We start from the raw sequence: 448,221 nt of genomic DNA, 5'->3' as shown, positions 1-448,221 counted from the left end.
AGAAGTACTGTTGATGATTTGTTTTAAAATCTTGGCACACTTATCCTCTGAGCCAAAGCATGCAGTTGTCGCGAAAACCACAAGCAAATTAAACCTTGAAAGCTATCGACAGACATTTGACAGGATATTTTATTGAAATTGGGATACGATGGGGCAGAACTTCATGATGATGGTGATTGTGCTTCGGGGTCTGTCCACAGTCTCTCATTTTCTTTGTGGACTGGAGCTGCTGGTGGTGGGGTGGTGAAGATATCCCCAAATTTGGATTGGAACTCAGGGTTTTGGAGGCCTTGGTGTTGCTATTACCCCTGGCCCTTCAAGGACTGGGCAGGATCCTGGCTATAGTCTGTATCCATATTTTGTGTCCTGCTTTGTGGCCATATCCCACTGATGCCCAGGTTCCATTTCTGGGCCTACATCTGGGTCCCACACGATGACCAAACGCCACGTTCTGCTCAGGGCCATGCATTGCATCAGTGTCCAGGTCCAGTCCTATACCTGGGGGTTTCCCACCTCCCAGTAGCCCCTTGGCCCAAGCCTAATGCCCAGCCAAGGCCAGGTGCAGGCATTAAGCAGGGGATACAGTGCAGTGGTGCCACAGGCACCAAGAAGCAGAGCCACAGTCACACTAGCCCTGTGCTGAGTTCACAGCTATAGGTGCCTGGCCCATTACAGAGATGCCTATGATGAAGAGTCACTGCCACTGTTTTCTCTGTACCTGATACCACCAAAGGATTTATTACAGCACCATCATTGACTCCTACAGGTCTGGTGATAGCCCCCTAACCCTCCCCTGACCTCAGGGCACCCTACCCTGTGGACTGTATGGCTTCATGTCATGTGATGAGGCAGTAGCCCCACCACTGCTACCAAGAATGCAGCAAGTGGCAATGACAGGGCAGCCAGTTCTGTGGAGCCCTATGTCTTGCACAGAGCAGAACTCTGAAGGTGTAGGGGCCCAGCCCAGGCAGCTGGCTTGCTTGCATGAGCCCCTGGCATTACTTCCAGGAAAATAAAAAAATGACCAAGGAGCCCTGGCTGAGTGACTCATTTGGTTAGACCGTTGTCCCAATACACCCAAGTTGCAGATTTGACCCCTAGTCAGGGCACATACAAGAGTCAACTAATGAAAAAAAAAAGTCAACTAATGAATGTATAAGTAAGTGGAACAACAAATCAATGTTTCTCTCTCTCTCCCTCCTCTTTCCTGTCTCTAAAATCAATTAAAAAAAAAATTTTTTTTTCTTTTTTTTTCCCTGAAGTTGGAAACGGGGAGGCAGTCAGAAAGACTCCCATATGCACCCGACCAGGTTCCACCCGGCATGCCCACCAGGGGGTGTTGCTCTGTTGCAACCAGAGCCATTCTAGCACCTGAGGTGGAGGCCATGGAGCCGTCCTCAGTGCCCAGGCCAACTTTGCTCCAATAGAGCCCTGGCTGTGGGAGGGGAAGAGAGCGACAGAGAGGAAGGAGAGGGGGAGAGGTGGAGAAACAGATGGGTGCTTCTCCTGTGTGCCCTGGCCGGGAATCGAACCCAGGACTCCTGCATGCCAGGCCAACACTCTACCATTGAGCAAACCCGCCAGGGCCTAAAAAAATTTTTTTAAAAGATAACCAAAGAGAGCCTGACCAGGCAGTAGCGCAATGAATAGAGCGTCGGACTGGGATGCGGAAAGACCCAGGTTCGAGACCCCAAAGTCACCAGTGTGAGCGCGGGCTCATCTGGTTTGAGCAAAAAGCTCACCAGCTTGGACCCAAGGTTGCTGGCTCGAGCAAGGGGTTACTCGGTCTGCTGAAGGCCCTCGGTCAAGGCACATATGAGAAAGCAATCAATGAACAACTAAGGTGTCAACATGAAAAACTGATGATTTATGCTTCTCATCTCTCTCTGTTCCTGTCTGTCTGTCCCTATCTATCCCTCTCTCTGACTCTCTCTCTGTCGCTGTAAAAAAATACAGAAGGGTAGTGTGGCAGGATTAGCAGCAGCTGGGCTGTGGTCAGGGATAGACAGTGCCCCTTGATCAGCGCATCCAGCACACGTAGACCGCCAGTACCCAGACACTTGGGGCTGCACACAGTGCAGAGCCAGTACAATGCTGTTGTAGCCCATGCCGCATAGGCCCCCAGCAATACACCAGCACTAGCTCCCAGCTTGGCAATTCCATCTCTGCAAGATCTCATACCCAGCTCTCTAGGTACCTCACCAAGGCCATCAACCCTCGGAGTTGTTGTCCCTATGGGAAAAAGCCAACACTGGTCACAGACCAGCTCCTTCTAGGAGTTCCCTCTCCTCTACCTTTAACTCCAGCTGAGGCTGAAGTATCCCACCAACAGGGCCCACATAATGAGCTTCACAGGCTTGGGGTGGGGATGGACCAACAGGACTGCCGGAACCCTGGCCCACCTCTGCCTGCCTTACTCTTTCTGGTGTATCTTAACACCTGCCTCACAAGTACCTTTGTTCTCCCTCTCCCTCTCCAATCGTTGAGGAGGGAAGGGGCAGCATCAGCCATGAAGAGATGCAAGGAGGTTCCTCACAAGATTTGCTCTTCCTCTACGAGTACCAGGTCACAAAGGCTCTCAGGCTGGACAAGCTTGCAGACCGACTGTGGGTGAACAGCCTAGGGCAGGTGCTAGGCGCCAAGGGCTCAGGAACTCCAGGGAAGAAACAGCCTCCCTTTGTCCCTCCCACAGGAAGTCGGCCAAGATTAGCTTTCATCCTTTATGCCTGTCCTCTTTTTGGAGCCAGATCTCCTTCCCCACAGATTTTTTCCTGCTGTGTTCTTCCTTGAGGAATCCAGATGGTACTCAAACTAGCAAAGACAGACCTAAGAACGGGAAAGGAGGGCGATTCCCCCAATACCGCTTGTTCTCCAGTCCCCGTGACCCATCAGCTGCTTCTGGAGCCGCATGCCGCACTCCTCCGCCCGGCATCAGAGGTACTGACAGTGGTGCTAACTACAGCCACCTCCACAGGAGACCCAGGACTAGCGGGATCAGAGGGCAGCAGGGAGACCCCAGAAAGTTGTTGGCAGAGGGGCCTTCATGACCCACAAGGCCTGACATGGAGACCTACTATCTCTCCTCAGACCAGGGCGCTGTTAGGGTCTTTAACACACACACACAAACACACATCAATGATGGAAAAGGGAGGTGGCCGCAGCACCTGGTAGACCAGTCAGTAAGTTTGCTTATTTATCATTTATTTTTAAAATATATTTAAACAGCAGCAATCACTTCCAAATGCAAAAAAAAAAAATTAGAATAAAATTATGTTTATAATGCAAGTCAGAAAGAATTGAAGGTACAACTGAGAATCAGATCACGCAGCACTGAGGGCGGCTGGAGAAGCCAAGGCCCGCTGGCTGGGGGTTCAGGCTGACAAGAGGTCCCACCCTGTGAGGTTCCCACCCTCATCATACCCACCAACTCCCCACTGATGAAGCCAGTGTCCTCCGGGTTAGAGGAGAAGCGGCAAAGAGCTGGCCCTCTATGGGGTATCCCAAAGCCCAACCCCCCGACCAGCCAGGGACCTGCTAATCGACCTCCTCCATGTTGCTGTAGGTGGGGGCTGGGCAGTCCACAGGGGGGGCGAAGCGTTCAGGGGCTGTCCGCGTGGGGGCCACCTCGGGGGCCGGGCCAGGGCCTAGTCCCTGTAACAGAATATGAGGACAGGGTTGGGGGCTGCCCAGCATGCCGCCTGGCATCCCAGGGGTGCTGGCTTGGAGCTCTGGCACCCAAGGGAGGGCCCCAAGGCAGGCGCAGACAGCAGTGGCATTGAGACAGAGAGACAAGATTAGGCCTGAACAGTCTCACTTTATTAACACTTTAAATACAGTAAGATGCTCGGGCAGGGCTAAGCCCCAGGCCGAGGGTCAGAGCAGCGGGATGAATGACAGACGGCTGGATGGATACCCACCCTAGGATGCTCTGCCCCTGCAGGAGCCACAGGCCCCCTTCTCCCTCCAGGTGCACACACTGAGGCCCAAGCCCAGACTTGGTCCCCCACAGAGGGCGGCATGCCTGGCGGGTGGGCAGGCAGACCAGCTCACAGCAACTGCCTGCGGGCGAGCTCATCTCCAGCGACTCTGGGATACCAGAGGATAGAACACGTTGAGCACGAGGGCCACCAAAGCTGCCACGGTGCCCAGAACAAAGTACCGGAGGCAGCCCTCATCAGCTGTGGTAGGGCCACGTGGCGGGGGGCCCACCCAGTCTTGGGGCCCCCAGGGTCCCAGGGGCGCAGGCCCCTCGGGTACTGGCTCCTCCTCCGCCTCCAGCTCCTGCCAAATCCGGGAAGCCTACGGTGTGCGGAAACGGCCATCAGCACCCAGGTGGGGGGGGCCAGATAGGGGGACCCTGTGTCCCCGAGACCCCCGGGAAGCCTACAGTGTGTGGAAACGGCCATCAGCACCCAGAGAGGGGGCAGGTAGGGGGGACCCTTTGTCCCTGAGACCCCCGGAAAGCCTACAGTGTGTGGAAATGGCCATCAGCACCCAGAGAGGGAGGGCGGGTAGGGGAGACCCTTTGTCCCTGAGACCCCCAGGAAGCCTACAGTGTGTGGAAATGGCCATCAGCACCCAGAGAGGGGGGGGGTAGGGGAGACCCTTTGTCCCTGAGACCCCCGGGAAGCCTACAGTGTGTGGAAATGGCCATCAGCACCCAGAGAGAGGGCGGGTAGGGGAGACCCTTTGTCCCCGAGACCCCCAGGAAGCCTACAGTGTGTGGAAAGGGCCATCAGCACCCAGAGAGGGGGCAGGTAGGGGGGACCCTTTGTCCCTGAGACCCCCGGAAAGCCTACGGTGTGTGGAAACGGCCATCAGCAACCAGAGAGGGGGCAGGTAGGGGGGACCCTTTGTCCGAGACCCCCGGGAAGCCTACAGTGTGTGGAAACGGCCATCAGCACCCAGAGAGGGGGCAGGTAGGGGGGACCCTTTGTCCCTGAGACCCCCGGGAAGCCTACAGTGTGCGGAAACGGCCATCAGCACCCGGGGGGGGGGGGCGGGTAGGGGGGACCCTTTGTCCGAGACCCCCGGGAAGCCTACAGTGTGTGGAAACGGCCATCAGCACCCAGAGGGGGGGGCAGGTAGGGGGGACCCTTTGTCTGAGACCCCCGGGGAAGCCTACAGTGTGTGGAAACGGCCATCAGCAACCAGAGAGGGGGACCCTGTTCCCTGAGACCCCTGGACACAGCACTGGCTATACACCCCTCCATCCCAGGTGAAGTAGCAGGGAGGTAAGTAAGTGGGAGCCAAGTGGGCCATTTTCAGGGCTGTCAAACTAGAGCACCAGGGGAGACAAATCTTGACAGCATTTTGGCCTCAAGATGATTCCCAATCAACACGCAACTTCCCATGACAGGCTGGGGCAAGTGAGTCTGTTTGTAGCTCAGGCCTCCCACAGCGGGACTGGCTCATGGAGGGTAGAGCTGCCAACTTGAGTCGTCTCCTGGCCCTCTCACCCACATCCAGATCCTGACCACTGTCTTCTGCAGGGGATTCTGAGTCTGAGTATAGAGGGCCCAGGGCAGGAGAGGACAGCAAAAACAAGACAAGTACAGAAAAGAGATGTGGCTCCGCACGGAAGTAAGAGACAGAAGACCCTGAAGGCTTGGCAGAAGATGCTCACCTCAGAGAGGGCAACAGCCAGCCTAGGCCATGGCAGCCTAGACAGGCCTTGTCCAGAATGCACTTCAGAACAAAGGGACAGTCACACGTGAGGGCGTATAGGCTGGCGTGTGGGTACCGTGCAGAAGAAAGCTGGGAAGCTGTCGGGGACAGTCTGTTCACGGCACTGTAACTTAGGTTCAGAGCAGATACTTGGCCTGTGCTAAGTGGGTGCTTATGTGCCGGCCAATGGCAGCATGTTGGTGTGTGTACACCTAAGTGTCCTTATAGCATGGGGACACTCCTGGCTAATGTTTTATGTAAGGGAACCCTGTCTGTGACTCATGAATCCCAAGGCTGCAGGGCCTCTGGCTGGAGAAGAGGAAGCTGTGCCCCCCCCCCCCCCCAAGCATCTGTGAGGCAGGCCCCACTAGCCTGCGAACCTCCCCAGGCCTCACCTGGCTGGCAGCAGCCTCGGCTGCAGGGCCCATGTCTGGGAGGTGCTCAGAGGTACCTGCCCGGGGAGGCCTCTCCACAGGAGAGTTCCGCCGGCGGTAGAAGAGGACATAGGCGTAACGCGTCACAACCTGGCTCTCGTCTACTGTTGTCACCGTGCTGTCATCAAACAAGCGCCAGCCTGCAGCAAGGTGGGAAGAGCGTGAGCATAGCCTGCACCACCGCCCCTACCACCGATCCTGCTGGCTGCGCAGGCCCTCACCCACGTCACTGCGCTGGCTGCTGCGGTCATTGGGCAGGCGTGCACAGGCTGTGTAGTGGCCACCAATCATGCCTCCGTAGTGGTTGATGACAGCATACAGGTCGTAGCTGGGCAACTGCTCCTCTTTCTGACCAATGCAGAATTTGCTCAGGTCCAGGTTCCTGTGGTCCCAAACAGAGGTGAGATAGCCAATAGGTGCCCAGGATGCCCAGCTAGGCCCCCATGCCCCGCCTACAGTCACCAGGGCCCTTCACTCACCGAACAGGGAACTCCACCAAGTCATTGATCTTGTCACGCCAAATAAAACTGCGAAAGGAGAAGCGCTTAAGCTGCACAATGAGCACGTTCGGCAGGCGCCAGAGCAGAAGCTGCTTGGAGGCCTCCCGGTGTTGTTTGCACTGCGGGCAGTACCTGCCGGGGACAGAAATGGGGTCAAGACGAGGTCTCCCCTCCACTCTGCCCGCTACCTGCCCGCTGCCCCACCCTTACCAAGCCTCCTCGGGCGCCAGCACTTCGGGCCGCGTGAAGAGGGTGAGGCACTGGTCCAGAGTGAAGTGGCCAGCACGGGCAGCCTCCCCAGCAGAACCCAGGTCCTCGGCACACTCCAGCTCCTTGGAGGCCACCAACACGAACTCCTGTAGGCGCTCATTGTTCCGCCAGACGAGGGCCAGGCTGCAGTCATCGCCCAGATCCAACGGGGTATCTCCTGGAGACAGGCAGGCCAGGGGTCAGCTGTGGGGAGCTGCCACCCGCCCGCCCACAGCTCCCACCCACACAGCAGACACCTTTATCCTCCAGCCGCTGCTCCCGGTTAGACGCGTCAATTTTATAGATAAAGAACTGGGGTGTGTGGGAATTCATGGCCTCACTCGGGTGCTGGTACCCAGGCACAGCAGCTGCAGGAGAAGATGATAATCAGAACGCCTGCCCAGCAGAGTTTGGACAAGCTCCCCCCAACCACCATTCCCCTAGCCGCAGAACCTTCACCAGACTCACCTTCAGGCCGGGATACCCTCTCACCAGCTGGCAAGGAACCAACTTCAATGGGCCCACTGGCCAGAATCTCAGGAGAAATTCCACTGGTGCTGGGCGCAGGGACCCGATCAGGGGCTGCCCATGCCCGGGGGACCACTGTGTCCCCCTCAGCCACAGGGGTCACCGGCTGGAGCTCAGGCGGCTGAATGGAGATGGGCTCCCTCTCGCTGTCCCCAGCCTCCAGGGAGCTAGTGGAGTGCAATGAGGTACACCCAGGGCCCTGAGACTCCAAGGCCATGCGGCCAGGCTGGAAGGGAGGCTGGAATACACTCACAGAATACCTGGTAAGTGGCAGCAAAGCAAATAAACATCCTGGTGAGCCCACATGGCACTTCTGCCCCCCCCCACCCTAATTCAATTACTTGGCACTTACCGGGCATAGCCCTCTAGCAACTGAGCAAGACGAGCATAAGTGAGGCGTGAGGCAGGTACGCTGACCAGGAAGGGGTAACCGATGTTCTCAGGGCGGCAGAGGCCCTTGTGGTCAGGCCAGTGGGTTTTCTGGCAGAGCCTGGAGGGAAGGGGAGGGAAGAACAGCGCCTTAGCTCCATGGGCCTCCTCTGGCTCTCCACTAGGGGCTAGCCTCTGGCCCTGGAAAACGCCAGTTCTGCCTCTTCCAAGGCTTAAAACATGCGGAAGGGAGGTGGGTGGCAGGCGGGAGGGGAGGGGCAGACCGTGGGGGTCCTCACTGGTTGCAGTAGCCCACGCGGTAGCACCGAGTACAGCGTTTCAGCTTCTCATCCTCGGACTGTTGCTTCCGTTGGCAGGCTGCGCACTTGGAGATGGGAATGCTGGGCACCTGGGGGCGCTAGGGTGGGGTGTCTGGCTCAGCAAGGCCAGGCCAGGTGGGAATGCCCCCCCCAGACCCTGTGGCATCAGGTTGGCCTTGACTTACCTGCTGCACCTCGAGCACCACCACCCGCTCCTTAGCCAGCTCTGGGGACAACAGCTCAAAGCAGAGGAGTATGTCCGATGGGGACACAGTGTCCAGGGAGTGGGAGGGCAAGAACACACGATGGAAACGATTCTTAATCACCTGAGACAGAGAACACACAGATTCTATATGACGAGCCCTTCCCAGAGGACAGGGAGAAGGCCTGGCTCTGATCCAGGGTCTGTGGGGGGAGGGGTGGGAACTGTGGCCCAATAGAAGCAGAGGCCCCACTAGCACCAGCTTTAGCGCCCACTGAGCTAAGCAGCCTGGTGCTTCAGAGATGCTGACAGACCAGGACTGGAGCAGGTGTCAACGACACCAGCCCTCCACACTGGGGGTCTCTACTGTGCTCTCATTCAGAGGGGCTGTGCTGAGACTGCACCGTGGTTACCACCGACGGCCCCATCCAAGGAGGTGCCTCCCTACCCCCAGCCCTCTCAGGAAAAGAGCACGGCCACACGGGAAACTAGGGACCTTTGGAGAAGACCAGCACACAAAGCTGGGACAATATGCAGGAGCAGCCGATGGAAGAACTATAGCTGGTGGAAGGCCAGTCCCGCACTTCCCTTGTTTGCAAAGGGAAAAGCAGTTGGAGGACACCGCCAAAGAGGCAGTGAACCCTGACAGCGGCTGGGAACAGGCCCCTGTGCTGCACAGCCCAGACGCCTGCTTTCCACTGGGCCTCAACCAGTAACACACCACCCCTTCTGATGCGGTCACGTGCACACTCATGTGTCCGGGTACAGGTGCCAGTGACCGCCCACCGGTGTCTGGGGCTATAAGAACACAATCCACAGTCTTAAGAGCTGGGGGAAGGACAGACATGCCTCGGCCAGACGCAGGTTCTCGGGCTTCACATGGACACTCTGGGAGAGGGAGTCCAACACCTCGCTCGCACTGGAGTTCTCTTTGCTGATGCTCACCAGGAACTGTGGCAGAGAGAGCAGTCTATGGGGTGGGCAGGCCAGGATCTCAAGGACACCCCGGCAGTAGGAGCTTACTCCTCACCTTGATGGGCTTACTGTGGGGCTCCCGGGCAAAATAGAAGACGGGCAGAACCTTCTGCTTCTGTGGCAAGGGCACCGGCAGGTAGAGGAACGGGTCAAACGTGATGGAGACCTGCGGATGCACAGGGGGCACTGCGCAGGCCATCAAATGGCTCTCGGGGCCACACAGCCAGCCAGCAAACTCTCAGGACATTGTACAGCCCAGGAGGGCCACCAAAAGAGAATAGTCCCTCTTTCTGGCACTTGACACCCTACCTAGTCTAGTCACCTTATCAGTGTGCCCCTCCGTGGCCTCCCATGAGCCTTTTCGATCTCCCCCACCCCGCTGCCTCCCCTTACGGGCTGTCTTTGAGCTCAAACCTCACGTTCACCTCAGCCAGGAAACCTAACCTGCCAACCTCTGCAGCCCACACAGAAGTCCAAGGCCTGCCCTCAGCTGCCCCGCCCGGCCCTTGCCCTGCAGCACCTAGAGGTGCACATGCCTCTGACTTCCATCTGACCAGGCTGGCAAGGCCGAAGGAGGGGTCTCTTTCTAGGGGAGCACAACATACCTTGGCGCACATGGGGCACACCAGCTTTGACTTGTACTGGCCCTGGAACAGGTCCACGATGAAAGAGTCATTCCTCATCTTGTGTCTCTGCCATGCTTCCTCAGCCACCACCTGAGGGGAAAAGAGGTGAGGACCAAGGAGAGGTGGCACTGGGATATGCACGAGATGTGCCACCTCTGCCCCTCTGCTGACCTCGTCGGGCCGGCCATCGGAGTCCACGGTCTCCGTGTAGGGCTTATTCTGAATGCGGTTCAGGTCCTCATGCAGCCCATCCAGCAGAAAAGCCATGAACTCCTGGGCATCATGCTGCGCAAAGCCCGTGAACTGGCTGGCCTTGCTCGCCACAATGGCCTAGATGCAGGGATCAAATGTGTGAGCACAGAGTCCCTGCACGCAACCACGCAACCAGCTGACCAGCCCTCCCCATTCTCTCCAGTCAAGGGAGGAAGTGGCCACAGATCACCTTTAACTTGGAAGGCTGGAAGGCATGGTGGGTGCCTTTCCACAGTGCCCGGAGCAGCACGGCAAAGCCGATGGCTAGACGCCCACCTGTCCCCAGTGGGTTGTTATAGTTGATTTCGGCCTCAAAGGAGCGGTCTAGGGACAGCAGGCAAACAGAAGTATGAGCAGGGGAAAACACCCCGTGCCCACAACCCAGGGCTCCTGGCTCTGCTCTCACCATGGAAGAAGTCCCGGAGCTCCCGAGTGTTGGACAGAGATTGAATGACGCTATTCATGAAGCAGGTGTTGCCTAGATTGACAAGGCCAGTGAATCCTGGCAGACACACCTTCTTCTCTTCCTCTTCTTCTTCCTCCACACTGTCTCCACTCACAGGGCTGTGGGGCATTGGAGGCACCATGCATGTGGGCTTGGGCTGTGGAGCAAGAGGGGCATGAGACAGCAGCCCTGCGGCTCTCCACCCTCCATCCCTGGCCCTCCCGACCCCAGGAGTCTCACTGAGGCCAAGTGAGGTTCTGGCTTTGGGGCGACATGTTCCATGGGGGTACGAGCTGCCACACCGTCCAGGCCTGTGTCCTCAGATCGAGTCTTCGGTTTCTCCTTCTCCACAGCCCGGGCTTCCTCCTGGACCGTCAGGGGGTGTGGGGCACCTCCCGGTGGCGTTGAATCCAGAGGGGTTGGGCCTGTCGGCACGGCAACCTTTGCACCACCCACTGCACCTTAAAAAGGGGGAATGAGGGGGCTGGTGGTTAGCAGCAGGTGGCAAGGGATGAAGGTCCTGGTCATGTGGGCCGGGCAATGAAGGGAGCTCGTGTGCAGACCTCGTGTAGCTGGGGCCTCCAGCCCCCCCCAGCGTTGACTCTGCCGCTTCCGGAGGCAAATGTCAATGCGAGAAGCTGTGAAGCAGAAGGTACACTGCTCTGGCTCAATCAGGTTCCTGCAGGAAAAAGCTGGACTTAGGAACTTAGGTGGAATGGGTGTGTGGCAAGATACGCCAGGAGACGGAGCCCAGAGTGGGACAGGCACAGTGGTGGGGCTGGGCACCACCCACCTGAGCTTCACCTGCCAACGGAAGATGGTATGGGGCCCGCAGCCCGGGTGCAGTCTCAGGAAGTTCCCGTCCCTGTTGAGGCATGGCAGGGCAGGAGGAAGAGCATGAAACACTGTCCTGCCTGAAGCACACTGTCTGGCCACTCTCCTGCCACCCACCCACCTGGTCTGGAAGATCAGGGTGAAGTCCTGCTCGCGGAAAAGCACTCGAGAGATGTCCCTGCAGATTTCCTTCACGTACACGTGCACCACCACCGAGTCAGGCCCCTTCTCATAGGAGTCGTTCTTGACAAACGGCAGGCTCACCATGGACTCGGGCTCTACGTTGAGACCACCGCTCAGCACCACCCAGGACAGGTTCCCACCTGTTTCTAGTCTACTCCCTACCCACCCACCCACCCTGCAGCCCAACATCGGGTTCTGCCTACCCACTGCCAGCCCCACCTTTACCATCCACCAAGGACGCAGCATCTGCTGCCAGCGCCATCTCCTCTTTGGAACGGTCACCTTTCTCAAGGTCTCTGCTTCGGGTCATGGCTGGAGAGACTGGGTCATTCCTGGGGGACACTGGCTTCTCTCCTGACAAAAGTGCTAGATTCTCCTCTGAGCCCAGGAGGCCGGTCTGGGGGTTCAATGGTGGTACCCGGAGCTGTTCCTCAGCCTCAGCCTATTCACAGCGAGATTGTGAGCAAGATCAATCCTGGGCTAGCCTGGCAGGTGCCTCCCCCCCACTGCAGTCCACACCCTGCCTCCACCTCCCAACTCCCACACAGGCACTGTACGCTCACCTGGCTGGTTGGCTCAGCCAGGAAGATGGGGGCATCGCCCTGGGGTCCAGGGCCATCTCTGGACCCTTCTCCTTCTGGCCCTCTTCGGAGATGCACAGCCCTCTTGGCACTGGGCCCCGCTTGGGCCCCAGGGCCAGTCCCCGCCCCTACCTCACCACGGCCCTGGGCCCGCTTCTGGTTCCGGGCCTCCTGCTTGGCCCGGCGGGGCTCAGGGCCCGGCTCCAGGGCAATGGGAGACGACTCCTGCCCATTCTCCTGGCACTTCAGCCCTGGCACCAACTCCTGCGTCCCCAGAGGTTTCTTCTGCCAAAGACACAGCAATCAGGCCCTGTCAATGACATTGGGTATCCCGACCCTACCCTGCTCTGCTCTGCAACTTACCAGGAGAGAGGGCCATGTGAGCATAGGCACCTTCTTGGGCAGTGCCAGCTGCAGGAGGCCACCTTTACGAGCCTGCACTTTGGCGCTAAAACCTTCTATCTCAGCATAGAAAACACCACCCCACTGCCGACCATCTGGAGATAGAGTGAGGCAGTGAGCTGGGATGGGGCACATCAGGGGACTCAATATACTGCTGGGCTCAGGCGGGAAGGACGTACCTGGAAGCCGCACCACACAGTCTGTGTTCGTGAAAGCAGCATTCACCTCCTCCAGCTGCAGGGGACCCGCTCCTACACGCAGCTTGACAATCACTTCATCTGCACTCTGCCTCCAATCAAGCAACAACTCTGTAGGGACAGAGACAGTAAGACCGTGAGGGTCTCCAGATGAGGACTATACCTCCTGTGCCCGCTTTCCCACTAGCACTATAGCACGCAAAAGGCCTGCTCATTACTCACCGTCTTTGGTCTGTTCCTCCCGAGGAGTGGACACTGACCCTGACAACAAAGGGAATAGGTAAAGGATGAGGAGGAGGCAGCCTCCAAGACCCCACACCCCACCAAACACTATTTTTAGGATCTCAGCCAAGTACCCCAACCTCAAAGCTGAGGCTCTAACCAGCTTGCCTTGGGCCCTTCTCTCAGCATCAGACCAGGACAGAAAGAAGAGCAACAGGGAGGGAGGAGATGCCCACAAGCACTCGAGGAATGCCATTACCACCTCTCCTAGGATCTCCATCCTTGTTCTCCTGGTTTGCTCGATCCTTCTGCTTCTTCTTACTGGTGGCCTCCTCCAGTCCTGGGGGCCCTCTTCTTGGGCCTGTAGCACTAGCCCCGCCAGACATCTTGAGCCGCTTGGTCGACAGCCAGAGTGCCCCAGAGTCGGCAACAGCGTCTGGGTCAGGGCTACGGCGCTTTCTTCTTGGCCCAGCTATCTTGGCAACTCTTTGTGGCCAAATTCTCTAGCAAGGAACCAACAGCCTAACAACAAGGGACCAGGGATCACTACCAGGGCCCACCTACCTGTTCTTCAGTTACAGCCAGAGCTCAGCAACCTGGGATACTCCTAACCCTACAAAACAACATCCCTCTACCATTTGACGTAGTCCTGGGCACTCTGAGACTATTCTGAAGGGGGAATAAATAATGCAAGTAGCAGCAACTACTTCGGGCTGAGCCCCATACGTGGCTGCTATACAGAATGGCGAAGATGGAAGCGTCAATGAGGAGGAGACACCAGGTCAAGGCAGCCATGTCCTGGGACCAGATTCCTCTACCAATCTGGAAAGGAGCCATGGCTCCAGCCCATAGGGTGCTCACTTTTCCTCACTCTCACTGGCTGCTTAGTCACCACCCGAGAAGTAGGAGGTGGAGGAGGAAGGCAAGACAGGAAGAGACAAGCAGCAGGAGGACCAGGCTCTGTGGCTAAAAACGGACCCAGACAGGTGCTACCACTGCCCAGGCAAGGTTCTGAGGCTAAGGCGCCTCACCTGCCAGCTCCCACTCTCTTGTAAACCTGCTCCCATACATGGCTTGCATTTCTTCCCCTAAATCCCAGGAGAGATTACTCTCTCCAGCCGCTGTCCCAAGCAGAAGGGACTGAAAAAGCTGGGTGAAAAGGGTATCCAGATGTCACATTACCCTTTCAACAGCCACCTTGCCCTACAGCCACAGCAGGGTGGGCACACAGTTTGGACTGAAACTGATACCATCCCCTTTCTTCTCAGGTCCACTCACCAGCTAAGCCAGAGGCCTTCCACCCCGTTTCCCACAGACCCCCAGTGAATTCAGGGCAGTTTCTCCATCCAAAATAAAGTTCTCCAAACTGAGAAAAGCATGGGGATGAACTATGTATCTAGGACCCCTGGCTGCCTCAAGCGGGGCCTGAGATAGTAGGACAGTCACTAGCTCTGTTTCCTAGGGTGGATGTGGGGCAGGTATCCTTCTACGGGTCAGAAGTGTGACTAGTTGGCTGGATCTTTAATGACGACAGGCCCAGAGGCAGAGCGGACAGCTTTCTCCTCTTTGCACCTAGGCCCCAGCCGAAGGTCGCGTCCCTCCCCATGCCGGCCTAATAGGGCCGTGCCGGGTTACTGACCGCAGGCCAGCGCCCAGGCCGGGCTGCAACCCAGCTCCAGCCTCCGAACCCTGGGCCCGCCACCGCCTCCTCCAGGAAGCCGACCTCGCTCGCCGCCAGCCCTTTCAGAGGAGGGAGGCCCGCCACCGGCGTAGCACACTGCCCCACCTGCATCGGTAGGCCCGGCATGCCCCGGGGCTCGAGGGGCGGGGGCTGGCACGGCCCGTGACCTTGGACAGGCCGCCTGGGCCGCTTCCCGGCCTCTCCGCCCCGGCCAAACAGGCGAGTAGCTGCCCGCCCCACTCACCGAGCGAGACCGTCGCCGCCAGGCCTCTTCGGGCCCTGGCAACTCGCTCTCGGTTCCGGTTCCGGCGTCAGGTCGGTTCCGGTTCCGGCGCGCCCCTCCCCCGTCCCGGCGCCCCCGCTACCGCCTCGGCTGCTTGTTTTGTTTCTACTTCTAGTTACGACCCCAGGTGGCTGAAAGCCGAGGCGATGACGCACTTCCGGCGGGCACGCGGCGACAGGCAGCTCCGGGGCGGCCCAAAATGAGGAGGCGGGGCTCCGGTGCCCTGCTGGTGTCAGCCTTGACGTTCCGCCCAGAGACCCCGCCCTCCACAAATCAGAGTCCAGACAACAAAGTAGGGATTCACGCCGGTTTATTGGGGCCTTGCCCGGTTGGGAACCGTTCCGTGCATAGGCAGTAACTCGTGCGGGATGGGGCTGGAGACGGGGGTGGGCTCGGGCAGGGGTCACTGGCAGGTGTTGTAGATCTGGACCTGCAAGTTGATGTCTTGAAGTACGCTGCGCATCCTGGCCTCCAGCCCATCCAGCTGGGCCGCTTTACCTTCCAATGCTCGCTCGTTCTGCTCATAGGTGCCCTCCAGCTCTAAGAGAGGCAGGTCTCAGCTCAAGGATTCTATTCCCGAAGCCCACATCTCTGGTGTCCACCGGACCCCACCCTTACCTTGCAGCCGCTGCAGCTTGTCCTGAGCCGCCTGTAACAAGCCCCGAGCCTCATCCCGCAGTTGCTCTGCCCGCGCCTGCGCGGCCAAAACACCTTGGGTCTTGCGCTCAGCCAGGGCCTTCACTGTTTGATATTGGTCGCCTAGTGGGCCCTCCAGTATCTGGGAATATAGAGGGCAGGGTCACTGTGGCCCAGTGGAGACCCAGCCCCGACTATCACCCCCTTTAGTTGGTTCTGCCTCAGTCTACCTTCTCAGCCTCCCTGGCACGACCCTGGGCATTGCTTGCTGTTTCTTCAGCACTAGAGGCTGCCAGGCTATTTCCTGCTCGTTTCAATTTCAGAGCCTCCAGGAGACCATCCAGTTGCTGAGCCCGCTCGCCCGCAGAGCTCAGTGCTTGCTCTGCACCTGTCATCCTCTCCTGCACCTGCCATGGGTGGGCCCAGGGTTAAACGGGCCAATGAAGCATGCCCATAACCTTGTCCCATTGATATTCCAGAGACCACACCTGGTGCAGGGTCTGTTCTGTGTCACGTGTGTCAACCGCTGCCCCCTGGATAGCACCATGAGCAGCACCCTGTGCCCGCTGGGCTTCCTCCAGCGCCGCCTGTACTGTCTCTGCCTTCTGTTTCTCACCTTCAGCCCGGCTCCTGGGAAAGAGAGAGAATCATGGCCTGCAAGTATCAGGACTAAGTGCCAAGGATGAGGGTCAGGGTTGGGGTCAGACCGTGCCCGCTGTGCATCTTGTAGTAGCCGTTCTGCCCGATGCACATCTCCCACAGTGCGTGCTAGGATTGTGTCCACATCTGCCAGGCTCCGGACTCGCTCTGCAATCTCGCTAGCCAGGTGCTGGATCTGCTCAGGTGATGCTGGGATGGAGAGCTGTAGCACCCTTGTGGCCACCACCTCAATGCTATCGGGATCAGCCCCTTCCTCTATGAGAACACAGTCAAGGGATTAGAGACACATTCCCAGCATCAGTATGTGGACACAATCTTGGGATATGGACTCAGGGACTGCTCATGGAATGTGGGTTGGCTAATAAGCATAAGGATGTAACCATAAGGACAGGAACTATATGTGGGGCACAGACTCAGGGTCATGGACTAGAAGACCACAAATGGGCAAGGGCTCAGGGGCCAGACATGGGTCATAAGCAGAGGTCCAATACAGGACCTGACACAAGTATGAACCCAGGGACACAGACAAGGGAAACAACCACATGGCCTGGGCCACATGGGAGGCTCACGGCTCAGGAAGTCCTTCACACTCTGGATGAGTTCCCGCAGTTCCTGGTTGGCCTGCTCCACCTGTCCCCTGGAAGCATTAGCTTTGTCCAGGGCCTCCTGGGCTCGCTGTTGTGCCTCGCCTGCCTGCCGACGAGTCTCTGCCACCTGGCTGAGGATGCCACCACCTTCTGCCAGTGCCCGCTGCAGTTCTGTCTGTGTGTGCCGGGCTCGACCCAGCGCCAGGTCTGCCATGGCTACTGCCCCACTGCAGCTGAGGCCTCCGCAGCGGGGCTGCCCATCCTCGTCCCGACAGCCAGCACCTCCACAGGGGCTTGTAGCGCAGGGTGCGTCCCCTGGGGCCCCACACACCTGCCAGGCACAGAACAAGTCAGGGCCCTGTGGAAGGAGCAGCTGTCCCCACATGTCCCACCTCATGTTTATGACTCACCAGTTCATTTATGCCTGTCAGGCTCAGGCTGTGAGCTAGGGTGGAGAGCTCTCCCAGTGCCTGCTGGTTGGCCATGTGCTTGCGGTGAAAGTCCTCCTTCTGGGCACCCATCAGCACCTCTGTCCGGTGCCGAGTGTTAGCTGAGTTGCTCACAGGGCTGGGCACTGTCAGGGCTGATGTATTGGCACGACGTTCTGCCTCTGCAGACAGGCCATGCGCGTGGCGGATGCTGTCATAGGCACCTAAGTTGGGCAGAGACGGGCAGTCAGTAGAAGATCGACCCTGGCCCTGCATAGTTGGCCAACCTGCATAGTTGGCCACCAACTTACCCAGGAAGTTGGAATGCTTCAGGAGGTCCAGATGCTGGTCAAGCTGCCGCAGTGTGAGATTAAGTGCAAGCCCGTCTCTCTCCAAGCTGCTTAGTGCATGGTTGGCATTAAAGTTCTCATCCTGCACAGCGGTCAGCTCTGCCTCCAGCTGGGTCAGACGCTCAGTGGCCTCCCCAATCTGACGCCTGTGTCAGAGGGGAGGGAGGTATTTGTAGTGACTTTAGCCCCAGTCCGCTGGGCCACTGCCCCTTCCCACCACATATCTGAGGCCCATCCGCACCGCAGCTCCTCTGTGGCCTCCACAAGCTGTGCAGTGGAGGCAGCTGAGGTGTTACGGGCACGCACAATCCCCTGCACAGTGCCCAGCTTCTCCTGTATGCGCCAGAAGCTACTCTCAAAGGCACCCAGCACGCCCGTCTGCTGCAGCTCCTGCACCCTCTGCTCCAGGCGCCGTGTACGGGCAGCCAAGTCCTGCACCACTCGGTCCCAGTCACCGAAGCATGCATGGCAGGGGTGGCAGGCAGGAAAGACACCAGTGAAGCCACGGGCACACTGGTCACAGCGTACTCCAGATACGCCTGGGCGGCAGCTGCAGTGGCCTGTGGAGCGATGACACTGAGGTGTGTCTATCCCACGAGGGTCGCAATCACAGGCTGCAAGAAAGTGCAGACCGCAGAGTTAGGTATTAGTGGGGCATCCTGGGAAGTCCCCCACCCACCCTGGCCCCCCGGGCTTGCTCACCACGGCACTGCAACCCAGGGTCTCCCCAGTGAAGCTCCTGGCACTCAGCACAGGTCTGCCCACCAAATCCGGCATGGCAGTGGCACTGCCCTGTGAACTGTAGTGGGAATAAAGCAGAGACCAGAGCTTCAATCATAGGCTGAGCCCTTGAGCTGGAGGAAGTCAGCTGGTCCCGGTCCCATCTACCCAGGGATCTATAGGAAGGTCCCATACCTCGTTGCAGGTGGGTCCTCTGGCTCGATGTGGATGGCAGGCACACGGCTGGCAACCACGGCCACTGGTAAGATTCCAGAAGTTGGGGGCACAACGGTCACAGCTAAGGCCCTGGACATTTGGGAGGCATGGGCACTGCCCACTGCTTGGGTCACAGTTGCATTGGTCAGAGGATGGGCACTGCTGGGGATCTGTGCCTAGTACGTTGCAGGTGCAGCCTGTGCCAGACAGGATGAGCATACTAGTCAAGGGGAGCCCAAGCAATGGACACTCACCCCAGCCATCCCCTCCCATCTCACACTCACGGTGACAGCTTTGTCGGACAGCCTGCCCATGGAAGCCGGGCTTGCAGTGGGCACAGTGTGGCCCCTCTGTGTGGTGTAAGCAGCGCAGGCATTGCCCCGTATGGGGATCACAGGCATCAGGGTCCGTGGGATCAATGTTTCCACTGCATTCACACGGTTGGCACTGGCCACCTGGCCTTGATGGGTCCCCAAAGTGCCCAGGGGCACAAGCTTCGCACCGCAGCCCTGCCCACAGTCAGGTGGAAGGTATGAGTGTTCGGCCCAGCTGCCTCACCCTCAGCCCACGCCTGTACCTTACCCACTCACCCGTGTAGCCTGCCCTGCAGTGGCACATGATCTGCTGGGAGTACCCATCCCGATGGCAGGAAGTAGCAAAGTGCCGCCGGCTCCCAGGGCCTTCAGGGCAGGGACAGGGCCGGCACTGGCCCCCATATGGCAGCCGAGGGTCCCCGTGGAAGCCAGCAATGCACCTGCGTTGAGGGGCAGGAAGAGACATGTCATCCCTGAGTAGCCGGCCCCCCTACCAGCCCACTCAGAGCTGCCCAGGGCTCACCTTTCACAGCGCTCACCCCCTGTGTGGTCACGGCAGCCCAGGCAAGCGCCCGTGTGGCTGTCACATTCGTCTGCGTGGCCGTTGCAGACACAAGGCCGGCAGCTGGGGAATCCCCACTGGCCACGCTGGCAGCGGTCGCAGCGGAGCCCAAAGGCACCGGCTCGGCAGGGGCACTGCCCGCTGACCCCTTCGCACAGGCTGCTGAGCGAGCCCTCGGGGCTGCACTGGCAGGCTGCAGGCAAGGCAGAGGCTGAGCAGGGCAGGGGCTGACGGAGGATCCGGGTGGGGTCAGGGTGGGGAGGTCGGAATGGCGGGGAATGGCAGGTGACTCGGGGCTGAGAGTATGGGTTCCGATACCGAGTTACAGGAAGGAAGAAGAATAGAAGAAGAGCCAGAAGTTGGAGGCTGAATGGCAGTGGGAGGGAAGGAAGAGGGGGAGGGGAAGTACCTTGACAGCCAGTGGGGCCAAAGCCGTAGTAGCCAGGGGCACAGAGTTCACAGCGGCGCCCCACCACGGCAGGCTTGCACAGGCACTGGCCACCGTGAGGGTGGCACTCAGAACTCAGCGAGCCCTGGGGGTCACACTGACAGGCTGGGAGGAGCGGGTGCAGAGCCAAGTCAGGCTGGGCCTGCACACCACCCCACCAACCCACATCCCAGACACTCACGCAGGGCACCATTGTAGAGCAGGGCGGCCAGGCTAATGAGGAGGGGGGCGCAGGCCTCAGAGGGCGGGGTCTTGCTGGGCACCAGACCCTCCTCGTGGCAGCGGTAGCGTTCAAAGGTGGCACGGCGTTCCAGGGCGGCCGCGTCACCCCCACTGAACATCTCAAGCACTAGGACACGCGGCAACAGCACCAGCTGAAGAGAGGAGCAGAGAGGAATGAGGTTCTGCCCTGGGCTGGATCAGTGCTGCCGGATTACCCAGCTCAGCACCGCCACTGGCCTGCCTCTCTGTCACGGAAGCCTCCTATCCAAGAGTCCCATCCCATAGGCCCCGCCATCTTGGTTGGTGTGAGGAGAGGGGACTGTTCACCGAGTCAATGAGCAGGCTGGGTCCAGAGTAGGGGGTCCCAGGCTGGGCACTTCCCCCTGTTCTCAACAGCTTCAGCTGAAGCTTGTAGGAAACTCCAGGCTCAAGGCAGACAGGTCTGGGAAGCACCATGAACCTGGGGGGAGGGGCAGATAGGCATGGGAGTCACCCAGGGTTTCTGTACCCACCCTCCTGGGCCTCCCCTACCCCACACATGGGAACCAAACCATCATTCAGGCCAAAAGACAGCTGGACAGCCCAGAGAATCTGTACAGAAGACTCCCACCCACCTCCCTCACCGGGACCCCACTCACCTCCCTCACTGGGACCCCACACCTGTGCAGATCAGTCTCGCTAAAAGCACTCCATACAACCTTGCAATCCCACAGCACTTCCGTGGCACAAATCCTTGTCAATTTTTCCTCAATGACCTCTTCAAACCTCCTCTGACTTTGACCTCCAACCCCCAAGCCCTGCTCCTCTTCAGCAAGACTGCACCACCTGCCCCCTAATCCCCCTCTCCTAGGTCATTCCCAGCAGCCTGCAAACCATATGAGGGTTCTTTTATACCCCCTTGGAAAAATCTCCCCTCGATCATTTGAGTTTCCCCTAGCTGATGTCTGCCTTTGTTCTCCTGCCCAACAAACTCCTGGAATTTGACTGTAACCACTGCCCCCACTCCAGTAGAGCTTCTGCCCCAACATGCCATAGAGACGGCTGTGTTAAGAACAAACTCCCGCCTGACCTCTGGTGGCGCAGTGGATAAAGCGTTGACCTGGGAACACTGAGGTCGCCGGTTCAAAACCCTGCACTTGTCTGGTCAAGGCACATATGGGAGTTGATGCTTCCTGCTCCTCCCCCCTTTCTCTCTCTCTCTCTCTCCCCCCTCCCTCCTCTCTAAAATGAATAAATAAAAATAAATAAATAAAATAAGAAAATCTTCAGTAAAAAAAAAAAGAACAAACTCCCTTGACCTCCATGCAGCTGACCCAGCAGCCACTTGTCTGTCTTATCTGCTCCAGCATCAGGAGCACGCAATGAGACCAGTGCCCCTTTCTTCCCAGGACACTCGCCTCCTCTCTGGGGCCCTGTCCACACTCTCAATTTCCCCGCTGCTCCCCACCTCCTCCTTCTCTACTGGCCTGATCCTAGAGTACCCCAAAGCTTGGTTCTGGTCTTCCTTCCTCTCTCTGGTTGTTTCACCTAGAATCACCTCTCTAGTGATGAGTCCCAAATGTATATCTCTAACTGGAGCCCTCCCAGGAGTTCCTGACAAAGAAATCCGATCGCCCGCTGGCCTCCTTCCCACGTCTGAGCATCTCAGAACTGCTCCTCCCTGTGTCTCCACCTCAGTAAGGAACCTCATCCCCAATCAGATGCCCAAACCAAAAACCCTAGCTTCACCTTTCCACTTTCTATCCCTTTCTTTTTTTTTATTTTTTTTATTTTTTATTTATTCATTTTAGACAGGAGAGAGAGAAAGACGGAGAGAGAGGAGAGAGACAGGGGGGAGGAGCTGGAAGCATCAACTCCCATATGTGCCTTGACCAGGCAAGCCCAGGGTTTTGAACCGGCGACCTCAGCATTTCCAGGTCGACACTTTATCCACTGTGCCACCACAGGTCAGGCCTCCACTTTCTATCCCTTTCTTACATGTTTAAGCCATTGGCTCTGCCCTCAGGAACCTTCTGGAAACTTCCTCTTCTTGCCACCTCTACTCTACACCTCTGTCCAACCCACTGTCACTTATCCCACTCAGTAGCCTCCAGTCGATCTCCCAGTTTTCACCTTGGCCCCTTTAAGTCTATTCTCCACTCAGCAACTAGAGGGATCTTTGTTACACACAAGTCACAGTTGTCAAAATGCCTACCGTGGGTACAGCCAAGCTCATTATGCTATTCTCTCTGCTTCTGTGTATGCATGTTTGACTACGTGATAAAATGTGTAAAGAGAAGTAAAGGGATGAAAGAAGACTCATGAAACAAACACTACCCACAATATAATCAAACAGTAATCATACCAGTCACATCACTGCTCAGTGCTCTGATGCCCTGCCTCCCACCATGGGCATTCTCTATAGCGGTTTCCCATTAACTGCGACCTTGGCCTCTGGAACTTAGACCCCTTAGAGAGCAGGCCTTGTTCCATCTACTTCCTTCCTCTGCTGGTGTCATGCCCAACAGTACCTGGCAAACAATACTCAGGGGGAGGCACTTGAAGGAAGAGACAAATAAATGAGAGGTGGGGTGTTTTCCAAGTACCCTTCAGGGAGCTTAGGGCTGGCCCACAATCCTCATCATTGTCGGTGCTGCCGTTAGTGCCCTCACCTGGCGTCTGGTTGCAGAGTCCCTGAGATGTGGTCATCCTTGGGCAACACGTGCCCACATGGGCTGCGGGCAGACACAGACCCTGGGCGCTGCACGGTCAGCTCTACCTCCGCCCACTGTTCAGGAACCTGGGGGAACGGGAGGCTGAAGGAGCTGCTCCCACACCCGGAGGGTCAGCTCTGGGTTAGGCGTCACAGGGTCTGACCTGGGGCTCCAAGCGCAGCAGCACATCGTAGTCCATGGCTCTTGGCACAGAGGTCACCAGGAACTCCAGTGCCTGACCTTCCCGCAGCCGAACAAAGCCTGTGCCTGTCCAGGTTGGAGTTTCCCTGGGGGTGGCCAGGCGCTCCACCACATCAAGCTCCTGGGAGGAGAGGAGGCCGTGGGTGGGGGCTCAGGCAAGCCTCCACCTCTTCCACCACAGCATACCCCCAAACCCCCGCTCTCCAGCGGCAGCCCCGCCCTGCGCAAGGCTGGATGCCTTCCCCACACAAGGCGCCGCTCCATGCCCTGCTGTCCACCAGTGACCCTCTACCTGGCCTCGGGTGTCTTCAGCCTCCCATGTTAGGTGGTCAAGGAAGGGCCGGAAGTAGCCAGGCTGCACCTGATCACAGCGTCGCCCCACCATGTGCTGGCGGCAGTGGCACTGACCCGTGGCTTCATTGCATCTGCGGAGTGCAGTTATTGGAGACCAGTATCTTGCCCAGGACCTCCCCCCACCCCTCCTGGAGCCCCCTACTCAGCACTCACTGGGGGTCCAAGGCACCACCCACGTCACAGTCACACGGACGGCAGCCTAGCAGGTCGTGGCTCAGGCCCCAGTGGCCAGGCTGGGAGAGAAGAGACTGCTGGGGGCCGGAACAGACCCCCTCTCCCCCCAGCTGGGGGCCAGAAGAGACCCACTCTCCCCCCAGCAGGGAATCTGTTGATGGCCTCTACCACCCCTTGGTGAAAACTGCTTCCACCCTTGGCCTCCCAGACCTGCCTCTGAACCAGGACTGGTCCTTAAGCTCTCGGCACCCACTCAGTGGGGCGTGGACACCACCCCCTTGCCTTGCGCTCTAAGGACAAATGCTGGACCCCAGGACCTCAGCCCCAGCCAGGCGCACCAGGCAGCGGTTGCAGCCTTGTCCGGTCACTAGGCGCTTGCAGAAACAGGTTCCACTGTTGGGGTCACAAGGGGTGCCCCCAGGTACTGTGCCCCGTGCGTCACACTGACACCCTGCGGATAAAGGAGACCCATCAGCACTTTGGGGAGCTGTGGAGTGCTTGTGTTCAGTGGGGTCCAGAGCAAGAGGTCAAGAGGTAGGTAAGCTGGAGTGAGGGCAGGAAGCACATACGCTGGCAGCCTACAGGGTCACTGGCACTGAGCCCAAAGTAACCATCACGGCACTGCTGGCAGCGAGAGCCCATCACATGTTCTTTGCAACGACACTGGCCCGAGACCAGCCCAAGCGCAGGGTCATCGTGAGGATCACAGCGGCCACCATCTTGGGAACCCATGGGGTCACAGTCACAGGCTGAGGGCAAAAACAGGTGCAAGGTTACCCCACCCCAACTTGCCCAGCACCAGTCATCTTCCCAGCCCGCCCCCCTAGATTCCCAGTCTGGCTCTGCCTTGTGCTCTCCACCCCAATCCCTGCAACCTGGGTCTAGCTCTCGGGCTCCCACCTGGGCTCAGCCTTCCCTTTCCCGGTTCCAGCCTCACCACGGCACACGGCTGGGTCCCGCAGGCCCTTGGCTGGGTCGCGGTAGAAGAAGGGTCGACAGAGCTCACAGTGGTGCCCAGCTGTGTTGTGCTGACATCCGTCACACACACCTCCACTCACATTGCCAGATGCCAGGTACATGGCCATGTCAAAGTGGCAGCTGTGGGTGTGCCCATGGCACTCGCACTCTTGGGGGAGGGGAAGAAAAGGCAGGACAAGGGCCTCTTAGAGAGGACCATGTCCCAAGGTTAAGGGGCACAGGGGTCTCTAGCGCTACCTCAGGCCCCTGCCACAGGCCAGAATTTGTGAATGGAGGCTCAGGAACTTTAAGGCTTCAGAACCATACTGGGTCTCTACCCAGAGCAAATTGTCAAGGAGGGTTGAGGGAGTTCTCAGGGACATCAAGGCCTGGATACCCTTTGGACACCACAGCCTGAGTGTTTGTGGTTTGACCATCCAAGCTCTAGGTTCTAGCCCGGGCACAGCCAGGCCACGGAGTTCTAGGGCTGCAAGAGTTCACTCACTCTTGCAGGCATGGCTGTGGCCATCCTCGGCTGGATGCCAGGGAAGATCATGATAGAAATCTTGACACTGCTCACAGTTGAGGCCACGAGTATTGTGTTTGCAAACGCAGGCCCCATGGACCTAGGAGGGTGGGCAGGTATGTGGTCAGCACTGTCCAGCCATGCCTACCCCTACCCTTGCCCCCAGTCCTACTCCAGCCAGCTGAAGCCCCTCACCATGCCTTCCGCGTGGGTTGGTGCTCCCGGGGCAGGTGCACACTGTGAGGCGTGTCCATAGCAGAAGCAGTTGCCACGCACAACCAGCTCATAAAGGGCATAATAGTACTTCTCTCGGATCTCCCGTCGTGGATCAAGCAAGTTGTCCCCCAGTGTGTGTAGCCGTGTCAAGTTCACCCTTAGGTTGGTGATCTTTAGTAGGTCTGGGGAGGAGGGGGGAAGGGTTGGGGACCAGGTGGCCAGGCAGGCTGTTCCTGCCCAGACCCACCCAGGGGCTGCAGTTGCCAAGGTCACCTTGGGAGACCTCCTGTCTACTGCTATATGAGCTAAATTGGACTTGGCACCTGTCCTAGGAAGCACTCAAAATAGCTACCAAGGCCCCAAATAGTCACCAGTTGGATGCTGGGACTTTGTCAGGCCCATGGGGTAGAACACTCACTCTGGATCCGTGGGCTATAGGGATTTGGGATAGGAATGGCAGGGTCCAGTACGCGATAGATGACCTGGAAGGGAAGGGGCTCTGTAGAGATGCGGGCCTCTGCCCTCGGGTCCATTGTCCCCACTTCCCGCACCAAACCCATATCCCAAGCCTCACCTCGCCTTCAGTGGACGGCTCGATCTCTGAGTAGCGGGACTCACAGACAACATCATCCCAATGCCGTGGGGGGGCCAGTGGGACTCCTGGGAAGTCAGCCCCACAGTCATAGGAGAAATATCGGTACACATGCCAGGTGCGTCCAAAGTCTGCTGAGCGCTCCACCAGCATGGCGGCAGGGCGAAATGTCTGAGTGGGAGGCAGAGCTGATCAGAGGGCACCAGGACCCAAGTCCAATGCAGGCCCAGCAAGAGCTGTGCCCAGCTGGGGCCTGCCTTCAAGCAGTTCACAGACAAGTGGGGGTGACCCATGGAAGCCAAGCAACGATCAGGGAGATCAGGGAAGGAAGCCACCTCCAGCGGGCAGGCTCAGGGATCATGGGGCCCAGGGAGGCAGGGCTTGAGCCAGGCTGGGATGAGGGAGGCCTGTGCACAGGCATGGAGGTGGGAGGCAGTGGAAGATGTGGGAGAAGATGGCGCCTCCCACACGGCAAGAGCACAGCCTATGAGCTCAGGGGGACTGGGGTCAGGAGCTGGGACCCTGTTCAGGGGAAATGGGGGGCCAAGCAGAAAGGTCAAGCAGGCTCCCAGACATGCTGGCACCTTGAAAGTCATAATGAGGTGTGTGAAATGGAACTCAGCCTCCAAGTCCAGCTGGATGGTGACCACAGAGACACCTGGGGCAGGACGCGGAGGTCAGGGACTTGAGGCAACAAGTGGGCAGCCGGCTCATCCTGTGCCCCGCCCCTGGCCTCACCGTTCTCTGACTGCCACCAGGCTGCCCGGCGTTGTGGCGCAAAGCTGGTGACTACATTCTGAATGCGATGGCTGGTTGGGTTGTCTCTAGCAGAGAAGGGGCGCCGGGAGTCACACAGAAAACATTTCTTCTCATCCTAGGTCAGGTTAGGGTCAGGGTCAGGGCCTAAGCCAGTGCCAGCGCCACACTAACCCTCCCAGCCCACCCCCCAGCAGCACCTGCAGGTGACTGACGATACAGTAAGGCTGGGGGCCATGCAAGCCACAGGTAGATGAGGCGGTCAGTCTGTCAGCTCGGCCCACCAGCAGGTCCCCAGTGGCAGGGTAGCAGCTTCCCCGAGAACAGCCTGGCATATCCGGGGCTGGGGCCTGGGCCAGGGAGGCGGCCAGCACTGGGAACAGTGGCTCAGTCGGTTCCAGGGCATTCCCACCCCACAGCCCCGGGGCCAGCTGCCCCGGGACCCACCATCACATCCCCAAACCCCCAGGCCTCTGCTGGGCCCTCTCACCACTCAGCAGCAGGCCCACACGGAGCTCCCAGGGCCCAGGCTGTCCCTGCGGGTCCCTCCCTCGTTGCCCTGCGGCCCACTCCATCCTAAAGAGGAGGGGAATCGGGATGAGAGGTCTGGGGCCCGTGCCCACCCGCCTCCTCCCTTGAGGTGCTGCGTTGACCCTGCCCTTGTGGGTTCTTGGCTGAGTCCCCACTGTCCTCAGTCCGGCGGGTCCCTCCACTTGGCTGGGAATCTGGCGACTTTGAGCAAAGTTAGGAACCACGGCAGGAAGGAAAGCACGGAGTGGATCAGGGGTAGAAGCACAAGAGCATGCACAGGTCCTCTTCCCCCTCTAAAAAAGACCCTCACTCTAGAAACCAGACCCAGGTCAGTTCAGTTGCAAATCTTTATTGTGCCCCAACCTCTGCAGCGCAAGGGAAAGGTAAGCGGTTTGGGACTTTAGGCCACCATAGTTAAGGGGTGGCAGGTACCAAATGGGGGCCATGGCATGTGCAAAGGCTAGGAGTCTGATCTTTGAGATTTCAAACAGCCCAGGGAACCTAGCCTTTGTTTTCAGTGTCATGGAAGTCACCAGCAACTAGGCGTTCAGACATGGGGCTCCATCATCAGCAGAGAGTGAGAGAACACATTCAGAGGGGTCAAGCTCCCTATTCAGGGAATGTAGAAAGCTTTAGGACACCAGCCAGAAAGACAGGACAAGGTGGGGAGAGAGGGAGAAAGGCCACCTCCTGCCCGAGGCATAGTGACTGTCGCCCTTAGTCACTAAAGCAAGTAGGCACAAGAAGTACAGTCTGTTTCCTGGTATGCAAACGGAGCTGGGCGGCTGACAGGAGACCAACGGGAGAAGCAGTGAGTGGATCCAGGTCTTATGGCTATTTATCCACTCCGGACCTTCTGGCCTGCCGGGAGCGCTGGAGTCCGGGCTGGAATGCGCTGCCTGTGAGCTCGCGCCCCACCCAGGCTCCAGGGACCAAGGCTGGGACCAAAACTTCGGGTCTGCAGGGCCAGGTCGGGCTGGCTCTGAGGGACCGGGTGCTGTACCCAGAGCTGTGGGCCCAGGGAGGAAAGCTGGGGCTCTTCAGGGGACTCTCTAGCCTTCACAAAGAGAGTTTGGGCAGGAGGTCGATCTGCCGAACTTTCAGGGGTCACTGGTAGTTACTCCAGTTATCTGGAATAGGGGTCTCCAGTCACCTTGGGGGTTACATAGTCAACCTGAAGGGCTCAGGGATACTAAAGGTGACTCAGACTTTTACGTCACCGAGATAAGGACTTAATGGGGTCAGGAGCACTAGATGGGCTCAAGGAATTTTACATGATCTCTCTGGTTCAAGTTCAGAGAGCCACTGGAGGGTCTCACGGGGTCACAGGAGGGTCAGCGAGAGTCAGCGGGCGCTCAGTGGGATCTGTAGTCCCTCAAGGTCAGGAGATTCCTGGGTCCCTCTGGTGTCCCTCTGAGTCACCCAGGCCATTCCAAAGCCCCTCTTTTTGGCATCCACAGAGAGAGCAGTCAGCAGGTGGCATGCACACTGGCCCACAGCTGCACATGCTCCAGGGCCCTCAGGGCGGCCATCTTCTTGCTCAGTGTCTGCTCATTCTGCACCAGGCGGCGCTCCAACCCTGGGGATCAGTCATCTGAGCCAGGCTCTGAACTCGCATCCTAACCTCTGACTCTCTCCCCATCTGTCATGACCCTGAACTCTGACCCCATCTCTAAATAAGCTCTAACCCTAACCTCTGTTTGATCTCCAGTTCTGAAGTCTGACTCCAGACCTGATCCCTAGATGAACCTGGACCTGACCGGGACCCAGCCCTGACCCTCGCACACCATCCTTGTTCTGACTCTGACCTTCCCATCTGACTCTGACTCCCCCACTCCCACCCCACCACAGCCCAGCCACGCACCCTCCAGGCAGCTCTGGTCCGCTGCACCCTCTCTCCTGCACCTTGCACCATGGCCATCAGACTATATGTGTCGCCCCTGCAACTCCTGGAGCAGGGCTGCACCTGAAACCCCGCCCCACCTACCCCCAAACACATTGCTGCCCAAGGTTCTTGGGGGGCAGGGAGTTTCAGAACTGAGACCCTCCTGTAGCCCAGTAGAGCCTAGTCCCAGCCTACACCCCACTTCACTCAGTTCCAGAAGCCTTTGTATTTTTCCGAAGCTGGAAACGGGGAGGCAGTCAGACAGACTCCCGCATGCACCCGACCAGGATCCCCCCCCCCGCATGCCCACCAGGGGGCGATGCTCTGCCCATCTTGGGGTGTCGCTCTGCTGCAACCAGAGCCATTCTAGCGCCTGAGGCAGAGGCCACAGAGCCATCCTCAGTGCCCCGGCAAACTGCTCCAGTGGAACCTTGGCTGCGGGAGGGGGAGACAGAGACAGAGAGGAAGGAGAGGGGGAAGGGTGGAGAAGCAGATGGGCACTTCTCCTGTGTGCCCTGGCCGGGAATCGAACCTGGGACTCCTGCACGCCAGGTCGACGCTCTACCACTGAGCCAATCGGCCAGGGCCTCCAGAAGCCTTCTTAAGCCCCCTGTCCACTGCTCCCATCTCACCTCGTCCAGGCCCCCAGCCAAGCTCATGGCATGTGCTACACGCTCTTCTGACTCCTGGGCCTGCCTGTGACTCAAGGCCAAATGGGTTCTGAGAGCCCCAGCTGCACTAGACAGAAGCCCTAGGGCCGGGGTCACATCCACCGCCCATGTCATCCAGGCCAGGTACTCAGCCATCCAGGACAAAGGTCAGGGAATCACAGGGAGACCACAGTGGGCAGCAACTAAGTGTTCCCATGGTCAGGGTAGCTCAAGGTATCACAGTGAATGGGACCCAGCAGCCACTGAACAAGAGGTGCAGGGAGCTGAGGGGTACAATGGGGCATCACCTCCTGCAACCTGGCCTCCAGGCCTCCAAGTGTCTGTCTTGCCGTCTGCAGCCCTTGCCTAAGTTCCCGCCTCAGCCAGCTAGCCCTGAACATCCAGCGCCCGGTCCTGGGCCCTGGCTGTACCCGCCCTGTAAGGTGCAGACGATCAGGAGGGCATCCCTTCCCTCTCACCCTCTGACCTCTACTTCCAGCCTCCTGGCCCTTCACCTGGTCTGCTGTGCCTGATGGAAGGCACCCTCAACTTTGGGCAGCCCCTGGCCTCCTGTGTCTGGTGCCAGGAGGGCACTCTGGGTCTGATCCAGCAGGACAGCAATGCCCACTGCCCCGCCCTGGGGGAGGGGCACTGCCAGCCCGTGCCATGCCACCAGCTCCACGTTCAGAGCGTGCGCACCTTCATCTGTGGGGACTGGTGCAGGGATGTTGGATGTGAACTCTGATCCCTGACCCAACAGACCCTGACCCTAACATCTCACTGACCCTGCCTCTGAGACATGACTGTGTGGTATGCTGGAGGCTTACAGGAGACATTTGTTACAATTCAGGAATTTTGTGAATCAGTGGTTAAATGGCAGGTGGACTGCAACCAGCTATGGTGGGATTACTTACACTAGGGAAACTGATCAACACTACAATCAATTCCCCAGATCCTCAGCCAGTTGTTAAACATCTACAAGCACACTAACACTCCCACCTGATCCCTGGCTGGTCAGCCTTTTTGGCTATTCATTCTGGAAGCAGTGACACAGCAGTGACCTGAACACCTGCCCACCCACCCTCAGCTGTGAACAGACACACAAGCAGACACATACACAAAAGGCAACGCTGTATCATATGCACAGTTTCTTGCACAGAGGCCGTAGTGGCCACACCCCAAGGCCCCCTTGCACGATGCCATGTCTTTCCGGGCCTGAATTCCCATGAAACTTGCTGTAACCTGAATTTGCTGCAGCTGGTAGGGTTGGGTCAGATGTGAAATGTGTCTCCTGCAACCTGACGAGCAAGCTGTGGTCCCCTATGACTCCCCCAAGGCTCCCATCCATGGCTCTTATAGCTCTCTACCAGTTGCTGATCTTGCTCCAAGACTGTGATTGCTATGTCCAGGCTATATGAGGTGTTACGGGAGACAACCAGAGCCCACCGGGCAGTGGGCATGGTCCCAGAGCAAGGGGGAACATCACAGGGTACAGGGGCCTGGGCCCTGCATTCCTGCAAACAAGATAAGGGATCCAGAATGCACATCTCAGATTTCCCTATTGCCCTATACTAGGTTACCCCTAGGAGAGTCCTTGCTTGGGCAAAACCCCATTATTCATATCTCCACCCACCACTCCAGCTTTGACTAGGAGTCTCAGAAGCCGTGGATGCAGCATCTGGACCCTGTTGACCAGCCCCTTCAGTTCCAGCTCCCACATAGCTGTTTCTTCCTATAGGCTGGCCTGTCCCCCATAGAAGCTGCTCTGCCCACGGCGAGGCCTCTCGGGCCTGTCCCAGGATGCTGCCTGGTCTTCCAGTGTGAACACAATCTGGTCCCCAGCATGGCCTCCTGAGAAAGCAGGGCAGCTGAGGAGGCCCAAGCCTCAGCGTCTGCAGCAGAAGGGAGGGGTAGGTAGAGGGCTGGCTTAGGGTTCCACTGGCTGGGGCTGCCTCTGAGTCCCACAGATATGTAAGCAGGAGCACCTGGTCCCCTCCTCCTGACCCCGCCTGCCCCCTGCCCTCACCTGCTGTCCTCCATCTGGCCTCACTGTGGACTCCTGTACCCCTCTTGGACCAGGCCAAGCCCTTGACACAGTCTAGCTCCTGGGATAATTCTTCCAGATGTTCACACTGCTCTCTAACCTATGGTTTGCTTTCTGCCCCAACCTGTCCTGGGGCCCATAGTGTCTGGGCCAGTGTAGTCATTCCCCTCCTGTGGGAAGGTGGAGCACCAGCATGGCTGGAGATATTTTCTTCTCCATGACTCCTCACTGCAGAAAACCCACCTGACTCCCAGACCTGGGACCCAGGCAGGCCAACCTTTGGCCCTCTGAATCCCTGACTCAGGGAAGCTAGCTGGAGACCTCTTCCCTCCCAACCCCAGACCCCTTGCCTGAGTCCAGCAATCCAATCCACTCTGTGAGTTGCTGCAGAGACCCCACAGTGGGTGAAGGAGACTCCAGGAGCATCCATGCCTGCCGGAGTAGGCCTTCCAGGGCCTGCTGGTGTCCACCCTGGCCTCTAGCACCCCAGCCAGGTGTCCCCTGGTGTAAGGCAGCCGCCTCCTGGGCCATAGCTTCCAGCTTCAGCGGGAGCACAGCAAGCTGTTTGTCCCAGAAAGTGAAACAGGGAGGGCAGGACACACAATGTGGGAAGCCACCTCTAGAGCCACGGGCACATGTCTGGCACCTTGACCCTGAGATGACCTCTCTGCAGAGGCAGGCACCTGTGTAGGAGTCACAGCTGAGCGAGATGGAGCCCTGTGAGTTGTGGGCACAATCTATGGGGGAGAGAGGGTCAGCGCTGGTTGCGGGCAGCACTCGCTTTCGCCTTGCCCCCAGGAAGCCCAAGGGAGGAGGATGGCCCTGTGAGAGGATGCTCTCCAGCCCGCGCCTCAGCCCCTGCTTGGAACTGCCACGCACTACCCGCCGCCCTAGCCAGAGAGGCCATCTGCCCGACAGCCTTCGTGCAGGAAGGCAGCCCAACTCTGGAGTGGAAGGCTCGATCGGTGGGGTCAGAGCTGGCATTGAAGAGCTCACATCGCAGGAGCGAAGGGAATGGGGACTTCCTGGGGATCTCAGTGGAAGAAAGGTGGGTCGGCGCCCAGCTGTGTTGTGTTGACACCGGTCACACACACCTCCACTCATATTGCCAGATGCCAGATACAGGGTTAGGTCAAAGTGACAACTGCGGGCATGCCCGTGGCACTCACATTCTGGGGCAGATTGAAGAAGGGGACATGGAATGGGCTGACCTGTGGCCTGTATGGCCAGGAAGAGTAAGGTGTGGCACCTACCCTGACAGGCACGGGGATGCCAGGCTCTGCTGGATCCTGCTGCAGGTCCTGGCAGTGTTCACAGTGGGTACCAGCTGTGTGATGGTGGCACACACAAAGGCCATGCACCTGGCAGAAAGGAGGGCAAGATGAGTCTGCCCCAGGGCCCCAGCTCGCTCACCCCACCAGCGACAGCACGCCCCCCTGTGGCGGTCCCCATGCCTTCCACATTGGCTGGGTCCCGGCGCAGGCCTGCATGGCCATGACACAGGCAGCTTCCTCTGGCCACGAGCTCGTAGAGGGCATAGTAGTAGAAGGGGTGTCCCTTGGGGCCCCCAGAGGCCAGTCATCCATTGTGTGTGGTTTGGAAGGGTTCACACAGAGGTTGGTCATATGCAGGAGCTCTGGAAACACAGATTGAGACTTCAGGCTCATTGGTCATCATTCTTTTTTTTTTTTTTTTTTTTTTACAGAGACAGAAAGAGAGTCAGAGAGAGGGATAGATAGGGACAGACAGACAGGAACGGAGAGAGATGAGAAGCATCAATCATCAGTTTTTCATTGGGGCACCTTAGTTGTTCATTGATTGCTTTCTTTTTTTTTTTTAGAATTTTTAAAAAATTTTTATTTATTCATTTTTAGAGAAGAGAGAGAGAAAGACAGAGAGGGAGAGAGAGAGAGAGAAGGTGGGGAGGAGCTGGAAGCATCAACTCCCATATGTGCCTTGACCAGGCAAGCCCAGGGTTTCGAACCGGCAACCTCAGCATTTCCAGGTTGACGCTTTATCCACTGCGCCACCACAGGTCAGGCTGATTGCTTTCTCATATGTGCCTTGACTGCGGGCCTTCAGCAGACCTAGTAACCCCTGGCTCGAGCCAGCGAACTCGGGTCCAAGCTGGTGAGCTTTGCTCAAAACCAGATGAGCCCGCACTCAAACTGACGACCTCAGGGTCTTGAACCTGGGTCCTCGGTATCCCAGTCCGACGCTCTATCCACTGTGCCTCCGCCTGGTCAGGCTGGTCATCATTCTTGCATGGCTGGGATGGATGGGGAGGAATGAGGGGTGTCTCCAGCACCCCTGCTATGGGACTTCCCCATCCCTGCTCCTCTGGGTATCCCACCTTGGGATGACCACAGCCTAATGGTGTTAATGCCATCTCTGCGCTGCTCCAGCCCCGGTCTTACCCCTGCGCCGATATGTCCACATCCACTGTTTCCTGAACACCTGTTCTGGCATCCCTAAATATTTGAAACCCGCTTCCCTGGTGCATCAAAGGATTCTATTCCCCAGCCCATCATCCAAACTAGAAACCAGTTTATCATCCAAACCACACAAGGTATTAGTTTGCTTATTCACCAACTGCCCTTCTCATTTTTATGTCAGCTTCAAGACAGCGACCTTACCTGCCCCCACTGAGCACTGCTCAGAAGATGCCTTCCACACAGTGGGGATTTGCTACCTGTACACGTGGATGAACGGCTCCATGGCTCCTCTTTCCGCTCCACAGCTTGAGCCAGCTATCTGGCCAAGGCTACCTGCCCTACCACTCCTTTGCCAGGCTTCCCCTTTCTCCTGATCAAAGGAATGGGCAACAGCTGCTCAGGGACTTAGTGTGGGGGTTCACGGTGAGTACTGACAATACTCAGTTGGTAATAACCACAGCCAAGGTACGAGAACATAGAGAAAAAGCTAGTTTAGGATTCCTTCTCCTACTGTGGTGCTCACCCGGCCTGGCTCTGGGTCGTCCTGTTGGATTATGACTGTTTCATCTTTTTTTTTTTTCTCTTGTCCTTTAACAAGACTTCTGCTTTACAAGGAGGTTCCACCCAGCGACACCCTGGCGCCACCTAGAGGCAGTTGTGTGGATGTAGGTACCAACTAAGGCCAGGATGATGAATCCAGGGGGAGAGCAATGAAAGGGGAACCGTGACAGAAGCAGCGATGGAGGCTCACAAAGGGGAGTTATGAAGTACAGTGACGAGAGCAGAGATGTGGGTGTCAGGTTTTAGGGTTGGCATAGGGACCACAGTGGGGACCCACAAATGAGTTCAGTGGCAGGTTAGATGAAAATTGCTATCCATGCCAGTCCCTATGCAGTGGACACAGGTATGGGGATCTGGGAGCAGGAATGGGGGCCATAACAGGGAGCACAACAGAGGACCATGTCAGCGCCGAGCTGGGGCACAAAGCTGGGGCACTGAGCTCGCTTGCCGCTTGCCGACCACCCGGCCTCACTGGTGCACACCCTCAGCTAGGACCCCACCTCCCGTTATCTGGCTGTCCTGACATGCAGGGCGTACAGGATTGGCTGTGAGGATGATTACCCTGAATCTTGGGGTTGTTTGGGTTCTCCAACAGAATGAGGGGGGTCCAGAACTTTGAAAATTACTTGAGGAAGAAGCAAGTGTGAGCACCTGCTTCACTCAGGGCTGACCCCCCTTCCTCTGGGTCTGACCTCGCCCTCAGTGGAAGGTTCAATGTCCGAGTAACGCTGATCACAGACAGGTCACTGACACTGTGGCCAGGGGCTGGACGGACCCCAGGAAAGAGTCCTGAGCAGTTGTGGGCCAAGTTCAGTACACGTCAGGAATGGCTGTGGTCCACAGAATGCTCGAGGAGCAGAACTGCTGGGCGGAACGTCTGGGGACAAGAGGGAATTTTTGGGTTTCCAGGGGCAATCATCATTGGCGGCCATCAGGGCAGGAGGCACACAGCAAGCCTGCAGGCCAGGGCACTGGGTCACCCTGAAAGTCATGATAAGGTGGGTAAAGTAGAAGACATCCTGTAGGGCTAGCTGGATGCTGACGTCCTCTATACCTGTAACCACAGCGGTGGATGTGACCAGACCTGGACCCCAAATCCCAGACCTGCATACACAGGTACACCAGCACCCTCACCCCTCATCTTGCCAACAAGACCAGTCTGGGAGATCACATTCTCGATGCCATGGCCACCCCGGTCCTGAGTCACAAAAGGAGCAACTTCCAGAGTCCTGGGAAGTACCCAAAGACACGGACTAGGTAGGTGATTGGTCAGCCCACTCCAAAACTTCGTAGCAGAGGCCTCCACTTCTAGCCCCAAACAATGACCTGAACTGCCACAAGGCCTAACCTCCCAGAGGACTCAGCCCCTCCCCCACCTGTAGGTGACTGACAGTGCAGTAGGGCTCAGGGCCATGGAATCCACAGGTGGATGAGGTACGAAGGCTCTGGCCACAACCAACAATCAGATTGCCGATGGGTGGGTAGCAGCTGCCACTTGAGCAGTCAGGTGGGGTAAGTGTATCTGGCACTTCCTGGGCAATTGTTCTGGGAGACTGGACCGGGAGGAGCAGGGTCTTAGTAGAGATCCCAGGGTCACCCCCTCCAACCTCACCCCATCCAACTAAGGAGGCCTGGAGACTTCTTCCCCCACTCTGGATGGCTCTCAGGGAAAGAGCCAACTTCTCACCCATTGGTGGTGGCAATAGCAGCAGAACTGAAAGGAGGGGGCCTAGCCCAACTGGGGGTCCTGGGCGGAGGGAGCTGGAATCAGGCCTGAGAGAGAGGATGCAAAGTGGGCCCCAAGCTGGATGCCACTGAAAAACCAAGTGTGGCCCTCAGGTGATTCCCATATTCACATGGTAGATGAAAGCAGGGTCGTCAGAGGCAAGGCGCAGTGCTGCTGGGCCACTGTGTGGCTGGGAGCAACGGGCCGTGCGCAGTGAAGAATATTAGTAATGGCCACCAGACGCAGAAAGGGGGGGCACCAAGCACGAGAGCTTCCTTGCAGGTCCGCTAGCCACTGCAGCCAGGGCTTGTGAGGCCAGGGTTCAGAGAACCCAGAGGAACAGGAAAGATCCGCTTCTCATTCACATGAGGTTCCCACTCCTAGCCCAGAAAGGCCATGCATCTCGTCTCCAGGAGCCTCTAGGGAATGCGTCCCCCTCCCTGCCAGCCCCAGCCACTGCCTTTCAGGCTAGGCAGCCAGCAAAAGACTGGCAGATGGGCAGGGAGCTAGTTTTGTTCAGCACTCAAGGCCCAGCCCCTCTCCAAAGCTGGAAGAGCTGATAAGGTCTGAAATATACAGGCCCGACCTGAGGTAGGAGGCTGGACTTGGGAATACACAGGGCACACAAACCCAGGCAGAAAGCACTGCTGATGGACGCAGTCTGGAGGCGCTTCCGGCGGAGCTACTGCAGTGTCCCACCCACCCAAGGAGAAAATTCTTTGGTCAGTGAGGGCAGACTCTGTGGCCCTACAATCCAGAGTTCTGTCGTCCTCTGACTCAACCCCAACCTCCTGTTAACTGGGGAAGTCAAAGCTAGTCACTCTCCTCTGGAAGAAGAGGAAGAAAGGCAGAGGTACATTAGCCACTTTAGGCCACACAAGCCCAGGCAAAGTCCCAAGGTTTCAGGGAAAGCAGGCTGGAAGACAAGACCAGGCTATCTGCATTGCCTTGCCCCTGGGAGCAGTACAAAACCCCCTTCACTGACCTAAAAACCTGCCAGGTGCAAGGTTCCCCACAGTCACCTACTGTTCTCCTGCACGGGACCTATCAGGATAATAAACCAGGGCAGGCCCTGGCCGGTTGGCTCAGTGGTAGAGCGTCGGCCTGGCGTGCAGAAGTCCCGGGTTCGATTCCCAGCCAGGGCACACAGGAGAAGCGCCCATCTGCTTCTCCACCCCTCCCCCTCTCCTTCCTCTCTGTCTCTCTCTTCCCCTCCTGCAGCCGAGGCTCCACTGGAGCAAAGATGGCCCGGGTGCTAGAGTGGCTCTGGTCGCAACAGAGCGACCCCCCGGGGGGGCAGAGCATCGCCCCTGGTGGGCGTGCCGGGTGGATCCCGGTCGGGCACATGCGGGAGTCTGTCTGACTGTCTCTCCCCGTTTCCGGCTTCAGAAAAATACAGAGAAAAAAAAAACACACACACAAAAAAAACAGGGCAGCTCCAAGGGAAGATGTCCTACCTCTGAGTGGCTCTGCCTCTGCATTCAGGGGCTGCCTCCTACACATCCATAGAGGGCAGGATAGCCAGAGGGCCTGGCAGCTGCCGCTCCCCACACCATCCCATCACTCACATCCATGACCTGCTCCTGGCTCCCAGGACCCTCTCTGACAACCCTGTCCCTGGGACCACTTTTCCCATATGCTCCAGCTGGCTTACCACATGCACATACACAAAGACCACGGACACTGGGCAGGGAGACCAGAAGGTGGAAAGGTATAAAACGTGATAGATGGAATAGTGGACATACAACTTGAAGAATAACAAAATCACAGTGCATTGCGCCATGAAAACACCCTCCCATTCACCCACCCCGACCCCACATCTTCCAGTTTTTGAAAGGAGGCTGGTGGCTGCCAGGGTCCTCGAGAGGCACCCGGAGTCCTCAGGTTTGTGGAGTCCATGGGCATTGCATACTGTGCCATTGACAACACGAACAGCTGGGCTCAGTTTCTCCAAACATTCACACGTGAAGAAATCAGGACACAGAGTATGGCAGTAACGGCTGAAGCCGTATCACAGGGGAGAGGTTCACACAGAGGATACGCTGAGCGTGCCGCAGCACCTCGTCCTCCGAGAACCGCCTGTCCAACTTGATGGCCTGGAATTTCAGTAGCTTTGCTGTTCCAGGACCTAAACATGCCTTAGAGGATTGGGGCCCAAGCCGTGTTCTCTTCTGAGGAGGAAGATCTTTTGCCTCCTCAGCCCTTTTCCTCTTCTGCCCCACAGTCTCCGGGAGGCTCTTCTGGTCTTTCCTTGCAGTCCTGGCCTGAATGGCTACTTTCAGCCTGCCCTTGCCTCTGGGCTGGGTCCGAGCCACCTTGGCCTTGGCCCGTACAGCCTTGGCCCTGGCCCGCACTGCCTTGGCTTTGGCCTTGGCCCGGACTGCCTTGGCTTTGGCCTTGATCCGTGCTGCCTTGGCTTTGGCCCTGGCCCGTGCTGCCTTGGCCTTGGCCTTGATCCGTGCTGCCTTGGCTTTGGCCCTGGCCCGTGCTGCCGTGGCCTTGGCCCTGGCCTGTGCTGCCTTAGCTTTTGCCCGAGCCTTGGCAGCTTTGGCCTGAGTCTGAGCCACCTTGTCCTGGGCACAGGCAGCTTTGGCCAGTGCTTGAGCTGCCTTAGCCGGGGCTGTTGTGGTACTTAGAGCAAAGACACTTTTCACTCGTGGGCTACTGAGGGGTCCAGCAGCTTTGCAGATCTTGTGCTGAGGCCCGGTGCGCTGTCGGGGTCCAGACCTGGGGCCTCTGTGAACTACGCACTTAGGGCCCTTGCTTGTGCCTTTTCTGGGAACTCTGGGCTGGGGGTTCCCCTGCCCCTTTGCTGGACCTTTCCGCAGCTTCAGGGGAGAGTCCGCAAGTGAAAGCTGCAGTGATTGTGCCTTGTGCTTGGCACCCAAGCTGGGCCCGGGAGTCTTGAGTGGAACCAGGGCCTCAAGGACAACAGAGAGCCGCATGGCAGGGTAGACACCTGGATAGAGGTGGGCGGGAAAGCCCACTGCTGTACCCCGGGCACGGCTGGCACTTGACTGCTTCAGGGAACTCAGCAGCAGGTTGGTGGTAGCATGCTTGGCAAGGGCTGGTGTGGATGCTTTGGCCAGCCTGCCAGACAATGGCACGGGAAGCAGTGTGGCCCGGCCTGCAGGCAACCGCATAGCAGTTCGGGGAGCACTGGCTGGAGGGGATGTGGTAGCTGGGGTGGGGGCACGAGCCTGCAGCTTCGTCTGGCTTGGGGGTTTGGCTGTGCATGAACTATAGCCGTAGACATCACCACTGCGCAGGATAGTCGGCTGGAAGCCATCATCCCGTAGGCCCTGCAGGAAGGCCACAAGCTGAGCCTCTGTGGCACTGAGATCCTGACTCATAGGATTAAAGACAAGCAGCGCCTCCTCCAGGGCTTTCTTCCCTGCCGTGGAGATCCGCGACCAAGAGTGTACAGCTTTCTCCTCCACATGCTGCACCACCACGCTCATGGCATCAGGCACTGCAGATCTGCCTGGGTATCTGCCAACCAGTGCTCAGCACCTCCAAGGCAAGGGGAAGAGTCAGTGAGAAAGGCATTGAGGCCCTGGCCGGTTAGTTAGTTGGTTCAAGTGCCACCCTGAAAAACCAAGGTTGTAGGTTCAAACGCCATGGTCAGGACACATGCGGAAAGCAACCAATAAATGCATAACTAAGTGGAACAACAAATTAATGCTTTTATCTTTCCCTTCCTCTGTCTCTCTAAAATCAATCAACTAAAAAAAGAAAAATGGCCCTGGCCATTGGCTCAGTGGATAGAGCATCGGCCCGGCCTATGGACATCCTAGGTTCGATTCCTGGTCAGGGTATACAGGAGAGGCAACCATCTGCTCACCCTTCTCCTTTCTTCTCCTCCCACAAAATGGTTTGAGCATGGCCCCAGGTGCTGAGGATAGCAGCTCGGTTGATCCAAGTGCATCAACCTCAGGTGCTAAAAATAGCTTGGTAGTTGAGCATTGGCCCCTGTTTGGGTGGATCCATCAGGGTGTATGAAGAATTCTGCCTCACTATCTCCCCTCCAATCCTCTAAAAAAAAAAAAGAATGGTGTTGAAAAAGGGAAAAAATGGGTCAGGGCAGGTAGATAGGTCAGTTGATACATCAACTGATACAGAGACAGCTTCTTCAAGATACATACCCACAAGCTCCTCAAAGCCACCCAATCCACTGTTGTATCCCTGGAAAGATTTGGGCTTGGCTTGCCCGTTTTAATTCAACTCTACTTCCCGAGACCAGAAATCTAGTATTAGATTCAACCCCTGGAACACAAGTGACTATCTCTGTCCTCAAGGAACCCTGTACAGAAGGCAAGACAGAGAAACCATCAAGGGTTCTTGAGAGCGCATAATGGAACCCAGCTTAGTTCTCCAATCGAGTCAGGAAAGGATTCTCGGGGGAAGCAACACCTAGCTGGGACATGAGTGATGAACAGGGAAGGACCACATGGAAATGGAAAAGGGGAACAGCCTATGTAATGGCTCCAAAGTGAGAAAGAGTAAGACACATTTGGTGTGACCCATGTCTGTGGTCAGGGCTGAGAGATCTAGTTGGAAAAAACCAGTGAAGGCAGGGCAAAAAAACCTCTGAATGCTCTTTAAATGCTGGCCAAAGGGTCCAGACTTACACCCAAAGTCCATGCCAATCTGTTCTTCAAGCTGCTGCTATTCAGATATCCAGGCATAAATCTCCCTGCCCACCAGAAATTCTGCTTTCAGAGTTCCCAGAGGTCGCTTGGAGGTCCAATTCCTAGCACTAGTCATGGAAACCAACCAGACTCCTTTAACAGAAACTAAAAAGATGATGAGTAGAAGGTACTAATTTCACAGCTCTAGATATTAGGCAGCCTGGGGGCCAGGCAGCCAGAGCAAGAGCCTAAGGTTTAACAGTGGGATCCAAAGGCTCCAAGTAGGATGCTTAATAAGGTGGACAGTGGAGATGTAAGCTGTCCTAACTAGGGCTTGGAGGGCTGACCTTGGTACAGCACAGATGGAGCTGTCTGGAAACACCAAAGCTGTCCCAGGCTTCTCCAAAGAAGCTGTAGTAGGCTGTCAATCATGACTAATATCCAACGCCCAACCCAGTAATGAGGGCCCTAGCGGCAGCTCCCCAACCGTACGGGAGCATTACAAGATCAGCTGGGATCAGGCAGGTCCCTGGGGCCACGAGGCACGTCTGTGCAGCTTCTTCCTACCACCCTAATAGAGCAGATAAAGTTTTCAGAATCCCCTAGAGGGAGTGCCCTGAGGCTCTTTGTTTGGAAACATTCTCGGATCCTCAGGTGTGTCTCAGGCACTTCCCCTCTCCAGGGGCCATTCTCCAAGCACAATCCTCGCACGTGGCTTTAGTTTTTCAAATTTTTTTCCCAGGGTGTGTAGCTCCTGGGGCTTTGAACTGTAGAACAGGGAGGGGGTCAGATACGAGGCACAGACACTAGGGGTGAACTTGGCGCTCTTTCGCCCTGGTAGGACTGAACCCTTGGGAGGGGTCTTCTAGGCTTTCCAAAAAGCTCGGAAACCAGCTGCAACCTGATCCCGGAATTCTCTTTATACGTGCCCCCTGGGCCGGCAGGGAAAGTTGATGAAAGATGGGGGACAAGGGAGAGGCCCCATCCAAGCGGACCCGGGCGGGATAGTCAGGCTGCGAATCCGAGTCCCTCGGGCCCGACCTGCGGGTAGGAGCGGGTGGGTCTCGGAGGCAGCGAGATGCGCGGGGCGACGGGACAAGCCCAACAGGTCCCGTAGCCCTAGGGTGGGGACGTTGGTAATAAGGGTGGGGGGGGTCTCATATAGGCCGGCAAAATGCCGGCCGCCGGGCCCGTCCGCCCTAACACCTCGCGGACAGCCCCTCCGCGGCGCGGCTAGGCCCACGGCCCCAACCTACCGGCGCCGCCACGGGGACCCAGGACGCACCTCTGCGCCGCCTTCGCTGCTCCAACATGGCCGCCCGCTGCGCACCGGAAGTGTGCTGAACTTCCGCTTCCGGGACCTGGCCCGCCCTGGTGACCCTTGACCCCCGAGACCCCGTTTCCCCAAAAGTTGGGGGGGGCGAGATAGGTGTGTAACTGGAAGGGCTTCTTGGAGGAAGTAGACGCGGGGACCTTTCTAAACTCAACTGGGCTAGTGCAGGAGTCCTGCACTGGAGCCCATCCAGGACTGAATTATAGGTCCGACTGACACCCTCTTTGAGAGGACTGGTGGTGCAGCAACACTTGGGAGGGATTTCTGGCAAGATCCAAACCATCTTTCACCCTCTGGACCTACTGCAGCCACCGAGAAGGCCTGCCTCTGTCCCATGTACCTGGCCAGAGGGCAAAAGATGAATGTTCCTACCTGACCAGGCGGTGGTGCAGTGGATGGAGCTTTGGACTGGGATGCGGAAGGACCTAGGTTCGAGATCCCGAGGTCGCCAGCTTGAGCGCGGGCTCATCTGGTTTGAGCAAAGCTCACCAGCTTGGACCCAGGGTCGCTGGCTTGAGCAAGGGGTCACTCAGTCTGCTGTAGCTCCCTGGTCAAGGCACATGTGAGAAAGCAATCAGTGAACAACTAAGGTGCCACAACAAAGACCTGATACTTCTCATCTCCCTCCCTTCCTGTCTGTCTGCCCCTCTCTCTGACTCTCTGTCTCTGTTAAAAAAAAAAAAAAAAAGGAGTGTTCTCTGCCTGGGGGTGTTGCAGGGGAGCTCCTTTGTTTTGCATCACTGGTACCCCTCTGTGGGCTGTAGGCCCTCCTCCCTTTTCGAGAATGGAGCCACTACAAGTGTCATGAAAGGCTGTGCACACATGTGCTACAAACAAGCCCCAAACTGGCCATGTCCAATCTGAGAGTCCCAGTATACCAGTGCACAAAAGAAGTGCTGCATGCTTCATTTGAGGACTGGTTAATAGCTCTCCTTTCTCACCATCTGATACTAGTATCCTTAGGCTGATGTGCATTTCTCTGCCTATATGAAGGGGTCTGGGCACCCCTAAAGAGAAGCACCCACCCTCCCCTAGGCCTCACCTGGCACCCTTGACCTTCCCAGGGCCTCAGCACTAATGGTGGACTTCAGTGCCTTGAAGTGTGGCCAGGGTGTCCAGCAGAAAAAGAAAACTCTCCTGTTCATCTGGGGTCAGTCCTTCTAGCCTTTTGTCCCAGTAGAGAGAAGGAAAGGGTAGGTCCTAAGGGCCAGCATCTTAGGGGGTACAATTAGGAAGTCCCACCCTAGTGCTCCCAGTCTCCAACTGTGGGTGAGTCCTGTCTCTGCCGCATCAATGGTTGAGGGTTAGCTGTTTACTCTCAGGACCAATCCAGCCTCATCTTCTGCTCTAGCTGTTTCCACAGCTTCTCCAAAGCCAGTAGTGTTGGCCCCCTGTCTGCAGGTGGGGCCTAGACTTTATAACCAGAAGCTACTTCCATAAAGAAGCAGATCCCAGCCTCTAGGTACAGCAGGAGCTTAGATGTATCCTAGAAAGGGGCTCCTTCTCTGGTGATGTCCAGCCCAGAGGTCAGTGCAAAATGGAGGACCAGGGCAGGGGTTAGGTCCATCCTAGACTGTGTCCCTTCCAGACATTAGAACTCGGAAGGGGGGGAATAGAGGTTAGAGGTAATGTTCAAGAGTTGCCTAGCTCTCCAAGGGGAGGTTGATCATTCTGCCTGTTGGTGCCCAGTATGTCCCACATGGAAGTCTTTGGGAGCATTCATCAGAGCAAAATTTGACTTGAACTGGACTTTGGTGGATGCTGGCCCTACAGGCATAACTGAGATCAGGTGGGATGAGTTTGGGGGGAGACAGGGTCATCCCAAAATCAAGCCTTTGCTCTCCATTTGGCATCTATTATAGGCCTGAGTGATGGACCCTAGATGCATATCCACCTGAGCAGAGGAATCTGGTGGAATTCTAGATGTGAGTGAAACCAATGACCGGGGAGGAACCACTCCCGAGGGAGTCTGTGTGCCAGATCTTGAGGAGCCACTTCCTGGGGAGAAGGAGGAAACAACAAAGATTCAGAGAGGCAGGACAGTAGCAAGAGGAAGTCAAAGTCACAAGGGGTGAAACTTTAAAGATGCCAGCAATATTTCAGTTAAGACAGAGACCCCCTAAGCTTTAGCTATATGGTGTTCCATGGTGACTGTGGCAAGAGCAACTTTGGGGGAGTAATGGCAGCAGACATAAGGTGTCAGATAGCAAGGCCGTGGAACCTGAGAGAACAGATGACTTTAAGAGCTTGACTGGAAGGGAGGAAGAAGAGACTAGAGGGACTCGGTGTGCTGGGAGGTATTTAAAGGCAGAAGAAGGCTTTTAAGTGTTAATTGAGAGGGAGAAGAGTCTAGAAAGGGAATAGTGGGAAATGTGAAGGGGTCTGTAAGGCAGTGTGAACACCCTGAGGAGGAAGGTACCACTGTCTTAGGTGATGAACAGGTTGTGGTCAAAGTGGAGTGGGAAGATGGAAACCTTCTAGCCAGAATCTGTAACTGACCTTGATACTACCATTTCCATGCAGGTTCTCCAACTCCAACTGCCAGCCCCTGAAAGTGGCTGAAGACTCTTTCTGGTTATGGACAAGGCTCTGCCCACACTCTGGGCAAGCCGGAAATCAGGAAGACCAGGCAGTTAATGCCCCCAAGTAGCTCTCACCCCGTGATTGATCACCCCACAGAGAGCTGAAAATGAGGACTTCAGCAACCCTTGCCAGAGGGTTGTGGGGTGGGGGTGGGTGGATAATGTGAGGCCCGTGTTCTGCACTGGCTCTCAGAGTCCCCAGCAGAATTTGGTCCCAGTTACCCACAGTGGTAACCTGCTTGATGATACATCTGTTATTGGCTGCGTCCCCTCTGCTTGCCAATCTTCTGCAGGTGCTTCCTGGCTGCACCGCCACTTTGACTACATGCACTTGCATCTTTGTCTCCAGGTGTGCTTCGGGAAAGTGAGAACGACACTGTCCACGAGAGATGGACAGGACAGTAGCAAGCACAGACCACCAGAGGACCTCTTCTCCCATCCAAGTACTAACCAGGCCCAACCCTGCTTAGTTTCCGAGATCAGACAAGATTGGTCACGTTCAGGGTGGTATTGCTGTAGACCAAAGGACCTCTTCTTATAGGTGACCGTGACCTGTATGAATGGGCTGCCAGCTCCCAATATGCTCAAATGCTCAGAAGATAGGCCAGGGTCTGGGTCTCTGGTGGGTAATCCTTTGTCACACCAACTTGCTCTTGCTTGACCCCAGAGTTAGCTAGAGCAGGGCCAGGACCCTGAAGGTGGACAGTCACAAAATGTCTTGGGTCCCAGAATAGCCCAGGCCTCAGGCCCTACAGAATGAGGCCAGGGTGACCTGCTTGTAAGGTCCCTTGGCCTCTTGACTCTTCAAGCTCATCTCCTGCTCAGAGCTACTGCCCGCCCCCAATCCCAGTATTCCGCCCACTCAGGACTGTCAGCATTGTCTACTCCTGCAACCCCTGCTAACTTCAATCTATACACAATAGGACCTATTCCGTGCCCTGCTGTGTGCCTGGGGAAGGGCGACTCAGATGCTGCACACACCGGAGAGGCCCAAGCTACGCCCCAAATGGCCTCCAGGGGGCGCCACATCAAAGCCTGTTGTTGGATTCTCTGGCTAGTGGAAGTGGGCGTGCGCCGGCTCCGCAAGCCCGCGAGTTCTGGCCTTCCCTCTCCCTCTCCGCGGATTCTCCGAGGCTGGGTCCGGCTCAGAACGGCCCCCCATCAAGTATATGTATGTGCCGCTCACTGCTGTCTCGTTTCTCACCCCGCCCAAGGTCGGACCCTAAATTCTGAGAAGGCCCAGTGTCGGCATGTCCACCTCTCTGTACACCCTTTTGCGTGCCATGGGTCTGCGCGCGGCGCTCCAGCCATGGCAGGTGCAGGGTTAAGGAAGGAGGCGTAGAGAGGGATGAGGTTTTCCCAAGTAGGGCGGGGGTAAGGGGGCGGACCCCATCCAGCCCCGCCCCGTGCCGGGGCCGAGACCGAGCCCCGCTGGAGCCAGGCCCCAGCCCCAGCCCCAGCCAGAATCGGTACCCTCGGAGCCGGAACAACGGACCCCGCGCCCAAGCGACACCGGAGCCCCAGCCGGTGAGTTCTGCGGGAACCCGCTCAGGGGAAGTTTGAGGCGCCGGGTATAGGACCCCGAGCGCGCTCTCTGGACCCGGCCCCCGCCCTCTTGCAAGCTGGAAGTTTGGGGCTGTAAGGCCCTCGCGCCAGGGGTCTCAGGAGTGTGGCCCCGCGGAAAGGATAGGCTGCGGAACTTGGGGATTTGCTGTGAGGAGACCCAGGAGTCCAGCTGCCCTTTTTTTTTTTTTTTTTTTACAGAGAGTCAGAGAGAGGGATAGATAGGGACAGACAGGAACGGAGAGAGATGAGAAGCATCAATCATCAGTTTTTCCTTGCGACACCTTAGTTCATTGATTGATTGCTTGACATGGGCCTTCAGCAGACCTAGTAACCCCTTGCTCGAGCCAGCGACCTTAGGTCCAAGCTGGTAAGCTTTGCTTAAACCAGATGAACCTGCGCTCAAGCTGGCAACCTCGGGGTCTCGAACTTGTGCCCTCTGCATCAGTTTGACGCTCTATCCACTGTGCCACTGCCTGGTCAGGCGAGCTGCCCATTCTTTTTTTTTTTTTTTTTTTTAAATTTTATTTAATTATTTATTCATTCATTTTAGGGAAGAGAGAGAGACACACACACAGAGAGAGAGAAGAGGGGAGGAGCAGGAAGCATCAACTCTCATATGTGCCCTGACCAGGGAAGCCAGGGTTTCAAACTGGCAACCTCAGTGTTCTAGGTCAATGCTTTATCCACTGCGCCACCACAGGTCAAGCGAGCTGCCCATTCTTGTCGGACTCTGGGACCCTAGAGTCATGGATTCATGGGGTCCCCAAATCATTCTCCCTCATTCTGGACACAGAGGGGTCTCCCTCTGGGGACCTGGCAGGGGCCAAACGCTGAGGAACATGGTAAAAGCAAAATGCAGGAGCTTGGGATGCAGACTCTCCCCTTCCAGTCCCAAATGCCCTGATCTTGGCCCTTTGCTGGTGGGAATGGATGAACTCACTTGCTCCCAAAGGGGTTGTAAGGCTACTCTGGAGTCTGATCCCTGGCATTGAGTGGGAGACCCTGATGGCTGCTCAGGGCACACTAGAAGCCAGTGAAGGAAGGTTCAGTTGGACCCTTCTCATGCCCAGCACCAGGATGAGTACTGAGGGGAAGGAGAGAGGGCTGAGGTGGAGAGTCCTACCCTAGTCACCTTACCTCCCATCTAGACCTAGATCACCTTACCTCCCATCTAGACCTAGTCACCTTACCTCCCATCTAGACCTAGTCACCTTACCTCCCATCTAGACCTAGTCACCCTACCTCCATCTAGACCTAGTCACCCTACTTTCATCTAGACCTAGTCACCTTACCTCCCATCTAGACCTAGATCACCTTACCTCCATCTAGACCTAGTCACCCTACCTCCATCTAGACCTAGTCACCTTACCTCCCATCTATACCTAGATCACCCTACCTCCATCTAGACCTAGTCACCTTACCTCCCATCTAGACCTAGTCACCTTACCTCCATCTAGACCTAGTCACCCTACCTCCCATCTATACCTAGATCACCCTACCTCCCATCTAGACCTAGTCACCTTACCTCCATCTAGACCTAGTCACCCTACCTCCCATCTAGACCTAGATCACCCTACCTCCATCTAGACCTAGTCACCCTACCTCCCATCTAGACCTAGTCACCTTACCTCCATCTAGACCTAGTCACCCTACCTCCATCTAGACCTAGTCACCTTACCTCCCATCTAGACCTAGATCACCCTACCTCCATCTAGACCTAGTCACCTTACCTCCCATCTAGACCTAGTCACCTTACCTCCATCTAGACCTAGTCACCCTACCTCCATCTAGACCTAGTCACCTTACCTCCCATCTAGACCTAGTCACCTTACCTCCCATCTAGACCTAGATCACCCTACCTCCATCTAGACCTACTCACCCTACCTCCCATCTAGACCTAGTCACCTTACCTCCATCTAGACCTAGTCACCTTACCTCCCATCTAGACCTAGATCACCTTACCTCCATCTAGACCTAGTCACTTTACCTACCATCTAGACCTAGTCACCTTACCTCCATCTAGACCTAGTCACCTTACCCCCATCTAGACCTAGTCACCTTACCTCCCATCTAAACCTAGTCACCTTACCTCCCATCTAGACCTAGATCACCTTACCTACCATCTAGACCTAGATCACCTTACCTACCATCTAGACCTAGTCACCTTACCTCCCATCTAGACCTAGATCACCTTACCTACCATCTAGACCTAGTCACCTTACCTCCCATCTAGACCTAGATCACCTTACCTACCATCTAGACCTAGTCACCTTACCTCCTATCTAAACCTAGTCACCTTACCTCCCATCTAGACCTAGATGTGGCCAGCGAGGACTTAGGTGAGGGCAGGGTGGGAGGAGAGTTCCACAAGCCCCGTAGGAAAGGGGCTGCTGCCCTCCTGCCCACTCCAGAAGGACCTTTACAGTGGTGTGCTAGGCAGCTGGCGTGGGTACCCCTCCTGCCTTTCCCACTGGTGATTTTAGGCCAGCCCTGCCCTCGGCTGCAAGCTGTTCATCTGTGCCCTGAGAACTGGTCAGTGGCCCTGACCCTCTGTTTCCCCTTTCCCCTCTAGGTGAAGGCAAGTTCCCTGAATTGGTGAGACACCCCCTGGTAACCCTGGTAGGGTCAAGATGAGGCTTTCATCAGTGAGGCCTGAAGCCTAAGCAGATAGCATGGCCTGCCACTGAAGGTGAACACCATGGCTACAGCAGGTAGCCAGGCCTTTGCTTGGCAGGTGTTTCCATCCATGCCCACCTGCCGGGTGTATGGAACAGTGGCATACCAGGATGGGCATCTGCTAGTGTTGGGGGGCTGTGGCCGGGCTGGACTGCCCCTGGATACTGCTGAGACACTGGACATGGCCTCACATACATGGCTGGCACTGGCACCACTGCCCACTGCCCGGGCTGGCGCAGCTGCTGTGGTGCTAGGCAAGCAGGTGCTAATGGTCGGAGGAGTGGACGAGGGCCAGAGCCCAGTAGCTGCTGTGGAGGCCTTCTTGGCTGATGAGGGCCGTTGGGAGCGGCGGGCTACCCTCCCTCAGGCAGCCATGGGCATTGCAACTGTGGAGAGAGGTGAGTGGCCTCCCAAGGTGCCCCAACATCCTCTGTCTCCCTACTCTTGGTCCCCTACCCTCAGAGATTGGGTAAGAGCTGTAAAATCTGCCTGGATGCTTTGGACATGGTTTCGCCTCCTGTGCCCTCCCGTATCTAGCTCTGAGCTGGGCCAGCAGCCTTCACTGCTGAAACCAGCTGTCAGGTGGGAGGTAGAGCTCAGGCTGTCCTCTGGCATGAGGGAGGACCCAGGCATTCCCTGTGCCATCCATTCCTCTTCTCTAAGACACAGGAGGGGTGGCCCAGTGACTCTCACGGTTATAAATAGTCTGAGGGAGCCGGGAGCAGGGCTTTGGCTTAGAGCCCAACAAGTGCTTAGACTGTGCCCCACACACACACACACACACACACATCAGGGAGCCTGAGGTGGACAAAGGCCAACCTGGCTTGGGAACAGTTGCCATGGAAGCTTCCAGCTGACTGGCCTATTTCCTCAAGGCCCCCAGACACACCCCCAACTAACCCTGAGGGCATACAGTGCAAGAATCTACTCAGGTGAAAAGGCAGGGTACTGGTGTGCATGAGGTCTCATGGGCAGAAGGCTTGTGCCCACCATTCTTACCCTGTAGGCCTAAGCCCCTCTCCCAGCCCCCTAGCTGATCCCCAGAGCCCCTCTGCAGTCTGAACGCCACAATGAACAGGTCTCCATATGCCCTCCACCCCTGGCTTAAACCATCCTCCAACATCTTTCTGCCAGGGGAGCCCCCATCTTGTGGCCTCCAGGTCTGACCAGGTCTGGTTCTGCATGGATGCTAGACTTGGTTGCCATAGCGTCTCCAGGGAGACGGAGACAGATTATAATTAGATCTTCTGCCTCCGGCACTTGGCTTGTAGGGGCCCTGTCCAGAGCAAGAATCCTAGCTTTCCCAGCCCCCACTCCAGGCAAGCAGGAGGGTTTCTGCTGCTGGGGAGGAGAACCACAAATACATGGGTGCTCTGCCACCCCCAGACCTGGCCAGGGCAGCTGTCAGGATGGGGTACTGTCTGAACTACTCTTTTCTATGCAGATAATATGGTGTATGCTCTGGGGGGAATGGGCCCTGACACGGCCCCCCAGGCCCAAGTTCGGGTGTACGAGCCCCGCCGGGACTGCTGGCTTTCGCTACCTTCTATGCCCACACCCTGCTACGGGGCCTCCACTTTCCTGCATGGGAACAAGATCTACGTGTTGGGTAAGGGCCTGGGGGATACGGGAAAGGGATTCCAAGTCCAGAAGCAACTATCCTGTGAGGTAGCTAAAATCAGCCTTAGTCCAGGACGGCGGGACGAGAGCAGCTCTGTTTCTGTTAGGATGACTCAGACCTGCGTGGAAGCTCCGTTTGGTGGGCCTACTGGAATTGGAAAACCAAACCCCGGTGCCTGAGAATCTGAGGGGTGGGTGAGCCATGCCCTGGGATGCACACACAGCTAGGCATGGTGGCTGTAGTGGGCAGCAGTGCAGGCTCAGCAACCTGGTGGAGGAGCCTGCTGGGCGCCCCAGGCTCCTGCCCAGGTGCCCCAATGCTATTGGCAGGGGGCCGCCAGGGCAAGCTCCCAGTGACTGCTTTTGAGGCCTTTGACCTGGAGACCCGTACCTGGACCCGACACCCAAGCCTGCCCAGCCGCCGGGCCTTTGCTGGCTGTGCCATGGCCGAAGGCAGTGTCTTTAGCCTGGGTGGCTTGCAGCAGCCTGGACCCCACAATTTCTACTCCCGCCCACACTTTGTCAACACTGTGGAGATGTTTGACCTGGAGCATGGTGAGCACTGGCTGTCTTGGACTGCCCTCCCGCTCTCCACGGGATGGAAGGGCACAGTGTCAAGAACCAGATCTAACCTCCCCTCTCCTATAGGGTCCTGGACCAAGCTGCCCCGTGGCCTGCGCATGAGGGATAAGAGGGCTGACTTTGTGGTTGGCTCCCTTGGGGGCCACATCGTGGCTGTTGGGGGCCTTGGTGAGTCTGCAGGGCTAAGGATGGGAAGGGAGCCCAGGACAGAGAGGAGTGGCCTCCAGCATGAGCACCACCTCCTGACCGTCTCTAGGCTTTCTGGGCTCAAGGTTTTGTGAGCTTCCCTTTCCAATCTTGTGAGGCAAGCAGGGTATTGTCTGCATGGGCCAGATATGGGGGCATCCTCAGCACTTGACTCAGGATTTTGTCCCAGCAGGGGCTTATGAGACAGAAACAGGACAATGACCAGTGAATTAGTGGACAGATAGAAATAGGAGTGAATATATTAATGACGAATAGAGCAGAGTAGCAAGACACTGATAGCTATCCTCGGGTGATGCCTCTGGCCATACTCAGCTCAGGGAAGCAAAAGAGCGGGAGCCCCTGCAGCCTGTGCCCCTTACCACCTCTGTCTCCTTCCCGCAGGAAATCAGCCATGCCCTCTGGGCTCTGTGGAGGGCTTCAGCCTTGCGCGGAGGCGCTGGGAGGCACTGCCGACCATGCCCACAGCCCGCTGCTCCTGTTCTAGTCTGCAGGCTGGGCCCCGGCTCTTTGTCATTGGGGGTGTGGCGCAGGGTCCCAGCCAAGCTGTGGAGGCCTTGTGTCTGCGTGAGGGGGTCTGAATGCCTAATGGGATCTTGTCTCCTGGAGCAGCTCAGTACCAGAAGCCACATCTGTCTCTGGCTCCTCGAGCTGCTAAGGAAACTGAATGCGGCTCTGTGGGATGAGGGAAGCGTATGTGTGGGCACTTGACACACTGCCTTGGGAACATGGCCTGGGGGGGCTTCATCTTTAGCGTAGGATATACATACGCTTACACTACCTTCCCCCTTTCATTCATGGACCATGCCTAGCTCCACTCTTGCTTTGGAAATCTAGAACGTACTGAGCCCTCTGTCCAATGGGAAAGTGTGGGAAGGGGAGAGCTGGCCTCATGCCTGGCAGGGTCAGTGCCTACCTGGAGTTCACCAGGACCACTCCAATGACTATTCCTGAAAAATCCTAGCTGCCAGCCTGTCTTGAAGGTCCCTGTAAACCCAAAGAATTTGGGGGGGGGAACACAGGGCGAATGGAAGAGTAGGTATGGGAACCTCCAGAGGGCCAAAGGAATGTTGGTTTGGGGCCCTGTACACTGCTGGCTGTGTGACCTTAGGCCAGTCATTTCACCTCTCTGTGCCTCAGCATCCTCATCTGTTAATGGGGATCTCTGAAACCTTCCTGCCCTACCTACCTCACAGGGCTGTTGTGAGGACCCAGGGAGTTCGGATGTGGAAGTAAAAATGCTGCTAAAATCTGGTATATGGCCCCTGGTGTGGACTCCTCTGTTGCCCTTACAGCCCCTGGCCCTCCTTCTGGGGCATCAGTTCTCCAAAGGGTCCAGAAAAGCCTTGTAGTCTGGCCTCTGCTCCTAAAGCATTCAGGTGTCTCAACCCCTCCTAAGCCTCAGCTTCTCTTTTGGTGGCATAGGACGACCGCTCTCCCCCATTGTCCTGGATGTTAAGAGGGCACTCATAGGACGACCAGAGGAGGTCTCAGAAAACTACAACAAATGCCACAGGGTCAGAATGTCCTCCAGGTCTGTGTCACACAGCATCCTTTAAAGTCTCTGCTCACCTCCATAGGTAGGGCTGGTTGAGTGGGAGTTGTGACCAGGGCAGTCTCCTTCTGTCCCAGCTGTTGGGAAGCTGTCACTTAGGCAGGACTGTGTGGCCACCAACCACCTCTCTAGAGGCAGTAGCCTCCCAGAGAAACCAAAGCTGCTAGCCCTTGTTCCAGGCTTTGGTGCCTGCTAGTAGAGGCCATCGACTCTGCTTTCCCTGAAGTCACACTGAGTGTAAGGGACTCACAGTTGGGTTTGTTGCAAGAATGGATTTGGGGTCCCCGCATCCATCTGCTGTGACCATGGTAACTCTTCTGAACCCTTAGTCTCCTGTAGGCTGTATGTACCCTTTCTCACTCAGTGGCAGGGCTCCCAGGGCAATATGACACCCTGTCCAGTCAGCACACAGGCATCATGGCCACGAGCACCACAGGAGCCAGGCATGGGCCTGGCAGTACCTCATTGCTCTCCAGGCTCTGAGCCCTCTTCAGCTGCAAGCACAGACAGGCCACGGTGTCAGCCACTCCTGTTTAATGCTCTGGACCAGTTAAGACACTCGGAGACCCCAGCATGAAGGTAATGCTGCAACAGCTTGGGTCTTGGGATCCCTGGGAGGTCAGGCAGTGTGCTTCTGACGGGGGCCTGGGGTCCCACGTTGTTGCTGCCACAGTGGCCAGCTTGGGCTGGCTGGCAGAAGTTCTGCTGGTAGGTGGTGCTGGCACAGAGAGGCTGGATCTGCACAAAGTGAACAAGGCGCTGAGGGAGGTCACCGAGACCTGGGCCTGCCCGGAAATTGGCCTGGTAGGAAGATTCCAGGGGCCGCTGCTGGCGGAGCTCCAGCTCACCAGGTGCCCAGCGCAGGAAGGTGTGTCGCTGCCACAGGCGCTCCAAGTCTTTCCGCCTTCCGATCCCCTGCAGCAGGTAGTAGGGGCCCTTCTCAGCGGTATGGGCCCTTGGCCCCAGTCCTGGCACCGGGCCTGGCCTTGGGGTGCCTCCCAAACCCAAGCCTGTCTGCTGGTGCCCGGCCTTGCTGGCCTGTACCCCAGCCATTTTGGCCTACCTCCATTACAGGGTTTGGCCCCAAAAGCAGTGGCCCCTGGGATATTTGTACATTGTCAGGCAAGCCGGCAGAGGAAACCAAAGCAGAGGTACCTCTGGTTGGGGAAGGGGCTGTTTCCCAGAAGGGAGCGGTTGTCAGGGAGACAGATACTCCCATCTGTATGAGGAGCCCACCCTCCCCTTGCTGTCCTCCCTACCTCCCCCCTCAGCTGCAGCCTAGGCTGCGGCCTGTCCCCACTCCTTCCACGCTCCACTCACTTTTTCGAAGGAAGTGCGGTTATCATGCTTGGAGAAGAAGTGTTGCTTTGCTGGCTCCTTGAAAAAGAGTAAGAAAGAAGGTGATGGGGGGATGATGATTTCCTGACCCCAAGATGTTATCTCAGGGCCCAAAATGGAGGGAAGATGTTGGGAGCCACCACCCCTAAACTGCTAAGCTCCCAAGATCCTGAAAAGACAGATAAAAATCAAAGCAACATCTCACTCTTGGGACATCTCATCCTTGCACTTGTCCCCAAAGCAGAAGCCTCTGGAGTCGCCGATTGAGGAAGGGACTGAGGCACCTTGCAAGATGTCCTGCCATCAGGGTGGCAGTGGTTCAAGTTTTACATCGGGCTCTTATCTCTGCATCGTCCAGGACTAAGCTTCAGTTCTGTCCTCCCCTCTGTCCACACCCATTCTCTCATCAGCAGCCCAAGCTCTTGACCCTAAATACCACCAGGAAACTGAGAATTTTCTCTCTAGCTCAAGCTCTGTCCTGAACTTCAGACACAGTAGCAACTGCAGTTTAACAGGCACCTCAAACATGTGACAGATCTGGATCATCCCCCAACCCAGTCCACCTACTGCCTCCCCAGCTCAGGTCATGGTGGCTACATCCAGCCAAACACCACAGGGCCCCCATGATTTTTTTTCTTTCACACCTGACATCCAATGTGCCAAGAAATCCTGTTGATATGTCCTTCAATATGTACCCAGGACTGGACCACTCCTCAGCATGGCCACTGCTTTCCCTGGTCCAAACCACCTTCCTCTCTCGCCTGAATTATTGCAAGAGCTTCCCACCTGGTTTCCCTGCTTCTAATCTCATTCCTCTAGTCTGTTGTCTTCCTAGCAGGCAGAACTATTCTTTTAATACGTAAGTCAGTTCACATCTCTTGTTTGCCAAAGATCCACGGCAGTTCCTCTTGTTTATTCAAGTCAGTCATCATAGTGGTTCTGAGACCCACATAGTATTGATCCCTCCTACCTTCAGCCACACTGGTATCCTCACCGCTCCTCAGCAACACCAGATACTCCCACCTCCAGCCTTTGCACCCCATTCTTTTGCCTGAAGTTTTTGTCCCACCTGGCCACATGACCCCTTCTCCCCTTCCTCTTGGGAGACTGTCCTTGAGCACTACACTAGCAGTTCCATCACCCCAACTCTGCATTTTTCACCTTCTAACACACTATATGGCTGTATATTGTGATGTTGCTTATTGTCCGATGTTAGCATTTGTCTTGCTCACATCAGTAACTCCATCACCGAGAACAGTGCCTGGCCAAATGAAGTGCCCGATTTGGTGAGCTCAGTCTTGGCTGGGTTAGGATACGAGCAATAGCTGACAGCAGGTTCCTAGGTAGAAGTCAGGGGCTAGTAGCTTCGTGCCAGATCTCTGAACCAGAATCTTCAGGGTGGAGCCTGTGGAAGGTGTCTTTAATTTTTTTATTTGTTTTTACAGAGAGAGAGAGAGAGAGATAGGGACAGACGGATGGGAATGGAGAGAGATGAGAAGCATCAATCATCAGTTTTTCGTTATGACACCTTAGTTATTCATTGATTGCTTTCTCATATGAGCCTTGACCACGGGCCTTCAGCAGAATGAGTAACCCCTTGCTCGAGCCAGCAACCTTGGTCCAAGCTGGTGAGCTTTTGCTCAAACCAGATGAGCCCACACTCAAGCTGGTGACTTCGGGGTCTCGAACCTGGGTCCTCTGCATCCCAGTCCAACGCTCTATTCACTGCGCCACCGCCTGATCAGGCGGAAGGTGTCTTTAATAAGCTCTCCTACTGGGACATCCTGCCTTAGCCAGGGAAGGTCTTCAAATAGAAAGCTTCATAAAGCCAGCTAGCCTTACTTTTCATTCCTCATAGAACAAGCTGACACCACAGGGTTTAAAAACCCTAGGGCAGGCCTGACCTGTGGTGGTGCAGTGGATAAAGTGTCAACCTGGAAATGCTGAGGTTGCCTGTTCAAAACCCTGGGCTTGCCTGGTCAAGGCACATATGGAAATTGATGTTTCCTGCTCCTCCCCCCTTCCCCTCTCTATAATGAATAAATAAAAAAAAATCTTTAAAAAAAAACCAAAAAAACCCCTAGGGCATGTTAGCCTGACCAGGCGGTGGTGCAGTGGATAGAGTGTTGGTCTGGGATGCAGAAGGCCCAGGTTCGAGACCCCGAGGTTGCCAGCTTGAGCGCAAGCTCATCTGGTTTGAGCAAAAGCTCACCAGCTTGGACCTAAGGCAGCTGGCTCGAGCAGGGATTACTCGGTCTGCTGTAGCCCCATGGTCAAGGCACATATGAGAAAGCAATCAATGAACAACTAACGTGTCACAACGAAAAACTAATGATTGATGCTTCTCATCTCTCTCCGTTCCTGTCTGTCTGTCCCTGTCTATCCCTCTCTCTCACTCTCTCTCTGTCTCTGAAAATAAAAGAACAAAAAACCTAGGGCACATTAGAAAAAAAATGGGAAAAATCTTCAGAATCTATACTTAGACAAAGGATTTTTAGCCTTGATCCATTAATAAATTGGGCCTCATCAAAATTAATAAACTTTTTTGCTTTATGGGTCCATGTGAAGAGACTGAAAAGACAAGCTACAAACTGGAAGAAAATATTTGCAAACCACATACCCAATAAAGGACTAGTATCTAGAATGCATAAACAACTCACAACTGAACATTAAAAAACTAATTGGAGGCCCTGGCCGGTTGGCTCAGCGGTAGAGCGTCGACCTGGCGTGCGGGGGACCCGGGTTCGATTCCCGGCCAGGGCACATAGGAGAAGCGCCCATCTGCTTCTCCACCCCTCCCCCCCTCCTTCCTCTCTGTCTCTCTCTTCCCCTCCCGCAGCCAAGGCTCCATTGGAGCAAAGATGGCCCGGGCGCTGGGGATGGCTCCTTGGCCTCTGCCCCAGGCGCTAGAGTGGCTCTGGTCGCGGCAGAGCGACGCCCCGGAGGGGCAGAGTATCGCCCCCTGGTGGGCAGAGCATTGCCTCTAGTGGGCGTGCTGAGTGGATCCCGGTCGGGCGCATGCGGGAGTCTGTCTGACTGTCTCTCCCCGTTTCTAGCTTCAGAAAAATACAAAAAAAAAAAATAATAATTGGAAAATTGGCCGACAACATAAAGACATTTCATCAAGGAGGATATGCAAATGGAAAATAACACATGAAAATATGTTCACCAGTGCCCTGGCTGGATAGCTTGGTTGATTAGAGCATCATCCCGAAGTGAAGAGGTTGCTGGTTTGATCCCCAGTCAGGGCACATAGTAGAAACAGATTAATGCCCCCCCCTTTCTATTCCCCCCATCCTCTCTTGCTAAACTCAATCAATAAATCTTTAAAAATAACAACAAAAACCTGGCCTGTGGTGGTTCAGTAGATAGAGCATCGACCTGTAATGCTGAAGTTCAAGTTCAAAACCCTGGGCTTAACCCAGTCAAGGCACATAAAAAACCCCTAGGGCAAGGGTCTGGAACCTATGGCTCGTGAGCCAGATGTGGCTCTTTTGATGGCTGCATCTGGCTCGCAGACAAATCTTTAATAAAAAAAATAATAACGTTAAACATATAAAACATTCTCATGTATTACAATCCATTCATTTCCTACCGCTCATGTTCATGGTTGCGGGTGGCTGGAGCCAATCACAGCTGTCCTCCGGGATAACACCAAATTTTTATTGGATAATGTTTAACGTACACGGGTCATTGTATGGCTCTTACGGAATTACATTTTAAAATATGTGGCGTTGCCTGACCTGTGGTGGCGCAGTGGGATAAAGCGTCGACCTGGAACACTGAGGTTGCTGGTTCGAAACCTTGGGCTTGCCTGGTCAAGGCACATATGGGAGTTGATGCTTCCTGCTCCTCCCCCTTCTCTCTCTCTCTCCCCTCTCTCTAAATATCAATAAATAAAAAATATTTAAAAAAAAATAAAAATAAAATAAAATATGTGGCGTTCATGGCTTTCTCAGCCAAAAAGGTTCCCGACTCCCGCCTTAGGGCGTGTTAGAAAAAGCAATCAATGAACAACTAAAGCAGCGGTTCTCAACCTGTGGGTCGTGACTCCGGAGGGGTCGCCTAAAGCCATCGGAAAATACATAATGCATATCAGGTATTTACATTCCGAATCATAACTGTAGCAAAATTACAGTTATGAAGTAGCCACCAAAATTATTTTTTGGTTTGGGGTCACTGCAACATGAGGAACTGTATTGCGGGGTCATGGCATTAGAAAGGTTGAGAACCACTGAACTAAAGTGAAGCTTTAGTGTGATACTTCTTGCTCCCCCAACCCCCTCTCTCTCTTCTCTCTGTAAAATAAATTAAAAATTTTTTTAGCCTGACCTGTGGTGGCGCAGTGGATAAAGCGTCGACCTGGAAATGCTGAGGTCGCCGGTTCGAAACTCTGGGCTTGCCTGGTCAAGGCACATATGGGAGTTGATGCTTCCAACTCCTCCCCCCTTCTCTCTGTCTCTCTCTCCTCTCTCTCCTCCCTCTCCCTCTCCCTCTCCCTCTCCCTCTCTCTCTCTCTCCTCTCTAAAAATGAATAAATAAAAAAATGAATAAATAAAATAAAAAAAAGAATACTCAGGTTATCAAAATTCTTAAAAATTTTTTTAATTAAAAAAAAAGAATATATTCACAATCATTAAACATCAGAGAAATGAAAATTAAAACCACAATGAGATATTACATCAATTACGACTAAAATATAAAATGGAGACAACAATAATTGTTGGTGAGGATGCAGAAAAACTAGATCACTCATACATTGCTGGTGGGAATGTGAAAGGTACAACCACTTTGGAAACCAATTTGTTTTAAAAACTAAACTTTAGCCAGACCAGTGGTGGTGGAATGGATAGAGTGTGGACCTTGAACACTTAAGTCACCAGTTCGAAACCCTGCGCTTGCTGCTTCAGCATGGGCTCTATGCTTGAGCACGGGCTTGCCAGCTTGAGCACAGGATCAGCGACATGATCCCAAGGTCGCTGGCTTAAGCAAGGGTTCACTGGCTTGGCTGGAGCCCTCGGTCAAGGCATGTATGAGAAGCAACCAATGAACAGGTAAGGTACCACAACTACGAGCTAATGCTTCTCATCTCTCTCTCTCTTCCTGCCTATCTATTTTTGTCTCTCTCCCTAAAAGAAAAAAGTTTAGAAGGAGTATTGAGCAAGACTGTCCACCCTGGTATGAGCTCCCCTCCACCTTGTCTGTAGGAGAAAGACCTGACATTTCAGGGAAGAAGGGCCCAGCCTCACGCACATCCTGGAGATGGGCTGGCTCCAGGCGTCAGTCCAGCTGTGTGTGGTAGGGCTGAGGATGATGCTCTGGGGGCCTGAGAGAAGCAGAAACTGGCTGGGCCACCCTGCTGCTCCCAGGGCTGCCTTGTACCTGACACCGCTGCAGGAACACTGCTGGAGGCTGGGGCTTGGCTGCAAGGCGGTATTCTTGAGCACTGTCACTCTTGAATTGGCCTCTGTGGTGCCCATAGAAGCCTTGATTGTGCTATAAGAAGGTAGACATAAGGGTGAATTCTACCTAAACTCCAATCCTGAGTTCTAGACCTCAGAGGCTATAAGCCTCTTCTGGGAGTTTATGACAGAATATGTAAAAAGAATCTGAGGTGGAGGGACACCCCTGGAGAAGGACCTGTAGAGAGGTGTCTCCTATTCATCATTAGAACAGTTGGCCAGCTGTGTTGGCCCACCTGGGAGGGCTAATGTCTGTGTGTGTGTCTGTGTAGTTTATTATTTATATTTATATATTTTTTTAATTTAATTTTTTATTTTTTTTACAGAGACAGAGAGTCAGAGAGAGGGATAGACAGGGACAGACAGGAACAGAGAGATGAGAAGCATCAATCATTAGTTTTTCGTTGCGCATTGCAACACCTTAGTTGTTCATTGATTGCTTTCTCATATGTGCCTTGACCGCGGCCTTCAGCAGACCAAGTAACCCCTTGCTTAAGCCAGCGACCTCGGGTCCAAGCTGGTGAGCTTTTTGCTCAAGCCAGATGAGCCCGCGCTCAAACTGATGACCACAGGGTCTCGAACCTGGGTCCTCGGTATCCCAGTCCGATGCTCTATCCACTGCGCCACCGCCTGGTCAGGCTATAATTTTTTAAAATTTATTGATTTTGGAGAGAGAGGGGAAAAAAACATGAATTTGTTGTCCTATTTATTTACACATTTATTGGTTGATTCTTTGTATGTGCCCTGATAGCAGTTTGAACCCGCAACCCTTGCATATTGGGACAATGCTTTAACTGACCTACCCAGCCAGGGCTTTTTTTTTTTTTTTTTTTTTTTTTGTATTTCTCTGAAGCTGGAAACGGGGAGAGACAGTCAGACAGATCCCGCATGCGCCCGACCGGGATCCACCCGGCACACCCACCAGGGGGCGACGCTCTGCCCCTCCGGGCGTCGCTCTGTCGCGACCAGAGCCACTCTAGCGCCTGGGGCAGAGGCCGAGGAGCCATCCCCAGTGCCTGGGCCATCTTTGCTCCAATGGAGCCTCAGCTGCGGGAGGGGAAGAGAGAGACAGAGAGGAAGGAGAGGGGGAGGGGTGGAGAAGCAGATGGGCGCTTCTCCTGTGTGCCCTGGCCGGGAATCGAACCCAGGACTTCTGCACGCCAGGCCGACGCTCTACCACTGAGCCAACTGGCCAGGGCGCCAGGGCCTTTTTTTTAAAAAAATAATTTTTTGGCCCTGGCTAGTGGCTCAGTGGATAGAACGTTGCCCCGCATATGTTTGTCCCAGGTTCGATTTCTGGTCAGGGCACACAGGAGAAGTGCCCATCTGCTTCTCCCCCCACTCCCTCTCCTATTTCCCTCTTTCCATCCAGCAGTGAGTGGCACGATTGGGTAAGAGCATGGCCCTGGGTGCTAAGGATAACTCCATTGGAGCCCATCAGCCTCAGGCACTAAGAATAGCTCAATACTCAAGCATCAGCCCCAGATGGGGTTGCCGTGTGGATCCTGGTCCAGGTGCAAGCAGGAGTCTGTCTCACTAAGGGGGGATGGAGAGAGAGAGAGAAACATGGATCTGTTCCTGTATGTGCCCTGACCAAGGATCAAACTGGCAACCTCTGTGCTTCAGGACAACACTCTAACCAACTAAGCTAACAGGCCAGAGCCAGCCATGGCCCTTCTTCCCTCCCTCCCTCCCTCTCTTCCTCCCTTCCTTCCTTCTTTCTTTCTTGTTTTCTTTCTTTCTTTCTCTCTCTCTTTCTTTCTCTTTCTATTTTATTTTATTATTTTTTTTGACAGAGACAGAGAAAGTCAGAGAGAGGGACAGACAGATAGGAAGGGAGAGAGATGAAAAGCATCAATTCTTCATTGTGGCATCTTATTTGTTTGTTGATTGCTTGTTTGTTGATTTCTTTCTCATATGCCTTGGCCGGGGGGCTACAGCAGAGCAAGTGACTCCTTGCTCAAGCCAGTGACCCTGGGCTCAAGCCAGCGACCTTTGGGCTCAAGCTAGTAACCATGGGGTGATGTCTATGATCCTACACTCAAGCCAGGAACCCCGTGCTCAAGCTAGTAAGCCCACGCTTAAGCCAGATGAGTCCACACTCAAGCCAGTGACCTCAGGGTTTTGAATTTGGGTCTGCATCCCAGTCCGACGTTCTATCCACTGCGCCGCTGCCTGGTTTTTCTTTTCTTTTCTTTTCTTTTCTCTCTCTCTCGTCTCTTTTCTCCCTTTTCTTTCCTCCCTCCCTTCCTCCCATCCTTTTCTCTTTCTTTAATAAGGCCCTAATATGGGCTCAGAAGATAGCAGTGAAAAGACAGAAAGACCCTAGCCCCTATGAACCTTCCTTCTGTGGGGGAGTCAAACACAGTGATTAGGGTCTGGGAAAAGAAATAGCCTAATGACTAGATCAAGAGTTCACCTAAGTGATGAACTTTCCGAAAGAAGTACTTCAGGCCCTGACTGAGTAGCTCAGTTGGTTAGAGTGTCATCCTGATACCCCAAGGTTGCAGGTTCGATCTCGAGTCAGGTCACATACAAGAATCAACCAATGAATGCATCAATAAGTGGAATACCAAATCAATCTCTATCTCTTTCCCCTTCCTCTCTCTCTAATAAATAAATACAATTAAAAAAAATACTTCAACAATAAATAGCTTCTGGAGAGAATTTCAGAGATAAGGACAGAGCAGAAAAAATAAATGAGCACCAAGGGTCTAAGAAGGAGCTATACTGCATTGACATAATTAGGCAGACACCCTGTGGATAATGATGTCTGGTCATGGAACTCTTGTGGCCCATCCTCTTTGTCCTGAGTGCTCCCTGGAGAGGATGGTGTGTCAGGTCCTCCATGACCATAGCCCGGAGCAGAATGAACCTGTTGTGAGCTGGCCTGTGGCCATCACGGTAGGATCCTAAACATGACTAGAAAGCCCATCATTTTTTCATCCCACTGAGGTTTTGGGTCATTCAACTTTACTGTCCATCTTTCTAATATCTGTTGAACACCCCTTGCTCTCTATTCAGTTTAATTCAACAGTATTGACTGGGCCTTTATGGTATTCCAGGCATGGAGCTGGGCAGGGGGTATACAGATGGAAGAAAACAGCATTTGCCCTCAAGATGTTCCCAGTCTAGGCCCTGGCCGGTTGGCTCAGCGGTAGTGTCGGCCTGGCGTGCGGGGGACCTGGGTTCGATTCCGGCCAGGGCACATAGGAGAAGCGCCCATTTGCTTCTCCACCCCTCCCTTCCTCTCTGTCTCTCTCTTCCCCTCCCACAGCCAAGGCTCCATTGGAGCAAGGATGGCCCGGGCGCTGGGGATGGCTCCTAGGCCTCTGCCCCAGGTGCTAGAGTGGCTCTGGTTGCAGCAGAGCGACGCCCGGAGGGGCAGAGCATTGCCCCTGGTGGGCGTGCCGGGATCCACCCGGTCGGGCGGATGCGGGAGTCTGTCTGACTGTCTCTCCCCGTTTCCAGCTTCAGAATAAAAACAAACAAAAAAAAAAGATGTTCCCAGTCTAGAGAGTGTAAATTCCAGAAGTTTGGAGGGTAGGCCTGGGAATGGGGTGGCTAAAGGACTAGGAGTTTAGCTGGTGAGCATGAGACTAGGACCCCTGGAAGGGGGATGGTATTTAGAAAGACTAAGTAGGCTCCAGGGGTGACCTCAGGACACCAGAGGGGGAGTGGATAGTTCAGGGTCCTCCACTAGCCTGAATGTTGGATGAAACTTTTCCTGCTTTACTTTCATAATTCACTCAAATTCTAGGTACTACCCCAGGGCCAGGAACCAGGATTAACTATAAAATACTCTTACCCAGGAGCCTATTAAAGCACTTTGCATCTTCCCAGGAAAGGAACAGAAAAAGCAAACTTTCTTCTTGTCCTTTAGAGGCTGCCTGAGAATCTAGGGGGTCAAGTGTTGCTTAGTGACAACGGGGGGGTTGTGACTGCACAATGCTGCTGACTGCTGAGGCAGCGCCCAGCCTGCTCTCCCTCTGTGCTTCCTGCTGTGTTTTTACTTCTCTCCAGAGAGCAATCTGCCCCTCCACACTAACAGCCTAAGAGAGTCCTTATATATAGAAACACATAAGGCTCCACTGTGCAGTCTGCGAAGTTCACAGTCAATGAAATATTAAGGAACAGTTAGAGGTGAATTTTGCATTTTTAAAACTGTGCAACTGAAATGCCAGGGATATAAATTTAGAAAGCACTCATGGAGTCAACGGAAATGTTAAAGGGGCTGTGGCTGTTAGGATAAAATGGGTGCTTCACCTGGCCCACTAGTTCAGTCAGAGCGCCGTCCTGAGACGCCAAGGTTGCAGTTCAATCCCCAGTCACGACACACGTGGGAAGCAACCAGTGAATGCTCACTAAATGGAACAAATGAATGCTTCCCTCTCTCTCTCAAAAAAAAAAAATCAATTAAAAAAAATCACGTCATGCCTGACCTGTGGTGGCGCAGTGGATAAAGATGGAATGTTGAGGTACCAGTTTGAAACCCTGGGCTTTCCCAGTCAAGGCACATATGAGAAGCAACTACTACAAGTTGATGCTTCCTGCGCCTCCTCTTCCTTCTCATTCTCTCACCTCTCTCTAAAATCGATAAATAAAATCTTAAAAAAAAAAAAATACTGCCCTGGCCAGAATTCTGTTGGTTAGAGCATCGTCCCAAAAAACAGAGGTTGCCAGTTCGATCCCTGGTCAGGGCACATTCGAAAACAGATCTATGTTCCTGTCTCTCTCTCCTTCCTCTTAAACCAATCAATAACAAAAATTTTAATATGAAAAAATCATTTAAAGTTGGTGTTTCAGAATAAGTGAAACAAATGAATGCTTCTCTCTTTATCTCTCTGTCCCTTCCTCTGTCTCTCTAAAATAATCAATCAATTAAAAAATCATTTAAAACTGGTGCTTCAGAATAAGACTGTCAATATCTCAGGAGCCGGTGGTGACCAGGAACATCAATCACAGCAGGTAAATGTTACAAGGGCCTGAGTGAAGAGGAGCAGAACAGAAGAGCAAAAGAAGGAACACGAAAATATTTGACAATTTGACATTATGGTTCTATTCCAAGTCATACTTGGACAAATAATTGTCTCTTTCTTTCTCTCTCTCATTGCTAATGCTGGGATGTGAACAGTTCATCCCTTTTATTAACCAAAAGAAGTTAGCCTTATAAATGTGCTAATCAAAAATTCAACAACAGGAAACACTCAGACCCTACTAGTGTCACTGGCACAAGTATCACTAGCCAGAAAATCCACCCTTGTATAATTAAGTTGGAGACCTCCTCTCACATTCTCAAGTAGAAGAATATTTATTGCTGCATCCATGTAGGGGGAATAACTGTAAGCAGCCTGAATGTTTACCAATAGGACAATGAGGAAATTGGTCGACAGTCACACAATGAAATACTGCGGTTACAATAAATGGGCTAAGATACTTGAATCCAGAGATAAATCTTAAGAATGGTGAGTCAAAAGGTCAAGTTGTAGCCTGACCAGGTACAGTAGATAGAGTGTCAGCCTGGGATGCTGAGGACCCAGGTTTGAAACCCTAAGGTTGCTGGCTTGAGCGTAGGCTCACCAGCTCGAGTGCAGGGTTACTAGCTTGAGCATGAGATCATAGATATGACCCCATAGTTGCTGGCTTGAGCAAGGGGTCACTGCCTCAGTTGGAGCTCCCAGTCTAGGCACATATGAGAAAGCAATCAATAAATAACTAAGGTGCTGCAACTATGAGTTGATGCTTCTCATCTCTCTCCTTCCTGTCTGTCCCTCTCTCTCTCTTGTCTTCTCTCTCTTGCAAAAAAAAAAAAAAAGCCAAGTTGTAGAAAGATACACCACTTCTAAAATGACACAGACATCCCTGGCCAGGTAGCTCAGTTGGTTAGAGCATTGTCCTGATGTTCCAAGGTTGTGGGAACCCTGGTCAGGGCACCACATATAAGAATCAACCAGCGTGACTAGGCAGTGGTGCAGTGGATAGAGCGTAGGACTGGGATGTGGAGGACCCAGGTTCAAGACCCCGAGGTCGCCAGCTTGAGCACGGGCTCATCTGGTTTGAGCAAGGCTCGCCAGCTTGAGCCCAAGATCACTGGCTTGAGCAAGGGGTCACTCGGTCTGCTATAGCCCCCTGGTCAAGGCACATATGAGAAATCAATCAATGAACAACCAAGGAACCGCAACAAAGATTTGACGTTTCTCATCTCTCTCCCTTCCTATCTGTCTGTCCCTTTGTCTGACTCTGCCACAAAAAAACAACAACCAACCAATAAATGCATGAATAAGTGGAACAACAAAAGTGTTCTATCTCTCTCTCTCCTTCCTCTCTTTCTAAAATCAAAAAGTAAAATTTTAGGCCCTAGCTGGTTGACTCAGTGGTAGAGCACTGGCCAGAGTGTTGATGTCCTGGGTTCAATTACTGGTCAAGGCACACAGGAGAAGCAACTATCTGCTTCTCCACCCCTCCTCCTCTAACTTCTCTCTCTCTCTCTCTTCCTCTCCTGCAACCATGGCTTAATTGGTTTGAGTTCATTGGCTGGGGGCACTGAGAATGGCTCTGTGGAGCCTCTGCCTCAGGTGCTAAAAATAGCTCAGTTGTGAGCATGGCCACAGATGGGTGTTGCCAGGTGGATCCTGGTCAGGGCGCTTGCAGGAGTCTGTCTCTCTATCTCCTCTCCTCTCATTTGGAAAAGAAGAAGAAGGTAAAAAAACTTTTTCTAAATTACCATTTTAGCCCCAGCCAGTTAGCTCAGTTGAAGTGTTGTCCTGACATGCCAAAGTTGCAGGCTGATCCCATCAGGGCACATACAAGAATCAACAACGAATGCATAAATACATGGAACAACAAATCAGTGTTTTCCTCTTTCTCTCTCTTCCTCTCTCTAAATCAATAAAAATAAAAAGATACAGACATGCAAAACAATGTTCTACACTGTTTATGAATACAACACATGAACTAAAACTGTTCCTGTCAAAGTCACCAATAATACTCACTCCTCATTTTCTTTGCTCCACCAGCAGCATCTGATCCCCTCTACCTCTTTGAAAGACGGTATAATCCTCACCATTTAGCTCAGTAGGTTAAGAGCATCATCCTGAAACAAGGTTGAGGGTTTGATCCCTGGTCAGGGCACACACAGGAAGCAACCAAAATATGCACGACTGAGTAGAATAACAAATGCTTCCCTTTCCCTTCCCCTCTCCTTCCTTTTGTTTGTTTGAAGTGAAAGGCGGGGAGGCAGAGACAAACTCCCACATGTGCCCCTACTGGGATCCACACGGCAAGCCCCTACCAGGCGATGCTCTACCCCGCGGGGCCGCAGCTCTGTTGCTCGGCAACCAAGGTATTTTAGCCCGTGAGGCCAAGGCCATGGAGACATCCTTAGTGCCCGGGGTCCAACTTTGCTTGAACCATTCGAGTCATGGGTGCAGGAGGAAAGGGGAGAGAGAGAGAGAGAGAGAGAGAGAGATGGAGGAAGCGGTGGAGAAAGAGATGGGCGCGACTCCTGTGGCCCTGACCGGAAATTGAACCCAGGACTTCCCCAGACCAGGCTGATGCTCTACCACTGAGCCAACCGGCCAGGGCCCCTCTCTCTGTCTTTCTAAGAATCAACAGGGCAGGCCACAACTTGACTTTCTGACGCATCATTCTTAGGATTTATGTCTGGATTCAGGTATCTTATCCCATTTACAGTAACCGCAGTATTTCACGTGGGACTGTTGACCAATTTCCTCATTGTCCTGGTCCGATAGTTCGGTTGTTGGCACATCGCTCCAAAGTGTAGAGGCTGCCGGTTCAATCACTGGTCAGGGTACATACAGGAGGACCTCGATCTTCCTGTCTCTCTCTCGCTCTCTGACTTTCTCTCAAAAAAAAAAAAGAAAGGAGAGAGAGAGAGAGAGAAAGAAAGAAAGATAGATAGATAGATAGTATAGGACGTGGCTTCCACAGCACGTCAGTCTCCTGAGCACACCTTCTCTGGCTCCTTCACTGCATTTTCTTCATCTAGACATCTGGACGTCGAGTGTCTTCCGCCTCAAGACAGTCTGTTTTCCATCCACGTGCCTTCGTTGATCGCATCCTGTTTCCTGGCTTTCAAAGCCGTCTATACCCACGGGAGGCAGAGTTCCCCAGACGCCCTGCACTCTGCCTACGCCCTCTGCCCTCTGCCCGCGCTGCCACCAGGCTGCTCCAGCGTCTAGCCGGCCAGGAACCTTGGACATTTCCTCCTTTCTCTCCCCCCTAGGTGCCCAGTTCTGTGCCCCTCTCTGACCACAGCGTCTCTCGCCTCAGCTACTCACCCTAACCAGCTCTCCTTAGGACCAGCCAGGTCCCAGGTGTGTCCTGGCCCCTGGGCACCCAGTTCACTCCACCTTCAGCAGGGTGTGCGTCTGCTGTCCCCTAAATGGGTCTGCATTAGCGAGGAGAGGGCAGGTAGGGTGTGCGTAGGCTGCAGTGTGGATGTGGAGGTGTGAGGGTACCTCTCACGAGGCTGTGTGTGTGGATGGGTGGGTGGACGCACACGCGCACGCGCGGGAAGCTGGTCACATTCCCACAAGTAAAACCGTTAAAACCGTTAGTCACGTGCGGCAGTGGTGCCAGGAAGTGGGGTATAATTCCCATTGGTCAGAGCAGGCTACGGGGGGCGGGCCCGCGCATGCTTAGTCGGCTTCCACGGAACCAAGTGATTTCGAAGCCAGATCAAGGCTACCTCAGGTCCAGGCGTGTTCGGCCCTCAGAGGTGGAGGCAGGAGGGGTTCGGGCAGGCGTGCTGGGAGGGGATGGAAGTGGGGGGTCGGGGCGGAGGGTCGGGATCCAAGGGAGCCTTGGAAATAGGATCGGGATTCTCCGGGGCCTCGAAGAGTTTCCCGGGTGCGGGCTTCGCCACCGGAGCCGTGCCTGGCAGTTCCTAGCCGCCCTTTCCTCCTTCCCTGTGACGGAAGACTGCGCTGCCTGGCTCTCCAGGGAGACTTGACTCGCTTGCTCCTCCTCCGACAGCTGTTTCCGTCAGATTCCAGCCCCCACCCCCAGTTCACCCCCACCCCGGGTTTGTTTCCCATCCGAGTCCGAAGGATGCAAGGAGGAACAGGAAGTCAAGGAAGCCGACTGGGTGTTTGATCCCCATTATGGAAAATCTCTTGGAAGCCCCTGAAAGGCCCGCAGAATGATTTAGTCTGGGAGCCCGGGCATGCATGTCTCCTGTTTGAAAAGACGAGACGAGAGAGAGAGAGAGAGAGAGAGAGAGAGAGAGAGAGAAAAAGAAGAGATCAGGGCGGACCTGGCCGAAGCCCGAGGGGCCACAGAGTCTGAGGGACAAACCTGTGGCGACCCAGTGGAGGAACGACCTACGTGGCCTCAGGATTCCAGAGTGGAAAATGGGGTCAGATTGGGGGGCTGTGCCCCTGAGGACTCCCTGTTGAGCCCATGTTCCCTCCCCTGCCTGCCCCCTTGACTGGGCCCTTCCTGCGGAAATGGTTGCGTTCCTTACATGCGCTCACACCTTCTGTGCCTCCTTTACCAGGATTGGGGAATGGAAAGGAGAGGGAACCCTGCCCTGGAAAGCTTTTAATGTGTCAATTTCAGTTTTCATTTACCTTCGAATGACTAGGATCCTACCTAAGAATGACTGACTGCCTCTTCATTACTGTTGTAAAGGGGACCTGTGACAGTTGGGATTTCTGCCCTCTGAGAGTTTGAAAGCCCATACAGGTAGAATGAAGACAGGTAAAATGCACAGAGGACAGGTAATCATGAGGCTGAGTACAGCGAGCACTCTCTGTTCCTTAGACTTAGTCCAGGATGTAACCCTTAGACTTAGTTCAGGATGTAACCTTGGAATTTCTTCCTCATTTAATAAACCTCTTTTTTTTTTAAGTGTTTTGTAAAGGAGGCTTTATTTATTTATTTAAGGAGACAGAGAGAGAGAGAGAGTCAGAGAGAGGGATAGACAGGGACAGACAGGAAGGGAGGGAGAGGAGAAACATCAATTCTTCATTGCGGTTCCTTAGTTGTTCATTGATTGCTTTCTCTTATGTGCCTTGACCACGGGCCTTCAGCAGACCGAGTAACCCCTTGCTCGAGCCAGCGACCTTGGGTCCAAGCTGGTAAGCTTTGCTCAAACCAAGTGAGCCCGTGCTCAAGCTGGTGACCTTAGGGTCTCAAACCTGGGTCTCCCACATCCCAGTCTGATGCTCTATCCACTGCGCCACCCTCTGGTCAGGCTAAGAAACCTCTTAAGAATAAGTTAGATCTGGAACTGGGGGAGCACATGCTTTAGACCCCAAGCCACATGCTTTGAAATTACTCTCCTCCCATCAGCATAAATGAAAATGGAAGGTGATAGGGTTTGTCATCTTTTAGATGAAGTAATAATAGTCTTGTGATGTGTATGAAATTGTCTATATCCTAAAGCTAGACTCTAGAAGGAGGAGTTCTGTTAGTGTGGAAGAAAGAAAGAAACTTGGGCTATCAAAGGAATAAGTAAACACAAGTCAGGAATCCAATATTTAATTCAACCCACCTTCTTTGTTAAAGTATATAATAAATCTCTGCTGATCTAGGGATCTGAAATAATAATTGAAAACAAATCATATGTAATTTTTTTTGTATTTTTCTGAATTGAGAAGTGGGGAGGCAGAGAGTCAAGACTTCCCGCATGTGTCCAACTGGATCCACCTGGCATGCCCACCAGGGGGTGATGCTCTGCCCAACTAGGGCGTTGCTCCATTGCAACTAGAGCCATTCTAGTGCCTGAGGTGGAGGCCATGGAACCATCCTCAGCACCCAGGCCAGCTTTTGCTCCAATGGAGCTTTGGCTGTGGGAGGGGAGGAGAGAGAGAAAAAAGAGAGGAGGAAGGGTGAAGAAGCAAATGAGTGATTCTCCTGAGTGCCCTGACTGGGAATTGAACCCAGGACATCCACATACCGGGCTGATGCTCTACCACTGAGCCAACCAGCCAGGGCCCAAATCATATGTATTTTTAAATTTGTGGAATGGCAAGAGTATAAGTGGAGAATGTTTTGGTGGAAAGATGATCATCTTGATTTTGATTATGTTAATTTGGAGGTATGTTTTAGTCATCCAAATAGAGATGTTAGGTCAGCACTGTAGAATACAGGAGTCTGAAGTTCAAGAGAGGGGTGTGAGCTGTAGGTAACAACTTTGGGAGCTGTCTAAAATAATGCAGGGTACTTATTAACTTTTTTATTGTGGAAAATTTCAATTATATAAAAGTAGAGATCATGGATGAATGAATTCCAATGTCCCTGTCACATACAGTATAAATGATACCATGCAGTATTTGTCTTTGTCTGGCCTCTTTGACATAGCATAAAGCCCTCAAAGTCCATCCATGTTATTATCATAAATAGTAGGATTTTTTTTTTTATGGCTGAATGCTAATTCATTGTATGTATACGTATACCACATTTTCTTCAGCTAGACATCCACTCAGGGACACTTAAGTTGTTTCCATAACTTGGGTATTGTGAATAATGCTGCAGTGAACATAGGGCTGCAGGTATCTCATCGATACCCTGTTTTTATTTCCTTCTTATATAAGCCCTGACGTTCTATTTTTAATTTTTTAAGAAAATTCCATACTGTTTTCTATAGTGGCTGCACCAGTTTCTTTTTTTTCTTTTTTCTTTTTTTTCTTTTTCTGAAGCTGGAAACGGAGAGGCAGTCAGACAGACTCCCGCATGCACCCGACCGGGATCCACCTGGCACACCCACCAGAGGGCGATGCTCTGCCCATCCGGGGCGTCGCTCTGTTGCGACCAGAGCCACTCTAGCGCCTGGGGCAGAGGCCAAGGAGCCATCCCCAGCGCCCAGGCCATCTTTTGCTCCAATGGAGCCTCAGCTGCGGGAGGGGAAGAGAGAGACAGAGAGGAAGGAGAGGGGGAGGGGTGGAGAAGCAGATGGGCGCTTCTCTTGTGTGCCCTGGCCGGGGAATCGAACCCACGACTTCCGCACGCCAGACCGACACTCTACCACTGAGCCAAGTGGCCAGGGCCGCAGACAAATCTTTAATTAAAAAAAATAATGTTGGCTTTGTCTGGTTGGCTCAGTGGTAGAGTGTCGGCCTGGCGTGCAGAAGTCCCGGGTTCGATTCCCGGCCAGGGCATACAGGAGAGGCGCCCATCTGCTTTTCCACCCCTCCCCCTCTCCTTCCTCTCTGTCTCTCTCTTCCCCTCCCACAGCTGAGGCTCCATTGGAGCAAAGATGGCCCAGGTGCTGGGGATGGCTCCTTGGCCTCTGCCTCAGGCACTAGGATGGCTCTGGATGCAACAGAACGACGCCCTGGATGGGCAGAGCATCGCCCCCTGGTGGGCGTGCCGGGTGGATCCCGGTCGGGTGCATGCGGGAGTCTGTCTGACTGCCTCCCCGTTTCCAGTTTCGGAAAAATGCAAAAAAAAAAATTTTTTTTTCCAAAAAAATAAAGTTAAAAATATAAAACATTCTCATGTATTACAATCCATTCATTTCCTACCACTCATGTTCATGGTTGCGGGTGGCTGGAGCCAATCACCGCTGTCCTCCGGGACAACACCAAATTTTTATTGGATAATGCATAGTGTACATGGGTAATTGTATGGCTGTCACGGAATTACATTTTAAAATATGTGGCGTTCATGGCTCTCTCAGCCAAAAGGTTCCCAATCCCTGATATAGCTGCTGCTTCTTTTATTTTTTTCTTTTTAAAGTGAGAGGAGAGGCCCTGGCCGGTTGGCTCAGCGGTAGAGCGTCGGCCTAGCGTGCGGAGGACCCGGGTTTGATTCCCGGCCAGGGCACACAGGAGAAGCGCCCATTTGCTTCTCCACCCCTCCGCCGCGCTTTCCCTCTCTGTCTCTCTCTTCCCCTCCCGCAGCCAAGGCTCCATTGGAGCAAAGATGGCCCGGGCGCTGGGGATGGCTCTGTGGCCTCTGCCCCAGGCGCTGGAGTGGCTCTGGTAGCAACATGGCGACGCCCAGGATGGGCAGAGCATCGCCCCCTGGTGGGCAGAGCCTCGCCCCTGGTGGGCGTGCCGGGTGGATCCCGGTCGGGCGCATGCAGGAGTCTGTCTGACTGTCTCTCCCCATTTCCAGCTTCAGAAAAATGAAAAAAATAAAAATAAAAATAAAGTGAGAGGAGAAAAGATATAGAGACAGACTGCCACATATGCCCTGACTTGGATCTACCCAGCAATCCCTGTCTGGGACTGATGCTCAAATCAACTGAGCTATCCTCAACACCTGAGTTATCCTCAGCACCAGGGAGGCTCAGAGCCACTGGCAGTGGGAGGGGAAGAGGGAGAAGCAGGAAAGGGAGAAGAAGAGAAGTAAACACGGGACATCAGCATGCCAGACTGATGCTCTATCCACTGAGCAACTGGCCAGGGCCTTCACTTAGCTGCTTTTTTTTTTTTAAGATTTTATTTATTCATTTTAGAGAAAGAGAGAGAGAGAGAGAGAGAGAAAGAGAGGCACGGGGGAGAGATGGGGGGAGGAGCAGGAAGCATCAACTCCTATATGTGCCTTGACTGGGCAAGCCCAGGGTTTCGAACCGGCAACCTCAGCATTCCAGGTCGAGCCTTTATCCACTGCACCACCACAGGTCAGGCTTTTTTTTTCTTTTTTTAACAGGGACAGAGAGAGGGATAGATAGAGACAGGCAGACAGGAACGGAGAGAGATGAGAAGCATCAATCATCAGTTTTTCCTTGCAACACCTTAGTTGTTCATTGATTGCTTTCTTATATGTGCCTTGACTATGAGCCTTCAGCAGACCGAGTCACCCCTTGCTTGAGCCAGCGACCTGGGGTCCAAGCTGGTGAGCTTTGCTCAAACCAGATGAGTCCATGCTCAAGCTGGCAACCTCGGGGTCTCAAACCTGGGTCCTTCCACATCCCAGTCCAACACTCTACCCACTGCGCCACCGCCTGGTCAGGCCACTTAGCTTCTTTACTGCCCAATTCTATACTTCTCTTGGAATTGCAATATCCTATAGTCTGGAAGAACCAGTCTTCTTGGGAGAGGTTATACATTAAATCATTCATTGTATCAGGCAATGAAAATGGGGGTTTATTGGGTTTTTTTTTTTTTTTTTTTTTTTTTTTTGAGACAGAGTCAGAGAGAGGGATAGACAGACAGGAACGCAGAGAGATGAGAAGCATCAATCATTAGTTTTTCGTTGTGCATTGCGACTTCTTAGTTGTTCATTGATTGCTTTCTCATATGTGCCTTGACTGCGGGCCTTCAGCAGACTGAGTAACCCCTTGCTGGAGCCAGGGGCCCTGGGTCCAAGCTGGTGAGCTTTTTGCTCAAGCCAGATGAGCCTGCGCTCAAGCTGGCGACCTCGGGGTCTCGAACCTGGGTCCTTCCACATCCCAGTCCAATGCTCCATCCACTGCGCCACCGCCTGGTCAGGCTATTGGGTTTTTCCTAAAAGCAAATTATTAGTAGGGTGGTAAGAGAAAAGAACAAGAGAGCAGAGGGTAGAAGCCAGGTTCATTCTTTCCCAGTTGACTGGGCTCTCCCTGATATTAAGAAAGAGAGAAATGGGCCTGACCTGTGGTGGCGCAGTGGATAAAGTGTTGACCTGGAAATGCTGAGGTCGCCGGTTCGAAACCCTGGGCTTGCCTGGTCAAGGCACATATGGGAGTTGATGCTTCCGGCTCCTCCCTCCTTCTCTCTCTCTGTCTCTCTCTCCCTCTCTGTCTCTCTCTCCTCTTTTAAAAAAAAATGAATAAATAAAAAAAAAAAGAAAGAGAGAAATGGCCTGACCAGGCGGTGGCGCAGTGGATAGAGCGTTGGACTGGGATGCCAAAGACCCAGGTTCGAGACCCCAAGGTTGCCAGCTTGAGCACAGGCTCATCTGGTTTGAGCAAAGCTCACCAGCTTGGACCCAAGGTTGCTGGCTCGAGCAAGGGGTCACTCGGTCTGCTGAAGGCCCACGGTCAAGGCACATATGAGAAAGCAATGAATGAACAACTAAGGTGTCGGAACGAAAAACTGATGATTAATGCTTCTCATCTCTCTTTGTTCCTGTCTGTCTATCCTTCTCTCTGACTCTCTCTCTGTCTCTGTAAAAAAAGAAAGAAAGAAAGAAAGAAAGAAAGAGAAAGAAAGAAAGAAAGAAAGAAAGAAAGAAAGAAAGAAAGAAAGAAAGAAAGAAAGAAAAAAAAAGATGTGTATGAAGTTTAACAACAGAGAATACCTATTTCTGGCACATAGATAATGGGAATTTTCATTAATTGAATGAAAATATAACTACTGAAATATCCTCATTTACATATAATAGTTACTAGTAAAGCAATCTTGGGGAGGAAATTGCCGTATGTTAACCTTTTAAATTAATGTTCCTCTTTTTTTAAAAAAATAGGGATAATCATAAGAAATGAATTTTAATGTCTGGAATATCAAAGATATGCTCAGTATTCCCTCAGGCTCTGGGTAAGTGTTCTGGTTATATACTGTGATACTTAAGAAGATATTATAGTTATATTGATTTCATAGAAATAGACTCCCCTTTCTATTGGTTTATAGTAATATATAATAGTTACCCCATATAATTTCTTCCCCTTGCCTATCGCTGCTGTACCTTCCCATACTTGTCTTTTTCCTTTTGCCTATGTTATGATTATAAAAGCAATGTCAGTTCAGCTATGTGTGTTAACTGAGCAATGACTCTGTCCAGCAATGGGTATAGGGACTATGACGCCTGTGAAAGTTAGACATCGCCCAACATCCAGAAACTCACTTCAGTTGGAGTGATTGCTATTGAAATTGCAGAGGAAAATCAAAACAATGTTCAGATATGCGTTCAGTTGTATAGTACTTCTGGGGTTACTGTGGAGTTAAGAGCCACTCCAGCTGTTGAAAAGTCTCAATAAGCCTGACCTGTGGTGGTGCAGTGGATAGAGCGTCGACCTGCAATGCTGAGGTCACTGGTTCAAAGCCCTGGGCTTGCCGGGTCAAGGTACATTCGAGAAGCAACTACTGTGAGTTGATGCCTCCTGCCCCTCCCCCTTTATCTCTCTCTCTCCTCTCTAAAAATCAGTAAATAAAAACATTTTTAAAAAGCCTCATTGAAATATTGCCCCCTGTCATTACTCCACTGAGGTACTTACATTGATGTTCACCAGTCATGCTGTAAGCCAAATAAGTAAACTGCTCACAAAAATGAGGGGATATTTCAAAATGAATATGAAGCTATAGGATATCCCCTCATTTCTGTGAGCAGTGTATATATTTAAGGCCTTTATAACTGCTTTTGGTATGCTTTTACTAATGGATAGTGTAGTTTTTCCTAACACTTTCATACAGAGACTTATTAATTGAGCAAAAACCTAGAGCATTTTTCTTTTTATTTCTCAAAAATGAAAAAGGTTGATACAGAGTAGGGCAAATCTTTGTTTAATCTAGATCATAGTTTTAAATGAATTTTTTTTAATTTTAATTTTATTTTATTTATTCATTTTAGAGAGGAGAGAGGGAGAGATAGAGAGAGACAGGGGGGAGGAGCTGGAAGCATCAACTCCCATATGTGCCTTGACCAGGCAAGCCCAGGGTTGCGAACCCGCGACCTCAGCATTTCCAAGTTGATGCTTTATCCACTACACCACCACAGGTCAGGCTAGATCATAGTTTTAAGATGTAAATCCTACATGATTTCTGTAGGCTCACGGAGCTTTTTTTTTTTTTGGTAATGATTATGCAACCTACTTTATATGTGTGCAGCCCATTACCTTAGCTAATCTTAGAAAATGATTCTATGAGTCAAAATAATTATTCTTCCCTGTGCTGAACTATTGGTGTTACTTTCTGTTTTGTACTAATATGTGATGGTAACTTTAGCTCAGATTATGTAATTATATGCTATCTAATTATTTTAAATTTAATATTTGGAAAAGTAATGGTTCGTATGTATGTGTTTTACTGAAAAACATTTTCTCGGATTACACAACAGCATTAAGTAACAGAAATTGTTGAAGTGTCTTTTAAGTACAAGCTTGAGGACTGTTTTACTTGTCCCACTTATATGCTGTTTCTGTAGTAGGCTTAGTAGGCTGTGTTTAAGTATGATTGTATCATCAATATCACTGTTCTCTTCATATGTGAGGTTCAAAGACTGGCATAGATACCCAGGGAAAGCAAGTTACAAGTCCACAGTTTAAAGTATTTAAAGCAAACTAGGATAAGACAGTAAAAGTGTGAAAAGGAACAATACCTTATTTCAAAAATAATTGTTAATGGATCCTCCTGTGCACAAACTGAGTTGATCATATCCTTCCTTCTGGATGAGGCCTATATTAGTAGCATGGGCAGCCAATACAAAGTACCATAAACTAGATGGCTTAAACAACAGAAATTAATTTTCTCACAGTTCTGGAGGTTGGAAGTCCTAGAACTTTATGCTAGCATAAGCATACTTGGTTTTTGGTGAAAGCTCCCTTCCTGGCTTGCAGGAAAGGAGACAACCACTTTCCTGCTGTGTCCTCACATGGTAGAGAGAGGTGAGCTTTCTGGTGTCTCTTATAAGGACACCAACCCCATCATAAGGGCCCATACTCATGTGTATGATGTAGGTTTAAAAGTTTACATAATATGCACACTATGTAATAGTGCTCATTAGCTTTTACTCATTTTTCTGCCTCAGAATTACATTTTGAGACTTATTCATGTGGTTAAATGTAAGTCTAGTTTATGGCTTCTGACTCCTGCATCAGTTACACATATATACCATATTTTATTTTTAAACTATTCCCTTAGTGATTAAAAGATTCACCTTTTTTTTTTTTTTTTTTTTTTTTTTTACAGAGACAGCAAGAGTCAGAGAGAGGAGAGAGGGATAGATAGGGACAGACAGACAGGAACGGAGAGAGATGAGAAGCATCAATCATCAGTTTTTCGGAGTGACACCTTAGTTCATTGATTGCTTTCTCATATGTGCCTTGACTGCAGGCCTTCAGCAGACCGAGTAACCCCTTGCTTGAGCCGGCGACCTTGGGTCCAAGCTGGTGAGCTTTTGCTCAAACCAGTTGAGCCTGCGCTCAAGCTGGTGACCTCTGGGTCTCGAACCTGTGTCCATTGCATCCCAGTCCGACGCTCTATCCACTGCACCACCGCCTGGTCAGGCCGATTCAACTTTTTAAAAGATAATGTTCTCGAAATCCCTAAAGAGTTTATGAACTTTGATCTCCAAAATGGTGTTATAGCCCACAGTGCTATTATACAAGGATTAGTGGTGTTATTGTTTGAATTCCCATCTGATTGTCCCCAGGTAGTTCTAATGAAAATGTTCGGCATTCAGAATTTTGTTTCTGAATACCAGGTAAAGCTGGTAGTGTTCAGGGGTCTAGGAGGTCAGAACAAGCTAGCACTCTGCTCAGAATATTTTGAAATGAATAGTTGTGAATTATGATTTTATTTGTTCAGAATGTTTTACACTTGCTATATACTTTTCTTGCTTAATTTCAGGACCACTAAGTCATCTAACTGGACTAATAATCAGACTGATTACTCCAGTCTCAGTGATTCGCAGTTCCTCTTTGGATCTCAGTTCTGCCCAGAAAGTTCAGAGATCCTGTCAGCACCGTTGGACGTTGGTGTCCATTTGAGAGATCCAAAACAGTTACAAAAAAATTCTCTGGATGTGAGTCTGATTACCAGAATTTCTTTGCATACATTTCACTGTCATTATGGAGATAAGCTGTACAGAAGATTAGTCTGCTGAATTATATTTAGAAGTATACTCCTGTAAGGGTTACTCTCCAAAACAGGTTGTGCTTATTGGTAATTTGACTTGGTGGTTTGAAATGTAGAAAATAATTTGTATTTGCAATTTCCTCTACCGCTAAAGCAATATAGAATAGTGCTAGTACCTTGACCAGTTCTAGGGCAATCCAAATATTGCATGATATTTTCCAAGACTAGCCATACTATTATTATCATTATTATTTCAGCAAGAGAGAGAGAGAGAGAGTGAGAGAGGGATAGACAGGAAGGGAGAGAGATGAGAAGCATCAACTCGCCCTGGCCAGTTGGCTCAGTGGTAGAGCATTGGCCTGGCGTGCGGGAGTCCTGGGTTCGATTCCCAGCCAGGGCACACAGGAGAGGCGCCCATCTGCTTCTTCATCCCTCCCCCTCCCTTTCCTCTCTGTTTCTCTCTTCCCCTCCCGCAGCCACGGCTCCATTGGAGCAAAGTTTGCCCAGGCGCTGAGGATGGCTCTGTGGCCTCTGCCTCAGGTGCTACAATGGCTCTGATTGTGGCAGAGCGACGCCCCAGATGGGCAGAGCATCGCCCCCTGGTGGGCATGCCAGGTGGATCCCAGTCGGGCACATGCGGGAGTCTGTCTGACTGTCTACCCGTTTCCAACTTAAGAAAAAAAAAAGAGAAGCATCCACTCGTCGTTGAGGTACCTTAGTTGTTCCTTGATTGCTTTCTCATATGTGCTTTGACTGGGAACGGGGGTTCCAGCTGAGCCTGTGACCCCTTGCTCAAGCCAGCGACCATGGGGTCATGTTCAGTGGTGGGATTCAGCCAGTTTGCACTGATTCGGCGGAACCAATACCTAAGTTTTTGTTGAGTTCACTGAACCGATTGCTTAAATGGCACTTGTAATCAAGGTTCTCTCTAAGGTGGGCACCTGGGCTATCGCCCAATGTAGAAATCAAATTTACATTCTTTTGTTTGTTTGTATTTTTCCGAAGTTAGAAGCAGGGAGGCAGCCAGACTCCCACATGCACCCAACCAACCGGGATCCAGCCGGCATGCCCACCAGGGGGCGATGCTCTGCTCATCTGGGGCGTTGCTCCACTGTAGCTGGAGCCATTCTAGCGCCTGAGGCAGAGGCCATGGAGCCATCCTCAGCGCCCGGGCCAACTTTGCTCCAATGGATCCTTGGCTGCGGGAGGGGAAGAGAGAGACAGAGAGGAAGGAGAGGGGGAGGGGTGGAGAAGCAGATGGGCGCTTCTCTTGTGTGGCCTGTCCAGGAATTGAACCCAGGACTTCTGCACATTGGGCTGATGCTCTACTGCTGAGCCAACTGGCCAGGAACACAAATTTACATTTTTTACTCTTTTTTTAACGTCATCTGTACAACAGTATATTCTAAGTGCCCGTAGTAATGTTCATTCCATCCATAAGTGAAAAAATTGCAAGTGAGGATGCCATTTAACAAGTAATATGGAAATATATTAAATAAGTTTTATTGTTTTCTGTCAGGTATTATTTAATATTTTTTCATTAATATTTTAAACCTCTTATAATCTAGTTCTGTGTACCTCTTTAATTGTTCTTATTTAAGTATTAGATGCATGAAATAATAAACTACCTTTCAGTAGATTGTTTTTACATATGGTTGTTAAATTATTTGAATCTCACGACTGGTCATGTCTATGACCCCACACTCAAGCTGGAGACCCCACGCTCAAGCCAGATGAGCCCGCACTCAAGCCGGCAACCTTGGGGTTTTAAACTTGGGCCCTCAGCGTCCCAGGTCAATGCTCTATCCACTATGCCAGTGCCTGGTCAGGCTATCTATTCTATTATTTATAAAAATTTTATAAGAAAAACAGAACTTAAGGAAAATTGGAGTAAAGTAACAAATTTTATTTTAGATGGCCATTTTTTTCTAAGAACTTCAGGTGCTTTGAAGATTTTAATCTACTATGTTATATTATCTCCGTGAAGAAGATGAGGATTCTGGGGCCCAACCTAATGAATGAGGACCAGAATGAGGAACTAAGTCTCTGAGTCCTTGATATTTTTTTTTAGAACAGCATGTGTCCTTTTATATATTTGTTTATTTTGATCTAGAACTAGACTTTATATATAGACTTGCCTGCATCGAATAGAAACTTAATAAGATTAGGTCAGTGCTTTAAATTAGTAGGGTATGCTCTGAGATATTACAGTATAAAAAGTGGTGGCCAGCAATATGAAGGAATAAATGTACTCCCTAAATGTTTCAGAGTAAGACTTGAATCAGAATGCAGGAATTGGCTCACCATGTGTCAGCATGCTCACTGCCCAGTTCATGTCCAACTTACCAACAAGTCTAGTTCACCAGCAGCTGAGCAACAGCAGTTGGAATTAAACTTTTTTTTTGTATTTTTCCGAAGCTGGAAACGGGGAGAGACAGTCAGACAGACTCCCGCATGCGCCTGAACGGGATCCACCCGGCATGCCCACCAGTGGGCGACGCTCTGCCCACCAGGGGGTGATGCTCTGCCCCTCCGGGGCGTCACTCTGTTGCGACCAGAGCCACTCTAGTGCCTGGGGCAGAGGCCAAGGAGCCATCCCCAGCGCCTGGGCCAACTTTGCTCCAATGGAGCCTAGGCTGCGGGAGGAGAAGAGAGAGACAGAGAGGAAGGAGAGGGGGAGGGGTGGAGAAGCAGATGGGCGCTTCTCCTATGTGCCCTGGCCAGGAATCAAACCTGGGACCTCTGCACGCCAGGCCGACGCTCTACCACTGAGCCAACTGGCCAGGGCCGGAATTAAACCTATTAATATGAAAACTTGAACACATCATCTCAGGGACAGGGTAAATAATTCTCTGTAAACAAACAGATGGTTGCCAGAGGCAGGGGAGGGTAGGATGTTGGGCAGAAAGGGGGAAGGGGATTAAGAAGTACAAACTTCCAGTTATAAAATAAGCCACAGGAATGTAATGTACAGCATGAAGAATAGAGTCAATAATATTATTAGCCTGACCAGGCGGTGGTGCAGTGGATAGAGCGTCGGACTGGGATGTGGAGGACCCAGGTTTGAGACCCTGAGCTCGCCAGCTTGGGCGTGGGCTCATCTGGTTTGAGCAAGGCTCACCAGCTTGAGCCCAAAGTCACTGGCTCAAGCAAGGAGTCACTCAGTCTGCTGTAGTCCCCCCCCACCCCTGGTCAAGGCACATATGAGAAATCAATCAATGAACAACTAAGGAGCCGCAATGAAGAATTGGTGTTTCTCATCTCTCTCCCTTCCTGTCTGTCTGTCCCTATCTGTTTCTCTCTCTGACTCTCTGTCTCTGCCACAAACAAAAGAGAAAAAAAAAAGAGAAAAAAAATTATTATAACTGTGTAACATGACAGATGGTTACTAGAGTTATGGTAGTGATCAGTCACTTTATAAGGTATATAAATGTTGAATCACTATGTTGTACACCTGAAACTAATATATTATATATCAAATATAACTTAAATTTTTAAAAAATTATATAATTTTTAAAATTTATATAAATAGAATAGTTGAGTTGATGAAAGAAGATAACTATTGTTGCCTTTAAATTTATATAATTAATTTTAAGCCATTTTTAGCTGACATTTTATATATCTCTGGCCTGGTAAGACAGAAACTGTATTAATGAAAAGAGTTGCTTTATTTTAATATAATTTTTTTTGCATTTATGAAATAAAAAGAAAATACTATATTCTATGTTGTTATTTAGTGTTGTGGTTTGCACTTAATTATGACTGCATTGTACAGAATATAGTGAATGTTACAGGTATTTTTACATGTGAAATACTATAATGATTTTTTTTTTTAATTTAACAGAATGAACCTAGTATTTTCACAAAGTACCAGACAAAACCCCAGCTGTTTGGAGACGATACAAAAGATGGAGGCTTATTTCCTCTTCCTTTATCAGCTGGAAAATCAAAAGGGCTCTTAGAACAATTTGAGGAGAAAAAGAAAACAGCAAAAGACAAATGTGACAGGTACACAAACCTTTCAAGTAGATAAGACAGCTCTTCTTTTATGAGGGAAACATTATGGAATGCCAATAGTAGAATAGTTCAATTTTAGTATGATTTCACTCTTGCTTTTATAGCTCATCTAATAATTACTCAATTTGCTTTCTTGTCAGTATAACTTATGGCAGATTTGAATATGGCTGCCATAGTTTTGGCTCCTCTGAGTAGTGAGTTAAAGACTTCTTAGAGATATACAGCCCTGGCTGGCTTGCTCAGGAGTAGAGCATTGGTCCAGCATGTGGCTGTCCTGGGTTTAATTCCTGGTCAGGGCACACAGGAGAAGCAACCAAGTGCTTCTCTACCCTACCCGCTCCCCTTTTTCTCCCTCTCTCTCTTCTCCTCCAGCAGCCATGGTTCGATTGGTTCAAGCTCATCAACCTTGGGTGCTGAGGGTGGCTCTGTGGAGCCTCCAGTGCTAAAAATAGCTCAGTTTTGAGCATGGCCTCAGATGGGCAGAATATCAATCCCAGACAGGGGTTGCTGGGTTGATCCCGGTCAGACACATGTGGAAGTCTCTCTACCTCCCCTCCTCTCACTTGGAAAAGAAAAAAAAAGAGAAATGCAATAGTCAAATAGTTTTATATTTATTCTACCCCAAATTCTGCCCTTTAACTTGTTTTAAGATTATTGGAATTAGAAAATTAGAAAACATTATTTGTTTTAGGGTCAAGAACATAGCACATGAATTCTCAAGTCACAGTTCAGGCTGAACTTCTCGTCACAGTTCAGGCTGAACTTCTCGTTACAGTTCAGGCTGAATTTCTCACTTGAAATGTTGCTGTTTTTTCAAATGTACCCTAAAATTTATACATATTCATATTTTCTAGTGTTATATTGATTTTTAAGACAAATATGTTGGATAAAGTAGAGCTGCAATATTGTTAAAGAAGTTGAAGTTACAGAGGAAATTAACTTGTTCATTTCTTGGTTGTAAGTTATTATCAAGGCAGCATCTTTAGATATCACAGAAATTGTAACACCCCAGAAGTGATGTTTATTATACTGCTCACAAAAATGAGGGGATATTTCAAAATGAATATGAAGCTATAAGATATCCCCTCATTTTTGTGAGCAGTGCATTCTGTGACAATGAAGGTGTATTGCTTAGCACCACTGTTAGTGCTTTGATATTGAAAGTGCTGGAATTTCTTAAAATAATTCCTAGATTAAGTATCTTTTATAGTGTATAACTATCTTCCTTTAGTTAGGAAAGCTAAATGCTCTGAAGACTTTGATTCTGATGATAAATAAACATTTCCCAGACTTGACAGTTGTATATGTAGTCCATTGTTGACTAAAACAGTTATGCAGCATGTAACTGTAAAAGCCTGTCTATTCTACTGTAGTAACCACTTAAGTTGCTAAAATTTAACCTCATTTAAGACAGAGATAGAGCCTGACCAGGCGGTGGCGCAGGGGATAGAGCGTCGGTCTGGGATGCAGAAGCCCCGGGTTCAAGACCCCGAGCTCGCCAGCTTGAGTGCGGGCTCATCTGGTTTGAGGAAAAGCCCACCAGCTTGAACCCAAGGTCGCTGGCTCCAGCAAGGGGTTACTCGGTCTGCTGAAGGCCTGTGGTCAAGGCACATATGAGAAAGCAATCAATGAACAACTAAGGTGTTGCAACACGCAATGAAAAACTAATGATTGATGCTTCTCATCTCTCTCCGTTCCTGTCTGTCCGTCCCTGTCTATCCCTCTCTCTGACTCACTGTCTCTTTAAAAAATAAATAAATAAATAAAAATTAAAAAAAAAAACAGAGATAGACCCTGACCTGCGGTGGCGCAGGGGATAAAGTATCAACCTGTAATGCTGAGGTCGCCAGTTTGAAACCCTGGGCTTGCCCCATCAAGGCACATTTGAGAAGCAACTACTACAAGTTGATGCTTCCCGCTCCCCTCCCCTTTCTCCTCTCTCTCCTTTCTAAAAATTAATTTTTAAATATCTCTAAAGACAAAAAAGATACATTAAAAATTTTTTTTTTTTTAAAGTGGTTTGCCTCAGAAATGGTCATAAAAGGTCTAGGTTCTCCTTTTTCCAACTGAACACTAAAGTTTTCCAGGGTTGGGTCTTCAACTCTGATCAAAGGCTGCTTGGATGATACAGGAAGAGGATGTCTTACATGTTCATGGAATCCGTTCTGTTATGTATTGTTTCAGTACAGTATTTCACAAAGATTTATTTTCATTTTTCTCTCCTAATTCTAGTGAGACTCTATACAACATCATTTCCCATGTCAGAGAAAGCATTCACAATGTAAGTATAGCTACATTTCAAAGAGAACATATTTCATTTTAAGAAGTTTAATAATTATATTGTATTGACTTTAGTTCATATAGAATAACAATATATCAACAACTTTCTAATCATTAAATGACAATTATACAAGTGAGTAAAATAAGGCAACAGTGTGAATTTTTCTTAATTTCGGGTTTCTTAGTTGCAGACATCTGTGGAAAAATCTGAGGAGCATCTCAGTTCAAAAAGCCAATCTATTTTGAATTCTTTGGAGACTGTGGCTAAGACATGTGAGTATCTCCTGTTTGAGGTTATCAGCAGAGGGCACTGGTGAGCAGTGAATGTGAACTTTTTTACCCTGGCCAGGTATCTGCCAGCAGTGAGGTTCCATACCGCTTCAGGTGAGAAGCTGGGTACAGAAGGTTAGTCCTGAAATGATGTGATGCACACTAAACTGGAGAGTGGAGCCAGGAAAAAAAATAATAAACTGGGGCCCTGGCCGGGTAGCTCAGTTGGTTAGAGCATTGTCCCAAAGTGCAGAAGTTGCTAGTTCGATCCCCGATCAGGGCACTTAATAAATAAACAAACTGGGTAGTGGGACCCACCTCTGTGTGGCAATGCCTATGTCCTTAGATGCCTTTTTTTTTTTTTTTTTTTTTTTTTTTACAGAGGCAGAGATAGATAGGGACAGACAGATAGGAATGGAGAGAGATGAGAAGCATCAATCATCAGTTTCTCGTTGCGCATTGCGACTTCTTAGTTGTTCATTGATTGCTTTCTCACATGTGCCTTGACCGCGGGCCTTCAGCAGACCGAGTAACCCCCTGCTAGAGCTAGCAACTCTGGGTCCAAGCTGGTGAGCTCTTTCCTCAAGCCAGATGAGCCCGCACTCAAGCTGACGACCTCGGGGTCTCGAACCTGGGTCCTTCCGCATCCCAGTCCGATGCTCTATCCACTGCGCCACCACCTGGTCAGGCCTTAGATGCCTTTTGTGAAGCACTAATCCTCTACCTAGTAACCCCCTGGTAGCTCTGCCAGATTTCTCATCTCATTGCCTGAAGTAAATAGCAACATCCCTGAGTTCCAAATAAATTGCTGGCTCTGCTGTCTATAAAGACACTACTTCCACCCTGGCCATCAGTGGATGAAGCATCATCCTAGCATACTGAGGCTGCAGGTTTGATCCCTGGTCAGAGCACGTACAAGAAGTAATCAGGCCCTGGCTGTTGGATCAGGCCTTGGCCGGTTGGCTCAGTGGTAGAGCATCAGCCTGGCGTGCAGGAGTCCTGGGTTTGATTCCCGGCCAGGGCACACAGGAGAGGTGCCCATCTGCTTCTCCACCCCTTCCCCTCTCCTTCCTCTCTGTCTCTCTCTTCCCCTCCCGCAGCCGAGGCTCCATTGGAGCAAAGTTGGCCCGGGCGCTGAGGATGGCTCTATGGCCTCTGCCTCAGGCGCTGGAATGGCTCTGGTTGCAACAGAGCAACGCCCCAGATGGGCAGAGCATCGCCCCCTGGTGGGCATGCCGGGTAGATCCCAGCCGGGCGCATGTGGGAGTCTGTCTGACTGCCTCCCCATTTCCAACTTCAGAAAAATACAAAAATATAAAATAAAATAAAATAAAAAGAAGTAATCAATGAGTGTACAACTAAAAAAAATGGAACAACTTGGTGGAATAACGAGATGATCCTGCTCTCTCTCTTCCTCTCATCCCCCCTCCTCTATTTTTCTCTGACTCTGTATCTCATATCAATGAAAAAAAATAAAAATAAAAAGACACTGCTTCCTTAGGACTTAGAAATGAAGAAGCTGCTAAAAAAAAAAAAAAAAGAAGAGGCCCTGGTCGGTTGGCTCAGCGGTAGAGCGTCAGCCTGGCATGCGGGGGACCTGGGTTCGATTTCCGGCCAGGGCACACAGGAGAAGCGCCCATTTGTTTCTCCACCCCCCCTCCTTCCTCTCTGTCTCTCTCTTCCCCTTCCGCAGCCAAGGCTCCATTGGAGCAAAAATGGCCCGGGCGCTGGGGATGGCTCCTTGGCCTCTGCCCCAGGCGCTAGAGTGGCTCTGGTCGCAGCAGAACGACGCCCCAGAGGGGCATAGCATCGCTCCCTGGTGGGCAAAGCATCGGCCCTGGTGGGCGTGCCGGGTGGATCCCGGTCGGGCGCATGCGGGAGTCTGTCTGACTGTCTCTCCCCGTTTCCAGCTTCAGAAAAATACAAAAAAAAAAGAAAGAAATGAAGAAGCTGCTTACTTGGAACTAAGAAATACTCGTCACCTACTATTCCCCTTTGGTTTCAATGAGAGTTATTTTTGTGTGACAGAGACAGAGAGAGGGACAGAGACAGACAGACAGGAAGGAAGAGAGGTGAGAAGCATCAATTCTTTATTGCAGTTCCTTAGTTGTTCATTGATTGCTTTCTCATATGTGCCTTGACTGGGGGGCTACAGCAGAGCGAGTGACCCTTCCTCAAGCCAACGACTTTGGGCTTCAAGCCAGCGACCATGGGGTCATGTCTATGATCCCATGCTCAATCCAGTGACCCTGCGCTCAAGCTGGTGAGCCCGTGCTCAAGCCAGATGAACCTGCACTCAAGCTAGTGACCTTGGGGTTTCGAACCTGGGTCCTCTGCATCCCAGTCTGACACTCTGTTCACTGCCCAAACCCTAGTCAGGTTCAATGAGAGCTTTTTTGTTGTTGTTGTTCAATGAGAGCTTTTTATAGTGACTCACAGCATCTTTTTCAACTTAAGTCACAGTTTGTGACTTGTGAAGTCCCCTGCTCTGCCAATTAATGATTTACACCCAGCTGAAACTATGGTCCTGGCTCTTCGTAAACAGAAAGAGCCATTAGAGAGCTCTCCTTAGGCAGACACCTCTCTGGAACCAAGAGCTAACCAGCAGAATGATGGCTGTATCTGCACTTGTTTGCATTTGTCTGTGTTTATTTTCCATTTTAAACAAGTTGATGCCAACTTACTAAATGTCATGGGATGGATTGCTCATGATTTACAAAAACTAATGTCTTTGCGTGGTTTAAAAATTAATCCCCATATGTCTGCAGAGAAACACTGTACTGTGTTCTGGCTTCCAACCTGGCATCCCACACACAGGGCAACTGTGCGTCTGTTTGGAAACTGGTTCTGGAAGCCTAGAACTGTTAGCTTCACAAGAAGGAGCAAGACAAAGAAGAGCAGCAACAAGGACTGCTTCCTTTGTATAACAGGATTGAGAAACTCATTTCTGAGTGCCCATGGAAAACACTGCTTTTGCTCTCTACATTTAAAACTGTCTGAAGTACAAAAAGGAAGACTGAGCAAAGCTGTGACGTTTAAGGTCCAGAACTTGGGAACGTAAGTGCCCAAGGCCCCAACACAAGGTCAAGGCAGAGAGGGGACTGGAATTGACTCTGCCTTTAGTAGGCATGGGGATCCTACTGTCAGAGAGTAGGGCTCAGGAGAGGGAGCCATGCTGATAGGACAAGCAGTAGCAAGCACTTTGGCATCATATTAATTAGAAAGCCAGGTCACTGTTGAAAATGAGCCCAAGTAGCCTGTCTTTAATCATTCCCTCTCTTGGTGTGTTAGCCATTGAGAGAAGAGCCTGACAAATCCTGTGGTACAGCCAGGCCCCGTCTAGCTCGCCTAGAGCGCTGTGCTTCCCAGCCAGTGCCTGCTGCAGGCTTCCGTACCACTCACTGTGCTCCTGAGAAGGGGGTACACGGTGTGAGCAGGCGCTCGCTGCTGTTATATAACTGTGCCTTCACAGAATGAGGTCATCCGCTTCCCCAGTCACAGGCTGCCTAGTCAACCGGAAGGATTACTCAAAGCCATTCAAGCTAATTCTTGTTCAGACACCAAGGTGCTCAGGACACCAAGGACCAAAGTAATAAAATGAATTACCAAGGCCATCCACATCCTACTTTATCTTGAGTTTAGGTGAGCTAATTAATAGAGAGCAGTACTTTCACCTAATAGGTTTCAGTTCTATTGAACAATATGATCATTAGGAAAATAAAAAGGAGAGGCTGCCATCAAAAATTAGAAAATAGCCTGACCAGGCGGTGTTGCAGTGGATAGAGCGTCAGACTGGGATGCAGAAGACCCAGGTTCGAGACCCTGAGGTTACCAGTTTGAACGCGGGCTCATCTGGCTTGAGCAAAAAGCTCGCCAGCTTGGACCCAAGGTCACTGGCTCGAGCAAGGGGTTATTCGGTCTGCTGAAGGCCCACGGTCAAGGCACATATGAGAAAGCAATCAATGAACAACTAAGGTGTCGCAATGCGCAACGAAAAACTAATGATTGATGCTTCTCATCTCTCCGTTCCTGTCTGTCTGTCCCTGTCTATCCCTCACTCTGACTCTCTCTCTGTCTGTAAAAAAAAAAAAAAAAAATTAGAAAATAGTGCCCTGGCCCTGGCCCTGGCCAGTTCGCTCAGTGGTAGAGCGTCGGCCTGGCGTGCGGGGGACCCGGGTTGATTCCTGGCCAGGGCACATAGGAGAGGCACCCATTTGCTTCTCCACCCCCCCTCCTTCCTCTCTGTCTCTCTCTTCCCCTCCCGCAGCCAAGGCTCCATTGGAGCAAAGATGGCCCGGGCGCTGGGGATGGCTCCTTGGCCTCTGCCCCAGGCACTAGAGTGGCTCTGGTCTAGGCAGAGCGACGCCCCGGAGGGGCAGAGCATTGCCCCCTGGTGGGCAGAGCGTGGCCCCTGGTGGGCGTGCCGGGTGGATCCCGGTCAGGCGCATGCGGGAGTCTGTCTGACTGTCTCTCCCCGTTTCCAGCTTCAGAAAAAATAAATAAATAAATAAAAATTAAAAAAGAAAAGAAAAGAAAATAGTGCCCTGGTCAGATACCTTGGTCGGTTAGAGCATTGGCCCAAAGCACAGAGGTTGCCAGTTCGATCCCTAGTAAAGGCACATAGCAATGGACTGATGTTCCTGTCTCTCTCTCTCTCTCCCTTCCTCTCTTGATAAAAAAATCAATAAAACCAATCAATCAATCAATCAATCAATTAATAATAGTCTGACCAGGCAACGGCGCAGTGGATAGAGACCATTGGCCTGGGACGCTGAGGACCCAGGTTTGAAATCCCGAGGTTGCTAGCTTGAGCATGGGCTCACCGCGCTCATAGACATGACCCCATGGTCGCTGGCTTAAAAAGTAAGGTCGCTGGCTTAAGCAAGGGGTCACTGGTTTGGCTAGAGCCCCCACCCCCGGTCAAGGCACATATGAGAAAGCAATCAATGAACAACTAAGGTGCTGCACTATGAATTGATGCTTCTCATCTCTCTCCCTACCTGTCTGTCCCTATCTCTCTCTTACAAAATATATATATTTGAAAATAACTTCCGGTTAAGAAGGTAGTGTAGGTAAAAGCGGTACTCATCTCTCCCACAACCACATCAAAATTACAACTCAACTACAGAACAAACATCATTCAGAACCATCTGAAATTGAGCTGAATGGAAGTCCTACACTAGGGAATTAAAGAAGCCACATCGAGACTGGTAGAAGGGGCAGAGATGCAGACCAGGCTGGTCCCATACCCATGTGGGGCTGTAAAAATCAGGAGGGGTATCTTGGCTGCAGAGGTCCCCCCTGAAGAGCAAGGGGTACAAGCCCCATACCAGGCCCCCCAGCCCAGGGTTCCACTGGTAGGAGGAGAAGTCCCTATAGCTTTGGGCTCTAAAAACTAGCAGGGATTGAGGCTGAGGGAGATGGAGGCTGCTGAAGTCCCAGACGGTTCTTTTTTTTTTTTTTAATTGAGTTTATTGGGGTTAACATAACTATTTCAGATGTCCAATTCTACAACATATATCTGTGCTCCTTATTGTGTGTTCACACCCCCTCCCAAATTTTTTGTTTTGTTTTGTTTTATTGGTTTCTTTGTTTTTTACAGAGACAGAGAGAGAGTCAGAGAGAGGGATAGATAGGGACAGACAGACAGGAACAGAGAGAGATGAGAAACATCAATCATCAGTTTTTTGCTGCGACACCTTAGTTGTTCATTGATTGCTTTCTCATATGTGCCTTGACCCGGAGGGGCTACAAAAGACCGAGTGACCCCTTGCTTAAGCCAGCGACCTTGGGTCCAAGCTGGTGAGCCTTGCTCAAACCAGATGAGCCCACGCTCAAGCTGGCAACCTTGGGGTCTCGAACCTGGGTCTTCCGCATCTCCAGTCCCATGCTCTATCCACTGCACCACCGCCTGGTCAGGTACACCAGGCAGTTCTTAAAGATCAAGGGTAGTCAACCCTTTTATACCTACCGCCCACTTTTGTATCTCTGTTAGTAGTAAAATTTTCTAACTGTCCACCGGTTCCACAGTAATGGTGATTTATAAAGTAGGGAAGTAACTTTACTTTATAAAATTTATAAAGCAGAGTTACAGCAAGTTAAAGCATATAATAATTACTTACCAAGTACTTTATGTCGGATTTTCACTAAGTTTAGCAGAATAAATCTTTTTTTTTTTTTTTCATTTTTTTTTTTTTTTTTCCTGAAGCTGGAAACAGGGAGAGACAGTCAGACAGACTCCCGCATGCGCCCGACCGGGATCCACCCGGCACGCCCACCATGGGGCGACGCTCTGCCCACCAGGGGGCGATGCTCTGCCCATCCTGGGCGTCACCATGTTGCGACCAGAGCCACTCTAGCGCCTGAGGCAGAGGCCACAGAGCCATCCCCAGCGCCCGGGCCATCTTTGCTCCACTGGAGCCTTGGCTGCAGGAGAGGAAGAGAGAGACAGAGAGGAAAGTGCGGCGGAGGGGTGGAGAAGCAAATGGGCGCTTCTCCTGTGTGCCCTGGCCGGGAATCGAACCCGGGTCCTCCGCACGCTAGGCCGACGCTCTACCGCTGAGCCAACCGGCCAGGGCCAGCAGAATAAATCTTTATAAAACAACTTACTATAATTAAATCTATCTTTTTATTTATACTTTGTTGTTGTTTTTTTTTTGTTTTTACATTTTTATCTATTTTTTATTTATTCATTTTAGAGAGGAGAGGGAGAGACAGAGAGAGAGAGAGAGAGGAGAGACAGAGAGAGAGAAGGGGGTGAGGAGCTGGAAGCACCAACTCCCATATGTGCCTTGACCAGGCAAGCCCAGGGTTTCGAACCGGCGACCTCAGCATTTCCAGGTCGACGCTTTATCCACTGCGCCACCACAGGTCAGGCCTTTATTTATACTTTGGTTGCTTCGCTACCACCCACCATGAAAGCTGGAATGCCCACTAGTGGGCGGTAGGGACCAGGTTGACTACCCCTGTTAAAGATAGATATGCATAGATGTAAGGGAAGGAACTGAACTGTCCGGCATCAGAGGGAGAGCTAGGGAGCAGCTTTCTCCCAGACAGGAGTGCTGGCAGAGGCCATGTTTCCTTTGATGAGCCCTCCCTACATAGAACCACAGGCAGCGCCATATCTGAAACTCCATTAATCTGACTCACACTGTTTGCCCTGCCCTGGTGATTCTCTGAGACCCTGTCCCACCCAATTTTCAGTCCCACCTTAGCTGTTTCCAGTGGCCTTTCTGCACAAATGGCCCTTCTTGGTTCATGCTTCAGATTTTCCTGGAATCTCTCAAACAAGCAGCATCTGGCCTCAGCGTGCCCCTTACCTCTCCCTAAGTGGGCCCGGGCCCAGGCCCAGCACTTGTAGTAGCGTTCCTTGCTTTTACAGCTTGGCTTTGCCTGGTCACCTCCAAGCCCAGTACAAGCAGCAGCCATCCGAAGATCACTTTGTAGCTTATACCAGTTGGCCCCAGACAGAACACAGGTGGTGGCTTGGAGACCTTGTCCTCCTTCTAGGGGACCCCAGAGCCAATGCACCCAGCTTCAGAACATGTCACAGCACCACCACAAAACCACCTCCACAAGCAACACACTCAAGGGGTGGACTCAGCAGGCACCCAAGCCCTCCTGAAGTGAGCCTGCTCTGTGTGGTGGGCCCCTGCACGGCTGATCCTCCACAGAGGTCAGTGGTTGGTGGTGGAGCCAGTCCTTGCAGCTGGTCAGCCCGGGGAAAATCCCTCCCATTGACATGCCAACAGCAGTCAAAACTCAACTATATGCCTGACCAGGCAGTGGCGCAGTGGATAGAGTGTCGGACTGGGATGCAGAGGATCCAGGTTCAAGACCCCGAGGTCCCCGGCTTGAGCGCGAGCTCATCTGGCGTGAGCAGAAAAAAAAAAAAAGCTCACCAGCTTGAACCCAGGGTCTCTGGCTCGGGCAAGGGGTTGCTTGGTGTGCTGAGGGCCCGTGGTCAAGGCGCATGTGGGAGGGCAATCGATGAACAACTAAGGTGTCACAACGAAAAACTGATGATTGATGTTTCTCATCTCTCTCCATTCCTGTCTGTCTGTTCTTATCTATCCCTCTCTCTGACTCTCTCTCTGTCCCTGAAAAAAAAAACCCAAAAACTCAACTATAAGAGCAGGGTGTACACAGCCCACATGGGGGGCATATCTCAAGTGCCCACCTTGGGTGATTGAGGAGGCTGTGCCACTGGACCCCACAGAACACCTACTACAGCAGGCCACTCCACCAAATCTGGGAGACATAGCAGTTCTACCTAATACATAGAAACAAACACAAGGAAGCTGCCATAGTGAGGGGACAAAGAAACATGTCCCAAATAAAAGAACAGGCAACACTCCAGGAAAAGGACTAAACAAATAGAGACAAGCAACCTACTAGATGCTGTAAGAATGAGACGGCACTCGAACACCAGGTGTGCAGGCTTTAATAGAGGAGAAAGATCTGCCGGGGCGCTCCTCCAAAAGAAGGGCCCCAAAACAGACTGAGGTAAAACTTTATAGGGTTGGGGATAGCCTCGAGCAAGGGTGTGCTGGTATGTTTGGCTTTCTGGAATACTCCTCTTTGGGGTGATTGACCAGCTTCCTGGATTTCCTTTGTTCCAGGAGCGATTGTTTGATAATTAAGGGTGGGGTCAGGCAGCCAAGCGGAACAGCAAAAGGGCAGTTGTAATTCATCTATCTATCAGATGCAGAGTTCAAAACATTGGTTATAAGGATGAAATTAGCCTGACCTGTGGTGGCGCAGTGGGATAAAGCGTCGACCTGGAACACTGAGGTTGCCGGTTCGAAACCCTGGGCTTGCCTGGTCAAGGCACATATGGGAGTTGATGCTTCCTGCTCCTCCCCCTTCTCTCTCTCTCCCCTCTCTCTAAAAATCAATTAAAAAAAAAAATCAATAAATAAAAAAAAAAAAAATTCTAAAAAAAAAAAAAAAAAAAAAAAAAAAGGATGAAATTAGTGAGAACCTCAATAGCATCAAAAGAGGACCAGTCAGAAATGAAGGGTGCACTAACTGAAATGAAGAATTTATAGGGAGCCTGATCAGGCGGTGGTGCAATAGATAAGAGTGTTGGCCTGGGACACTGAGGACCCAGGTTCAAAACCCCAATGTCACTGGCTTTAGTGAGGGCTCACCAGCTTGAGCATGGGATCATAGACCTGACCCCATGGTCACTGGCTTGAGCCCAAAGGTCACTGGCTTGAAGCCCAAAGTCTCTGGCTTGAGCAAGGGGTCACTGGCTCAGCTGTCCCCAGGGCACATATGAGAAAGCAGTCAATGAACAGCTAAAGTACCACAACAAAAAACTGATGCTTCTCATATCTCTCCCTTCCTGTCTGTCTGTCCTTGTCTGCCCGCGCCCCCCATCACTAAAAATAATAATAATAATAATAATAATAATAATAATTTACAGGGAATCAACAGTAAAGTGGATAAAGCCAAGAATCAAATCAGCGATTTGGATTATAAGGAAGCAAAAAAATATATATATATTTTTCACCCAATCAGAACATCAAAAAGAAAAAAGAATCCCAAAAAGTGAAGCTAGTGAAAGTGTCCTCTGAGACAATTTAAGCGTACCAGCATTCGCATCATGGGGGTGCTGATGGAGAAGAGAGCAAGAACTTGAAAACCTATTTGACAAAATAATGATGGAAAACTCTGTTTACAAGGAGACAGAGATATTATCCAGAGTATAGAAATGGATTTAAAATGACATTTTTTACAAAAAGCCTAAGAATATCTGTTGATAACCTAAGGCAGAAATGAAATGAGTCCCCTTCTAGAGAGCATACACACACCTACATACACACGTGCACACACAGAGGAGCTATATATGTGGATATGCATATGTATTAGTGTAGAATTCTAGAAACTGCTCATAATGTTAAATCCAGGAAGTGCAACCAAGGTCTGCATGGGAGAGGTTTGATGATTTTTCATTGTGTTATTCTGTTATGGCTTTGGGTTATTTTCAGAAATAAACTTTTTAAAAGAAGAAGAAAAGATAGACTTTGGAAGTAATGAGCTTAATACAAAAGCCCCTGTAAAGGTTTCCCGGGGGACAAGGAAAGGCTATGTGGGAACACAGATGTTTTCTGAGCACTGAATCTAGACTTGAATACTGCTTGCCTTCCTCATTCTTTGCTTTTGTGGCTGGTAATGCTCACTGTTGCTAAGAAACATTGCTATTTAGGAACTCATCTAGGGTAAGATAATTACATCTGCTTTCTACTACAAATATCTACATGGATGTCTGGAAAAATGTTTGACTAATTGAGTTTAGGAACAGGAATCCAGGACTTAAAATATAAGTAAACATTCTTTTTCTAACTGGTTGACACATGGAATTTAACTTGTATTAAGCAATAGGAGAAAACCGGCTTTCTAAAATTTTCTTGTTTTGTTTTGGGTTTTTTGTTTTGTTTTTTTGTATTTTTCTGAATCTGGAAACGGGGAGAGACAGTCAGACAGACTCCCGCATGCGCCCGACTGGGATCCACCCGGCACGCCCACCAGGGGCGTCGCTCTGTTGCTACCAGAGCCACTCTAGTGCCTGGGGCAGACGCCAAGGAGCCATCCTCAGCACCCGGGCCAACTTTGCTCCAATGGAGCCTTGGCTGCGGGAGGGGAAGAGAGAGACAGAGAGGAAGGAGAGGGGGAGGGGTGGGGAAGCAGATGGCCACTTCTCCTGTGTGCCCTGGCCGGGAATCGAACCCGGGACTTCTGCACGCCAGGCCGACGCTCTACCACTGAGCCAACCGGCCAGGGCCTCTTGTTTTGTTTTTATTGTGGTAAAATACACATAACATAAACTTTACCATTTTTTACTGTTTTCTCAAGACCACACTGCTTGTTTGTTCTTTGTTCTGGGTCTAACAGGCTCTTCCTTTGCCTCAGGACTTGGGCACGAGCTGGTTCCTCTGCCTCAATAACCTTTTCTAATCTTTGCAGGGCCAACTCCTTTTTCTCCCTCTGGTTTCACTCTAAATGTCTCCCTCTCTGATGGACTTATTTAACTAAGGAGGTACCCCTACCTTCTTGTTGTTATTATAATCCCTACCACTGCATTCACATCCGTTACAACACCGTTTGTTTGTGTGCATGTGTGTTTACTTGTTGATTGTCATTTGGAGCTCAGTCTTGCTGCTCCAGATCCTGGACCAGGGTGGTGGCTGGAGGGTGGGTAGAGTAGCAGGATAGAAGCAGAAGTGCTCCAGGCTAGGGAAAGAGCTGGTGGGGACCAGGCAGGCGGGTGGCAGGAAGAGCCTAGGACTGCTTAGGAAACATTGCTCAGAGATGCGGGGAGGCGGGGTGGGGGGGGGTGAGCTAGTTTAAAGATTCGGCTTCATCCCACAGCCAGTGGCGTGCCATCGAAGGCGTGCCATCGAAAGCTTCAGTACAGCCCTGGCCAGATGGCTTGGTTGGCTAAAGCAGCCTCCCAATAGGCAAAAGTTGCTGGTTCAATTCCTGGTCAGGGCACATACAGAAACATATTGATGATTTTGTCTCTCCCTCTTTCTTCTTCTTCTATCTCTAAAAATCAATTTTAAAAAAAGTTTCATTTCTGAGGGGGCACGATACCTGCTTTCTAGGAAGCTCACTCTGAGGACAGAGCCAAGAACGTACGTAGGTCAAGAAGGAGGTGGGTGCTGTCATCTGGGCATTAGGTTTCAGGGTCCCGAGCAGGTGCCACAGTTGAGTTTGCCCAGCCAGGATGTCCTCTGGGAGGGAGGGAGGATGGCAGTGGAGGAAGCCTCTTACTCTGGCTTCCTCTCCTCACCAAGGCCCACCTGGGCAGAGAGAGTCCCCAGCGCGAGCAGAGCCGGCTCGGGTGGCCATGCCTGGCTCTCTCCTTCCTCTTCGGCTCTGTGGCCTGGACACAGTCCTCATGAGGTGAACTGTCATTGTCCCATATTTAGTACAAGAAACTGTGCAGGCCCAGACTGACGTGGTGTTGGGAAAGACACAGGACAGAGGCGACCTGGAGCAGGCTGTCCTTGAGATGCAGAACAGACTGGCAGCTGTAAGTACAGCCCCAACCCTGCCCCTCGCGTGTGGTTTTGGCTTCATCACTAAGGCCCAGAGAGACACCTTTACTGTTGCAAGTTTTCAGCCAAGAACAGAGGCCAACACTACACAGGCCCTTAATGATGGGCCAGGGTAGGGCCCAGCTTCCTGTCCCCAGTTCCCCTGTGTGAAGCGGCCCTCGGAGCTGTGCTTGTCCCACACCCTTCGGTTTGCTTGCACACTGGTTCGTGCTTTCTGAGTGGCACCGCTTATAACTGTCTCCTTTCTCATTGCCTTTCCCCAGAGACAAGCCGAGTTTGTAGAAATGAAGTCCAGCCTGCAGCACCTTGAAGTTTTAGTCGCCCAGCAGAGTAAGGATTTCCAGCAGCTGTATGAGCAGCTTGGCCGGCTGGATGTGCCCCGTGTGCTGGCAGAGCTGAGGACACTGATCTCAGAGCGCTGGATGCTCAGGCAGGTGAGGGACAGCACTGCCCAGACCTCCCCACCGCAGACCCAGAGCCCCAGTCTCCCGCTGCAGGATAGCAGTGCGTCTGAGGACCTGGCTGTGGGGTCGGCCCAGGCGCTCCTTGCTGCGCGGACTCTTAGGACAGGCTCCCTGCCGCCTGGGGAGCTCGGTGGTGGCAGCGAGGGAGCCGAGAGGGCTGCTCTCCAAGAGGCCACACTGCCGGCAGCCACAGGCGGCAAGAGAAACAGGTGCGTCAGGGACAAGGCTGTGCAAACTAACTGCAAGAATCAGCTTCTTACAAAAACAAGCCCGGAGGACCTCAGCACCAGCATCCGGGGCCGCCAGCCCCCCAGCCGCCAGGACCTGGTGTCCCAAGGAGCCTCACTGCGCTTCTTCCTGCGCTCGAACAAGTTTGTAACCAGCATTGAGAACACCCACCCAAAACATCACACCAGAGATGTGTTTTCATGTGACCCTCGTGAGCAGAGGTTGGTGGCCGGACAGGAAGGCAGAACTGGAGAGCACGGGCGGAAAGGCCGGCAGCCGCCTAGGAAAGGCCGCGGACGCAGGCCCCTTGCCAGGAAGCCGGAGCAGACCCAAGGCAGAACCTGTGCTCTCAGTTCTAAATGTTCCCAGCATCCGGGTTCTGGCTCACAGAGGTCCACCCTTGAGCAGCAGGAACCCTTTGCTCAACCCCTGCATCTGGGTGGCCCCAGGAAACCCACAAAGCTAATCTGCCCTCTTCTGGAAGGAAGACGCATACCCAGGACAGCAGGGGCCACACAAGGGGGCCCCCTGCAGCTCAGGGGGCACTCTTCCCAAGATGACAATCCACTTTCTAACAGTTCCAAGGGGGAACACCAAATAAGCTGGTTCAGTAACCTCACCTTCGCAAGTTCTGAGTCCTCTCAGTGCAAGGAGCCAGGGAAGAATGTGCTCTATGACCTGGCCTTTGATAGCAGCGACGATGGCTTCTGACCAGCCCACAGTGACTTCAGCTGCTTTAATGGTCTCAGCTGCAAAGACAAATTACAGAACACTTGGGCTGCTAACATCAGAAAACCCCCAACCCCACTTGGGACCTGCAGGGTTGAAGGTCCTGCTAGGGAGGGGGCAGATCCGGCATTCTCAGTGCGGGTGCCGCCATGACAGGGTGTAAGGAACAAGTGCACTTGAACTTCCTGGAACGAGGGCAAGTGCCGAGCTCTGAGGCAGCTGCCTGGGCGTGGTGTGCTGTGTTGGTGAAGGCAGTGGCTTCCATAGGCGATACTGAGTAGCAGAGGGTCTCTGAGAACTAGTGCTGTAGGAGCAGCTCTCAAACACATCATATTTGGTCTTCTAAATATTCTCTGCACATGACCAATATCTTTCCAGGCCTCAGGATTTTTTTTCCTATTGTTTTTATCTAGTTTTGCTGCCAGAGCACTTACATTTTTGGTCAGTGGACATATTCCAGGACATGCTAAGTCAGTCTTATGAATAGAAAAATACAGAGTGTCAAAGCTGCCAGTGACAAAGAGGTGACAGGCACCAAACAAATGCCCAGAGCACCACTGTTCACAAGCCACATGATTCCACTTTGCTTTCAGGCTGTTTCCCCCGTGTCCTGTTCCCAGACACTCGTTTAACATTAACATTAACTTTAACGAGGGCAGCTCTGGGCCCTGGAGCATTTCTGGACAGCCGTGGGCTTGTATGAAACTTCGGACTTCCCTTTATATCTTGCTCAAGTTTTTTATTTTTTCTTCTTTATGTATTTCTTTTGTAATAAAAAAAATAAAGATAACATTTTTAAAAGCATACTTTCTTTCATTAAGTAATTAAGCTGATCTCCCATCAAGTTTACTTAAGGAAATTTAACAGGTAGTAAGATACACACCAGCTTGTATTTCCCTGGCTTCTCTCAAGAAGATTTTGAATAAACAACACCCTTCTTTTTTTTTAAATTATTTTTTATTTATTTATTCATTTTTTTAGAGGAGAGAGAGAGAGAGAGAAGGGGGGAGGAGCAGGAAGCTTCAACTCCCATATGTGCCTTGACCAGGCAAGCCCAGGGTTTTGAACCGGCAACCTCAGCATTCACAGGTCAACGCTTTATCCACTGCACCACCACAGGTCAGGCCACAACACCCTTCTTGAACTGGTTTTTTCTTTTTTTTCTTTTCTTTTTTTTTTTTTTTTTGCATTTTTCTGAAGCTGGAAACAGGGAGAGATAGACAGACTCCCGCATGCGCCCGACCGGGATTCACCCGGCACGCCCACCAGGGGCGATGCTCTGCCCACCAGGGGCAATGCTCTGCCCATCCTGGGCGTCGCCATGTTGCGACCAGAGCCACTCTAGGGCCTGGGGCAGAGGCCACAGAGCCATCCCCAGCGCCCGGGCCATCTTTGCTCCAATGGAGCCTTGGCTGCGGGAGGGGAAGAGAGAGACAGAGAGGAAAGCGCAGCGGAGGGATGGAGAAGCAAATGTGCGCTTCTCCTGTGTGCCCTGGCCGGGAATCGAACCCGGGTCCTCCGCACGCTAGGCCGACGCTCTACCGCTGAGCCAACCGGCCAGGGCCTGGTTTTTCTTTTTCTTTCCCTTTATTGTGTAAGAGTAAACATCTTCATGGGATAAATGGCCTACAGAGTTTGCCCATTTTTAAGCCAATACAGGAAATGATATTGGGACCTCTGAGTGGACCGTGATAGGAAGCAGTGATTCTTGAGTTCTTATTTTTAATTATTTTTATTTTCAGGGGTGTTGTAATGCCGGTTTCATACCAGTCTAAACTGAATCCTGCCCGCTATGCCAGGCAGGTGTAATGATGATGACTGTGGCCAGGCAGGTTCACACTGAATGTGGGCGGATGGTAAAAGAACCATGGAGGTGGAAGGTGCTGGGCCATTCCCATTTATTGGATTCTTGCAGAGGCAGGTGAGTGAACAGGCAGGGAAAACCTTGCAGCCATGGGCAAGCAAACAGGAAAACCAGCCTCATGGTGGCAGGCAGCAATCCACCCTGAGGGCAGGTATCTGTAGCCTTATGAAGGGTACGCACACGTGGCTTTCTGCCACGTACTCACGCACCAATCATACAAAGTTGCTTGCAACAGGGGAAACAGAGAGCCAGCCTGACCACAACTGTTTTCCCCACAGGTGTGTATCCCACAAAGTCCAGAGAGTTTAACTTGCCCGCTTCACCTTTGGCAGGGGCACCAGGCACCCGCCTACGCTGCTCTTACACTCACTGCCAGTCTGAGGGCCTTCCGTGGCCTGTAGCTGGGGGCCAGAGGCAGGGGCCACAGGCCTCTCCAAGGCTAAAGAAGTGCGGACTTGGGCTCTGCCTCAGGCTGCCCTGGCTCTTCTCTCCTGGTGGGCCTCACTGGACGCCTGTTCACCCTGCCCTCTGCCAGCCTCTCTGCCTTCCCAGCTGGTTTCCTCCGCTTGTGCAAGGACGGCCTGGAGGAAGGGCCCAGCCACACAGTGGACTCCTTCCAGCTTTTCCCAGCTGCCCCCAGGTGGCCGCTGAGTGCCTAGCACGAGGCTTGCAAACCCGAGGGGTCTGTATCCGGAAATGTTTTATTACTCTAAGTTGAGAGTTTAATCATTTCAATTCAAAGTTGAGGCCTTGTTGAGAGAACCCCATCAGTATTTATGACTGTGGCCTCCTCGCTGAAGGGTCTGTCCAACTTTTAATGCCAATGCGGGACCCTCTAGAGTTCTTTGATTCTGCTGTGAGTTACGAAATCTTGTATTCCTCCAGAAGTATTTCATTTTGTGGCATGTAGTCAAAGGTCAGAGTAACTCAGTGTTCCATGAGCTGGGTGTCTTTGTAGAATGAGCAGCAAATTTATCGTCTAACAAGGCTGAGTTAATTAAAATTATACTGCCTGGCAATCATCAGCAAAGGATATTGTTTCTTATTTTATACCTAAAGCTTTTTTTCTTTAAACTACTGTGTTCCTGCCAGATTTGGTGAGCGTGACACAGCCCAGACATGTCCCTGGAACATGCAATGTTTTTTGGCTCTTTGGATGCTGACAGAGATTTGGCTACAAGGGGGCGGATGTGGTAGGAGGTCCATGGGCCAAGCCAAATGCCACCTAGTCTGAGGATGAAAATGAAGCCAATGCCAGCGCCTGTCTTAACATTCAAGTATCATATGTCACCTATTGAGCGGCCTTTCTCTGACCTCTTGGGTGATTTTTTTTTTCCATTGATTTGAGAGAGAGATAAAGGGAGGGAGGAGGGAGAGCGAGAGAAGCATCAACTTGTTGCTCCACTTAGTTGTTCCATTTAGTTGTGCATTCCTTGATTGCTTCTCCTAAGTGCCCTGACGGGGGATCAAACCCACGACCTTGTTGCGCTGGGACGACCCTTTATATACAGATCCATCGGCCAGGGCCTGACCTCTCCTCTTCTTAAGCTCACCCTGCTCACCACCAGTTCTCCTCTGTTTTTATTGTCTCCTCCAGCTCCATCAGAAAGGAATGGGGAGTGGAATGTAAACTCCAGTGGATCAGCAGCTGCCCCGTCCCCTGCACCCTCAGCGTCCCAGAGAGCGTCTGACACTCGCAGACACTGATATTTACTGAGGGCCGGGATTGCTTGCTCACCACTGAAACAGCTCCCAGCAGCCCAGTCTGGAAAGCTGAGCTCTAGCATCCCTGGTGTGATGCCAGTGGTCAGTGGTCAAGGCCAGGCAGGTACACACTGGATTTGGGCAGATGGTAGAGGAACTGAGGAGCTGGAAAGCGTCGGGCCATTCTCATTTATTGGAGGCTCACAGAGGCGAGAGAATAAAGGAAAATCGCTCTTCTCAGTGGAGGGCAAGGGATCAGGAACACCTGCTCTGCACAGCTGCAGCTGAGGGAGTCAGGGGACCACAGCTCGCGGTGGCCAGAGAGCGAGCTGGGAGAAGCCCATGAGGGAAAGCACCCATAGCTTTTCATGGAGACACACGTGGCTCTCCGCCACGTGCTCATACATTAATTGGGCAAAGTGCTTTCAGCTGGGAAAGCAGCGAGTAAGCCTAACAGCTGTTTTCCCCACACCTAGAAACTTTACGTTTTTGTGTCTTGAACCAGAAGTGGGTTCCTGCTGAGGGGTCTCTTGAAAGATGCCCACTTCCCTCCCAGGCCAGCTCCTCAGCAACCCCTCTCCACTCAAGTGCCCAGAACACAACAGCGTTTCTGCCCTCAAAAAAGATTGTTTCTTCCTACAAAGGATGAGCAGTTTTGAAAATTTTTTCATGCCAGAACTTAGGCCAAAATTCTTCATCAGATCAGGCATTTTCCAGCTGGCCTGCTATAAACAGTCTTTCCCCACTAGGGCTGGGATCCATTATTGTCAAGTGGATTTCCAGAGTAAAATGTCCACTCTAAATATTTAGCTGGAACCTAAAATATTCATCTTCTCCTGCATATTCCAGGGAGAGAGCGAATCGCCAGAGCAGAGCCTCGGGCGGTCTGAGGGTACCAGCCTTTGCAGTGCCCGACACTCTGGCAGGGCCTCCTCATTTGCATGCACCCTCCTGGCCTTCATGGCCCTACTGAACGTCCTGTGCTTCAGTCAGAAGAGGTTCCACTCTGGTACCAGCTGAGCCCCGGGCCTGGCCGTTTAGGAGTAGGGAGATTGACTCGAATTAGGCTATTTTGCCAAGACTTTCAACAACTCCCTTTATCATTAACGACTCACAACTCCTCCAGTGGCCAGTTGGGGTTGCCACCCTTTCAGCACATTGCTGGCTGCAAAGGTAAGGGGCACAGGTCCCAGGATGCCAGGCTTTATTACTGGGCAGTTCCCGGCCAGGGCACACAGGAGAAGCGCCCATCTGCTTCTCTACCCCCACCTCCTTCCTTTCTGTCTCTCTCTTCCCCTCCTGCAACCAAGGCTCCATTGGAGCAAAGATGGCCCAGGGCACTGAGGATGGCTCTGTGGCCTCTGCTTCAGGCGCTAGGATGGCTCTGGATGCAACAGAGCGACGCCCCAAGATGGGCAGAGCATTGCCCCCTGGTGGGCATGCCGGGTGGACCTTTCTCCCGGCCTCCTGACCCCCTTGGGCATGTCCCTGGGTTTGGAAGTAGAGAGTCCTGGAGAGTGTCAAGGAGCCACAGCAGGCAGGCCAGGAGGTGGCTCCTCTATTCCCCAGGGAAGGAGTGGAAGGCGGGGGGCGTGGAGCCCTGAGACCAGGCATGAGAAGGCAGCAGGCCTCTGAGCCCTACCTGCTGGCTGCAGTACCATGCGGGCAAGGACAGACTAACCAAAGTGCCCCCGAGCTCTTCTGGCTGGAGTTTAGAGTCTGTCTAGACCCACATGGCTAGACAGACAGGGCCGGCAGTGTGGGAGACATGGCCGTCGGAATGTGCTGAGGGTAGGGTCTTCCTTTCCAGCCCAGTCATCCTGGAACTGTCCTTCAAAAGAATCCTTGTGAGACCCTGGCCGGTTGGCTCAGTGATAGAGCATCGGCCTGGTGTGCAGGAGTCCCGGGTTCGATTCCCGGCCAGGGCACACAGGAGAAGCACCCATCTGCTTCTCCACCCCTCCCCCTCTCCTTCCTCTCTGTCTCTCTCTTCCCCTCCCGCAGCTAAGGCTCCATTGGAGCAAAGTTGGCCCAGGCGCTGAGGATGGCTCTGTGGCCTCTGCCTCAGGTGCTAGAATGGCTCTGGATGCAACAGAGCAACACCCCAGATGGGCAGAGCATCGCCCCCTGGTGGGCGTGCCGGGTGGATCCCGGTCGGGCTCATGCAGAAGTCTGTATGACTGCCTCCCCATTTCCAACTTCAGAAAAATACAAAAAAATAAATTAAAAAACCCAAAAGAATCCTTGTTCTGCTCTCAGGCCTCGGCTGTGGCTCTCTGCCCTGTGAGGGACCTTCAGTTGGCTGTTGACTCATCTTTCTCCTTGTTCCTATCCCTTCGTCCTCAGCTGTCCCCTATGGGACCCTCAACCTCTTCTAGGGGGTTCTATAGACCAGCCCTTGCCTTAATTAATTCACAGTCTACCAGTCCCAAAAGGAAAAAAAAAAAAGAGTCAGTGCAGTGGATAGAGCGCCAATCTGGAATGCTGAGGTCGCCAGTTCGAAGCCCTGGGCTTACCTGGTCAAGGCCAGTATGACAAGCAACAAATGAACAGCTAGAGTGAAGCAACTACTTCTCGTTCCCCACCCCTCCTCTCTCTATAAAATCTTAAAAAAAAAAAAGCCTACCAGTCTGCATATCCAGCTGGTTTCTAGTGACTTTGGCATTGACATTGGTGGGTGGCAGCCCGGAAACTGAAACCTCTTCTCACAGGGTTGGACTGGCCCAGCTTTGCACATGCCTTGTGCTGTGGCGTGAATTTGCTGTTTGTGACTAGCAGGTTCCAAAGGTCTTATCCTTGACGCAGCCGTGTTTCTATTTTGATTCTGTTACTCCACATCACAGGTCGGTGTTTCCACAGAAACAATTCAGCAATTGTTTGGCTTCCCAAGATGACTGCGGGAGAGAGAAGTGAATGACATAAAACACTTCCGGTCCCTGGGTTATGTCTATTAACGTCCTGCTGAGAAGGCTTTGGTCCCAGCTCCCTGCATACCTGAGGAAGTTTTATTTTTTAATTTTTTTTAATTTTTTTTTGGTATTTTTCTGAAGCTGGAAACGGGAACAGTCAGACAGACTCCCGCATGCGCCTGACCGGGATCCACGCCCACCAGGGGCCACGCTCTGCCGCGACCAGAGCCACTCTAGCGCTTGGGGCAGAGGCCAAGGAGCCATCCCCAGTGACCAGGCCATCTTTGCTCCAATGGAGCCTTGGCTGCGGGAGAGGAAGAGAGAGACAGAGAGGAAGGAGGGGGGTGGGGGTGGAGAAGCAAATGGGCGCTTCTCCTATGTGCCCTGGCCGGGAATCAAACCCGGGTCCCCCGCACGCCAGGCCGATGCTCTACCGCTGAGCCAACTGGCCAGGGCCAGAAAGTTTTATTTTTTAATTATCTTTTATGATTATTTTTATTGATTTTAGAGAGACAGAGAGAGGGAAAGAGAGGGAAAGAGAGAGAGAAGCATTCATTTGTTTTTCCACTTAATTTGTGCATTCATCGGTTGCTTTCCCCTATGTGCCCTGACTGGGAACCAAACCTGCAACCTTGGTGTCTCAGAATGACACTGACTGATTGAGCGAACTGGTCAGGGCCAGGAGGAAGTTTTATTAAGATAATGTTCTAGCCCTGGCCAGTTGGCTCAGTGGTAGAGCGTCGGCCTGGAGTGCAGGAGTCCCGGGTTCGATTCCCGGCCACGGCACACAGGAGAAGCGCCCATCTGCTTCTCCACCCCTCCCCCTCTCCTTCCTCTCTGTCTCTCTCTTCCCCTCCCGCAGCCAGGGCTCCATTGGAGCAAAGTTTGCCCAGGCGCTGAGGATGGCTCTGTGGCCTTTGCCTCAGGCGCTAGAATGGCTCTGATTGTGGCAGAGCGACACTCCAAGATGGGCAGAGCATCGCCCCCTGGTGGGCATGCTAGGTGGATCCTGGTAGGGAGCATGCGGGAGTCTGTCTGACTGCCTCCCCGTTTCCAACTTCAGAAGAAAAAAAAAAAAGATAATGTTCTAGCCTGCCTGACCAGGCGGTGGCGCAGTGGATAGAGCATCAGACTGGGATGCAGAGGACCCAGGTTCGAGACCCTGAGGTCACCAGCTTGAGCGCGGGCTCATCTGGTTTGAGCAAAGCTCACCAGCTTGAACCCAAGGTTGCTGGCTCGAGCAAGGGGTTACTCGGTCTGCTGAAGGCCCGCGGTCAAGGCACATATGAGAAAGCAATCAATGAACAACTAAGGTGCCACAATGAAAAACTGATAATTGGTGCTTCTCATCTCTCTCTGTTCCTGTCTGTCCCTATCTATCCCTCTCTGTATTTCTCTGTCCCTGAAAAAAAAAAAAAAAAAAAAAAAGATAATGTTCTAGTCTTTTGTTCCCCCTCCAGCTGAATCCCTGGGGACTCCCCTGCACTCTGCAGGTGGGCATAAGGCTGCCCACTGTGCTGAAGCAGCTGACAAAGCCAGGAAGCCAGGGATGCAGAAAGGCGGTCGACATCATCAGGGACATCAGGGAAATGACCACCTTTACTTATTGGTCTGGATGCTGGAGGTGCAGATAAATTAGGAAACAGAAAAAAACTAACCCCCCTTTTCCCTCCATGACAATTTTCTGCACCTGTGCTCATACTCACATTTTTTTTTTTGTTCACAACTTGGAAACAAAGGCATTTAAACAAATTGCATTTTTAATTTTAGAATAACTTCAGATTTGCAAGAAAGTTGCAAAGATAGTGAGTTTGTGCATACCCTTCCCCCAGATCCCCTAATGTTAACATCTTACATAACTTTGGCAGATTTCTCAAAACTGAGACACTAACAAATACATTTATAGTAACTAAACTCCAGTCTTTACTTAAACTTCAGCAGTGTTTTCATTAACGTCCTCTTTCCGCTCGAGGATACAATCCACTGCTTTTAGTCATTGTGTCTGCTTTGTCTCCACGAGTCTGTGACAGCGTTTGAGTCTGTTTTTCATGACCTTGACATGGCCAGTCTTGAGTCCTGGCCAGGTGTCTTGTAGACTGTCTCCTGTCTGGGGGTCTGACGTTCGTCTCATGATTAGACTGAGGATGTGAGATTCTGGTAAGAACACCACAGAGGCAGAGCACCCTTCTTGTCACATCCTGCCAGGGGCGAGTGCCGCCCACAGGACACCATGGTGGTGTTCCGCCGTTAGCACGTAGGCTTCTCCATATAAATCTATTTTTCCCATCCCCTACGCTATTCGCTATTCCTTGGGAGCAAGTTACCAGCTCTAGCTCACCCTCAAGGGTGGGGGGACAAGGATTAAGCTCCGCCTCATCTACAGAGAGGGTCCACAGCAGCCCGTGTTACTTGGAACGCACTGTTTGTTGTGAGACGTGGTGTTCTGAATTTCAACTAGCCACACGTCTCTATCCAGACAGCCCCTTCTTGTTTTTATTTAGATTTTGATTTTATTTTAAAATATTTTTTAAGATTTTTATCTATTTTTATCTATTAATTTTAGAGGGGAGAGAGAGACAGGAAAGAGAGAGAGAGTGGGGGGAGGTGCAGGAAGCATCAACTCCCATGTGTGCCTTGACCAGGCAAGCCCAGGATATTTGTTGATTTTACATTTCTTTTTATCATGTTTTTATTTATTTATAGATTTTATTCATTTTAGAGAGGAGAGACAGAGAGGAGAGAGAAAATGGGGGGGAGGCGCAGGCATCTCCCATGTGTGCCTTGACCAGGCAAGCCCAGGGTTTTGAACAAGCGATTTCAGCATTCTAGGTCGACACTTTATCTTCTGCGCCACCACAGGTCAGACGATATTTGTTGATTTTAGAGCAAGAAGAAACAGAGAGAGAGAGAGAGAGAGAGAGAGAGAGAGAGAGAGAGAAGCAGTTGCTTCTCGTGTGTGCCTTGACTGGGCAAGTCTGGGGTTTCAAACCGGCAACCTCAGTGTTCCAGGTCAATGCTTTACCCACTGAGCTACCACAGGTTGGGCAAGACAGCCCTTTCTCCACGGGGGCGGGACAGCTGAGGATACTGTGAGCAGTTGTCACTTGCTCTTGTTCGTCCTGCTCAGGGAGAAGAAACTGACCCCAGGTCCTGAGTTGGGGTTGTGTTGTGTTCACCGAAGGGGCCACCGTGCAGGAACGAAGCCTTTTCTTGCCCTCTGCCCCAGGCAGGGCAGCGGCCAGGGCTGGTTCTCAGGCTGTGGGCACGTGCTGGCATGGATATGCTAAGGTGTAGGTGCAGTCTCCGCCTGCAAACCCAGAAGAATGGTCAGCCCTGTAATGAAGAGGCGTCAACTGCCCTTTGTGAGGTCACTAGGCTCAAAAGGGCCCTGGCAGGGGTTGGGGCCTCAGCCACTGGACCTCCCTCCTCAGCTCTTTGGTTTGCTTGGGCCAGCCCTCTCCTGCCATGAGCCCAGGAGGCACTTACCTGAACTGTTTCTGAGACGCCTCAAACATTGCCCAACAGCTTATTATTAGGTTTCCTGAAGGAATATCAGGATTTCCAGAGATTTGTTCAAATAATTTCTGATGATGTCCTAATCAGCATGGGGGTTTTGACCTGCTGTTTCCGACCTGGGCCGGTTCACCCTCCTTAGGCCACCTGGTGGTCCCCTGCTCCTGGGAGGTCACCGTATTGATGCTGAACTTACTGCAGGCACCCAGTCGGCATAGCACACTACAGTCCAGAACTCTGGGCTCAAGCAATCCTCCTGCCTCAGCCTCCAGAGGAGCGGGGACTACAGGCGAGCACCCCTGTGCCCAGCTCAGACAATTTCTGATGTCCTTTCTTTCCAGGGGAGGGGCTGAAACCAGCCCTACTAAGTTATGGAGGACACTGACCTCAGGAGGACAGTGGCCTGGTTCCCCCCCTCTTCTTGCTGGTCTTGGCCCAGCAGGGTCACTGCCCCAGGAACCATCCAGGGCCTCCAGGCTTGGAGAGGGATGGATGAGGCACAGGCGTGACCGTGAGTGAACAGGACCTGTGTGCACTTCTCTCCCTCCCCTTCGGCCAGGGCCCAGGTGTCTGATGCAGGGTGTGTGGTGAGGGGACTAGGGATGTGACCAGCCCCTTTGACACAACCAAAAGGGCTTTGAGCTGGGCAGGGGCAGGGGCAGGGGTGGGGGAATGTAGAGGAGATTGGTCTGGAGATGAGGCGGGCATGGGGCCTAGGCAGGGAAAGGCAGCCCTGTGTGTCATGTGTACAGTACAAGGGGGGGGGGACAGAGGGCCTAGGGCCACAGTCCTTCTCGGCCCCACGTCCTCCATGTTGGCTGACCTGGCCTAGGATGGGCTGTGGCTGCGGCACATTTTTAGGGGCCACTGGAAAGAGCGCCGAGAGACAGAGCAGAGGCCATGGCCTACACCTGCCCCGAGTACTGGGTACATTGAACATCAAACCCCCAAAACACAGACGTTAAGTGAAAAAAATGAACAATAAGAAATATTTCAAAGCAGCAGGATAAAAACACGCTGGGCTTCCAACTTAAAAAGGGATACAACTCAAAGTCAAGAAGGGTGTAGTCATTCAGATTCTGCCAGCCCTTTGAACAATGGGACTGTGACAGCTTCTGCAGACACATGTCAACCTCCTGCTATCAAGAATCAAAGCTAGAGTCAGCTGTCCTTACTCAATTTGGTATTTAAAAGAGGCCATCAAATTGTAGTCCTCTTCCAAGTCCAGAATTGTCTCCACGACATTGTGATCGTCGAAAGCCTGCCGGAGGCTGGTGGGGTCAGCCTCCGAGACTTTCCGTGGGCTCCCGTCCATGAGCAGGGCCCAGGCTTCCTCTGCGAAGGGGGGGTCTGCGCAGGGGTCACACACGCGGTTCAGCTCATTTTCAAATTCTAGTTTTCCAGCCAATTCTTCAATAGTTCGGATGCTTGTATTGTCTTAAAAATAAGAACATTCAGGATTACAATTCCAGCGAGAGGTTTTCAAAGACATTTCAGGAACACAGTAAAACCCGCAGATGGGTGGTGGCTCTTCTGGGCTTGTACAAAGCCAGGTGTACTGGCTCTAAGAGAGGCAGGCTGCTGGAACCAGTGCTCTGGTGGGCTTGGTGTCCTCCTTTCTGGCTCCAGCATTTACTGAGCCCCAACTATCTGCCAGCCCGCAAGGAAGGTGCGACTGGGAGAATACAGAGGTACTCGGGCTTGTCCTGGCTCTCAGGAACCCCCCTGACCTACAGGCATGATAAGACTCATTGTGAAAACACTAGGATGTTAGAGTAATCAGAACACTGCCTGACACAGGTGAGGGCTGCAGAAGGTGAGGCGCAGAGGGAATGATGACTTCAGTTCACCTCCTGGGGCTACGAGAGGAGACTCCGTTCACTAAGGTAGTGGGCTGACAGAGGTCTTGCTTTGTGGTCTAGGGCAAGTACATCCCCTCTCCAGACCTCCCCTTCATCCCCCATAACCTTGGGTTCCTGCAAATCCAACAGCTTCAGGCAACCCTCAGGGCTCTGGAGCCCTTACTTAGGACCTGTGTGTTCACTATGTAATGGGAGTCATTGAAAACAGCATGCACAGCCTGACAGGCAGTGGCACAGTGAACAGAGCACCGGACTGGGATGCAAAAGACTCAGGTTCAAAAACTCGAGGTCACCGGCTTGAAGTGCGGACCATCCAGCTTCAGTGTGGAGTCACTGGCTTGAGCGTGGGATCATAGACATGACCCCATGGTCGCTGGGTTGAAGCCCAAGGTTGCTGGCTTGAGCCCAAGATCACTGGCTTGAGCAAGGGGTCATTCGGTCTGTGGTAGCCCCCCAGTCAAGGCACACCGTGAGAAAGCAATCAATGAACAACTAAGGAGCCGCAACGAAGAATTGATGCTTTTCATCTCTCGCTCCCTTCCTGCTTGTCTGTCCCTATCTGTCCCTCTCTCTGACTCTGTCACAAAACAAAAAAACAGGGCACACATAGTTGACCTACAGGTTATACAGACATATGTAGATAAAAACTGGCCAGACGTACAGTGCTATGTCAATAGTCTCTGGGTGATAAAAAGTATAGAGGAGATTTTGACATCTAACATTTCTTTTAATCTTGTGTTGCCCACAACAGCTGGACTACTCTCCCTACCTTTTCCTACATCCTGTCTCCTTCAGATCTCTGCTCAACCACAAAGTTTTGGGGCTGCTTTCCCCTACCTCCAGAGATGCACTGTAACTAGACATTTCTGAAATGACTCCACAGGCTATCAGCTCCAAAATGGCTTTGCGAAGAGCCTGCCATGAGCAAGACCAATCTACCAAGTTATGTGGATGAGAAATAAGAGGTGGTTTATTTATAAGACATCTGCTATCACAGGGTCCTGTGTGAAGGACCTCTCCTCCAGGGAGGAGGAACCAGCCCTCAGTACTCACCAATGATATCAAGCAGATCCTTTGTGACCTCTTGGCTAGAGCTGCTGAGTGGCATATTTGAGTCAACCTTCAAATCTTTATCGATATCTTTCCTGCGGCTCCCGAGTGAAAAGAAAAAAATGAGGAATTAGATCCTCTTTCAAGAAAAGATTGAAGAGGATCTCAGTATTAGGTAATCTTTAAGACTAAACATATTGGTAACTTTCAACTGTCATTTATGCTGTGATTAGAGGACAACTGGAAACTGCCAAATCAGTGAAGTTGACTAATAGCATCATTGTAATGACTCCTGAGCATCACAGACTACGCATTAATCTCTGAAAACCAGTTAAATGGCTTCTTCATTCTCTGCAGACACAGCAGCCGAGTACAGAACCTCACAGTTACGTGGGTGTCTGAGGCCAGGCAGTTTAAAACTACCCAAGAGCCTGACCAGGTGGTGGCGCAGTGGATAGAGCATCGGATTGGGATGCAGAGGACCCAGGTTCGAGACCCCGAGGTCCCCAGCTTGGGTGCGGACTCATCTGGTTTGAGCAAAAAGCTCACCAGTTTGGACCCAAGGTCGCTGGCTTGAGCAAGGGGTTACTCGGTCTGCTGAAGGCCCATGGTCAAGGCACATATGAGAAAGCAATCAATGAACAACTAAGGTGTCGCAATGCGCAATGAAAAACTAATGATTGATGCTTCTCATCTCTCTCCGTTCCTGTCTGTCTGTCCCTATCTATCCCTCTCTCTCTCTCTCGCTGTCTCTGTAAAAAATAAAAATAAAAATTTTAAAAAATTAAAACTACCCAAGAGAGGAAAAGGGTTAGGGAGACTTTAACCCTGACATAGCCAAGAAAGCTCTGGGGTGGGGGTGGGGGGAGCAGAGGCACGGGTGAAGTCAGCCATTCATCCTGTCCCCAGTGTGGGCAAATGACACCAGAATTAAATTTTTTGTTTCTGTGGCATAAAAAATAATGTGATTTAGCTCTGTCTAGTTAGCTCAGTCGTTTAGAGCCTCATCCCGAAACACCAAGGTTGTGGCTCAATCCCTGGTGAGGGCACGTACAGGAAGCGAAAAATGAATGCAGAACTAAGTGGAACAACAAATGAAACCTCCTCTTTCTCTCTTGCCCTCCCTCACTCTGTCTCTCTAAAATCAATGAGTTAAAAAAAAAAAGTGCCCTGGCCGGTTGGTTGGAGCATCATTCCAATGTGCAGAGGCTGTGGATTCAATCACCGGCCAGAGCACACAGAGGAACAGATGAGTGTTACTGTCTCTGTCTCCTTCCTTTCTCACTGAAATCAATCAATAACAAAAATAAAAGGAACAATCAGGTTCTTTAACATTCACTCCTCCTTTGGATACTGAGAAGTGCTCTCTATGACTGGCTTCTAGTCAGGGCTCCTGACCCCCTCAGCCCAAACACACAACATAGACTCTCCTGGCCAGATTCTGAAGAACGGTTCTGAACTTCCCAAATACAGTCCTAGAGCTTCCAAAGGCAAGCAAGAGCAGCATTAGGAACTCAATTAGCATCTTCAACAATTCTTTCCGGAACGAGACCCCCCCTACTTGTAACTATTCCACTAGCAAACTGGAGTCACCTTAGCCCATCTTCTCTCCAGCTCTCCCCGTCTCCTGCCGCTCTCCATAACTGTCTCTCGGGTGCCAAAATGGAGGAATGCACCAGTATGTTTTCCTTGCTGGTCAGAGGTTTTCTCTGGGGACACAGGGCATGTGGCTTTGTGTTCCCGGGAGTATGGCTTGGTGCGGAGGCAGGGCCCTCATTCTCAGGAGCGCATGGGGCGGAAGCGAGAGGAGGCACGTAGCGGGCGGCCAGCGGGAGCCTCTGGCAGAGCGGTCCGCGCTCGGGGAGCGGAGTGCCGGGCCGGCCCACGCCCTGCTGGGAACGGCTGACTCCCTCAAAGGCCCGGTCAATGGCTGCGGTCAGCTCCTTCCGACATCTTCTCAGCTTTTCAGACATGTCCCCTAAAAGTGACCACGTCTTTATTATGTACATAATACATTGGAAACGGAGAGCAATGACGATGAACAACGTTTCCGTGAATTTGTGTAAACCATCCCAAATGGGGCATTTGCCACAATTTCCTTGAGCTTCATTCAGGATGGAGCAGAGGACCCCACACCTTTCCTTCCCGTGGAGATCTGGTAGGAGCTCCAGATGCCCGGCCCCGCCCCCGGCCCCGCCCCAGCCCCTCGGCCCACAGCCCTGTCCCAGCCCCGGGCCCCGCAAGGGGGAGACCCGCATCCCCGTCCTCACCCAGCAGGGCGGCCACACCGCGGCCACCGCAAACGGTCTGTCGCTGGATTGATAGCGCGTGCCCAAGACCAGTTCTAACCGCCACCGCTTAGGTTAGAGGTCAGATAAAAGAAGGTCTCGAAGAGTGGTCTTTAAGCCCACACGGAAGGAAAACAAGGATGCACCCCCCCCCCCACCTTACCGCACATGGAAGCGCGGAGACTTGGGCCTCCCACATAGGCCGGGTGGGGGATGGGGAGTGTTTAGAGCTGTGCTCGGCAAGCATGGTGGCCCCGGACCAGAGAATCCAGGCCAGAGGGAAAGGGGTCTCACTTCTCAGCAGAACTGGGAACACTTTCCAAGCCTAACGAACTACCAGGAAGATGCGCGGCTTCAGGCCAATGCAGAGAGAAGCCTGGCCGTGCATGGGGCAGTCTACCTACCAACTGGAAATTTTAAGTGCCAGCTAATAAGTTCCTGACAGTATCCAGCTGGGCCAATTAAGCAAGAATGGGGCAGGGCAAGGGATACCAGAACAGCTAGGAGGTTCCACTCCAGAGCAAGGGCCAGGAGACTCCCACAAGTATCTTTTCATTAGGGAAAGTTGAAATTCCAAAGGGACTTAAGGAAAACAGAAATGGGCTTCAGTGGCTACTTTTTAGGGAATTATAAACCCATCACAGCACGGAGAAGGGGATATCATGTTTGCTTGAGGACTTGTTTACTGGGGGAGACTACTGGAGTGACCAGTAACTGGCACCAGAACCAGGGCAGCAGGACTCCTGGCCACACCAGACTCGATGACACTGTGCTGCTTTTCATTCTTTGGAATCCATCAGACATACAACATTGTGTGCCCCTGGCCATCCCCCACTCTGCAGCTCCACAGGTTTTATAGAAATTTCTCACCACCTATTAAAAAGGAAAATAATTCAGTCTCTTGACATAATCCTTCTGAACAAACATGGTCTTTTTTTCCCCTTCTGCTCATAAAAGAATTTCATCTGGTTTTTAAAACAAACACTAGTAGTCTTCAAGGTTCAAAGATGTTCTCCCGGAGATTACACTGGTGCTGTGGGGCAGGGTGCCAAGGCAGCCTCAGTTTGTGTCCATGCTGCAGGCCTCCTCGTCCCCCAGGCCCTGCTGCGAGCCACCCGCTCTCGTCCCTCCATCAGAGGACACAGGAAAGCTGGTGAGTGATGGCGTCTCATCATCTCGCCGCTGGTAAAACAGCACGTAAGCTGCTTTTGTCTAAAATATAAGAGGGGAAAAGTCCATTCAGTGGCTGGAAAATGACTCCTTCTTCCCAGCCTTTCTCTCTGTTCAAATCACATCCTCAAGGATCTACCGTCTCACCCTGTGCATCCACACACACAGGCAACCGTGATGGCCCTTCCACAGGAGGCTGCTTGTGTTAGGCCTGTCCAGGGAGTAGGGAAAGGCAGGTGCACCCTGACAGAACCCTGAGGACTCAGGCTCCGCATTTAGGAAGGGTTCCAGAAGGAATGGCGGCCAACTGTCTCCCTACAACACCCAGCTCCCACCATCACATCAGGAGGACTAAAACACTAACTGGCCTAGGAGAATCTTCCCAGCTTTACTCTGTAAAGGAAGAGGAGAAAGCAGGTGTCAGGCCTACTCACCACTATCTGATCCTCAGAGGCCAGGGACACATTGCTGTCATCAAAGTAATACCATTTCCCGTTCAGTTTGTTCTTTGCGTACGCAGTGTCTGCCAAATTAAAAGGAAACACTCTAGCAGCCACCAGAGAACCGGTTTGGCCAGCTTATGAGGCTCACACTAAATAACAACAAAACTCCAAAAATAAAGATGAAATAAAGCAAAGACCCTGAAATTAAATAATTTACAACTTGCATTGTAACAACCAAAAGATAACTCAATCCTTTTTAAAAATCTGTTCCTTCTCAAAAAGGCTTGAAAAGGGTAAAAATGGAGCTGTCAGGGACTAGCACTTTAAACTATATTTTTGGGAAACAAATTTAAAAAATATCAAGAAATATCATGTCAACTTTAAGGATGGTTATGAGCAATAATCCAGAGCTGGGGAACTCATAAAAGGAGCCGAGATTTTAAGATTTAAGCAAAACAATAGTTCTCAAAAGAACACACAAGTCGGCCTCCCACACTGTCCAGGCAGGTGGCTACCTCTGCATCTCACTGCCTCTGGAGCCTGTGGGGTAGACCCAGTGAGGGACATATGGGGCACCTGGGTTGGCAGCGCTGGGATGTGGACAAGATTTCATTTATCTTTCTCTGAAACTGAGAGTCAAGAGCCTGTGGCTGGGTAAGAGCTTGTCAGTGAGCTTAGCATTCCCCACAGCCAGCCTTCCTGCCTTGATCTGACACGAGCTTTAAGCAGGATGTGTTTACAACAGCAATCCTTACTCCAGCGGTGCCCAGTCCCTGCGTCGCCTGGGCTCGAAGAACGGCAGAATCTAACGGAGATCTGGTTTCTAGTCTCGGCCTGCCGTGGCTCAGCATTCCTCACCACAGGCCTCCTCCAGGAAGAAGTGATGAAGAACAAAGGAAAAGGTGGCAGAGAAGGTGCTGAGGGCCGGGCCCCCGACTGTGCTTCACACAGCGGCGGTATGGTGGCTCTCCACTTTGGAGGGCTCACAGGGGGGCCAACGTGGGCCCTCGCACAACCAGCCCAATCTCGTGGACCGGAAATTTGCCCAAATGGTACATTTATATGCTAAAAAGCATTAAAATAAATGAGTCCATTTGACCATGAACACAAACAAGTATCAAAGTTAATTTGGGGAAGACCGTTGTAGAAGATTAAGTGCTGCTGGGTATGATGTGATCAGGAATCCCTAATGGTCACTCAAATAAGCCCCGATTTTCAAACAGGCCCAACTTCTATTGTCCATCCTTTCCCACAGCCAGATGTGACCAGGTCATAACAGGGAGCTGTATGCAGAGCAGTTGAGGGGGACTTGGGGAGGTCTGCTTAAACAGGAAAGTCGTGCCCTTTTTTCCTTTCTCTGATGGCCTGGAATGTGGGCTGGAGACTGAGCAGCTGTTCAGAGCCAGTAAGAATGGTGGAGCAGGAGAGTGGACTGTGGGCCAACAGAAAAAACTTACCAGTACAGGGGAGCGGACAAAGGTTAGGGCCATTTCACAATCCGCTGTGAGCATAAATGGAGCTAACTTTTCCTGGGGTCTTTGCACTGGTGCACATGCAGTAAAGGTGGTAAGAGGAAACAGCTCCTCACTTTGACATTACTCAGACCTTTCCGTAACAGGTAAGAAAATGTACTAGGTCTTTTCATTATAAAGGTAACCTACAGGCCCTGGCCGGTTGGCTCAGCGGTAAGAGCGTCGGCCTGGCGTGCGGGGGACCTGGGTTCGATTCCCGGCCAGGGCACATAGGAGAAGCGCCCATTTGCTTCTCCACCCCCCCTCCCCTTCCTCTCTGTCTCTCTCTTCCCCTCCCGCAGCCAAGGCTCCATTGCAGCAAAGATGGCCCGGGCGCTGGGGATGGCTCCTTGGCCTCTGCCCCAGGCGCTAGAGTGGCTCTGGTCGCGGCAGAATGATGCCCCGGAGGGGCAGAGCATCGCCCCCTGGTGGGCGTGCCGGGTGGATCCCGGTCAGGCATGCGGGAGTCTGTCTGACTGTCTCTTCCCGTTTCCAGCTTCAGAAAAATCCAAAAAAAAAAAAAAAGGTAACCTACAGCTTTGGCCGGTAGTTCAGCTGGTTAGTGCATTGTCCCAATACCCCAGGATTGTGGGTTCGGTTCCCAGTTAGGGAATATATAATAATCCACCGATGGGCCCTGGCCAGTTGGCTCAGTGATAGAGCGTCGGCCTGGAGTGCGGGAGTCCCGGGTTCAATTCCCGGCCAGGGCACACAGGAGAAGCCCATCTGCTTCTCTACCCCTCCCCCTCTCCTTCCTCTCTGTCTCTCTCTTCCCCTCCCGCAGCCAGGGCTCCATTGGAGCAAAGTTGGCCCGGGTGCTGAGGATGGCTCTGTGGCCTCTGCCTCAGGCGCTAGAATGGCTCTGATTGCAGCAGAGCGATGCCCCAGATGGGCAGAGCATCGCCCCCTGGTGGGCGTGCTGGGTGGATCCTGGTCGGGCGCATTCGGGAGTCTGTCTGACTGCCTCTCCGTTTCCAACCTCAGAAAAATACAAAAAAAAAAAAAAAAAAGTTTTTTTAAAAAAAGAATCAACCGGCCCTGACCGGTTGGCTCAGTGGTAGAGCATCAGCCTGGCGTGTAGAAGTCCCAGGTTCGATTCCCGGCCAGGGCACACAGAAGAAGCGCCCATCTACTTCTCCATCCCTCCACCTCTCCTTCCTCTCTGTCTCTCTCTTCCCCTCCCACAGCCGAGGCTCCATTGGAGCAAAGATGGCCCAGGCGCTGGGGATGGCTCCTTGGCCTCTGCCCCAGGTGCTAGAGTGGCTCTGGTCGCAACAGAGTGATGTCCCGGAGGGGCAGAGCATCACCCCCTGGTGGGCAGAGCGTCGCCCCCTGGTGGGTGTGCCGGGTGGATCCTGATCAGGCGCATGCCGGAGTCTGTCTGACTGTCTCTTCCCGTTTCTAGCTTCAGAAAAATTAAAAAAAATAAAAAATAAAGAATCAACCGATGAGTGCATAAATAAGCGGAACACAGATCCTCTTTCTCTAAAATCAATCAATAAATTAAATCTTTAAAAAAGTAAACGTACATATTATAGAAATTTTGGAAAACAAAGTAGAGCAGGGAGAGAAAAGTAAAATGAACATTTTGGTGTCTCTCCTCTTAGGCTTCACCAACCCCGATCAAAGTTTCTTTGCTTTTTGTGTTTTTTTTTCTTTTTATTTTATTTTGTATTTTTTCTGAAGTTGGAAACGGGGAGGCAGTCAAGACAGTCTCCCGCATGCACCCGACCGGGATCCACCCGGCACACCCACCAGGGGGCGATGCTCTGCCCATCTGGGGCGTTGCTCTGTCACAACCAGAGCCATTCTAGCGCCTGAAGCAGAGCCACACCTCAGCGCCCAGGCCAACTTTGCTCCAATGGAGCCTTGGCTATGGGAGGGGAAGAGAGAGACAGAGCGGAAGGAGAGAGGGAGGAGTGGAGAAGCAGATGGGCGCTTCTCCTGTGTGCCCTGGCCAGGAATCGAACCTGGGACTCCTGCATGCCAGGCTGACGCTCTACCACTGAGCCAACTGGCCAGGGCCTGCTTTTGGCTTTAATGTAGTTGTGATACTAGCTTCTGTAATAACTCAATTTTGTGTAGTTTTCACAACACATCACTGGCACTGCCCCACATTATTACTGTGTTCTGCTACAGCTAGGAACTCACTCCCCCATCAGGGAGATGGACAGTCATACCAGCTCTTGAACATCATGCTGTTACTAATTCTTCTTTTTCTTTTTAAAAAATCTATTAATTTGTTTAGAGAGAGGAGAAGGGGGGGAGAGGGAAAGAGAGAGAGAAAGAGAGAAACACCGATTCGTTGCTCCACTTCTTCATGCACTTAATGGTTGATGCTTGCATGGACCCTGACCAGCGACTGAATCCACAACCTTGGCACTGAGGGACAACACTCTACCCGAGAAAGCTACCCAGACACTGTTACTATTTTGTCATTGTCATAAATATATGAGTATCTTTGTGCATAAAGCTTTTCACAGTGTCATATCCTTAGGATAGATTCCCAGAGGTGGGATTACCAGATTAAATATATAAGCAAAAAACTTTACAAAGGGGCCACGGTGTAGAAAAGGCCTGAGGCCCAGGTGGCTGTGTGAGTCAGTGCTGAAGGCCCGTCCTGGCAGCAGGGAGAGGCAGGAGAGAGGTGACGGGCGGAGGGCATTTCAAGATCTCAGAAGGGAACAGATGCCCGTACTTACAGTGGCCAACCCCCATGGCTCCATAATGATTGGACACGGCAATGAGGTCATACACATAAGGTCTTGCTGATAGGTCACAGACAAACTCGGACATGTTCAAACCTCTGAGCATAAAACACAAAAACAGCACTTGAGTAAGTTAAACTTAGGGAAAGTCAGAGTAACCAAGCAACCCCTTTTATTCAACAGGCTGGGAGAGAGGGAGGCACTCAAACACCAGCCACAGAAGGAATGGGCAGACCAGGACAAGATGAGCCTGGGGTCTGGCTCTGACCACTGACCTAAACACCAGCCCCAGGAATGAGCAGATCAGGACAAGATAGGCCTGGGTCTGGCTCTGACCACTGACATGTTCAGGCTGGAAAAGGGAAGCCTCCTGGGGAACCCCAAGCCGAACCAAAGGGGAGGAAGGGCGCTGAGTGCAGAAAAGAAGGCTGCAGTAACTAGGTAGAGATGGGTATTACTGTCAAAATTACAACTGGAGCCATAAAAACTTAACTTAATCCCACATTTTATTTTGAAAGTTTCAAACATAGTGGAAAATTAAAAGAATTTTCCAACCAATACCTATATACCTACTACCTAGGTTCTTCCACTGACGTGTCTGTATGTATCTATCTACCACCCTACACACACCTCCAAAGAATTTTAAAAACTGCCCTTGTGGGCCCTGGCCGGTTGGCTCAGTGGTAAAGCGTCAGCCTAGCATGCGGAAGTCCCGGGTTCAATTCCCGGCCAGGGCACACAGGAGAGGCACCCATCTGCTTCTCCACCCCTCCCTCTCTGTCTCTCTCTTCCCCTCCCGCAGCCAAGGTTCCACTGGAGTAAAGATGGTCCGGGTGCTGGGGATGGCTCCATGGCCTCTGCTCCAGGCGCTAGAATGGCTCTGGTCACAACAGAGCGACGCCCTGGATGGGCAGAGCATCGCCCCCTAGTGAGCATGCCAGGTGGATCCCGGTTGGGCGCATGAGGGAGTCTGTCTGACTGCCTCCCGTTTCTAGCTTTGGAAAAATACAAAAAAAAAACAACAACAAAAAAACTGTCCTTGTGAAGGAAATCCTATCTTGTTGACTCACTTTCTCATGTCACCTACACTCTGTACTCTGGGACCAGAGAGGACACGAGCAGCCAGTACCACTCCAAAGGCCAGGAACCGGAGGTTGGTGGGTCTGCACCCCCACCCACGGCCAATAACCCAATTTGACCCCGCAGATGACTTTCTGGTAGCCTTGTCCCCCGGTGCTAATGAGAAGCAGCATTGTGCCTATGCTGTCTGCTGAGCCCAGGCTCCCTGGGACTGATGACAGGTAGTAAAACCAGTTCAGGTAAGTGGCAGGAGGGACTCAAGAGGGGAAGTGTCATCCTGAGCCTGGGGAAGTGCTTTTGCTGGAGACTTGTCCCCACAGGTAGGACAATGGGGAGGTGAACTGAGCCAAAGTCTAACCTTCCAAAGCCCAGCAACACATATCTTAATGTAGCAAAGTCTTTGGTGGCAAAACCCTCTGTCAATCAGTGCCCAGATTTCCTCCTGTTTTTAGTTTTTGTCCATCACGCTGCAGCCAGGGACCCACCTGACTGGGAACTCCACGACTGTGTCGAGCTTATCCCTCCAGTATCTACTGTAGGAGAAACGCTTGAGGTGCACCACCAGGATCTTTGGCAAGGACCACAGATCAAACTTCTTTGTGGCCTGCTGATGCTTCTTACAGTTGGGGCAGTACCTGAAGAGAAAAGGAAGCCTCCACTTAGGGCAGAAATGAAACAGCGCCACCTGGACGCTCCAGCCGCCTGCGCTCGGCAAGCGCTCTCTAGGTCACCCTCCAAAACAAGGTGATGATCTTCTTACTCTGGACAACACACTCGCAAGGAAAGACTTGTGTTCTAGGGCCGATGATGTAAGAGAGTGACCTGTCCTGATACCAAGGGATTTTGTGTCCAGCGCCGGCCCTGGCAGATGGGGAGCCGGGGCAAGGCCGCCGCCGCGCAGGGGAGTGCCTACCAGGGGTCATGCTCGCCGAGCGTCTCCATGGTGGTGAAGAGCTCGATGCAGTCTCTCAGCGCCACGGCCATCTTCTTCTTCTTCTGAGGCTGCAGCATGCTCACGTGCTTCTCGTAGGCCTGTGAGACACAAAATGCCAAGCTCTGCTGAGGACCCAGGAGGATCCACGCTGAGCTGCAACCCCACGAGCTCTCGTGTCTGGAATACAAAGTACTTTCTGGAGCCTCTGAACATAGAACGATAAAAATTTCAAGTCCTTGTCACTCTTGGTCTCAATTTAAGCTGTCCTGGAACTGACAGGGACGCGGAGGCACAGCAGAGCAGAAAGCAGCAGCACACTGATGAGAATCCCAGGGACCTACCTCCGACTCCTGCTCGTCGTAATACAGGCTCCGGGTCTCAGTGTCCCAGTCGATGGCCAGTGTGGATCGAGCTGTGGAGGAGGAGCAAAGTGTCCCTTGTTACTGAATGTCCAGCACAGGAGAGGCTCTTCAGGTGACAGGAGTGAGAAGGACTGCACTCGGGCTGTGCCATCGACACCGGTTCACACATCACCGGCCACTGCCGAGAGCACTGCTCTGCCTGCAGCCCCCACATCTGCCAGAACTCTCCCCAAGGCCACAAATAAGCTCCTGGGGCGCTTAGACTCTCCAAAGGGCACATGCCGAGACGGAGGCACAGTGACCAGATTCACCCTAGTGCCTTAAACCACGAGGAAACCTGACAAAACAGACAAAACAACTGTTTTCAGACACTGAACATCAGGCAGAGCAAGAGCGACACCCCTGAGAGACGGTAAACAAAACGGGGACGCTCACGGCCCAGCAGCATCTTCCAGGCCCCCGCACGGCAGAGAAGAAAGGAGGGAAGACTCAGCTGAGACATGAAAGACTGGAGTCCCATAAAATAGCTAGAGATTGCAAGGCACTATACTAAAGAGGAGGAAGCCACAGAGAGGAGGGAGCTGCAGAGACAGAGAGATACAGAGATGAAAAATATATCAATGAAACTGTTATTGAAGAAACTTAGCTAGCTGGCTGGCTAGAGAACAGCTAGTTAGTTTCTCCTCCAACGAAGGAAGCTTGAGGATGCAGCCCCCCGCCCCGTGCAGATGTCTTCACCACCCACGCAACACCTCTTTCCGCCTGGAGGGCAGGCCCCAGTACAGACTCCCGAGAACACAAAGCCTATAAAACCCATGGCGGTGCTCTACCTGGGTCACCCCGCATTCGCATTCCTACGGAATGAAAGAAAAATGCATCACTCCCATAAGGGAACCAAGTTTGGAAAACACTGTCCCCTAGGAGGGCTAATACAGAGCAAAGGCTGGGAAGGGTGGTGGGAGTGGGGAAGAGGTCGCTTCCACTTAAGTAACCAAGGACCAAAGAGCAGAGCCTGACAAGGAGGGATGTGTACATGTATACACGCGTGTGTGTCCATGCATGTTGTCTCTGGAACAGTCCTTAGAGCGCTCCAAGGATAATACAAATGTCTGTTTCTGGAGCTACACAGAGATGATGAAACCCCAAAACACTAAATACTGAGAACAAGTATTTTCAAATAGATCCTAGGTCCCCAAAAATCCCAGTTTAAAAGGTCAGAGAAAGTGCTTACAGTTAAGTTTAAGTAGTTTTCCGTCGGTTGCCAGTGAATTTATGTCGGCCGTCCCATAGGAGTTCACAAGGCTGAAAGTGAACAGCCTTTTGGAGCAGGGCCGGCCTTTGCTCTGCTTCTGGGTGGTCTCCGCGTGGTCACCTCCCAGCTCGTCCTCCCAGCCACCTTCTGACTCCGACAGCGGCTCTCTGCCTTCGTCCAGATGCTCCATCTCCTCCTCGTCTTCTCCTGGCACACAGGTAAAAAATCACGTGAATACAATTTGCCACTATGTCATTGTTGTTTTTTTTACAGAGGCAGAGATAGAGAGGGACGGACAGACAGGAACGGAGAGAGATGAGAAGCATCAATTATTAGTTTTTCGTTGCGCGTTGCGACTTCTTAGTTGTTCATTGATTGCTTTCTCATATGTGCCTTGACCGCGGGCCTTCAGCAGACCGAGTAACCCCTTGCTGGAGCCAGCGACCTTGGGTCCAAGCTGGTGAGCTTTTTGCTCAAGCCACATGAGCCCACGCTCAAGCTGGCGACCTCGAGGTCTCGAACCTGGGTCCTTCTGCATTCCAGTCCGACGCTCTATCCACTGCGCCACCACCTGGTCAGGCTGTAGTCATTATTATTATTATTATTTTTTTTTTTGTATTTTTCTGAAGCTGGAAACAGGGAGAGACAGACAGACTCCCGCATGCGCCCGACTGGGATCCACCCGGCATGCCCACCAGGGGCAACGCTCTGCCCTTCCAGGGCGTCGCTCTGCGGCAACCAGAGCCACTCTAGCGCCTGGGGCAGAGGCCAAGGAGCCATCCCCAGCGCCTGGGCCATCCTTGCTCCAATGGAGCCTCAGCTGCGGGAGGGGAAGAGAGAGACAGAGAGGAAGGAGGGGGGGATGGAGAAGCAAATGGGTGCTTCCCTCATGTGCCCTGGCCGGGAATCGAACCCAGGTCCCCTGCGCACCAGGCCGACACTCTACCGCTGAGCCAACCGGCCAGGGCTGTAGTCATTTTTTTTTTTTTTTTTTTAATTTTTTTTTTTTAGAGAGGAGAGAGAGAGAGGGAGAGAGAGAGAGAGAGGAGAGACAGAGAGAGAGAGAAGGGGGGAGGAGCTGGAAGCATCAACTCCCATATGTGCCTTGACCAGGCAAGCCCAGGGTTTCGAACTGGCGACCTCAGCATTTCCAGGTCGACGCTTTATCCACTGCGCCACCATAGGTCAGGCTGTAGTCATTATTTTTAATGTCAATTCTCACTTTTCAGGACTGTGCATGTCTTAGAGAAATCTAGGCCTTCGGATTTATAAGTGAGAATTCACAGCACTGACTTGGAAGACATTTACAGTTTTATAGAAATAAAGGCAGTCACCAGGCCCCCAGGTGACAGCCACAATGCAGGTCAGTCACAGCCCCTTGGTCAGGGATGAGCTTGTGAGCACTCACAGCAGGAGGATAGGGATCTGGATTTCCTGAGGAGCCGCCCTACTGCTTTGGGAACTGTGGCTCTCTTCCCTCCCAAAGCTGTTAGCCACAGCCTGTAGCTTTCTGGTAAGAAAGACATGCTCCAGAGAACCTCTCTGCCTCCTGACTGGCTGGCAAGGACAATCGTCCTCCTCAGAGGCAGTGCTGCCCCACAGGGATGGGTAAGAACCAAGAAAACAGTTCTGAGGATACCAGCCAGGTCGCTGGGTCACCAGGTCACGGAGGCAGACAAGTGCTGGAGAAGCACTCACTTCGCAATCCCAATGATCACAATCAAATCCTGACTGCCTTGCCTGACCGGGCAGTGGCGCAGTGAATAGAGCGTCGGACTGGGATGCAGAGGACCCAGGTTCGAGACCCCGAGGTTGCCAGCTTGAGCGCAGGCTCATCTGGTTTGAGGAAGGGGTTACTCGGTCTGCTGAAGGCCCGCGGTCAAGGCACATATGAGAAAGCAATCAATGAACAACTAAGGTGTCGCAACACGAAACGAAATACTAATGATTGATGCTTCTCATCTCTCCGTTCCTGCCTGTCTGTCCCTGTCTATCCCTCTGACTCTCTCTCTGTACTTAAAAAAGAAAAAAAGAAAATCCCGACTGCCTCATGATCTTGGGCAAGTCAGTTAATCCTGTGAGGCTTAGTCTGTCTGCCTGAGGTAAAACCCAGCCTATGTGTCCCTAAGGATTCTGAGGTGCCGAAGCCGGCCAGTGGGCCGAGCAGAATGGGCTCCTAGGTCTGTTCTGTTCTCCAGGCAGAGCCCGTCCCAGCCTCAGAGCCCCCCTCTCCCATGTGTACAACACCTTTGTAAGAAGAGGGAGGTCAGGAGGGGTTTGGTCAGTCACAGCCCCACAGCATGGCAAGTGCTCACCTTCACAGCTGCCCCTGGAGCCATTGCAAGCCCCAGGCCCCAGAGGCGAGCTGCCGGACTCATCAGGCAAAGGCTGTTTTATATAGCGGCTTGAAAAGAAGAAAGAAAAAAATGGTTAGTTGTAATGTTTATGTATTTTTCTCCACTACTCACCTAGAGGTAGTTCATAATTTACTCAGCTATTCAAAAGCAATTTATGTAAATAAAGGGGCTTTCAAATCATGTGATGGCTCAGTACTTAAAGAAATTGAGATGGACCCAAGAGATAATAAGATGTCTAGGTACCAATCAATGAAGACCCCCAAGAAGGTCTGTTTTGAGTTCTCCATGAATGTCACGTGGCACTATTTAAAAAAATATTTCCTAGCCTGACCAGGCGATGGCACAGTGGATAGAGCATCGGACTAGGATGTGGAGGACCCAGGTTTGAGACCCCGAGGTTGCCAGCTTGAGTGCGGGCTCATCTGGTTTGAACTAAGCTCACAAGCTTGGACCCAAGGTCACTGGCTTGAGCAAGGGGTTACTTGGTCTGCTGTAGCCCCACGGTCAAGGCACATATGAGAAAGCAATCAATGAACAACTAAAGTGCCACAACGAAAAACTGATGACTGATGCTTCTCATCTCTCTGTGTTCCTGTCTGTCTGTCCCTATCTATCCCTCTCTCTGATTCTCTCTCTCTCTGTAAAAAAAAATATATATATATATAATATATATTATATATATATTTATTTCCTAGTAATCTAGGTACCAATCAATGAAGATTCCAAGAAGGTCTGTTTCAAGTTCTCCATGAATGTCACATGGCACTATTTAATTTTTATTTTATTTATTCATTTTAGAAAGGGGAGAGAGAGGAGAGAGAGACAGAGAGATAGAAGGGGGGAGGAGCAGGAAGCATCAACTCCCATATGTGCCTTGACCAGGCAAGCCCAGGGTTTCGAACCGGCGACCTCAGCATTTCCAGGTTGACGCTTTATCCACTGAGCCACCACAGGTTAGGCACATGGCACTATTTAAAAAAGTATTTCCTAATAACATTATCAGCTTCAGTGGAATACTTCAAAAATGTTATTCAAATACAAAATACACTCAAAGTACTAGACTCCCTAAAACAGGTGGTTGACAGGTGTGGCATACATGATTCCAGGGACAAGAGGAAGATTAGATGCCCAGTGTCATGGTTCGTAAGATGTGCCAGGTGCCCCATCACAACAGCAGCTGCCCTGGCTCTCCCAGGGGCTTGCCCAGCTGCATTTCTAACAGAAGTGGGCCCTCTGCAGGGGGTCATCACTACTATTACTGAGTCTGGACTGATTTTGGGTAACAAGCAAATCATAGCTCTGCCACCAACCTGATACGCTCACAAACAGTCTGGTACAAAGACTCAAGGGTCAGCTTGTGCTTGGGGACCGAGACCAGCAGTGGTTGCCCGTATAGCACCGCCCCAGAGGAAGTGCTCGACATCCTGGACCTCCTCTCCCTGAAGTAGACCGGAAGCGTGACACATTCCGAGCCATCCGCGGAGGTGCTGCAGACCTCGTACCTGTGTCAATCACACAAGAGGACACTTTCAGGAGCAGGTCCCTGAAGGATTCCTGTGAGTGACAGAAATCTGAGCTGCAGCTATGTGGTGGCCAAGACTATGGTTATTAGGACAGAGTATACTTTAGCACAAAAGGTACAGAAACCATTTTCAAGCCAATTCTAGAAGCTGGTCCCAAGGAGGCTCACTGTCACACAATGCAAACCTACACAACCGGACTTTGGGACAAATGTGATCCTCCTTCCCCCAATCATGGCCTGAAACTCTGGTCCTTCAACTGGGCATCAGCACAGATGACAGCTGTCATCAGGACCATCACCAGACACAGAGGCACACGAGGGTCCGGCCACCAAGTTCATCTTTTGTCACCAAGGAGTTAAACTTTTACAAAGGCATTGCCAGTGCCCTATCCTTTAATAAAACAAAATATTATGCAAAACTGCACACCTAGAATATTAGCCAAAGACTCTATTTAAAATGAAGAAGCAAATTTATAAAACAAATTGCTTGCCATCTTCGTTCAAAAACACTGAAGTAAAAGATTATTTAGTTTTTAAAAAATTAGAGATAACCAAAGAAATTGCTAAATACAAATCAATGATTTTGAAAAATGTGTCTTACTTAGTGAATACATGGGACTGAGGAGATTTATAGATGTTTTATCCTGGAACAGATGTTACCAAAATTGCTGGCAACCGACTGTAGTCTTTCCCTCTTCCTATAGGGGGAGACACAAACTTACTGATTCAATTTTTGGAAACTATAAACAAAATACACACACACACACCCCTCCCCAGATGCCTGGCAAACAGTCCTGAGTGTAGTAAAGGCAGGAGTTCTAAAAGGCTCACAAAATGTCTGAGGTGCACTCTAGGTTAAGAACCTGGTGGTCTAACCTCAAGGTCAAGAACCAGGCCTTGGCGTGAGGCTGGCAGGTTCTGGGTCTACTGCTGCCAGTTTTTGATGCTGTGACCAGGTCATCCACCCTAACTTCTGAGTCTATTTACTCAAGAGACAACACAGTTACCCACCTTACGGTGCAGTGGTGAGAATTAACTTAGCACAGTGCACGTGCTCAAAGTATTAGATGCTATTATGGTGTTTTCATAAGACAATTATCAATTCATCTTCAAAATAATTTGCTTTCCTGTTGGTTGGCCCTCAAGCCCTCTGAAATTTCCTGCGTTTATGGTCGTTTGCCAGCCTCCCCACGAGGTGATGCCCAGTTCTCAGCTCAAACATGTGTCAACATTGACATCCAGAATAAGGGGTGGCTGTGTTCAGTAAGGACTTGGGGTCAGAAAAGGGCCTGCACTAGCCTGCAGCCCAGTAGGCCTTGGCGCCCTCCATTTGTAAAGTGAGGGCGTGAATGGGAGACTGCCTATGCAAGTGTGAACAGAACAAGGATCGTACCATGGTCAAGATCTATTCCTTTCAGAGTGACTGAGAAGTCACAGGGCAAAAATGTAAAGGGAAGGAGAGACCTCCTTTATGGAGTGCATTCATTCCTCACTCAAAAACAAAAACCGAACACAATCTTCAAACCCTTCCTCAGCAGAGGGAAGCTACTGAGAGTAAATAAGAGACGGCATGGGTGGGGTCCACATTCACACTTCCCCGGGCAAGGGGCTGTGGGGGGGCGCGGGCAAGCTCACATTCTACCCCACCAACCTGGGAGAGGGACAAACACAAAGTTATAAGGAGCAGCCTTGAAGTGAGGGGCTTGGGAGGGGTCAGGAGAGCAGTTGTGGTTGGAGTGGACTATCCCCACAGAGGTGAGACGACAGTCTCAGAACTCACAGACGCTAGCGCTGAAAAGGCTCTTTAAAGCAACCCACTCTGTCATTCTCAATGGCATCAGCCTAAGGAGCCACTGCCTGTGACCTGGAAAAGGACAAGACCCTCCTTGTACATCCCTTCTTCTGTGTTCCCATGGTCTCTCAAACAGCTGTGACTCTTCTTGAGAAAGGCATTTCTAACAGCAGGACCATCTGCAGGACCACTGAACAGGCCTTCTTAATAGGTAGCAACTGTTGACAAAAAGCTGTGTTCATGCTGAGAGTCATCTAGAATGTCTAGCTCTGAAGAGCCAGGTGCTTAGCACAAAGGGCTGCCCACAATTCCCTAACACGCACCTCTTGCACCCAGGGATAAGGGCAAATCACACAGGCACCAAATGCCAGAACTTTTACTCTGGAGACACCAAGAAGGCAAAATCTCTAGTGTTTCCTTGGACCCTGCTGCAGAAACCGCTGAGTACTCACACAAAAATGTCATCCCGAGGCATGATGTGGTTTAAACCTTCATCCATTTGGAAAATTTTGTGGAATCGGTGATTATATACATCTGTGACCACCATCTAAGAATCAATAGTAGCAGAAAGATTACAGGATGAATTTAAGAGCACCCTTTCTTCAGCCCTGGCCCAGTGGCTCAGCTGATAAGAGCATCAGCCCAGCATGTCAAGGGTGTAGGTTTGATCCCTGGTCAGGGCACACACGAGAAGCAACCAATGAGCGCACAGCTAAATGGAACTAAGGGAACAGTAAGTTGATGTTTTCCTTTCTCCCTTACTCTCAAGTCAAGGGAAAAAATTTTTTAAAAGTATCCCTACTTAAAACCTAGAAACAAATGAAAAAAAGTGCCTGCAGAGAGACCACCAGCCCCAAAGCTCAGGGGCGAAGGCCCAAAGGGGAGCTGCATGGCTGCCAGCAGGAAAAAAACATGCCGGCAACATCCGACCTGAGGTCCAGGATGGAATACGCCCTGGAGAGGCAGGAACAGTGGGAGTGCTGACCAGAGACTGGCAGTCACCCAGGAGCTTCTGGGTGCTCCCAGGGCTGGAAGTCTCCAAGCCATCCTCAGCACACAGCGGAACAGATCAAACCCCAAGCTCCAAAACCTGACACCAGCAAGAGTATACGGGGAGTGCGGAGGAGCAAGGGCACTGACCAGGCCTGGAAGGAGGGAGGGCCTGGGAGCATCCAGGACAGGTCCTCATGCAAGGAGAGGACTCACTTTGTCCACCCCCAAACAGAGCCAGGTTCAGCCCAGCATGGGCAACTTTTTTTTTTTTTTTTTTGTATTTTTCCAAGGTTAGAGCGGGGAGGCAGTCAGACATACTCCCACATGCACCCAACTGGGATCCACCCGGCATGCCCACCGGGCCTGCTCTGCCCATCTAGGGTGTTGCTCCATTGCACCCAGAGGCATTCTAGCACCTGAGGTGGAGGCCATGGAGCCATCCTCAGTGTCCGAGCCAACTTTGCTCCAGTGGAGCCTCGGCTGCGGGAGGGGAAGAGAGAGACAGAGAGGAAGGAGAGGGGGAGGGGTGGAGAAGCAGATGGGCACTTCTCCTGTGTGCCCTGGCCGGGAATCAAACCCGGGACTTCCACATGCAGGGCCAACGCTCTACCACTGAGCCAACCAGCAGTTGCTTTTTAAATAAAGACTTCTATCAAGAATATCACAATGACACTCTGCAGACTTAAGAGTTAAGGCAGGCCATAACTCCAACCTTCTCATATTACAGAAGAGGTTATAGGAAGGGCTGGCAGAACTGAGAGCAGAGCCCTCCTACTGACCCTCTGACCATGGCTAGTGTGACCCCAGTGGAGGGAAGAAGGTTCTTCCCAGGCTGGGGCTGGAAGAAACGGTCTCAGCCACAGTGTGTGCAGTGAGTGAGGGCCAGGGGTCCTGGGGCATCCACATATTATTACGTTTGTGCTGGCTAAAAGGGACTATCCCCCCAAAGTGGCTACAAGATTGAAAATAAACTCCAAAAGACTATGAGTGCCCCCACCAGGTTGAATGAAGCTGCCCACCCTGTCTTACGTTTTCCGTGGCGATGCCAGACAGCCTGGAGAGAGCCTCGCACAGGTCTGACACAGCCCCCATCAGCGGCACAGTCACACGGTACTGCAAAGAGACGGAGGGGTGACGAGGCGCTCCAGAGTGGGGGGAGTGGAAAGAGCAAGCGCCTCGCAGGTGTACAATGAGGCACACAGTAAGATCAGGGGCCGAGCCAGAAGCCAGCAGGGCAAAGGCCAGTCCTTTGCACCAGCACCTGCTGCCCTCGTCAGGCAGTAGCACAGGCACTGAGCCGACACCTTCCCTCCCGAACACTGCTTTAAACTATGTTCTTCAAAAAACTGTTCAATCTCTCCGGTCCTGTCTGTTTGTCCCTGTCTATCCCTCTCTCTGACTCTCTCTCTGTCTCTGTAAAAAAAAACAACAAGAAAAAAAACCTGTCCAATTATACAGTCGCCAACCAGTCCGACATGTCATCTTTCTTCAGAGATGAAGAAATGAATGCCAGGAGACCGCAACACAGTCATGCAGGGAGCCATCAGACACTCGGACCTCCTGGGCACGTCTCATCTGGCCTTTCTCTGGCCAAGCTGTCCTAGCTGATTTAGGGGAGAACCTGACCAAGGAAAGTACCGTTTCTGATTCCCAAACGTTCAGATTCCAGGACCACTCAGCAGATCCGCCAGGCTACTTTACTGAGTGAATGGAGCACGAGGAAAATGAGAGAGAAGCCGAGAGGACCTTCACCACAGGCCCTGAGTGATACGGGCCGACACAAAGGTCTGATGGAAGCCGAGGGCACAGACTCAGGCAAGTGCCAAGGGGTTTCAGCGGCAGCTGATGGGGCTTCGGATGCAGGAGATGGAAGCAGCGCCACTCTGGGTCTGGAGACCACTCAAACAAGAGGTGCCATGCAGGGTGCCAAGTCTCTTACCTGAGTAGGTCTGCAGCGAGGATCAGCAGGAACCAGGAAGACCTCCATGACACGATCTTTCTTCAAGGGCAGTGGGAGAGTTAGATAGCAAAATGGGTCAAAGGTCACAGAGACCTTAGCACATTCTGGGCAAACCAAAGTAGATTTGAAGAGGCCATGGAAAGTATCCACAATCACGGAGTCATTCCTTAACCGGTGGTTCTCCCAGGCTTCCTTTGCAACCACCTGGAAGAGAGGAGAAGGGACAAATAAGACATTCACAACACCCCTCAGGTCTATTGCCTTTTTTTTGTCTTTATTTTTTTCAATTTTTTAAATTTTTTATTTTTATTGAATCTAGAGAGAGGAAGGGGTGTAAGGGGGAGACAGAAGCATCAATCTGTTTCTGTATATGCCCCAGCCAAGGACTGAACCAGCCACCTCTGCATTGCAAGACAATGTTCCAGCCAAGCGAGCCATCCAGCCAGGACCACCCCTCAGTCCTTTACCCCTGCACCCGAAAGGTTCACAGCAAAATCTGTGATGGGTCATGAGGCAGTCTGTGCAACTAAGCACATGGTCCAGGCCAGACAGGGTCAGGACTGCTCTTAGTAGGCCCCACTCACACCCGCTAGCAGCTCATGCTCAATCACACACTTACGTGTTAACACAGAATCTAAGGAAGCAAGGTCCCCGTCTGTCCTCTGATGGGAGACATACAACACTGTGGGCACATGGACCTGACCAGAACAGGAACTGCCTCCTAAAGGTTTCCCATGCTCCAATGTCCTTCAGTGAGGTCTGACTTACAGTTCAGCTAAGTAACCATTTTTCCTTTAAGATGTAAATGACACTTTAAAGTATTCATATTGATCATCCCACAGTGATAGGATAACATTAAATTCCTTTTTCAAAGATAAAAAACATAACTATAAATGGGTAGCTGAACTGGTTTGAGTGTTATCCCAATACACCAAGGTTGTGGGATTGATCACTGCCAGGCTGCATACAAGAATCAACCAATGATGCATAAATAAGTGAAACAACATACATCTATGTTTCTCTCTCTTCCTTCCTCTTTCTCTCTAAAAAAATCAATAAGTAAAAACTTTAGGAAAAGTTTAAAGTCAGATATTTATCTCCTAAACTCTAGGGACTCCACAAGACCTGCAGCCAGGGGAGAAGGGGGCAGCAGCAGTTGGTCCTGGGCTGACCCCCGAACCAGTCTCCAAGGTCCCCTTTCCTCTGACTTTTCAGTGAGCCAACAGCAGCCCTGCCTAATCTCTTTCCTGTTGCTTCCTCTATCCTAAGCTCTTCCTTGTGTCACTGTTCACTGCTTTAATAAATGTACTCTCAAAAATATTTTTAAAAGTGTAAGTGTCCTAGTAATATTCATAAAACCTATTTTAATAATCACAGGTGGATTTTATTCTTTTTTTTTTTTTTTTAGAGAAAAAAAACAGAGAGAGAGAGATAGAGAGAAAGAGAGAGAGAGAGAAGGGGGAGGAGCAGGAAGCATCAACTCCTTTATGTGCCTTGACCAGGCAAGCCCAGGGTTTTGAACCGGTGACCTCAGTGTTCCAGGTTGACACTTGATCCACTGTGCCACCACAGGTCAGGCCAGAGGTGGATTTTAAATGAGAGCAGTAATAACTTCAAGAGCCCACACCATCTGACCAGGCGGTGGCGCAGTGTCAAACTGGGAGGCAGAGGACACAGGTTCGAGACACCCGAGGTCACCAGCTTGAGTGCGGGCTCATCTGGCTTGAGAAAGCTCACCAGCTTGGACCCAGGGTCGCTGGCTCGAGCAAGGGGTTACTCGGTCTGCTAAAGGCCCGCGGTCAAGACACATGAGAAAGCAATCCATGAGCAACTAAGGTGTTGCCAACAAAAAACTGTTGATGGATGCTTATCTCTCTCCATTCCTGTCTGTCCCTATCTAACCCCCCCCCGTCTCTGTAAAAAAAAAGAGCCCATACCACAGGCATTTTACAGTTTTCACAGTGCCTCTGTCTCTGTAGCACCATGAAATTATACTGAATTGACTCCAACATGAAGAAGCCAAGAGGGAGGAGTAGGAGCAACCCGAGTTAGACCCGGAATGCCTTTCTCTACCAGAACTATATCCACCTCATCAACAGTGAGGCAACTCTGACAAGGACACAACGTCTTTGAAATATTATTGTTCAAAAGTCTTCAAAACATACTGCATCTGGCCGCCCATTGGCATCCTTCAACTCCAGGTAGGGCTTCTTCTTCACTCGGTTCAGATCTTCGTGCAGTCCATCTAGAAGAAAGGCTAACAGCTCCTGAGAGTCTTGTTGCTGGTATCCAGAAAACTGAGGGGCAAAACGTCCCACCTGGGTCTACAATAAAAAGTCGCATCAGACAGCATAAAAAGATACACAGAACCAGTGAAGTCAGATGGGAAACTATCATCAAAACAGCTTTGCAGCCTGACCAGGCCGTGGCACAATGGATAGAGCATCAGACTGGGACGTGGAGGACCCAGATTCGAGACCCTGAAGTCGCCAGCTTGAGCACAGGATAATCAGGTTTGAGCTAAAGCTCACCAGCTTGAGCCCAAGGTTGCTGGCTCGAGCAAGGGGTCACTCGGTCTGCTATAGTCCCCCAGTCAAGGCACATATGAGAAATCAATCAATGAACAACTAAGGAACTTCAATGAAGAATTGATGTTTCTCATCTCTCTCCCTTCCTGTCTGTCTGTCCCTATCTGTCCCTCTCTCTGACAAAAAAAAACCCAAAAAAACAGCTTTGCAGGCCCTGGCCTAGCTGACTCAGCAGTAGAGCACTGGCCCAGTGTGTGAAAGTTCCAGGTTCGATGCCTGGTCAGGGCACACAGGAGAAGCGACCATCTGCTTCTCCACCCATGCCCCTCCTCCTTCTCTCTCTCTCTCTTCCCCTCCCACAGCCATGGCTCAAATGACTCAAGCAAGTTGGTCCCAGGCACTTAGATGGCTCGGTTGCCGAGCAACAAAGCAGCAGTCCCAGATGGGCAGAGCACTGTCCGGTAGGGTGCTTCCCAGGTGGATTGTGGTTGGGGTGCATGCAGAAGTCCGTCTTTCTGCCTCCCCTCCTCTCACTTCATTAAAAAGTTAAAAAGTTAAAAAAAAAAAAAAAAAAAAAAAAACCTTGCAGAGTCAACTGGGACAACAAGGGAGAACATCTGGATCAAAAAGCTGATTTTAAAAAAAGCAGAAGGCCCTGGCTGGTTGGCTCAGTGGTAGAGCGTCAGCCTGGCGTGCAGGAGTCCCAGGTTCGATTTCCAGCCAGGGCACACAGAAGAAGCGCCCATCTGCTTCCTCTGTGTCTCTCTTCCCCTCCCGCAGCCAGGGCTCCATTGGAGCAAAGTTTGCCCGGGCACTGAGGATGGCTCTGTGGCCTCTGCCTCAGGCGCTAGAATGGCTCTGATTGCGGCAGAGCAACGCCCCAGATGGGCAGAGCATCGCTCCTGGTGGGCATGCTGGGTAGATCCCGGTCAGGCGCATGCGGGAATCTGTCTGACTGCCTCCCCGTTTCCAACTTCGGAAAAATACAAAAAAAAAAAAAAAAAGCTGATTAGCCTGACCAGGCGGTGGCGCAGTGGATAGAGCATTGGACTGGGATGCAGAGGACCCAGGTTCAAGACCCCAAGGTCACCAGCTTGAGCGTGGGCTCATCTGGTTTAAGCAAAAGCCCACCAGCTTGAACCCAAGGTCACTGGCTCCAGCAGGGGGTTACTCGGTCTGCTGAAGGCTTGTGGTCAAGGCACATATGAGAAAGCAATCAATGAACAACTAAGGTGTTGCAACGCCCAATAAAAAACTAATGATTGATGCTTCTCATCTCTCCATTCCTGTCTGTCTGTCCCTGTCTATCCCTCTCTGTGACTCACTCTCTGTCTCTGTAAAAAATAAATAAAAATAAGTAATAAATAATAAGTAAATAAAAAAAATTTTTTTTTAAAAAGCTGATTAATTCCCAAGGGCCTAAAACGGGATGGCAATTCTCACCAGAGAAGGCTCAGATCAGAAAAGCCAGGATAACAACAGATCTGGACCCTGGCCACTACCATAAAAGAAGAACAAAGGGCACACACACCCTGAGCAGCCATACCTCCTAAGTACTGACATGAATATCTCTCCAACTTTCTTCTTTGGTTCAGAATCCTTAAGAATTGATAAATGGTACCTACATCAGCCAGAGGAACTTGCCCATACATACCAACCTTCCTAGCCCTAACTGTCTGCCTTGCACTGGTCTACACTGGTGATCCTGATTGTGCTCCCCAACCAGTGCTAGCAGCCTCACCCGGGAGCTGGTCAGAAATGCACATTCTCAGGCCCAAACCCAGACCTGCAGAATCAGAAACTCTGGAAATGGGTCCAGCAGTCCATGTTAACCTCCAGAGATTGTGATGCACCTAAAGTTGGAGAGCCACTATCCTACTCCCGAGCTGTCTTACAGAAGAGTCACTAACCACATATGGCTATTTAGATTTAAATTAATTAAAATGAAATACAATAAGAAATTCAGTTCCTTGCTTACCCTAACTACATTTCAAGTGGCTAGTGGCTACCATTGCAGATAGTGCAGAAAGACATGTCCATGGAGGAAGCTCCACATTACTCCTAATGCCCCTATCAACTGTTTGTTTACATTAGCTGCAGCCCAATGTGTTTTCTCCAATTCTAGTCTCTTTAATGACTTAATATGTGAAGAGTACCTTGAATACATTTCTCAGGAATCAATGTGACCACGGGGATTCAAAGAATTGGCTTTCAATTTCAATAAACCATCTAAGATTTTAATTTTTTCACTGAGCTAAGGTGCTATTCTTTCTTCTTCCTTGAATCAAAAATATGCCTATCTTGGCCTGGCCAGGCGGTGGCGCAGTGGATAGAGTGTCGGACTGGGATGCGGAAGGACCCAGGTTCATGACCCTGAGGTCGCCAGCTTGAGTGCGGGCTCATCTGGCTTGAGCAAAAAAAAAAAAAAAAAAAAAAAATGCTCACCAGCTTGGACCCAAGGTCGCTGGCTCCAGCAAGAGGTCACTCGGTCTGCTGAAGGCCCGCGGTCAAGGCACATATGAGAAAGCAATCGATGAACAACTAAGGTGTCGCAACGAAAAACTGATGATTGATGCTTCTCATCTCTCTGAGTTCCTGTCTGTCCCTATCTGACTCTCTCTCTGTCCCTGTAAAAAAAAAAAAAAAAAAAAAAAAAGAAAAAAAAAAAAAATGCCTATCTTTCTCTGCCCTGTGCTTCACAAAGCTCCTGGAACCGCAGTGGTGCAGGCAAAACAGGATTTCTCAGATTTCAAAATATGAAGGCGCCCTGGCCGGTTGGCTCAGCGGTAGAGCGTCGGCCTAGCGTGCGGAGGACCCGGGTTCGATTCCTGGCCAGGGCACACAGGAGAAGTGCCCATTTGCTTCTCCACCCCTCCGCCGTGCTTTCCTCTCTGTCTCTCTCTTCCCCTCCCGCAGCCAAGGCTCCATTGGAGCAAAGATGGCCCGGGCGCTGGGGATGGCTCTGTGGCCTCTGCCCCAGGCGCTAGAGTGGCTCTGGTCGCAACATGGCGATGCCCAGGATGGGCAGAGCATCGCCCCCTGGTGGGCAGAGCGTTGCCCCATGGTGGGCGTGCCGGGTGGATCCCGGTCGGGCGCATGCGGGAGTCTGACTGACTGTCTCTCCCTGTTTCCAGCTTTAGAAAAAAAAAAAAAATGAAGGCAAGGCACTTCTCCTGAGCAAGAAAAACATTTAGGGCTATGGAGAAAGCGAGTCGCTGCAAACGCCCACTGCAGTTTGCCCGTCTCCTCCTCAATCTTCCTTCACTGCCCTTCAGATGATCCTAGAAATTAAACTGAACTTTTATGATCTGGTGCAAGCTGTTGGCAACTTAAAGACTGGTAGCACAGAATACAGCATTCTGAGCAACCAGCTTACAAAGGACTTCTCAAGTATCCCAGCCCAGAGCTAAGTTAAGATAAGTGTGTGCTGAATGGCTGACCAACAGATAAGAATGATCTGTGTGGTGTTTGAGTCTCAGGTTCCATCTTAATCCCAAAATGCAAGTAAAAGAGTGCCTTACTACAACATGAGACTGGCCCTCCACAAAACAGGAGGAAAAGTCATGTATCCACCTACTTTGAACATGCGAGGTGCCACGTGAGCATCCCTCCCAGACCACATCTGTTTAACGAGCTCCGCGTAGGCCTCCGCAATCTCCCCCTTCATCCCTAGAGGGTTGTCTCTGTTGATCTCGGCCTCGTACTCATCTCGGAGAAAGTAGTCCGTCAGTGGGGCAGTATTGCTCAAGCACTGCAAGAGAACAGAGTGCCGCTTATGCCGCTTCTGAGGAGCACAGAGACAAGATAAACCAAGTTCGAAAGGGCCAACCAGGGTCATTCGCTGACTGTAAATCTGCTTTGTCGTTCATTAAATTCTATTCTCATCTCTATTATTTCCCTCTGCTTCCTTCGAGTTTCATATGCTCTTTTCCTAGCATCGTGAAATAGAAACTAAAATCATGAATTTAACCTTTTGCTTTTTCCTAATATTTACATCTAGAACTACAGACCTTCTCATTATTACTATCCTTATTCAACAGCTGAGGAACACTGAAGAAACAAAGAGTTGAAAAAACCTCCCCATGAAAAGCTAAATTTTGTCTCTGCTTTAGCACTAGAATTATTCCTACCTTATCACTGTGGGGAAAAAATGTCCAAATCCATGAGTTTCCCAATTTTTAAACAAATTTTTTTATCCTTTCCCTTATATTACAAGAAACCTGGAAATTAGATGGTAAGTCCTGTGAGGACAAAAATCATTACCTGATCTGCTTACCACTGAGCACCCATGTACAGTCAAGAATGTGGCCTCGCCCAGAAGGAAGGTCTGGCTTTTGCCCTGGCTTCTGGGCAGTATTCTGCTGACCCTCAGCAGGCTGTTCTTACCCAAGTCTCGCGCACTGTGAAGACTGTTACTGAGATGAGAGCTCCCCCTTTACCTGCAAAGCTGAGTTCATGAAGCAGGTGTTGCCCAGGTTTCCAAGTCCACAGAGCCCGGGCTGTATGTGCGACGACGGAGACTCCTGACAATTATACGAAGTAGAGAAGCCAGATCCCCTAGAAAACACAACCCACATCACCAGTAAAGGCGAGAGCCACACATGCCCTGAGGACGCCTCTGGGGCGAGTCCAGGGCCTCTAGGATTCTGGTCTGACAGTGATCCCATGGCACAAACTATCTCTACTTCCCTCTACAGCAGCCACCCAGCCTCCACACCCCACCCCTGCCCTAGATCTGACATGACAGCCGGCAGTCAGCACACCCTTAAGTGGAGAAATGCTATTTGAATTCTCCACTTTCAGACTGTAGCTAATGCTCATTTTGTATTCCTTCAAAGGCCAACTGCCAGGTGATTTTAAGGAAAAACACGGTAGTTACCAAGATCAAGAGCTTGCACCTGCCATCACCTCCCAGCCACACAGTCATGACCGTGCCTGAGTGTCTTCCTTCCACCCTGTCTGTGCAATGTGGGAGGTGCTCTGGAAACGCTTGGGGAAAGAATCCCAACTATTCGAAGAGGAGACAGGGAGACAGGCAGGGCTCTCCCACGATGTATCATCCCTCACAGCTACTCTGCCACAGGGCCAGCCCATCCCCTCACAGTGACATCCATGACCACCAGTAACTTAGGCTGGGGGAAATACCAGCTGGGAGGACAAGCAACCTAAGTCAGTGCTAGGAGGCACACTTCACTGTGGTACGAAACGGAGTGAAAAGCCACAAGCATGCAGCACGTTCCCATGGGAACCGTAACCCCACTAGCTTAGTGCAGCAGCAGAGGAGCCTCCAGGCTCGGCCTGGGAAAGGGTTCAGAGGGAAGGGAAGCCAGGGGAAGGGCCTGCTCTTACCCCCTGCTGACACCGGAACTGTGCATCCCAGAGGTGTTAGTGCTATCACCATTTGCGATGGGAGAGGCAGACACTGAGGAATAGGGACTTGCTGATGATTTTGGAGAGGTAGTAAAATTTCTGTTAGGCGCAGTGCTTGATCTGGGAGAGAGAAGCAGAAACAATGCTACTAACTTTCAGCAAAAAGCAAGCCCTATTTAATGCCTTAGGTCTCTTCTCAAGAAATGAACATTCTTCATAGTCAGTTAAATTGCAAAAACCCTTTTTTCATGCTACCTTCAAGATAAATTTTATTTAAGTGCAAGTCAAGAAATAAATTGGTTTTCTTGTCTCATTCAACCTCTGGTCATATACTGAATCTTTCGGTGGGATAAACCGATCGGTTAATCTTCACGGCACTCAGTTTGATTTATAAATCATAGGCTTCCCTGAATTTTAAGAGTTACCAGTGAAGGACATAGAAAAATGGCACTAGAGACAAATTACCCCAAATTAAACAGCCGGCTAGAATACACTAGGGACAGGAAAACAGAAACTTGCTTTTGTTTCCTCAAACTTACCAATAAGAAGCCTTTTTCAATAAATAAATCTTATTTTAGATGTATTCCTACTTTCAAATGCATTAATACAAGGAGTAATTGCACCATATCTTAAACTGATATCAATGTATCAGATTTCTACTAAAATCTGCATAAGAACATACAGAAAGAAAGTGAATTGTTTTTGCACTGTTTCAAATAATGATTTTCCTTCTAGATTTGGGGTTATTTTTAGAATAGAAACTGATGAGAACATGCTGTCACAGCACAATGCATAACCTCATGGGGTATGATGTCAATGAAAGTTCCTGTTAGAAGTAAATTGTGGAAGTAGAGAGGAGTGATCCTGTCAGCACCCACACCAGAGTGGGCAGATGTCAGGAGACCACGCCGGGGCATAAATGGAACTGTGCTCTGCTCCACACTCAGGTCACAGTGCAGGGGAGGGACAGGGGCCCCAGCTCCTCACCTTCCCACAGGGAACAGGCCCCTCTAACCCTGACAACCATTTGCTTCGCAGAGCCTTATCCTCATGATACAAAGGGGTCCAAGAACTCACGCAGCTCATTAAGTGAGACACGTCAGAGCCAAGAGCACTCTCTGCCACCACACTGGTGACCTAAACACACATGAGGCTTGCCCCGTGGGACGCAGGTATGCCCAGTCTCCTGTGCCAGCAGGAAAGTCACTACCCAAGGCTGGACTGAAGTGGCAGCCTCAGAAATTTCAGGTGTGGGAACAAATATCACAGGATAGTGGATTGCAATTCTGACACACAGAACCTCAGGTGTGTAGTCTAGCACTCCCCTTCTTAGCCACTGTTCACTGGTAATGTCTTCTATTTCCTTGAACTTAAAAGGTAAAAACCCTTATGAACCATTACACATATCCTCAGACAACATTTCTGGTGGAAATGAAACAAAGGGAAGAAAAACTTTACTTGATATTTGTTTAAAATGTTCTATGGCCCTGGCTGGTTGGCTCAGTGGTAGAGTGTCAGCCTGGCGTGCAGGAGTCCCGGGCTCGATTCCCGGCCAGGGCACACAGGAGAAACGCCCATCTGCCTCTCCACCCCTCCCCCTCTCCTCCTCTCTGTCTCTATCTTCCCCTCCTGCAGCCAAGTCTCCACTGGAGCAAAGTAGGCCCGGGCACTGAGGATGGCTCCATGGCCTCTGCCTCAGGCACTAGAATGGCTCTGGTTGCAACAGAGTGACGCCCCAGATGGGCAGAGCATCGCCCCCTGGTGGGCATGCCGGGTGGATCCTGGTCGGGCGCATGCGGGAGTCTGACTGCCTCCCTGTTTCCAACTTCAGAAAAATACCAAAAAAAAAAAAAAAGTTCTAGAAAATCCTTCCAGTAATTTTATATTTAGTCAAAAAGAAACCCCATGATGAATACATAAGGGTATTTAAAAATTTACAATATACAAAAGTGTTGTTTTTTTAACTCCATCCTAACAAACAAAGCAACGCAAGACCTGTATCTAGGAAATGATTGGGTGCCTGTCACCTGTCATCAGGCAGCTTCAGAGCACGCCTTGGGGCACTGCAGGCTGACAAACTGCATCAGGAGGGGACACCTATTAAATGGACACCTTAGGTGAGGCAGACCTCATTTTCAGTTGTGAGTCTCATGCCACAAACACTCGGGTCTCATGCCACAAAACACTCGGAAAACAAGGGCCACACCTGCAAAAAAAGCAGCCCTCCGCTCCTGAAAGACACTCTGATCAAGCCTCTGGTCTCCCCTTTCTACAGCGATATGTCCTGCTCCTAGGCACGCCATGTTGGTCAGTCTCAATGACATCTACAACACACCTTGAGCCCACGCTGGAGTCCCCGTAACATCCTCAGGCCTGCAGTCTTTCCTCCGTTGTGCTCTGCTTGCTGCTCTGAGGATGAGCCTACCCTTGCAGACTGACCTCAAGTACCCAGAGCCTGGCATCTGGCATTATCACTGCCGCCACAACATCCTATGCCATGACCTCCCCACACCAACACTGTCAGCCCTCATCTGAGCATGCTCACGTCTCTGCTTCAGGAACACTGGCCTCCTCCTCCTCTGAGCAGGCGCTCTTTCAAAGGGGACCGTCTACAGCAGGGGTCCCCAAACTACGCATGCGGCCCCCTGAGGCCATTCATCCGGCCCCCGCCGCACTTCCGGAAGGGGCACCTCTTTCATTGGTGGTCAGTGAGAGGAGCATAGTTCCCACTGAAATACTGGTCAGTTTGTTGATTTAAATTTACTTGTTCTTTATTTTAAATATTGTATTTGTTCCCGTTTTGTTTTTTTACTTTAAAATAAGATATGTGCAGTGTGCATAGGGATTTGTTCATAGTTTTTTTTATAGTCCAGCCCTCCAACGGTCTGAGGGACAGTGAACTGGCCCCCTGTGTAAAAAGTTTGGGGACCCCTGGACTACAGAGCTAATCAGGACTATACACCTCACACAAGTCAAGTAAGAAAGTGTCAGAATTGAGTTAAATTTTACAACACCCAGCTGGTGTCAGAGCTGATCAGCATGGAGGAAAAGCCCCACAATTCTGGGGGCCAGAAGTACTGGTAGAAAAGTAGTATTGGTTTTTTTTCCTTTTACCTCCCAATAGCTATTCCCTTCTTCTGTTAATGAACCCCAATATTTAACTAGACTCCTTGCCACTCTGCTTAAAGGGACTATATTTCCCAGCCCCTTTGAAGCAAATGTGGTTGCATAGTTGGCAAAGAAATGTAAAGGGAGATTTTATGTGTTATTTCTGGAAAATTTCCTTAAAAGAAAGAGGTGTGTGCTTTTTGGTCCTCCTCACGACTTCAATGCAGGTATATGGCCTCAGCCCCAGCGACCATCCTGGATCCTCACAGCAGAGCTGGTCTCTAATGACCAGCGCTGGACTGCCCACCTCAGAAACGTCTTTTAGAAAGATGTAAGCATCTGTACATGCTTAACACTGATTTTCAGGTATGTCTTGTGTGTGTGTGTGTGTGTGTGTGTGTGTGTGACAGAGACAGAGTCAGAGAGAGAGGGACAGATAGGGACAGACAGACAGGAAGGGGGAGAGATGAGAAACATCAATTCTTTGTTGCGGCTCCTTAGTTATTCATTGATTGCTTTCTCATATATGCCTTGACCGTGGGGCTACAGCAGGTCAAGTGACCCCTTACTCAAGCCAGCGACCTTGGGCTCAAGCTGGTGAGCCTTCCTCAAACCAGATGAGCCCGCGCTCAAGCTGGCGACCTCAGGCTCTCAAACCTGGGTCCTCCGCATTCCCAGTCCAACGCTCTATCCACTGCGCCTCCGCCTGGTCAGGCCAGGTCTGTCTTAATTGCAACCACACATCTCCTAATCAACAGTCTGCTTCAAAGATATCCTATTTTTATTTTTCTTTAATTTTTCTTTAATGACTTTTAGCAAGAGAGGAAGGGAGAGAGGGAGACAAGAAGAGAGGTGGAGAAGACAGACAGACAGGAACACTGAGCTGTTCCTGTATGTGCCCTGACCAGGGATAGAACCCGCAACCTCTGTACTTCGAGACGATGCTCTAACCAACTGAGCCATCCAGCCAGGGTAGATATGCTCCTCTTACATTTCTGGTAGTTATGCCATTAACTTTAGAATATACAACTACTTTCATTTTCCCCATCAATTATTTAAACGTATAACTATCTATACTTCCCTCCTCAGTTCTTCAGGACATTGTCATCTCTCTACTCTTCACCAACTCATTTCCCTACTGTCTTTCATGTTCTAATTACCCAGAACTTACTACCTGATTATTATTGATACGGGGTTTTTTTAATTTTTTTTTTGGTGACAGAGACAGAGAGGCAGAGAAAGGGACAGACAGGAAGGGAGAGAGATGAGAAGTTTTAATTCTTTGTTGCGGCACCTTAGTTGTTTAGATTGCTTTCTCATATGTGCCTTGACCAGGGCTCCAACAGGGTGAATGACCCCTTGCTCAAGCTGGCGACCTCGGGGCTTCAAACCTGGGTCCTCCGCATCCCAGTCAGATGCTCTATCCACTGCGCCACCGCCTGCTCAGGCTTGGCTGCTTTCTTAAACCTTTCTTCTTTTTATTACTAAACCTTTTATGGAAGTATTGTATAAATAGAAATAAAAAAATACATAAATCATGAGCACAAATCTAAGAAATTTTCACCAAGTGAATACATCTATCTATCCATACTCACACCAGAAGCAGGATGGCACAGCCACAAAGGAGTTCTCATTCTTTCCGTCATAATTCTTCCTAAAGCCAACCACTACCATGATCTGAAGCCCCACAGACTAGTTTTCAAGAGAATCATAAGAATGCCATGTTTTGTGTCTGGTTTCTCCCATTCAAGATTGTTTATGAGACTCAATGCTGTGGCCACACAGAATTCCAACATGTGCAAACAGCAGTTTATCTAGCCAATCTATTTTGGGCTGACATTTGGATTAGCCTCACTCTGTGACTATGACTATGACAGATATATAGTTCATTGTCACAAACATCTTTAAACATATCTTTAAGTGAACATGGGATGTGTTTCTGTTACTTGCAGGCCTAGAAATGGTTTGTGGAGCTGTAGAGTATGCATATAACTCATTTGGTACTTGTTGTTAAATCTTCTAAAATCACTGTACCAATTTTCACGCCCCATCAGCAGGGTCCAACAATTCAGGTACTCCATAACAGTAACACCTACGTCTTTATTTAGCCATCCTGATGAGGTGTTGACCAGGTGAGATCACATCATTCCTCCACTCCCCACACCCACTCCAACAAGCTCCCTACCTCCACCCAGAGACAAAGCTGAGACAAAGGTGCAATCCAGAGTCTAATAAGGACAAGGCCTCATCCCCGAAACCTCCTGTCATGCATGCTCAGCCAGAACAAACTCCTGCCGGTCTTCAACCAGGCCTGTTCCCGCCTCAGAACTCCTGGAGCTACTGTCACCTCTCTCTTACCTTCAGGACGAACCACACTCACTGCTGACTCCCTCCCCTCCTCAGGACCATGTTCACAGACCCCTCTCTGGGCCCCTACTATCTTGCTTAAATCTGCCCCTTCCCAAAGCCTAGCACTTGCTGACTGTCTCCCCTTTCTCCCTCATTACTTGCAAACCACCGGAAAACTTTCCATTTTTTACCATTAAGTGTAAGGCTGGTTACAGGTTTTTGGCATGACATTTCTTTTTCATGTGCACAGACACAAGCACAAGAAAAATAAAATATGTAATTTCCAGTTGGCATCAAAAGGTCATACCAGCCTGACCAGGCGGTGGCGCAGTGGATAGAGCGTCGGACTGGGATGCCGAGGACCCAGGTTCAAGACCCTGAGGTCACCAGCTTGAGTGCAGGCTCATTTGGTTTGAGCAAAAAGCTCACCACCTTGGACCCAAGGTCGCTGGCTTGAGCAAAGGATTACCTGGTCTGCTGAAGGTCCACGGTCAAGGCACATATGAGAAAGCAATTGATGAACAACTAAGGTGTCGCAACGAAAAACTGATGATTGATGCTTCTCATCTCTCTCTGTTCTTGTCTGTCTGTCCCTATCTATCCCTCTCTCTGACTATCTCTCTGTCCCTGTAAAAAAAAAAAGAAAAAAAGCAAGCAAGAAAGAAAATGTTGCTTAGGAAAGTGTTTCTCTTCTACCTGTGTGCCCAGCCATAAGGGTGAAGAAGTAGTTCACTTACTGTGACTGCTGGGTCTGCCTCGGCCATGTGCCATCTTCATTTTGAGGCTCAATTACTAGCACCTGAGTGAAAGGAAAACCACATGAGGAATGTGCGGACCAGCTCGCTTCCAGCATGTGCAGAACCAGAAGATACCCAGCCACATCCCCGGCAAGAGTTCCCTGCAGGACATGCCAGGGCCCTCCTACCTGACCCTGGTACAGCCCAGCGTCCTGGACAGTGTTGTCGAGCTTGCTCAACTGCTCGTAGGTGTTGCTCATGTATTTGTTCCACAGCCGCGTCTCACGCTCTGCAGGGATGTTGAACAGCTTCCGCATCTCCTTCTCGATGGTTGCTGGGGACAGGCAGAAACATCACTCACAGCTCTCTCCAGGGGGAGGGCTAATGACAGCCCGAGCAAGCTAATACACGAGAGTCCTGACTGACCTGCCTGACCAGTGGCGGCACAGTGGATCAAGCATTGACCCAGGTGCAAAACACTGAGCACAGGCTCACCAGTTGAGCACGGGGTCCCTGCCTTGAGCATGGGGTTATAGACATGACCCCATGGTCACTGGCTCAGCTTGAGGCCCCTCGTCATACAAGAAGCAACGAACGCCTGACCAGGCGGTGGCGAGGTGGATAGAGCGTCGGACTGGGATGCGCAGGACCCAGGTTTGAGACCCCGAGGTTGCCAGCCTGAGTGCAGGCTCATCTGGTTTGAGCAAAAGCTCACCAGTTTGAACCCAAGGTCGCTGGCTCCAGCAAGGAGTTACTCAGTCTGCTGTAGCCCCACAGTCAAGGCACATATGAGAAAGCAATCAATGAACAACTAAGGTGTCGCAACAAAAAACTAATAATTGATGCTTTTCATCTCTCTCCCTTCCTGTCTGTCTGTTCCTACCTATCCCTCTCTCTTTCTCTGTAAAAAAAAAATTAATAAAATAAATAAAAAAGAAGCAACGAACAACTAAAGTGATACAACTACAAGTTGATGCTTCTCATCTTTCTCCCTTCCTGTCTGTCTTGTCTATCACAAAAAAGAAAAATGAAAAAATGTTCTGACTGACCTCAGGCCAAACATCTTCCACAGGTATCCTCTCGCATTCTACGCCTGGAAATGTTCCATTTGCCTCTCCTTCTCTGATGATGTGGGACTGATTTATAGCACAGAGCAACACAGAAAAGTGAGAAAGTTTATCTTTGGAGTTAAGACAGATCTGGCTTCAACTGGTTCTGTCACTTTCTCACTGAGAATTTTTAATGTTTATTGATTTTAGCGAGAAGGGAGAGGGAGAGAGAGAGAGAGAAAGAGAGGAACATCTGTTCCTGTTATGTGCCCTGACCGGGGAATAAACTGGCAACCTCTGTGCTTCAGGACAATACTGTAACCAACTGAGCTATCTGGTCAGGACAAACTGAAATTTTTTAATAAGTTAAAGTTCCTAAATCTGCATTTGTTCATCTTTATTTTTATTATTTTTATTTTATTTATTCATTTTTAGAGAGGAGAAAGAGAGGGAGAGAGAGACACAGAGAGAGAGAGAGGAGAGAGAGACAGAAAGAGAGAAGGGGGAGGAGCTGGAAGCATCAACTCCCATATGTGCCTGGACCAAGCAATCCCAGGGTTTCGAATCGGCGACCTCAGCATTTCCAGGTCGATGCTTTATCCACTGCGTCACCACAAGTCAGGCTTTTCTTCATCTTTACTAACGTATGTCAGGTGGGCAGCAACCATGCCTGGTGTTCTACAGAACATGATGCCCAGGCATAGCTTGCCAAAAGAATGCTGTGGGGAGCAGGCCCCCACGTTAGGACTGGTAACCACAAGTTGAGGTTATCTGGAATAACTCTGAGGAGGGCATCCTAGCTTCTCTCCCAGCAGCCACAACACTGCACTCTCTCAGTTGGACAACTGGAACGCCAGCCCAGCTACTCACCGATGGTATCTGCCTTGCTGAAATGGCAACTCAGCACATTGGTGGGGTCACTGTTCTCACAGAGCTTCAGTTCTAGCAAATATACTTCCACCTTGCAGTGCTTGACAAACAGGCCATGCTCCACAACCTGTGAAAGAAGCAGGGGTGAAGGAGCAGCATCCCACACCTGGGTGGTCTTGGAAGAAACAAGGCTCAGCAGTAGCAAAAGGCAAAAGCTGCATGACAGTCACTTTCCTTAACTGAGCAGGATATCAAAAGTACAGATTTTTAAAGCCACTGGCATCTGTCCTAAGAGTTTAAAATCTTTTCCACTCATTAGGACCAACCAAGAGTACCATGATGGAACCAAAGCTAGCAACAACACTGCACAACAGGGAAGTGATTGTTTATCTCTAAGGGGGCATCATGATGCACCCTTTGTATCATGAGAGTCTGTGAAATTAGAGGACTAAAGCATCAGGTTAGGCAGCCAGCCCTCTGGGCATTAGGGGACGTCTGCAGGAAGTTAGCAGCCCCTAAACTATTTTTTTCAAGTGAGAGTAGGGAAGATACAGACACAGACTCCCACATATGCCCCAACCAGGATCCACCTGGCAAATCCCATCTGGGGCTAATGCTCTGCCCATCTTGGGCCGTGCTTACAACCAAGCTATTTTTAGGACCTGAGGCAGAGGCTCCACAGAGCCAACCTCAGTGCCCGGGGCAACATGCTCAAATCAACTGAGCCATGGCTGTGGGGGGGAGGGAAAGGAGGGAGAAGGGGAGGCAAGAGAAGCAGATAGCTGCCTCCCTTGTGTGCCCTGACTGGGAATCAAACCCAAGACTTTTACACGCTGGGTCAACGCTCTACTGCTGAGCCAACCGACCAGGGCCAGCCCTTAAACTTTTGATCTCGAACCTCTCTCTAGGTCCCAGCATTCAAGCTGAGGAAAAAGAGGTAGTTCTTTTTTTTTTTTTTTAAATTTTATTTATTTATTCATTTTTAGAGAGGAGAGAAAGAGGGAGAGAGAGAGACAGAGAGGGAGAGAGAGGAGAGAGAGACAGAGAGAGAGAAGGGGGGAGGAGCTGGAAGCATCAACTCCCATATGTGCCTTGACCAGACAAGCCCAGGGTTTCGAACCGGCGACCTCAGCATCTCCAGGTCGATGCTTTATCCACTGCGCCACCACAGGTCAGGCAAAAAAAAGTAGTTCTGACCCTGAATAATAACTCTTAGAAGCACGGTTACTCTGATAAGAAGGAGAACAACACACCAGGCAGAGAGAGAAATTCACCCAATGCCCACCTATCAGTAGACACGCAGGCTCCTGTGATTTCCCCCTTTGGTAGGACAAGCCAACAACTGCGGGAGTCAGGGTGGGAGTCTTCTCCTGGGTCCTGTCTACCAGAGGGATTAATAATATGGGTTTCTATCCCAGGGCCTGCCTTCCTTCAAGACACTATTCCTATCTGGGTAATAAAAACCTTTTGAGATAGTCAACAGTGTGGCCAAAGACTCATAGGCACAGGGGGGAAAAGCAGTATCAGCAAGGCTATTGAAATAAACAAGAAGCAATAAATTAATGAACATGCACATGACCCCAAGTGAACTTTCTCTTATACAGAAAGTGCTCTCATGGTGCCAATGAACACATCCCAAAGCACTGGGCAGCTTTGATGTTTGAAAGCCACTCACTCTATCACCCTGGGTGAACACCCTCACTCACCACCACTCACAGCCCTAATTCCCTAAAGAAAACCAGAAAAAAAGGCCTCAAACACTTCCATTTAGTGTACATCCAGTATCCAAGAAATCAACACCAATCAGTGTCCCCCAGGGAACAGTCAGACACTGACCAGCAGGTGTGATAATTCATATACTCACTTTTCTGACGATGGGCTGCTGGCCCTCTACACAGCCATACCAGTTTAGTAACTTATTCCAGGCCTCAGTTGGGACCAATACATAGTCCAATTCATCAATTAAATGTTCTTTCAAGGTCTGACTCTCAGGATCTGAAAAAGGAGAACAGTGTATAACTGACTACTCTTCTCCCCAGAAATGTATGTTTTACATGATTCTTATATCCTTCTCAGAAACCAGGAAAGTATTTATAAGAACAACACAAGATTACAAAATTTTGTTACTGGCCATATCAGAGTAAACGGGACTCCCCTCATCGTCCTGAAACACAAAAGTAGTTCGTTTGATTCCTAGTCAGGGCATTAATTAATGTTTCTGTCTCTCTCCCTTCTTCTTTCTAAAATCAATAAAATACTCCTGACCTGTGGTGGCACAGTGGATAAAGCATTAAAATGCTAAGGTTGCCAGTTTGAAATCCTGGGCTTGCCTGGTCAAGGCACATATAGGAGTTGATGTTTCCTGCTCCTCCCCTTTTTTTTCTCTCTCTCCCCCCTCCCTAAAATGAATAAATTTTTTAAAAACTTAAATAGTAAGTAAAATCAATAAAATAAAAAATTTAAAAGAAAGCAAACAAACAAGTCATTGAAATTAAATTTATTTTACCAAAAGTCTACTCAGCATACCTTGTTTTCAACACACAAAGGCAAAACCCAGCTGGACACCCCACTGTAGACGGAGACATCTTTAACATGCTAAGCATCCACCTCACACCCACCAAATGAGGAAAAACAACCAGGAGTCAAAAGTGGACATCCATGGTCTGAAACATACTCACTCAGTGCAGGGCCAAGGGACTGGATCAAGGGAAGACTGACCTGCTCCCACCAAGGGAGCTTCCCTGCTAAGCCTGTGCCCATCAACACCCACTACTGCAATAGTGGGAACCACTGTGCTCATGCAGACAAGTGAAGCCACAAAACTGAGAAAACTAAAAGTACCCACAATGGGGCAACTCATCTAATTCAAGGTAAACAGTGTTAAAAACAAAACCCACAAACAGCATTCACAAGGTGACCAGGGCTTCCTACCACTCCATCCCATCAGATCTACTGTTCTTCACTGGGGCAAATTTCAGATCTGATCTACCTGTGCTGTTTTCATTTTCCAAGGAAAAAGGAAAGGAATTACAGAACCTTGGAGAACAAGAATAACAAGGTAAGAGATGGATGAATAGTGAGCAAGATGTGGTATATAGCCTGACCTGTGGTGGCGCAGTGGATAAAGTGTCGACCTAGAACATTGAGGTCACCAGGTTTGAAACCCTGGGCTTGCCTGGTCAAAGCAAATACGGAAGCTGATGCTTCCTGCTCCTCCCCCTTCTCTCTCTCTTCCTCCTCTTTTAAATGATTAGTAATAATAAAAAAAAGATGTGGCCTGACCAGGCGGTGGCGCAGTGGATAGAGTGTTGGACTGGGATGCGGAAGGACCCAGGTTCGAGACCCCGAGGTCGCCGGCTTGAGCGCTGGCTCATCTGGCTTGAGCAAAGCTCACCAGCTTGGACCCAAGGTCACTGGCTCCAGCAAGGGGTTACTCGGTCTGCTGAAGGCCCACGGTCAAGGCACATATGAGAAAGCAATCAATGAACAACTAAGGTGTCCCAACGAAAAACTGATGATTGATGCTTCTCATCTCTCTCCGTTCCTGTCTGTCTGTCCCTATCTGTCCCTCTCTCTGACTCTCTACCCCTGTAAATAAATAAAATTAAATTTAAAAAAAAAGATGTGGTATATAACCACAGTAAAATATAATTCAGGCTTTAAAAAGAAGGAAAATCTGACACCTGCTACAACATGGATAAACCTTGAGGACATTATGCTAAGCAAAACAGGCCAGTCACAGAAAGACTACAAACACTGTATGAATTCACTTATTTGAGGAGCTACAAAAGACAGATTTAGAGACAGAAAGTACAGTGGTGGTTGCCAGGGGCAGGGGGAAGCAGAGATAGGGAGTTATTACTACATTTAATGGCTGCAGTTTCAGTTTTGCAAAATGAAAAAGTATGAGAACTGGCTATACAACAATGGGAATACTGCCTGACTGGGTGGTGGCGCAGTGGATAGAGCGTCGGATTGGGATGCGGAAGGACCCAGGTTCGAGACCCCGAGGTCGCCAGCTTGAGCGCGGGCTCATCTGGCTTGAGCAAAGAGCTCACCAGCTTAGACCCTAGGCCCCTGGCTCCAGCAGGGGGTTACTCGGTCTGCTGAAGGCCCGCGGTCAAGGCATATGTGAGAAAGCAATCAATGAACAACTAAGAAGTCGCAACGTGCAACGAGAAACTGATGATTGATGCTTCTCATCTCTCTCCGTTCCTGTCTGTCTGTCCCTGTCTATCTCTGCCTCTGTAAAACAAAAACAAAAACAAAAAATGGGAATACTACTAAGCTGTACAGTTAAAAATGGTTGAGCCCTGGCCGGTTGGCTCAGTGGTAGAGCGTCAGCCTGGTCTGCAGGAGTCCCGGGTTCAATTCCCAACCAGGGCACACAGGAGAAGCGCCTATCTGCTTCTCCACCCCTCCCCCTCTCCTTCCTCTCTGTCTCTCTCTTCCCTTTCCGCAGCCTAGGCTCCATTGGAGCAAAGTTGGCCCAGGTGCTGAGGATGGCTCCATGGCCTCTGCCTCAGGTGCTAGAATGGCTCTGGTTGCAATGAGCCATGCCCCAGATGGGCAGAGCATCGCCTCCTGGTGGGCATGCTGGGTGGATCCTGGTTGGGCGCATGCGGGAGTCTGTCTGACTGCCTCCCTGTTTCCAACTTCAGAAAAATACAGAAAAAAAAAAAAATGGTTGAGTGCTCGCTTCGGCAGCACAAATACTAAAAATTGGAACGATACAGAGAAGATTAGCATGGCCCCTGCGCAAGGATGACACATAAATTCGTGAAGCGTTCAAAAAAAAAAAAAAAAAAGCCTGACCAGTGGTGGCACAGTGGATAAAGCATTGACCTGGAATGCTGAGGTTGCCGGTTCAAAACCCTGGGCCTGCCTGGTCAAGGCACATATGGAAGTTGATGCTTCCTGCTCCTCCCCCCCCCCCTTCTTTCTTTCTCTCTCTCTTCTTCTAAAATGAATAAATAAAAAAAAAAAATTAAAAAAAAAAAGGTTGAGACAATAAATCTTATGTTATGTGTATTTTACTACAATTAAAAAAAAAAAAAAGGGTGTAGTCCTGAGTGACCAGCCAACCACTTTCCACAGCAGCTGTGGCATGTTAATTAACACTGACAGACCAAACCTTTTCTCTTCATAACCAGAAGGATGGCCAACGGGTTCCAAGAGCTTCCCTGAAAAATTGATACCTAAACTCCAAACTTTTCTCTACTTTATAAATTAAAAACTTATAAAAGGTAGAAATTATTCACTTACAGATGATGTATTACACAATTGTACACCTGCAACCGATATGATTTTATTAACCAGTTACCCCAATAAATTCAATTAAAAATTTTTTTAAAGTTATGCTTATTGTCTTATTTGGAGAGATAAGCCTTCTTCATTTTTCACACTAAGCACTATGCAGATCTGGCCTCCCATGCTATGCCAAACAGCAGCCACAAACCTTTAAAATGGCATAGGAACCAAGACCTTTCAGCATTATCAACCCCAGGTATGACAACTCTACAGGCCTATTTCTTCTCTCAGGCTCAGTGACATTTTTCCCAAACATAATTTTTATGACACTGCAGTACAAATGCAGGAAACTTAACTGGAACCTTCAATGCAGTTCACTAGTTTCATTTAAAACTAGATTAATCCATCTGACCAGGTGGTGGCTAGAGCCTCAACCTGGGATGTTGAGGACCCAGGTTCAAAATCCCGAGGTTGCTGGCTTGAGTGCAGGCTCAACAGCTGGAGCCCTGGGTCACTGGCTTGAGTGTGGGATCACAGACATGACCCCATATTTGCTGGCTTGAGAAAGGGGTCACAGTCTGACCTGTGGATAAAGCGTCGACCTGGAATGCTGAGGTTGCCGGTTTGAAACCCTGTCCTTGCCCAGTCAAGGCACTTATGGGAGTTGAAGCTTCCTGCTCCTCCCCCCCTTCTCTCTCCTTCTCTCCTCTCTCTCTCTCTCTCTCTCTCTTTCCCCTCTAAAATGAATAAATAAAAATAATTTAAAAAAAAAGAAAGGGGTCACAGACTCAGCTGGAGCCCGCCTGTCAAGGCATATATGAGAAAGCAATCACTGAACAACTATGGTGCTGCACCTATGAGTTAATGTCCCTCATCTCTCTCCCTACCTCACTAAAATAGATAGACACATACAGACATACATACATTCTGGATCAGTCCAAGGGTAACATGCTAAAAATCACACAGGCGTTTGAAATGAGGATCAGTCTCTGCAAATGTCTTCAACAAAGAGGCAAATAAAGAAAAATGAGAGGACAGGTTAGTCTGAGCAGAAGGTGCCCTTCTGATGTACACTAAGGTCACAAATGGAAATGAGAAAGGGGTGTGTTCTGCAGACAACATCAGCAAGAATATGCTCTACTCTCAACTTCCCACACTTTCAAGAGCCCCTTCAGGCCACTCCCATGACTGTAGGTGGAAGGCAGCCAGACTGGGACTGGCAAGTGACTGAAAGCCTGGGAATTAAAGGAGTGACTCTCCTTCACCAGAGATAGGTCATTCCTGCACTATCAATGTTCCAGAGTTTGAACAGAATGTGCTTTTTCACTTCCTCAGGACACAGCAAATGTTTCAAGTCAAGGCCAGCTGACATCAAATTGGGGGATCACGAAAAGGAAGCTTGCCCTTAGCTGAAGGTCACGGAGCATGATTGCCCAGAGCCCCTCTAAGATTCTCATGACTATAACTATTGAAAGCCTCAAGAATTCTCCTTTTAAAAAAGCGAGAGAAGAGGACAAAGTGCAAACGTTTTTGCAATGCTCCCTTGAGGCAACATAGTAACACCACCATGTGACCTACTTCAGGAAACAAAGCATATGATATTGTGTATTATGCAATATAGACTCCCCTAAACAAGGTCTGAGCTGAAGCACTGCTCATTTTTAAAAGCACCCAGGTTAGGCCCTGGCCAGTTAGTTCAGTGGATAGCACATTGGCCCAGTGTGTGAATGTCCCAAGTTTGATCCCAGGTCAGGGCACACATGAGAAAGGACAGGGATTGCCAGGGGATGCATGCGGAGTCAGTCTATCTCCCTTCCTCTCAAATAAATAAATAAAGCACTGGCCAGTTTGCTCAGTGGTCAAGCATTGGCCAAACACGTGTATGTCCTGGGTTTGATTCCTAGTCAGAGAACACAGAAGTGACCATGCTTCTCCACCCTTACCTCTCCTTTTTCTCTTCACTCTATCTTCTCCTCCCATAGCCATGGCTCAACTGGTTCGAGTGTGCTGCCCTGGATGCTGAGGATGGCTCCATGGAGCCTCACCCTCAGAATAAAAATAGCTCAGTTGCGAACATGACCACAGACGGGCAAAGCATCAGCCCCACACGGGAGTTGCCAGGTGGATCCAGGTCAGGGTGCATATGGGAGACTGTCTCTCTTATCTCCCACCTCTCACTTAAAAAAGAAGCATATAGCCTGACCAGGCAGTGGTGCAATGTTGATAGAGCGCCGGACTGGAATGGAGAGGACCCAGGTTTGAGACCCCGAAGTCACCAGATTGACTGCGGGCTCATCTGGTTTGAGCAAGGCTCACCAGCTTGAGCCCAAGGTCGCTGGCTTGAGCAAGGGGTTACTCGGTCTGCTGTAGCCCCCCCCCCATCAAGGCACATATGAGAAGGCAATCAATGAACAACTAAGGTGCTGCAGCGAAGAATTGATGCTTCTCATTTCTCTCCCTTCCTGTCTGTCTATCCCTCTCTTGATCTCTGTCACACACACACACAAAAAGAAGTAAATAAATAAAGCACTCAGGTTAGTGTTAGATACTTGGATCAAGCCTCATGCACTGTCTGCCTTCCTGCTGCCCTGATTTTGGGCACAGGAGACAAATCACCTCTGTCCTGCTTGCAAGGAAGTCTAAAGCCAGGCAGAACATAGCCGAGGAAAAGCTGACTGTAATCTCTGTGTATATACAGGTGCAAGCTAAGCTCAGGCGTGTCATCCATAGCTTTTTCAATCATTTCTTCCATTGAGAGCTGACTGTGATCATTACTCTACTGACCTTCCACCTATCCTCATACCACTTCTACAACAAACATAGCCATCACAGAAATACTTGATTAATATTGACAGGTCTACAGTTTGTTTCACTGTTGAGGTAACAAAGAAAATTCTGGCTCTTAAATTTCAGATTCCAGATGCAATTTCAAAACAATATCCTATTTCGCCCTGGCCAGATAGTTCAGTTGGTTATAGCTTCGTCCCCAAATGCAGAGGTTGCTAACTCAATCCCCGGTCACAGCACATACAGGAGCAGACTTATGTTCCTATCTCTCTCTCCCTTCCTCTCTCTCTAAAATAAATAAATAATTTTAAAGTGATATTCTATTTATTTCCATTGCATATATTAGTCCAAAATCTCCAGCAGAACTAGCTTGCAAAAAAGGAGAATATTTAAATACTAGAAGAATGGTCTTATTAGAAGCAGTTAATTTAGGGGGGAGAAGCAGCTTTATTCCTCCCTACAGGTTTCCAAAGGCTTCTGCTATAGACACAAATAGAGGATACTTTTTCTATGCCCTCACAAGAGGAAAATCAGGTTTACATTTCTCATGTTACACATAAACATGACCTCAGGTCAGGCTCAAGGTGGACATTTCAGTTAGAAAAGCAACAGAATACTGCACCTGAAAAGAGTCCCGAATTGTCTATCGGGCCAGGAAACAGGTTGTGTTCACCCACATTGTACATGTCCCAGCTGTCGAAGCCCACATATTTCTTCCACTGTTTGAACCACCGGCTGTCAATAAGATACCTAGAGATAGACAAAAATTTACTGTACCAACAAAGCTGTGGTTGTAAGTTTCTACAACTACTCCCTTAATTATTTTATGGTTTTTCTACTTGGCAAACAAGCAATCCCAACTAAAAAAATACTCTCAGGCCTGACTGGCGGTAGCGCAGTGGACAGAGCATCACCCTAGGACACTGAGATCCCAGGTTCAAAACTCCAAGGTCAATGGCTTGAGCCCAAGGTTGCTGGCTTAAGCAAGAAGTCACTGGCTGGGCCTGACCAGGCGGTGGCGCAGTGGATAGAGCGTCGGACTGGGATGCGGAAGGACCCAGGTTCGAGACCCCGAGGTCGTCAGCTTGAGCGTGGGCTCATCTGGTTTGAGCAAAAGCCCACCAGCTTGAACCCAAGGTCGCTGGCTCCAGCAAAGGGTTACTCGGTCTGCTGAAGGCCCACGGTCAAGGCACATATGAGAGGGCAGTCAATGAACAACTAAGGTGTTGCAACGCGCAATGAAAAACTAATGATTGATGCTTCTCATCTCTCTTCGTCCCTGTCTATCCCTCTCTCTGACTCACTCTGTCTCTGTAATAAATAAATAAATTTAAAAAATAAAAAAATAAAAAAATTAAAAAAAAAAAAAGAGTCACTGCCTGGGTTGAGCACCCCCACCCTATTCCCTGGTAAAGGCACCTATGAGAAGTAATCTATGAACAACTAAAGTAACCCAACTACAAGCTGAGGCTTCTCATCTCTCCCTCTTCCTGTCTCTCTCTCTCTCTCTCTAAGAAAAAACAAAAACACACACACAAAAACACTCTCGCTGAACTGGAGCAAAGCCAGACTCCACAAGGCACAGAGAGCCCATGAATACTTATGAAAAGTATCCATTAAGTGAAATGATTATTGAAATAATGAGTAAATAAAAAGAAGGAAAAGTGCCTGACCTGTGGTGGCGCAGTGGATAAAGCGTCGACCTGGAATTGCTGAGGTCGCCGGTTCAAAACCCTGGGCTTGTCTGGTCAAGGCACATATGGGAGTTGATGCTTCCAGCTCCTCCCCCCTGTCTCTCTCTCCTCTCTCTCTCTGTCTTTCTCTCCCTCTCTCTCTCCTCTCTAAAATGAATAAATAAAATAAAATAAATAAAAAATACTGTGCCTTCTGTTTAAAAAAAAAAAAAAGGAAAAAAATAAAAAAATTTAAAAAAAATAAAAAGAAGAAAAAAGATTGGCTTCAAAATGCTTTAAAAAATCATCAATGCTCCTGTCTTTTTCTCCCTCTCCCTTCCTCTCTCGCTAAAGTCAATAAATAAAAAAATGTTTAAAAAGAAACAACAGTGCTCGCTTAGGCAGCACATATACTAAAATTGGAACAATACAAGGAAGATTAGCATGGCCCCTGCACAAGGATGACATACAAATTCGTGAAGCGTTCCATATTTTTGTAATTAAAAAAAAAAAAGAAAGAAAGAATACAGCCTGACCAAATGGTGGCACAGTGGGTAGAGTGTCGGACTGGGACGCGGAGGACCCAGGTTCAAGACCCCAAAGTCGCCAGCTTGAGCACGGGCTCATCTGGTTTGAGCAAAGCTCACCAGCTTGGACCCATGGTTGCTGGCTCGAGCAAGGGGTTACTCGGTCTGCTGTAGCCCCCCCCCCACATGTGAGAAAGCAATCTGAACAACTAAGGTGCCGCAAAGAAGTGATTGATGCTTCTCATCTCTTTCCCTTCCTGTCTGTCCCTCTCTCCTGTCTGTCCCTCTCTCCGTCTCTGTCATCAAAAAAAGAAATGTTTCTCTTTAAAAAAAAGAAACAATAAAAAAGTTTTATTTATTGATTGATTTTGAGAGAGACAGAAAGGCAGGTGAGAAAGAAGGGGAGGGAGAAAAAAGAAGAGGGAGGGAAGGGGAAAGGGGAGGGTAAGGAGGGGTAGGGGGAGGCGAAGGGAGGTCAGGGAGGGAGAGACATCAAATTGTTGTTCCGGCCCTGGCCGGTTGGCTCAGTGGTAGAGCGTCAGCCTGGCGTGCAGGAGTCCTGGGTTCGATTCCTGGCCAGGGCACACAGGAGAAGTGCCCATCTGCTTTTCCACCCCTCCCCCTCTCCTTCCTGTCTCTCCCTTCCCCTCCCACAGCCATGGCTCCATTTGAGCAAATTAGCCCTGGGTGCTGAGGATGGCTCTATGACCTCTGCCTCAGGCGCTAGAATGGCTCTGGTTGCAACAGAGCAATGCCCCAGATGGGCAGAGCATCGCCCCCTGGTGGGCGTGCCGGGTGGATCCCGGTCGGGCACATGTGGGAGTCTGACTGCCTCCCCATTTCCAACTTCGGAAAAATACAAAAAAAAAAAAAAAATTAAATTGTTGTTCCACTTATCTCTGCATTCATTGGTTGATTCTTGCATGTGCCCTGATGGGAATCAAACCCAAAACCTTGGCATATCTGGATGATGCTTTAATTCTCCAACCTTTTTTGGGCCACGGACCGGTTTAATGTCAGAAAATATTTTTACAGACTGGCCTTTAGGGTGGGACGGATAAATGCACAAAATAAAATTATGCAACCGGTGTAAAAACTAGTATTTTTAAATATAATTGTCGCTTACGAGACAAGCGTCAAGAATGAGTCTTAGACGGATGTAACAGAGGGAATCTGGTCGTTTTTTAAAAATAAAATATCATTCAGACTTAAATATAAATAAAATGGAAATAAATGTAAGTTAGTTATTCTTTCTCTGCGGACCAGTACCAAATGGCCCATGGGCTGGTACGGTCCATGGCCGGGGGGTTGGGGACCACTGCTTTAACTAACTGAGCTATCCCTCCAGGGCTCAAAATGCTTTTGAAAGGAAGTATTTCTGTAGCTAAAATCTCATTTGCTAATGACCAAGTCACTAATTTCATAATGATCTTTATGGAGGTTCTTGTCCAGGTAGACAATTTAGTTTAACTGGCTTTGCTTGACATGAATAGAATTAAACTAAATTTCTTTCTGAAAGTGGGATAATAACATCACACTTCAGTAGTCCTTTAAAGGTCAAACAAGATATCAAAAAAAGTGTGACTTGCCTGACCTGTGGTGGCGCAGTGTATAAAGCGTCGACCTGGAAATGCTGAGGTTCGAAACCCTGGGCTTGCCTGGTCAAGGCACATATGGGAGTTGATGCTTCCAGCTCCTCCCCCCTTCTCTCTCTGTCTCTCTCTCCTCTCTCTCCCTCTCTGTCTCTCTCTCTCTCTCCTCTCTAAAAATAAATAAAATAAAAGACTTTCTAAAAAAAGTGTATATGTATGTATATACATATAGACATTATACATACATTCACATAAATACATATATACAAATATAATAGTATCTAGGTACATTTATCTTGCAAAAAAGCAAGCTGATCCAGTTACATTTTTATTTATTTATTTGTTTTTTCCTGAAGTTGGAAACCAGGAGGCAGTCAGACAAACTCCCACATGCGCCTGACCGGGATCCACCTGGCACGCCCACCAGGGGGCGATGTTCTGCCCATCTGGGGCGTCGCTCTGTTGCAACCACAGCCATTCTAGCGCCTGAGGCAGAGGCCACAGAGCCATCCTCAGCACCTGGGCCAACTTTGCTCCAATGAAGCCATGGCTGCGGGAGGGGAAGAGAGAGACAGAGAGAAGGGAGAGGGGGAGGGTGGAGAAGCAGATGGGCGCTTCTCCTGTGTGCCCTGGCCGGAATTCGAACCCAGGACTCCTGTACGCCAGGCCGACACTCTACCACTGGAACCAACCGGCCAGGGCCTGACCAGTTACATTTTTAAATGTGCTTGTATGTTCCTGAAACGGCAAAGTTGCAGGTTTGATCCTGGGTCAAGGGACATAAAGGAATGGATCAATGTCTCTCTCTCTCTCTCTCTCTCTCTCTCTCCCCCTTCCTCTTCGGCTAAATCAATAAACCAAAAAATAATTTTAAGAAAAAAATAATAACAAAAGTGCTTCTGCTTGCCCTCCCTTTCATAGCCACAAGTGAATTCCTCCTAATCCCAATGTCTCTCTTGCCCTACTCCTCTGTCACTAGAAAGAGGCATTATCAACGCCACCATGGTTTCTCAAAGAGGGAGGCTCAACCGTATTCAATGCAAAGCCAAGTCCCAGTTTTCTACTCAAAATAATACCGCCCAGGAATCTTTCCTAGTAGAAGTATTGTCCCTTCTGCAAAACAATTTATTAAGAAATCTCTAGCTTCTAATTTGCTCTACTAAATGCCGGACTTTTCATCTTTCTATCTAGGCTCCGAAATGCTGCTGCCACAATTACTTTTGATATTTGTTACTAAAATAATCTGGAGCTCGCAACATTTGTTTAGCTTCTGACCTTGACATCTGTTCTGAAGTTTACAAGTCACAAAGTATCTACTTCTAATATTTGCCTCAATCAACTTGGGGGAGGGAGGGGAATGAGAAAGACTGGAGTCTGGGAGGTGTGGACACCTTCGCCTAAGATCACTCAGCGAGTACCTGAAGGTAAAGGGCTCTCCCCATCCTGAAGGTACGCAGGAGCACTCCCCATTTCCACATCGAGCAGCCCAATACCGGCTGGGACCGCCTCCTGGGGCTCCGAATGAGCTGCGACAACCCTCAGCTCCGCTCACGTTTGCCTTCAGGTAAGTGATCTCAGAGTCCCTCACCTGAGGGACCGGGGTCAGGCCACTCTTCTCAGAATCGCTAACATTGCCCCGCCGGACCCCTTCCCAAACCGAGAAACAGGAGCCTGGCCTCAGCGCCAGAGCCCCGGCCCCTGACCTTGCGCGACGGAAAGGGGGATCCGGCGCTCACCACTGAGCCCCTCGTTGGAGCGTGGTCCTCATCAAGGCCCCAAGTTCGGATTTCTGGGTCTCCGCATCGGGTCGCTCACGAAACCCTCCGCCTTCCGCCATCTCGTCTACGGCCCCGGCCCAGCCGACCCGGACATCCGCCTCGCGCACAGCGTGCTGGGAGCCGTACCCACGCACGCACGCACGCACACACGCGCGCGCGCGCCCAAGCCCCACCTGGCGCCGCGGTCTGAAGGGCCGGCCCGCCCCTGCGTTTTCTCCCCGCCCCCCTGCACCGCCCTCTCCCACCGCTCGGCCGAGGAGCAGGGAGGGGACCGGAAGAGGAGGCGGGCTGCGGGGAAGGAGCGGTTACTTCCTTTTGCCCTCTAGTCCGACCCGAAGGTTGTAGGCCACTCCTTTCGCGCTCCAGCCCGACGGTCACCGAGAGTGCGACTTGCAGGTCCCACAATCCCTCAATTGGAAGACATCACTGAGGGACGTAATGGCGGGTTGATCCGCGAGCTCGATCCAGGCAGTCGGAGCCCTTCCCCCTTCGCCTGTCCTTGGAGTGTGCGTTTGGCTTGCCTCCATGTTCTAGAACCTGCCCAAGGACTCACTTTTGAGATAGTAATGTGTTGAAACCTTGTGGACGGTACTCGTGATTGAATAGTTAAGGCCTCTGTATAAACTTTTAAGATTCTGATTGGCTGGTAGGAATTCTGCTTTATCTGCTACCCAAGAAAGGCCTTCTATCAATATGTAAATTATTCTGCCATCAATCAACCTGGAGTGGCCTGCCTAGGCCTCTCCGTGTCCTCGGAAGGTCCTCCACACTAAATTACCTACCTGTCTGGTCAGAGGGACCAGCTGCACAGAGAGGTGACAGCAAGAGTGAAAGGAGAGGACCCAGTGTGGTCTCCACCTTGGGTGTCCAGACTTCTTAATTTACTGCAACAAGTATCCTATCCTGAACACCGTTTTCCACTGGGCTCTGCCCGCAAAAAACAGCCCTTCTCCCCTGACCAGGTGGTAGCGCAGTGGATAGAGTGTCAGACTGGGATGTGGAGGACCCAGGTTCGAGACCCCGAGGTCACCAGCTTGAGTGTGGGCTCATTTGGCTTGAGCAAAAAGCTCACCAGCTTGAACCCAAGGTCGCTGGCCCGAACTCGGTCTGCTGAAGGACCGTGGTCAAGGCACATAAGAGAAAGCAATCAATGAATAACTAAGGTGTAGCAACAAAAAACTGATGATTGATGCTTCTCATCTCTCTCCGAGTCTGTCTGGCTGTCCCTATCTATCCCTCTTTCTAACTCACTCTCTCAGTCCCTGTAAAAACAAACAAACAACAACAACAAAAAAAACAGCCCTTCTCTTGAAAGGGGTAGGGCAGGGATAAGCCCAGAACAAGGAGGGGGCCAGATGGTTAGCCAACGTGAGTCTCCTCTATTCTTTTTTTAATTATTATTTAACTTATTTTTATTTATTTATTTATTTATTTTTGTGGCAGAGACAGAAAGAGGAACAGATAGGAAATAAAAGAGATGAGAAACATCAATTCTTCATTGTGGCTCCTTAGTTGGTCATTGATTAATTTCTCATATGTACCTTGACCAAGGGGCTACAGCAGACCGAGTAACCCCTTGCTCGAGCCAGCGACTTTGGGCTCAAGCTGGTGAGCCTTGCTCAAACCAGATGAGCCCGCGCTCAAGCTGGCAACCTCGGGGACTCGAACCTGTGTCTTCCACATCCCAGTCTGACACTCTATCCACTGCGCCACCGCCTGGTCAGGCTACTCTATTCTTTTGTCGAGCAATTCCTGTCCTCAGAGATAAATAAGACCCAATACCTGCCTTTAGACAATCTACTAGCTGAGAAGAGGTCTACAAATATTTCTAGCCGCCAATCAGAGTGCAGTAAGTGACTGTGGGTCAAATAAGTTTGCAAATATGATGTATATGTTTGCTCACTTATAGTTTGCATTAGATGTGGGGGACAGGCTGTAACCCTGTAACCGGCAAAGTCATTATAGCCTAAGGCTTAGTTTTAAGACTAAGCCTTTCCCGCCCTTTTAATACTAAGATCTTTTCAAAATTAAGCTTTTCCCCACACCCTTGACTGTTCCATGCTAGAGGTTGGTGCACTCTTATGAGAAATCTCATTTATGCCTCAGATAAGTGGCTTTGTATCAGAGACTTCCTTATTTGTATACTGGCTTAAAGGTTTGGAGTTCTACACTATAAAATGGGGCAGACTGGGGCTTGCTCTCACTCGGTTCCTGAAATTAGCATTGCGAGGAGAAGCAGCCAAGATGGCAAAAGGAGAAGCCAGTTTGTGCAGAGTTTGTGAAGAGAGAAGGAGATGGGGAACAGAGGTGAATAAGGCTGGTGAGGTAGAAACCTTTGATTCTAGGAAATTCAGATGAGTCAGTGGCTTTGGGAGCCCTGAATGGAAAGGGAAGTGTTTTCCCACTGTGTTTATTTCACCTGGTAGGTGTGCGATTTGGGGACATAAGGGTGGGTGCCATCATGCTCTCCAGAGCAGAGATGGAACTGCTGACTGCCATTGCCACGCACTCCACTTTGGAACAGTGTAAGACCTGCTAGGATGGCAGGGATGAAGGGGGTGGCTGAGGCCCATGTGCGTGGACTGATTCCTGGACTATGACCTGAGTGGGCACTGGCTCCTTTGTTGGATGGACTTACAGATTTTGGACAATGTGAAATACCCTGATGGGGTGGGAGGCAGCTTTGCTGAAGGCTCTCCCCTGCCCCAGGAAGCTTTTCAAATGGCTAAAAAGAAGGCCGAGGACATTTTGCGCTTTTGGCAAAGTGCTCACAGATTGGTGAATGTACCTTTGTAATTGTTGAAATTGTATGATTTGTCATGTTGTTGTAATTTGTGTAATGTGCCTAATTTCCTTGTACAGGAATACCTGTGCTTTAGATTATGAAGCGAGCAAAAGGGATGGAATGTTGGTCAAATAAGTTTGTAAATATGATATATATGTTTGCTCGCTTTTAATTTGCACTGGGTGTGGGGGACAGGCTGTAAGCAGGCAGGGTAGTTATAGCCTAAGGCTTAGTTTTAAGACTAAGCCTTTCCCACCCTTTTAATACTAAGATCTTTTCAAAACTAAACCTTCCCCCACACCCTTGACTGTTGCATGATGTAGGGTGGTGCACTCTCATGAGGAATCCCATTATGCCTCAGATAAGTGATTTTGTATCAGAGACTTCCTTGTTTGTATATTGGGTTAAAGGTTTTGATTTCTACACTATAAAATGGGGCAGATGAGCCCATGCTGGAGGAGAGTAGAGAAAGGCCACATGGAGGAGAAGAGAAGCAGCCAAATGGCAGAATGCTGAAGGAGAAGCCAGTTTGTGCAAAGAGGAGGAGATGGGGAACAGAGGTGAATGAGACTGGTGAGGTTAGATACCTTTGATTCTAGGAATACTCAGATAAATCAATGGCTTTAGGAGCCCTGAATGGAAGGGGAAGTGTTTTTCAATTGTGTGTATTTCTTGCCCAGCAGGTGCAAGCTAGGATTAAAGGTAATGGCCCACTAGTTCTTGGCTTTGTTTCATTACCATCTGTCCGAATTAAATGCGAACCTGCACGGGCCAGGTGGCTGTAATGGTGGTCATGGCTACTGGTCATACAGTGGGCCATTCTGTTTACTGGCATCTCACCAAGACAGGCAAGCTACAAGAAACACTACCTTCAGTCCTGTTATTTATGGAAAAAGGAAAGTTCAGTGACCGAAATTACTTCAGAACCTACATTAGAGGGTGTCTGCTTCCCTTTTCTTTTTTTAGCAGTTTCTCCTGTACCATTTATGGTGTGGGTCAGAGTCTTAAGAAAGTAGGACAAGTCCTGAGCAACGCTAGAAAGGAGAACAAAACCTAATTATAAAAATGAAAACTTGCCCTGGCCGGTTGGTCAAATGGTAGAGCATCAGCCTGGCGTGCAGGAGTCCCGGGTTCGATTCCCGGCCAGGGCACACAGGAGAGGCGCCCATCTGCTTCTCCACCCCTCCCCCTCTCCTTCCTCTCTGTCTCTCTCTTCCCCTCCCGCAGCCAAGACTCCATTGGAGCAAAGTTGGTCCGGGTGCTGAGGATGGCTCTGTGGCCTCTGCCTCAGGCGCTAGAATGGATCTGGTTGCAACAGAGCGACACCCCATATGGGCAGAGCATCGCCCCCTGGTGGGCGTGCCGGGTGGATCCCGGTTGGGCGCATGCGGGAGTCTGACTGCCTCCCTGTTTCCAACTTCAGAAAAATACAAAAAAAAAGAAAACTTTGGCCTGACCAGGTGGTGGCGCAGTGGATAGAGCATCGGACTGGGATGCGGAAGACCCAGGTTCGAGACCCTGAGGTTGACAGCTTGAGTGAGGGCTAATCTGGTTTGAGCAAAAGCTCACCAGCTTGAGCCCAAGGTCCCAAGGTCGCTGGCTCCAGCAAGGGGTTACTGATAGATACATGAATTCCAAGCTGCCCTCTTGATGTTCCGCTTATCTGTCAGACCTCACCCTTACTGGACTATTGACCCTGAGACAGAGGAATTCCAAAAAGTTGACAACCCGCCCCAAGGAGGGGCTCCGGACATACCAGGACTTTTGGTTCAACACCCACATGCTCGAAGCCCCCCAAGGAGGAGCATTCTGGACATACCAGGACTTTTGCCTCAGTATCCCCTCAGGCTCTCCCAAACACTATATAACTGGCCCCCTAGTCTGTAACCGGTGCTCTTCTCCCCCAGGAGAAGTGCCCGGCAGGGTTCCTTTCTTCCTTTCAATAAAGCCTGTTACTCTGGTCTTTCGGACTCCCATGGATTCCAACAGTTACTCGGTCTGCCAAAGGCCCACAGTCAAGGCACGTATGAGAAGGCAGTCAATGAACCATGAAGATGTTGCAATGCTCAACGAAAAACTAATGATTGATGCTTCTCATCTCTCAGTTCCTGTCTGTCTGTCCCTGTCTATCCCTCTCTCTGATTCTCTCTCTGTCTCTGTAAAAAATAAAAAAATTTAAATTGCTGTAAAAATACTGCACTGATTATGAGTGTAAAGCCAGTATACACTGCCACCGTCACAGCAGCCTAGCCCATGCAGGTTCTCATTAGATTCGGACAGACGGTAATGAAACAACAGAGCCACAAACTGGTGGGCCATTATCTTTAACCCTCGCTTGCACCCGGCGGGCAAGTAAAAACACACACTGGGTTCCAAAACCCACTCATTCAGCGCTCACAAAGCTACTGACTTATCCGAGTTTCCTAGAATCAAAGTTCTCTAGCTCACTAGTCTCATTCACCTCTGCTCCTCATCTCCTCTTTGCACAAACTGGCTTCTCCTTCGAACTCCGCCATCTTGGCTGCTTCTTCTGGCCTCCTCCACGTGGCCTTTTCTGCTCTCCTCTCTAATGCTAATCTCAGGTACAGAGAGAGCAAGCTCTAGGTCTGCCCCACTTTATAGTGCAGAAATCAAAACCTTTAATCCAATATACAAAATAGGGAAGTTTCTAATACAAAGTCACTTATCTGAGGCATGTTGGGATTGCACCACCCCACATCAAAAAGGGTGGGAAAGGCTTAGTCCTAAAACCAAGCCCCAGGCTACAAGGATCCTGCCTGCCCACAGCCCACTCCCAACACACATTAATATCACCTGGGTGATGGGCTTCCACATGGGCAGCACCGTCTTTAACAAAGTGAGCATATTTTATCTGTCCAATGATTAGTATTTCTAAAATTCCGATTACATTTCAAAGTGCCAAAGCAGGTTATAAAGTGAAACTTCATAGTCAGAAGATCATCATTGATTATCATTATTTCCAAAGTTTTAAAACTGTAAAGCCAGAAGCCAGGGCCACCATCAGAGCAGCCTGGCCCATGCAGGTTCGTATTGGATTCGGACATTTGGTAAAGAAACAGCGGAGCCAAAAACTGATGGGCCATAGTCTTTAATTCTAGCTTGCACCCGGCGGGCAAGTAAAAATACACACTGGGCTCCAAAACCCAGTCACATTCAGTGCTCACAAAGCCACTGACTTATCCGAGTTTCCTAGAATCAAAGGTTTCTAGCTCACCAGACTTATTCACCTCTGTTCCCCATCTCCTTCTTTATCCCAAATACAAACTACACAAACTGGCATCTCACTCAGCACTCCACCATCTTGGCTGCTTCTCTTGGCCTCCTCCACGTGGCCTTTCTCTGCTCTCCTCTGCTCTCCTCTGCTCTCTCTTCTTTTTTTTTTTTTTAAAGATTTTATTTATTTATTTTAGAGAAGGGGGGAGAGAGGGAGGGGAGGAGCAGGAAGCTTCAACTCCCATATGTGCCTTGACCAGGCAAGCCCAGGGTTTCGAACCGGCGACCTCAGCATTTCCAGGTCGACGCTTTATCTACTGCGCCACCACAGGTCAGGCTGCTCTCTCTTCTAATGATAATCTCAGGAACCAAGAGCACAAGCTCCCACTCCGTCCCCATTTTATAGTGTAGAAAATCCAAACTCTTAATCCAATATACAAAATAGGGAAGTCTCTAGTACAAAGTCACTTCTCTGAGGCATGATTGGATTGCACCACCCCACATCAAAAAAGGGTGGGAAAGGCTTAATCCCAAAACCAAGCCCCAAGCTACAAGGATTCTCAACACACATTAATATCACCTGGGCAACGGCCTCTTTAACAAAGTGAGCATAATACATTTTATCTGTACAACAAAAACTTTTTAAGTGAGTTTGATTAAAATGTTAAAAACAGAACTAACAACAATGAGCATCTGCCTGTGTGTAAATGAGCTGAGTGATTCAGCTCAGGAGACAAGCTGGCCCCAGGGCTATGTTCTCCTTTTGGACATTTGCTAGGGAGAGTTGTAGGCCTAGTAAGGCTCACACTTGGCCCCATAAACAAACCCCATAACTGGACAACCTGCTTGTTGCCATGGCAACTTGGGCCACAAGAAAAGGAAGGAAAGCAGGAAGGGAGTCAGAGAAGAGGCCTGGCTGATTTGGTCACATACTGCTTCATCTTGATCCTTTCGTTATAAAGTACCATACCCCAGATTCTGAAAGGCACTGTACCTCACTTCATCGAGTCCACGTAGAGACACACAGTCCAGATGAATTTTGAAGAGTTTTATTAAAGGAGGAGATTTATTGATATGCTGGCCACATATGGCTGACACGGGGCATCTGCAGGCCCAAATCGTGCAGTCCCAAAAATAGTTCAGGGTCTGTTTATATACCCTTGATCACAAGTGAGTGGAGGAGAGCATGACATTATGACACAGTTATTAACAAGATTATAACATTTGTCTAGGGGATACACAGAAACATTAAGACTTTCAAGGTAACAAATATCAAAGGGATTTACAAATCTTTCAGGGTTCATATTCCCTCACTAGCCTTGAGGTATTTTACCCTCAAGATTCCAGGTTAGGGAGGAACTACAATCAATGCAAAGTGATACGTAAATTCTGCCTCCTATTGAAAGGGAAGAAGTTTCTCAGTTAACTTTAATCCTTTCAGAGAAAACCAATGACCATAGTTGTCCTGGTAAATCAGGAGACTTTTACATTCCTTTTCCTCCATTTTCCAAGGAAAGGACAGGAAAGCGTGACTTTTTCTTCCTAGAATATCAATATTAACTTCCAGCTTTTTGGTACCTTACAACAGTGGTCCCCAATCTTTTTTGGGCCACAGACCAGTTTAATGTCAGAAAATATTTTCACAGACTGGCCTTTAGGGTGGGACTGATAAATATATCACGTGACTGAGATAAGCGTCAAGAGTGAGTCTTAGACGGATGTAACGGAGGGAATCTGGTCATTTATTTTATTTTATTTTTATTCATTTTTAGAGAGGAGAGAGAGAGAGACAGAGAGGAGAGAGAGACAGGGGGGAGGAGCTGGAAGCATCAACTCTCATATGTGCCTTGACCCGGCAAGCCCAGGGTTTCAAACCGGTGACCTCAGCATTTCCAGGTCGACGTTTTATCCACTGCGCCACCACAGGTCAGGCCTGGTCATTTTTTATTTTATTTATTTTGTATTTTTCTGAAGCTGGAAACGGGGAGGCAGTCAGACAGACTCCCGCATGTGCGCGACCGGGATCCACCGGGCACGCCCACCAGGTGGCCACGCTCTGCCCACCCGGGGGCGATGCTCTGGAGGGCACGGGATCAGGTAGGAGAGAAAAAGAAATCCTCCCGCACCTCTCAGTTGTGGGGGCAGAATCTCCCCTCCAGTAAACATTAGCAAGACAACGGCCCCTCCCAAGCAGGAAGGCAACCTGCAACCTTACAGACCACTATACCTGTTGTTGCCCAGCCCCCAGTGCAAACTATAAGCAAGCAAACATATATATCGTATTTACAAACTTATTTGACCAACAGGAGTAAAGGCATGCTTACCATTCTCCCTGGCATTTGGGGATGCAATGAGAAGTTTGCAAAGGAATGTTTAGGGACCAGGGCTTCTCTAGATTCTGTCATACACGGGTCTAACCACATGGCAGAGACAGAGGAAGCTGGGGTGACAGGTGCTTCCTCTGCAGGGAAGCTCAGATGCCCTCCACTTACCTCCTTATGGAGGTAAGAAGCCTGCAGCACTGGAGGACACCACCCCAGGTGGGCTGCCCTGGATACCGCTCAGACTCTAGTCATTCGCATTAAGTAAGCCTATATTGTGGTCTCAGCCCCTGGCCTTGCTGAGCACAGCTACATTAGACTGGGAGGGTGCAGGGTTGGGGTTTCTGTCTGCAGGATGAGTGACGGACAGGATGTTGTGCCTCTGCTCAACACAATACTGTCATGTCATATCAGTCTTAGTGTTTTTGGATGCAACTAACAGAATATCCACCGGCAAGTGGCCCACCAAGCTGGTGATTGTTTTTCTTTTCTCACATGGTAAGTCTGGAGTTAAGTTCTTGGGGAGATCAAAGCTCAGAGTTTGCTTCTGTTATTCCCAGAGCCAGGGCTTATGAGACCTCACTAATTGAGCCAGAACTTGTCTCATTTGTGCCCCCAGCTCCCAATCTAGCAGGGCCTGCTGCAAGGCCTGTGTCCAGTAACTTATTGACTGGCTGGAGCAGGGGTTTTTAGTGCCCACCCAGGCATGTCGCACAACTCCATGTGAAGCATGCTCTGCCAGTTTGGTGGTTGTAGTAACAGAAAAACCCTTCCAAATTTAAAACACTGACAGAAATCCCTGTCCCCCCCCCAAAAAAAAGACTTTGTTTATTGATTTTGGAGACAGAAGTGAAAGAGAAAGGCAGGGGGTAGGGAGGAACAGGAAGCACCAACTCCCAGTTGCTGCTCGCCTGTATCTTGACTGGGCAAGCCTAGGGTCTCAACCCAGCAACCTCTGCATTCCAGGTCCACAGTTGACACCTATCCACTGCGCCACCACAGGTCAGGCTCTCTGCCCATTCTTTCAAAATTCATGCTGTGTTCTCTTCGGAGATTTTTTTAGCCAGTATGTTTTTGTTTTTTTTTTAGTATTGTCTAAAGGTTAAAAGTTATGCAATCAATAGGCTGATCAAAGAATGGTTCTCTGAACATAATCTTACTTTAAATGTTATTTTTGAAACTACATTGAGACAGACTAAGGAAGTCATCTGATAAAGGGCTAATTGTGCAAGAAGTGCCTAACCAAATTTTATCAGATTTTTTTTTTTTCTTTTTGCATTTTTCTGAAGCTGGAAACGGGGAGAGACAGTCAGACAGACTCCCGCATGCGGCCGACCGGGATCCACCCGGCACACCCACCACGGGCAAAGCTCTGCCCACTAGGGGGCGATGCTCTGCCCCTCCGGGGCGTCGCTCTGCTGCGACCAGAGCCACTCCAGCGCCTGGGGCAGCGGCCAAGAAGCCATCCCCAGCGCCCGGCCCATCCTTGCTCCAATGGAGCCTTGGCTGCGGGAGGGGAAGAGAGAGACAGAGAGGAAGGGGGGGGGTGGAGAAGCAAATGGGCGCCTCTCCCATGTGCCCTGGCCGGGAATCGAACCCGGGTCCCCCACATGCCAGGCCGACGCTCCACCGCTGAGCCAACCGGCCAGGGCCAAATTTTATCAGATTTTTAAAACTGAGGTATAATTAACAAATAAAATTATAAAACATTGTATATCGTGATTTAAATACATATATATAATCTTATCAACTTTCATGTTGCAAAAAAGAAAAACAAAGGCAAAATAAAACAAAGAGCATTTCTGGAAGAAGTGCTAACACGGCAGTTTCTGAACCCAGTTGAGGAATAGAGCCCATCCTCTTAGAGTATCTGAGGCCTAAATGCTGCTGCCTGCTCCCAGATCAGAGGTGTCTGTCCGGCAGCAACTTCTACCAAAGGCAAGCACCTCAGGCAGGCTCCCTGGGAGTCCTTCAGCTTTACTTGTTTATTTGAGATTTTATTTATTCACTTGAACTGCTGAGTCACAACGGGGTGGGGTAGGTGCAGGTTGGAGCCAGTGGCAGTTCCACGGTTGAATGATAAGGAATGTGGTGGTGTAGTGGATAATGCATCGACCTGGAGCATTGAGGTTGCTGGTTTAAAACGCTGGGCTTGCCCAGTCAAGGCACATATGAGAAGCAACAACTGCAAGTTGATGCTTCCTGCTCTTCCCTCCTTTCTGTTTCTCCTCTCTAAAAATCAATAAATAAAACCTTTTTCAAAAAGTGATAAAAAAAAAGCTGTATTGTTAGGAGTGTGTGTGTGTTGGGAGAAAGATGCCAGCTTATTGGGGAGGAAGATGAAATGTTAATTGGATTTATTATGAGTCTTCCTGAAGAAGAGAGAGTTGGAAAAGTAAAATTAAAAATTGCCCTGGCCTGTGGTGGCACAGTGGACAGAGCGTCAGTCTGAAACACTGAGGTCGGTGTTTCGAAACCCTGGGCTTGCCCGGTCAAGGCACATGGGACAAGCAACCAGCAAGCAATGAACAGCTAAAGTGAAGCAACTACTTCTTGCTCCCCACCCCTTCCTCTCTCTGTAAAATCAATAGAATGAAATCTTTAAAGAAAAAAAAAAAGTTAGAAAGGACTTTCAAGTAAGGGATAAAGGCATCTAGAAGTCTGAGCAGAAATACTTGCCCCCCCAGGCTTAGCCACATTGGGGATTCAGAACTTCCCTTCCCTGGCAGCCCACCGCATAGACAGAGAGGAGAAAATGTGGGTGAGGAGGGGTGAATCCCTACATGGCCCGGCGGGGGAAAGAGGTTGAGTCAGTCTGGAAAGCTTTGAGTTCCTCTCCTGGAGCTGCCCCAGCCTGGGCTGAGCGGATGCCACATCCTCAGTGAAATCTCTGAAGGTGGGCTGTGGACAGAGGGTTAGCAGGCACCTGTGTTCCTGAGCTCCTGGAGCAGGGCCTGGTGCATCACGGCACTTGGCTCTCTGGCTTCAGCCCAGCTGCCTCCCTGAAACCACACTTGCCAAGGAACACATAACCCATATCACTTGACCCAGCTGAACATTCTTTCCAGAATATTTCTTCCTTTAGTTTCTTGACTCTATCATTGTTCTTCCCAACTGTGCCTTTCTGCCATGTGATCTGGAAGGGTTGTGAATCCATAGGCCTAAGGTCTACCTATACCCCTTGATCTTCTTGTCACTCTCCCCAAGTAATGTCATCCTCTCCAATGGCTACATACTGTTTCTTCGGCTAGAATTTTGCCTTGAGTCCATACTCCTTTTCTGACCCTTTTCTGACCATCTGCCTCAAATATCGTTATCTGGATCTCATGCACACCACGTCTGAATCTGAACACATCCCTTCCCCAAGCCTGCTCCTCCTCATGTGGCCCAACTGTCAGTGAGGCCAACTTCACACACTGTCACTGCCAGTCTAATCGCCATCAGCTTGCTGGTCAGCTGCTTCTTGACCTCTCTTCAGCTTCACTGTTGCTTCCTCCAAGAGGCAAGTATGATCCCCCTCCTGGACCAAGCCCTCAAAGTACCCCCTAGAACTAAGTACCTCTTGGACTAAACATACTTTTAGTGATTCAAAAGGCTTTCTGCCTTCCTGAGGACTGTGTCCCTGGCACCCAGCAGAGAGCTCTTAACACAGGACTGAATGATGAGTGGTACAGTCAGAGGGCAAAGAGAGTTTAGGGAAGAATATGAGGGGGTCACAGGTTTTCTGGGTATACCCCAGTTGTATAGATTGCTAGTCTCCATTCTAGCAATCAGATTTGGAGTCCACAAGTGATCAAAAAGCCCTGGCCTTGTGTTGAGTGTAAAGTTCTCATTTTTCTTTTTCTTTTTTTTTCTTTTCTTTTTTCCGAAGCTGGAAACGGGGAGGCAGTCAGACAGACTCCCGCATGCGCCCGACCAGGATCCACCCGGCATGCCCACCAGGGGGCGATGCTTTGCCCCTCTGGGGCGTCGCTCAGCTGCGTCCAGAGCCATTCTAGTGCCTGAGGCAGAGGCCACAGAGCCATCCCCAGCGCCCGGGCCATCTTTGCTCCAATGGAGCCTCGCTGCGGGAGGGGAATAGAGAGACAGAGAGGAAGGAGAGGGGGAGGGGTGGAGAAGCAAATGGGCGCCTCTCCTGTGTGCCCTGGCCGGGAATCGAACCTGGGACTCCTGCACGCCAGGCCAACGCTCTACCGCTGAGCCAACGGGCCAGGTCCAAGTTCTCATTATTTATTTATTTATTTTTTGTGACAGAGAGACAGAGGGACAGATAGGGACAGACAGGGAGAGAGATGAGAAGCATCAATTCTTTGCTGCAGCACCTTAGTCATTAGTTGATTGCTTTCTCATGTGTGCCTTGACCCGGGGGGCTACAGCAGAGTGACCTTGGGCTCAAGCTGGCAAGCCTTGCTCAAACTAGATGCGCCTGCACTCAAGCTGGCCACCTTGGGGTCTCAATCCTGAGTCCTCCACATCCCAGTCCAACGCTCTATCCATTGTGCCACTGCCTGGTCAGGCTATATTGAGAAACATTTGATGATTCATGTCATGTGCCAGTCTCTGTGGCCCCTGAGATGGCCAGCCTAGTCCACCTTCTAGAATTTTACCCTGTGGGAAGCAGACTAGTCACAGATGCCATCAATACTCCTGAGTTCTGAGATGAGTACAGGTAGGTAGGGTGAGATCCAAAGGAAGAACAGACAGCCTTGGTCACCTCAAAGGGGACTCAAAAGCTGAGGTGGAGAGGCCTTGTATCCAGAGGGAGGTGGGCCTGTGCTGGAGTTCTGACAGAACTGAAAGCGAGAGCAGAGGGCACCTCACACACTTAATGACCTAAGGGCAGATAAGATTCCTGCTTAGGGCTGAGAGTTGGTTCAGACACAGAAGAGACTTGAGCATAACTTGAACATAAGTGGCAGGACCCCAGAACCTTCGGCTCACATTCTGGACTGGGTGACACTGCCAGGGTGTGTATCAGGTCCTTGTCTGCCCAAGCAGAAGCTGCATCCAAGCCCTGACGAGGCCCTTGTACTGTGATAGGAAGTGGTTCCAGGTCTGTATGGGATGATTATTGACAGCAGAAGCAACAGATGGAGAGGTTGTACTATAGCCACCATCAGAAGCAGCAGCTGGCGTCCAAGATATGTCCTTACCCTGAGCTTGACTAAGCATTTGCAACTGCCAAGTGCCATGCAGGGCGTGGTCAGAGGGCCGGTTATATACTCTTCTCACTCTGAATACCTGAGGAAGCAACCAGTAAGGACAGCATCAGAGCAGATGTAAGTGCTGGGTAGCAATATACAAAGATCTAGTGAAGTAATGGAAAACGAGTTTGTTTAGGAAAATGGCCGGGAATTAGATCCTGAGACAAGTCTTTGGGGTGGACTTTGGAACACCAAGTCCTGTGGGGGCAGAACGCTGCCCAGGCAAACACTGATGAGATTGTTTAAAGGAGCCCTGGCTGGATAGCTCAGTTGGTTAGAGCATCGACCCATAGTGCAGAGGTTTCTGGTTCGATTCCAGGTCAGGGCACATACTGGAACAGATTGGTGTTCCTGTCTCCCCCTTTCTCTCTCTCAAATCAATAAAATAAACATAAAAAAAGACTGTTTAAAGGAACCAGCTGACCCATGGCCGTTTTCCTACATACCTGAAAGGTATTAATCATCCTTTTCTGCACCTGAATCCATGCTCTGCTAATTTGCTTGATGAGGAAAGAAACAAATAAATACAATGAGGCTGCAGAGATCTGGGTTCTCAGCCCTAGAGGCTGGGAGTCCCCTGTACCCATCTTTTCCCTATGTTGTGTCTTGTGTGTTTTTTCATAAGTCCTGCGGCGCCTCCCTTTCGTGCACCATCATTGCCGAGCTGGTCTCAGCAGTTTTGTATGTTGCATGAGCTCTCAACCATGTAAAATAGGCTTGCGTGGGCCGAACACCTGGAGATGCCACAGACTCAATATGATTGGGTGCCTATGGTGTTATTTTGTGTGAAGATCATTTCACACCCAGCAAATACTCAGACAGGAGTGGCCTACAACTGTACTGGGGTTAGGAAGTCAGCACTTGATTTGTCTTCCTATTTTTTGGAGTAAGGGTTTTCTTTTTTAACAGGCCCTTGGGATGGCCCTATTGCATGTCCTGGGAGAGGGAGGACCACTGGGACAAGTGGACACGCAGAAGAATGGCTTCCACACACACAGAAGACAGGTTCGAGTTTGACCAGGAGTGTGTGTGTGTGTGTGTGGGGCTCAAACTCCCTATGATAATGAGGTTAGTAGGAAAGGTGTCCCCTGCTGACGCTGACAGAGGACGAACACACAGTTCTGTTGACACCCCACAATTTATTGTAAAAACTCATGGTGTGGCAGGGGGAGGCTAGAATGGACAGGACCAGGGCCCATGGTCGGGGGGGTTCCTGGACATCAGGAGTTCCTCCATGCAGAATGCAGGTTTAGAGGAAACACCATCATGAATGAAACCCCCAGCGGGCAGCGCTGTGACTGCCAAACAGCAGGGCTAGGAGGGGTGCCTTAGGCACTGCTGGGCCCCTGGGTCAGTAGGGCTTCGATGTCGGGCTCGATGTCAATGGTCTGAAAGCGGCGGCTGTATCTACGCACAGGTACCCCATCGCGGCCCACCAGGAACTTCTCAAAGTTCCAGGAGACATCATTGCGGCATACCGGAGACCAGGTGATGAACTTAGGGTCGGTCATGAGCGCAGTGGCATCATCACTGGGCGCTGGCAGAGCCTCCCGTAAGAAGGCAAAGAGAGGGTGCGCCTGCGCGCCGTTCACCTCGCACTTCTCGAAGAGTGTGAAGTTGGGCTCGAACCCGCCGCCAGGTCTGACATATTTGAGGGAATTCAGGATCTCTTCGTTCTTGGTGTTCTCCTGAGCGGGAAGAAAAGCGGCTGGGAGGGGCCCTCCAGGGGAAACCGTCTGACCACAAACAAGGGGATTTTGGATGACTCACTAGGCTCCTGGCCCTTTTTGCACAATCCGAGGCGGGCCGAACCCCAGCCTGGCCAAGCACCAGAAGGAACAGGCCTGTGCCCGCCTCTCCGCGGCCGCGCCCCTAACCCCTGCCGCGCTCCTACCCCGGCGGCCCTACCATCCCGTCCTGCTCCGCTCCGCCCGGCGCACCTGATGCCCGAACTGGTTGCACGGGAAGCCGAGCACGACCAAGCCCCGTGGCCCATGGCGCTGCTGCAGCTCGTTCATCTGGGTGTAGTCCCGGACCGTTGTGCCTCAGAGCGAGGCCACATTCTCAATGAGCAGCACTTTGCCCCGCAGGGAGCCCAGGCTCACAGGCTCCCCACCGCTCAGGGGGCGCGCAGAGAAAGAATACACGGAGCGCGCGGCCATCGCCAACTGAGCCGCACACATGGCGTCAGTATAGAGGAGAGTGGGGACAAAGACACTAGGGGACCCAGGGCGCGCCTCCTTTTATCAAGCAGGCAGCATCACGTGGTACAGCCCCTTTCCCGGCTGCTCCGCCCGCTTGGTTGGCCCCGCCTCATCCGGCCTCCCTGGACTGGTGACCAGCGAGGCGAGGGTGTGACCTGGCCGGATGCGGACACCGCCCAGACCGGGAGGAGCTGTGGGCAAGTCTGAGCCGGCCTAGGCAGTGCCGCGGTAGGGCCCCTGCAGCCGCCCGTTACCTAGATGGCGCACGGGCCAAGATTGTGAGGGGTTGGGACCCGGCCGGGACAGCACTGGGCACTGCTCCTGGCCACACAGCTCTCCCAGCTTATGCCATGTTACTATTCTTGCAGTATAGGCCCTATTGTTGCTGGATGTAGCTGCCAGCACCTGCCAAGGCAAGTTCTCTTTGCGATGAAGCTTAGTTGTTTCTGGAAGGTTAAGTGGGATGGTGGAAAATGCTAGAGCAGCGAGGGCTCAGGCCCCAAAACCATTCAGGGGCTGTCTGGAGCATGTTTGCATTCGGTCCCTGGGCTCCCTCCTCCTTTTACACCCCCAGTGTGCCGTGGCCCATGGTCTGGAGTGGCCCTATGCCCAGGCATGGATGCAGACCCTGCTGATTTTAGGCCATCCATCACATTCAGTCAATTTCATCTGGAGCTCAGTCCTCGAAGTAAAAGTCACTCAATGGACAGGGAGAGAGAAAAATGTCACACTCATCTGTGAAGCAGAATGACTGCTAGGAGTGTTCCTCATGTCTCCTCAGTAAGCTGCATTCCACAACCCACCCCACTGAGCTTGAATGTGACATTGTTCTCATGTTCTTGGAGGGAGCTAGGCTGGTGCTCAATGAAGGTGGTGGTGGGTAAGCTGGTACTTTGCACCCTGAAGGAACCTTCCAAGGTGAGCTAGAATGAGCCCATCCTCCCACTCCCAGCCCTGGAGAGAGGAACACAAACACCAGGATACAGGAAGTTTAGAAAACTGCCTTTATTCTATTAGTAGTTGGAAAAATTAACTGGTACAGAAAAAAAGTTTAGTCAGCTGGAGAGAAACCGGGGCCAGCCGAGAGAACTGGCGGCCCCTGGGAAGGAACGTGGATACAGCGAGGAGCAAGAGCACTGGGACAGAGAGGCAGACCCTGCAGTCTGGGTGAGACAGCTTGTGCCGCCTTCCCAAGTGTCTCAGTGCCTCAGGCATGAAACCAATTCCTGTTTGCTTAGCCCAGCTCTGAGGAGGGTACTGGCATATGTGGAGCTGAAAACAGGTGACATGGCCATCTTATCTCAGAGAAACTGACAAAGCGGGAATTTTAAAAATGAATTTTCCATCTGACTTTATTTTCAAATACACTTTCTTTTTTAAAAAACCAATACATTTTCTGTGGGGATGACAAATATCAGTATTAGGAAATCCAATTATACAAAAAATACTACATCTAGTCTGGGTAGATATATTTATTTTTTTGGTAACATACATTAAGTGGCACTAATTACACAGTAACTATAAGGTAACTAACATGAAACCACATAACTAACTTTGCCACAGCTGCATGGACTGGGGTCTTTCTGGCTGAGCACATTTTGAAAAAAACTAGGTGCCCACTCCAAAGCTATGCCAATGAAATCTGGTCAGGAGTCAAGTTTCTGAAGTGGTGACTCACCAGAGTACCTTGCAGCTGACAGATGACAGGTAAGACATGTTAGTTATGAAGTAGTTACAGCCTAATTCACAAAAGTTACCGTTTCTCTTTCTAGAAAGAAGCAAGAAGTTAAGAAATTCCTTGAATTAGCGCCTGGTGTGTCAAGGTGGGAGTGCAGAGGAGGGCTGTTAGAGCGGTGTCAGAGGGACCCCGGCGGGTCAGGTGGGTCGGACATCATTAATAATCATGGTTGGCTTCTAAATACTGGTAGCAAGATGACTTCTGATTTGTAATCTTAGGTAAATTAAAGATAAATGAAAAAGGCCAGTAATCATACACTAAGATTAATAAACAGCACTTCAAAATTAACCGCATAAAGGTTGTGCTTCCAGCAGGGTTTCACAAGACAAGGCACCCAGATTTTTTCTTCCCACGTCTGGCTTGCAGAGCAGCTCTCGTGGCCATTTCAAAAACCTCCCTCACTCCATCTTTGGTCTTTGCTGAACACTCCATGTACCCAAAAGCGCCAATCCTGTTTGCCATATCTCTGCCTTCTTCTGGTTTTACTGGCTCCTAGCAAAGAGAGAAGAGTGCTTTTAGTTAACAGTGTTATGTACATACAGTGAGTGAAGTGTCAAGTATTCCGATTCAGCTAAAAGACTTATTCTAGTAACCCTCTCAAATGAACTCTTCTCTGGGAAGGGAGAGGCCAGAGAAGCCCTGGAGGGTTAAGTAGGAAATCAAGGAGAAAATTACTCAAGCTGTTGATCCAGGGTAAGGTCTTTCTGTAGTTAGCTTGACAGAGGACTGAATACCTATGGAAGGAAACAGATCCTGACCTTGACAATCAGACAAGATTGTGGGAGAGCCTGTGCTCAAGACATCAGGGCACCCCTCCTACAATGGGGAAGTCCGGTCACTGGGCCACCTGACTTTTTAGAAGTCAAGATGCCACCTCCATCATTACCTTTATAAAGACATCAGTGCTCTGTATCAAGAATCCCAGCCCTCAGAATGTCCTAACCCTTCAGTTGCCACTAATTTATTTTTAGCCTCACAGGTACCAAAGTAGTAAATGAAGAGGGAAACCAAGAGCCTGATCAAGTTTCCGCAACTGGAGCATTGGTACTACTGTCACTGTCCCTTCTCAGGCAGGTAATCCTTGGGACGCAGCACTGCCTCACAGGAACTGTTCCATTTCATATGACCAGGCCCCATCAATGAGGCCCGATGGACACAGAAGCTTCCAGGAGTCTATGAAATAGCCAGCTTGGCCTGTGAGGGTTTCTGTTGGGCTCTCTGAGCATCCAAGCTTGGATCTCAGGTTCAAGGATGCTACGAGGAGAGAGAACCCTGCCCCAGACCGTGCCTGCTTCATCTTGGCTAGCTCTCGCCTTGTATGCTCATCATTCCGAAGATCCTTCTTGTTCCCAACCAGGATGATGGGCACGTTGGGACAGAAATGCTTGACTTCCGGAGTCCATTTTTCTGGGATGTTTTCTGAAAATGGTGAAATAAACGTAATTTGGGGATACATAAAATTATATCTTAAAGGATTTCCAAGAGCCCTAATTAAACTGCAAAGAAATTACTTCAGAAGTATGCTGCACATTTAATAGAATCTCACTAGTTTTAACACTATGGGAAAAGGCAAAATCTAATCTTTTTCATTTTTTTTTGTATTTTTCCGAAGTGAGAAGCGGGGAGGCAGAGAGACAGACTCGCATGTGCCCAACCGGGATCCACCCGGCACACCCACCAGGGGGCGATGCTCTGCCCATCTGGGGCATCGCTCTGCTGCGGCCAGAGCCATTCTAGCGCCTGAGGCGGAGGCCATGGAGCCATCCTTAGTGTCCAGGCTAACTTTGCTCCAATGGAGCCTTGGCTGCGGGAGGGGAAGAGAGAGACAGAGAGGAAGGAGAGGGTGGAGAAGCAGATGGGTGCTTCTCCTGTGTGCCCTGACTGGGGATTGAACCCAGGACTTTCACACGCCAGGCTGATATTCTACCACTGAGCCAACCGGCCAGGGCAAAATCTAATCTTTTAAGCACAGAATCCCTGGCTTTTCTCAGTCCCACCAAGCAGCACAGTTCTTGTGGAGGTGAGGCCCGGGTAAAGACTCTGGAGCTGCAAAGGATTCAGAACACAGGGTGACTCCACAAGGGTGCCACCTGCCACATGGAGGGAGGCTCCCCACAGGCCACCCTCTCATTGATGGCAGTGGATTCTGACTCTAGCCCCATTCTGGAGCCGCACATGCTCTTACACCTTACTCATGGACCCTCAGAATGACCATGGCCCGTTCAAAGGGCTCAAGGGTTTTGAAAATGAGTGATAACCAGCTGCAGCTTTATTATTTATTTTTTTTACAAAGACAGAGAGAGAGTCAGAGAGAGGGATAGATAGGGACAGACAGGAACGGAGAGAGATGAGAAGCATCAATCATCAGTTTTTCGTTGCGACACCTTAGTTGTTCATTCATTGCTTTCTCATATGTGCCTTGACCATGGGCTTCAGCAGACCGAGTAACCCCTTGCTTAAGCCAGCGACCTTGGGTCCAAGGTGGTGAGCTATGCTCAAACAAGTTGAGCCCGCGCTCAAGCTGGCGACCTTGGGGTTTCGAACCTGGGTCCTCTGCATTCCAGTCTGACACTCTATCCACTCCACCACTGCCTGGTTAGGCACCAGATGCAGCTTCTTGCCAATACTGTATTAATTTGGTATGGCTGTATGTACATCATGGTGAATGAGCAGCCTGGGTTCAACCTACACCCTCACCTCAGGAACCTCAGTCAGGGAGGGCTATAAAATGGGTTAATAGTACTATCTACCTTACATGGGTTATTTTGAACCCATTCATACAAAGTACTTAGTATCATGATCATTTAAATGGTACTGATTGTAATTTGAGACTGTATTTTACAAGTTAAGTGCTATTCTCTGACTTCAAGGCCTTGGTGCCTTGCTTTGTAAAGTGTGAGGTCAGCACTACTGGTCTTTCTCTGAAGCAAAGTGACTTCTGAAACGTGGTACACTGAGCTAATGAAGCAGACAGGTTCAAGTCTCTTTATTAGTGAAGACACTTTAGAAAAGGGCTAAAATAGAGCTTTAAAAACACTGCTGGGAAGTGGATAAAACGTCAGCCTGGAACACTGAGGTCGCAGGTTCAAAGTCCCAGGCTTGCCTGATCAAGGCACATATAGGAGTTGATGCTTCCTGCTCCTCCCCTTCTCTCTCCTAAAGTGAATAAAGTCTTTAAAAAATACCAACACTGCCGGGAAAACAGCATGTTACCAGCCTAGCTGTAGGGAGGCAGCAGGGCTAATATGAAGAAGTACTAAAAAAGGTACAGACACCCAAGAAAGCCCTCCCCAAGTCATAGCCCCAAAGAGAGTTTCATATTTAGTATCTGAAACCCACATACTTTATAAAATAGACACATGGCAGCCATGGGAGATTACGCTAAAAAGGACCCAGGATGTTGATGATTCCTACTCTGATGCTCATGTCTGCCTGATGCGCAGAAAGGGCCTGAATAACAAGGAGTCAGCCAGGTACACAGGCAGTGACAAAAGTCAGGCTGCAGGGTCACTCACCTAAACTATCAGGGCTGTCAATGGAGAAACACATCAGTATAACATCTGTGTCCGGGTAGGAGAGGGGCCTCAAGCGATCATAATCTTCCTGCCCCGCTGTGTCCCACAAAGCCAACTCTACCTGTAATAGGAAGAATAAATAGAAAAGTAAAAGGTTAATCCCACTATCCACTTTCAAAAGGTGATGTTTACTATAGTAAATTCAAACGACACACTGTCCAAAACAATAAAACACAGAAGTGTTCCATTTTCATTAGAATCAAGCCTGAAGGTGGAGGGTGTGTTTAAATTGCTTTAGGTTATAATTTCATAAAATCAGAATTTTTATAAACAGATATGAGAAATGTCTGAATGTGTGAATGAAAGCATCACATTAAGGTAGAAGGATACTCTTTATGTTTGGGAACCTGCTCACCGTACTGTGCTGGGTGGGCAAACTGATGCCTGGACTCTGGACATAGGTCCTCCTCCACACTGCCTAGTACTACAGCCAGCCCTGAGCCTTCTTAGACTAGAGTGCATTTTCAACACCCTTTGTTCAGAGGCCCTTCAGGGCCCAAGGAGATCTCACTAGAATATTTGGAATACCCTTCTTCCCTAGCACCTTCATAGCCTTATTTCAATTTCTAAATACCATTCCTTCTTTAAAGCTGATGGCTAATTGTCTCTTCCGCTCTCAGCCTCTGCCCCAGGACGCATCACCTGCAGCCTCCACAAGGCCAATTGCACTTGTATCATGAACACACCGTCAGACATATGGATCCCCAATCCTCATAACTGGTCTGTCCTCAGAATGGTTATGTTCTTTCCCTCTCTTCCACATCCCATTCCCCTGGCCCCTCCAATCCTCCTGGATATTTAGGCAGACACATCCAACCCTGACTGTCTCCTGATAAATGGTTCCAGGGTGTTAGTACTTCCAAAGGCCTGTCTCCTGTCAGAATGGGCCTTTCCATTTTTCATAGACCTATTTCTGGGACCATGACTACCTCAAGTCCTGGATGGTTCCCAAGGCTCTATTACTACATACTCTTACACAAACATTCCCAGGCAGCACCCACTGAGAGGCCTACTGAGTTGCTCTGAGATAGTCAGCTAGGCTGTGATACTCTCTTCCAGAAAGCGCCTTACCTTTAGGGTTTCCTCTCCCTGCTAATGGGGCTCCCCTATCTTGCCAGGGTCAGGCATGTTCAGAGTTGGCAGTGCAAGAAAGATACTCATTGACCATTCCTCAAGGTTTTAAGTCAAGGTCTCTAAATTTCTTATAGGCAAGATCCTGGTTGTTCCAAGACCTCCAGGTACAGATGATGCTTCAAAGAAGATAGAAGAGCCAGTACTTCTCCCAAAACATACATACAGGTAGAAAAGACTTTCCCAACTGACAGGTACAGACACACAGCAACCAACAGGTGCTCTTTCTGAAGGGAATGACAGGATAAAACCAGCAACACACATCCACTAAGCATTTGAGAAACCAACCTGACCCTGCTTCCCTCAAGCCACTGAGTCCTTCTGTGTATGTGTGGCAACTTAAGTTAGGAAGGCTGTTACATGACAGCAGGTGCAAAGATCTCAGCACATTTCCACTCAGTCTGTCATAACCATGCCACGTGTCTTTACATAAAACAAATCTTTGAGACTTATAGAAACACCTATAGTCAAGCAACCATGCAGAGCTCTAACTGACTAAGACTGATTGGCAACACTCTAGTGATGAATCACATGCAGGGTAGGATCCAAAGTTCTGTCAGGCTAAGATTTACTGTGTTTTTTCCCAATCTATTCTTGCCAGAGAAGTGTCTTGTGGTTCTTAACCATATGACAGCAATCACTGTGACCCACACTGCAACTGGATAAAACGGACTACAAACTGTTAAAGGAGGTATTGAGTTCAGTCCAATTTGTCAAGTATCTGGTGGTTCCAAACGCTTTCAGTTATTTCTAGAACCCTGAAGTCACGCATAAAATCATTTAAACCATTTCATAAATGAAGGCAACTCAAGAGTTAGGTGGCTTATTCACAGTCACAGAGCCATCAGGACACCCTATGAGGGACTCTAGAATTCTGAGCAGGTGGCCTGATGTGCTTTCTACACACAATGCCACAAACTGGGGCTAAGAAACATTGAATAGAAAGGAATAGTAAAAGCAGAAAAATGACAAGGGAGAATGGAGATGGAATATGGAAGTCAATTTACTAGGTGCTAGCAGTACAGACATAGGACTGAATGCCCAAGAGGACCGAGTATATTGGAGAAGAGTCCCTTGTTCTAGGTCTGTCCCCTCCCCCGGCTGACCCATCTGCATTGGGAATTTCATTCATATTCAAAAGTTGTACATAGAATGTTGGGTAAGATATTATTTTGAGCCTGACTGGGTGGTGGTGCAGCGGATAGAGCATTCGACTGGGACGTAGAGGACCCAGGTTCAAAACCCCAAGGTCACAGTCTTGAGTGCAGGCTCAAAAGCTTGAGCAAGGGGTCACTTTCTCTGCTGTGGCCCCAGTCAAGGCACACATGAGAAAACAATCAATGAACAGCTAAGGTGATGCAATGAAAAACTTAAGTTCCTCATCTCTCTCATTTCCTGTCTGTCTGTCCCTCTCTGTCACACACAACAAAGATATTCTGACAACAAAAGGGAACAGAAGATAAAACATAAACACACACACACAAATCCATTAGAGCTCTGTCCCAGTCTTGCCAGTGGGCTTTCAGGATAGACATAGACACTGTCCTCCCTTGCCAGTAAGACATACAGTAATTGAATCAACTGTAGCAGCAAGTTTATGTTAAAGTAAAAAAAAAAATTTAATTAAATGTGAAGATGTCTAAATGTCACACTACTGATACTATAGATCAGTATAACTCTTTGAGAAGCATAATCAATAAGAACCTCTCGACCTAGTAATCTCCTATTTCAACACTTATGACAGAATAAAAAGAAGTCCATTCATACAAAGTGTTTCATTTCAAATATAAACACAGTTGAAAAAAGCACATATACTAAGACTTTCCCACATGGAATACATATGAATATGGACAAAATATATATGCTAGTAGTTAAAAATGAACAAAGATGAGCTAAGATAACAGGATAAGAATGAATTTCTCATTCTAACATTTTTGTTATTGTTACAATGTGTACTGAGAGACAAAAAGGCCTAATTCTCTACAGGCTCTATGAATAGCCTAACATGTAAAATTAGTACCAGTTATGAAAAGTGTACTCACCTGCTTTCCATCCACTTCAATGTCTGCCACATAGTTCTCAAACACTGTAGGTACATATACCTCTGGAAACTGGTCCTTGCTAAAAACAATGAGCAAGCAAGTCTTACCACAGGCTCCATCACCAACAATCACCAATTTCTTTCGGATGGCAGCCATTGCTGAAACATAAGACAAAATATTATCTAGAGTGCACAAAAAGACAGAATAGCTTCAGGCTAGGACACTCTTTACTGACTATGGTGCACAACCTCTATTAGCACACGCAAATACAAAATGCTAATATACCTTTCCAGTTGGCACCAAAAGGTCGTATTTAAAACCTATAATCAACATTATAAAAAACTGAAACCTTTTCCCTAAGATTAGAAACAAGACTAAGATGTCCACTTATGCCACTTTTATCTAATATGATACTGGAAGCAATTAGGCAAGAAAATGAAATAAAGACATATACATATATTGGAAAGGAAGAAGTCAAACTATTTCAATTCACAGACAATAAGATCTTTTTTCTTTAAATTTTGTTTATTGATTTTAGAGAGGGAGGGAGAGAGGGAGGGAGGGAGAGAGGGAGGGAGGGAAGGAAGGAAGAAGGGAGAGGAAGAGAGATATGTGAGAAAGAGAGAGAGAAACACCAATCTGTGCCTATATGTGTATCAGGACAATGCTTTAACCAACCAAGCTATCTGGCCAAGGTAAGATATTATATATGGAAAATCCTATGGAAACCACTAATAAAACTATTAGAACTAATAAAAAATAATATGACAAAGTTATAGGATGGAAGACGAACTTACAAAAATCAATTGCAGTTCTATATACTAGCAGTGAATGAATTAAAAATAAATTTAGGAAGAAGGAATAAATTCAAAATAAGTACAAAACTTACTCTGAAACTACAAATACTGTTGAGAGAAATTAAAGTCTGAATAAATGGAAAGATATTCATGTTTATGAAGTGCAAGACCGTAAAGAACAAAGTTGTAAGACTCTTAATTCTTGACTTCAAAACTTACTACATGGCCCTGGCCGGTTGGCTCAGTGGTAGAGCGTTGGCCTGGTGTGCAGGAGTCCCGGGTTCGATTCCCGGCCAGGGCACACAGGAGAAGCACCCATCTGCTTCTCCACCCCTCCCCCTCTCCTTCCTCTCTGTCTCTCTCTTCCCCTCCCGCAGCGAGGCTCCATTGGAGCAAAGATGGCCCAGGCGCTGGGGATAGCTCCTTGGCCTCTGCCCCAGGCGCTAGAGTGGCTCTGGTCGTAACAGAGCGACTAACCCGGAGGGGCAGAGCATCGCCCCCTGGTGGGCAGAGCGTCGCCCCCTGGTGGGCGTGCCAGGGTGGATCCTGGTCGGGCGCATGCGGGAGTCTGTCTGACTGTCTCTCCCCATTTCCAGCTTCAGAAAAATACAAAAAAAAAAAAAAAAAAAAAAACCCCACAAAAAACAAACAAAAAAACCCTTACTACATAAGCTACAGTAATCAAGACAGTATTTACTGTCATAAAGATAACATACAGATCAATGGGATAGAATTGAGCCCAGAAATAAGTTATCAAATTTAGGGTCGAGTGATTTTCAACAAGAATGCCAAGACAATGGAGAAAAACATCTTTTTAACAAATGGCACTGAGAAAACAATAACTCATGAAAAAGAAAAAAAAAGAAGAAGAAGAAGTTAGAATGCTACCTCACATTATATATAAAAGTTAACTCAAGATTATAGGCCCAGGCCCTGGCCGGTTGGCTCAGTGGTAGAGCGTCGGCCTGGCATGCGGAAGTCCCAGGTTCGATTCCCGGCCAGGGCACACAGGAGAAGCACCCATCTGCTTCTTCACCCCTCCCCCTCTCCTTCCTCTCTGTCTCTCTCTTCTCCTCCAGCAGCCAAGGCTCCCTTGGAGCAAAGATGACCCGGGCACTGGGGATGACTCCATGGTCTCTGCCTCAGGCACTAGAATGGCTCTGGTCGTAACAGAGCGACACCCCAGATGGGCAGAGCATCACCCCTTGGTGGGCGTACTGGGTGGATCCCGGTCAGGCGCATGCGGGAGTCTATCTGACTGCCTCCCCATTTCCAGCTTCAGAAAAATACAAAAAAAAAAAAAAAAAAAGATTATAGGCCCAGCCTGACCAGGCAGTGGCACAGTGGATAGAGCGTGGGACTGGGATGCAGAGGACCCAGGTTCGAGGCCCTGAGGTTGCCAGCTTGAGTGCGGGCTCATCTGGTATGAGCAAAGCTCACCAGCTTGAGCCCAAGGTCGCTGGCCTGAGCAAGGGGTCACTCCGTCTGCTGTAAACCCACGGTCAAGGCACATATGAGAAAGCAATCAATGAATTAAAGTGCCGCAAGGAAAAATTGATGCTTATCTTTCTCCCTTCCTGTCTGTCCCTATCTATCCCTCTCTCTGTCTCTGTAAAAAAAAAAACAAATTAAAAAAAAATTACAGGCCCAAATATAAGATCTAGAACCATAAAATACTTTTAAGAAGTGTAAATAAAATATACCATTTTTACAACTTTTGTTTTTTGGTTTTCTTTGTATTTTTCTGAAGTTGGAAACAGGGAGGCAGTCAGACAGACTCCTGCATGCGCCCGACCGGTATCCACCTGGCACGCCCACCAGGGGGCCATCTGCCCATCTGGGGCATCACTCCGTTGCAACCAGAGCCATTCTAGTGCCTGAGGTAGAGGCCATGGAGCCATCCTCAGAGCCCGGGCCAACTTTGCTCCAATGGAGCCTTGGTTGCAGGAGAGGAAGAGAGAGACAGAAAGGAAGGAGAGGGGGAGGGGTGGAGAAGCAGATGGGTGCTTCTCCTGTGTGCCCTGGCCGGGAATCGAACCCGGGACTCCTGCACGCCAGGCTGACGCTCTACCACTGAGCCAACCAGCCAGGACCATTTTTACAACTTTTAATTGTGTAATTTAGTGGCATTACATATACATTGTTGTGCAAGCATCATCACCATCCGTCTTCAGTATTTTTTTCACCTCCCAAAACTAAACTCTATACTTATCAAACAATAACTCCCGCTCCTTCTCTCCCCTCCCTCTGCCTCGAACAACCACCATTCTACTTTCTGTCTCTAAGAATTTTACTTCTCTAGCTACCTCATTTAAGTGGAGTCATACAGTATTTGTCCTTTTTTGACTGGCTATTTAACTTATCTTTCCAAGGTTCACAGAATTTCCTTTATTTTTAAGACTGAATAATATTCCATTGTATGTATATACCACATTTTGTTTATCTCTTCATCTCCCTCTCTTTTTTTTACAGAGACAGAGAGAGAGAGAGTCAGAGAGAGGGATAGACAGGGACAGACAGACAGGAATGAAGAGATGAGAAGCATCAATCATTAGTTTTTCGTTGCGACATCTTAGTTGTTCATTGATTGCTTTCTCATATGTGCCTTGACCGCAGGTCTTCAGCAGACCGAGTAACCCCTTGCTCGAGCCAGCGACCTTGGGCTCAAACTGGTGACCTTGGGGTCTCGAACCTGGGTCCTCTGCATCCTAGTCTGATGCTCTATCCACTGCGCCACCACCTGGTCAGGCGAAAGACCACACTTCTTAACTTCCCTTACACCTAGGGATGGCTATACACAAAGTTCTGGCTCACAAAATGTAATCAGCAGTGTCTTTTGGGAATTCTAGGAAGTTTTCCTTAATGTGAAGTCACATGCCCTTCTTCACTTCCATCCTCCTTCCTTAAACCTGGAGTCAGGACTGCTGTAGAAATAGCCATCCTGGCCCTAGCTGGATAGCTCAGTTGGCTGGATTACCTCAAAGTGCAGAGGTTGTCGGTCCGATCAGGATACATACAGGAACAGATAAATGTTCTCTCCTTATTTATTTTTTAGAGAGAGAGAAAGAAAGAGAGAGAGAAGGGGGGAGGAATAGGAAACATCAACTCAGAGGAGTTGCTTCTCATATGTGCCTTGACCAGGAAAGCCCAGGGTTTCAAACCAGCAACCCCACATTCAGTCTCTCAAATTAAAATAAATAATTTTTTTCCCCTCCTTTACCTTGACCTCTGGTGGATAAAGCACCAACCTGGAATGTGGGGACACTGGTTTGAAACCCTGGGCTTGCTTGGTCAGAGTACAATACAAGAGAAGCAACTACGAGTTGATGCTTCCTGCTCCTCTCTCCTTCTCTCCCTCTAAAATCAATAAATAAAATCTTTTAAAAAGTTTTATATACTTTATATATCTCCTCAGGCTTAACTTGTATTGCTTTGTGTCCAAAGTCAAACAAGGAGGACATTTTGGGATGCAAACAAAGTAATTCATCAGGAATTCCTGGTTCAGGAAAAGGCTGCCAACTTTGAATAATACCCTCCTTGAAGGCACTCAATTCTCAAGAAATATCTCTCAATCTAACGTGGTTAAAGACACACAATATGAAAATGCCAAGAAGCAACCAAAAAAAGGCTGTAGGAAATTTTCCTTGAGGAATACCTGGCCCAGGAAATGGGTAAAACCATTTATCCAGATAACAAAACAAATTACAAATGATTATGAGACAAAATGAAAATGAAAGTCTGTAATTACAAGGTGATTCCTGGGATGCTGGAAATCGGGTGATACAACCAGAGTTGTTAACAAATAGTGTAAAATACAAACAGCAGAAGATGAAACTTGCTATTATTTTCCTGAAATGACCCAGGAAAATTTTTTGCTCTAGTATTTTTCAAGTATATAGCTTGTCAGCTTGAGAAAGGAAATCACACTGAGCTCTTCTCTGCAGTCTGCCAGATGTGTCATTTTCTAGGCTCAATTCAGACTTAGAAATAAATAACTCCAGACCTTTCTTTTTTTTTTTTTTTTTTAATTATTTATTTATTTATTTTATTTATTCATTTTAGAGAGAAGAGAGGGAGGGGGAGAGAGAGAGGAGAGAGAGAGAGACAGGGGGGAGGAGCTGAAAGCATCAACTCCCATATGTGCCTTGACTAGGCAAGCCCAGGGTTTTGAACCGGCGACCCCAGCATTTCCAGGTCGACGCTTTATCCACTGCGCCACCACAGGTCAGGCAGACCTTTCTTTTTTGGAAGGGGGGTATGGGAGAGAGGGGGTGGAGAGAGAGAAGGATCAACTCCTTGTTGCACCTCATTGTGCAACTATTTGATCGCTTTGCATGCATAGTTGCGCTGACCAGGGCTCAAACTGGTGACCTTGACCTCAGGGTTGAGCTGGCACCCCAGGACTGAACCCGTGATCTCATCAACTCAGCACTCCTGCAGGACCCTCTATTAACCACGCCACCGGTCAGGCTCTCTTCAGAGCTTTGAATAGAAGTTTATTTTTCCAATAACAGTTAATTATATTTATTTGTCACCTGTAACAGTATACAAATGACTGTACAGTATAATTCTTTTGAACTACATTAAGCAATTACTGTTAACAAAGAAAGACAACCAATACTGCAATATATTTTCCAAATGCAAGCAGAAGTTTAGCCCAAGAAAAGCAAATGAGGGGTGACATGCAGTGTCCCCATGTAATCCCACACTTGGTACTCAACAGACACAAGAATAGACAGCTCACTGACTCTCAGGATCCCACACCATAGCACTCTAGTGCAATACCCCTCGCGAGGGTGTGGGATCTCAGCAAGCATCTCTTATGGGTGTGGCATCGCAGGAGGCACTCCGTAAAAAGTAACTACTACCAGTGTCTTTCCTTTCTGCTCGGGAGTAACCTCTAATCCTCTAGTACCTTACAATTCATACAGCATTGTGACCTGTCGTATCCTATGTCCCCTTCATCTCTCTCTCTCTCTCTCTCTACTGGCTCCTTTCTCTCAGTCTACTTTATGAAAGTGCAAGGTGTCCCTATTTAATTTTTTTTATTTTTTTGTTTTGAGAGACAGGAAAGAAAAGCGAGGGTGAGAAGCATCAACTTTGTAATTCATTCACTTTAGTTGTGTGCTGACTGCTTCCGAGAGAGGGAGGGAAGAGGGTAAGCATCAATTCGTAGTTTCTTTCACTTTAGTTGTACATTGAGCTTCTCATACATGCCTTGATTGGGGCATGCCAATGACCTCTGGGCTCAAGTTGGCGAGCTTTTGGGATCGTGTGGACAATCCCGTATTCAGAGCCAGAGACCTTGGGGTTTTGAACCAGTAACCTTAGTGTTCCAACTTGACACTTTATCCAGTGTCACCAGCAGTCAGTCTTAATTTTATTTTAAAAGTTTTTCTTTTTTAATAAATTGACTTTACTGGGGTGACACTGGTTAATAAAAGTATATAGGTTTCAGGTACAACACTATACAATACTATATATCTTGTGTTCACCACCCCAAGTCAGGGTGCCCCTGTTTTAAAACAATTAAATCTTCTCACATTCCTGCTTTTCCTTGTTATGTTCCTCTCTCTGGACTGTTAAGATATACATTTCTGGCCCTGGCCGGTTGGCTCAGTGGTAGAGCATCGACCTGCCGTGCAGAAGTCCCGGGTTCAATTCCCAGCCAGGGCACACAGGAGAAGCGCCCATCTGCTTCTCCACCCTTCCCCCTCTCCTTTCTCTCTGTCTCTCTCTTCCCCTCCCGCAGCCAAGGCTTCATTGGAGCAAAGATGGCCCGGGCGCTGGGGATGGCTCCTTGGACTCTGCCCCAGGCGCTAGAGTGGCTCTGGTCGCAACAGAGCGTCACCCCCTGGTGGGCGTGCCAGGTGGATCCCAGTCGGGCGCATGCGGGAGTCTGTCTCTCCCCATTTTCAGCCTCAGAGAAATAAAAAAAAAAAAAATTCTGTTGCTTTATACCCATTCACTCGCTTAAATTCTTCCAAACTGCCTTCTGTCCAAACTTTACTAAAAAACAATCTCTGAAATCACCAAAAGGCCTACTACCTGCACAAAACCCAGTCCTCATTCTCCTTGATATTTTTTTGCTGCAACTTTATCTCCCTGTCCTTGGACCTACCTCCTTGACGCGCTGGTTTTTAATTTTTCTGTCTCTTAAGCTATAGGCTCCACACAACATTATTCCTTTCAAGATTTTTTGGGTTTTTTTTTTTAAAAAGTTTTTATTTATTGGTTTGAGAGAGAGAGAGAGAGAGATAAGGGGTGGGGAGCAGCACAAAGCATCAACTCATAGGACCAAGTTGCTTCTTGTATGTGCCTTGACTGGGCAAGCCCGGGGTTTCGAACTAGCAACCTCAGCATTCCAGGTCAGGCAAGGTGTTTTTTTATTCTTCCTTTCCCCCTCATTCTCCTAATACCTATCTCTGGGAATTTTAATTCTTCAAATACTACTACTTCTATGCACATGGCTCTCAAATCTCTCTGATCCAGTCCCTATTCTCAAAATCCTGACACACCTCTACTCTCTGTGCTCTACTTGGACCTCAAATTCAATGTCTCCAGCCTGACTGGTGGTGGCACAGTGGATAGAGCTGTTAACCTGGGACATGGAGGTCCCAGGTTCAAAACTCTAAGGTTGCCAGCTTGAGCCCAAAGGTTGCTGGCTTGAGCAAAGGGTCACTGGCTCAAATTGAGCCCCCTCTCTGCCAGGTCAAGGCACGTATGAGAAGCAATCAATAAACAACTAAAGTGCTGCAACTACAAGTTGATGCTTCTCTTTTTCTCTTTCTCAAAAATAAATAAAAATAAAATAAAATCAATGTCTTCAAGACATCATCCCATCCCAACCCGTCAAATCTCTTCCCAGTTCCCCCAGTCTTGGCGGTGAAAATAAAATTACAGTCCTGCACACTCAGCTAACTGTAGAAACCCTGGGAGTTAATCAATCCTCTTACTTACTTTGCTCTTCACAAGATGACATCTGTCAAGTTCTAGGGAATGCTAGCCCTTCATGGGTCTTATTTTCACCACTACCCCTTTCCATTCCCACAGACACCTTTTTGTTAAAGTCTTCAGTACTACCTACCTGGAAAAGAGCAAAATCTCAACTGCTCTTCTTACTTCCCTTTTATCCTACCCGCTGCAGACAAATCCTCCATTCCTATGCCTGAACTTCAGTCTGCAATGCCTTTGCTCAAAGGCCTTCAGAAGGTCCTCAATGCCAAAATTAGATCAGAACACCCATCCTTCCCTTTAGGGTCCTCTAAAAATCTAACAGCAACCAATTTTTCCTCCCACCTTCTCTCCATTCCTTATCACACACCTGGTACCATTAATTGGCCTTGTATAACTCTTCCACTTCAACTCAAAGCAATGCCTTCTTTGAAAATTTCTTCCCTTTCCCTAGAAAATAACACTTTACCTGCCCATCCAAAGCCCATTTCTGGTCCTATATCTTTCACACTCAAAAATCAGATGTGGCATCTAAGTGGGGCTTGGACCCTCTCTTAGTCTTACCTCAGTTCAACCAATTTTACCAGTCATCCTACTCTATTGTGAGAGAAGTAGCAACTATATTTCTATGTGCTTGACTCACTCATTCCTGGAGTATCAATTCCTCAGGACTGAGACCCTTTCTGGCTTAGCCAATCCTACATGAAGCTCTATCCCAAGCTGCATTAATGTGGCAAAGACATGCTGAATGGGATCCATGTAGAGAGAGAAAAATAAAAGCCTTAAGAAGCATGTTTCCCCTAAATACAAAAATCCCCAACTCCTTGGCCCTCTCTGATCAATATTTTCTTGAAACAATGAAACAGTGACTATGTGGGGCTTTTTTAAACAGGACTCAGAGGATAGGAAACGTGCAAAAAATAAATTATAAAACAGTAAAGAATCAGAAGACTGAAATTCCAGTCAAACTACCATGGGCCAACCACAAAAATAATGAAAAAGACTTCAGTGTCAAATACTATTTGGACTTGTATATGTGCTATACTCAGTAGAGAATTTCAATGACATTCCTTTGAAAAAACAGACTACCAAAGTATGTCAGCCTGAAGCTACTCTTGCCTGACTTACTACGGATGTTTTTGGAGTCTCAACATTCCAGCTTCTCTACTTTGATCTACTTTAGATCTGATATACCAGATATAATGCTTGCAACCTGCCTTTCAAAAGCCAATTTTAAGTACATACTTCCTACTATAACTATATAGTAAATGGATCCTTCATGGATGATTGAAATCATCTCTGTAAAATGCTGCCAGAAAGCCAAGTAGCACCACAGCTAAAGCTCTTTGTAATAGTAAACCAAGAATATATATCGGGCCCAGCCCTGCTCTTTGATTTATGAGGTCAGGAAAATTCTCTGGGAGGGAATACATGCAGCATCAGTGGCTGTGCTCTCTCTCAAAATCAACCACAAGAATGAGGCCCTGGCCGGTTGGCTCAGTGGTAGAGCATCGGCCTGGCGTGCAGGAGTCCCGGGTACGATTCCCGGCCAGGGCACACAGGAGAAGTGCCCATCTGCTTCACCCCTCCATCTCTCCTTCCTCTCTGTCTCTCTCTTCCCCTCCCGCAGCCGAGGCTCCACTGGAGCAAAGTTTGCCCGGGCATTGGGGATGGCTCCTTGGCCTCTGCCTCAAGCACTAGAATGGCTCTGATTGCGGCAGAGCGACGCCCCAGATGGGCAGAGCATCGCCCCCTGGTGGGCATGTCGGGTGGATCCCGGTCAGGCACATGCAGGAGTCTGTCTGACTGCCTCCGTTTCCAACTTAAGCAAAATACAAAAAATTAAAAAATATATATTTAAAAAAAAAAATCAACCACAAGAATGAGAAATAAAGAAGGTGACCCACACTTGGATATGGAGCCTGCCTTGCCTCTGGTACTTTGCCTTGGTAACAGACATTTACTATTTTACAGGCAACAAGAAAGGCCACAGTCCTCCTGGTATATTGTCACTCTTGAAGTTACTGAGACCATACCAAAAAAGTCAGTATGTCCTTCTCTGTGTCCAGAATGCTTTGTTTTAAGGTACACCAATAGGATGAACTCAACAACGGCACAGTTCTGTGGCTGGCATTCAATGATCTGGTGGTTAAAGCATAAAATACAACAGAAAAACTGTTAAATGTTATTTAAGGGTTTCTATGAACAAGCAGGAACCTTTATTTTATTTGTCCAAGGACTAAACTTATGACAGATTGGCTCCTCACTGGCACGCAGGAAGACAGTGCTGGCCTTGCTGCTGAGCAGCACAGTGCTGAGAACAAATGGCAAGAGCTCATCCTCTGGAAACCACCATCTTCCTCCCACAAGAGGAAATAGGGCTGTCTGGACATAAACATCCTCCCCTGAGCAGCACAGAGGGTAAGAATGCCTTTTCTGTGCGATGTGCAAACTCCGGTTGTCAGGGTCACAGGTACTCAAAGCAATGTGTATTTCAGGGTGACTTCCTCTGTTGGCAATGATGATGAAGTACTTTCCAAGGCACAGGACACCTCGCGCTGGTATATAACAATGCACTTCCTATCCATTTGATAGGAAGTGATTTGATTCTGAACTTCCTGAGGCAGGTATAATTATCACTCATTCCCATTTTACCAATGGGGAAAGAAGCTTAGAGTTTCTAGATTTTTCTGAGTGTTAAGGCCAGTATGTTATTAAAATACATTCATTTTCAAGCTGCAAAACTTCTCTGGCATAAGGTACAGTTCCCACCTGCTTTTAGAGAGGTTGCTGGAATAGAACTTGTGCAACTGGGATAGACAACAAAGGATTCACTCAATGCAAAAGAGGCCTACAAATCAATCATACTCAAACTCCGTTAGTCTAAATTTATGTCAGTAAACAGATAAACTAGACCAAGTCTACTCAGCAAAGTTGTCATGGGAACCTTGTGTCCACCGACAGCCATGTAGGACATCTAACTGGTCACATGGGGTGGGGTGGGGATAGGAAACAATATGTAAAAAAGAAACTATTCTGCCCTGACTGGATAGCTCAGTTGGCTACACACACACACACACACACACACACACACAATCTTTCTTTTTTTTAAATCTTTCTTAAGAAATAGGTTTTAAAATATTCACATACCACACAATTTATCCATTTAAACTAACGAGTCAGGGGATTTAAATGTACAATATAGTGATTATGGTTAACAATACTATATTATACACTTGAAAGCCGCTAAAGGAGCTGACCTGTGGTGGCGCAGTGGATAAAGCATCGACCTGGAAATGCTGAGGTCGCCGGTTCGAAACCCTGGGCTTGCCTGGTCAAGGCACATATGAGAGTTGATGCTTCCAGCTCCTCCCCCCTTCTCTCTCTCTCTCTCCCTCTCTCTCTCTTCTCTAAAATGAATAAATTAAAATAAATGTGAGTGAAAGCTGCTAAAGTAGTAAACGTTAAATGTTCTACAAAAAAATGGAATGATATGATATAATATAGGTGTTAATGCTATGCTAGCATTTTACGATATTTAAATGTATCAAAATCACTGCTTTATACACAAACTTACACAAATTAAATCTCAATAAAAATGGGCAAAGTACATAATGCAATGATTTTAGATATACAATTACATTAACATTTAACAGTTGTAATAATATATAATAAAACTTGCCTTTTAACATGCACAGTAATAATATTATAATTTTTTGTGTGGGAGAGACAGAGAGTCAGAAAGAGGGACAGAGACAGGAAGGGAGAGAGATGAGAAACATCAATTCATTGCAGTTCCTTAGTTGTTGGTTGATTTATTTTTCTTTTTTTTTTTTAATTTTATTTATTCATTTTTAGAGAGGAGAGAGAGAGGGAGAGAGAGAGAGAGAGAGAGACAGAGAAGGGAGGAGGAGCTGGAAGTATCAACTCCCATATGTGCCTTGACCAGGCAAGCCCAGGGTTTCGAACCAGCGACCTCAGCATTTCCAGGTTGACGCTTTATCCACTGTGCCACCACAGGTCAGACTGATTGATTTCTCATATGTGCCTTGACTAGGGGGCTACAGCAGACCAAGTGACCCCTTGCTTGAGCCAGTGACCTTGGGCTCAAGCTGGTGAGCCTTCCTCAAGCCAGATGAGCTCGCACTCATGCTGGTGACCTCAGGGTCTCAAACCTGGGTCCTCCACATCCCAGTCTGACACTATCCACTGCACCACCACCTTGTCAGGCAATAATATTATGATTTATATGTAATATATATTTCATCTCTGTCCCTGGCACACAGCTCCAATAATGCTAGTAATTTCCTTACAATATGAACAATGGAAGAATTTTTTGTTACAATATTGCTCAAATAGCTCCAGTTCCTGAAAAAGCTCCAAGGTGATCAAGGTAAAGGAAGTGTTTTGTTATTCATAACAAGCTCTTCATTTTTATTTTATTTTTTTACAGAGAGAGAGTCAGAGAGAGGGATAGACAGGGACAGACAGACAGGAACGGAGAGATGAGAAGCATCAATCATTAGTTTTTCATTGCACGTTGCAACATCCTAATTACTTATTGATTGCTTTCTCATATGTGCCTTGACTGTGGGCCTTCAGCAGACCGAGTAACCCCTTGCTCGAACCAGTGACCTTGGGCTCAAGCTGGTGAGCTTTTGCTCAAACTAGATGAGCCCTTGCTCAAGCTGGCAACCTCGGGGTCTCGAACTTGGGTCTTCCGTATCCCAGTCTGATGCTCTATCCACTGAAGCCACCGCCCGGTCAGGCACAAGCTCTTTTTAAAGAGAGAGAGAGAGAGAGAGAGAGAGAGAGAGAGAGAGAGAAATGAGAAGCATCACCTTGTAGTTGTACTTTTAGTTGCTCATAGATTGCTTCTCATATGTACCTTCACCAGGGGCTTCAGGAGAGCTGTTGACCCCATGCTCAAGCCAGCAACCTTGGGTTTCAAACAGTAACCTTTGGGCTCAAGCCAGTAACCATGAGATCATGTCCACGATCCTACACTCAAGCCAGGAACCTTGGGTTTTGAACCAGGGACCTCAGTGTCCCAGGTTGGTGCTCTACCCACTTCCCTACCACTGGTCTGGACATGAAAACCTCTTTTCAACCACATCTGAGTTAATGAAGTGACTTTTGAGAAATCCCTAAGGGGGACTGGTTGCCAGGGGAACCAACCACATTAATCATGATTTAGAAGGTTGGAACTTTCACTGTGCCACCCTCTCCTCCAACCTTGGATAGGTAAGAGGGGGATGGCAGTTGAATTAGTCACCAGTGGCCAATGACTTAATCATGACCATGTAATTAAGTCTCCAAAAAGATCAAATTGATGGGTCCAGAGAGCTTCCAGGTTGGTGGACACATGGAGGTGCTGAGTGGCACAGCCAGAGAAGGCATGGAAGCTCTAGGCCCCAGCCCACGGATTTTGTCCTATGAATCTTTTTTTTTTAAAGATTTTATTTATTCATTTGAGAGGAAGAGGGGGGGGGGGAGAAGGGAGGAGCACGAAGCATCAACTCTCATATGTGCCTAGACCGGGTGAGCCCAGGGCTTCGAACCAGCAACCTCAGCATTTCCAGGTTGACACTTTATCCACTGTGCCACCACAGGTCAGGCCTGTCCTATGCATCTTGCTGTTCCTGAGTTATATTCTTTTTTTTTTTTAATTGTCTAAGTCTATATAAAGGTTTGTCTCACAGAGGAGAGAGTACCCAAATAGGTTAGACTTTGTTACTATAGCAAGCTCAAATTGTGTCAGTTTTACATCTGCCACAGAGCATTGCTTGCAATTTTTTAAAAAAATTAAAAAAAACAAACAATTTTATTTATTGATTTTAGAGATGGGGCACAGGAGGAGCAGAAAGCATCCACTCATAGTAGTTGCTTCTTGAATGTGCCTTGACTGGGCAAGCCTGGGGTTTTAAACCAGCGACCTCAGCATTTCAGGTGGATGGTTTATCCACTGAGGCATCAGGCTCCTGAGTTATATTCTTTTATAAGGCTAGGCAAATATAGGTTTATAGTTGTTTGTATGGAAAAGAATATAATAAAAAAACCCTGCTTGACTAGGCAGTGGCATAGCGGATAGAGCGTTGGACTGGAACACAGAGGACCCAGGTTCGAAAACTCAAGATCACGGGCTTATCCAGCTTGAGCGCAGGGCCACTGGCTTGAGCAAGGGGTCACTTGCTCTGCTATAGCCCCCTGCCCCCGTCAAGGCACATATGAGAAAGCAATCAATGAACAAGTAAGGTACTGCAAGGAAGAACTGATACTTCTCATCTCTCTCCCTACCTGTCTGTCTGTCCCTATTTGTTCCTTTCTCTCTCTCTCTGCCTCTGTCACACACACACACAAAAGTAAGAATAAACTAGATTTCACCTACTCACAACTGTAAACCTACTTTTGCCCACCTACGTATAAGAAACTGGTAATCTAGTAAGTAAAATATTGTCCTGAGTTCTGTGCACTGCTCTAGCAACTTAATCAAACTTCAGGAGGAGGTTGTGGACCTGGGATTTATATCCAGTCAGTCAGAAGCAAAAAAAAAAAGGACTTGCTATGAGCATCTGAAGCAGGAAGGTGTGGAGCTATCTTGTAGGACCGAGTGCATAACCTATAGGATGCTAACTCCAGAGAGTGTCAGAACTGAAGTGAACTGCACAACACCAGTTAGCATTGCAGACTTACTTGGTGTGGGAAACTTCCCCTTCACAGTTGGTGACCAGAAGTGTCAGAAGTGGAAGTGTTGGGAATGATGATTTCTCAGACTAGAGTCTCTGACGCTGGTTCTGATGTCAAAACTAAGCTCTGACTCATCTGGGGGACTGGATGTTGGGGTCTCTGTGGAGGGTGAATGGGAGAGCCGTAACTCGGCTTCTCATTGGTTGTCCTGTTTTCAAGTTTCTAGCATGGCTCTAGAAGCTTAGCCAGGGACAGTGTCCCTTCAGAGTCACCATCACCCTGGTGACTGAACGACTCAGGTGACTCCTGTTGAGGTGGCTGGGATGGATGCCTCGGATGCTTCCTGCTACTTCAGGCTGTGACAAGAGCTCTGGCTACTGTGGGTCTTGCTGACAGAAAGGATGCTTTCTATCTCATGTTGGGCAGATCCCAACTTAAATCTTTCCTGCATTTGCCAGTGCAAACAGCTGTCAATGGAGGAGAAAAACTCAAATTTGGGGAGGGAGGTGCTCAAAATCCATCACCTTTCATGTCTTTATCCTGTCTCAAACAAGCAGTTGCTTTTCTTGAAAGGATTCCAATAAAATATATTAAAGAAAAAAAAAAAAAAAAAGAAGCCGGCCTGTGGTGGCGCAGTGGATAAACCTTCGGCCTGGAATGCCAAGGTTGCTGGTTCGAAACCCTGGGCTTCCCTGGTCAAGGCACATACCGCAAGCAAGCAATGAACAACTAGCCTGAAACAACTATGAGTTGTTACTTCCCATTCCATGTTCCCCTTTCTCTCCTGTCTCTGTAAAATCAATAAAGTATTAAAAAAAAAAAAAAAAAGAAGTGGAAGTGTTGGAGTATTAAGAGTAAAGGAGAACAGGAGGTGTTTTTCCTTTACAACAGTTCAGTGGAATTAATTATATTCACAATGTTGGGCAATCATCATCACTATCTACCACCCCAAGGAGAAATGGTAACCGGTAAGCAGTAACTCCCCATTCTCCTCTCCCCTTAGCTCCTGGTTAACTCTAATCTACTTTCAGTCTGTGGATTTGTCTCTTCTAGACACCGTATATGCATAGGATCACAAAATATTTGTCATTTTGTGGGGGCTTCATTCAATCAGCATAATCATAAGGTTCATCTATGCAGCATGTATCAAATTTCATTCTGTTTTATGGCTGAATAATATTCCATTGTGTAGATATACATACCATGCTGTTTGTCCATTTATCTGTTAAAAAAGACACCTGGGGGTTGCTTCTACCTTTGGCTATTGTAATAATACTACAATGAACACTGAAATGCAGTATCTATTCAAGTCCATGCCTTCAATCCTGTTGAGTATAAATACAGGCTTACCTCATTTTATAGAGCTTTGCAGATACAGCGTTTTTCAGAAATTGAAGGTAAGAACGTTTACCAGCAAAAAAGATTATGGCTCACCAAAGAATTACTCCACATCTTTGCCAACAATTATTTTCCATTAAAAAAAATTACAGCCATTCAAGTGGGTGCACATTGGTATCTCATGTGGTTTTTAAAAATTTTTAGAAAGAGAGTGAGAAACATCAATTTATTGTTCCACTTATTTATGCATTCATTGGTTGCTTCTTGTATGTGCCCTGACTGGGGATTGAACTTGCAATCTTGGCATAGTGGGACAATGTTCTAACCAACTAAGCTACTTGGCCAGGGCTCTAGTAATTTTGAAATGGCTGACAGGTGAAGGTATGAGAGTACCTGGGGTAGAGAGAAGCCTAATAAAAGAGTGAGGTGCAATGAGCACAATCTAAGAGGCATTTTCCTAAACCTATACTCACTTCCCCCCCAACCAGTTGAAGACTAGTGCCCAGGTATGTTGTTTTATAGGTGAATTCAGCATGGTCCTCAAGTACGAAGGATGGGGAGAGTAGTGATCTATTCAGAGACTGCTAGCAACATTAAGTTCTGGGCATGAAGAGTCAGAAGTATTTAAAGAGAAGAGTCAAAGAGCTATGGTTGAGAACCAGCACTAAGAGAAAGGAAGAGGGCATTTCAAGGAAAGTATCCATACTACATGACTAGCAAAAGGGGAATAAACATAGCAATCAGGTCTCCAGTGTCACAGGAAACCCCTTTCAGCTGGCCATGGGTAGAAGAGAGGTGGACTGAGGAGACAGGGGCACCACAGTAGATGGTGTAAAATGTTCTTTCAAGAAACCAGAAATTACATGTTATGACATGAATGAACCATAAAAACTTTATGCTAAAAAAGAAGACAGGCACAAAAGACCAAATAGTATATAGTTCCATTTATATGAAATGTCCAGAATAGGCAAATCTGGGGACAGAAAGATGAGTGGTTGCCTGAGACTAGAGGTGGTGACGGGGAGACCGGAAGATGACATCTGAAGAGTGTAGCAGTTTCTTTTTGGGGGGATGAAAATGTTCTAAAACTGACTGCAAATCTCTGACTGTACAGTACTATTACCCACAAAATTAAACACCTTTTTTTTCTTTTACAGAGCCAGAGAGAGAGTCAGAGAGAGGGATAGATAGGGACAGACAGACAGGAACGCAGAGAGATGAGAAGCATCAATCATCAGTTTTTCGTTGCGACACCTTAGTTGTTCATTGATTGCTTTCATATGTGCCTTGACCATGGGGCTACAGCAGACCGAGTAACCCCTTGCTCAAGCCAGCGACCTTGGGTCCAAGCTGGTGAGCTTTGCTCAAACCAGATGAGCCCTTGCTCAAGCTGGTGACCCCAGGGTCTCGAACCTGGGTCCTCTGCATCCCAGTCCGATGCTCTATCCACTGCACCACCACCTGGTCAGGCTGAATTAAACATTATAAACAAGTAAATTGCCTGACCTGTGGTGGCGCAGTGGATAAAGCGTCGACCTGGAAATGCTGAGGTCGCCAGTTCGAAACCCTGGGCTTACCTGGTCAAGGCACATATGGGAGTTGATGCTTCCAGCTCCTCCCCCACTTCTCTCTGTCTCTCCTCTCTCTCTCTCTCTGTCTCTCCCTCTCCTCTCAAAAATAATAAAAAATAAAAAATAAAAAAAAACAAGTAAATTATATGGTGTGTGAATTACACCTCAATAAAACTGTTACCAGCCTGACCTGTGGTGGCGCAGTGGATAAAGCATCGACCTGGAAATGCTGAGGTCGCCGGTTTGAAACCCTGGGCTTGCCTGGTCAAGGCACATATGGGAGTTGATGCTCCCAGCTCCTCCCTCCTTCTCTCTCTCTGTCTCTCCTTCTCTCCCCCTCCCCTCTCTCTCTCCTCTCTAAAAATGAATTAAAAAAAAAACAAAAAAAACTGTTACCAGAAAAAATTTAAATGTATTTTTCATTTACAGTTGACATAAATATATTAGTTTTAGGGGTACAACGTAGTGACCGGACATTTATACACCATAAAAAGTGATTGTCCCGCCTGACCAGGTGGTGGCACAATGGATAGAGCGTCGGGCTGGGATGCAGAGGACTCAGGTTCGAGACCCCGAGGTTGCCAGCTTGAGCACGGGTTCACCTTGTTTGAGCAAAAGCTCACCAGCTTGGACCCAAGGTCTCTGGCTCGAGCAAGAGGTTAAGTCTGCTGAAGGCCCGCGGTCAAGGCACATATGAGAAAGCAATCAATGAACAACTAAGGTCTTGCAACGAAAAACTAATAATTGATGCTTCTCATCTCTCTGCGTTCCTGTCTGTCTGTCCCTGTCTATCCCTCTCTCTGACTCTCTCTCTGTCCCTATAAAAAAAAAAAAAAAAAGGGATTGCCCCAATAGGTGTAGTACCCATCAGACACCATACATAGTTATTACAATATTATTGACTATATTCCCTAGGTTGTAATTTTTTTTTTTTGTATTTCCTGAAGTTGGAAACGGGGAGGCAGTCAGACAGACAGACTCCCACATGCGCCTGATCGAGATCCACCTGGCATGCCCACCAGGGGGCGATGCTCTGCCCATCTGGGCCATTGCTCTGATGCAACCAGAGACATTCTAGCGCCTGAGGCAGAGGCCAGGAGCCATCCCCAGCACCCGGGCCAACTTTGCTCCAATGGAGCCTCAGCTGCGGGAGGGGAAGAGAGAGACAGAGAGGAAGGAGAGGGGGAGGGGTGGAGAAGCAGATGGGCGCTTCTCCTGTGTGCCCTGGCCAGGAATCGAACCTGGGACTCCTGCGCGCCAGGCTGACGCTCTACCACTGAGCCAACCGGCCATGGCCCCTAAGTTGTAATTTTATAACTGGCATCTTATACTTTTTTTTTTTTACAGAGACAGAGAGAGAGTCAGAGAGAGGGACAGACAGGGACAGACATAGACAGGAAGGGAGAGATGAGAAGCATCAATCATTAGTTTTTCGTTACGCATTGCAATACCTTAGTTGTTCATTGATTGATTTTTCATATGTGCCTTGACTGCGGGCCTTCAGCAGACCCAGTAACCCCTTGCTCGAGCCAGCAACCTTGGGCTCAAGCCTGTGAGCTTGGGGTCACGACCCTAGGTCTTCCACATCCCAGTCTGAAGCTCTATCCACTGCGCCAGCGCCTGGTTAGGCATCTTGTACTTTTCTTTTTAAAGGATTTTATTTTATTCATTTTAGAGAGGAGAGAGAGAGAGAGAGAAGGGGGGAGGAGCAGGAAGCATCAACTCCCATATGTGCCTTGACCAGGCAAGCCCAGGGTTTTGAACCAGAGATGTCAGCATTCCAGGTCGACGCTTTATCCACTGCGCCACCACAGGCCAGGCCAGGCATCATGTACTTTTTAATCCCTGTGACCCTTTTCATCCATCCCCCTAACCCCCCCTCCCATCTGGTGACCATCAATTTGTTCTCTTATCTATAGCAAAAGTTATTTTTAAGTTAAAAAAAAAAAAGGCTGGAAGGGTGGCAAAGACTGTTCGTCCATCTGCCTCAGTATCTTCCATTCCCTTTCCTAATCAGATGGCTGCCTATAATGAAGACTACATTTCCCCTGCCTCTGTTGCAGCTAGGTGGTGAGGTTATTAAGGTCTGGCCAATAGGATGCACACAGAATTGAGGCAGGAGAGGAAGAACTGCTAGAGCAGCATTTTGAGATTAGAGAACAGGATCTAGCATGCAAGTGGAGGAACTGACCCTGCATACAGACTATGAACTCCCAAGGAACTGCTCCACAGTAACAGAGGAGGAAGCGCGCTATACCTCCAAATGCAGGTGAGTGAGGAGATGTAGTGGTAGACTCTCAATTACCTTTACTTTCTCAATGTAAGAAGCAACATCATCAGTTAACAGTGAGGCTGGGGAAGGGAAATAAAAGGTTTGAGCTAAAGGATATGGTGCTATATTGTCCTAAAAACAGGAGGATGAACTATAGAATCTTAGAGGACTGCTAGGCAGTGCTTCAGGCCGCCTTTGAGGTTAGCGGTCATGAGTTCAACATAAGACAAGTCAGTGTGTTTTTTCCTTTTCCAACTACATTCAGTTACAAGTATAAAATAAGTGAAGAGTTAAATTTAATCAGGGCCGAGGTTTTGCCAGATAAGATGAAATGAGTAAGGAAAAGAGAGTTGAGAATACATACAAGGAGATGATTACAATAATGAACTATGAACTCTAAGTAACGAAGATAATGGGAACTGGATGTGATAAGGAATAGTAAAAGGACAGTAAGATCAATAGATTTTATTTTAAGCCTCAATGGAGTTAAAGAATTCAAGAGTCTGAGAATTAAAGGAAAAAAGCCATAAAAAGAACACACTATTATTATTGTAGAGAGCAATGTCTTAGTAAGGCCACCGGCAACACCTATTAGAATTTAAACTACATATACCATTTAAACCAGCAATTCTACTTATAAGAATTTAGCTTACAAATATATTCACATGTGGATGCAAATATTTATTTTCATGAATGAATATTTCAGCCCTGGCCAAGTAGCTCATTTGGTTAGAGCAGGGGTCGGTAACCTTTCTGGTTCATGAACCATGAACGCCACATATTTTAAAATGTAATTTCGTGAGAGCCATACAATGACCCGTGTATGTTACGCATTATCCAATAAAAATTTGGTGGTGTCCCGGAGGACAGCTGTGATCGGCTCCAGCCACCGCATCCATGAACATGAGCAGTAGGAAATGAATGGATTGTAATACATGAGAATGTTTTATGTTTTTAACATTATTTTTTTTATTAAAGATTTGTCTGCGAGCCAAATGCAGCCATCAAAAGAGCCACATCTGACTCACGAGCCATAGGTTCCCAACCCCTGGGTTAGAGCATCATCCCAATAAACTAAGGTTGAGGGTTTGATTCCTGGCCAGCGCACATACAAGAATCAACCAATGAAAGCATAAATAAGTGAAATAACCGACTGATGTTTCCGTCTCTCTCTCAAAATAATTTTAAGTAACATTAAAAAGATAAAGAGAAAGAAAGGAGGGGAAAAAGGGAGGGAAGGAGAACACTTCAGCTCTGACTACGTAGCTTGATTGGTTGAAGCATTGTCCAGATGTGCCAAAGTTTGATTCCAGGTAAGGACGCATACAATAATCAAGTCAGTGCGTGGATGGCTAGACTGGATAAACAGATCATATGTATGCATATGTGTGTGTCTCCCTTCCTCTCTCTAAAATCAACAAAATAAAAGAACGAACACTTCAACAATACCTGTAATATAAAAGACTAGGAACAACCTAAATGTTGCCACTTAAAATAAAAAAAAAGACTTTACTGATTGATTTTACAGAGAGATGAGAGAGGGGCACAGGGAGCAAGTATCAACTCATAGTTGCTTCACTTTAGTTGTTCACTGATTGGTTGCTTGTTGTATGTGCCCTGACTAGGCAAGCCCAGGGTTTGGAACTGGTGACCTCAGCATTCAAGGTTGACACTATTCACTGTGTCATCACAGGCCAGTCCTAGATGTCCCTTGAGGACTGGTTAAGTATCTTGTGAATATATTCATATAATGGGCATATTATGCAATCATTAAAAAAATAAATTTGTTAACAAATTACCTCAAAGATAAATCATTAAATGAAGAAACATGCTGCCTGACCAGTGGTGGCACAGAGGATAGAGCATCGACCTAGAACACTAAGGTCCCAAGTTCGAAACCCCAAAGTTGCTGGCCTAAATGCAGGCTCATCTGGATTGAGCATAGGGTCGCTGGCTTGAGCAAGGGGTCACTGGCTCAGCTGGAACCCCCTGGTCAAGACATGTATAAGAAGCAATCAATGAACAACTAGAGTGCCACAATTACAAGTTAATGCTTCTCATCTCTCTCCCTTTCAGAAAAAAGAAAGAAAGAAAGAAAGAAAGAAAGAAAGAGAGAGAGAGAGAGAGAGAGAAAGAAAGAAAGAAAGAAAGAAAGAAAGAAAGATGCTCATTATGTACACTGCCACACCACTGTGTGATAATGGGATGTATAGGAGGATATAGAACAGGGCTTGGGCCTGACCAGGTGGTGGCACAGTGGATAAAGCGTCGGACTGGGATGCAGAGGACCCAGGTTTGAGACCCCAAGGTCGCCAGCTTGAGCACGGGCTCATCTGGTTTGAGCAAAAAGCCCATCAGCTTGAACCCAAGGTCGCTGGCTTGAGCAAGGGGTTACTCGGTCTGCTGAAGGCCCGCGGTCAAGGCACGTATGAGAAAGCAATCAATGAACAACTAAGGTGTTGCAAAGCGCAATGAAAAAAAAACTAATGATTGATGCTTCTCATCTCTCTCCGTTCCTGTCTGTCTGTCTCTGTCTATCCCTCTCTCTGACTGTCTCTGTAAAAAATTAAAAAAAAAAAAGAAAAAAAGAACAGGGCTTGGGCCCTGGCCGGTTGGCTCAGTGGTAGAGCGTCGGCCTGGCGTGCAGGAGTCCCGGGTTCGATTCCCAGCCAGGGCACACAGGAGAAGCGCCCATCTGCTTCTCCACCGCTCCCCCTCTCCTTCCTCTCTGTCTCTCTCTTCCCCTCCCGCAGTCAAGTCTCCATTGGAGCAAAGTTGGCCCGAGCGCTGAGGATGGCTTCATGGCCTCTGCCTCAGGCGCTAGAATGGCTCTGGTTGCAGAGTGATGCCCCAAGTGGGCAGAGCATCGCCCCCTGGTGGGCATGCCAGGTGGATCCCGGTTGGGCGCATGTGGGAGTCTGACTGCCTCCCAGTTTCCAACTTCAGAAAAATACAACAACAACAAAAAAAGAACAGGGCTTGGCAAAGGTGCACAATTAATATTCACCAAAGAACAATGAACACTGGTATATGCACAGACTCTCAAAAACACACAGAGAAAAAAAAACACACACAGAGGAAACTTTTTTTTTTGGGGGGGGGGTATTTTCCTGGAGTTAGAAGCTGAGAGTAGGACTCCCGCATGCGCCCAACTGGGATCCACCTGACATGACCACTAGGACTGGGGCATCGCTCTGTTTTGGCTGGAGCCATTCTAGCGCCTGAGGCGGAGTCCTCAGCACCTGGGCCAGCTTTGTTCCAGTGGAACCTTGGCTGCGGGAGGGGGAGAGAGAAATAGAAAGTAGAGGGGGAAGGGTGGAGAAGCCGATGGGAGTTTCTCCTGTGTGCCCTGACCAGGAATCGAACCCAGGACTTCCACACGCTGGGCCAATGCTCTACCACTGAGCAAACCGGCCAGGGCCGGAAACATTTTTTGTTTATTTATTTATTTATTTTAGAAAGGACAGAGAGAGGGAGAGAGAGAGAGAGGAGAGAGACAGAGAGAGAAGGGGGGGGGGGAGGAACAGGAAGCATCAACTCCCATATGTGCCTTGACCAGGCAAGCCCAGGGTTTTAAACCCGTGACCTCAGCATTTCCAGGTCGATGCTTTACCCACTGCGCCACCACAGGTCAGGCCAGAAACATTTTTAATTTAGAAAAAATCACTGATTTTAGAGAAAGAAGGGAGAGAGAGAAAGAAAAAATCAATTTATTCTTATATGTGCCCTGACTGGGGACCAAACCTGCTACCTTTGGAGTGACGCTCTAACCAACTGAGCTTTCCAGCTAGGGCCCCAGGAAACTCTTAACCATGATTGCCTCTACAGACCACATACCCTTTTCCACTGTCTGAATCTACCAAATGGATGGATGTATTGTGTTATAAAAAAAAAAGATCAATAAAATAAACTTTAAAACGTAATGACTTGAAAAGATCTATATAATAGGTATAGAAAAGAAAGATGGTCTTGGCCGGTTGGTTCAGCGGTAGAGCATTGACCTGGCGTGCAGGAGTCCCAGGTTCGATTCCCGGCCAGGGCACACAGGACAGGCGCCCATTTGCTTCTCCACCCCTCCTCCTCTCCTTCCTCTCTGTCTTTCTCTTCCCCTCCCGCAGCGAGGCTCCACTGGAGCAAAGATGGCCCGGGCGCTGGGGATGGCTCTGTGGCCTCTGCCTCAGGCGCTAGAGTGGCTCTGGTTGCAACAGAGCGATGCCCCAGAGGGGCAAAGCATCGCCCCCTGGTGGGCATGCCGGGTGGATCCCGGTTGGGCACACGCGGGAGTCTGTCTGACTGCCTCCCTGTTTCCAGCTTCGTAAAAATGTAAAAAAAAAAAAAAAAAAAAAAAAAAGAAAAGAAAAGAAAAGAAAAGAAAAAGACAAAGCAGTACTCCCCGTTTCCAGCTTCGGAAACCTGAACAAAATAAAAAAAAAAAAGAAAAGGCCCTGGCCGGTTGGCTCAGCGGTAGAGCGTCGGCCTAGCGTGCGGAGGACCCGGGTTCGATTCCCGGCCAGGGCACACAGGAGAAGCGCCCATTTGCTTCTCCACCCCTCCGCCGCGCTTTCCTCTCTGTCTCTCTCTTCCCCTCCCGCAGCCAAGGCTCCATTGGAGCAAAGATGGCCCGGGCACTGGGGATGGCTCTGTGGCCTCTGCCTCAGGCGCTAGAGTGGCTCTGGTCGCAATATGGCGACGCCCAGGATGGGCAGAGCATCGCCCCCTGGTGGGCAGAGCGTCGCCCCTGGTGGGCGTGCCGGGTGGATCCCGGTCGGGCGCATGCGGGAGTCTGACTGTCTCTCCCTGTTTCCAGCTTCAGAAAAATGGAAAAAAAAAAAAAAAAAAAGAAAGAAAAGAAAGAGACAAAGTAGTACATATGCAAAGATCCATCTTGGGGTCTGATCTCCTGGAGGCTACATAAATATACTGCCCCCTCTTCCCTACAGAACTTTCCCAAACACTGTCTACCTCCTCTTCCCTACAAGGAGATATAACAAGACTATCTGGGCTCAAGCACAATTTAACACTACCAAGAGCTACTTCCCCCCATTCATAACAGTCTACTTGATTTCCTTTCAGGCTAAGAGTTACACCCTCCCCATGGAGGCCTCCCTGGCTATTCCAGTACAAATTTCTCTTCTTCCCTTAATTCCTATAGCACTTGGTCTACTCAGTGCTGTTTCCCAAATAAATATATAGACTTACAACATTTGATACTCTGTTAGCACTGATACAGAAAAGGATCTAGAGCCAGGTGCTAGGGTTCAAAGCAGCTGTGAATCTTTGGGAAAGTTACTTAATTAACCCTTTGTACCTCTGTACCAATGTACTCTCACCTGTAAAAATGAGGAAAATAATGGTTCCTACTCTCAAAAAGTAGAGGTAATCATTAAATGAGTTAACACAGGAAGGCACTTAGCATAAATAATTCCTAGCACATAACAGCTAATGTTTAACTGTTGGGTACCATAGTCCAAAACACCACACATAATGGTCAAAAATAGCATTGAACAGAAGTATGTGTTCATTGATGTGAATTCAAGTTAAGAAACCTGGCCCTTCTAAGTTAATAGATAAAAATGTGTTGGTATAAGAAAGAGTTAGTTTTCTAACTTTCCGAAAGGAAACTTTCAAAAGCTCAAGTTACTAAGATTAGACATTAGCCTCCAAATTTACTTCCTCTAAATTACTTCCCTTCTTTTCTGGACTGGTCTTAGTCTCTTCCTCAAGTAGAAAATTACTTCTTTTCAAACGAGACTTACAAGGAACAAATCACTGTATATAAAACTCCCTATTCCCTACATTCCTGTATGAAAAGTGGCAGAGGTGGGATGGGGGTGGGGAATAAAGGTCCACCTTATCACCTTAGATATGACAAAAGCTTAAAGGAGAAAAGACTAGTACTTCTGTAACATTTTAGGGAGCAGCAGATGTCAATTATGATAAAGAGATACGTTACAGGGATCAAAAACAATCCGTTATTAACAGCTTTATAAAGTACTGAAGATTGTAAGAAATTATTTTTTCCATATTCAAGATTACCTGAATCTAGTGTTTCTCCTAAAACGAAACTTTTCTCAATCTAGCTAGTAACTTTCTTTCACCTTCTTTTCCAAGTGAGAGGAGGGACTATAAGACAGACTCCTGCATGTGCTCCTCCTGGGATCCACCTGGCAACCCCGTCTGGGACTGATGTTCTGCCCATCTGGGGCCATGCTTGCAACTGACCTATTTTTAGCGCCTGAGGCAGAGGCTCCAAGTGGCCATCCTCAGCATCCTGGCTGCTGTACTTGAATAAATCAAGCCATGGCTGCAGGAAGAAAAATGAACAGGGGGAGAGAGACAGATAGAAAGAAGGGGAAGGGAAGGGGTGGACAAGCAGATGGTCACTTCTCCTGTGTGCCCTGACCGGGAAATGAACCCGGGACAGCCACACTCTGGGCTGACGCTCTACCACTGAGCCAACTGGCCAGTAACTATTTTTTTTTTTGGGGGGGGAGAAAAAGATGGAGGGAGGGAGAGATGGAGGAAGAGAAAAAGAGAGAAAGAGAAAGAGAGAGGGAGAGGGAGAGAAAGAGAGGCATCAACTTGTGGTTGCTTCACTTTAATTGTGCACTGATCGCTTCTCCTAAGTGGCCATGATGGGGGATCTGACGGGCAACCTTGGGCTCAAGTTGAGCTAGCAACCCTGGCGTTTCAAACTGGCAACCTGAGCATTCCAGGTCAATGCTCTATCCACTGTGCCACCACAGGTCAGGCACTAGTAACTACTTTTCTAAGAACAAGAATTCTTGGATAAAGCGTCGACCTGGAAATGCTGAGGTCGCCGGTTCGAAACCCTGGGCTTGCCTGGTCAAGGCACATATGGGAGTTGATGCTTCCAGCTCCTCCCCCCTTCTCATTCTCTGTCTCTCTCTCCTCTGTCTCTCTCCTCTCTAAAAATGAATAAATAATAATAAAAAATAAATAAATAAAACCTTAAAAAAAAAAATGGCCCTGGCCGGTTGGCTCAGCGGTAAAGCGTCGGCCTAGCGTGCGGAGGACCCGGGTTCGATTCCCGGCCAGGGCACACAAGAGAAGCGCCCATTTGCTTCTCCACCCCTCTGCTGCACCTTCCTCTCTGTCTCTCTCTTCCCCTCTCGGAGCCAAGGCTCCACTGGAGCAAAGATGGCCCGGGCACTGGGGATGGCTCTGTGGCCTCTGCCTCAGGTGCTAGAGTGGCTCTGGTCGCAACATGGCGACGCCCAGGATGGGCAGAGCGTCGCCCCATGGTGGGCGTGCCGGGTGGATCCCGGCCGGGCGCATGCGGGAGTCTGTCTGACTGTCTCTCCCTGTTTCCAGCTTCAGAAAAATGAAAAACAAAAACAAAAACAAAACAAAACAAAAAAGAATTCTGCCTGACCAGGCAGTGGTGCAGTGGATAGAGCATTGAACTAGGATGCAGAGGACCCAGGTTCGAGACCCCGAGGTCCCCAGCTTGACTGCGAATTCATCTAGTTTGAGCAAAGCTCATCAGCTTGGACCCAAGGTCGCTGGCTCAAGCAAGGGGTTACTCGGTCTGCTGAAGCCCCCACGGTCAAGGTACGTATGAGAAAGCAATCAATGAACAACTAAGGTGTCGCAACGAAAAGCTGATGATTGATGCTTCTCATCTCTCTCCGTTCCTGTCTGTCTGTCCCTATCTCTCTCTCTGACTCTGTCTCTGTAAAAATAAAAAAAGAACAAGAATTTTTTTTGTGTGTGTTTTTTTAAGCCTACAGTATTCCTTTCTTGCATTATAGTGTGTTAAGAAGAAAAGGCCTAAAAATTGTGCATCATCATCACTGTTATCTTACGTTGTGAATAATCATGCTTATGCACTGTTGTTGGAGGAAGGTGTAGTCACAATGCACTCCAATCCCTACCCCATTCACAAACTCTGGAAGGGGTCAGCTGACGGACACATGTTCTCAAAGTGCCAGGTGGTTCTTACCCACCTTCCCTTACCACCCAAAACACTATCACCAACCTTACATGACCAAATATTACATCTGGTTTTCAAAAACCTGAGTCCCATTCTCTGGGTATGCTCCATGAGCATTCAGTATCTACCATATGGACTACTCAATAAAACATTCATTACATGCATAGGCCCCATGTAGACTAGTCTGAGTATAAGGTTCTACAAGAAATGACTTTCAGTTAATAGCTGGCAATAAAAGTAGAAAGAAAGCCACTTACAGTAGTGGTTAAGGAGCTACACCATCTGTGAGTCAATCTGGGCTCTACTGCTTACTAGCTCTGTGCCCCTTTACAACCAGCTCCCTTATCTGTCAGGTGGAGAATGTAACCTTCTAAATAGTGTTGGTATGAAGATTTATTAAGATATTACACAGCCTGACCAATGGTGCACAGTGGATAGAGTCGACCCGGGATGCCGAGGTCCCGGTTCGAAACCGAGGTCACCAGTACGAGCCCAAAGGTTATTGGCTCAGCTTGAGCCCCTTTCCCCTGTCAAGACACATATGAGAAACATATAATCAAGGAACAACTAAGTGACACAACTACGAGCTGATGCTTCTCACCTCTTTCCCTTCCTGTCTCTCTCTCCTCTCCCCCATATTCTTGCAAAAAAAATAAAAAGATATTATACAAAGAAACTTAGATTAATATACTATACAAAAAAGCTTACCTATACTGAAAAGAGGTCAGTGTTCAATGTTTGTCATTATTATTAGGTCTTATTTGAACAAACTGCAATTCCCTCCTTTGAATTCCAATCGTCCATAATTTGAAGACCAGTTTATATTATGGCCTGACCTGAAAAAAATGTTTTTCCTAAAATGAAACCTTTACCAGTCTAGTAACTAATTATTTTTCCACAGTGCATGTCCCATGCATACCTCACCACACCTTCTTCTTTCTTCCTTTTTTAAAAATGTAGCTTATCTTTCTTTTTTTCTTTTTAAATTTTTTTATTTATTCATTTTAGAGAGGAAAGAGAGAGACAGAAAGAGAGAGAGAGAGGAGAGACAGAGAGAGAAGTGGGGGAGGAGCTGGAAGCATCAACTCCCATATGTGCCTTGACCAGGCAAGCCCAGGGTTTCGAACCAGCGACCTCAGCATTTCCAGGTCGATGCTTTAATTCACTGCGCCACCACAGATCAGGTTCTTTCTTTTTCTTGACAGAGACAGAGTCAGAGAAAGGGACAGATGGGGATAGACAGACAGGAAAGGAGAGAGATGAGAAGTATCAATTTTTTAAAAAATTTTATTTATTTTTTCAGCGACAGAGCGAGAGTCAGAGAGAGGGAGAGACAGACAGGAACAAAGAGAGATGAAAAGCATCAATCATCAGTTTTTTGTTGTGACACCTTAGATGTTCATTCATTGCTTTCTCATGTGCCTTGACCGCGGGCCTTCAGCAGACCAAGTAACCCCTTGCTTGAGCCAGCGACTTTGGGTCCAAGCTGGTGAGCTTTTTGCTCACACCAGATGAGCCCGCACTCAAGGTGGCAACCTCGGGGTCCTGAACCTCGGTCTTCCGCATCCCAGTCTGACAATCTATCCACTGCGCCACAGCCTGGTCAGGTGAGAAGCATCAGTTTTTCATTGCAGCTCCTTAGTTGTTCATTGATTGCTTTCTCATACGTGCCTTGATGGTGGTAGGGGGGCTACAGCAGAGTGAGTGACCCTTTGCTCACGCTAGCAACCTTGGACTCAAGCCAGCAACCTCAGGGTTTCGAACCTGGGTCCACTGCGTCCCAGTCCAATGCTCTAATCCACTACACCACCACCTGGTCAGGCTGTAGCGTATCTTTCACTACCCAGAATGATAAGCCCACAATTCTTGGGGTCAGATGTTTCTAAATTCAGAATCATTCAGACTTTAGAAAGGCAGTATGTTGCAAATGTCAAACATTCTGTAACACAATCAATGGGTTAATAGTTCTTCAGTAAAATAGATGAATATTCACATTAAATAAAGAGTCAACAACCTCATCAGTTCAGTTGAGGTTTTGACATCAAACAAATTTGTGATTTTGGGAACTTTCTGAGTGGCAGTTATGAAAAGCCTTAACCAAAGTCAAATTTGTTTTACATACACACATAGGGATCAAACCGGCAACCTCTGTGCTTTGGGACAATGCTCTGATCGAGCCCTACGGCCAGGCATCTTGTTCTACTTTTTAAAAAAATTGTTTAAATTTTATCTTTATTGGTTGACAGGGGGGGGGGGGGAGAAGAAGGAAGAGGGAGGGAAGAAAGGAGAGAGAGAGAGGAAGGGAGGGAGGGAGAGATTTGTTATTCCATTTTTTTTAAAGATTCGATTTTAGAGAGAGGAGGGAGAAGAGAGCAGAGGAGAGGAGAAAAGAGGGAGAGGGAAAAGAAGAAAGAGGGTGGAGGGAGAGAGGGAGAAAGAAAGGAAAGGAGTGAAAAGCAACTATTTCAGAGTGCCTAGACAGCTTTTGAACTGGTGAAGTGGCGACCTCAGCATCCCAGGTCAATGCTTTATCCACTACACAATCACAGATTAGGCAGTTGTTCCACTTTTCTAAAAAAATATTTTATTTATTGACTTTAGTGAGAGGAATGGGGGGGAGGGTGTGGCACAGGAACACTGATTTGTTTCTATATGTGCCTGACCAGGGATTGAATCCACCACTTCTGTACTTCAGGACAATGCTCTAGCCATCAGCCAGAGCTGTTCTACTTATTTCTGCATTCACTGCTTAATTCTGTAAATGCCCTGACTAGAGATCGAACCCACAATCTCAATATATCAAGGTTGACACTCTAACAGAGCTACTGGGCCAAGGCTTGTTCTACTTATTTATGCGTTCATCAGTTGACTTTTTTATTTTACCTTTTTAATACATATTTTTAAAGATTTCATTTATCGATTTTACTAAGAAGAGGGGGTGGGGGATGAGAAGTCATTGTTTCACTCTAGGCTGCCCATCGCATGTGCCTTTATTAGGCAAGCCCCGGGTTTTAAACTGGTGACCTCAGCGTTCCAGGCTGGCACTTCATCTACTGTGCCACCACAGATGAGGCCATTGGTTGATTCTTTTTTTCTTTTTTTAATATTTTATTGATTTTGAGAGAGAGAGAGAAACGAGGAGAGTGGGAGGGAAGAGAGAGGGAAAGGTGTGTGTGGGGGGGTGAACACTGATCTGGTTCCTGTATGTGCCCTGACCAAGGATTGAACTGAACGAGAAGAGGTGCAACCTTTGACAAGACTGTAGGAGAGAAAAAAACCCTGTAAACTGGGCTCAGAAATGTAAAATGGGGGGGGAGGGGGTGTCTTCAGGTCAGGCCAGAGTCCTAGAGAGTAGCAACAGACTCTAAGGAAAGACCTCAATCATCATACAAGGAAGCTTAAGGCCCAGATACTACAGGACAAAAAAAGAAGACATCCACTACAAAAGCAAAAGTTTTAAAGCTTAAAGAAGTTTTAGTTATAGGAACACAATAAGCCTAACCAGGCGGTGGCGCAGTGGATAAAGCGTCGGACTGGGATGCAGGGGACTCAGGTTCGAGACCCCGAGGTCACCAGCTTGAGCACAGGCTCATCTGGTTTGAGCAAAGCTCACCAGCTTGGACCCAGGGTCACTGGCTTGAGCAAGGGGTTACTCGGTTTGCTGAAGGCCCACAGTCAAGGCACATACAAGAAAGCAATCAATGAACAACCAAGGTGTGGCAACGAAAAACTGATGATTGATGCTTCTCATCTCTCTCCGTTCCTGTCTGTCCCTGTCTATCCCTCTCTCTCTCTCTGTAAAAAAAAAAAAAAAAAAAAAAAAAAAGATACTATTATAGTGGTTTAAGATCTCAATTTTTCTATAACAGCCATATCCCCTTTCCCTAAACACATGAATCCTGTAAAAGTTTAAAAGTTGCCCTCCAATGCATCCTCTTGAAGTAAAACTATTAGGACTATAAAACGGAAAATAAAAGTAAAAATGCAGCCTTTTCTCCAGGCAATCCTACACATAAACAAACTAGAATCAAATTTTTGTTCCAACAATAAACCTTGAAAGCAAATGTTCCCCTTTCATAAACACAACCTTTCCCAACACACTCTCCATTCCCTGGCTTTTTACCCTTTGTTAAAATATACATCTTTAATGAAGAGGATACATACTGCTTCCATGTCAGAGGAAGAAAATCCCTAAATTTAAACTGTTTCAGTGCAGTGGGCAGACACCTGTCCTATCAACTCCAGGTTTACCCACACCCAGGACTGTGCCTGGCACACAGGAAACACCATAAAACAGTAGGGAAATTAAATTGAAAACATAAAAGCCATTTATTTTGTTTACAGACGACACAGGAAACCTCTGGCAAAAAAGGCCCAAACTACCACCTGACCATCTGTTCAGAGAGAGCTTGAACCTGGCACTGCCATTATTTAGCCATCCTGATCAAGCAGTTGCCAAGGGTTGCCAGTTCAAGGGCCCTTAGAGACCAAGAGCAGTGTGTCTAAGGCACATAAAAGGCAAGCAGAGGAGAGAGACAAAGCCTCCAATATAATGCCAAGTGAGACTCAGACTTAAACCCTTTGGGAGGTGGAAGGGCCAGAAACACTCTGGAGAGAACATATTTTCTGGCTTCCAAAGTAATAGTATCTTATCAGCCACCCCAGAATGTCAATATTCCAAGATTAACTTTGAATGAAAGCCAAGAATCAGAATGTGACTTTGTGCAACCTAATTCTTCACTACACTGTCTCCAACAGAGAAGAATGAAAAAGGTGCCCCATCTAGGTACCTAATGACTTGGAGTGTTTCAGCAATGACAATGCACAGCCAGGCACCATGCATTCTGGCACAAATGTCTCTATTCCTCTCCAGGTTCCACCACAGGTTAAAAGACTGAAAACTCTTCATGGTGGGGCCTGAATATCTATGTAAATTTTTATTTATTAAAAAAAAAGCTGACCTGTGGTGGCTCAGTGGATAAAGCGTCAACCTTGAACACTGAGGTTGCCGGTTCAAATCCCTGGGCTTGCCTGGTCAAGGCACATACAGGAAGCAACTACTACTTGTAGATGCTTCCTGCTTCTCCCCCATCTTTCTCACTCTCCTGCTCTTTCTCTCTCTTTCCCTCCTCTATCCAAAAATCAATAAATAAAATCTGAAAAAGAAAAGAAAAGAAATGAAACCTAAGAGTACTGATTAACATTATAAAAAAAAGAAATTTTTTTAGATTTATTGATTTTAGAGAGAGAAATGGGGGCATGGGGGGGAGCAAGAAGCATCATCTCGTAATAATTGCTTCTTGTGTGTGCCTTGACTGGGCAAGCCTAGGTTTTGGTTTTTGTTTCTTTAATTTTTAAAATATTTTTTATTTATTCATTTTAGAGGGGAGAGAAAGAAGGGGGGGAGGAGCAGGAAGCATCAACTCCCACATGTGTCTTGACAAGGCAAGCCCAGGGTTTCAAACTGGCTTACCTCAGCGTTTCCAGGTCGACGCTTTATCCACTGCGCTACCACAGGTCAGGCCTTTTTTCTTTTTCTTTTAAACTGAGGTCAAGTTCATATAATATTGTTAACCTTTTTACAGTGTACAATTTTAATGATTTTTGTGTGTGTGTGGCAGAGACAGAGTCAGAGAAAGGGACAGACAGAAAGGGAGAGAGATGAGAAACATCAATTCTTTGTTGCGGCTCCTTAGTTGTTCATTGATTGCTTTCTCATATGTGCCTTGACGGGGGGGGGGGGGCCTACAGCAGACCGAGTGACCCCTTGCTCGAGCCAGCGACCTTGGGCTCAAGCTGGTGAGCCTTGCTCAAACCAGATGAGCCCGTGCTCAAGCTGTCGACCTCGGGGTCTCGAACCTGGATCCTCCACATCCCAGTCAGACACTCTATTCACCGTGCCATCACCTGGTCAGGCCAATTTTAATGATATTGAGTGCATTGGTAATGTTGTGCAACCGCCAACTCTATCTAGTTTCAAAACATTTTTATCTCCACAAAAGAAAATCCACACCCATTAAGCAGTCAGTCCCCACTTCTCCCTCCTCCCAGCACCTGGCAATCCCCAATGTGCTTTCTGTCTATGGGTTTACCGATTCTAGACACTTCACATAAATGAAATCCTACAGCATGTGGTCTTTTGTGACTGGCTTCTTTTACTTAGCATATTGCTTTCAAGGTTCATCCATGTTGTTTATTCCTTTGTGTGGTATATAATATATTTGTTTTAACTATTCGCCTGCTGATGGACATTTGGGTAGTTTCCACTTTTTGGCTATGAATAGTGCTGCTATGAACATTTATGTACTGTTACAAGGATTTGTTCAAGTACATGTTTTTGATTATTTTTGGTATATATCTAGAAATAGAATTACCGAGTCATATGGCAATTCTATATTTAACTATTTGAGGAACTGCCAAACTATTTTCCAAAGTGTACACTTTTAAATATCTTGCCAAATAATCACCAAGACCTGTTGTTAAGGGGAAAGAATAAGATGCATGACAGTGTGAGGTGCAAGTATTTACTTAAAAAAAAAAAAAAAGAAAATATGTAATATATACATATAGACATTGTATCTCTAGAAGGATACATAAGACACAGTTACATGGTTTTCTCTGGAGCAAGGACCTTGGGAGGCTGGGATGTGGGAAAGGCTTACTCTTCATGCTCCACCCCTTTTGCACTGTTTCATATACATGCTTCATCAATCTCCTTGCTGTAAAAATATATATTATATATATTTTTTATTTATTTATTTTATTTTTTTTTACAGAGACAGAGAGAGAGAGTCAGAGAGAGGGATAGACAGGGACAGGCAGACAGGAATGGAGAGATGAGAAACATCAATCGTTAGTTTTTCATTGCACATTGCGACACCTTAGTTGTTCATTGATTGCTTTCTCATATGTGCCTTGACCGCGGGCCTTCAGCAGACCGAGTAACCCCTTACTCGAGCCAGTGACCTTGGGTCCAAGCTGGTGAGCTTTTGTCAAGCCAGATGAGCCCGCACTCAAGCTGGCGACCTTGGGGTCTCGAACCTGGGTCCTCGGCATCCCAGACTGACGCTCTATCCACTGCGCCACTGCCTGGTCAGGCTAAAAATATTCTTTAAAAACTTTTTAAATTTGCTGATTTTAAAGAGAAGAAGGTAGAGAGCAAAAGAAACAACAACCCATTGTCCCACACATGGATGAATTCACTGGATGACTCCTGTATGTGCCCTGACCAGGGATCGAACTTTGGTAGATCGGGATGATACTCTAACCAACTGAGCAACCCGGCCAGGGCTAAAAATTTTTTTTTTTGATTGTTTATTTATTCATTTTTTTAGTGAGAGGGAGAGAGAGAGAGGGTGAGAGAGAGAGAGAGAGAGAGGGAGAGGGTGAGAGAGAGAGAGAGAGGGGCAGAGAGAGAAGGGGGAGGAGCAGGAAGCATCAACAACCAGGCAGGCCCCAGGTTTCGAACTGGTGACCTCAGCATTCCAGGTCGACGCTTTACCCACTGCGCCACCACAGGTCAGGCCTTAAAGCCTCAAAGAAAGCAATACTATGGAAGGAGAACTGAACTCTGGGATAGGAAGAACATACATTTTAAAATTATAAACCTTGTATTTTTTTTTAACCTAGTGTATTTTTTCTTTTAAAGTTGTGATTAAAATACTATATGTACTTTATTGTTGAAGTAAATGGGATTGTGAAATGATACAGCCACTGTAGAAAATATTGTAGTTATGACAATTCCACTTCTGGGTATATATCCCAAAGAATTAAAAGCAGGATCTTAAAGAGGTTATTTCTATACTCTTTATATCAGCTGCATTCACAATAGCTAAGATGTGGAAGCAACCCAGTGCTCATCTAGAGATGAGTGAATAAACAAAATAGGGTATATACATACCTTGGAATATTATTCAGCTTCAAAGAGGAAGGAAATCCTGCAATATTTTACAACATGGATTACCCTTGAGCACATTATACTAAGTAAAAAAAAAAGTCACAAAAATGTACATACTGTATAATTCTACTTATGAGGTACTCAGTATTGCCACAATAGTAAAAATAGAACATAAAATGGTAGTGGTGAGGGGTAGGGGAGAATGGGATGTTAGTATTTAATGGGTATAGTGTGTCAGGTTTATAAAATTAAAAAGAGTTATGGGGGTGGATGGTTGGGATGGCTGCACAGCAATGTGAATGTATTTAATACCACTGAACTGTATGATTAAAAATGGTTAAATACTGCCGGACCAGATGGTGGCGCAGCGGATAGAGCGTTGGACTGGGATGTGGAGGACCCAGGTTCAAGACCCCAAGGTTACCAGATTGAGTGTGAGCTCATCGGGTTTGAGCAAGGCTCACAAGCTTGAGCCCAAGGTCACTGGCTCCAGCAAGGGGTCACTCAGTCTGCTGTAGCCCCCGCCCCAGGATTAAGGCACATACGAGAAATCAATCAATGAACAACTAAGGAACTGCAATGAAGAACTGATGTTTCTTATCTCCCTCCCTTCCTGTCTGTCTGTCCTATCTGTCCCTCTCTTTGACTCTCTCTGTGTCTCTGCCACAAAAAAAAAGGTTAAGTTTTGACCCTGGCCGCTGGCTCAGTGGATAGAGCATCAGCCTAGCATATGTACGTCTGGGGTTAGATTCCCAGTCAGGGCACACAAGAAAAGTGACCACCCGTTTCTCTCTCCCATCCTCTCCCCATCCTCTCCCCCTTCTACTCCTGCAACCAGTGGCTTGATTGGATGTGTGGTGGGCACTGAGGATAGCTAGGTTGGTCTGAGCAGATCAGCCTCAGGTGCTAAAAATAGCTTGGCTGATTTGAGCAGTGGCCCCAGATGGTGGTCGCCAGGTGGCTCTTGGTCAAGGTGTATGTGGGAATCCATCTTACTGTTCCCCAACTCTCACCTATGAAAAAAATAAATGCGCACACATACAGATAATAAAACAAATAGTTAAAAATAGAAAAGTTTAAAGCTTCCAAAGAAAATGTCCTGTATCTCAGTGATTTTCAACCTTTTTTTTTTTTTTGTATTCCTCTGAAGCTGGAAACAGGGAGAGACAGTCTGTAGACAGACTCCCGCATGCGCTGGACCGGGATCCACCCGGCACGCCCACCAGAGGCGATGCTCTGCCCCTCTGGGGCGTCGCTCTGCCACAACCAGAGCCACTCTAGCGCCTGGGGCAGAGGCCAAGGAGCCATCCCCAGCGCCCGGGCCATCCTTGCTCCAATGGAGCCCCGGCTGCGGGAGGGGAAGAGAGAGACAGAGAGGAAGGAGGGGGGTGGGGTGGAGAAGCAGATGGGCGCTTCTCCTGTGTGCCCTGGCCGGGAATCGAACCCAGGTCCCCCGCACGCCAGGCCAACGCTCTACCACTGAGACAACCGGCCAGGGCCAATTTTCAACCTTTTTTGAGCCGTGGTACATTTTTTACATTCACAAAATCCTGGGGCACACCACCTACCAAAATGACACTCTAACATAGTACATATTATACATATAGTTAATAATATAATTTCTAAATGTATTTATACTCACTTAGTGTGAAACCTGGGCCTGTTTCAATGAACACAAAAGGGATATCCTGCCAGGAATGGTAGAAAGACACACACGAAGCTCTTCCTCAACAGTTCTCAGTCTCTCTCTGTTTTTAGTTTTTATTGCAGTCAAGCTTGAGAAGCTCAGCCACATAGATATGCGGTTGAAATCGGGAGCAATGTCAAAATAGCTTTGTTGGCCAGAATGGGGAACTCCTTGGCAATAGATAACCAAAAACTGTCCAAAGGAAGATCAGCAAACTTTAGCTTTAAAGTTAGATAACATTGTGATGCATTGTATATCACCCTCTGCGGGGGCCTCTTTTAAAAAGAAAAAGGTCAGGCCCTGGCCGGTTGGATCAGCGGTAGAGCGTCGGCCTGGCGTGCGGGGGACCCGGGTTCGATTCTCGGCCAGGGCACATAGGAGAAGCATCCATTTGCTTCTCCACACCCCCCTCCTTCCTCTCTGTCTCTCTCTTCCCCTCCTGCAGCCAAGGCTCCATTGGAGCAAAGATGGCCCGGGCGCTGGGGATGGCTCCTTGGCCTCTGTCCCAGGCGCTAGAGTGGCTCTGGTCGCTGCGACAGAGCGACGCCCCGGAGAGGCAGAGCATTGCCCCCTGGTGGGCAGAGCCTCGCCCCTGGTGGGTGTGCGAGGTGGATCCTGGTCGGGCGCATGCGGGAGTCTGTCTGTCTGTCTCTCCCCGTTTCCAGCTTCAGGAAAAAAAAAATACAAAAAAAACACCCCCAAAAACAAAACACTTACCAATATGGCCTAACCAGGTGCAGTGGATAGAGCATGGGCCTGGGATCCTGAGGACCCAGGGTCAAAACCCCAGGGTCGCTAGCTTGAGCGTGGGATCATAGACATGACCCCAGGCTTGAAGCCCAAGGTTGCCAGCTTGAGCAAGGGGTCACTGGCTAAGCTGGTGTCCCCCACCCCACCACCTCTGCTTCAAGGCACATATGAGAAAGCAATCAATGAACTACTAAGGTGCCGCAACTATGAGTTGATGTTTCTCATCTCTCTCCCTTCCTGCCCCCCCTCCAAAAATTCTGGTTTAAGCAAACCTACAGATCAAAAGTATAACTTTACTTTTGTTTTTAATGCAATGAACAATTAAGAAAGCAACTTTGAAAACAGTCTGCCTTCTTATAACGAAGACCATCAGTCAACCGACCCTAATGTATTAGTTGAAGCTCCTTATGAAAGCCATTGCAAGCCTCATAGAACAAAAACAAAGTACTACATCCAGTGGGGCTAGGCTAGTTGTTCTGTGCCCAACAGTTGCACTGGGCTAATCTCTGGTCATAGATTAGGGCTTCAAGAAGCCGCATCTTCCAATTTATCAGCAAAGCGTATCGGGATATTTTTACAATATATCATGAATCCTACCACCTCCACTATCACTGTTTCTGTCAAAGCCATCATCATCTGTCACTGGACTTAACCTCCAATAGGTCTCCCTGCTTCCATATTTGCCTCCCTACAGTCCAGTGATTTTCAACCATTTTCAGCTCTTGGCACACATAAACTAATTATTAAAATCTAGCAGTACAGCAAAAACTATTTTGACAATCTGACAAAAAAATAAAAGTATGATTTTGATTTATTCACACCAGATAGCTATAGTTGTGTTAGCTGCTGTCATTTTTTTTACTTGACAACCTAAGATAGGTCAATACCCCGACTAGTCAGGTATTAATTTTTTTTTAGGTATTACATATTTTAAAAATTCCTGTGGCACACCAGTTGAAAATCACTGCTATAGTCTAGTGTCTGTAGAGTATCCCAAAATAAAAACAAATCAGATAATATCACTCATCTGTTATAGAAACCCTTCAATGTCTTCCCAATGCACTTTGAAGAAGCTCGAAATTCTTAGTTCCTGTAAGATCTGGCCCCTGCCTACCTCTAAGACTTTATTTCTTCCACTCCTCCCACTTGCTTGCTCTTTAGGCTCCAGCCATTCAAACCTTTTTGCTATTTCCTAAAAAAAGGCAAACCTATTCCCTACTAGTCTATCATCAGTCTTCTCAGCTAGGATAAAAACCCCTTCTAACCAGTAGTATCCCTCTTTTATTGGCTGCAAACTGTGGCAAGACCGGAGACCATTTCATCTGTCTTACCAACTCATACATTTTCCAGCCTTCCCTAGAGCCACCCCATCTCAAAAGGATTTTTTTGAAGCAGGATCTTCATTTATCCTTGGAAATTATATCTTAGTTGACTTTAACTCATTCTGTTATCTCCTGAAATATAGTTTAGTTCAAACAGTTTGTTTTTAAATATACACTGAGAACCTTTGCAGGCATGGTGCTGGACACTCAGTGTCAAACAAGGGAACAGAAAACCAGCCTTTCTAAAGGATAGAGTCTAGCAGAAGAGGCAGACATTAAGTAACTGAGTGAAATTGTGGTAAGAACTATGAAATTGTTGTTATATGGTGCCCATGACTGCTGCTAAAAGGAGCTTAGTCTGGATGGTACAGAGAAAGGAAGAGGAGGGGCTTTCTGAGGAGAAAGCACAACCCAGGCAAAGGCCAGATGGCTAATTCCTGGAGGAAAGCAAAGACCCAAGGGACTAAAGATCTGTCATGGCCAAGAGAAAAAAAGAAGCAAGACCTGCAATGTGTCTTTGAGTTTTAGGGAGAGAGGTTCATTGCCTGTTCACACTGGGATAGAAAAGGGAGACCAAAGGATCAAGTCACAGGGAACCACCTGTAAATTTACATTCCCTGGCCAAAAAAACCCAACCAACCAACCAAACATAAAAACTCCATGCCGGCCCTGGCCGGTTGGCTCAGCGGTAGAGCGTCGGCCTGGCGTGCGGGGGACCCGGGTTCGATTCTCGGCCAGGGCACATAGGAGAAGCGCCCATTTGCTTCTCCACCCCCACCCCCTCCTTCCTCTCTGTCTCTCTCTTCCCCTCCCGCAGCCAAGGCTCCATTGGAGCAAAGATGGCCCGGGATGGCTCCTTAGCCTCTGCCCCAGGCGCTAGAGTAGCTCTGGTCGCCACAGAGCGAAGGGGCAGAGCATCGCCCCCTGGTGGGCAGAGCATCGCCCCTGGTGGGTGTGCCGGGTGGATCCCGGTCGGCGCATGTGGGAGTCTGTCTGACTGTCTCTCCCCGTTTCCAGCTTCAGAAAAATACAAACAAGAAAACAAAACAGGCCCTGGCCGGTTGGCTCAGCGGTAGAGTGTCGGCCTAGCGTGCGGAGGACCCGGGTTCGATTCCCGGCCAGGGCACACAGGAGAAGCGCCCATTTGTTTCTCCACCCCTCCGCCGCGCTTTCCTCTCTGTCTCTCTCTTCCCCTCCCGCAGCCAAGGGGGATGGCTCTGTGGCCTCTGCCTCAGGCGCTAGAGTGGCTCTGGTAGCAACATGGCGACGCCCAGGATGGGCAGAGCATCGCCCCCTGGTGGGCAGAGCGTTGCCCCATGGTGGGCGTGCCGGGTGGATCCCGGTCGGGCGCATGCGCTGAGTCTGTCTGACTGTCTCTCCCTGTTTCCAGCTTCAGAAAAAATGGAAAAAAAACAAAAACAAAAAAACCCCACAAAACAAAACAAAAAAAACTCCATGCCCCCTTATGTTCGTTGTAGCATTATTTACAATAGCTAAGATATGGAAGCAACCTATGTATCCACTGATACATGAATGGATAAAGATATGGTATACACTAAGTGGAACATTACTGAACAATAAAAAATAATAATAATTAAATCTTGGCCCTGGCAGGGTAGCTTAGTTGGTTAGAGTGTTATCTTAATATGCCAAGGTTGCAGGTTTAATCCCTGGTCAGGGCACATATAAGAATGACCCAATGAATGCATAAATAAGTAGACCAACAAATTGTTTCTCTCTTTGGGGGGGGGGGGGGGCCTGGCTGGTTGGCTCAGTGGTAGAGCATTGGCCCAGCATGTGGAAGGCCCAGGTTGGATTCTTGGTCAGGGCACACAGGAGAAGCAACTATATGCTTCTCTACCCTTCCCCCTTCCCGCAGCCAAAGCTCAAATGGTTAGAGCAAGTTGGCCCTGGGCACTGAGGATGGCTCCATGACCTCGCCTCAGGAACTAAATTAAATTAGCTCAGTTGCCGAGCAATGGAGCATCACCTTGTAGGTGTCTTGCTGGGTGGATCCTGGTCTGGGCGAATGTGGTACTCTGTCTCTCTGCCTCTCAGTTGATTTAAAAAAAAGAAAAGAAACCTTGCAATTTGCAACAACACGCATGAACCTAGACGGTATTATGCTAATAAGTAAGAGAAAGACAAATACCATATGATTTCACTTATGGAATCTAAAAAACCCAAAACAAAAACAGCCTCACAGAAACAAATCAAAGTGATGTTAGCAGAGAGGAAGGGGTAGTGGGATGACTGAAAGAGGTGAAGGGGAATATAGTCAGTACTGTGATGAGTTTGCACAGTGACAGATGATTATTAGTGTAGCGAGTACACTATAAGGTATATAAATGTCGAATTACTGTATGATACACTTGAAACTAACATAATATTGTATTCCAAACATAATTCAATTTAGAATTTTTTATTAATTTGAGAGAGCGAGCAACAGACTTGCTGTTCCAATTATTTATGCATTCACTTGTTCATTTCTTGTATGTGCCCTGATGGGGGATAGAACCCACCACCCTGCCATACCAGGACAATGTTCTACCCACTGAGCTACCTGGCTAGGGCTAAAAATTCTTTATAAATAAAACTGAGGCCTGACCTGTGGTGGCGCAATGGATAAAGCACTGACCTGGAATGCCGAGGTCGTCAGTTCGAAACCCTGGGCTTGCTGGGTCAAGGCCCATATGAAAAGCAATCAATAAACAACTAAAGTGAAGCACTATGAGTTGACACTTCTCACTCCCCCCGTATCTCTCTCTCTCTCCTTTCTCTGTAAAATCAGTAAATAAAAAAATTAAAAATAAAAGAAAATAATAAGTACATAATTATTCTTTTCTTAAGAAAACAAAAAGAATAAAAACTCCATGAACAGGGTTAGTAATCTTTTTGTACTTATTTTTCCCTTTCTTGTTAATGATATTGAAAATAGTAGATGGTGCCAGACAAGGCAGTAGTGCAGTGGATAAAGCGTTGGTCTGGGATGCTGAGGCCCCGGGTTTAAAACCTCAAGGTTGCCGGCTTGAGCATGGGATCATAGACATGACCCTGTGGTCTCTGGCTTGAGCAAAGAGTCATTGGCTCAGCTGGAGCCCCACTGGCCAAGACATATATGAGAAAGCAATCAAGGAACAACCAAGGAGCCACAATGAAGAACTGATGCTTCTCATCTATCTCCCTTCCTGTCTGTCTGCCCCTCTTTCTCTCTCTAAAAAAAAAAGAAGCCTGACCAGGCGGTGGCACAGTGGAGTGTTGGACTGGGATGCAGAGGACCCAGGTTCGAGACCCCAAGGTCGCCAGCTTGAGCGCGGGCTCATCTGGTGTGAGCAAAGCTCGCCAGCTTGAGCCCAAGGTCGCTAGCTCAAGCAAGGGGTCACTCGGTCTGCTATAGCCCCCAGGTTCAAGGCATATATGAGAAATCAATCAATGAACAATTAAGGAACCACAACAAAGAGTTGATGTTTCTCATCTCTCTCTGTTCTGTCTGTCCCTCTCTGCCACACACACACACAAAAAGAACATAGTAGATGGCATATTTCAAACCTGACCGACTTTTCAGTTCCATACCAAATGTTCATGTTTTCAGGAATAAAGACATCATAAAACAAACAAAACCTCCCTGAGGGCACAGACCCTGTTTTCTTCAGTGTCCCAGAACAGCACCTGACATTCAGTAGCAACTGCGTATTTGTTTATCGAATGAATAAAGAAAGCACAAGCTCTCTCGGCCATTCCTCACATACCAAGGAGGAGTTCAAAACCAACCAAATTCACTAGCATCACGTCTTCACCGTTACGTAACCTGTCTCATCAAATGAAATACCCTTCACAGCTCATTTTTCTATATACAGAATGCCTTTGGCCCCAAGGAAAACAAGAAAAGGTAGTCGAAATGGTACCAGACCAGGATATTTGTCAGTGTCCATAAAATTAAAATATTATTTCCTTTATTTGTAATCAGCGTAAGATAGCTGAACAGCTGCTGGATGGGGTATTACATCTGCTGTTAACGTTGCTTCCTTCAAAAGAGGAAGTAGTACTGACTCTTTTGGCAAAGAGGACTGTCCTGCTCTTTGTTCTACAGCCGGCTCATTATCTAAATTGAATATACTCACAAAACAGGCTGTGGTGCCTGACCTGTAGGTGACGCAGAGGATAAAGTGTTGACCTGGACCACTGAAGTTGCTGGTTCGAAACCCTGGGCTTGCCTGGTCAAGGTACATATGGGAGTTGATACTTCCTGCTCTTTCCCCCCTTCTCTATCTCTCCCCTATCTAAAATGAATTTTTTAAAAAAAATCTTAAAAGAAAAAAAAAGAGCAGGCGGTGGATAAGCCCGTAAGATGACCAAACTATACAATCAGGAAAATGAAAACTTCACCCCAGCCAGATAGCTCAGCTGGTTAGAGCATCATTCTGAAGCACAGAGGTTACTGGTTCGAACCCTGATCAGAGCACATACAGGAACACACCAATGTTCCTGTTTTTCTCTCCACTCCTCCCCAAATCAATAAATTAAAGAAAATAAAAATGTCAAACATGAAAAACAGAAGGAATAGGATGAGAAGAATGGTCCACAAGTAAGAGAAGTATGTGTGCAATATGGTGAGTCCAACTCCTTAAAGATTAAGAAAGAGGCCCGACCAGCCGGTGGCACAGTGGATAGAACGTCGGACCGGGATGCGGAGGACTCAGGTTCGAGACCCCAAGCTCGCCAGTTTGAGCGTGGGCTAATCTGGCTTGAGCTATAAAAGCTCACCAGGCCCTGGCCAGTTGGCTCAGTGGTAGAGCATCGGCCTGGCGTGCAGGAGTCCCGGGTTTGATTCCCGGCCGGGGCACACAGGAGAAGCGCCCATCTGCTTCTCCACCCCTCCCCCTCTCCTCCTCTCTGTCTCTTTCTTCCCCTCCTGCAGCCAGGGCTCCATTGGAGCGAGGTTTGCCCGGGCACTGAGGATGGCTCTGTGGCCTCTGCCTCAGGTACTAGAATGGCTTTGATTGTGGCAGAGCGAAGCCCCAAGATGGGCAGAGCATCGCACCCTGGTGGATCCCGGTCGGGCACATGCGGGAGTCTGACTGCCTCCCCGTTTCCACTTTGGAAAAATACAAAAAAAAAAAAAAAAAAAAGGCTCACCAGCTTGAACTCAAGGTCGTTGGCTCGAGTAAGGGGTTACTCAGTCTGCTGAAGGCCCACGGTCAAGGCACATACGAGAAAACAATCAATGAACTAAGGTGTCAAAATGAAAAACTGACGATTGATGCTTCTCATCTCTCTCCAGTTCCTGTCTGCCTGTCCCTATCTATCCCTCTCTCTGACTCTATCTCTGTCTCTGTATAAATATATAATAATAATAATAATAATAATAATAAAAAGATTAAGAAAGAGGTTAGGAAATATATCTTCATCTAAGGAAGAAACACTGCTTAGAAGAGAAGAAAGGAAGTTTAGGGAATATCTGAGAAAGAGGTAGAATAAGACCAGACAGAAAAGTTATTGAGTAAGATAAAGATCTCAATTGGTGGAGAAGAAAATCATTAATGGTGATACACCCAATTTTCTTAGAACACCCACATTTTCTTAGAACTTACATTAATGTAACATAATAATAATCTCTACTGCATGAGGACAGCAGAATGAAAGAAAAAGCTTCTATTTACATACCTTACAAATGTGCTGCAAGTCCCACAGTCTATGTGGCAGATGTTCTACAAAGTACCTTGAACTTCTCAGAGGAAAAGCACTATAAAGATATAAAAAATACCGAGAATTATGTCTATTCATTTTACAAGAAAAAGCACATAACACAAGATGTAAATGGGCTTGCTCAAAGTTCTACAAAGTAATTGAGACTCCAACAGAGAGAAAAGTGCAAAATTTAACTTTTAGCTTTTCATATGTGCCTTGACCAGGCAAGCCCAGGGTTTCAAACTGGTAACCTCAGCATTCTATGTCAACGCTCTATCCACTTCAGTACCACAGGTCAGGCCAAAATTTAACTGACATACCATCAAAATTTATCACGTTCCTACAAGTCTTAGCCTCTTTCACTTAACATGATGTGTACAATCAACCTTATATTTGGAATATTATAAATTAACATTGCCCCTTTAAAAGCAATTATCGCCCTAGCCGGTTGGCTCAGTGGTAGAGCGTCGGCCTGGCGTGCAGGAGTCCCGGGTTCGATTCCCGGCCAGGGCACACAGGAGAAGCGCCCATCTGCTTCTCCATCCCTCCCCCTCTCCTTTCTCTCTGTCTCTCTCTTCCCCTCCCCAAGGCTCCATTGGAGCAAAACTGACCCATGCGCTTAGGATGGCTCCATGGCCTCTGCCTCAGGTACTAGAATGGCTCTGGTTGCAACAGAGCGATGCCCCAGATGGGCAGAGCATCACCCCCTGGTGGGCGTGCCAGGTGGATCCTGGTTGGGCGCATGCGGGAGTCTGCCTCCCCGTTTCCAACTTCAGAAAAATACAAAACAAAAACAAAACAAAAACCAAAACGTCTTTCTGAAATTTGAATAAAGAAATAAATAAAATAAAAGCAATTATCAAAAGTAGACAGGATGACTTCAGAGTAATAGCAGCATGAGAGATTCCCTTGTTCTCTTGCCTTGAAATATTACCATGTTCATCGCAGCATTATTCACAATGGAAACAACCAAAGTGTCCCTCAATAGAGGACTGAATAAAGATGTAGTATATATTTACAATGGAACATTACTCAGCCATAAGAAATAATGACATATTGCCATTTACGACAACATGGATGGACCTTGCGAATATTATACTAAGTAAAATAAGTCAATCAGAAAAGGCTAAGAACTATATAATTTCACACATAAGTGGGATATAAAAATGAGACTTATTCACACAGATAAAAGTGAAGTGGTTATCAGATGGAAGGGTTTGTTTTGGAGGGAAGGCAGGTGAGTGAGAGGGGAGTAAAGACGGACAAATACAGTACATGGTGATGGAAAATGATTTAACTTTGGGTGATGGGCACACAATACACACACACAAAAGCAGATAAATCTGATATAAATTAATTTTCTAACATTTTGTTATAAAAACTTTCAAACAGACAGCAAATTTTATAATGAATACCTGAATCCCTACCACCTAGGTTATCATGAACACTTTAATGACTTGCTTTATCAAACTATATTTTCTTTTTAGTACAGGCATCACAGAAATTACAGGCTGAAAGACAACTGTCAGAAAAAGCAATGGCGTCCAAAAATATAGGTCAAGGAAATAAATAATATTAAGAAATCCTTCTGATATTTTCTCAGAAATTATCACTATTAGCTTATATTTAAAGTCAGATCTACTCCTACACTTGGTGAACAATACTACACATTTGTTTAATAACAGATCATAACATTCCCCTGCTAAAAGAATCTAATTTCTCATCTCAGAACAAACCTGAAGAACTTCCCATGTCCTAAAGGCCATGATCTGGTCCCTGCCCACCTCTCTAATCTCATTTTCTCTCCTGCTTTTCTCTTCACTCTACTCCAAACCTATTTCACTGATTGCTTATGCGCTCCTCTTTCCCTTCACTTTAATATTGATTCTATAATAAATAGCCTTAAACATAATTTAAGCCTCTTAAAAATATCAATCTCATTTGGTACATACTGTAAACTGGCTACAATGTAACAGTATATGTCCTATTTTGATTATTAGCTATAAAATGCATTCAGAATCATTTGGATGAAGTACCAATAAACTCAGATCAAAACCCAGAATGAGCAGTGTCAAGGCCCATCTGATTCAGTCACATGACTACCATAATTATGAATATACAAGGTATTCACTTATTACTATAGCCCCACAGCTTAAAAAATTAGTCACTTGAAATAGAAACACCTGAAATAGGAATTTTACATTACTAACCTTAAACCGTTTTGGAAATCTTAATTTATTAATCTCACAAGTACTCAACAGTGTGTGCCTGTCCCCAAAGATCAGAACATAGTAAGACACATCAACACAAGTTTAAAATTTAGTTACGGCCCTGGCCGGTTGGCTCAGCGGTAGAGCGTCGGCCTAGCGTGAGGAGGACCCGGGTTCGATTCCGGACCAGGGCACACAGGAGAAGCGCCCATTTGCTTCTCCACCCCTCCGCCGCGCTTTCCTCTCTGTCTCTCTCTTCCCCTCCCGCAGCCAAGGCTCCATTGGAGCAAAGATGGCCCAGGCGCTGGGGATGGCTCTGTGGCCTCTGCCCCAGGCGCTAGAGTGGCTCTGGTCGCAACATGGCGACGCCCAGGATGGGCAGAGCATCGCCCCCTGGTGGGCAGAGCATCGCCCCTGGTGGGCGTGCCGGGTGGATCCCGGTTGGGCGCATGCGCGAGTCTGTCTGACTGTCTCTCCCTGTTTCCAGCTTCAGAAAAATGAAAAAAAAAATTAAATAAATAAAATAAAATAAAATAAAATTTAGTTACATTAATGTGTAGGTACAGGTAAACTGAGTTCCACTGGCTAGGTGCATAAAGGGATAAACTGAGTAGTAAGGAAAGGTGAAATACTTAAGGGCTTTTTAAAACTACAAATATGTAGCCTGACCAGGAGGTGGCACAGTGGATAGAGCCTCAGACTGGGACGTAGAGGACCCAGGTTCGAGACCCCGAGGTCGCCAGCTTGAGCAAGGGCTCATCTGGTTTGAGCAAAGCCCACTAGCTTGAACCCAAGGTCGCTGACTCCAGCAAGGGGTTACTGGGTCTGCTGAAGGCCTGCGGTCAAGGCACGTTTGAGAAGGCAATCAATGAACAACTAAGGTGTTGCAATGTGCAATGAAAAACTAATGATTGATGCTTCTCATTTCTCTCCATTCCTGTCTGTCTGTCCCTGTCTATCCCTCTCTCTCACTCACTGTCTCTGTAAAAAAAAAAACAAAACACAACTACAAATATGTGATCAAAATCCAGCAATTATGTACCATTTATCATTATCACTAGTAGCCATAATGCAATTAAAGCCAAGGTGCTGTCTATAGAAGGCCAGCAGGCCCAAATTATTTCTCAAAAGGTGAAATATCAGTCTTTCTTCTGACAGAGTTAACATAAACCTCACAGCTCTAGGACAGTAAGGCCCAAAGCAGCAACCCACTTCCTCCTCCTGTCACTTCTGGGACTCCACCCCATAGACAGGAAACACCTGAAGATCTACCTGTTTTCACTCTTCTGATAACTTACACCCCACGTGACTAGGATAAACTTAAAAGGAGTTAACTGACAAAAAATGAATCAGGACTAGGAAAACACTCAACCAAAACCACTGCCATACACACAAAGAGATGGTTACATGTAGTTTCTCCCCATCCTACCTCAAAAGAGCCAAGTGGCCTGATAACATCTTAGTTTGACCTAATAATCACGTTAGATTTGGAGCAGGGAAGTCTGGGATCACTGAGGAAGAAGTTGGTCCCTCCACAGACCCAAATACCTAAAGCTAGGACTAGGCCAGCAGGGCCCCTGTATATTCATTCATCTATTTCAGCCAACTGCTACAGGAACACCCAGTTCAGAGAGAAGAGTGCTTCAGCTAAAGAAATGAATTTTTCAGATTTTCCCTATATATAAAATTAGCAATATATAAAAGGTGAAAACACTGGAATTCGCTGTAAATCCTGAAATACAGCTGATTCTAAGCAAGCTATTTGGGAGTATATGGAGAATTCCCTACAGAGAAAATAGTTGTGGCCTATAACTAACTAGACGTATGATTTGAAAATTTTATTTAAGTCTTTGGGACTCAATTTCCTCAACTGCAAATGGGGTTAGACTATTAATCCTGAAGATCCCTTTCAGGTCTAAAATTCTGGATCTATGAAAAAGCTGGTGGATTCTTACTCTCTTCTTCCCTCCATTGCATATTTTTATGAGAACAGTGTCTATAAGTCTGGGATTAGACTTTGACTCAAAGCAAGTTCCATCTTACATATTTTACGTTCCCAGGAGCAACCCCTGCCTCTACAAAAGCAAACAGAGCTACTACTTACTCTCAAGACAATTTATCAAAAAAGATCCTCCAACAAGTTATCCTTTACAATTAAGAACTAGTCATGTCTATTCAGTCCAATGTCACTTGTGCCAAATATTTAAAACAATATACCAATTTAGCCATGTCTGAAGTGACAATCATGCAACTGTACATATACATCACACATTTGGGTGTGTGGCACTAAGTGGTTGAAAATTTCTCACCACAGACAACACTGAAGAATTTTTAAAAAGTATTCCTCCCCTCCTCCCAATCTGGCAGGGAGAAATATTATCTGATTACACATCTGCAAGTTACTTCAAAAGACAGTCTTAAACACAGAAAGAACCAAACAAATCATCAACAGAGGCTAAAATTTTAAATCAAGACCATTAAAAGCCCAAGTGGAACAAACTCTGAAGTTAAAAGAAGGCCAATTTTCCACCATAAATGAGTAAATGTGATTTTGACCAAATCAATTTCAGTGGAAACAGTGCTATTTAATGAAGACGACTTGTAACTGGGTCCAATCAGTCACTAAGAATAGACGTTTAGGTGATTCCTAATCAAGGTAGTAACTTAGATTCAGCAAAATTTAAAGTACTACTTTGTCAAAACGTAGTTTAAGTTGTTTAAACTATAAAAAATCTTTTTCATGGGTTATTTTCTTCGTTGCAATATCGAAGAATCCTAACCCTTAAGTTTTCAACAGTAATCTTTTACCTACACAATCTCTAAAAGTACTGCATTAATAAAAAATCTCCCCAACACGTAACTGGACTTCACCCAGTACAAATCGATGATTCGTGTTTCATGTTAAATGTAAAAGCCAAGATGGAGTTGTAAAGAGTTTTTCCTCATTTCAACTCCGACAGCCACGCGCGCTTCGCAGCGCCCGGCCGCACAGCCCGGCCCGCAGCCCCCGCCCTGCGGGGCCGTGGGAGAGGAAGCGCCGGCGACTGCGGGCGGGCGGCCGGGCGGGGGAAGGGGCGCGATTCCGGGGGCCTCGCGGGCGGGGCTGCGCTTCGCGGAAAGGGGCCCAGGCCCGGAGGCAGGGGCAGGGAGAGGCCAGCCGAGAGCAGCAGGTGGGGCGCGGCTGCGGCGGGGCCGAGGGGCCGGCAGGGCGGCGGGCCGGCGACCGGAAGGGTGCCGGGCGGGCAGGCAGGCGGGCCCGGGGCGCCGCGGCGCCCGGGGGGAACCCTCTCACTCACCTCAGGCTCCGACTCCGGGCTCTCTGCGCCGAGGACGCCTGTCCGCGAGTCGCAAGCTCGGAGTCTACGGCGAGTGACTGTGGAGGCGGCAGCGGACTAACGAGAGAACCGACGGAGAACGGCGGGCGGCGGGCGGGGAGCGCGAGCGAGCGAGGGCGGGCGGCGGCGGGAGGGCGGGGAGCGACGTGCGCGCCCCCGTATGCCCAGCGGGCTCGAACTGGCCCTAGTCGCGGCCCCGCGTACGCGCGTGCACTCACAGCTCAGCCACGATTGCTCAGAAGTGCGTCCACGCCCTAAAAGCAAGGCGCTTAACCAATAATTGCAGCCGCGTGAGGCATCACGGGAACTCCGGGGCTATAAAAGACCTGGTTGCTATTTTGTACTCTTCGAGTCACTCATCCTTTAAGTAAGCAGGGTGGGGCTAAGTGCGCTTGCGCGGTTTTAATACTCCTCCCAAACTGCCAACTCTTCGCGCAGGCGAGTTAGGCTCGCTTTGCCTAGGTTTACGCGTGCGCCCTAACGGTTTTGGCCCGGAAGATCAGACGCCTGCGCAGTGGGAACTACCGTGACAATCCTCCAGGTGGGGCGCGGGCCGGTCATGGCGGAGTCTTGGTCTGGGCAATCTTTGCAGGCTCTGCCGGCCACCGTGCTGGGCGCTCTGGGCGCCCTGGGCAGCGAATTTCTGCGGGAGTGGGAGGCGCAGGACATGCGCGTGACCCTCTTCAAGCTGCTGTTGCTGTGGTTGGCGTTAAGTCTCCTGGGCATCCAGCTGGCGTGGGGGTTCTACGGGAGCACGGTGACCGGGCTGTATCACCGCCCAGGTGAGGCTCCCCACCAACCTCCGTGGACTGGACGCCCCCCACACCCACCGGACTATACGATTGGGCTCCCCACAACCCTTTTAGACTACCACTAGTCCCCTAAGAACCATATCGCAACGTAACGCTGTACTCTGACCCATGCGAATATACCATTTAAGTCAAGAAACTCCACTAGTGCACCCATCACATTATAACTATTCTTTTGAATACTCATCAAACAATGCCACTAGGCCCGTAGGTGCCCCACCACTAGTTTCTAACATGACTTGGGCTGATGCCTGCATAGATCCCCAACTCAGCCTGCTGCAGCTCTGGATGTGTTCCTGCCCCCAGGTCTGGGCGGCCAGAACGGATCCACACCTGATGGCCCCACGCATTTTCCTTCGTGGTGAGTAAATCTGTTCCCATCTCAAAGCCGTGCTAGCCAGGCAGAGAGAGTGGATGCGGAGTGGAGTTCTTAAGATAGAAGGCCTCCAGCTTAGAGGCCTTTGCCATCAAGCTCCAAGATCTGCAAGTAGAGCTCAGGTTTCAAGTGACAAGGATGTCTGAACAGTCCATAAATTTGCTGTTCAGCAACCTGTGGGGTAGATGGTGTTATTCACAGTTTCAAAGATGAAATGGTAAGTCCCTTGGATTACACTCCACTGCAAGCCCTTCAGTTGGAATGACAAGGGCCTCTGTCTTTAGTGCACTGACTGGCCTCATCAGAGTCAGCCTGCTCATGCGTAAAACATGAACTCATTATCGGAATTCTTTCAGCTAGTCTCTGAGCGTCTACTATATAGTAGAAGCCAGAGATTTGAAAGGGGAGGGCAGCATTGCAGGGGTGAGGGTGGTCAGAAATTTCTCTCAAGTAGGCCAGGGGGTGCTAAACTGTACCAGACAACGAGAATGGCTAGAACAGTCCCAAAGGTAAGATCAAGGGTGACATATTGGAGAAATAGACAAGGCTGTGATGCTGGAAGTCAAACGTGAAGGCGTGGAAGGAACTGCAATGCCTATTGCAGGAGCTATTGACTCAGCCAGGATTAGGCCATGGTCTAATCTAATTTGCCTTTCTATTGGCTCGCCTTGTGGAAAGTTCATAAAGGGGTCCAATAGAGAGGGCAAGAGGCCAGTTAGGAGACCTGCCACTGTCCAGGTTTTTCTCTTGGGCAAATGGGGAAGGATGGGAGTACCATCATGAGGTGGGGACCAGGAGGAAGAACAAGACTATAGGGGAAAGGTGGTGGGCCCAGTGTGGGCTGTGGGAGATCAGCAGCAGTTTAGATTGTAATGTGGCCTTACTGAGTGAGCCCCACTCAGCCTCTGTGTAGGAGCCAGACATAGCCAATCTGAGGGCATGTTGTGCTGCCCATGGACTAATTCCTCTCCTTCTCTCCATCACTTTTAGGGAAACAGCAGCAAATGAACCTCTCAAAACCCACAAGGAATAAGGGAAGGCAGCAGAGGGGTCTCCAGGGACATCACTGGGTCTACTGGCTCCTACACTGGGTTCTACTGCTACCCAACCCCCAGGGATGACTGCAGGGCGGTCAGGGTTGGGGGTAAGGGGTACTGCAGTGCTTGTGGGGCTGGGCCTCTCTTTCAGCAGCCCCAGGCATTAGGCCAGTAAAGAGTTTGCCTCTACCTTGATTTGGGTGCCTTAAGAAAAGAAGGCATGTTCCTCCTCTCTCAGGGGTCAGTTTAGGAAAAGCCTCTGGATTGGGGAGGCCAGCAGTCCATTTTCTCTCTTGGATTTTTCCTGTCCTTCTTCCTATCCCCCTGGGATGTAACTGCAGAGAGATTTGTCCCTGAGAAGAACCCTGAGGTTGACTAACTCTGGGATTTGTAAGGAAAGTCCTAGGTTTTCTGAATTTGGTTTTGCTGTGTTAGCAAGGAACCAGGAATCTTGGCCTGGACACAGCTTTATACTCTATGGTTACTTAGTGGCTATTCAAGTATAAGGCAGGGGCCATTTGACACCATCCAGACATGGAGGCACCAAATACCCACCTTCCTGGTCCATTCAGAGTTCTCCACGTGTGTGCCAGGCTATGGAAATTGTCTTATCCTAAGTGTCATACTCATTCTTCTCAATCCTTCTTGGAGGTAGCTGGATGCTTCCAAGAGGCTGAGCCCCAGGAGTGACTTCCCACCCCCATCCCTACCACGTAAGTGCCCATGGGGTTGTGGGCCAGCACCTTGGCCCTTCAGAGATTCTAAGCAGTTAGTGCTGAGCACCCCACCCTGACCTGCAGCCTCATCACTTCCCATCTTGACCTGAAACCACAGGAGCCTCACCCTGAGAACCCACAGGCTCAGCGCCTCCCCACTAGTACCATCTCAGCCCCCAAGAACCCTTAAAGGAGCACAGCCACAGGTTAGCAAGCCTGCCACTTCCAGAACAGGCCAAGGGAGCCTCCAAAGGGATGGGTAGCAAATACCTGTTCCTGAAGGCAGTGTGGCCCCAGACCTCTCTCCCTCCCTGTACTTCTCCCTGCGCATTGTTAGATGATACATTTCCATCTGGCAGCCTGTGCCTAGATCATCTTTGCAGCAGAGGTGCACTGCAGATAGGGCTACGCTGAGCTCTTGCACAGGAACTTACTGCAGAGAGACCTGGCAGGCAGGACCATGGTCTTGCAGCCCCAGGGCTACCCAGACACCACCACACACACAGTCAGTCACATTCCACCCCAGACTCAACTGAGGATCTGGCTTATTAAACATGGAACTGGTATCAGCTGTGTGGTTATTCAGACAGGACAAGGGTGTGCATCAACAGGGGAAACTGGAGAGAATACCCTAGGGGCTCATGCCCCTCAGCATCCAGAATTTAATGACACAGTTGGGGGGTTGATGCCAGCTCCCTAAAGGGGCAGTGCTGGGTGCCCAACATGGGCACTACCGCATTAGATCTTATAGACCTCCCCCTCTCAAGGGGAACCCACTGTGAGCTCATCTCTGACATTTAGCTCACAGCAATGTCATTGGGCTGGCACCCCACGAAACCCATGGGCAAAGGACAATGAAGCTGGACTCTGGCAAGCAAGAAGGAAGAAAACTCATTTAATGTTGTTTTCTTTTTAAGAGTCAGTGTAGTCCAATAATGGGCTGCAGGGACGAAGGTCAGCCCAAGGTAAGGCAAGTCCAGGAGGAGGCCCAGCCTACCTTAGAGCAGCCCCGGGGCTCAGAATGGGTGGTAAGCTTGGCATGGTTTGCCACTGGGCAGCAGGCTGGGCTAACTTGGGAATGTGGAAGAGTGAGCCCATGCCCCTTCAACCATCCCCAAGTTAACACACAGGCACAGCAGCCCTCCGGGCCAAGCCCTCTGTGAGTCAGGAGTCATTCCTGCCCAGGGAGAGGCAGCCGTCTGCATTCATAGAAAGTAAACGAGGCGGCGGCTGGTGCTGCCCAAGGTAACGAACCTTTGCGGTGTGAGAAACCGTGGTGAGGTAGGTCGGGCAGGCTCCCCCCGAGATGAGCTTTGTGGCACAGCCAGCACTTGGCAGAGCGGAAATGCCAGAACGGAAATGCCAGAACCAATGCTTCTAGCCCTCCGGTAGGCAGGAGGGGCTGAGTGAACTGGTTTGTCACTGAGAAATTGGTCTTGAAATTGAAGTGGCACAGGATGAGGGGGTATAGGTGCTGTGGCCCCCCTCAAACAGACAACCAGAACCAGCTTGCATCCTTGCTGTCTACCGCCAGTGTGTTCTGCCTGAGCCTCCTGACTAAACTTGTATAGAATGCCCTCCTGCATAGGGCCTGCCCCCAAGCCATCCTTACTTGAGGATATAATAGTTTGTGGGCACAAAGGGCATCTTGCTGACCACAGCCATCTGCTGCTTCCGCCGCACCTCTACCAGTAGTGGGGTACCTGGCTGACTATACTCAGAGGGCACATAACCCATTGCCACATTCTTCTTCAGACAGGGTGAGGGACAGCCACTGGTCACAGTACCTGTCCGGGCAGAGGCCATGTGTCAGCACCGCCCCACCAGTCCAGTGTTCCTACCCTCCTAGGAAAGGGACAAGAGCTCTCCAACCTTTCTGAGCCACCTACCAATCATGGTGCCTTCCATGCTCAGGATGCGGCTGTGTGCCCGCATGGGGGCCCCCTCACACATCAGTCCCACTCGCCTCCGCTGCACCTTGCCCTCCAGCTGGGGGGTGATGACCGCAGCTCCAGGAAAGTCCCCGGCAGCTCGGCGCCGCTTCCCTGGACCGTGACACACCAGACTTAAGCCACAGTCCAGAGGACCCCTGGCCACCTGATGTCTAAGCTACAAGGGCCCCAAATGACATCCATCAGCATCAAGGGCCCTTCACTTATTCTCAAAGGCCCTATTCCTCCTCTGCCATGTAGTCAGGCACCCACCTCCTGCCCCCTGATCTTAGAGGGGATGCTGCCCAACTCAGCCTGCTGAGGATCCTCAGAATCTAATGGGCAAAGCCACAATGGCCCCTTAGGGACTGGTGGCTTGGGGAGGCTGAGTCACCTTGGGAGTAGTCATAGGCTGGCTTGTCTCAGTAAAGGCCACTGTAGCCCTAAGGACCCCGTCCCTGAATGCTAGCCCCAACTCACCCAATGTCCAACTGAGGCTGCCTTCCACAGGCGTGGTATGTTCATCAATGTCGTTCCCGTACAGGCAGAGGCCTGCCTCCAGGCGCAGGCTGTCCCTGGCCGCCAGCCCCGCCAGCTTCACCTCTGGGTTTTCCAGCAGAGCTGTGGCCAGGTGGACCGCCCCTGTGACTGGTACTGAGATCTGCGTGGAACACCAGGAAGCAGGTGGGCTGCTGGCACGAGTCCTGGGCCCCGCACTACCACCTTGACACTACTTCCTGACACACCTCCACACCATCCTCTCCCGTATAGCCACAGCGGGTCACACGGCAGCCGGATACGCCGAACACCTCCATCACAGCACTGGTCATGAAGGGCAGTTTCCTCAGGTCATCTGCCACGCCGGCCTGTAGCACCTGGGCCGCAGCGGGACCTGGGCCCAGGGAACCAGTGACCAAGTGACCAGGTTCCAGCACCCCTTAAAGCTGGATGGCCGCCCTTGCTCAGGGACTGAAACGTGCATAAGCAAGCATCCACTGCAGGTGGGAGAAGAGGCTCCTGCCCACAGTCCATGGAGCCTAGGGGCCAGTGGAGGGAGGCCATGACTCCCAGCTCAGAATATGGCATACAAATTTGACACCATCTACACCTTCCTCCTGGTAAGGCCTCTGCAGTCAAGGACGCCAGGAAGGCAAATCAGTGCCAACGCCAGCCTCGTCACTCACCTTGCAGGGCCAGCAGGGCATTATCCACCACCTCCAGGCCCACATCACAGCCCATGTTCTGAAGCTCCCTGATTTTGTCCTGAATGGAAAGACAGAAATACCACATTGGCTTCTGGGACCACTCCTGGGTACTCTGAACAGAATCAGCTGGTTCTCATCTTACAGTGTCGAGTAAGTGGTAGGGATGACCCAAGCCTAGGTCAGCCAGCTCTAACACCAGGCTTCATCCCTCTACCCTCACCGGAGGGTGCTCACCTAGGGGCTAGGGTCAGTGTCACCTCCCCACCTCCTCCACTCCTCCCCCAGGGAAACGTGGCATGCTCCAGGGAGGGCCCGCTCTGGCCTGTTGTTCACTCAAAGAGCTATTATCTGAGTCCCTGTCTCTGCCAGCTTGGCCCTGGACAACAAGGATGCTGCTCTGTGAATAAGGAAGACAAGGTACCTAGAACACAAAGGGCTGTACCTGCATGAGATCCAAGTCCTTGTCCCAGCAGCCAGCGTTGGACACTACATACAGGTGCCCCTCAGATGTGTTGGTCACAATCAAGTCATCTAAGATGCCCCCATCTTCACTGGTAAACAGCGACAGTGTCCCCTAGCACCGAAGTGGAGTAATTTTACATCTAGGTCCAGGAGGCCAATGTCAAGTGTGAGCCAGACACACCCCTGGGCCCACCCAGCCACCACAAACTCACGAACCTTCATTCACAGGGCTGGGGTGTGGGGGCAAGGAGCAGGACTTTGTCACCCCAGGCCCCTGCCCAAGGTCAGGGTGTTTTATCCTCACGCACTGAGAATGTCTCACCCCTTACCTACCTTGGGGGGGGGGGGCTCCTTGAACTGGTAGGGCCTCTGGGCTTCTCCCCACTCAGTACTGAGAGTCCCATCTCATGCTCAATCTACGATACCTAAAACTTGCTGCTTTACCCAACTCAAACCTGGGACGACTCGCTCCATGCTCCAAACCCCAGGACGAAAAGCTTCAAGTCCATCTTGATGATCTCAAGAGCTACACAGGAGCTGTGCCCCAAAACACTATGAGGCTGGCCCTGCTTCCCCACTGGATGGACAAAGAGCCTGAGTTTGAGAGATCACGTGAATCACCTAGGACTCTTGTTAAATGCAGGTTCTGATTCAGCAGGAGTGGAGTAGGGCCTGGAGTGTATTCCTAAGAAGCTCCTAGGTCAGGGGTCCCCAAACTTTTTACACAGGGGGCCAGTTCACTGTCCCTCAGACCGTTGGAGGGCCGGACTATAAAAAAAACAACTATGAACAAATCCCTATGCACATTGCACAGATCTTATTTTAAAGTAAAAAAACAAAACGGGAACAAATACAATATTTAAAATAAAGAACAAGTAAATTTAAATCAACAAACTGACCAGTATTTCGATGGGAACTATGCTCCTCTCACTGACCACCAATGAAAGAGGTGCCCCTTCCGGAAGTGCAGCGGGGGCCGGATAAATGGCCTCAGGGTGCCACATGTGGTCCGCGGGCCGTAGTTTGGGGACCCCTGTCCTAGGTGGTGATGAGCCCGCCTCAAAGTACAGTTTAGGGACTGTACTTTGAATGGCAAGGGGTTAGGCAGCATAGAAGGTCACAGAACAGGACACAAACCTGGGTTTCTGGCCTCCCAGCCTGATGTGGTGAGGATGGGATAAGCCCATTCCTGCAGATGGTTGGGTGTCTGGACATGACGCAGGGACTCCATCCCGCAAGACTGCAAAGCAGTGTCTGATCCATCACTGTGCCCTCAGGTCCAAAGTAGGGACTCAGCCCATTTGCTGGCTCATGACTAGAGCACCCATTGAGCAGAAATAAGAGAAGAAGGCCTACCTGGTTTGGCCTTAGCTCTGCAATATCTCCAACGACTAGACTCTCCATCAGCTTTACCCGGTCACAACCATGTATCTTGGTCTGAGAAAAAGATCAAAAGCCTCAGGACACTGCAATAGCTTCTATCCGAAAGCCCACAGGGGAAGGAGGCATCCTCCCTGCCATCCACAGCAGTCCAACCCAGATGAAGTGACCAGTATTGGGTTCTGCAGGTAGCAAAGTCCCCACCTTCTGATTCCGCCACATCCACAGACAGGCGGTAATGCCATGGGGAAGGTTAGGGAATTTGAAAGGGCCCAGCATCTTCCTGAAATACCCTCTTTTCCAAACCAATGCCTAGGTCAGTGGGTGAAAAGGGTGCCAGCCCTGGAAAAGCCAGGATGTGACATCAAACCATTAAGTGAAAGCAAGCTAGGGCGATTCAAGAGAAGCTGATCAGGAGACCCTCTGAGTACATTTTCTGTGGGCCATCCTCAGTAACACCGATACCTCCAACTTGTAAGAGGGCAGTCCCTGGAATCCAGGTCTCAGCAAACAAAGCTGAGAGTGTCACCACTGTGGACACAAAGGAAGCCCTGGAGGCCGGTGTACTCCCCTGGCTCTCACCTGGAGCATGTGGGACACATCAAAGAGCGAGCAGTGCTGGCGTGTGTGTAGGTGTGAGTCAACGTGGCTGTCCCGGTACTGTATGGGCAGACTCCAGCCCGCAAATGCTGTCATCTTCCCGCCATGGGCCAGGTGGAAGTCATAGAGTGGTGTCCTGCGGAGCACGTCCTGCGGGCCGCGAGGCTCAGTGCCACCAGGGCCCCAGCCCCTAGTCCCCACCGTCCCCCACCCTCCAAGACTGGCACCATGCCCCAGCACCCTCTACTCCACCTGTGCAGCACTGAGCGGACGGCTCAGGACCAAGGGGAGCGATTGCCCACGCAAGACATGATGGGCCACCACGCTCACTGCCCGCTGCATTGTGGCCTGTGACCAGTGCAGCTGACGACGCAGAGGCCACCACTTTTATTAGGCACGCTGGGAGATGTAGTCTGGAACCTGGTCGGACCAGTCTCTCTCCCACAAAGGGGATCAGAAGAGGGGCGGGCAACCCCGAGGGCAGGCGGGGCTTTGGCTCACACTGTGCAGGGAGTTCAAGCGGCAGGGAAACAGCCCCAGGCGGATCGGAAGGTCCCAGCCCTGTTAATCTTCTTAGAATCAGAGCCAGAGGCTAGATCTCCCCCTGCTGACTGCCCTGCCTCCAGGGCAAAGTTCGGCAAAGGGCTGAGAGGCTTGAATAGCACAATCAGGACATCAGAAGAGTAAGGTCAAAGGGGAGGAGAGGGAAAGACCAGAGCACACAGGAAGGGAACCAGAAGGAGCCAGCCTGGCTGGCCAAGTACCACAGGGACCTGGCCACTTGGGAGGGTCTCCAGCTGTCCCACTGGGTAGACACAAGCAGCAGTCATGCATTCCACAAGTGTTTATTGATTTTGCAGCACACTAGGCCCTGTGCTAGGTGTTAGGGACAGAGCTGTGAACAAAGATTGGTCCCTGCCACTCCAGGGACACTCCCACCCCCACCCCCACAAAGGGCCTATACTCCCTGAGCAAAGAGCGATGGTCATTACCCTCTTAGCAAAAGTTGAACATTGCTAAGTACATGACCCTGTAGGGCAAGGTACCACCTGCAAGAGCTTGACGGGTAAGAGAATGGCCAGCAAAAGGTGGCTGGCCTTCCCCCAGAAAGCTGTTGAGCCACACAAACGTCTAATTTTCTAGGTCCAACACTTGTTGCAGTGCTGCCCCATAGTGCTGCCAGGGGCAAAAAAGAGAGAGAGAAGCAGGATTTTGTCATTAGGAAGAGCAGCCTGCCTTCTTCCGTGGCGGCTGGCCTGGGGCTGTGGAGGGCCTCAGCCTCTTAACACACCACCTGGACCTTCACCTGGACCCCACCCCCACCTGGACCCCACCCCCACCTGGACCCCACCCCCACGACCCCTCAGCACACTGAGCGGAACAGGACTTTTAGAAGGGGGCACCTGGGAGAAGAGATAGGAATGTTTTTGTTTTTTTAAGAGAAAGAAGGGAGAGAGAAGCATCAACTCATAGTTGTATCACTTTAGTTGTTCACTGATTGCTTCTCAATGTGCCTTGACAGGGGGGGGGGACGACACTCAATCTGAGCCAGTGTCCCCCTTACTCAAGCAAGCGACCTTGGTCTCAAGCCAGCAACAAGGGGTCTATAATCCCACGCTCAAACTGGCAACCCTGTGCTCAAGCTGGCAACCGCAGGGTTTTGAACCTGAGACCTCAAGGATGTACTCTGAGCTGTGTCAGATGGCCAACAGGTCCTAGGGCTCCTTCTCTGGCCCTAGCCTTGCCAGAGACTCCTGTCAAACTGAGGTGGGCAGACCTACTTGAACATACATCCAGGAGTCAGCTCAGAGACCAAGGGAACCAGGTGGCCCAAATTGCCAGCTTTGCCCCCTAGGCAGGCAGCAGGAATTTATTTCTTTTTTTAACTGTCTTTTATCGAAATGTTGCAGATCAGTTACAGCAAACAGAGCAGGACCATCAAGGAAAACTGTCACTCTGGACTCCGTTTTGACCACAGCAGTTATGTGGAAGCAGCTGCACCTTTGATAAGGGACATGCAGGTAGCAGCTTATACAGGAAATTCTTTTTGCTGGCATGACACAAAGGGAAAGAAAACCACTAGGGGGCGCAGAGGGAAGCGATGGGGCTCCTGTTTCTCCCTTAGGCTTCCAAATGACCCGAGTGCCATAGCTACAGCAGTCACCCCAGCCCACTGCACTCAGAGAGGGAGCAGGAAGAAGACAGGCATGTGCATGTGGGCAGGAGGGGAAGGGGGCACATAGGGATTCTTAGTTAAGTAGAACCGGAATGTTTTCAGGGTCGGAAAAGGAGTCTTGGGTTGCAGTCAGGTGAAGACAGCGTGCAACCCCCCACAGTGAGCCCCCAAGAATCTTGACTCTGTGAATGTGGCCCAGACAGAATGGGCATGCAGACAACACTCGAATGCAGAGAAAGCATTTTGGCCTCTGATGGCCCAAACCAGGCCTAGGTGGGCACAAAAGGTTGACATCTTGGTCAATAATCACAGCTCAAGTGTAGGAGAGCAAGTTCAGGTCATAACAGCCATCCACCTGCAAAACAAAAGACCATCAGATCTGACCCGCTCAGGGCAACGGGAGCCAAGCAGAGGGAAGGCATCACTCACATCAAAGCGGCCAATCCTGGTGGAGGTGTGACTGGCCCGGATCATCTCTGTCAGCGCCCACATCTGCTGCACCTCAGAGGACACCCTGCTGGGGTCTGGGAGACCCTGAGCCAGAAGGAGGGGTCAGTGGCCATGGGTCTCTCCCCCCCTTGGAGCTCCAGAGAAGCCAAGTTGGTTTATGGGGCCCTCCAGCTGAGACCAGTAACGTTCCCACATGACTTGTAAAACATGAGGTTGGGGCATGATAAGCAATAGGCCACCAGCCCCACACAGAGATCCCTCATATCCCATGGAACACCCAGGGGGTAGATGGCACAGAGTGAACCAACGGCCCTAGGTTCAGCCCAGATTCCTGAAGATGGGGGCCCACATGGACATGAGAGCTATTCACGTGTGGTTCTTACCCAGGGTGGGGGCTTACCTCAGGGAGGGGAGCTCGCTGTTCACAAGGCACTGGGTGGGAGAGCCACTTGGGAAAGGTCATAGAAGGGCTCTGAGAAGAAAAGACATATTGCCCTGAGGGAGGGAGAGGGGGAGAGTCCTGGGACCAGTTTCCAAGGTCCTGGGAGCAGAGAGAAGGTTCCCTGAGCCTTGAACACTGAGAAACCCTGTTCAGGGGTCCACAAGGGCCCAAAGGGCAGTCAGACTATCTAAGCTCTTCTGCTCTGCAGAAGAAGACCCCAGGAACACAAGGAACAGAAGTATCTCCCAGCACCTGAAGGCTCTAGGTCTGAAAGAGATCTGTGGACCCAAAGGTCAGGGGGTTTGGGGGCATAGCTTTATTTCTCATAGGAGCTACCAACATTCCCATCTGGCTAATTTCCATGAAGGCCTCCTTCTGAGTCTCATCATCACTACCCATCCACTCCCATCCCCATCCCCAGCTCTGCCAGACACAGGTAGAAGCCTCCTGGGGAAAGGGCCAGCCAACAGCTTTGAGCTAGTCACTTACCTTTGGTCCCTGCTGGTAGATCTGCAGCTCTTCTACCGTGAAAGACAGCCAGAGTGGTGATGGCTGTCGCAGAATCAGACGCAGCTCCAGTACACTAGTCATGTCACACAGCATCTGACACATACACACACAAGGCCCCGGCAAGGCCCCAGCTCACTGCCCAGGAGCCTCCAAATGAGCTGTGAGCCAAGCTACTGCCTCCCCAGGCCTTCAGGAAGGAAAGAATAGCAGTCCCTCCTAGGCACTTCCCAAAGAGTCCCAGCCCAGAACAGCCTTGTCCCCCTCATCCCTCCTGGCATCCTGGCCCAATTCTCAGGCTCCCTGTGAGCCCTCATCGGGGCTGCCCTGGCCATGCTGAGTCCCAGCTGACCTGGTGCTTGAACAGCGATACATACTCCTGGGCACCCTCCTCACTGTGTGGGTCAGGCATCAGGCAGTAGTCCCTCAGGCAGGTCACCCATTTGGTTGGTATGTGCATCGAGCTATACTGGCGAATACGGATGCTCAGAAAGGCTGTGTAGTAATTCTTAAATGTAATCTCCTGTAACTAGAGCACACAAAACCCACCATGACAAATCAGACCCAGGCCCAGGGCCTGAGAGGCTCAAAGGCACCATCTAGCTCTTTCTCCTTTTAATATACCCTTCTATCAATCTAACAAGCATTCTCTGGGGCTCAAAAACAATTTCACTTTCCTAAAGGAGCTCACATCTTTTTTTTTTTTTCATTTTTCCTAAGCTGGAAACGGGGAGGCAGTCAGACAGACCCCGCATGCGCCTGACCAGGATCCACCCGGCACGCCCACCAGGGGGTGATGCTCTGCCCATCTTGGGGCATCGCTCTGCCGCAATCAGAGCCATTCTGGCATCTGAGGCAGAGGCCACAGAGCCATCCTCAGTGCCCAGGCAAACTTTGCTCCAATGGAGCCTTGGCTGCAGGAGGGGAAGAGAGAGACAGAGAAGAAGGAGAGAGAGAGGGGTGGAGAAGCAGATGGGTGCTTCTCCTGTGTGCCCTGGCCGGAAATCGAACCCGGGACTCCTGCATGCCAGGCTGATGCTCTACCACTGAGCCAACCGGCCAGGGCTTTTTTTTTTTTTTTTTTTTTTTTTTTTTTTACAGAGACAAAGAGAGAGTCAGAGAGCAGGATAGACAGGGACAGACAGACAGAAACGAAGAGAGATGAGAAGCATCAATCATCAGTTTTTTGTTGCGACACCTTAGTTGTTCATTGATTGCTTTCTCATATGTGCCTTGACCACAGGCCTTCAGCAAATCGAGTAACTCCTTGCTCGAGCCAACGACCTTGGGTCCAACCTGGCAAGCTTTGCTCAAACCAGATGAGTCCGCGCTCAAGCTGGCAACCTCGGGGTCTCGAACCTGGATCTTTTGCATCCCAGTCCGATGCACTATCCACTGCGCCACCACCTGGTCAGGCAAGGAGCTCACAATCTAAATGAGCAGGTCATATGAACAACAACTACAGATCTTGCCACATGCCCAAGATGCTGCCAGAGGTCTCTGCCAAAGGTCAGAGCTTTAACTTTGGAAGAGACAGAAAATGTACATGTGAGGCCTGTAGGGGGAAGAATTCACCAAGCAGACCAAGAAAGTAGAGAATGTAAAAGTAGCATATAACAGGCCCTGGCCGGTTGGCTCAGCGGTAGAGCGTCGGCCTGGAATGTGTAAATCCTGGGTTTGATTCCTGGCCAGGGCACACAGGAGAAGCGCCCATCTGCTTCTCCACCCTTGCCCCTCTCATTCCTCACTGTCTCCTCCCCTCCTGCAGCCAAGGCTCCATTGGAGCAAAGTTGGCTTGGGTGCTGAGGATCGCTCCTCTGCCTCAGATACTAGAATGGCTCCTGCCAAAACCGAGGAATGCCCCAGAGGTGCCAAGCATCGTCCCATGCTGGGCATGCTGGGTGGATCCCAGTTGGGCGCATGCAGGAGTCTGTCTGACTGCTTCTAACTTTGGAAAAATACAAAAAGAAAAAAAAAAGTAGCATATAACAGCGAGTGATTTAGCCTGGATACAGTGGTACTCATTACTGGACACTCATCAGAATAACCCAAGGAAATTTAAAAATATATATGTACAGGCTCCACGCCAGACCTACTGAATCAGGATTTCCCAGCATATACTTAAGGAACAGCTTGGGGGAGAACCACCACTCTTAGGGACAAACTGCGTGGGTCCTACAGGTAGACAGGGCACAGACACAAAGTGGCCCTGAATGCCAGGACATCAGAAGACAGACTTCATCCTCTGTGTTGAAGTCCAGCAGCACCTTACCACTCTCCCAACTGCTGTAAGTGCAACCGGAGAATGAAAACTGGAGCCATTGGGAAGATCCTGATGATGAGTTGAACCTGACCTCCAGAAGAGACTAAAGGAATGGGATGGAGATAGGTTTTGAAGTAACTCATTGTCTAATAATTTGCAGCCAGTAGCCAGGGACACAATGACCTCACCTATATGTGGTTCACAACTGTATTTTTTTTAAATTTTTTTTAATTCATTTTAGAAAGGAGAGGGAGAGAGAGAGAGAGAGAGAGAGAGAGAAGGGGGGAGGAGCTGGAAGCATCAACTCCCATATGTGCCTTGACCAGGCAAGCCCAGGGTTTCGAACTGGCGATCTCAGCATTTCCAGGTCGACGCTTTATCCACTGCGCCACCACAGATCAGGCCCACAACTATATTTTTAACACCTAGCCTCCTATCCGGGTACTTCCCTGCCAGTGCTGTCCTGTACATGGGGGAGAGATGACGCAGAAAAAAGAACAGGAAGCTGCCTTCTAGCAAATATGTGTTAACAGCTAACACATAAGTAAAGGAACACATAAATGGTTAACTGATTCGCAAGGCCCAGGCCAGTGCCAAGGTTTTGTATAAAAAAAGATTGAAGCCTGACCAGGCGGTGGCGCAGTGGAATGAGTGTTGGACTGGGATGCAGAGGACCCAGGTGCGAGACCCCGAGGTCGCCAGCTTGAGCAAGGGCTCGTCTGGTTTGAGCAAAAGCCCACCAGTTTGAACCCAAGGTCGCTGGCTCCAGCAAGGGGTTACTCAGTCTGCTGAAAGCCGGGGGTCAAGGCACATATGAGAAAGCAATCAGTGAACAACTAAGATGTTGCAACGCACAATGAAAAACTAATGATTGATGCTTCTCATCTCTCTCCGTTCCTGTCTGTCTGTCCCTGTCTATCCCTTTCTCTGACTCACTCTCTGTCTCTGTAATAAAAAATAAATAAATAAAAAAAATAAAATAAAATAAAAAAAGATTCAACATCTCAGACACGCCCGAGTTCCCAGGTCAGCCCCGCCCAGAAGCCCCGGTTGCACCAGCGGGGCTTGCTCACCTCGAAGGGCGCGACGCTAGGGAAGGTGACATCGATGACCAGCACGCCAGGCCGGCCCTGGGAGTTCCGCACATCGCCCACTTGCAGCGCCACGGTGCCTTTAACATGGCAGGGCACCAACACACGGGACATGGTGCAAGCGGCAGGGAGCCAGCGCAACCGCCGATCCTGGCCTCAGACCGGTGGTCCTTCCCGGCCACTCAGCCCAACCCCCAAAACTACAATTTCCGGGAGCACTCGCGCTTGGCCAGCCCAGCCAATCACCCACGCTCAGCATGGGCCGGGAGTCGGAAGTGCCTGCGGAAGTGTTCCTTCATCTAACCACTGTGCGAGTCTTCGAGTGCAGCTGGGGACCCGTCTTTTAAAACGGGCCAGCGGTTTTGTAGCTAAGCCAACCGGACTCTTCTTGGCGCCCCAAGCCTCTCTGTTACTGCTTCTGTGCAGGAGGATGGGCAGTCAAAGCGTATAAAGCCATGAGCACGAATGATCGTAGTGCCTGGTGGACATTAATTGTAAATAAGTACTTTTTATTAGTGGGCAAAGACTTTGAACAGATAATTCACAAAAGATAAATAGCTAATAAGCCCATGAGAAGATGCTTAACATTACTTTTTTAACAGAGAAATACAAATTAGAACTCCCACACAGCCACAAAAACAGGCTAAAATTAGAGACCGACAGTGTCTGGAACCATCATCTATTGATAAATTTTTAGCTACTTTAAAATTTTATTGATTGCTTAATTCATTTTAGCCAGAGAGAAAGTGAGAGAGAGAAGGAGACAGAACATCCATCCATTTCTGTATGTGCCCTGACCAGGGAAAGAAACATTGATTTGTTGTTCCACTCATTTATGCACTTATTGGTTGATTCTTGTATGTGCACTAAACGAGAATCAAACCCACAACCTTGGCACATCAAGACAACACTTCAATCAACTGAGCTACCCAGCCAGGGCTACTCTGTCTTTTTATAGAAACTTTAATCCACTTACATTTAGTATAATTTATGATAAAGAATTTATTTGTGGCCTGAACTGTGGTGGCGCAGTGGATAAAATGTTGACATGGAATGCTGAGGTCACAAGTTCAAAACCCAGGGCTTGCCTGACCAGGTGGTGGCGCAGTGGATAGAGCGTCGAACTGGGATGCAAAAGACCCGGGTTAGAAACCCCAAGGTCACCAGCTTGAGCACGGGCTCATCTGGTTTGAGCAAAGCTCACCAGCTTGGACCCAAGGTCGCTGGCTCAAGCAAGGAGTTACTCGGTCTGCTGAAGGCCTGCGGTCAAGGCACATATGAGAAAGCAATCAATGAATAACTAAGGTGTCGCAACAAAAAACTAATGATTGATGCTTTTCATCTCTTTCTGTTCCTGTCTGTCTGTCCCAATCTATCCCTCTCTCTGACTCTCTGTCTCTGTAAAAAAACAAACAAACAAAAAACCAGGCTTGGCCTGACCAGGCTGTGGCCCAGTGGATAGAGCGTCGGACTGGGATGCAGAGGACCCAGGTTCGAGACCCCGAGCTCGCCAGCTTGAGCGTGGGCTCATCTGGTTTGAGCAAAATCCCACCAGCTTGAACCCAAGATTGCTGGCTCCAGCAAGGACTTCTGCTGAAGGCCCGCAGTCAAGGCACGTTTGAGAAGGCAATCAATGAACAACTAAGGTGTTGCAACACACAATGAAAAATTAATGATTGATGCTTCTCATCTCTCTCCGTTCCTGACTGTCTGTTCCTGTCTGTCCCTCTCTCTGACTCTCTCTCTGTCTCTGTAAAAACAAACAAACAAACAAACAAACAAAAAAAAAACAGGGCTTGCCTGGTCAAGGCACATACAGGAAGCAATTACTATGAGTCAATGCTTCCTGCTTCTCTCCTCTTTCTTTCTTTCCTCTCTCCAAAAAAAAAAACAAAAAAAATTTTTTTTTCTTTTCTGTATTTTTCTGAAGCCGGAAACGGGAGAGACAGTCAGACAGACTCCCGCATGCGCCCCACCAGGATCCACCCGGCACGCCCACCAGGGGGCGACGCTCTGCCCACCAGGGGGCGATGCTCTGCCTCTCTGGGGTGTCGCTCTGTCATGACCAGAGCCACTCTAGCGCCTGAGGCAGAGGCCACAGAGCCATCCCCAGCACTTGGGCCATCTTTGCTCCAGTGGAGCCTTGGCTGCGGGAGGGGAAGAGAGAGACAGAGAGGAAGGAGAGGGGGAGGGGTGGAGAAGCAGATGGGCGCTTCTCCTGTGTGCCCTGGCTGGGAATCGAACCCGGGACTCCTGCACGCCAGGCCGACGCTCTACCACTGAGCCAACCGGCCAGGGCCACAAATAAATTCTTTAAAAAAAGATTTCTGAAGTTGGAAACAGGAAGGCAGTCAGACAGATTCCCTCATGCTGGGAATGGCTCCTCGGCCTCTGCCCCAGGCACTAGAGTGGCCTGGGACATTGAGGAGCCAGGTTTAAAACCCCGAGGTCACTGGCTCGAAGGTACCTTCACCAGCTTAAGTGCAGGGTTGCCTGCCAGCTTGAACATGAGTACATAGACATGATCCAAGGTCACTGGCTTGAGCAAGAGGTCATATGGCTCCAGTCAAGGCACATATGAGAAGCGATCAATTAACAACTAAAGTGATACAGTTATGAGTTGATGCTTCTCATCCCTCTCCCTTCCTGTCTGTATGTCTCATCCCCCTCCCTTCCTGTCTGTATGTCTATCTGACCCTCAGACTCACGTGTGCACACACACAAAAAGATATTTTTAAGCCAAAATATCGTTTCAACTTAAAATCAATTAAAATGTTAAGCAAATACTATACATTATTTTAAACCAAATCTTTGATATCAGGTGTGAATTTTACTCTTACAGTACTCCTCAATTCATATTAGCTATGTTTCTTTTCTTTTTTTTGTTATGTGCCTTGACCCTGGGCCTTCAGCAGACCAAGTAACCCCTTGCTTGAGCCAGCGACGATGGGCTCAAGCTGGTGAGCTTTTTGCTCAAACCAGATGAGCCTTTGCTCAAGCTGGGGACCTTGGAGTCTCGAACCTGGGTCTTCTGTATCCCAGTCTGATGCTCTATCCACTGCGCCACCACCTGGTCAGGCAATTAGCTATGTTTCAAGTGCTCAATAGTCACATGTGCTACCCTGGCTTGATAGTTTAGTTAGTTAGAGCATCATCCCGTCATGCCAAAGTTGTGGATCTGATATCTGGTCAGGGCACATACAAGAATCAACTAATGAATGCATAAATAAGTGGAATAACAAATTGATGTTTCTCTCCCCACCCTTTCTCTCTCTCTCTAAAATATAGTAAATTAAAAAATAATAATAATAATAGGCCTGACCAAGCAGTGGCACAGTGGATAGAGCGTAGGACTAGAATGCTGAGGTCCCAGGTTTGAGACCCCGAGGTCACCAGCTTGAGTGCGGGCTCATCTGGTTTGAGCAAAAGCTCACCAGCTTGGACCCAAGGTCGCTGGCTCCAGCAAGGGGTTACTCGGTCTGCTGAAGGCCCGCGGTCAAGGCACATATGAGAAAGCAATCAATGAACAACTAAGGTGTCGCAACAAAAAACTGATGATTGATGCTTTTCTTTTGTTTTTTTTTTTGTTGTTTTTTTTTTATTTTTATTTTTTTTTATTTTATTTTTTTATTTATTCATTTTAGAGAGGAGAGAGAGAAGGGGGGAGGAGCTGGAAGCATCAACTCCCATATGTGCCTTGACCAGGCAAGCCCAGGGTTTCGAACCGGCGACCTCAGCATTTCCAGGTCCACGCTTTATCCACTGCGCCACCACAGGTCAGGCATGATGCTTCTCATCTCTCTCTCTGTTCCTGTCTGTCTGTTCCTATCTATCCCTCTGTCTGACTTTCTGTTAAAAAAAAAAAAAAAAAAGGCCTTGGCTGTGTAGGTTAGTAGATGAAGCCCTGACCTGGCACACCAGAGGTCACAGGTTCAAACCCATTAGGGCAGTGGTCCCCAACCTTTATTGGGCCACGGACTAGTTTAATGTCAGAAAATATTTTCATGGACCGGCCTTTAGGGTGGGACGGATAAATGTATCACGGGATGGATAAATGTATCATGTGACCAATACAAGCGTCAAGGGTGAGTCTTAGACGGATGTAACAGAAGGAATCTGGTCATTTTTTAAAAATAAAACATTGTTCAGACTTAAATATAAATAAAACGGAAATAATGTAAGTTATTTATTCTTTCTCTGCGGACTGGTACCCGGGGGTTGGGGACCACTGCATTAGGGCATATACAAGAAGCAATCAATGCCTGACCAGGCGGTGGTGCAGTGGATAGAGCATAGGACTGGGACGTGGAAAACCCAGGTTTGAGACCCCGAGGTTGCTGGCTGAGCGCAAGTTCATCTGGTTTGAGCAAAGCTCACGAGCTTGAGCCCAAGGTCGCTGCCTTGAGCAAGGGGTACTCAGTCTGTGTAGCCCCCGGTCAAGGCATATATGAGAAAGCAATGAATGAACAACTAAGGTGTTGCAACGAAAAAAATAATTATTGATGCTTCTCATCTCTCTCCATTCCTGTCTGTCCCTATCTATCCCTCTCTCTGTCACTGTAAAAACAAAACAAAACAAAAAAACACCCTGGGCTTGCCTGGTCAAGGCACATATGGGAGTTGATGCTTCCTGCTCATCCCTCTCTTCTCTTTCTTTCTAAAAATGAATAAATAAAAATCTAAAATAAAAAGGGAACAAATAAGTGAAATGAACTGATGCGTCTCTCTTTCTCTCTGTCAAATCAATGGAAAAATTTTAAAAATAATCCCAGCATTTTTCCTGGCTAAATCCCCAGCACCTGGCACATAGTAGGTGTTCAGTTAGTGTTTGTTGAATTTGTAAATGAAAATAATAGCTTTGCACTCTTCGCACTATCCTGTGGGACTGGTCCAGGTCTCAGCCCTAGGAGAATAGGTTTCCTAGTTGGGACAGTAGCGCCACCTGCTGGGAAGCAGAATCACCCACCCATAAGAATAGACTCCCAAACTCAAAGCCAGTGGAGTTGGCATAGGAGGGAAGTGGGCTCTGGGTACCTGGAATGATATTCCTTACCTGAGCGTTGGACTCTCAACTTTCCAAAGGTCTTTCCCAGCCTTTATTTCCTACTATTACCAGGGCAGCTATTGTATCAATAATCCCATCAGTATGCCTGGCCTGTGGTGGTGCAGTGGATAAAGCATCATCAATCTGGGACGCTCAGGTCCCAGGTTTGAAACACCAAGGTCGCCAGCTTGAGCATGGGCTCATCCAGCTTGAGTGCAAGCTTACCAACGTGAGGACAGTATCTCTGGCTTGAGTTTGGGCTCATGGTTGCTGGCTTGAGCCCAAGGTGACCCCCTGATCGAGGGGTCACTGGCTTGGTTGAAACCACCCCAACCCCTGCCCCAGTCAAGGCTCGTATAAGAAGCAATCAATGAACAACTAAAGTGCTGCAACTACGAATTGATGCTTCTTATCTCTCTCCCTGCCTGTTTCCCCTTCCCTACTCTTACTGGAAAAAAAATCACTAACAATTATTTAGCATTTTCTATGCAACCAGGCACTCATGGCTCTCTTTACTTTTTTTTTTTTTTTTTTTTTTCATTTTTCTGAAGCTGGAAACAGGGAGAAACAGTCAGACTCCCGCATGCGCCCGACCGGGATCCACCCGGCACGCCCACCAGGGGCGACGCTCTGCCCACCAGGGGGCGATGCTCTGCCCCTCCGGGGCGTCGCCATGTTGTGACCAGAGCCACTCTAGCGCCTGGGGCAGAGGCCAAGGAGCCATCCCCAGCGCCCGGGCCATCTTTGCTCCAATGGAGCCTTGGCTGCGGGAGGGGAAGAGAGAGACAGAGAGGAAAGCGCAGCGGAGGGGTGGAGAAGCAAATGGGCGCTTCTCCTGTTTGCCCTGGCCGGGAATCGAACCCGGGTCCTCCGCACGCTAGGCCGACGCTCTACCGCTGAGCCAACCGGCCAGGGCTCTCTTTACATTTTGTGTTCTTCACTTAACCCCTCATTCCCCTTCAAGATAGAAATCGCAATCATTCTCATATCACAGTAAGAAAAACTGTTAGTGGAAAGGTTCAATAACTTGCCCAAGACCATACAGCACTGTGGCAGAAAGATACCATGTTGTATATTGAATCTGGTCTTAACTTTATTAATTTTTATATTTAATATGAATTTTTAAGGATTTTTCTATTGATTGATTTTAGAGAGAGGAGAGAGAGATAAAGGCAGTGAGGAGGAGGGAGCAGGAAGCATAAGTGCCTTGACCGGGCAAGCCCAGGGTTTCAAATCGGCAACCTCAATATTCCAGGTCCTTGCCTTATCCCCTCACCAACACGGGCTTCATACATTTTTAAAATTTTTATTTTAAAGAGAGAGGAAGCAAGGGAGAGAAAGAAACATCAACCTGCCACTCTACTCATTCATGCACTTACTGGTCAACTCCTGTACATTGACTGGGAATGGGACCCACCTGGGCGCATTGAGAGGACGCTTCATCTAACTGAGCTACCCAGCCAGGGCTATATTTAACAAATATATATTGGACATATATTTTTTTAAGATTTTTATTTATTTATTCTTTATAGAGAGGGAAGAGATAAAGAGAGAGAGAAGGGGGAAGGAGCAGGAAGCATCAACTCTCATATGTGCCTTGACCAGGCAAGCCCAGGGTTTTGAACCGGCAACCTCAGCGTTTCCAGGTCGACACTTTATCCACTGCGCCACCACAGGTCAGGCCCTGGACATGATTTTTTTTGTTGTTTGTTTGTTTTTATTTATTTTTTTATAGAGTGAGAGTGATAGGAAAGGAGAAAGAGAGAGGGTGAAAAGCATTATCTTGTAGTTGCTTTCATTTTAGTTGTGCATCGATTGCTTCTCCTACATGTCTTGACTGGGGTCAAGCCGGTGTCTCCTTGCTCATGCCAGCAACCTTTGGGCTGAAGCTGGCAAACTTTGGGATCATGTGGACTATCCCCCGCTCAAGCCAGCGACCTCGCACTGACGAGCCTGCGCTCACAGCCAGTGACCCGGGGTTTTGAACCAGAGACCTCAGCATTCCAGGTGGACACCAGCACTGCTCAGGCTACTGAACACTTTTTCTGCATAGGCATATAGCAGTGAACCAAAGTCTCTGCCCTCATAGAGTTTTCATTCTAGTTAAGGAGAGGAGACAAGTAAATCAGTTTACAGATAATGGCTAGAAGTGACGTGATAAGCACTGGAACAAAATGGCAGAAAACACATCCAATGTACCCTTGCGAGGGTTCAGCTAGTTCACTTTGTTAAAGGCTTCCTGGATCCTAAGGCAGACAGAAGTTCTTTCCTCATCTACTGTGGGTTCAAAGTTGCTGGTTGGCAGCAGGAGGTAGCAATAAGTGACTAACAAGGCCAGGCTCTGCCTAGAGGTGGCCACACTGGGCAGCTTACTAAATGAGTGGAAGGGGCATTCAGTTTCAAGACAAGCCAGTTGGGAGGACTATGCTGGCTAGGCTGTCAAAGGTTCGGGAGGGTGTGAGATTTAGGCAGGACCCAGAAGAATGGGTATGATTTCACCTTTTGCTATGCTTACCCAGGGCCTGGTATGTATGCATAGCAGGTGGTCAATAAATGTGGTGAATGACGAATTTAGCCAATTAAAAAAAAAACAACAAAAAAGGCCCTGGCCGGTTGGCTCAGTGGTAGAGCGTCGGCCTGGCGTGCAGGAGTCCCGGGTTTGATTCCCGGCCAGGGCACACAGGAGAGGTGCCCATCTGCTTCTCCACCCCTCCTCCTCTGCTTCCTCTCTGTCTCTCTCTCTTCCCCTACTGCAGCCGGGGCTCCATTGGAGCAGGGTTTGCCCAGGCGCTGTGGATGGCTCTGTGGCCTCTGCCTCAGGCTCTGGAATGGCTCTGGATGCAACAGAGCTACGCCCCAGATGGGCAGAGCATTGCCCCCTGGTGGGCATGCCGGGTGGATCCTGGTCGGGCGCATGCGGGAGTCTGTCTGGCTCCCTCCCCGTTTCCAGTTTCGGAGAGATGCAAAAACAAACAAAAACAAAAACAAAAACAAAAACAAAAAACAGGCCTGACCTGTGGTGGCACAGTGGATAAAGCGCCGACCTGGAAATGCTGAGGTCGCCGGTTCGAAACCCTGGGCTTACCTGGTCAAGGCACATATGGGAGTTCATGCTTCCAGCTCCTCCTCCCTTCTCTCTCTCTGTCTCTCCTCTCTCTCTCTCTCTGTCTCTCTCTCTTGCCCTCTCTCTCTCCTCTCTAAAAATGAATAAATAAATTAATTAATTAAAAAAATAAAATAAAACAAAGACAGAAGGTATGTTGTTGGTTGTGTGTGTGATCAGAGCCCAGAGCTTCCGAAGACCCCAGAAACCCCAGGGGGCAGCAGGACTCATCTAGAAAGGCAGAAGATAGGGGGCAGCAGATACCGTTGGGAAAGTGGGGAGGCTTCCTGTGAGTGGAACAGCCCAGCCCTAGCAAGTGTAGGGAGAGAGTTTCTGCTGGGTTGGAAGCTGTCCTTTCTTTTGTACTGTCCCCGATAGGATGATTTGAAGTAATTCCAAGGAGGTGGCTGAGCAGCTGGGCCCCATGAGTCTCCCTTAACACAAACTCTCGGGCCCCAGAGGGCAGCGCAAGTCAAGACGGCCAAGAGCTGGCCCAAGACTCACAGCCAAGTGGGGCAGAACCATAGTGGAATTTCTCCTGCCTTAATCACACTGCAGAGGCTTCTAGTCTGGAGTCCCCAACGTGCTGCAGGGTGTTCTGGGAGCCTTGTAAATTATAGGTAAGGTTCTGTGTGTAGGGAGTGTTGGTCTGGGAAAGCATCAATAGCTTTTTTTGGGGTTACGGAGGTAAGAAGGATTGGGACTCTGCCACAGAGAATGAAATCCATGGTAACCCCTTCTCAGGCTTGGCTTTCAGGCTCTGCTTCCTCAGGGTCTGCTGACAACACTCAGCTGACCCATCCGAGACTCTGTGTGTCTAATCAGGGGTGTGGCAGGAAACAAGACTTTCTCCTTGGGGGCTGCTAGGCAGAGCTGGGAGCTTGGAGCGGTTTCCTGCAGCTGCTGGGGCCGGGGAGCCAAGGAATGCTTGTGCTTCCCTAACTTCCCTGGGACCCACTGTCCTGCTGCTGCAGTCACAGGGCTCCACCAGTCCCCGCTCGGGGCCTTGCTGTTGGTACATTTTATCCCATTATGAAAGGAATCTGGAACGAGATGACTGCAGTGTTGGGCAATGCAGGACCAGCAGCTGCTATCTTGTCAGTTCCCCTACCTCCTTTTCTGAGCTCCCCCTGCTTGGTTCCCATCTCCAGACCATTCTGCTCAGTCAGGCAAGTTCCAGCAAAGTACAGGATGCCTGCTCAGGCCCTGCTCAGGCAGTCACCTCTGCCCCGTTCTTGTCTCTCTAGCTGGGCCTAGACAGGCTCTGCTACTGCTGAACCTCTCCTGGGAATTCACCAAGGCTGCAGGAAACCCAGCTGCTCCTCTCTCCTAAGACCATACTGCAGTGACCCCTCCTCCACACGACCTCGAACCAGGCTGGGCTGCATGACTCCCACACACCTCCTTGTTTCCTGGGTACAACTTTTCCCGCTGAAGAGCTGGAACAAGTGTGTCTCAGTTGTCCTGGCTGTGACTCCTAGCTCTCTGCTTTTGGACTTCTTGCATGTCTGGGAACAGAGTAGGTGCTCAGTGAAGGGCTTTGTGATTTGATTTTGCTACTTCCTGGCCCTCTATACCAGTGGTCCCCAATCCCCAGGCCATGGACCAGTACCGGTCCATGGGCCATTTGGTACTGGTCCACAGAGAAAGAATAAATAACTTACATTATTTCTGTTTTATTTATATTTAAGTCTGAACGATGTTTTATTTTTAAAAAATGACCAGATTCCCTCTGTTACATCCGTCTAAGACTCACTCTTGACACTTGTCTCGGTCGCGTCCCACCCTAAAGGCCAGTCTATGAAAATATTTTCTGACATTAAACTGGTCCGTGGCCCAAAAAAGGTTGGGGACCACTGCTCTACACAGTTCCTTACCCTTTTATACTTAAGGACTGATGTGGGTTTAGATTAAACGCCAGAACTACAGAATACCCTATAATCAGGCTACTCTGAGAATAACTCTGTCCAACCACTGGTCCCCAGGCCTTTTTGCTTCTGTGTGTGTGTGTGTGTGTGTGTGTGTGTGTGTGTGTTTGCAAGAAAGACAGAGAGGCACAGAAAGGGACAGACAGACAGGAAGGGAGAGAGATGAGAAGCATCAAGTCTTCATTGCAGTCCGTTAGTTGTTCATTGATTGCTTTCGCATGTGCCTTGACTGGGGGGGGCTACAGTGGAGTGAGTGACCTCTTGCCCAAGTCAGTAGCCTTGGGTTCAAGCCAGTGACCTTTGGGCTCAAGTCAGTGACCATGGGGTCATGTCTATGATCCATGCTCAAGCCAGTGGGATGAGTTCACCCTCAAGCCTGCGACTTTGGGGTTTTGAACCTGGGTCCTCTGCATCCCTATCCAAAGTTCTATCCACTGCGCCACCACCTGGTCAGGCTGTGTGTGTGTTTGTTAATGTTTATTTTTTATTGATTTTAGAGAGAGGAATTATATATAGAGAGAAAGGAATATCAATCTGTTCCTGTATGTGCCCTGACTGGGGATCGAACCAACAACCTCTGTGCTTTGGTATGATGCTCTAACCAACTGAGCTATCTGGCCAGGGCTTTTGCTGCTCTTTAAAAGGGGTTAGCTTACCTGTAGGCCTCTGCCTTTTCTTCCATACTGAGGTTGGCCTGAAGCTTCTCCCCCTGCTTACTGGTCCCTGACTGTTTCCACAACTCAACAATGTCAAGACTCCAGTAAGGCAAAGCCAGGGTGGCTACTGGCCATGTGCATAAGGGGAGAGGGAGACAGATATAGCCCTATTTCTCCTAAATCTGGAAGCCCCTTTTAGGAGACCAAAGCCTGTGTGTCATGGCACCAGGGGTAGATGGGTCCTGGTAGTTGAAATTTTGATTCAAATTATCCATTGCCTGACCTGTGGTGGCGCAGTGGTTAAACTGTTAACTTGGAATGCTGAGGACACTGGTTCAAAACCCTGGGCTTGCCTGCGAGTTTGATATGGGAGTTGATTCTTCTTGCTCCTCCCTCTGTTCTCTCTCTTTCCTCTCTCTCGCTCTTTAAAAAAAATGAACAAATAGCCCTGGCCGGTTGGCTCAGTGGTGGAGCGTCAGCCTGGCGTTCAGAAGTCCCGGGTTCGACTCCCAGCCAGGGCACACAGGAGAAGCGCCCATCTGCTTCTGCACCCTTCCCCCTCTCCTTCCTCTCTGTCTCTCTCTTCCCTTCCCGCAGCCAAGGCTCCATTGGAGCAAAGATGGCCCGGGCGCTGGGGATGGCTCTGTGGCCTCTGCCTCAGGCGGTCGAGTGGCTCTGGTCGCAACATAGCGACGCCCCGGATGGACAGAGCAACGCCCCCTGGTGGGCAGAGCGTCGCCCCCTGGTGGGCGTGCTGGGTGGATCCCGGTCGGGCGCATGCGGGAGTCTGTCTGACTGTCTCTCCCTGTTTCCAGCTTCAGAAAAATACCAAAAAAAAAAAAATATATATATATATATATATATATATTTAAAAAAATGAACAAATAAAATCTAAATAAAAAAGAACAACTTCATACCAATATATTAAACAAAATTAGCCTGACCAGGCGGTAGCGCAATGGATAGAGCGTCGAACTGGGATGCAGAGGACCCAGGTTCGAGACCCCGAGGTCGCCAGCTTGAGCGCGGGCTCATCTATTTTGAGCAAAAGCTCACTAGCTTGAATCCAAGGTCACTGGGTCCGACAAGGGGTTACTCGGTCTGCTGAAGGCCCGAGGTCAAGGCACATATGAGAAAGCAATCAATGAACAACTAAGGTGTTGCAACGCACAATGAAAAACTAATGAGTGATGCTTCTCATCTCTCTCCATTCCTGTCTGTCTGTCCCTGTCTACCCCTCTCTCTGACTCACTCTCTGTCTCTGTAAAAAAAAAAAAAGAATAAAGAACTGCTGCTAAAAAAAAAATAAATAAATTATTCATTTGTTCACCCACTCAGCAAATATCAGTGAAGTTCCTTGCCCTGGGCCAGGTGCAGTGAAGGCGATGAAGATGCAGATCCAGCCTGACCAGGTGGTGGCGCAGTGGATAGAGCGTCGGACTGGGATGCGGAAGGACCCAGGTTCGAGACCCTGAGGTGGCCAGCTTGAGCGCGGGCTCATATGGCTTGAGCAAAGAGCTCACCAGCTTGGACCCAAGGTCGCTGGCTCCAGCAGGGGGTTACTCGGTCTGCTGAAGGCCCGCGGTCAAGGCACATGTGAGAAAGCAATCAATGAACAACTAAGAAGTCGCAACGCGCAACGAGAAACTGATGATTGATGCTTCTCATCTCTCTCCGTTCCTGTCTGTCTGTCCCTGTCTATCTCTGCCTCTGTAAAAATAAATAAATAAATAAAAATAAAAAAAAAATAAAAAAAAAAGTCTTAAAAAAAAAAAAAAAGATGCAGATCCAGCACTTGGCCACTTACTGGTTGTGTGACTTCTTTTTTTATTATTTATTTATTTATTTTTATTTTTTACAGAGACAGAGAGAGTCAGAAAGATGAATAGACAGGGACAGACAGACAGGAATGGAGAGAGATGAGAAGCATCAATCATTAGTTTTACCTTGCGTGTTGCAATACCTTAATTGTTCATTGATTGCTTTCTCATATGTGCCTTGACCGGGGGCTTTCAGCAGACCGAGTAACCCCTTGCTTGAGCCAGGGACCTTGGGCTCAAGCTGGTGAGCTTTTGCTCAAACCAGATGAGCCCTCGCTTAAGCTGGTGACCTTGGGGTCTCGAACCTGGGTCTTCTGCATCCCAGTCCAACGCTCTATCCACTGCGCCACCGCCCGGTCGGGCGGTTGTGTGACTTCTGATGTGACTTAACCCTTGGGTCTCAGTTTGCTCATCCGTAACATAAACCAATACTAGGAACTGCCACAGATGGTTGTTGGGAGGCATACTGAAATTTTGTGCATCCGGGGTGCAGGGGTACAGGACAGAGCTTAATGATGGACGAGTTGTTATTAAGGGCAAGCTCTGCCAGCTAGGAGCTTGAGTGCCCCTGGAGACAATGAGGAGTCAGATGCTTGGGAGGATCGTGGGTGTTTTTTTGTTTTTGTTTTTTGGGGGGTGTTGTTTTTGAGAAGAATAGACAGGACCTAGGTAGGTGGATGAGGAAGGGACCGCATAGGTGGCACTCCTCAGAAAGTTGGGGGAAGGGACGAGACTGGAGAGTCTTGACCTGTTCTGGGCAGGTCCCGATTGCTCAGGGTGGTACAGGGTGGGCTTCAATTTATTCTGATAATGGCTAGAAGTTCCTGAAGGTATGTTGGTGTATGGGGTTTAGGTTCCAAATGCCAAACTAGACACTTTTTTTAAAGATTTTAAAAATTTGGCCCTGGCCGGTTGGCTCAGCGGTAGAGCGTCGGCCTAGCGTGCGGAGGACCCGGGTTCGATTCCCGGCCAGGGCACACAGGAGAAGCGCCCATTTGCTTCTCCACCCCTCCGCCGCGCTTTCCTCTCTGTCTCTCTCTTCCCCTCCCGCAGCCAAGGCTCCATTGGAGCAAAGATGGCCCGGGCGCTGGGGATGGCTCTGTGGCCTCTGCCTCAGGCGCTGGAGTGGCTCTGGTCGCAACATGGCGACGCCCAGGATGGGCAGAGCATCGCCCCCTGGTGGGCAGAGCGTCGCCCCTGGTGGGCGTGCCGGGTGGATCCCGGTCGGGCGCATGCGGGAGTCTGTCTGACTGTCTCTCCCTGTTTCCAGCTTCAGAAAAATGAAAAAAAAAAAAAAAAAGATTTTAAAAATTTATTCATTTTAGAGAGGGGAGGGAGGGAGGGAGAGAGAGAATGGGGGAGAAGCAGGAAGCAGCATTAACTCCCATATGTGCCTTGACCAGGCAAGCCCAGGGTTCCAGGGTTTCGAACCATTGACCTCACCATTCCAGGTCGATGCTTTAAAAGTTTTTTTGTTTTTTAAGACTTTATTTATTCATTTTTAGACAGGAGAGAGAGAGAGAGAGAGAGAGAGAGAGAGAGAGAAGGGTGGAGCAGGAAGCATCAACTCCCACATGTGCCCTGACCAGGCAAGCCCAGGGTTTTGAACCGGCGACCTCAGCATTTCAGGTCAACGCTTTATCCACTGCGCCACCACAGGTCAGGCATTAACTGGACTCCTTAGGAGATCTCTCTAGAAGGCTACAGGTCTCTAGCACAGATTTAAGGGCTACAGGAGGCCTCATTTTCTTTTTTATTGTTGTTGTGTCACTTTTTTTAAAATTAATTTTAATGGGGTGATGTTGATAAATCAGGGTACATATGTTCAGAGAAAACATTTCCAGGTAATTTTGACATTTGATTATGCTGCATTCCCATCACCCAAAGTCCAATTGTCTTCTGTCACCTTCTAACTGATTTTCTTTGTGCCCCTTACCATCCCCAATCCCTCCCCTTCCCCCCACCCCCGTAACCACCACACTCTTGTCCATGTCTCTGAGTCTCATTTTTATGTCCCACCTATGTATGGAATCATAGTTCTTAGTTTTTTCTGATTTACTTATTTCGCTCAGTATAATGTTATCAAGGTCCATCCAAGTTATTGTAAATGATCTGATGTCATCATTTCTTATGGCTGAGTAGTACTCCATAGTATATATGTACCAAAGCTTTTTAATCCACTTGTCCACTGACGGACACTTGGGTTGTTTCCAGATCTTCGCTATTGTGAACAATGCTGCCATAAACATGGGGGTGCGTTTCTCCTTTTGAAACAGTGCTATGGTGTTCTTGACTTATATTCCCAAGTGGGATACCTGGGTCAAAAGGCAGTTCGATTTTTAATTTTTTGAGGAATCTCCATACTGTTTTCCACAGTGGCTGCACCAGTCTGCATTCCCACCAGCAGTGCAGGAGGGTTCCCTTTTCTCCACATTCTCGCCAGCACTTATTCTGTGTTGTTTTGTTGATGAGTGCCATTCTGACTAGTGTGAGGTGATATCTCATTGTGTTGTTGTTTTTTTTTGCATTTTTCCGAAGCTGGAAACGGGGAGGCAGTCAGACAGACTCCCGCATGCGCCCAACCGGGATCCACCTGGCATGCCCACCAAGGGGCGATGCTCTGCCCCTCTGGGGCGTTGCTCTGTTGCATCCAGAGCCATTCTAGCGCCTGAGGCAGAGGCCACAGAGCCATCCCAGCGCCCAGGCCATCTTTGCTCCAATGGAGCCCTGGCTGCGGGAGGGGAAGAGAGAGACAGAGAGGAAGGAGAGGGGGAGGGGTGGAGAAGCAGATGGGCGCTTCTCCTGTGTGCCCTGGCCGGGAATCGAACCCGCGACTCCTGCACGCCAGGCCAACGCTCTACCACTGAGCCAACTGGCCAGGGCTTTCATTGTAGTTTTAATTTGCATTTCTCTAATGAATAGTGATGTTGAGCATTTTTTCATATGCCTATTGGCCAGGAGGCCTCATTTTCAATAAAATATCCACACATTCATTCGCATTTTATTGGGCACCTTCTCAGTTTCAGGCCCTGTCTCAGGTACTAGACGTTCCCAGGATAGAGGGAGGGTATAGACAGACACAGATCCTCCAGTCTGTCTTAGAAATCAACTTTATTTATTTTTTAAAACTTTATTCATTTTAGAGAGAGGGAGGGAGATAGAGAGAGACAGGAACAGATTCTGTTCCTGTCTATGCCCCATCCAAGGATCGAACTAGCAACCTCTGCATTTCGGGACAACGCTCTAACCAACTGAGCTATCCAGCCAGGGCTAGGCATCAACTCTAAATCTAACATAATAATATGGTGGGCGAAGCAGGATCCAGAACAGGGACACATGCCCAGGCTGGAAACTGAGACAGGAATGAAACTGGCCAAGTGGGAAAAGAATGCTGTGGGCAGAAGTGTCGCAAGTGGGAAGACTTGAGGGGAGAGATGCCTGGCATATTTGTAGGAACTTTAAAGAGTTTCTGTGTGGCAGGGGTCATGAAAAACTAGGGTAGAGAGGGTAGCTTTGGAGAGGAGTGGAAGTGGAGATCATCTGGATAAAAGTAGAGGGTGGGGTGGGTAAGGTAAAGTGGAGAGAGGGCGCAGCGCTGAGCAGGTGAGAAGTGAATTCTTGTCCTTTAGCAGAAGGAAGTCGGGCAGAGCGCTGAGCAGGGCAGGATCACAGGTGGATTTGGGTCTGGATGTCAGCTCTGGCTGCTGCTCCAAGAGGCCTGGGTCAGCAAAGGACAGGGTCCCACAACCTCCTCCTCCCCAGAGGTCACACCTGAAGGTGCTCAGAAGAGCAAGGCCCCAGAAGACAAGGGGGATGTGTAGGGTGAGAGCTGGCACCTCACCCTTGGGCTCCCAGGAGGCAAGGGCACCTTGGCCCTTCAGGGGCCTGGGAACAGTGGCAGCTGTTGCTCCTTGCAGGGGCACATGTAGCTCACAGCTGTGGTGGGTCTCTAGGACTTCAGGACAGGGACATCTGAAAGGCAGGGCTGTGGGTGGGCCAGCAGGGCTATCAAGGCAGAGGAAGAGGTCATGGTAGCTCAGCCCAGGGCAGGATCCCACTCTGACCCAGCTGTCTGGGAACAGCTGCCTTCCCAGAGGGAGGGAGCTGGGCAACAACAGGTGAGGAAGTTCCCTGGCTGCTGGGGTGGGAACTGAGGTCGAAGCCAGTGGGGCTGGGAGGGCATTGGGGGAGGGGAAGCATCTGTGGGCCTGCCAGCCAGCCTGGCTTTCAGAGCAACAGAAATTCCTCATGGGAGGGGGGAGGTTGGGGCTGGAGCTGGGCAGCTGAGAAAGAGCCAGTGCTCTCCTCCGAGTTCCTGCGCTTCTCTAGGACCATCCTTCTGGGCTACACTGCCTCCCTCAGGGACCCCTTTGGGTTGGTTTCTTCCCTCTCCTCTCCCTTCACCTCCTTATCTGCACCTGCGCCCTGACCCTTCTCCTAGGAAGGAAAGTAAACAGCCTTTTGGATAACTTTGGCTCCCAAAGCTCAAAGAGGAAAAGGGGTTGGCCCAAGGATCCAGTCAGCCAGAGGCAGGCCCCAGGGCCCCAGCTTTTGGAACCTCAATCTCTGGGCTGCCCGGGAATATGCACCTGCCGGCTCTGCCTCCTGCCAGCAGAGGGGACTTACAGGGAGCAAGGCTGTCCCAATGTGCTCACTTGCACCCCAGGGCCTCAGGGTCACCAGTGACACTGAACCAATTGCCAAGGGTCCCAGGCAGCAAGGTGAGTACAAGGAGGTTTCAAGCATTGGGAGGAGGGGGGGTCAGCTGAGGCCAGCCTTCCTTCCTGTTCCCGGTCCCTGCCATGGGCTGAGCAGCTGCTGGGCCCTGGGCTGAGGCCCAGGATATCCCCTTCAGAAGTAGCTTTCCTTCCACTCCCATGTCCCCACCTCTGTATTATTCCAATTGCCACATTCCCTCATGGGCACGAGATTGGATGAGAGAGGCACACATGAACTGCTCCTTTTTAGCTTTTCCAGAAGAACTCTCCACTTATCATGAATGGCTTTGTACAGCCCCTGGGATGTACTGGCACCCCTGTGGAGAGCCTCCACCATGCCTGCAGCCAGTCTTGCCCACACCCAGAGGCCCTGAGCTCTGGCTTCAAGCTGAGCCTACCCCCAGCCCTTCCCACCCCCACCTTCCTGGTCTGGGAGGTCCCTCATCAGGTTCGGCCTATAGAGCCCATCTGATGGGCACAGACCCTCTCCTGCCCATTCACAGGTAACCCCAGCCAGGACCTCAGTCCACTTTGGGTAAGTGGCAGCTGCAGGGAGAGACCTTTGAAGGTCACTTACCCTGCTCCGTGAGTAGGAGGGATATGGATGGGACAGCTGGCTGAGGCCTTAGATGCCTTCAAATTGATACCCAACCTGAGGACCTCCTACAACCCTGTGTCTGGCAGCAGCCCCTGGGGAGTGGGTAGATTATTTTCCCGAAACTGTCTTGGGCCAGGAACTCCCCCTGCTCCTCACTCCCCACTCTTCTCTCTCCCTCCACTCCAGCCCAGCCCATGGATCCTTTCCCCTGGGGGTTGGTGCTGGCCCTCTCTGGTGGGCTCTGTAGGGTCTTTCCTAAAGCCCTCACTGGCAGCAGCTCCAGGAGCTGCCCGTGCCGCAGAACAGCATTCCTCCTACCACAGGGGTGCCCCCCCCCCCCACCGTGTGCTTCCTCCTCTGGAGCTGGAAGGAGAGGTGCTGGGGGAGGTAGAGGTAGAGAAATAGAAATTTCTCTCTAAATGCTTGTTCTGACTTGACTTCTCTAGTGGCTGGTGCTCCTCCCACCCCAAGACCCCCAATCACTGCCTGGTCTCAGTCTCTCTTTCCTCACCCTACTGGGGGAGGAGGAGCTCCAGGCTGGGGCCAAACTGCTGCCCCTTCATTCCTCACCCACCACATTCCTGCTGGGAGGCCTGCGGGCACCTGCTCCGCTCGCTCCGCCTCCTCACTGTCACCCTTCAGCTCTCCTACCTGCCTTCCTGAAATCTACTCGGGCAAACCCCCGCCTGGTTTAGTCTGGCTCCAGCTTGTCTTCCCACCGGGCGCTCTTTCTGCCCGGTTCAGTTCCCTCACTGCTCAGGCCACGGGGACCTCCAGGGTTTCTCAGAGCTGCCCGCTGGCTTCCTCCTCCCTTCCCTAGGTCCCTTCCACTGCTTTCCTAGAGGACCCCAGGGCTCCCTCCTTTACCTCCTGTAGGATTTCCCTGATGAACTGTGCCACACAGGGGATCCTAGCTCCTCCCAACTGCTGATTATTCAATTTTTATTTACTTACTTATTACCGTTTTATTTCTTATTTACTGTCTCTCTCTTTACACTAGAATTTGGGTTCAACAGTAGGGCTTCGTCTTTTTTTAAGAAGGAAATCTTTTTATTTATTTATTTTTTTTACAGAGGCAGAGATAGACAGGGACAGACAGACAGGAACGGAGAGAGATGAGAAGCATCAATCATCAGTTTCTCGTTGTGCGTTGCGACTTCTTAGTTGTTCATTGATTGCTTTCTCACATGTGCCTTGACCGTGGGCCTTCAGCAGACCGAGTAACCCCCTGCTGGAGCCAGCAACCTTGGGTCCAAGCTGGTGAGCTGTTTGCTCAAACCAGATGAGTCTGCGCTCAAGCTGGCGACCTCGGGGTCTCGAACCTGGGTCCTTCTGCATCCCAGTCCGACGCTCTATCCACTGCGCCACCACCTGGTCAGGCTAGGGCTTCGTCTTTTATCCCTTGCTGCGTTCCCAGCACAAGACAGGCTCAGCACAGTACATATCCCTGGCCCTGACTCAGTCACATAAGTGGTAATCTGTCACTCTTAGTGAGCAGGCAGGTCTGAAGCACACACATGAGGTCACTTGATGATGCGGATGACAAAAGCCTCCCTCAAAATGACGCCAGGGATCTCTCTCATTCCTCCTAGAAGTGTTGGGGGTTCCCCAGACCACAGTTGTGGCTCTCAGAGGCCCTGCATGTCTCTGTCACTCAGCTTAGAGCAAAGGCTCTCTTGTCTACCCTGGTCCCACACTTTTTAGTGTTGCAGGGGCATGCCATCAGCCATGGTAACAGTCAGAATGTGCGGCTACTGTGTAACCAGTCATTGTTTCTTGGCCAAGGGGCCACTGAGGGAGCCTAGGTTGATGAGAGGGACATGCCCAGGTGTCAGGGCAACTGTGAGAGGGAGAGGCGTTTCTGCCCTGGAGGCACCTGTAGCCCATCCGAGCCAGACATGGACATATGAAAGAGAGCAGAGAAGGGACTCTCAGGTCCACTGACCTAGACGAGTGTGGGTGGCTTCACTCATGACTCTGAGTGTAGGGGGTAGCTGGTCAGTGACTGAAGAGACTCAACAAATAGGCCACTCAGCTTTGCTCACTTTCACTGGCTGTCCAGTCAGAACAGACCTAATCTGGTGTTTAGTCTAGTGTTCAAGGCCAGTAAGCCCAGTGTTTTGGGAGCAATCACCCAAACTCGGCCTTGGGGGATTATCTTATCCCAGGGAGTGGCATATGGCTGAGGAAGGAGACAGTGGACACATGTGTCCATCCAGGGGCAGAGGTGACTTTTTATGTTTTGTTTTGTTTTGTTTTTTTCTTTTTCTGAAGCTGGAAACGGGGAGAGACAGTCAGACAGACTCCCGCATGCGCCCGACCGGGATCCACCCGGCACGCCCACCAGGGGCAACGCTCCGCCCACCAGGGGGCGACGCTCTGCCCCTCTGTGGGGTCGCTCTGCTGAGACCAGAGCCACTCCAGCGCCTGGGGCAGAGGCCAAGGAGCCATCCCCAGCGCCCGGGCCATCTCTGCTCCAATGGAGCCTTGGCTGCAGGAGGGGAAGAGAGAGACAGAGAGGAAGGAGGGGGTGGGGGTGGAGAAGCAAATGGGCGCTTCTCCTATGTGCCCTGGCCGGGAATCGAACCCGGGTCCCCCGCACGCCAGGCCGATGCTCTACCGCTGAGCCAACTGGCCAGGGCCAGAGGTGACTTTTTAAATTTAACCTATAATTACCCTTGCTGTGGGGTTCCTGTCCCCATAGCACTGTATTGTCCTGGAGGGCCAGGTGCGGAAGCTGCTGCCTGGCTGACCGGAGGAAGGCCCTGTCCCAGACATGTATGAAGGGGGCTGGTGGAAGTGCTGGCGTGGAGGGCCCTGCAAGGGAAGGAGTTGGTTTCCGGAAAGGCTGCTGGTGACCCGCAAGCACGCCTACTGGCAGTTTCTTCCGGATGAACTTATCAGCCCTTTGATTCTGCCAGAGCTGCCAGACAATCTGCCTTCTGTTAAATTCAGACAAAAGAGACCCCTCCCTTGCCCTGACTTGGCTGGCCCTGCTTGCCAGCCCACTGCTCTAGGCAAACCTGCAGACCGGCATTAAGGTCAGAAGCCTCCACCCTCAGCCAGCACTGCCCTCTCCCCCTTCCCAGGGGTCTGGGGGTAGACCAGCACAGGAGCCTTCCTTCCCCTGGAAGAGTCTGAGGCTCAGCACGGGCCCTTAGCCCTTGGTTCCTTGGGAACATGCCAGAATACAAAGTCCTGGAATCCTAAGACCAGAGAAAAGTTTGGTCCATGTAGATGTCTGCTGGGTTTCATCTGAGCTAGAATCAAGGCCTTGGCTTAAATCATATCAGCCTCAAGCGAACACTGGGACATTTTCCTCGGGCTCTGCACAGGACTCAGACCCTTGGGGATGAGCGACTACCAGTAAGTAAGGCTGGCAGCACCCTGATACCTTCTTTCCCAAACAGAAATTGAGCCTCTACTGTGTGCAGGTTGTTAGGTGATGGTTGCAATGTGGAGCAAAACAAATTGGTCTGTGCCTCAAGGGCTCATATTCCAGTTGGGGGTAAATGTTGAGCTGATAATCTTCCTGAAACTTATGGCTGGGAGTCTAATCAGTAGTCATCAAACTCATTAGTCAACAGAGCCAAATATCTACAGTACAACGATTGAAATTTCTTTTGAGAGCCAAATTTTTTAAACTTCAACTATATAGGTAGGTACATTCCTTATCGAGGTAGTGCCTGCACGTGGTATTTTGTGGAAGAGCCATACTCAAGGGGCCAAAGAGCCGCATGTGGCTCTCGAGCTGCCATTTGCAGACCAGGGGTCTAAGTAGAGGAAGTGCAGGAGGCTGAAGGGCCAGGAGAGTTGATGGATGAATGTCAGTCTTGAAGGGCCTGATTCTGAGCTTCCTGGCCAGTCATCCTCAGGCCCACACCACTTTGGGCAGCTGCTCTTTGGCATTCTCTGGGCCTCACTCTTGGCTTTGTCCTCCAACTGGCTATGAGCACCAAACCTGACATAGGGTGGCCTAGGCCCTGCTAGGGTTCCAGAACAGCCTCCAAGAGTCACTGGAAATGTGCTGAGCCTTAGGGAGGGATGTGCAGTTCCCCAGGAGGCGAAAGGCTTTGGCTCTCATGACTATAGAGTAACAAAGCCTTGACTTTATAGCCTGCATCCAAAGGGGCACATGAAGACAGTTGTCCATCTCCTTCTTTACTTTGCTATGGCTCCATGGGGGCTGGTTAGGTCTCAAGAGGCTGGTCCAACTCTGGCAAGCCAGCTTCCTGACTTCTTCTTCTTCTTTTTTTTTTTTTTAACAGAGACAGAGAGAGTCAGAGAGAGGGATAGATAGGGACAGACAGACAGGAACGGAGAGAGATGAGAAGCATCAGTCATCAGTTTTTCGTTGTGACACTTTAGTTGTTCATTGATTGCTTTCTCATATGTGCCTTGACCACGGGCCTTCAGCAGACTGAGTAACCCCTTGCTCAAGCCAGTGACCTTGGGTCCAAGCTGGTGAGCTTTTGCTCAAACTAGATGAGCCCGCGCTCAAGCTGGGAGCTCGGGGTCTCGAACCTGGGTCTTCTGCATCCCAGTCTGACGCTCTAGCCACTGCGCCACCGCCTGGTCAGGTCAGCTTCCTGATTTTTATGGCTTGAAGGAACAGAAGGTTGGGCAAACACCAACTCCAGACCAAAAATAAAGGCAGCAGTAAGGCTCAGAATTCAGAGCTGTTCTGCCAAGGCTGGAGGCAAGCATCAGAGCCAGCCTGCAGCCACAGCACCTCCAAATGAACCCCAAACATGGAGAGGCAGGGACTAGAAAGGATTTAGTTGTAAGGGCTTCAGGCAAACTGGTTGTTACTCCATTTTCCTAGGACAAGAAGTATCTATCTTACCTTTTGGCTCCAGCTAGTTGAGGTAGAGACTCTCCTTCGGCCTGAGCTATGGGAGTGCTTGGGCACAGGGCTCTGGGAGCCTCGATGACAGAATGTGGCCTGGTGCCTCATCTAGCAAGATCAGTGCCAAAAAGGAAGAAGGGAATTTACTCTGGTATCCATGGATGGTCATCTGCTATCTGTGCAGATGGTAGAAGGAAGGTATCTCATGAAGCCTGTATACAATGCTGTCTTTTGTTTTGGAACAAAACACACAACATATTCAGATACTAAAACCCCCTGCAGAACCTAGGGTTTCCAAGCTGCACCTGGTGTGATTTTTGGGGAAAGGGGTTGGGGGAGACTCTGTAGGCTGAAGGAGTGAATGAGAGAATATATTCTGTTTAGAAAGCCAAATAATCTTCTGCATTCTTGCCTTTTTAAAGCAACAGAATTAAAAAAAAAGCAGCAAAATTTTAGAGCTGGATATGAGAGACCATTACTTTTTTTAGTTTTAACAGATGATTTGGGGCCTTTACCCTGGTTTTTGGTTCCTTTTCTAGTCTGTGTGAACAGGGTTTGGAGCCTATGCAGTTAAGTATAAAGAATCACAAATGCGTACATGTTTGAGAATGGGTCATTTCTTTCTGTTCTCTCTGAAATTTGCTTCTTTCAGATGTTCCTAAGGTGGGGGAGAAAGCAGGGGAGACCCAGAGCTATCTGGATTCAGGGCGAAACCCCTGGCAGGCAGCAGCTAGTGCTGTGTTCAGAATGCTCTCAGACAGGAGTGTGGGCCTGGAAAGGAATGGACATATTCTGCACAGGGTTTGGGTAAGGAAAGGGAGCAGGGCCTACCACAGGTCCCATCCCCAAACCTATTCAGTGACTGTCAGGTCCAGGGCCTCTGGGGTAGGGGGCTGTAGGTAAGCACTGGGGAGAGCGAGAGCCTTTAGGACTCTCCCCTTGAAGGGTGACAGACCTTAGCAGTAACCCCCGCCCTTTAACTCCCCACCCCCTGAAAGAATGCAGGACACCAGGAGTGACCGGCGCATCAGCGGGTCAGAGCTATTTCTGGAATCGGATTCCGGCATTCAAAGCAGGGGAAGGGTTTGAGGGTCAAGCCTGAGGCGCTTCCCGTATCTCCAAGCCGGCTTCCCGCCCTTTCTGTCCGTGCCTCAGTTTCCCCAACCATGTAAGTGCCCAGCAACAAGCCCATCATCCTTGGCAGTTTGGAGGACGTTTCCTGACGGTTTTCATGGCTTAGAAATACCTCTTGATTTGCGATCGGGGGAAATCAGAAGGGCCGAACACAGCCGATGGGTGGTCAGTTGTGGCCCGGCCAGTTCTCGAGCCCAAACAGCCCGGGCTGGTGGATACGTCTCAGAGGCCCAAAAGCCTGGGGTTGGGCGGGACGCCCCTCCCCCACTCCCAGTCCAGCGCGTTCCGGACGACCGGGCCCGGCCGGGGTGTGTCCCGGGGACTGACCTGGCTGGCAGAGAGGCGGGGCTCCCAGATGGGACGTGCCTTTTTTGGACGGGGGCGTGGCGGGCCAATGAGCATAGCAGAGCGGACGGGGGTGGGGCCTGTGCGCGGGTGCGGCGCGCTGCGGGGCGACGGACGCAGGCAGAAGCGGGCGTCGCGCGGACTGCCGGGCGGTGCCGCCCGGAGCCGGCCGTGGGATTGGCTGCGGTGCTCGCGTGTCAGGCGGTTGCTAGGCTCCAGCCGCGCGCCCCGCCCTCGCGCTCGGCGCCCTCTCACCGCCCGGTACGTGCTCGCGCGGAGGCTGCGGTGCGGCGCTCGCGCTCCTTAGGCTCGGCGGCGGCAGTGGCGGCGGCTTCGCGCCGAGTCCCCAGGGAGCGGTGGTGGCGGCGGCATCTTGCGGTCAGGAGGAGCGAGCACCTGCCGTGGCCGGTCGGCCGGCGCTCGGTGAGTGCGCCGCCGGTCCCCCGCCGCTGAGCCTAGCAGCCAGGGCCCCCATCCCCGTCGCCGGCCGAGCCTCCCGAAGAACACCTGCTGCTGCTCGCTGTCTGGCCTGGGGCGGGGACACAGTGGCAGACGTCCTTGCGGGTGAGGCGGCGGCGCGGCCTGGGCAGAACCGCCCCCTGGCTCTCGGTCCCTCAGGCGAAGGCTCGGGCCATTCGGTGGCTGGGCCGGGGCAGCGCGCCGCGGCGATGGGAAGGCCTCAGTCCGGCCCGCGCTCCCGGAGACGCGGGGCCTGCGCGTCGGTCGCGGGCGGATGCGGTCTGTGGGCCGCCTCTCGGGCTTCCCAAGAGGGTCTCGCTGCCCGACTGGGCGGAAACCGGAGAATGGGACGGTGAGCCTCCGCTGGAGGCGGGGAAGGACGCCGCGGCCGCTGGGTCCCGAGTTGCTCAGAGCCTTGGGGTCACCTCCCCCCACCTCAACCCGGAACACTCACTTGATCTTCTTTGGAAGTCTGCTACTTTTTCACCTTTCAACTTGGTGTTTGGAAAACCAGATTCACCCGCGAGTATATTTGAAAAATGTTTCCATAAAAAATGCTCTCTGGGCTTGAATTTTTTCTGCGATAAAATTTGAAGTTCATTACATAAAAACTCAAAAAGAAAGCTTTTTTTATACAAACTCAACTGCTATCATAAAATTCATATTTTAATCTCGATGACTTGAGAAGATCTTAGATTTGTAAGCTGACATCAGAATCAGTTTTAATAATGACCGTGAACTTTTGCTTTAGTGGAAGTTACAGCTTGTAACACCACATTTATAGCCTTGACTTCTAACTTAAGAGCCCCGCCTGGTGTTTCCCTAAATAAGCAAGTAAAAGTGATTTCTGGCATGGAACGGAGACTGTGCAGGACTTAGCTGGTGTTTATAGGACATAAGTCCAGATAAAGAGTTGGATGTGCTACCAGGTGTTTTGGAGTCTGGAGTACATGGGATATTGTAACTTTATCAGGTTGTTCTATGCTTGGTGTTCAGAGACATGACACTTTTGGAATGTCTGTTTTAAAAAAGAATCCAACCTTGGAGGCATAAAAACCTGTAGATTAAATGTGAAGAGTTGCATTGAACGTTGTTTACCTTGGAGCCAGGGACTAAGAGCCCATGGTCTCCATGCTTAAAGGAGGCTGAGGAGCCATTTCTTGAAGAAATCAGATTTGAGGAGGGAGTTGGATGCATAGTGTGACCCTGTTTAAAGCCTGTAGGATACTGTATGACTACTATAAGCATACTACCCTGTTCACAAAAATTAGGGGATGTTTTATTGTTTCATATTCATTTGGAAATATCCCCTAATATTTGTGAGCAGTATATATAGGCAGCAAACACCTGGTTGAAACATGAAAGCTTGTGTTAGTATGTGCCTCTGTTGAAAGTTGCAGAGGGCAAGTCTTCACTGTTCTGAAAATTTGATTTGTCATATACATTCATTCATTTAACAAATATTTGGCTTTACTACCTGCCAAATTCTGTAGTAGGTGCAAAGGACCCATGTAAAAGAGGTTAGTTCTGCCCTTAAGGAACTCAGTTTGGGGGACAATGGAACTTAAGGAACCTATAATTGAAAGTTGTCTGCCCAGGAACTGTGCTCACATGGTGCTTTGGGAGCCTGAGGAGAAGAGGAATTCGTGAGCTGAGGCTTGCAGGGCCAGCAGGAATTAGCTGGGGATAGCAAGGTCGGGCACATGTACAGGAGCACCTAAAATAGCCCCTGTGAGGCCTCTAGCTTGACAGTTGGGAGCCCTGGGCCTTTTTTGTGCTAAGGAGTTCAGACTTCATACTCAGTTCAGGAACCTAGGAAGGCTTTTAATCAGTAGAGTGGCATGGTCCAAACCTGTGTTTAGAAAGGTCTTACAGGTTGTCACATAGGTAATGGCAGGGAGGCCTGAGGGTGAGACCACGGGGCTGTAAGGTCAGCCAATGGAGGAGAGATGAGGGAAGAGGAGCCAGCTGAGAAGTGGCTGAAAAGGTTGAGCAGAGGGGATGCCAAGCTGTGAAAGGGGAGGAGCCTGCATTCAGGAATGTTTGGGTTAGAAGCCTAAGCATGACCAAGAATTTTAACCACCTCCTCTGCAAGTTTGCTGGTGTCTGTTAAACGTTAAGAATAGTGGGGTTTGGAGGGACCCTTGGGCCACTTTGGGATGGTTGTTTAGGGAAGGAGAGGTACAGCATTTGGTTGTTAAAAACTTCTGTTACTTGAACTTGGAGCATTATATTTCCCTGTGGCCAGGGCTGGTGTATTGATCTGTGAGAGTAGATATGTGTTCATCCTGAGGCAGATGCGATTGTGTTCAATTCTTTATGTCAGTTACTCCAGCCTTTCCTGCTGTCTAGGTCAGTAATACAATGGACCTACATCAGCCAACATTGGTGGTCTCTACATGCACCATTACTGATATGAGAATTTCTTATACTGGCTGAGGAAACTGAGTCACAGATGAAGGAATATTCCCAAGGACGTAGAACTGTCATCATGTGGCAAAGTTAGAATCTGAACTCAGGTTGAACATTTGGCTATACGTATCTGCGTTTGCGTTGCAGCCAGTTGTTAATAATGGCCTTGGTTGGGTGCTTCTCTGGTGAAGACCAAGCCCAGGTTTCTGGTGGTGGGTGGAATGCCAAGATGATGTAGGAGAGGTGATCAGGAACTCACGTGGAACTCTAGGAACATTCTGTGAGGGACCGTTCTCAGAAACAAAGGTTTGTCAGAGTCTTCCTGGCACCTGCGCTGGTTGCTCTGGGCACCATGCTGAAGTAAACCACAGAGCTTGGGTCCTAGACTAGGTTGGGAAGACTTTAGGGGGGAGCATTGCTTTTGACCTGGACCTTGAAGAAGGAAGGGTTAATGGTTTGATTGGTGAAGGAGTGGCGCAGGAAGGTCACAGCTCTGTGGAAGAAGAGGTGAGCAGAGGCAAGGGGTGGGAGGGAGAAGACTGGGCACCTTTTCTGGGTATTGCGGAAGGTTGCTCGGGTTGGAGCCAGAATGCCACATGGAGGAGTTTGGAGTTATGTAGGGACAGAGAATCTTGAAGGTCTTGGAGCACAGCTGTGATGGGATCAGCACTTGGTTTTAAGAAGTGAGCACCCACTGTGAGTGTGAAGACTGGACTGGAGGCAAGTTGGTTACTGCTGTGCTCCAGTGGGGGGACAGTGGACCTGAACAAGGACAGGGGTCAGCAAGGTAGTGGAGAGAGAGAAAGAGGGTTCAAGATGAGTCAGTTTAGCAGACATTAGGGACCTGAATGGTGCTGGTGTCATCAGGGGTCTGCCATTGTGTAGAAGGGGCAGGAGGTGACAGTGAAAAGATGAAGATGTAAGGCTGCATCAGCCAAGTGTTGGTGAGGACTTGAGAGACAGAATAAAGAGAGCCCCCTACGCTGCAGAAAGTGGGGAAGGCTTGACTGAGTCTGTGGCAGGCGGCAGGATGAAGGACTGTCCTTGGGTGAGCAGGAAGGAGTGGAGGAGGGAAAGAACAGGCCATGTCTGAGGACTAAGGAGTAGACAGGCTGGAGCCAAAGGAACTGTCCCCTGGGGAAAAGTAGGGCAAACATTGACCTGAAGGCTGAGCTGGGCCAGTGGTAAACCCCTGGAAGTTCTGAGTGGGGGAGTGCCCGTGCCCCTGGTAGGAAGAGGTAAGAAGTCAGGAGAGCTAGTTTTGAGATAGACCAGGGTGGCAGAGAGTAATGTTGAGGAAGAGGTGAATTTACAAAAGAAAGCATGAATTGTTGACCCATTTGGTAGCGAATGTGGGACCATTGTGTTTTAAAATGTCTGCAATGCCTGCAGTTCAGGAGACTCAGAATTGTGGCAGGGTTGATGTGGCCCTTTTACTTGTATTATGTGGCCCTTTTACTTGTACACTGTATTTCCCTTTTTGAGTTGGATTTACTTTGGCCACAGCCTTCCTCATCTTTTTTTTTTTTTTAGTATATGTGTTGCCAAAGTGAGCACCTTAAAAAAATTTTTTTTTAAATTTTATTTATTTATTTATTGTATTTTTCTGAAGTTGGAAACAGGGAGGCAGTCAGACAGACTCCCACATGCGCCCGACTGGGATCCACCCGGCATGCCCACTAGGGGGTGATGCTTTGCCCATCTGGGCGTCGCTCTGTTGCATCCAGAGCCATTCTAGCACCTGTGGCAGAGGCCACAGAGCCATCCTCAGCGCCTGGGCCAACTTTGCTCCAATGGAGCCTTGGCTGCGGGAGGGGGAGGGGAAGAGAGAGACAGAGAGGAAGGAGAGGGGGAGGGGTGGAGAAGCAGATGGGCGCTTCTCCTGTGTGCCCTGGCCGGGAATCGAACCCGGGACTTCTGCACGCCAGGCCAACGCTCTACCACTGAGCCAACCGGGCAGGGCCAATTTTACATTTTTGAAAGCTGTTTATAATTTTGGTGCTGGATTGACTCCATAGAAAACATTAATTTTGTCAACTTTTAGAAAATTAATTTAACTGATTGATTTTAGAGAGGAAGTGGGGGAAGAGAGAAAGAAAGAAAGAAAGGGAAACATTCATTTATTCTACTCAGTCATTATTCATTGTTCTGTTCCCTTACTGGGGATTGAACCCGCAACCTTGGTATTTTGGGATGACACTCTGACTGAGCTAACTGGCCAGAGCCTCTTTGTTACCTTTTGACAAAGAAGGATAACTAGTTGGTGGTATTGGTAGGAGATTGAGTGGTATTCTCCACTTCCTTTGAAGTTAGTCATTGTATAATTCTGTTTCAGTAGTGGGCATTCACCAATATTGGTTCCTTCTTTTTCTGCAGGGCCTCTGCTCTCTAGGAAGATAAGGCTTGTAAAGCAGCCTAGTACTAGAAGGTGAGGTAAGGTGCTTGAAAAGAGAGATTTCTGCGAAAGAAACATAATGGATAATGAACACATACTTGGCAAAATGACTACCCATGTATTTTTAAACTGTAGAGGGGAAAAAGCTGTATTAAATAATATATATATTGAAAAACATGGGCCTGACCTGGCGGTGGCGCAGCAAATAGAGCGTCGGACTGGGATGCGGAGGACCCAGATTTGAGACCCCGAGGTTGCCAGCTTGAGCACGGGCTCATCTGGTTTGAGCAAAAGCTCACCAGCTTGGACCCAAGGTTGCTGGCTCGAACAAGGGGTTACTCAGTCTGCTGTAGCCCGCCCCGCCCCGTTGGTCAAGGCACATATGAGAAAGCAATCAATGAACAACTAAGGTGTAATGAAAAACTGATGATTGATGCTTCTCATCTCTCTCTGTTCCTGTCTGTCTGTCCCTATCTATCCCTCTCTCTGACTCTCTCTCTGTCTCTGTAAAAAAAGAAAGAAAGAGCCTGACCTGTGGTGGCGCAGTGGATAAAGCATCGACCTGGAAATGCTGAGGTCGCCGGTTCGAAACCCTGGGCTTGCCTGGTCAAGGCACATGTGGGAGTTGATGCTTCCAGCTCCTCCCCCCTTCTCTCTCTCTGTCTCTCTCTCTCTCTCTCCCTCTCTCTCCTCTCTAAAAATGAATTAAAAAAAAAAAAAGAAAGAGTAAACATGGAAGATAAAAATATAAAAGAAAAGGAAAATCTTTGTCCTTCCACCTTTATTCTTTATGTAGTAAATGCTAACATATAGTACATACTCAAAAAGCTCAAGAAGATTATACAAGGGAAAGGAATCTTTATTCTACCCAATTCTCTCAGTCCCTGGTTCTCTACCTTAGAAACATCCATTATTCCCTGATTCCTGGGTGTCCTCCAGAGATGGCCCTTGGGCAACACTTTTACCAAATTTAGGTTAAAGTAGGGATTTAATTTTTATCCTGCTTTCCCCCTCCTAGCATGACAGCATCAACATTGTCCTATAAATATAGCATTTTTTATGGTTAACCTATCCTCAGTTCTTAGATGGATAAGTTGTTTCTAGCTTTGGTTGTTGTAGGTAATGTTGCAGTTAACATTTTTGTGCATAAAATTTTTTTAGAATCTTTTGTCACCATAATATTAAATATAAAGCTTTTGAAAAAGTAAGATGTGACTTACAGTTTTGCAGGAGCACACCTATAATATCAAGCAAGGCAGGTTTGTATTGATTTTTATTTTTAAGCACTGTGTACATTTTTCTAGTTCCTTTTCTGTGATTTGGATGGGTGTTCAATTTTTATAGCCACATAGAGGCCCAGATTTGGTGTTCCCTTCCACTAGGAACGTGTGTGGCACAGACTTCATTTTACCTGAGACAGTCACTGCCCTCGGATGCCCTAGCTGTAGGGGAAGGTGCCAGTTGAGGGGAGCTCAAGGAGGAAGCACTTGGAAGGATTTGTCATATTCAGGGAAGTAGTGTCCAGTGCCCCGCTCGGTCTCCTGTTTTGGTATTTGTTCTTCATTTCTATGGATGTTGAGTTTTTGTATGTGGAGTATGGCAGTCTACGAACAAGAAACACCCAAGGGGGTTGATCTGGGATTACTTAAGAAGCTTCCCAAGCTTCTGTCTATGGCAGAAGTGAACCAGCTCTGTCTTAGTTGACAAAAACACTTTTCTTTCTTTTTCTTTTTTAAAGATTTTATTTATTCATTATAGAGAGGGGGGAGAGAGAAAGAGGAGCAGGTAGTATCAACTCCCATAGGTGCCTTGACCAGACAAGCCCCGGTTTTGAACTGGCAACCTCAGCGTTTCCAGGTTGATGCTTTATCCACTGCACCACCACAGACCAGGCTTTTTTTTTTTTTTTTTTAAAGGGAGAGAGAGAGAGTCAGAGAGAGGGATAGATAGGGACAGACAGACAGGAACAGAGAGAGATGAGAAGCACCAATCATCAGTTTTTTGTTGCGACACCTTAGTTGTTCATTGATTGCTTTCTCATATGTGCCTTGACCGCGGGCCTTCAGCAGACCAAGTAACCCCTTGTTCACCAGCGACCTTGGGTACAAGCTGGTGAGCTTTCTGCTCAAGCCAGATGAGCCTGCGCTCAAGCTGGCGACCTCGGAGTCTTTTTTTTTTTTTAAATTTTTATTTTATTTTATTTATTCATTTTAGAGAGGAGAGAGAGACAGGGGGGAGGAGCTGGAAGCAGCAACTCCCATATGTACCTTGACCAGGCAAGCCCAGGGTTTTGAACCAGCAACCTCAGCATTTCCAGGTCGATGCTTTATCCACTGCGCCACCACAGGTCAGGCACCTCGGGGTCTTGAACCTGGGTCCTCCACATCCCAGTCTGACGCTCTATCCACTGCGCCACCGCCTGGTCAGGCGCTTTTTTTTTTTTTTTTTAAAGATTTTATTTATTCATTTTAGAGAAGAGAGAGAAAGAGCAGGAAGCGTCAGCTCCCATATGTGCCTTGACCAGGAAAGACTGAGGTTTCAAACCACCGACCTCAGCGTTCCAGGTTGATGCTTTATCTGCTGCGCCACCACAGGTCAGGCCATAAACACCTTTCTTTCTTTTTTTTTTTTTTTTTGTGACAGACAGATTCAGACAGAGGGACAGTTAGGGACGGACAGCCAGGAAGGGAGAGAGATGAGAACCAGCAATTCTTCGTTGCAGCACCTTAGTTATTCATTGATTGTTTTCTCATATGTGCCTTGACTGGGGGTCTACAGCAGAGCAAGTGACCCCTTGCTCGAGCCAGCGACCTTGGGCTCAAGCTGGTGAGCCTTGCTCAAACCAGTTGAGCCTGTGCTCAAGCTGGCAACCTCGGGATCTCGAACCTGGGTCTTCCACGTCCCAGTACGACGTTCTATCCACTGCGCCACCGCCTGGTCAGACCATAAACACCTTTCTTAATTACTTCACTTATTCTCCAGGGTTGGGTTGATTGTCTAGCTAGTTTTTGCCAAGAAAAATGATATAGTCACTAATAGAATTCCGAATAGCATTCCATTTTTATTTGGCTATTAATCAGAACCTGAGACACCATCCATTTCCTGGGCCCTTGTTTGTTTGGTTGTTGTTTTTTTTTTGTATTTTCTGAAGTTGGAAATGGGGAGGCAGTCAGACAGACTCCCACATGAGCCCGACCTGGATCCACCTGGCATGCCCACTAGGGGGCGATGCTCCGCCCATCTGGGGCATTGCTCTGTTGCAACCAGAGCCATTCTAGCGTCCAAGGCAAAGGCCATGGAACCATCCTCAGTGCCGGGGCCAGCTTTACTCCAATGGAGCCTTGGCTGCGGGGAGGGGAAGAGAGAGACAGAGAGGGGGGAGGGGTGGAGAAGCAGATGGGCACTTCTCCTGTGTGCCCTGGCCGGGAATCGAATCCGGGACTCCTGCATGCCAGGCTGATGCTCTGCCACTGAACCAACTGGCCAGGGCCTCCTGGGCCCTTGTTTTACTGTGGAATACTTCATAAAACTCGTATCTCTCATCACTGTAAATGCCGTGTGTACTCCTGCTTAGCCGGTAGGTTGTCGTTGCATTGGAGCTGCCGTGACCTCAGGGAGCCTTGCTTATTGGATTTTTTAATACTGGAGACCTTCCTCATAAGTAGCCCTTAAACAGGGTTGGATTCTGGGTCTTGTGGGAAATGAGGAAGTGTAGATCACTTTGCTCTACCTGTTTATTAAGCATGTCTCAATAAGTGTCTTATATTTTTAGACTTTTGAGCAGTGTTGCCAAGATTGAATTGCCTGAGTAGAGAAATTTGGTAGGAGACTAGAAGAGTAGCTCTTTATTAAAGATCTAAAAATAGAATTCATTAAAGTCACAAACAGATAACAGTAGGATTCCTGTCTCCTTTTCTGGAGTTAAGCTATCAGCTATTGCTTCAGCTTACCTGGAAAAGGTCATAATATTTTGTCAGAAGGGTCAACAGTGTAGACTTAAAACACTGTGTTTGTCAGTCTGAAGATGTGCTAGTTTTAAAAGTAGTTTGAAAAGTGATTGTATCCCTTGGTGCCAGGAAGAACTCCTTACCAGCAAAAGTTCCTTGTTCTGCTGACAGTGCCAGCCCTGAGCTGACAGGGCCTGTGGTGTCCCTGTCCCCTCAATGCCCTGAGTTTTTCTCTCTTTTGGTTGGGCATTGCTGACCAGAGAGAGGACTCCTACGCTGTTTAATCTACCGGATTTAATCAGGTAGCACCTCAGGTCTCCATTTTGACTTTTATTAGGAGGAGGTACCCCCCCCCCCCCTTTTAAGGAAGGGCCCCTTTTGATTCATGCAGCTGGAAGGGAAAATGGCTGTTCATGCTTTCTTCTTATGCAGGCCTCTGGTTCTCCGGGCTGCCTGTGCCCTTTCCTTCCGTGTGAGGGGGTGTAGGAATGTCCTGGTCTGCCCTCTCTCCTCCTGCCATGAGCTTCCAGGGAGAATGGGGCCCATTGTGGGCTCTGCCTGTGGGCACAGCCCTCTGCTTCAGTGTCAGGCCTGCCATGGCCTCTCTGTCCTCCTCCACTGTGGTCCCTTGGAGCTGAGGGGCCAGAGTGCAGGCAGTCACTTCCACATGCTGCCCTGCTGTTTAGGAGTGTTCCGAGAGATGGCTCATGCTTTGTTTGCTCCTGGTTTTGTCATGTCTTGAGAAACATTCTTGTGGACTCTTGTGGGCCTGAGCTCACTCTTACATTAGATCAGAGGCCATATTTGGATAGGCAGGCCTGCTGCCCCCAAGGGTGGCTGAGGAGTGCCTGGTCATAGGAGGCCAGACATGCCCTCCAAGCCTTTCTTATGTTCTGAACTCCCTTGGAAGTGTAAGATTATGCTTTTTAAAATTTGTGAATGAAATTGGACTTTAAATTCTTGTTTTTAACAGCCTGACCAGGCGGTGGCACAGTGGATAGAACATCGAACTGGGACGCGGAGGACTCAGGTTCGAGACCCTGAGGTCGCCAGCTTGAGTGCAGGCTCATTGGGTTTGAGCAAGGCTCACCAGCTTGAACCCAAGGTTGCTGGCTCGAGCAAGGGGTCACTCGGTCTGCGGTAGCCCCCCAGTCAAGGCATATATGAGAAATCAATCAATGAACAACTAAGGAACCACAGTGAAGAATTGATGTTTCTCATCTCTCTCCCTTCCTGTCTGTCTGTCTGTCTGTCTCTGAGTCTCTGACTCTCTCTGTCTCTGCCACCAAAAAAAAAAAAAAATCTTGTTTTTACATTTTATTTTGGTTTTCAACTACATCTCGGTAGAGATGGGAAAAATTATTTTGGCCTTAACTGTAGAATTCATTGAAGATGTGAAATGCTAGAATATGATTCTCTAAAAGCCAGAGGGACTCAGTTTTTTTTTTTTTTTTTAATTTTTTTTTTTAAATTTCTTTTTTTTATTTATTCATTTTAGAGAGGAGAGGGAGAGACAGAGAGAGAGAAGGGGGGGGGAGGAGCTGGAAGCATCAACTCCCATATGTGCCTTGACCAGGCAAGCCCAGGGTTTTGAACCGGCGACCTCAGCATTTCCAGGTCGACACTTTATCCACTGCGCCACCACAGGTCAGGCCAGAGGGACTCAGTTTTTTAAAAAAACAGGTTTGTTCTGGATATCGGTGCTCTTCTCTGATAAATTAGACGGCCTTGCTAGTCAGGTGGTTTGTCTCCTGACCTCAGGTCAGTGTGTCCCCGGAAAGAAAATGTATGAGGTACTTGTAGGTTTTGGTGAGTGGACGGATAGAGACCACCAACTGCTTTTTCTTCAGGCGTTTTGGCTTCAGACAGGGAGCCAGATGTGAGTTCAGCTGTTGTGCTTTTGCAGGTTAGCAGGTTCTGTGAAGAGGAGATGAGTCAGCCGATGGTGGTGGTGGGATTGAGAGGTCCAGGGCAGGGCCTCCCGGAGTTAGCAAAGGGCTTTTCTTTTTTCCTTTTTTTTTTTTAAATTTTATTTTATTTATTATTTTCTTTTACAGAGACAGAGAGACAGTCAGAAAGAGGGATAGATAGGGACAGACAGACAGGAATGGAGAGAGATGAGAAGCATCAATCATTAGTTTTTCGTTGTAACACCTTAGTTGTTCATTGATTGCTTTCTCATATGTGCCTTGACCACGGGCCTTCAGCAGACTGAGTAACCCCTTTCTTGAGCCAGCAACCTTGGGCTCAACCTGGTGAGCTTTTGCTTAAACCAGATGAGCCTGCGCTCAAGCTGGCGACCTCAGGGTCTTGAACTTGGGTCCTCCGCATCCCAGTTCGACACGCTATCCACCGCGCCACTGCCTGGTCAGGCTTCCTTTTCTTTTTTTGAGAGAGAGACGGACAGACAGGAAGGGAGAGAGATGAGAAGCATCAACTCGTTGTTGCTGCACCCTAGTTGTTCACTGATTGCTTTCTCATATGTGCCTTGACCAGGGGCTCCAGCTGCGCCAGTGACCTTGGGTTTAAGCCAGCAACCATGGGGTCATGTCTATGATCCCACACTCAAGCTGGCAACCCCACACTCACGCTAGTGAGCCTGCGCTCAAGCCGATGACTTCGGGAGTTATTTTTGTTTTTAATTTTTTTTTAAGTCAAGTTGGTGGGTTTTTTTTAGATTTTATTTATTCATTTTAGACAGAGGAGAGAGAGAGAGAGAGACAGAGAGAGAAAGGGGGAGAAGCAGAAAGCATCAACTCCAATATGTGCCTTGACGAGGCAAGCCGAGGTTTTGAACCAGCAACCTCAGCGTTCCAGGTCAATGCTTTACCAATTGCACCACCACAGGTCAGGCGACTTCGGGGTTTTGAGCCTGAGTCCTCAGTGCCCCAGGCTGATGCTCTTATCCATTGCACCACTGCCTGGTCAGGCGGCAAAGGACTTTTTTTTTCTTCTTTTTTTCTTTATGGCAATCACAGACACAGGAAGACCACGCAGCAGATGAGGCCTGGGCTCAGAGCTGGCATGCATCATTCCACCTCCTTCTGTTGGCCAGAGCAGGACCTGCAGCCTTAGGGGGGATACGGGAGAACCCTGCAGAAGGTGTGCGTGCAGAGAGGGGTGTGGACTTGGGACCAGTGTGGTGATCTTCCACAGGCTTTATGTATGAACTTGTTCGTTCTAGCCCCATTTTCACAGGTGGAAACAGTTCAGAGAGGTATGGTGATTTGGTCAAGAGCACACAGTCAGGGTAGAGGCAGAGGTGATTAAGGTCGATTGAGGCCCTGGGAGCAGAAGAAAATATTGGCCCCCTCTGTTCCCCATCTCCTTCTCTCTGCACAAACTGGCTTCTGCTTTAGCACTCTGCCATCTTGGCTGCTTCTCCTCTCCTCCACATGGCCTTACTCTGCTCTCCTACAGCATGGGCTCTTCCTAGAATGTAATCACTCTTTAGCAAAGGACTTTTCCGCACGAGGTCTCTATGATTGCCTGAGTGGCTGCTGAGAGATTTGCTCCTCTAAGACGCAGATAGGTAGACTTTGGAATAGTCCTGGAATTGTTTTTGATCTTCTGAGTGAAAAATTGCATTCTTTCCATGATGCTTCAGTATGTACAATTTCTTTGTCTTCTGTGGAAGTGTCTTGTGAAAGGAACAGCTGGCACTGGCCCCGCCCTGGAGGTTTGCCTTCCTCCTACCTTTTATCTTCTTTTATTACAGGAAAAAAATCTAGACTATTTTATCCTTCTGCCTGAGCAGAGTGGTACTTTTTTATTTTTTCTCTGTTTTAGGATTGGGCTGGTATTTTGTTTTTTATCAAATAAAGGAACAAAACAGTGCCGAGTTGGGCTCCACTGCAAAGTGCCCGCACTGGGTATGAGACGGTACTGAATTTCTAAAGGAGAACTCTTCCTTACAGTGCTCGGTCATTCTGTGGTTTTTTGGTCATGTCTTCCCAAGAAGTGAGATCTTCCCACTGAGGACCCTGCTTTTTGGCAAGACAGGAAAGATTTTTGGCACAAGGGTGATGAGGTTGGACAGTGAAAACACTGAGTGCCCTCAGCAGTAGAAACTTGGGCCTGAGGAAAGAACCAGCCAGAGGTGCTGAGTCCCCTGGGACCCCTGCCATCCTAATGTGCCCTTAAGGAGAGCTTTTGCTCTCTCTGTTTCAGTCAAGTTGGGATGGAATATTCTTCCCGTAGGCTGCTCTAGTAATATGCCTGGTACCTCTCCATAATTGCTATTTGTTATTATTACACCTATTCTTTTTCTTTCTGGTATAAATGAAGAGTATGATATTTAATAAAGGCTGGACATATTTCTTAGGTTGAGTGATGGGTTCAGGGGTGTTTTTTATTGTGCATTATAAGTACATTAATAAAATACTTGGTGAACAAACCAAGACACGAGCCCATTGGTACCTCTTAGAAAGCAGCTGTCGCGTGACTGCCTGATGACCTGTGGAGCTTTGAGTGCTGTTGTGTCTTATTGGGGTGGGTGGTCCTCGGAGGCACTGGCCCCTGGGAAGACGAGAAGAGGACTAGAATAGTTTGAGGATGAAGGTCTCTGTTAACTGGACAATATTGTTTAGATTTTTAAGGTGTTTCTTTGATGTGTCTTGGTTTCTTTTTTTTTTTTCTCTTGGTTTGTTTTCTTCACCAGTGAAGCAGACGGGGCATAGACAGACTGGCAGTGTTACCATGTGAGTTGAATGACTAGACGTGCTTTTTTATTTTACTTTATTTCTGTTTGAATTATTAACAGCAATGCATGCCTAGTGTGAAAAGCCTTTGGTTTTCACATGGGTACACATATACTTATTTTTTCCTCATGTAACCATATGACTTCCTGACTGGGTAACTCGTAATAACTCTGACTTTTCAGCCAACAGGTACGTTACAGTGAGATCTGGGGAGAGTGCGTGCTCCTTTTTGAATGCTGGGCAGCAGTAGGCTCTGTTCCTGGAACCTGTAATTAAGCTGAGCTGTAGGGTTGGATTGCTAGAACAGGAATTTAAAAAATGTTTTGTTGTTAAGAGAGCAACCTTAATATAGAGCGGCTGAACCTTCCTCTGTAAAGTCAGCATCCTCCCCGGAACCCTGAGCTGTGTGAGGCTTCCTTGACTCCCTGAAGGACATATCAAGCACAGAGCTCCGGGGTGTGAGGGGGTAAGGTTGCAGGCACCAGCGCCCACATTCTGAGCCGAGAACAATTGTGATAAAGACCGAAGTTGAGTTCCAGCCTCCATGTGATGAAGGCACTGTATTTACTGATCTCTGTTTGGGGAGAACTGTGTCTGGGTTCCCAGAGGAGAAGGCTTCAGGTGATTTTCAGAGTGAAAGACATTTGGTCCCTGACCTTTGTGTTAGAGGCAAGTGAGGGGAAAGCTGTTAGCTGTTATCAGATAAGAAAAGGACATGTCACCACAGAGGGAAGCTTAAAATAAAGCTCTCAGTGCTCACTGTAAATTCTCTGATAGGATAGAGGGGAAGCAGAGCCCAGGGGGCTGCTCCCAGCCTGGGAATTATCCAGCACAGTGCAGGACAGGCAGTCTGGAGGAGGCCACTGGGCAGAGCTGATTCTCAGAACAGAAGAAACCCCCGTGTGGAAGCAAGTCCATACCTATTACAGGCACTCCAGACTCCTTGTCATTGTGGGAGATTATTAACCTTGGCAAAAATTTTTTTTTTTTAATTAAATGAGAGGCGGGGAGGCAGAGAAAAACTCCTGCATGCACCCTGACCAGGATCCATCTGGCAAAGCTCCCTACTAGGGATGCTTTGCTCATTTGGGGCTGCTGCTCTGTTGCTCAGCAACTGAGCTATTTTAGCACCAGAGGCGAGGCCACCAAGCCATCCTCGGAGCCTGGGGCCAACTTGCTCAAACTATTTTTTTATTTTTAACAGAGACAGAGTGAGAGAGAGAGGGATAGATAGGGACAGACAGACAGGAACGGAGAGAGATGAGAAGCATCAATTATCAGTTTTTTATTGCGACACCTTAGTTGTTCATTGAATGCTTTCTCATGTGTGCCTTGACCGTGGGTCTTCAGCAGACTAAGTAACCCCTTGCTTGAGCCAGCGACCTTGGGTCCAAGCTGGTGAGCTTTGCTCAAACCAGATGAGCCTGCGCTCAAGCTGGTGACCTCGGGGTCTCGAACCTGGATCCTCTGCATCCCAGTCCGATGCTCTATCTACTGCGCCACTGCCTGGTCAGGCTCAAACTATTTTGAATATTTATTTATTTATTTATTTATTTCAGAGACAGAGCGAGAGTCAGAGAGGAATAGATAGGGACAGACAGACGGGAACGGAGAGAGTTGAGAAGCATCAATCATCAGTTTTTTGTTGCAACACCTTAGATGTTCATCGGCTTTCTCATATGTGCCTTGACCATGGGCCTTCAGCAGACCGAGTAACCCCTTGCTTGAGTCAGCAACCTTGGGTCCAAGCTGGTGAGCTTTTTGCTCACACCAGATGAGCCCGTGCTCAAGCTGGCGACCTTGGGGTCTCGAACCTGGGTTCTTCCGCATCCCAGTCCAACGCTCTATCCGCTGCGCCACTGCCTGGTCAGGCAGGCTCAAACTATTTTGAGCCATGGCTGCAGGAAGGGAAGGGAAGGGAAGGGAAAGGAAGGGAAGGGAGAAAGAGAGAGAGAGAGGGAGAAGGAGAGAGAGAGAGAGAAAACTGAGCAGATGCTCTACCACTAAGGCAACCAGCCAGGGCCAACCTTGGCAATTTTATTTCAGATTTGGATCTGGGGTGGAGAAAGCAAGACACAGTGGTATGCATAGTGATGTCTATGTTTCTTAGCTAGTATACTCATGTAGGTTGTTTGAAGCGTAGAAATGTTGCACACAAGAGATTATAGGTTACTGGATTAACAGTATATGTATTTTGTATATATATTTTAAAGTCTTTGTGTCAGGTTCTTTTCTAAGTGCTTTACATGCATTAGTTCACCTAATGAATCTGTGTTTATAAGCGGAAAAAGTTAAAGAAAAAAGGAATTTGATCTGGGAAGTGTTTAAGATTAAACACTGACTATTAAGCAGCCATGCAAGATAGGCTAGCCTGTGAACTACGGAGGGGACTGTTAGCTGATACCCAGTCCTGGCAAGTGACCACTGGCAGTCAGTGTGCCTCTGATTCATCACAAGGCGGAGGTGGCGGGGCAGCTAGGCCTATCTCAGAGGGTGATGTGACGAATCGGGGGGAGGACCTTGGAGAGCTGACAGGCAATTCTAGATTATTTTCAAAGCCAAGCTGACATTTGGGTGCACACAAATGTGTCTGACCTACTGAGCCATTTCCTGTCCCTGATGCTGTGCTTTAGGTGATTCTGGTGGGACCTGCAAGGCCAGGTGTCAGGGACTGGGCAGAGTGAACCACAGGAGTCCTTTAAGTTTAGTGATGATTTGGATGAGGGTGCAGGGGGCACTTTCAGGGATAACTGAGGAAGCTGCAAGGCAGATTAGAGAAGGTGAATCTTGGAAAGGAGAGGGGCAGGAGAAGAACTCACACTGAGTGAAAGAACCTTGCTGAGTTTGCTCTGCTAATCCCTGAGTCAGCTGGAGGCAGTAGGAAGCAAGGGATAGTGAGGGGTGGAGACTAGAGGCGACTGTGTGGTCAGGCTGACGAGCGGTAGGGATAGGTGATAGGTACAGAGACTTTGGCAACCCTGAGATGACGGAGTTACAGTGGCAGTAGATAGAGCCAACTTCTGAACAGAAAGGGAGGCAGTGAGTTGCACTAGCCCAGAGTTGAGGAGTGGAGCAGCCTGAGAAGCAGTGCTGGTGGGCTTCACCAGGGAGCACATTCAGACCCTTTAAAGTACGGGAGCCGAGGAAATCTGCAGTGGTGGGAGTAATGACTGGAGGGGGCACATTGGGGTACCCAGTTAAAAAAATACACCTTTATCTCTGGGAACCAATTGAGTGATGGGTAAAGGAGTCATGCAGGTGGCTACAATATCAGCTTAATAACCAGCTGAGCTGTTGGAGGCCATAGGACCTGAGTGAGCAGCCATGGGGGGCTCCTAATGTTGAACCCCAGAATTAAAGAGGTAGTCAACATTCCTGGCTGGGTTCTCATCCTGCACGTGCTGCTTTGCAAAATCAAGCTCTTCCAGGTCTGGTTTTATTTTTACTTTATATTATTAAAAAAAAGTATTTTACTTTATTTGTTTTATTTTTTGAGAGAGAGAGGACAGAGACAGAGACAGGCAGGAAAGGATGAGGGGCATCAACTTGTAGTTGCGGCACTTCGGTTGTTCATTGATTGCTTCTCGTACGAGCCTTGACCAGGGGGCTCTAGCTGAGCCAGTGACCCCTTGCTCAAGCCAGTGACCCGTGGGCTGAAGCCAGTGACCTTGGGATCATGTTGATGATGACCCTGTGCTCAAGCCAGAGAGCCTGCACTCAAGCCGGGGACCTCAGTGTCCTGGGTCAGTGCTCTACCCACAGCACCATCACTGGTTAAGCGGAATTTTCTCATTCTTTAGGCTTTGAAAAATCTGATCTTTTATAAGTAAAGATGTTTCACAGAATCTCTTGGTAACTAGTAGTGTTTGATTTTTTTTTTTAAACATTGTTTTCTAAGGTTTTCAATTTATTCACTTTAGAGAGGAAGGGAGAGAGAGACAGAGACAGAGAGAAGGTGGAGAGGAGCAGGAAGCATCAATTCCCATATGTGCCTTGACCAGGTAAGCCCAGGGTTTTGAACCGGCAACCTTAGCATCTCCAGGTCGATGCTTTATCCACTGTGCCACCACAGGTCAGGCTGATTTTTTTTTTTGATGTCACGATTTTTTAAAAAATTGAAGCATATCTTACATGTAGCAAAATGTATAAATCATAAATGTACTGATCAACATTTTTACTTATGCATGTATTTACTCACATGTGCCTGTCTTTTCTTGCTAAACCTAGATCTCTGACATCTGGATGGTTCTGTACAACAGTTTTGTTGTTGTGTAATATTTTATATACACATACAAATATACCACACTTGACTGCTTTCCTGTTGGCAGACATTTGGGTTGTTCCCTTTTTGACCATTATAAATAATATATATATATTTTTTAAACTTTTAAGGTAACACAATAGTGATGTCGTTTTACATATCAGAGACGTTCACAAATCTTTTTTTTTTTAATTTTATTTATTTATTTTTTACAGAGACAGAGAGTGAGTCAGAGGGATAGATAGGAACAGACAGACAGGAACGGAGAGAGATGAGAAGCATCAATCATTAGTTTTTCATTGCGCGTTGCGACACCTTAGTTGTTCATTGATTGCTTTCTCATATGTGCCTTGACCATGGGCCTTCAGCAAACCGAGTAACCCCTTGCTGGAGCCAGCAACCTTGGGTTCAAACTGGTGTGCTTTTGCTCAAACCAGATGAGCCCGCGCTCAAGCTGGCGACCTCGGGATCTCGAACCTAGGTCCTCTGCATCCCAGTCCGACGCTCTATTCACTGCGCCACCGCCTGGTCAGGCCATTATAAATAATATTGATGAAAACATTCTTGTCTGTGTTTTTATGGGTATATATCTAAGAGTGAAGAGTGAATAGTTGGATATACAGTATGTGATTTTTTTTTAATAGAGACAGAGAGAGAGTCAGAGATAGAAACGGAGAGATGAGAAGCATCAATCATTAGTTTTTCGTTGCGCATTGCGACACCTTAGTTGTTCATTGATTGCTTTCTCATATGTGCCTTGACCATGGGCCTTCAGCAGATCAAGTAACCCCTTGCTCGAGCCAGCAACCTTGGGTCCAAGCTGGTGATCTTTTTGCTCAAACCAGATGAGCCCGCACTCAAGCTGGCGACCTCTGGGTCTCGAACCTGGGTCCTTCCGCATCCCAGTCCGATGCTCTATCCACTGCGCCACCACCTGGTCAGGCTGTGATGTTTTAATTACTGGGAATTTTGTTTATATGCCTCTTGTATTTTATTTATGTATGTATGTATGTGACAGAGAAGGACAGATAGTGACAGGAAAGGAGAGAGATGAGAAGCATCAAGTCTTTATTGTGCACCTTAGTTGTTTATTGAATGTATCTCATATGTCCCTTGACCCCGGGGGGCTCCAGCAGAGTGAGAGACCCTGTGCTCAAGCCAGCTACCGTGGGGTCATGTTTGTGATTCCATGCTCAAGCCAGTAACTGCGCACTCAAGCCGGCGACCTCGGGGTCTCGAACCTGGGTCCTCTGCATCCCAGTCTGACTCTATCCACTGTGCCACCACCTAGTCAGGCTGTATTTTGTTTTTGAACTTTTTATTTTGGAGAATTTCACAAGCACACTCAGCTAGTACAATGAATCCCATGTACCTGTTACCAGCCCCAAGACCCGTCAGCCTGCCCCATTCACACTCCCAACCACTCCTCTACCCCACATTATTTTGAGGCATATCGCAAACATTCTGTCAATTTCATCCATCAATAGTTAAGCGTAGGCCTGACCTGTGGTGGCGCAGTGGATAGAGCATCAACCTGGAAATGCTCGGGTCGCCGGTTCGAAGCCCTGGGCTTGCCTGGTCAAGGCACATATGGGAGTTGATGCTTCCAGCTCCTCCCCCCTTCTCTCTGTCTGTCTGTCTGTCTCTCCCTCTCTCTCTCCTCTCTAAAAATAAAATGAATAAATAAAATTAAAAAAAAATAGTTAAGTGTATCTAGAAGATAATGTAACCACAATATCTGCTGAAGGGCTTCTTGCTTCTTCTCAGGTCCTAGTGATCTTATCTGGGAGTTTGTATCATGGTGGGGTGTGGCTCCCATTCCTGTTACTCCTCAACTTACTGGATTTGTCTTGGTCACCTTGGTTTTTCCAGGCAGCCTTTGAACCAGGAGCTAGCATGGTATAGAGTTGGGAGGGTCACCTAAAGACTTTGGAATGTCAGTCATTGTTGTGGGCACCACTTTCTGCTGGGTTAATTGTTCATGTGTGTAAGTCAGGCTGATCAAAGATTAGAGAGAAGCCCTGGCCGGTTGGCTCAGTGGTAGAGCATCAGCCTGGTGTGCAGGAGCCCCGGGTTTGATTCCCGGCCAGGGCACACAGGAGAAGCGCCCATCTGCTTCTCTACCCCTCCCCCTCACCTTCCTCTCTGTATCTTTCTTCCCCTCCTGCAGCCGAGGCTCCATTGGAACAAAGTTGGCCCGGGTGCTGGGGGTGGCTCTATGGCCTCTGCCTCAGGCGCTAGAATGGCTCTGGTTGCAACAGAGTGATGCCCCAGATGGGCAGAGCATCGCCCCCTGGTGGGCATGCTGGGTGGATTCCGGTCGGGCGCATGCGGGAGTCTGTCTCCCTGTTTCCAAGTTCAGAAAAATCCAAAAAATAAAAAATAAATTTAGAATTGGTCAGTAGTACTTCTATGCTTAGGCCAGGGGTTGGGAACCTATGGCTCGCGAGCCAGATGTGGCTCTTTTGATGGCTGCATCTGGCTCTCAGACAAATCTTTAATAAAAATAATAATGATGTTAAAAATATAAAACGTTCTCATGTATTACAATCCATTCATTTCATACCGCTCATGTTCATGGTTGCGGGTAGCTGGAGCCAATCACAGCTGTCCTCCGGAACAACACCAAATTTTTATTGGATAATGCGTAACATACATGGGTCGTTGTATGGCTGTCACGGAATTACATTTTAAAATATGTGGCGTTCATGGCTCTCTCGGCCAAAAAGGTTCCTGACCCTTGGCTTAGGCCCTCGACTGTCCTGGCCTGCAATAGATGGTTGTTTCCCCAGTGCTCCACGAGTCTGGTGTGTGCTACTTCTAGGACAGCTGGGTTTAGCATTCCTCCCAGACCCTGCCCCCCCAGTCAAAGGATAATGCACATCAAACTTGGTTTTGGAAATATTATTTAGGAGAGGTTAAAGTTTTTCAGAACAGTGTAACATGTTGAATATGAAGTATGGATATTAGACTTGAAAACCTCCAGATACTGTCTAGCTTCCCTCTCCTGGCCTCCTTTGTGCTCAGCACTTGTATCTGTTTTCCACTGCCCTGAGCCTAGAGTTGTTCTAGGTAGGCCCAGAAGGCTGGTTCAGGGAAACAACGGCAGGAGCAAAGAGCCCCATGGAAACCTTACTATTTGGAGTAAGTAGCTCATGAATTCTCCCTAGCAATTTTCCTCTGAGGTAGTCAAGTTTGAGTTGAAACATATAGCATGATGGTTTTTTTTTTGGTTTTTTTTTACAGAGGCAGAGATAGACAGGGACAGACAGACAGGAACGGAGAGAGATGAGAAGCATCAATCATCAGTTTCTCGTTGCGCGTTGCGACTTCTTAGTTGTTCATTGATTGCTTTCTCACATGTTCCTTGACCGTGGGCCTTCAGCAGACCGAGTAACCCCTTGCTGGAGCCAGCGACCTTGGGTCCAAGCTGGTGAGCTCTTTGCTCAAGCCAGATGAGCCCGCGCTCAAGCTGGCGACCTCGGGGTCTCGAACCTGGGTCCTTCCGCATTCCAGTCCGACGCTCTATCCACTGCGCCACCACCTGGTCAGGCTAGCATGATGTTTTGATTCATGAGTTGTCTGGATGCTCTCACCTTCATATTCTCGTACTGCCTAGCTGATGTACCATTACTCCCAGGCGGTAGCGAGGGGCAGACTGCTGTCTCCTGCTGTTTCAGCCTGTGTCACCTTCCTTCCTCTTCCATCTCATGTCATTATTGAAGGAGTTGGACAGTAACTCAATTTTGGTGAAAGTGTTAAAAAAGTCACTCATGTCTTGAGGTAGGTAAGGTAAGGACCAGACAGCTGATGGCATCATTGTGAAGCTTATTGTGTATCTTCTGGATGGTGACCATGAATCTGATACTGGGAAACCCTGGCTTCAGATCATTCAGATCTGTGTTTAGCTCTGATAATTTGAAACATGGTAATGTTTTTTTCTTCCGAGGGAAGGTTCCTGGGAAGGGAAGATGAAACTATTTTTAATCTTAAGCAAACATAGCTCAATGTAGTAATATCAGGCCTTAGTATTTGACATTTTCTTCCATTATAACACAAGTCACTTTTGAAAACAATCCTTTTTTGTCTATTTTGTGTTTGTAGTGTTCCTGGGGGAAAAGGGTTTTAAAATACCCTCATTTTCCCTTATTAACCTTGAAGGCTTGGAGTCCTGGTGGGCTGTGTGTTTTGAGTTGTGCAGTCTGGGGGTTTGGTGTCTAGGTTAATATTTAACCTAGAAATATTAGTGGACGAACTGCTGGGGTATGAGGTAAGTGGGGGGGGGGGTTAGGGTTCCATTGGTTGTCATGGTGTATGGAGCTCGTCTGCTGACTTGATCATCATATTGATGAATATTCTCTGCTTTGCCAAGGAAGAACTGGTGTCCTGAGACTGAGAGGGGAGGTAAACCATGCACCATGTTCCTTTTTTTTTTTTTAGAGAGAGAGACAGGAACATCAACTGGTTCCTGTACGTGCCCTGACCAGTGATCAAACCAGCAACCTGTGAGCTTTGGGACAGTGCTCTAATCAACTGTGCTATCCAGCCAGAGCAAAGATTTTTCAAGTCCTTTTTCTTACCACTGTTTTCATTTTGTACGGTATATATTTTTGTAACTTAAATTTTGATATAACTTCAAACTTGAGAATAATTGCAAGAATAAAAGCAACTCCTAAATACTTTTCCCCTTGAGTCACCATTTGTTAAATTTTGCCTTACTTGCTTTGTCGTTCTCTTTTATTTATTTATTTTTTAAACTTTTCTTTTTCTTTTTTTTTTAATTTAAAAATTTTTTTTTATTCTTTTCTTTTCTTTTTTTTTTTTCCTGAAGCTGGAAACGGGGAGAGACAGTCAGACTCCCGCATGCGCCCGACCGGGATCCACCCGGCACGCCCACCAGGGGAGATGCTCTGCCCCTCCAGGGCGTTGCACTGCCACGACCAGAGCCACTCTAGCGCCTGGGGCAGAGGCCAAGGAGCCATCCCCAGCGCCCGGGCCACCTTTGCTCCAATGGAGCCTTGGCTGCGGGAGGGGAAGCGAGAGACAGAGAGGAAGGAGGGGGGGGTGGAGAAGCAAATGGGCGCTTCTCCTATGTGCCCTGGCTGGGAATCAAACCCGGGTCCCCTGCACGCCAGGCCGACGCTCTACTGCTGAGCCAACCGGCCAGGGCCTTATTTATTCATTTTAGAGAGGAGAGGGAGAGACAGAGAGAGAGAGAGAGAGAGAGAGAGAAAGGAGAGGCAGAGAGAGAGAAAGGGGGAGGAGCTGGAAGCATCAACTCCCATATGTGCCTTGACCAGGCAAACCCAGGGTTTTAAACCGGCGACCTCAGCATTTCCAGGTTGACGCTTTATCCACTGCACCACCACAGGTCAGGTTCTTTTTCTTTTTTGAGAGAGAGAGTTAGAGAGAGGGATAGACAGGGACAGACAGGAAGGAAGAGATGAGAAGCATCAATCATTAGTATCGATATTTCATTACGCGTTGCAACACCTTAGTTGTTCATTGATTGCTTTCTCATATGTGCCTTGACCGTGGGCCTTCAGCAGACCGAGTAACCCCTTGCTCATGCCAGCAACTTTGGGCTCAAGCTGATGAGCTTTTGCTCAAACCAGATGAGCCCGCGCTCAAGCTGGAGACCTCGGGGTCTCGAACCTGGGTCCTCTGCATCCCAGTCCAACTCTCTATCAACTGCGCCACCGCCTAGTCAGACGTCATTCTCTTTTCTATCTGTACACTTTTTCCCCTAAACTATCTTGAGTAATTGGCAAACAGTATTCCCCTTTATTTCTAAATACATGTGTATTTCCTAAGAAAAAGGATATTCTCTCATGGAACACAGTACATTTACTACTATGAGGACATTTTGTATTGGTATAATAATATCTGACCTGTAGCCCATATTCAGATTTCCTCACTTGTCTGGGAGTGTATTTCATAGCCCCGCCCCATATGAGTAGGCACAAGATAACTGGTTTGTCCTGATGATCAGCTCTGGCTAAGGAAGTGCCTGGCAATTTTCTCTACTGTATAGCTGCTGTTTTTTCCTTTGTTTGAAAACAGTTTATGCCTGGCCTGTGGTGGTGCAGTGGATAGAGTGTCGACCTGGAACGCTGAATTCGCCATTTCAAAACCCTGGGCTTGCCCGGTTAAGGCACATGTGACAAGCAAGCAAGGAACAACTAAAGTGAAGCAACTAAGAGTTGCTATGTCTTGCTCCCCCTACCTCTCTCTCTCTGTAAAATCAATAAGTAAAATCTTAAAAAAAAAAGAAAAAAGAAAGCAATTTATGGAGGGACATTTTGAGGCTATGTAAATACCCTTTTCCTCCTCAAGCTTTGACCCTTGCTTTCAGCATCAAACGATGCCTCTAAGACCATCATTCATTCTGTATTAGTTGTCATCTTACTCTGAGAAGAGTTCTCTCCTTCTTCCATTTATTTATTCATTGGTTTATTTATATTAGTTCATATTGATAACTTATTCAGTGAGATACAGCTCATTCTTGTCATTATTCATTTTGATGCTCAGATTGTCCCCGGTGTGGCCAGTGTGAGCCCCTTTATGCTGGTGCTTGTGTTCTTCTGACATGTCCCCATTATTGAGCATTTCCTGACTTTGGTGCAACGAGACATTCTAGCCTCCTTGCCTAGCCTGGCACCAGCCCTTCCACAAGAAGCCTTGGTTCCCTTTAGTTGAAGTGGCACTTAGAAACTAAGGTATGGATGCATGACACATTTTTATTTGTTGAAAGTCTTTTAAAATGTAATTTTGTATTCACTTAATCTTGTAGCAGTTGAATAAAGAGTTTTTTCATAAGTGACCAGTTCTTGACTTGTTATAGTGACATATGATATTAGCAAAGTAAGATGGACTTCAGCAACAAAATAAAATAACACCTTACCTGCTCAAAAATAAGTTACTTACTCTGAATTGGTAGGGAAATTATCTGAACCATTGAGCTGATGTTTTAATTTTTTTATTTATTGATTTTAGAGAGGAGGAAGGGAGCAAGAGAGAAAGGCAGAAATATATAATAGATTTGTTGTTTCACTTATCTATGCTATGCATCCCCTGGTTGATTCCCATATGTGCCCTGACCAGGGATCGAACCTGCAACCTTGTTGTGTCGGGACAGCACTCCAATCAACTGAGCCACCCAGCCAGGGCCATTGAGTTTTATAAAGAGGAAAGATACACTTGAATGCCAGTACAGGGGACACTTGCTCTGGGCTGTGCCCTGTGTGAGCCCAGCTCCATGAGGCTATGCCATGACTCTGTTGTCAGATCTTTGAAGTAATGGTGCGTTGGCCTTCAAGGCGATGGAGGAGGTGTGTCCTGGTGTTTCAGGTGGTCTTTGCCATTGTTTTCCCTCAGGTGGGTGCCATTGTCATGGGAAGACATGGGTCTGACCTGTGTCCTTCCTGTGCCATCATTAGATTATATAAATGAATCAGATCTGGTTCCTGCTCTCACTCTTCTGAGACTTCAGTGAAGAACGGTAGGAACAATGAGGGCTAATTAGCTAATGGAGGGCCGACTTGGGCAGGTTTCCCAAAAAAGCAGCATTTAGAGGGCTGGGAGCCAGAGGGTGAGAGGTAGTTAGAAAAAACTCCACTTGGCCTGACCTGTGGTGGCGCAGTGGATGAAGCATCTACCTGGAACACTGAGGTTGCCGGTTTGAAAACATGGACTTGCCTGGTCAAGGCACATATGGGAGTTGATGCTTTCTGCTCCCTGCTCCTCTCTCCCCCCCCCTTTCCCCTGCCACCTCTCTAAAATGAATAAATGAAATTTAAAAAACAAAAACAAAACTCCACTTAACAAAAACTTAGAGTACTTTTGTGTGTGCCTGGTAGTGAGAGTGGACCTGATTCACGGGCAGCTGTCATGAGCTACCTGGAACACGAGTTATGTGACAGCAGTCGTGGCTGGGGCAAGTTAATATGGCTTAGCTTCTTACTCGGTGTGGACCTCAGTTTCCTCGTGTCATAAAAATGAACTGTTTAGCAGGGTTGCTATGTTCCAGGATCTCATGTCAATTTTAAGGTATTGCAGCCTCTGGAACATGATATTCTTCGTATGGCAGTTCCGTGCAGGGTAAACCACAGTCTTGAAAGTGGCTGTCTCTAGGGAGCACTCAGTCTCTGCAGGCGTCAGGCTGAGTGGCTTATGTGTCATCATCAATTTATCCGGACAGCAGACCTGGGAAGTCAGTGACAGCATGGTCCCTATTTCAGTGTGGGAAGACAAGCTTGGGCACCACCTGGAGGCTGAGTGCAGATGTTTGGGCTCATGCCACAGAATCAGAGTGGAGCCAGGGACTGCTGCAGGTGCTGGAGGGCTGTGGCTGGGGGCCAGGAGGGAGCACAGCTCCACAACACTCCTTGGACTTCCGTGAGGTGCCCACGCTGCCTTTTTTTTTTTTTAATTAATTTATTTTTTTACAGAGACAGAGAGAGAGCCAGAGGTATAGGTAGGGACAGACAGACAGGAACAGAGAGAGATGAGAAGCATCAATCATTAGTTTTTCATTGCGATACCTTACTTGTTCATTGATTGCTTTCTCATATGTGCCTTGACCGCAGGCCTTCAGCAGGCCGAGTAGCCCCTTGCTCGAGCCAGCGACCTTGGGTCCAAACTGGTGAACTTTTGTTCAAACCAGATGAGCCCGTGTTCAAGGTGGTGACCTCGGGGTCTCCAACCTGGGTCCTCAGCATCCCAGTCCGACACTCTACCCACTGTGCCACCGCCTGGTCAGGCCCACGCTGCCTTCTGAGCAGCACTGATGTGTTCTGTGATGAGGGGTCCAGGACACCTGGGAGAGACTTTCTAGAGAATCTGGAATTGTGGGTCTGAGGCTGGTGAGAATTTCAGTACAGAAGTCCTTGCCCTGGTGAGAATTGGTCAGGTATGTTTGATGGAGTGTACATCCCTGCCCATTTCCTCTGCAGTGTGCCAGTGCCAGTTTCCGGTACCTTCAGTACCTGCCGTCCATGTGGTCTGGGCTCCAGACCGTATTGCCCACCACTGTACTGTTTCAGAGCTGCTGTGTCTTTAAAGCAGGGCTTACAGTTGATTGGAATCTATGTCTTCACTCAGTGACATCAGAATCTGTGTAGGACCCAGGTATCAGCTTTCTAAATCTCCCGCCCAGGTGACTAATGGGCAGCCAGAGTTCAGGGCCACTGCTCCGGAGTCTAGCAGAGCTTGTACCCTCAGTTGCAGTGAGAAACCAAGACTGTCATAGATGCAGAACTGGGCACTCAGATCGTACCCATAAACCTGTCCATTGGATGGACCAAAGCTCATCTGAGGAAGATGGTCATGTGGAGGCAAGCCTTAGGTGGCCTTGGGTGGCCAGTGCATGGGAATGGTGTTTTTTGCTTCCCTCTTCCTGGAAATCCTCATGCCTGAGACTGGTATGGTCTCACTGGTTTTGAAGTATAAAGCAAAGGGGAGAAATGAACTTGGATATATATGTATATGTATATATGTACACATATATCTCCAGTACCACATGAGGAAAAACATTGATTTGTGTCAGCTTACCAACCAAATATTTGTTGAGCAGCTATTCCATTGAAGGGCTGGAACGGCTGTAGCGGGAGTAAGCGTTCCAGGTTAGGTGGATATGGTTGTGTTGTCGGAACCCTGTGGCTCTGTGTTCCGGAGAATGTGCTAAGGAGTGGACTCGGAAAATGAGTGACAGGGGTTGGGCCTGCTAGGGTTAGAAGGAAAGGCATATCTGGAATGGTGAAGGAGAGGTGACCTCGGGAGGAGGGCTTTCAGCCTAGTCCTGATGATTAGCAGGGACCTGAGGGTTCAGTAAACTTCTCTGTGCTGGGCAGTGAGCAGTGTCCTCGCCCGTCATCTCCCAGGGAAGGCCAGGGTAAAGCAGGTCTCTGCATGGACCCTCCTGTTCTCTCTCCTTCCAGTGCTCTTGAGGGAGGAGCGGACTAGACTAGGAAGTGGAGTCACACTCTGAGGCCTTGGCTTTCCCTGATTGGTGCTAACTTGCCCTCTTCTCCACTCTGCCCAGGTCCTGCTGTCTAGGCCCTACTGAACCAGCCTGAGTCCAGTACCCAGGTAAATTTGACCCTATTACAACCCCCAGGGGACACCAATCTAGTGGGGAAACTTTATTGAGACACTGGGGAAGCTAATGTTTCTTGAGACTTTAATTCTCTAAAAGACAGCAAGCTTTTCCATTTTTATGGTGTTCTTCATTTGTGAAGAGATGAAACAAATGGAGTGGAGTTGGAATTGAAGACCAGATTTTGGGGGGGGGGGATGTTGGATGGTGTCTAATACTGAGCAGGTGGTCGAAATTTGTTGAATAAAAATCATCAAGGAAATATATTTCTATTGTGGGCTTCTTTGTTAGAGTTAGGTGCTTATGGCAAAAGAGAAACAATTATTGCAGAAACAAACAGTAGGTGTTGTGTTATATTTATCTAGTGCCTTTCCTCCAAAGAATGAAACAGATGCCAAGTACCATGATTTAATTTGCCATTTGCCCAAGTTATCTGCATTCATGCTGCTGATCATTGTTGTAGCTGGGGTTGTTTTATTCCATATTTGTCTAGGAAACAAGGTTTCTGAGAACAACTAGATTTATAAAATAATTTTTTTAATTTTTAAAAGTAAAATAATTAAAAAAAAAACTTGTCCAAAAAAACCCCTTTGTTGCTCTATTGCACCTGCTGTCGCTTTGCTCTCTGAAGTGCTGCGACCTCTGATAGTCGCTGACCTCTTGCCTGTCCTATACCCAGAGAACAGTCCCAGCTGAGTTCTCTTGATCAGGACCACTGCTGTCTGGTTGAGGGTAGATAAAATTAGAACATATTCACTCCTCTTCAGGATGTTTTGGGAATTATTTCTTTCTTTTTCCTTTTTTTTTTTTTTTTTGTATTTTTCCGAAGTTAGAAGTGGGGAAGCAGTCAGACAGACTCCCACATGCACCCAACCAGGATCCACCCGGCATGCCCACCAGGGAGCAATGCTCTGCCCATCTGGGGCATTGTTCCTTTGCTGCCAGAGCCATTCTAGTGCCTGAGGCAGAGGCCATGGAACCATCCTCAGCGCCTGGGTCAACTTTGCTTCAATGGAGCCTTGGCTGTGGGAGGGGAAGAGAGAGAGATAGAAAATAGAGGGGGAGGGGTGGAGAAGCAGATGGGCGCTTCTCCTGTGTTCCCTGGCTGGGAATCGAACCCGGGACTTCCACATGCTGGGCCAATGCTCTCCAGCTGAGCCAACTGGCCAGGGTTGGTAATTATTTCTTGAAAGCCTGCTGTGTCCAGGCCCATGACAAGAGCTGTGCAGTAACCATTGAGAGGCCTTGGCGCCCGGGTGCTGCAGTTGGTGCTTTGGAGTCACCCAGCAGAACGTGAACCTTGAGAAAGCACCGAGGACCAGACAGGTGCACACTGGTCCTGTGCAAGGTGCTTGCTGAGTCTCTTTCAGATTCCTGGAGAGGCCTTATCACTTCTTTGTTCACTGTCAGGGGGTTATCCCAGGACGAGCTGCTGCTGCCCTTTGCTCCCCTGGTTGCAAGTCTCGTGGGGGGCTGCCTTCAAGATCAGAAGAAACAGATAGGCAAGGACAGTGTCCCTGGGGGGAAGTGGAGGGTGAGGAGGAGGAGGAAGGCGTGGGGCATACTTCTGGGAGGGAGAGCACCAGAGCACCAAGTTTGAGTGACTTTCTGAGGTGTCTGTGGGTTATGAGTTTATAGAGTTCGATTAAAAAATAACAAAAACGTACCTCTAGCTCTCTAGATAAATGTTACTGGCAACTGGTGAGTTGGCTATATTTTTAGTTCTTTGTCCCAAAGAAGTCTGGACTTCCCCTAATCATGTGCCGACTGTATCTAGTAATGGTCTATGGCTAGCAGAGCTCTCCCTCCCTCGGGATGAGAAACATCTCTGAGGAGCCCGTGGCTCCCTCCTGGTTCCCTCTCTCATTTTGAGGCAGGTTGATGGGTGGGACACCTACTTGGGTTGTCCCAGTCAGCTCCTGGAAGTGAGGGAGGACTACTGTTTTGGGGACCATTTGTTCAACTAGGTAAGAACTGTGTCAAGCCTAGCTTGTCTTGTTGCCTTGATGAACACCTTGGTAGGATGCGGAGGGCACTCTCCCCCGGTCCCTGTTGGTTGCTGCCCTGATTGTCTTGTCTCCGCATTGCCCACTTTCCCATACAGAAGTCTCATCCAGAGGTAACTAGGTGGGGGGACAGTGTGGGGCTAAGGTCGAATCCTGTTTTTAGCCGGGCTCTACGGGGCAGCTTAGTCTGAGAACGGAGAAGCACAGCTCCGTCTAGTTTCCCCGTGCTCTCTCTTGCCTGACCTTTCTGCTCTCTTCTTCTACTGACCGGGGAAGTTCCGAGAGGTTGGGCAGTGGCCATCTTCATGGTTCTATGAGCGACCAAGTTGTTAGGAGGACTGCCTTGCCATAAATCCCTCTGTGTCCACCTTTATCTCCGTGTGAGATCAATGCAGAGCAGAGGTTCCTGATTCTTGATTAATTCTGTTCATAAGCCGAAAGAACATTTATGATTCATTGGACAATTTTCTACAATGAGAAGACATAAATTTTTTATTTACGAGAGGTCCATGCCTGACCTGTGGTGTCGCTGTGGATAAAGCATTGACCTGGAACGCTGAGGTTGTCCATTCAAAACCCTGGGCTTGCCTGGTCAAGGCACATATGGAAGTTGATGCTTCCTGCTCTCCCTGCCCCTTCTCTCTCTCTCTCTCCTCTCTAAAATGAATAAATTAAAAAATTAAAAACAAAACCCCAAACCAAGAGAGGGCCTTTAATAGTTAACCTCCTGGCACGAATGATTTACACAGAGACTGGGAAGGCAGGGTGCTTATGTGCTTACTGAAGAAGCCAGCTGAAGATTCATGGGAAATGAAGATAAAGCATTTGAAGAATTACGCTGTGGGCTGGGAGGATCTGTCTGCTGGAGCTGTGGGAGTCCATCTGTGCCTGAAAGTGGCCCAGCTTGGGAAATCACTCAGAGCTCCATTTGGGGAAAAAGAAAATGCCTTCCATGCATGAAGAGATTCTTGCCGCCACTGAAAAGTATATACTTTGTAGCTGCTACTTGCTCCCCAGTACTTGGGAATATGTAAATTACATCTGTACCTTTTTGTTATGATGGAAGATCTTTTGCATTTGTCCTTCCCTTATCCCTTTTTGCTTTTAATATTTAATCCTTGGATTCTAAAATGCAGGAATTAGTTTCTAAATAATTACTACTGAGTGGAAACCCACTTTGTTCTTTGTGCTAGGGGTATGATCAAAGCCTACAGAAAAAGATAGAGGTGGTGGGAGGTGAGGACAAGGGTGCTTCAAGGATTCCTTCGGTTGTGTTAACCCTGGGGTCAATTCATCACAGCAGAGGGCATGTGGCTGGAGATCTCCTGGAGCTTTGAGGAGAAGGAAAGCACTTGGGAGTAATGGGTTTTCTCTGTCTTCCCTGGTGTAGAGGTGCCTGAACTGGACAGTTTCCTAAATCTGTGCTGTTGTCCTTGAGAAGCAGCCCACCATCCTTTGCTAGAAAAGGCCAGAAATGCAGAATTGACAGGATCTGGCCCAGGAGCTTGGTCTTCACCAGTTCACTAGGAACTGGGGCTCTCAGCTGCCACTTGAGGCAAGCCTGAGGCCAGGCATGGCAGGCGTCTGTCCTGCTCAGTGTTGGCCTTGCGCATTGCTTTATTGCCTGGTCTTAGAATGGCCCTGGCTTTGCAGAACAGGCTTTCTGAAGTCTGCATGGCCATCTTTTGGCTGTTTGGCTTCAGTCTTTGGAAGCATACCCCTAAAAGCTACCAGGGAAGTTTATGATTAGATTTGTAGCTGTGGCAAGGCTGAGGTAGGTAGAAGGGCCAATTAGAGCCCTATGTGGGAGGGAAGGAATTCTGCTAGCAAAAAGGTCTGAGCAGAGGGAGTAGATGCTAGTTGTGTCTTGTCCTTTTTAAAACAAGGTTTGTTGATCTGTAAATTTCTGGCATGATTGAAATGTTTTTGATGTTTGAGCCTTAAGAAAGTGGTCCAAAACAAGAATGTGGCCAAAATCTGGTCACAACTTTAAACACTGACATTTGAAGTATTTGCCTAGAAAAATAGTATAGCAGCACCTTGCAGTGAAGATACAAGAACTCCTAGTTACCAGGGGCCAGACCCCCCTGTTTGGCTCCTGAGGCCTATATTGTGAGGTGCTGCTGGGCCAGGGGCTGCAGAAAGGGGGACCTGAGTAGGGAGCTGCTGTGGCTGGGACTACCCTGATGTTTTATCTCATCCCCCTGTTTTGGAGTCTGATTAGCCAATTAGGTCAGGAAGGCCAGCAGTCAGCTTCCTTCCTTCCTTCCTTCCTTCCTTCCTTCCTTCCTTCCTTCCTTCCTTCCTTCCTTCCTTCCTTCCTTCCTTTTTTTTCAGATACAGACGGATAGACAGGAACGGAGAGATGAGAAGCATCAATCATTAGTTTTTCGTTGCGTGTTGCGACACCTTAGTTGTTCATTGATTGCTTTCTCATATGTGCCTTGACCACGGGCCTTCAGCAGACCGATTAACCCCTTGCTCGAGCTAGCGACCTTGGGTCCAAGCTGGTGAGCTTTGCTCAAACCAGATGAGCCCGCACTCAAGCTGGTGACCTTGGGGTCTTGAACCTGGGTCCTCGGCATCCCAGTCCGACACTCTATCTACTGCGCCACCGCCTAGTCAGGCAGCACACTTTTTCTAAATTTAATTCATTGAAGTCAGATTAGCATATTAGTTTTGAGCTACAGCACTTATTTGTAATCTTTTGTAGTATAATGGAAAATACATCAGAAAGCTTAGCTTTTAACTTCAAAGTGTGAAGTCAGGTGATTATTACTCTTGTGCTTGACGAATAATTTCTGGAATTTAGTAGAAACTCTTTCCCTGTCCTCTGATGGCCACCGAGTGCCTGCTTGGTGCTGGGCATCTGCTGGGGGAGAGAACAGCAGAGCGGATGCTGCCTGAGCCCCCGGCAGTGGACCTAGTCCCCTTCCCCTCCCCTCTTCTCCTCTCCCCCTCCCCTCCTCCACGCCTCCCCTCTCTCTCCCCTGCTCCTGGTGGCTGGTCTTGACCAGGACAGAAACTGACCACCCTGACCTCACAGTGTAGTCCCATTCTACCTTTGTACTGAGATGAGGGGGTAGCTGGATGGCCAGGGAAGTTTGGGGAGTCAGAGGCAATTTTTAGTTTCTCATAAGCACCTCCTTGGAAAATGCCTATTTATAATACATCATTACTTAGTTTGTGACTTTTGTTTTATGATTTAGTCATGTATGTAAATCTTAATTGAATATTTTTGTATGAAATCTGGGAAGACTATGCATCGCAGATAGAGCTTCATACCCAGCACAGGGTCGGGAGTTTGTAAATATGCACAGAAGTGTTAATTATTGTTGAGCTGTCTTGAGGTAATTGTAATTTGCTTTAATTGGGCTCTTGGATGCCACACAGGTACGCGGATGTGGTAATCCATCCGTGCTTGGGTTCTGCCGACTCTGGCTGCCCACCCCTTGCACTTGTTCCTCCTCTGTCCCCATCCTCCCTCCTCATCCAGCTCCTGCAGCCGATGGATGGTTAGATCTGGGTCTTGTCTTTGGTCTGTTTGCCTTTTTCTGTCCTCAGTGCCTAAAGTCTAATTGGTGTGACTCTGAGTAATATTTTTAGAAATTTATCGATTTTAGAGAGAAAGGAAGGGAGAGAGAGAGAACCATCAGTCTTTTCCTGTGTGTGCCCTGACTGGGGATTGAACCTACAACCTTTGTATACTGGGATGATGCTCCAATCCGAGCTATCCAGCCAGGACCTGAGTAATGTGGGTTTTTTATTTGTTTGTTTTCAGAGAGAGAGAGGGACAGACAGACAGGAAGGGACAGACAACTCTTTTTTTTGTATTTTTCTGAAGTGAGAAGTGGGGAGGCAGAGAGACAGACTCCCACATGCACCCCACTGGGATCCACCTGGCACGTCCACTAGGGGGTGATGCTCTGCCCATCTGGGGCATTGCTCCATTGCAACCGGAGCCATTCTAGCGCCTGAGGCGGAGGCCACGGAGTCATCCTCATCATTCGGGCCAACTTTGCTCCAGTGGAGCCTTGGCTGCTGGAGGGGAAGAGAGAGATAGGGAGAAAGGAGAGGGGAAGGGGTGGAGAAGCAGATGGGCTCTTCTCCTGTGTGCCCTGACCGGGAATCGAACCTGGGACATCCACACGCCAGGGTAACGCTCTACCACTGAGCCAACTGGCCAGGGCTGGGACAGACAACTCTTAGTTGCGGCACCTTAGTTGTTCATTGATTGCTTTCTCATATGTGCCATGACTGGGGATGAGGCTCCAGCCAAGCCAGTGACATTTGAGCTCACGCCAGAAACCATGGGATCATGTCTGTGCTCCCACGCTCAAGCCGGTGACCCAGCACTCAAGCTGGTCAGCCCACGCTCAAGCTGGATGAGCCCATGCTCAAGACAGCAAACTTGATTTCGAACCTGGGTCATCAGCAATCACTGGCTGACTCTCTGTCCACTGCTGGGTTCTGCCTGGTCAGTCTGAGGAATATTATTTTAAAAAACATTTCTTTATGATTGTGATAAAATGTGTGTAATATAAAATTTACTATCTTATAAAGGAAATTTTAAATTGTGGTAAAAAGCATGCAACAAAATTTACCATCTTAACTGTTTTTAATAGTTTAGTAGTGACTAATGTTTAACAGCAGCATATGGAGTTCAGTGGAGTGTGGAAGGAACAGCTTTTTTTTTTTTTTTTTTTTTTTTCATTTTTCTGAAGCTGGAAACAGGGAGAGACAGTCAAGACAGACTCCCGCATGCGCCTGACCGGGATCCACCCGGCACGCCCACCAGGGGCGATGCTCTGCCCCTCCGGGGCGTCGCCATGTTGCGACCAGAGCCACTCTAGCGCCTGAGGCAGAGGCCACAGAGCCATCCCCAGCGGCAGGGCCATCTTTGCTCCAATGGAGCCTTGGCTGCGGGAGGGGAAGAGAGAGACAGAGAGGAAAGCGCGGCGGAGGGGTGGAGAAGCAAATGGGCGCTTCTCCTGTGTGCCCTGGCCGGGAATTGAACCCGGGTCCTCCGTACACTAGGCCGATGCTCTACCACTGAGCCAACCGGTCAGGGCAGGAACAGCTTTGCAATGAGCTTAATCACATAAAAATCTACCCAGGCTAAAACCCACGGTTCAGTGCATAATGACCTTTCAGCCCTGGGTTTGAAACCTTACCTTTCTTCCTTTCCTCTAGGACAGTGTTTTTCAATTGCTGGTCCACTAGAACTTTCATGCTGATCCATGAAAGAGTTAATTAATTACTCTGATGTGTATGAAGTACTGGTATAACCCCAGACTGGTGGTTTAAAAACACTGCTAGGATATGTTGTACCATTTGTACCCAGGTATTAATAAACCTTTGCTTCCTTCTTGCTTTTTTTGTGTGTGTGTTTTTTTGTTTTTTTTTTTGTATTTTTCTGAAGTTGGAAACAGGGCAGCAGTCAGACAGACTCCCGCATGCGCCCGACGGGGATCCACCCGACACGCCCACCAGGGGCGATACTCTACCCATCTGGGCGTTGCTCTGTCACAACCAGAGCCATTCCAGGGCCTGAGGCAGAGGCCACAGAGCCATCCTCAGCGCCCGGGGCCAACTTTGCTCCAGTGGAGCCTTGGCTGTGGGAGGGAAAGAGAGAGACAGAGAGGAAGGAGGGGGGAGGGGTGGAGAAGCAGATGGGCGCTTCTCCTGTGTGCCCTGGATGGGAATCGAACCCGGGACTCCTGCACGCCAGGTCAATGCTCTATCACTGAGCCAACCAGCCAGGGCTCCTTGCTTTTGTTGAAGAAACCAGAACACCATCTTCAGAAGCCACTACCCTTCCTGGGCCTCTGCTTTTAGTATCTGTGATAAGTGGGAATTTGTGAGAGTTTTCAAGTGAGGCAAGTGTTCAAAGTGGCTTTACTGTTTGATAGACTGTTGTGCAGGGCTTGCTTCTCAGAGGTGCTAATTTTCCCCCCACATACAGTGTGTCCGTGAAGTCATGGTGCACTTTGACTGGTCACAGGAAACTCTCCCAGTTTCATACTATTCAGCGCTGTTCGATGTGGGCTCATGCACAGATTTTTTTAGGGCTCCTTAGGTAGCTATCCCATATAGCCTCTACAGACTCGTCACTGACTGATAGCCTACCAGAACGGGATTTCTCCACCGAACTGCCGGTTTCCTTCAACTGCTTATCCCACCGAGTAATGTTATTCCTATGTGGTGGCACTTTGTTATAAACACACCGATATTCATGCTGCACTTTGGTCACGGATTCGAATTTAGAGAGCCACAGAACACACCGAACTTTCCTCTGTACCGTCCACATCTTGACTGGCATGGCCGTGGGCTGCTCCACTGTATACATGGTGTTACATCATCATCTGTGCATGCGCACATGCTGCCACATCATCCTACAGAAACTGGGAGGGTTTTCCTTTTATTTGGTGCAGATTTCACATTTCTATCGTCTTTTGTTGCTTTCCTGTGACCTGTCAAAAGTGCACCATGACTTTATGGACACACTGTATTTTGACTTTTGAATCTCTTGCTATGTATGTGACCCTGGACTCCTTTGATGGGTTGCTCAGCTCTCTGATGGTGTCTTAACGGGGCTGCCCCCATACCTCTGGTGATACTCCCATAGCATACAGACCAGGCAAGAGCTTGCCTCATGTCAGGAAAGCCTCACCTGCCTCTTGAGCTGTGAGTAAACCTTAGGGTGACACCTTGAAGTTGGCATAACACCTTTCTCCTCTGACACTAAGAAGTGAAAAAGTCTGCCTTTAATTCAGAGCAAAGGAATCTGCCTGTCTTGTTAATATTTGGAGCCCAAATAAACAATGGCTTCACTCTATTGTTTTTCATTGTGTTGAGTACATCCTGTTGGCCATCAGATTGAGCAGCTTTAAATTGGTTAACCTGGCCCTGTCCGGTTGGCTCAGTGGTAGAGCGTTGGCCAGGCGTGTAGAAGTCCTGGGTTTGATTCCCTGCCAGGGCACACAGGAGAAGCGCCCATTTGCTTCTCCACCCCTCCCCCTCTCCTTCCTCTCTGTCTCTCTCTTCCCCTCCCGCAGCTGAGGCTCCATTGGAGCAAAGATGGCCGGGGCGCTGGGGATGGCTCCTTGGCCTCTGCCCTAGGCGCTAGAGAGGCTCTGGTTGCAGCAGAGCGACGCCCTGGAGGGGCAGAGCATCGCCCCCTGGTGGGCAGAGCGTCGCCCCCTGGTGGGCGTGTCGGGTGGATCCCGGTCGGGTGCATGCGGGAGTCTGTCTGACTATCTCTCCCGGTTTCTAGCTTCAGAAAAATACAAAAAAATAAATATAAATAAATAAATAAATAAATAAATAAATAAATAAATTGGTTAGCCCTCCAGAATTTTTGTATTAAACTGACATTTAACATTTCACTTCTGAGTGGACAAAAGCCTCTTTGCTAGATAGAACCTAAAGTGGTTGTTTCAGTTAAGTTTTTTTGCTTTTGACTTTTCTAAAACCATGTATATAAATAAAAATGTAAATATTTGTTCAAAATCTTAAATCTTACGTTCTTCACCGATTGCTTTGAAATTTTGACACAATGTTGCACTCGAATACATGCTCATTTTTATATACCTACTATTATATAGATACAGATGTCACACCTGTGAAAGGTAAAAAACATGCTCTTTTTTGAAAAATAGCACCATCTGTTGCATGTAAAAGCAACACACGCAGTACTAAATATTTTATGATTCCATTTCAATGTTTCCGATTTACGATCCATTTACGTGCAGCCAGACTTGAGGATGCACAGTTCCGATCGCATTCTGCAGCTTCAGATCTGCTTCGTTCTCAACAGAATAAACACGACAGGCTGAGAGTGGCTGAAAGATGTTAACGAGAAACAGTGTTATCAGCGTCAAACACGACTCCGTGCTCAGCAATCACACGATTACAATTGCCTTGCATTCCAGTATAACCCAGCTGGTGATTATAGTTTGAGCTGGCATGTTCTCATTGGCACTATGACTGAAATGTGTCCTTATTGCAAGGCTTTGAAATTTAATGGAGAAATGAAATGAATGTGTTATGCTGCCGGAAAAATTAAACTGCCTCAACTTGGAGAACCTCCAGAGCCATTAAAATCTTTATTGCCGGGCCCTGGCCGGTTGGCTCAGTGGTAGAGCGTCGGCCTAGCGTGCGGAGGACCCGGGTTCGATTCCCGGCCAGGGCACACAGGAGAAGCGCCCATTTGCTTCTCCACCCCTCCGCCGCGCCTTCCTCTCTGTCTCTCTCTTCCCCTTCCGCAGCCAAGGCTCCATTGGAGCAAAGATGGCCCGGGCGCTGGGGATGGCTCCTTGGCCTCTGCCCCAGGCCGCTAGAGTGGCTCTGGTCGCGACAGAGCGACGCCCCGGAGGGGCAGAGCATCGCCCCCTGGTGGGCAGAGCGTTGCCCCTGGTGGGCGTGCCGGGTGGATCCCAGTCAGGGGCATGCGGGAGTCTGACTGTCTCTCACTGTTTCCAGCTTCAGAAAAATGCAAAAAAAAAAAAAAAATCTTTATTGCCGGATATACTGCCGAATCAAAGCATTTCCTAACTAACATCAGGAAATAGAACTCATGCTTCCAAATGACATCGTTCATTACAGAAATCGTAACAGCTCAATTTATGCCAACTTTCAAAGTGAAAGGACAAATTTATCATAAAGCCAGCTCCCTGCTTCCGTTCCCAGATGGTCAAGATAAATTCCTACAAATGTATTTAATTGGTGATGGCAATGATGAATGCACGCTACGGAATTTCTACCTGCATAAAAAGGTTCATTTCCAAACTGCAAGAGCTTCTTCATGAAAAAAACAATTAAATGCATTTGTTCAAAACAGCAATTGACATGATGCCATCTGATACACACAAGATTGTTATTCATGCTGACAAAATGGCTGCTGAAGAACTTGTGTGAGATTGAATGCTTCAACTATAGACGAAGTGGCAGTTGTTATAGTCGGAGATCAATTCCAACCTAGAGATATTGTTCTTCTTTGGAGAAACAATCAATTGACAAAAGTTGCAGAAACTCATCGATGCTATGATGCCTTGCAATATTCAATAATTTTTTGGGATGGTGCCAATGGATATCACTTCAACATTAAGATGATAAATCCAGTCAGTGGCGAAGAAACAATTATGAAATGCAGTGCAATGAACTATTATTCATACCAATTAATGATTCGAGAGAATGAAGACAATCACATTTTGAAGTGCTGTCAGTTGTTTCACCAATACATCGGAGATATGTATGCAAAAATTGAAACAACATTTGATATTCATCCATTTGGATCAGACCAAGCTTCGCTCTGATGAATACGTTCATTTGCGAGATGCAATTATAAATGATGGTAATACAACTAACGTTGGAAGACTAATGATTTTGCCATCTTCATATACAGGCATTCCACGTCATGTGCATGAGTATGCTCAAGATGCCATTGCAGCCTGACCAGGCAGTGGCACAGTGGATAGAGTGTCGGACTGGGATGCCGAGGACCCAGGTTCGAGACCCCAAGGTCTCCAGCTAGAGCACGGGCTCATCTGGTTTGAGCAAATCTCACCAGCTTGGACCCAAGGTCGCTGGCTCGAGCAAGGGGTTACTTGGTCTGCTGAAGGCCCACGGTCAAGGCACATATGAGAGAGCAATCAATGAACAACTAAGGTGTCGCAACGTGCAAGGAAAAACTAATGATTGATGCTTCTCATCTCTCCGTTCCTGTCTATCTGTCCCTGTCTATCCCTCTCTCTGACTCTCTCTCTGTCTCTGTAAAAAAAAAAAAAAAAAAAAAAAAAAAGCAATTGCGTATGTTCGTCACGACGGGCGTCCAGACCTGTTCATTACATTCACATACAATCCAGCTTGGGACTATATACAACAGCTCTTACTTCCTGGCCAATCACTGGTGGATAGGCATGACATCATAGTACGTGTTTTCAGACAGAAGCTGAAATCGCTGATGGATTTCATGGTAAAACATGAACTGTTTGGGTCTGTGCGCTGTAAAATATTAATGAGCAATGTCATAGAAGCAACAATCTTTTTTTTTTTTAATCCATTTTTAGAGAGGAGAGAGGTAGAGAGAGAGACGGAGAGAGAAGGGGGGAGGAGCTGGAAGCATCAACTCCCATATGTGCCTTGACCAGGCAAGCCCAGGGTTTCGAACCGGCGACCTCAGCGTTTCCAGGTCGCTTTATCCACTGCGCCACCACAGGTCAGGCCAGAAGCAACAATCTTGACAGGACCTTTCAAAGGTCAAGATGTCCTCATTCCTAGCATTCCTATTATTCCAACAGATATGCTATTTCAATTTAAGAGATTGCAATTTTTAATTCGATTGGCGTTTGCAATCACCATCAACAAAGCTCAGGGCCAATCTTTAGAATTGTGCGCTTTAGATCTACACAGGGGCGACTTCCCTGGCCTCTGTGTCCCCGGGACCAGGGAACATCATCCGGCAGGATGCGCTCTGTACTCAATAAAGCTTTTACTATTCTACAAAAAAAAAAAATCTACACACGGATTACTTCTCATGTGGACAATTATATGTTGCGTGTTCTAGACTCGGCAAACCAGACAATCTCTATATCTGCACAGACAGTGGAACAACAAAAAATATTGTATACCCACAAGCATTGTGAAATTAAACACATTAGAAATGTGCGCTTTCTCTTTTCTTTCTTTTCCATTTAACCAGACTGAGCCACAGCAATGTGTGGCCGGGTACAGCTAGTTTAAAATAGGGACATGGAATTTTATCTTTTTAGTTTGGTTTTAAAAAGGAAATCCCATTTTTCTTAAGTGTTCTAATTACCATGGCGAATGGTAGCAGTTTGACAATTTCAGTACTATTTGTAGATAACAGCTATTGAAGAATAGGGGTTCCTGGTGTTGTAAGTTATCAAAAGTTACAGAATTAATATTAATATTTTAGGAAGCTTAAAGAACATTTTATTAGTTTGGGCTAGGTGTGCAGAGAGATTTTTTTAAATGATCTCTGTACTTGTGTGATTAGCATAAAACCAAGATGGCTGATGGCATTGTGTTGTAAATGCAAAGGGAAAGGAGATGTGGATTCTCTGACCTTTCCCCTCACCTATTAGTAAGGGAGTGAATAGCTAGCCTGGTGTAGGGAGAGAGAAAATTAAAAGAAACCTTTTCTTATACTAATGGACCATTTACAGGCATTTGTCCCCATGGAAACTACCTCTCCCCCTCCTGAAAGCATGTAGTTAATGTGTATCTCTGGGCAAAGGAATAGCAAATGAACACTAGAAATATAGGAATGTCTTGTGGTATGTAAAGTGACATTTTTACCATTGTGTTGCCTTGTAAGTTTTATTGTGTAGAAGCATTTTTTATGAATTCTATAAACAGGTGTTATTAACTTGCTAATGAATTGTGGCCCATCCCCTCTCCCTTCATCCTTTTCCGGAAATCTATGTAGGTAAAGACAAAGGTTGTGATGTCATGCTTTTTCCCTGCCTATGTATAATTAAGGATATATAACCAACCCCTAGAATATTAATAAGACACATGATTTCAGACTGCTGCCCCTTGTAAGATATATGCAGCCAGCATATTTAATAAATTTCCTCCTTTAATAAAACTTTTCAAAAACTTATTTGGACTACGTGCCTCTACGAAAACCCGCGGGATTGTGGGTTGGGTACTTGATAACACTGGGAGTGGTGGGTGAGCTGCCTCTGCTCATTTTGTGTGGCTAGTAGTGGGTGAGTCCCACTTTTCCTTGTCAGAAAGTGAAAACTCGTGGGAGTTGTACTTTCAGAGTTTCAGTTAAGATATCTTAAGGTTTCATTCTCTGTGGCTTTTCTGCTTATGAGGAAACAATAAATTTTCTCAGAATTGAGCTAGCACCACGTATGCATTTGTTCCTCACATTTGTGAGTGGAAAGCACTCCCTGGCTGAGCCTGCTGCGTGCTGGGAGGCAGCCTGACCCACACCACTGCTGCTCTCCTGGGGTGAGGATTCCCGAGGTCCCTTCTAGTTCCCAGGGACCCAAGAAGGCTGTCTGGATAGAGTAGGGTCACAAGGCCTGAGCCTCATGGCTGTTATCCTGTCCCTCCTCATGCAAGGCACGTGCTTCAGACCGTGTAGATAGGGATTAGTATCGGTGACAGGACTCTGTCCTGCTGAACCTGGTCTGCTTCGATGCCTGTAGTCCTGTTTGTTAGTCCTATCACTGTATATGTATAATGCTTTTGATTCTCTGGTGGTTTTCTTGACGACTGATCTAGTAAACTTTAAATACACCTGCCTCCAGGACAGATTTTACCTATTTTGGTTTACAAAGGACACCGCCTTTTAGGCACTGCTGGACACTGATCCTTTTCTTCTGCCCATCACTGGAGAGTCCCCAGTGTTGGAGAAAGGAAGGATGGCCATGGCCATGGCCATGGGCAGGTGTAGGGGGATGCTCCCCTACCCCCTAACTAGCTCTAGTTCCTCTCGGGGTGAGCTTTAGCATTGGGGTACCCTGGGCGTCTCCCAGAACCTAGACTGTTCTTTTTTTAAAAAATTTTTTATTTGTTGATTTTAACAAGAGATTAAGGGAGAGAGAGAGAGAGACAGGAACATTGATCTGTTCCTATATGTGCCCTGTCCGGGTTCAAACTGGCAGCCTCTGCTTTGGTGCTCTAACCCAGTGGTCCCCAACCTTTTTTGGGCCACGGACCGGTTTAATGTCAGAAAATATTTTCATGGACCGGCCTTTAGGGTGGGACGGATAAATGTATCACGTGACCGAGACAAGTGTCAAGAGTGAGTCTTAGACGGATGTAACAGAGGGAATCTGGTCATTTAAAAAAAATAAAACATCGTTCAGACTTAAATATAAATAAAACGGAAATAATGTAAGTTATTTATTCTTTCTCTGCAGACCAGTACCAAATGGCCCACGGACTGGTACTGGTCCGCGGCCCAGGGGTTGGGGATCACTGCTCTAACCAGCCGAGCTATCCGACCAGGCCCTCAGACTGTTCTTTTATCAGAAAGTGTCGCAGGAGCCTGGTGGAGGTACTGAGCTCTTCCCTGACCACAGGCCCGCTTTCTGAGAAGTGCTGCCTCAGTGGTCCTGTCAGGTGCTGGCTGTGCGCCTGGCCCAGGGAGGAGTGGGGTGGGTCACTAGGGTGTGGGAGCTTATCCCTGGTGCTGGTGGCTCTGGGGTAGCAGTGGAGGTTTTTACCAGGAGAAGAGGGAGAGGGACACCCTGAGTGTCTGCTCTAGGACAGCAGTGACCAAAGCGCTGTGATGTGTCCAGGCTTTGCAGGCTCTCACATTTTTAAGGTTTTGATGTCCCGTAGGGTGGCCTGTCTGGGACTAAGGGATGGAATAGCTTCCTGGCAGCTATGCCCGTTTTTCACTCTGTGTGCCCTGGCTATTGAGCATGTGTTCAGAGAGCCAGGCACTCCACCAAGGCTCTGGCCAGGTCCCTCTTCACAGAGCTGGATTTCACTGGAGTCTAGGGCAGTGCTGAGCTCGGACTTAGAGGCTGGCATAACATTGGGTTCTGGCACAGAGAAATGAATCACTCACTCCCACTACCCATCTCTCAGTAGGAGACCCTCGGCAGCCTCTAACAGCCAGGCAGTGGTGCGTTCAGCTGAGACATATTCTTGGGTTGCCCTGAGCACTTCCTGGTGTTGCAGAGGATACAATGTGTTTGTGTACAGTGTTAAAATGAGTGGTTGTTCCAGAAAGACTGGTTGACTCTGGCCATAGTCTTTCTCTGGTGTCTGAGCACCTGCTCCCATCATGTTCTGCCCACAGGTTCTGTGTGATCGTGGTCGAGTATTTGTTCTTTTGGGCCATGGTCCCTGAAAAATGAGGAGGATCTCTTCAGTGCCTCCTCTGAATGATCAAGTACATGAGTATGTATAAAACTCTTCCAGCCTGACCAGGCGGTGGTGCAGTGGATAGAGCATCAGACTGGGATGTGGAGGACCCAGGTTCAAGACCCTGAGGTCGCCAGCTTGAGTGCGGGCTCATCTAGTTTGAGGAAGGCTCACCAGCTTGAACCCAAGGTCTCTGACTCAAGCAAGGGGTCACTCAGTCTGCTGTGACCCCCCGGTCAAGGCACATATGAGAAATCAATCAATGAACAACTAAGGAGCCGTAACAAAGAATTGATGTTTCTCATCTCCCTTCCTGTCTGTCTGTCCCTATCTGTCCCTCTCTCTGACTCTCTCTGTCTCTCTCTGTCTCTGCCACACACACAAACCACCCCCCCCAAAAAAACAACCACCTTCCAGAGGGATGTCCTAATATGGGTATGTGGGTGCAGCCTGCCAAGTTCCTAGCATGGGGGATGTGACCCTTGCTTATAGAAAGCCAGCATCAGAAAGACACAAGGCTACTTTTTGCCAAGTTGAATAAAGAGCTTTTCTCCCCAGAGCATGGAAAGCCAACACATAGCAGTTGGAGTTGTGCCTGGGACATCGCCCGCTTGCTAAATGCAGAGCACTTAGTCATGAAACAGATACCCTGTGTCGTCATGTGTCTGCAGATAGCAGCCTGAACTTATGTTTTGGTGACAGGGTGTGTCTCATACTGTTGCTTTTTTTTAAATGAGTTGAGAATTTTAAAATGGAGAATCATTAAAAAGTAAAAGACCAACTAGCTCTAATAAGTAGAAAAGTAAGTAAACTAAAGAGTAAAGTCCTTTTTCCTCCCCATTCATTCACTAGACATGTCTGGCACTGTCATACATTAGTGAGTGCAACACATGTGTCCCTGCCCTTTCATAGTTTACTACCCTTCCAACCAGTCTTGTGGGGTGTTGGTTGAGCTGAGCCATTTACTAAAGGAGAGTTTAAATGTACGAGAAAGGAAAAGAACATTAAAAGAAGCATTATGCAACAACAAGACAACTCTAAAGTTACAATTTAGTATAGCATGTAACAAAAGACATAGAAAAAAGTTTCAATTAAATGATAAAATAAGCTATAGGAGAGGTAAAAAGCACAGATAGTTAAGAAACTAGGAGATATAAGGAAGAAACTCAGAAAAGAGAAGAAAAACCTTAATCATTTTATGCATTGGAAAAGCTCTCTCCCTGGCTATGATTGGTCCTTTTTACTTTCTCTATGGTGTTCTTTATTGTAGAAATATTAAAAATTCAAATTTGTCTCTCTTTTTTTTAAATGAGAGAAGGGGAGATTGTGAGACAAACTCCTGCATGTGCCCTAACCAGGATCCACCTGGCGACCCCCCCCCCCCCGAGGCCAGTGCTAGAATCAGCCAGACTATTCTCAGTGCCTGAGGCCACTTGGACCAACCAAACTATCCTTAGTGTCAGTCCCAGGCACTTGAGTCAGTTGAGACACTGGCTGCCAGAGGGGAGGAGAGAAAAGGGGGAGAGCGAGGGGAAGAGAAGCAGATGGTCACTTCCCATATGTGCCCTGATCCGGGATCGAACTTGGAACTTCCGCACACCAGGCTGATGCTCTATCCACTGAGCAAACCGGCCAGGGCCTCCTTTTAAAAAATGTTTATTGATTTTAGAGAGAGAGAGGAAGGAGGGAGAGAGGGGAAGAGGGGGAGAGAGAGAGGAACATTAATCTGCCCTTGTATGTGCCCTGATCAGGGATTGAACCGGCAACTTCTGTGCTTTGGGATGATGCTCTAACCAACTGACCTATCTGGCCAGGGCAAATTTATCTCTTTAAGATTTAGAAAATATGTTTGAGATAATTGTGGATTCACATGCAGTTGTTAAAAATATTACAGCAAGCCTGACTTGTAGTGGTGCAGTGGATAAAAAACGTCAACCTGGAATGCTGCAGTCACCAGTTCGAGGCCCCAGGCTTGCCAAGTCAAGGCAAGACAGGGAGAGTCAGAGAGAGGGACAGATAGGGGACAGACAGACAGGAAGGGAGAGAGATGAGAAACATCAGTTCTTTGTTGTGGTTCCTTAGTTGTTCATTGATTGATTTCTCATATGTGCTCATCACCGCCTGATCAGGCAATAAATAAAATCTTAAAAAAAAAAAATACAGTGACCCTTGGCTGGATAGCTTGGTTGGTTAGAGCATTACTCCTAAGCACAGAGGTTGCTGCTTCAATCCTCAGAGCACATACAGGAACAGGTCAATGTTCCTGTGTCTCTCTCTCTTCCTTCCTCTTCTCCCTCTAAAATTTATTGTTAAAAATAAGGTTAAAGACCAGGCGGTGGTGCAGTGGATAGAGCGTTGGACTGGGATGCGGAAGACCCAGGTTCGAGACCCTGAGGTCGCCAGCTTGAGGGTGGGCTCATCTGGTTTGAGCAAAAGCTCACCAGCTTGAGCCCAAGGTCACTGGCTCGAGCAAGGGGTTACTCGGTTTGCTGAAGGCCTGCGGTCAAGGCACATATGAGAAAGCAATCAATGAACAACTAAAGTGTTGCAACACGCAACGAAAAACTAATGATTGATGCTTCTCATCTCTCCGTTCCTGTCTGTCCCTGTCTACCCCTCTCTCTGACTCTCTCTCTCTCTAAAAAAAAAAAAAAAAAGGTTAAAAAAATGCAGCAAGATCCTTTGTACCCTTTACCCAGTTTATCCCCATGGTAACATCTTATAAACAATAGTACAATATCTCAACCAGGATATTAAGATTGATATAGGCAAAATACAGAACATTTTCATCATTGCAAGGATTTCTCACATTGCCCTGTTACAGCCTCACCTTATTCCCTTTTTAACACCTGGCAACTACTAATCTGTTTTCTATTTCTATAATTTTGTCACTTCAAAAATGTAAAATTAGGCCCTGGCCGGTTTGCTCAGTGGTAGAGTGTTGGCCTGGCGTGCAGGAGTCCCGGGTTCGATTCCCGGCCAGGGCACATAGGAGAAGCGCCCATCTGCTTCTCCACCCCTCCCCCTCTCCTTCCTCTCTGTCTCTCTCTTCCCCTCCCTCAGCCGAGGCTCCATTGGAGCAAAATTGGCCCGGGCACTGAGGATGGCTCTGTGTCCTCTGCCTCAGGCGCTAGAGTGGCTCTGATCGCAACAGAGCGATGCCCTGGATGGGCAGAGCATTGCACCCTGGTGGGCGTGCTGGGTGGATCCTGGTCGGGCGCATGCGGGAGTCTGACTGCCTCCCCGTTTCTGGCTTCGGAATAATACAAAGATACAAAAATAAAAAAAATGTAAAAATTAAATCATGTAGTATAGATTGCACCATTTTGGGATTAGCACTTTTCATTCAGCATAATTCCCTTGAGATTCATCCAAGTTACTGAGTGCGTCAGTAGTAAGCATTCTATGGTATGGATGTACCCAGTTTGTTCAACCATTCTTCCATTGAAGGACATTTGTGTTGCACCATTTGTTGAAAAATGCTATTTGCCCCCCCCCCCCCCCCATTGAACTGCTTTTTGCACCTTTGTGAAAAATCATTTGGGCGCTCATATAGCTTCATTTCTGGGTTTTCTCTGTATTTTGTTCCATTGTGTTTGTCCCTCCACCAAAACTGTCTTGATTACTGTACCTAAGTCTTGATATGAAGTAGAATGATTACTCTCTATTCTTTTTCTAAATTGATTTTGGCTATTGTGTTGAGAAGCCAGAGGTAATGTATTAAATTAAGAATATGCGGCCTGACCAGGCGGTGGCACAGTGGATAGAGTGTCGGACTAGGATGCAGAGGACCCAGGTTTGAGACCCTGAGGTCACCACCCCTCCCCCTCTCCTTGAGCGCGGGCTCAACAGGTTTGAGCAAAAGCTCACCAGCTTGGACCCAAGGTTGCTGGCTCGAGCAAGGGGTTACTCGGTCTGCTGAAGGCCCACGGTCAAGGCACATATGAGAAAGCAATCAATGAGCAACTAAGGTGTCGCAACAAAAAAACTGATGATATTGATTCTTCTCATCTCTCTCCATTCCTGTCTGTCTGTCCCTATCTATCCCTCTCTCTGTCTCTTTAAAAAAAAAAAAAGAGGAAGAAGAAGAAGAAAGAATATGCAGCCCTGGCCAGATAGTACAGTTGGTTAGAGCATCAGCCCCAGATGGGGTTTCTGGGTGGATCCCGGTCAGGGTGCATATCTCCCCTCCTCTCACTTAAAAAAAAAATTAAAGGAAAGAAAGTGTGTTCTATTGTCAGATGGGATACTCTCTGAAGGTCTAGTAGATCTTGTTGATTGATGGTATTTTGTATCCTTGCTGATTTTCTTTCTAGTTGTTGAGAAAATGGTATTGAAGTTTTCAATTAGAATTGTGGTTTTTAAAATTTTTTCTTTCAACCTTTATCAGTTTTTGCTTTACTTTTTTTTTTTTTTACAGAGACAGAGAGGAAAGGAGAGAGATGTTTTTTGTTGCGACACCTTAGTTGCTAATTTATTGCTTTCTTATATGTGCCTTGACCGTGGGCCTTCAGCAGACCGAGGAACCCCTTGCTCAAGCCAGCGACCTTGGGCTCAAGCTGACGACCTTGAGGTCTTGAACCTGGGTCCTCTGCATTCCAGTCTGATGCTCTATCCCAGGGGTTGGGAACCTTTTTGGCTGAGAGAGCCATGAACGCCACATATTTTAAAATGTAATTCCATGAGAGCCATACAATGACCTGTGTACGTTACGCATTATCCCATAAAAATTTGGTGTTGTCCTGGAGGACAGCTGTGATTGGCTCCAGCCACCCTCAACCATGAACATGAGCTGTAGGAAATGAATGGATTGTAATACATGAGAATGTTTTATATTTTTAATGCTTTTATTTTTTTTTATTAAACATTTGTCTGTGAGCCAGATGCAGCCATCAAAAGAGCCACATCTGGCTCACGAGCCATCGGTTCCTGACCCCTGCTCTATCCACTGTGCCACGACCTGGTCAGGCAGCTTTACATATTTTATAGCTTTGTTGTTTGGTGCATATACTATTAGGATTGCTATTCTTCTGGGTAGGTTGACCCTTTTTTCATTATATGATGTCCTTCTCTGTCTGATAATTTTCTTTGCTCTGAAGTCTACTTTATCTGATATTAATATAGCCACTCTTTCCTTTAATTAATATTTGCATGATATATCTTTTTCCATCCCTTTAGTTTCTACCTATCTTTGTCATCTTGGTGTTATCTAGCGATTGCCCTTTTTTCATTCAGTTTGAGATCTTTCTGGTTCTTGGTATGATGAGTGATTTTTTTAATTGAAAATTGGACAATTTTGTATTTTGTTCTGAAACTAGATTCAGTTTTAGCTGGCCTTTTTTGATACTTCTTTGTCCTGGGAAGGGTAAGGAAAGTGCTACCTGATTACTGGGAAGTGGAGGTACAAGTCGATTCCCCATTTGTTGATGCCTAAATGTGGGTGAAGTGCTTGTTACTGCCAGAAAGACGTAGAAATTTTAGTTCTCTGGTCCTCACTACTACAGAGCAGCGGTAAAAAGTCTGACCCTCTACTAGTTCTCCTCTGACACCTTGTGGGAGGGGCTCCTTCTTGCTGCTTGGGTGGGCATAGAAATCCAGGTTCCCAGGTGGTTTCCATTGACACCGAGGGGCTGGAGGAGGCAGAGGAGGGCAAGAGTTGTGCATTGTTACTGGCCCGTGGGGATGAAAGTCCCAGCTCCCTCCCAACCTCAGGAGGGATATTAGGGCACCTTGTTACAGCCTCAGGAGGGTAGAAGTCTAGGTTCCCCCCCTGGACTTTGTTGGGGTGGGTCGGAGTGAGGCCCCAGTTTTTTTTCTGTTGTGTTCGGCTAGAATAGAGTTGTTATTGTCTAAATGTTTTCTGTCTTGCTAGGCGGCCACCCCCTTCCTGCTCCTTTGGCTAAAGAGAGCAGACTTTTGTTGGAGGCTTTTTTGTCTTGTCCGTTGGTGTTTCTGTATTGCCGGCTTCTTCGGCTCCGGTTCTGGGATAGATGAGGTGAAAAGAAGACCCCGGGGATTCAGCATTGTCTTCCCTTGAGTCCTGGCGGGCCTAGGTGGTCGCCTTTTCTCTTGACTTTTCTGAAAGTCTTATGTTTATTTTACACATAATGTCTAGGAGTGTTCACTGTATTTAGTGGGAAACAAGGGGAAAATATATCAACTCCATTTTCCAAGTCCAGTTGTCTTTTTTTCTTAATGTTTTATGTTTCTTGATGTCTTTTTTTAAATTTATTTATTCATTTTTTTAAATTATTTTTATTTATTTATTCATTTTAGAGGAGAGAGAGAGATATTGAGAGAGAGAGAGAGAGAGAGAGAGAGAAGGGGGGAAGAGCAGGAAGCTTCAACTCCCATATGTGCCTTGACCGGGCAAGCCCAGGGTTTTGAACCGACAACCTCAGCATTCCAGGTCAATGCTTCATCCACTGCGCCACCACAGATCAGGCTGTTTATTCATTTTTATTAGAGAGAGAGAGAGAGGGAAGGGGGGAGGAACAGGAAGCATCAACTCCCATATGCACCTAGACCAGGCAAGGCCAGGGTTTCGAACTGGCAACCTCAGCGTTCCAGGTCGACGCTTTACCCACTATGCCACCACAGGTCAGGCTCTTGATGTCTTTTTAAGTGAAATCTTTCCTTTTTCTGACATTCAACTATATTTTAAAAAATTTTTTTTTTAATTTTTATTTATTTACTTTTTTATATTTTATTTATTCATTTTTATTAGAGAGAGAGAGCAGGAGAGATAGAGAGATAATGGGGAGGAGCATGAAGAATCAACTCCCATATGTGCCTTGACCAGGCAAGCCCAGGGTTTTGAACCAACGACCTCAGCATTCCAGGTCGACGCTTTATCCACTGCACCACCACAGGTCAGGACTATTCTAAAAATTTTTTAATTTGCTTTTTACTTTTGTGTAGCTTGATCCATCTGGGATTTATTTTGTTTGTGATGGAAAAGTGAGGGAGGAACCGAATTGTATTTGTTTTTCTGCATACATGTCCCCTCGTTCCTGTGCTGGTGAGCAGCTCCTTTGCACAGCGGGTTGTTGGCTCTCCCTCTGGTTCCACAATCAGCTGGCTACTCTCTCCATGAGGCACTGCCTTAAATACAGTAGCTTTAGGGGTCTTTGCTTTGTATGATAGGACTCCTAGCCTCCAGAATTGTTTTCCTTTCTTGGGTTTGGCTCTGTCTCATGAATTTAACTGAAACACAAAATAAGAACCTGGATAGCAAAATCAACGGCAAGAAATTCCTGCTGGAATTGGCTTGGTTTTGCATTGATGTTAGAGTACACTGCCCATTTCTGTGGTCTGGTTTTGTTTTGTTTTTAAAGAGAGGGACAGATAGACAGGAAGGGAGAGAGGTGAGAAGCATCAACTTGTAGTTGTGGCACCTTAGTTGTTCATTGATTGATTTCTCATATGTGCCTGGACCAGCGGGGCCCAAGCCAAGCCAGTGACTCCTTGCTCATACTTGCAACCTTGGGCTCAAGCCAGCAACCCTACACTCAAGCTGGTGACCTCGGGGTTTGAAACTTGGGACCTCAGCATCCCAGGTCAATGCTCTACCCACTGCGCCACCACTGGTGAGGTTAAACTAGTGTTTGTTTTTTGTTTTTGAAGTAAATCCAGGATCTAGTAGATGCACACACTGCCTCTGGTTGCTGTCTTTTTTTTTTCCTTTTATTTTTTTAAAGATTTTATTTATTCATTATAGAGAGGGGAGAGAGAGAGAGAGAGAGAAGGGGGGAGGAGCAGGAAGCATCAACTCCCATATGTGCCTTGACCAGGCAAGCCCAGGGTTTTGAACCGGCGACCTCAGCATTTCTAGGTTGACTCTTTTTTTTTTTTTCTTTTCATTTTTCCGAAGCTGGAAACAGGAGGCAGTCAGACAGACTCCCGCATGCGTCCGACCGGGATCCACCCGGCATGCCCACCAGGGGGCGATGCTCTGCCCATCTGGGGCGCCGTTCTGCTGCATCCAGAGCCACTCTAGCGCCTGAGGCAGAGGCCACAGAACCATTCTCAGTGCCCGGGCCATCTTTGCTCCAATGGAGCCTCAGCTGTGGGAGGGAAAGAGAGACAGAGAGGAAGGAGAGAGGGAGGGGTGGAGAAGCAGATGGGCACTTCTGTGTGCCCTGGCCGGGAGTCGAACCTGGGACTCCTGCACGCCAGGCCGACGCTCTACCACTGAGCCACCGGACAGGGCCTCCAGGTTGACTCTTTATCCACTGCGCCACCACAGGTCAGGCTGGTTGCTGTCTTTAAATCTAGAACAGTGCCCTGGTGTTTAGAGATGTTAGCACTTGGACAAACCAAGCCAGTTATCTTATAGAAGGTCCCACATTCTAGATTTATCTGATTTTGTCTTCATGACTCCTGTATTTCCTGTAAAGTGGAGTTAGGTCTAGAGCATCACTGCCCAACAGAACTATAATGCAATCCACATGTGTCACATAAAATAAAATAAGAATAATTAATTTTAATAATGTATTTAACTTAATGTTTCTTTATTATATATCATTTATTAATATTTATTACTTAATATAATAATGTCCAAAATATTATTTCAATATGTAATGAATATTTTAAAACTATTAATGAGATATTTTACTTTCCTTTTTTTTGTGACAGAGAGAGGGACAGATAGGGACAGACAGACAGGAAGGGAGGGAGATGAGAAGCATCAAGTCTTTGTTGTGGCACCTTAGTTGTTCATTGATTGTTTTTCTTATATGTGCCTTGACCGGGGGCCTACAGCAGAGCAAGTGACTTCTTGCTCAAGCCAACGACCTTTGGGCTCAAGCCAGTGACCATGGGTCATGTCTATGATCCCACACTCAAGCTAGTAACCCCATGCTCAAGCTGGTGAGCCCACGCTCAATCTGGCAAATTCGAGGTTTTGAACCCGGGTATTCTGCATCCCAGTCCAACACTGTATCCACTGCGCCACTGCGTGGTCAGGTACATTCCTTTTTTATACAAAGTTTAAAAAAATTCAGTGAGTACTTTACACTTAATGGGCCAACCCCATTTCCAGTGCTCAGTAGCCACATGCAGCTGGTGGCTCTGTACTGGGCCAACAGGATGAAACTAGATCCATCTCAGGGTAGACATTCTTGGCAGGAACACTTACGGGATAGTACTGCCTGTGCACAACTTTGAAATCATGGGAGTTGCCGAAGTCTGAGACGACTCTTTTTCTTTTTCAGGCTCTGAGTGCTCTGGGATGGAGCAGGTGTGCAGAGGTTGAGGACCCAGCTCTGGGACCACGGCACTTCCTTCCTTTCATTGTGAAATTATCGGCTTGAACAGACCCAACCTGGATGAGGATGTCTGTGGGTTTTTCACTGCTGCTCCCCCTCTGGGGGAAGACCCTTCTCCTTCTGCTCTGTGTGGCTGTGACTCGGTCCCACTGGCCAAGTGAACCTTCGGAGGCCATCAGGGACTGGGAAAACCAGCTTGAGGCGTCCATGCACTCGGTGCTCTCAGACCTCCCCGAGGCGATTCCCACAGTAGTTGGCATTCCTGATGGTACAGCTGTCGTTGGGCGCTCATTTCGAGTGACCATTCCAACAGATTTAATTGCCTCCAATGGAGAAATCGTCAAGGTGAGACTGGATTCTTGTCTTCCATTTTTATCTTAGATTTTAGTTTTTCAGTGCTATGCTCTAGTGATTCTGAGCTCAGTTCTTCTAGAACCTACTAAGTGTCCCTTAAGAGGGGACAGCCACTGAAGTTCACAAGAGGGTCCCCATACGTTTCCAGATAGCATCTTAAACCTTTATTCTCACTCCTGTTTTGAGGGTGTCACCATTAAAAAGCCTTTACATCTGTAATCTGGAAGATCTCTTGATCAACTAGTTAGGGATTTCATGGAAAAAGGCCTGCGGATAGGAAGAGTTCTGCTTTCAGTAACCATGGGATTAAACCCAAGAAATAATAGAACTTTTAAATGCTTTGAACCTATTTTTTTTTAAAAAAATAAGAGATAAATAATACAGTTTTGCTCTTAATTTGGTATTTTATATTTACTAATGTATTTGGTCACTTAGAACCAAAATTAGTACCCAAATTTCAGCTTTGCTCCATCTCCTTTTGGGGAAGCAGTCCAGAGAACAAAGGGATCTGAGACCCATGTAATAGGAAGAGGATCTTGGCCAAACAAGGGGGAATTCAGGTGAAACAGGAAGCTTCTGTGTGAAGAAGCACTAAGCCTTTGTCTGGGGTTGTGGGACCTTGTTATTTCCCATGGTCCTCAGTAGGTTTGCATGGTGGCCCTGTGGATATGTGTGGTGTACCTCTCAAACTATGAACATCTCCTAGAGCAGAGGTCAGCACACTTTTTCTTAAAGGGCCAAATAGTGTATTAGGCTTTACAGGCCATTTGATTTCTGTTACAACTTGTCAACTCTGCCATTGTGCCAATGTAGTATAGACAATCTGTAATTGAATGGGTATAGCTATATTCTAATAGAACTTTACTTATGGACATAGAAACTGAAATTTAAACTTCATATAATTTTCACATGTCAAGAAACATTCTTGTTTTGATTTTTTTCTTTTTATTGACTTTATTAAGGTGACACTGGGTAACAAAATTATATAGGTTTTGGGTGCACAGTTACACAACACATCATCTGTACACTGTATTGTGTGTGCAGCACCCCAAATTTGTTTCTATTTTTTTTCTCAATCACTTGAAAATATAAAAACCATTTTTAGTTATGGGCTATACAAAAACAGGTGGCCGGCCATAGTTCGCTGACCCCTGACCTACAGCATTCTTTCCTTAGAGGTGTGGCTTGAAGATGAACTAAAAATATTTTAAGACCAATGCTTTATGTATGGTGGTTTTTGTTTTGTTTTGTTTTGTTTTGTTTTTATCTGTATTGCATTTATTTATTTATGTTACAGAGACAGAGAGTCAGAGAGAGGCATAGATAGGGACAAAGAGAAATGAGAAGCATCAATTATCAGTTTTTTGCTGCGACACTTTAGTTGTTCATTGATTGCTCTTTCATGTGTGCCTTGACTGTGGGCCTTCAGCAGACCGAGTGACCCCTTGCTCAAGCCAGCGACCTTGGGTCCAAGCTGGTGAGCTTTGCTCAAACCAGATGAGCCCACGCTCAAGCTGGCAACCTTGGGGTCTCGAACCTGGGTCCTTTGCATCCCAGTCCAACGCTCTATCTACTGCGCCACCACCTGGTCAGGCTTTATTGCAGTTAGACTTATACATGCACACCGTGTTCTGGCTACGTATTTGTGTGTTTAAGTCACCAAAATTTAGTGGTTTCAGACGTCGGATTTGCTTTGCTTAGTTTTTGTGGCCAGGAATTTAGAGATTCAGAGCCCATCTGGGAACCTTGTCTCTGCTTCACATGGCACTAGGTAGAGTGGCTCATCTGGGACTGCAGGGAACACTTCCACGGTGACTCATTCATGGCTGGCAAGTTGGTGCTGCCTGTTTTGGTTTTCTTTCTTTTTTTTTTAGAGAGAGAAAGGGACAGACAGGAAGGAGAGAGATGAGAGGCATCAATTCTTCATTGCGGCACCTTAGTTTATTGATTACTTTCTCATATGTGCCTTGACTGGGGGGCTTTAAGCCAGTGACTTTTGGGCTTAAGCCAGTGACCATGGGGTCATATCTATGATCCCACACTCAAGCTGATGACCCTGTGTTCAAGCTGGATGAGCCTGTGCTTAAACGGCAACCTTGGGTTTTGAACCTGAGTCCTCAGCGTCCCAGGCCAACACTCTATCTAGTATGCCACCGCCTGGTCAGGCAGTGCTGCCTGTTGACGGAGCATAGTTGGGATTGTTGGTCAGAGTTCGTGGTTTCTTTCCATGTAGATTTTTCCATGGGCTGCTTGGATTTCCTCATAGCACAATAGTTGGGTTCCATAATTAGGTAGTCCAAAAACCAGGAAGTAGAAGGTGCCAATCTCTTAAGGCCAGGGCTTGGAGACTTGAACAGCAACACTTCATTGTACATCATTAGTCAAAGCACACACAGGCTGTGGTCAGTCCTTACCAACTTGCCCTTCTCTGACCCACACCCTAGGCATCTAGATTAGAAATGGCCATAGTTTCTATTCCACTCTTCCCGTTGAGAGGTGGGATTATGCCCCTTTTCCTTGAATCTAAGCAGACTCACTCCTCATCCACACCCCCGTTGTGCTCTCTGTTCAGCAGACCGAATAACCCCTTGCTTGAGCCAGCGACCTTGGGCTCAGGCTGGTGAGCTTTTTTGCTCAAACCAGATGAGCCCACGCTCTCAAGCTGGTGACCTTGGGGTCTCGAATCTGGGTCCTCCGCATCCCAGTCCGACGCTCTATCCACTGCGCCACCGCCTGGTCAGGCAAGCGCTGGGTTTTAAACCTGGGACTGAAGCGTGCCAGGTCGACACTGGTCCACTGCACCACCACAGGCCAAGCAGGGAATGTAACTCCTTTAATGGCTTCTTGATATTCTTGTGTATGTGCAGAACATTTCAGATCTTGGTCCCAAGGAGCCTTGTGGGGGTGACCTCCAAACTGTATCCATTACTCTTACCATCACCCAAGCCACCATTCACTCATCTCTTCCCAGGCCTCCCACCTCTATTCTTTTTTATTATTATTATTAATTTTAATGGGGTGACATTGATAAATCAGGGTACATATGTTCAGAGAAAACCTCTCCAGGTTACTTTGACATTTGATTATACTGCATTCCCATCACCCAAAGTCCAATTGTCTTTCGTCACCTTCTAACTGGTTTTCTTTGTGCCCCTCCCACCTCTATTCTTGACCCCTCTATCTGTTCTCCACACTGAAGCAAGACGTCTTTATGTCTGTAAAGCTTAAATCTGTTTAACCACATCCCACCCCCATTACCACACTGCACTTAGGATCAGGCCCCTTTCCCTTTGCCTAACATGTCCCAGCCACTCACCTCTTTCTGCCGCACAAACATGCCAGCCTCAGGGCCACTGCAGGCCTCTGCCTTTCTTCTCAGCATAGGTATGTATGCTCAGGTTCGGTTTGAACTTCACCCGGACCTTTGAGCCCTTTCCCTCCACTCTCATAAAAGCAGCTTTTCCACAAAGCCCTGTGTTATGTTCTTAGAAAGTTTATGTACTTGAAATTTTTATTTTTTGCTAGTCTGAATGTGTGATTCCCATCATCACATAGTAGACCCCCTAATGTTTATGGGCTTTCAGAGGGAATGAGGACCCCTTCAGTGCCTGCAAACTTGCTTTGGATTGCTGAGGCCATTCTGGCTGTGTGTAGGGAGAAAGGCCAACCTGTGTGGAGGGGTTTCAGGTGAGGGCTGGTCTCCGGTCAGTTTGGACATGGCTGCGTTGCCTAACGAGGACTCATGGGCAGAGCCTCTGCCTGAGATCTGCTGAGATTAGATGGTGTGAATGTCATACTTGCTGTCTGGTCAGGTGGCTGCGTGGGGTTGGTGATAAAATAATTGAGTGTTTGCAACTGACCAAAACTCTATTGAAAGAGTAGAAAAGTAAGTCTTATGCTCAGTGAGCTGCACTGGTCGCCTGCTGAGCCTTGTTTGACCTATGCGGGCTGTTGGTTATGCTGACTTTTTCAAGAGGTTCTGGCAACTCTGGGAATCACAGTGGCAGAGAGAGTGCTGCTTGGCATCAGCCGGGTGTGCCCATCAGGTAGCATCAGCTCCTAAGACAGGGGCTTCACTAAATTTTATTTTATACACTGGCAGCAAGGACACAGCAGGTCAGGGGAAAGGAGAGGGAACTTAGCCCTGAGGTCCTGAGCCTGTGCTCTGTCCTCCCCTCCCCGAGCTGTCCTCCTGTATCTGGACCGCCTGCGTGTAATCCCGGCCTGGCAGTGCCGGTTCCCTGCTGTTCTCCAGCTCTGTCAGGGATCAGTGGGAGATGATCGGCCCAGCTTCACTCCCAAATGTGCTCCGCTGACTTGATGATGCAGAAAGGGGCCACAGGCTGTCTCCAGGCCCTTGTGACCGCATGGCCTTCCTCAAAGACCTGGGTGGTGAAGCTCTGCTCTCCTGTGGCGGATGATCCTGCTGTGCTCTCCCTTGGAGCAGCCTGGGGGCCTGTATACAAAGCTCATCCCAGGTCTTGATGGTTCTTTGCTCTCACAGCTGCTTTTGGACCCTGGAGCACTCTCCTTCCTCATCAGGGACTCTGGAGACTGGCCCCACAGAATCCAGGTGGCCTTTGCTGAGCAGGCCGCAGGCTGCCCCACATTGGCCACAGATAAAGTGACTGACTCCTGCTTACCCTGGGACTGGTGCTTTTCCTTTGATGGCAGTGAGTATAGCTGTCCAGCTGAGGAAGGCAAACGTATGCCTGGAGATGTCCTAACCCTTCCTCTGTGGGTGGTCAGGAGAGAGAGCTTTGGATCCCATGAAGTGACCAGGCTGCCTCTCTAGGGCCCCCCAGATGTCTCATTTTTGTAGAGCTGGCACGGACGGCTTTTCATTCCTTTTTCCCCTTTAGCCTCCTTGCTTGGGGACAATGCGGACTTTCCCTCAGCCCAAGATGTCGGCAGACTGGGAGCAGCCCTTCCTGGGACTCTGCTCTCAGCTGCTGGCATTGGCCCCCAATTGTTTCCCTGAGAACAATGGCCACTCTTTTTGGCTGGGAAGGGAAGCTCATGAAAGGAGCATTTCTCTGGATACTTGAGAGCTATGTGGCAACCCCGCCTGCGTGAGATGAACTGTGGTTTCTTCCTGCCTCGAGTGGGTGTTCCCTGGCTCTGAATGGACCCCTTGTGGACCCGGCACATCGGGAAAGTCCGGTTGGCGAGGGACGGCATCCTTGGGGGTGGTTGTCAGAATGGCATTTGCCTGGACGCAGCAACTCAAATACTCACTGAAAATACAGGCCTCTATGCTTTGAAAAAAATACTGATGGGGACAGAAGGGACATGACAAATTAAAAATAGATGATGTCAGGGCTTGGGATAGACAGACTGATTCTGAGAATTTTATTAATGTCTATAATTATGCTAAGCTGTCCCTTACTTTTGGGGGGAAAAGATTAATTTTTGTTTTTATTTATTTTATTTTTTTAAATTTTTTTATTTTTCTGAAGCCGGAAATGGGGAGGCAGTCAGACAGACTCCCGCATGCACCCGACTGGGATCCACCCGGCACACCCACCAGGGGGCGATGCTCTGCCCATCTGGGGCGTCGCTCTGTTGCGACCAGAGCCACTCTAGCGCCTGAGGCAGAGGCTATGGAGCCAACCCCAGCACCTGGACCATTTTTGCTCCAATGGAGCCTCGGCTGTGGGAGGGGAGGAGAGAGACAGAGAGGAAGGAGAAGGGGAGGGGTGGAGAAGCAGATGGGCGCTTCTCCTGTGTGCCCTGGCCGGGAATCGAACCTGGGACTTCCACATGCCAGGCCGATGCTCTATCATTGAGCCAACTGGCCAGGGCTAATTTTTGTTTTTAGATGAGTTAGCATTTAGTAGGTAAAATGCTTCATAACTCAGACCATAAGGGCACTGACTGGGCTGGACAGGCTATGTTCAGAACGTGATCCTGTGGCTTTGGCCTTGATGACGGGAGCTGTGTGCTGGTCTGAGGTTTGGGTGTCTAGCAACAGGACCAGTGATTGTCTTTCCTGAGGGTGGCTCTGTTTTACTTGTCAAAGCTTCCACTGTGGTGGTTTACCCTATGTGGGGAGAAACTTGGCTCTTTGACCTCAAGCTGGAGGTTCTTCCTGTTGACCTGTGCCATCTCTGGACCCAGTCATGTGATTCATTTGCAGAAGGTGATTTTGGCTACGGAGCAGATTTGTCTCATTGTCATGGTCCATGACATAGATACAGGATCACCCTGAATGTGAGTCAGCATCATGGGGGCCTCTGATACTTGATTGGAGGCTCTGTCATCAGAGGGACCATTTCCTGCCTCCCTGAGCAGAGGAGGCCACACAGTTGGCCTTGAACCACCTCATGTCTGAGTGCCTACAGGGTATTTATTGCCTGAGGTACCCAGTCATAGATGGCTGCAGGTTGGTCCAGCTCTGCAGTTTGGCTGAAGTGCAAGGAGACTGAAGTGTCAGGAGCCAGTGACCAGGTCTCAGGGAAGGCAGGGACTTTGCCAGGACAAGCTGCTAGAGCCCCAGGCAGTGGGATGTCACAGGATAACCGTCTATGCCACTTAAAAATGGACCTCTGGTAAGACCCTCTAGTACATCTGGAGGTAGAATCAGGAAGGGTTCAGCCTGACCCCTCGGACTGTGCTGTGTAGATGTGTTAGTAGGAAGGCACCCACAAAAGGTCTATAGTGTGGAAAAAGAAGGGTTTGTAGTGTGAGGGAATTCTCAGTTCTCACCAGAGGCAGTTTTTTTATGTGAAAGTGCTCACCCATCTTTCTGGAGTCTTCTCTGGCCATTTCTAAGTCCTGTAACTCCTGCCTGGGTAAGAGACTACCTTGTGGGCTCTGCATGGTAACACTTGGGTTTTCTTGGTTTCAGAAGCCAAAGGTCATAGACTTAATCAGGCCCTGGTGAAAGTCCAGTTGTTCAGTGTTGTAGTTCGGTTGTGCCTAACTGGCTGGCTCATGTTGCGGGCGGAGACCTGCCGGTTTTGATGAGGGACTGAGTAATGGGAGCTCCTCTCTCATTTGCTCTCTCCTGATGTGGAAGGATACTGATTTGGTGGGAGAAACTGCTTGTGTTGCATGGTGTTTAGCACAGGTGCTGTATCTTTTTCAAACCAGAATTTGATGGTTTCTGTGCAAGAGAGGGTACCAGCAAGTGGTTGGAGAGAATGTCCCAGGATTGAGCAGGGAGTCAGTTACTAGCAGCCATCTGCTAGCTCCGGCTGAGGAATGACCAGAATCTTTCTATCTGGCAGTTCCCGTCAGTGGTCATGCTCATTGATTGTGGGTATCACTGGGTGGGCAGTCTTTAGAACTCCTGGGTCTGCCCAGGTTTTGTGTTTTTTTTTTGTGTGTTTTTTTTTCATTTTTCTGAAGCTGGAAACAGGGAGAGACAGTCAGACAGACTCCCGCATGCGCCCGACCGGGATCCACCCGGCACGCCCACCATGGGGCGACGCTCTGCCCACCAGGGGGCGATGCTCTGCCCATCCTGGGCGTCGCCATATTGCGACCAGAGCCACTCTAGCGCCTGGGGCAGAGGCCAAGGAGCCATCCCCAGCGCCCAGGCCATCTTTGCTCCAACGGAGCCTTGGCTGCGGGAGGGGAAGAGAGAGACAGAGAGGAAAGCACGGCGGAGGGGTGGAGAAGCAAATGGGCGCTTCTCCTGTGTGCCCTGGCTGGGAATCGAACCCGGGTCCTCCGCACGCTAGGCCGACGCTCTACCGCTGAGCCAACCGGCCAGGGCGGTTTTGTGGTTTTGATTCACAATGTTGTAGATGTACTTTAGGGATCAGGATCTCTAAAACTGTGTGTATGGCTGTTTGAGATTTTATTTCTCTCAGTGCTGGGCTTGCCTTCCATCTCAGAAGCATGTCCTTTCTGAGGGTTGTTGAAACTGGAAAGATTTCTGGCTGTTTCTGGGTGCCTTATGCTATTCTCAAGTTGAGCTTTGTCCTGCAGCCCCTGCCTCCCGTAGGTGTTCCCATGTACTCTGAACTCTGCAGGCTCCTTTCCCAGGCGGCTGCCTTATGAGGACAGCAGGCCTTGTCTCCCATCACTCCAGGGCGGCGGTGGTTGGTGATGGGGTCTGAGTGAACTGAAAACCCTGGAGAGTTCCGTGGTTGGGACCAGACTGTCCCCAGCAATACGTGCTGGTGCTGAGGAACACTCCCACTGAGTTCTGATTCCTGCCTCTCTCAATAACCCAGCCCTTAGGGTTCTTGTGGATGGTAACAGTGCAGGCAGGGCAGACACGTTTGTATGAGGAAACCGAAGACTCCAAGGTTAGTGAGAACCTGGGGTGCAGATAGGCCGGCTCCAGCCCACCTGTTTTAGACTGAAGAGGAAGTGATTGCTGGTGTCTGGGCTGTTACCTTCAGCGAGTCCTCCCCTCCCTGAACCTCCCCCCCAGGGTTTCCATTCCCTCATGGCAGACAGGTCTTAGACAACCAAGTCCCAGAGGGCCCTCAGCCTTGGCCTTATTTCCATCCAGCAGTGGCTTCCAACCACTGGTCTGCAGCTCTGGTCCACGAACGAGCTAACCACCCTGATGCTGTATGAAGATTATAGAGTCTAGAATCATTGGGTCTAGTCTTCATACAGCATCAGGGTGGTTAACTCTTTCACAGACCGGCACGAAATGGCGTACCGGCAGTTGAAAACTACTGCTCTGTAGGATCCTGGCCACCCCTTCCTGTGGCTTCCTCACTCCATTTGATGCTCTGAGCTTCTTCTGCTTTGGGGAACGAATGAGGAGACAAGGCCTCAGTGTGTGTGAGGTGCAAGGCCAGTTAGCAGGGAGGACTGGGGAGTGCAGCTGGGACATGCCCTAGACCTGTTTGTGCGGCAGGCTCGCAGTGTGTCCTGGGTCTCTGCTCAGCCCCAGGGGTGGGTGGGGCAGTCAGTACTGACGGAATTCAGCATGTGCCTGGCGATAGGATCATACAAGGATGGCCCAGTTTTCCTTTTCACAGATGAGAACACGGGGCTGAGGTTGGGTCAGGCCTCAGCCTGCCTGGAGCCTGGGACTCAGCGCAGGGCTCCTGGAGCTGGGGCTTCCCCTCGGGGGGGCTGTTGTTACAAGGATGAGTCCTGGCCTGTCATGGGGACTGTGTCTCTTAGAAAGAAGTTTTATATCCCACCTCACCCCCAGGCCCCAAGAGGAGAAGCGGCCGAGTTCTGAAAGCTGGGGAGAATGTCGGGAGTTCCCCTGGACTGAGGGACTGCTGCTCTGTCAAGGTGGAGCAGGTGTTGCAGCCCAGAGAGTTCTCTCAGCTGCGTGCCCGCAGGAGGGAGAGGCCACTAAGTGGGATCTTTCAGGGACTGTGGGTGCTGCAGCCCTTCAGCCATGCTCGGACTTCCCAATGTAGGGGCTTTCCCCAAATGGCCTTGTAAGTGCAGGGGTGCCAGCTTCTCTGTGACTTGGCCAGGTTCCTGTGGAGCTCAGAGTTGTTTTGCTTCCCGCGGCCCTCCCATTGACATGAGTCTTTGCCACACAAAGTGCCGCCTGGGCCTGATACTGCTGGTAGCAAGGTGCTCCGAGGTGCATGGGTTTTAGAATGTTCCTGTTGGTACCTTTTCCTTCCAGTCTGAGGATACCCAGGACCCTGGGAACTGTCTGCTTCAGGGCTGTCGACTCAGCTTGAATACCTGTCCTGTGGCCAGGCATGACCAGGGTCGAGGACCCCAGGAGCCCGAACCTGCAGAGGGCAAGGCAGGCAGGTATGCAGGTTGGAGAGTCTTGGCTTGTTTTCCTGACACAGCTACTCCTAAATGTCTGTCTGCAAAGCTGTAGGTAGACCATAGTGAAAGAATGTGTCTCAGTTATCAACACAAGGCTACTATTTCTGCTCTTCTGTCTCCCAGTTAGAAGTTGAGCATCATAACTCGCTTTGGTGAACCCTGGCGTTTTCTTTAATGTTTGTTACGGTATGTTCAGTGTTACTTGGCATAGTTTAAATAAGCTTATGTCTTTCAAGATTGGCTGTGTGGGAGCCTAGGCTAGAGTGGCCTGGGTTTATTTGAGGGAAGGAGGGAAGAAGGGAAAGGAAGAAGGAAGGAAGGAAGAAAGGAAGGAAGGGAGGGAGGGAGTGAGGGAGGGAGGAAGGGAGGGAAGGAAGGAAGGAAGGAGGGATGGATGGAGGGAAGAAGGGAAGGAGAGAAGGAGAGAAGGAGAGAGCAGAGCCCTGCTCGTAAGCTTGAGGGGTTGGAGCCCATCTCTGTTTTAAAGTGCCGTGTGTAGTGGGGGTAGACTTGGAAAAGCACTGCAACTGCTTACTTATCTGTGCTGACGGGCCACGCAGAGCTTGGCACAGGCCTAGCTGCCTGACCACTCAAGAATGTCCCATGGGCTCGGCCAGCTAACTGGCACCCACCTCTGGGACTTCCCCTGGTCTCTGCAGGCCCTGTTTATTCTCTTTTTTTGTTGTTGTTGTTTTGTTTTGTTTTGTTTCATTTTTCTGAAGCTGGAAACAGGGAGAGACAGTCAGACAGACTCCCGCATGCGCCCGACCGGGATCCACCCGGCACGCCCACCAGGGGGCGATGCTCTGCCCATCCTGGGTGTCGCCATGTTGCGACCAGAGCCACTCTAGCGCCTTGGCTGCGGGAGGGGAAGAGAGAGACAGAGAGGAAAGCGCGGCGGAGGGGTGGAGAAGCAAATGGGCGCTTCTCCTGTGTGCCCTGGCCGGGAATCAAACCCGGGTCCTCCGCACGCTAGGCCGACGCTCTACCGCTGAGCCAACCGGCCAGGGCCCCTGTTTATTCTCTATAGGTGGCTTCTCTTTGGCTGACTTCACTCAGCGCTCCCTCTAGGCCCTCCCCTTTTTTCCCTCATTGCCCTGCCTCTGCCAGGTGTGCTCTCATCTCAGTGGTAGCAGTGGGAGGGAGTGAGGTTAGGAAACATCCTTGGGTGGTTAGAGACCTGGGACACACACCCTGGCTCACTTAACTGTCCACCTCTCAGTACCTCAGTTCCTGCCCCACCCCTGTAAAACATCTCCTAGCCCCTGGCTTCTTCATTCAGGCCTTACATCTTTGCAAAAGAAGAGCATTCAAACTTTGCTTTATATGTTTATAGGTAGATGAGGCCATTTGCATATTTAACATACTTGAACTGAAAAAAATTTTTTTTTCTTAGTGAGAAAGAGAGAGACAGAAAGAGCATGACAGATGGGGATGGACAGACAGCAAGGGAAAGAGATGAGAAGAGTCAGTTCTTTGTTGTGGCACCTCAGTTGTTCATTGATTACTTTCTCATATGTGCCTTGACCAGGGGGCTCCAACTGAGCCAGTGACCCCTTGCTCAAGCCAGTGAGTGACCCTTGGGCTTAAGCCAGCAAACATGGGGTCATGTCTATGATCCCACACTCAAGCCAGATGAGCCCATGCTCAAGCTGGTGAGCCCACACTCAAGCTGGTGACCTTGGGGTTTTGAACCTGGGTCCTCAGCGTTCCAGGCTAAGGCCCTATCCACTGCACCACCGCCTGGTTAGGTGAACTGAAAAAATTTAAAGCATAGGTTTTTCCAGTCAAAACAGTTGAAATAAGTATTTTTTAAATAGCCAACAAAAATGATTGTAAAGGCAAAATATATTTAGTGTTTTTTATGGACTTGAAAACACTGATTTCTTCAAGTATTTTATCATTTCTGATGCTGGCTATGTTTGCAGTAGATGGTGAGTTTATGGAGGACAGAAGTTCTTAGTGGTACATTAATTAGACGATGGCGCACCTACTGTGGATGGAATGTGGTGTCACAAAAGAAATGCTCTTCACAGACCCTCAGAGAGCAATTGGTAAGGACAGCCTCAATAATATTAACTCCTGCAATGTCAGATGTCTTCTCATGGCTCTGGCTGGAGGCAGGAAACCTGTTCATAGGAGGGTAAATACTGGTCTGACAAGGCTGATGGGATTGCACACTGCCGTGTACCTCCTTCTTGGCTGGGAAGATCAGGTACAAGCTGTGGTCTCCTCCCCGATCACTCAGGCACCTGGCTCTTGGCAGGAAGAAGCCCAAGGAAGCAGAGCCCCTAAGGAGCCCAGCAGGCATGGCTCTGGCCTTCTTGCCCCAAGGAGGGAAGCATTTTAGTGTCCTTCTGCTGACAAGCACGGCCATGAAGGGCAGTCCCTGGACTTGGCAGTAAGATATGCTGTCTGTTTGCCAGTGTGTCTCTGGACTTGATGGAACAGGACAGTGGAGCGGAGAGTGCCCTTAGGCGGACCAGAGAGTGGGTGCCAACTGTTTTGCATTGGGGGCAGGCGTTAGGGTTAGGATGAGAGGATTTGTAGATGGGGCTTGGTCCAGAGGCATGTCTGGTTTCCCTTGTCAGCTGACAGTGGAAGTTTTTTGTTTTCTTTTCATTTACTTACTGACTTGAGAGAGAGAGAGGCTAATTTGTTGTTCCACTTAGTTGCTCATTCATTGGTTGCTTCTTGTATGTGCCCTACCTGGGAATTGAACCTAAAACCTTGGCATATCAAGACAATGCTCTGATCATTTCAGCTAACCTGCCAGGGCTGATGGTGGAATTTTTATGGCTTTGTGCCCTGCCTGGGAATTGAACCTGCAACCTTGGCATATCAGGATAGTGCTCTGATCATTTCAGCTAACCTGCCAGGGCTGATGGTAGAATTTTTATGGCGGCATTTGCTTGGGTGCTTGGTGTCTCACCAGTCTTGTTTCTGTGGAGTAAATCTGGGAGGTGCTGTTCGGGGACATAGGGGCTGAGCTCTCAGGCCTGCTTCTGTTCTGGGGCTCTCCAAGGGCACAGATGAGCTCTGTGTATTTCCCAAACTTAGTTGACTGTAGAACTCTCTTTTAGATACACTGAAGCTCCTTGGAATGCCTTTGGTAAACATTCTTCTACAATAGTTGTTTCCAGTGCCCCACCTTGGGCATCACAGTTTTTACGGAGGTTTGAAGAGCAGGGTTAATGAAAACATTAGACAATTAACTATATTTGCAACCCAAATATGCATCACTATACTTGAATGTAACTTGATGATTGTAAAGTGAGTCATTTGAGAGCATTGAGTTGATCCTTGCACCCAGACCTATGAGCATTTCCAGTTTGGCCAGAAATGGCAGTCGAGGCCAGGCATATGACTTGAGCAAAGTTGTGATGTCAGTGGAGGGCAAAGAATTCTGAGGGGAGATTGGAAAGGAATGCTGAGGGGTGAGACGTTCAGACTTGATTCTGTAGGCAGAGTGGGTAAGGAGGTGGCTGGGCATGTCACTGGTATAAAAACCCACAATATTCTTGAGCCCCATGGCATCAGTTCTCTGGAATGAGACATGTTTGGGTGCCAGCCCTCCTGTCTCTCCACCATGTGGACCTGGGTGAATCGTTTGCCTTTCAAGCTAGCCTATCTGGCAGCCCCCATCTTCTGTGACAACTCAGTGAGCCCCAGGACAGAGGAGTTGGTTCCCCCAATAGGAATTCTGAATTATACCTCAGGCCTATCACATAGTTCCAGCTAGGCCAGTGGCTAACTGTTGTGATCAATTTCAGGTTATCCAGTGACAGTAGCACTTAACCTCATGCTGGTATCTCTTCCAGGTATCAGCTGCAGGGAAGGAGGCCTTGCCTTCCTGGCTGCACTGGGACCCACAGAGCCACATCCTGGAGGGCCTCCCCCTTGACACCGATAAGGGTGTGCATTACATCGCAGTGAGCGCCGCATGGCGAGGGGCCAATGGGAGCCACGTGCCCCAAACCTCCAGCGTGTTCTCTATCGAGGTCTACCCTGAAGAGCACAGTGAGCTGCAGTCTGTGCGGGCAGCGTCACCAGACCCTGGTGAGGTGGCATCGTCTGCTTGTGCTGCTGACGAGCCTGTGACTGTCCTGACGGTGATTCTGGATGCTGACCTCACCAAGATGACCCCAAAGCAGAGGCTTGACCTCCTGCACAGGATGCGAAGCTTCTCCGAAGTGGAGCTGCATAGCATGAAGTTGGTGCCTGTGGTGAATAACAGGCTGTTTGATATGTCAGCCTTCATGGCTGGCCCAGGAAATGCAAAAAAGGTGGTAGAGAACGGGGCCCTGCTCTCCTGGAAGCTGGGCTGCTCCCTGACCCAGAACAGCGTGCCAGACATTCACAGCGTGGAGGCTCCTGCAAGGGAGGGTGCTATGTCCGCCCAGCTCGGCTACCCTGTGGTGGGCTGGCATATCGCCAATAAGAAGCCTCCTCTCCCCAAACGCATCCGGCGGCAGATTCATGCCACGCCCACACCCGTCACTGCCATTGGGCCCCCAACCACGGCCATCCAAGAGCCGCCATCCAGGATTGTACCCACCCCCACATCTCCAGCCATTGCTCCGCCAACAGAGACCATGGTTCCTCCAGTCAGGGACCCTGTTCCTGGGAAGCCCACAGTCACCATTCGGACTCGAGGTGCCATTATTCAGACTCCAACGCTTGGTCCCATCCAGCCTACTCGAGTGTCAGAAGCTGGCACCACAGTTCCTGGCCAGATCCGCCCAACAATGACCATTCCTGGCTACGTGGAACCCACGGCAGTTGCTACCCCTCCCACTACCACCACCAAGAAGCCACGAGTATCCACACCAAAACCAGCCACACCTTCTACTGACTCCTCAACCAGCACAACTCGAAGGCCGACGAAGAAGCCACGTACACCCCGACCGGTGCCCCGGGCCACCACCAAAGCTCCCATCACCAGGCTGGAAACGGCTTCCCCGTCTACACGCATTCGCACCACCACCAGCGGGGTGCCCCGTGGAGGAGAGCCCAACCAGCGGCCAGAGCTCAAGAACCACATCGACAAGGTTGATGCGTGGGTGGGCACCTATTTCGAGGTGAAGATCCCCTCAGACACCTTCTATGACAAGGAGGACACCACCACCGATAAACTGAAGCTGACCCTCAAGCTCCGGGAGCAGCAGCTGGTAGGTGAGAAGTCTTGGGTCCAGTTCAACAGCAACAGCCAGCTCATGTACGGCCTGCCCAACAGCAGCCACGTGGGCAAGCACGAGTACTTCATGCATGCCACCGACAAGGGGGGCCTGTCTGCTGTGGATGCCTTTGAGATCCACGTCCACAGACGCCCGCAAGGGGACAAGGCTCCTGCGCGGTTCAAGGCCAAGTTTGTGGGTGAGCCGGCCCCAGTGGTGAATGACATCCACAAGAAGATTGCCCTGGTGAAGAAGCTGGCCTTCGCCTTTGGGGACCGCAACTGCAGCACCATCACTTTGCAGAACATCACCCAGGGCTCCATTGTGGTGGAGTGGACCAACAACACGCTGCCCCTGGAGCCCTGCCCCAAGGAGCAGATCACAGGGCTGAGCCGCAGGATTGCTGAAGATGATGGGAAGCCTCGGGCCGCCTTCTCCAATGCCTTGGAGCCTGACTTCCAGGCCTTGAGCATTGCTGTGACAGGCTCTGGCAGCTGCCGGCATCTTCAGTTTATCCCTGTGGCACCACCCAGGAGGCTGCCCTCAGTGGCACCGGCCACAGATGTGCCAGACAGGGACCCTGAGAAGAGCAGTGAGGATGATGTCTACCTGCACACGGTCATTCCGGCCGTGGTGGTAGCAGCCATCCTGCTCATTGCTGGCATCATTGCCATGATCTGCTATCGCAAGAAGCGGAAGGGCAAGCTCACCCTCGAGGACCAGGCCACCTTCATCAAGAAGGGGGTGCCTATCATCTTTGCAGACGAGCTGGATGACTCCAAGCCCCCGCCCTCCTCCAGCATGCCACTTATCCTTCAGGAGGAGAAAGCTCCCCTCCCCCCTCCCGAGTACCCCAACCAGGGTGTGCCGGAGACCACTCCTCTGAACCAGGACACTGTGGGAGAGTACACGCCCCTGCGGGATGAGGATCCCAATGCGCCTCCTTACCAGCCGCCCCCTCCCTTCACCGCCCCCATGGAGGGCAAGGGCTCCCGTCCCAAGAACATGACCCCATACCGGTCACCCCCTCCCTACGTCCCCCCTTAACCCACAAGCGCCTAGCAGGAGGCAGGGGTAGGGCAGGGCCCTGGAGACACCACGGTGTTGTCTGTGGAGACCGGTGGCCTGCAGACCATCGCCACTGGGAGCCGACACCTGACCTAGCACACAGTGACACACACGCGGGGCCTGGACAAGCCCTTCCTCTCTGGTCCTCCTAAACCCCAAAGCAGCTGGAGAGACTTTGGGGACATTTTTACTTTATTTTTGCCTAACAGCTTTTTGTTTGTTCATAGAAAATTCTTCGCTGCGTTTCTGATGGCTGGCTCTGAAAGCACTGTTTGGAGTAGAGGTAGATGGAGGGAGCGAGGAGCCGTGAATGAACTCGCAGGCAGTGCTGGGTGGCCTCCCGGCTCTCTGCGTTTTGCCTTTAACACTAATTGTACTGTTTTTTTCTATTCACGTGTGTCTAGCTGCAGGATGTAACATGGAAAACAGTAGCTAAAGATTAAATTCAAAGGACTTTCTTAAGGTTAAGTTTTTACATTTAATCTGCTGTTTACCTAAACTTGTATGTATAATTTTTGGGTGGGTATGGGAAATTGCTTTGCTAAAAATAAGCTCCCAGGGTGTTTCAAACTTAAGAGAAGACCAAGGGACAGTATTTTTTATCAAAGGAATCCTATTTTTTCACACTCTGTACACTTGGTTGCTCTGATACCCCAGAGCCTGACGGGGGGCCTCCCGACCCTGGCCAAGGGGCCAGGGCCCTGGTGCTGGGCTTGCTCTCCACTGCAGCCGGGGGCTGGAAGCTGGAGAGGCCTCTAGGGCTGCGAACATCCACACCCCACCCCATGCACGCTAGCGGCTTACCACCAAGGGGTCTTCATTTCCATGGAAAGGGGACTCCAAGAGGCAGTGGGCCATGGCCCCAAACCTAGGTGCTCCAGGGTGGGCCAGCTGCTCATGGGGGGACCTGGGAGGTCGAGGGACTCGACCACACCAACCTAGTTTCTTTCACCCTTCTGTGTTTTTACCCATCCTAAAAGGAATATTATGGTTTTTGAAACACTCAGTGGGGGACATTTTGGTGAAGATGCAATATTTTTATGTCATGTGATGTTCTTTCCTCACTTGACCTTGGCCACATTGTCCCAACAGTCCACAGCCCCCACCCGGCCCCACCCCACCCCTCTTCTCTGGCGCTACAGTCCCAGACCCGGGCCGAACGGCTGGGAGGGTCTGGTGGCTGGGGAGGACTGCCAGCAATAGTTCATAGTGAAAATCTGTGGGCTCTCAAAGCTAATTTTTTACTAAAGTTTTTATACAGCCTCGAATTGTTTTATTAAAAAAAGATAAAAAATGGTGATGCTTACAGCAGTTTATACAAGCTTTTAGTGTTGATTCCATGAAACTGACGGCTTTGCTCATTTTGATTTATTTTTCCCCCCTTCTTTCCCTAATGGTTTAAATTCTGGAATTACACTGGGGCTTCTTTTGCCTTTTTTAGTAGAATGTCCGTCCATCCATCTGCATCTCTGTCCCATGACTCAGGGGTGCCCCCTCTGCTTGGAGTCTCCTCCTTTGGAAGAAACCGTTTTGAGCATGACTTTTCTTGATGTCTGAAAGTTATTTGGTACCTTTTAGGGAGGAATGCCTTTTGCAATAATGTGATCGAGAGTAGGTGGGTGGACCCAGGCTCCCTTTGCACACTGAGCAGCCATTTCTAAGCCATATAGACCTTTCTGCAGAGGAATTGAGTGTGCTGCCTCAGGAGGGGAGGGCCAGTGAGAGGGAGGGGGCTCCACCCCGCCCTCCAGAGGGCCTTGCCCTTGTGCCTTCTCCCACAGGGCTGGGCAGCGCCCCTGTGCGGGGAAGCCTGTACAGGAAGGCCCAGCGAACCTCTGGTGACTGGGCCTTGTGCCTCCAAGCCCTGATCCAAGCCAGAGTTTTCCTAGTGCCCCAGAGTCAGGAGCACAAATGGGGTCCGACCTGGTGAGATTATTTCTGATGACCTCATCAAAAAGTAAACTATTCCTAGTGTTCCAGGTGAGGGCTCTGAGAGGCCTTCCAAACAGCTCAGTTGCCCCTAGCAACCCCACCATGGGGCACTGCCATGCAGAGATGTGGCTGGCCCAGAACGGCCTGTTGCCATAGCAACTGGAGGCGCTGGGGCAGTGAACAGAATAACAACAGCAACAATGCCCTTGCAGGCAGCCTCCTCCCTGAGTGCGGGCTGGCGATGACCGTTGTTGGACTTTGTGAGACAGCCAATCTCACAGTCAAGTGTTCACCAACCACTGACGTGTTTTTATTTCCTTCTATATGATTTTAAGATGTGTTTTCTGCATTCTGTATAGAAACATATCAAACTAAATAAAAGCAGTGTCTTTATTACAATGCCATTGCCTCCAAGCATTTGTTTCCCTGGCCTCTACATTCTGGGACATGAGGGGATAAGACAGGACCCAGGCAGGCCCAGCTGGAGGTGGCCTTTGTGTAGCTTACCTTGCGGCCTCCACAGCCGTCATTGTTTTGTGCCCTGGGAGAGGGTGGGTGTGTACTCCACAAGTTCTGCCAACACGTGAGCCCTCCTTAAGCACCTCCGCCCAAGCCAGCTGAGACAAGTCTCAGTTTCCTCAGTGGGGCGGGGAGGTGGGCAGCAGAAAACCCCAAAGAAACTGGATGGGAGGAGGGAAGGGTGGTAGGACAGGTCCTGCCATAGGTTCCCTGCCCCAGAGGGTCAGCCCATGCAGGTCTAGCACAGCAGTCCCTCAGCCTGGGCCCCTGTGAAGATGGGGACTTAGGGACTCCTCTGGCTGTAGCTCCACCCCAGCTCCTGTCTCCACTGCCTCATGGGCTTGGAGCTGGCCAGTCTCTCGGGCAGTCTAATGGCAGGTGTGGCCTTGGCCTTGGAGTGAAGAGAAAGGAAAAACCGTGTCTGACCAAGCTGTTCTGCCCTGATTGGGCTTACTGATTCCAGGGACCTACCCCTGAGTGCCCTGCCTGAGATGGATGCGCCAGCTGGGCAGGCTTGACATGACTTTATGCCCAGGAGGGAGCTGGGTAATCCTGGGACACTGCCCAGGGTGTGGGAGGCAGGGGATGCAGCAGCTGTGTCTTCTGAGGCAAGATCAGTGCCCATTGGCCACAAAACTAGTATCATCTGGGCTCAGCCCCACCCCTACAGGGTCCTCATCATCATCACCTACAACTCCAGTCTGTTTCTCTACTCACGACCTTCAAAACCCAGATATGGTCCCATATTGCAGCTAGAGATGAGTCCCAGAGTGGGGAATTGTTGAGGGTCAAACAGCTACTGGAACATCATGCTAAGTGCCAGGAAAGGCTGTCCCCAGTACATGTTCAGGGACACATATGTTCCCCTCTATGCCTAACAGCAGGGGCCCAGGAAATGAGGCTGCTTTTGCTCTATTGATTTCAGGAAGTTCTGCTTAATGTCTAAACTAAAGCCACTGGATTGAGTGGACTCAAGGTCCTGAAGGGATATCCGATTTCAGCAGAGAACAGAAGTTCAGCAAAGCAGGAAGAAAAGCCACAAGTGCCTGACCAGGCGGTGGCGCAGCGGATAGAGCATCGGACTGGGATGCGGAAGGACCCAGGTTTGAGACCTCGAGGTCGCCAGCTTGAGCACGCGCTCATGTGGCTTAAGCAAAAAGCTCACCAGGTTGGACCCAAGGTTGCTGGCTTGAGCAAGGGGTTACTTGGTCTGCTGAAGGCCCACGGTCAAGGCACATATGGGAAAGCAATCAATGAACAACTAAGGTGTCACAATGAAAAACTGATGATTGATGCTTCTCAACTCTCTCCGTTCCTGTCTGTCCCTATCTATCCCTCTCTCTGACTCTAAAAAAAAAAAAAAAAAAAAAAGCCACAAGGGTCTCTTGCCTCTGCCATCTCTTCTGGGAATATCTGACGTTTGGCTTGACAGCCCCCAGCCCCCTAGCACTCCTGCCAGGTCTCTGTGACCTCTCCTTGGTGGGTGTGGGGAATGTCTATTCAGGTCTTTTGAGCCGGAGAAAGGGTGACGGAAGGGTCAGAAAGAGACACAGGCCCTGGCCGGTTGGCTCAGCGGTAGAGCGTCGGCCTGGAGTGCAGGAGTCCTGGGTTCGATTCCCGGCCAGGGCACACAGGAGAAGCGCCCATCTGCTTCTCCACCCCTCCCCCTCTCCTTCCTCTCTGTCTCTCTCTTCCCCTCCCGCAGCCGAGGCTCCATTGGAGCAAAGATGGCCCGGGCGCTGGGGATGACTCTGTGGCCTCTGCCTCAGGCGCTGGAATGGCTCTGGATGCAACAGAGCGACGCCCCAGAGGGGCAGAGCATCGCCCCCTGGTGGGCATGCCGGGTGGATCCCGGTCGCATGCGGGAGTCTGTCTGACTGCCTCCCCGTTTCCAGCTTGGGAAAAATGGGAGAAGAAAAAAAAAAAGGGACACAGTGGGAGAGGAGAGGGGGGCTGTCACTCATAGAAATTTGCTTCCTGTGTCCCTCTCACCCAGGGCTAGTTCCTGGGATCCCTCTGATCTGGCTTCCACATCTGTGAGGTGGGAACAGCATCGGTCTCTAAGGGATTCTGAGACACCCAGGTCATGGGGGGAGAGTGGAATTTGGATAACAAGTTACTCACGTCTGCCTGTAAAAGGGCAGAGACTCCAAGTGAGGCTGAAAGAATTTACATTCTCTCCTGAGCTAGAGCTGTTGGCTGGGGACTATAGGGGTGTCTGGAGCCCCTGACCAGTCTCTCCACTGAGGGATGCTGGGTAACATTTCCTTTATGGGGTCTTGAGAAGACCCAGAGGGGAAGATAGGGCAAGATATTCAAAGTATGGGTTCTCATCTGCTGGGGCTTGGGTGCTCCTGCAGGTGGGGCCCGGCCACTGGGGCTCTCTCAGTAGCAACACTGCTCTCAGCTTTGGTGGAGGTGGCCCTGGTCTCTTAGCTCTAATGAAGCGAAGTTGGCTTGTTTGTGTCCCTGTGGCAGACTCCCTGTGGCAGTCTCCCTGTGGCCAAGTACAGTGTGCCCTTGGGTTGGTTCGCGCCAGTGATCCAGACCCCTCTCCGCCCAGGTAAGCCAGTTCTGGGACCTAGGGGAGGGGAGTTCCCACAGGCTCCCAGGAGGTGGCGCCAGAGGCCAGAATAAACTTGCCAGCGATGGAGGGGTGGGGGCGCCTGACAAGCTGGGCTGTGGGCGGGGCCAGAGAGCCAGCGTCTGGAAACCCACTGGTATAACTGGGCCTGTCTTCTCTTGCTCAGTCACTGCTGCCCCAGTGGGACATGGCAGTGGGGCGAGTATAGCTGGGGCTCCGAGGCTTGTCCTTCTCCGGGACGTTGTCCATCGGAAAGGGAAGCCAGCAGAGAATAGGAGTGGCGATTCTGAGGCCCGGGTTTGGGAGGGCTTCTGCTCCTTGGGCCCCTCCAGCAAACCTCAAGACTGGATGTGTGTAGGAGAAACTACTAAGGACCTTACTCTGTGCACTCTGTCGCCTTAGAGTTTCCATGTCACCAGGCCTCGTGCGGATGGCGGCCAGTGCCAGGCCTGCAACCCAGTGCTCAGCGCTTGATGAGTGCTCCCCAAACCTCCTCTTCCTCCATCCTGAGAGCTCCTGAGGGCATAGCCGAAACTCCTGTGGGATCTGCGGGATCCTGTATGGAATCCAGGCATGGGATCTGCAGGATCCTGTATGGAATCCAGGCATCTCCAGTTGCGTGATTGGGGTTCCCCTTAGTCTGTACCCCTAGAAGAAGACACTTGGCACTTGAAACAGACAGAGATGAGGGCGCAGATGGTCGCTTTCTCTGGGACAGACCTGTAGTAGAGACACCGTGGAAACCAAGGGAACACCTTGCCCAAAGCTGTCACCACAGCCACAGCCTTAGGCACACACTAGGACATCAGAGAACATCCAGTTGGCAGCTGGCTAGGGCTCCCAGGGCCAGGTCTGAGGGTAGGGTTGCCTTTTGTTCTCATGATGTCAGCAGCCTCAGGCTGTAGAGGGCAAAGCCCAACCTTAGAACTTGCCAACACATCGGGGAGCTCAGGTCAGGCCAGCCCCTTTCCTAGGGAATCACTCCCCTCTTCTCTCCCCATTCTCTCAGTATCTATGTTGCAAAAGGTCTTGGAAGAGAAAGTTAAAGAAAGGGGCTGGGAGGCCCTGGCCGGTTGGCTCAGTGGTAGAGCGTCGGCCTAGTGTGCGGAGGACCCGGGTTCGATTCCTGGCCAGGGCACACAGAAGAAGCGCCCATTTGCTTCTCCACCCCTCCGCTGCACTTTCCTCTCTGTCTCTCTCTTCCCCTCCCGCAGCCAAGGCTCCACTGGAGCAAAGATGGCCCGGGCGCTGGGGATGGCTCTGTGGCCTCTGCCCCAGGCGCTAGAGTGGCTCTGGTCGCAACATGGCGACGCCCAGGATGGGCAGAGCATCACCCCCTGGTGGGCAGAGCTTCACCCCTGGTGGGCGTGCCAGGTGGATCCCGGTTGGGCACATGCGGGAGTCTGTCTGACTGTCTCTCCCTGTTTCCAGCTTCAGAAAAAAAAAAAAAAAAAAAAAGAAAGAAAGAAAGAAAGGGGCTGGGTCCAGCTCAGGATGGCAGGGGAGGGGAGGTCCTGCTAAGAAGTGGCAGCAGCTTGTCTTTGGGTGTGCAGGAGAGGACCAGCTTTGTCTGGGATGAGCTCACCCTCAGGGAACACATGCCTGGCTGGGCTGGGCAAGGAGCTGGGTTTGGGGGAAGCTGAAGGGAATGGAGTCTGGCTCTTATTTGAGGAGCATATGTGTGTATGTGGGCAGTAAGGGCAGCTCTACCTTCTTGTGTCCAGTAAAGTGATTAGAGTGCAGATGTGAAGCTGAGGAGGCATACACTGTAACCCCAATGGCTCTGACTCAGCAACCGCTGTGTCCCCCAAGCAATGCCCTGGGTCCCAGGGAGCCCTTTTGCTTCCTCCTATCTCTGACCTCCTCAGAGGAGCCTGGGCCAGGCAGGGCTAGGAGAGGGCAATAGCCACCCTATGAGCCCCAAGAAGACCCTAGAGAAGGTCAAGGGGTAGAGACGGGCTTGGCTGGAATCAGCAAAGATGAGGAGAAGGCTCAGCTGAACACATGGCCTTCTTGCTCTCTTGGTGGCCCACGGAGCACTTCCTTTGCCCAACCTTACTATCCATTCCTCGGTATGCACTGTCAACTCGCTGTTCGAAAGACTACCTTCCTGGTAAGCTGATGCCCATGCTAGGCCTCCCAGCTGGAGGAGTTACAAATATAGAAAGAGCAGTGATAGTGATGGAGCTGTCTAACTGGCACCTGCTGCTACCCAGCCCAGAAGCTGGGGGAACCAGGCAGGGCTCTCACACAACCCTGCGGCCTGAGTGTGACATCAGCCCTCGTAGCCTGGCCTGGTGATGCTTTGACCACACCCAGCACTGCAGGGCAGCACACTCATCCTGCACTGAGCTATAGCCATCAAGCCCTCCGGTTTCAGGGCTTGGTTTGAGTGGCTGCAATGCAAAGGCCAGACTTGGAGATTGCAAGCTCAGTGAGGGGAGATTAGTCTCAACAGTCTTGATTTCTGCTGCATCTTTGGGGCCCAATATCATGCTATCCTTGTCCTAGAGCTCAAAATGACAAATTTAACTGAACTGAAGTCATTCATTCTAGCAGAGGTCTCGTTCACCGTCAGAGATCCCATGCTGTTCTGCCCATCTTTCCTAGAAGGCAGGACACCTCTGTGGCTCCTGGAAACTTGCCAAGCACTCAGTAATGATAGGGCAAACAAGCCCTATCAACAGTCTACTCTGAGTAGGACAACAATGAAGCTCTGTGGAGAGGGTGGCTGTGGCCCACGGCCTGAAATCTCCGGTGGTCAAGGGTGATTCTGAGTAATGTACTTGGGTTTGCATAGTAGAACCACAGAGAGGTTAGGAAATATGGCCCCCCTCTGAGAGACTTTCCTAAGGACGTGTGGAATTGAGCCTGATGGAAAGGCTGAACAGGCTGCCCCTTTCCCTGGATTGTTCAAGTCATGTCTGAAACTCTGTTGTCTGGACTGGTTAGGAGAGGGCATACGGTGTGACTCTCTACTGGGCCCGTTCCCCACACCCTTGCTTCCCCATCCATGGAACAGAGGTAGGTGGAGGGAACTCCATGGAACCTGGGATCCTCGTGGGAAGGATTGCAATAAGGATTGAGGTGGCATTTTCTGTAGTTATGGGGAGCAATTTGTGTGCTGGTCTCTCCTGCAAACTGAGCTCCTTGAAGGCAGGGCGCAGTCTTCTCTGGACCTCACGCCGAGTGGGAGCTGGCAGGCTGAAGGAGCATGAGAGATGCACGGTGAGACAGGCAAAGGCAGCCTGGAAGCCTGTCGGGGAAGGGCAGGGGGTGGGGAAAGCGGCGTGTTTTGACTTGGACGCTTACAACTTGGAGAAAGTGTGTGGCTTCATTATATTTTCTTGTCATAACATGCCTTTGGAAATACATAACTCTAATAGCAAAGGAACTTAATTAGCTTTCTTGGGAGCAATGATGGACGGTGAGGTTAGGCTGATAGTAAACATTCCTGATGATTTTTTTTTTTTTACTGGCTTTTCTTTCCCCCACATAATGCAAGTTAAGATCTTCATATTAGGCATACAAGGCATCAGACAAATTCTGTAACTTGCCGGCTTTGTTCCCTTTTCCAACTCTGCCAAGGGCCATGAGCTAGCTGGAGACCCCAGTATGTGAGCGAGGCTGTCCAGGCTGGCCAGGTGGGCTGCTGAGCAGGAAGAAGATGGGGTCTCCTGTTTTTGACCTCCCAGCAGCCTGAGGCTTTCGTGAGGAGCTGCTCATTCCCCATGTTCAGGGGCAGTGCTGACAAATCTCGGCCAGGAGGGAAGCCCTCTGTTTCTTTGGGCTTCTTTACTTCCTCTTTGCTCCTGTGTCTTCCCCCACCCCCCAGAGCAGGAGTGAGGACAGGAAGACGATTTTCTGAGTTGCTGACTTTGGGAAGGGAGACAGGTCTCTGCAGCACTAGAATAAATAGAAGAGCGCAGAGCTCATTGTCTCCCACCTCCACTTTCTCTGCCTCGTCCTCTTGCCTGCACAGTTAGCCATTCCTCTTTGTCCCCATTGGCATCATCATCTTGGCTGTGCTGAAGTAGCAGCCCAGGGTGAACGGGACAGAGTGGGGAAGCAGGACAGGCCCAAAGTCAGCACTCCGCCCCTCCTCACCCTGTGGGGGCGCGTTGCCTGACCCATGGCCCAGCTGGCATCCAGAGCAGCTCTGGGGGCCCTGCATCTCTACATCCTCCTGGGATCTGCCTTCCAACGACCGATCACTGCCACAAACCCCAGCAGTGACCTGGCTCTGACTACGCCTTGCTCTACCTGGATGGATCTCTTTCTGCTTCCCTTCCCCCTCTGGTCTTCTACAGGTGTTTGAGAGCACAGACTGGAGCGGTGAGTGGACATGCGTCCATCCATCAGCTCTGTCTTGGCATGTGGACTGACTTTCCTCTCACATGGCCTTTCTCCAAAATGACTGCCATGTGTCACATGTCACAATGAAGTGGGAAGAAGATACCTTCAGCAAATGAACTTTAGGAAGCTGGGAAACTTCTGCAGGGTATCCAGGGCCATCTTGTCTCTGGCTGGGCAGCAGATGGACCCAGGAAGGAATGGTACCAGAAACAGGAGACTGCTGGTTTACACAAACAGAGATGTATTCATTCACTTTTCATAAAGTTAAGCCTCATGTGTTCTAGGTGAGTGCAGACATCACATCCACTATCCCCTCCACCAGGAAAAACCTGACATAATCTCAGCACTCTCCCTATTACTTGTTTTTATGGCTAAGTTCCCCCCCCCTTTAATTTTATTTATTGATTTTAGAGAGAGAGGAAGGGAGAGAGAAAGAAACATTGATCTGTTCCTGTGTGTGCCCTGACCAGGGATTGAACCCACACTTTTGCATATCAGGACCATACTTTAACCAACTAAGCTATCCGGCCAAGGCTCCCTATAAATTTTTTCCTGCCCCTCCAATACTCATTAAGTCAACAACATAAATGAGTAATGCAGGAGCTACAGCCAAAGGTCCCTCTGGGGTGCTTTTACGTCTGGTGGTTGGTGAACTCCTTGGGCATGCTAATGCAAAGTGCTCAGAGCCATATAGAGACCAGCCCAACTGTCACCCCCTCAGGCTATGCTGAAGGCCAGCTCAGGGGATAGAATGAGTCAGACAAGGAGGCTCCCCTGACTTGGGGAGCCCCTACTCTAGGTCAGGAGGAAGCAAATAACCCCTGGAATAGTGAATAAAATCGAAAGGCTTAATCAGAGCCCAGACAACCAGAGGCCAACACTATCCCAGGGTGGATGTGGCATATTCCTGGGGTCTTTCACAGAGGAAGTGGAACTGAGGACTTGAAAAGAAGGCAGGGGCACCACTGACCCACACTTCCAGAGCCTCCTGGGCCCACTGTACTATGTCCTTTGTCACCGAGGCAGCGAAGACCCTGGAAATCTGCTAACAGCCAGGAATCCACTCTGAGGAGGGCAACTCCCCAAGCCTTTGGCTGGGTCGAGCTAATTACCCCCATTGGAACCAAGGGCATGTTAATTTAAATCTATGGAAAGCTCTAGCTCTGTGGTTTCTACAGAAACAGAAAACAAACATCCTTCTTTCCCCCCATGCTCCTATTCCTGCTTCCAAGTAGTCCAGCTCACACTGACTGCTATGAAGCCAGAAGAGCCTAGGTTGGGACAAGGTCAGGTCATTGGCTTGCCCATAATGCCTGCGTGCATATTCTTCTTAGGAGAAAAGGTGTGGCACTAAATCCTCAAATCCCAGGTCACCCACCACAGAGACTACTACTAATAAAGTTGGTCATCTGAATGCCAGGCACTTGTCCTTGTGTTTTATCTACATCAGTCACCCCACCCTTACAACCCCCCATGTTAGAGGGGCTAATGTTATTATAACTTTGTAGGCTAGGAAATGGAGGCTTGGTGAACCGAAGTAAGTTGCCAGACAGAGTACCTATTTATTACACTAACTTCAGAGTTTGAACGAGAAAAAATGTGAGAGGCTATTTTTATTTGCCATAGAACATGCATCAGGAAAGTGAAAGATGATCAAAGAGTAAGTTGCACGGAAGAAGTAAAGAATCAATTTAGAAAACTTTAAATCATTTAGTAAATAACATGTGGTAGAAGAGCCTATTAGAAGGAGTTAAAGCAGTATTTTCCACTGAAAAATACAAAATATTTTTATATATTATTGCATCTCATAATGGAAGGGTGGAAGAGTAGTCATTTTCTAAGATAAGCATTCAGCCCTGGCCAGTTGGCTCAGTGGTAGAGCCTGGCATGTGGAAGTCCTAGGTTCAATTCCCGGTCAGGGCACACAGGAGAAGCACCCATCTGCTTCTCCACCCTTCCCCTTCTCCTTTCTCTCTATTTCTCTCTTCCCCTCCCACAACCAAGGCTCCATTGGAGCAAAGTTGGCCCTGGGCGCTGAGGATGGCTCCATGGCCTCCACCTCAGGCACTAGAATGGCTCTGGTTACAATGGAACAATGCCCCAGATAGGCAGAGCATTGCCCCTAGTGGGCTTGCCCGGTGGATCCCAGTAGAGTGTATGTGGGAGTCTGCCTCTCTGCCTCCCCGCTTCTTACTTTAGAAAAATAAAAAAAATTTAAAAAAAGGAAAAAAAGATAAACATTCAATTTCCCCAAATATCCCCAATTCTTGGATCAAATTTTATGTATAGAAAGGTAATCAGAAGACCCTTATAGACTCTTCCAAAATGTAATATACTAATATCAGTGAGTGTAGTTATATTTTCAAAAAGAAAGAAGGGAAGGAAGGAAGGAAGGAAGGAAGGAAGGAAGGAAGGAAGGAAGGAAGGAAGGAAGGAAGGAAGGAAGGAAGGAAGGGAGGGAGGGAGGGAGAGAAGTAACAGGGCTGAGTTGTGGAGCCTCCTGGAGCCTAGATTTGCACACATGGTCACCAGACATTCACATAGATGATTTAAACACAGGATAAAACAGCAAGGACCATCAATAACACAGGCAGATAGGCTCTCATCATCCCAGGCAGTCAGTGAGTCCAGGCTCAGGGACGCTCCATCCTGGAGGTAGGAAGAGCAGCTAAGTGTATGGGGAAAGCCCAGTCAAGGTCTGTCCATCAGCCTGACTATTCTTGTTCACTGGGATCCCTAGATTAGTCCAGGTTGGGTCAGAAGTACAGACATCTTGTTTGATATATTGTACTTCTCTTATTAGGAGAATTAAATGGGTTTGTAAAATGGGTCCAAGTTTCCTTAAATTCTTCTACACAGCCATGATTTATGAAGCAAGAAATACTTTAGAATATAGTTGGAATCTTGGGAGAGCACAGGTTTGTGTGAGAAGACGTGAGACAGACCATACTGTGTAGTGCGCATACTCTACAATCTGTAGAAGTGAGGTAACAGAGAGTCAGTCATTTGGTGAGTTCTCAGGTTAGTGCAGAGGCAGCTTGCAGCCTCCCAGCTAGACAAGTCCCTGGAAACCTGAGGCCTCTGACAAATATCAGCTCTTCTTCCCCGTCCCCAAGGTCATGGTCCCAGGGCCTGCTGAGGCACCCTTCCAAATGGCTTCAGGCCAGCCCTGACACACCCTCCGTCTTTTCTAGGGTCACTGCCTGAGACTGTCCCGCGGGACCAGGCCGCAGCGTGAATCCCAGATGGTTCCCATTACCATCTGGATAAACTGTCCACTCCCTAGCTGGCCTTTGACACCCTCACAATGGGCCCCATCACTCAGCATGCTCCAGCTCCGTCCTTTCATGACCTTGCGCCTCTGAACACTGTTCGTTTGCCTCTCCAACTCTTAAACATCTTTGAGGCCACAGTCGGGTGGCTCCTCTCTGAGGCCTGTCCACACGAAGCCTGCCATCTGAGACAGTGAGGTTACTCAAAGGAAAGCTCTTATGCCCCCTTTCCCTGGAGCAGGAGGCACGACGCCCCCAGGGTCCTTTCTCAAGGACTGTGCCCCTCCATCCCGGTTTGGTGGGACTGTCCCGGCAGCCCCAGCCGGGCTCGCGGGCCGCGTCGTCCTCGGAGGGCGCATGCGTTGGTCCCGAAGGCTGGTTCCCAGTGACCCCGCCGCCGGCTCGTGGCTACGCGTCCTCACAGGCCGGCGGGAGCGCGCGCGTGCTGGAGGGAGCGGGAAGGAGCGTGTGCAGAGAAGGGGCGCGCAGGCCGCGCATACGCATGCGCAGCGGCAGGCGGCGGCGCGAGCCGAGCTGGGAGATGGCGGCGGCGGCGGCGCCGAGAGAGTGAGCAGCCGCCCGGGAGCCGCCGGCCCGGGCTCAGAGCGACCCCGACTCCGCCCGCCCGCCCGCTTGCCATGGGCAACGAGGCCAGCCTGGAGGGCGGCGCTGGCGACGGGCCGGTGCCGCCCGGAGGCCCCGGCCCGGGTCCGGGCCCCGGTGCAGGGAAGCCGCCTTCAGCACCGGCCGGCGGCGGACAGCTCCCCGCGGCTGGAGCTGCGCGGGCGACCGCGGGACCACCCGGCTCCGGCCCCGGCCCCGGCCCGGGCCCCGGCCCGGGCCCGGGCAGGTAAGCGCGGGTCGCGGCTCCCGGGGTGGGGGAGAGCTGCAGCTTGTGGCCAGGGCCGGGGCCCATGACCCCGCGATCTAGGCTGGACAGCGAGGTCGGACTTCCGGCCACACTTTGCCCCCAGCCCTGCTGGCGTGAGCCAGGTGGTCTCGGGAGGCGGCCCTCCCTTTCCAGCAGCACCGCCTTGGCTAGGTAGGGTGGTGAGCGCAGGATCAGTCGGGGCCTGCAGACCGTGACTTCGTCACGAACCCCAAATTTTCTTCTCCCCAACGCTGGGCTCACGAGGGTCTTATGTAACCTCAGCCTGGTCCCTTTGCACTGGGGAGCAGTGGGATGGAAAACGTCCTCCCTGTCTGCTGGTGTCTGTGTGTGTCCATTGTGTTGGGTTGAGAAAAGAGCACAATGGGAGTGGCTGTCAGGGAAGATAAGTGTCACTGCGAGGAACACAGAGATATGGAAATAGTTGGACCATGAACTTGGTCATGCGCTTTGCTTGGGCATTTAGTGGCTATAATCATCTTTGGGGAAAGGGAAAATGCCACTGGACACCAAAAGCTATTTATTTGAGCTCAACAATACTAACAAGGATCAGGTACTTTCACCAAGATTTAGTGAAACACTTTGGGCTGAAGCAAAAATGCTTTTGAATCATCTAGCATCAAATAATGTTTCTGTTGTCTTATGACTTAGATTACCACCTCAAACCAGTGGAAAAGCTGAAACCCACACAGAATGCTTTAAACAGAACATATCTGATCAAATACCACAAAACCAGCTTGTTTAAAATGTATGCCAACCAAGGTCCTATAAAAACAATCAAGTGGCAGTGAATGCAGTGGAAGGGAATGCTAACATATAGTAAAATCAGTCAGGAAAGTTACTGAGAGATAACAGGATAAAATGGAAGGCATTATCTTTACACCAAATAACCCTGGGGAGTAGCAAAATGGGGGGGGGGGGAGTGCTTCCAGCTCCATGTGACCCGTTGACAATATTGCTTTGACTTTTCTGAGTAGGAACACATAAACTGTGAGGGAACATCATTTTTGATTCTACAGCTGCCCAACTGTGCCTCTCGTATGTTTGTTTCCTCAGAAGTCATTTCTTAGACAACTAACAGTAATGAGAGGCTCTTAGTAGCCCGAAGCCTACCACAGACAGGCCAGTATCCCTTTTAGAGGGGGTTTGCCCATTTTACATTAGCTATTACAGTAATGCAGTCGGATGGCACACAATTCTCAGCACTGCAAATACTGTCCATTTTGCTGCGTGTTGAGCTGCTGTTTGAGTTTTAGCATGAGCAAGGCTCACCCAGGTTTTTCAAGCTCCCCCTCAAAGGGAGAACCTCTAAGCTGAATGGAAAAACACCTTGGTATTGGGAATTATCTATATGGGGAATTTGACATTTCTCTCCCGGTAACCAAACAGGCTGCTCTGCTTGTAGTTTACCTGGTGTTGCAAAACCAAGCATATGGAATTTTGGAAAGACTTGGGCAGCTCAGAAGAACAGGAAGGAGGCTGGTGTCTGCTGCTCCCATACCTTTTCAGTCTCATTTCCACCCTGTCTGTGCATTCTGCTATAGGGCTGACCTACACACTACTGTGGGTTAGGGGGACCATGGGCTCCTGCTGGGTTTAGTAGTCACATAATCTTGCTCCTGGCTGTGGGCAAGGTTCACACATGGGCCTGTGGTGTTAAGGTCTCTATGGCCGTCAGGCTCAGGTGTTGAGCTGCCTATTTATCACCAAAGCACGGGACTGGGGACCCTTAGGAAACAGGGATTTATTCTTCCAGCTAGTATTCAACTTCTCCCAGTATGTCAGCTGAGCAGTACATTCATGGTAGGTCTCTCTTTTAGTATCAGAATAGCTTCTGCTTCCTCTTACCAGAGCATCTCAGGTACCTGATGCCAAATTTAGCATGTTCTGTTCTGAGAAGTTGCTGAGCAGATTGGCCCATTGATGGTGAAAAAGCCCTGTGGCATGTGCTTCTGGGCATTCAGGAGAGAGCGTTGGCATAGTTTCAGGCCAGCTTGTGAATTTGGGAGCAGTTGGAAACCTCATAGAGATAGGTGGAGGATCAGGTAAGGAGGAGATTTTTTTTTTACCAACCCCAGAGGGCAATGAAACCAAGGTTCTGGGGCGGTTGATTGGGCTCTTCCTGTTGGCATGTTAACCTTTGTCACCCCAGGCTGAATTAGTCTTTTCATTCTCATACTGAGCTGACTTGGGCTTCGTGGGGGGTGTGTGTGTGTGACTGCGGCAGTTGTGACTGAAGAGCCTGACTTGAATCCTGTGAAAAGCAGCATCACCACACCCATAGTGCTGCTTCAACAACATCCACAATGCTGCCCATTTGGATGATATAGCACTTTGGGCATCAGAGGGTCCCTCGAGGCAGGGCTGTTTTGCCTCTGGAATCAGGGTCATATGTACTATGCCTTTCCCAAGGAGTGCCAGGCTGGGGGTGGCTGAACTCTGTCTCAGGCTCCACTCCCCAAGCTTAGGCACTGCTGTGGGCTGCATCTTCCTAGAGAAAGGGGCACCTTTCATTTATTCATCCATTGACTTACTTTATGGACATTTGACGTACATCAGATGCCTGACATACAGCGAAGTCTTCAAGTTGACGGTACTTTTCCTGTACACACATCCATGACATACAACCTATTCAAATGATCTAACCCTAGAAAAGACCTTTAAAAAATTGCACAAAGGACCCATGTATAATCTATGTCAGTCCTGGGGACTTGCACATGTTTGGACATTTGCAAATTGATCATTAGTCAATCAGCCAAGGTATATTTATTTATCAGTATCAAGAGCAAGCACTGTGCTGGGCTTTGAGGAGGGACTAGAAGGAAGTACAGTGCTCTCCTGTCCTCTGGCATCTCACAGTCTGGTTGATCAGACAGCTTTTGAAGAGCCGAATCATGGAAGGACCCAAGAAGCGACACTGCAGGCAGTTCAGTGTCTTAGAAGTGACAAATAGGCAGCACGTATAGAAGGGTTGTCAAGTGAGAACAGTGAAGAGGCAGAGCCAGGCTTTAAAAGCAGGAAAAACCCAGGGTATCTGGAGAAATGGCACGAGGAGTGTGGTCCACACAGGCAGGGACAGTAAGCAGAGAATGGAGCCAAGGGCAGGGGTGTGGAGGAGAGCTGGGGCAAGCCAGGCACAGCGCCTTTCCCTTATTAACCATCAAAACCTGTGGTCTACGCCAAGATTGCCTCTCACTCACTTCCAGTTCACATACCGTGGAGACATCTTGAGCCAAAAGCAGCTTAGCACAGAAAACTGGTCCTGTGCTGGAAGGTGGGCAGGGTTACTCTGAGAACCACACCTAGAGTACCTTTCTCAAAATGGGTTTTTCATAATTATATCTCAATGAAATATTTTTTAAAGATGGGTTTATCAGGCATAACATCTCTGGTCTGGACTTTTTATATCAGTTAACAGGCTCTAGAAAAATCTGGAACTAATTTATAAGGATAAAATGAAAGGATACAATTGCCAGGGTTGGAAATAATGTTCCTTTATCATTTAAAGATTGTTTGGCTCTAGTGGCCGGATTCTCTTGGAGGGCATGTAGTGGGGTTTGTACTAAAGTCTAACATCTGAATGGTGATCACATCAAAATTTCACCCAAAGGAGGAAATCATTTTTACATTTCTTTCCAGGGAGAGTGGGGCAGCTTTGAAAATATAGCTGTTACCAGCATTAAGACTGATAAGATGCTGCCAATAAAAAAAAAAGTTATGAAGACATTAGGGGGAGAAAGGCTATCTTTTAAGGTAACTTTTTTTTTTCAGGGATAGAGAGAAAGTCAGAGAGAGGGATAGACAGGGACGGACAGACAGACAGGAATGGAGAGAAATGAGAAGCATCAATCATCAGTTTTTTGTTGCGACACCTTAGTTGTTCATTGATTGCTTTTTCATGTGTGCCTTGACTGTGGGGCTATAGTAGACCGAGTAATACCTTGCTCGAACCAGTGTCCTTGGATTCAAGCTGGTGAGCTTTGCTCAAACCAGATAAGCCCGCACTCAAGCTGGCCACCTCAAGGTCTCGAACCTGGGTCCTCTGCATCCCAGTCCAATGCTCTATCCACTGTGCCACTGCCTGGTTAGGCCTAAGGTAACTTTTTATTACAGAAAATTTCAAATGTACATAAAAGTAGTGACACTAAGCCAATGGACTCCCATGTTCCCCTTGCCCAGCCACAGCTCATGGCTGATCCAGTTTTATCATCTTCCTCACTTCCCATGCATTATGGAAGTAACTTTCAGATATCTCAACATTTCATCATCAATATTTCAGTGTGTATGTCTAGAGAATAAAGGCTTTGTGTGAATATTACCACAGCACCATGATCACATCCAGACAGGATAGTGGTCCCTTCTTAATCTCAGCAAATATTTTTTTTGTGTGTGTGTGACAGAGACAGAGAGACAGAGAGAGGGACAGATAGGGACAGACAGACAGGAAGGGAGAGAAATGAGAAGCATCAATTCTTTGTTGTTGCACTTAGTTGTTCATTGACTGCTTTTTCATATGTGCCTTGATGGGGTGGGGTGGAGGTGCTCCAGCAGAGTGAGTGACCCCTTGCTCAAGCCAGTGACCTTGGGCTCAAGCTAGCGAACTTGGGCTTCAAGCCAGCGACCTTTGGGCTCAAGCCAGTGACCATGGGGTCATGTCTATGATCCCATGCTCAAGCCAGCGACCCTGCACTCAAGCTGGTGAGCCCGCGCTCAAGCCAGTGACCTTGGGGTTTTGAACCTGGGTCCTCCACATCCCAGTCCGATATTCTATCAACTGTGCCGCTGCCTGGTCAGGCATCTCAGCAAATATCAGGGCTCAGTTTTTCTGATTATCTTATGAATTTATTTTATAATTGGTTTGATCTGCAGAGGGTCTACACATTGCATTTTTTTGTTAAATCTCTTGATGTATCATTAAGTCTGTAGATCGTCTCTCCTTTCCCCCCCAGGCATTGATGATTGGAGAACTGAGTCCTTTGTCCTATGGTTTCTCATATTCTGGATTGTGCCGACTATATCCCTATGGTGTCATTTATGGTGTTCTTCTGTCCCATGTTTTTCCTATAAACTGGGAATTACATTTAGAAGCCATTCAGGTTCTAATTTCATTCTTTTGGCCAAGAAATTCTAAATTTTTTAAAAAGAGTTTGTTAAAGACTTCAGACATGAAGGGGCTAGAAGTTCATGGAAACAGAGCCAGACTTCAGACTAGTTTGGGAGCCAAAGGAATCATGCAATGTATCACTTTTCTGTTCTCTTTCTAAGTCCTTCCTCTAAGTAGGCTTGGTTCAGAGCTTCAGGAGGCAAAGCTTTCAGAGCACCTGGGTCATGACTTGTCCCCCAACTTTGTGGAGCCCTCCCTGTGTAGGCTGTTGATGATAGGATTGGGAGCTTAAATAAAACCTCTCTCTTCTCAGAGTTCCTGCCCACCTGAATGGGGCTCTTTACTCTTGTTGGTGATAGAGGTGGAAGGGACAGACCCTGGTATGTGTGGGCTCCCTGAGGAGAATCTGTTTCTGGAGCCTGTGGCCCGTGTACAGTAAGTTGGGGCTGACTGTGGAGGTAGGTTGCTCCTACCTGACTGAGGCCCGTGTGGAGGTAGATTGGCAAAACTGCCACAACAGTTATAACTACCATTGTTGGATGCGTGGTTCATCATAGGCATTCTGCTAGGGGTTTGGCACATACACTTAAGCCTCACTCCACCTGCCTGGCCATGTAGTTCTCATAGGCCCTGTCCGTCCTGGCTTTAATTGTCCTTCTTGCCTAGGGACTCTTACATGGTAAAATGGTGTCTGAGACAACTGTGTCTTCAGCAAAGGCTAAGTGTCACTTTAGGACTTGAAGCCCTCCTAGTAAACTGGGACTTGGTGGGCAACCTTAGCATGGGGACTTCTGCCCAGGCCTCTCATTTGGCTCCAGGGACATGTCATTGATGGTGTCTATGGTATTGATCACGGTATTGACAATGCCTTAGTAGGACTTGCTCAGCCTCCTTTTCTGCAGGGATCTCTCCATCTCCATTCACCAGCACGGAGGCAAAAGCTAGTTGTAGCTGGGGAATGAAACGGGACCCTGGCCTCTGGGATTCAGCCTGTGGTAAGGGGGAAGGAATTCTGGGGTTCTACCCTGTGGTTTCCTCTCTTCAGATAGGGTCTGGCATTCCCTCAGCCCATGTGTCTTATACTCTAGGTTCTGGTCAGCTGTGCCTATGGGATGGAGCTGGTGAGCATGCTTCCTGCCTCATCTGTGTTGTACCTTGGGCCTCGGGCTGGGCACAGTGCTACTCTGATACCTCTGCCCTGTTCTTTGCTTTTATGGGCATCAAGGGTTCTGAAGAGAGCCTTGCTCTGGCAGAGACCCCTTGCCTGGGGTCTCTACTTGTTTCTAACAAGGGGGTCATATGGAGGCATATAGGGGGCCTCCAGGGAGTTCTAGGTCACCATTGGGGTCAAACCCAGAACTGCTTGGAGAGGCCTGGCTGCCCCTGAAGTGGGTGTGGCCAAGGTGAAGAACTTTTCCCCGGGAGACTTGGCCCCAACTGTGAGGAGGTCAAAGAGCTTCAGCAGTTTGTCCACAATCTCATGCAAGGTTCACCCAACCTGGTCCCATCTGGGACTGCTCCCTGGACCCAAAGGAGCCAGTACCGCGGCTCAGTGAGGGAGCTGTCCCTGCCAAGGGTGCTGAAAGAACCAGTAAGTAAAGCATTGGGTGCTTTGGAGGAAAGGGGAAGTAAGGAATTTCCCCATAGTCAGACTTATACATTTCATGCATCTGAGAATGCAGGTAGAAAATTGCTCCCTGTATTTTCTATATATGGGAGCAATTGTGAGAGATTTCTACAATTAAATTCTACTCAGAAGGATTTTAAAGTAAAATTTTACCCATGTATAAAATTCAGGAAATCCCGTGCTGAGCACCTACCTAGTAGACGCCTGGCCCTGGGTGAAATGTGAGGAACAAAGGAAGGGGCACAAAATGGGCTCTACTCTCACGGGCCTCACAGTGAGGGGGGAGTAGAGACCCTTGTTCAGATCTTTCCCTCCAGGGCCTTCGAGGCAAGCTCGTCCCTGCCTCCTCTGCCTCACAGAGGTGAGATAAATGCAGGCCTGACAAAAAGAGGGGTTGTACTATTTCAGATTCTAAAATAGCTGAGCATATATTTGTATGGTATTTTACAGCTTACAAGACACATTCACAATTCTGTTGGGAGCTCTAAAGGCCTAATATGAGAGATCTAGAAGAACAGCCAGCACACTGACTTCAGCAAACCGAAATGCCATACACTGAGCACAGCTGGAGAACCGCGTCACTACCCTGCCTCCTGCTCTGAGAAGATGGAAAATTTAGCAGGAGGCTGGGAGGGCTTTGAGGACGGGAAAAGATCAGGAAGTAGGACATTTGAGCACAGGAGAGGGCAGGGTGGGGTGGAGATGAAGAACAGTGGAAGCATCCTGGGTGAGGTCAGAAACTCAGGTTTGACTCAGTCCTGACACGGCCCCAAACTGGCTGCACCATTTGTACGTGTTGGGTAGAGCCTCAGTTCTTTCTGTCTGTAAAATGAGAGATCTAACTGGCTGATCTCCAAAGTCTCTCCACCTCTGACAGCTTCCGTCAGATGAGTAGAAAGGAAGAGTGATGCTTCCCGTTGTTGCTCAGCCCCACTAAGGAGAGAAAACAAGTTCAACACACACCCTTGAAGTTAATTACAAGCAGCTTTAAATGAAGAGGATTGCTCTTTCAGCTTCTCCAGAGATCTTTCAGACTGGACGAGATGACCTCACAATCAGGCCTGCAGTCAGGAGCAGCGCTGGCCGGCACCTGGCTTCTCAGTTGCTCCTGGTAGCAGGAGCTCGTGGAAAGCTGTCGGCCTCCTTGTACGGGGCCAGCCAGCCCACAAACCCCCGCCTGGGCTGCCATGCCTTCTGCAGCCCCCTGTTCCCAGCCGTGTGCTGCTGCTCATCTCAGGAGTGTTGTCTCATTGTATCCCATAGGTGTTCTGGCAGCAGCCAGTGTGCCCATGATTTCCAAGGGAGCTGGGGTTGGCAAACACTTCGTGGTGGGGGAGGGCAAGGCATGGGAAGGGCTGGCCTGAAAATGACTTTAGTTCTGTCCCCTTTGGTTGGGCAGTTGGGCAAATTTCTTCACTTGTAGAGTGAGGAGATGGGTGTGGTGCTCACTGTAGTTTCTCCAGCTGCCCTGTGGGTTCTTTGGGCTCAGGCCAGACCTCCTTCAATGTCAAGGTCCAGCGTGGGATGCCACTTTCTTCAGGGGCAGGGGATGGTTTAAATCATTATTGATTTTTTTAGAAAGAGAGGAAGGGCCTGACCAGGCAGTGGTGCAGGGTAGAGCTTCGGACAGGGATGTGGAAGACCCAGGTTCGAGACCCCGAGGTCACCAGCCTGAGTGCGGGCTCATCTGGTTTGCGCAAGGCTCACCAGCTTGGACCCAAGGTCGCTGGCTTGAGCAAGGGGTTACTCGGTCTGCTGAAGGCCTGTGGTCAAGGCACGTATGAGAAAGCAATCAATGAACAACTAAGGTGTCGCAACGAAAACCTGATGATTGATGCTTCTCATCTCTCTCTGTTCCCGTCTATCTGTCCCTATCTATCCCTCTCTCTGACTCTCTCTCTGTCTCTGTAAAAAAAGAAAAAGAAAAAAGAAAAACAAGAAAGAGGGTAAGGGAGAGAGAGAGAAAGAGAGACAGAAACATCAACCTGTTTCTCTCTGTGCCCTGACTGGGGACCGAACCCACAACCTTTGCATATAAGGATGATGCTCTAACCAACCAAACTATCTGGCCAGGGCATGTCCTGCCCATCTTTTATTTTGGGTATCTAATCTAACCCCCAATGGATACCAGAATGTCTGCTGTCATATTCCCTGAAGACAGCACTGCCTTGGTGTGAATACTCCAGTGGTCATTGGTTTCTGGTCTCTCCTAGGCAGATGGCTCTACTATTAGAAAGTTCTTTATTTCTATTTGTCTAAAATGGGTTTCCTTATACCTGCTTATTTTGGTCCTCAGTCTGCCCTCTGGCACAGCTGACTTATCTGCTTATATGTTTAGCAGAAGCTCACTATATTCTCATCTCCTCAGTCCCCATCTTCTACTCTAGACTTGACTTCTCCAGCTGCTGTGGCTGGGATGTGACTCTGGGGTTCTTGCCAACCAGGGCTGTTCTGTGCAGCGCTGTCAGTACTCTCAGGACAGGGAGGCTTATAGAATGTACTCAGCGCTCAGCATGTCACATGAACTAGATGTGACAGTCTGAAGAACAAGGGGCCTTTGCTCATGCAACCTGAGAACACTTTCCCACAGCTTCCTGAGCACTCTCTGGCCCTATACCCTTCCCTTGCCCAGTCTCATGTGAGCTCTGTCAGATAGTTTCTTCCATCCTGGGCCTATGCAGCCTGAGTGTGAATCTGCGGGGCTTGCCTGGGTCCCTGCCATGTCTTCTCTAGCCGTGTTTAGAGATCCCTTCCAACCAAATGAGAACTTTTGGATCCCAACTCTGTTGAACTGGGGGTTATAACTAAGGCAGTGTGTTTGTTTTGGGAATCTCACTGTGAAGCCTTCTCCCCTGTTATGGCTCTGTGAGCCCACTTTCCAAATCCCTGTACCTGATCTTGAGTGGCCAGTGTTGGACTTTTGAGGCCAAGGTCTTAGTAACTCAGGTTTTGTGGGTGCCAGCTAGTGACAGTGGTAGAGCCAGGGCTGGATTGGAGAGACAACCATCCTTTGTGTCCCAGCCGTGGCAGCCCCTGTGTACTACAGAGGAGACCCTGTGCAGGCCTGCCCTTCCTTGGTGGGCCAAGTCATGCTGGCTTCTCTTTGGGATGTGACAGTCTTTGACTTTGTAAGGTCTATGTCCCCAAGAGCAGAAAATGCTCTGTGGATGAAAATTTCAAATACAAAAAAAATAGAGAAAAGATGGTATGATGAACTCGCTTCTGTGAACCCATCACTCAGTTTCAACAATGGTCTCTGTTTTGGCAATTTGTTTCATCTGTAGTCCTCCAACATTTTTTTTGGCCAGAGTATTTTCAGTCAAAATCTAAACATAGGCCTTGGCTAGGTAGCTTAGTTGGTTGGAGCATCGTCCCAATATGCCAAGGTTGTGGGTTCAATCCCCAATCAGGGCACATATAAGAATCAGCCAGTGGGCCCTGACTGGTTGGCTCAGTGGTAGAGCCAACCAGTCAGGTGTGTGGATGTCCCAGATTCGATTCCTGGTCAGGGCACACAGGAGAAGCACCCATCTCCTTCTCCCCATTTCCCCCTCTTGCTTCTCTCTGTCTCTCTCTTCCCCTCCTGCAGCCATGGCTTGATTGGAGTGAGTTGGCCTCGGGCACTGAGGATGGTTCCATGGCCTCTGCCTCAGATGCTAAGAAGAGCTTGGTTGCTGAGTAATGGAGGAACAGCCCCAAATGGGCAGAGCATTGCCCACTAGTGGGCTTGCTGGATGGATCCCAGTCAGGGCACATGTGCGGGAGTCTATCTCTCTGCCTCCTCTCTTCTCACTGAATTACAAAAAAAGAACCAACCAATGAATAAATAAATGGAACAACAAAATTGATGTCTCTCTCTTTCTCCCTCTCTTCCTCCCTCCTTTCCCCTCTCTTTATCTCTCTTTCCCCCTCCCTCATTCTCTCCCTCCTTCCTCTCTCTCTAAAAATCAATAAGTAAAATTTTTGTTTTAGAAAATAGCTGTGAAAAAGCTCCAAAAAAGAAATCTAAACATATTATTTCATCAAATGCTTTAAGATGTACCTCTAATAGTTAAAAGTTGTTTTTTATTTTAATCTAATGACATTATCACAGCTGAAAAAGTTAAATGTAATTTTATAATATAACCTAATACCCAATCAATGTTCAGTTTTTCTTGATGATCTCAAAACTTGAGCCTGGCTCAAGCTGGTGACCATGGGGTTTCGAACTTCAGCGTCCCAGATCAATGCTATATCCACAGTGCCACCACCTGATCAGGCAACAAAAAGGACTTTTTAGAGTTCGTTTGTTTATATCAGGATCCAAGCAAACTTTGCATATATATAGACTATTATATATATATGTATTTCAAAATAATATGTATTTTTACTAACTATAATACTAATGAATATGGTTTAAGATTTCCTAGTGGTTTCTTTTGAAGTCACCGGCTTGATCAAGGGCTTATCAGCTTGAGTGCGGGGTTACTGGCTTGAGCGTGGGATCATAAACATGAGCCCAAGGTTGCTGGCTTAAGCAAGGGGTCACTCGCTGTGCTATAGCCCCCAGTCAAGGCACATATGTGAAAGTATTCAATGAACAACTAAGGAGCCACAATGAAGAATTGATGCTTCTCATCTCTCTTCCTTCCTGTCTGTCTGTCCCTATCTGTCCCTTTCTCTGACTCTCGATCTGTCTCTGTCAAAAAAAAAAAAAAAAAAAAAGAAAGAAAAAAAAAACATTTTCTAGTGGTTTCTTTTGTTCTTAGTTTATATCTTTCCAGGGTTGTATAACCAAAGTTTTGTGTTTTAGAGTTATTATAAACAATTCTTGCGCTGGCCTATTGGTTGGTTAAAGCATTATCCTAATAAGCAAAGGTTGCGGGTTTGATCCCCAGTCAGGGCACATACAGGAACAGATTGATGTTTCTGTCTCTCTCTTTCCCTTCCTCTCTCTCTAAAATCAATAAATAAAAAATTTAAAAATGATTCTACTCTGCATGGATGCCACTAAGAGTATGTCCAATTAAGCCCCCTTTTTTCAGTTTGTGTTCAGTTTATAAGGACTGCTTTTTGATCACTATCTCTTGCTACCATCATACTGCACAATAAGTCAGCCAAACTCAGCGACTTCAAACAGCAGCTTTTATTCTCACTCATGTGTTTGCTTGCTGACTAAGATTCCTGATCTAGGCTAGGTTCCAGGCTGTGGTGAGTCCATATCTGCTCCACGTGTCTCTCTTGGTCATCAGGCAGCAGGGTAGCCAGATCATGTTTTCCCATGGTGATGACAGACGCACAAAAGAGCATGCCTAACCAGACACACACACACACACACACACTCTCTCTCTCTCTCTCTCTCTCTCTCTCACACATACTTGAAGCCTCTGCTTGAAATCACACATCTACTAACATTCCTTTAGTCAAAGCAATTTCTAGTTCAGCCCAAAGTTAAGGGGTGGTGTTGCATTAACTATGGCTGAATAACAAATTACCCCAAAACTTAGTGACATAAAACAAACATTATATTGCTCACAGATTCTGAAGGTCAGGAAGTCAGGCAGGTTGCAGCGGGCTGGCTCATTTCAGCTCCACAGTGTCCGGAGCTTCAGCTGGAAGACTTTAGGGCTGGGGACTGGAAACGTCTGGCATGTGTCTTCACCATGCACGTGTCGTAGAGTTGATGCTGGCTGTTCCCTGGGGGCCTCGGTGCTCCTCCATGTGGGCTAGTTTGAGCTTCTTCACAACAAAGTTGCTGAGTTCCAGGGGTGTCCTGAGGGAAAGAGAGAGAGAGGAAACCAGGTGGAAGCTGTACTGCCTTTTATGACCTAGTCCAGGGGTTGGGAACCTATGGCTCACGAGCCAGATGTGGCTCTTTTGATGGCTGCATCTGGCTCGCAGACAAATCTTTAATAAAAAAAAATAATAGCATTAAAAATATAAAACATTCTCATGTATTACAATCCATCCATTTCCTACCGCTCATGTTCATGGTTGTGGGTGGCTAGAGCCAATCACAGCTGTCCTCCAGGACAACACCAAATTTTTATGGGATAATGCATAACGTACACAGGTCATTGTATGGCTCTCATGGCATTACATTTTAAAATATGTGGCGTTCATGGTTCTCTCAGCCAAAAAGGTTCCTGACCCCTGACTTAGTCTCATAGACTTGCATTGTTACTTTTGTCACATTCTAGTGATTGAGGCAGTTACAAAGTCCTGTCTAGGTTAGAGAGGAGGGGACATGGACTCCATCTCCTGATTGAATGTTCAGGTTCTATAAGAGCATGTGGGACTGGAAATCTTGCTGAGACCAGTTTTGAAAAATAGAGTTTGCCACAGCTGAAAAATATACTCTACCTTTAGTAGGAGGAATTGCAAAGTCACATGGCAAAGGGCAGAAATCCATGGAAGGTAAAGAATTGAGAGCAATGTCAGCTACCATACATTGGTATCCTCAGTATCCAAAATCCATGGATGCTCAAGTCCCTTATATAAAATAGCTTAGGCCTGACCAGGCGGTGGTGCAGTGGATAGAGTGTCGGACTGGGATGCGGCGGACCCAGGTTCGAGACCCGAGGTTGCCAGCTTGGGCGCGGGCTTATCTGGTTTGAGCATAGCTCACCTCAAGTAAGGGGTTACTTGGTCTGCTGAAGGCCCATGGTCAAGGCACATATGAGAGAGCAATCAATGAACAACTAAGGTGTCGCAACGAAAAACTGATGATTGATGCTTCTCATCTCTCTTTGTTCCTGTCTGTCCGTCTCTCTCTGTCACTGTAAAAAAAAAAAAAATTAGTCTGACCTGTGGTGGCGCAGTGGATAAAGCGTCGACCTGGAACACTGAGGTCGCTGGTTTGAAACCCTGCACTTGTCTGGTCAAGGCACATATGGGAGTTGATGCTTCCTGCTCCTCCCTCTTCTCTCTCTCATTCTCTCTCCTCTCTAAAAAATAAAATAAATTAAAAAAAAATTAAAAAAAAAATAGCTTAGTATTTGTAAATAACATAGCCATGTCCTCCCGTGTCCTTTAAATCATCTCTAGATTATTTATAGTACCTAATACAATGTAAATGACATATAAATATTTGCTATACTGTATTATTTAGGGAATAACGACAAGAAAAAAATCTATACATGTTCAGTACAGAAGCAAACATTATAGGCCTAACTATAGTAATATACATCAGCAACAATATATCAATAACTTTGCAGCAATGTAACACTCTTGGGGGGGGGAAATATATATCTATATCTATATCTATCTATATAGATAGATAGATAGATATATCTAGAGAGAGAGAGAGAGAGAGAGAGGGGAAGGGAGATGAGAAGCTTCAACTTGTAGTTGTGATATTCTTAGTTGTTCATTGATTGCTTTTCATACATGCCTTGACTTGACCAGGGGGCTCCAGCTGAGCCAGTGACCCCTTGCTCAAGACAGCAACCTTGGGTTCAGGCCAGTGACCTTGGGCTTCAAGCCAGTGACCATGGGGTCATGTCTGTGATCCTATGCTGAAGGCAGAGACCCTGCACTCAAGCTGGTGAGCCTGTGCTCAAGCCAGATAAGTCTGTCCTCAAGCCAGCTACCTTGGGGTTTTGAACCTGGGTCCTCAGCACTCCAAGTCAACACTCTATCCACTGTTCCACCAGCTGGTCAGGTTATTGGGACTATTTTCAATCTACAGTTGGTTGACTCTGTGGATGCAAAATCCATCTGAAGGCCAACTGTACATTTTTCTTTTTCTTTTCTTTTCTTTTTTTTGTATTTTAATTTGTTTATTTTAGGGAGGAGAGGAAGAGAGAAGGGGGGGAGGAGCAGGAAACATCAACTCCCATATGTGCTTTGACCAGGCAAGCCTAGGGTTTCGAACCTGCAACCTCAGCGTTCCAGGTTGCCACTTTATCTACTGCACCACCACAGGTCAGGCCTCTTTTTGATTCCAAATAAAATGAGTGAGTTGAATTGAGAGAAGTCTAGTTCCATCTTGTTCCCTTCCAACTTTTTTATTCTTTCCCTGATAAGAAACCCTTTTTTATCAGTTTTTTGCCATTGTTTCTTTTTGAAAATATAAGAAGAATACATTTATTTACCTCTCTTTTTTATAAAAGGTAGAAGCCCTTAAACACTGTTCTGTACTTCGCTTTTCTCACGTGACACATCCCGACGATCGTCCTGTCGTGGGATAGCAGACACGCCCCGGTTCCATTGGCACCTGTACCGCGCTCTACCATGCGGACATGCCACGGTTCATCCGCAGACGTTGGCCTGTATCTGGTGTATACATCACTTTCCACTTTTGCCAATGTGTCTATGGGATAGTTACTTAGAAATCAGATTGCTGAAATAAAATGGTGAGTGCACATTTTGTTGCGTGTTGCCAAGCCTGAGGGGGGCAAGAGCAGAAGCGGGGAACTAGGGAGGGGCACAGACAGTATTCAGGTTGAAAGGATGGTCACTGACCAGGACGAGGGGATGGTGGGAAGGGAGAGGGGCTGAAAGTGCTGAAAAGTGCCCAACCTCTGAAAGTATTCTGGACGTATAGCCGGGGTTGCTGAAGAGTTAGAGAAAGAAAGTCAGTGGACCCCTGAGTTTTGGCCTGAGCTTCTGGTGCAGCAGGGATGGGGCCTGAGGTTAGGGGTTTGTTCCTGGGCAAGTTGTGTTTTAGAGGCACCCAAGGGAGATGTTAGGTAGGCAGCTGGGTATTCAAGTCTGGGCTGGAAAAATAAAGTAGCACTTCACCTGCAAATGCATTAATATTAATGCCACCTGGTTCCTACAAGTACCCTGAGAAAGATAAGGAAGTGGAAGGGATTGAGACAATACTGGCGTTCCGAGAGGGCACGTCAAGCATGTTTGATTCAACAGACATTTATTTTATCGAATGAAATGCTGGAAATGAAAGCACTCAGCAAAAGGCCTGGCATTAAAATGTCACTTGTTCCTGCCCAGGACTGAGGATATAAAGGTGAACAGGTAGATTAACATCCCTATTTCCTAACACAAAGGATGTTTGAAATAGGCTTGATTAGGGGTGAGGTCCCTACCCCTTGAAAGCTCTGACACAACAGGGGACCCCCTAGGGGCTCAGAGGACCCACTGTGGTCTATCCTCCTCATCTTCACACGTGGCTGCTAACATAGACACCGAATTTGGGCCTCAGGAGCTAGCTTGGTGGACAAGCCCACACGCTTTAGGCCCTGATGGAGTGTATAGCCTTCAGGAAAAAGACCCACAACCACGGAAGTGATTCCAGTGAAGTGTGTTGGGTATGATTTCGTGACGTGCTGCAGGGATGGGCTTAGACACATAAGATGACAAGGGCCAGCACCACCAACACCCTGTGCGAATTAATTTCTCCGGAGACCCTGCTTTATCTCCAGGGAAGTCTTTGCTCCTGAGAGATTCTCATTTTGAGACCGTTGTTTCTGTGTCTAACGTTTTGGTTTAATGTTTACTTTTGTTCATTCAGTAAGCATTGGTTAGCCTCACTGTGCATCAGGGTCAGTGCAGACTGGGAGTTCTCAGAGGAAATGCAGTCGTGGGCCCTGCTGGATCCCAGTCTGGGGGCACAGGAAGAGCTCAGGCGAGGCCACACGCTTAAGAGAAAGGAGCAGCAACACTTCTCTGCTGCCCCCACTGTGGGTATCAGAGCACTGGTGTCCTGCCAATCTTGGGCAGGATGTCTTTTGTGCCTGGACAGGCCTGAGCCTCAGATGAGGGCTGCTTGTCCCTTAACCCCTTAAATGGAGACACACACACACACACACACACACACACACACACACACACACACACACTGTTCCTGCTACCTCCTGAGGCTCCAGGAACAATGCCAACCTAATGGCCAGTTTCAGCAGACATTATCATTTTCCTGACCTTAGCTGCTGGGAGCTCCCTCTGACCACACTTTCCTTCTGGAACGCCTTTCTTGGTTTCTGTAGCACCAGGAGTAGCACTTGTCACTCTCCTTTGTGGCACTACTTGCCCTGCCTGCCTGAGGTCCCCACTACTCAGCTCTGAGCCAGGTCTCTTCTGCCCTCACTAGGCCCTGCCAGGGCTTCTGCCTGAAAGGTGCCACCTGCTACAGCTCCCACACCCTCTCCAGCTTAGGCCCTCCAGCTCCCTGTGGGCATCTCCTATGCAGAGTGCCATCTCTGGCCCCCTCACTTCCCTCCCTTTTAGCAGAAGGAGTCCTCACATGCTGGTTTCCTTGGGAAAACTTGAGCCCGTACCACAACGGAACTAATCTGACATGAAGGCTTTTTGAGGACAGGAATGTCAATGATTTTGTTTGGTGTCCAGAAGAGAATTTGAAAAGTCTTGTGTTTGGAACAGAGTCTTCCCAGGCCTGGACTCTCCAGTACCCCAGCGTCAGTGGGAGCAGCTCAGCAGAGTGTAGACTGTCAAAGAACATTTCAAGTGATGCCCTGGCCAGATAGCTCAGTTGATTAGAGCATTGTCCAGATACACAGAGGTTGCTGGTTTAATCCCCAGTCAGGGCACATACAGAAACAGATCGATATTTCTGTCTTTCCCTTTCACTCTCTCTAAAATCTATTAAAAAAAAATTTCAAGTGGGGAAATATAATCCAACTTGGACAGTCTTAGGCCAAAAAAGGGGCCATGTTATAAGACCAGAGTGGTGTCTTTCAGAACCTAGGAGTAGTTTATAGCCAGGCCTCAGGAAAGGATGAGGCCAGGGAGACAGCCCCTCTCTGCTGCTTTTCTGCTCTGAGAGGCTCTCTATGAGCTAGAGGCCAGTTTCAGCTCTGACCCACAGTGCAGGTGGGACCGTGTTGTACACAGTCTGCACAGGGCCCTTCTGCAGGTGCAGGAGAGATGATGATAAGAGGTGAATTTGGGGGGAATTCTGAAAGGTTAATACATCTTCCCCACTCTTCTTCCCCTTACTTCCTCTCCCCCTTCCCTCTCATGGCAAGACTGACCCCAGGGCCACCTCTCCAACTGTTTGACCAGTGACCTCTTATAGTCTGTCTGCCAGGGGTCTTGAGGCTTTCAGCCGTTTGTTCATTGTTTTAGAGCTGAGTCTGCCAAGCTCGTCCCAGTCTCTGCTTTCATAGATGACATGATTGTGCTTTTCTTGCCAGATCTGTTTCATTATTGGGGTCAGTTTTCATTTTCATGGCCTCCTTGAATTCCTCAGCTGCACAGACAGAAGGGGAAGCCTGATAGATGGTTTCTGCCAGGTGCCTCTCTTGGAGACCATTCTCAGGTACTTAGACTCTGGTTTCTCTTCAGATCGCATAAATCTTTCGCCTTTTACTCAGGTACTCTTAGGTTTAGGTATTTTTTTATTTTTTTTCATTTTTCTGAAGCTGGAAACAGGGAGAGACAGTCAGACAGACTCCCGCATGCGCCCGACCGGGATCCACCCGGCACGCCCACCAGGGGCGGTGCTCTGCCCCCCAAAGGGCGATGCTCTGCCCATCCTGGGCGTCGCCATATTGGGACCAGAGCCACTCTAGCGCCTGAGGCAGAGGCCACAGAGCCATGCCCAGCGCCCGGGCCATCTCTGCTCCAATGGAGCCTTGGATGCGGGAGGGGAAGAGAGAGACAGAGAGGAAAGCGCGGCGGAGGGGTGGAGAAGCAAATGGGCGCTTCTCCTGTGTGCCCTGGCCGGGAATCGAACCTGGGTCCTCCGCACGCTAGGCTGACGCTCTACCGCTGAGCCAACCGGCCAGGGCTGGTACTCTTAGGTTTAGAAAGGCCACCTTAAGGGACCTGGGCCTCATGCACATTTGTTCTTCCTCTCCTTCCCAGTCACTGTGCCAGGTTCTGAGATGTAGTGGTGAGTAGAGCGGGCACAGTTCTATTCTTGAGGAGCTAAGGGACTAGTGGGGGAGACTGGCATTAATCACACACAAAACAGTGCTGTCAAAAAAGCAGGACCAGAAGCCATGAGATCTAGGTCACCACGTAGGTGACACCAGAGTGGGACTATATGTATGGGGTATGTCTGAGAGGTGAGTAGGAGTCAAGAAAGCAGGTAGGTGGAGAGGCAAGGGGGCCAAGCCTTCTGGGCAGGAGGAACCACATATGCAAAAGCCCTGAGGCTCATGTTCAAAAAAGCAGGAGGTTCATTTTCAGTGGAAGATGGACCAGAAGCCTGGTTGGGAGCAAAGGGGCATGGTCTGGCAAGAGTACACACAGCCTATTTTCAGCCAGGACATTTGCTACAACTGCTGGGGCTGGTTGTTTGGATGGAGTCTGCCTTCTGTGTCCCCTCTGACCACTCCCTAGCTTTCTCCTCTGGCATCCAATGGGAGCTCACTGCCCCTCCCCACTGCTGGGCTTGTTTGTCCAGCAAGCTGACCCTGCCACTGTGGGAGGACACCAGAACAGTCACTGGCCCCTGAATAGAGGTAGAGAGTTAGCAGCAGTGCTTTTTTTTTTTTTTTTTTTTTTCGCATTTTTCCGAAGCTGGAAACGGGGAGGCAGTTCCACCCATTGTTCCACCTGGCATGCCCACCAGGGGGCGATGCTCTGCCCCTCTGGGGCATCGCTTTGCTGCATCCAGAGCCATTCCAGCTCCTGAGGCAGAGGCCACAGAGCCATCCTCAGCGCCCAGGCCATCTTTGCTCCAATGGAGCCTTGGCTGTGGGAGGGGAAGAGAGAGACAGAGAGGAAGGAGGGGGGAGGGGTGGAGAAGCAGATGGGCGCTTCTCCTGTGTGCCTTGCCGGGAATTGAACCCGGGACTCCTGCACGCCAGGCCGATGCTCTACCACTGAGCCATCCAGCCAGGGCCCAGCAGTGCTTTTTAAGACATGTTTTCAGATGCATAGTCAAGATCCTATCTTTCCCAGGGCTTACCACATGTAGAGGCAATGTTGAGTGTGGTCATTCCACCAGACTCCTTAACTAAGTGGATAGCTCACTGTCCACCCTTAGGGGCTGTCTGCATGATCTCTACTGCTGGCCAGCATATCAAAGTGCCCCTCTAAACCTCTTCCATGTGCACCGCTTTTGACTCAACTTACACCCTGGAGAAACTAGTATCCAGGTGAGACACAGAAGGTCAGGTGGTGGGAGGGATGTGGGAACGATGGGTGTGAAGCGGTATCCATTGTGGTTTTGATTTGCATTTCTCTTATACTAATGATTTGAGCATATTTTCATGTGCTTATCGTCCATTTCTATATCTCCTTTAGAGAAATATCTATTCAAATCCTTTGCCTATTTTTTAAATTGGGCTGTCTTTTTATTGAGTTGTAAAAGTTCTTTATATATTCTGGATAGTAGACTTCTATTGGACATTTGATTTGCAAATTTTTTTTCCATTTTATGGTTGTTTATTTACTCTCTTAATGAAACATTTACAATGCAAAAGTTTTAAATCTTGATTTAGTTCAATTTACTTATATTTTGTTGTTGCTTGAGCTTTTTGGTTTTGTATCTTAGAAAATTGTCCAACCCAAGTTCATGATTTGTTCCTGTTTTTTTCTAAGAGGTTCATAGTTTTAGCACTTACACATTGGTCTATGATCCATTTTAATTAATTTGTATGTATGGTGTGATATTTTTTTCATATGTGGTCTTTATCATGTTGAGGAAATCCCTTCTATTCCAAGTTTATTCCTAAATCAGCTTTGATCATGAAATATTAAATTTTGTCAAGTGCTTTTTCATATCAACTGAGATGGTTATGTGGCTTTTTTCTTTATTCTATTAATATGGTATATTATAGGGATTGATTTTCAAATGTTCAGTCGCCCCTGTATTCCAGGAATAAATCCCATTTGGTCATGTTGCATAATCCTTCTAACATGCTGCTGAATTTGGTTTGCTAATATTTTCTTGAGGACTTTTGCAACTATACTCATAAGGAAAATTAATTTTTAGTTCTTTTATTCTAGTATCTTTGTTCATCTGAATTCTTTTTCAGTGTTTAGTAGAATTCACCAGTGAAGCCACCTGGACCAAGGCTTTTCTTTGGAGAAGTTTTGAAATTACTAATGCAATCCTTTTACTTGATTTAGGACTATTTAGATTTTCTTTTTTTAAATTGCTTCCTGATTTTGTATTGGTAGTTTGCATCTTTCTTGGAATTTGTCCATTTTATCTGAATTACCTCAGGGCATATGATCTTCATAGTATTCTCTGGAAATCCTTTATTTATCTAAGATCAGCAGTGATTTAACCTTTTTCATTTCTGATTTGAGTCATTTGAGTCTTTTTTCTCTTTTTGATCAAAAGAATGTTTGTTGACTTTCTTGATCTTTTCAAAGAACCATTTTTTATTTCATTGATTTTTTTCTGTTGTTTTTCTATTTTCTGTTCCTTTACTTATGTTATCATCTTTATTGTTTTCTTCATTGTAATTGTATTTAGTTTGCTCTTCTTTTTCTAGGTATTAAGATGGAATATTAGGTTATTGAATTGAAGTGTTTTTGTATGTTTGTTTGTTTTATTTTGTTTTAGCAAGAGAGAGAAAGAGAGACAGGAAAGGAGAGAGATGAGAAATATCAACTCATAGTTTGCGGCACTTTAGTTGTTCACTGTTGCTTCTCATTCAAAGACAGAGACAGAGAGAGGGATAGATAGGGACAGACAGACAGGAAGGGAGAGATGAGAAGCATCAATTCTTTGTTGCAGCATCTTAGTTGTTGACTGATTGCTTTTTCATACGTGCCTTGCCTGGGGGGCAACTGCAGAGCAAGTGACCCTTTGCTCAAGCCAGCGACCTTGGGCTCAAGCTGGTGAGTCCACGCTCAAACCAGTTGAGCCCACACTCAAGCTGGCAACCTCAGGGTTTCGAACCGGAGTCCTCCATGTACCAGTCCAACACTCTATCCACTGCTCCACCGCCTGGTCAGGCAAGTGAATTCTTTTTTAATAGAGGCATTTTCGGCTATAAATTTCCCTCTGAACACTGCTTTTACTGCATCCTATATATTTTGGTATGCTGTGTTCTCAGTTTCAGTCCTCTCAAAGTGTTTTCTAATTCCTTTGTCATTTCTTCTTTGACTCACTGATTATTGAAGAATATATTGCTTAATTTATACTTTTTTGTGAATTCTTTCAGTTGCTGATTTCTAATTTATTATGTTGTGTTTAGAGAACATACATTCTATGATTTTAATTCTCTTAAATTTATTGAGACTTGTTTTATGGTCTAGCCTAAGGTCTAACCTGGAGAATGTTCCTTGTGCACTTTAGAAGAATGTGCATTCTGCTGTTGTTGGGTGGAAGGTTTTATAGATGCCTATTAGTTACAGTGTTAATCAAGTCTTCTGTTTTCTTGTTGATCTTCTGGCTAGTTGTTCTAAACTTTATTAATAGTGTATTGAAATCTCCAATTATTGTTGAATTTTTTTAATTTTTTTTTATTTTTCTGAAGCTGGAAACGGGGAGAGACAGTCAGACAGACTCCCGCATGCGCCCGACCGGGATCCACCCGGCACGCCCACCAGGGGGCGATGCTCTGCGCCTCTGGGGCATCGCTCTGTTGCGACCAGAGCCACTCTAGCGCCTGAGGCAGAGGCCACAGAGCCATCCCCAGCGCCCGGGCCATCTTTGCTCCAATGGAGCCTCGGCTGCGGGAGGGGAAGAGAGAGACAGAGAGGAAGGAGAGGGGGAGGGGTGAGAAGCAGATGGGCGCTTCCCCTGTGTGCCCTGGCCGGGAATCGAACCCAGGACTTCTGCACGCCAGGCTGACGCTCTACCACTGAGCCAACCGGCCAGGGCCTATTGTTGAATTTTTTATTTCTTCCTTTAATTCTGTCAGTTTTGCCTCATGTATTTTGGTGCTCCGTTTTTAGGGTATATGTTTATAATTATATAATTATATATATTATATACTAATTGTATAATTGCATTTAAATATAAATAATTATTTATAATTTTAATCTTTCTAATGGATTCAACTTTTTATCAATCTTTATTTTCAGCAACTTTTTAAATTCTATAGTCTATTTTGTCTGATATTAGTATAGTCACTTTAGGTCTTTTATGGTTGCTGTTTGCACGGTAATCTTTTCCCATTAAAAAAATTTCAAACTATTTGTATAGTTTCATCTAAAATGTGTCTCTTGGATGTAGCATATAGCTAGATTTTAAAAATCAAGTCTGAGCCCTGGCAAGATAGCTCAGTAGGTTAGAGCTTTGACCAGAAGAAGCACAGAGGTTGGCAGTTTGATCCTCTGTCAATGCACATACAGGAATAGATCTATGTTTCTGTCTCTCTCTCTTTCCCATGCTCTCTCTATAAAATCAATAAGACTTTTTAAAAAAAAAAAGTAAAAAATCAAGTCTGATAATCTTTGCCTTTTGATTGTTGTTTAATTAATTTTTATTTAAATAATGTTTTGTTATCGTTGAATTTACATCAGCCAACTTGCTTTTTGTTTTTTACATGTGTCATGTTTTTTATTCTTCTAACTTTCCTTTAATGTCTTCTTTTGTATTAAGGGACATTTTCTAGTGAAACATTTGAATTCCTGTGATATTTTAATTATATATTTTAAAATTATTTGCCTAGTGGTTGCTTTAAGGCTTCCAATATATATCTCAGTTTGTCAATATCTACTTCAGATTTATGCCAACTTAGTTCCATTGAAAAATAGAAACTTGACTCATTAGCTTCATTACTTCCCTCCCTCCTTTTGTGTTATTATTGTTATACATGTTATATCTATATGTGTTACAAACCCTGCCTGGCCTGTGGTGGCACGGCCGATAGAGTGTCAACCTAGAATGCTGACTGAGGTCGCTGGTTCAAAACCCTGGGCTTGCCAGGTTAAGGCACATACAACAAGCTAGTAATGAATAACTAAAACAAAGCAGCTATACTTCTCATTTTCCCCACACTGCCCCCCTTCCGTCATCTCTGCAAAATCAATAAATGCAATCTTTAAAAACATTGTATACGCTACAAACTCAACAATGCATTGCTATAATTATTACCCTATATAATATTATATAACGTTATAATCATATATAGATCTTTTATAGAAATAGGAAAAAACAGAGGGCAAGTGTATATTTGTAGAATTTGTTATATTAACCTTCTTATCATTTCTGACTCTCCTCATTCTTTCCTGTGGATTCGAGATACTGTCTGATGTCATTTCTTTACTTCAGTACTGATTTGTTCCTACCCATCTCCTTGTGCTCTTTTTATCAGACATATTACATTTCTATACATGATAAGCTCAACAATACATACACACAGAATGTTATTCAATTGCCTTTTAACCAGTTAAGAGAATAAATGAGAAGAAATAAGCAATTATACTTTGTTATACTTACCTACATAATTACCTTCTCCAGCACTCTGGGTTTTTTTGTGTGTGTAGATTCAAATTACCATGTGGCGTCACTTGCTTTCTACCTGAGGAACTTCCTGTGTTATTTCTTAACCCCCTCCCAGCTTTGTTGAGGTATAATTGACCTTTATATTTCTTGTAAATGCAATTTACTATCAACAATTTTTTCTGCTTTTGTTTATCTGAAAATATCTTTATTTTACCTTCATTAATATTTGTCCATCTTCCAGAGATTTGTAAGATCGTTTTATATTCATTACTAAAAAGATTGTTGGCTGTGATAAGATTAAGAATCAAAGACAGAATAATATTACGAAATGATTAAATATCAACACATTTCTCATTCACAGTTTTTAAAAATGGCAACCAATAGTGTAGAATAATTTGACTTTATTAAAAATTGAGTTCCCAGTGGTAACATTTTGCAAAACTATAGTATAATATCACCATTAGAGTATTGACATTCATAGAACCCACCAATCTTATTCGTATTTCTCTAGTTTTACTTGTACTTATTTGAGTTTGTGCTTATTAAATTTGTGCATATAATCTTATCACTTGTGTAGATTTGTGTATTCACTATTACAGTCAAGATTCTGAAGATCTCCGTGTTGACCTTTTATAACTGCATCCACCTCCCTCCACTCCATCCCTAATCCCTGGAAACCACCCATCTGTCCTCCATTTAAAATTTTTTTATCATTTCACAAATGTTATACAAGTGGAAACATATATAGTAGATAGCCTTTAGGGTTGGCTTTTCTCACTCAACATAATCCCCAAGAGATTTGTCAAAGTTTTTGTGTCTGTCAACACATTCTTTTTTATTCATTCTTTTTTATTGCTGAAGAGCATTTCATGGTATGTATGCACCACAGTTTGTTCAACCATTCACTGTTGAAGGACATCTATCTGGGCTAACTCAGTTTTGGTATATTACAAATAAAGCTTTGGAACATTTATACACAGGTTTTCACGTGGACGTTTCTTCATTTCTCTGGGGTAAATGTCCAGGTCATTTGATAGTTGCATGCTTAGTTTTTAAAGACTGGCAGTGTATGAGTGATCTAGTTTCTTTTTATCTTTGCCAGCATATGATATTGTCATTTTAAAATTTTAGTTATTCTGATATTCATTGTGGTTTAAAGTTGCATTCCTCTAAGGTTGAGCATATTTTCATATGCATACTTGCCATTTGTATATCCTCTTTGGTGTAATGTCTGTTCATGTATTTTGCCTATTTCTAATTAAATTTTTTTCTGTTAAATTTTGAGAGTTCTTCATATATTCTGTATATTAGTCCATTATTAGATATGTGGTTTCAAATACTTTCTACTACTCTGTAGCTTTTCTTTTCAATCTCTTTATATGGATTTAACAAAGCAAAACATTTTAAAATTAAATTAAGTGAGATGAGGGGAGGCAGAGAGACAGACTCCATCATGTGCCCTGACTAGGATCCACCCAGCAAGCTCCCTATGGGGCAGTGCTCTGCCCATCTGGGGCATTGCTTCATTGCTAGGCAACTGGGCTATTTTTAGCACCCGAGGCAGAGGCCAGGAGCCATCCTCAGCACCCTGGGCCAACTGGTTCAAATCGATAGAGCCATGGCTGCAGGAGGAGAAAAGAGAGAGAGAGAGAGAGAGAGAGAGAGAGGAGGGAGAGGGGTGGAGAAGCAAATGGTCACTTCTCCTCTGTGCCCTGACTGGGAATTGAACCCAGGACAGCCAGGCTGACACTCTACCACTGAGGCAACCAGCCAGGGCCAAAGCAAAACTTAAAATTTGATGAAGTCTAGTTTATCAGTATTTCCTATAATCGATCATATGTATAATATCAAATCTAAAACCTCTTTGCCTACCCTATATCCTGAAGATTTTCCTAACATTTAATTCTGTTATCCATTGAGAGTTAATTTTTGTATAAGGTATGAGGCTTAGGCTAAGGTTTCTTTTACCCTGTCTATGGGTGTCTAATTGCTATAACACCATTTGTTGAAAAGGCTATCTTTTCTCCATTGAGTTGTTTTCGTACCTTTGTAAAAAAAATCAATTGAGCATATTTATGCAGATCTATTTCGCATAAATATGAAACAGAATCCTTTATTCTGTTTCATTAATTTATGTGTTTATCTTTCTACCAGTACCACGCTGTCTTGCTTACTATAACCTTAATATTAAGTAGAATAATTCCTCCCACTTTACTCTTCTTTGACAAGATTATTTTAGTGTTTGTTCCAGGGCCCATGCTTTTCCATATAAATTTTAGAAAGTTTGTCTATGTTTATAAAGACCTTACTGGGATTTTTATAGGAATTGCATTAAACCTATAGATCAGTTTGGGGAGAACTGACCTCTTTTCAATTTTGAGTCTTCCAGTTCATGAACATGGTATGCCTTTCCATTTATTTAGGTCTTCTTTGATTTCTTTATTCAGCATTTTATAATTTTCAGCATGCAGATCTTATAAATGCTTTTTAAGTGTATATCTAAGTACTGTTTAGAGTGATTGGTAATGGTATTATATTTTTAATTCTCATTTCTTTATGTTCATTGCTAGTATATGGAAATGTGATTGATTTTTATGTATTTATTTTGTATCCTACAAACTTGCTTAACTTATTTAATAGTTCTATTATTTTTTTGTAGATTCCTTGGGATTTTCTATGCAGACAGTCAATCATCTGCCAACTTACACAATTTTATTTCTTCCTTTCCAGTATGCATGTCACTTATTCCTTTTACTTGCCTTATTTTAGCTAGCTAGAACTTGTAGTACTAGGCTGACTAAGAGTGGCAAGAGAATAGCTGGAAGGGAGAGCTGGGCCAGGAGATCTCTGGACATCAGGTTGAGTGGAGTGGCAAGACCAGAGGGCTGGGTTTGGACTTAAGTCTAAAAGTGGCAGAAGAACTGTTAAGGATTGCTGAGATTTGTTAGGAAAATTCTTCTGTCCACTGTATGTGATATGCATAGAGCAGGGGAGCCTGGGACTGACTGGAGGCTTTAATCATAGCTCAGAACCCCATCGTGGAGCCAGTGACAGAGATTGTTGAACATGGATCTGAAACAAAAGGATGATTCACAGGGAACGAGAAAGATACAGATGAGGAACCGCATTCAAGACTGGGTCAAGGCAGGGCAAGAAGCCCCAGCTCTTTTTCCTTAGCTCCTATGATACAGTCAGTGACCAATGGGAGATACCAGCTCTGCCTCAGAGAAACCCTTCTGGGGGAGCAGACAGAACCCTTCATTCTTCAAGAAGAAGTCAAGTAAGGAGAGACCTGGGTTCCAGAAAAAGGAAACCAGGGGGAGGGTGGCCGGGAAGTGTGGCCAAGAATATTGGAACAACAGAGGAGGTGATCTGCAGTGCAGGTAGCAATCATCAGAGCTGCTGGCACACCACATCTGAGACCTTCTCCTCGGAGGTCCAGCAGAAGTTAAGGAGGTCCTTACTTGCACTCCTGGGCATGGCAGTGTCCAATGGGCTCAGCTCTACTTTCCTGTCCAAAGCCTCATGAGATGTGTGAATGTCCAGAAGCCTGGAGAGGTCTTAATAAGAGCATGGTTTCTTTGAGGTTGGTCTTCTGAGCATAATACCTCCTCAATGTTACCTTAAGGCTCTTTCTTGGTTAAAAAATTTGAGAGTGAAGCTGAGTCCAGAGCTGGCAAACATAGCCCAAGGTGCTGGTGGTAGATGCCCCTCATTGCCATTGTTCTCACTCAAGTCACTCTGTGGTGCCTCTTTCAGAGTGAAGGCCGAGTCTCAGTCTAGCCTGGTATGTATCAGTTTTCAGCATGACCTCAGTACAGGGTTCCATGTTTTTGTATGTATCCTTCGCATGGTTTGCTTCCAAAGAATTTATTCTTTTATTTTTCAATAAGAGGTAGTTATTAGATTTCTGAAACTATGGCTTTTGTTTAAATGAGTCACAGCATTCAGTTGAAATAGAGGGGACTCCATCTGCTGCCTTTGCGTGGTCCCTGGTTCTGTTCTCTGTGATTATAAGGGAAGCAGAACTTGGTGTTCCATGAGCTCACTTTGACTGTTCCTGCCTGTCAGACACAAGCCTCACCAGTAGATATGGGAATGTGGACCCCGTTTCCAGAGAGCTTCTCAACTTGAGGGCTGTGCAATTAGCCCACTGTATTTGGGTGAGAGGGGGTGGGGTACAGGAGCCAAGGGCTCCTTGTCCACTGACCTCTGTGAGCTCTTCCCTTGGAGTGCCCTTGAGCTTGTCCTTGGGTGTCAGAAAGGGTAACCTCCGCTGCAGGGATGGTTTTCTCAGGTCCTTGTAGCCTGCTGTGCCCTTATGCTCTGCTCTGTGTCTCTGGGACAGCAAGACGATTCACTCTGACTGAATTGGCTCTCTGAGGACAGGTGGCAATGCCTCAGGTCAGGAAGGGTCATGGGAGTGTGAAACAATACAAGGAAGAGGGGACAGGGAAGAGAGACCTACTGCCCATCACGGCTTTGCCCTATTCACGACACCTCCTCTCTTTAAATCTTGGTTTCCTCATCTGGCCCCCCACTGCAGAGCTGTTGTGAGGGTTAACTGGGACGAGTAATGTCAAGTGTTTGGCATACACTAAAAAGGACTGCTCTCCTTGGCCCCTCGCCGTCTCCACCATGGTCCGGCCTCCTCTTCTCTGCACACGCTCTTGCGTCGGTGACAGATCGTTCCGTGTGCGGAGAGAAAGAAGAGCTGTGCTGTGAGTCAGGGCACAGCACAGAAGATGCTGACATCCCACGCAGCTCCCCGCAGGGGGGTGGCAGCTCTGCAGTGGAGGTGTCCCTTCTGGAGCCTCGTGCTCAGTCAGCGGATTGGCCTGACCCACTTGGTTGCTCACAACCCTCCTCTCGCTGGGCAGCTGCATTCCCCACCCACAGAGGACTGGGCCTACTGAGTCCTGCCCTCCGAGGCTGGCTCCTCCAGGGCAGCCAGTCGGGCCCTCCTAGGGGCGCGGGGCTACCTGCTGCTTTCCACTGCTACTCTGGTCCCGGGACAGTGCTCTCAGCTCCCACGGCTCTCTCTTTTCTCTGCGTGTTGGTGGTGTGCTGCCCGGCCAGTATGGGGCCTTGGTGGCCTCTTCTTTCTGTGGAGCCAGCTGAAGTGGCTGTGTGGCCTTGTGAGCAAATGCCACCAGCTTTGCTTGTGTCTTTCTTCAGTTTCCCACCTGTACAGGGTGTATCATAGGAATTGCCTGCCTGGGTCAGTGCCCGAGCCAACATGGGCCTGTCAGATGACCTCATTCTCACTGAGTTAACAGATGCCCAGAGCCTTGTCTAAGAGGGCCCCCCAAATGTGAGGAGTGCTGAGTGGACCCTGCTCCATTGCTGTGGAGAGTTCCATTATGTGAAGTGATTTAACTTTAAGGGAAAGGCTAGATATGTACTCATTGGTTGAAGTCGAAATATCTAAGGTGTAACCAGAGGACAGGATGGGGGGAAGAACAGGACTGTGCAGACTAGGGCACCACTCAATGCTGGGTCAGGAGCGGGGTACATGTGCACAGGTGTGTTGATTATGTGAGGCCTACCTCAAGGTGGAGACAAAGTGAGCCATAGACTACTTCTGCAGCCCAGTAAAAGTCTCTGATTTTACTGGGGGATTCTTTTTTCCTTCTTTTCCCTCTGTCTCTCTTTTTATTGAAGTGAAATTCATATAACATACAATTAACCATTTTATTTTATTTTATTTGTTTATATTAGCACGCATGCGTGCGAGAGAGAGACAGGAAGGGAGACGAGAAGCATCAACTTGTAGTTGTGGCACCTTAGTTGTTCATTGATTGCTTCTCAGATGTGCCTTGACCGAGGGGCTCCAGCTGAGCCAGTGACCTTTGGACTCAAGACAGTGACCTTGGACTCAAGCCAGCAAGCATAGCATCATGTCTATGATCCCACACTCAAGCCAGTGACCCCACGCTCAAGCTGGTGAGCCTGTGCTCAAGCCGACTACCTGAGGGTTTTGAACCTGGGACCTCAATGTCCCAGGTTGATGCTCTATCCCCTGTGTCACCACTGGTCAGGCACAATTAACCATTTAAAAGTGTATAAGTCAGTGGCGTTTAGTGTGTTCACAATGTTGTGCAACCCCTCGTCTGTCTCGTTCTAAAACATTCCATCGCCTCAGAAAACACCCTCTGGCCCATTAGGCAGTCACTCCTCGTTTCCTGCTGCCCAGCTCCCGGCAGTCACTGCTCTGCTTTCTCTCTATTGATTGACTTACTCTGGACACTTTGTATCCGTGGAATCATAGAATATGTGTTCTTTTGTCTACTTAGCATACTGCTTTCAAGGTTTAGGTACAATGTGACTTATATCAGTACTTCATTCTTTTGTTTTGTTTATTGTGGTAAACTGCACATCACATAAAATTGACCCTTTTAATCATTATTGAGCACACAGTTCAGTGGCATTAAGTATATTCACATTGTTATGCAGCTATCACCACCGTCCATCTTCAGAACTTTTTCATCTTCCTAGATTGGAACTGTGTGCATTGAACACGAATCCCCCTTTTCCTCTCCCCAGCACCTGGGAACCACTGTTCTGATTCCTGTCCTATGAATTTGATTGTTCCAGGTACATCATATAAGTGAGTCATAATATTTGTCCTCTTGTATCTGGCTTATTTCACTTAACATCTTCAAGGTTCATCCTTTATAAGGCTGAATAGTATTCCGTTATATGTATTTATATATACCATATCTTGTTTATCCATTTATCCATTGATAGCCACTTGGGTTGTTTCCCCTTTTGGCTACTGTGAATAATGCAGGGATCCTTGAGTCCCTGGTGGACAGAGAGAGCAAAGACATATAGACCATCACTGAGATGAGATGCAGAGGCTTGGGAAGGAGTCCAGAAGCAGGGTCTCCTGTCGTGTCGCATGTCTCCCAGACGTACTCCCCTGCAGTTTCTCCTCTCACAGTCCTCCAGCCCCCTGTCTGCAGTGCACACCCCTGCTGCAAAGCCTGAGCCCCAGGATGTCTGTGTGGCTCTGCTCAGGTGTCCCCTCTCAGAGGAGCCCGCCTGACTCACCAGGGTTGCCTCCCTTCTTCATCATCTGTGTTGTTTTTCTAAGCACCTGTCATTTGAGTCAGGCTTACCTATTTGTCTTCTTGGTCTTGGCTTGTCTTCTGTACCATAAGGCTAGCCCATGAGAGGAGCAGCCTCATCTGCCAGCTCACTGCGAGGTCACCGACATCTGCAGTGCGCCCAGTGCCGGGCGGCCTGGGGCTCCTGCTAAGGATCTGATGTTCAGTGAAGGCCCACACTTGTGCTGCCGTGGCTGCCATCAGAGCCCTCACCACTTCTGTCTTTTCCTCTTGTGTTCGGATTGCACTGACCACATCCTGTATCCCGGGCATCCCACCCTGTCCTCTGGAACCCCAAACTACCGTGGGTCCCCAGCACCTTCCTTAGCTGTGTTCTCGACCTTCTGCCAGGCAAGAGCCTGGCTGTGCTAGAGTCCACAGCATTCCCCTCAGCCCTCAGCAGGGCTGTCCAGAGCCCCACTTGCTTGTTCCTCCTGGCCAGGGGCCTTTGGGCCTGCTGCGTCAGCCTGGCCCTCAGACCTGGTCCTTCCTCTCCTATCAGCTGTAGGCCACACACTTCTGCCACTTTCTCCCCCTCAGCCTTGCTGGCTGGACTTCTCGTTACTTCCCACTTCCCTACAGACTAGCAGCAGAATGCCAGGCTTCCTGCCCACTCCACTTGCTGTCAAGCCAGGAAAGGAAGGAAGGGAGGAAGGAAAGAGCTAATGTTTTTCTCAGCGCCTCCTGTGTACCTGGCACTGCTCTTCCTCAGGCTGAGGCAGCCCTGGCCCCTCTGCCAGCTCAGTCTGGCCCAGCACTCAGGGTGCCTGCCCTTCCTCTTGGGGGCGCTGCCCATGACTGAGTGTCTGGGTGTGTGCTATGAAGAGTGTAATCACACATGCACTCATGTGCTCACATGGGAGCACACGCTAGTGCTTACATGTACATACACCCTGCTCATACTGTGTGCATCCTTGCACATACCACACTCACATATGTGCACATGTACTCACACAGCATCTCATCATGCCTTTTTCTCATGTCTTAATCACCTCTCTCAGACCTACAGCGGACACCTTCCTTATGAGAACATCTGTCTTGATAGATTTTTAATTAGCCTGGGTAGCTGAGTTGAATGTTCTAAACATCCACTGGTTGAAGGCTGGAGGGTGGGGGAATGGCTTTTCTTTTTAAATGTTCTTTAATGTCACAGTGGATATCATTTAGAAGAGGGCATGTTTTTCCTGCTGGAATCTTGAGTCTCATTTGCCATCTTGAGGTGCCATTTTTTGTCATTCTAGTTTTCTTCCACACGCCTGCCTTCAGGCTGGTGCTATACCTCCTTAGCACCAGCCCCGCTGGGTCTGGACATCTGGTCTGGGCAGCTGATCTGTGCCGCATGCAGGTGAGCTGAGAGGGGCCACGGCACCATGGGGGCTGTCCCGTGTGAGGTGTGAGGAGTCTGCAAGAAGGCACGGCAGCTTTCTGGTGCTTGAGCCAGGTTTTGAAGGTTAAATTGGGCTCTAAGGAGAGGGCCTTCTAGAAAGAGAGGGACCCCCTTCCCGAAGGCAGTGCAGAAAGAGGAAACTGCAGATAGGAAGGTCTCTGTTGTAGTCTTTGAGTCAGAGTGTGTCCACGGTGGGGCGGCCACTCGGGAGGCGGCTGCTCAGAGTCCTGACTATGTAGGGTAGGGCTTGTAGCATTTCCCCGGCCCCGCTGGGCAGGAGGAGTGAGGATTTAGCACAGTGTGGCCTTCATATGGGGCTGATTGTGGCAGCTGCCACAGGACAACCAGGCTTCTTTCAAATGGGCTTCCTGGGTGACACTCCTGAGCAGACTCATGGCTCTGTCCCAGACTTCAGAGTGTTTTTCTCCCTCCGGACTGTCTATCATCAGCCTAACAAAACATACAGGCCCCAGGATTGTGGCAGCCCGTCCGCTCTCATCCATGCCCAGTGCGTCAGCCCCTTGACCACAGAGAGCCCCTGATCCCTGGTCAGTCATCTCAGTCTATCAGTCATTCAGTCCATAAACATGGACAGCCCTGCTCTGCGCCAGTCCCTGTGGTGAGCATGTGTAGAGGAAAGGCTGATGGTCCACTTGTCTCTGGAACCTTCTCCCCTTCCTCGTCTTCCTCTAGGGTTTTCTTTTGATTGTAATACATTTGAAATTGCAAGACAAAGTCATTGTTCGGAGGGTTTCATTCTCATTCTCTTACCTGTATTTCCAGGGCCAAGCACTGCCTGGCTCCACACCAGCGCTGCGCGCCCTTTGTCCAAAGGCAGGGTTCTTCAGCTGCAGGGATAGCCCTGCTGAGCTAGCCCAGTGCCCTGGGCCGCAAAGGCAAGTGACCCAGGGCGGGTGCCCACAGGATGACTCTGGGAGCTGGGTGGGGCTGGGGCCCATCCTATTGTTTTACTCAGAGCCCAAACTAAGGGTCGTACATGACCTCCAGTCACAATATTTTTTTACCGTTTTTGGGCCACATAAGTTTTCTTCATTCTTGTATGAAAATATAAAAAGTAAGCAAATTATTGCTAATAAAAAAAGTTTTTTAAATTAAAAAAAATAAGCAGGCCTGGTTTCTGGACAAAGAGGTTTTTAACATGGAATGGACAGACATTACTTTGGTGTTTTTTTCTCCCCCCAAATACATAGTCGGCATAATTTTTGGACCGTGTTGGCTGCCTATGAGAAAGGACTCTCAGGCCAGGTGCAGTTTTGCTGCAAGCCTGGAAGAGCGGGCTTTCAGAAGCTCATACACTGGGGTCCCCGGGCCCAGCCCAGGACCCTGTACATGGCAAGTGTTCAGCCAGTTCATGTATCAAAGACCCAGCCGCTGGGTTGTCCTATGTATGAACTGCATTGCTGGCCTGTCTTCCTTCTTGAGCTTGGAGCAGGGCGAGGGGTGAAGCAGGCCCGCCGCCGTGGTGAGCACTGAGGATGTGCCCCGGGGGCAGGCTGAGTGCTGAGTGCCCAGCCCCGGGTCAAAGGCTGGGCAGGAGCTTGTCCAGCTTTCTGGCTTCTGCCTGGTGGTAACTGGAGCGTGGAGAATGGGGCCTGCCACCTCCACGGTCACAAAGACCTATGGTTTTCTCTTAATTCATCTTGACTTCCTGGTTTCAGCAGAAGTGGGAGGAGAGGTGACAAGTGCAGCACGGTCCCCTTGGTAAAAGGCGGTAGTAGAATTTGCAAGAACTAGAAGTGGGGGAAAGCTGGCTCGGCTTTGTGCCATGACTTCTGACTGCTGGTTAGAGCCTCCTGGCGTCAGGAGCTTTCCCATTGAGCCAGAAAACTGGACATTTCACACTCAGGTTGTCCCCATGTGGGGTCCCAAAGCAGATGTCTGCAAGCCTGGGTTTGGATGGGGACCAGAACGTTGTGGCTTGGGCTAGATCAGAACTCCTGGGCCACACTTGGGAGCCATGGCACTCCCAGAAGACAGGGTTGGTAAATGTGAACCGAGGCTGGCACTGGGGACAGGCTCTTGAGAAGACTGTGGAGAGGGGCAAGGCTTTCTTCTTCAGTCATGTGTCCCCCTCAGAAAGGTAGGCCTAGTAGGAGTGTCCCTGGGCTGGCTCGGAGGTATTCTTGAAGGCTGACCCAGTCACCACAGTCTGAGAAGGCCAGAGATTTACTTAAAATTCATATGTTGCGCATGCCATGGCTTGATGCAGGATGTGCTATGATTTCCCCACAAAGTGTCATCATCCTGAGTGCAGACCCCATGGTGCCCAAATGGAAGAGTCCCTAAGGTTGGTGCCCTTATTCTCACTGCTATTCTAGGTGGGGCCACCCAGAAAGCCCCTAGGAGTTTGATGGGGAGAGCCCTTCTGGAAACTGCTGACCCGAGTCTCAGCTCTGGGCGGAGACTCCATCTGGCCACCTGCCTGACTCCTCTTCCCTCCTTTGACCCCCTTGGCTCCCAGACGGACCCCCACCTCCTCTGGTTCCCTCAGGATTCGCCTACTGATGAGCCGTTAGCCAAGTCTGATGAATAAGTGGGGAAAAGGCAGTAGGGCACTAAAAGCAGTAACAGACCCTCCTCCAGCCTTCTAGCTGCAGAAGCAGCTCCTGTACGCACTGTTGTGAAATCCAATCTTTGGATCTCTTCCTTTTGGAATTTGTGATAATTGGCTGAACTAGAGCTTTGTAGAAGGTGAGTGGCATGCATATGACTGTTTAGTGCACCTAAAAGAAGTTGCTCTCAAGCCTTAAGAGGGTGATTTCCTACAAACTTTGCCTAATTACAAATTAATTCTCATCAGTTGATTAAAACAGCCTGAGCAACAGCTTCCTTTGACGGACAGGTAGGGATTGTATTCACAGTAGACTCGGGGAACCTCTGCTCTCCAGGATGCCCAGGCTGACTTGAGAGACAGACAAGGGCAGCACTGGGACCAGGCTGGTGGGGGACACTGGGAGGGACCCCCAGGAGGCTCCACCCCAGAAGTCAGGGTGTAACGGAGCTGTGGAGTTCAGCTGGGCCCTGGCGGGCCTGTGGGCGTGGCGGCAGGAGAGCGCGTTCCTTGTCAGAGGCTCCTGTGCTGCAAGCAGGGCTTGAATTGGGGCCTGTGGGTGAGGTTCCAGAGACAGGCTGGCGTGATTGGGCCGCTGGCGGCCTGTGGGCGTGGGGGCAGGAGAGTGCGTTCCTTGTCCGGGGCTCCTGTGCAGCGAGCAGGGCTTGCATTAGGGCGTGTGGGTGATGTTCCAGAGACAGGCTGGCGTGATCGGGCCGCTGGCGGCAGGCCAGACCTGCCATGGGCAGTAGACCCTCCTTGGAAGACTGGTACCTCCTGAAATCAAACAAAAATGTATATGAATGTGTACTTTTCTTCTTCATGGAGATAAGATCTAAGGTTTAAATCAGATTTATAAATAGGTCTGTGCTTTAGAAAACTTAGAACTTGCGCAGGTGAGAAGTTAGAGAAAAAATGGCATTTGTTTTGGGTTGTAAAATGGCTTTTGGTTAAATACGATGAATTAAAACATCTCTTCCTCAGTCTCCTTACCGAACTAACCAAAAACGGCAATAAGAACAAAAAACAGAAAACTTGATCTTCAAAAAAAGTAATAAATATCAATGAGCTGAAATAAAATGAACAAAAAATGGTTTCCAAGTACAAAGAAAGTTAGTCCAGGATGAGGGAGGGTTCTAGAAGGGAAAATTTGCCTCTATGGAATCAAGGCACAGAGTTCAGAGTGCAGAAGATCAACCCCCAATCCCTTTCTTGGACTGGTTAGCAAAGCCAACCTATGTGGGAACCTTTCGGAGTGTCCTTGTGAGATGCCACGGAGTTACTAAGGGGGTGGAGCCACCCGAGGGGTTGAGCTGGGGTGGGGTGGGGGGACCAGGGGTTACCAGCAGCTGGGACAATGGAAAGACAAAGGAAATTAAAATAGGTGTAATTGGTACCCCTGGAGAAGAGAACTATCTAAAGACATAAAGGAAAACTTTCCCCCCTGAAATAAAGGAACACATAAATCTTCAGTTTGAAAGAACATACTAAATCAGGAAAAATAGATATGGAAAACTCAAACATATTGTGGTGAAGTTACTGAACTTCAAAGAGAAGAGTTCTGTTGTATCCAGAGGAAAATGTTAATAATGGGGAGCTAATTGGGCTGGTCCAGCACTCTCCACAGTGATAGTCAGTGCTAGAAAACAGAGGGGCTGTACCTGCAAAGTCTTCAGGGAGAGAAAGTGTGAACCTAGAATTTTATATCCAGACAAGCTGTTGTTCAAGTTTAATGACCACAAATACATGTTCAGACATTTGAAATGAATGTATAAAAATTTCTCTAGATAGGTAAACTTCATAAGACGTGAATGGAGAAGCTATGGTCAAAGGACTAGTAACCTCTCAACAGAGTTCTCTTTAGACCAGGGGTCAGGAACCTTTTTGGCTGAGAGAGCCATGAACGCCACATATTTTAAAATGTAATTCCATGAGAGCCATACATTGACCTGTGTACATTACGCATTGTCCAATAAAAATTTGGTGTTGTCCCAGAGGACAGCTGTGATTGGCTCCAGCCACCCGCAACCATGAACATGAGTGGTAGGAAATGAATGGATTGTAATACATGAGAATGTTTTATATTTTTAACGCTATTATTTTTTTAATTAAAGATTTGTCTGCGAGCCAGATGCAGCCATCATCTGGCTCGCGAGCCATAGGTTCCCAACCCCTGTCTTAGACTAAGGGGCAGGCATCCAAGGCTCACTTGCCTTCAGGTGAGTCATTGTTCTTGCAAAGCTTGTCAGAAGCACTGCAGTACAAGAGACATTTAGCTTTCAAAGCTACAATGAGCCCCTGGCATTTGATGCTTCGGCTGACTGATGCCCACATATAGCTCTTCTGATTCTGGGAAAGCCACAGGAGGGAGGCAAAAATGGGGCTGAAGGAAGGTCAGAGGGTAACACTACATGTATCCTCTGATCTTTTTCTGGTGAAGATGAATTCGGCCTGAGGTGGTTCTGGCCCGGTTCTGAGTAAGACACTCCAGAAAGCTGGATATCACTTGGGACAGGTCTGAGGGTCTGGGTTTGTTCTACGTCACAGTGACACGTCCATGGCCTTTATGCATACGTGCCTTGCTCCTGGGTTCATGATAGACCTTACTAATTGATGGCAACATTCTTTCTCACTGATCCTTCTCAAACCCAGCTCTCCAGGCAGACGCTATCAATTAACGGTGTTAGAGGAAAGTTGCCCCAATTTCCCATCCCTGTTCTAGATTCTGAAGACTGGCTAGACCTAAAGGGAACCAAAGCCAAACTAGCTTGTCTTGAGAGATGCTATCAACTGAGTGGACCCACGTAGGTCTCAGCGGTGGGGAGTGGGGAGCGAGGGCCCAGGGCTTGCTTTCCTAGCAGTTATGGCCTGGCTCCCATCTTGTTCTCAGCCTCCTGGTGGTCCCTCCTCTTACACTGACAGCTTCCCCTGGCCTGTGTTTGATGACACCGACTCTTCTTCCTGCTAGCCTCTCTGGCAACATTCTCTGCCTTCCTGACCCAGCTGCAGTCTCATCCCAAACACTTTCCCTCAGCAACAGCAAAGCAGTCAGAGCTCACTACCTTCAACGTGTTTTCTCCTGCTCCAAGGAGACGGTCCTGGGACCAACTGAAACTTGTTTGTCCACAGGAGGAGTCAACTGCTAGTGTCCAAGTGTAAAGGATGAGTGGAGATGGTGGCTATCGGGGCGACACTGGGGCTTCTTCACGTGGCTTTGTCTGCTCAGGGGTGTGAATACGTGTGTGTCCGAGTGTATTAGTGTACACTTGCTTTGGGGGTTGTCACCATGCTGGTTGGGTGCTTTGCCACTGCCTGTATCAAGGAGGACCTAATTCTCTAGGGTCTTCTGGGTCTTGGCATCTTACCCTCATAGTGGGGAGCAGCTTCAAGGGCCTGGGAAGTTGGGAGGGGGGATGGTAGCCTCTTGAGGAGATCTGCTTCCAGCATCACCTGCAGGATACCTATGTGTGGCCTCTTCCCTCCCCAGCCCACGGGGGTCCCCTGGCTCCAATAGAACACCTCAGAGGCCGAGCCCCTAGTGCTGGCGTCCTGCCCAGTCACAGACGGCCTCCTTCTGAGGGCTGCAGCTGCGTGTTACAGAGAACCTGACCTCTGTGCTACTGCTGTCTGCAAAGCAAACTCTCTTTGCTCATAGGTGGTCCAGAAGGCTGATGAGGGCAGCCCCCAATAGCCTGGGGCTCTCCTGATACTAACTTACATATACCTTCAATAGGGCAGGGATAGGGGCAGGAGAGAATCTGGTCTGAACAACCACTAGAGACTCCTTTAAAGAAGGGGAGATTAAGCCTGACCAGGTGGTGGCACAGTGGGTAGAGAGCATCAGAATGGGATGTAGAAGACCCAGGTTCGAAACCCTAAGGTTGCTGGCTTGAGTGTCGGTTCATCAGCTTGAGCGCGGGGTCGCTGGATTGAGCGTGGGATCATGGACATGACTCCCATAGTCACTAACTTGAGCCCAAAGATCACTGGCTTAAGCCCAAGGTCGCTGGCTTGAGCAAGGGGTCACTCGCTCTGCTGTAGCCCCCCTCCCCGTCAAGGCACATATGAAAAAGCAATCAATAGACAACTAAGGAGCCACAGTGAAGAATTGATGCTTCTCATCTCTCTCCCTTTCTGTCTGTCCTTGTCTGTCTCTCTTTTTGTCTTTGTCTCAGTACACACAAAAAAGAAGGGGAGATTAAGAATTTCCTCAGCAGTAGCTTCCAAACTGGGGCACACATGCCAAGGAAGAGAAGGAGCAAAGATAGTCAACAGAGGCATGGGAAGGAAATATGAAAATGCTTGTTTACATTTATTTCCTCTCTTGTCCTTTCAAACTCGTCCATTTTGAGAACTGTGTTTTATCTGCAGTAGACATGCACAGACTTGATGGATAAATATTCATATGTCAAGGATATGCAAACATGCTTTATTTATAGGGACACAGGATCAAAAAGACAGGAGGCCACTGGCCTGAAAGCTGGGCAAGTCAAGAAATGTTTGCCTATGTGAAAACTAGAATTTTTTCTAAAGTCAAACTTTGTGAATTCTCCCATTTATTTCTGAGTGAGTAGCTCCAGGACCTGGGCCCTGGTGCTCACTGTTCTGCCAACCCCTGCCTCTCTGCCCAAATACACAGGGACCACTGGGGTGGCCCAGGGATCCTTCCTGTCACGGATCTCAAAGGGGACGGCCCTTGCACAGCATCTGCCCAGCCGTAATTGCCTATTACAGAAAGGTCAGCCATGAATTTATTAAAAACTTGTTTGAAGCTGTGGCACTCTTCCAACTGCTCTTAGAAAAAACAGTTTCCTTAAGTTTATTCTTTTCCTGGTGAACAAAGACCGCCACTTATCGGTGTGGAATATTTATCTTTCAAATATTCCACTGGAGGCCATAGGGGGCATGCTGTCGAATGCTGCCACGTGGAACTCAACCTGGCTACCCTTCTGGAGCCCGCTGTGTCTCCAAGCCTCCCTGGCTTTTCCCTCCTGTTTGCTTCCGCCTGAACAAGTCCTCCCTCCGTGTACCAGAGTGGCCCCACGCCTTTTCCCTTCCCACTGTGGACTAGGGCAGGCACATCTCTCCCTGGTGGCCCTGTCCTTACAGATATGCCTGGTGTCTGGAGCATCTTTGGTCTCTGGAGCTTGGTGGCAGAGGGGGGCCCAGCTTCTGATCAGTGCAGTCTGGGTTATTTCTGCTGGTAGTGGTCATGGTACGGGACAGGAAGTGCAAAGGTACTGAGTGTGCCCGTTTCTGACCAGTCAATAACCTTACATGCTGAAAGGGAGGAAAGCTGGTAGAGAGCCAGCTGTTTTTACGTTCTCTACCCTTTGTGTCTATCTTTAGGAAATACCTATCCCTAGATACCGCATTTTAGTCTCCGCCTGCTCAGCTTCTGGTCACCCCTTATTTCTGCCCTCTCCTTCCTTCTCCACCTAACTGTCCTCCTGTGTCCTTCCTTCTTTATGGCAGTGCCCCTGTCCCCCCACTGTCCTTATCCCAGTTCTCCCCAAGGAATATAGGGTAACCTGAGGCTGCTGGACGGAGCATTGGCCTCCAGGGGCCTCCCTGCTGAAGGTCTTCCCTGCGGCTGGCTACGTCCTGCCTGTAGACACCTCCTTTCCCTTTTCCTCCCTCCCCCTTGGCCCAGTGGAGAGCTTTGCTGAGGAGGCCTCCTGGAGGGTGTGCCTCTCCCCTCCTGAGGCAGGGTTACTCCGATGGCCCTGGCCCCCTTGGGATTTGTGTCTAGGGCTGTGTCACTGACAGATCTCCTGGTTCTCCTGTCATGAGTACACCCTTCTGTCATGGGTGTAACTCTTTCCTCCATGGCTTCTGGGGCTTCTCAGCCTTTGGGTACGTAGCTCCTCACAGCACTGCTGACTGCTCTTCCTCCTGGGAGTTTTTCTAGCAGTGTGTGCGCATGCATGTGTGTGTGTTCTCCTTTCTCTGACTTCTCTGTTTCTATCATCTCTCCTGCTCCCACAAATGTTGGTGTTCCCCACAAAACTTCCCTAAACCAGCCCTTTTCATGTGATCTGTATCCTGTGAACTGAACCCTTAGCTCTCCCAGATAAAAATATATAAATTTATCTGAATGGGACCCAAGCTCTGACCCATCTCCTGATGTCTCTTGGGTGACCCCCCTACACACACACACTAACTCAAAGAAACCAAACACAGCCTCTTGATTTTGCCATTTCACTCCCCATTCTCCACCTACCAACTGGCTTTCCCCCCTGGACTTCCCCCATCTCAGTCAAAAGGACCACTCCTCCTTGGACCTCAAGACAGAATACCTTCTGCTGAACCCACCCTCTCTTTCACCACAGGGACTATCTCTTGGGCTATTGCCTTATTTTCAATGTTTCCCTATCTCTACCATTTCCTTGATACAGGCAGGGCATGAGCATAGCCTTTAAAAAAAAAGATTTTATTTATTGGTTTTAGAGAGAGGAGAGAAAGAGAAAAAAGGAGGGGCGGAGTGGGAAGCATCAACTTGTTGTAGTTGCTTCTTATATGTGCCTTGCCTGGGCAAGCCCGGGGCTTCTAACCAGCAGCCTCAGCATTCCAGGTTGACACTTTATCCGCTGCACCATCACAGGTCAGGCAAGCATGGCCTTGTTTGAAAACGTAGAGGCCCTGTTCTCCTGGCCCTTGCCATGTTAGCGCTGAGCCTACCTGGTGGGCCAGGTGATTAAGTGTGCTCGCTTGATTCCCAGGAGCTGTTCTTGGTGCTGAAATCTCACTGGCTTCTGCCTGCTCTGCCTGTCCCACACGGCTACCCAGACCAAGCATACTCTGTCCTGCCTCTGGACCTTTGTGTGTGCTGTTCCCTTTCTCCTACGGAGACAATCCATCCATTAAGACATGGTTGAGGCCCTGGCCGGTAGGCTCAGTGGTAGAGCGTCGGCCTGGCATGCGGAAGTCCTGGGTTCGATTCCTGGCCAGGGCACACAGGAGAAGCGTCTATCTGCTTCTCCACCCCTCCCCCTCTCCTTCCTCTTTGTCTCTCTCTTCCCCTCCCGCAGCCGAGGCGTCATTGGAGCAAAAGATGGCCTGGGTGCTGGGAATGGCTCCTTGGCCTCTGCCCCAGGTGACAGAGCGACACCCCGGAGGGGCAGAGCATCGCCCCCTGGTGGGCGTGCCGGGTGGATCCTGGTCGGGCGCATGCGAGAGTCTGTCTGACTGCCTCCCCGTTTCAAGCTTCAGAAAAATACAAAATAAATAAATAAATAAATAAATAAATAAAAATAAAAGACATGGTTGAGATGTCTCCTTGTCCTCAAAGCCTCCTCAGACTTCTGCCTCTCCCCCAGACCGGGTGGAGGTGTGTCTTGCTGTGATTTGGTTGCACATCTGTCTCCGCTCTAGACTGGAGGTTCACAGAAGACTGGATCCCTGTCTGATCCACATTTTAAAAAATTCATTTTAATTAAACATTGAATAGGCATTTATGAAGAATATAAGAATACTTATTAAATATGTATAAAATGTAAGGATAACAATACTGTGAACATCTGTAAGGGCCCACGTTCCATTGTAGGAGACATAATCCATTCATACCATCAATACCTTCGCAGGACCTGAAACAGTTCAAGATCAGTAAGTGTTTGTGAATGACTGAATGCCCAAATAAATGAATGAACCTCTAGTTTTCTTACTGTGTCTCTGTGTTGCTGAGCAAACTCCAGGTGAAGTGGTCATAACTAACTCACGTGTCAGCCCCACTCCTTGATCTCACTGGATTGCTCACATGTCTATCTATTTACTTTGCTCTGCTTAGTGAGCGCCCACTCAGTGCCAAACATGCTGCCAAGCCTGTTGGCTCCTGAATCTTTTTTTTTCCTTTTTTTTGGTATTTTTCCAAAGTTAGAAGCAGGGAGGCAGTCAGACTCCCACATGTGCCCAACTGGGATCCACCCGGCATTCCCACCAGGGGGCAATGCTCTGCCCATCTGGGCCATTGCTCTGCTGCAATTGGAGCCATTCTAGTACCTGAGGTGGGGGCCATGAAACTGTCCTCAGCGCACGGGCCAACTTTTGCTCCATTGGAGCCTTAGCTGCGAGAAGGGAAGAGAGAGATAGAAAGGAAGGAGAGGGGGAAGGGTGGAGAAGCAGATAGGCGCTTCTCCTTTGTGCCCTGACCGGAATTCGAACCTGGGACTTCCACACGCCGGGCCGACGCTCTACCTCTGAGCCAACTGGCCAGGGCCGGCTCCTGAATCTTTTTAGCATCAGATGGCATTCATATAGGGGCAGCAAATAGAATCTCCTCCTGTCAGTCAAACCCTACAAGGATTGGCCACTGGGGCTCTGCTGGCCACTGTGGCTGGGCCTCCACAATCCCCATCCTGGGTGCCACTAGCCACCCAAATGATACAGACTGAAGCAAGTGTGGAATTTCAGGGAAGCCATAGAGAGCATTGCCTTTGGCTTTTGTGCTCAGCTTCTTTCAAATTGGAAAAGAAAAATTGACAAAATGAACTTAAGTTGGGTCAAAAAAGAAGGAATTTAAGAGAATTGATGGATTGCCTTCTACCTCATTCAACTACTCAATTCTGCTGGCTTGACTGCAAAGGGCCAGGTCAGGATGGAGGTGGGGGTCAGGCACATTGGACTTCACTTGATGCTTCCTTCAGCGCTAGATCCTAGAACTTCAATCCCACTCAGCCATGCATAAGCGAGAAAGTAGTAACACTTCACTCATCTGAATGGACTTGGTCTGGCTTCAGGCTCGCTGGAGGACTGCCAGGAAAAAGAGACCTTTGTCCCTGTTGTGATGGCATTAAATAGGTATTGGGGTACCTCCCAGACCCATCTCCAGCTGTCTGGAGTCAGCTTCTGAAGGGGACATGTTAGAATGTCACAGACCTGCCAGGGCAGTAGTTCTGAACTTGAGCTATACAGTATTTTGGAATTACCTGGAGAGGAAAAAATATTAATGCTACCACTCTGCTTCCAGAATTTCATGTAATTTGTCTGTGGTTTAGTCTGAGAGTCAAAAATTTAAAACCACCCTAGGTATTTCTAATGTATGGTTTTGGAGCCCTGGTACTCAAAGTATGGTCTGTAGACCATAACAGAGGTATTACCTTAGAGATTCTTTTTATTTTTTATTTTTTATTAAGTGAGAGGCAGAGAGGCCAAGAGACAGACTCCCGCAGGTACTCTGACCAGGATCCATCTGGCAAACCTTCTACAGGAAGATGCTCTGCCCATCTGGGGCTGCTGCTCTGTTGTTCAGCAACTGAGCTTTTTAGCACCTGAGGTGAGGCCATGAAGCCATCCTCAGCACCTGGGGCCAACTTTCTTGAACCATTCAAGCCATGGCTATGGGAGAGGAAGTGGGGGGAGGGGTGGAGAAGCAGATGGCCACTCCTTCTGTGGGCCCTGACTGAGAATCAAACCTGGGTCTTCCAATGCTGCACCTCTGAGCCAACAGGCCAGGGTCACCTTAGAGATTCTTAAAAACGCAGACCCTACCCCAGACTTACTGAACCAGAATCTTTACTTTATCAGGATGTAAGAGGGAACACTCATGATCCTACTATATGGCTGAGGGTTCAAGTGGGAGAAGCTTGTCAGGGTTGAGCATGGGCACAGTCGGCACTCAGCAAATGGCTGTGATAATGCCATTGGGCTGGAGGAGAGGGTGGTGATGGAGCTTGGGAGAAACCCCTGAAGGGGTCTTCTTTAAGAGATGTCTCTAACATAGTCATTTTCAATGTCATTTCAGCGTTTCCAGGAGACTGGACCCCAAGGAGCCCCTGGGTAGCCAGAGAGCACCTTCCCCAACCCCGAAGCAGGCTTCCGCTACTGCTCCTGGCCGTGAGAGCCCCCGGGAGACAAGGGCACGGGGCCCAGCTGGCCAGGAAGCTGATGGCCCCCACAGGACGCTGCAGGCAGACAGCAGGGCGCAGAGATCAGGGCGGTCCCCCTCTGTGTCACCGGACAGAGGCAGCACCCCCACATCACCTTACTCCGTCCCTCAGATTGCCCCCCTTCCCAGCAGTATGCTGTGTCCCATATGTAAGACCTCGGACCTCACGTCAACTCCCAGCCAGCCAAACTTCAACACCTGCACCCAGTGTCACAACAAGGTCTGCAACCAGTGTGGGTTCAACCCTAACCCTCACCTCACCCAGGTAACCACCTGTGCGCCGCTCCCCAGCCTGCCTTCCACCCTGCCCCCTGGTTCCATTCCTCTCTGTCACCCACTGCCTTTTCCTCTCATTTCCCTTGGCCACCAGCCGCTGGGTCTTCTGGGGGTTATATTCTGGCTCCAGACGTGGCAGCGGAGGACAAGGTTTGGCCCCAGGTCTCCTGAGGGATTCCTGTACTTCCTGAAGGCTTGGGCCATTCCAGAGCAGAAGATGCTTTCTTACCTGGTCCAAGTTTGACCTGGAAAAATGGTGTTGAGAGGACCAAAGACAGTCTTATGGACAACTCTTCCCAATAGGTACTATTTGAATAGGGCCCTAGGCCAGCCTCTCTCCCTGGCAGTGGGGTCCTAGAGGAAGAGCAAGGTGTCTGGAGAGGTAGGAATGCCTCCCACCCCACATCCAGGAAGCTCCTCCCTTGGGATCCTGTTTGTCTGTGAGCTGGGGCAGAGCAGCAGCCCATCCCCAGAGAAACAACGCAATAGAGACCCAAGTTGGGGGCCAAGCACTGACAGTGTGGGTGACAGTGTCCTACACTCACCAAGTGGCCACTTGAGGGCCCTTTCGTGAGTGTGGCTTCTTTTCTGCACCCGAGGACCCTGGGTCTACAGCCTCACACTGGCTTTGTTCAGAATGTTTTGCATTGCGCTAGGACACTCAGCCAAGCCCCTGGAGGCTCTCTGGTGACCTGGAGCCTGGCTGCGCCAATGTACTCACTGAGCTGGGGCCATGCCTTTGAGATGAACTGAGTGGGTTTGCTGGCTTCCTTGCTCTCCTCCAGGGTAACCCATAGAAGTCTCTGGTTCTCCCCTCCAGGGCTCTGCCTTTGGGCAGGACGGAGAGTGTCTGACTGCAGGCACAGGCCTGTCCGCCTCTGGAACTATCACAGCAGGAGCCATTTGGACCACATGGGTGGGGGAGGAGTGAGAATAACTGTTCACAGGTCAGGGTCTATTTGTGACATGAAGTGCTGTGGGTGTGGGATGTGTGGTGTGCGAGAGGTAAGTGTGAGATTCTGAGGAAGGAGCTGCCAGTGTGGGGAGATGACTCAGTGCGTTTGGAGTCGTTCCTGGAGCGTGGGGGCTTCCTGAGGAGGCGTGCACACTCGTGATGGTTACATCTGGGACTAGAAACGGCCCAGCTCGGCCCTGACTGTTAGGTAAGTGTTTGCTCCTCAGTATTTAGGGCAGTGTGGTTAGGCCAGGGCAGCTCACCGCGGTTCTTTGCCAGTGAGAAGCCGGAGCACCTGGCCTCGCCAGAGCTGAGGCTCGGCAGCAGGGATGGGAGAGGCCACTCCACGTGTCCCCCCTTGTGCTGGCCTGTTCTTTGGGTCCCGCCACCCTGAGATGCTCACTCAAGCTGCAGGCCCTGAACAACTTGGGTTGGGCTGGGCAGCGATCAAGGGAGAGCCCCGCACGGTGGCACTGTTTTTCTGGTGGGCATCCCAGTCCTTACCACATAGTGGACTCCTCCAAACCCAGGATCTTCAGCACGGTAGGAAGGGAGCCAGCCTTCGAGTGTGCCTGGAAAAACAGCAGAGTGGGAGGACCCTGGCGACACTCAGCCCATCTGCCTCGCTGCTGGGAGGAAGCCGCGGCCTGGGGCCAGGAGCAGAGAGAGGGGCCCGGAACTTACTGCAGATGCTCCCTGCTTAGAGGAGAGCAGGCCTCCTGGCACTTCACGCTGGTGCAGGGCTAGGGAAATGCAATGGCTCTTTGCAGCGAGCTTCTCAGGGCCTTCAGCATCCGAAGGGCAGTGCCGAGCTCCACGGCAGGCTGTGCTGCAGCCTCTCCCAGACTTGCTCCCACAGAACACGGGGTTGCTGTCCCACAGCAACCGGCACCCCGGTGGGGAAATGCGGCCCTAACTCTTCCCCCTGGCGGGTTCCCCTTTCTGCTGGGGGCCCAAGACAGAACCTTTTCTTCTCCATGGTGGGTTTTCAGCCATGTTCCTGTCAAGGAAAAAGAACCTTCGGCACACTTTCCTGAGGGGTTGGAAGAGCCTAATTCTTGACTCAGAACAGGTACCTTTTGTCACTTAGCTAAAAGCAGATTGACCTCCCCGGTCATGCTTGAGAAAATGAGAAAACCAGGTGGCAGGCTTTGCTGATAGATCCACCCAGCCCAGACTGCACCTGGTGTGAGCACCTCTAACGTGGCATCCTGAGGGCCGCCGCCGGGGATGAGAGGTTGTACCTAAGACGACTGGTGTGGTAATGCCGAGTCCTGGCAGACAGGATTGGCAGCCTGGGTTCTGCATCTGGCCTGAAGGTCACGGGAGCCTCCTCATTAGGGCACGCCAGCAGGATGCATTGCTTCTCAGCTTCCCACTGACAGAGGGAGGAATATAGCACTCCTGGGGAGGGACGAGAGACACACAAGTACCTGGCAGGGCGTGTGGCCTCTCTGAGACTGTCAGTGACCCTGCTCTTGGATCTTTGGAGCTGTGAAAAGTGGGACTGTCATGTGGGCCACAAGTAGAGAATCACTGTCTGGTTTGTAACTCAAGTTGCGGCATGGATTAGGGGTGTGACAGAACTGCTGTGCTGAATGTCTCTGTGGGGACAGTGAGCAGAGAGGAGGGGAGAGACTGGCACCACTGGGCCGATGGTCACCAGGACTCAGTGTTGCTGTTTTTCCGTCTCACGACATCTGTCAAGGTCTTTTACTTTAGCTGGGTCCCGTGGGACTAGCAGCCCAGGTCTGGAGATGAGACTTGCGTACAGGTGGAATAGTCAGCCCCCTCTGGAGAGTGGGCTGTGAGATCTGGAACCACTGCTTTTCCAGCCAGTAGACCCGAGCTTCCTTGTCAGCCCTGGGGCCGTCGACGGGCACTGCACACACAGATGTGGCGCCTGCTGTTCTGCCTGTGCTCAGGTTGGCCAGCTCTCACGGCTGTGAGACCTTGACAGGAAGTATCTGCGCATTCACTCTGCTAGGTTTCCGAGTGCCCGGAGCACACTGCGGCTGCGTGGAAGTTGGGAAGGAGCTCAGAGCACCCTCTGTTTATGGAGGAGATGACCAAGTCTTGGGAAGTCTTGGCTTCTTCTGGGTCATTCTGGAGCAAAAGAGCTAGAGACTCAGAACTAGTGGCTAGGTCTTTTGTCCTCCCTAAGGTGGCCCAGCCCTCTTTCCCATCCACAGTCAGTTTTTGCTCAGGCCGAGGATGGTGCAGAACAAGCAGGGCTCTCTGCCCCTCATCATGGGAGAGGTCATTTCTTCCTGAGGTTTTCCAGTCCTGAAGCTTGGGGTAAATAATTTAACCTGTTCGAAATCATGGCAAAAGACTGGTTCCTTTATGGGGTCTGAACTTTTCTCAATACCCACAAGAGGATATCCCTGTGAGAATGTGCTGACTAGGAGGCTAGAGGTGTTAGCATTAAAGCCCATTCAGTGCCGTGATGGGGGCGGAGAGCAGGAAGGCAGAGCTGGGGTGAGCAGTGGGGATGGGAGTGATAATGGGCTGGAGAACATGGGCACTGGCCCGTAGCAGGCATTGCCCGTCTCTGCCAGCCCTCTTAGAGGCCTCCCTGCCCTGTCAGAGCAGCCCCAGCGGCACATCCTGGCCTGGACTCCTCCAGATGTGAGTCTGTTCATTCCTCCCCACCTCCCTCGCTGTAGTCAGAATCACCTATAAGCCCTTCTAAGAAAACTATGGAAGAGTAAGCGTGTCCTTTCCTTGCCTGTTCTATCCAAGGTCTAGACTCTGCTGAGACCAAGCCAGGGATGTTTGATCCACTGTGCTCCCACCCCCCACCCCCCATTGGCAAACCTTGGACTTAGGCACTTACCCGGGGTGGGTGGTATGGAGAAGGGAGGGAGGCGTTGCAGTGGCCACAGTCCTCTTCTCCTGCCTGCATCCCACTCCTCTCCAGCATGCGCTGGGGCACCAGACGGCCCGGGGGTGGTGCTGCGAGTGTGGCGCAGATCCTGTCACTGCAGCCACCAGCCTTGTTCCCTTTCCTCTGCTCCTCCGGGCTGCACTGCTGCCTAGGCCCGTGAGGACTGAGGAGCAGCTGTTAGAAAGCAGGGATCAGTAGTGGGTTGAGGAGAGGCAAAGGTGTCCCCCTCTTTCCTGAGCCCTGGGGGAGGTGACATCTGCACATGTGTCCAGCCTTCCCCTCTCCACCTCCAAACAAAATGGAAGTGGGTGTCCAGGGGGCAGGCCCTTCGAAAGGCCTTTCTCCCACCATATGTCTCGTCCTTGGGCAGTTTGCCTTGCAGTCGGCACTTTGACCCAAACAATCTCCAAGTCAGTAGGGTCGCACCCTCAAACTTCAGCCAGCCCTGCTGCCCGTCCATGGTCCCAGGAGACAGGACTCTCAACCTTCTCGTGAGGACTACTTTGGGGTGGAGGCCAGAGCCCCTGGGGACAGGCGGAAGAGGGAACTGTGTGGGAGTGGATGTTGGCCCACGACGGGCTTCCAGGCACGAGACAGTAACTTCTAGCTGTGAAAGAGAGCTGCAAAGCATGAACGTAAAAATAGTTCATAACAGAAAATATGAAATTTTATTCCTAAAACTCCTGCTTTTCTAGGTGCAGGCCAAAGAAACAATGAAAACAGAATCAAATAAAATGGCAGCAAAAGGAGAAATAAGTGGAGTGGGACCAGGGATAAGGGACGCGGGGGAGAGGCAGGAAAGGGAGCGACAGAGAAGCAGAGAGGCAGAGCTTGGTGGGGGAGCCGTGGCTGGCCGGCGCCCTGTTGGCTCTGCTGTTTCTGTTATCTGTTTAGCTCAGGCTTTGGCCTGGGCAGGCCCCCTCCTCTCCACTCAGTCACAGTGTTGCCCTCAGCCTTCTTTTCAACATTTCCTCCCTCCATAACTGCTTTTTGGGCCCTTATCGTAAGCCGGGAACGGGCCTTGGTTCTGGAGAATCAGGTGGAGCTGAAGCAGACGTGTTGCTAACTAAGCCCCTGAGGCCAGTGGGAGAGGCAGCCCTGCTACGAACAACCACACACACAGACACGTATTCGTTCCTGGGGGTCACGGCTGTGGAGGACCAGGGGGAAGGCTGGTGGAGAGGTCGGTGCTTGGTGTGTGTGTGTGGACTCTACAAGGAGGAGAAATCAGGCCGCAGAATGTTAGACTGCAGCTGGGCAGGAGACTGGTGGAGGCAGGAGAGGCCCGAGGGGAAGTGCGTGGCCCATGCGAGGGCTTGGGAGCACATGTCCGAAGTGGCTGGGTGCCATGGCAAGGACCAGAGGGCGTGCTGATCAGGCTGGCATCTCTAGATGTGATTTCAAGGGTTTGGGCAGGTGGCAGTGGGAAGGTCAGATAGATGTGCATTGAAATTTTCTCTTTGGAAATAGACAATGGTGATGGTTATACATTACAAATGTACATAATGCCACTGAATTGTAGAATTAAAAATGATTAAAGTGGCAAGTTTTACATTATGTTTCTCTCTTTATAGAAAGATATATATATATATATAGGCCTGACCTGTGGTGGCACAGTGGATAAAGCGTCAACCTGGAATGCTGAGGCCGCCGATTCGAAACCCTGGGCTTGCCTGGTCAAGGCACATATGGGAGTTGATGCTTCCTGCTTCTACCCCCTTCTCTCTCTTCCTCTCTCTCTCTTCTTATCTCTAAAATGAATAAATAAAATCTAAAAAGAAAAAAAAATATATATATGTAGAGAGAAACATAATGTAAACACATATATATCTAGCTAGATATAGAGAGATACATAAAACAACACCCACCGCCCCTCTGGCTGCTGAGTGAAGAACAGCCCATGGGGGCGGGTGGGTGGGTTCCGGCCGCAGGCTGGGGCTGGGGGGGTGGTGACAGGAGTGAAGAGCCACAACAGATTCCTGGTGTATTTTGGAGGCTAAACAGACAGGTTTTGGAAATGTACTGGACGTACGGTAGGGGATAGAGAAGAACTTTTCTGTTTGGGTCATGTCAAGTTGGAAGTGCCCGTGAGTCCCCAAGTGGAGTCCAGCAGGCTGACAAATCTAAGAGCCTGACGTGCAGCAGACAGGTTGGGGCTGGAGACCTCTGAGAGCCACAGGCATATGCTGGTATCAATGTACTTCCCACTAAAGACACTTCAGCAAGCACATCATTAACTAGAGATCAGTATTTATTTCAGTTTTTCTTTTAAAAAAATATAATTTACATGAATGAAAAGTACAAAGCTTAAGTGTACCATTCAGTGCGCTTTGATGAAAGCTTGCACCTGTGCCGTCCAAACCTCTCTCTCAAAATGGACAGTATCCCCATGACCACATTAAGTTCTTTCGGGCCCTATTCCTGTTCTTCCTTGCCTTCCGCCAGACACAAGTGCTGCTCTGGTTCTTATCCACCGTAGATGAGTTTTGCCTATGCCCAAACTTCATACAGATGAACCCTACATAATGTAGGAAAGACCTCTTTCACTCGACCCAGTGTGGTCTGAGGCTCATCCGTGGGGCAGCTCCTGAGGAGCCTGGCCGAGAGGGAGAGGAGAGCACAGGCAGGAGCTGGGGAGCTGTGTGGGCAGGGAGCATTTCTGAGGAGCAGGAGACAATGGCGCTGTCCTGAGAGGAAAGGGATGGATGCCCAGGGGTGTGGGAGACAGGGTGTGGTTGAAGAGGCGGGGCCCCCGGAGACGCAGGTCTGGATCCTGAATGTGGAGGGGACATCCTGTCATGTGGCTCCTCTTTATGATTGGAAGTAGAAGCAGGACCATCATTTGAGCCAGAAAGTAAGGAAGGAGATAGGAGAAATGGGACCAGCCATTGTGGAGAAAAGCTTTCTGGAGAGATGGGGTGAGTTAACTAGGCCACTGTGGGAGCCCAGGAGAGGTGGGACATAAGTTAACTTACTGTGGAGCTCGTGTGCCTCATGCCCATTCAGACGCTCGCCTGGAGGCCTGGAGAAAAAGGGAGGCAGTTGGGTCTAGTTCTGAAGCAGACATGGGCCAGGAGAGCACACACATGCAGCAGAGTGGCTGGAATGACGGACCAGGTTTAGCTGGTGAGAAGAGAAATGAGGGCAGAGGGCCCATGGACAGACAAAGCAGAGGCTCAGTGGGAGGGGTCTCCACGCGGGGAGGCCGGGAGGGGACCTAGACGGTTGGAGGACAGGTGCAGAGCGATTCTGGAGGAGACCCAATTTAGAGTGATGGCGAGTTTGCCTGACCAGGCGGTGGCGCAGTGGATAAAGCATCGGACTGGGATGTGGAAGGACCCAGGTTTGAGACCCCGAGATCGCCAGCTTGAGCACGGGCTCATCTGGTTTGAGCAAGGCTCACCAGCTTGAACCCAAGGTCGCTGGCTCCAGCAAGGGGTTACTCGGTCTGCTGAAGGCCCTCGGTCAAGGCACATATGAGAAAGCAATCAATGAACAACTAAGGTGTCACAACGTGCAACGAAAAACTAATGATTGATGCTTCTCATGTCTCGTTCCTGTCTGTCTGTCCCTGTCTATCCCTCTCTCTGACTCTCTTTCTCTGTGTCTCTGTAAAATAAAAAAATAAAAAAGAGTGATGGCGAGTTTGAGGGTGACACTGAAGAATAGAGATTCCAGGTGGGAGAAGAGTGGTGAAGCCAAGGGCTGAGCCCCAAGGGTCCCAGAGATTCTAAAGAGAATCGTCACATTCTGAAGTCCAGGGAGTGCAGCTGCTGGAAAGGAATGTGCAGGACAGGGTCAGGGGAGAGGCCCTGGTCACGGGCAGGAGATTTTACCGTGGATGGGCGCAGTGAATGGGCCTGAAGGGAGGGGGCTGGCTAGGGCACAGTCAGAGGGTCTGTTCCCTTCATGGGGCTCCAGGCCCGTGAGGCCCTCTAGCCTGCACTCCTCAAAGCCCAGTCTCAGCTGCTGGGCAGGTCTCCAGGGCCTCCCATAGGGTCTTGGTCTGAACAGACTGGCCCAGGCCTCCCCCGTGGGCCTCCCTCTGTAGGCCAGGCTGTGCGGGTCCAGCTACAGATAAATGTGCTCTGCACGATGGGACCCTGGTGCCTGCTCTGAGCCTGAGACCAGCCAGCTGACAGGACGCAGATTGTTAGTAGCCTTGGGAAGCTGGACACTGGATGGGGCCTGACTCACTCTGCCTGCTTGTCCAGGGGCCACGGTGGGGTACGTGCTTCCTCCTGCCCAGGCCTGGCTAGTGACTCACGAGCCTGAAGAGCATGGAGTCACACTGGCTGGTGGGGCCCTCCCAGGAACCGCTGGATTTGGCACCAGCAGGAAGGGCTCATTTATGAGCTGTTTCTGTGATGTTTCAACTTGTACCAAAATGGAAAAAAGCATGAATGCGGCATCAGGCACGACGTCAGTGCAGAGTGATTGGACAAAAGGAACGCCTGCTCTCCCGGGGAGGGCTGGGCCTCAGGCAAGCACTGCTCTCTGCAGGAAGGAAGCCTCAGCGCTGTCTGCAGCACCCTTCCTCGCTGCGGGGGAGGGAGGAGGGGCGTCCTACCTACCAGGAAGAGAGCCTGTCACTGCCAGGGCCCCCAGAGCTTCCTGGCAGCCGTGGAGGTGGCAGTGAGGCAGGCACCACCCCAGAGTAGAAGCAGGTACCCTGGGCAGCATCCTTTGGGAGCAGACATGGAAAGCAAAGCACAGCCTCACCCTCTGAGGTTAAAGCACGGGTGACAAGCTTCAGTGTCACCAGTGTCCTTGTGGGGGAGATGCAGAAGCCCCTCCTGAGGACTGCCCCCACTCCCCTTCCTGCTCCAGAGCCCAGTGCAGTGAGCAGCCAGGAGTGGGTTCTGCAGGCCGATCACAACTGGCTGCTCAATCCACGTGCGGTTCAGGGAACCCCCAGCCTGTCCCTGGGCCTCCGGAGGACAGTGCCACCCTAGCTGCCCTTCTGCGTTGAACAATCCAAGTAAGGGAGCAGCTGAGAAAGGCTGTTCTTAGGGAGAAAGTCCCTCCAGAGCCACAGAGCCCACAAGGCCCTGCCTTTCTGAATCCCCGGCAGGCTCCTGGCCGAGCGGGCAGTGGCTCCCGATGGGAAGCCATTTTCCAGTAGCTTCTGCTTCCCCCACCCCAAACCACCTTTTGGCCAGCACACCGCCCTAAGCCTTCTCACCCTGCGGCTGCCCAGGCCCCTGCTGGGCTGAGGTGCGTGGGTGTCCATGGAGGCCCCGCCAGCCCTCTAAGATGGTAGGACGACTTCCTTGCTGGCAAGAAGTGTCAGCTTGACAAGGTAGCCTTGGGATGTCCCCTTAGTTCCACCTCTGGCTCTTAGGACATGAGGTCTGTGGCTGGCGACCTGCCCATCTCCTGGCCATGTGCCAGGTCAGGTTCATGGACAGCAGGACCTGCAAGAGGTTTCTTGTCACACTAGAAGGCTGTTTTCTCTCATTCTGATGGGCAGCTGCGTGGAGGATGCCAAGGAGTCACAGGCACTATGTGCAGGAATAAAGACTCATTGCTGCTGGTCCCAGGGCCAGGAGAGTCTGCCACAGGCCTGGCCTGGTAGACCCAGCCTAGGTGGGCAGGGGACTGGGGTGTGCAGCCATCTCTCTCCCTGCCCAGTGTATCCTTCACCCCCCTGACAGAGGGGTGAGGACTTCGAGTATGGAGGAAGAGGCCGAGGATAAGCCTGTCCCAGCAAGCTCCTGGTGATCTGTGGGGGAGGCAGAAAGGGATGTCTTGCTGGGTTCAGAGAGCCCTCCAAGCCAGTATCCTGCCTGGGCCTTAACCTAGGAGGGGCTGGAAGAGGGTGTGATCAAGGCTCCACGGTGTCTGGAAGAGGCTGGATAGAAATAGCAGCACCCATCTGGGTGATGAGTCACCGAGGGCCACTTCAGCCCTTTCTTGGAAAGGTTCTATTTTAGGTGAGATGCCTGTTGGCAGCCCACTTGACGGGGCTGAATAAGGGAAGGTTCTGGTGGTGAGTGCTGGAGTTTTAGCACATGGCCCTCCCCTTGTTCAACCCTGCCCAGAATCCAAAGCAGGATCACCCTGAAGTCCCAGGATAAGAAGCCTTACCTACCAGATCCCTCTTCTCAGGAAGTCCTGCCTCATGCCATGCCACAGCCGGCAGGTGCAGGGCAGAGATGGATGGGCCTTGGGCATGGACTGGCACCCACTATAGGAACTGAGTGTGTAGCTGCCGCACTGGGCCTTCCCTCAGGAGAGTAACCCCTTTCCAGGGTACCTCTGACGGTGAGCAGAGAAAGCTTATCCTTGGGAGCTTCCACTTTGGTGGGAACAAGCCTCCCCCCTGCCCCCAATAATGACCTTTCTAAAGGGGTTTTTGGATCAAGTCCCAGGGACACAAATTTTCTCTGTGACTTTCTTCGTCTAAATGTAGACAAAGCTTCCTTGGGTTTTAAACACTTTGGGGTGAGTTAACAGTTCCCAGCTGGGGGTGTCACCACTATCCTTGGTTTGTAGGGCTGGGTTTGGTCTTTGATGGCTCAGCCAGTGTATTTCAGGGCAGCTTTTAAACCCATGAGCTGACCTGCATGAGTGGCCGTAGGAAGAGGCAGGAATGCAGAAGGCACCAGGCCTCAGCCTGCTGCTCACAAGCCTGGCAAGGCGGCTGGGCCCATCTGGCCAGCAATACCACTTCCTCGCTGTGCGAGCACAAGAACACGTCACTAAATCCTGTCAGAACTTGGTTTTCTGTACTGTGAAGACAAAGGAGAAGATGCCTACGAGCATGTCCTGTGTGGTGCTGGATACAAGGGAGTGCTCACCAAAGTAGTTTCTCCTCCCTCCACTCTTGGTGCCACTCTTGGGCTGCTGGGCAGGTCGGCTGAGCCCAGCTCTTCCCCCCCACCCCCAGCAGGCTCCTGGCTGAGCAGGCAGTGGCTCCCAATGGGAAGCCATTTTCTGGTAGCTTCCCATCAGGCAAATCAGCCCCAGCACAGTAGTCACAGCCCTATGGCCTCAGGAGAGTAGGGCTGGAGGCACCGCTGAGGGTGGGCAGAGGGGGCTTTCTGCCCCAGGGATCAGACTGGATCTTTCCTAACAGCTGGGCCACTGTGGTGCTTTTAAAGCCTCTGGCTGCAACTACAGACAGAAACAGCTTTGGCCTCCTGCCTCCCCTCGGTTGAGGAGTTGGAAGGAGCGTCCTCATCAAGGCACCAAATCTCCAATCTCATGGCTGCAGTCTTGCGGGAGCTGTGCCCCCATGAGCAGGTTGTCAGGATTAATCTCACAAACAAGCCAATCTGGAGTGATCCCTGATCAGTGCCATGCATTTGCGCAGCCCTGGAAGCCCCTCAACAAGGGCTTATGGAGAAGCAGGAGACACCCAAGGAAACAAATTAGTAGATTACTTTGGGAAAGAATTAGTCCTGTGAAGAAAATAAACTGGGTGCTTAGATACAGACTGCCTGGGGGTACTTTAGATTGTGTGGCCAGGGGAGGGTTCTGATAAGGAAGTGCCACCTGATCTGAGACTGAGGGCTGCGGGAAGAGTCAGTGCAAAGGCCCCATGAAGAAGGAAGCTCAGAGCATCACTTGGCAGGACTGGAGGCCCAGTGTGTCTGGGATGAGACGGCTCCCGGGAGATGACAGGACAGGAGGCCAGTTGGGGTGGGCTGGGGAGCAGCAGGGGGCCTCATGGGCCATGGTGAAGAGTCCCCTTGGAACATGTGTGATGGGAATCCACGAGAGTGTTTGAGCCCGTAAGTATATGCTCTGTCTATATGTGTATTTTTTTTAAATCTATTTTTTTTTTGTGTGTGTGTGTGTGACAGAGAGAGAGAGAGAGAGGGACAGATAGAAACAGACAGGCAGGAAGGGAGAGAGATGAGAAGCATCAATTCTTCGTTGTGGCACCTTAGTTGTTCATTGATTGCTGTCTCATATGTGCCTTGGCTGGGGGCTACAGCAGACTGAGTGACCCCTTGCTCAAGCCAGTGACCTTGAGCTCAAGCTGGTGAGCTTTGCTCAAACTAGATGAGCCTGTGCTTAAGCTGGCGACCTCAAGGTCTCGAACCTGGGTCCTCCACATCCCAGTCTGATGCTTTATCCACTGCTCCACCGCCTGGTCAGGCTATATGTGTATTTTTTTGGAGGAAAAAATACTATTGGCTCATGTAACTGGAAGTCCAAGGGCAGGTGGAAGGCATAGCTGAATCCAGAGAATGGAATGAAGTCGTAGGATCGGCCCCTTTCTCTTTGTCTTGGCTCCACTTCTGTCTGTAAGACTTCCTTCTTAGTCTCTCTGCATGCTGGGAAAGAAGGCTACTGACCTTCCCAAGAACATTCCTCTGACTAGTCATCCAAAAGAAAAGGCCTCTTCTCTGTTTATTTACCACAGAACCCGGCTGGGCTCTGATGGGCCCTGTTTGCACAGTCACAAGCCTGTCCCTGCACCACTAGCTAAACCGCTGATTGGTCCACCTGGAGTCACGCACCCACTTGACTGAGGGAGGGGTTGGTGACAGGAAGAAACTACATGTCTGTCACGTGAAAAGCAGCACATTTTTTTGTTGTTGTTCTGAAGGCACAAAATTACCTCATTTTCTTCAAAAAATGTGTCTTCCTTAAGGAACAAAAAGGGCTCATCCCCTTGTCCTTACATGCCGCTTGCTTGTATTCTGTTGGTCTCACTTATCTGGCTCTCCAGATCCATCACAGCGCTGGCCTCCTCACTAGACTCGGCTTCTCAGGACAGGAATCGCACTTTCCTATTTCCTATGCCTCCCTCTCCAACCCACTTCACTTATTTATTCCTCCTGCAAGTTCTTACGGAATACCTATTGTCCCGGCACTGTTAGGGCGGCCCTCCCTCCACATTCACACTGGCTGCTGCGTGGTAAGGGCCTGCGGGAGCAGCAGAGGAAGTGGACTGGCCCATTGGAGGCTATTGGGGCACCCCACTAGGAGGACAGGGGCATGGGCGGATTGGTGGGGCGGACTGTGGGGTGGAATGATGGACACGGCTCTGAGATGGAGCCAGTGGCCAGTTGGGAGGACTCTTGAGCGGGTGGGCGTGGCAGGCAGTGGGGTGGTGGCTGTGGGGGTGGTAAGGGGAGTATGTGACTGCCTCTGCTCTGCTCCACGTGCCTGGAAGCTCCTGGCCGGCTGGACAGGGCCATTTGCCCTCTCAGCCCTACTCCCTGGCAGCCCAGAAACTCCTGAGCAGGGCTTGGTGCTCCTGCCTGTGCTAGGAGCTGCTCTGGCTGCCGTGGGGCCTGCAATGACCAGTGCCATGCATGCCCCCAGTCCTGGTTGTCCTGCTGACCTCGATGCTTCGTCCTCAGGTGAAGGAGTGGCTCTGTCTGAACTGCCAGATGCAGAGGGCTCTGGGGATGGACATGACCACTGCGCCTCGTTCCAAGAGCCAGCAGCAGCTGCACTCGCCAGTCCTGTCTCCTGCCCACTCCCCAGCCAAACAGCCCTTGGGGAAGCCAGAGCAAGAGGGATCACGGGGCCCAGGGGGACCACAGCCCGGCCCCCGCCAGGCCGAGACAGCCAGGACCACGTCAGCGCTGGGGCCTGCCCAAGCAACCGCCCCTCCAGAGGTGGGGAGGGTTTCTCCTCAACCCCTGCACCCCATCAAGCCTTCCACAGCTGAGCCCAGGCCACCTGTAGGAGAGGCCACGGCCAAAAGTGCCACCACAGTGCCCTCTGGGCCTGGTGCTGCTGAGCAGACCCAGGAGGGCCTCACTGGGAAGCTCTTTGGCCTTGGTGCATCCCTGCTGACCCAGGCGAGTACCCTCATGTCTGTGCAGCCTGAGGCCGACCCCCAGGGCCAGCCTGTCCCCAGCAAGGGGCCACCCAAGATCGTCTTCAGTGATGCCAGCAAGGAGGCTGGCCCAAGACCACTCGGCTCAGGGCCTGGGCCTGGGCCAGCACCTGGAGCCAAAACTGAGCCCCCGACTAGAACAGGTCCTGCATCAGGGCCTGGAGCCCTGGCAAAAACTGGGGGAACAACCGGTCCAAAGCATGGCAAAGCAGAACACCAGGCGGTGTCCAAGGCTACTGCCAAGCCAAAGACCATGCCGAAGGAAAGGGCCGCCTGCCCACTGTGCCAAGCTGAGCTCAACGTGGGCAGCAAGGACCCAGCCAACTACAACACCTGCACCACCTGCAAGCTCCAGGTGTGCACCCTATGTGGCTTCAACCCGACACCCCACCTGGTAGAGGTAAGAGCGTTGCACCAAGCATGCTACCCTGGGCTTGGCGAGGGCCGAGGCCTGGGCCTGGTGGGGGTGGGGGCATGGTGAGAATGGGAACCAGAAGGAGCCACAGCGAGCTGGGTCTGCAGCAGTTGGGGGGCTGCCCCAGCCTTACTAACGCCGCAGAGGGCTGCGCCGTTTTCTGTCCCTGCCCCAGGCCTGTCCTTCCACTCAGAGCCCTAACGGGCACTGTGGGTGGGGTCATGGTTCCCACTGCCTCTGATTGACTGACAAGTGCCGTGAGGCTGGTCCCAGAGGTCACCAGGCTCAGGAGTCCCTTAACTGGCCGCCTCATTCGCTATCATGGGCATGACCCCGATGAATGATGCCAACCTCTTCTGTTCTGGTAGGAAGAGCCTGAGGTCCCCCCTTGCCCTCGGTCTGTGACCCTCACTGGGGGTCGAGGGCTCTTAGGACAGGCTGAGTCCCACTGCCTGGGTCTAGCCCAGCCATGTGGTATCCATCTCCTGTCCCTTTCTGAGGTCGTTGGTTTTGGGGGGTTGATGTTTGTTTATCAAAGCCACAGCCTTTGCTCCTGTTTTCCCCTGGGTGGGCCTGACTTCCTGTAGGGAAGTCTGAGGGGGTGCTGGGGTTGGGGTCTGTCTCTGCAGCCCTGCTCCGGGGGAGGGTGCAGGGCACTGTGTGGAGGGGGGAGAAGGGTGTAGGAGGCAGTGTTCTTCTGATGCTGGGATCCCTGCCTGAGAGGCTCAGATGGTACAACGGTACCCTGGCAGAACTGGACCAGCCCCGGCCCCGGAGCCTGCTCCTGATGACCCTCCCTTGTCTGTTCCACCCTGCTTGGGACCACCCAGTGAGCCCTGCCATGGCTGCCTTGGACACAGCTGCTGTGTCCCTTTCTGTGGCATGTCTTGGGCTCTATGATTGGCTCAATTTGGGCAAGTGGATGTGTCCCCTCCTGTCATGTCAGGAGGTGGCCAAGACAAGGCCCTTCTTATCATAATCAGCCATCTGAGCCCTTGAGACTCCTGGGTGGAGCCATGCATGGCCAGTGGCAGGCAGGGGGATATGGAGTGCAGATCACTGCTGGCCGAGAACGGGACAATGGAGAGGACATACGTGGCCTGTGTGGTACCTGTTCTGACTGACCGTGGGCCAGGCCAGCATGGGAGCCGCCTACTGTGAGGAGGAAGACTGCTGTGGCTGCCATACTTACACCAGGGAAGGCAGGGCAGCCCGCAGGAAGACAAACAATACCCTCAGGTGATGCCCCATGTGGCCCTCTGGTTCCCACACTACCACTGTCCCTAGCCCTCACCGGAGGGCAGCTGGCCTGGCTGACCAGGGAGGGGAGGGGGCACCTAGGGGCTGCCACAGGCCAGAGAGACTCCAGAAGAGGGACTTCCGGGCATTCACTCGCTGCTGGTCGGGTGGGGTGCCCTGACATGGAGGGACTGCTGAGCTGGCCCAGCCTTACTCCCAAGACACCTGCATTTCCTCATTAAGCAGGATACGCACAGGGTGACGGGAAGACTCTCTGTCCAGGCGTATAAACGTTCCTGACAGCTCCTTCCAGTCGCCCCTGGGCGAGGCCAGGGGAAGTGCTGATTCAGCCCAAACAAGTGTCTCAGTCACATGCTGGCTCTGCAGGAGCGTCTGGACTCTGATCTAAACCTCTCATTAGCTGCTTGGCTTTTGCCTTGCTGGACCCTGCAGCTTCAGCCTCTTGATGGCTGGCATTGCCCCGCCCCCCTCTCCGTGTCCTGCTCCACTGCTACCTCCTTGGCCAGGACCACCTTTGCCTCCACTGGATTGATCGGACAGGGTCCACGGGCTTGAGGGCAAAGTTGCTCAGCATCCTGGTCCTAGCTCCTCGCCACCTTGTGCCCTCTGTGTCCCTGCCTCCTGCTCACACAGTCAGAGGGTGGCCCAACGTCCCTTTCACCTTTCTCCTCATGACTCTATTCGTGTTGAGGAGTCGCTGCCTGTTGTGTTGCTATCCGCAGAGAACCCCTGGCTGTTTCCGGGGAAGGTGTGGCTGGGCAGCCATGATGCCCGCATCTGTGGTTCCCACCACAGGAACCAGAAACCGTGCCACCATCCTCCATCAGAGACTCAAGCTGGCTGCCTGGGGTCATCCCTAACTTACTTTCTCTCCCCAGCATCCACTCCATGGACCAAGCCCTGCTGACCCCTTCTCCCCACTGGCACTAAAACCTGGCCTCTCCTCCTCATCCTCATGGCCACAGCCCTAGTCCAAGCCCTTGTCCTTCCTCATTCAGACAATGACTAACACCTGCTCTCGGCTCTGCTCGCCCTGGGTCTTGCAAGAGGCTGGTGGGAAGGGGCTGGTGCTTGCCGTATCTGCGCTTCCCCTCCCACCAACGTTGTTGCTTTTCTTCGCTGAGGCCCTGACCAGACAGTAGGCTGTCTTTGATCTCACCTCAGCAAATGGCCAGTTGGTATTCAGAGCCATGTAGTGCTTCCCTGTGACCTACTTGGTGTGTTCTTGGTTGGAGGCTTCTGATCTCTCAACAGGCTCCCCAGACACATCCTGTCCCAGGACTGAGGTGGCAGGGCCAGCAGGGCCTCCTCCAGGTCCCAGGCTGAGGGCTGCCCTGGCTGTTCCTTCCACACCTTGCTTGACCTAGGCCAGCGCACCAGGCTTGGGCGACTGTGCTCTGTGCACAGTGTGTGGGAGGGATGGGCCAGGGGACCCCACCGCCCACTCCCCACAGGCCTCTCAGACCTGCGGTGGCCCCACCTGAGACCGGAGCCCACTATCTGGGCTGCCAGGTTGGGAATTTTCCTCAGGGTCTCTGAGTTTCAAAAACCTTTTTTCCTTCTTTCTAGACAGGGAGTCCAGAGCCCACAATGGAAGAGGCAAGATCCCTTTTCCCACTGAACTGTCCTCTGAAAAAGAAAATAACCATAGTGCTCTTTAGTGAGTCATTTCATAATTAAGAGTTGTTGATTCCAGATTTTCCTTACCTATTTATCTTTTTTAAAGGATAATAGTACCCTCTGGCTTTGTTTTTAATTGGCTTTCAGTTCAAATAGGGTTTGTGAAGAAATTAGTGGAATTGGAATGGTTACAGTCACGCTGCCAGTTCCGTATATTATCATAATGGCCAGAATACCAGCTGCGTCCCTGAGAAGTTTGGCCTCCCTGGGCAAAGGGCCTGGCTTTGTGGTATGTGGGGCTGGGCTGGGTTTATTAGGGCCCGGGACTGCGGTGGGGACATCAGGCAAGAGGCCAGCAGCCGCCTCTACTCCAGACCTGCCTCAGGCTGCCTCTGGGGGTAGAGATCTCAGGGAGTCCAGTCTCTTCCGTGTGGAATAGGGCTTAGTATTTATTCCGTTAGGTTTCTGTGAGGTTTCTGTGAGGACCAGGAGATGCCATACCTCCGATATTCATGCAAGGTCCAAAACACTGTCAGCCCTTGAGCCAGGAGATTGAAACCAGAGTGTCCTACAAAAGAGTCTCTGTGTGGGAAAGAGTCCCCACCAGCCCCCAACTGCCTGGGCATGAACCGACCCTGTGGCCAGTGCAAGATCCTGGTCTCATGAGGGGAGCGCAGCCTGGCCACAGAGGCGCATGTTGTGGATATCACAGATGGTCCTTCTTACTAGAGGTGGAGGCCCAGAAAAGAAGGGCGTAAGCGTGTCTGGGGACAGGGCAGGGCAGGGGGTCCCAGGGTCAGGAGAGGGACAGCAACACCAGTGATGGCCATGCCTGTGGCCCAGAAAAGAAGGGCGTAGGCGTGTCTGGGGACAGGGCAGGGCAGGGGGCCACAGGGTCAGGAGAGGAACAGCAACACCAGTCATGGCCATGCCTGTGGTCTTGTGCCTAAGTCCTGCGCCCTGTGCCTCTGGGCCTCCTGTTTTCTGGAGTTCTCGCCTGGGCAGTGGGGCTGGGTAGCCACAGGGAGTTGGTTGGTCTGGTGTCCCTATCACCAAACTGACACACAGGCCAGATCCTCTTGTAAAGAGCTTGCATCAGCAGGGTCATTCAGACGATGGCAGACAATACGGGGACGAAGCCCGGCTTCCCGTGTAGCCTTGTTGGGCTCCCTTGGACATAAGAGTCAGTGATCCCCAGAGACAGCACGCCTCGTCTGCCTGTAGGATGCCCTGCCAGCCCTCTCAGACAGCTCACCTCTTTCCTACCCTGACCCCCCAGCTCCATCTGATGGTGGGCACACCTGCATCTCTCACCTCTAGGTGCTGACTGCCCTTGGGGGTTCCTACCTCCTGCCCCTAGAAGGGAACTGGGCAGGGGGAGGCAAGGCGGAAGGGGTCGCCAGAGCCTCCCATTGTTCTTTCTGCCTGCTTGCCGGAGGGGACAGGCATAGGGTCCAGCAGGCAGCAGCTCCCGGGGCTGGGTGAGGGAGAGACAGAGAACATGCAGGTGAATGAATGAGCAGGGGTGGATGAGGGGCATGGTGGTAGGTGGGGGGCAGGGGTGAGACCAGTGAATAAAGAAGTTGGGGCCTCAGCAGCTGTGTTCTAACCCCAGGCACAGAGATTCTGCTCAGTCTGCCTCCTACCTCATCCTCCTTCCCCAGGAGACTCAGGCTAGGACTCACCTGACTCCACACCTACTAGCCCTATACCCCTCGTCCGCTACCCCCAGAGGGCTAGGAAGGGCCTTCAGGCAGCCAGGGCGGCTGTTTATTTTTAGCTCTCACCTCACATGCCTCCTCCTGTCTGTCCTCCCTCTCTGCCTTGCTGCCAGCTACAGCAGAGCCCGGAGCAAGAGGGCCGCCTGGGCAGCCCCTTGTGCAGCCTGGCCCCTCCCGAGGAAGCATGGGAAGGAACGGAGCCTCAGGGAGCATGTGAGCCCAGGTGCCGTGCTTTGCTGAGGGCTCAGGTGGGCAGGCCACCGCAGGGGCTGGCTCTGAGCCCTTGACATGACGTTTGCCTCTCCTTCCAGGCCACCCTCCAAGATGCCTGTGCTTAATTTGTACTATTGCTTTGGGGGTGGGGTCTGTAGGCCAGAGGTAGGGGTCAGAGGTTTGCCAAGCCACCCAGGTGAGCCAGGGAAGATGACCTAACCTTGAGAGATCTAATCCGGGGTGGCTGTGTGCCAGTCCCCACTGTGGAGTCAGGGCCGTGTTGCCAGCCCTGCTCTGGGCCAGCCCTGCCCTGGGCCTGGATTCTCACCCCACCATGTTGATCCTGGGGCTGGCAAAGGGGCTGTTTGCTTTTTTCCAGAACTCTCTCCTGCCCTCTGCCTACAGCCCTCCTACCTGTCCAGGGTCTTTGTGACAAATCACTGTTTGCCCTGACTAGAGGACACCTGAAGGGTCCTTTCTGTAGTGGGACCCCAGGACCTGGGTGTGGGATTGGGCCTCAAGGCCTGAGTAACAAGCCTGTGGAACAGGCCTATCCCTCAGGGTACACCAGGGCCCTGCCACGTGCCCAGCCTGAGCTCTGCTGGGACCCAGGGCGGGATGTGGTGTGGAGCTCCGTGGGCAGGACACCAGGACAGCATCCCTGATAGGGCATTTTCTATGGGGGGATGTGAGCCCAGGAGACTACTCAGCCCCACCCTGCCCGAAAGCAGCGCATCTCCCAGAGAGCCTCCCCTGGCCCCAGGAGTCTGCCCCCTCCCTGCATAGCCCCTGCTTGGGAAGGGTGTGGGCAACGATTGTGTCTGAGGCCTGAGAGGTAGGAGGTGGGGAGGGGTCGTGAATCTAGGAGGTGCCCCTGACTGATGTTCCTGGCCTATAGGGGCTCCCCAGGGGTTGTGTGCTCCCTGGGGTGGGCCCCAGCTCCCCTGCTTGTCCAGACCCTTGTGCAGCTCATAGCCTCCCCTCCCCTACCGTCTTCCTTGTCTGGCCAGGGGAAAAGCTCTTAACGGGGTCAGGAAGGGACTCTTCTTTGGTGTACATATTTTTAATTTTCTGTATGTGCATTTAAAGAATGGGGAAGTCTGTTATTTGGGGGCACGAATCTTTTTTTTTTTTTCATTTTTTCTGAAGCTGGAAATGGGGAGAGACAGTCAGACAGACTCCTGCATGTGCCTGACCGGGATCCACCCGGCACGCCCACCAGGGGCGACGCTCTGCCCACCAGGGGGCGATAATCTGCCCATCCTGGGCGTCGCCATGTTGCGACCAGAGCCACTCTAGCGCCTGGGGCAGAGGCCACAGAGCCATCCCCAGTGCCCGGGCCATCTTTGCTCCAATGGAGCCTTGGCTGCGGGAGGGGAAGAGAGAGACAGAGAGGAAAGCGCAGCGGAGGGGTGGAGAAGCAAATGGGCGCTTCTCCTGTGTGCCCTGGCCGGGAATCGAACCCGGGTCCTCCGCACGCTAGGCCGACGCTCTACCGCTGAGCCAACCGGCCAGGGCCTGGGGGCACGAATCTATTAGTCATTTTCTCGCTGTGCCTTTGGTATTATGCTTTGGAAGCTTTGTCCTCCTTAAGTTTATAGAAATACTCACAGAAATATTCTTTGAGTACTTCAGTATCTTTGTGATTTCATTGGTTCCCCTCCCCTCCCATTTCCTTACAGAAAACCGAGTGGCTCTGTCTGAACTGCCAAACTAAGCGGCTATTGGAGGGCAGCTTGGGAGAGCCAACCCCCCTACCGCCGCCCACCTCACAGCAACCCCCTGCAGGGGCTCCTCACCGTGCAGCTGGAGCAACCCCTCTGAAGCAGAAAGGGCCACAGGGGCCGGGACAGCCATCAGGCCCTCTGCCAGCCAAGGCCAGTCCCCTGCCCACCAAGGCCAGCCCCCAAGCAAAGCCCCTTAGGGCTTCTGAACCCAGCAGGACCCCGAGCAGTGCCCAGGAAAAGAAAACAGGAGTCCCGGCTAAAGCTGAGCCTGTGCCGAAACCACCTCCAGAGACTACCCTGCCCACTGGGACTCCCAAAGCAAAGACCGGGGTGCGGAGGACTGAACCTGCCACCCCTGTTGTCAAGGCTGTTCCAGAAGCCCCCAAAGGTGGGGAGGCAGAGGTCAGTCCCATTCACTCCACAGGGACCTTAGCTTTCAGGTGGGACAGCGAGGGAAGGGCGTGGCTTCCTGGGGGGAGGAATGTAGGCCTGGGCCAGGCCCCTTAGGGCTGAGAGGATGGCAGGGATGCCTAGATGAGGCCCTAGTGGGTCTGGAGCCTGTGAGTTATAAGCTAGTCCTGTCCCCAGCACCTTGCTGGATGCTTTGCTGGGTTTTACTACCATTAGATCTACTAAAGTTTCTCTCTGAGAACCTAGGACTGCTAGGGGTTTGCATGGAACCTGCAGGTTACTCAAGGAAGAGAAATGGAGAGGGTGGTAGGCTCCAATCTCCTGGTGGGGGGTCTTCCCTAGGGCCCTGGAATGGACAGAGGGGGCTGGGCTCCCTGATGAGCTTTCTGCCATGGGGAGTCAGTGTCTGCTTCTCACCTACTACAGGAGCTGGTGGGCAAGCCTTACTCTCAGGACCTGTCTCGGAGTCCACAGAGCCTGAGCGACACAGGCTATTCTTCTGACGGCGTCTCCAGCTCCCAGAGCGAGATCACGGGCGTGGTACAGCAGGAGGTGGAGCAGCTGGACAGTGCAGGGGTGACAGGCTCACGCCCGCCCAGCCCCTCCCAGCTCCACAAGGTAGGCAGCATGCGGCCTTTGCTGCAGGCTCAGGGCCCAGCCCCCAGAGGTGAGCGGAGCAAGCCGCCCAGTGGCAGCAGTGGGGAGGAGCAGAAGCGGAGGCCCCACTCCTTGTCCATCATGCCTGAGGCCTTCGACTCCGATGAGGAGCTGGAAGATATCCTGGAGGAAGAGGAAGACTCTCTGGGGTGGGGGCACCAGAGGGAGCAGCGGGACACGGCTGAGTCTTCGGATGACTTTGGTAGCCAGCTGAGGCATGACTATGTGGAGGACAGCAGTGAGGGTGGCCTGTCCCCTCTCCCGCCCCAGCCCCCGGCCCGGGCAGCAGAAATGACTGACGAGGAGTTCATGCGACGGCAGATACTGGAGATGAGTGCCGAGGAAGACAATCTGGAAGAGGATGATGCGGCCACCTCCAGGCATGGCCTGGCCAAGCATGGCGCCCAGAAGGGCGGCCCGAGGCCCAGGCCTGAGCCCGGCCAAGAGCCAGCAGCTCTGCCTAAGAGGCGCCTGCCGCACAATGCCACCACCGGCTATGAGGAGCTGCTCTCGGAAGGAGGCCCGGCAGAGGCCGCCGACGGTACAGGGGCCGTGCAGGGCGGGCTCCGGCGCTTCAAGACCATTGAGCTCAATAGCACAGGCAGTTACGGCCATGAGCTGGACCTGGGCCCGGGCCCTGACCCCGGCCTGGACCGGGAGCCTGAGCTGGAGATGGAGAGCCTGACCGGCTCCCCCGAGGACCGCTCCCGTGGGGAGCAGTCCTCCACGCTGCCAGCCTCCACGCCCAGCTACACGTCCGGCACCTCCCCCACCTCCCTGTCCTCGCTGGAGGAGGACAGCGACAGCAGCCCCAGCCGCCGGCAGCGGCTGGAGGAAGCAAAGCAGCAGCGCAAGGCTAGGCACCGCTCCCACGGGCCCCTGCTGCCCACCATCGAGGACTCCTCGGAGGAGGAGGAGCTGCGGGAGGAGGAGGAGCTGTTGCGAGAGCAGGAGAAGATGCGGGAGGTGGAGCAGCAGCGCATCCGCAGCACTGTCCGAAAGACTCGGCGGGACAAGGAGGAACTGCGGGCTCAGCGGAGGCGCGAGCGCTCCAAGACGCCTCCCAGCAACCTGTCGCCCATCGAGGACGCCTCCCCCACGGAGGAGCTGCGGCAGGCGGCGGAGATGGAGGAGCTCCACCGCTCCTCCTGCTCAGAGTACTCGCCCTCACCCTCGCTGGACTCAGAGGCTGAGGCCCTGGATGGCGGTCCCGCCCGGCTCTATAAGTCGGGCAGTGAGTACAGCCTCCCCACTTTCATGTCCCTCTACTCGCCAACAGAAACGCCCTTGGGCAGCTCCGGTGTGCCCAGCTCCGGCCGGCCCCTCAAGAGTGCAGAGGAGGCCTACGAGGAGATGATGCGGAAGGCCGAGCTGCTCCAGCGGCAGCAGGGCCAGGCGGCAGGGACCCAGGGGCCCCACGGCAGCCCATCGCAGCCCGTGGGCCCCCGGGCCCAGGGTTCCTTCGAGTACCAGGATGCCCCAGACCGTGACTATGGCAGGGCTGTTCCAGCCCTCTCGGAGGGCACACCCGCCAGCCTGGACGCGGCTGTGTACGAGGAGATCCTTCAGACGTCGCAGAGCATTGCCCGCATGCGCCAGGCCTCCTCCCGGGACCTGGCCTTTGCCGAGGATAAGAAGAAGGAAAAGCAGTTTCTGAATGCCGAGAGTGCGTACATGGACCCAATGAAGGAAAATGGTTGCCCACTCACCCCTGGTACCAGCCCCACCCAGCTCGCTGCCCCTGTGCCCTTCTCTGCCTCCACCTCCACCTCCTCAGACAGCAGTGGGGGTCAAGTCATTCCTGATGTCCGAGTTACTCAGCATTTTGCAAAGGAGTCTCAGGATCCCCTCAAACTGCACAGCTCTCCTGCCTCCCCCAGCTCTGTCTCCAAGGAGGTTGGCACATCCTTTCCCCAGGGCCCTGTGGCCCCGGCCACCACAGCTGTGGCTCCTTGCCCGGCTGGCCTGCCTCGCGGGTACATGACTCCGACGTCCCCAGGCTTGGAGCGCAGCCCTTCGCCATCTTCCACAGCCCACAGCCATGGACAGAGCCCCACCACTGCGAACTATGGGTCCCAAACTGAGGAGCTGCCCCAGGCCCCCAGTGGCCGCGCTGCCAGTGGCCGGGCCACCAGAGAGAAGTCCCTGCGTGTGAGTGATGGCAAAAGTGGCACTCCTCAGCCCTCCCAGGGACATTCCTACTTCATGGGCTCCAGCCCACCACTTTCCCCCTCCTCTCCTTCAGAGAGTCCCACATTCTCCCCTGGCAAGCTGGGCTCAAGGACCACAGCAGAGTTCTCTACACAGACGCCAAGCCTGACCCCTGCCTCGGACATGCCACGGAGCCCTGGTGCCCCCACACAGACCCCCATGGTGGCTCAGGGCACACAAACGCCACACCGACCCAGCACGCCTCACCTGGTACGGCAGCAGTCCTCTCAGGAGGCGCCCTTTATGGTCATCACACTGGCATCAGACGCCTCCAGCCAGACCAGGATGGTACACGCTAGTGCCTCCACCTCCCCAGTGTATTCCCCCACTGACATCCAGCCCACCGCCCACGGCTATAGCCAGACAACACCTCCAAGTGTGTCTCCACAGCCTTCAGAACCTCCCGGGCCACCTGGCTTCCCGCAGGCAGCCAGTGCTGGTGCGGATGGGCCCCTGGCACTGTATGGCTGGGGTGCCCTCCCTGCCGAGAACATCTCCTTGTGCCGGATCTCCTCCGTGCCCGGAACCTCCAGGGTTGAGCCAGGTCCCAGGCCCCCTGGCAGTGCCGTAGTAGACCTACGCACTGCCGTTAAGCCCACGCCCATCATCCTCACTGACCAGGGCATGGACCTGACCTCTCTTGCCGTGGAAGCAAGGAAGTACGGTCTTGCCCTGGATCCAGTTCCAGGACGTCAGTCGACCGCTGTGCAGCCTTTGGTTATCAACCTTAATGCCCAGGAGCAGACCCACGCCTTCCTCAGCACTGCTACCACCGTGAGCATCACCATGGCCTCCTCGGTGCTCATGGCTCAACAAAAGCAGCCTGTGGTCTATGGAGACCCCTTCCAGAGCCGGCTTGACTTCGGCCAGGGTGCCGGTAGCCCTGTGTGCCTGGCCCAGGTCAAGCAGGTAGAGCAGGCTGTCCAGACAGCCCCATATCAAGGTGCTCCCCGGGGAAGACCCAGGGAGGCCAAGTTTGCCAGATATAACCTGCCCAACCAGGTAGCACCTCTGGCCAGAAGGGATGTTTTGATCACTCAGATGGGTACTGCTCAGAGCGTTGGCCTCAAGTCAGGTCCTGTTCCAGAGCCTGGTGCTGAACCCCAGCGGGCTACCCCTGCAGAGCTGCGGTCTCATGCTCTGCCAGGTGCCAGGAAGCCACACACAGTGCTAGTGCAGATGGGAGAGGGCACAGCAGGCACTGTGACCACACTGCTCCCGGAGGAGCCAGCAAATGCCCTGGACCTCACTGGCATGAGGCCTGAGAGCCAGCTGGCTTGCTGTGACATGGTCTACAAGTTCCCCTTTGGCAGTAGCTGTACAGGCGCCTTCCACCCTTCCCCCAGCGCACCCGAGAAGAGTGTGGCCAGTGTTGCCCCACATGGCCAAAGCAGCGGCCCCTTCTACAGTGCTCGGGACCCTGAGCCTCCTGAGCCCCCCACCTACCGGGCACAGGGTGTAGTGGGGCTTGGGCCCCACGAGGAGCAGAGGCCCTACCCACAAGGCCTCCCTGGCAGGCTCTACTCCTCCATGTCTGACACCAACTTGGCCGAAGCCAGCCTCAACTACCATGCCCACAGGATGGGGCAGCTCTTCCAGAGCCCTGGGCGTGACTCAGCTGTGGACCTCAGCTCGCTGAAGCAGTCCTACAGCCTGGGCTTTGCGGATGGACGCTTCCTAGGGCAGGGCTTGCAGTATGGCTCATTCACGGACCTCCGTCACCCCACAGACCTTTTGAGTCACCCTCTCCCACTGCGACGCTACAGCTCTGTGTCAAACATCTACTCAGACCCTAGGTATGGCCCTCGGGGAGATGCAGCCAGCTTCCAGGAGGCCAGCCTGGCCCAGTACAGTGCCACTACCGCCCGGGAGATCAGCCGCATGTGCGCGGCCCTCAACTCCATGGACCAGTACGGAGGGCGGCATGGCAGCGGCAGGGCTGGCCCTGACCTCATGCAGTATCAGCCCCAGCCCGGGCCTGGGCTCAGTGCCCCGCAGGGTCTGGCTCCCCTCAGGCCTGGCCTCCTTGGGAACCCCACCTTCCCAGAGGGCCACCCAAATCCTGGCACTCTGGCCCAGTACAGGCCTACAGCAGCCCAGGGAGCAGCAGTCAGACAGCTGCTGCCACCCACAGCCACTGTGCGTGCAGCCGATGGCATGATCTACTCGACTATCAACACCCCAATCGCTGCAACACTGCCCATCACCACCCAGCCCGGCTCGGTACTGCGGCCCATGGTACGCAGCACCACGTATAGGCCTTACGCGTCTGGTGCGGTCACAGCTGTGCCGCTCACCAGCCTAACACGCATGCCCATGATTGCCCCCCGGGCACCTCTTGGGCCTACAGGGCTGTACCGATATCCTGCGCCAGGTAGATTCCCCACTGCTTCCAGCATGCCACCTGCCGAGGGTCCTGTCTACCTAGGGAAACCTGCTGCCACCAAGGCACCAGGGGTGGGGGGCCCCCCGAAGCCAGAGCTGCCAGCAGGCGGTGCTCGAGAAGAGCTTCCTACGGCCACCCCTGCTGCTGCAAAGGAGGCTGCGGCAGCACCAACCACAGCCCCCCTGGCTGGCCAGAGGCCACTGGTTGATGCTGCTTCTGGGGGTGGTAGTGGGGCCCCCAGCCGGCCAGGGCTCGAGAAGGAGGAGGCCTCGCAGGAGGAGCGGCAGCGGAAGCAGCAGGAGCAGCTGCTGCAGCTGGAGCGGGAGCGGGTGGAGCTGGAGAAGCTGCGCCAGCTGCGGCTGCAGGAGGAGCTGGAGCGGGAGCGCGTGGAGCTGCAGAGGCACCGGGAGGAGGAGCAGCTGCTGGTGCAGCGGGAGCTGCAGGAGCTGCAGACCATCAAGCACCACGTGCTGCAGCAGCAGCAGGAGGAGCGGCAGGCCCAGTTTGCCCTGCAGCGGGAGCAGCTGGCGCAGCAACGTCTGCAGCTGGAGCAGATCCAGCAGCTGCAGCAGCAGCTGCAGCAGCAGCTAGAGGAACAGAAGCAGCGGCAGAAGGCCCCCTTCCCTGTGGCCTGTGAGGGACCTGGCCGAGGGCCACCCACAGCGGCCGCTGAACTGGCTCAGAATGGCCAGTACTGGCCGCCCCTGACCCACGCAGCCTTCATTGCCGTGGCGGGGCCTGAAGGGCCGGGGCAGCCTCGGGAGCCCGTGCCGCACCGCGGCCTGCCCAGCTCCGCCTCGGACATGTCACTGCAGACTGAGGAGCACTGGGAGGCAGGCCGCAGCGGCCTCAAGAAGCGGCACTCGATGCCACGCCTGCGGGACGCCTGTGAGCCGGAGCTGGCGCCCGAGCCATGCTCAGTCAGGAGGATTGCGGACAGCAGCGTGCAGACCGATGACGAAGACGGGGAGGGCCGCTACCTCCTGACCCGGCGGCGCCGCACCCGGCGGAGCGCTGACTGCAGCGTGCAGACCGACGATGAGGACAGTGCCGAGTGGGAGCAGCCAGTGCGTCGCCGCCGGGCCCGTCTCTCCCGCCACTCAGACTCTGGCTCCGACAGCAAGCATGATGCTGCTGCCCCACCGTCCACGGTCACCGCCGTGGTCAGGGCCACGAGCAGCGTGGGCATCCAGACCATCACTGACTGCTCCGTGCAGACGGAGCCTGACCAGCTGCCCAGGGTCTCTCCAGCCATCCACATCACAGCTGCCACTGACCCCAAGGTGGAGATCGTCAGGTACATATCAGCGCCCGAGAAGACTGGGCGCGGGGAGAGCCTGGCCTGCCAGACGGAGCCAGACGGGCAGAGCCAGGGAGGAGCAGGGCCACAGCTTGTAGGGCCAGCTGCCATCAGCCCCTACCTGCCTGGCATCCAGATCGTAACCCCAGGACCCCTGGGCCGATTCGAAAAAAAGAAGCCGGATCCGTTGGAGATTGGCTACCAGGCCCACCTGCCCCCGGAGTCCCTTTCACAACTTGTGAGCCGCCAGCCTCCCAAGTCCCCTCAGGTCCTCTACTCACCAGTCTCACCTCTGTCCCCACACCGGCTCCTGGATGCCTCCTTTGCCTCCAGTGAGAGGCTGAACAAGGCTCACGTGAGTCCCCAGAAGCACTTCGCGGCTGACAGCGCTCTCCGCCAGCAGACGCTGCCTCGCCCCATGAAGACCCTGCAGCGGTCCTTGTCTGACCCTAAGCCCCTCAGCCCCACCGCCGAGGAGTCTGCCAAAGAGAGGTTCTCCCTCTACCAGCACCAGGGGGGACTGGGTAGCCAGGTATGGGCACAGGGGCTGGTCCAGGGTGGGACAGGGGTCTCTGCCTAACTTAGGGGAGGAGGCACAGGGAAGGGCTTCTTCTGGGGTGGGGATGGAGTCACCTCCAGTGCCAGAGGCCCAAGGGAACGAGTGGAGGACTAAAGCTTTCTCAGTGCACATGTGGTGAAGCTTGCAGCCTGGCAAGGACATCTCAGGCAAATACACCATCACACATGGGCTCCTGCAGCCATCCATCCATCTAGACACCACGAGAAACTTCCACCTCCCCTTAGCACTCCCTCCGCAGAGCCTACATCTAGTCCAGCCCCTGCCACCTCCCCTCTCCGGCCTCCTTAACCCTCCAGTCTGGGCCCTTCCCACTCCAAACCTCTACTGTGCATGTTTCCTGAGAAAATCAGTCCCACAGACCTGTGACTATCCTCATTCCATAACCCTGGTCTGGCTTCCATGGCTCCATGTGAAGCCCAAGCCCCTTGGCATAGCATTGTGGGCCCATGCAAAGGGACGCAGCATGCTTTCTGCCTTATCTTGTCCTCTGCCCCTATCTGGCCCTCAGTAAGTCTGTTTACACAGCTGTCTGCTGCCCTAGATAGGGGACCCCAGAGCATAAAATTACCCGTATCAGTGGCTTTAGTTGCCAGTGATGTCCTAGGACTATGAGAGGTGGCCTTTTATGGGCTGCCGTGGAGGGGAAGTAGGGGTGGTTAGGGCTCAACGCCAAGGACTTTGAATGCCAGGCTGATGGTGGGCTTTTCTTGAAGGCCCTTGGAGCCTCCTGTGGTTTTAGGCAGGTAAGGCAGGACAAGATGGGTACCTTAGAAAACTTCCTGGGTAGAATGTGGACAGATGGGCTGAAGGAGGAGAGGGCAGAGTGGCCCCAGGGAGGAGGTAGGAACCAGAGGCATGTCAGGCATATTTGCTGTTTTCTGGATATAATGCAGAGGAGAGAGGTGGGGTCTTGAGGTGGGTGGTGGGAGTGATGAGCTTGGGTGCAGGAGAGCCCGGTGGGGGTGTGTGTGTGTGCAGGTGTGTGACATCAGGAGTCCGGGCTGGCAAGGAGGGATGGTTGGAGAAGCAGGTGGTCTGGCTCCAGGCTAGGGTAGACACAGAGATTCCATGGGTCAGCCATGTGGGGCCATGCCACAATGGGCACTCATAGTATGCAGCCAAATAAGACAGACAACAAAATGAGGACTTCAAAAAGTGAAATGTATTTCATCAAAGGCCCACCCTTTATTCTGAGGTTTGGGGGCACACTATTGTTTATAACATACAGTGAGAGTAGGTGGGGTTTTTTTTTTAGTTTCTTGGCAAGGTAAAATATAAGAAGCCCGATGTTATTCCCCAGTGTATTTTGGGGATTTGGGTGGTTTGTCGAAGTCCCAAAGTCTGAAAGGGCATTCTGGGAAGGCTGTAAGCTAGAGACAAAGGGAGGACCTAGGGAACACCTCCCAGAAACGGGGACTTCCAGGTCATATGGAACGCTGGGGCAGGTGAGCAGGGCCCCATGGAAGGCAGCATTAGGGATCCTTGACCAGGAAGCCATGTAGCAGGAGAGGGGACAGGAAAGGACCCAGAGGGGCACCAGCAGCCCCGAGAGGGGTAGGCTGACACAGCTATGCAGGGAGTTGGGGCTGGGCTGAGCAGCCCAGAGCGCGTGGCAGAGGGTGGTGCAGGGCAGCTGGAAGAGGAGGCTGGGCAGGCAGCTGAGTGGCATGTCACTTTAGAGAAGAGTAGGACAGGAGGCAAAAAGGATCCAGAGCCTGCAGCAACTGACATAGAATCAGCATGTGCCCCTTCCCACGATCCTCTAGGGAGCCTGTGGGCCCAGGACCCACTCTACTCCTGTCAGTGTGCCTCCGATGTCCTTGGTCCCCCCAGCTGCTAAGACCCAAACCCAGAGCCAGATCTGTGCCCTCATCTCAGCACACTCTGAGAGGTGGTGTTGGGGAGCCCATTGGACATGTGCAGGGTGCTCAGAACCTCCATGCAGTAGGAGTTCTCAGAGCCAGGCCAGTACTAGAGACCAGCACAGAGGACCATCTGTTCCTTCCTATCCTCCTGCTGCCCAGAACACTGGCAAAGAGAAGGCCTGTAACATGGTCACAAGCTGGTGGGTGGACAGGGCAGGCTTCGAGGCTGCCTGGTGAGTCAGGGCGCCGACAGTAGGAGCCCAACCCCTGCGCCAGGCAAAGCCAGGCTTTTTCCACCCTGTGCCCCACCAAGCCACCCACACCTTGGGTCTCAGTGCTGCCCGCCCTTCCTCTGTCTCAGGTGTCGGCGCTGCCACCCAACGGCCTGGTCCGCAAGGTGAAGCGGACACTGCCCAGCCCTCCTCCCGAGGAGGCTCATCTGCCTCTGGCTGGCCAGGCCCCCTCACAGCTGTATGCGGCCAGCCTGCTGCAGCGTGGGCTAGCGGGACCTGCCTCTGTCCCTGCCACCAAGGCCAGTGTGCTCCGGGAGCTGGACCGGGACCTGCGGCTGGTGGAGCACGAGTCCACCAAGCTGCGCAAGAAGCAGGCAGAGCTGGACGAGGAGGAGAAGGAGATCGACGCCAAGCTCAAGTACCTGGAGCTGGGCATCACACAGCGCAAAGAGTCCTTGGCCAAAGACCGGGGTGGCCGTGACTACCCACCCTTGCGTGGCCTCAGTGAGCATCGCGACTACCTGTCAGACAGTGAGCTCAACCAGCTGCGGCTCCAGGGCTGTGCCACTCCCACTGGCCAGTACACAGACTTCCCTGTCCCTGCCGCTGTCCCCGCTGCCCTGTCTGGCCCCACGACCTTCCAGCAGCCCCAGTTCCCGTCCCCGGCCCCGCAGTACACTGCAGGCGGCAGCAGGGCAGTCCCGAATGAATTCCCGGCTCACCAAGCACCTGCCTACCCAGGCCCCGGCACGTATCCGGCACCTGCCTTTCCTCCTGGCGCCAGTTACTCTGCTGAACCTGGCTTGCCAAGCCAGCAAGCTCTCCGTCCCACAGGCCATTATGCGGCCCAAACACCCATGCCAAACACACAGAGCACCCTGTTCCCGGTCTCAGCTGACAGCCGTGCCCCCTACCAGAAGCCACGCCAGACATCACTAGCTGACTTGGAGCAGAAGGTGACCACCAACTATGAGGTGATTGCCAGCCCCAGTGTAGCCATGTCCTCAGCCCCCTCTGAAACCAGCTACAGTGGCCCAGTGCTAAGCAGCAGCTATGAGCAAAGCAAGGCCCCTGAGCTGCCCCGGGCTAGTGACCGCAGCAGCGTGGGCCTGAGCCCAGCCCCCGCCTGTCCCTCTGACTCCCACTACACCAGCTTGGAACAGAATGTCCCTCGGAACTATGTGATGATTGACGACATCAGTGAGCTGACCAAGGACAGCACTGCCACGGTCCCTGATAACCAGCGATTGGAGCCCCTGGGGCCGAGCAACAGTGGGCGTCCAGGGAAAGAGCCAGGAGAGCCAGGTGTCCTTGAGGGGCCGTCACTGCCCTGCTGCTATGCCCGAGGGGAGGAAGAATCCGAGGAAGACTCTTATGACCCCCGTGGGAAAAGCAGCCATCACCGGAGCATGGAGAGCGACAGTCGGCCAGCCAGCACCCACTACTACAGCGACAGCGACTACCGCCACGGGGCTCGAGCAGAGAAGTACGGCCCAGGCCCCATGGGGCCTAAGCATCCCTCCAAGAGCCTGGCCCCAGCTGCTATCTCCTCAAAGCGCAGTAAGCACCGGAAGCAGGGAATGGAGCAAAAGATCTCCAAGTTCTCGCCTATCGAAGAAGCCAAGGACGTGGAGTCAGACCTGGCCTCCTACCCCTCCCCTGCAGTCAGCAGCGGCCTGGCCTCTCGGGGCAGGAAGTTCCAGGACGAAATCACCTACGGGCTAAAGAAGAATGTGTATGAGCAGCAGAGGTACTATGGGGTGTCCAGCCGAGACCCAGTGGAGGAGGATGAGCGCATGTACAGTGGGAGCAGCCGTTCCCGGGTGGTGCCTGCGTACGGTGGGGAGAAACTGTCCAGCCATGACTTCAGTGGCCGGGGCAAGGGATACGAGCGGGAACGGGAAGCTGTGGAGCGACTTCAGAAAGCAGGCCCCAAGCCCTCATCACTGAGCATGGCCCATGGCCGGGCCCGGCCCCCCATGCGGAGCCAGGCCTCTGAGGAGGAGAGCCCCGTCAGCCCCTTGGGCCGGCCCCGGCCCCCCGGGGGCACCCTTCCTCCTGGTGACACCTGCCCACAGTTCTGCTCCAGCCACTCCATGCCCGATGTCCAGGAGCATGTCAAGGATGGACCACGGGCCCACTCATACAAGCGTGAGGAAGGCTACATCCTGGACGATTCCCACTGCGTAGTTTCCGACAGTGAAGGTAATGGCAGATGGGGGTGATTTCTGCAGGTGCTCAGCACCTGGGGCCCTCCTGCTCGTGGGGTTCTGGGCTCCGAGATGTCCCAGTGGGTCCTGGCCTGGTGTCTCATGCCATGGGCCCTGCCTTCTCCACCTTCACCCTGGCCCCGTTTGTGGGGGATGTGGGGGCAGTGTTATGCTTGCGGCTGTGGTGCCCACTGTGGTTTCCTTGCATGGCTTCCGCTGGGACTCCCTGTGGCCAACCCAGGGGTTGATGGTGTTCTGTTTTTGGTCTCTGAAGCGTATCACCTGGGCCAGGAGGAGACAGACTGGTTTGATAAGCCCCGGGATGCCCGCTCTGACCGGTTCAGGCACCATGGGGGCCACACAGTCTCCTCCTCCTCCCAGAAGCGGGGGCCTGCCAGGCACAGCTACCATGACTATGATGAGCCGCCCGAAGAGGGCCTATGGCCACACGATGAGGGTGGCCCAGGCCGCCACGCCTCAGCCAAGGAACACCGACATCACAGTGACCACGGGCGGCACGCAGGCCGCCACGCTGGCGAGGAGCTGGGCCGGCGTGCTGCCAAAACACATGTTCGGGACCTGGGTCGCCACGAAGCTCGGCCTCACGCTCAGCCCAGCCCCGCCCCAACCATGCAGAAGAAGGGTCAGCCTGGATATCCCGGCTCCTCTGAATACTCACAGCCATCCCGTGTTCCATCAGCATACCATCATGCTTCTGACAGCAAGAAGGGCTCCCGGCAGGCCCACTCAGGGCCCACAGCACTGCAGCCAAAGCCAGAACCGCAGCCGCAGCCACAGGGGCGGCAGGCACCTCCGGGGCCCCAGCAGTCACAGCCACCACCATCCAGGCAGACACCCTCGGCAACAGCATCGCGCCAGCTGCAGACGCAGCAGCAGCAGCAGCAGCAGCAGCAGCAACAGCAGCAAGGTCATGGGCTACAGCCTGCCCAGCAGATGCCATCACAGGCTCGGCTGCAGCAGCAGGGCCAGCCAACTGCCCGGGGCCCGGCCCCTGCTGCCAGCCAGCCAGCAGGGAAGCCTCAGCCAGGCCCCACAACAGCCACAGGGCCCCAGCCATCAGGACTGGTGAGTAGGGCTCCAGTGCATGGGTCCTGCCCAGGGTAGATGCTGCAGCTGCAGCTGCAGCTTGGACATCCCTTGGTTCCAGGCTGGGCATGGGCAGAGTCGATGGGCAGTATCTCAGCTCTGGGTTCTGTGTTGCAGCCACGGGCAGAGCCGACAGATGGCTCTAAAGGGGCAGCCAAAGCACCCCAGCAGGGGAGGCCTCCTCAGGCTCAGCCACCACCAGGACCTGGACCTGCAGGTGAGCCTACCCTCTGGTGCCCTCGACTGTGACCCAGAGAACTTGGGCTACTCTTTCTCTAAACCCACGGGTGCCCTAAGCTCCCTTGCACTGCACACCCTCACTGCTCCCTGAGAAGGCACCCAGTGGGCTGTGGATGTCCTCGGCAAAGACCAGGTTTGGTGTTAGAACGAGCAGGGAGGTCACCAGTGCGGGGCTTGCAGCCCAGGCAGCTCTTGGCAGGGACCCTGCAAAGGACTGGCCAGCACAGGGCCGGGACCAGGACTTCCTACTCTCTCCTTCCCTCTCTGTTCTGACTTACCTCCCTCTGCTTTCCCCCCTTTCTTCTTCTTTACCTTCTTCAGCTTCCTTTGTTCTGTTTCTTTCTACCTCTTTCTTCCTGTTCTTATCTTCCTCTCTTTATTCCTCTCTCCTCCCCCTCCCCCTCCCCCTCCCAAGGCCTTTGTGTCCAGATACCCTGACGGCCACTCTCCCGCTCAGGGCCTGAGGAGTCGGGTCCAGCTCAGCTCAGGCACATGGTTTCTTTCCTCCTAGGCATGAAGGCTGGAGCCAGGCCTGGAGGGACCGCAGGGGCTCCTGCCGGACAGCCCGGTGCCGGTGCCGGTGCTGATGGGGAGAGCATGTTCTCCAAGATCCTCCCCGGGGGGGCAGCGGAGCAGGCTGGCAAACTGACGGAAGGTGAGCGCTGCTGCCAGGCAGGGCCACCGGCAGGGGCTACAGCAGAGGCTACGGCAGAGATTGGGTTGGGGGAAGTACTCCGGGCTTGGTCACTCAGCCACCTGGTGGTACTTGGGCTGAGCTTGCTTCCCTGTGCCAAATGACCCTGACCAAGAGGGAGGCTGGTTTGATTTCCTGATGCCTCTCTCCTTTTTCTGTGTCACAGCCGTCTCTGCTTTTGGCAAAAAATTCTCCTCATTCTGGTGACCATGCCCTGAAGGGTGAGTATGAGCTACCTGTACCCAGTTTCCCCTGGGGAAGGTCTGAGGAGCTCGTGTGGACACTCTAAGTCCAGAGCAGTCCTGTGGGAGGAGTCTGGGCTTCAGCAGCAGGCGATGTGGCCAGAGGAGCAGGAACAGAAGGGACCCTGTGCACAGAGGTCTCAGCGTGAGGCCCACGCAGTCGAGGTCCCCGGGAAAGGGAAGCCAGGGCTCCCATCACCGTGTCCTGCTCTGCCACCCCGTCCCCCTCGGGCTCTCACAGCTGAGGGGTGGCATTAGGTCAGGGCGGTGGCGGCGGGGGTTCAGTTCCTTCCAACCCTCCTCTGCATATGCTCCACAGGCTCTTGAAGAGGTGAAGGCAGATGATAGCATTGCTGTGGAAAAATCTCTGGAGTCAGAGGCCTGGGCGCAGCTCTGGACTCTGCGTATAACAGTGAGTGTGGGACCAGGGCGGGGTGGGCAGAGGAAAGGGTGAGGGGTCACCTGGTTCCTATGAGTGTGGGCTAGGAGGGGCCTGAGGGGCTTCCTTTAGCCGTGACAGAGGCCACTGGACATGAGGTCAAGACACTGTTGGCTTCAGAGGCTGAGCTCACAACCCACAAGAAGGAAGAATAAAATGAGTGGAGAGGCAGACAGGAAAAGGACAGAGAGGAAAGGGAGGCCATGGGCCAGGCAGTCTCAGCCCAGGACCAGAGCCGCCCAGGGAGAGTGGAAGGCTCAGGAAGAAGTCGTGGCTTTGTCTGGGCTGAAGTGGCCGAGGCAGGATGAGATGCTCCTACCTGCACCTGCTCTGGCCTGGGCCCCGCCTCTGTGGGGGAGGGGAGGCATGTCACCCAGGATGTCAGGGAAGGTGGCCTGGCCATTGGTGCTGGCCTGTGCACAGCCAGGGCCCACCCTTTACATTCCGTAGACGTGGGCCCTCCTCCCTGCTTTGCCATTTCTCACGTGAGGAGTATGGAGGTTTAAAAGAAAAGAGAGAGAGCTTTGGGCGCTTCTTGTGTGGGCAGGTGTGTGTGGCCAGCAGGTCAGCCAGCAGGTCAGGAGGGTCCTTGAGGCCAGGCGTGCTGGTGGGAAGAAGCTGGGGGCAGCGGCAAAAGGAGGAACAGCGGGGGCTTGGAGAGTCCAGTTTCCTATCCACATACTCCTTCATGCGAGAAATGGTTTGTCAAGCCCTAGGTCGGGGCCAGGCCCTGTCCCAGGTGCTGGGGATACAGAAAGGAACTAAACCAAGTTCCTGCCATCCAAAGCTGACCGTCCACTGAGTGGAACAGAGAATAAATAAGTTAAAAAATTGAAATTAGATGAAGAGGTAATTTCTGAAGCCCATGAAAAGGTGGTCCTGGGGCAGAAGGGCCTGCTCTAGAGAAAGTGGTCAGGGTAAGGTAAGACTTGAGAAGGGGCTGCTGCAGGTGGGCCAGGTAAGGGCCCAGCACCAACAGAGGCTCTGATGTTGGGCTTCAGAGGCGGACAAAAGGCCCGCACAGCCAGAGCCACTGTGGAGGGGAGAGGTGGTCAGGGGTGAGGTCGGAGGGGGTGGGAGCCAGCTGGGGTGGGCTTTGGAGGCCAGAGTCAAGAGCCTGGAACTTATTCTGATTCCAGTAGCCACAGTGCAGCGCCCCCAGTGTTCCTCCTGCCTTCACCCCATGACATCGGCTCCCCGCCACTCTCCTGCTCAGCCGGATGTCTCCTCGGAGTTGCTCTGGAACAGACGAGGAATCAGAAGTGGTGCTGAGAGGAGTGGCAGCCCATGGCCAGGTTCATGGCAGCGCCCGCCTTGGGTTCAGAGCCGGGCTCCACCCCCAGGAAGGGAAAGGAGTGGCCTGGCTGTGTTCTGTGTCCTGCCACACGATGTGGGTGGGCCACTGAGACCACTCATCATGTCGTTAAAGGAGTCTCTCTCCAGTTCTGGCATTTGGCTAGTGATTGGGCCAAACAGGCGGCACTTTTGTGAGTGTCCACATCCTGGTGTCTTTTATGGCAGTTGCACAGGAGGACTGGAGAGGCTTGCCGTTTTAAACAGAACCCCACCTCCCTCACTCTTGAGCAGAACAGAAATCAATTTGTGTTATGGTCCACCTGATTCTTCTTTCTTCCTGTCCTCCTCCTTGCAACCTCGAAGCTGCCCAAACAGCTATCTCCCCAAGCCCCAGTGCGTGGGATACTGAGGCCGCGGAGGCGGCCATTGGCGTGTGGCGGACGATGGAGAGGAGCGCGGGGTGGGAAGCCACTGTCCATAGCTCTTGACAAAATTCTTCTTTCTTTCTTTCTTTCCATCCTTCCTTCACACTTCTCTCTTTTTCTTCTCCAAGCATCTGCAATCTGGAGAACGCCTGGCCCACAGACTCACCAGGTGGGACGTGGTGGGCGGCCTCCTTTGAGTGGGATGTTTCCTACCAGCGGCGGCCAGACAAGCAGGACCACTGGCCCAGGGACCTCTGATTGTCTTTCCAGAGACCCTGCTCTCCTCAGGGCGCCACCTTCAAGGCATAGCCGTGGTTGGGAGGGAGGAGCCCTCCCTGGAGACCCTGCCGCCGGCAGTCTTGCTGCCCCCCCACAGCCACCGTGTGCGGCCGGCCAGCCAGGCTTCCAGTGCGTTATACACAGAGTTTGGGCGCTCGCTCCTGTTCTTGATAGACGTGCCCTCCCTCCACGATGCCAGAAGTTTTTCCACAGCCTTGGAGAGGTCCTTGGACTGAGGGCTGGGGGTCCTGGGCTCTGTTTCCTTCACATTCCAGCTGGCCCAGATCCCTCTGTGGCCACAGGGTCCTTCCCCCCTCACCCTGCCCTTTGGGTGACATTGGAGCAGACCTCCATGTGGCTAGCGTGGGGTTGGGAGAACTTTACAAACATTAGGACCTAACACTGTCTCATTGCTGAAATAAGAGGCCATAGCACCGAAAAGCAGTGTGGGCACTGGCTGAGGCTTCTCCCAGCCTGTGGGTGGCAGCGTGCCAACACGCCGGCCGCCATCTCAAAGCCATCTCCCCAGCCATCATGAGCGTCCCAGCGGCACCACCATTGTCTCTACCAGCCGTCTCCTCCTTCGTACACCTGGGGATTTCTTTTGATTTCAAGAACAGCCTTAATCATTTCAGTTTGATTTACTTGTATACCTCATAAACATGTTTCTTTTGTTTCTCCTTCTCCCCTTTGTCTCCTCTCTTTTGCTCACCTCCTTGACTCTCCTCCCCTCCACCACCCCCTTGTGACTGACTGATGGTTTGGTTTCCTTCTGCTCTGCCCCCGCTCAGCACAGGGAGAATGTTGACTTAGAAGCAATAGTGGGCAGCAGGCCACCAAGAGCACAACCCCAGGGCGAGGTCTAGGGAGGCCCCTCCGCCCACCTCTGTTTACTGTGCAACTCCAGTCCTTCTTAAGCCATCACCAGTGGGCGTGCTCAGAGCAGAGGGGCCAGGGCTTCTGTCAGCCAAGGGAAGGACCCAGAGCCCTGTGTTGAGGAATGTGGCACCATCCACCCACCTGGTGGACTAGGCAGCATTCCTCCCAAAGGCCCTTCGCTTTGGGACTTCCTTGTATCTTGGGCACAGCCACAAGTCTCATCTCTAATGTTCTATGCAATGAAATATAAACCCTCAAAGACAACTGTTAATATTTAATAAATTCCATGTTATGTATAAGGAGTTAATTGCAAACATGCAATTGAGAAACTGGATAAATAAGCTCATATCAACCCCCCACTCCACCCTGCTCCCACTGTGTGTGTGAAATTCTCAGTCTGTGGCATGTTTGACCTGTGGCAGGACTCGCCAATGCCAGGCGAGTCACCGCTGTCCCGCAGTGGAGCATGCACAGCTCATAGCCTCTTTGCACGATTTCATCCATTTTAAATGCTCGACCCTCTTGCCTGGAGTTCTTTTTGCCTCAGAACCTCTCCTTCAGAAGCACTTCTAGCTGACTTCTGCACGAGCTCGTGAGGACCTGCCAGGACTGTTGCCTGAGCATGTCAGGCTGCGGGCAGGCGGTGTGATGCCCCACGCGCCCTGCTGGTTTCTCAGACCAAGATGGTGGGTGAAAGGAGTTTCCGGAGGGAACACACTGGCGAGGCCTGCACAGGATGTATGTGCATGAACATTCGGAAGGTTTCCATCTGTGAATTGCTCCCTCATACCACAGTCTTGAAACAGAGGCTTCTGGCTGCCCCTACCCAGCAGTGTACTGCTCAGGGGCAGAGCTGGGCTATGTCTGTTGGTAGACAGACAGGCCAGGGACAGGGCCTTGTTGTGCACGGGGGTCTCCGGCTCCTGACTGCACCCACTCTATGCCTCTCCTCTGTGGCTGGGAGGCTCAAAGGTCTGTGAACTAAGAGACGGCCCCAGGGAGTCAAAAGGTGCTCAGGGAGAGCTAGACATCCGCCATTTGTAGCGAGGACTGCTGAAAATACCATCTTGGACCAGAGCAGGTGTTCACATATACCATGACTTTGAGCTGAATTTCTTGGAAGGCTTCTTAATAGCAAAACTTACAGAAAGTCCTGTTGTGACTCTGGCTCTGTCCCCAGGACCTAGACTCTGCCCACCCTCATCTGCGAAGCCCAAGCATCCCGCTGCGCAGCAGCTCCGCACAACCGGGCCCAGAGCGCGCAGGCTGTGGCTGGCCGCCCCTCCAGGCCTGGCCGTCCTCCGGAGTACTCTGGTTTGCACCATGCATTTCTCAGGGTCCACATTTTCATGCTTCCCTATAAGGTCTACGCAGCCCTTCAGAAAGGAATCCTGGCACACCTCTGGCAGCTTTGGGTGGGACAGGAGGCTGTCAGCCTCTGTGCTGGGCCTGAGATCCTGGTCCTCCAGGATTTGGGCCTCACATCCATGCCATAGGACACCTGCCTCATCTGATATCAGGCCTGGGCTATGTGAGACTTATGAGCAAGGGCTGAGGGAGGCCACCATCCATCACCTCTGACCACCCAAGGCCAGGTCTGTGTGGGGAAGTGCCTAGTGGCTGAAGATGTGGGGGCTCAAGACAGTAATTCATCCCACTAAAAAGCCAGGGGATGGGACAAGGAGCAGGGAAGACAAGGAGATGACAATAGGTCAGCCTCCATCAGACCCAGCCTCAGGCTCTAAAATACTAACTTTTCAGCAAATTTCCTTTCTGGCCAAGCACCCTGAGTTAGAAATTTCTGACACCTGTCATTCCCCACCTCCCAGCGTACCCACAGGACATATCTGTCCCCATCATTCCTTGTGAAGGTGGCTGGAGCAGGCCTCTGGGCCACAGGTGTCCTGGCCCTTGTGTAGACAGAGCTGTGGCTCCCGGGGCACTGCAGCCAGAGGCTAAGGGACCAGCATTCAGTGCCACGTCAGTCGGGGGCATTGGGCACATCTCCAAACAGGTAAGGGGCACAGTTCAGGCCTTCTCCATGGATCTGCCTCCCCAGTGTCATAAGCAAGGGCATTGCCTCCTCTGCCCACTCCAGGGCCCAATACACTCACTTCACATGACACCACCCCTTGCCCACCATCTGCTTAGTCCTTGGGGAAAGTGTGGTCTCAAGGCCGATGCTGAGAGGGCAGCAATGGCAGCAACTACAGCCTGGCTTCCGGAACCTGTAGGGAGTTTTCCAGGCAGACCTTTGCCAAGGCAGCATGGTCCTGGCCTGTTGGCCCCTGCCTGCCCTTGTGCCCCCTCCCCCCATTCTGTAAATACTTGTCATCGTGGACACCAACAGGGTCAGAGTGACAGGCCTGATCAACTGAAACTCCTCAAAAGATGTCACCTCTGTCTCCCTGGGTATCTGCAGCCCTGCTGCCATGTGCGCTGGGTGGCCCTGGAGAGCTGTGGAAGTCGTGACATAGTGTGTGTATGCATGTGACCAGTGTGTGAGTGGGTATGCGTGCGTGTCTGCCTCATTCAGCCTCGAGATCAAATCAGCTCCTCCCTCCGGGCGCAGGTCCTGGAGGGCGGGTCCGCCCAGCGCCTTTCCCCTGCTGGCTTCCATGTCTTGTTTTCGCTTTCCCTCACTCCTCCCCTCCTGCCCTTTCTCTCCTTCTCTCCTTTATTTGAGGGGGGGAGAGTGCTGTAAAAAGTCAAACAAACAAGTTTACAGTTGTAAGTGCAATGACCCGAGTCCTCCCACATGACCTTGTGAAATGTGTGCCGTCCTCCTGTGCTCTGTGAGACCTCGTGGTACTTCAGTGTCCCTTCCCCTGTATTGTGACAAGGTAATTCTGTGGTATCAGAATAAAAGGACTTGATATAAACAACCGACACACCGTCTCTGCGATGGTTTCTGAAATGGGAGGGCTTAGCCAGAGGGTCAAATCTCCAAACTTTGGACAGTCCTATCTGCTGACAGTTCAAAGGGAAAGAGTGAAAGGGGAAAGGGCAAAGTTACAGGACCAAGTCCACATCAAGCTGTCCCAAAACAATGGGCCCCCACCCAAAAGGTGTGGGAGCTTTCGGTCACTGCACAGACTGTTGAGGGATGGTGCCACCCCCACCTGTCCGTGTTCAGGCTGCGCCGCCACTTGCTGGGGCCTGGTTCCAGGGAAACAAGTGAGCCAGTGCTGCCCCCTGGTGCTGCCAACAAGCCCTTCACCTGTCTGCCTCCCTGTCGCTGCTCAGCTCTCACTCCAGCTCCCGGACCTTAGTCCTTCCTGAGAATGCAGGATAACCTACTCAAGTAACCCAGAGTTACTACGTCATTTTAAAAACACAGATAAAAAGAGAGTCAATCTTGCCTCTGGCCTTCCCCCCTAGTTTTAATTTTTTAAAACTGATTGATTTTAGAGAGGGAGGAAGGAGAGATATTGATTTATTGTTCCACTTATCTATGCATCCACCAGTTGATTGCTGTATGTGCCCCGACAGGTCCAAACCCACAACCTTGGCATGTTGGGTCTGCCCTCCAACCAACCAAGCTACCCAGCCAGGGCCGAGTTAGTATCTTAATGCATGTCCTTCCTATTTGTGTTTTTCTTTTCTTTTCTTGTTTTTAAACAACCAACATTTATTATCACAAAGTTTCTCATTTTTTTGGTAGTTGAGAATTATTATTTTTTTAATCATTTTAGAGAGGAGAGAGAGAAAGGGGAGAGGAGCAGGAAGCATCAACACCCATATGTGCCTTGACCGGACAAGTGCAGGGTTTTGAACTGGCGACCTCAGCGTTCCAGGTCGACGCTTTATCCACTGAGCTACCACAGGTCAGGCACAAAGTTTCTAATTTTAAAAAATTAATTTTTAGAACTCATAAAACTCAACAACAAACAAACAATCCAATAAAAAAACAAGAAGAGGACATGAACAGACATTTCTCTCAGGAAGAAATACAAATGGCCAACAGATATATGAAAAGATGCTCATCTTCCTTAGTTATTAGAGAAATGCAAATCAAAACTGCAATGAGATACCACCTCACACCTGTTAGATTAGCTATTATTAACAAGACAGGTAATAGCAAATGTTGGAGAGGCTGTGGAGAAAAAGGGGAATGGTGGGAATGTAAAGTAGTACAACCATTATGGAAGAAAGTATGGTGGTTCCTCAAAAAACTGAAAATAGAACTACCTTATGACCCAGCAATCGGGTATATACCCCCCAAAACTCAGAAACATTGATACGTAAAGACACATGCAGCCCCATGTTCATTGCAGCATTGTTCACAGTGGCCAGGACATGGAAACAACCAAAAAGCTCGTCAATAGAAGACTGGATAAAGAAGATGTGGCACATATACACTATGGAATACTACTCAGCCATAAGAAATGATGACATCGGATCATTTACAGCAAAATGGTGGGATCTTGATAACATTATACGAAGTGAAATAAGTAAATCAGAAAAAAACAGGAACTGCATTATTCCATACGTAGGTGGGACATAAAAGTGAGACTAAGAGACATTGATAAGAGTGTGGTGGTTATGGGGGGGAGGGGGAGAGGGAGAGAGAAAGGGAGGAGGAGGGGCACAAAGAAAACTAGATAAAGGTGACAGAGGACAATCTGACTTTGGGTGATGGGTGTGCAACATAATTGAACGACAAGATAACCTGGACATGTTTTCTTTGAATATATGTATCCTGATTTATTGATGTCACCCCATTAAAAAAATAAAATTATAAAAAAGAAAAAAATTTTTAGAGAGAAAGAGGAAGAGGGGAGGGAGAGAGAGAGATAGATAGAGAGAGAGAGAGCAACTTGTCACTCCATTCACTTATGCACTCCTTGGTTGATTCTTGTGATTCTTGTATGTGCCCTAACTGGGGATCAGACCCACAACCTTGGCATATCAGGATGATGCTCTAACCAATTGAGCTACTGGGCCAGGGCTCAGTTGGTGTTTTTCTATTCTTTTTCATTTTAAACAGAATTTAGAAGGTGCAGTACCTCTTATTTATTTCTATATGTTCACCCCAAGTACTTAGGCGGCCATCCTCCAATGCGCAGCCTTCAGAGAGTTGCACCATGAGTTTCAAGCCAGTCTACCGCACATGCCCTGAAGGGCAGGCACCATGTTCCCACTCCTCCTGATCCCAGTTCTGGCCTTCACATCTTGCAGGCACTTACAAATGCAAGTGGTCTCAGGAAGTGAGGACTCTTTTTACTTAACTAGTCTGATATGGTTGATAGGAAAGGGGGAAGCTTCTGGCCAGGCAAGTGGGATCTCAGTCAAAGGCAAGGCTAGGCACAGGGAGCCAGGGCCCTGAGGTGTGGAAGACCAGCCAGGCTCAGGGTATATGGAGAAGGGGGGACATCCCTGCTGGCCTGACTGCGGCCCAGCCTCTCCTGCCCTCCTTCGCAGTCATGGCCCACTCAATCCTATGCCACTGTGCTGAGGGCGCCTGCCTGCCTGGGTTCTTCTTTCCACAGGAAACTGGCTCTGAGTGCAGCTGGATTCTACCAGGCCCTCTGCACCCAAGAGCTTGCTTGGGCTGAGGCCTGGGGAGGCAGGCAGAGGCCTAACCACTCAGGATCACCAGCAGAGTGCCACTGAGCAGGGTGGGTGCGGGCTGCAGGGACAGAGATAGCTCTTGGGGTTGGCCTGGTGGCTGATAACGCCAAGCCGCACCCTGAGAGCTCAGCACTCAGACGTGCTTACCCACAGCAGATCTCTGTCCTCTCC

At 50.0% G+C, this 448,221-nt stretch overlaps 15 protein-coding genes, 1 long non-coding RNA gene and 5 other non-coding genes across 58 annotated transcripts; 8 read left to right on the top strand and 13 right to left on the bottom strand.

The window, feature by feature from the left end:
- Window positions 1-3,186: 3,186 nt before the first annotated feature.
- Window positions 3,187-15,107, bottom strand: USP19 (ubiquitin specific peptidase 19). Of its 20 annotated transcripts, none has more exons than XR_010727334.1 (27): window positions 14,912-15,107; window positions 13,246-13,508; window positions 12,987-13,025; window positions 12,747-12,875; window positions 12,529-12,662; window positions 12,148-12,450; window positions 11,804-12,026; window positions 11,523-11,679; window positions 11,361-11,432; window positions 11,131-11,246; window positions 10,808-11,028; window positions 10,529-10,724; window positions 10,313-10,446; window positions 10,042-10,200; window positions 9,850-9,960; window positions 9,300-9,410; window positions 9,119-9,220; window positions 8,253-8,393; window positions 8,047-8,165; window positions 7,731-7,868; window positions 7,319-7,638; window positions 7,108-7,218; window positions 6,812-7,028; window positions 6,581-6,733; window positions 6,327-6,483; window positions 6,063-6,241; window positions 3,187-3,651 (listed from the first exon to the last, which is right to left on the bottom strand). XR_010727334.1 is itself a non-coding variant. In XM_066245597.1 (27 exons), the coding sequence occupies exons 2-27, from the start codon at window positions 13,370-13,372 to the stop codon at window positions 3,535-3,537; spliced, it is 3,984 nt and encodes a 1,327-aa protein (XP_066101694.1). In that variant the 5' UTR covers window positions 13,373-13,508; window positions 14,912-15,107; the 3' UTR covers window positions 3,187-3,534. The 20 variants fall into 20 exon arrangements, 19 of the variants coding, with proteins under 19 accessions (XP_066101694.1, XP_066101696.1, XP_066101692.1 ...); XM_066245597.1 differs by having other exon boundaries at window positions 6,323-6,483; window positions 10,808-11,022; XM_066245599.1 differs by having other exon boundaries at window positions 6,323-6,483; window positions 10,808-11,022; window positions 11,810-12,026.
- A 136-nt stretch (window positions 15,108-15,243) lies between these two features.
- On the bottom strand, window positions 15,244-27,283 carry LAMB2 (laminin subunit beta 2). Its single transcript, XM_066245579.1, has 33 exons — window positions 27,221-27,283; window positions 27,053-27,138; window positions 26,763-26,935; window positions 26,545-26,680; window positions 26,391-26,464; window positions 25,789-25,977; window positions 25,633-25,696; window positions 25,194-25,396; window positions 24,978-25,098; window positions 24,453-24,641; window positions 24,085-24,264; window positions 23,854-23,966; window positions 23,495-23,574; window positions 23,280-23,412; window positions 22,950-23,108; window positions 22,745-22,872; window positions 20,421-20,553; window positions 20,053-20,245; window positions 19,833-19,976; window positions 19,385-19,616; window positions 19,138-19,301; window positions 18,832-19,056; window positions 18,527-18,744; window positions 18,314-18,410; window positions 17,853-18,225; window positions 17,573-17,757; window positions 17,244-17,485; window positions 16,816-17,164; window positions 16,294-16,501; window positions 16,075-16,216; window positions 15,817-15,993; window positions 15,569-15,728; window positions 15,244-15,490 (listed from the first exon to the last, which is right to left on the bottom strand). The coding sequence occupies exons 2-33, from the start codon at window positions 27,135-27,137 to the stop codon at window positions 15,354-15,356; spliced, it is 5,406 nt and encodes a 1,801-aa protein (XP_066101676.1). The 5' UTR covers window position 27,138; window positions 27,221-27,283; the 3' UTR covers window positions 15,244-15,353.
- A 10,817-nt stretch (window positions 27,284-38,100) lies between these two features.
- Window positions 38,101-42,391, bottom strand: CCDC71 (coiled-coil domain containing 71). 2 transcript variants are annotated; one of them, XM_066245615.1, is made up of 2 exons: window positions 42,311-42,391; window positions 38,101-39,907 (listed from the first exon to the last, which is right to left on the bottom strand). In XM_066245615.1, the coding sequence occupies exon 2, from the start codon at window positions 39,853-39,855 to the stop codon at window positions 38,368-38,370; it is 1,488 nt and encodes a 495-aa protein (XP_066101712.1). In that variant the 5' UTR covers window positions 39,856-39,907; window positions 42,311-42,391; the 3' UTR covers window positions 38,101-38,367. The 2 variants fall into 2 exon arrangements, with proteins under 2 accessions (XP_066101712.1, XP_066101711.1); XM_066245614.1 differs by having other exon boundaries at window positions 42,282-42,358.
- Window positions 42,392-46,327: 3,936 nt separating this feature from the next.
- Window positions 46,328-52,843, top strand: KLHDC8B (kelch domain containing 8B). The gene is made up of 6 exons (XM_066245478.1): window positions 46,328-46,467; window positions 49,079-49,580; window positions 50,627-50,791; window positions 51,133-51,357; window positions 51,451-51,552; window positions 51,973-52,843. Exons 2-6 carry the CDS (start codon window positions 49,205-49,207, stop codon window positions 52,167-52,169), a joined length of 1,065 nt encoding a protein of 354 aa, XP_066101575.1. The 5' UTR covers window positions 46,328-46,467; window positions 49,079-49,204; the 3' UTR covers window positions 52,170-52,843.
- An 817-nt stretch (window positions 52,844-53,660) lies between these two features.
- On the bottom strand, window positions 53,661-63,778 carry C10H3orf84 (chromosome 10 C3orf84 homolog). The gene is made up of 4 exons (XM_066244290.1): window positions 63,752-63,778; window positions 59,864-59,977; window positions 54,464-54,520; window positions 53,661-54,079 (listed from the first exon to the last, which is right to left on the bottom strand). Exons 1-4 carry the CDS (start codon window positions 63,776-63,778, stop codon window positions 53,663-53,665), a joined length of 615 nt encoding a protein of 204 aa, XP_066100387.1. The 3' UTR covers window positions 53,661-53,662.
- Window positions 63,779-68,622: 4,844 nt separating this feature from the next.
- Window positions 68,623-98,667, top strand: IHO1 (interactor of HORMAD1 1). Its single transcript, XM_066245694.1, has 8 exons — window positions 68,623-68,683; window positions 75,304-75,374; window positions 78,402-78,576; window positions 82,474-82,637; window positions 84,879-84,927; window positions 85,112-85,199; window positions 97,136-97,239; window positions 97,528-98,667. Exons 2-8 carry the CDS (start codon window positions 75,319-75,321, stop codon window positions 98,665-98,667), a joined length of 1,776 nt encoding a protein of 591 aa, XP_066101791.1. The 5' UTR covers window positions 68,623-68,683; window positions 75,304-75,318.
- LOC136314614 (uncharacterized) lies at window positions 98,576-105,000 on the bottom strand. The gene is made up of 2 exons (XR_010727341.1): window positions 104,880-105,000; window positions 98,576-98,705 (listed from the first exon to the last, which is right to left on the bottom strand). It is a non-coding gene; the product is annotated as an uncharacterized lncRNA (long non-coding RNA).
- Window positions 105,001-109,664: 4,664 nt separating this feature from the next.
- Window positions 109,665-114,401, bottom strand: C10H3orf62 (chromosome 10 C3orf62 homolog). 2 transcript variants are annotated; one of them, XM_066246060.1, is made up of 3 exons: window positions 113,181-114,401; window positions 111,591-111,688; window positions 109,665-110,112 (listed from the first exon to the last, which is right to left on the bottom strand). In XM_066246060.1, exons 1-3 carry the CDS (start codon window positions 113,843-113,845, stop codon window positions 109,847-109,849), a joined length of 1,029 nt encoding a protein of 342 aa, XP_066102157.1. In that variant the 5' UTR covers window positions 113,846-114,401; the 3' UTR covers window positions 109,665-109,846. The 2 variants fall into 2 exon arrangements, with proteins under 2 accessions (XP_066102157.1, XP_066102159.1); XM_066246062.1 differs by having other exon boundaries at window positions 111,591-111,682.
- Window positions 114,402-114,788: 387 nt separating this feature from the next.
- USP4 (ubiquitin specific peptidase 4) lies at window positions 114,789-161,688 on the bottom strand. 2 transcript variants are annotated; one of them, XM_066246055.1, is made up of 22 exons: window positions 161,536-161,688; window positions 156,630-156,757; window positions 149,835-149,965; window positions 147,971-148,097; window positions 146,240-146,385; window positions 146,052-146,113; window positions 139,837-139,977; window positions 138,927-139,044; window positions 138,065-138,238; window positions 134,125-134,283; window positions 131,939-132,163; window positions 131,029-131,112; window positions 129,459-129,553; window positions 127,003-127,194; window positions 125,651-125,739; window positions 123,315-123,542; window positions 122,063-122,133; window positions 121,701-121,819; window positions 121,273-121,422; window positions 119,702-119,805; window positions 115,480-115,568; window positions 114,789-115,087 (listed from the first exon to the last, which is right to left on the bottom strand). In XM_066246055.1, the coding sequence occupies exons 1-22, from the start codon at window positions 161,634-161,636 to the stop codon at window positions 114,935-114,937; spliced, it is 2,886 nt and encodes a 961-aa protein (XP_066102152.1). In that variant the 5' UTR covers window positions 161,637-161,688; the 3' UTR covers window positions 114,789-114,934. The 2 variants fall into 2 exon arrangements, with proteins under 2 accessions (XP_066102152.1, XP_066102153.1); XM_066246056.1 differs by lacking the exon at window positions 139,837-139,977.
- Window positions 152,662-152,769, top strand: LOC136314801 (U6 spliceosomal RNA). Its single transcript, XR_010727382.1, has one exon. It is a non-coding gene; the product is annotated as a U6 spliceosomal RNA (small nuclear RNA).
- Window positions 158,070-158,176, top strand: LOC136314792 (U6 spliceosomal RNA). Its single transcript, XR_010727374.1, has one exon. It is a non-coding gene; the product is annotated as a U6 spliceosomal RNA (small nuclear RNA).
- Window positions 161,689-176,240: 14,552 nt separating the features above from the next.
- GPX1 (glutathione peroxidase 1) lies at window positions 176,241-177,352 on the bottom strand. The gene is made up of 2 exons (XM_066245566.1): window positions 177,062-177,352; window positions 176,241-176,809 (listed from the first exon to the last, which is right to left on the bottom strand). Exons 1-2 carry the CDS (start codon window positions 177,302-177,304, stop codon window positions 176,450-176,452), a joined length of 603 nt encoding a protein of 200 aa, XP_066101663.1. The 5' UTR covers window positions 177,305-177,352; the 3' UTR covers window positions 176,241-176,449.
- Window positions 177,353-178,306: 954 nt separating this feature from the next.
- RHOA (ras homolog family member A) lies at window positions 178,307-236,423 on the bottom strand. 3 transcript variants are annotated; one of them, XM_066246066.1, is made up of 7 exons: window positions 236,238-236,423; window positions 230,708-230,786; window positions 221,288-221,324; window positions 185,812-185,969; window positions 182,579-182,699; window positions 180,352-180,482; window positions 178,307-179,555 (listed from the first exon to the last, which is right to left on the bottom strand). In XM_066246066.1, exons 4-7 carry the CDS (start codon window positions 185,965-185,967, stop codon window positions 179,382-179,384), a joined length of 582 nt encoding a protein of 193 aa, XP_066102163.1. In that variant the 5' UTR covers window positions 185,968-185,969; window positions 221,288-221,324; window positions 230,708-230,786; window positions 236,238-236,423; the 3' UTR covers window positions 178,307-179,381. The 3 variants fall into 3 exon arrangements, with proteins under 3 accessions (XP_066102163.1, XP_066102162.1, XP_066102164.1); XM_066246065.1 differs by lacking the exon at window positions 221,288-221,324 and having other exon boundaries at window positions 236,238-236,422; XM_066246067.1 differs by lacking the exons at window positions 221,288-221,324; window positions 230,708-230,786.
- On the bottom strand, window positions 199,231-199,350 carry LOC136314840 (small nucleolar RNA SNORA28). Its single transcript, XR_010727416.1, has one exon. It is a non-coding gene; the product is annotated as a small nucleolar RNA SNORA28 (small nucleolar RNA).
- On the top strand, window positions 200,316-200,382 carry LOC136314833 (small nucleolar RNA SNORD52). The gene has a single exon (XR_010727411.1). It is a non-coding gene; the product is annotated as a small nucleolar RNA SNORD52 (small nucleolar RNA).
- A 206-nt stretch (window positions 236,424-236,629) lies between the features above and the next one.
- Window positions 236,630-239,780, top strand: TCTA (T cell leukemia translocation altered). The gene is made up of 3 exons (XM_066246068.1): window positions 236,630-237,058; window positions 237,392-237,446; window positions 238,452-239,780. Exons 1-3 carry the CDS (start codon window positions 236,836-236,838, stop codon window positions 238,492-238,494), a joined length of 321 nt encoding a protein of 106 aa, XP_066102165.1. The 5' UTR covers window positions 236,630-236,835; the 3' UTR covers window positions 238,495-239,780.
- A 313-nt stretch (window positions 239,781-240,093) lies between these two features.
- On the bottom strand, window positions 240,094-246,715 carry AMT (aminomethyltransferase). 3 transcript variants are annotated; one of them, XM_066246058.1, is made up of 10 exons: window positions 245,045-246,715; window positions 244,775-244,942; window positions 244,169-244,249; window positions 243,950-244,084; window positions 242,793-242,924; window positions 242,330-242,408; window positions 241,892-242,037; window positions 241,626-241,806; window positions 241,104-241,259; window positions 240,094-241,001 (listed from the first exon to the last, which is right to left on the bottom strand). In XM_066246058.1, exons 1-10 carry the CDS (start codon window positions 245,132-245,134, stop codon window positions 240,823-240,825), a joined length of 1,347 nt encoding a protein of 448 aa, XP_066102155.1. In that variant the 5' UTR covers window positions 245,135-246,715; the 3' UTR covers window positions 240,094-240,822. The 3 variants fall into 3 exon arrangements, with proteins under 3 accessions (XP_066102155.1, XP_066102154.1, XP_066102156.1); XM_066246057.1 differs by having other exon boundaries at window positions 243,950-244,249; XM_066246059.1 differs by lacking the exon at window positions 243,950-244,084.
- Window positions 246,677-246,810, bottom strand: LOC136314827 (small nucleolar RNA SNORA16B/SNORA16A family). Its single transcript, XR_010727406.1, has one exon. It is a non-coding gene; the product is annotated as a small nucleolar RNA SNORA16B/SNORA16A family (small nucleolar RNA).
- Window positions 246,811-246,851: 41 nt separating this feature from the next.
- On the bottom strand, window positions 246,852-251,919 carry NICN1 (nicolin 1, tubulin polyglutamylase complex subunit). 2 transcript variants are annotated; one of them, XM_066246063.1, is made up of 6 exons: window positions 251,704-251,919; window positions 248,720-248,896; window positions 248,350-248,463; window positions 247,819-247,890; window positions 247,398-247,502; window positions 246,852-247,323 (listed from the first exon to the last, which is right to left on the bottom strand). In XM_066246063.1, exons 1-6 carry the CDS (start codon window positions 251,833-251,835, stop codon window positions 247,282-247,284), a joined length of 642 nt encoding a protein of 213 aa, XP_066102160.1. In that variant the 5' UTR covers window positions 251,836-251,919; the 3' UTR covers window positions 246,852-247,281. The 2 variants fall into 2 exon arrangements, with proteins under 2 accessions (XP_066102160.1, XP_066102161.1); XM_066246064.1 differs by having other exon boundaries at window positions 248,720-248,890.
- A 16,924-nt stretch (window positions 251,920-268,843) lies between these two features.
- On the top strand, window positions 268,844-347,971 carry DAG1 (dystroglycan 1). 11 transcript variants are annotated; one of them, XM_066245604.1, is made up of 5 exons: window positions 276,184-276,339; window positions 281,164-281,215; window positions 304,133-304,179; window positions 329,268-329,666; window positions 343,217-347,971. In XM_066245604.1, exons 4-5 carry the CDS (start codon window positions 329,382-329,384, stop codon window positions 345,617-345,619), a joined length of 2,688 nt encoding a protein of 895 aa, XP_066101701.1. In that variant the 5' UTR covers window positions 276,184-276,339; window positions 281,164-281,215; window positions 304,133-304,179; window positions 329,268-329,381; the 3' UTR covers window positions 345,620-347,971. The 11 variants fall into 11 exon arrangements, with proteins under 11 accessions (XP_066101710.1, XP_066101703.1, XP_066101708.1 ...); XM_066245606.1 differs by lacking the exons at window positions 276,184-276,339; window positions 281,164-281,215 and adding an exon at window positions 268,851-268,993; XM_066245602.1 differs by lacking the exon at window positions 281,164-281,215.
- A 10,927-nt stretch (window positions 347,972-358,898) lies between these two features.
- On the top strand, window positions 358,899-445,353 carry BSN (bassoon presynaptic cytomatrix protein). Its single transcript, XM_066246078.1, has 12 exons — window positions 358,899-359,153; window positions 403,994-404,402; window positions 417,582-418,466; window positions 424,978-425,424; window positions 425,860-432,519; window positions 434,794-436,870; window positions 437,150-437,961; window positions 438,100-438,199; window positions 438,734-438,877; window positions 439,083-439,137; window positions 439,478-439,570; window positions 441,447-445,353. The coding sequence occupies exons 1-10, from the start codon at window positions 358,942-358,944 to the stop codon at window positions 439,121-439,123; spliced, it is 11,787 nt and encodes a 3,928-aa protein (XP_066102175.1). The 5' UTR covers window positions 358,899-358,941; the 3' UTR covers window positions 439,124-439,137; window positions 439,478-439,570; window positions 441,447-445,353.
- Window positions 445,354-448,221: the final 2,868 nt, after the last annotated feature.

This window comes from Saccopteryx bilineata, chromosome 10 (genome assembly GCF_036850765.1).
Source record: "Saccopteryx bilineata isolate mSacBil1 chromosome 10, mSacBil1_pri_phased_curated, whole genome shotgun sequence".
In the NCBI taxonomy this organism is placed as follows: Eukaryota; Metazoa; Chordata; class Mammalia; order Chiroptera; family Emballonuridae; genus Saccopteryx; species Saccopteryx bilineata.
Note: the sequence above shows the minus strand (reverse complement) of the source record. Positions and strands in the feature narration are given on the sequence as shown.

Bases quoted from the DNA above. Each gene is read 5' to 3' on its own strand.
- USP19 (XM_066245580.1), bottom strand. From the start codon at position 13,372: ATGTCTGGCGGGGCTAGTGCTACAGGCCCAAGAAGAGGGCCCCCAGGA. The intron at 13,026-13,245 runs GTAATGGCATTC...CTTTGTTGTCAG, and splicing joins TGGAGATCCTAGGAGAGGTG to GGTCAGTGTCCACTCCTCGG. The intron at 6,484-6,580 runs GTGAGTGAAGGG...TTGGGACCACAG, and splicing joins TTGGTGGAGTTCCCTGTTCG to GAACCTGGACCTGAGCAAAT.
- LAMB2 (XM_066245579.1), bottom strand. From the start codon at position 27,137: ATGGAGTGGGCCGCAGGGCAACGAGGGAGGGACCCGCAGGGACAGCCT. The intron at 26,936-27,052 runs GTGAGAGGGCCC...CACTGTTCCCAG, and splicing joins TGTGGGCCTGCTGCTGAGTG to TGCTGGCCGCCTCCCTGGCC. The intron at 19,302-19,384 runs GTGAGCCCTGGG...CCCTCAACGCAG, and splicing joins GGGGGTGAGCGCTGTGAAAG to GTGCATTGCTGGCTTCCACG.
- CCDC71 (XM_066245615.1), bottom strand. From the start codon at position 39,855: ATGAGCGTGGTGGTGCAGCATGTGGAGGAGAAAGCTGTACACTCTTGG.
- KLHDC8B (XM_066245478.1), top strand. From the start codon at position 49,205: ATGGCTACAGCAGGTAGCCAGGCCTTTGCTTGGCAGGTGTTTCCATCC. The intron at 49,581-50,626 runs GTGAGTGGCCTC...TTTTCTATGCAG, and splicing joins CATTGCAACTGTGGAGAGAG to ATAATATGGTGTATGCTCTG. The intron at 50,792-51,132 runs GTAAGGGCCTGG...TGCTATTGGCAG, and splicing joins GAACAAGATCTACGTGTTGG to GGGGCCGCCAGGGCAAGCTC.
- C10H3orf84 (XM_066244290.1), bottom strand. From the start codon at position 63,778: ATGCAAAGTGCTTTAATAGGCTCCTGG. The intron at 54,521-59,863 runs GTACAAGGCAGC...CTCTTTTTCAAG, and splicing joins TGTTCCTGCAGCGGTGTCAG to GAGCCAGCAAAGCAACACTT. The intron at 54,080-54,463 runs GTGAGTGGAGCG...ACCGCTGAGAAG, and splicing joins ACCGCACTTCCTTCGAAAAA to GGCCCCTACTACCTGCTGCA.
- IHO1 (XM_066245694.1), top strand. From the start codon at position 75,319: ATGAATTTTAATGTCTGGAATATCAAAGATATGCTCAGTATTCCCTCA. The intron at 82,638-84,878 runs GTACACAAACCT...TCCTAATTCTAG, and splicing joins GCAAAAGACAAATGTGACAG to TGAGACTCTATACAACATCA. The intron at 84,928-85,111 runs GTAAGTATAGCT...CGGGTTTCTTAG, and splicing joins TCAGAGAAAGCATTCACAAT to TTGCAGACATCTGTGGAAAA.
- C10H3orf62 (XM_066246060.1), bottom strand. From the start codon at position 113,845: ATGCGGGTCTCCCCCTTGCGGGGCCCGGGGCTGGGACAGGGCTGTGGG. The intron at 111,689-113,180 runs GTGACTCCAGTT...TTCACTCGGGAG, and splicing joins TGGAGAGAAGATGGGCTAAG to CCGCAGGAAAGATATCGATA. The intron at 110,113-111,590 runs GTGAGTACTGAG...CTTATTTTTAAG, and splicing joins GGATCTGCTTGATATCATTG to ACAATACAAGCATCCGAACT.
- USP4 (XM_066246055.1), bottom strand. From the start codon at position 161,636: ATGGCGGAAGGCGGAGGGTTTCGTGAGCGACCCGATGCGGAGACCCAG. The intron at 149,966-156,629 runs GTGCAGTATTCT...CTCCTTTTTCAG, and splicing joins CAATTCGGGACTCTTTTCAG to ATCCTGAGAGTCAGACCTTG. The intron at 125,740-127,002 runs GTTGGTGGCAGA...CTTCTTTTCAAG, and splicing joins ACTGTTTGTGAGCGTATCAG to CCGCTATATAAAACAGCCTT.
- RHOA (XM_066246066.1), bottom strand. From the start codon at position 185,967: ATGGCTGCCATCCGAAAGAAATTGGTGATTGTTGGTGATGGAGCCTGT. The intron at 182,700-185,811 runs GTGAGTACACTT...TTCCTATTACAG, and splicing joins TTGAAGTGGATGGAAAGCAG to GTAGAGTTGGCTTTGTGGGA. The intron at 179,556-180,351 runs GCACGGTCTGGG...TCTCTTTGCTAG, and splicing joins AGCTAGCCAAGATGAAGCAG to GAGCCAGTAAAACCAGAAGA.
- TCTA (XM_066246068.1), top strand. From the start codon at position 236,836: ATGGCGGAGTCTTGGTCTGGGCAATCTTTGCAGGCTCTGCCGGCCACC. The intron at 237,059-237,391 runs GTGAGGCTCCCC...TCCTGCCCCCAG, and splicing joins CGGGCTGTATCACCGCCCAG to GTCTGGGCGGCCAGAACGGA. The intron at 237,447-238,451 runs GTGAGTAAATCT...CATCACTTTTAG, and splicing joins CCCACGCATTTTCCTTCGTG to GGAAACAGCAGCAAATGAAC.
- AMT (XM_066246057.1), bottom strand. From the start codon at position 245,134: ATGCAGCGGGCAGTGAGCGTGGTGGCCCATCATGTCTTGCGTGGGCAA. The intron at 244,250-244,774 runs GTGAGAGCCAGG...TCTTTTTCTCAG, and splicing joins ATGTGTCCCACATGCTCCAG to ACCAAGATACATGGTTGTGA. The intron at 241,002-241,103 runs GTAGGTGGCTCA...CTGCCCGGACAG, and splicing joins CATGGAAGGCACCATGATTG to GTACTGTGACCAGTGGCTGT.
- NICN1 (XM_066246063.1), bottom strand. From the start codon at position 251,835: ATGTCCCGTGTGTTGGTGCCCTGCCATGTTAAAGGCACCGTGGCGCTG. The intron at 248,897-251,703 runs GTGAGCAAGCCC...TGTGTGCTCTAG, and splicing joins CTAGCGTCGCGCCCTTCGAG to TTACAGGAGATTACATTTAA. The intron at 247,324-247,397 runs GTGAGTGATGCC...TTTGTTTTGCAG, and splicing joins CCAGGATTGGCCGCTTTGAT to GTGGATGGCTGTTATGACCT.
- DAG1 (XM_066245613.1), top strand. From the start codon at position 329,382: ATGAGGATGTCTGTGGGTTTTTCACTGCTGCTCCCCCTCTGGGGGAAG. The intron at 329,667-343,216 runs GTGAGACTGGAT...TATCTCTTCCAG, and splicing joins CCAATGGAGAAATCGTCAAG to GTATCAGCTGCAGGGAAGGA.
- BSN (XM_066246078.1), top strand. From the start codon at position 358,942: ATGGGCAACGAGGCCAGCCTGGAGGGCGGCGCTGGCGACGGGCCGGTG. The intron at 418,467-424,977 runs GTAAGAGCGTTG...ATTTCCTTACAG, and splicing joins CGACACCCCACCTGGTAGAG to AAAACCGAGTGGCTCTGTCT. The intron at 437,962-438,099 runs GTGAGTAGGGCT...TCTGTGTTGCAG, and splicing joins GGCCCCAGCCATCAGGACTG to CCACGGGCAGAGCCGACAGA.